We start from the raw sequence: 576,716 nt of genomic DNA, 5'->3' as shown, positions 1-576,716 counted from the left end.
TATTTTATGGCCCGGTAGACGAATGGTGTGCCTCACCCGTCTAGCTACTGTACGCCCGAACGCCTACCCCTTCTTAGAAAATCCTCTCTGCAAGAGTGGTGGCACCATCTGTGTTCAGCGGCGAGAAGCACGAATCCCTCCTTTTCCATGAGTCTGCTTCATTTCCTGAATAGATGGCGCTACCAAGCTGCGTTACTTAAAGCCCCTTGACTTTAGCGTTACTGGGTACTTCTAAGGGCCGTCTCCGATGCCCGGGAAGGCTCGATCATCAAACCACCCTGGCACCAACGGTAATATCTTATATTGGCGTCTAATTTAGCGCTGATTTTGTAAGTAGCTTAAATTTATATCACGGAGAGATAAGAGGCCACAAACGCGTCCCCTGTTATACCCCGTGCTACCGTTTCGTTGTTTACAAATTCTTTATTGAAAAAAGCACCCAGGAGGGCTACTACAAGAAAATTAACGCACTGTCGCTTCAGAAAGCCAAATTTCAAAGCTGATAGCATAAGACAAAAGTTAGCTGCACGCGCGCCATGACTATGAAGAGCAAGGTGCGCACACGGTAGCCACGGATTTCTTTTGGGCAAGGCGCAGGGGAGCAAGGAAGATTTTAAATAATGGTGTTTTAAGCAGTAAAAAAACCTTATGTTTTGAAAGCTCCTTTTGTAGAAATAAGGATGTTTTTCGTCGACTGTGACTGCGCGCATTTGCAGTTGATTGCCTAGAAGTTCACGGCTGCGGTTGAGCTAATAAAGTAGTGGTTCGAGGAAGCACCGAACATTAAAATAGTGTTAAAAGTGGTCATGAAAGTTGAAGCAGCATTACATGTTTACATGTTGCATTTAACGTCATTATAATTGCAAAATCAACAAATATCTTTATATATTGCATCATGGACATTACATTATTATTCAAAGTAAACGTAGTGCTTATATAATGTTCACAATCGCCTATGCATGTCCAACATTCTTGGTCAAAAATTTTGAATCTTGGGACATTGTAAGGTACTGTTACAGAAATATTAAAGGTAGTGATTCATTCATACGACGTTTAGCAACATATTCCTTTAGAAGTGTTTCCATCGCTCGCATACAGCAGTGAATACTGCCATAGAAAACCAATGGGTAACTTTTTTGACGTCAGCAAAAATGTTAATAGGAAAAGAATGCAAGCCTGCCGACGGGAGATCTGCGGCTATATTGATTGTTGTAGTGAAATTTTACAACGTATGAAAAGATTGCGTTCATAAACTGGTTCCCGTTAAAAAATGCTTTTGTCCAGAATTGTTGGGTACCTTATGCTAAATCTTCAGAAATAATGTTATTTTGTAGTGTAAAACTGAGTTCAGCGTTCAAACCAAAGATTGTTCTAATATAGTGTTCTAAATGATGTGATATTTCAATTGTAGTATAGACAACATTAAAAATATATTTCAAGCATTGTGTTCCAAAACTTTTCTCACTGTTCTTATATTAAGATGTTCTCTAACAGTACCTTATAACAATTTTTTTTAGATTGTACCTGCCATATATCACCTGCAATGCACCAAATATTTCACACCAAAATTTCCTTATTACCGATTCAGCACTATCATTCATTGGGCACCCTTCTATAAAGGGTATACAAGCTTTGCTGAATGGCATCCGATCTGCGGTGAATGTGTTGCATGTCTTGGAGTGTACTGGTTTCGTTGTATTGCAGAACTCAAAATTCAACTCCTTTGGGGGTCTTTTCAAAGCGTAAAGTTGTGTACATTTGCAATTTGCGGCCCTGCATGCTCTTGCAATTTCAAGGTTACATTATCATTATATATATATATATATATATATATATATATATATATATATATATATATATATATATATATATATATATATATATATATATATATATATATATATATATATATTTAGGAGAAGTGGGCACTTCTACAAAGACACTTTTATTTATCAACGTTTCGACCGCGGTGCGGTCTTCTTCAGGACTGAAGAAGACCGCACCGCGGTCGAAACGTTGATAAATAAAAGTGTCTGCAGAAGTGTCCACTTTTCTTAAATCTTTATTCTGCGGAGCCAACGCAACCTACGTTCGTAACATTATATATATATATATATATATATATATATATATATATATATATATATATATATATATATATATATATATATATATATATATATATATATATATATATATATATATATATATATATATATATATATATATATATATATATATATATTGACCAAATCAGCTGCCAGAAATCACTTTCGGATCCCACCGACGGCATGGTTGTTTTTTCTGCTGCTTTAGAAGTAATTTTCTTTAAAAAGAACTAATTGATTGGCACGAGATATTAAAAAAAGAAACATTTCCCTATGCACCTTGATTTCGGTGACTGTTGGCTTCCTAAATAAGTTTGTCAAACGAGCCCCTCACTTCATTTGCGTTGTCTGCTAATAGCTTAACGGGGGTCTCGGTTCTGGCAGTCTTGATGCCATAGGTAGCATAAGAGGGCTCTCGCACAGTTTCCGCCCTCGCCGTTAGATGACGTTCTACGTCACACTTGCGTTATTACAGGACGTGCTACGTCCACCGCTATGGACGAGGGTGGCGCTGGTGAACACTCTCAAGGTTCGCTTACACGCAAAACATAAATACCCACGAAAAGCAGCAGATTGGACAGCCGTCACCGTAGCTCAGTTGGTAAGAGCACCGGACGCGATATTCGGAAGTCGTGGGTTCGGATCCCACCGGCGGCATGGTTGTTTTTTCTGCTGCTTTAGAAGTAATTTTCTTTAAAAAGAACTAATTGATTGGCACGAGATATCAAAAAAAGAAACATTTCCCTATGCACCTTGATTTCGGTGACTGTTGGCTTCCTAAATAAGTTTGTCAAACGAGCCCCTGACTTCATTTGCCTTGTCTGCTAATAGCTTAACGGGGGTCTCGGTTCTGGCAGTCTTGATGCCATAGGTAGCATAAGAGGGCTCTCGCACAGTTTCCGCCCTCGCCGTTAGATGACGTTCTACGTCACACTTGCGGTATTACAGGACGTGCTACGTCCACCGCTATGGACGAGGGTGGCGCTGGTGAACACTCTCAAGGTTCGCTTACACGCAAAACATAAATACCCACGAAAAGCAGCAGATTGGACAGCCGTCGCCGTAGCTCAGTTGGTAAGAGCACCGGACGCGATATTCGGAAGTCGTGGGTTCGGATCCCACCGGCGGCATGGTTGTTTTTTCTGCTGCTTTAGAAGTAATTTTCTTTAAAAAGAACAAATTGATTGGCACGAGATATTCAAAAAAGAAACATTTCCCTATGCACCTTGATTTCGGTGACTGTTGGCTTCCTAAATAAGTTTGTCAAACGAGCCCCTGACTTCATTTGCCTTGTCTGCTAATAGCTTAACGGGGGTCTCGGTTCTGGCAGTCTTGATGCCATAGGTAGCATAAGAGGGCTCTCGCACAGTTTCCGCCCTCGCCGTTAGATGACGTTCTACGTCACACTTGCGGTATTACAGGACGTGCTACGTCCACCGCTATGGACGAGGGTGGCGCTGGTGAACACTCTCAAGGTTCGCTTACACGCAAAACATAAATACCCACGAAAAGCAGCAGATTGGACAGCCGTCGCCGTAGCTCAGTTGGTAAGAGCACTGGACGCGATATTCGGAAGTCGTGGGTTCGGATCCCACCGGCGGCATGGTTGTTTTTTCTGCTGCTTTAGAAGTAATTTTCTTTAAAAAGAACTAATTGATTGGCACGAGATATTAAAAAAAGAAACATTTCCCTATGCACCTTGATTTCGGTGACTGTTGGCTTCCTAAATAAGTTTGTCAAACGAGCCCCTCACTTCATTTGCCTTGTCTGCTAATAGCTTAACGGGGGTCTCGGTTCTGGCAGTCTTGATGCCATAGGTAGCATAAGAGGGCTCTCGCACAGTTTCCGCCCTCGCCGTTAGATGACGTTCTACGTCACACTTGCGGTATTACAGGACGTGCTACGTCCACCGCTATGGACGAGGGTGGCGCTGGTGAACACTCTCAAGGTTCGCTTACACGCAAAACATAAATACCCACGAAAAGCAGCAGATTGGACAGCCGTCGCCGTAGCTCAGTTGGTAAGAGCACCGGACGCGATATTCGGAGGTCGTGGGCTCGGATCCCACCGGCGGCATGGTTGTTTTTTCTGCTGCTTTAGAAGTAATTTTCTTTAAAAAGAACTAATTTATTGGCACGAGATATTAAAAAAAGAAACATTTCCCTATGCACCTTGATTTTGGTGACTGTTGGCTTCCTAAATAAGTATATATATATATATATATATATATATATATATATATATATATATATATATATATATATATATATATATATATATATATATATATATCGTCATCTTCTTCGTCACAATATATATATATATATATATATATATATATATATATATATATATATATATATATATATATATATATATATATATATATTGTGACGAAGAAGATGACGAACTGTGCAGTGGCGCGGGCAGGAGCTCTCGCGCTAGGCCAGCGCCCATAAAATCACCTCATTGCCATCGACCATCGCGTGTCTTTCTTCGGCTGGCCGCCACGTAACATTTGGTGGAGGTGCGGGGTGCCATCGACATCCTGGTCCGGGGAGTTTCGGCTTCCTGCGTATGCCGTGGTCGTCGGCAGTGAGTTCTTGGCCTGTGTCCCTCGGCCGTACCCCAGCCTTTAAGAACCAAACCGACCTCGCCGTTGTTCCCCTCGCTTAGACCACTCAACACGACAAACTGAACCCGACGCAAGGACCTGACCTATCGACCCCACTGACCCGAGACGCCGCTTACATTTGAAGACACCGTTCCCATGCCCAGGCCGTTCGGAGCGTCCTGGGGTCTCGACCGTCTGCTACTAGCGACCTGCGGCCCGGAAGCTTCGTGGACCAGGCATCATTCAGCCATTTCATTCATCGTGGCGGCCAGCACCTCACCCATTTCTCGTTCCTGTCCAACCATCCTCTTAAGCCCATCGCCACTTCGCGCGTCTCTTTGTCACCGATCGGGACGATCGCTCGGTGGTCCCGGGTAGTGTGACGAAGATGAACTGTGCAGTGGCACGGGCAGGAGCGCTCTCTCACTCTCTCTCTCTCTCTCTCTCTCTCTCTCTATATATATATATATATATATATATATATATATATATATATTGTCACCGGCGAAAATACAGAGAACAAAGCTGTTCACTCGGGCGAGGTTTGCCAACACCGCCGCGCTCGTTCTGGACAAAGAAGACGTTCGGCCACGCGCTCGGGAACACAGTTCGACCTCCAGGTGGCGCCGGCAGAAAGTCAGCAGCGTGGCATTGCCCCTCCCATCTAAGAGGCATCGACTCGATGCCGCACGCGAGGGGAAGAAAAAAAAATAAGGCGAAAGGTAATGTCGGGGTTGGGTCCGGGGCTAACGGGAATAAAACGGCTTCATTCGCGCCACGTGGACGACCTCGGACGTCGGGTGTCGAGAGGAGCGGACAGTTCCTTGAGGGAGCACCTCGTAGGTCACCGCGCTGAGGCGGCGTAACACCTGGTACGGACCAAAGTAACGGCGAAGAAGCTTCTCGGAGCGCCCTCGCAAACGGATTGGGCTCCACACCCAGACTTGGTCACCGGGTGTGTAAATCACCTCCCTGCGGCGGAGGTTGTAACGCTCGGCGTCGCGTTGTTGTTGGCACCGGATTCGCTGTCGAGCAACTTGGCGAGCAACTTCGGCGTCACGGACAAATTGGTCGGCATCCACGACAGAAGAGGGAGTAGGATTCGGAAGAAGCATGGCGTCCAGCATGGTCAAGGCTTCGCGACCGTGCACCAAATGGAAAGGAGTGAAGCGCGTCGTTTCGTGAAGCGCAGTGTTGTACGCGAACGTTATGTAAGGAAGTATCCGGTCCCAGTTCGCGTGGTCATCGTCGACATACATAGAAAGCATATCGGCAATTGTCTTGTTAAGCCGCTCAGTCAGTCCGTTGGTCTGCGGATGGTAAGCTGTTGTCTTTCGATGGCTGGTGCCACTGAGTCGAAGTACCTCGTTCGTAAGTGCCGACGTAAACGGGGTTCCCCTGTCAGTTAATACGACCGTTGGAGCTCCGTGACGAAGCACAATGTTATGAATGAAAAAACTTGCGACTTCGGCGGCGGTACCACGGGGAAGAGCCTTGGTCTCACAGTAGCGGCTGAGATAGTCAGTGGCAACAGCAATGTACCGGTTACCCATGGAAGACGCCGGAAACGGACCGAGTAAGTCCATGCCGACCTGTTGAAATGGGAGGCGCGGGGGATCGATAGGCTGCAGGAGCCCGGCTGGTTTAGTCGGTGGCGTCTTCCGGCGCTGACATTCTCGGCAGGTTCGGACGTAACGGCGGACAACCGCAGCAAGCTTGGGCCAGTAGTACTTGGTGCGTATGCGCGCCAACGTGCGGGAAAACCCGAGATGGCCCGAAGAAAGGTCGTCGTGGCACGCGCGCAGAACTTCGTCACGAAGCGCAGCTGGCACTGCAAGCAGATAGACAGTGTCCGTTGGGCCGTAGTTCTTTTTGTAGAGTACCCCATCGCGCAAGCAAAACGATGACAGTCCGCGCTTGAAGAGCCGAGGTGGAGATGGGGCGATTCCTTCAAGGTATTCTATGAGGGGCAGCAGGTCAGGATCGGCCCTTTGTTGTTGGGCAAGGGTGGACGTGGTGAGAGCACCAAGAAAAGCGGAATCGTCGTCGGACTCGTCAGTGGGGCACAGGATTGGGGCGCGGGATAGACAGTCAGCATCGCTGTGTTTCTGGCCAGACTTGTGCACGATGGTCACATCAAATTCTTGTAACCGAAGACTCCATCGAGCAAGCCGCCCCGAGGGATCCTTCAGGTTCGCCAACCAACAGAGTGAATGGTGGTCGCTCACGACCCGAAACGGGCGGCCATACAAGTACGGACGAAATTTCGTAACGACCCACAGCACAGCTAGACATTCCTTTTCCGTTGTGGAATAATTGACTTCTGAACGGGACAAAGTGCGACTGGCGTAAGCAATCACGCGTTCTAGACCATCCTGCCGCTGAACAAGGACCGCGCCGAGGCCAACGTTACTAGCATCAGTGTGCAGTTCAGTGTCGGCCTCTTCGTCGAAGTGGCCAAGCACAGGCGTACACTGCAGACGGGACTTGAGTTCTGTGAAGGCGCTGTCCTGGTCTTGGCCCCAGATGAAGGGTTCAGAATCCTTCGTCAGGCGGGTCAAAGGCTCTGCTAGCCGGGAGAAATTGGGAACAAACCGGCGATAGTACGCGCAGAGGCCCAAGAAACGACGCAGGCTCCGTTTGTCTGTTGGCTTAGGGAAGGCAGCTACGGCGGCCGTCTTTTCGGGATCTGGACTAACACCTCGTGCGCTGACAATGTGACCAAGAAACTTCAGCTCTTGAAATGCAAAGTGACATTTCTCTGGCTTGAGAGAGAGACCAGCGGAACGTATGGCCTCGAAAACAGCACGCAAGCGTTTCAGGTGCTCATCAAACGTGTCAGAGAAGATCACGACATCGTCAAGATATACGAGGCATGTCTGCCACTTCAGACCGGACAGCACGGTGTCCATCATTCGTTGGAACGTGGCAGGGGCCGAGCACAAGCCAAAAGGGAGTACCTTAAACTCGTATAAACCGTCAGGCGTAATAAAGGCGGTCTTCTCTCGGTCGCGTTCGTCGACCTCTATTTGCCAATACCCACTGCGGAGGTCAAGGGATGAAAAGAAGGTGGCATGGCGCAGGCGGTCTAGGGAATCATCAATGCGGGGCAGAGGGTACACATCTTTTTTCGTGACGGTATTCAGGCGCCTGTAATCGACGCAGAACCTGAGGGTGCCATCTTTCTTCGTGACGAGAACAACAGGCGATGCCCAGGGGCTCGTGGAAGGTTGGATGACGTCGTTCTGGAGCATCTGTGTAACTTGGCGGCGGATGGCATCGCGTTCTTTGGAAGACACGCGATAAGGGCGCTGGCAAATTGGTCTTTGGTCGTCAGCAACGACAATTCGATGCTTGGTAAGCGGCGTCTGTCGGACCTTGGAAGTTTCCGCAAAACAGTCGCGGAAGGAATAGATTAGGCTTTGCACGCAGTTTTCTGACTGGCCGAGAGGTGCGGGTTCACGTCAGTCGGAATGGCTGTAGCCGTCGCGTCGGCGAGGTCTGACGTGGTGGATAAAGAGCACTGCCTCGTACACTCTCCAAGCTCGTCAAAATAAGCGACGACTTCTGACTTCGTCAAATGTTGCGGTTCACGAGTAAAGTTCGTGACTAAGATTTCGGTACGACCATTGGCAAGGTCTACTAGGCCTCGGGCGACACAAACTTGCCGAGCGAGTAGCAGTGACATGTTCGCTTCAGCAATGCCAAGAGCGCCGGTGCTGTCAGTACACTCGACTGTGACGAACTTGCTGGCTCGCGGAGGGATTGTTATGTGGTCGTCACATATGCGCAACATTACTTTACAGGGCTCGGTGGTTGTGTTAACGGCTCGCTGGGCGGAAAAAGATACCATGAGTTCCTGAAGGTTTATGATCGCACCATACTCGTGAAGGAAATCCATGCCCAGTATGAGGTCCTTTGAACAGTCAGCTAACACGGCAAAGGAGCCGGTGAAAATAAGACCACGGATTTGGGTGCGGCAAGTGCAGACGCCGATTGGTGTCACGACATGGCCACCGGCAGTGCGGATCACGGGTCCACACCAAGGCGTCAGAACCTTACGGAGTGTCATGGCTAGCTCCCTGCTCATCACAGAAAAATCAGCGCCGGTATCGACGAGTGCGGTCAGTTCATAACTGTCGACGGTTACTAAAATTTCAGCGGAAACTAATCGTTCGCAGTACTTCGGTGAGGTCGTCGGATCGGGTCGTTGACGCTCGGGCCGTCGCGTCCAATCGTCGGGTGGAGGCTGTTGACTTCGTGCAGCGGCGGCGGCCCTACCCCCGGAGGACGCCGTCTTCAGTTTTCCCGCCGAGGGGACGTGCCTCCGAACTGACCGGAGGTTGAGGGCCGACTGGGCGTAGCAAAGCGCCTCGGGGATGGCGATCGCGACTGTCGCCGCTGTGAGGTCGGGGGCGGCACTTGAGAGTTCAGGTACTCCTCTATGTCCCACGGTCTTTCACCATAGCGCGGGCGAGGCGCGTCCGGTGGGAATCCTCTCAGACCCATCCGCCGGTACGGGCAATTCCGCAGAACATGGCCGGGCTCCCCGCACAAGGTAGCAGAGCGGACGATCGTTGGACGTTCGCCACACGTACGCTTTGCGGAATGGAGGGCACGGGTCCTGCTGCTGCTCGATGGGACGCACGTAACGATGGGGTGGTGGTTGTTCGGCAACGGGGCGAACCGCTTGCGGCGCCGAGGCAGGTCGGCGCAGGGCATCGCTGTAGGACATTACGTGCGGCTCCGAAAGGGGTGCTGGGGGTGGCTGCACCGCTCGCCGGATTTCGTCACGGAGAACATCACCTGTCGAAGGTACGCTTTCTGACGGAGCACTCAAGTGGAGGTGTCGCAGTTCTTCGCGGACAATGCTCCGCACAAGTGCTCGCAGCGCCTCATCCCCGGAGCCTGGCAAGGACGTGCAGTACTGAGCGGCCGCTACATTTGCCTGACGGCCGTATTGGGCACTCCGTTCCTGCAAGGAACGTTCTATGGTCGTCGCTTCCTTGGCAAAGGCGGCGACAGTTCTCGGAGGGTTGCGCATGAGGCCAGCGAACAGCTGCTCCTTTACCCCACGCATAAGGTGCCTCACCTTTGTAGCTTCGGGCATGGCTGGGTCGGCCCGATTGAAGAGGCGGGTCATGTCCTCAATAAAGATGGCCACGCTCTCGTTGGACTGCTGTGACCCGGAGCGAAGGGCAAGTTCGGCATTCTCCTTTCGCTCGCTCGAACTGAACGTGGCGAGCACCTCGCGGCGAAAAGCTGCCCAGTTAGAGAAGGACGCCTTGTGGTTCTCGAACCACGTTTTCGCCGAGTCTTGCAGTGCGAAGTACACGTTCAGCAGCTTTCGCTCGTCGTCCCATTGGTTGAACGCGGCCACACGATCAAAACCGGCCAACCACTCTTCTACATCCTCGAACCGGTCGCCGTGGAAGGATGGCGGCGACCGAGGTGCAAGAAAGACGAACGGCGAGGCACTGCCGAAGGACTGACCTGTCTGGCTGCCAGTGGCGGAAGTCATGGCCCGAGCAGGAATCGTGGGTGGCTCAAATTCGGGTTGCAGGCCTCGAAGGCGACGGCTCGCTTTGTGGACAGGGGTGGCGTCTGCTCGTCGGGGAGAAGCGTCAGGGCTATCGTCCCGGTCAGCGTACATGGGATGATACCCAGCACGGCTCCACCAAAAATGTCACCGGCGAAAATACAGAGAACAAAGCTGTTCACTCGGGCGAGGTTTGCCAACACCGCCGCGCTCGTTCTGGACAAAGAAGACGTTCGGCCACGCGCTCGGGAACACAGTTCGACCTCCAGGTGGCGCCGGCAGAAAGTCAGCAGCGTGGCAATATATATATATATATATATATATATATATATACAAACACGCAGACACTTCCGTGTTGATCTGTCAATATTTAACAAAAAACAACTGCTGTTCGCCAACTACTGAGCTGATTAATAGAGAGCTAATATCGCTCACAAGGTAGCATATTATTGTCTCCGTTATTTTAAAGGTAATGAAACATCGGTACTTGACTGACTTTTTTCGCAATTACTGAAATACTCGTGTCGGCCAAGGCAACAGTTGCCGGATAGGCTGGCTGTGCAGCCCAAAGGAGGGGATCCGCCCCCTGCCGGTTGCAGAAACAACCGAATGCTTCTGGGCAAGTTGTGCAGTTCCATAAAGATGCCGTTTCGTATGCTAGTTAAAATTAAAAGTCAAAAGGAAAATACGTCGCTCTTCTAAATAAAAGACCTCTATAATGCACCAATAAACTTCAAAACAAACACAAAACCCGCCCAATCACAGTCGGGATTACGGTTGCTCCTTCATCCGGCAGGTAGAGCAACCTGTCAGATCAGCTGCTTGGCTCGTGTGTGCGAAAACTGTACTCACACAGCACAACTGCTTCTCCTTAATTCGAGAAAATGCAGGAAAGTACTATTCCTTAGTACATCTTGAAGAACTTTAGATACAATACGCTTTTCTGTGGGCGATGTTTGCGTTCGATTTAGGCAGTACTCTTCGCAAAGGAACCTTTTTAAAATCCGGACAGACAAATATGAAAGTCTCCCTACGTGTGAACTTTAAATGTTCTGTTAAAGCTAGCGCAACGTTATTTTGTTGTTTGTAATGTTTTTGAAATGTTAGAAAGAGAGGACAATATGTTAACACTTGTCTAAGTCAAGAAAGTAATATGGGTGTAACGTTTCGATGCTAAAATAAGTGTGCAAAATAATTCTAATTAAAGAATGGGTCAACTTCTTCAAGCACCACTCTTTCTACGCGGTTATTATTTACTCCTAATTGCTCTGCATTCCTCCTCACACCAAGCATGTAAATGTGATGTTACACGTTTGCCCAAAAAATTACGAAAAAATTGGTGGTGGTTTAGCTCTGGTTAAACCTGGAGTGACGCGATAGCTACAGCTGGCTGAGTGGAACTTGGTCACGTCACCAACCACGTGACGAACCATGTGATCAGCCACGGCGCCGCGCCGCCGGCAGCTGCTCCGCACAACGTGACAAACCACGTGACAGCGTGGCGGCGCAGCCACAAGGTGGCGGCGCCGCCACACTGAAGGCTCTAAATACTACCGTGATGTAGCAATCGCTACAAAAATTACTACGATGCATTGACAATGCTTTTGGCCTTGAGAGAAGTGTAGTTTGTTGAGGTGTAATTTCTTCACTGCCACTCTTTTATCATCGGTATTGTGACCAAACTCTAAGAACTATGTTTCAATGTGCACAGATATCAGCACCTTCCCCACCAAGACATCTGCCACACGTTTTCTTTGGGGATGATTGATCTTACAAGTGACTATTCCTGAATAAAATGTAAATTCACAACAAAGCTTGCCGTTCTGTGTTGGATTTATAGCTGAACACCAGGGAGTGGCGACTTCTAGGATGCCTTCAAATAATCTCGGCCGCCACCATGGGCAGCGACAGCTGGCGGTACTGTTCAGACCAGCAATATATTTGGGTGTTCTGATACTCGCCATAGATGGCGCTGCCTTTCCATGCAAGGACAGCCTTCTAAAGGCGCGGCACGTGTGCAGCAGGTTATGCGGTTCCTCACGCCTCTCGCCGTGCTCTCGCCACTGCCTTTGCACACTTCCAGATACGTCTGATAAACTTGCATGTAACTGTCGCGAGTGGGATGGCGAAGATTACAAACAGGTACCTTTACAAACCTACACAGTTGAGTTGAGTTGAGTGGTTGTAAACTACCGGTGGGATTAGCCTTGCAGTTGCTGCCGGCAATTGCTCCACCGTAGCGACACTTAAATAGAAATCACAGAAACACTGTCCGCAAAAACCCAAATAGACACTCCTGAGGTCACCATGTGGAGGCCAAATCCGTGTCCTGCAGGTAAAGTAGAAGCAGGCGAGAAGCATCCCTTCTACTCGACTGGCTCCCGCGCGGGAAAACAATGTCCTGAAGAGAACTGTGAGGAACCCCTGCCTTCTTGAGGGATCCGAATAACACAGCGCGTTCCGCGTTGTACAAAGTACAGCACAAGAGGGAATGTTCTATGTCACCACACGCACCACACGTTGAACACAATGGTGACAACGCTAGGCCAGTCTTATACATCCACGCCGGCGTACGAGCAGAATCCGTGCGAACGCGGTGCAGCAAAGTGGCTTGGTACCTTTTGAGACCCTTGGCCACACATGGCTGATGAGGAGAGCTCCACAAAGAACTGAAGTGGCACAACACGACATCTCTGAACATTTGCTTGGCTTCATGAGGGACTCCATGTACTGGAATCCCGGAGAGAGCTGTATGGGCGAGGTTGTCTGCTATCTCGTTGCCTAAGACACCTATGTGCGAAGGCACCCATTGAAAACGTATAGAGAAGCCTTTGCTATGTAGATTCTGCACCAAACGTAGGGATCTAAGACTCAAGGCATCAGTGGGGAACCCGTACTCTAACCTTTGAAGGGCAGATTTTGAATCCGTAATTATGACAGTAGGTTGAGGCGTACAACACCGTAGCTTCTTTAGAGCTGCCTCAATGGCAACGCTTTCGGCCATTGTGGAGGACACGACTTTAGTAAAACGAACAGACCAATCATACTTCAAAGACGGAATATGAAAAGCAGCTGCACTAGAACCTCTGACCTTGTCCACAGAGCCGTCTGTAAAAATTTGAAGATGACTGGCATATTCGGTCTCAAGATGTTCCAGTACGAGCGAACGCATTGCCGCTAAAGGAGAATTCCGCTTAGCGCGAACGTGGGGAATTGTCAAGGAACAATCGAGGCTCGGAAAGGACCAAGGTGGCTTCAACGTCTTAGGTCGATCTCGAAGGTCGAGACCCAGAGAACGAAGAGTATTTAAAGCCAAGTACGCCCGGGACTCAGATCTCTTTCGAAGGCGCTGTAGAAGCGCTCTCCCGGCAACAGTCTCTCTGAGGCGGCCAATTTGCAGCAAAAGTCTTTGTGAAGCGGCTAGCCGAAGAGGTTTCGATTGAGACTCATACAGTACTGCATTGTTTGGAGCAGCCTGGGGAACGCCGAGAGCCCTCCTTAGTCCCATTCTGTGCAAAACCTCAAGGCGTTCTAGCTGCGATACCGAGGGGGAAATTAAAGGGAGCTGGTACATTATGCGACTTGTCACCAGGGCATCGTGAAGCCTGATCATTGAAGCAGGATGGTTTCCCCATTGCTCACTAGCAACTCTACGAAGCACATTGAGACGCGAAGATAGTGAAGCCACAATCGAGTCCACAGCTCGTCGCCACTGTAGACGTGAGTCAATAGTGACGCCCAAAAAACGTATGTGGTTAACCTGACGAAGGCAAGACTGATCACGGTCTATGCTCAGCCGCGCATACCGTCGTCCCCTACCTGGAAACAGGACGAAGCCAGATTTTTCCACCGAGAGAGTCAACCCAACACCTTGAAGGTAACTTTTAACTGAAAGCACGGCCTGTCGCGCTAATAGAGCTAAGCGTTTGTGTTGATATCCGGTTAACCAAAGACAAATGTCGTCTGCATATATCGACATATGGACATGGCTACAATGTTTTTGCACTTTTGCGGGAAGACCAGCCATGACAACATTCACTACATAAGATGTATCCAGGACAATACAATGACAAATGCACGTGGTGCGGGGCAACCCCTACGCTATATCATATTACATGGGAATGTAGACACAACTATGCATTCCATAAACCAGAAAAGCCCAGTGCGGAACAGTGGGAGGGCCTGCTCACCAGCAGCGAGCTGGCGGCCCAGAGAGGACTCGTGCGGCACGCAAGCGAGGTGGCAAAGCTCAGCGGGGCCCTGGAATGAGGGCACCGACCATTGGAACTCGGAAGATGAAGACGTCCGGAATCCGCTAAACCCAAAGAAACGAAAATAAAGTTTTATTCATTCATTCATTCCCGCGGAAGCTCCAAAGCCAGCCACTACAGGAAGCTCTACCATAAATACAGGGACAGTAAGCCTTCTCCCCAGAAGACCGTATTAAATCCAGGAAATATCCTTATAATGCACCTATGAAAATATTTAATGCGCAGAGGATATCGATGAATGCCCAGAATTGGTTCATTGGATCTTCCAGCGATGTCCATATTGCCTCACAGTGGATGTCTACATGGACATTCATTATGATGTATATAATGTGCTTCCAAATCAATCTCTGGACATTGCATGGCTCAAATTTCTGAAGCACTCCTCTTCACGGGCTGCCACTCACATCTGCACCTCCTGGAAAATATGAAAGATAAAGTGAATGAGTGAGGTATTTGGGAAGTGATAGGGGACAGCAAAATAAAAACTCAGCACGCAAAAAAGAATGTTTTCTGAAAGCTGGCATTATGGGTTACGGCTATATAACAGTGAAAAATAAATGATGGTCTACAGCCTTTGTGTGACAAGAGAATATGCCTATTAACATACCCACAGTTAAGGAAAAGCAAAAAAATCTATGTGTGTCACTGTAACAGAGACAGTTAGGCAACTTGCATTCATTTCTTTTCAATTAAGATTGAAAGTCTCCTTTTCAGATGTCTGGTATGTATGCACACCTCATTATGTAAAATAGTGGTTAAATTTCTGTACCTTGTTTTGCAAGCCTTTCCTGTTGATGTTTAAGCCGGCATGAAATGTGTTGGAGCCATTTTTTTATAACATTTTGGACATCATTCATTGTGGCAGCTCACCGCACGTTTGACCTTGCAGCCACCGAAACAAATACAACAGCAGTAGCAGTGGTGGTTTATTATGACAAAAATCCGAACGAGATGATGTTGCCAGCCACGAAATTACTTTCTAACGTCTCACGCACCCGAACTATGACCGGTGGAAATAAAGGAACAGGTAGAGCATAGCAATAATAAGTACAGAGGGGAGCGATGGCGAGAAAGGACAGGGGAGAGCTTCAAAGGCTTGTTAGAAAAAATCTTAGAAAGGTGAACAGGCTTGCCCGCATGCGTGCGAGTGTCCAAAACAACAAGCTTACGTAGTGAACAACTGAATAAAGAAGAGCCAGCCTAACCTTTCCCAAAATAACACTGACAAAAATGGCAAATCAGCAACTGATTTTGCGATGAAGGATGCAAAGAGGTGTTTTATGTACCTTTTAAGAATCGATTGCCTCCCTGCAATGCTATATAAATTAAGCCTGTTGCAGATTTAAAAGACGCCATGTAATCACTGAGTATGCGAATGACATCTCTGTACTTGCTTTTAATTTCTCACGACAGCAAGTTTTTGGCGAAAGATTTTGCCAAAATATATCATTCAGAGTGCTGTAGAAAGAAACAATGGAGCTCTGTTTATGTCTTCCAAGACTCTAGAAGGTTAAAAGGCTAATTCAGGGCAGCATTACACTCTGATATCTTTGAAAAATTCTAGAGAATTACTTACAAATTATCAGTGGTGTCACGTTGATAATAGGAAATTTATCTTTTGCCTTATTTCCTATCTATCTGTAGTTCTTGGCCACACAGTCTTTCATCAGATAGTTCAGAATATTTCTTGTAGAAACGGCAACATTTTCTCCGCTGACAGATTTCTGTTCCCTTAGCTGAAAAAAAAAATGCATCCAATGAAATGTCTTGCTGGAAGAACTTGAGGTTTACAAGCCAACTGGCAATGAGCTTCTAAAATCCTGTATGCCATATTGTAACTATATGCACTCATAATTCTTTCTGAAATACGCACAAAAAGTTGTCAATATTTTATTGCCTTCAACATAAAATTTCAAATTTTAACTATGAAAGTGAAAAACAAGATCAAGATAGATGAGAAATGCTAAAGGGTAATGTCAGGAGTCCTACAACATTCTATATGATATATGACCAGCTCTACTGGATGGCTCAAAGACAAGAACACGTGCGAAAAAGAAAACCCGCCACTGTTACTGAGTGGTTAGGGCGCTTGACAACTGAGCCGGAGCTCCCCGGGTAGAACCTGGCCGCGTTTCGATGGAGGCTTAAACGCAAAAGGCGCCCATGTGCTGTGCGATATCAGTGCACGCTAAAGATCCCCAGGAGGTCAAAATTATTCTGCAACCCTCCACTAGGGTACCTTTCTCCTTTCACTCCCACCTTCCTCCTTTTCCTTACTTTGTGGTTCGGGTTTCCCCAGGTGGTCGAAATTATTCTGGAGCCCTCCACTACGGCACCTATTCTTCCTTTCTTCTTTCACTCCCTCCTTTATCCCTTCCCTTACGCCGCGGTTCAGGTGTCCAACGATATGTGACAGATACTGCGCCATTTCCTTTCCCCAAAAACCAATTATTATTATTATTATTATTATTATTATTATTATTATTATTATTATTCCACCGAGATTCGAGACAATTTCTGGGCCATTTCCTAAAAAAACAGCAAAAAAACGGAGACTAGTGCTAATTCTACTAGTGATTTTATCACAGCTGACGATTTTCAGAAGACATAACAAGCCACTGTTTACTTAAAGTGAGCGTAGAAAGCCCGGTGGTTACTGAAACTGCTTCATGTCACTTCTTTATAGACAAAAATGAAAAGGTAAGATGAAAACAGGGCGCAGATTTAAGGTCAACCTCTAGAGGTTGTTTGTCTAATTTATACCATGCCTTTTTCGAGCTTTCTTTGTAAAAAAAAGTTGTTCATGCGACATATTTTCTATAGAAAAGTTTCATGCCTCTCAATTATCCAATTCAACAAGTTCCAACTAGCATCTCTGAAATCAAACGTAGCCCCTCATCAAACACCACATCAACGATGCTTAGCACTTACCAATTGATCCTTAGCATCTGGGATAGTGTTCCCAAAAACCCTCCATTTCTAGAGGTCATCAAACGGTCGGCGCAGCAGTGTCAGTGCTGCCTCCTCTCCTTTTTTTGGCCCTGGCATGTTTTCCGGTGTGTCCCTGCTTTGCTCCACAATGAGGCGGATGACCTGCAGCTGCCTCATAAGTTGCCTTTGGAACTCTGATGGCAAAACACAACAAGAACATATGACTAAGAGCGAATGCAGTCGCCATCACTGGCAAAGCATATCAAAACAAATGTTTACACCATTAAAACTGACGCATTCCATAAGAAAAAAAAAGGGCAGAAATATCAGATGAACGGCTTGGTATTTAACCTTATATGCACTTACAATGCCATGCTATGTGACAATGTTTGCACTCAACTTCAAAAATTACCAAAAAAAGTGTGGTTAAGTATTCACAGTGACAATACCTCGCTCGGGAATAGTTGGAGCTAGTGTGCACTGTCTTTTATTTGGTGCCTTATATGCTGTTAGAAAAAATCAAGACCAAATTACCTCGAGTGACATGAATTTGCAGCACTACATGCAAAACTTGTGCATGTTACTGGAGCTTTCAAAGCTTACCCCTTTAATCCTATGACAACAGCGGTTATATATTGAAAAGGTGATTCCTCGTTGTGAAATCAAAAGATCTGCCATGTCCTCCTTATGATCCTGTGTTGCTCTGCGTGCTAGAAATAACCAAGACATTATTAGCTCTCAACCTCTAATAGCAATTTTACCCTTTCTACCTGTTGTTTCTGGAGCTGTATAGATTGGTTTGGCCAAGGCAGTGCGATCTGAAAATGAAAAGTTTGAAAATTGTAAGTTATGGTCATGCTTCATAACAAGTAACTGCGCTAGTGTGTGGAAATGAGTGCATTTCTTATCCTGGAAACGGAAGAGTAGAAGACCATGCATGAAAGCTGAATGGCAAGAAGATATGAATTGTGCATTTAAATGACAGTGGAACCACTACCAATTCCGAATAATCACCCTAATTATTCAACCCTTTAAAGTGCAGTTAATTTAAACCTTACCACTGACCTGAAAGAGTAGCAGAAGGAAAGCCACTTGGAGGCGCTGGGTAGAACTGATGGCCCTTTCTTGGAAATTTTCGCTGCCCGTCGTCTTCAGAGTCCGATATAGCGATGGGGTCTAATCCGTCGTCTTGGCCCCTCATCTTCAGTATAAGACAGGTCCGATGTGATCTGGCTTCTAGTCAGCTTCAATCTGGCCAAATCATATGAGGCTGGATAACATGAAAAATGAAATTATTTAGCCATTCTGAAGAACAGCGGTCCCTTTATAAAGACTGTCATTAAATACAAAAAGGAGGTTTTTATAAGGCAGGTTAGGCAGAAACAGTGGCAAGCCTAAACGCATCATACTTGCTGAACATAACTGAACAGTATTATTTGCTGCTGAAGAAAGAAAACGCTGCATATGTGTGTTGTCATGTTTATAGCACTTAGTGTGCTGTAGTGTTAAGGTGAGCTAAAGAGGGTTCTGAGCTCGTCTTTTTACCGCGGGAACACAGCCTACACGCTCGAAGCATTCGTAGAAACTTCGAATGATTTGTTATCCTGTGTAACCGATTTCCCTATTAAATCGGATTAAACGTCCTGGCTCCTGCCTTTGTTTTTGTTTTTCAACTGACCATCGGGAGTAAGAGGAGTTAACCAACGCGTGGAATGCCCTTCAGCCAGTCAAGTGACGGTTTCGATTTCGCTTTTATTTTGTTTTTTAAGTTTCCGTGAATAAAAAGTTTCAGTCGCAGACAACGTGGCAGCAAATTAGGCGCATGGAAATAGCAATACGAGCGGACTCTGCATTTGCAGCTCACTCCATCGATGGCCGCCACGTGACTCTTCCTACTCTCGGTGGTTAGTTAAAAAAAAAAGGCACAAGCTCGGACGTTTAACCCGATTTGATAAGGAAGTCGGCTGCACAGGACGATAATTCCAAGTTTCTAAGAATGCACGGAGCATGTAGATCGAGTTCTCGCGGTAAAAAGAGAAGCTCAGAATCCTCTTAGCGCACCTTAACACTACAGCACGCTAAGTGCTATAAATGTGACAACAACACACAGGCAACATGAGGTGTTTTGTTTTGTTAGCAGCAAATGATGAAATGTAATGTGTTCTAGGCACAAAAGCAAGGGCACACAAAAGTGAATCTTAACAAAGTCTTAAAGAAGTAATAAAAGCTTCCAACTCACAGAATATTCCCCTTACGATGACTTGGTGCCGTTTCCAATCCTCGTGTGGCTCTGCTTGCTCCTTTATTAACTTCCTTAGCCTTTCCGGCTTTGCCTTTGGCCAGTAGCACGTCTTCTGTGACCCACAACAAAGGCACAACTTCCACTTTTTGTTGAAGGGTCAACTCCACGATTACAAAAGGCATCTAAAATACATACATACAGCTAGCATTAGAGTTCAGTGTACTATTGTGATTAGAGTAGTAAACAGTGTAGACGATTGGCAATATCAAATATTTTTAACGGTATGGGAGCCTGACAGCTTTCCTAACATGCTTCAGGAGCCAACCTTCTGGTAGTGATGAAAGTTCTGACACGATATAAACACCCAAAGGAGATGACGCAACCAGGTGCATATAGAAGTCTGCTTTGAGTCTGTATTTTAGTCCAATTATACATGGCTCGTCAGATGATTTCAGGCGGGCAATATTCAGAATGTGGATGATGTCATCTCCAACAGCACAGCAGCCTTCGGCCTCGCCGACAGCAAGAGTGAATGTAGGTGTTTTTACAATCTGGTGCTCTGGCGGACAGCACTGTGGAAGCATAGGGCCAAAACTATGCCTTTTTCCAAACTCATAGGCAGGAAGTGCTTTATCATGAGAGTAGCTACCAAGTTCGTTTTTTTGCATTCTATTCCACAACTGCAGTAATGAGTCTTCGTGCTTGCGTAACATTTTCTTGATGTGCCTCATATTGTTCTCAAAGCTAAATGCACTAAATGCATCCAAAGGCTCGTGGTGCAGAGCATCATCTGCAAGATGCAGAAGACAGTGGGCATTATGCGAAATCTGCTCCTCACCATAGACTCTTAATATTCCCTTAACCCCTGAATGAAGAAGTTCATTGGCGTAAGCATTTCTCAAACTGTAGAAGCTCTTATGTACAAGTAATGGTATGGAACAATGAAATGCAATGAAGTGGCAGTACACATCTTCGCTTGCTACTGACTTCAGAGCAACTGGGCCATTCTACAACAGGAATGTTCGGAACTCCACAGCTTTCCATCTTTCAAGCTCGTCAAGGGTCCGAGGCTTTCTACTGAATTCTCTTGGCATGTAACGAGTGAAGGACACACAGAGTTCGGACAGACCGCTACGGCCAGCAGGACCCAGTGCTACTTTTGATCGGCCTCCCATCCACTGCTGCATTAATTTCTTCATTATCCCAAGACAAACTAGGTGCATGTAATCCAGGGGTACATCTCTAATGAAGTCCAGAGGCAGTTCAGTTAAGATGGATACACCATGGTGGTAGTCTATGTCTGTCTGCATGCGAAATGAGTTGTCTGTGCGTGTGGCAGCTGTTGCATCTGAAAAAAAAATTCTTCCTTGTAGGTAACTTCCTTCCATAGTACATTTTGGGCAAGAATTGTAGCTGCTATGTCCTTTTGTCATGAAAACAAAAGACCTGACTGGGGCGTCACATCCAAAGTCTTTGAGTAAAACACTCCCGACGTTTTCTTCTGTGACTAAACCTTTTTGCACGATATGACTCAGTTCGGTTATGAACCTGCGAAAAAGTCATTTGCAGATTGTGGCTTGGTTTTTCCTTCAAACACGCCAACAATAAAAGCGGGGAGGTCACTGTTTGCTATCTTGCACTGTATTGGCCATAGCTGAACCTTGGAACTTTTAAACAGGGGAAGTCCGTCTATATTAATATAGAGAGCGAACACAGAAGGCGTCTCCGCTGAGAACTGTAGGGTTTTCAGCAGTCCATTAACAAGTCCGAAGTGGCAGTACTTACCCGGCGTAAGGGGAGTTATATTCGCAGAAAGTGCCATTGACCTGGCAGTTTTTAGGAGGCTTCTGCAGTCGCGCAGCAAATCTGCAAAGCAGCTATGCTTTGACAGCATAGCTGCTTTGCAGATCCAGAAGTTGCTGCCTTTTGTGTGATATTCTCTTCTAATATCCGCTGCCACAAACTGCGCTTTATGTCGATATCACCAGTGTCACTCGCACATTCGCTACTGGGCGTAGCTATGCGCGTGGGAAGTGGCTCGCCAACGCTAAGTCCTTCCCGTCTTCTAACAAGCTTAAATATTTTGATGGCGGTGGTGTTCTCTGCGCAGCGGGAATATTCTCTGGATCGTACATTTGAGAGGTGGGCTCCGGGCTGTCATCGTGGACCAGCTCTCGAACTACCGATTTTGGTTTATGCACTTTTGCACACTCGCCGAGGCTTCCAAGCGCCGAAAACTTAGCACGATTATTTCTTGCAGCTACGCGTGCTGCCCATGTCTTTGCTGTCGCTTTGGGCATAGCTAAATAACCTAGTTCCGTACAATATGTAGACGGCGCTTCAACGTACCTTTGTAGACACTCCAGCACCTTAAATCCACAACCAAGGCAGCGTGCACAGGACGATGAACAAGTCGAACTGCTACAACTTCTCGCTGCTGTCAACTTCGCCAGCCGCGGTATGGCTGTGTGCCGCGTGCGACGATCCAAGTACGATGACGACTGCTAGTAACACGGAACAAGGCGATGTGAGCTATGCCAGGCGCATTCCAATCGCCGCCACGTGCAGACTAGATGAGAGTTGAAAGAGGTGCGCACCGTAACAATCACATCCGCCGAAACAGCGACGCTGACTGTAACAACCAGCAACATACCTCTCCCGCTGCCCTCTCCCTCTCCTCTAGGCAGGAAAGAGAAGAGGCCGGGCGCTGTGAAAGGTACGGAAGTCGTCCACACAAAAATAAATAAAAATGGTGATTACTCCGCGCTTATTTTGTGGCTGATTGAGTGGTCTAAGACACGAGGAAGTGACAGCATGGCATCAGCAATAACAGCGCATTAATCAAGCTCATGACAAATGCATCATGTACAAGCCTGCAGGCAAAACAATTAATACTTATCGCACACCACAAGGAACGCATTACCTTTTCATCGCGGATGAGGCGGCACAAACAAGCTGGCTAGTGTCTAGTGTCTCCAACTTCTCCCTTCCCCCCTCCCCACCTCCAGCGTGGGGACAAAAGCCTATCTCTGCCTTTCCTTCCTGGTACTTTCTAGCTTTGGCTGCAGATCAACATTAGCAGCGGCTACATGAATGCGGATGTAGTCGACTCCTGTCCACTTTTTGAGGGAAAGTGCAAAAAACAATCTGGTAAGAAAGTTGAGAACGAGTACATCATGTCTTTCCTTCTAAAAAAACCTGCTCTTTCTCCTGAAAAGCTCCCACTCAAGACGCATTCCGTAAACGTTGTTCGTGGAAGGACACGTGCAGCGAGTTTAGTCATCATTTTTACCAGGCACGCATTCTCGGCAGAAATGGCGGACGAGGAAGCTTGACACACGCACATGTACTGAAAAAAGATCGAACGCCGCTACGTGAAATATTAAATGTTCCGTGCTCGTATCAACAAGGCATACAGAATTCACATGTTTTTTTTTTCCGCAAAAGGGAAACAAGGAATCGAAATGTGCGATTCTTTATTTATTTTTGCTAATTTAAATTTCACATCCGATTATGCGTTTGCAAAACCATATATATTTAGTATTCGGCAATGGATTCTTCATTCCATTAGCAACCAGCGGAAGGTTGCTAATGAAAAAAAAAAGTGTAATAGGCGGCGCGATAACATTCACGTGTGGCTGGTGCGCTGTCTGATATTTTGGCGCCCACTGTGTGACGCCCTGAAATCAATTCGCTGCCAGAACCAACCGCTCGAAACATCATCAGAATGCCGGATAATCAGGTGTTCCACCATTCTGAATCAAAACATTTAAACTTTAAAGCGAATTTTCTCATACCTAAGCCATCCAAAATAAAAGAAATCCGCTGAACTATGCTTGTTCACTGAATATCACATTCTAACATTGAAGTTGTGTACACTGTGCGATGTCTTGACGATCACTCAAAACTAAGGTAATGAGGACGCCCACTGGAAGATGATCTTTTAAGAATGGTCGCATGGATATCTTCTGAGTGCAAAAAAAATGAATTTTGATATTGAGACTTTTTGTGAAGATCCTATGGATATTGTTGGTTGTGTGGGTTCTTGCCAGCCGCGCCATGTCAGTTCATTTCATATAGAGAGACTGTCTGTCCCGCGTCTCCAGTCCACGCAAAAATAGGCACAAAACGAGTAAATCAAATGTCCACGCTCAGTGCATGGTCACAGTGTGCACTCAAGCGCTTGTCTTGTATTCTTCGTCTGTGCCCCGTTAACCGTCGCCTAACTTCCCAGTGGTACCTCGTTGAAGCTTTACTACGTATAACTAGCTATTTATTTATTTTTTTATTTATTTATACAACACTACAGCACTTGAGTTGTCCAAGCAGAAGGAATATGCAAAGATTATGACAGCATAATGTCAACGGCAGCTGCAAAACAACCGGCACCCTGATCAGGCACTTGGGTGGAGGGACCGTGAAGGTCATATAAACTCTTCTACGTCAGACGTCAGCAAAATGCAGTTTCAGAATTGATAATTCTGAAGGATGACGGAAGTTTTAAACAAACACCACCACTATTCCATTTCATACATGAATCTATTCTGACTACTGGGAGAGAATCACTGGATATCACAACTGTGGCGAGTTGGCGCTTCACCGCCTCGCAACAAGGAGGAGACGTTCATTATCATAATCATCATCATCACATCATCACACGCGCATGGTAGAGTACAGGATTCTTAATCAAGTGGTTTCATGAGTCAGCTAGTTTGGTTGTTCAGTGCAGAACCGAGGAGAGCTTTTCAATAACTGCGTTGCAGTAACTGGGCACACTGGAGCTCGCTTTCGCGTCTTGTACCAAACGCTGTGTGAAGGCTTTAAAACCTTGCGGTCTAATCCAGGCCACGCAGGAATGCGTGCCTGCTGCCTTTTTGCCTTTTGTTGACATGTATATACACCTACAGACTCGTGCAGAAGTATCTTCTTGCATACTGCCGCGAATGTTTGCAGTGTTTGTTCATTCTTCAAAGCTGCCGGCACGCCGCTTTATCGCTTTGTTTGCGATGCAAGACGCGACCAGATTTATCTCGACTGATCGCATCCAGGCAGAGCTGATTGTACGTTGTTCCAGAATGTTATAGTAACTTTGCACGCTTTATCTCGAAAGTTCGATATCACCTTTAAATTAAGAACGGCGCAGGGCATTCTGTACGACGACCGCCGAGCACGTTTCTTGCTACGCCGCCGCCGAGTGATTCAGTTCATTGCGGGCTCAAGTCAACTGAAATAAAGAATTTTGTTCAGACACCATTTTGGCAGCCTTTCTGCTCTTCGGACTGCAGTCACCACTTCGTGACATTACGTTTTAGTTTGCTTTGTGCTTGTTTACAGTGGAAGTGTTTCCTGCATGCGAAGTCATACGTTGAAAACATGGCGGCTTATGGGGTGGAGCCAGAGCCAAGTATGAAGTGGGTAGACTCTTCGAGAGCAACTAAAGTTAAACCCTTTGAGTCATTATACAAAAGATTCGACGCCGGAACACCTGTTTTCTTTTGTTTAATGGCCTCGCCTCCCAGTGAACGGGGTCTGCGTGCCGTGGTCTCGCCCGACGAGTGACACACCCACAGCTGGTGCCAAAATACCGGTTTATACCGGACCAAAACAACGCTTGAAAAGAAAGAAAACAGGCGCTACACCTGAGCACGGCAGAACAAATAAACAGAGCCGAGAAAGCAGTTCAAAATAACTGCACAGAAAATACAGTAAGACCAAGCGGCAGCGATGAGGGCTTGAAACGCTACATGAAACCTTGATGCTCGCGTAGCAGCCACTCACGCCAAAGGGCTGCTCCATCCTTGCAGGTGCCACTTCCATCTGCGCCCTTCATCCCGGTACGGTGCCGCCCCGCCGTCCGTGTACGCAGTACATCCTGCTGGCTCGTGCTGACCGCCGAATCCGTGATCACGCTCTAGCAACGCTCCCGCCGGAATCCCCCCGCGCGCCTCTGCTGACCTTATCAAGGATTCACCGCAGCTATCGCCACATCTGGCGAGCAAATGTTCGGTCATGCGCAGTTGCACTGCCTGCACGCGCATCTAGATGACTGGAAGAGAGTGCGCGCATTTCAAATGGCTAAAAAAGGTGCCGCAGAGCCCTACAGGTTACAGAAACAGAAAGGAGCGCAAATACACGCGCGCAGAAATAGGACAAAGGGGAAAGATGACGACCAGACACACGAGTGCTCGCCCTGTCGCCGTCTATATTTCAACGCTCAGCCAGCACTCGATAATGCAACTATTTTTCTGGCGTTAAAGGCAATTCTCTCCACACATGCATCAGCTTCTTTTACCGCAAGTTAGCGAACTCGCGATGGAACTACTGTTCATTTCTTCAGCAAGCCATTACGCGTGTTAAAGAGGAGGATAAAGAAAAACTTCATTTTCGTTGGGTTGGAAAGGGATTGCAAGAATGGGGTTTCTTCAGCCATATTAAGTGGTTATGGGGCCCTGGCTTCTGGCGGCTTCTGAGGTGCGCTTGATGCCCTGAACTTGGTCGTCCGGCCCCGACCTGGGCAACGTAGCCTCCCACTGCTGAACATTAAAGAGACGCAGGCCCTTAGGAAGGGGATCCTGAGGACCCGTCCATAGAATATGTGTACCATGCCATATCGGCCGTAGTGTTTACATACAAGGGAATAAAGGGCTGGGTACATGTGACCATAAGCGGCGGTCTGGAGAAAGTATTAGTCAAAGCTACCTCCAGGAAGCATCTCGAAGGATAGGTAGGACTTAAGTCTTGGAGAAAGAACGCTCTGCTCACGCGGTCATGTTGAGGTTTCTCTTGGTAGGTAACGATCCGAACTCTGACAGACCCTAAGGAATAAGGGCCTGCCGCCCATTCGACCAATCCTTGGGCATGGTGGTCGGTCACTTCGTTCCTCTGGAGGGAGAAATGCGCTGACGCTCACGCGGTTTTGTACGGCCGGGATGAGTAGCTGACTGCGGTACGAAATTCTCGCTGGGGTAGGGAAACCCTGCCACGAGCGATGTTCAGAAAGGCTGAGTTGGACTCGCTAACATTTTGATAGCACGGATGGAGACTGCGGCCAAAACTATGGCAGCTCTATCGGCCTCCTCGTATGCCCCTGCAGTCACAGACCTTCAGAGCAACGGGGTACCGTGGTAATTGACTGCCGCTAGCCTTGGAAGGTTGTTTCCTGTACAGCGTTTTGGCCCTGCCCTCCCGTCTCTCGGCGTAGTGGACGCGGTTCATGTTCTTAGAGATAGGTGGCCCACAATTTTTTTAGGGTGAGGCATTTGCCGGGCTTCAGAATGAAAGTCACCGTCACGTGTTTCTACGCGAAGGGTATTTGATCCTCTTTCAAGCATTCGTTCGTGAATTCTGTGAAGGCTCTGACTGAGGTGTCGTCTAGATTACGTGCGGCTTAGTTGGCGACGCCATCCGGTTCCGCGAATTGTTAACGTTGCACGAGCACAAAACGTAATCGAGCATCTGCGATCAATGCTGACAAGAGGCGAGTCTCTGCCCGCAACGGAAGCCACAAGATGTCGTGATCTACACAGGTCCGCCATGGCTGGCAGCTAGAGACGTAACCGCCAGTCTGTAATAGGTCGTCAACAAAATGACAAATAACCTTATTGTTAAAAAAAGCGTTGTACTTTACAAAGAAGTGTACATGACTGAAAGTTTTTTTAAAAGCACTAGCTAGATTCATATTTTTGGTTATGGGCCACAAATTTATGCTCAAATATTTTATTTTGTTATATTGTTTGTAAACTAAGTTCATACTGCCGCTTGAGTTGCGTTGCCACCAGCTGATGTCGCTGGCACTCGTGTTTACACCGTTAGCCTTTCACCTTTCAGACCCAGTTTAATTGGTCTGGACTTATGCGGCCGGATTTTGCCGTCACTGTGAGTCTGCCCGTGTGGCGTGACTGGATGGATGCTACTGCGTCCATGGGCAGACTTGGCAGTGCACTGTTCCGCAGAGTGCTCAAGCTTATCTTATATACAATCTTTTGAATACATTAAGCGCGAACCCCAGAGAAGAAAGAGGGGCAGGGTCGTTCGAGGGCGGCTGATGATTTACGAATCAGGGCATTTCTTCCAGGCTGTTCTTCTTTTCAGAATACTGTCCCGTTGACGTCGCAGCGCTTGGGTGATGTGATTAGCGTCGGCTACGTGATGTGCTACGCCGCCACCTATGCTGACGGAGCTCGAACCTGTAATTAACAATTAACCGCTGCGCTGTAAAAATCACTTGCCTAGCCAATCGCAGCTGAGGAGCAGAGCAGTTTACGTCTGAACTATTTTACAGAGTGGAGCGGAGCAATCAGAAATGATGAGAAAGCTGATAGAGAATAGTGTAGGTAGAGCAGAGCCAAAAGAGGCCGCAGTTCATCGGAGGAGTTAAATTGATGAAATTGATATTCTTCAACCAGACAAAAAGCATTCAGCTTGAAATTGAAGCGACTACCGCTTAGCCAAGGCCACAGGAATGGGCGGATCCAAACACATGTGCTCGGCTCCGTGATATCGTAACATATCAAAATGCCACTGTTCGCAGACACTGCCACAGGTTATTCTGGGGGTAATGAAGTCTGATATGATCAGCTAGGCTTCACAGATTGTGCAGATACTTGCGATAGGTGCGGGCCCCTGTCACTTTCAGGATGGCCACATTTCTCGGCGTGACTAAGCCAAGGATACGCAGAAACGAGAGCCATATAAAAGGCGCTGAAAGGAAGTTTAATGCGTCACAAAATAAATGAACTGCGGTCATCGTAAGAATGACATACGCAAGGATGTACGGTGCGTGGCACGGCGTCATTGAGGAATCGATGTCCTCAGTTAAGTTCATCTGGAAGCTCAGTCGCTGATACATGCCACATGTGGCACTTTGATTACAGCTTCTTTCTTCGGCTTCTTAACAAGGAGAGAATTCATTAAAACTGTTGTTATGACTGTTCCCTCCCGCCTGGATTCCCAACTTACGTGGATTTCTCCGATCTTCTTGTGTGAGAGCACTACTTAACATGGTCCCAACCAACAATCTTATGTGAAGCCACGGGGTAGCTCGGGTAAGCTTGGGTTAGTTCGGAGGAGCGCCGCGCAAGCTGCAGACAATGGTAGGGTGACCTTGGCCAAACCTAGCATAGCAACAGCCCATGCAGAAATAAAATATATATTGCCACGAATGGGTTTAGAACCCGCGGTGGCACGAACAGATCATGGTTTGGTTCATGGTTTATAGGGGTTTAATGTAAAGCGATTCAGGCTACGAGGGACGCCGTAGTGAAGGGCTCCGAAAATTTCGACCACCTAGGGTTCTTCAACGTGCACTTACACCGCACAGTACACGGGACACTAGAATTTCGCCGCCGCCGAAATTCGACCGCAGCGGCCGGGATCGAACCCGCGTCTTTCAGGTCAGCAGCCGAACACCGTAACCACTGAGCCACCGCGGCGGCTACGCGAGCGGATCAGCTTCGCTGGCCACAGCACTAGATCACCATGCTATCGCAGCAGCCGATCACGCCTCGTGTTAAACTACAACAGGCTTTCGCGCTGTGCGTTGGGCATCGTTTTCATCAACTTCCATCTGTGACGCGAACAGATCAGACCAGCTTAACCTCTATCAGAACTTAACCTGAGTCTAATATCGTCGCCAGACATGCCGACGACCCAGCAAAACAAAACCGTGAGCCAACCAGGCTAAACACATGCTTTCGCACGTCCACATTAAAAACCTGCCACATTTTACAAACATACAGACGCACGAAAAAAGCAAGTTCAGCTTAAGAAACAGCATACTTTCTGGCATATGTAAGGTGATCATTTTTCCAAGAGCAGTCTAAAAGAGAACAACGAGATATGCGGGAGGAGAAACATTAACGAGGTGTTTCAGCGTACTTCACTGACAAGTTCATCACGCTTGATAAGATATTGCAAAAGAAGTTATTTACCACGTAGCAGTTACTTCAAGAGATACGAGTGTGCTCTCTAAAAGAGCCGCGTGAGCTGATAAGTCCGCCATATCAACCATATCTCCCTATTTTGCCATACCCATGGCGAAGTTGTCAAGAAAGTCAGTGAAGCTGGCTGTAGATTTATATCTTCGTTATGATACAAAACTTTCCGCCAGCCTAGCAGCGTGGCAGCGAGTTGGAGGAAGTCATTAGCACCAGCTTTCCTCAGGCTGCTGGGGATCCGACATGATAGATGAAGGGTTTAACGCCTTAAAAAAGCACTTTTCCTTAGTGAATTGCATTTTTTGTTGAGCTCTGTCGGCCTCTAGCTTCACGCAGATGTAACGCAGCATGAAACATTTATTTTCTTTGAGCAAACTGTCTAAAGTGAGATGTTAAGCCAGAAACTTTACAAAGGCAATACTCAAACGCGCAAAGCTTAACATATCTATGATAAAAATAAAAAAAATTGAATGATGATTTCCACGCGCCTTTAAGATACCGTATCTTCTGGGCGATTAACTTTGGGTGTTGTATTAAGTTATTACTTCAGTATAACTAGAGATTCATGGTTTTGTAATATGTATTACTTTTCTGTGAAAGTATTCCTGTTAACGGTCCGCAAGCTTATCATTTAAAACAAAATCGCTGAGTAGCAAGTAGAAGTTTTCTAGCTGAACACTTTCATATGCTTTTTCCTTTTGTGATTCATCTAAGAACGTTAATGAAACTTGTAAGATAGAGAACAGATACAACCACGAGGTGAATAAGTTGAATAAGGCAGACACGTTGGTAATAGAGGAGAAGTATCAAGCTTCAGCCATTTAGGAATACAAAACTTTTAGACTTTACGATTCGCTTCACCTTTGCTCTTACGCCTGTCGCTAAATTTAGGCAACTCAAACTTATACATTAATCATTCGTCGTAATCCTTTTGACGAATTCTTTTTCAGTAATTGGAGAAAGCAAAATAACAAAAAAATGTACAAGAAACACGCTGGCAATTCGGTGAATGGTGGTCGTCATTTTTAGATCATGAGTTTTAGTGCCAAACATGTCTCTTCAAAACCGGATTAAGTTGTATCTTGCCATCAGCAGTGAGACATTGAATGGAGAGTGAACGTTCCATTGCAGTGCATCGTATGCACTGATTGAATGAACCATAAATAAAACAACACCGACCTTACGACAGCCAGACTGTAGGTTGAGGTCGATAAAATGCCTCGCCCCCTACCACTGATGTATTGCGGTCGATTAAGAGAATCTATATAAAAAAAATCTCTTAGGCAATCCTCGGTGGATTGTTTCAACGCGTTCGCATTCTTTGTTTCTGTGAAAACTCCGCCTTAAGGGTATGACACGATAGCATTAATGAGTTAATGCCCGTACATGCCGAATTGGTCATTCTTAGATTCATAGATCACTGCGATGTCCTCATACCACTCCTGGCGCAGTGGCGCAGTGGTTAAGCGATGCTCTACCACCCTGCGTTGGTAGGTGCAACCAACGGCGCGGCTCGTGAGACCCAGGTTGCCCTTCCCTAGCAACCTCTCGGCACGAGTCATTAACTTAAGTGCAACCTGCCACGGTAGGCAAGTTGTGATGATCTCACCGCATCGCGCGTCACGCATTACGTGTGACGGCGGTCCCGCTTGCACAGACCCTTCTAATGCTAAATTATTATTATAAGAAAGGTTCATAGTAACCAAAAATAATATAAACACGACCTTGTAACATAAGGGATTAATTATAAGAATAACAGTGGGACGGAGCGCGTATGCGGGGTTCTCTCAGATCGTGAATGGCAGTTTATGAATATCCCTCAAGAGAAAAGTATACAACAGCTGTATCTTGCCGGCACTCCCCTATGGGGAAGAAACGCTGAGGTTAACGGAGAGGGTTCAGCTTAAGTTAAGGACAACGCAGCAAGCAAGGGAAAGAACAATTTTAGGTGTAACGTTAAAAGACCGGAACCGGGCGCAGAGGGTGAGGGAGCAAACGCTAGTTAATGGCATCCTAGTCGAAATCAAGAGGAAGCAATAGGCTTGGGCTGGGCATTTAATGCGAAGGCAAGATAATCGCTGGTGCTTAAGGGTGCTTAAGTACATTCCAAGGTTTATGGTTTATGGGGGTTTAACGTCCCAAATCGACTCGGGTTATGAGGGACACCGTAGTGAAGGTCTCCGGAAATTTCGACCACGCGGGGTTCTTTAACCTGCACTGACATTCGCACAGTACACGGTCCTCTATAATTTCGCCTCCATCGAAATTCCACCGCCGCGGCCGGAATCGAACGCGCGTCTTTCGGGCCAGCAGCCGAGCGCCGTAACCACTCAGCCACCGCGGTGGCTAAGTATATTCCAAGGGAAGGCAAATGCAGCAGAGGGTGGCAGAATGTTAGGTAGACTGATGAGATTAAGAAGTTTGCGGGCGTACGGTGGCCGCATTTGCAAAGGACAGGCTTAGTTGGAGAGACATGGGACAGGCCTTTGTCCTGCAGTAGGTGTGGTCAGGCTGATGATGATGATAACATAAAAGGACATGAGTCGGCAGCTTACATTTTCAAACTGCTCCGTTGAAAAGTTTGTAAAGCCTTGACTATTAATTTCGCATGCGGGTCCTTAGTATAGTAATCAATGTCTAGCCGGAATGTTTCTCACCTTAGTTAGAAATATGTACTTCTTCAGCATGTAGTTTGTGTAGGTTAAAGCGCAAGTTTTTTAATTACTTCCTATATCATATTCAAATACCACCGGTTGTAATTTAAAGAGATTTGTTAGGTTCGATGAGGTGTTCGTACATGAGCAGTGCATCGCCAATCGTGCAGCAATTCGTTATCTGTTCCGGAAAGATTTGACGGAGAAACAGATTAATGAGGAGACGCAATACACAACGGCGAACTCTGCACCGCCGTACTAGACTGCTAAATCGTAGGTGAATGAATTTAACCACGGAAGCAAGTTCCTCGGTGACGAGCCGCGCGGAGAGCGTCCCAGGAGTTGTTCTACAGACGAAAACATATCGAGAATTGCATGACTTTATCATGGCGGATCGCCGAGCGACGAGCAAGAAGGGTTCAGAAATGAACAATGCTCGCCATGCTTTGTAACAGATAAAATACTGTGCAGCCATAGTTTGTGAAAATTGGAGACTATGATCAAAATGATGTGTATTTTTATGTGTATTTTTTATGTGCGACTTCTTTGCTCCAGATAACTTGTTTACATACCAAAGCCTGACAAGTACCGGTCGGCCAACGCTACCTCTAAACTTAACGCTTGTAAAGCTAGCATTACACTCACGGGACTTCACAACACAGCCTGCCTCCGACAATTTCTGCTCTGGAAGCCCCTGTGTGTTTGCCACTTACGCGCTGCTGTGTGCCAGGCAACGACGTTTGAAACAGCGGGAGCGCGGAGGAGCCGACAGCACAATGTTGGCAAAACAAGGGAGAAGAATGCCAAGAGTAATGGCCGAGGAAGCAGCACGACGTTAAAAGTACCTGCACGTCGCCCGCATACCGAAATCGCTAAAGTAGCAAACTTCTCGCGAACTGTTTGCAGAGCAATGAAAACAAAATAAAAGTCCACTGAAAACAAAAATGCTCGCCTAGCTTGTTGATTCAAGTCGCGTCTACGTTCTTTATCTTGGAATAAAGCCTGAGCGGATCTTAAGGTCGTTTGTACAGTCAGCGCGGGCACACCCACGTGCTTGAGTAAAGTAGACAAAACAAGATTGCGGGTGTTACGCTTACCATAGGCTGTGTTTTCGGCTTGGTTAGTTTCTGCTGTTGTGTCGTAATCCACTCCATTCGTGTTACAATGGTACCATAGAAAGGATAAGACGTCTGCTCTGCCCGTTACTTTCTCTCGAGGTGAACTCAGCGGCGGAGACTCGGCATTCGTTTGTCGTAGGGCAGCAACAATAGAGAAATGCAAACGCATTCAAAACTAATGTGAAGCCCCGTGTAAAAATACAATATTACTAAACAACAAATATTGGTAAGCTACCTTTGTTTATTGTATTAACGTCATCTGAATTAAGTCGATACCACAGTATATTTTAGCAAAACTTTTAGTGGGCTAGATGGTGTGAACCTTTTTGTGATGAAAAAATAGCGCAGAAAGACACATTCGTGTAAAGCCCGTGTGTCCTTGTCTTTCTCGGCCTTTTCGAGAGTGTGTCCTTCTGCGTTATTATTTCATTCCAAAAGCCGTCGTGATGGCTCAGTGGTTATGGCGCTCGGCTGCTGACTCGAAAGACGCAGGTTTGATCCCGGCCGGGGCGGTCAAATTTTGATGAAGGCGAAATTCTAGAGGCTCGTGTACTGTGCGATGTCAGAGCACGTTAAAGATTCCCAGGTAGCCGAAATTTCCGGAGCCCTACAGCACGGCGTTGCTCATAACCTGAACCGCTTTGAGACGTTAAACCCCCAGAAATTAATGGATTTCATTCCAGGAAAGATACTGCAGTAAACTGTGAATGAATATAATGTATAACATAACATAATGCACTTATTAAGCTCGATTGAAGTTATGTGAAATGAACCGCTCGTGAAAGGAATAGCGTGGTAATGAGCATAGATAATGACTTAATGTCGTCTTCGGCGGAGTTCATTATTAATGATGGTCCATCTTGTCTCTTCCCAATGCGCACGAAAGTTTTGGCACTCTTCGATGTTTGCATATGTTATTGTATTCTCACGATAAATAAGTGATGACAACACATAGTTTATCTTCAGCGCCGGTCATACATGGTGCCCAAGCTAATTTATTTAATTAATAATACTGTGATCTATTGCCGCTGGAAAGGTGTAATACATGAGGAATGGGTCAAGCGTTCAAATGAAATGAGATTCGATGACAACCTTGAGCTCTAGTTAATAGGAGTGGGACACAGCGTCGACGGGCTAGATGTTCCACTGATGAGCAGTTTTCACGAAGACTGATTGGAAGGAGCGGTTGTCTGTAGTCTTGGAAGGAGTGGGTTGCGAATCCATCTTTATTGGTCCGGCTTCCTCGCATAGGATGCTGACTTTATGCTATTTCTCACACCAGTTAAGGCTATTACCGGACCCAAACGTATTATAAAACAAAACGTATCGTCAATTGCTGCCTCTGTGTGAAATTTTAGCGCTATAAGCCAGTAATCTGGCCGAGATAATCGCTATTCGATTTCTCTGAGTGAAGCGATATTCAGTACTTATAGATGTTTAAAGTTTTAGGTGTGATAGTAAAGCACATGTCCCATTAGTTTCGAACAAGCGGTTGTCATTGAAAGAGAGTAACTAGAACACAAAGCCGGAAGACCTTTATACGGAACTGAAACAACCTTGTTCAGTTTTCCATCGCCAATCCTGATGACTATAATCGTTAAGAAACAGGATAAGAAATCATAGAGCATTTTTTTGTGTTTTAGAAGTTAAAGGTTGATGTCGCCGACACCCGATAATGGTGTAAGCTTCGGTTATTCAGTGATTTTTCCGATACCGGTAGCAATCAAAGTTTTATGTGAGGCAAACGTTGGGGCGCAAGCATTGAAAATAAAAAACACAAAATCGTAAATCGGTGTCGATGGCCGTTATCCTGAGTAAACTTGTGCACACTTTACACCATTGTTTTTGAATATTTCATTTGAAATAAGTACTGGTTTTAAAACCACTGGAACTACTGAATAGTTTCACTTACCTGCAGAGGTGTTAAGGCCGAATAAAATCTCGAACAGCGTAGTTTATCAAATGATGTATTTATTTCTTACTTTTTGTCGCACTAGCAAGGACGTGAGAAAAAGCTGAATCGCCATTATACTATCGGTTGCACACGAGAGTACCTGCTTCAAAGCGCAATAATAACTAACGAAGTAACGAAAGCTGGAAAGCAGCAACTTTCAGGTTAAAATTTCTCGCCTATTTCCTGTTGTCTTATAGACAACAAGCGATTTACTACTACTTGCTTTAACCAGCTCAATTTAAAGAATGCTTATGCACAATGTGTAGGCCCTGTGTGATACAGGAGCCCGATCTTGTTGTTGTTGTTGTTGTTGACCTCACACAATGGCACATTTTTTTTTATTCGACCAAACGGGCAGAGCCTCTCAAAGATTGGCCTATAGGCTCATTGGAGTGCCCCCTCCCACGGTAATCTTTAGTATCGTGCGCCTCTGCGTTGCATCGGACCTGAATTTCATAATTAATTTTAATCCGCTGTGATCAGCTGAGAGGTTTGAGCCATACTGATGCGTTTCGGTCCTTGTGCGCGAACATCGCCAGTACAATTTCTTAATAAAGTTCATTTCATCGAATTCTGGGTCGCTCGTCATTCCTCTGGTAATGGCTTCAAGCACCGTTCGTGTTACCGCCTGGAATATAGAAACGAGGCCCACGGTACGTATAAGCCGAATTTATTATTTTTCTTTGTCAAAACCAAAATTTCAGTTGCAGCCATACGAAGAACGCACCAACCCTCCATCGTATGTCGCGTCAAAAAAGGGAGCTTGGAAAAACTTCATGCTGGTTTCTTCAATGAGACGCACTATCGTCGTGGTACATCCTTCTCTGCGAGACTAACAGTGGCCAAATGGTACGCCGCAATGAAGGCTTCATGAAGTATTTCGATCACTTTTTATTCTTTCTTGTACATCGAAATCTAGGCACAAAACGATTTAACCCTAACGGAACGCGGGCGCTAACATCAGGGACAAAACCCGCGACCACGTGGCCACTAGAACACCGCAGCCGCTCAGACATTTTGGCGGATCATGCTCCTTTAGCGTTTTAAACAAAAAAAATAAATAAAACCAACGCGCTATGACGGTAGCATGTCAGTGTTGCATCAGGTATATACGAAAGGAAAATTGTTTGTTTTCTGTGTTCAAGCCAGATTTATGACTTTTTCTTTGTAAGATTTTTATTTTTGTGAATTTTTGTTTCATACTTCCTGTATACTACACTGGGGAACGAAATTACATCGTTTTCTTTCAGAAATGCCTACGTTATTTTTCTGGCTGGCAGCAGCAACTCAGGCCAGCTGGGTCGCCTGGCCACGCAATCCATCACGCCCGTTCACGTTCGTTAGCTGGCCGGAAGGTTTGTCCAGCCGGGGCATTCTTTAAAGGCATCGGTCAATTGGACAGTCTTATCTCGAAGCTCCTGTTACGACATCTGGGGTTGATGGATGGTTATTGGTTCCCGTGCTGAATCAAGAAGGCGACGAAGGAACGGCTTTCGTTTATTTAACCATGCGTCTGGGCTGCGCTTGCTGGCTTGAATAGCGGAGAAAAGAGGGAAGTGTTATTCAGGGAAAGAAAGATATAGCTCGATAACGAAGTGATTTTGTTTCGAGCAGATGGCATAAAAAAAAATAATGATTTGTTGGAGAAAACCTATCCATGCACTTGTGTTCTGCCGAGCAGCTTGTATAGGTAACAACTTCGCTTCCGCACAGGGTGGACTGCAAAGACTCAACTTTTCTTCGAGCAATCAGCACATTTATCCGCTTTCTTTATTTCTTTGAATATTTTTATTCGGGACTACTGTGTATGTAGCACCTATTATTCTGCTACCATGAGGACAATAGCGTTAAGTTAAGCGCTTGAGCGACGACGGCTACCGTTATCGTCATCATCATCATCAACTTGCCTACGCCCACTGCAGGGCAAAGGCTTTTCCCACTAAGCCTGTCCTTTGCCAGCTGCGTCCACCGTATCCCCGCAAACTTCCTATTCACATCGGCCCACATAACTTTCCGCCGCCCCCTGCTACGCTTGCCGAAGGCTACACACACACACACATCAAATTTTTCTTCTCACTAATCGACCACATGGCCTCGACTATTTAAGTTTTAGTTCGTCGCTCTATCCCCTTCTTCGGGTATGCACTAGTCACCTAGAAACTACATCAGGAAGCGTCCCTATATTTATTTTCTTTGTCTTCCTTCCATACGACACTAGCAAAATATCTAAAAAGTGCTCTTTTTTTTGCAGGCAGTTCTAATGCAAAAATCTTCTTGAAACTTGAAAGAAGCTTTAGATTAAGTTATGAAAGCCGCAAGCCAATTCAGCGTGCCAATAATGTGTATGTTGCAGCCAAAATGAGTGACCATAATGGTATAATCACAAAAGAAAAAACATATTGCGTTCTTTGTCCACTATACAAGAGAATCCCTCAACTTGGAGTAGATTTCTAATAAGGGTGTAATTACTAAAAAAACATCTACCCAAGCGCAGCCATCCAGCTAGAATGGAAAGCTCTACAGCTTGCATCGAAGCATCGCAGTTCAAGAAAAATTCGTCACGATATGAGGTCCTCGTCCGGGGACCAGGAGGAATTTTTCTTCAACTACTATGTTTCTGTGGAACCTGTAGAGCGTTTCTTTGATGCGGTATGGCTGCGTTTGGGTGGTTCCAAATGACTAATTAGTTCCTTATAAAAGAACTGCATTATATGCACCAGTATTTCTTTCCTACTCTCAGGGCGGCAAACTCTCTCAGAGCTTGCAAAATGCTCATCGTATTGAATGCTGTGAAGAATTCAAAAACAGAAATCTTTGAAAATAGATCTCATATACTGGTTTATGGTTTACGGTGATTTAACGTCCCAAAGCGACTCAGGCCATGAGGGACGTCGTAGTGAAGTGCTCCGAAAATTTCGACCACCTTGGTTTCGTCAACGTGCACTGACATCGCACAGTACACAAGCCTCTAGAATTTCGCCTACATCGAAATGCGACCACCGCAGCCGAGATCGAACCCGCGTCTTCCGGGTCAGCAGCCGAGCACTGCAACCACTGAGCCACCGCGGCGGCAGAGATGTCATATACTACCATATAATATATTACCATATAATATCGTCCACTCTTCGATCCTGGTTGCCGTTCACCGAACCTAGCTGCTCGTTTCAGTGGCTGACCACAGCGTGAGAGCAAATTTGGCCGACTTTCTCCCGTGCATAACTTAAAACCGAATTCCGATCGCTTGCTACCGCAAATCCGTCCTTGACCGTTTAACGCCAGGATCATTCCTCGCTGACTATTTGTATTGATAATCCTTATCAGTATCATCAGCAGTGAGGCTGCTGATGCTTATGACAACGATGATAGTGATGGTTCTCTCTATCAACTCGTGGGTGCCCCGCCGTCATATGTCAAGCAAACATACTAATGCGTTCTTGAATTTGACCCCATAAAGATTAGCCAGAAGAAAGCACCCGAAACAGGCTTCGAGCCTGCATATATAGTTAAGCGATCACAGCGCCCCGGTCGTGAGCAAGAACAAGAAAGCAGCGCGCACGGCAAACCCGAACACACTAGGCTCTGCGGGGCTGCCAACGAAACCCAATGGCACAGAGTGCTACGCGATCGCTACTTTCTTCTCTTACATCGCCCCACTTTCACCGCGACCCCCCCCCCCCTCTATTCCCGTTCTGTTCTCCTAAAGAAAAGTCCCCCGCTGGCGAAAGAGCTTTCCCGAGTTCTCGAACGCCGGAGAAAAGTATCCATCCACGCCAGAGCTAGTCAAAGAGAGCGCCTGCAGGAAGAGCGAAGGCAGAGGCCGTGGCTGCAACGTTGAAAGCTTCTTGTCGTGACTGCTGGAAAGAATGAGACGCGAACTATAAAATGACAACGGCAGTGCAACAAAAGGCTTCGCGCAGAGGGGGCAAGGGCGGAACGCTGCAAACGCCCGCCGCTTGGCAGTCGTCATTTCTTTAAGTACAGCGAGCACCGGCCCTTTCCGGCGTTCACCGGAAGCATAAGCCGTTCGACCAGCGCAGCGGCGGGTTACTTCAGGGACAGCGGAGCTGCGCAACGTCTTATTTTGGAGTATTTTAGGCTGCAGAGCTGCGTCATTATTTTCGCTCGGTTTAAGCGGGCGGTATGACGCGCGCAATGTCTTGGTCCACGTGTATTATCTGCGACACCGAACGATTTTACGGAGCGAGCAAGAAAGAGTAAAGCGTTACCTCTTTCCGCTCAGCACAGTCGGTTGTTGCGCAAGGTAATGTCGCTTGCACAACGGGCAGGTGTCGGAATCGAAGAGTTAATTTTTTATTTATGTTTTCAACTGAAATTAGAATCATCTTGAGTGTCGTAAGCCGTCAATTTGGTATATCATGATCCGAGCACTCCTGGTTCTGTCGCTTACCGTAATTTTTTTTCACAAGTTTACAAAGGAAAAAAAATTATGTTGGTGAAAAGTTTTAGGGAAATCCCCCAAAGTGGCGAATATTTGTAATAGGGGAGTAATTACTCATTAGCATCCACCCAAGCGAAGCAATGCGGCTGCAAAAGAAAGCTCAGAAGCTTTCTTAGCTTTCTTTGTAGCCGTATGGCTGCGCTTGGGCGGATATCAATGAGTAATTACCCTTTTATTACAAAACATTTCTGTCTCCCCTGTTCTCCCCTTTGAAACTTTTTAAATGAAGCACTTTAGCGCACAACTTAGCGAATATACATGTGCTTTGAAGTAATCGGTCTTCAAATATTGAATGACAAGCAGTACCAAATGTCGCAGAGACATGATTTACATTGAAGTCGCTTAGAGCTTCGCCACCAAAGCAATGCCCCGTTACAGTACGTCCCAACATCCACGAGTTTTCTCAAGTCGTGTTAAAGACTATTTCAGTGTTTCAACAATCTACCTTTGTTCGTTTTCTTTTGAACTAAAATGAAACTAACATTTTGTGATTGCCGGGCATTTCAAACAAAACAATCTAGTTTACCTCGAATAAAGCCAGGTTATTTCTGATTCGCTTAATACAAACTTTCGGTTTATTCGCACTTTTATCCCGTCCAGCTCACGTGTACTGAGGAGAGCTTGATTCCAGACCCACATGAATAGAACATATTTTCCGCCCCTTGTGAGTCTTCATTAACGGGATTCGACTGTTAAAAATTTCACACATGCTACTAAAAAAAAACGGTGGACCGTAATAAACATGGAGCGACGTCACGTTTCTTCTATATAATAAGAACAACGCCTCATAAAGGAGCTGCCGGGCATCGCGAACAAAATAACAAAAAAGTGTACCTTGGTCTCTGAACGCTGATAGCGGTCTCACCAGACGACATTATTTTCTCCAAGTTGACAATCTGCTTTGAAGATTTATTTTTTTCACCCATTCTGAAGGTGAGTGCACGCCGCCGGCAAAATTGCAATCGATACGTGTCAAGCCGAGCGTCAAGCTGTTTTATTTTTTTTTCACCCGTCAAGGGTGGTAGGCAGAGGTCGTCGCCGCCACCCTCGGCCTGTCTTCCCGCATTACCAATTTTACCCGGCCTGCCTCCTTTTCCCGGTCGGCTCTCCAGACGCTGCCTCCGAGGCGAGTAAACTGAGCACCCGAGAACTCTTATCTTTACTCGTGACCATCTCCCCCCTCTCTCCCAGGGCTTCCTGTCGCAGTGATGGAGGCTCGTGTGAGATGTTGCGTCGTGCCTGACATCGTACCCTCCAGCGCCCCCCTCTAGGGCACTGGAGAGTCAAAGGAGAACGCCGCTTAACTTGCGAGGAGCTCATCAACAACTACCTCACATGGCTTGTCCACCACCCGTCTTCTTCGGGCATTGATCTTCTATACTTCGAGACGGAGCTTGACTATGATACATAGCAAGTACACCAAGCAGCACCTATCTGACTTGACCTTAGGAGTTGCCAGCAAGACGTTCGCCTGGAAACTTCCCTCAACTTTCTGGGCAGATAGAGACTATCCGAACGACTGATATCCATGCCATGTTATGAAGCCGTAGAGTTAATGTCCGTCACGAATCTCACTGGTACGTTTATTCATCTGTGGCCGTATGTATCACTGCAGGTAGGAAAGGTACAAAAGTAGTAACTTTCTGTCGATCATTGCAAAATTCGCTTTCTCTTTTTACATTTTACAGCGAATAACTTTTATAGGGAGCTCACCCTGGATGATCTGCTGTTATTTCTACCCATGCCGTTGTGTCACGAGCATGAGAAACCTTCCCGCTGAATTGTTCATGTTGAGCAGTCACTCAGCTGCTGATGTTTTTTTTTATTGCCCAGTACAATTCTTGATATTATTTGCGAACATTTTTTTCTAGTTATTTCGTTTTCCACACCTATAACTTTTAAAATTAAAGAACTGTAACAGAAGTTGGTAGTATGCGAAAATATGCAACTTGTCAATTTCATGCAAGAAACTGCCTCTTGTCGCCTGACGCCCTGCAGGCGAGCGCTTATGAACTACAATATTTCTATTTTTATGTACAAAGCTACTGGAGGCGTGTGCGCATTCTGCTGAAGAAGCTTTTTAAAATGCTGGATAAAAATGTCCAGGATTTTTTAAACAATTACCACAGATGTCTTAATATAATCTATTTTGCTTTCAACTTCACGTCTAACTGTTGCACAAATTTATTCTACAAACTACTCTTCTTGATTTTGGAAGCCTATGCACAAACGCAGCATAAAGCTCATAGTGGGTAGTATGGGGTAGTTTATGCAAGGTCTTGGCTCCGGGATTACGTATGCAGGTCGAGGCAAATTGCAGGTTATCTTTTATGTGGGCGCAGGCTACATTACCCTCCTGACGTTACGTCAGGCATATTGTAGAACGCCGCATGACAGACCAAGATGTATGCTGCAAAGTGTGTAACGTAAAAGTGCAGGTTGCATAGGCCTCGCGCAAACACCAGAGAACGCGATACACCTAAATGCTTATACTGAAACGTGGCAGTTCGCTTTACATGGTCTGATTCCACCGATGCAACTGAAAGTAATTTCTGGCTCCGAGTTGCGTGCAGGTCGAAGGGTTATGGACGCCCAACGTGGAGCCATATTGGCAAACGCAAGTGCCAAAGCATGTCATAAGAACACGGCGTTGGGGAGCGCACAGTTGCTGGCCTCCGAAACACAATAGCGTCCTCTACACCTGGCGTTGCTTTCACCAAGTGGTACTCATTCCTCATTGGCACGGCCGACAGCCCTGCCTGTGGCACTAAGTATGCGGCCCTTTGAGAGTGTCGTGCGTTTAGTGCTGAAAGAGAAACGTAGTCCTACTCTATACAGGGTGTTTCAGGGAAGACTAAGTAATTTTCAAAAATAGGCTTTTTGAGGTAAAATTATTGCTTTTTCAGCACAGCATTAGCAGTGTTGGCGGACACCAGAACACTGGTAAATCGTTTTAAGAAGGAAGCTGGTTAACTAATTTCAATAATTAACTTTTTAACTATTAGAGTTTGGCGCCTGGTAGGGATTAGAGATTTGCAGCCGCTCGTTAGTAATAGCCAGATAAGTTTTTCTAATGCAGAAAACACGATTACCTTTGGCGCTGTGGCACGACAAAATTTATTTTTGTTTTTTCCTAGTTACGGGCACTGGAAAGGTTGCTTTGCCTGTATGCTTTTTGAACGCCTATGTATTTTGGCACGATGTAGCCAAATTTTGTTCACCCACAGTGCCGAATATCATCTCGTTTTCGAAATTCTAAATACTAATATGACTCTTACTAACGACCGGCTAAAAATCCTTAATTGCAACCTGTTGCCTAGCTGTGATAGTTAAAAAGTTAATTATCAGAAATTCGTTAACCAGCTTACTACTTAAGACAATTCACCGGCTTTCCGGTGTACGCCAACAATGGCACTACTACGCCGCGAAGGCCATCTTTTTATACCAAAAAGCCTACTTTTGAAAATTACTTAGTCTTCCCTAAAACACCAAGTACGTCCACTCGATCTTCGCCTGATGACGTAGAACAAAATCCTCGAATAGTAGCCACATCGACTGTGTGCTGTGAACGCCTGCCACGACCGGTTCTGGTTACAGAGGGTGGTTACAGAGGTTGCGACGTTGCAACACTCGCGTACATAACGGATGGCGTTAATAGTCACCTGATTCCGATCTTTACTCTTTCCCACTCACATGCTCTCTTAAAATTCCCGCAGTGCACGGTAGCCAACCGCAACACTTTCTGGTTTGCGTTTCGTTTTCTTTCTCCTTTCATGGAAAGTGACTCGCAGCACTGAATATCGTGGCCACATATAATCCCGTGGCTCACAAAGTGTTTGGGAGATGGCACCATATGCGCTGACAGGGTGACCAAATTCATCACCATCAGTAGCACCATAGCCATCATCGTCGTTGGAAGATAACTTGCCCTTATGGGATAAAGAAAAAAAAAACGATTCGCTCTGCCATTTTCCGCACAAGTTTCCTTCTGTAAAGCGTGCACCACCACAACAAGGAGTGCGTTAGAAAAAGACAACTTTAGGTTGAGGAACCGAAACTCTTTAAAGAGCACGCAACTACCCTGAAAGTTTTGCTGTTGTTATAAACGGGATGCACACCAGCCACAGTAGATTAAGACGCAGATTCCGTCCACCGGGATGACCATGGTGGCGGCTACAGCAGCGGCAAGTTCGACGGCGTCAGGTGGCCGACGACCGCAAAAAAAAAAAAAGGGGGGGGGGGGGGATGACGCGCTTTTAAAGAGCCTGTAGAATTCTTCTCACGTTTGGCTCGCGGGAATGACCTTCTTTTTTGACTGGTTCCCGAGGAAGGACGCTTGGGGCAACAACCAACGATGGACAGACGACGGGTGAATAAAAGGACGGCACTTCAAGTAATTAACCGTGACCGACAGGAGCGAGCCGGACCGGATAGAGCTCGCCGCAGTTGAGGCCTGCGGCGCCGCAGGGAACACAGGTTTTTTCGATGGATACGTGCCGTTTACAATACTGTTGTACCTCTGTAAGAAATAGCAGCGGACTTGCGATTCCTCTTCGCCCGTTCCCACGGGTGGCTCTGCCACGAGTGACTCCGCTTGCTATGTGCTTCGCAACTTTTCCCATCTTGGAGAAATGTGCCACGTGTTGGTTTGGCCGCCAACTGATGAGTGGTCAGAACCTTAGATGGTTTAAGAAGCGTGCTGAGAGAGAAAGGACGCTCTGGGACCTGGCGATAAGACCCATTCAGTCACTTGATGCATGAACGCTTAATATTTTACTCTTGGCTCTTTATTAAATATGTAAATAAGTTTCACCAAAGTCTCATTAAACCCGCTTGTTATCGTTTTCACAAAGTGGAAGCTTCCATCCTTTCTCGTCCCTTCTCCAGTCTAACCACGCCACACTGCATCGTAACAACTGGTTGCCAGCGATGGGATAGAAGCGAGTCCCGAGAACTGGTGCCAGCGATGGGATGATGCTACCCGAGTCGTAACACTGTCAGTATTATTAAATACTTCGTTACAGCGAGTGGCTTCATTGGCTATCATCCGTACACCCATGGTCGTACCCCAACAGTGCCTACACTTTGGTAGTAAGGTAATATTAGCATTTCTAGCAATATGCCGAAATTTAAACTTTTGTTGTTAAATGGTTCGGTGAATGCAACCCTTCATTAGCGAACAATTTAGTCCTTCATTGCTTCTTGACTTTCGTTGCCTTCTTTCACACTATGTCGCACACATCTTACACTCTTGAACATGAGATCAAATTTGCTGTTGTCATCATTATAATTAACTTCTGACAAACAAAGCGAATTACTTTATCGCAGCGCGCACAGCACGTTGTAAATCAACGTGTGGCCGCATTTTTTCCTCCGGTGTTCATTACCGCATAGTGCGATAAAAAACGAAAAAAAAACGCAGCACTTCTCCATTACGCTACGATAAAATATGTCAGCAAGTCACGCACCTTAGGAATAGCAGAACTCGAAGCGTGCACAAAGGAATAGAAAACTTTAGTGCATACCTTGAGGGCGAAAAAAAAAAGCTTCGAAGGCAAAACTAAATAAGGAATATACTACGGGGTTCCTGCGCGTCGTCAAGAAGTTTCCCTATTACAGGCTCTGTTGTAAATCATATCCGGGAGCCAATTACACGCGCCATGCGCAGTGACCTCGCGTTCCCCTGCAACTTGACACCCGGGCAGCACGGGTGCGAAGGCGGCAGCCAAGGCATGCTCGCTTCGTGACGTTTATGCGGCGTCCCTTTACTCGCGGGCCGGCGGGCAGGCACGCCTTTGAAGAAGTGGCGCTAGGCCCTCGGGGGACCCCGGGGATAACGCTTAGCGACCGACGGAGGAAGGTGGCCCCCCTGTTTTACGAGCTTGTTTATCACTTCGCAACCTCGCCGCAGTATCTCCCGGAAGCAGCCGGCGAGCGCCTCGACTAGCCGCTGGAACAAGACCAACTCGTGGTCGTGTCGGGCCAACCTCTTTTTCTGAGTGGCGGTTTGTCGCTTGTTTGCAAAGTTTTCTCTGTAGTATACTTCGAGCGAAACGCGGAGGGGTGGTGGTTTCAGGCCTGTTTGAAAGGTATAAGGTACGGTTTAACAACCGCCTTTTTCTTGCAGTTTACAGCCTGTCCGGTGGCAGCCTCTACATGATGAGGAGAAATTTTGAACATTGTCTCGAGAATCTCTTTCACAGTGTTTCACTACGAGGTGTTGCACGCTGCGCTGTGCTGTAAGTAAACAGAGAGAGAGGGGGGGGGTACCTCAGCACGTGACAAGTAGGGCTAAGACAACAAGTACGAACAGGGTACTATTTTATTTATAGCTGGGGATAAATCGCAAAAATATTGCGTAGACCAGGATGGTGTGCGATGGGTCACAAAATTTTGTGTCACGTTTCTAGTAGCAGCATATTAAAATTATGCTACAACCACATAAAATCTTTCTCTTAAGCCCTCACAACAATGCCATTAACATTTGTTTTCGCTAAGAGGTGTAATCAGGTGGGTAATTAAGTTCATCGCAGCATGGCATGTACTATTCCCATCATTTTCGTCAGTCGCACTGATGTAGAAGCAGGGGTGTATTGTTCTATCCACAAAGGCTGCAAATGGTGATGAAGCAGTGACGACTGAAATGCTGTGAAGATCTCACTGCTTTGTGAGGCAGCGGAAATAAGTTTCAGCGTTTGTGGTTCCGAGTTATCACACTTGACATTGCGCTCATGTTCGTGTACTCGTTTGGTAGTGCATACGACGAGATGCGCCAGTACAAAAAAAAATTGGCAGGGCTTTAACGTAGCTAAACCAAGCAGGCGTGCGAAAACATGTGTTTTTTCATCAACTGGAGAGGACACTTCACTGCAGCTCCGCCTTAAGTGTCGAACGCGATAGCTTTAGTGGGTTAATCCCCATATATGTAGAATTGCTCATTCTTTAATTAGCATTCTCAAATCTCGGCGAGTCCACGTACCACTACCAGCGCAAGGGCGCCGCGGTTAAGCGATGCGCCGCTACACTGACAGGTGGTTCCCCCTACCACAGCCACCGATAGGGATTGCGCGACCCATGTTGCCCTTCCCGACCAACCTCTCGCGATCAAAACACGACACGATTTGAAGATTTTTGCTTGGGGTTGGTACGTCTAGAATAGTGCTTCCGCACTAATAATTATATCCTTTCCTTCGGCCGGAGGGTTGCAACCTCGGAGAAGAGCTATCCATAGGCCAAATACGCTGAAAACAAACACTCAAACAACTACGTCATTCCCGTCGCCTTCCTTCCTTTTCAGAACCTCCCTCGCCACGAATCTACAACAAGCGCAACTAACTCCCTCCCTTGTAGAGGGAATATAGTCCCTATAGTCCAGGCCACCTCCGCTGTCAGGTATGTGGAGCCTATCCTGGCAATACGAAAACGTATCACTCCTGTCCACGAGACACTCAATCACCGAACTTCCTCCCACGCAAACCCGTTTTCCCCAAGTCCTGTTTCCCGACAGAGAGCTTAGCTGCTGCATTGACTGCACAGCGGCCAACGCTATGTTCACTTTTTGAGGCCCATATCACCTGTGTGTTCGATAACCATCATACAGCTCCCAACATCGGCCTTAGGTCAAAAACATAAGCCAGGGAACAGAGCCTTGTGACGTTTATTAAATTATTCTCAACCTCTGTCTCCCCTGTCATCGGTTCTAAAAAAATGCGTATCAGGGCATACGTTTGTTATGGCCGTTTACAATGGCTTCTGACGAGGTGGACTGCGCTTCACGGCAGACTACAACAACCAATTACGTGTCGCATACTATTAACGGATAAATTTCGCGCGACAGAGCAGAGTATGCCAAGGCACGTCTTTCTTGTCTAATGCATTAAAACCAAGCAGGCTGTAATGCACCTGTCAAAAAAATGTAGCATTGCGTACCTCGATTTTTACACACAAAATCAATTATAAAATATTGTGCGACAGGTATCCCATATGTCTTTAGAACCCTGCTTGATATCAATCACCTAAATATTGTCGTGATCCCTGCAAAAGCTGGTTAAACTTTGACGGTTGTTCTTATTGACGGCTTCGTTTTTTCTTCCACCAGAAGGAAACAGCACATATAGAGCACCACTCAATAAGTCATGATAGATGCACCACGTAGAGGCCAACCATATATTTAACTGCCAACCAAATCGTGTCTGCCTGATCAACTTCAATGAGGAAGCATCAGTGGCTTTGATAAGCTACCTTCCTGGAGTCCATTAAAAACATTTCCGCTTCCCTGCACGCTCAAGACAATGTGACGAACGATCGTACCGCTGAAGCTAAGTGCGCATCTAAAGCAACGCTGGAGGTCAGCGAACACTTTGCCCAACCAGTGTGCTCCTCTTCAGAATCGCCAGCTTCGCGAGCTGTAAGCAGGCGCAAAAGGCCGCTCTGTCGGCTTTCGAGGTAGGGTTAGCGCTTTATCTTAAAGCGAGCAGGGAGGGTTTTCCCGGCCAGACACAGCAAAGCGAGCATTCGCGCTGCACCCCGGCAGACGGGCGATAGGGACGGCCCGGCAGGCCTTCTCCCCAAAATCCATCAACGGGGAAGAGGTTGTCTTACTCGCGGCATTGATGGATGGCTTCTGGTGTGACTGGCAGCGAGGAAAAAAGCTTCCGGGCACGGGATCCATCAACGCACCGTCCGTATTATTGCTGCGTCAGGAGTCACCGCTGGATTAAACGAGTTTCGGTGTTCTCGCCCGTTCCTCTCCAGCTCCCTTCCGGTTAACGTGCTCAAGGAGAGTCCGCGACCCTGTTAGGGTCTGTCCTCTTTATAAACGCAGAGACACAATTTCTCTGAAGACTAGACATGACCTTGTTTTAGCGTTATTTTTTCCTCGTTTCTTTCCCTTCATACCCTCTTTGTTCTTCCAAGGTTTATTTAAATCAGCGCCGAAATTCGTTCTTAATATTTCTAGTCTTTGAAGACTTAACTCTAGTACAGTCTACGTCCGCTCAGTACGCGAGACTTCTAGAAAAATAAAGCACTAACTCAATAAACCTCGTTTCTCTCTACACAACTGTTTGACCTGCACTACAGAAAGCAGTAACAATTTTATTTCAAGCTTTACTTCAATGATGCGTCTCACCCACTAAACTGCTACCTGTTTTATCTTTTCGATTTTGCTTATTTCAGCCAGCTTTTAACATGACAGCACCTGCAAACCGAGCAATTCCGAAATTGTGGTTAACTGTTGCCATATTAAAAAATAACTGCTTTTTTTTCTGGAGCGCAATAGAGAGGATTTCTTCGAACGCTGGTCCACTGGCTATGGATCATGCCCAGAGTTCGGATAATACATGTCATACAGGGCAAGGAGATTGCGTACGGAGTTTTGTTGTGCTCAGCTTTGTAGGCTCATTTTTGTAGCCTATATTTGAAATGAGTACCATATATATCGAAAAATGTACGTTAAATCTAAAGATGGTTTCCACTGACCATTATAGGCAAAATAATAGCGACTTTTTTTTTCAAACATGATGGCTTTATATGTTGTTTTGGTTAATGCTGAAAGACACTAACGTAGGGTGACACTACTTGACGTGCTGAGGAACGGTTACTTTTGCTGACAACGTGCTACGATGGAAAACACTTTTAGTTCTCTGTAAATATTCTTCAGTCAGAACCACATATTCTAAACTGCCTAAACGGTGCCACTTGTGCTTTTCTGTAAAATGATTGAGGGAAGTAACGTGCGATCACGACAAGCAAGCAGTCTTCTCGTCAGAAATGAAAGACCTAGATTCAGAAGTGGGGAACTGAACTGAAAGATAACACATTATTAGCTCAACTTTTTCCGACTTCTATAAAATTTTTTGCTAACGTTCAGCACTCAGTTTACTTCTGACGCCTAACTGCGACCCTCCAATGGTCTGTTAACCTCATGATCCTGAAATTTATTCACCACTCTAGTGCACGGTTTATAGAGCTTTTGATATACATGCTGCAATTTCTTCGAGCATACAGCCTAAGTGATTTATACGGAAGAATTAAAATGTGCTATTGTTTTATCCGCTCGATAACAAGTGAATGAAAAATTTCACTGGAGGCAACAAAAGAAAAAATTCAAGTAGACATCACCACCAATGGCATGTGCAGCTCATCAATTTTGTATTGACCTTGACGCCTATGTATATCCCTCATGCCTTGCTTCTTCAACCAGACTCTTAATTTTAAATAACTATCATTTTATTGTCACTTCTCTATACTGCTTTTCGCTTGTGCCCCGGTTATTGTCGATGAGTGAAGACATTTCCCTTTCATTAAATTAACAAGACTGCTAACTTCCTAAGATTTTCTCCATTAATTCTCTCGAAAATACCTCCTGGTTTCATTTACAAGCCATGTTCTTTGCAGTTCAAACTATTTAAGTGCCAGGCTTTTTGGGTTAATGATTTTTATGAGAACAACAGCCACTTTCATCCTTGGAACCTGTCGAGGCCAATTCAGTACGCACCTTCCTGAGTCACTTGTTTATTCAGCTCAAGGCTCTTCGTAAATTCAAATGTGTGGCGGCATAGTAAAAACTACCTCCTGGCACTTATGTTCGAAATATTTGCTCTTGCAAGATTGTGATTATTTGAACACATTCATGTGCTAGCCTGAAGATGCTCGTTTCATCACACTAAATCATTTCAACCTGCTTTTCCATTTGTTCTCTAAATTATATATTCTTGCTTCTCGCCGCCCCCCCCCCTCCCACCCAGGTCTTTCAAAACGTACCCAATAGATAATTTTTCTTTCGCCTGTAGTTCGCCTTATCCTGATTTCGCAGTTTGCCTGCTATGAACACAGGCACTAAATTTCTCGCCGACCCTCACAGCCCACTCTAGTCTTCCCTTGAGGTTAATTGGTACGTATGTAAGGTTTAACGTCCCAAAGTAATGCACAGGCAATGATAGACGGTGTTGCGTAGTGGTCTGCCTGAAGTTCTTTAAGAAAAACCCGCACAGCACATAGGAGTTTTCGCATTTCTCTACATCAAAATGCAGCCGCCTTGGCCAGCATTCAGTCCCGCGAACTTGGAATCACTAGCCAAATGTCATATTCAGTGAGCCACATGGAACGCTCCGGTGAAGGAGCGACGAAGAAGCGCCCCTTTAGGGTAAAAAAAAAAAGCTGCCCCAAGCAGTACCTATAGCTTGTCTCAGAGCTGCTTTACGAGCGGTGCTCCCTGCATTGGAAAATTTTTTTATTCGCGACAATTCGCTTTCAAGAGTGGTCTGCTCTCGTGGGCGCTAGTATGACGCAAACCCCCACTAAATGCGGCTCGCAGATGGGGCGGATAGGACAAAGCATAGACTACCTGCTCCTAGATAGTTTCAAATACCATAGCAAAGGTCGGGAAGAATCCTGGCAACGTTTCGTTTTTTTTTAGCGGTAAAAAAATTGCCAAAAAGTTATTTAAAATAATGCGAATTCCAGGGCTAACCAGTCACTTGATCCCTGTCCTCATTTTGATATTACTTAAGAATAAGGAAGTTAAAAGTTCAGCAGCCATTGAAATTATTTGAATTTAGGAGACTACGTCGCAGGTAGAACACGCAAACCCTATCGTCTTGCCGTTGAATTGACTGAGCTTAAACTACCGGCTGACACTATCGAGATTCGGCTGCCTCTTGATGTGCTGGCGCCGTTGCCTCATTCACTCATCATCGTGAGCTAGCACGTCAGGAATCTCGCCGTTAATTTCACTGCGTTTTACGATCGCCCCACTCCTGCTCTTAACGTGGTCGTCGCCTGTGTTTCCCGCAGGACACTGCTTCGAGCGTCTCATTCTCTGGGCCACGGTAGCGAGTACTACAGGATGACGTCACGCTAACTAGCCAAGCGCCAAGGACGCCGCGTTCCTGACGTCGGAGCCATATCAACGCCGAATTCCGCGAAAGTGGCTCACCTTTCCTTTTACGTAAAGGCTCCTGGTGTTCTGCGCCACACTCCGAGGTGAAGAGGTGACCGCTGCACCTGGGTGCACACATTTTCGGTATCACCAGGGATCACCCGGGATCACCCGGAGCTACGTGCCGACAGAAGGCCCAATCTCCGGCCCGTATGTCCCTCGAGCCCGTCAACTATTATCGGCTAAGCAGCCGGATGAAGTTCATGATGTTGTTCTTGTTGTTGTTCTTATTGTGGTCTCAAAAGCGATAGCACATTCCCATGGTGGGGGACTGGCCAGGGTTTGGTGCAGATCCAAACAGGAGAACAATCATCCAGGTTTATTTCAAGCAGCTCACAAATACAAATAGAGGATTATGTGAAAACAAATAACGAATTTTGAGAGATCTTGAGGAAATCGGAATGAAAATCGAGGAAACAAAGCGGTGAGGGTTGAAATAAATAATTTTTGAAGCAATAATCAGAAATATATTTATTTGAGAGCCTTCGTCAAACTGCTCTTTTCTTCGTCCTCTTTATCTGCGTAAATAGATTTCAGATATCGATAGTCGATGATGCCGAACGTCGGCGGTACTCAACGCATTTACGCCAGCGAGAGAACCCAGGTGTTTGTGTTACGACGCCAACGATCTCATCTGCCCAGGTGCATTCATACATGGAGCGACCGCTGTAGAAATTAAATTCCTGCTTTAACAACGTACTAATGTTTATTGAAGTGTTTTAATAAAATTTTTAGTCAAAAGGTAATTATTAATTAATAATGACGAGCCTATATCGAGGGCCGTGCAGTAGGCTAAATCACCCTAAAGAGCCAAAACCGTAACCTCTCTCAGCTTCTCGCTGATGAAAATCGCATCAGAGCTCCTGAATCCTTAACCAGTACTCGCTCTTCCATTCCACGGCTCAGTCACAGCTGCGCACAAATACAAGAACAGAGAAGAGGCGGGCACGACAAGCAGTCACCGCTCACATCGTTTTCGGGCGCGGACAACGTGTTTCTGTATGAAAGTTGATGATGAATACTACCGCGCCCAGGCGGCCATTCATGCATACCATGATTGCCAAACAGCCAACAGAGTTTGGTAAACTGGCAACTTGTACCCGTGTACTTGCAAGGGGCGTCGGTCAGTTGGCATAGTGACATTAACTTCGAACCGCAGAGAAATCACGCATATAAAACTTGGCCCAAGAAACTTTTCTATATGTGATATTTATTTATTGACCAAGCCGAAAACGTTGTACAAACTTTGTCCTGTCTTAGGCAACCTGATCGAGGATAAGCACAAAATTCAGACACAAAACTGGAACGCCGCGTGAGACCTATGCAGACAGTAATTCCCATAGTTTGCCCATAGAAGTGCCTGTATTTTTGTTCATCTACTGCTTGTTCCTTTTCCTCATCTTCCTAACCCATATCAATAATATGGATAGCCTACCCTTCAGTCTACGCTGTCATGTATACAGCCAGCGCTCTTAAAGGAACATGTGGTTTTTATTGCTATACTCGTAAGATAGGGACTTGATTTCTATGCAGGTGAGCTACGTAATGTGAACTCAAAAGTTGCTGAAAACCTGGCGTCCAAGGCATACAAAACATTTCTACATTAAAATACAGTCAGTGCATTTGCATACAGTTGCAGCTCTGGCTCTCCTAAAACGCTTCAAGGTTTAGGCTCCAAATCACCTTTCCTTGCCACATAAAAAGCACTTATTCGATCGGCCTAAGTGAATGCAATCTTGCCGGTAGAATATGGGGCGCAGCCTTGCTAGGCATGAGGTACGCGGGCCTCCCAGCGGCGTAAAGCGAGGCTCTTGACCTTCGGGAGCGAACCTAAAACGAAAGCCTGTAGAGTGGATACGCGGACCGAGAGCCCGCGATCAGCGGTCGAGTGACGATCGATGCTGAGATCGATTGACCGTTTTCACCAATCAAGGCCAACAACGGAGGTTCTCGGGGGCCCCATTACCGGACTGGGCTCCTCTGCGCCTACATCACCCCCCCCCCCCCCACCTTCTGGCCGAATCGATTAAACGGCGGCACAGTCGATAAGACGGCGCCCCGGCAGACGCGCGAGAGTGCACACGCGGGCACCATGCGTGAACTGCTAACGGCCATCGGTGACGCGCCGAAACTTTTAGCCATCAACAGGCCGGGGTCAGTGCGGCGGAGGCGCGGGCTCATCCAGTGAATCAAATGTCGAAGCGGCTCTGGCCGCATTCACAGCCGAGGGTTGCATTCTGGGAAACAGCAGATACTCATACGAGGAGTGCAACGTTGTATACCAGGAGACAACTGCCGATTAAGGAGGGCACACAGGTCTGGCTTCAGGCTGTCCGTTTGCTCTTTCACCTCTGTGCCAAATAATAGGGACTGATGTTTTGGCATTTTGCCGCAGTGGTGCTCCGTTGCCTGCTGCGGATCAGAAAGATGGCAGACGGAATAACTGCGTACAAGTGATTAGGTGTGGGTGGAACCTCAGGGCGCTAGGCCTGCGTGCAGACACGAGGACTTGTCTTTGTCTGCTCGGATTTGTCTGCTCGTTCTTATTTTTTCTAGTTGTGGCAATCTCGCTCTCTGTCATCCCCTCAGCTTTTATCCCACTATTGCGGCACATCCCCTGCATGCTCCATATGCGGTGACCCCCACGCCACACTCTCCCATATCCTCTTCGGCTGCCCTGCTGACCCTCCCTCGCGGGGACAGCACGCCATCTCGAGCTGGGAGGACTGGGAGGTCCTGCTTATGTCTGCAGACCCGACATCGCAGCTTGCTGCGGTGACTCGGGCTGCCGACGTCATGTCCCGGCATGACCTACTTGATGCAGTGCGGGACCGCGCAGTGGCCCAGGGACCCAGCTGGGTCTAAACCTCACTTGCTGAATAAAGTTTTTCTGTCTGTCTGTCTGTCTGTCTTGCACCTATCAGCTGCGAACGTGGCCAAAACTACTTCGACACTTGATTCACTGGACCAGCCTGCGCAGCGTTCGACAGCGAAAGACGCGTTTATTGCTGAGAGAACTGAACTTAATAATAGACCATTCTGCTTCCCGCCACTGAATTCAAACTCGCGACATTAGGACAGAAAAGGACTCAGTGACGACTGTTTGAAGTAGAATAGCGCTGTAGCCTGGTCTCAGAGACTCGCGATAAAAATGGCTTTGACGTCATCGCACATCATCGCACTTTGACGTCATCGCGCTTAGTGTTTTCAAGCTCATAAAACATCCATGTTCATTGAAGGTAGTCTCGTTTTCGTTAGAACGTGGTAATATCTAAATGCAGGAAAACTCCAATTTGTCATCATTTTTTCTTTAACCTGTGAACTCAAAATAAAAAAATGAGAAAGAATATTTGCCTCAATTTACAAATGCGCGAAAGCAGAATTGCATGAACGTTGGTTTGTCTTGTTGCTTTACTGTTGGCTTTCCAATTTTGGCTTATCATGCTGTATTTGATGCGGCAAATGGTAGGGCTTTCGTATTTCAACGTAGTTCAACCCAGTGGACGAGCGAAAGCATACGTTTGGGCTGATTGGCTCATGGTATTGCTTTGCTAGGTTGCCGGCATGTTTGGCGACGATGTTCGACGCAGGTTAATATCTGATCGAGCTTCTTTATTCAGCTTCTTTTACTGTGAAATCACTACTTTACTAGCAAAGCTGGAAAACCCTAGGTATGTGCGAAGCGTCAATCTTTGACGGAGGGCTCCGTCAACGCGCGGAACCATCATGGCCTCACTCTTCTCGCGCGGCTGCCGATAGCGGCCGATGATAAGATATTCTATGCGGTTGCCTTTGAGGCAGTGTTGCCTCAAGTGCTTTAGCCCGTCCTACTCGGTTTAACGACGTTAAAACCGCACCTTTTTTTTTTTGCTGAGACACCACAGTTACTACTCAAAACATTCGCATTACACACTCGTAACCGTCTTGGAATTTTTTTTTTCTTGATTACTCAGAGTTTTTTTTTTTTTCAAGGAACGAGCTGAATGGCTCAGCGTTCTAGGGCCTAATCAGTGCGAAAAAATTGTTTGAGCATCATGAGGTAGGACGTCGCACTGTCAGCAGTGGGGCCAGTTTATTGTTTGTTATATCCACGAACATAAACCCCACTGCTTCTTTATTACTTTTTTTCGGCCTGAAACAGATTGACAAATTCTTTTCGTCGTTTTTGCGTGCAGTGCACGTCACGCCTGTCACCGCACTCTGAAACCAGCTAGGTAAATCCATAGATTCTTCACACGGTACCTAAAAAGCCCCAAAGAAAAACAGCAAAGGTTTTCAGGCTTTTGGTCCCACGGTGACTGCCACCATACGTCAAATAAGAATGACCATTGTCTTCTTAGGTCGAAAGTCTCTGCTTTTTTAAGCGGGCTCTTTCTTGCGGTAACAAAGTGTGGGGCCTGCGCACTTGAGCACCAACCTTCTCGCTATTTTTCTCTTTTTTTGCCCCGTCTTCGGACTGGTTCTTTTTCATGAGGAGTTCTCTCAGCGTTTGCCTTCACGAGCGAATGGCGAGGGAGCGTTGGCGAATGTGGAAGGCGAGAAATTTTATCTTTGGTTTTCCTTCCGGGCTGCCTCCATTGTCGACACTGGCATCTACGCATCGGCTGCCTTCGTTCCGCACCATTTAAAACCTCTTTCAGTGCAGCTGTCTGGCTGAGAACACTTTTTTCCGTATCTCTTTTCTTTCTATCATCTTTGAGCATTTCTTCGTTCCCCTCTCAACACCGATTGGCCGGGCACTTTCCAAGATGGAAGCTTTTATCAAGCCCTTGAGCCGTTGTGTTTTGTAAAGTTACAGAATCTATTATATGAGGGTGGGTGATATAGAAGCTTAACAGCGGTTCTTCGCAATGTTTTCTCCTTAATCTTTGATGTAATTATTAAACGTATGCTAAATATCTCCACTCCGTCTCCAGTTCCTCGGGTATAAACAATTTAGTCCGCGTAGACTATTCTTATTTAAACCAGAGAGTACATACGCCTGCTTAAGGCTGTAGAGTTGTGGCTTTCGCATTTTGGAACAACGAACACGTAGAAGTTGCCATTGGTAAGAAATGTGAAGTTTATACCATTTTCCTTCAATCGCCAGCTTCCGCCCATGATTTGCATCGGTAATGCTAATGCATCGGTAATGCGAGGAGTAATTCACTGTTTCTTGAAAGAAATAAGCACGCAACATTCTGATTGATTGAATAACTTCCGGGAAGCACCTCCGCGCCACATTTTTTTAAGGGCAGCGACCGGGTAGGGTTGTACCAACAGACCAAAAGCTGGAGGCAAATTTATTATCAAGTGAAGAGCTAAAAACAGTGCCACACGCTGGTCCCAACAGGAGCTTTTAGCAAACCCTAATAAAATAAAAATGCAAGAATACTCATACTAAGAAAATATACCGACCAATACCCACCAGAAGTCAGTGCAGGAACCGTAAAGCGTTAAATAAAACAAGCTAGGAAATATTCAGTAGAGGGCAAGGAAAGCCTTAGTTTTGTATTCTACCTGGTTTACTGCCTCTTCGTTTGTTCTTCACCTGTTTTTCAACGAATAGATACGTTTAAATAATTGGAAAGCTCCGCATTCGAAACTATTCCACCCCCTGCTATCTTTCCATTCGTGCATACTGCCCTAACTCGTGCAGCCACCACGCTCTGCACCATTTTTTTTTTCGGGTTTCTATTTTTACTTCTCACGGGACACGCGCCATCTTCCTACGAATCCCCATTTCGGAATCCCCTCCGGAGGGCTCCGCCGGTTCATCGAGAACTCCCAGTTCATACAAGCAGCCGGCAGTCTCCCATTTCTTTTCCTTTTTCTTAATCTCCTTTATCGAGCTGCTCCAAATGAATCTTCATAGGCCGCACGCATCGCGCATCAACCGGCCAAGGAGCGACCCACGCGCACGGCACGGCAGAAGCACCGCCGCTGCGAACGAACTGCTGCTGCGGCACGGCAGGGGAACGTTAGCCACGCTTGAGAAATTTCATAGACTCGGTGAAAGACGATCGCCGGCCGCTGCTAGTACGCTCGCCGGAGACGAAGTGATCGAGAAGAGCGGTCTCTGCCCGAATGATGAAGGGAGAGACGAAGAGAGAGAGAGAGAAAGAGCGTGCGACAGTAGGATATAGAAACGCGGTAAAGATACAAAATACTGTGAGGCCGGAACGAGAGGAAAAGAAAAAAGAAAGAAAACAGTAGGAGATGGGGGACGCTTGAGCACGAAGAAGCAAGCCGCTGGTTATTGATTTCTGGCAATCACGTGATCCTGTCACCAGCAGAGCGGAGAAGTTCCGGACTCGTTTCCCCCGTGTCTGGAGATGTGGGGGAGAGGGGGCGACTTTGCAACTGCGGAAGGCCCCGCTCCGGCTAGACGACGCAAGAACGCTGCACGCTATAGGCTTGACGTCTGGATACGAAGAAGTCAAATGCGAGAGGAAAAAAGAGATGCCAATGTGGTGGCGTGAGGAAGCTTTCAGCAGAGTAAGATTCCGCGCAGACTCTCTTGTGCAAAGTTACAGCGTGTGGTACAGTCACGGAAAGAAGTTTACGTTGTGCGAATTCGTGGCGAACAAAAAAAAATTGATAGATTATTTTCGTAGTTAGCCCAAATGAAAATTAGGTGCGCTAGCACTTCGGTTTTCACTTCGGTTCCAGTGTTCAGATCGAAGGTTCACGGATGATGGTTTTTCGGATAACGATAACGGTCCATATTGGTCACCCTCTCGTTTACATTCATACGTCTTTGGGAGTCCTAACACCACTCCTGGCGCAGTGGTGCTGCAGTCAAGCGATGTGCCACTGCCCTGCGATGGCAGGTGCTGCCAACGGTGGCGCTTGGATTTATTGAGTTCGGTTGCGGCCCAGCTTGCTCTTCCCGAGCAAGCTCTGGCGATAAATTGGGCTCACACCTGGCAATGTGGGCGGGTTGCTATGTACGTGCGTGCGTGCGTGCGTGCGTGCGTGCGTGCGTGCGTGCTTGCTTTCGTGCGTGCTTGCTTGCGTGCGTGCGTGTGTGCGTGTGCGCGAGTGCATTTGCGTACGTGTGCGTGTGTGCGCGTGCGTGCGTGTGTGAGCGTGCTCCGTGCGTGCGTGCGTGAAACACACTTGCGCAGGTTGCCCACCATCCGATGGGCAGGTGAACAGCCTGCCAAAAAGCATTCTTTGTACAAACAGACAGACAAGCACAAGACGGTCAAATGAAAGGATGGCCACCATAAGTGCTAGCTTACAAAAATTGTACCTGTTACCTATCTCGCCAGACCGCTGTTATTCGTACCGGCAGATAGATTCGTACCAAATAATATGTTGATAGTCCGTATTCTTAGAATGCTCCATTTGATATAGCATTCTTGTAGCACATTGGTTTTCAGAGATACTGACCTCCACGTTTCCAGCTCAACTTACGTAATTACGCTTGCATGACTTCGAACGGTCGGACGCCTACCGATTCGACAGTTTCGTGTTGTGTTAAGTTGGCGAAAAGAGCAAAGCAACAGAAGAAACAGAGAACTGTTCTCTTTTCACTTTCGGCTAGCGGAATCCAATAAACACCCAACGCAAGAGATACATCACAAAAGGGAAGAGCTTCGCGCCGATCATCAGTGTCTTGCATGCGTAATTACGCAAATTGAACCAGAAATTTGAGGCTAATATCATGGAGCACAGGCGAGCTGCCAGAATGCTGGCAAACGAAATGGTGAGAAATGCGACTGCCTCTAACGTGCACGATAGCTGTAATTACTGAAAATATTACCGCAAAGTTTTGTTCATCTGTTTATGCTCAATGCCACCGCCATGCGGCTTTGTCACTTAGCTACGCAATATGCAGCCATATTTATCTCGAATCATCGCAGCCAGGTGGAACCGATTCTGTTTTTTTCGAGGCTGTTGTGGTTGCATTGTGCCTCGTATCCCGAAATTTCGTTGTCAGCTTTATATTGAGTACGGCCGAAGGTGGCGGGCATTCTGTTCGACGCCCGCCGAGCACGTTTGTTGCTATCGCCGCCGCCGAGTCATTCGGTTCCTTGTGGGCGCAAGTCAGTCCAATAAAGATTCTTTCGGAAGCCTTTTCGCTGTCCTTCTGACTTCCGGACTGCCGTCACCACTACGGGACAATATTGAGAACCTTACTGAATTTTGGCGATTTACGACTGCAGTTATGTCCATTTTATGTCCACCTGGTTGCATGCGCAAACGGCTTTCTCGTACTTCTGATCATTTGCTTTTGAAAAATTCTGAAAGCCTATCTTTTAACACCCTGTATATGCCGAGCTGAACTTCAAAGAAGGTCTGTTTTCTGACTAACAGATGACGTTTACCCACAAGCCCCTATAATACCACTATGCTTGCACCCTTTAGTACATTAAAGAAATGCTTAAAAAGCGCCCGTTTTTTCAACAGATAAAAACTTGGACTTTTGCTTTTCTTTTACAATTTTAAAACCCGCATTGAAGCTCAATAATAATACAATTCAGCATAAAGCGCAAAAAAACTCGAAATTGAAAGATACGCGCTAAAATAAATATATCAGCTATCAGAGCGATATCATTAATTGAAAGCCCGTTGGCGCCAGATTGCGCCGTCGGTCATTAAGTTCACTTGTTGGGTGGTAGGAAAGCGAATTAATCTGTCCAGAGGGGTGAAAAAGATAAAAGATAAATAGGAGCCGTAGTGGAGACATCAGGAACAATTTCGCACACCTGAGAACTTTAACAGTGCTTCGCATACTTCACGCTGCCTAAGGAAGCTTCTCTATGGAGGACTTTATGCTTAGCGATTGTTCGTGCCGCTGAGCACTGAGCACTCGCATTGACACGCACTATTGTGCAACCAAAGATATGTGCGCCAATCTTTAACATCTCCCGGCTTATCGACGGGCTCTTGAGCGTCACGAAAACTCGCGAAACTGAGGATGCGCAGAGCATTGACTCCGAACCCAGCAGCCTTGTGCTCCGATACCACGACAATCAGTGCACGTGTCCGAACACGAAACCCACTTTGGCGCAATATATTCTCGCTTGTTCAACCGCCGGACAAAAAAGCCCTAAACAATCCTAAATCCGGCAACTTCGCGAGATTGGCGGGCCTTGCTCTTGGCACAATCGCGCGGTTCCACTCCGACTACAGCAGCTTCGGACATTGTGAAACATTTGTATTCTGTCCCGCCTTTCTTTTCAATATATAAGAGCTACAAATCCTGTCGAATCGCCCAGGAAAAAAAAAGCAAAGATACGTCCTGTGCCCCGTCTAACGGTCTCACACAAAGCTTCGCCGAACAGCAGCCAACCACCCAGCAGTCAGAAAGAGAACAGCGGGCAGCCGCTCGCTGAACATAGAAACAGAGGCTGCTGTGCCTGCTCCCATGCTGAAGCGCAGAAATCGTGCGCTTATGCTGGAAACGCACACCGCCATCGTTCACTGACGCAGGAAATTTGTTCCGCCTGGGACACCCGCGCGTACAGACACACACGTATACAGGCACAGAGGGCCAGCGCTCTCTGTCGTTGCACGCAATGTTTGCTTCACGGACCCCCAGCCTCCGCTGCCGCCGTCGCTTCCAGGCCATTTGGCGATTGCTAGGAACGCTAGCAGCGTCGCCCCGTGGCAAGGAACCGCTTCATCGGAGTCGTTTCTCGCGAAAACGATGGAGGTGAGTGTGTTTTTGCCCGAGGCCGGCTGCGTGCGCGCGCCTGAAGCAAAGCGACAATAAGATGGCCTTAACGTCGCCCCCGCGCAGTTTCTATAAGACGGGATAAGACGCCTCTCCTCCTTTCTCACTCTCCTCTTCAGAACTTCAGCACTTCGCATTCGTTCCTGTACCTTCACGAAAGCGCTGACGCTTCCTGGAACAAACGCTCTTTTCCCATCATCGCAAAGGCGAGAAATGCATCTTGTGCTCCGTTTTTAGCGTGCGGGGAAAACCGCTCTGTTTCGTCGAGCGCGAATGGTTCTTCGAAATTGATAATCCTCGAGTGGAACGAATGAAAACGAAAGCCGCGCTCAGATGAAGGAAGAAGACAATGAGACATGAATGGTACAGATCTAGGGATATTATGAGAAATAAACACAGCGCCGCAGCTTGGAGAACGGCGCAGTATAATATCCCCGCGTCGGAAGGAAAGGTAAAAGTAAGAGAGAGTTTAAGAACACAAACAAATCCTACGGCACCAAAACAAAGCAATGATGTCATAATCAACAAGAAAGCCTGATATAGCATCTCTGCATTATTTTTATTGCCTGACAAGACATGGTACAGAACATGGTACAACAAGAAAAATGTAAAGGACGCGCGAACGGGCTTGCGTTGACACGTCTACACTAAAACGCTTTCAGTGCTGCCAAATCATCAGACAGGCTCAGTCACTCAGACGGTTCAGGTATGTTACGCTCTCAATGAAATTTTCACGCGTTGAGCGAACATTTGCATCGGCATGCGTGACTACTATTGTTGTCTTCCATAGTCTACGGGGGCTCAGGACTAGAATGGTATCACACGTAACACCAACCTCGTTTTAAAATGGAAGGTAGTAAATGCCATAAGCAGAGACTGGTAGATTGTTTTTCAATGTTTGTTGCACGACGCTCCAGTTGAAGATCGCGCCCTAGATCCGATAAAAGCGTGCTTTGTGGTTTCAGGCTTTTCGCAAAAAAAACAAAAATGCATTTGGCTGACTAGAGGACGAAGGTGCCTTTCTCATCTATTCATGTTTTTACAGAAACAGTATTGTTGTGGAGCTTGAGGCAAAAGGATCTTACGAAATGTTTAACCGGCATTTTTTTTTCAACCGTCGTAGAGCATCTTGTCCTGAACCTCAACTGTACAGAGCAGGAAGAGGAGCCGGAATCGAACCATCTGCTGTGTCACTGTGAAATATCTTCTGCACATTGCTTAAAAAACTTCTGAAGAAGAACAGACACTCAGCCCAGGAAAGAGATTACCGATTCCCGCAAATACCATCTCAAGGCACAATTTTGTATATTTCGAATTCATGTAACCCAGCCAGCCAAGATCTCTTGTGGGATTGCAGTATTCATAAATAAATATTAATAGATAAGGGTGCAACATTGCTACAGGAAACAACGAAATCAGGCGCAGAATTTCTCAGGCGGTCTTGTTTCATGCGCACAAAAATAACCCCTCTGCTAGCGCAAAAACTTGAAACGAGAGGCAATTTGGCGAAAAAAATAAGAAGTTGCCCCGCCGCGGTGGCTCAGTGGTTAGGGCGCTCGACTACTGATCCGGAGTTCCCGGGTTCGAACCCGACCGCGGCGGCTGCGTTTTTATGGAAGAAAAACGCTAAGGCGCCCGTGTGCTGTGCGATGTCAGTGCACGTTAAAGATCCTCCACTACGGCACCTATTCTTCCTTTCTTTCACTCCCTCCTTTATCCCTTCCCTTACGGCGCGGTTCAGGTGTCCAAAGATATATGAGACAGATACTGCGCCATTTCCTTTCCCCAAAAAACCAATTATTATTATTAAAAAAGAAGCTAGCCAGACCGAAATACCCACTTCAGAAAGATCCGAAAAGTTTCGTGCAACTGCACCTTTCTTAACTTGAACCGCAAATCAAGACAGCGAATGAATACCCGGTACATTATCTACACGTTAACGTTTTTGCGTCGGAAAAGATTGTTGAATTAATATATGGTATGTGGCTTCTCAGATGCATTGTCCCGAAGCACACAAGGACCATGAGGGACGCCGTAGTGAAGGTTTCAAGTTAATTTCAGGCCATCCGGGGTTTTTAAACGGGAGCTGAATGATACAGCATAGAACAAGTGGTCTTTTTTATTTCGCCTGCTTTGCAATGCGGCCGTCACATGCGGGATTTGATACCACGATCTTGAAATAAACAGTCAACCGCCAAACTTCCTGAACCACCTCGAGTACCCTACAATTCTGGACAAAAGTATTTTTGAACGGGAAACACTTTATGAACGCAATTTTTTTATATAATGTAAGATTTCATTATAACAGTCGATGTACCCGCAGATCTTTCGTCGGTAGGCTTGCATTTTATTTGCTATCAGCGTTTTTTTTTTTCTGTGGTCAAAAGCGTTCCCCATTGGTTTTCTATGGCAGTATTAATTGCTCGATGCGATCTATGGAAGCAATTTAACAGAATGAGTTTGCTACACATCAGAGGAATGAACTATTACCTTCAATATTTCCAATAGAGTACCTCACAATTTATTCAATATTCAAAACTTTTTTTCCATGTATGTTGGACATGCTCGGTGACTTCAAATGAGGCATACGCCTGAAATGCTCAAGTACTCGTAGCACGTAGTCATTTCGTTCAAGAAAGCTCAGATCAAAAGGCAGCCCTGTTTCTGTTCTGCGAAAACCTAATGAATAGTTTTTGGCCATGCGATAATTCTCTAGTGCATGTATACTCACATATACTGTCTGTCACTTGTCATTCCCGAGTTAAAGATAACTTTGAACGCCTTACGAATGCATCGATATCTGAATATTAAACCACAGATGTGGGGATAAATAAGTAGCGAACGCAAACATGCATAAAATACTTTGACAAGAAACGAGAATACTACGGTGGGTAACAAAAATAGAAACGAGATTCGCCTTTCCTTTTTTTTGCAGAAATCAACTTGCTCAGCATCGGAATATACTCAAAACTCTCCATGCCTATCCATAGTTGTGCAGTATGCAGTCAACGTGATGACAAGTCTTTGGTGCAAATTTTATACCGGATGAAAATCGGCCCTAGGAAGTACACACCAGTTTGCCAGCTTTACTCTTCTTTGTGTTTCAGACCCCCGCGCTTCGCCCCCCCCCCTCCCCTCTTCGAAAATGACAAACATTTTTTTGGGGCTCACTTAGTTATCCTGCACAGCGCACACTCTCCACACATGCACTCGCCAACTAAACAAAAAGAGGACAGCGAACTATTTGCAATACGAGCCGCAAAATCAAGAAAAACGAAGAGAAGCTGTAGTCACCATTCTCGGAAGGCGTGAAAGCTGGAAAGCAAGAAATAATGAAACACGTAGCGTGTAATAGCCAAGCATCCCCCACACACGCGAGCAAAACGAGCAAGATAAGAAGGAGGGAGGATAATGCGAAGAAGCATTAGATGCAGGAAAAGCTTGCACCGCAACGACGCATGGAAACGAATGGCGCGGTACCCGAAGCTCCGAATGAGCTTTTCCGGCGCGAAGAAAAGACTCGGGTCGGCGACGGAGCACACAAGGAAGGGAGGAGTGCGGGTTCCGCTGCTCCGTAATTATATTTCGGAGCCGCTCAAATCCACCGCGGACTAACCCCGTTCTCCGGGAAACGCCCCAGGAAACAAGGGCGCACCCCCCCCCCTCCCCGGCGCCCCCTAGGGGTCTAGCCGCGTCGAGGAGGAATAATAAGGAATCTACGGCGTTCCCCTTTGCGTCGCTGCAAGCTGCTCGCGGCGGGCGGTGCCATAATGACGTCCACGGATTGAATCGGTCCCGCGAAGGAAGAAGGGAGAGACGTCCCCACCGTGCCCGAAACCGACGCGGCCATTCCCACAGAGGCATGCGCCCAGTCGCGTGGTTGAGTCTGGTCTCCCTAAAGGGGAAGACCGCGTTGAGCTCGCGGTTATTTACGAAGCGCGCACGCACACTGCCTCTCGTAGTTCGTGCAACTTGACTTCCCTCCTCTGCGTTTCCTCCTCCCGCCATCGTCACCGATCTCTCTGCGCTTCTGCTCCGCTTCCCTTTCCTCCCTCTTTATTCCCCTTTCAGCGGCACTGGCTCGATTCCCCAATTTCCAAGGCCATCACGGTGACGTGTGGCCCAGCCATTAAAAGAAGGGCGACGGCCCGATTACTCCTCCCAAGACGAACGCGCCATTTCGAATGTCAGGATAGTTCCCCGAGAGGCCATGCGATGCGCCTCACGAACACACGCTGAGACTCGGACGTGGGACGGGTGATATAGCACGGAAGACATTTGCGGCACGCCTCTATCCTAGGAGCGCGTGGTCAGCTGGAGCCTAAGCTGATTCTACCTGATGTGCATCTCGTTATTCACACTACTGTCGAGTTTAAGAAGGCGAAGACCGAATTTATTAAACACTTACGTCGGCGGATGACCGCAAACAGGAAAATACAAGAAACGTTATTTTTGGCACGCGCCAGGTCTCATCTCGGTGCTATTCACTTCTGTCGTCTCCTGGAGTCCTAATCTATCCCATAAAGTTTGTGCGAAATAAGAGATCAATCTAATTTTAAGGCTGAAGCGTCATGTGGACTATTAGCAACCAAACCCGGCGTCGTTGTCGGCGTACAAGATAAGTAAGTGGTCCGGAATACCACCAATTACGTCATCAGCGAACAAAATAATTTGTTCTGAAGGTGCGGGGAATTGAGTCAAGGTCCTTGAGATTGAGAGGACAGGAGGCAAACCATAGGCCACAAAACCGCGTTGGTTCTTAGCAAATTGAGGTAAATCTAGTGTATGCGTTGCCTTACGACTGTATGCTAAAGAGTGGGTGTTCCGTCAGAACGGAAAGGTAAAATATAAATTAAAAAACTGACGCCTTCGCCTTCAAACCATGCAATTGGTCTGAAGTGCCCTCCGTAATTTTTTCTATTTACCTCGACATGAAAGGAGAGTATGGTTCCTGACTCCGGTGCCGGCTAATCTTTTACTCTATAGGGGAAGAAGTTTTTAGAATTGGCCACGCAATGCTCAATAAAGCACAACTATAACAAGTGTACAATACACAACATAGAGAAAAAAAAAATCACACACCAGACATGCTGTCGGCAATGGGAAAAGGCAAATAAATACTAAGCAATGAGGAACCACGGTCAGAGCAAATGCTAATTAATCAATAGACACAATAAGTGGTAAATACGAAATAGGCATTTAAATAAAATAAAAATAAGTACAGACACAAGCACGTAGAGAAAGCAGAGTAGTTGTATTGGCCGGGGTTTGGCAGTACCTTTACGGGACACTGAGGAGAATTGTGTCCTAGTTCATTCTAACCAAAAATCAATTTTTTTTTGTGTGTGTGTGACTCTTTCTAGGCATGCTGATGCTTGTTCGGCTGGAAATACGAAGTTATTGCTTAGAAAAATACATTTAAAAAACTTCTCGCCACTCTGTTCACACTCGCGATGTCTAAACAGAACAGGCCTCAGTGACCACCATTTTTTAACGAAAAGTGATGAAACGTAGCCTCTGGTATCCGCGTTAAAAAACCTGAGTCGACGTTCGCGCTTTACTTGCCAGATCGGCCGGTGATGAAGACCCCTGTAATTAATTTCTTGTGTCTTTTCTAGCTTGTAAGAACTTTGTTTTAGGTGCAAGTGGTCTCTTTGTGATTAGAGCGCGGTAATATTTCGAAGCAGGCCTATTTAATATAGTCCCCAGTGTCCCATTTAACCATTGCATAGTCTTTTTACTAAGGTGGCGCCACTTTAATAGTGCTGGAGCGCCACCTCGTGCAGCCAGAGCAGGTGGGCTTCCTGCGCAGTCCTTGCGTAATCGAGAACGAGGAGCCGTATCAGCATTCATAGAGAACATTAAAGGACTTCTTAAAGCGCAGGGCTTGTTTTTGTGACCCTGCTATCTAGGGAAGAGCGGTTAAGTGTGATATGGGAAAAAAACGTGACAATTCATTGCTTGGTGCCAGTTAATTTTTATATTTCCGCTCAAATTAGTTGAATATTTACGTGAAATAACTCCGCCACATCTGCACTGCCACTCGACGTTGCCTGACGAGGGCGGTCTGTCCGAAGCAGAGGAAAAAATTTAGTGAGCCTGTGCGAAGAGCAAGCAATGAAAAACAGGAGCGAATTTCTGCAGGCCACATTTTTTTTTAACGTGTCCAGCACAATATAAAAAATAGTTCGGCGTTAACACAACCCTCTTTGTTACAGTTAGTTATTCAGCCGTACTTTATAGTATAATGGGGTTTAAGGTCCCAAAGCGACTCAGGCTATGAGAGACGCCGTAGTGAAGGGCTTCGGATATTTCTGACCACCTGGAGATCTTTAACATGCACCGAGATCGCACAGTACACGAGCCTTTAGCATTTCGCCTCCATCGAAATGCGACCGCAGCTGCCGGGATCGAACCCGCGTCTTTCGAGTCAGCAGCCGAGCACCGTAACTACTAAGCCACCGCGGCGGCTTGTCTGAACTAAAGAAATGTTGAAGAGGGATTGCTTGTATCTTTCTTATGGGAGAAAAATGAAGATGACAGTTAAGCTCCACCTTCAACAGTATGACGTGATAGCGTTAATGGTTTCTTTCTGCAGTTCCTCTTCACCCACAGTCAGTTATTTGTTAACATTCACACACCTGTCACAAATATCACCACATAGTTTCCATATTCTTGATTTGAACTGCTGTTTACACACATGTCGCTCTAATTAATATCTCACTAATTAGCACGTCTCTAGATCACTACACTAAATACTATTTGAGAAAGCTTCAAATTAAGCCAGCACTACACACACATCACACCCTTGCACCCCCGCGAAGTCAACATGCCTAAATAGCATAGTCGGTAGCGGGCCTGTATAGCATCGCGAAGTATCTATGGTTTGATTCCTGATTAAGATTTAGAGATATGTTTATGTAAAATTAATCACTTTTTAAAGTTAACCCGGTAGAGACATGCGCCGGCCTTTCATTCACATTCAGTAGGAAGGCAGAATGCTCGGTTGAGCATCAAACAGCACAGTTATTGAAATGCTAATAGCGCGTTTATTTTAGGAGGGGGTCCCATTTTTACACGTGTGCGAATATTCGACATTTCTAATCGAATGCGAGTCGAATACTTTTGCTCTTCGGTTCATTTTCGATTCGGAAATTGACAGTCGGAAATTTCGGAAGATTCGACACGGGTCAAATACCTTGCCGACTTACATAGATCTGACCGTGGCGGAATCATAATAACTGTTCAACTTATCTGATGATTCAGCTTTTAATGTCAGGCAAACAGTACAAACACATCCTTTTCGCTTTCTTCTCGGTTCTTTATCGCTTCGACTTTTCACATTCAGACCCTGATAGTCTTAGACTCCGTGCAAAATTCTGCAAATGTGCTTTCCAAATCACAACGGCTGAGAACAATATGGCTGACCACTAACTTCGAACAATTGCAATGTCAAAGCGTATTTCTTTTTTCATGTCCGCACCCGTAAATCCGTAGTACTGTCCCCTCCTAAGCTCTTCTGTAAGCTCCGTCACCATATCGCGCGATAAGGAGCTGCTTCCGATAGCCCAAAAAGTTTTTAGGTTCTCACGTGCTGTGAATTGGAAAGATTCCTTTGACCTAAAGACCCCAAAGGCTTCACCGTAAAGGCTTCTGAGTTAAAGGCATCTTACCTAAAGGCCTTTACTATGAAGGCACTGAAGACCTTCACCTTAAGGGCCTTCATTTAAGGCTTTAATCATTGGCATTGTGTTTATTGACCCTCATCATTATTTAGTAACGTCCTTTATTATTCAAAAATTACCACTACACTAACAGTCACTATACCACATTTGGCATGTTCCTCGAGCGAGGACGTATTACGGAAATCAGAGCCTTCCTTTCGTTTTACCATACACATTAAAACACCACAGCCTACACAACCCAAACTTCTTTGCCGCCCCCATTAAGGACTAAGTTATATTTCATCAATGCCGCACTGAATGCAACTTTATGTTCTTTGCCTAGGTGAGCTTTGTCATGATTTGGTTTTTAGTTTTATGAGGGTTTAACGTCCCAAAGCGTCTCAGGCTATGAAGGACGCTGTAGTGAAGGGCTCCGGAAATTTCGACCACCTAGGGTTCTTTAACGTGCACTGACATCGCACAGTACACGGGCCTCTAGAATTTCGCCTCCATCGAAATTCGACCGCCGCGGCCAGTGTCGAACCCGCGTCTTTCGGGCCAGCAGCCGAGCGCCATAACCACTCAGCCGCCGCGGCGGCCTGCTTTGTCATGAGTACCGACTATTTTCTGGCTCACCCACGTTTCCACCGTTAATTTCTGTTTTCCTTGTAGTTTGTTTCATTCATGAGCGCAAGTACTTCCCTTGTCTTTGCAGTTTTCCATACTACATAATTTCATTCTCTATACGCATCTTTGCCTTGAATGTGCACATGTTCTGCTGCTCTGCCTACACCGGGCCTCGAGCATCTCTCAAGCTACCCTTGTAGCTTGTCGCCCGAGGCCCATTTCCTGTATGTCTGAAAATAAACTTTTTGAATCCAATTATCTTTGTCCCCAGCTATCACTATCACTTACTAATACTTTCTCGTGTAATTTTTCTGCTTCATTGACTATGATCATTCAATGGTCTACTGCTGACGTCATGCGAGACCACGGTCAAGTCATTCGGGTTTTCGGGCCATTCTTGCCGGACAGCTACGCCCGGTTTCGCTGACAATGAGACGTATAACGTTTTCTCATTAAAAATCCTGGCCGCGTAGTCTATGCTTCTTATATTTGTGACGCCAGCCAGCAGCGATGGCGGCTATCGGCCGTGCATAGCATTGACCAGCCTTCCGAAACCAGCTACCTGCGCGCTGCCTTCAGACGCCGCTTGGCGCGTCGCTAGTACTACATTTACGTTTCTTTTTAGAAGCAGGCTCCCCGCTCAAGCGTCAGTGTTTTCCCCTCGCTTACGTCCACGTTTTTCTTCTAGCACACCGAAACCGCGCTCGCCACGGGTTTCATCATAATTCGAAATTTCCTGTAGTGTTTTTCTCTTTTTTGGTTTTTGGAGGGGGAGATTTAATATCTCGACCTTCGGATAACTTGGGCACTCCATTCCCACCCCTTCAATTCTGAATTAAGTAGGTATTACTGCCCACCACGTTACTTTTAATTGCATGTCATGTGTCACGGATGGATTTCATTTTCTTTTCTCAACTTGCGTACAGATATAAGAGAGAAAGCGGCGTAACAGTGGAAGGCTGCGGAATAATTTCGACTGCCTTGCGTTCTGTAACGCGAACTGACGTTGCACAGAACCTGGGGGCATCTTGCCCTTCTCCTGGAAACGCGACCGCCTCGGCGAACATTTTTCCCGTGCCTCCTGCCTCAGCAGCCGAAGGACTCGAGAGAAAAAGGGAGAAGGGAGGGAAAAAGAAGGGAGAGAACAACTGTCACAGAAACCACAACGGTTGTTGTTTATGAAGCACGTGAGCGTTCGTCACAAAAATTCGTGACGTAACTCACTACCAGCAGAACGGCGTGACGGGAGTTGCTCGTGGTGCCATTTTCTACTCGCGTGTGGTCCGATGTAAGCCACAGACTATCGCACACGCTGCAAGGCACTCTGAAACCACCGCGTTTTTGTCGAGTGCGCCGTTGTAGGGCGACCTCACGCATCTGCTGAGGTCGCAGTTGCTTCACATCGTCTTGCTTCGCTGCGTATCAGCGGCGCGCGGCGGCTGCATGTCGACGCCTTCTTTCAATGAGCTGCGCTTCTGAGGATGGTGGTCGCTTGTGAGGCTCCACCTCGTCTCTTCTCCTCCTCCTCCTAGTCTGACACGACCAGTGCTTCAAGTGCGGTACGGCACGCCGAACCGACGGGCCCCCCACTCGAACGAGCGCCGGTGCGCCGGCGGCTCGACTGGACACATGTGCTCATGTCCGGAGCTCCGACCGGTCCAGCTGCACCGAGCGCGCGGCGGCACATCGACTGGTCACGCGTTCAACGAGTAAGCGCCATTTCGACGCCTGACACATCGCGAAATCTGGGTGGGGTAGCTAAGTAATGATTCGCATTGAAAAAAAAAAGGGGGAGGGGGGGGGGGGGGGGAGGAGATACTCCGCAGTGAAGGGCTTCTAATAATCTCGGCCACGTGGGATATTTTAACGTGCACTGACATCCCAAACTGGATAGGCGTCTTTTGTATTTTGCCGTCAATGAAACGGGGCCGTCGCGGCCATGAATCCAACCACCGTCTTTATGGTCAGCATGTGAGTGCCGCAGGAGATGGATGGCAGAATTTTATCCCGTGTCCTTGTCTACAGCAGATGACTGTTTAGAGATGGTGCCTTGGCGGTAGAGCGCGTGGAGTGCACACAGATGCATAACGGTGGCACAAAATCAACCCCGATTAATTGCACACTTTTGGATTAGATATTCAGAAACAACCTACCCAGTGTTGAATTTCCAAAATTTTCGGTAGAGCTTAAGTTATCATATGCCTATTAATTGCAGTAATACATTTTGCACAGTCCCAGAGTAAGTCTAAACAGAGTATGAGTGGAGCAAAGCGTATATAGTCTTGGCTCTCGCCGCTATATTCTTTTTTTTTTTTGCAGGACACAGCGGGGAACCGAGAATTTTTGTATAATCATTAGTTGCATTTTACAGCAAGAGAAAGGCGTCTCCGTATGCTTCAAAAGAAGAAATCAATATTCATTTATTTCACATAACTATCTATAATGCACGAGGAAATCATAACTGTTCCTGCAGGCGTTCCATCTTCACCACGCACGTGCCATAACGCGAAAAGTAAAGCAACGAACCATGCCTTAGATACAAGTTTTGGCTTTCCGGGTAGCATATCCATCACAGAGAAACAGGCACACTGTCAAACATGACTACAGTAATAAAATAACCCTCCTAGACCCCCATTCTTTAGCCTTGGAAACTCTAACGCTTTTTCAACCGCCTCCGCTGCTTCTATTTTCTAATGCACTCCCTTCGCTTCAAATTGGCTGTCAGCGCGCTACCTTTTAAACAGAAACACAGAAAAGAACAAACTACGCATTTGAGCCGTGGAAAAGACGACATGCCTGAAACCAATCAGAAACGTGAATTGAATCGAATACGCCTTCGTCCCCCCCCCCCCCTTTGGTCTTTCTATCTCTCTCTCTCTCTTCAAGCACTCGAGAACGAGTTTGTTCGCAGCTGGCGTTGTCACTCGCGTTACCAAAAAACCGCAGGGGCTCCCCGCTATGTTCCGAAACTGCACCGGAAAAAAAAACTGTTCGGGCGCACAGACATCCCGTGATCACTGCGGGTGCCTGAGCCAAAGCTGGCCGGTGAGAGATAGATAGATTGAGAGAAACGAACAATGTAAACAGAGTCTTGTTTGACCAAGACAGAATACAAATGGCTGCTACACCGAGGAGGCCATCATCAGTCGAAGCAGCGTGCGGAACACGAGAAGTCGCCGTGCGTCGGTTGCACGCACGGCCGCGCGTGCGGTCCGTGTTGTTCACTCGGCTGCCGTGCTGCTTCGCGAGCGTGGAGAGAGGAGGAAAAAGAAAGGCTGGGAAGGGGTCGGAGTGAGGGGGGAGGAATTCTGCGAATTGATTGTCCGTCATTGATCCGGACGGAGCGTCACATCGCGGTCGATGTGCGTGCTGCAGAAACCGCGGGCGCGCGCTCGGACAAAGGACGACGATCCTATCCGGTTTTCTGACGAGGAGGAGGCGGAAAAGGAGTCGGAGTCGGCGTGCGGGTGTGTGCGAAAGAAGCAAGAAGATGGAGAGAAAAAAGGAATGTAACCGGAAGGAAGGACGTGTTCGGATAGCGATCCCCGATGACCGCGTGAGGCGGTTCACTGTCTGTGCTCGCGGATGACCCGCAGTATACCCCCAGGCTGCGGCTACGGCGGTGGTTGTAGCGGTGAGCCTTTGCAAACTGCCGTGAGCCTCTTCAGGACGAGCGAAGTTAAAGAGAGGCCAAGGAAACTGTACCCAAAGGAAAGGCTTGAGAAGAGGGTTAAGTTGCGAATTGAGTTCGACTTCATTTCTGGTTTGGCTACTGTTGACAAGCGCCTGCACACGTGTCGCAGGATTGATACGGTTAACACCACATTTATGACACCCCCTACACGTTGTTGTTAGGGCAAGTGCGGTAGATTGAGTCCTTCTACTAAGGTATAAAACTCGCGATAATTTTTGTTTTTCTTTCATTTTGTTACTTATGATTCACCAAAAGAGGCTTGCCGAACAATTTTCTTTTTTTGAATCGGCGATCGATAAGTAATTTTATTTTCCTCAATTCAACAGTAAATTTGCGATGAAATACACAGCCCGTCCGAATCGTGTTCAGCTTGATCGAAGTGTAAGAAATGTAAGAAGTGTCTGCTAATGATCAGCAAAATCAATTTCGCGTAAAGAGAGAAATGCAGCGAAATATATCATACTATTGATTACTCTTATTGCGGTTAAATCACATGCGCAGTGTAATGACCCACGCAATGTGTACATACATGCCATTCATACGTCGCGCTGTAACAAGGCTGATAGAGAAGTGAATACCCACCGTAACGTAAGGATTAATAACAAGAAACCGCATTCACCGGGGAAGCTATGAACACTAGTATTGCATTGTTTTTTAGTACTTCACGTACGCTCTTATTCACACTTAACCGCCTTCCTTTGCAGTCAGTGTCAGCCTTACTACTGTCGTGTGCACAAGTTTGAAGTAAATAAACAAAGATGAAAAAATCAATATAGAAAAGCTTGTCGGCTTGTAGGAAAAGCTTGTCGTTGTGCTTTACTGGAACTTTTATAGATAAGCATAGCATTACTAGCCCAGAATTATTTGATTTGCTTTGTGTACCGAAACCGATGTCAGCGCGGTCGCTGCAATTCACAGCATAAAAAAAAGAGTACAGTGTCACTCTACGAAGTCTAGGAACTCTCTAAATTCTCAGTGCTACGGTTGTTCAGGGCTGCAGTCCCGGCGATAAATACATGTTCTTCGGTAAACTTAAGAAAGTGTAGCTTTATAGCCAGCGTGAACCGTTATGCCGGACCTAATATCAGAAAACTGGAGGAGGCTCACGACAGAGCGGTAGAGATTAACGCTGGTTTATGCGGTTATGTCCAGGGCACGGCTTGGTCATATCCCGGAGGTCGCACAGATACACTTTGTCCTGCTTGAGCAGGATAAAGCGACCGCCACGGTCTCATGGGCTGCCGTCTAGTGGCCGGAGTTCTACCCTGAGCCTGAAGGGATTAGAAATATTTTTATTCTATTAGAATTCGCATTTCACTTTTTAACACAATCTCTAGTGTTTGGCGAAGATAGCAAACAGAGCAGAAGTGTGATGAAATTTTGCGGTTTCCAAACTCCCTACCTCATTCCTGTTAGGTTTTGGAATTATAGCTTGGGAAGAGCAGAAGTAGTCTCATGACATTAACGTATTTAAGCGACCTTACAGTTGTCGCCAAGTCAAACGATGACACCGTATATGTGCGCGTTTTTCAAAGCCTTAAACGGTTCTGTAAATTACCCTTGTTTACAGAATGGTATCACACGTTGGCGGTTTCATCAACCTGCTTCGACGTCAGCTAGTGCAGTCAAAAAGAACGATACGAATTAGCTTCACATCGGCTAGCGACACACTTTCCAAAAAACCTGGAAGAGGATCGTGAAATTGTTTTTTGAATGATTAGTACCATATAGAACTGTTAAAATATAAACACAGCAGAAGCAAAACGAGCAGTGTACAGGGAACTAAAGCTGGACAAGATGGGCAAGAAGAAGTAAATATTACACCTCGCCGGTTCATCAGATTCAAACATTTCTGTACTAAGAGTATGCAAAACACAACATATTGCATTCCCGTAACGCTAATTTTTCAACTTAGAGCAGGAGTATTCGCAGTCGTCGTTACTTGTCCTCAGTCAACGCTACGTTTCGAGACGTTCTTACGGTCAAGATTCAAACAAGAGCGCTGAACAAAATCAGAACGATGAAACACAACTGACTAATAAACGGTTGCAACATTCTAGCTCCTCTCTATTGCGTAAAAAAAACGAGGCAATTCTCTAATGGAGTCCCAACCCCGGCTCACTCAGCCAATAATTCAAATTCACGCTACAGCGTTTTATTCCTGCAGCGCATGTTTCTCGAATAACACTATATCTCGCCTGGCGCCTGCTTAGGCTCGCAGTCAAGTTCGGTTTGGTTTTCGCGGAAAGCAATGAAGTATGCGACAAGGCTAACCTGCCCAACGCGTGGACTACACTAACGACAGTACACTCGCAGAGCAGACATAGCGACGATGTGTGGGAGAGAAGACAGGAAGGGAGAAGGGAAAGAGGGAGGTGGGAGGGGGGGGGGGGGGGGCGCTCTTTTCACTCGAGCAAACTCCAATTTTCGGAGAATTTATACGCGTCTCGCGCACTCCACGGTGGCGCTGCCGGTGGGGTGGGCAGAACGGAAACCGCGCCTCTTCCGGCGCTGGCGTTGCCGTCATGACAAATACCCGCGAGCGCCCCCGGCACCGCGCCTCCTCGTCGTCGCCCCGGTGCGAGCATATAGGTGCCCGGTTTTTGAGTGGACTCCGCGAATTCCGGGCGCCGAATACCAACGAGAAGGCGGTATGCCCGTTTCCAACCATCGCCGAAACGCGTCATAACGGATCCTCTCTTTTATTTGTTGTTCCTCCTTGCGAGTTTTTCTTTCCTCTCCCTCTCTCTTTCTTCCCCTCTCACTCTATCTCTCCTGGGGAGTCATGTCTTGAATTTGAGAAAGATATCACATCAGCGTTCCCTGTCAATATGAAATTTTATGCCGATCGAGTAAAATTTGTGTTGGGGAACTTGGAGGAGCTGTGCTCGGTTTCTTGCCCATGCGCGCTGGGAGTATACTACCACTTATATAATGCGAACAGTTTCGTGAGACTTTTTTTTTAATCTTCTTGAATGCGAAACGTAACGCGAGAGCATCACAACATCCTAACCGCGTATATATTATTGCCTTAAAATTTAATCACCCTGGCGCTACACAAATACGTTTCAAAGCTAAACGCTACTTGAACAGTTTTTCATTCAACCCACCTTCAGGAGCCAGTTATCTCCGATGTACATACTCATTTATTAAGGACTGTACTAATTTATTACTCTTATCCTGGTAATACCTCGTGCTGCCTTTGTCAAGCTTTTAAACTTTTAAAATTCTGTTTGTGTCCTTCATAAATTTAACAGTAAATTTTATCTTTCATTCCTGCTATATATATATATATATATATATATATATATATATATATATATATATATATATATATATATATATATATATATATATATATATTGATACGGGAATATATATATATATATATATATATATATATATATATATATATATATATATATATATATATATATATATATATATATATATATATATATATATATATATATATATATATATATATATATATATATATATATATATATATATATATATATATATATATATATATATATATATATATATATATATATTGATACGGGAATAAAAGAAGAGGCGGAGAGCGAGCGCGAGCGGCGAGCGCGCGAGCGGCGAGCGCGCGGCTCTAGCACGAGGGAGATAGAACGAGAAAGCTTGGCCGCCGCCGGTCGTGCTTCGCCCGCTCTCCTCCGTACTGCTGCTATATTTCTCTGGGTGGTCCCGTGGCCACCCCGTGGCATCCCACACCGTAACAATATATATATATATATATATATATATATATATATATATATATATATATATATATATATATATATATATATATATATATATATATATATATATATATATATATATATATATATATATATATATATATATAAAATCACCAAAAATTGAAGAAACATAACAGCATTTATTTCACGACGTTTCGGCTGGAGGACCAGCCTTCGACACTCGAAAAAAGCTGGTCCTCCAGCCGAAACGTCGTGAATTAAATCCTGTTTTGTTTCTTCAATTTTTGGTGATTTTATATTATATTGACCAAATCAGCTGCCAGAAATCACTTTTGGTATATATGTGTATATATATAGCAGAAATGAAAGATAAAATTTACTGTTAAATTTATGAAGGACACAAACAGAATTTTAAAAGTTTAAAAGCTTGACAAAGGCAGCACGAGGTATTACCAGGATAAGAGTAATAAATTAGTACAGTCCTTAATAAATGAGTCTGTACATCGGAGATAACTGGCTCCTGAAGGTGGGTTGAATGAAAAACTGTTCAAATAGCGTTTAGCTTTGAAACGTATTTGTGTAGCGCCAGGGTGATTAAATTTTAAGGCAATAATATATACGCGGTTAGGATGCTGTGATGCTCTCGCGTTACGTTTCGCATTAAAGAAGATTAAAAAAAAAGCCTCACGAAACTTCCTTCTTGATGTGTTTTGCAATCTGGTTTCCTTTGAAACGATATGTTCTCCTGATAAAGCAAGGATCTCCGCCGCCTCGCGGAATACACTGGAGCGTTCTAGCTCAGCGTAAGAACTTCTTGCTGCACAGAATGTGTTTGACTCACGGTTCTTCGACGTTTCGTTATTCATGAACAGACACGTTGTCAGCGTAAATTTAACGCTCGCAATCATCTTCTTTCAAGAGAATAGCTAATCACGCTTTTTGTACGATAGATCAGGACCATTCGGCTCATAAGCATCGGGCGATACAGAACCCCACTCTTACGCAAAATGAATGAATCGCACTAAGGCGCGCTTGTTAGTGAATCTATATATTTTTTGCGCAACCAAATGCGCAGGACGTCTCGTTCTTTCTTTCCTGAGCAGCCTGAAGCACTTAAAGCACAATCGAGGCACAAGCGCTCGTGAACGTCCCAATGCGAGTGAAGCACGTAGTGCTGTTTACAGAATCTAAATAAGCAGTCGCGACTCGCATTCATTGATGAAGAGCATGTTAAGAACTGCTCAAATACTAGCGCTCTGGCTGTGCATAGGTGCACGCGTGATGCCTCTGGTCATGCCTTTTGGGCATATCGAGTAAATATATGCAGTTCATAGTTGAAAAACAAGAAATAAGAGAGCAAAAGACACGATTTTTGCTGTTTTTGGTGGCAGATTTCAAAAACATCAGGAGAAATTCGATTATTGCTCTCCGAACTAGGAATCACTGCCACCACATTTTGCTTTCTACTCGAACAAAAAAGAATCAATTTCGAATCAAGCTGTATCTTACGCATACTATGCGCAAATACCACGACAAGTGGATCTGCCATTTTGTCTGCCTCCCGTGGACGATGAAAGTTCATCGCTCTAAAGACGCCCACCTAGAGCGTTGTGCTCTTACGTAACTCAATCCACGCCAGAACGTATAGCAGCAGGACGTCTCCGCCCACAGGCGCCCCATTGCGAAACGCTGCATCAGGAACCTTTCCGACTAGTCATGCGCTCGCGATAGAATAAACAGAAGCGGGCATGCTCAAGTGCAAAGCTTCGGCAAGTTATGGGTGGATGGATGGATGAATGAATAAGGCTGAACCCTTTAAATTGGGCGGTGGCTCAAGCCACATAGCCATGACTATGCATAGGCAAATAGCGCACCGCCTAGCGGGCGTTTCTTGAACTAAGCAATTTTCAGATCGCTGAAGGAAAAGCTTTTTTTTTCAGCACGTTTCTGCTTAGATTTCCTATTCGTTATTGTTAGTGTCAGAATCAATTACTTTTTGACGAGGGCACTAGTTAATGATTAGAGATTTTTAAGTCCCACAACAAAACTGTGCGCTCTGAGCAGCCCTGTAGAAGAGCACTGAGGATCAAGAAACGCAAAATACCGGACGAGGGACAGAGTAAGGGACACAAAAACAGGTTCACGAGCGCTTTGTTTTTGTGTCCCTTACTCTGTCCCTCGTCCGGTATTTTTCGCTTCCTAGTTTACAACATGCATCACCAACTATCCCGGCAGCTTGCTCTCCTCAACTGAGGATCAATTTTGAGCACGTGAAGTTTTTCCACGCATACCTCCTCTATCGTGACTACCTTGGAGGGGGCTCATTTACATTTGTTCCTGGTAGTACAAGCTTTTCAAAAACTCACAGCCTCGCGTCATGCTTGCAGCGCCACTACTACCAAATGCACCCGATTAGTCAGGCCATGTCAACTGACTTCGCGCTATCACTGGTTGCCCATGCGCGAACAGGTTGCGCATCAAGGCAGCGTTGTATTCTGTCTCGCCATAACTGCAGCCTTGCTCGAGTGAGATATATAACGCTCTATTCATATCCGGGGTCCACAGAAACATTTACCATGAAGCACGGCTTTTTGAGTGGCCGGCACTGATGGCTGGCTGTTCGCGATAGCCACTACCGAACACGCAAAGCACAGGGCAATTGTGAACTCGTTTTACCGTCAACGGCTTTTTAGCCGGATCAGTCACTAAAGCGCACCTTCCTTCGGGCACTAACTGGCGTAATGGAAGCAAATTATCTAGTTTCCGCAGAGATCTTCTTAGGCTGAATTCAAATGGCCGTAGTAGGCGGTGATCATTCCTTGCGTGGTATAGAAAGCAAGTCTACAAGGTCTTCACAGTAGCTCATAGCGCAAGTGACAATTATCATTAAGTTTCTTTTCTCAAAATGCGTTTATCTTTTCTCTGTGTCCCTACCACTCCTAGCGTTAAAGGCAGCAAGAGAAAAAAAAAATAGTAGGAAGAAAATTGCGATCAGATTTTACTTTCTGGGGCTCGCAAATCTTCCTGACTTCCAAAATATGGTACTAAGAGCGTAGGAGAGGGACACGTTAAAATCAACGCGCGTCCAGAAGAATGCGAAAATTCTCTTTCATATACTTAAAAATGGCAATGAAATTCTTTCTTTAAGCAGCAACCCGCGAGATGCCGAAACACTGCTAGAACTTGACAGACACCATCAAATTACAGAGATGGTCGAACGGAAACTGGAATTAAGTTTGTAAGCTTTTCTATTAGCGTCTTTACACAGTGCCAAGAAGCACAGCTCTCACTTACAAAATGAATTCGTAATTCTTCTCCCACTTGCAAATAAATCATATAACTACAGGTCTGGCCTGTTTAAAGACAGTAAAAAAGGGTAAAAGTACGCCGAATTTAATTTTTCAAATTCAGTTTCAATCAAAAAAGGCCAGTCTCCTTGACATGGTGGGAATTCCACTCAGTCAAAGGAAAGAAATAATTGCTTGCGGAGACCAGTGGCCTGGGTAGGCGCTGTACCGTTTCATTAGGTAGCACATTTAAAGTTATCGATCGGCCATCTTACACGCGTCTGCAGATTGCAGACTCCACCAAGTAGTCAACCCGCCGCTGTGGCTCAGTGGTTAGGGCGCTCAGCTACTGATCCGGAGTAACCGGGTTCGAACCCTACCCCGGCGGCCGCGTTTAGATGGAGGCGAAACGCTAAGGCGCCCGTGTGCTGTGCGATGTCAGTGCACGTTCAAGATCCCCAGGTGGTCGAAATTATTCCTGAGCTTTCCACTACGGCACCTCTTTCTTCCTTTCTTCTCTCAGTCTCTCCTTTATCCGTTCCCTTACGGCGCTGTACAGGTGTCGCTCAGATGTGAGACAGATAGAGCGCCATTTCTTTTTCGAAAAAACAATTGAGTATAAGGACGCTTGAGAACTTGCGTAAGAGTCGCGAAAAGGTTGTATGTTAGTGCAACCGCGACGATTAAGCAGCACTTCCATTGCTGTCATCAACACGCTGAGCATACCGTTCCCCGCACTAATGCTCAGCAGCCCAGTGATATACATGGCAACGCTCTCTTTAGAAATCAACTACCTATTTGTATTTGTTCAATGGTTCTGTCACATATCTTCCATTATTTTTTATTTTCTACAACATTTGCTCTGCAGTTAGGCACTGCTGCAAGCGTTTTGACAGTAATTAACGATTATTAGTGCGTTAGTTACCGAAAAATCGAATGCTCAGGCTAACAAAAAAGCCTAGATAAACTCCGGGAGACTTCTGAGTGCACAGGAATACCACATGCTATCCCTGAAAATACAAAAACGATATTCCATCTGTAGGAAAATCTATATTCCGAACAAAAACTGAAAATTTCGCTCTGAAATAAACCTCGAAAAGAAGTTCGCCGAATTTTCAAAAAATAAGAACCTAAAAGTCCAACCCTCAATATAAATTTACGTGTTTTGCTTTTTTTGTGATAGATATTGTGACCTTAGATTGTATCCTGACTGACAAGTCCCAATGTGTGACCATTATTTTTGTTCACAATTCTTTTGCGCGAATGATTCGTTTCGATCATACCGCGTTTGGTCTTAAAAAAAATTCCACATTGAGTGTATATACTTCTGAACCGATTATACCGACGATATGCTTGTGTAGCCGTCTTCACATGTCACAGTTTCGGTTTACTGCCGATGTTCAGCAGAGCAGCGACTTGTGCTAGTTAGCACGTATTCATCAGCAATCATCGAAAAGAACTCCGACACGTATAAGGTTTAGCTGTCTAGAACGTCTGCTGTACTTGCACATATGCCATATGCCCATTAATGTATGTATGCCCATAGAGATCATCTTTTTTTTTATCTTACTCCCAAATTTCCTTGGCCAAGGTTCAGTTTTCCTTCTGCAAGCGTCCTGTAGCTTCTTTATTCATTGCCTTTTTGCCATTGCCAGCATTGTGTTCATTATTACAGTAGAGTCCAGTCCACTTATAACGGCCGCTCATATAAAAAACGCCCGCTTATTTCGAACGAGTGTGGTGCAAACGTCGAGATATGCATTAGGAAAGTGGCAAATCGTCTCATATACGGCGAACAACTGTGGCCGCAGCACTTGGTCACAGGGAACGAGAAGGCGCCGTAAACTCACCCCCAAAGTTGAAAAACACGCGCTTCCAGTTAACCTCAGAGGGTAAAGACCGCCTGTCAGGCCCAGCGACCCCCCCCCCCCCCCCCCCCCTATCTCCGTGTAACCGAATGATGGAATTCTTTACGTGGTTGTACGCGCTCTCTTCCCTTAAAACTATTTTTAGAGGCTTTTCAATAGTTTTACCTTTCATTGCATTTTTTTGTACTCATATCGTCTCTGCTGTTGGCCATTGTTGTGCTCCTTGTTTCTCTACGTTGTCTTGTTTACACCCACCCCTGCAATAGCCCAATAGGGCTGCAGTATGTACAAATAAACAAATAAATAAAAAAGAAAGCAAAAGGCACTACTGAAACTGTATGGGTGACCGGCGGCCGAACGCGCGCTGATGATCTAGACTCATACATTGCCTGCGTATACGCCGGCTTGGCGAAGCGTCCGCAGTGGAGGCAGACACGAGGTGGGCGCGTGACAGTGGTAGCAACGGAAGCGAAGCTACAGTACGTGGGCGCGCATCACCTAATGGCAGCGATATGAAGAGTTTGAATGCCATGCATGCGAGTATGCGACGACTGTCCAGTCACCTTCATCTTTTGAGCTGATGTCACGTGTGGGCAGAGCCAGAAAGCAGATATTTCAGCTGATACATTTTTTGTGCATGTGCGCTGCGCTGCTTTCGTCGCTGCATGCACCAAGGAATGGCAGATGACGCTGTAGAAGGCATACACGATCAGATTAATGTAGATTTGTGGCAACGAGTCGATGATGCATAGATAGCTGGATGTGAACTCGGATCAATACGTTTATACAGCACTTCCCTACCGCCAGGAATCTGATTACTGTCGCTGAACTGCCGCCAGCTGCCATGCGCGCTTCAACCACGATTATTTTTATCCCTTCCCCAAAGCAGATTTTTGGCAGCAAGGATAACGGCGAGGAGAACATGACTGCCCTGGAGAGCCTACGAAGCTCAGCGGTAAGGTCTGCTTTGAACGAATAGACGTGCATGAATCAATTTTAAGAAATAAGCGACACTTTCGGAGCATTTGATATCTTCAGCTGTGATACAGGCAGTCCACTTTGCACGAACACCGGATACAACGAACGCAATCCGCTTGACCGGAGCTGACTGTATTTGCGAAAAGCCAAAAAAAGTACGCGAACCGTTCCACTTAAACAAATCTCTCTTAGTAGTAGACATGGGCCAACAAAACGATATAGTAATCGTCAGCTTTTGATATTGGTACTTATTATCTCGAAATAAATAAGCCTGAAAGTTGATCAGAAGCTTGGCGCACTTTCTGCAATATCCTTTTTAAAAGCAAAGCTCCATAAAGCTATGTATTCGTGATAAAACTTCGTTAATAAAGCTTAAAAGCTTGGTCAGGTCAGATAGGGGGAGAGCAAAATTTATTTTTGACAAAAGGTACCGATAGGTAAACCTTTCTTTGATGAACAGGTATCGCCTACTAAAAGGAAAACTTGCCGTTGGGCCAGTTGGTCTTCCACGACTTCGTTGGGCAAGCCCAAAGAACGCAACAGACTACAAAAAAAAATTAGAACACTTAAGATCTGCCTTAAGGGTATGACGCGGCATAGCAATGGGTTAATTAACGTATATGAATGTCATTCTCTACTGTACATTCATATATCTCTGGTGGTACTCATACCCCTTCTTGCGCAGTTATGATGTGCCACTGCCCTGCGAAGGCAGGTGCTCCTAGCGCTAGACCTTGTGCGACCCAGGTTACTCTTCCCGAGTGACCAATCTTTAATTGCCGCCTCCCGCGGTGGGCAGTTTGCTCACTCTCCGGTGGGCAGGTTGTGATGGCGCATCAAGGCCACATCACCTAGGTGGCCCACCTGCCTACTAGGTTGCTTTCTGGAGACCACATACCAGAGCCATACTCGTGACAACATGCCAGGGCCATGCCAGAGCCGTGGCGTTTCGCACACAACGCTGACACTGGATTTTCTTGAGAACGAGACCTCTAACGCTCTCCCGTTAAAAGGGTGTATCCCTTGTGTTATTTTCAACGGTTCATCAGAATCTACTGACGTGTTCTACAGAAGCAAAAGCCCTTCACAGGCTATGGCTTTAGTTCTTGATTTATTTCTCTATTCTCTAGTATCAAAACGATGATGAAACTCATACTTCCACAAATTGGCGCAGTTCACAGAAAAATAAAATGACGGGGAAACGAAAGTAAGACAGGCGACAATGATGACTGAGATAACCTACGTTGTTCCGAGCCTTAGAAAGCATAAAAACGACATCACCATGGGCGCCCGACTCCTTGAGCACTTCTGCAAGGATCATTAGACAGTTAGTACAGTTGCTGTGTATTATGGCTGCAACTTACAGGAGTATAAAGGAAACTGATGTGTTTTCTAGGTGTCAATCCCACTCCTTCATTCGCCGTCAAGAATGTCGTTATTTACTACACTTCATATTTTATCACGCACTGAGCTGCCATTTACGGCACTAAACATCCATCTCTAGGTTGAATTTAATGGCCTTGCTCTCAAAGATGGCTCCGATTACTCCCTGCGACGCCTCCCTGTAGTAAATGTGTTTCATTGCAGCGCACACGGATGTCTCGCTTCCGCCCACCTTCGATGTACACACGTACGCGGACATTGGAAGGGGTCCAGAGTAACGGGTCCACTCATGTCCAGCCTGAGAAAAAAAAAACGAGGTTATCTGGAGCAGCTCTTGCACTGAGACACAGCAGCGAGCATCCAGTTGTCCTCGTCAATTCCGCATTTCCTCCAAAAAAGTTTCCTAGGACCTCGAGGCACAACAAACTACGGCGCGCGACCGACTGGGTCGAAGCGACTTGACGCGAAACGAAGGAACCAGGGCAGCACATAATGCGAAAGAAAAAGAAAATAGAAGCGGATAACGAAACCAAATCCACATGGCACAGCAAAGCTCGCCATTCCGGCACCCGGTGCGATCGAAGCACCGCGAGCTGTCCCTCAGCTAAAAAGCTTTCTCAAGTTCCACCGCCGGCTCTCTTTGACTTTTTCAAGACCAGAAGGAGGAGGAGGCCTTTCACCCATCGAAGAACAGTGGTACGCGAATCCGAAAGCGATTCGAAGACGACTGCCTAAAAGCTTCTTTCCGTGTCCCTTGGAGGACCCGTGGAGAAAGGAGCGGGAAAAGGAGGAAGGTTAGCTTGAGGACGAGTCGTGGGTCACGACAGCGAAGAAGAGAGATCGCATAAGAAAACAGATGTAATCGCAAAGTGCGTAAGACAAAGGCGCGGAACCCTACGGCACGGAGCTGAGAAAGCATTTTCCAATCAAAGGATCTCTTAAAGACACTCCTAGCGAAGATCGCTGTCGCAGGTGGCAAGAAAAAGACCACCTCTTTGCGTTACAGTTCTGTTTTATTTGAGCCTTGTCTTGTCTTTTTCTTTTGTTTGAGTTAGTTCCTTCAGTCCGTTTTAAAGTGAAAAAAAAAATACTGTGATTGGCTTTGTAGTTCGCTTTAGTTGCGGCTGAAATGAGCACAGCTAGCAGAAATCCTTCGATGAGAAGTTAACTTTTCAATGTAGACTTTGCGAATGATATAGGATGTGTGTTTGCTAGTGAAGTATGGTGTAATCTTATCCGACCGCCTTGCCTAAGTTTGCCTTTTCGGCCCTGGTGTCCTCATATGAGGAGGAACAAACAGCACTTTCTAAACCTTATACTCATGAGTCACAAAAAAGAAAAAAAAAGAAATTGGCTCAAAAGAGCCATAATATTGATATCGGATCCACTTATCACGCTTCTGGGGTTTTGAGGGGTTTGAAAATGACGACGAAGACGGCGCATGACAGAAATCAAGGACGCCGTAGGGTGTACATGTTCTAGGGGGTTTTTTTTAATGCGATATCATTATACGCCCCATTAGCACAAAAGCCGCCATCTGCCGCCTGTCGCCTTCCATGGCATGAAATTCGGAGGATATCAGAACATCTTTTGATGCCACACCAACCTTCATTTCGGTGCCGCGTCATCGTGGTCAACGCGTCTGCGCATGAGCACCATGCATTGCTTGGACATCTGGATCCAGATTTTCGCTTGCCAGCGTACGACCATCGGCAGTGCCTGCTTCATAATTATATGTAAACATGCGCAGAGTACTGTGCACCGGGACTCCCGGGGACAACATAGTGCAGTCAAGCAATAAATGGACCTCGCCCTGGCTTCGCAGTCACTGGGCACGGCAGCATCGGAAGCATGCGGAACGTTAACCTGTTCATCTGCCGTGTGCAGGTTTACATACAATGCTTTTAGATCCTCACACGTAAGCAGTCTGAAGTGTCTCCGCCGAATTTTATTGCTTAACTACTTGCACAGTAAATAAGATCATTTTGCAGTATTTTTCAACTTCACTAGAGTCAACACCCCAACTGCAGCATTTTTCCCTGACAATAATAAATGTAGCGCCCCGTCCTTAATGCGTCCTTTATGAATACGTCAGGGCTTTGCGGTTACCCTGTGGAGTAAACGAAACTAGCAATGTCCTGTTCATAAATCTACCTAGCTTTTTTTTTTGTTTCAAACAGGGAAGTTGCACCTAGGACCCTTTTTTCCGACGAGAAAGCATCCTAGTGGAGGTTTTCGGCCAAATGTCCAGAACTAGCAGATGCTGACATAAAAAAAGAAGCAGGAATAAATGCAAACAAATACGCGGGTTTATAGGGTTTAACGTCCCAATGCGACTTAGGCTATAAAAAACGCCGTAGTGAAGGCCTTCGTATAATTTCGACCACCTGAAGTTCTTTAATGTGAACTTACATCGCGCAGTACTCGGGCCTTAAGCATTTAACCTTCCCGGTAATGTGTCTGCCACGGCCGAGGTCGAACCCGCGTCTTTCGGGTGAACAGCCGAGTACCCTGCCCACTGGGCCAGCGTGCAGGCTGCAGAAGAAGATTAAGTAGCCAAACCGAGGAAAATTCGCAAACTTTCCTTGATCGCATTCAGCGCGAATATAGTGGACCCATTGGCTACATAGAAGCAGCGGAAGGCGACTGTGTTCCCCACAGTACCCACGGGAAAGACAACGTTTATCCGGGGAATCAGAGTACGAGGAGAATCGATATGACCAAATCGGCTGCTGGCTATTAGAGATTACAGAGCAGAAACGTTACAAGCTAGATGGTTTTAGCGAGACGTGTAGAGGCAATTGGAATAATATTACACATAGAGATATGTGCTTGAGGTCTGAAAAACTGAAAAAGAGTTCTTCAAAGATTTTCATGGGCGCTTAAAGCTTCCCTAATGCGCAGGTATGCTCCGGTTAATCAAGTTATCGGTTATGTCCCGTGGAAATACTTGTGGGGAGAGAAGCATGAATGTAAGATCATGTGCCGAGTACATACATACCTGTGTGCTACAACCACAAGGCCCAGGCATCCTCATAAGGGATTCGGTTTCATTATTGAGCCGCTGCGCCTGCGCCCGACATCTTCATACTTTCTTGGTTAGATGAAAAAAATATAAATAACTTGGTAAAAACAATCCAGGATTGTACAAAAAAAAATTCATGGCTGGAAGGGTTACGGCTCTATATGACCAATCTTTCAAAGACGACAACAGCAAAGCTTTGTTTGAGAAGTCGAAACTAAACATGGGTTACAAGTAGCGAGAAGTTCTTTTCGAGGAATAAAAACACACACATGTATAGTATGCGGGCAGTTTTCGTTTCACTAATTCTCGTATCTAATTCACACAAATAGCAAGCGATGTTAAAAAGCCACGGAGGTCAAGCTATTAGGCTATTAGCTGCTTCTTGGAACCGTGTATGTAGACAATCAGCCAAAATTTATTTTTATCTAAAAATGCTGTACGCTTAAATTCACAGAAAAAGCACAAACCAAAAAAAGTGCAAGAAAAAAATGCAAATTCTGACACGCTTAGACATCTGTGACAACTGTGATTCTTAAAAGCAATTCCAGCGTGAGTGCAGAATAGTGCATCATCTGCTTAAAACTGCAAGGTCTAAAAAAAAAAGAGAAATTAATAGAGAGAGAGGGGGGGGGAGAAGAGAGCAACATTGGCACTCGTATTCAATAAGTGAGGTTCTTGTGGTCGTGGGGACTTTCCTACAACCAGCGCATGAACTAACCCATCTTCGTTGCCAGAGACTCATCCCCATTGTCTCAGGGTGCCTCATCGGTGCTTTTAGCACTACTTTAACTCGAGCTTCTGTGTTCCTAAACTCCTCCGAGCGCACCACCAACAAAGGATGAGTAAGGAACTTAGGTTATCAAAGTGACGTAGTGTGACAACAAGAGAGCGGCAGTAGGCCGCTTGCGCTTGCGTCAGTATTGCTTTAAAGTATCTTTCTCACTGTGATTATGTATATGCCGCTCTTTTTTTTTTCTGCGTTGCACCTATGTTTGCGCAGAGGCACTTGCCTACAACGCAAGCAAGCGAGAGGCATTCGAGAGACCGGGGGCCAGCTTTGGTCGTTAAGGGACGCCTTCGCGTAAAAACTGAACCGTCCAGCGACGATGCCGAAACCTTATTACGATGCTTCAGCGAAAAGGGCGCCGAAATTTGCGCAACCGGTTTTCTTTATAAGACAAATTATTTCTTGCTCCGGCCGAATTAATAACGTTAAGAGTCAGCCATCGAGGCCTCCCAGTAAGCGATGGGCGCCTGTCGTCGCCGGCTGGGCCTTGCTCAACGTCACCGTGATGTAGTGCAGCTCTGGCAATGTGACACTCGCGTATCCATCGAGGTCAACGCCGCCGGAAGGCCGACGGTTCTTCGCCTTGGACGGGAGCCAAGCGAGGCCCAAGAAGGAGCATATTCTTGCGGCGGGTGATTAAGGCACCAAGAGCCTTGTCGAAAAAGCAGGGGGCAGTTATTTAGCGAGCTGAGCTTTATATTTTTTTGGTTCCAAAAAGTGTTACCTCGGGGTGACGAGAAACATTTTAGCAAAGCGTTTCTTTTACTTTTGGTCCCCACTTACGTGAAACGTGACATATTAGAGTCTGGAAGTGGCATCAGGCACTAGTTTTGCCTAAAATGGATGCAGATATAAAAACGTTGGTGACTTTTACGACATTACGAAACTCGGACCCTTGTGGCTTTCGCATAATATAGCTATTTAAAGGTCATAGAACTGAGGCTGTATTCTAAAGTTGGTTCGGAATTTCCGACACTTGGCTACTTTGAAGGGGCCAGACAATGCGTTCACCGTGGTGAAAAAGAAAATAACATAAATAAGCGTTATGAATTTCGATCTTATTGCCTAAACATGCAGCCAACATTCTGACTGCATAACTTCCCTGCCTAAGCTTTGTGATCACAGTCGCGAAGGCCAGGGTGCCGCGTCAGACTTATTTCGACTGCGACAAAATTCTAATACATTCAAACTCTGCAGTCTATCTCGAAGCTGCGCTTTTAGAAAAATAGGAGATATTTATTTTCTTGGTTCTTCAGCAGTGGTAGCATGGGTTAACAGGTTCATAAAGACTAAATTCACTTACATAGCAGTGGGAGCAACGCGTAAGGAGCGCTTCAGCAAATAATAGGACGTATTTTATTATTATTTGCTTAAAGTAGGCTGTTATAATCTCTTGCAGTATGTGTGTAATAAAAAATGAACAATGGGGCAACCCAGCCTGAGGAAATCAAGTGATATTCACCGGCCATACGATTAACAAAATGCTGACACAAGTTTCATAATCAACTCACGCGAAAGCATTCGCTTACTGATCGATACGTGTGTGTGTGTTAGTCAATCATCACGGCCTTGACGAAGATAGGCTATCCAGAATAAAGAACAAAGCAAACACGGTGAGAAAAATTTCGGAAGCGGCTATATACATGCCTATTCTGCAGTACTAGACGCTCCCTTTGCTGCTAGGGGCTGCTGCACATTCTAGGGGCTACCTTTTACACCTCCTGCAGCCTTAATATAGCTGCCAAACTGCTAAACCAATATTTAAAATTTCCTACATCCTGTTCTAGTTTTCTTACTCTTCCCACTTTTCTATTTTAGGCAATGCGTCTGGCAATAATCTTCATGAGAATCCAGGCAAGAAGTGAACTTCAACTTGTGTTTATTTCTGAAGAAATGCATAAATACACAACAACACGTTCTTATCCCAACTAACAGCGTTAGTGCTTATATGACACGTTCCGAGGACACAATTTTTTTTCTTTCCCTGGCATCAGAAAGCGTCTTCGGGCATATTGTACACCAAGTTTCCACTCATCGGTAAAGTGCAGCGCCAAGGATCACGAAGGTGCTCACAGTCTGCTTTAAGCACATGATGTTACTCCTACTAAAGCAGCTCCAACTTCAAGTGGCTCCATCTGCTGCCGCTTTTGTGCGATGCTGGCAGAAATATGTACTGTAATGACAGAAACAGCTTCAGTCTTTCATACAAAATCAAAATCTTCAGACTTGGTTCACCTTAATTTCGAATGAGATCGACAACGCGCTACAGCCATACTCCGGCACCTTGTCAACGCCAGAGAAGCGCAGTGCAAGGCTTCCATGAGCAAATCGCCGCATAAGCGAAAATCCTCATTCCAAGCACGTGACCAAAAAACTGCATGACGTTCCGCGCTCCTCGCAAGTCTGTCATGAACTACGACGAGGCAGTAAGCAATACCTCCAAGTCGCTCTCCACCAGCCGACGCATACTGCGAAGATCAAAGGAGTGCATGCGAACAGATACCCGCATCAGAGTAGCGTCGTAAGAGAGAAGAGCAGATCTTTTGCCTTGTTGCGTCATTTCGTATCCCGTTGCTGAAGCAAGCACTGTGTTGCTGCCTAACTGTCGACTGTGGTTGACCTTTAGGCTGGTCTTCAGTGGGGCGACGGGATACTTGGAATAAATTCCGGAATATCCCCATCGTTGGAGAACTTGATACCGGTGCAAAGTGGCAGTGAGACCATTTATGCTGTCTAGGAGCGAAAGCACAGGAACAAGGAACGCAATCTGTCCGAAGAACATCTAATTCGAGGCACTGAACTCTGCAGCCGTGGTGTCTGCCAATGTTTGGAGTCTAAAATTTAAAATAAGTAAGTGACTGGAGACACATAGCTTGAGCGATACAATAAAACACCGATGGGGTGTTTTTGGGCAGCCTGTAGAGACATCATCAGAGTGAGTTTCGCTACCTCCATCCGTGTTGAAGCGCTGGCTGGCCGGTGGGTCGAAGCTCGTTCGGGGTTATAAAAATGTTAAGGAGCTGTACATCGTCACTGCCTGTGAACTGCAAAACTTAATGTAGAGCTTCTCACGATGTTTCTTCCGCAGACGTGCACCTGCAAGCTTACTAAGCCGCGTTCTATGATGTGACCTTGCTGCTAGATTTTCCTAATTCGCACCCTTACTCAGCCACTTCGCTCGGTCATCGCCTAGCCTCTAACGGGAGCGCAGATTTCTGGAACACTCTGAGCGCAATCGTCCTCTGGTCTTCACGCAAAGCACCCCACGCTTACTAATTTGAGCGATGATTATGATCAGTGTACAACCACCCTCACTAAAGCAACCAACAAGTATTTCGTCAATTCCAGCTTGCATGGGTAGCAGCTCAAATTTTATTGTGGCTTGAGATTGCAAAATGCCACTACACCACGGTAAGTAGAGGTATGCGCTGTCTGTATTACTGATAAATTTATTGATTCAGAACTCCATATAAAGCAGCCTGCACGTGGGCTTACTATAGCAGGGCGCGATGTAAATTCTCCGTTCAAAGGAGGCTGATTATTTTGGAAGACTTAAGGCGCACTACATATTAAGACGTACTTTAGAGGGACACCTGGATAATAAATCGGTGAAGATCCATTTATTATCCAGTTGACAGCTGAGCGTATTAGCGTACCCATGCATGTACAACCCTATACCTCTTTGCTGTTCGAGGCGGATAAGGCATCCGTTAAGTTCACTGGGTATGTCAGCCTTATTACATACCCGGCAGGCTACTGCAAATGCTGATAAAAATGAAATTATGCATATTCACATAAAAATCGCGCTCACACATTTGCACGCAGGATTTCCTGAAAAAGCGTGTAAGTCCTGCGTCCTCTGAAAATTAAAAAAAAGGCCGTCGTCGTAGGCGGCACTCAGGCTGCGTTACTTTGTTGTTTAAGTAGATTAACCAGGCTGCAGCAGGAGTCCTGGTATAGCCTTAGCTTTAAATTCAATGCTGTACGTGACGTGTTCTACGAAACTAACCAAAGAAGCTGCTATCAGTTCTAGAGCTAAGGTCTTTGAAACTGCATTATAGGAATATTCCAAGTCTTTGTAAGACGTTCCTGTGTACTTGCCTTGCTATATGGTTTATGGTTTATGAGGGTTTAACGTCCCAAAGCGACTGAGGCTATGAGAGACGCCGTAGTAACGCCTTGCTATATGCTATTGTTTAAGTGTTCTATGTACGTTGCTCCTGTGATTATTATGCTTTCAGTGCTCATCAGTAGGACCTGCTCTTGAATGCAATCGATTGTACTTTTGCTGCTTCGGCTACGCGCTTTTTTTTTTGTTTCGCATCACTAGTTTTTGACTGAGAGCGATTTTTTGTGGTCATTTTTATTTTCAAATATTTCTCTGTATGCTTACATCATTTCAAGCAACACTTTATGCCATATCTCGCGCTTTCGGTTACGTTCCAGAATTGCTAATGTTCACTCACTTCGCTTCTTTTGTTTGATTGTGTTGTATTTCAAGTCGTCTTTTAAGTTGTGTATTTGCAGAATTGCAACCCCTTTCTCGGCCTGCGCCGGAAGTGTGAACAAATAGGTAAAATAAATATGCAACTACTAAAGTTCCGCTGTAAATGGTCAAGGTTTTCTGAACTGGTCATGCTGACGGGTATTCCCGGGTGAGTTGGAGACCTTTTCCATCCGATTTGGTATGAAAAATACATAGTGGATGTTACAGTCAGGAACATCCTACGAAAGCATGGGTGATCACCTTCCCTCTCTCTCTCTCTCTCTCTCTCTCTCTCTCTCTCTCTCTCTCTCTCTCTCTCTATATATATATATATATATATATATATATATATATATATATATATATATATATATATATATATATATATATATATATATATATATATATATATATATATATATATATATAAGAAAGGAAACCGGATTTGTGCAGTTAGACAGTGCCCACACCTCGTGTTTTATTATATATATATATATATATATATATATATATATATATATATATATATATATATATATATATATATATATATATATATATATATATATATATATATATATATATATATACCGGATTTGTGCAGTTAGACAGTGCCCACACCTCGTGTTTTATTTTATATATATATATATATATATATATATATATATATATATATATATATATATATATATATATATATATATATATATATATATATATATATATATATAATAAAACACGAGGTGTGGGCACTGTCTAACTGCACAAATCCGGTTTCCTTTCTTGTTTCCCCCAGAGGCTTTCTGCGTTCTCTTTCGCAAACTGTTCACTAATTTCCGCACATACTTTCCACTTCATCTTCCGCGTGAGGCTAGTTTCCTCCGAAGAGAGCATCCTGAAGAATGTCGTCGAGGCGGCCAGCAACACTCCTAAAGCGAGGACCGTGGCCGACGACCCGCCATTTTCACAGCCAGTAAGAAAGCTATCGCAGCGAGCTCCATACACGTCCCATCTGGCAGCACGTGACTTGATCGTCGTTCTCCTCGCCCTTACCGTTTACTACTCGTTTCCACCTCCCGGTGTTCCATTCTTAAAACCAACAGCAACGACGCTAACACGCGCGCAATGACCATATAACCTCTTTTTTTCCCTTCGATGCAAAACAATTGCCAGCTCGTTTTTATTTGAAAGCACTATTGGCCTCCTAACCTGGAAAATTCCAATGTGTGGTTAGGCCTTGAAGTTAGCCACGTGATGCGGGAAATGGCGAGAAATAAAAACAAGTCTGTGAATTTAGGTGAATGTGATCACCCTGGAGAAATAAATGTTGCCGCGCCAAGGTTTCGAACCCGCGGCGGCACAAACAGATAAGCGTTGCTGGGCACTGCACGAGAGACTGTGCTATCGCCGCAGTCGACCACGACTCGTGGTAAACTGCAAGACACTCTCGTGCTGTGCATTGTACGTCGTCCTCTTCGTCAACTCCCATCTGTGCGAAAGTCACGAAAAGAAAGGAAGCGCGCTTTCAATCGCGTTTAAAGGTTAATTGAGTGGCACTTCGCCCACATATCGCGGGTTCGGGCCAGAGCAAGCTGAGGGCATAGCCAGCGCTCGCCGCGCGCCTGTGCTCTCGCTCCGAAGGAAGGAAGGTGCGGTTATTTTAGAGCACGAGTGTTTATTACACAGGAAGCTGCATTACACAACACTGTACTGATCACCAGACCTCAGTCCAACCCATAGCCCAGCTCCCGAAAGCGGGCCCACGGAGCCTCACGCGCAAAGCAAGGACTATATACGCGCGTGACGGAACAGCCAATGGCGATAGCATGACGCACGCCCAACCAATGGGTTAGTTAATACCTCGAACCTACCAGGTTAGCCCTATACCCAGGAATATGGATCCAAATCTACACACAGCCAGAAGACAGGCAAGGGCTGAATACGTAGAGGCGAAGATAGCCACACAAGATCAGGTAGTCTACACTGACGCCACTCTGTACCCGTGGACTCGTAGCCAAAGCATCAAGAAAACGGTATCGGTTGTCACAACAAAGGAGGGTGGCCTCATCAGCGGCGCATCCATGAGAGATGGGACGATAACTCAGGCAGAGCAGATCGCCGTAGCTCTAGCGGCAGCCGAGGGTTATCGCAACAACAAATCTCTCACAATCATAACAGATTCCCAAGAAGCGTGCAGACGCTACATGGTAGGAAGAATCAACAAGAAAGCACTAAGTATTCTCTTGAAAACGCAGCGAACCAACGAAAAGATCCAACATAGGGTCTACTGGGTACCGGGACACGCCGGAGTTGAAGGCAATCTGAAGGCGGACAAGCTAGCTCGCGAGCTTACTATCCAAGCTGGTGCGTCAAACGCCTCGGACGGCCCGGAGATAACGGTAGAGCACACGTACGCAGCTGTTCTCAACCTCATCAAAGGCAGAAGACGCAAAAATCCCCAGCCACATCCTCTGCTAGCACAATATGAAGCGACATGTTGGAGAAGACTCCAAACAGGAGCCTTCCACAACCTTCACATTCTACATAGACGTATCCGAAGCAGTATAGGGATACATGTCCGTGGTGCGGGGCAACCCCCACGCTGTATCATATCATATGGGATTGCATACACAATGTAGCTTTCCGAGGTAACAAAGAGCCACATGCGGAGCAGTGTGAGGACCGGCTAACCAGCAGCAAGCTCAAGTTCCAAAGAGACCTAGTGAGCCACGCATGCCGGATGGCCAGGGACAGTGGTGCCTTGGACTAGGGGTGCCAACCACGCTCAACCTGGATGACATCGGCAATCTTCGGGCAAGCAGCAAGACTCCTTTATTAGACCAATAAAGTTCATTCACTCACTCACTCGCGCGCGACACAACACGAGGGAGGATGGGGAATGCGCGGAGCGCATCTTGTCAACGAAGGTCGCAGGTCGATGGTCCATCGCACGTCGTCACCGGCAATGGCCGCCGATGACGGAGAACCAGCCAGATCAGGCCCTCCAAAATCTGGAGCGCGTGAGCGCCGCACAGGCGGGCGACGGGACTCCGGAGGCTCGGGCCTGGACTCAAGCGTACACAATAGGTGCGCAAGGTTACACCGCCCGCGCTCTTGGTCCCCCGGCAAAGGCCGAGGCAACCGGGAGGCGAAATGTACGCACCTTTCTGCTGCCCGAGTCGGTGGCGATCTCCCCGTTCATTTCCCGCTCGGGCCTCTCGCCTAAACAACGCACCCCAACCGTCACTCGGAGTGACCCAATGGGGACGCGAGGTCGAAGCGGGAAGAACGGAAGGGAGGGTGATATACAGCGGTTCTTCAACAGAGCTTCCCTCTGAAAGGAGTACAACCATCGCGGCTGCCTGCATTCCGCTCGCGGACACCCCGCGAGGTCTCTCTAACAAGCAAAACGGCAGCAGCGAGCACGCACTCCGATCGCTCAAGAAGCCCAATCCCCACAGGATACGTGGAATTGGTATCCACCTGTAAAAAGCAGATTTCGCAAATATTTCGTAGTTAACAATGCTAAACCGCCAGCACTTCTTCCTTACCGGTTTCTGGCCATCCTGAATAGATTTCTGCGTCTTTATTTTCCAACCAACTTTAACCGATCCTATAAACTCTGTTGTTCAATTAACTGACCTGCCCGCCAATTTTTCACGGATTTCTGCCCACCTATATAAACAAGCTAGAACACAGAAATTTGTTATGAAGCGCGTCTCTTAGCGTTATTTTACTGCACACTCAGCTTACCCATTAAATCACAAAGGTTCGCCATGATCGAACGTTGAGCGGTAAGGTAAACATGGTCGCGAATAACTGGGTCTCGTCGAATTTCACCGTCACTCACTTTCAGACAAATCTGAAATCTCAAGTATTATGCAAGTCAACGCTGCAATGGCTGCCTTGCATATGATGTCGTTCACCTGAAAAATATTTATCTAGTCTCAAGGCGATATTTACGCTATAAAAACATGCTTCTGAAAGTGACATCTAAAAGTGAAAGACAAATCACGATCAAGGGCCGTCTTCGCGTCGCTTATGCCACGTGAGGAGGCCGTCATTCCAGAACTCGCCTTAGAAACAAAACGGCGCAAAAATAAACACTGATAGCATCTCATCCGGCCCCCAATATCTGAACCCTGCTTGTCTCAATTTCATGTTCTAATCATTTTTTTCTACGCGAAAGCGGTTTTTAACGTTCATTTTTGCCCAATGTGCAAGCGTCTCTTCCAAAGACGCACCCGCGGAAGGAAGGTTTGCTTCGGTAAACAGTTAAAAGCGAGCCGCCTTCGTTCTACGCTGTTAGCACATTCTTCTCCCAGAAAAAAAAATCAAAAAGAAAACTAACAAAAAATATAGAAAACAGCAAGAAAAATGAAACTCGTGCGGAAAAAATCGCGGCGCATAAACCAGCGACAGCAGCAGCTACGATGACGACACCAGCACACGTTCGAGCATCCACTTTTGACGCCACCCTGAAAGGACGACACACCTAGGAACGCACAAAAGAAGCGTACTTTAGGCGCGTGCTGTTTGAGGAAGGACAAATGCACGGGCGTGCTTCAGCCATGCGGCCCAAGCCTTCTCTGGCTAGGGGCGTGACAAATGACTGCTGGAAATCCGCTACAGGGCCAGAAACACGTGCTCCTAATGTCGCAACCCTCCCCCCCCCCCCCCCCCCCTGCCTTCTTCCAAAAAATAAAGTGCTGTCGAGACAGAGGCCAGAAGAAATGGCGAGAGTCTGAAAAGAAAAAAAACGCCTAAATTCGCAGTGAGAAAAAGAAACCCAGCTGCTCCTGCTAGAAGAGGCGGGACGAAGGGAAAAGTGCCGAGATATATCCTAGACAATGAGAAGCCAAGAGGAGTCGTTCAAAGCTCAGAACAGAAGTGGCTGCATTCGCACGCGGCGATGAAAACTGGCTACCCCTCAACTGCGCGCCTCTTCAAGCGGAATTCATGAGAGCTTCGCCAACACAAACACGCACCTCCCTCGCTGAACGTGCGCCGTGGCGGACAACACCGCTTTTCTTTCTTTCTTTTTTTCTTTCGGAGTGCTCCTGCAACCGCTTTCTGAAGCTGCTTCATGCACCCACATCTCTCCGTGTTATGTTCAGATTTATCCGAGTTTCCTTTTCTCTCCTTTCTTCTTCATATACTTTCATTATTTTCATCCCTTTATTTCTTCACTTAGTACTTTTTGAGGCACTGCGCAGTCTAGTATATAGCAGCTCGTGCTTGGCGTGCGTTAGCATTATGCTTGTGTTCTGAACAACTTTTGAGTCGCACATTTCGCGTTATTTGTTTGCGACTGCAAGCACGAAGTTTCAAACGGTCACGAAGCCACGCGATAGCGACTCGCAAACCAGTCGCGCGTGAATCCGAACTGAGGTGGAGCGCGATAGAGGCACGAAAGTAACCCGCACGAAGCTGAACAAATCAACAAGAGCGGCATAAACAGCCAATGCGACCCCCCCCCCCCCCTCGTCTCTCCTCTTTCCTCTTGGCTTCTTCTTCTACCCTTCTACCCATTCCAGGCTAGCGAAAGTTGCCCGCGCTGTGCTTCGGGGCTCGAATTGATATGCGTGCAATCTCTATGCATATACGGAGTGCGCCGTTTTCCCAGGATTTCGCGTTTATTTATTTATTTATTTATTTATTTATTTATTTATTTATTTATTTATTTATTTATTTTTCGGCCTCCGCTCTCGGCCACTGGCTTTGCTTATGTCCGCTGAGCACAGCACCGCAAACAAACCAAAGTATCTGAGTGGCATGACAAGGCAGAAACGGCGGCCACGTTCTGCATGACAATGAAGAGAATAGTCTTCCGACATCCTTTCCTCCGCGTTTTTTTTTTTTTTTGACGCGTTTGTCTACGGAATTTTTTTTCCTTGCCTTCTTCACTTTTTCTATGCAGCTGCCACCAGCACTTGGGGGGCCTCGGTATGAGCTCCTAGGACGTGTGGTGCGGCTATACGCTTTAGCCCGTCCCCATTTTACTGCGCACGGTTGGGCAGAGGAAATGCAATCTTCGTGGTAAGCGGTTAAGGCCCGCCGAGCCCAAAGTCGTTTACGGGAGCCACGACGAGCTGGGCTTGCGGAAGTGGGCTGTGCTCTGCAGTTCGCTCTCTTCTATGGCTCCTCTGCCAGCAGATTCGCCCTCTTTTGTTCTCCGCTCTTTCGACATTTTTCGCTGTCACCCCTTCGCTCTGGAACCATTTATTTGGAGGCGCGTACAACGCGCATCTTAGGTTGGTAAAAAAGTAACAAAAACAAAAAGTGAAGTGTCCGATTACAGGATTCGAGCACTCACCATTTTCTAAGAGCAGTGGTCAGGCTCTCTACTACGTCCAGCGAGACTACAACACGATTATAGGAAGCTATTTTAGGGAAGGTAACCCTACGAAACTGCCGTCAGAAGTTAAAGCTTCTTTGAAGTACAGTTTAATCGTACAGGTAAAGAAATGTTGAGATCTGAGGTACGACGCGTTTAGTGCGTGTATGACTATATGTAGCAGATGCAATTTTCGCAATCCGAAACTTTAGTCAAACGCGACCAATACTCAATAAATATGTCTACATATATTTTCCTCGGTATTCAAAGAAAAGAAGTCAAACCTTGATCAAGTGGATACACATCCATCATGAATATACCGAAAGGAAATATTGTTGCTTCAAACAGCCGGCTGTGTCCGGAGTAACGAAATTACGTTTGCCAGCTAATACAAAAAAAAACTGGCGTCATAAATCTCTTGCAGCACGCCCCTCTAGTGCTGGCTGTTGAAATCACTTCTTCGACGCACATTTATGCCTTCCAGGCACATAGCCTTACGGGGTACAATATATACGATGACCGTCTCGGGTTGGAAACAACCTTACGGGGCACTGTTACTCGGAATGGGAGAAACACCGTACGTCCATCCGAACAAGACGCATTAGCCGCCACTTTCTCCCCTTGTGTGAGTAAAGCTATTCATACCGTTGTCTGTACGAAGACGCCCGAAAAGAGCCGACACGTTTCGCAACACGCTCATTATTCCTGGGTGCATTATTGCCATCGACAACGCCCGTTAGAGCATCCCATAGACCCCGTTACGACAGCGGGGCGTGGGGTATTGCGCATAACGTGATTCGAGACGCTGGACGCTTGTGCCGGCTGGCGCACGTTCTTACGCGAAACTCTCGGGCAGCCAAGAGCGAGCACAGAGAAGAATGAGAAGGCAGAACGGATGCAAAGCTCCTCCGGCGGAGACGCATTAGTCGAAAGGGCGGGTGAAAGGAGAATGCCAGGCGAGGACGGCGCCTTGAGCACGGCTCGGTTCCCTTCGTTAGCGTAGTTTCGTGCAGCGGCGCTTAAACGGCGTCGCCTAAACGCTAGCAAGCACTCCGCGAACGTTGGCAATGTCAGCAGAGGAAAGTAGTATATAGTGTAGATTACAGTGAGTGAGTGAGTGAGTGAGTGAGTGAGTGAGTGAGTGAGTGAGTGAGTGAGTGAGTGAGTGAGTGAGTGAGTGAGTGAGGAAATGTGAGTGTGAGTGAGTAGGTGAATGTGAGTAAGTGAGTGTGAGTGAGTGGGTGAATGTGAGTGAGTGAGTGAGTGAATGAGTGAGTGTGTGCATGAGTGAGGAAATGTGAGTGTGAGTGAGTGGGTGAATGTGAGTGAGTGAGTTAGTGAGTGAGTGAGTGCCTGAGTGAGTGAGTGAGTGAGTGAGTGAGTGAGTGAGTGAGTGAGTGAGTGAGTGAGTGAGTGAGTGAGTGCCTGAGTGAGTGAGTGAGTGAGTGAGTGAGTGAGTGAGTGAGTGAGTGAGTGAGTGAGTGAGTGAGTGCCTAAGTGACTGAGTGACTGAGTGAGTGAGTGAGGACAAGACAGATTAGCACAGCTATAGCTAAGGTAAATGGAAAGAATGGGTAACTTAGCCACGCCTCCAAGAGCATAATTGCATCAGGGAGCAAAGATTTTCCTTCTAATAAAGTAATTGGTGTCACACCGAAGAAGCTATAAAAAAATGCCGCCAAACAATAGTTTCAAGCGCCCATCGTCGATCACGGTTTTAGGGGGCTTTCAATGATTTTTTTGCAGGTTACGTTCATCGCAACTTCCACAAATTGGTAATAATTACATTAGTCACCGAAGGATTAAGCGGAAAGTGAAGCCTAATCGTTGGAATTACATATGTTTTGTAATTCAACAAAAATTAACAACAAGATTTACAGTCGCGCCGATGCTCCGTGAGTGTTAGCCACGTGAAATTTTTTGAACAAGAACATCTACAGCAACTCTCATCCAAAGCACCTTGCTGCGCCTCTTCACGCAAGGCTTTTCAACGAAAATTAAGTGGACAGTCACTGACCGACAGCCTTCGTAGTAATGCCCAGAGCACGACACTCGCACCCCTGGCTGCGTCTGGAGAATGCGACTTTTTGCTCGGGTCAACCAGCAGTAAAAAGCAGACGGGCTGAAGGCTACAGAAACTACGTGTGTGCGTCAAAAGCAGAGCGGCGTCGTGTGCAGTGCACTGCAGGAGGGTCGGAGACAGTGCATCGAACTCGAGCAAGAGAGGCGGACTGAGCAGGGCCGCACTCGGAGTCGGCAGGGCGACCCGTTAGCTGACAAGGACGGTCCGCTGCCCACAATGAAATTCGCCACGCGTCGGCTGCTGCGCTACGCGACGAAGGGCGCCGGACTCCGGCTGCTGGCAGCTGTTCGATCTCGACGACAGGCCGACGCGAAGCGAAGGAGGGCCGGGAGCGGCGCTGGTTGCGTCTTTCAACTTCGATATTGCTTCCTCACTCGTGACTCGGCTTTCAGAGTCGGACAGCGAGACACTGGCGCTGATGCCTTGGCCTTCTTTCGAGCTTCTTTTTTTCAACACTCGCCTCTCGCAGCTGCCGTCGCCTTTTGTTTCCTCCTCTGTTGTGTGTAAAACAAGACGCCGGTGTTCACTTCCCTATTTTTTGTTGAAATCTCAGCTTTCTTCCTAGAATCTTCTTTGAATCTCGACTGAGTGAGTGGGGTGATGTTTCAGCGCTAAGCTTCTGTGAAGACTTTTAGCGTGTTTAAGCAAAGGCTAAAACTGCAGCGTACTTTTAACAAAGCTTGTAAAGCCAGGGTGGCCTGAAAGCAATGGAAGCAGTTACGGCCCTGTGCACGAGCGAGATCATATTTCGTGCCTTGAAAGAAAACCGACATTTTTCATCGAAGCTTTCTTTCATACATGAACACAAACCATTTTCATTATCAAAGAGGGGAAAAATATGCACGCACGTTAAATGTACTGTGTACGTTTTCCTTGATCGTGACAAAGTCAGTTTTAGTGCGCATATTTTATACAACTGCTTCTGTCTGAGCGTGTTCGTTCTTATGTGTGCATGTGTGATTTTGTGTCTAAGAATAAGCTGAGTCCGCTGCCCGCACCATAACCGCCGACCAGTTACTCCAATTATGCCTGAAATATCTGGCAACACATGTGAAAAGGCATAGGAATGTAGAGAAAAGGCAAAAATGCAGGAACAGAATGTCAGAATGTTGTGTCAGCATGGAGAACTCATCGAAACATCGAAATGAAACTAGCAAGCCTTTCGTTGGCAGAGGTGTGGGTGCTTCCAGCCGTGGGCGCTTTGGTGCGTGGCACAGATAAATGGCACATGCCTGCAAACTGAAGGCACCCAAGCGCAGCTTCTAAAAAATATTCCTCGCCGTCGCTTCCTCTACACAGTTTGCGCGTTTTTGTCGAGAGTTCTCTGCATTACACTCTTTCTCCTTGCAGGCATGGCTCAGAGCCGCACCTCCAGAGAGATATCTCAGTAATTGGTTTTCCAAAGGAAACAAAATAATGTTCCTCAAGGGCACATAGACTGCGCGTCAGTGATTAATGAAACCAATTATTTCTCACGACCGCTACATGCTTACGTCGAACTTCCGCTGCCAAGTGCAGGCACTAAGGAGTCGCCTACAAGTCGCCTTCGTAGCCTGCAAGTAATGATGAATTGCACAATACACCTAAATTGTAAGAGTTATTTGCATTCAGAAATTTATGTTATATCAATAGTTCCAGCTTGCCTTTAAGGGAATTATAAACGGCGTCCATCAGGTTGAACAGCTTACAAAACGTGTCTCACACAGCTGTGCTGCTCTGATGCGCAGTGAATTTCATTTCCACTTTGAGGTTTTTTTCATGACTGTTTGACGTAATACTTTTGGGAGCTTTGTTTTGTTTCGTGTTCAAGTTCTCGGCGTTTCGACTTGCGTTTATTGTAAGCCACAGAAGTGAATACTTCGAATACTTCGGCTTATATTATCTGCCAGTCGACACCAGGAGCGGCTCTTTAGCTCAGTGCTTGGTACGGTATACGTTGCATGTCCGCAGTTGAAAAGCCATTTAGGCAGACACCTGTCATTAAAGTAATAATGTGGTGTGGTAGACTGAACCAGTACAGTAGGGCGAAACTCTACGCAACTCAAGGCCAAACGTCAACGCTGCCGCGCTCCATTCTCAATTACGTGCGTGTATAGTACAAGTAATCGTGGCTTTCGCCCCATATGACGCCTCAATTAAAACCACCCACTGTGCGCCGCCACCACTCAGAAATGTGCTCACCACTGGCATGGTTCTGCCTAAAAACAAGGTTGCAAATGGCGACGGCTTCTTTTATCCAGCATTCCCGGGAGATTCTCAATGCTCCGAGGCCGCGTGCGCACCGGATTTATGGCGCCAAGATTAGCGCATAAATATGTAGATATTTACAAAAAAGATAGAATCGAGTAGGAAATATAAAAAAAACTGAAAAAGCGCCAACCAGCACCACGAAGCACGAGCGTAGCTCTTCCACTTAATTAACGAACCGGTCTGAAAAGAGGGCTGCTCAAGGGTTCACAGCCAGGGGGTGAACTCCTGCTGCCCTTCCTCTTCATCCTCCTCCTCACCACCAAGCGTGCTATCAGCCAGAGAGGAGCGACACGCTGCCACCGAAACCCGTCACAGGGAAAAAAAGAGGAAATCCCCAGCAGCAGCAGCAGCAGCAGCGGCGGCGGCGGTGCTGCGGCGAACAGTAAGCACAGTCGAGGGTGCGCACCGAAGCGAGCGAGAACCTTCTTCCCATTCGAGGGCCGGAGAGCGCGTGAGGCTCATGAGGCGCCAGGCGTCGCGCGAGCCTCCTCCGCTGGGATACCCCGTGCACGACCGACAACCCGAAATTGCACTAAAAGTTGGCGCGGCGGCGGAGGCGGCGGAGGCTCCGCAACACAACAAGCGCCCGCCCGCCCCGAGGCGACACCAGCTCCGAATTAATCACGTCCGGGGATTCCGAACACGGTGCTCTCTCCTCTCCTCTTTCTTGTCCCCTCCTTTGTTCTGCGCTTCGCTCTTCTTTTTCGCGTGCTGACGTCCTCTTCATCGTCGTCGCCTCGTTCATTTATTTATTTTTTGCTTTAATTTGTCTCCTTTCTCGTCGCGATCTTGTCACCCCTTTCGATTCTTTTCCTGTTGCCGCCGCACAGAGTGGTGCCCAATTTTTAACGATCCCCAGGCGAGAACCGCGAACGAATGCGCGTGGCCGACTGACGGTGCCTGTAGCGGGAGGAGCGCTGAAGCAGCCCGAAGCCGAGACGGGAATCACTGCGTAGAAGAGAGAAACATCTCTGTCGCACTCTTCGCGGCTGTTATGTTGATGTTGTTGCCGCTGTTCATTCTTCACAGGCAGCCTAAAACCACTGCCGCAGCCACACTTGTACGTTGGGGAGATTGGGACGCGAGAGTATCGCGTCCCGCATTCCTTTTTCCCAAAGGAACGGGAAGCGTTTCCAGCTCCCCCTTTTATTTCACTTTTTGTGGAATGTTACTGTGGGCTCCTCAGAGGAAGCGAGGTCGTCATTTATTCTCGTATAGGGCATTTTAGAAGAGCGTCGACTGTTACTCAACTACTCTTCACGGCACGAAAGAATTGCCTTGAATTTTTTTTTCCTGTTCCTACATTTCCTCTGCCTATTCTTTTCAAGTTTATTGTACGCTTCAATTTTTTTGCGTGTTGTCTGCTTAGAGGAGGAGGAGGAAGAAGAGGAGGAGGAAAGGCGGGAACGTTAACCGGTAGCTGAGACCACTTTGGTACCCCGCACCAGGGATAAACGAAGAGGGGTTTGCAAGTTTTGCCAGCATATTGAGGAGTTGGTAAAATTTGAGGAAGTGCGGGAGGACCGACGTGAGCTGCATTTGAATACTTCAAAATTGTGTACAGCTAGAGCTAACCGGTACGCCGGAAGTGTATTCCGGCTCAAAACAGGGTTTAGAGGACCAAACTTTAGCGAACATATTCCGCAGCCGTATACCCCACCCTCTCTTCTGTGTGGTTTTCGCCTGTCTCCTGAGCCTTTACAAGCCAACAGTTCTAGAAGCTCTTCTAGAACTACTCTAGAAGCTCTACGAAACAATCATTCGCGTAGCAGTTGCGGTTTACTTTCATCCTCTGTCATGGCCAGTCATGTTGCAGGTCTGTTGTCTCATAGTAGGGTTGCGCTCAATCATCAGTGCGCTGCCTCACTGATGAAGTATGCGTGATCGCTGTCACGGCAAAGCGCTTATTCCGTTTATTCTCATTTTCAGCGTCTGATCGTCGCGAATTTTTGTGCCCGCATATTCAGTTCTCAGCGCTTGCTTAACATAAAATACCGGACATAAGCTACACAGTAAACAAAACTACGAGGCCTTTTGTTGCTCGTTTAGAAGCCGATAGAAAATGTGATTATTGCGCGATATTTCTAGCACATCACCAATACACTTGCCTGACATTTCAACATACATTTATGGAACTGGCAACACCTTTAAGTCATCGTCACCCAAAGAGACTATAGGGTTTGAGAGTGCGCTCCTAGATCGCAAATTTTTGGCCGGAATCTGCGTTTTTATGGAGGCAAAACGCTAAGGCGCCCGTGTGCTGTGTGATGTCAGTGCACGTTAAAGATACCCAGGTGGTCGAAATTATTCCGGAGCCCTCCACTACGGCACCTCTTTCTTCCTGTCTTCTTTCACTCCCTCCTGTATCGCTTTCCTTACGGCGCGGTTCAGGTGTCCGCCGATATATGAGACAGATACTGCGCCATTTCCTTTCCCCCAAAACCAATTACTACTTGGCCGGAATCCGACAGGACGTATCGCGATATAGGTAAAATTTTGAAATGTGCAAGCATTCTCTTTCCATTATCTTCTCTACCGAATTGGAAGACATACTAGCTAATGACGTTGCGATTCGTATTATTTCGAGGCCCTTTCCCGGTGCGTTTTCTCGTTAGGCTCTTAATTGTAATCGTTCTGAGAAGTACAACACCCAAGTTTACATTTCCTGTCCCGGCCCTCGGTATAATGATCCGAGAGTTTCTTCACTGAAAGCGAATACCCAAAATACGAAGGGACGACAAGGAGTCCCCACCGAAAAGCCATCCATTCTCCGCAGATAGCATCAGGGAAAAACGGGGACAGCCTCGGACCGCGCTACTCCCCAGGCGCCAATTAAAGCGAAATTGTCGGGTCAACCTCGACCCGTGGCCCACCAGATTACGTTCCGGAAACAAAAATATACATATACAAAAATACAGGAAAATGGGCGACGAGGAGGAGAGGGCAGCGGGATATATATACATATATATATATATACATGCTCGCGATTTAAATCTAAGCGAGCGCGTCTATACAATGTTCTGCTTCTCTTATTTGCAAATCGCTGCTAACGGCATCAGGCCACGCGGAGCCCAGAAATGGTTTAATGCTTTGATTTGCGCTCGTTTGCGTTAAACTTTCGGAGGCGAACTGACGGGTGCGTAGGACCCCCACTGTTGCGCGGGCGGTATCCTGCGACGTTTTTTTTTAATTGTCCTTTTAATATCGCCTGTTTTCCTGGAACGAACGATGTATATTAAAATAAGCTCTGAGGAGATGTTCGGTCATCATAATGCGATTAATTTCCCAATGCGCGATGGCACTACATTCTTTGCTTTTTTAGTTGTATTTGGGGAATTACTGCTTTTAAATAAATTCTTGACGGCAACTTTCTTGCCGAAGGAGGATCGCGCTCATAGTTGTTCCGGGCAGAAAAAGAAGTTTATGCTCAGTAATAAAAGTCGATTGCTTCAAGGCAAGCTGTGGCGTAATGTTGCAAGATTTTAGATTTGACAAGGCGGCTATTTCTCTGGCGTTGGAATGAACGTCGATCACTTCCGCCTTTTTGCGCCCATTTTATTTTCTTATAGCCTTGTAACAAACAGTTTCTGTTACTTGAAAGAACAGTCTTATTCATGGTCTTAGTAATTGCAGCAGTGTAATGCCAGCCGATATGCAAGGTGCTACCACATAATTGAATAAAGTTGACGGTACAAGGGGTGAAAATTTGCCAGGCCACATAATCTGCTTTAGGCGGTGTAGGAGATGTTTACGGGCGCCCCCGAACCACAGAACCTGACCAAGGGGCAGGAGAGAAATAGTTCTTACCTCTGAGAGCTTAGGTAGCTCTATAGGCGTCTTAAGTGCTTGGACATATGGCAAGAAAGCAGAGCGTGCAACCTGAAAACTTTTCGCGCCAATTGTACCTGTTCTGTCGTTCTTTTATATATCACATGCCCTCATCGAATTTCGCTAGCATTTGAAGCCACAACGATAAATTAATGTTCTTGCAGGATTGGGTGGTAAATACGCCGGAAGCGTTGAAAACCTGAGGCTCTTAATTGAGCTAGCTGGTTACTGGATCCAGATATAGTAAATACGCAAAAAGTGATGAACTGTAAAAAATACGACACGACACACGCTAGCCAGTGTCTCGTCACACCTCTTCTGTCCTTACTTTTTGGCACTGGTTACTACGTCTGGATTAAGGAGATGTCATTCACTGATTACTTCTGCTCCAATCCATACGTGGTCCACACCATAGGTAAATAGGTTCGAACCCGACCGCGGCGGCTGCATTTTTATGGAGGTAAAACGCTTAGGCGCCCGTGTGCTGTGCAATGTCAGTGCACGTCCAAGGATATACGAGACAGATACTGCGCCATTTCCTTTCCCCCAAAACCAATTATTATTATTATTATTATTATTATTATTATTATTATTATTATTATTATTATTATTATTATTATTATTATTATTATTATTATCATTATTATTATTATTATTATTATTATTCTCTGAGGCTTCATTGATCGACTAATACACCTCTTCAGGTTAACCACGAAACAGAATCTCAGCAAACAACTTCGTGAATTCAACATCACGAGGATAAACTATCAAGATCTTGGCAGTTCTTGAACTACTGAATGCAGGGCAGTGCCTGGATTGTAGTCTGTTGTAACCGATGGAATAAATATCAGTCCAATATTCCCATTCAGCTCAGCTGAAGCTGATAAAAAAAAAGAGGCTTACACCAAATAATAAGTACTGTAGCCTTTTTAGGAGGATACAGTGTCTGAGGTATAATGGCGAGTGTCACCAGCTGGGACACGGATGTTTTTTTTCTTCTCTTATTTGAAGCATGGTTTCCAACATCAGAGTATTACAAAACAAAAACGCATTCTTTTTCTATTATGCGATGTGTTCTACTTTGTAAGCTGAAGCACTACCTTTCACACAAGAGCTAAACATGCATGAAATTGGACTGGTAAAATTATAACATGCAATGCACAAACGCAAATAAAAGTAACATGACAAGCTTCAAGATCACCCGCCACGGTGGCTCAGTGGTTAGGGCGCTCGGCTACTGATCCGGAGTTCCCGGGCTCGAACCCGACCACGGCGGCTGCGTTTTTATGGAGGAAAAACGCTAAGGCGCCCGTGTGCTCTGCGATGACACTGCACGTTAAAGATCCCCTGGTGGTCGAAATTATTCCGGAGCCCTCCACTACGGCACCTCTTTCTTCCTTTCTTCTTTCACTCCCTTCTTTATCCCTTCCCTTACGGCGCGGTTCAGGCGTCCAACGATATACGAGAAAGATACTGCGCCATTTCCTTTCCCCAAAAGCCAATAACTGTTATTAGTGTCAAAGATATGACTCTAAAAAACTGCATAGGTTTTCACCATTTTCACAAAAACGATTAATTGAAAATCTGTTTCCTTTTCTTTATTCCTGTGTTAGCCACAGTGCCTTTGGTGCATTAGCGGTACTGATCCCGGGCTTTGCGGTGCAAGCCCTCCCACTCTTATAAGGCTCATTCGTGCGACAGTGGGGATCGCAACAGCGGCCTGTTGCGATGGCGTGGGCTGTGAAGGGTTTCTGGATGCGCACTGCATTTTCTTATTGTTCGAGACGCCTTCTCTTTCGTTCTTCCACTTCTTGAAAAAGGCAGCGATTCTATTCTGTTATTTTGAGGGTATCCAAGTTCGAATCATTTTCTGTCCGCCGTCTTCCGCCTAAAAGGAGAAAGTAGATTGCGAAGTCGTGTAGTGGCACAGCTTTCGTCTTGAGATTGCGGGTTCATGGCTAGCGACGCCGTAATACTGTGCGTTCCACGTTTCGCAAATAGCACATGTAGGTGGTGTCACAGTGAGTTCCAACTAATCCAATGAGGCAGGGTGACGAAATTTGGTGATAGTGCAAAAACGAAACCAAGACGTTTTGTGAACGTAGCACCCAATGGGGTAAGTCAAGGAAGCCCCCTTATTCTCACATGCAACAGCGTGTAGCAGCGGGATCGACAAGCTTGTTTCGAATGCGATCGAAGTTTTGAGACGCGTAAGAGCTAAAGTGTGCGCCTAAAAGATCGAAACTAGACATCACAAAGGAAGAAAGGAAGTAAGGAAGTAAGGAAGGAAAGAAGGAAGGAAGGAAGGAAGGAAGGAAGGAAGGAAGGAAGGAAGGAAGGAAGGAAGGAAGGAAGGAAGGAAGGAAGGAAGGAAGGAAGGAAGGAAGGAACGAATGAAGTAAGGAAACAGGAACGAAGAAAGTGATGAAGGAAAGAAGTAAGGAAGGAAGTAAAGAAGAGAGGAAGCAATTAAGGAAGGAAGGTCAGAAGGAAGCCAGGACGGAAGGAAGTTAGGAAGGTCAGAAGGAAGCCCGGACGGAAGTAAGTAAGGAAGATCAGAAGGAAGCCAGGACGGACGGTAGTAAGGAAGGTCAGAAGGAAGCTAGGACGGAAGGAAGTAAGGAAGGTCAGATGGAAGCCAGGACGGAAGGAAGTAAGGAAGTTCAGAAGGAAGCCAGGATGGAAGGAAGTAAGGAAGTTCAGAAGTAAGCCAGGATGGAAGGAAGTAAGGAAGGTCAGAAGGAAGCCAGGACGGAAGGAAGTAAGGAAGGTCAGAAGGAAGCCTGGACGGAAGGATGTAAGGAAGGTCTGAAGGAAGCCAGGACAGAAGGAAGGCCAGAAGGAAGCTAGGGCGGAAGGAAGCAAGAAAATTCAGAAGGAAGCCAAGACGGAAGGAAGTAAGGAAGGTCACAAGGAAGCCAGGACAGAAGGAAGTAAGGAAGGTCAGAAGGAAGTCAGGACGAAAGGAAGTAAGGAATGTCAGAAGGAAGCCAGGACGGAAGGAAGCAAGGAAGGTCAACAGGAAAGACGGAATGATGAAAGGAAGCAAGAAAGGAAGGAAAGACGGAAAGAAGCAAGGAATTAATGAATGAAGGAAGGATGAAAAGAAGCAAAGAAGCATGGAATTAATGAATGAAGGAAGGACGGAAAGAAGCAAGGAAGCAAGGAATTAATGAAGGAAGGAAGGACGGAAGAAAGAAAGAAAGAAAGGAAGGAAGGAAGGAAGGAAGGAAGGAAGGAAGGAAGGAAGGAAGGAAGGAAGGAAGGAAGGAAGGAAGGAAGGAAGGAAGGAAGGAAGGAAGGAAGGAAGGAAGGAAGGAAGGAAGGAAGGAAGGAAGGAAGGAACAGCGCTCCTCTTGGAGGGCTCATAGTTACTCTATGCGAAATGCTGCGCATCTTTGTGCACGCTAGGACAATAATTCATGATCTCGCCGGGGGCGATAGGACAAGGAGTACTAGATTTAAGGGCAAGCTCATAGGCGCGCCGTTTACTGGTAGCTTCATGTATAATGCTGGCATTCAATTTTCTTGGATAGGAGACGCCTACACGATACCATGAGTAAGTTTCTACGGCCTAAGAGCGATGGCCATGCGTGACAACACAAACGCCGCTGAGCGGGACAATGTATTACAGTTTCTTCCCGCCTCACGCAGCTGCTCCTGCCATCTCTTTTCTCACGTCAGGTACTGCAAGAAACGGGATGCAGTGCGCGATCAGTCTTCCGGTGTCGACAACAGCCTCCTCCGCAAAATGTTTTCTTGGAAGGACCGATAATAAAACCTTGGAGTTTCTATATGCACATAATAAGCCTGTAAGTTTCGCATCACGAAACACTCGGCGGCTGACTACAGAGTACAATTTTACATAATGACTGCAAACAGAGAGCGCTGCTTGAGAGCGTACTAACCAAATGTACGAAATAAACAAAAAGCAGGCGTCGTAACTTACTAGGTTCTTTCATTCATTCTTTTATTCTTTATACTTTTTCTCACTCTACAGTGAAAAAAAAAGTGCCAAGGAAAAAGCCGTTCAAGCGCGGCTTGAGTTGTCCTTGGCACCACTTATCAGGCAGTGGCAGCAGCGAGAAAAGCACAAAAAGCAATGTCCTAGGACTCAGCGAGCTCAGTCAGTACAAAGCAAAATATATACAGCAATAAATATGGAACCACAGCAAGTGGTACAAACATTCAACTTATAAAAACAAACTACATGACACTGCATCAATTGGGCGCATATCACATGGTACACAAAATAATAGAGTAAGATTCAACGGATGGAACATGGCGATGAGATCAGAAAGTTGCGGTCTAGAAATGTCGGTACCTTGATTTATATAGTCATTTAACATACGTGGTAACATATCATGCAGCATTTGTCGACCATAATTAGTCCGGCAGGTAGATATTTTGCAAAATGGGGCAGACCTGGTGGTGTATACTGAATCGGCTAACCATAGTCTGGCAATGTCGGTAAAGGTATTGCTTCGGCGCTTTTGACTAATATAATACTCTCGTGATAACCTAAACCTATATAGCTCACCATCTTTGAGTATACTGATCTGTTTAAAAAGCTGAGAAGTAGACTGCAGGTATGGTACGTTAGCAATAATGCGCAGAAATTTCTTTTGTTTTATTAGTAACTTGTTTAGATTACCGTCTGTGGTTGTGCCCCATACCAGAAATGAATAATTTAGGTAGGGTGCATAAAGAGACCTCTATAAGATTAACTTCACGCTCTCAGATAAGACACCTGTTTCGATTTACTATCCCTATCGTACTGCTCAGTCTGTTCAACACAAAATTTACATGGTCATCCCACTCCAAGTGTTCGGAAAAATATACTCCAAGAACTTTAATGCACTGCGTAATTTCAATCTTCGAAGATTTAAATATTAGATCAGTAATCATAGCAGCCTGTTTAGCTCTAGGTTGAAAAATTATTGCTTTTGTCTTTGTAGCATTAACCTTTAGGTGGTTATTTCTCGTCCAGATATCTAACGCTCGCAATACATCGTTTGCTTTTACAATTGCGTCATTGACATTTGGAGAGGAAGTAAATATACTGGTGCCATCAGCATAAAGAATAAATTATGTTTCTGACGCTATATTAACCAGATAATTTATATACAGAATGAAAAGGAAAGGTCCCAAATGCTACCCTGTGGGACGCCGGATATGATTTGCTTCTTTCTCAATACCAAAGTGTTAACAGAAACAAACTTACACCTGTGTGAAATTGTGAAAGATAGCTTTTGAACAAAGTAAGTGGAAGCCCACGGATGCCATAGTGCTCTAATTTTTCGAAGAGAAGGTTATGATGGCTATAATCAAACGCCTGAGTGAAGTCAATAAATACGCCTACAACGAATTGTTTTATCTCGAAATTGTGCAAAATCTACTCCTTTTGATCCAGTAGTGCCAATTCTGTAGATTGGTTCTTTTGAAAACCGTACTGTGATGTTGTTATAATGAGATGTTTATTACAAAACGAATACAAACGGTTATGAAATATTTTAGGCCTTTAGATAACACGGGAAGAATTGATATCGGCCTATAGTTGCTGACTTCAAGCCTCGAACCCTTTTTTATCGACAGGGATTACACGTGCTTTTTGCATTTCTGACGGAAATATACCCAAACATATGGAAAGATTGTAGATATAGGCAAGCACGGGGCTAATTATATCAATAACATATTTAATCCGCCTCATCTGTACACCGTTTGCATTACAAGCGTGAGAGTTCTTGAGGCTTAAAAATATAGACTGCACTTCGTTTGTATCTTTGGGTTCTAAGAAGAATGAACTCGTATTTACCTGACCCAATACATTATAAGCAACCCGCGATACAACATTAAAATCTCTACGAACAAAACAACCATTAAATGTATCAACCATAGCCTGCCCAGAAATTATTTGTCCCTGGTGGATAATTTCATTAACTGCTGCCTTTCCTGAATTCCGTCCCATTAGTGAATTTAATTCATTCCAAAGTACACCTGTGCCTGAACAAGATGAAAAAATTCGCAGGTAGTACATATCCCTCGCCTTCTTCAGCTCCTTACTTTACGCGTTGCGAAAGCTCTTAATGGCGCGAAGGTCAGCTTCATTTTTGGTCCGTATAAACTTCTTAAAAAGGAAATCTTTTCTATGAACTTTTTACGGTGCGCTCGAGTAATCCATGGCTTACGAGCACCTTTAACACTCGAACTATGCTTCTGAACAAAGTGTTTTTTTTTATAAATAGGAACGATTTGTTGCGAGAAGGTCTCATAAGCAATTTCTGGGTCCGTTTCGGTTAGGACAGTATTCTAACATATCTGGCAGATTTATACTCGAAAAGTATCCAGGGCGACTTGAGTCACATGTTGATATGTTATAGGTGTATCAGCGTTCGTAAGGTTAAGACACTGTTTGAACACTACATCATACGGGCATGTGGTCACCCACAGGATAAGTATGAAAACAGCTCTTTACCGAAGAAGTGCCGTAGTTGCTTAAAAACAAATCCCCTATGGTTGCCGAGGAGAGTGTCACTCGGGTCGGTGACTCAATGCAGTTTCTGCACTCATTGCAGGCAAGAAGGTTTTCAAAATCAAGTTTTGCTACGCTGTTATTACTGAAGTCAATATTAAAGTCGCCACCAATGATAAAATTAAATTAATTTTCATTTATAAAAGTTACAAAATTATCCATGAAGCTAAAAAACTGATATGCTTCCATCGGGAGGGCCGTAGCAGGCAGCTAAGATTAAATTTTGTAATTTTGCGCAAACCATCTCGTAATCATTTTTGACAAAGGTAAATTCATCCTATAAATTCGCTTGCTAGGAGTCCTTCACCAGTAGCGACACGCCACCTCCTCTACGAGTCGACCTACGTACGCTAAACGTTTTCATTGTGGGCATGCGAAAAAGATAGGAGCTGCTTCGTTGCCATGTTTCAGTACACATTACTAAATTGAAAGAGTTTCTTATGAAAAGATTTAAGCAATCCTGTTACTGTAATCTGCCCTAGATGAGCCATGTTGGGGCTACTCTGGCATAGAGTGGAACAGTTTATCCACTGAAACCTGACAAATCACTCAGGCTCCTGATTGCAGCTGCTGCTTTCCACTATTTCTGCGGACTAGCACTTTACCATTAGTGTGCCATACAAAATCATAGCCCTGCCTCTTTTGCCCAAGTTTTCGCAGCCGTAAGGATGGTCCCAGAGTGCTTAGTCACGTTTTCAGAGATGCACATGTCCTGTTCAAGTTCTTGCGTTTTTCTTTTTTTGGAGGCAGGAATCTCGCATGCCCTGCTGCACAAAGCGAACGATCACCCCTGGCACCTTTCCTTTCTTTGCGGGCAGGCGATGAAGGGCTGTGACATCGCACTCCTCAAGCTCTCTAGTCCCTAGCTTTGCAGCAATTTGATTCATCTTTTCGAGCAAATCTTCTTCAGCTGTTTCAGGAACACCACTTATTTCAATGTTAAGGCGTCTGCTGCGCCATTCGAGATCATCAACTTCAAGTTTCAGTTGGTTAATTTCTTTCGCTGTGATTTCGCTTTCAAGTTTGTCAACCCTTCCTTTGATGTGTTTAATTTCCGTGTCTTCTGTTTCAAGACGTTTCCGGAACTCCTCAAACTGACTGTTGATCATGTTAACAGACTCCTCTATACTGTCAATTTTCTCATTCAGTGGAAGAAGGGAGGTAAGCTGTCTGTTCATTTCTACAACAATGACCTTAAGGTCAGCATCCTCCTTGTGGTTCGCAGCAGAGCCGCTACCTTTCTCGCCACTAGCTCTGCGTGTTTCACATTTCTACTTCTTTTTAGGTTCACGCATCGCCGAAAATATCCCTTCACTCATTCCTGAACACGCAAAGCCATGGAAGCTGAATTCGCATTCACTGCAAACAATGACGTTTCCGTCATCACGCAAGTTCGAGCGACATACATAACAACGCGTCATTAGAGGTGCTCTCAGCTGTGACTCGTTATACAGAGAAATAACGCAAGCAAAACTGCACTGTACAGAAAACCGAAAACACTCCGCCGCGGTGGCTCAGTGGTTAGGGCGCTCGACTACTGATCCGGAGTTCCCGGGTTCGAACCCGACCGCGGCGGCTGCGTTTTTATGGAGGAAAAACGCTAAGGCGCCCGTGTGCTGTCGATGTCAGTGCACGTTAAAGATCCCCAGGTGGTCGAAAGTATTCCGGAGCCCTCCACTACGGACCTATTTGTTCCTCTCTTCTTTCACTCCCTCCTTTATCCCTTCCCTTACGGCGCGGTTCAGGTGTCCACCGATATATGAGACAGATACTGCGCCATTTCCTTCCCACCAAAAACCAATTATTATTATTACTGGCAGCAGCACGACAGGAAACAGGAGTTCAGGGAGGAAAAGAGGATCACAAAATTAAAAACTTGCCTACCTGCGAAAATGCAAAAAGTCACGCGGAAGTCAGGCCACATCCTTTCGCTGCCACAACCAGTGCCAGAGTGAATGGTCCTCCGAGCACACCACCAATCGAAATTTCCGGCACGAATTCTTCCGCCGACAAGGGGGCGTTGAATCCTCGGCGAAGGGCGATACAAACAGTTGCAGCCGTGCGCATAAAATCTTCATGACACCGGTGGCCGAGCGATATGCTGATAGGAAGGCGCCGCAACACGATGTGCAGGATGTGGTGCGCCCGTCAGCTTACCGCAAAAGACTGCAAAAACGCGAAAGGTCACGCAGAAGTCAGGCCACGTCCTTTCGCTGCCACTACCGCTGCCAGAGGTTACTAAACAAACGTAGGAAATAACAAAAAAAGAGGCGTCTTAATTTACTAGGCAAGTTTGCGCTCGCCCACGCTCCGATTTAAAGGGAACGCCTGGAAGATCGATCATTCAGTGTGATATTCTGGCCGTCTCCTATTTAGTCGTTTATCCCCGTTCCATACTTCTGTAGTCACCGCATGCGCCCCTTCACTGAGCAGCATCAATGTTTCATCAGCAGTGGTAAGACGTATTTATTACGAGCAAATATTCGTCTTTGCCACCAGTCATGGAGCGTCCGACAAGCGGCTCTCGTTTTGATTCGAAGAGCATGATGAACGGTTTTTTCCTTTATTCAGAGACTAGTCTTCGCAAAACTATATTTGTGGTCTTCTGAACAGATAAAGAACATTGCCATCTTTACCAGCGCATGTTTCTTCATTAAATCTGGCGCCCTCGGGGAAGTGCGCGGAAATTCGTCTGGTAGAAACAAAACTGGTTAAAAACAAATGCACGCCAGCGCCGTAGGCGCGATCGAGTTCAGCGCCTACTGCAATGTGAAGTAACAGGCGTGGCCTTGCACCTACCGCTTGCACTTGTCTCCAACACGAACCGCGCGTGCGCAGTACGAGCTAGTCAGCGCTTTATTTTTAACCAGCGGGGCGCGCGGGAAGGCAGCGGTCAAGAGGTCCGCATGCACAGGGCGGTTGTGTCAAATGAACGTGGGTTAGCTCTGCTAATCCAGGATATGCAAAGCGAAAGCTGTCGGCGTTCATTGTGTTCGTTGGCGTTGACAACGTTCTAGACGCCGATGACTTTGAGGAAAGCAAGGGTGCATGCGCTATGCTCTTAGCGGCTGCCCCGTGGCGGAAGATATAAGCCGCGGAGCGGCCACTCGCCTTGGGAGAAGGCGCAACAGAAGAAGACGACGCGGCTGGTGGCCTCGTGTATAGCAAGCGGCATCTTCAGAGCCTACGGGAAGCTGCCGCTACCGACCCCGAAGCAATTGCCTGGCGTGAGGCTGCCCGTCTACGTAAGAATGAAGAGCGGAGACCTAAGAGCGTGTCGAAGACGTCCGAGGTGTACGTGAAGAACGTCTCGCCAAGCGCCTTCACCTACCAGCAGCTGCGCCTTCCATTGCGCCTTCTACCAAGGCGAGCGGCCGCTCCGCGGCTTATATCCTCCGCCGCGGCAAAACCGTTAAGAGGATAGCGCAAGCGCAGGGAAGCGCATACCTAAGTGATGACGTCACGCGCGGAGCTGCGCGGAGACCGGCGATAAAGCCCCTTGATACTGAAAATTTACAGTGGCTTAGCTCGGCTATGCCAGGATATACGTAGCGAAAGCTAAGGCATAGCTTGGCTAGCCTTGGATAATCTTGATTGCATGTCCAGGTTAGTCTGGTTGTCTAGCTATGTTGCATTAAAGACGACACATAACGTGCCCGTCTCGCGGCGGCATATACACGGCGTTTAGCCAGTCGTTCGGCGCGCTGTTCCTCTGCTTCCTGGGCGATTCGTTTCCTCTTCATCTCCTTCTGTTTAGCAGACCTGTCGCCGTCCATACTGCCGCCTCAACTGTGGTTGCGGCGCACGCGAGCGCTCCTTTTCAATCCTCCGACATGCTATCAGGCATGCGACACACCTAAAGAAGAAGCGAGCGCAACGACGAGGAAAGCGGTGTGACGTCATGCTAGATATCGCGGCGAGCGCGCGACGTCCACCTAGCTGCGGCGGTTGCTAGGCAACAGCTCGCGGTATCTCTCTGTGCCTCCTCGGAGCACCGCCAAAGCGAAATCGCAAGTTCGCGGCCAGTAAAGCTTTCCCTTTAAAAGACTAATTCGCGGTTTCACGCTTGAAGTTCTAAACTTAACAACACTGGCTGCAAATGCAATCTTCATCAAATTTCTAGCTCTTAGGCTGAAGAAACTTCTCTACACGGAAAATCCAGGGAGAAAAGTACAATCTGCCCATCTTAGTCGCTGTCATAAGGAAATGGTCAGGCTCAGGCTTGTGTTACCTCGGAGACCTCAAAAAAGCAGTAGACGCTATACGCACTTTTCGGGTCATTCTTAAGGTGTATGGTGAGTATGAAAGAAGTTTGACTGCACATTGAAAGAACAACTTCAATTCTGAAGCATAGGGAAGTGATGGCACGGCCCCTGTAGCCCCGTGAGCCCTTCACCACATTCATACACGTATTTTTATGGTTATGCAAAAACAACCACTAGTTTTCGCCGCCCAGTGGGATACTAAACACTATAGCCGTGGCATGAAGACAAAACATTTCCCCGGATTCTAGCCTCAGCATGCGTGTTGATTAAACCCATTTCCAGCTGAAAAGAAGGAGCCGGGTGGAGACCTCGGTAGCTCACAGCGCCCAGGAGAAATTACACGTATTCCGCGGAGCGGAGCAATTAAATTTCTGTGTCGTTACTCGAGAGAACGGCACTACTGAAACCTTAATTAGACTATGCTTCTTCTGCTCCCGGGAAAACAAAACAAACATGCGCACGCAAAAGAAACGCAGCACCTACGCATTTACGCTGTGAAAGTATCATCCGTGATAAAAAAAATCAATAATACGCGGCGAAATTTACTTGCAAAGCATGCCAAGAAAATAATATAGTGAGCTTCTAGGCACGGGTGTGGCTTGCGTGCAGTGTTAATATCTCCAGCCGTTAATTCAACCGCATTCTCTTCCCCTCAAAGACAGGGTGAACACCAAGAAAAAAGATAATAAACGCTCACGCAAACAAGTGACTAAGATAAAAATGCTGCCCGAGATCACGACGTCCTTTCATAACTTGCGTATGCACACCGACGGACACTTTTCTGGTGAAGCAAAATAAACACTGAGGCCAGCAAAAAAAAAATGCCCAGCGCTTATATAGCCCATCTCTTTAGCCAAGGAGGTGCGAAGATATAAGGGAACACGTTCGAAAAGGCAGCGGAGGCACGAGGAAGATCGCTGAGATTTTTAATTAAAATCCGGCTCTCGGCAAAACCGGCTGTCTTTTTCAGAGTCTCTCTAAGCAAGGGTTTTTCTTCCCCAAAACCTTGCTCTTTTGAAATCTTCCCGGGTCGCGTATAGGGAAAGCGTAGAAAAAAAAGGGGGGGACTCGGTTGAAAGGGAAGGCTGATGGCGGAATGTAACCAGGAGGAAAGACGGGCGAAATGAAGCTTGGGTCGACGTGTGCAAACTTTGGCTAAGCCGCAGAAAATGATCGAGGCAGGAAACGAAGACAGCCAACCTGTGGGGATGGCCGCGCGAAGTCATTCCGTTTCTCTTTTTTTCCCCCGAGCCATTAGAGGGAGGTGTCTGCATATCGCACCTGCGCGTTTGCACCGCCGTCTGTTTCGAATAGGCAATTTCACTTTCGCGCCTCCTTTAAGCTTCCTTCCCCCGCCAAAGTGTTGTATTTTGGTTTCTCGGCCTAGGTAGCATGGTGTGTGTGCGCGTGTGCGTGTGCGTGTGCGTGTGCGTGCGTGTGTGTGCGCGTGTGCGTGTGCGTGTGCGTGTGCGTGCGTGTGTGTGTGTGTGTGTGTGTGTGTGTGTGTGTGTGTGTGTGTGTGTGTGTGTGTGTGTGTGTGTGTGTGTGTGTGTGTGTGTGTGTGTGTGTGTGTGTGTGTGTGTGTGTGTGTGTGTGTGTGTGTGTGTGTGTGTGTGTGTGTGTGTGTGTGTGTGTGTGTGTGTGTGTGTGTGTGTGTGTGTGTGTGTGTGTGTGTGTGTGTGTGTGTGTGTGTGTGTGTGTGTGTGTGTGTGTGTGTGTTAGAGATATACAGCTTGGAACTTACGCTGATTTTAAAAAAACCAAAACATAATGGAAAGTGATAACAACGGTTCACCTTACCCTTTAGGATCATGGACTTTAATATTTTAGAAGCATGTCTTGCTGGACGAGTTGGTTTATGGTTTTATAGGGACAACAAATTGTGCTACCACAAAATACAGACACAGGAGACGAGGCTGATAATACTTGCGCAAACTTGCTACCGATTTTATTGCCTTGAACCACGACTTGAGGCTATTAAGATTATAGCAAGGAGCAAGAGCCGAGTAGCATGTGAGCAGTTGGAAGCGTTACACATGCAGAGAACTGGTGATAACTACGCGTGTGATACATCACATTCTTGTATAAATTGGGGGAAAAACTCTGTAGCGTTTCGCATGACATACGCACTGGCTTCACTTGTGTATCTCTTTACGGGGAGTGCTTTTTATCATGGGCCATATAAGCTTTTACTTTCAAGGCAATAAAATCAGCTGCAAGTTTGCGGCTGTTTCGTCAACCTCGTCTCCGGTGTCTGTCTTCTGTGGCAGAACAATCTGTTGTCATTACAGAACTTGAGGGCTCCTAATGTTTCCCGCTGCATGGATGTGAAGGAACCATGCGGCCTGAAGACTTTTGTCGTAGGCTGTACTGAGACCCCAACATTAAAGCAGAACGACGTACGGTGCAAACATTCAGCACTGCGCTCCCACGAAAATGTTAGCCAAATCTTTTCAACGGTAAATAATTTAGGAACGCATTTTTTTTTCATATGGCGTAAATTCATAACAATTCAATATATAGGCCTACCACGTGTCGCAAAATCTTTCTAGAAAGAGAACAGAAAATATGCGCCTGTGTTTCGGTGCCATGAAAACCCAACCTGTTACAGAACACCACACTTTGTGCATAACTTGTGTTTGCTGAACGCTGCCTGCAAATACTTGTAACGCATAGGGGTGGGGGGGGCAAGAATAACGTGGAACACAGTTCTCTGTTAGTTTTTCTTGGGCCTTACGTAAAGTAACTGTCACAGTTCATTGAGTTTATACGCGAGCACACAAGTGGCATTTGCTACCATTTGTATTACGCGGCTCTCAAAGTTCTCAACGTACGACGTGAAAGAAGAGTGATCGCGAACACATTTTCGCATTATCCTGTCCGCTTTTGTAGATAACTTCGCTAATAGCGTCCGATGCTCTCGGAAAACGGCGCTGATGGCATGACCTCCCGCACGCTCCTGCGTTACCGTTAAAGATGGTGAAACACGTTCAAGTCCTAAGGCGTCTGCGCAGTAAACGGCATCCACTGTCTTAAGTTTTAGTCCGACAGTTTTGACACTGGCAGTATAGTTGACAACAACAAAAACCATAATCCGCCAGCTGTCAGGATGAGCTACTGATCCGAGTGTAAGCGTCGCAAAATTGGCGCGTGGTAGGTCGGCGACACGAGCTCACTCCATCGTTTGAGGCCCTTGTTGTCCCAGCGGAGATCATCCTTTAAGCCTGATTCATTTCTGACCTCCGCTTAGGGCTGCGAAAGCAAACTGTCCCCTGGCCGGCTTGAGGGGAGAAGACGAGCATGATAGAAGCCGTCGTTGTCTTGCGGCTTGACGACAAAAGACTGCACTGGTATTATAGCTTTTTCTTTGCATTCATCTAAAGCAGTGCTTGCTTATTTTTTTTCGTTGTAGTGAATGATCTCTTTTCTTTCTGGTCGCTCTGTAAGTAGGAAGGACATATATGCTTTTGTGCTGTGTCTTATTACGGACGAACAAGGGTAGGGAGATGAGAGGCTCTCGTCAACGGATTTTTCTCGTCTAAATTCTTTAAACTAAGCTCCAATCTGGAATGATTAATAATTGATTTCCTGCGCTAGTAAGGTCGAAATAAAAGGTAATACCACTTGCTGACGGACTAGCTCTCGAAAAAAAAAGAGTGGCTCTTTCATTTTCGCTCTTTGGGAATACTGAAGTCCATGATTCCTGGAAGTCAGTTGCGATTGTGAGGCGACTGTGGAATAGTGTAAGGTACTCATAAAAACGTTGAAAGTACTAGTCATTCTTCCCAAGCGTAGGAAAATCGTCCTTTTGAAGTCTCTTCATTGCTCGTATCGAGGAGATAAGACTGCCATAGAAAACCAATAGGGAACGTTTCTGAAAATAGGTTTGGTTTGGTTTATGGGGGTTTAACGTCCCAAAGCGACTCAGGCTATGAGGGACGGCGTAGTGCAGGGCTCCGGAAATTTCGTCCACCTTGGGTTCTTTAACGTGCTCTGACATCGCACAGCACACAGGGCTCTAGAATTTCGCCTTCATCGAAATTCAACCGCCGCAGCCAGGGTCGAACCCGCGTCCTTCGGGGCAGCAGGCGATCGCCATAACCACTGAGCCACCGCGGCGGCTCTTTTCTGAAAATAGCAAAGTCGTAATAGCAACAAAAGCCAAACCTGCCCAGAGGAGACCTGCCTATATATTGAATTATGAATTTACGACATATGAAAAAAATTGCGTTCCTAAATTATTTCCCGTTGAAAACATTTGGCTAACATCTTCGTGGGAGCGCAGTGCTGAATGTTTGCACCGCACGTCGTTCTGCTTTAATGTTGGGGTCTCAGTACAGCCTACGACAAAAGTCTTCAGGCCGCATGGTTCCTTCACATCCATGCAGCGGGAAACATTAGGAGCCCTCATGTTCTATAATGACAACAGATAGTTCTGCCACAGAAGATAGACACCGGAGACGAGGTTGACGAAACAGCCGCAAACTTGCAGCTGATTTTATTGCCTTGAAAGTAAAAGCTTATATGGCCCATGATAAAAAGAACTCCCCGTAAAGAGATACACAAGTCAAGCTAGTGCGCATGCCATTCGAAACGCTAGAGAATTTTTTCCCCCAATTTATACAAGAATGTGATGTATCACTGACGCAGTTATCACCAGTTCTCTGCATGTGTAACGCTTGCAACTGCTCACGTGCTACTGGGCTCTTGCTCCTTGCTATAATCTTAATAGCTTCAAGTCGTGGCTCAAGGCAATAAAATCAGTAGCAAGTTTGCGCAAGTATTATCAGCCTCGTCTCCTGTGTCTGTCTTTTGTGATAGCACAATTTGTTGTCACTACAAAACCATGAACCAACTCGTCCAGCAAAACATACTTCAAAAATATTAAAGTCCATGTTCCTAAAGGGTAAGGTGAACCCTTGTTCTCATTTTTCATTATGTTGTGATTTTTAAAATCAGCGTAAGTTCCAAGCTATATATCTCTAGAGCGGACCATGTGGCCTGGAGACTTTTGTCCAAAGCTGTACTTTTGGATCTTTGGATCTTTGTGCTCTTGTCGCGCAGTAGCTCGTTTGTGGCCAGTATTCCGAGTGCACTCGTCCTATATTCCACCCGCCATATGTTTGCGTGAACTCTGGCCTGCCGCTTGCATGCAGCGTCCTCAGATCGACTCTCCTTCTAGGCTTCTTCCACGGCTGCCTATAGCTGACATTTGTTTATCCAAATGAAGCTCCGAGTATCATTGCATGCTGGTTGCTTGGTAATCAGCTTTGGTGATATTTTTGCTTACTACACTTGTGCTTGATGCGCAGCTCGTTAGAAGACTCACGAGTCCCGCTTACCTGCTGCGTCCCGAGCATGGACACCTGCTTTGAGCAATGCAAGGTGTCATTAAGCCTCCTCTGAGGGCGAGCATAATGCAGCCACGTCACACATCACGCAAAGACAGGTTATCATGCAGTCGTACGTGCGGTCTTTCGCGGAATTAGGCCGTGATCACACTTGCAGATGACTGGCTCCAATCTGTGATCAGCCTCCGCCACCCCCCCCCCCCCTTCCCCATTACCCTCTTGTGTCCTCTACTCCCCACGCGCCTACTCTGTCCCACTCCTCTCATACCTTCACTCTGTGGATGAGAGACCCCGGACGTCAGAATCTCTAGGGACACGAGGCATAAACAGCTGCCGCAGTAAAAAAACATATACTTGCAAGAGAATCAAGTGAGGGGCTTCTCTCGTCCATACAAGACTTGTGCGCAGATTCTAGACGCAAGAGGTATAGAAGAAAGGACGTCTCATTTAGTCTCCCTTTTAAGTATTTGCCCTTAGTGGCGCTGCTACGCGTTGGTATTGATCGCCAACTAGCTAGGACCCAAACCATCCTCCAACACTGCATTCCTTAGTTTTTTTTTATTCGAAGCCTCGCTCAGTGCTATGACTGTTGCGCAACCATCTAACACAAAACAGCCGCTTTGCGAATAAAAATAAAAAGAGAGAAATTTGCCGGAGATCCCAGAGGAAAGGAATATCACAGAGCGTGGAATATAGAAGCCATATTGAATAATAACAATGACTTCTTCAAATTTGAAGCTTTCAATCTATCATCAAACACGTGGCTTCCTTTCTTACAATATTTTTTTTTCCTTTCAATGCCTTGCAAAAGACCGCCGAGCATGGCATGTTGGAACTGAAGGCGGCTTAAAAAAGCAGGCCTCTCATCTTTATTCATAGCTTCTGCGCCCTGCACTGCCTCGGCCTGAATATTTAATATTTGACATCATTTTAATTAAGCGGCGAATAAGCAGCCCGCTGAAGAAACCCTCCCACATCAAAGACGTTCGAGGCCTGCTAGACGTCTCCGCCAGATGCGCCATTCAGGGACCCCCATGATTGCGGCCATGAGCGGCTCTGTGCCCGCCTTTGCGGTCCCGGCACTTTGTTCGGTTTTTTATTGTATTGGCATCATTCGAGCCTGCTCAGGGCTTATTTGAATATAATAAAATATCGCCACGGAGCACGACCACAATTTAGAAAAAATCCATAAGCCGGCGAAGCATCGATAGAAGGCTTATTACGCATGCTTCGCTGCTTGTAGACGCATGAATACCATCCCATCACAAAGAGGAAAATGCGAGCGCGGGGCGGTCTATACCTCCTCCCAAGACTTCCTTTGATTTGCCGCTTTTATATATGCGTTTTTAAAGCTCACTATGAAGAGCTCAAGTTCTCGCATATTTCTTGTAAGGCATCTTAGTAGTGTCATTTCTGTCTGACCGTAATTATGAACAGCCTCTATTCTGTGGGGCTGAAGTTAAGATACAAGTCATAGCTTTGTATGACAATTCCCCTCAATAATCTCCGGAGGATAAATGACACATGTTCGCTGATTTTAAAGTTCACAGGCAAGGCACTGCGCTTGCTTCGGAACAATAGCGGAAAAACGATGGGCTCGAATTTATTACATGATTTTGTCATAAATCGCAATCGGAAAATTATGTATAAATAAACGGGGACACGACGTACATTTTATTTTTATTATCACTTCTATTGTTTTCTTGTGGGAACCTCTTGCTCTCTTCTCAATAGAAATCTCCATGTTATAGTTCGCACTTTGTTATTCGCTTGCTGAGTCTAATTAATCCTCAAAGGGTACAAAGCGGTCACGTTCCTGCAGGTAAACAAGGAAACGGCAGGTATTTTAACGTCCCTCTTCTGTGGGACAAAGTTGCTGGCTTTCGCTCGCTTCTGAACTATCATAGCGACTAGGATTAAATGTAATTGCCAGATAGTCACGCCCCCGACAACACAAAAAAGCCTGATTCAGTCTCTCAAAGGGCTTCCTCTTTTCAAGGCTGGGACGTACCAGTACTTAGCCTTAGTTACTACAAGAAAAAAATACGTCCTCCACGTATTTAGCTACCGCTTTTTAGGCGCAATTTTGCCACAAATGTCACATCTATGTTGTATTGGAAAGGAAGGATTTCTGGATTGAAACAAAACCTATTTAGTCGTCAAGTTACACCGTCACTATTACATGGCGCATTACATGGAAGTGTCTGAACGAGAGGTTGCGACAACATAAAAACAACAGCTCGCAAGTTACCGCAGCTGGCATACTATAATCTCATCGCTCCAGACATAAGACAAAAAATCAGGTCACACGGGAGCTATGGGAGGCCTATTCAATGGCTCCGATTAGAGATGAGAGTGGTTATGTGAAGACCCCTTCGGTAGTGTTGACCAGAAAAGAAAAGGTGTTTCTATCTGCAAATAAATGGAGGGTAAAGTGACGTCTCTCAGATTCTTGCTAAGCTGTTTTTTTTCTAGATCTTCATTGCCTTCTGATTTTGGGTCTAGATAAGTATCTTACAAAAACACGCATGTTGAAAATAGATATTAGTTGAAATTTTTCGCTTCTTGTTCTGTGTCTTCCGTTCGGTAATACTGTAAACGCACCTCTATGCTATGAGGTGAAATCCATGTAACGTATCTGCTTTTTCCTTTAGCCAGCATTAGCATTATGATGCCACACTAAGTCTATTGTGTTCTGCATTTACGGTGAAAACTGCTCACGTGACAGACTCGCTTAAGAAAAATATTAATTTTCGTTCTTCCTTCATATTGACTTTACACTTCTTTTTGGCTAGGTTAAGCTTATTTCGCAGAAAAAACACGTATTTATTACTCAGGTAATTACAACTGAATATTTCCCGCCTCTCAAAGCTTCTGACGCCTGCACCGAAAGAACTCAGCGATCCGCGACCCAAGTGAATGGCAGTGCAACCTTCCCTCCGGGATTCATTGTTGAAATTAGAGGTCAGCGGACTGCAGTTTACTTTCCAAATCGACCGGTGGTGGCGAGAGCTGTACTCTGTTTTTTCGCATTTGATGGCATTAAACAGCTTCGTTTTCTGGAATATTACCGTCTTTTTCATTAAATTGCGATAGTCTGTCGATACATGGCAATTTAGGTTTGTGCTCAGTCTTCCTCAGTCCTCAGTGTCGTCAGTTAGCAGCTGCTAAGATTTTACCGCATGTTGTGCATGGCTTAGTTTCTTTTTCATCTTTGTGTTTTTTTATGACAAGCAGATATTGTCTCTGCAGTCGGTATGCCATTTTTTTCAATAGGCTCACGGAGGCCGTCTTTGCAGAAGGGAACCTGCAGCTCTTCGTTGCTTCACATTTGAGTCAATGGAGCTTTCGCATACCCAGCAGTTCAGGACAAGGCCATTTTAGAGAACAGCTCCTAAGCGCCCGTTCGTGGGTTGAGTCGCGTCGCCGCTGTCGGTGTAACCAAGCCAAATCACACATAAATAAGTAAAAATCAACTTTGCCGCGACTGAGATTCGAACCCGACGCGCCGCGAACAAATCAGCTTAGCTGGCCACTGAACGAGAGCACTATGCTATCATTGCTTTTTTTTTATTTATCGCCTGACTTCAGCGATTACGACAATATACAAAAACAAAAGCTTACAGGTCACAAAACGCAAACAGTAAATATGGTATCGCTGCAGCCGATCACGCCTGTGATAAACTGCAACACACTCTCGCGCTGTGCATTGCACGTCGTCGTGTTCTTCAACTAATATTGCTATCGGAATAATATACACATTCTCGAGTACTGTGCATTGCACATCATCGTCTCCATCGACTAGTACTACTATCGAAGTAATATCGCGCCAGACTTGACAACGACCCAGCAAAATAAAGCAGTGACCCTACAGAGCCTGAAACACCTACAAAGCTGCGTTCCAATTTCACTTCAGGGAGAATCGTAGTCTTCCTTAGACTTTTTTTTTCAGCCGAAAGTTTTAATGAACGCGTTTTTATTTTTTGAATAATGAAAGATTCCTCCATAGCAATCAATAAATCGGTAGTTTTGTGCTACTTTTTGTAGAAAACGTTCTTTATATATTTTATATGGCAGCCTTAACTACTCGACGAGAGTGTAGGTCAAAGTCTGTTCTCCAGAGCTTGCTAGGTATCCGAAGAGTAGACCATTCCGATCAATATCTTCATAACAGTATCTTAATATCTTCAACGGTTGCTTTCCAATTAAAAGTGATGTAAAAGAAAGCTGGACTTTCACACATTTTATGCGCTAAAGACCCGTCGAGACCTTCACGCTTTGTAACGCCATCTTTACTTCATGCGTGCTCTTTTGATGCTAAGCTCCAGTTATTATTTTTTGACGTGCAAACTTGGTCACTCTACTTATAACTCGCCTACGTGGTTTGGTGAGTAAATTTATGTTCAATTCGCATAGACGCGCACATCATCAAGTTCAAAGTTGCCTATAGTAAAAATAAAGAAAAGGTGCCTTTTGAATGTCCTTTTCTAGCGCACCGCCAGCGCACTTCATTTCTACCTTTTACAAAACTATAAAGAAATAATGTTTGACCTCTATGCGGCGGCCAATCGTCCGCATATTTTAAAAATGCAAAAATTTTTCCTTTTTCCTTCAGTGAAATTTTTATGGCCGCAGGCAGTCGGCGCAGAAGTAAACATGTATGTATTTCATATTTTCATCTTCATCATATTTGCCTCGAATCTGAGACAAAATAATCTGCTCGAAGCGTAGGCGTCCCGCTCGCCGTATTGTCACGTTTTTACGTCTTTTGTCTTCTTTTTTCTATATTTTTCGCGTACAGCGCAATCAGACATAGCGCTTCACGGAGCTTAAAGTTTAAAGCCCGAGATTATTCCCTGCGATGAATAAAAAACTACCAATAGAAAGCAGAGCATTGCCTCGGCGAAGAACCGCACTCGCATCTCTTGACGCTGCTTGGGCGGATATTGAAATATCTCCTGCCTCGGGAATCTTTCCTTGGTGGCGAATCTGGCCGAACGAGCGCATTCAATCGCCTCAGACACCAAAAGGGCGTCGCAGACACTTCCGGCATTTGCATCTCCGACGTATGAGCATGCGGGGACCGGCGGACGGTAGCGTATACTTCTCCATACAAAAGGCGGCTTCGAGCGGTCCAAAGGACGAATTGTCCGCCGGGTACGTTTGCTTAAACCACTTTGCTCTGGAGCCATCCATGCGCTCCAGCGAAAACCTCTTCGCTTGACTCAGTATCGCGGAAAAAAGCATCAGTCCACATTGAGGCGATCCTCAGTAGCCATATCCCCTAAATTTTGAATGAATTTTTATCTAATACATCTTCGTCGGTGTAACTTCCAAATATACATGCGAGCTCGCCGCTGAAACTGCTTTCAGAGACCACGAGAAATGTGAGTTGCGGAGCTCACGAATACGAACACTGGACCTCATAGTTAGCTGAAGAGATGAAACAGTAACCGTTACTATACAAGACAAAAGCAGTACAATTTCCCCATGGATGCTGATGTGGTATGGTATGGTACGGTATAGTATGGTATGTGGTATGGTATGGTATGGTATGGTATGGTATGGTATGGTATGGTATGGTATGGTATGGTATGGTATGTGACGTTCAAGATCCAGAAGCTCTCGCATGGGCTATGAAAGACGCCGTAGTGGAGGGGTTCGGAATCATTTTCACCTCCTGGGGCTATTTAAAGTTCACTGACACATCGCGCACCATACTGCCGCTTTCGCATTCAGACACAATAAAAATGTACACCGCCGCGGCCGGGATTCGTTCACGCGTCTCTCAGCCACGAAGCTGCCGTGGTGGGTCACAACAGAAGCGGGCTTTCGTGTCGCCCACTTATCCGCACGTGCGCGCACACCGATCGAAATGTTTAGTGCTCCACTATGTCCTTCCATTTGGTAGGAGAATCCCGAACAATTATTTCCTCTTTTTTTATGTCGTTAGAGCTGCTTGCGATTGCGCTCTAACAAATTATTGGCTTAGCATAGCACAAGAGCTACAGGACGTAAAAATCTGCGCTACTTTTTCCAGTTGTCGCGTTGAGGAAATAACTCCACGAGAATGAGCTTCGATATCGCGCTGCCGAAATACGCGGAAATTTCCCGGCTTTTCTGATTTTTCTCTCTAGCATCTAGCTCCCATTGGTCGCAAATGCTACGCTACAGCAGGCGAGGAATGCATTACAAAGAGATGCAAATGACGATTCTTTTTTGTTTGCTATTACATCCCTCACCTGCATTAACGGAAAGTTTTCCCGCTCTCAAATCGTGCTTATTTTCACTTCGACGAAGCAAAATAAGTGCGCGCCTTCACAAAGCAGCTGCACGAGAAGCCATAAAACTGATGTGGCAAGAAAATAGGGTTGGCCCGTTAAAACAGTTTACGCTTTCCCAGCCGGCCCCGTTCGGGTCTGGGGACGAAAAAGAAATGCCAGGGGCTCACCAGGCTACGCTATATACTGTCGGGCCCCTGATGAGCCCCAAGCCAGGTCGTTTTGCATGAATATCACCCTCTTCGCGTATCTCTAGCGCCGATAGCCTCCGCTCCAATATCCATCGCCTCAGTTATACGGGAAAGACGGAGCCGAGCTCGGAACGATACGCTTTAAGAGCCCCTCTACTCTCTTGCTCTATTTTTTTCCTCTACCCTTCGTACCCTCCTCTCTTCCTTGCGTACCATGCGCGCGCCCGGTTTCGCCGTCGCTTCATCTCTCAAATCTCTCCCTGACTACTGGATCGGAAGCGTGCAATGCAAGAGAAAAATGGCCGCGGGCTTATAGGCGGCCGCGTTTTGATCGAAATGAACTTTGTTGACTGTTTTGGGGAATGAAGAAAAGACGGAACAGGAAAGGTTCGTGCACACGCGTCTGCTTTCTCCGTCGAGCTACAGACTCCCGCTGCACGCACGGCTGTCGAAGGGATTTGAATACGTCCATTTTTTATTCCAGAAGTTTCTCTTCATGATAGCAAGGGAAATCTTTAGGCGTTCTAAAAAGAAAACTGTAAGCAAGTAAAGTCAGTACGAGTGCCCTTTTTTCCTCTCCTTTTTCTTCTTCATCTTTTATTTTCTCTCTTTCCCTCGAACTTATATCGGCTCGTACCGAGACGCTAGGGAGCATCAGACCAAGGCGCCCAAGAGAGGAGGAACGAATGGACCCATCAGGATTGCGCGTTTATCTGTTTATGGCGTCACCATAAACCTTGCGCCGATCTTACTCGCGTACCGTCTTGATTCTTTTGCTGGGAGTAGACCCTCTTGGTACGAATAATAGGCAGGAACGTTTCCCCCTCGTGATCCTCCCTTGATCCACGAAGAAGTAAAAGGAGAAAAATTCCACGGCCATTACAGCATCGTATGTGAATGGCTCCCTCTCATTTGCCGGGGCCTCGTCTTCATTCCAAGCGTTGAAGGGGAGGGGGCGTTTGTTCCATGGAGATTCTAACGAAGTTGCGTGGAGCTGCTGCTTTTTCGTGTCGCCGCTTAAGTCAGCGCAAAGTGCGAGCACATGCTGCCAGTTCGAACCGTGTTGAAGAGGGAAGGAAATAGAACCCGCTTTCTGCCCACCGTTCATCGCAAGTTCTCAACGCTGTCTTCAAGGCCTTGCACAAAGTGAAAGCTGTAAGCTATCAGTGGGCGAAGGGCACAGATTTAAAAACATACCAAACGAAACGCGACTAACTGAAGGGACGGAAAATTCAAGACTGAAAACGGCGCGAAAAACGGGACAAGATAGACAGAAGCAACACACAGCACCGATTCGGTGCTGTATTCGGTGCTCTCTGTGTTGCTTCTCTCTATCTTGTCCCGTTTTTCGCGCCGTTTTCAGACTTGAATCATGAATCAACTGGCCCTACAATCCTCTTTTTTGGAGATGGAAAATGTCATGTAGGTTTCAATTATGTCATTGCATGTGTGTGTATGTCTCTATCTCTCTCTCTCTGTGTGTGTGTGTGTGTGTGTGTGTGTGTGTGTGTGTGTGTGTGTGTGTGTGTGTGTGTGTGTGTGTGTGTGTGTGTGTGTGTGTGTGTGTGTGTGTGTGTGTGTGTGTGTGTGTGTGTGTGTGTGTGTGTGTGTGTGTGTGTGTGTGTGTGTGTGTGTGTGTGTGTGTGTGTGTGTGTGTGTGTGTGTGTGTGTGTGTGTGTGTGTGTGTGTGTGTGTGTGTGTGTGTGTGTGTGTGTGTGTGTGTGTGTGTGTGTGTGTGTGTGTGTGTGTGTGTGTGTGTGTGTGTGTGTGTGTGTGTGTGTGTGTGTGTGTGTGTGTGTGTGTGTGTGTGTGTGTGTGTGTGTGTGTGTGTGTGTGTGTGTGTGTGTGTGTGTGTGTGTGTGTGTGTGTGTGTGTGTGTGTGTGTGTGTGTGTGTGTGTGTGTGTGTGTGTGTGTGTGTGTGTGTGTGTGTGTGTGTGTGTGTGTGTGTGTGTGTGTGTGTGTGTGTGTGTGTGTGTGTGTGTGTGTGTGTGTGTGTGTGTGTGTGTGTGTGTGTGTGTGTGTGTGTGTGTGTGTGTGTGTGTGTGTGTGTGTGTGTGTGTGTGTGTGTGTGTGTGTGTGTGTGTGTGTGTGTGTGTGTGTGTGTGTGTGTGTGTGTGTGTGTGTGTGTGTGTGTGTGTGTGTGTGTGTGTGTGTGTGTGTGTGTGTGTGTGTGTGTGTGTGTGTGTGTGTGTGTGTGTGTGTGTGTGTGTGTGTGTGTGTGTGTGTGTGTGTGTGTGTGTGTGTGTGTGTGTGTGTGTGTGTGTGTGTGTGTGTGTGTGTGTGTGTGTGTGTGTGTGTGTGTGTGTGTGTGTGTGTGTGTGTGTGTGTGTGTGTGTGTGTGTGTGTGTGTGTGTGTGTGTGTGTGTGTGTGTGTGTGTGTGTGTGTGTGTGTGTGTGTGTGTGTGTGTGTGTGTGTGTGTGTGTGTGTGTGTGTGTGTGTGTGTGTGTGTGTGTGTGTGTGTGTGTGTGTGTGTGTGTGTGTGTGTGTGTGTGTGTGTGTGTGTGTGTGTGTGTGTGTGTGTGTGTGTGTGTGTGTGTGTGTGTGTGTGTGTGTGTGTGTGTGTGTGTGTGTGTGTGTGTGTGTGTGTGTGTGTGTGTGTGTGTGTGTGTGTGTGTGTGTGTGTGTGTGTGTGTGTGTGTGTGTGTGTGTGTGTGTGTGTGTGTGTGTGTGTGTCCATACTTTTTGTAGATGTCTTGTAACATAATATGTGGCTTCGACGTCATTCCACCATCTAAACTTTTATATTTATTTTCGTTCTCTATTGAATAATTTATTAACTCATTCATTTTATTATTATTTAAGTTATTTATCTCGGGATCTCTCTTGTCAAAGCTCGTTTCAAAAGAGAGTTGTTGCAGAGGAATAAAAGGGTGTAAAAAGCGAACTGTTATCATTTATCCCGTAGAAAGATCTTTTTAGGCGGTCTTGAAGGCAGCACTTTCAGCCGTCCTCGATAAGGAAGCGGGGGCAGGGAGTTCCATCCACCAGTCTTTCTTTTGGAATTCAAGAAGTAAACAAAAAACTGATTCTGCTGATTGGTTCAGTTAGCAGGAGTTCAAGTTTGCCGTGAAAATTCTCATATAGGGGCAGGGGTCTGGAAGTAAGTAAACTGCTTGACGCAATTTCTTCGATGCAGACTGAGGGTCAGTATCGCGGTCAGCACGTATAAAAGTTCCGGTGCAGCGCTACAGAGTCCCCCTCCTCTCTGCGTTTTTCACCTTCATATTTATTCGTCACGTGACCGTCTGGGTGAACATCAGAGTAGACGTCGAAAAGCTGAGTTCTAAAGTTAACGTCTTCCTCCGAAGGAATAGCCGCTATATTTGGCTTGCTCAGGCGCTAACAGCCTTAAATAATGCAGAAATTCATTCAAAAACACTTCAGAAACGAGACCTTGACCTTTCTATTTAGCATACCACTCAGGCAAGTGGCAATGCGTTTCGAAGAATAAAAGCTTAAAAATTAAAAATGGCACAGGCTTCAAGCAATACTATCTCTTCACAATTCTGGTTCCTAACACGTGTATCTCCACCGGTGCCTGTCTTAAAACGCCCCTACCAGAAAGCCATTACGCTCGAAACGCGCTAGAAACCACGCTTCAGCTAGCATACATGTTATTTCATGTTTGTTTTTATCACGCTTTTTTTCTCATTCCATCGCTTCTGGGCTGCTGAAAATTGTAGCGTTCCACCCCCCTGACACGCTAGAGCATTACATGTTCTTTTTTTTCTCCACTTTCTGTTTTTCTGCTCTCAAGGATGTTTATTACTTTCTTCTTTTTTCATCGCTCTCTTTCCAAGCCCCTGCGTCGGGCGCGGAATATTGAGAGATGGAAAACACCTTCTATAGTTTTTCTTTACTTTACCTCAGGTTGCTTCTATTTCTTTTGTTTCTTTTTAGTGGACGTCTTCGAATTATCCCCGATGTTTAACAGCTTTTGAGGACTTTTTTTCGTCTAAGCCTCGCGTGGCAGCAAACGGCACAGTTTCCTGCTGCAAATTACAGCCGATGACTTTTTGATGGAGCGGCGGACGCCTCCGAGCAAAACGCTGCGTGCCGAACGCTCTACCACCGAGCGTGCCCCTTGTAACAGCGAGCGGAAGCCAGCGCCCTCCCCCCACCCACCCTTCCCCTCGGAATTCTCCCCACCAGGCTGTGTCCCGGCGTTGGTAAGAAAAGAGGGTTGGGGTGGGCGAGGGGGGGGGGGGGGGGGGGGAATTCTAGCACGCTTGCTACTCAACGTCGGCGATGCGACGATGGTCGCGCCTCCGTTATTGATTTTGAGTGACGGCCCGTGTCGGCCACGCCCTTCATAAACTTTTATGCCCCAAAATTACGCCTGCCCGTCATGAACGATGTACATCTATATCAAAAAGAAAAACTTAAAAGCGATCCCCATAAAACCACCTTGCTTCGACGGCTGAAAGCAATTTCCTGGTGAGAAAAAAAAAACGGGAAGAGGCATTGAGGTTATGTTGCGGAGGTCGTGATTTGGAACCTTCATCATGAAGTCATTTTTTTTTTCACAAATTCTTTGAATGATTCGTTATCAACTGAGGAAGGAGGTGAGAAAGAAAGGTGGAAAACATCTTGTAAAACATTTTTCATGCGGGAATAAAATAGCTTCATCAACGCCATTCATACCGAAAAATATGTTAGTCCACTTGCTTGTAGATAACTGTGACGTTTAACAATAGAGAGCTTCTTCTTCTTGACAGTCTTGTGCAATAATTTGTATGACGTCATTTAACAACTCTGCACTTTGGAAGTAACGAGAGGTATTGCAGAGGATGCTCTACTTATAACAAGGAAGATCTAGACGAAGTTCTCTGTTATGTTCTGCTCAACACCTCTTGCTGTAGGCACTTTCAAAATACATTAAGCAAATTGCCCCCTCCTTTTTTTTATTTGCAGAGTGATTTATGTCTTTCACAGAAGAAAAAAAGAAGTACTGAAAAAAACAGAGCAAAAGAAAAGAAGGAAGGCTAACTTCCCTCAGGAGGTTGAAAGTAACCTCATTTCTCTTCGAAAAGGCATACGATGTAGACAGAGCGGGCCTTAATTCAGCATGCCAGGGCACAACATCCTTTTTCTAGGAGCATGCTTTGCCTGTTTTCATACACAGATGTTCTGGACAAAAGATTTTTGAGCGGGAAACCGTTTATGAACACAGATTTTTCATATAATGTAAGATTTCACTTTAACAATGAATATATCCGCAGATCACCCGATGGCAGTCTTGTATTATTTTTCTATACATGTTTTTACTATCGTTAAAAACGTTCTCCATTGGCTTTCTATGGGAGCCTTAACTGTTCGATGCGATCGCTGGAAGCACTTTAAGAGAAAGATTTTTCTACATATCAGAAAAAGGGATCATTACCTTCAACATTTCCATAACAGTGTCTTGCAAGTTTCAATTTTTTCAAAATTTTTGCCCGAGAAAGCTGGACATGTATCCTTGAAATCGACTGAGCTGCGAGCGTTGAATCTTTCCCTCGGCATCCACCAATGCTTTCATGATGATGACAGTGGCTGCGCGTGTTTGGTGGCTCGGCATCAAGTGAAAAAGCATGGGCATGCGCTGCACACAGTTCTTCCGCCTTACATTTGCAGCACCGTTCTTGCCTGCCAGAAAATGGCAATAAACTGTTTGAGAACAGTTTAGCTGTTTTCTAAAGTTGGTCAAACCCAGGAAATATGGAAATACCCTTCTAGTTAGCATGTCTGCGATCACGTGCAAAGTGGCGCTGAAAGCTCAAAATTCGAGCAGAAATTTTGAATCTTCAGAGCATCCCATTGCTCTTCTAAGTAGTCGGTCTGAGGCCCGCAGGAAGCATTTATAGGTCATATATTGCAGAGACCAGGAAATGTCGGCCATGATCATATTTATGTTCGCGCAGAATCTCTCCGGACTGTCTAGTTTTCTCATAAGATATCCCTATTGAGTTATGCGATGTCCGTAACTGGCCACCAACAGATGGCGCTAGTAGGTGCTGTCCAGAAGAACTAGGCATGGCGCTCTGCGCAGAGCCCGACACTGCCGGGTTCCATAATACTACAAACGACTTCATGAACATCTAGACTGCACACTGCCACGTTCACGTTCTTTCTCTCAATGACCCATCCTTCGACTGAGCAAAAGACAACGGTAATAAAGAACGACGTTGTTCTGGCAATTCATGTTGTTCTTCAGATTACTTAGAAGCGATCCAAAGTGCCCGACTGAATTTATTTCTCGTTAGTAGTAAATCTCACTGCTATCACGCTTCTGGACTAAATTTATTTAAATCCTGTTGTTCATTTTTTAGTATGCACTAATTTACAAGCATTATCTATCCGCGTTTACATTGGTACAGATAAAGTTTTATGTGTGTTTTTTTGCCTTCAAGGAACCTCCAGGCTTAGTTAATACAAAAAAAAAGAAAGTTCTAAACACCGGGGCGCAGAGTTATAATTGATGCTGATGGATTTTTATGGCGCAAGGGCATCTATGGCCAAAGAGCGCTATGGCACAAGGTATTTTCGAGTACTCAAGGTGGGGTCAAAAACCCATTCTCCAAGTATTTCACCCTAAATAAGCCGAGCAGCAGGCAAGAGAAAGCTTGTACCCATTGTATCACCGGTGGGTGCCCGGCGACACTGGGGATCGGATCCCGCACCTCCCGCATGCGAGGCGAATGCTCAACCACTCGGCCACCGCTGCGGTGCAGAGTTAATAATTACTGACAAGCTATGCTAGAAGCCCGTGTACTGTGCGCTGCCAGTGAACGTTAAAGACACCGCAGGTGGTCGAAATTATCCGAAAGCCTCCATTACAGTTCTAGAACAGTTGGCTGTTCTAGAATTCTGTTTTTTTTTTTTTTTTTGCTGTTCTAGAATTCTGTTTGCTGGCCCATTAAATCCTATACATATTTTAATAGGGTTATGAACGTCCCTTGTAATTTATGGCACAGTGTTCTGCAATCACGATTTATCGACCCTGGGGTACTCTACACACTACAACGTTGGCAGCTGAAGGAATTAGACAGTAGGAGGAAGGTAACAAGGTCTCAAGCCATAAGTCGACTCTTCATGTGTATTCTCCATTTTTCTGCTCTTGAAACTTCAGACACGGTCAAGTTCACCGTACTACTTCGTGCTTCGCTCCTTAAGCCGCCACATGCCGTGTCGTTGAGAGAAACAAGGCACATTTATTGCACATCAGCGAGTAAACGTCTCAATGTAACTAGTTTTATATGCGGAAAAGGTAAAGCATGCGTTTTCTGTGTCATCTTCCCAGGATGTACAAACATCAGCACCGTGATGTAGTCTTATTGCTACATGGTATAGCCAGTGCCTAATTCAACGCAGCTCAGATACGTACCGCTGCTCCTTCCTCTAGTAAAAAAAAATGAATTCGCACAGCATAAGAAATCTTATCTTATAGACCAATGATTACATCAAATTGTAAATGTCGCTGCTCCGCGATTTATAGGCGTGCATGCGCGTGCGTTCAAGTAACACTGCGCTGTGCTCGTAAGCGAATGCTGTTTTGTGCTCGGTAACACCCAAACCACAAATATTCTAGAAGAACTCCAGAAGCAACAAAAAATAAATAACTAAATGAAATGTAGTTCCTAAACTCAAATGTGATGCCGCCTGCGCAATGATGCCATAGGGCTTGTTTTTGCGCCCAGAAACAACCATTACTCACGGAATCAAATCTCCGAAAAAAAAAAAAGGCGATGTGCATCCTTCCCTAGCTCCTAAAGTTTCCCTTGGCTTCGGATAACGGCCTCTGTATGCCCATGCTCAGTGAACATCTTGCCGGAGGAAAACAAATAGCCTTTGCTTCAGAGCGATTTCACCATTACTTGCGGGCGTTCCCGTCCGCACGCCATGTGCGGAACGTAGCCTCTGCTCCCCCTTGGTTGATGGCTCCAGACACATGCACCAACACTGGTTCGGCGCTATGGGCCTTTTACTTGCGCAACTCTAATAAAGCACACAGAGGAAGAAGAGGTCAGGATCTATTGTTTCGCAAGAATTGTTTGCCGGGAGCCCGTTATGGGTTATTGATGCTTCCCGTACGCCGGCTATGGAAGTCAAGACGTGTAAGACTGCACCGCAATCTTTCGGCCCGACTACGCGCCAGCCACTGATTCCTATGGCGTTGCATTGGGCGTTGACTTTAACGTTAGAGTGTTATGTAATATGTTTAAGATAAAAAGGCGCCGAAACGCCAGCAGACTTTGTTTTATCGCAGAAACATAGTTGCGTGGCGACGCCGTGATTAACGTTGCTTTTGTCTCGATTTTCGTTTTGGTCTTGAGTTTTCCTGAACTTACCGAAACACATCATCAAAGGCACCAATGCCATTTTAAATATTATTTATGCTTTTATATGGGATTCACCATGAAGACCAGCAAGAGCCGAAAATAGCGGGCATTAGCTACAGTTCAAACTTACAGTAAAGCAAAACTACAATTATTATGGCGCATTTGATTAAGCCAGCAACACAAGTTCAGCGACCCCTTTTCCAGAGAAGATGTGAAATACTGAAGACCGCAGTCAGGTCTCTCATTAAAATCGCGTGATTCAAGTACACCTTATCAAATTAGCACCAAACCCATTTAAGAATTTCCTTAAACTGTCTATAGGCTCTCTATAAAGTTTTGTCTATAAAGTCTATACGTTTTCATAGATAAATTCTCTATACTAGTCTACAGACAATAGAAATCCAACAGATTGTATATAGACAATCTATGGATTCATGGCCATGCACTCTTAGTAAACTTTTGTCTTTAGACAGTCTATAGACTACGAATAGAGAAAAAGAAATGTTTATACGAAGGCAATAAAATCCATAAGAAGTCTATAGAAAGTCTATAGACCATTTGTATAAGGCACGATCGGCTGCTCTTCAGCCATAATGTGCATGCATCCCCGTGGCCTAGCCCATGTTAGGAATTAACTCGGCCTAAACCATAAGTATATGGTTGTCCATCTGATCGCCGGGAATATTAGTCTAAACATCGCAGTATCGAAAATATTAACGCAAAAATAGGAGCTGCGTTTCTCAGTGCGCTTGACACGCAGTGATGAGCTCTCAACTGAGCAGTAGCCGTGTTCAGCCAAAGTGAGCAAGGAAGTCACACTAGAACTCATTGCACTAGAGCCCAGGAGAGTCCTTTTTATTTTGATTATATGTGCTTTGTCAATTTTGTCGTCAAAATAAAACTGATTCCCGCAATATTCAGTAGTATGTGTGAATGTATTTGCATCATGCTGCAAGAAAATGACCGCACTGGCCAAGAGAGGCAATGTTGCCTAAAACCTTAGACAAGTGTATTAAAATACTATTAGCGTTTTATCACAGCACTCCACCAGTTGTCTGTGCTTTTAAAATTCTTGAAGAATAAGTGATCGCTGCGTTAGATTCGCAGGTTTTTGCATACGAGTTCTTCCTTTCAGCGTCATTATTGACGAAGGCATGACTATACGGTGAAGATTGCAGTCCTTATATTGGGGACGAAGTGTTTTACGCGCAGACGGCTTCATTGACAACATGATTTAATTTTTTTGTTATTTCTATCAGCACCAATCTAAAATTAATTTTGACCGCTTTTCTTTGAATATGGCGGTAAAAAATGTACATATTTGACTAAATGTCTGTCCCAAGCAATAAAACTCGTCTAGGTAGCAACCAATGACGATCTGCTTTTGTAGCACATTCTCGACAAAAACCACTTTCGGCAAACCGCCGTTTACTCGACTAATATCTACTACACGCTCTTCGCTTCCGGATTTGCTCCTTTTATTTTTTATTTTTTCAGATCACAGAATGTGGTTTCTCGAGGCGGAGATATTTTAGCTGAAAGCAGAAAGAAACAACAGATAAGTATACCGAGTATAGTGAGCGACGTCCAGCAATGTCCACTACAGGTCGCGCGTGTAATTTCGTCGGCCCCCATCTTCGGTGAACTTCATTGCGCTCTTCTTTAGCGAACTGCCTCTTTCATTCCTCCCCCAAGGCTCCCTTTTTCCTCTTTTCTTTCTTCCCCTCTTGTTCATCTCTCAAGTTCTCATCTTTCTTCGTTTCCCGTTAAACAACGAGCGGCCCTCCGAGGCAGCGGGCAATTGGCAGGGCCAAGTCAAGCGGCGGTTGGTCGGTCAAGCCAGCCAAAGGAACGAAGAGGTAGCGGAGGGAGAAGGAGAAGAAGCAGGGGGAGCGGGTAGCAGCAGGAAAGGCCGGTCATTCTCCACCCTCGCCTTTCGCCCTCCTCTTCCTCTAACCGAGAAGACGTGACTTCGAGGCGCGATCGAAGAAAGGGGACAAGGAGTTCTCCCTACCAACGGCAGCACACAAAAACGAACATATATTCTGCCGCCCTTTTGCAAAGGCGAGAAGCGTGGGTGCAAGAACGGCGAGGTTGGGAGGGACTCTGACGCATCCTTGTCTCGAGCTTCACAGCCGGCCGACACTGCAGCAGCAGCCGCCGCCTTAGCGGGGAAGGCGCCCTTAGCTCTCCAGCTCGCAAGCGGAATACTTTGCTCGAGGAAGGAAGGCGCCCCTAGCACCCGGAGTCGGCGTGCGTGCCCGAACCGTATAGCCAAGCCTTCTCCGCGACTTCAAGTTCAATTAGGTCGCACAAGCGTGAAAGCGACCCTGGCCCCGTGGCACGAGAAAAGAGGTCCCGATAATTGGTTTCGTCCGAGGTTTAACGCCTGACCAAACCGCCCGCGTCGCCGCCTTGGCTGCAGGGAGGATAGTTTCCGCGCCGCCTCCATAGTATACCGCCGCTGTCCTCTGCGCAATTCATTCTACGGCTGCGCTTTTTATTTTGCTGGAAAACTAGCTGCTTGATTGAGGTTTCTTTTTAGTAGAAAACTTTCGCAGGAGTCACCTCGTGAAACACAGACATAGTATCGCGGGCTCGCACACCGGTAAGCTCCATTAAGTGCAAACCCTCAGAGGTACTGGTAAAGAATTGGCTCTGTCATCAAATAAACCGCGGAAGACGGCAAAAGTAATGTTTCTCTCTAATGAATTTCATTAACAACCTGTGTTTGTGCTTCGTCTCGTGTATGGATGCACACAAAAAGATGTGTTTGCTGAGCTGCTCAGTCAACACGTGAAAATGAATACGTACACAACGTGCGTATTCGTTGCAATGTGTATCTCGTATGCATATCACTGGGTGTTGGCGGACTCAAGCCTGAGGAGAACAGCGACATTGAATATTGTTGTTTGTATTGTTCTTGTTGTCACCTCAGCGATTTTTCGTGGTTGGCAGGAAGTTGATTCCGATATCTACATACTTAAGGAAAGCAGCTGTACTTAAAAAGCTATTTAAGGAAAGGCTTTGAAAATGCTGACTTTTGCGGATACACGAGGTTTTCTGGCCTGCGTGGGCAACGATATGGGCCATTCCGCATCCAATAATTTAGCTAATTAGACCCAAAAGTCTCTATTTTCCTTTCTTTCCCTGCAGGAGCTGGGAAAATACAGCAATCTGGAGAATTCTTAAAATTTTCGGCTGGTAAAATTCTTTTCAAACTCGTCAAGATTTCCTTGTCGCCAAATTTTAGACCTAAATTTTTTTGAAAGAGGTACAATTCCCAGAATGTAACAACAGTGTCTGTGGGCTTTTTTTCTTTCTTCGCGTTCACTCAGTCCTAGAAGAACCATGAAGCCGCCTTTTGCAAACGCTACTGCACTAGTGACGACGTTTATAAACAATTGTATTGTAAACAAACATGTGATGCGAAGCCCGCATCGTAGTTGGGCTGGAAGCGTTAATTTTGAAGCAACAGCCGGGAGTGCAGTCAAGTCAACACCCTATATAACAGCGTTTACATTGCTGCATCAGCTCATTGCTCTCCTTGAGTCCACTTTAATACTCGTGATTACCAGCAGCAGCTACCTTGTTCATAGATTCTCATAACATCGCCAATCTATTTGCTTTTACCTATTCTCTCAGGCTTGTGTTCTGTTCAAGTCGTGGGGGCACTAGCGAGCATTTTGCGTGGCACGCTATTTTCACATGTCTCGTAGCAAAGCCCTAAATGTCTGCGACAGTCACTGCAATAGTTCGTTCGCTGTAGCATCACATATTGTGATTTAAGGTGTATGGGCTGATATTTTAATTGTCAATGATAAAGTAGCTTATCGCGCATCTCTGTGGAGTTGCTGTTTCTTTCGAGTCATTCTTGCTACCGCCTAAGTGTATGGTTTAATTTCGAGGAAGCAACTTTAGTTTGTCTTTGTTTAGCCTGTAGGCTAAACGAAGACAACTTGAGTGTAAAGTATAGTTACTACCCTTAGAAAATATATGTAAACAATAGTTTTCACAGCAGTTTTCTTATTTCACAGTGAGCCTACCATGATTTTCCTTCTTCGAGAATTAACAAGTAGCTACATCCCTAAAATAGATTGCGAAAGCGTTAGTCGTCATTTCAAAGCGGGTGTATTTTAAAACACTGTGATATACATTCGCGTAGGAGTCACCCCTCTTTACCTGGGGTAGGGGTTAAAAGGGTTACGGGGCGGGAGCGCGACGCATAGAAACACATGAAAGCAAAACATTCCAGAATATTTTTTTTTTCAAATTTTGTACCTGTGGAGGTAGCCATTCGTTAACGGTTGAGAAGTAATTTCATGAAAACTGCGACAAGGTATGCTGCGTAATATCGAAGGTATTCCTTTAAAATTCCAGTATGAATGTGTATTGTGAAGGCGGACACACCCCCAAAGGCGATCTTATCCGCTGGATGTTTCCCCGAATCGCGCAAGCTTCTCGTGAAGTTTAGCATGCTGCCTCGTGCGCTACGTTTCCTCGCAAATACTGCCGTTCAAATCAGGCACCCTAGGATATGTAGGATTACTTTGAATACAGTCCTTAAACAGCACTATAAACCTGCTGCGCACCGTATAGGAGACAACCAACACCATGTTTACTCACGTAGGCAGCGTTCGCAGACACCAGAGCCGGTGGCGCGGCCGGTGTGTCGTCTGCGCAGACCGTCTGCTACACTGCGGGGTTCTCTTTCGTTCGCTTGCCTTGGCGTTTGGTAACTGCTTTTTCATGTAGTGGTGCCTTGGATGTCTAAGTTAAGCTGCAGTATTCGCAAGCAAATGGTGCGCACAAGGCGACATGTCCGCGACCACACGGGAAGCTTGCGCGACTCGGGGACACACCCAAAAATAAGAGCGCATTTTGGGGTATGTCCGGATTCACAACACACATTCATCGTGGGCATTTTTAAACCCATAGCTTCGAAATGACAGAGCATACTTTGTCACACTCCTATTCAAATAACTTGCCGACTGGTAAGGAATGGCCACCTCCATGGGTACTCTGCGGGATTAAATAATATTTTGTAAAGTTTTGCTGACATATGTTTCTACCGACCCTCCCCGTAGCCCTTGTTCCCCCCCCCCCCCTCCCGCCGGGGATGGGGAGGACGCTTAAGCACACGTATCGCTGTGTTTTAAAAAATACACGCCTCTGACATGACGATTCATATATTCACAATCTCTTCTAGGAGGCACTTTGGTATTCTTCACGAAGGGACGACATCGTAGGTTCTCTGTTAAACCAGAAAACTACATTGAGAAAACTATTACACGGGTTCTTATGGGTGCTAACCCTACTTTACACCACCAGTTGACTCAGTCGGTGATAGCAGCGCCATTGCATCTTGCTTACGTGACAGAATGGTGTTCCTTTAATCGATGCGTCTCCTGGAAGGTGTTTTTCTAAGCCAACCTGAGTATTAGAATGAAAAAATGGCAGGAGCTTCTTTTATTACATGTGAGCATAAATCAACGTTGCAGTCTGGGCGCGTTGGTATGATATGACATGATAATTTAAGCGCATAACCAGACGAGTACGCTGAAAAAAGACTGCTGCCAACTGACGCGCGAAATCATCTAGGCAGAAATGATTGGCCGTTTAAGGAATATCTATGTGTTCAAGCCGTCTATCCCGCTGTCTTCGAAGGATACTTCCGTTGTCACCAATTATTTTGCTGGCTCACCTGTGAGATGTCAGGCCCAGACTTCCCCTATATATTCCGCTCTGCGATCCATGATACATTATTGCAAGTTAACGCTCGTGTGTCAAATGCCTTTATTCAACGTCCTCGTAAGGCTGTGCGCTGAAACTTTCACAGCAAACGTCACACAGGATCAAAATACGTCGTGACATGTGCTCGGACTTTCGCGCTTTATTCGCTGACCATTAAGCCTTGCTCCTGCGCAAAACTGTTCTTGCACTCCACTTCAGAAGAGGACATTTTTTGCTGCTTGTAACTGAATTCGAATTCCAGATAAATTTTTCTATTGAAAAGTAACCTATTATCTAGGGTGGTTAAACAGAAACTCATATAAGGAAGAAGGTATTTACTAAATTTGTGTTCGTACGTATACCGAAGAACTAACGGGCTTACGTTCGAGTGGAACCGATAGTGATGGAAACACGCGTTACAGTCGCGCCTACATTGACAGCTTACGTAGAGGAGTCTCGCGCACTGATAAGATATCCAAGCAGAGGTTTGTTTCTGGGTCACTCCTCCTCGGAGTGGAACCTCCCCAGCGGTTTTACCGTACTGAGGAGATTTGTTTTCGGGGGATACGAATTGGGGCGGCTCTAACTACAGCACTCACTTGCAACTGGGCCCGACTTTCCCAGATTAATTTACTAATTCTGGCTCACTTTCGTGTCCTTTTGCCGTGATGTATAGGAGTAGACATCCAGCCCGTGCTATGGAAGCGCGCTGCACTGAAACGACCAATATACGCTGCCTGACAGTATATATAATTGGTTTTTTGGGGAAAGGAAATGGCGCAGTATCTGTCTCATATATCGTTGGACACCTTAACCGCGCCGTAAGGGAAGGGTAAAGGAGGGAGTGAAAGAAGAAAGGAAGAGAGATGTGCCGTAGTGGAGGCTCCGGAATAATTTCGACCACCTGGGGATCTTTAAACGTGCACTGACATCAAACAGCACACGGGTGAGGACCTCTTGTTTGTTAGCACAGCACCCTAACCTGCCTGGAGGCCGAAGCTCATGACCGTTCCCTTCCAGGACTTGATTGACTCTGCTAACCTCAATCTGTTTAATTCATTGCTGTTATGCCCCGATGTAATAACCACCACAATCATAAATAAATCTACTGCATCGCCCGCCGACGTACTTGCGTATCAAGACTGTGTTTCAGTTAGTGTTATTCTTTCCGCGCGTATATCGTTGCTACAAGAGTTCTGGTATGTATATTTTCAACAAAAGGCTGAACACACATGCACGTGCTTACGAAAGCCCCCATTTGGCAACGTACGCTTAAGCCTTTTCACGGCCTTGGCACAGCCCCTGTTCCTTTCGCGAGAGCTGTGCACTGAGAAAGCTGTTATGGCTGGACGCATTTCTATCTGGCACATACCTACTTTGCAAAAACTGCGCACAGCCATTTTATTCAAAGAAACACAAAGCGCACTGGTCACCGAGAGTGGTTAACGGCCCGAAACGATGCACACGCGGAAACGCGAATCCCTCTCTACGTTTAGTATTCCGGGAAATACCAGAACATTCAGTCTTGTGTGGCGTAAAACTACAAGCGACACACTGGTAGTATACATTTGTCCAACGCTGCATTGCCACGGCAGAACTGGCTGTAACACCAGCGTCTCGCCCTCTAACTGCCAAGTGGTTTCATGGTTTCCATACAGGCGGAAGCAGCCTGCGCTGGGACAAGTAACACACGGTGCCGCTCGGCTCACGGGCCACACGAGCAAATGACGAGGAAAAGAGCGCGGTAAACATTGTATACCTTGTTTCCTCTGCTTTTTTCCTCGCACTTCTTTTTCTGTCCCTCTTTCCATCGCAGCCTGATCGAACGCAGCGCTCATGCCGGGCAAAGCCTGTAAGCAGAACTCCGTAACGGGCGGCGGCGAAAGAAGGGCGAAAAGCGGGCGACGACACAATACGGCACATTTAACTGATTGCCAACTGTTCTCGCCATTTCCGCTTGGCGGCCGAAGCTCACGAGGCCGAAACGGTGCGACGACACTCGTACGTCGGCACCCAGCGGAAAACGGAGAGCGAGTGAGGCACGGAGAGAGAACGAAGACAAAAATGAATCAAGGGAAGAGAGAGAGAAGAGCGGAAAGGTAAGGAGACACAGGAGGAGGAGGTCGGAGGCAACGCCGCCGGTGCCAAATGGAGCGACGGAAACAGCGAAACACAGGCGTTCTCTTCCCACGCGCGTGCCAGCGCTGCTGCTACCGCTACTGCGAGCTGGAGGGGCAACAGAGCGCGGCAGGACGTTATCTAGGTGTCGATACTCGCACGCTTTGCGGCGTTCCCCTAATAACCGATCGGCCGCCACCACCGCGCTTGGCCCACGGTCATCGCTCGGAGCTGTCCTCAGTTCGTGAGGAGGAGGAGGACACGGACTAGCCCCTCTATGCGCGACCGCCTTCTCCCGCCCTTCCTTCCTGTATTTCCCTCCCACGTTATTTCTTTCCCCGCTTTCTGGCGAACGCCATGGATGACCGATGGTCGGGAAAACACCGCGTCCGCTGCCGTGGAATCTGAGGGTCGAACCCCTTGGCAAAGAAGGTGGTGGTGTCGTGTGATTCCTGTTGGCCGGTTGGAGGTGTAGTATTACGCAAGCGGCGGCCATAAAGCGCAGACAGTGATCGGCGGTTGCCCGAAGAATGCGCCGCTTTTGGTGTGAATGGTGCGGGAAGATATAATGTAGCGCTGTTATGACACGCCCGCTGATACCTTTCGTTCTTACACAAGCTCATACATTTCTGATGGCTGTAACTCGCAACGAACACAGTGTATACGGTTGCGTTAAACACCCCACCTTTACATAAGCGCTGTAACCACATGCAGTCACGTGCTTTTGAAGATTACTAAACCATTCTGTGAACAAAGAAAGAAAATTAACGCTTGAGATGTACGGGAATGGTAAGGAAGTGAAGAAACTAAGAAAAAGCAAATTCCCGACATGCCTAATATAAAGTGTTATAGCCGAGATATCTGCCAAAAACTTTAGTCGACACCATTTGTACAAATTTCCTTCGAAAAATAATTCGTTGTACTGTAGCGCGCCAGAAGTGTCATAGCCTTCAAGCTGTCTCTCATAAGTTCATATATTACTGACTGCTGATCCATGAAGCAGTGCCTCCTACGCTTTGTTTCTCTGGTGCTGTGTCGAGGCCTTCCTTCAGCCCTGGAATACTCCTAGCTCCTTGTCTTGCAAGCAAACAAAAAATAGTGCGTAGTGCACCTTAACTTACAGGGCACTGGTCTTCATATAATGAATAGAAACTATGCGAAATTCGACGATATAAAATGCAAGCTCCACTGCAGCAGCTGATTAACATTCTTGAAGTAAGTGTGCAAGCTATTCTATTCTAACATGTATTTGCTATGCAGGCCCAAAAGCAACTTATCTGCAAACTCACACTTTCCCATTTATCCTAATCACATCCATTACTCCGTTAGCTCCAGTCAGAGAGATCAACACTGCCAGTTTCAATGACAAGACGTGTTGCCGTTTTTGTATATATTCTTTTTAAGGTCACCGAGCTCACTTGGCGAATGTTTCTGTGCGCTGTTGAGCACAAATGATGTCATGCGGCCACTATCTGGCTGCATTTAGATGGAGGCGAAATACGAAAATGGCCAAGTAGAGAGATTGTGGTAATACTTAGAAGCCACATGTCTCCAGAATTCAGTGTGCGGCCCTCCTGTAATGCGTGGCTCTTACTGAAGTTCGTTATTATGGCATGTATATTTTGTATCCTTCGTCATTCACAGGCGTATGCTGAAGTGTGTGATACTGCCAACCGCAAGTTTTAATTCAGGACTCTCATCCCTGCCATTCGCCCACAGGACCTTATTACGTGTGCGCGGGAAGAAACTGTTAAAAGTGCTCTTCTGTGAGAAAAGAAACTGGCATGCTTCTCTGTGGGCATTAGCAGTGCTATGTGCCTCTAGTTTCAGGGAGGAGAGGGACAGATACAAGAACACAAGAAGAAAAATCTTTTCTGACCAGTTTTCTTTATTCCGAAGTTTATAACTGTATAACTCCTTCCTCTTGAAGCCATGCTTCCTAGAGGGTGTCCCAGCAATCCCCCTCTCCATGGATTCTCATCGTAATGCCCCCCCCTCCCCCCCCCCCCCACGCTCAATACAAAAATTGCCCCCTGACCCATCTTGAAAATAATTCGTAAGTACACGCCTATGCTCATGCATGAGTATTATTTCTTGTAAAGCAAAGTTCTCCGTCCACCGAAATGCACCTCCGCAAATCAATATCTTCCCAGCGCAAATCTGAACTAAAGGCAGTTTCTCAACTTCAGAAGAGCGATTTTAACCTAACTCGCCGCGCCACTTTGCCCTACTGGGGTCTCGAACTTACATCAGCTCCGGATTTAGCCCGCTCTTTTTTCCTCTACCAAGAGAAGCCCTCTCTTTCATTTTTTGTCCGAATTACTCCCGACGAAAGCGTTTCGTTCACTGCAAATTGGTGTGTTTTTATTCTCCTCCAGCATCCTATGCGAGTGAAGCAAATAGAAAAGGAACGGCCGGAGCTAACGTCGCCATCTGAAAGGAACAAGCCGTCCCAGTGGACTAGAGGCGAGGAAAGCTCTCGAGCGCTGCAGTAGCCGACCGGCCTGCGAAATTGGCCTCCGGGAAACAAAGCAACCGCCGAAAGGATGAACGTGTCCGGAATACTGCGCCGCGTGGCGCCGGAGCTTCGCTCCTTCTTCTCTTTTTCTCTGCCGGGCAACATAATGTGCAACGTCCCGCCTTGATCAATGAGCTTGAGGAACTTTCTCGTTGTGCCCGTCTCCTTAAGCTGATACGTCTGAGGCAGCAAATAGAAGAACGGAATTGTATATAGTGCAAACGCCCCGTTCTTTTAGGCGTCTGGTGTGTCAACAAATAACGTTTTTCTTGTCGCACCAAGGACGCCGCCGCGATACAAGCAATGACAAAAGTTACTCGAGGTCGTTTTATAGCAGGATGCAACTCGATGGGCGAAGATCTTGAAGTAAGTACATGGAAGTTAAAGGGAAAACGTTTGAAGCTAAAAATTATCCATTGCGATGCTAGGAATGAATCAAAGCGACAAAGATAACGTTCCTAAATGAAGGGTTCCGAAGGTCTTAAGTCCTTGCATTATACCACTTCGATTGCTTTGTGGTGTGCATACCTCGCACTCCTGGCGCTTTCTGAAAATTGGGTGGTAGCAAAGCTTTTAAAACTAGCTTTAGAAATTTCACTTATATTTTACTTGTGTCTATTGTTAGATGCGGGCCCTTCTTTCGACTAGGGTCATCTCAGCCAGATCGATGCTCAGGAGTCCCGTCTCGAAAGACTGATGCTTTGTAGCGACGGGGAGGAATCGGTTTCGACAAGGTGGGTTTACAAGGAGTTTGTTTTCCATATGTACGAAAGTACGTGAGATACGAGTAGAAATCAGAAGGTTCTGTCACACGTGTCGTCCGGCGGAATAGATAGTGTCAGTCATCTCCAGATGCTTGGCTGGAGAACCTCTGCACTTCATCAGTATCAAATCAAGTGGTCACTCTTGATGAACTGGGGATTCGGCCACCAGAGAAGGCGTCACCGCTGCCCTCTCGCAGCGGTTCCGGTGGCGACAGCCCACACTTCCGATGGCGATGTCGACCTTGCAGCCTCCCAGCAATACAAATGGCGCCGGACACGCAGTACCGTGAAGAGCCGGCCCTGGATGCATCGGGCGCATAACTGGCTCCCTGGATATTCGGACGCCTAATTCGTGCTTTGATACATGTGGCGGTGATGAGAGAGAGATGTGCCCTGAATACATTAGCGCTGACAGCGTTGTGGCTGACATGCGGCACTGCAGCAATAGCTAGGCCGCAGCGTTCAATTGGTGATCAATCTCTCGCGATCAACCTTTAACTGCATGCCACCTCCCAGGGTGTCAGGGAGGGCGCGCTGCCTATCCAGTGTGCGAAACGCAATCAAAGCAGGCTTTTGCAGTTGGACACCAACGCAACGTACATGAAAGCGAGATTGAAGTCTCCACTGACCCACGCAGCCGGTTGTGCGCCTTTCCTTGCGTGAAAATGAACGGCCTTTGCTAAGTTGTCAACGCCATGAACTCTATGAACGCCGTCGGCTCACTTGTTTTTTTTTTTTTGTGAGGAAAGGGAATGGCACAGTAACCGTCTCACATATCTCGGCGGACACCCTAACCGCGCCGTAAAGGAAGGGATAAAGAAGGGAGGGAGGGAGAGAAGAGAAAACTGAAAATTTAAACTTGGATTTTGAGGAAAGGCGCGGCGCTGTGCAGCGGCGGAACACCTGTAGCTCGGAGCTACTAGTGGCGCATGCGCAGTAGTGACTAGAGAGCGAGAGAGAGAAAGAGAGAGAGTGAGAGAGAGAAATATCCGCGGCGAGCCGCTCGTTGTGACGTCATGTGCCTCCTCGGTGCACCGCCACGGCGAAATCGCAAGTTCAAACCAGTAAAGCTTTCACTTTAAAAAACTGATTTCTTTGGGACAATACCTTCTATATTTTCCGCCTTGAAAATATAAATAGCACCTACACTCCTTGTAATGTGGATGATCTGCCTTAGCTAGTCAACATGGAGCATTTGCAATTGCTGAATTCGCTTTTCAGAGGGTGACGATTATGCTCCTGTTTTATAAAGGTTACAACGATTACTTTATGATGGAAAAATTGTGTTGCATGAATGGACATGGGCATCTTGTCGTCCAGCGTGTTTGAGGGCAGCGTCCCGACAGCGTTTGTCCTCTGTTCGACCCCTCATGTTCGTGGCTCTGGCCTTGCACATGCGTGCAGCGTTCCGAGCAGGACGATTCGCCTCAGCAGCATTCATGGCCCTCCCACAACACGAATGAAGTGCACGTCACCACTGGTACCTACAGTACAACCGCTGCGACTGCTACTTGAACGGCTGTAGAATGCCTCGCCACGCAGTCATTTCACATTTTTTTAAGGCGCTACAAGGCGTTTACGCTTTCTAGTTCCGACCACGAGGCCCACCTGATGATGACATAGTCAGTGAGAGGAATGAACTGTGTGCATAGGGTGGTCACGTGATCGCGGAAGGTGGGGAATGATAGCTACTACTACGTGGAAGCCGCGATGCTCGCCTTTAAAAGGCAGTGCTGTAAAATGAAAGCCGTCGAGTGAAATGTAACTGGAGAACTGCCGCAAACCTAAATGTTAGGGCAGGTGGCCTATTTGAGGAAGGGCCGTATTTATCGTCGCCTAGCAAGCACTGCGGTGTTGGCTAGTCGACTTCCGCCCAGAAGACCATTGGGAAGGTTTACACGTCATTCTTGCACAGTCTGCAACTCTGCATAATGGTTCGAATGTTGCGTGCATAACGCTGGAACACGATAACTAAGGATGCACCCTTGGAGGCTTGAGGTTTTTTGTGAGACCTACGCGTCAGCAGTTCATTTGTACGACGGGCTGAGAATCTCCGAAAACAAATATTGTCGCGTCGGTCGATCAAATTTCTTTAATAGCCCCGAGCATCGTGATCCACTGTGAGGTTTAAACGAGTTTTGTTCAGCAAGACAACGCCGACATTCTCTTCATGGCGGCGCGGCGTGGCAACTCCATAACTCCATAACTCCATAACGGCGCGACTATAACCCTCCTTTTTTCCAGACACTGTTCGCCTGATTCCTTTTTCATAATTATAAACAAGAAGAAAGTCCTTGCAGTCCTAAAAGCTCATTTTTAACCAAATTTTACGCGTCAGAGTTGCACTTTGGAACTAGAGGTGTCATGTAGCCGAGGGCTCAGCACCTGAACTTATTTAGTTTGCGCAGAAATATGAGAAAGCGAGCACTTTAGTATTTCGCCTCTATAAATATTGCGATCGCCGCCAACCAGGCTGAAAGCCGCGACTCTGTACTGCCATGACTAGTCAGCCTCCACGGTGTGTGCTGGTAGTGCTGGTGGCAGTATAGTGGTTTAATAAAATGAAGATAAAAGACAACAAAAAGATTACTGCGGGGTGCAAAAACTGGTGCATGTTTACCTGGTGTCTGATCTGCAGCCTGTTGAAGGCGTAGGGTAGGATGATGGGCTAGCAGAAAGAGAGAGAATTTGGGGGTTTCCAAGCTGCAGAGCGTGATGGTTCAAGGCCTTAGCGACATGGTCATTTTCGTCCAGTCTTCTGTAATTTATCAACTCAAATCTGGCTAGGAAATATGTATTAGAATGCGCCGTCGCAATGTACATCATTAGGGAGATTTCTGCATTTGCTGAGTAAAACGCAACTTTTGCTGAGTTTTTACTGGCTCAGCTATACTGAAATAATGTTGCAGTATTACAATTACTCTACTACAGTATAAACACTATTATAAATATATTCGTTTACGTCGGAGCAACTGAGGTGAGATTCGCTTTCCAAAAAGTAATCAGCAGCCGAGTAAGCCTACAACTAAGTACATCTTGCCACCCATAAACTCAGCGAGTTCAGAGGTTGCTCTCTGTGTGTAGGAAGCATTTGTTTCACCGCGTAACTGCAAAATATCAAACGTAATGGAAAAAAAAGGTCACTGCACCGGAACGGCAACCCTGCGTTGAAAGCGACAATAAATTTCCCGCCCAGTTGTGGGAGATTTATGTGCGTGTTCCCGAAAGAAAGGAAAAAAAAGATATACACATCCACTAGCCTTCCAGGAGGCATGCATTTTCCGGGTTTGCTCCATATACCTCGACATAAGAGCCACAAAACGCTTCAGTTTCTCCCTCAAGGGTCGAGAAAAAGAGGCCGCTGGAGAGACCCTCCGTGACAAAAGGCTGCTCTCAAAATCGTCATGTTCAAAACGCACGAGCGCGCAGATTTCGGAATCATGACCACAACGTGCGAATGGAAAGATGGAAAGAGAAAAAAGGCAGTTATCTTCCAGCCTGGAAAGTCTGCTATAAAACGGCCACGGCCCCTGCACGCCAACACGTTGGCGGCATAGCAATGAAGGCTAGGATGGCGAACGGCAAGGAAGGCTCCCAAGCAGCGCCACCCACCAGCTGTTGGTCTTCCCGCCCGATGTCCTCCGCAAATCTGGTCAAGCCCCTCGGCTCCGTCTCAGCACCCCGTCTCCACCCCGCGTATTCATCTCGCGTACCCCGTGTTTTCTCTCGCGTCCACCAGGGGCCACTCTTCGCCGTCGTTCACTGCTGCTTTCCCCCTTATCTTTGTTCCTCTGTCGCCCTCACTTACCCAAGCAAATAAACAATCCCGACCGAAACAAAACAACAAAATAGCGTAAAGACAAACTATAGGTGGCTGCAAAAGATTTGTGCGGTACAGCTGTGCGGGAATGTGAACGCAACTCCTAGGATGGTTTGTCACTTAGTGTAAATATGGTAAATAAGCAAGGCGGCGTGTAGTAGCCTTATAAAGTGCTCAAAGACGTCCGTGTCTTGTTGTTCATGCGAAAAGGAACTCTCGCTAAAAGCAGGTTAGTTAAGCCATTTTAAACTTTTCGCGGGCTTGTTTCCTGTCTAAAGATGCGTTTTTGTCTGCCTTGGCATTTCCCCATAGTTGGCCATTCACCGATTACCAGTGGATTGTTTCTGTGTAATTGAGGCGCGTCTGACATGGTCTGGGTCTCCTTGAAAGTGACAAAAGCATGGCGCCACCTATTTGAGGCCTAAAAACCATGACCTTAAGCGCAACTACACCTTGCCCTCTCGATCCCTAAAAAAACGTAATAAGATTTACTTCTGCAGAAGCATAAAAAATAACTTCGGCATTAGCCTTGACAGCATTTCATTCGATATGCATTTGACGACATCTCATTCGATAGCGGACGAGTGGGGGAGCTTTTATTTACGGTATATAATGGCGCCGTTTAAGCTGGATAAAATCTTCAACATAGTTATCATTACAATATGAAAAGAACCCCAAAAAGATTACTTTTCATTGCCTTTGATAAAAGTTGCTGACGTTGTTCTTTTTCGTGCTGAGAGACAGTGTCCTTTATCCTCTTCCAAAAATAAAAAAATGAAAAGAAACGAAGGTCACTAACTGTACTGAATTAAGTAAACCTGCAATGGCAAGGCAGCACACTGCTTGATACTACTATTAATAAAGAAAAAGCTAATACTACCCGTGACCCACGCACATCATCTGGATAAAATGGCATTACAGGGATATCCTTTTAGGAGCACAATACGCTTCTTTAATTCCATTTCTTGCTTTATGAAAGAAGTCACTCCGCAGAGGGCATTAAAATGTTACGAAGCATCCTGCAGCATGACGTTGTGAAATTGAGATCCTAATGTAAATAACCATGGAGTTCAGTCTCAGAACGGAAGCGAGACGCAGAACAAACTTTTAATTCTTCTGTCGAGATCGGTCAAGAGAGCCACTGCAAGTCTTTAAGAAAACGTATCAAAAGCATGGGGAAATCCCTGTCGTTAAATATTTTGGCCATATGGCCACAGGCGTGACAGCCAACTGCATTTCTTGCGAGTGGATGGAGCAAAATAAATAGCAAGAAAAGAACGAAAGAAGACCACGGTGGTTTCATGCGGAATTCGGAAACGGGATTACACTCTAAGCTTTCAGAAATCCATTTTTCAATGGGATCAGTGAATCCGGGGGTATGTTTGATGCGTCCTCTTGATGGAGGAATCCCCTAAATGCTGTCTGCCAGACGGGGCCGGTTCGAGATCTGATTTGGACAGTGGAGATTTCTTCGCTTGCCTTTCTTATATCTCCCTGCGCCCTGAAGAAAAAAGACACGTCGACAGTTTTTAAAAGCTACGGGCTCTTTCTCTGTAGAGACAGCTACTAAGACTGTTTGAACGAAAAGTGGCGAGTTCAACATTTAAAGTTAGCTCAGCGGCTGCAGATTCCTTTTTTACTGCAGCGCAGGGCTGCCAGCAGGGTATGAATTCGCACTATTAATTCTTGATTCCCTGCAGAGCACTAGCTCGCAGATTCGCGATTAATAGATTACTATAAATTACATTGACAGGGCACCACGAACGAGAAAGGTACACTGTGAGCCCCTGTCTTCAGAACACTGTCTAAATTGTCTTGTCAAATTTCTAACAACCCTTGTAGTACTTTACTATGGCATAGCCCAAGATGCCAGCTAAGGAATTTTCCCTACGATGTTGTGTCGTTGTCACACTGGGTGAGGCGGCGGTGTCTGGGGCAGATACTGTGGGCACTTAAACTGTTAGGCTGGTGCGGGACTGATTGCATTCGAATCTTCAAGATATCAAGCACAGAACTGACCGTCAAAATAGTTTGGGACTGATTGCATTCGATTCTGCGTGAGAACTAGCATAGAGTTTACAATATCAACTTGCACCAGCCATTTGGCGGAAGTCGCACCGCCAACCAACATATGCAAGGATGTCTATGAGAGCGGGCCACAAAATGCATGTCAATAGCATGTGTGTCTGTGGAGAGCGCCTATGTTATCATTTTGTCACACGAAATCAGCGATTAATTTTTCCTTTTGAGGGTAAATTTTATTTATTTGACGACATGTTGCTGATTCATATGGCCATATATTCATCACTCAAGCTGAGGCATCCATAATTATTTACGTCTAGTTCCTTTCGACCACAATTGCTCCCCATGTCAAAACACTGACCAACGGAGATCTCTTGATAGGTCACATTCTGTTAGTGCTGCTGGATGTAATCCAGGCAGCGTTTCTCAGCCGTTTGAAAAAATAGGCCGATAATTGTCTGCATAACGACTTCTTCCGCAGGTCGATGAGGTGGCTCGTCTGACGGAGGGTGCTCTCATTGATCAAAAGAATGGCGTATCTTGCATAGCCATCGGACGAGCAACGCGAAGCTCTACACACAGTATACGATACACCACAGCCACTACACAACATGAATTAAGCCTACCATGGTTAATCTCGCTGCAAAAACTCGATTTTTGACGCCTTACGGTGAACTCACACAGCCGCATCCACTTGCAGTCAATAATTTTGTAACCATATAATGGACACCGCGCTGCTAATAAGACGATGCAAATTAAGCCAACGCTGTACCTACAGCTATCTTACATTAATGCTTCGAAACTTGGGCGTGCTTATTTTCCTTATCACCAGTCGATAAAAATTATGTCAAGCTGTAAGCGGAGAAAATGCTAATTTAACACGAGCAAAGGCAGTGAGGAAAGTGGACGCCTTTCTCTCGGCGAAAAAAAAATCGAAAATTAGAAACTTTACCTAAAACCTTGATTTGCGACCTGCACTGACAGATTTAACAAGCTGCAAGAGCATCACGCCACCTGTGGACGCTGTTTGAGACCAATGTACGGCTCCCCGTACGAATCTAAATCCTTGAAAAGAGATTATGTATTTGAGAAAGAAAAAGAAAGGCTAATATAATATCAGGGTTCAGTGCTCGGCGCATGTTCACGATAAACTTGGTACCAGTCCCTGCACATAGAGCACTTTTCTTTTAATGAATAGCTCTTCCTGTGATCATCATTGGTATAATCGTCCCATCATTAGAGCTATCCACATCGTTCTGTATGCAAATTTGATAACCAAGAATTACCAGACCACGTCGAACGAGCTGACAAAACCGCTGGCTTTGGGGACCCTGGTGCAGCATATTCCCGACGCTTAATGCTGTGCCGAAATGAAGATTATGTCTATATACCAGACATTGATTGATTGATTGATTGATTGATTGATTGATTGATTGATTGATTGATTGATTGATTGATTGATTGATTGATTGATTGATTGATTGAATGATTGATTGATTGATTGATTGCTTGATTGATTGATTGATTGTGTGCTGTTCAATATATACTCTTTGTGTGCACTTCGCCCGGGACATTACTGCAGGTGCGTGGTCCCACAGTTGTCACGGCGGCCTATGCTTGTGGTGAAGCTGACTTTGATGGGTATACTTTTTATTAAGCTTCGTTGCCAACGCTGTTTGACAGGAAAACGAAGGAGACGCCTTCAACCTGACTGACGTTAGGTTGAAGTCTTACAGCACTCTGAGGCATATATGTTGCTCAATAAACTATGAATTTCAACTTACGGCCTTCGCATAAAACTCTTGGTTCGTGGAAAACTATAACTGACATCAGTACGAGCAGAAGCGAGCTCCCGAGAGTATACTTATCAGTCTATTGGGCATGCACAAAATCATTTAGCTCTCCGCCATTCAGCCTTGCGCCATCGGGAAAAAAATATTTTCTGAGTGGGTGGCACAAGTTCAGGCATTTGGCTTTTTGTGCAGTTAGTAGTTGGCTTGGGTTCATGCTCCGACAGTCTCTCTGGCACTAACGTCCCCTACCAACTAATACCTGGGTGCACACCTTTTCGCCACCTGCAAGAGTAGGCTGATTGGCGTTTGAAAGTGCTTGCGAAAGGGGACCGAAATAAACTCTGCAGATTACTCACTCGAGGACAAATCAACGCTGCCGTAAACCATGACGTAAGATGTTGTACGACTGTTGGAAATCAGTGACTCGTTAGACAGGCAGATCGAAAAACAGCGAAATGTTAGAAGTGGCAACAGCTACGTCCCTTGTATACAATTCTCATCATCAACACTGCGCCGGGAACTAAAACAACCTAACTGTTTCCCGTCCTCTTTTCTTTTTCTTTTTTTTCGCAGATGGAGTGCTCCACTGCAGTGCACAAGAAAACCTCTAATATTTGCTTCACGCTACGCGCGAACAGCGCGAATATGTTTTCATCAACCACTCTCGCAAATGTTGCCCATTCGCAAGTTCCACGGCCTATAGTTGCCGCGCACAAAAATCCAATATGGCTGCCCGGAAGCTGATAAACCACCACAGACTTAAGCGAGTGCTCGTGTGCGTATGCTGTTAACTGTGCATTTGATAATCGAGTACGCGAGTACGTTTAATGACGCAGTTGCCATTTGGGCACCGTTGTCTTTAGTCGACGTTTTGAGGCATGTTGAAGTTGTGGTTAGTGGTTATTTATTAATAAAAATAAAAATAACAATGAAAGGAAAATATGTGGCCAGCCGCGGCATCTGCCATCGAAACCTGAAGCACCTGAGCTGCGGCTAGCGGGAATAAAATGACAGGTAGAGGACAGGGAGAGGGAAAGAAAGAGGGGAGCGATAGTGAGAAAGGATAGAAGTAGGGCGGCAATATACTCCATGTACAAATACAGGATGAGGAAATACATGTCGGGTCCTGCACCACGCATGGTTGCCAGGAGTACTCGATGCGCGGGGATGCAAATTGCCTGGCAAAAGTTGGAGAGATTCTTAACCTGATCTGCTGTGGTATTAAAACGTGCATGTCTGAATGCGTGAGTGTGCAAGGGCTTTGTCTACAGACATTTCACGTGCAACAAATGCCGCACGTAGTTGAGTTTGTGTACAATTTCATCACGTTACGTGGAATATCTTCACTTTTAGCCGTCGAGTATGAGGAGTTAGGCCACGTGTCAGAAAAAAAAAGCATTGCTTTCATGCCTTGCATTCGGGCTTTGCTGAAATGTTGGATGAGCGTGACCCCAGCGTACGGCGCGGGCAGCAAAGGCTGCATGACGCAAAATAAGTATATTCACAGACGCTTCCAGCGGAAATTTTGTTTGTAATAAAGCAAGCTTCGTTTTTATTCTTGAAATGGTGCTCTAGGGATGCACCGTTTCATGGTGTAAACAGATCCGACTGCATAGTGTGTACATTTAAATCTGCGACAACACGTAAGGCTCTTTAAAAAGCAGATGCTCTTTTGCCTGCCTCATGCCAGTGCACGGCAGCAAACGCGACCTAACCTGCTACAGTACACAGTCCCAGATAGCAACACATTGCTCACTGTTCAGTGATAAGCCAAGAAAAATTGCACACCAAAAGTGGTTTCATTTATCCACGTTATCATGCTCTAATACTGTACGTCGCTTCGAGCTTGCTCTAATACTGTATTTCTTCCACACAAAAACCTGTCTCGATAACGGAAAAGCATCGCGTACTGTGCGCTGAAATGCTTGCAACCTCAGAAAGACGTCGAGTAAGATTTCTTTTGCTGGTTCTGCTCCACAAAATATCGTCTTCCACTAAATGCGCACTCCAGACTATTATCTCCCGTGTCAACTTTCCCGATTCGCAGCCCCACTGTCAGTTTTTTCTTCAAACGAGGGTCCTTCGAGAATGAATGCAGGCTTATTTTGTTGTGAACGGCCTTGTCGGTGCAATTTGATAAACTGCACACGCGGTTTCTTCGCTATTTTCAGTTGATTGCAAGAAGAGGAGCAGAAATACCACGACGACCAACCAACATGGCAAAAAGGCACGCATGAAAACACGCTGCGCTGCCAGCGACCACTGTCGTGGCGTTTCCTCTTTTCGCCGTCGTGCGCCGCCAGCATCTGTGGAACTCGCGAATATACAATTTCTTTTATGTCTAGCAGTAAACACGACAGCGCCTAGATGAAATGATTACGTGTTAATATAATTTTATTCGTATCACGTGCGTAATAACTAACCTTTACTTGCATTTCAGTTACACAGCAGTTAAGATAGCAAAACTAAATAAAAACACTAGCTACGCTCCGCCAGTACCCAATAGAAAAACTTTTAGTTCTGTGGTCTCAACAGGGAAACAAATAGGGATAATTAAAATAAATGTTTCGTGCTTTCAGCGTTTTAACGAAAATAAATAGAGCGCCTGCTTGCTAGTTGTTGCGAAAGCGTCAGTAGAAGAGCAATTCAAGCTCATCTCTGTGCATCCTCTAACTTCGGAATTAAGCATCCCACGCGGTAACCAGGCCGCACTTGCGTTAATTCGCTCGCGAGCGTGATTTATTCTGTCAAGCTTGAGGCTTTGTTGTCCCAAACGGAGCAGCAGAAAAACGGAACCATCCATCAAGTTTCCAAATTGAGAAGAAAGTTGCGCGCAAACACTGGCAACGATTTCTGGGGCGCCTGCCCAAGAACGGCTCACCAACGAGAACGTCGCAAGCCTTGTCATGCCATGATCGATGAACGCAAAAGCTTGAACATAATATAAAAACGGTGCGGCCCTAAAGATAACGAATGAACAACGACGTGGGATAAACAACACCTTATTATGCACAATGGCGCTTTACCTCGAATGCCCGTTAAGCTTTTCTTGCTGGCCTTGCTTTCGAAGTTTTTTCGCTGTCATTTTTCACATCGACAAGCGTTTTGACGCCACCATGTTTTGGTAAAATAAGAAATACTTCTGCTTCAATACCTCTGTGTACGCTAACTACTTAGCTGAATTGCCCGAATGTTTGTGAGGCCTTCCATCGTTTCAATCTCATGCCGTGCCCACATTCCAGAATCAGTGCATGATGTTATTTTAAACCGTGGTCGGTCGTAAAAGTGCTTTTAGGTAATTTCTTAAATGGGCTATAATACCGCACCCCAGGTGCGGCAGTCTTTGACGGTCTGTGTGAATGATAGCGTAAAGCTAATCGTGATCGTATGAATTAACAGGAGGATCTCTTGCCTCTGTGACTCCTCTCGGTACATCGCCATATTTAAACCTTAGTCATCTCGCATTTGTAAACCATCTGTTAATGCAGTGTGTACGTCAGCACACAAATATTTGCAGGCCTCTTCCGGCTTCCTTCGGTGTGCGCGCAAAGAGAGGGAAAGAGAGGCTGTTGAGTGTGCTTTTAAGGTGTGTTTCTTAACGCCCGCCCTCCTCCAGTTCAGACTCCCTGTACTTAGAAAGAAGAAAATAAACATGCGAGCTCTACAAACCGTTACCCGCCGCGGTGGCTCAGTGGTTAGGATGCTTCACTACTGAGCCGGAGTTCCCGGGTTCGATTCCGGCCACGGCGGCCGCGTTTCAGTGCAGTGGAGGCGAAACGCAAAAAGGCTCCCGTGTGCTGTGCGATATCAGTGCACGTTAAAGATCCCCAAGTGGTCAAAATTATTCCAGAGCCATGCACTATGGCACCTCTTCCTTTCTTCTTTCACTATCTCCTTTATCCCTTGTCTTACGGCGCGGTTCGGGTGTCCCCCGCGATATGTGAGAAGTTACTGCGTCATTTCCTTTTCCTTTCTTAAAAAAAATAAAACATTTTTTACAAACCGTTCAAGCTCATACTTTCCGAGCGGGCCTATAGGATTGCCGATATGTGCCTTTACGGCCGCAACCCTAATAATCGCCGAGAAGAATCCGGTCACCACGTATACATTATGGTTCGCGCCGTGAGAGCACATATTTGGGACCTTAAAAAAGTGATTCCATCTTGCCAGCCTGTCTACTACCAGGGCGCATATCGTTCGCAAAAATCATTGATGCCCATCACGCCATTGTGTCATACCTGTTTAAAGCCCCCCCCCCACCCCCCACGCCCCCACCCCTAGCTCGTGCTCTCCATTATGGAGCCTGCATCAACCTCGTGGGTTTCTTTCCATAGCAGGCATCAGGAAGGAGGTCAATTTATCGCCGACAGAATTAGAACACGGCACTCTTAAATATTATTGTGGGAGCCACGGACACAAGTTACACAAACGGCTCAGTGAACCCCATCAGTTCTTCGGGCTCCTTATCTCTCGCCGTAATGACCACAGTAATCAGATTTAAGACATCTCACCAGACTTCACCAACGGGCGCAGAGCATAATGCTCATCGTGTCGCCATTCAGTATATCAATCAAGAAAGCGCCCAGAAGTGGTCTAAGAAGCCCTCCAAGGCTTACCAGCTGCTATTTGTACTGAATTTCATGAGCAACTGGTGGCGCGAAACTCTGCCATAAATAACGCGATCGATATTGTCTACCACTGGCTACCAGGACACAGCGGCATCGCAGGCAATCAGCGTACTGACGAGATCGCGTGAGCCACCCACCATGACTGGTGTTGTGTGTCGATTCCTATTTCGAGAGTGGACGTTGCGGGTAAGCTTCGAACCCTTGTGTGGGAGATCGAGTAGGCTGGCATGTTATCCACATGGTTGTCACGCTGCGCTGAGGGAGGGCCATCACGTGGTGTGCGTGTTGACGACAGCGATGGAACTGCCGCTCAATTATCGTGGTAGCCAAACATACTTTTTCGTGACGTCCATTCGCGGTTTCATGTGAATGTCATGCATGCATTTGATTAACCTAATTAATCAACTAACTGCTCTAAGCAGGTGATGATAGTGAAGAAATAGTGCTCAGCTAGAAGACGGCGAAGAGATTATGCGTCCCGGTCTGCAAAGGCGTTTAGCTAGCGCAGCAATAGGTCAAATCGCACAACTGCGCTGCTTATCCTGCAGTACCATCGGCGCACCATACCCATGGCTCCCCTACTTAATTAATTAACAACTTTAAGTGAGTGGAACTCGCATTCAGCAGCCAGGTAGCTATGCCTTGCAAGCCAAAAATACAGATTTTTCGGTTAAAACCCGAATCTCGGAAAGTGAATGCGGCTTAATTTATCTTTTTTTTTTCGGTTCAAACCGAAACTTACAACGCCTGATCATAGATTGTGCGAAACTCCTTGAAGTGTTTAGACATTCTTTGACTATCTCAGTGTCCTTGCTTTGTTCGTGCAGTGTCCGGACCGCTTTGTGTGGCTCTAAGTATTCGACAGTGTTTTTGCAGAGCGCTGCAGTACGAAACATTACTCTTGCCAATGTGTCTAAGGCAAGTCTCTCTTGTCTGTGTGTTAGTTCACGACCAAACTGTCTGAGATTAACTTCGTGCGACGCAGTGCCATTAGTTTCATGGCTTCCAGCTTTACGTCAACTTTCAGTGCCAATAGTAATACGCGGGACCTGCCGAAAGAGGCATATATTGGGCACCCCAGTCTTCACAGTTTCGTATGCGGCGTCCCGAATTCAATTTGTTGACCGTTTTTGACATTAGCTGTAATGTGTTTGCAAATAGTTGTATTTAAATCCTTCTTCTCTTCAGAGTCTTTGTGAGTCCAACATCTTGGATGAAGCAGCATGCCAATTATGTTACCGAAAACCCAAGGCATCCACGACTTTACTCCACGGTAACGCTGGCATAGAAATGAAAAGAGTGTTTACAATATTCTTATAAAGTGCGAAAGCACGGCGTATCCATATATGTACAGTATTCAATCTCTACTTAACATTCATAGATCCCTGGGAGTCATCATACTGCTCCTGGCGCAGTGGTGCAACGGTTAAGCGGTGCGCCACTGCCTTGAGATCGCAAGTGCTACCAGCGGTGGAATTTGTCGATCCAGGTTGCTCTTTTCGAGCAGAATCGCTCCAAGAATCATTAATTTAACCGCCAAATTCCAGGTTACATGAGGCCGCCATCTTTTATAAATACCACTGAGTGTTACCACACGTGTACACGCACACAAACACAAACGGTTTCTTGGTCATTCGGGAAAGTAAGGTTTACGCCTTAAAAGTGGGAAGCGGGAAATGCTTCCCTCAACTTTAGGAGTGAGGATAGAGAGGTAAAGTGGGAGACGGAGAAAGGTTGGAAGACGACGGGTGGATCTACAAGCTTGGGCATCCTCCTCGGCTGCGGGAGGTGGTTGATTCGATACCCACCGTAGGACAAGGATGGGTACAACCTACAACCGTCCCCTAGAACGGAGCCCGGCTTTCTAAGGGGGTGGTTCGTGTTACCGTGTTCACACGAGGGTTAAAGTTCATACTCCTGTGTTTAGAGACTGACCTCAAGCCCGAGTGGATTTTCACGAGGACTCCTCTGGGCCTACGAATGAGTCAGGCAACCGGCGTCAATTCCCGGCGTAGCCAAAGTGGTGGCGGCGACAGCAGAAAAGGTTCCACCCCAGTGACCCAGAAAAAAAGGGTACATTTCCCCCTTCCCGACAAACAATTTCGCTGCACAGCACCAACAAGAAACAAGGGCTCAGCTCTTTTCTGAGAAGTGCGACCGCAAGTGGTGCAAACCGTTTTCTTCCCACGGGCCACTGCGACTAAAGGACAACGACTTTCCTAGAACCTTGGTCAACCAGCAGAACTTGGTCAGTAACCAGACCGGATCTATCAGGGGCTGCCTTCTCTGTGGCCGAACAATGCCACTCTGCCTTCAGCGAAATCGTCACTGCGCCCGGGAAGCCAACTTCTGAGTTGGCCGGCTACAGAGTGCACGAGTGTCCCGTGGATTGGACAGCGTTTAATGAACATCCATTCCCCAGCTAGGAAACTGGAGATAACGGACTCTATTTCAGCAGCTGGACCGCATGTGTGCAGTGCGTGCTCCCTTCTCGTCTTTTCTCACGTGATCTCAAGTGAAGAACTTCACTGCTGTAAACATGCAAAATAAACTGTACAGTCCTCTTCAGCAACCTCCGGGTCTCCTCACTCCGTCTCCAGTCGCCTCGTTCCTGCTCCGAACCCGTCCACGAAACATGGGCGTGTCTGAACAGACGTAAAGGTTAAACGTCACTGCTCTAAGCGATATTTCGAAAGAAGTTCACTTCGAAAGAGTATCCCTGAAGTCCTAGGCAAATCCGTATTCGCCTGTGGTTCTGTTTGTGCGAAGAAAGCAAAACATATATGTTAAAAAATCATTTGCTGTCACAGCACAACTAACGCTCAAACATTCGCATTGCATACTTGGGAGCACCCTGCGATCTTTTTTTTCACACTACTCGCTTTTTCCCGATCAATTGCACGCGCTCTAACAGCATTGCTTCCACGTCCATTTTCCGTTGCCATGTGCCCGTACCGCCGTGGACCTGGTTTTCCAAGCGACCTCGTCTTTCCCATCTTGCGCCGCTTCCCGGACTTCATTTACTCTCCAAGAGACGCTGAAGAGAGACGACCGCGACCGATAATTCGCATGCGGCCTCGTGTTTGCCCTAAAAGAGAAATAGAAGACTAGAAGGGGGCGCCCAGCGTCTCAATCGGCGGTGGCATGGTGCTAGAAGGGCCGCTAGAGGCGAGGCCATCGTTGCGGTACACAGCCGAAGCCACGGCCGGCTGTCCAGCACTGTTTGCCTTGACGTCGACGGCGGTCAGATATCGGGTCTCCAGGCCCGGGTCTCCCTCGGGACTACGCCGCGTCCAAAGCCCGGGGCACCCCCCTTTTCGAGGAAGACCTCGGGGAAATCACGACTGCCGCCGCGCCTGTCAGCTCGCCGCCGTGTTCTCCTTATTGGCTGTATTTCAAGCTGGGACCCGCATCTGCGCTGCTTTCCTTCCAGGCAAACCCTTCCTTGCAACCCAGACTGCTCCCCTCCTCCTTCTTCGGGTCGCCGCTTCGAACTACTTTCTGTTTACACGGCTGCTCGAGCGCTAGTCGAACGACGTGCATTCGGCGGGTACGTGAGTCGGCTAGTCCCGGAGAAAGAGAGCGAGGAATCGGTGGTGGTCTCCTGAACGCTCTGGCAGTGTTTATGGCTAGGATTCGCCTAGCCGGTTCCTAAAGTTCTTCAGACTGCGCTGCGCTGCCTTGCAGCGAAAGGCCGCTCCTGAGTGCCGGTAGTGTAAACAAAGTTGTTTTTCTACGCGTTCGCAGAACAATGGGCGAGATTAAAAGTTCTTCAGGAATGACGAAGCAACTACGGCAGGAGGTGATATCAGTGTCGGAAGTCTATTGTGAGCCGTAATTTTAAAGTCTAACAGTGCCCTAATTGCCAACTCTACGGCTAATGTGATGCATTTTGGAAAGAAAGTGCATGAATCTCTAGAGCTACGGGGATGTTATTCACTCATGGCGCTGCATATTCCCTCTCATCCCCTACATGTAACAAAGCTTCGCTGGGAACAAAAGGCGCGACGATAACAATACAGCACTATGTAAAATATTAAGGGCTAGTAGACGGGTGCCTGTTTTGGAGATCAATGCCTATTCATTCTGGACAAAGTTTACTGTGTCCGCTTCGAGGCACTATTGAGGCTCTGGAAAAACTTTACTTGTTACTACTGGTGAAGGTGGACTCTGTTTCATGGTGGATTAATTATTTTTCCGCCATCACTGTGCGCTTAGTGTCTTGCTAGCTTCGTAACCTGAGTAACTTGTGTCCTCTCTCGATACTTACTTTCCACTTTATTGCGAAAACAAAAAGTTTTCTATGCTACAGGGAAACGACTATGAAACTTTCCACCGTTTGTACGCGTGCACAATTTTTGCGCTGTAAGCAAGTTGTTTCGCAAATTTATGTGTTTCATAATTATATAAGGCGGCGCCAGCACACGTTGCTACTTCAGCATTAACACCACAACGTTTCGAAGCAAATTTACAAACACAGATGCCTCAAAGCGCCCCTGATAGTTTAAACCAGGAGTGGCCGCAGGAACAGAGTACGAGAACTTGCTTGAAGGAGAAATTAAATTAAATTTTTTATCCTGTAATGACAACTGACAAGTATGGGTTGTGAGTGATCTTGACATTGCAGGTTAATAGTTTTTTGAGAGTCTATTCAATGGATAGCGAATATTCAGGTTTTATACTCTTCATTGATGCAAGTGAACCGTAGGTGCGCTCTCTCCTTTTTCCTTCGTCGAGCGCTCGTTGAAGTCTCACTTTTTTCTGTGCCTTCCGTTCTGTGCCCTATTCCGATCCTTAGTGAGAAGGGAAATCCACGCATAGAATCCTTACATGGCGAGACAATATATGGCCACAGCGCTGAGATAGCAACAGTGAAGTGAATGCTGGGCTTTTAGATGTTTCAACTCATCTATGAGTTGATTTACCGGTTTGCTTATTGAAAGTCAGGTTACAGCATGAGTATTTAAGTAAATATTTATGTAATCTATCGCGTTATTTATAATTTTATTCATAATTCATATTACACATCTTTTTATTATTACGTGACGCAAAAATTGCTGACAAAGAAAGTATTACAGCAACTTCCTAATAAAACTTTAATGCTGGAAACAAAGAACATAGCAAGGTGTTGAAGAATGCACTCAGACTAATGCACAGTTGGAAAGCATGTGGCTTAAAGACGCCTGCTTACAATGGTACAAAAAATTCATATTACTAACCGCACTGTTAAACTAAGTTTGGCGCAGCAACTCTGTCCCGTGTCAAAAAGGCTTTCCCACATGACACCAAAAAAAAGAGATCGATACTCTTGTGCTGTGTCTGTATATCTTTGCATCTACGCAGCCCCTAATGCCCAAAATATCAAATACCACTGTATATATTTTCCATAACTGTCAGTATTCTTGGACGCCACCGTGGTGGCTCAGTGGATACTGAGACTGGGGAGCGCTAGATTCTAGACCAGGGGACAACGCCACATAGGAACTCCACGAGACACGACCGCTCGTGTCTCGTGGTGTTCCTATGCGTTGTTGTTCTCTTGTCTGGAATCTAGCGCTCCCCAGTCTCACTATGCACGACCAACTAGCCCCCTACAATTTACAAAGCTTTACTGGCTCAGTGGTTATGGCGCTTGGCTGCTGACCCGAAAGACGCGGGTTCGATACCGGCCGCGGCGGTCGAATTTCGGTGGAGGTGAAATTCTAGAGGCCCGTGTACTGTGCGATGTCAGCGCACGTTAAAGAGCCGCAGTGGGTCAAAATTTCTGGAGCCGTTCACTACGGCGTCCCTAATAGCCTGAGTCGCCTTGGGGCGTTAAGCTGCCATAGACCAGAAACCAGTATTCGTGGTTACTGGCATTTCTTATAAAAGGGAAACAAGGCTGGGGGCAAAAAATATGCTTATGTAAATACAATACATCAGTTGTGAAGAATTTTGCTAACAGGCATGAGCACAGACCTTTGCCGAGCTCAATGTTCAAATTATTTCAACAAAATTAACCACTGCGCGTGTCCACAAAGTGATCCGTTTATATTAAACGACTTTGCTGATCCCACTCCTGCTGTAAATAGCATCCGAGCAACCTCATCCCATTCCGTGTCTCTGCCTCTGCTTCCGCGGCTACTGCTGTGCAGGCCATGCGAAAAAAAAGCATCATAAAAAATTCAAGAAGTTGACGCAACTCACTGTCGTGAAAGATTTGAGCCGGCTGCGTAAACATTCCCCTAGCCGCTGGTCGTGGCATTTCGGCGCGCTCGCGTCCTCAGGCGCAACCCGAACCGCTGCGCTAGAACTGCGTTCCACCAAAACAAGCACACCAGCATGTGTATGTAAGCAGATGAGCCGCGACAGCGGCTTGGCAAGCCGCCGCCACCGACGACCACCACCAGAACAACGTCGTGTGTGACGGGGTAGCTTGGCAGCCGCCGACGAAACAAGCTGAAACCGATATGGAGGGGCCCGTGCTTCGGTCCGACCGAGGTAACCGAATTTCCTTGCATTAGTACCACCACGTCTGCGGGCTCCTCACTCGTATACTCGGGTTTCTCTGGCGCGGTACATTGCAGCGCAGGCGGAAAAAGTGGATCCTTCCTGTCCAGCTTGTATTTCCAATACGAGCGTCCTGACCGAGGGAGCATTTACGGTGATAAGTGTTTACTAGCCTACACAATCCAGAGATTAGAAAGTCACTGTTCTAATATGCCATGACGATAAAGTTGATCTAGACTCAATACCGATCTTATTGCACGCTAACGGTTTTAGTGCACCAAAATTTAATTTAATATAAAGTGTGCCAGAAAAAACGCCAATGATCGTATCTGCCGCTGTAAAGACGAAATTATCTTCAGCGTTACGTTTATACTAAACAAGCGCACCACTGCACCTCAGAAAATCTGAATGTCTTGATAATTCATTGGTGTTTCAAAATCAAACGGGCGCTTAAGGGGAATCTGAAGAGGTTTTAGAATGCGACGTGCTTCAAGGGTTCGAAAGTGCAAAACTTGCAGGTAAACTGCGCAAAGTCTTTAAGGTTGCAACGGCTTTCAGACTTCCCTGCAACACCCAGCAGTGGGCACGGGGCGCACGATGACGTCGTCTGCAAGAGCAGTCCGTTCCCAACGCAAAAATGCTTGCTTTGAACAAAGAAAACCAAAGCCACCGATGGCAAAGTGCGCGTAATGTTGTTCGCAGGAATCCAGCGACGCACAGCAGTGTGTGGTCGAAGGCAGCGACAATATGAAATCTCACCGACTATGGCGTCGTTACTGAGCTTCAGCGCACTTCTTTGACGTTGTGAAGTGAAGCCGAAACTCCGGCTCCGAAATTCTGGGCCACTATATTAAATGCTGGCAGAAAAATGAAAAAAAAAAACTTGTCACGCCTTATCTATACGCTTCATATACCTATTCAAATCGTTCACTCTCGTGGAATTTTGAAAAGCCGTTCAGCAGAATTTATAAAAAACGAGCGCTTTTTAGGGAAGATTGTGAACAATATCGATCAGCTGTTTTTTCGGCGCTTTAAAACTCCTCATGTGAGCAAAATTTTGAAGCAGATAAAGACAAAGAACAAGAGAACAGGACTGGACAAGCGCTTGTCCAGTCCTGTACTCCTGTGCATTGTGTTTTCCTGCGCATCCAACATTCGATATGCTATACCAATTTTCTGCACATAACCTCTACTCTTTTTCATTAGCCAAACGAGACAAGCTAAACGTACCAAACAATGAGGTCCTACTTCAAACAGTTTCAAATCAAAATTTAGGACAAAGTAGGTTCACAACGTGGTTAACTGAAATTTGGAAAGTTCCACTTTTGCGTACAACTTTTAGGCGACAAATACTTGAATACTGTCTACCTTCCTTGCTAAATAATGTTCATAAACACAATATAAACATGGATAGCGTTAGCATCCACACTGCGAGGAATTCTTTGTGAAACAAAAGTAATGAGAATGCTCGCTAAGTATTTTATAATGATGTTTTCTTATGAATTCAAATATGTAAATTTTGTTGTAGAGGTATGATTCAACTAATCTTTATATTGTACCAGAAGAATCTATTTATTTTCAACATGTGAATGTCCTATGTATGCTGTTACGTTTATGAACCTGAAATCTGCTGTATGCTTTGTGAAGAGGGGCTCGAACCTCGTCAAGTGACATCCTTTCCCTTTTGTTCGAGCCCCTTCCGCTTCGACGGAAATAAACTTCAAGCTTCAAACCAACCAAGAATATCTAGTGGGCACAATCAATATGAGTGCACACTGCGTAGATAAATTAGCGTCCAAAACAACGGGTTCTTCTCCTTGAACCCGCGCACGACCGGTTTCTTTCGCAGGCCTGTTCTTTTAAGACGAAGATTTGAACGATCTTTAATACATTTAATGCTGCTGAGGTCCGTTATTATGTAATGCACGTAACGGACTGAGTCATGTTGGCGCCGTGTAAACAGGGTATATAGATATATAATGATGGTGGCCACAGCTACAAGAAAAGCAAGAAGCCACAGTTTTTTAAGGTATGATTTTTTCTCAAGCAGAACAAAGCTTGCATGGCTGTTCACACGACGCAATTAAGAACACAACGTGACAAATGCTGAGAGACAATGACACAGGCTTAAATTACAACACAATTTGGAGCGACAGAGTTACAAAATAGAGGTATGGTAAAAGCAGATTGAGATGTACGCAGTCATGGACAAAAGTTTGTCGGATGCGGATTGATGGAAAAAATATTATTTCTGTGTGGCCTCACTGGTCAGTGAGCTGGAATTTTGTCAGAGGACAGAGCATGGTTGTCGCATTGTGTTTCAAGGCAAACTTTTTTTTTCCGTGACTGACGTCTGTTGACATTCTTTGTTCAGCGTCAAGCACATACCGAACACATTTTCGTAGTAAAAAGCCAGAATTTAATGGAAAACTTCCCGCCACATATGCGGCACAAGTACACGGAGTGTATCCGGAGTGACATTGTCTTTTGTTATTGTCTAGCTGTTAGCAACTGTAGAAATTAATAAAGGTCACAGAGTTTCTATGGATATGCATATGCCGAACTCGAATATATCGAACTTTAATTGCATCGTGAAATAGTTCCATATATTCACAATCTGATATAAAAAATGAAATGGCAGTAATAAGCTTATGCGTAACCTGGAAGCAAAAATAAATTGCTTCCACGCTAGTGACGTGCTTTTTGCACCTACGTGCCACCCGCTGGCGTGCTAGTAGCACACCATTCGCTAGGCGTGGCTATATCTATCCTGCTTTACAACGATGTCGCAGCGGGCGGTTTTTTGGAACGCGCCGCTGTCTACCATTAGATACCTATCTATTTCTGTTACCAGCACAACCTAAATAGAATAATCACCCATTATAATTAAGGTGCAGTTGGTTCCGGAAAAGCTTTCGGCAGCGAAACGAGCGAAGCCTACCAGATGAAGGCCGCCGTTGGGCTTTATAGCTAGGTTGTCTTTACCGCATTAGTACAGAAGTCGCCCTCAAGCACTGCCCACGTTCAACACGTCACCTGGTTTCTCAGCGCTAGAGCTGCTCGCAAGTTACCAAAGCCACACAGCCGACCGGTTTCTGTGCGGGCAAAGCTATTGATGAAAGCCGTCAAGAGAAGCGATACTTGCAAGGGAGTGTAGTTCGATATATCGAATGTCCGGCAAAATTGAAATTCGATGTACAGCCCGAATTTCCAATATATTTTTAAAAATGATTTTTCAAGAGGCTAGTCTCTGGGTTTCATGCAGCCAGAAAATAGAAATATCTGAGTTCGATATTTTTGGACTCGAGTGCAGTATCTTATCCTATGACTGTTCACATTATCCTAACAAAGCAATCTCCCAAGTCTTGAGCAAAGGTGCACAACAGCCTTGTCGCCAAGTCCCGCCGTTACGCCCGTGGCGCTTAATACCTTAAAACTAACGTCGTAGAGTAAACAAAACAGTTGACAAGAAAGCTTTGCAGGTCAGCACTTTTCCCGATAACTCTGCTTCATCCAACGTCTCTTCCGATGTAATAAGGTAATCCTCAGTGATAAAAAGACATAACTACATCGTTCTGAAAGTTCTGTGTAGTTCCTTCTGTTCGTAGGCTCTTCTTTCCACAGCGCAGTGCAGCTGTGGAAGCTTGAATACTGAAAAAATCATCTTAAAAAGCTTCAAGGTGAAAACTTTCACCTGAAGCATTTGCCTGAACTGTAGCGGAGCAGAGCACAATATTTTTGTTTTGCAATTTCTACTGAAGATCAGAATATGGTAATAATCAAAGTCATCACTGAAGCTCCACTGAATAGTTATCAGTACGAGTAGTGCAACAGTGTATGCATGTCTTCGTAGAAAAGATGTCGTAACTCAGGGTACACATCCAGGATATGAGAATAATTCTCTATTTACAACAATATAACCAGATAAGTGGCTTCGACATAGCCAACCTACAGTCAGGCCCATTTCTTGGTCCTCGAGTTGAACGAACGAGTCCTCTATAGCGGCGCGAGCATCAGTACCAAATTACTGATTTAAGAAATACGTCACCAAGTTTTATATCTCAGACATGATGCGAGCTAGTTAGGGCAATTTGAGATTGTTCCTATACGAACGCCCGTTGGCAATCATTGCACTTGACTTGATGCGAAAGCGTGTGAAAGGCAAACATGTCTCTAAACGTTTTCTTTTGGCGTCCACCGTTCAGAATTTTCAGACTTCAGAGGTAGCTGCAGTAATCACTTGATCTTTGGCCAATCGGCGAAACTTTTCTTCTTCGCACTCACAAGTTTGTGCTTATCTATGCGCTAACTACATTCTGTTTATCATTCACGTTACTTAGAGATATCTGGTCCGGAAGTATATGCAACGGAAATCCTTCAGAAGCAGCTCATCTACCAGATTGTATGGCGACGCTGGACTTTCTCGTAACGCTAGACAAAACAAAACGAAGATGCTGCCCGATATTCAATGAATGCACAGGTTGTGGATACGGCCGCTTGAGCCGTCTCGAGGGCGCTAAGTGCATGGCACCCTCGAGACATCAGGCAGGCTTACTTATTCGATGGACCTGGTCGCACGCAAGCTTCGAGTCTGCCGGCTCATGAATCACATATTTATTGCATATGATCCACGAGACTTACGTTGCGTAGGCTGCCTATCTGTCTGTCGCGAGCATCCGGGATTTTGTGTTAGGCTCGACACTCTAAGGGCAGGCTTTAAGGCGCCTCGGGCCAACGCTGAGAGTGCAGTGGCAGGTAGGCCCGCATAATGGTGAGCGCTGGCAAAGTGGCCAGCGCAACAGAGTGGTCGGCGCAGTCACGAGAAACACGCAGTGAACAGCTGCATGCCCTAACGCGCTGCATCGCTCAGACGTACACTAGGGTTTGTTTGTTTTTTGTCAGTAAATTGATCCTGCGGAGCTTTTTTCCCCCTTTTTTAAGAGAACCCTCTCTTCACTGAACCTTTTTTTTTTCTCAGTCTTCAATCTCAAAACCCGTACAATAGAAGCCATGCCTCACTTTTTACCCTGTGTTGTCAGAGAGCATAAATTGGGCATTCAATATCCTTTCTCTTGTGGTTTGCTTTCGCCCTCCTCTATTCTTCAGATGCGCGCTAAGATAAATGTTGCGCTAAATATTTTGTTTTCGGAGGGCACTAGTGGAGGTAAGAATTAAAGATAAACAAAAGTTATGAATGTCAAATAGCTACAATACACAAACAAAAACCCACTTTGTCGCGTCGCTTCACGTGCAGTACCTTAATCTGTTAGCGATGTTCTTTTGAGTGGTTCTTCAGTACTTCTTTGCATTCCAGAGCTAGTTGGTGATACGCATGAGCATTTGTATGTGTCATTTCCTGTCTACCCTGTTCATTTATGCGCGGCAGTGTTGTAGCAAGATGATTAAACTTAGCAGTCAGTTCCGACAGCGATAGTCATTTTAGGGCACATCTTTTGAAATGAATAACGGTTCAATCGATCCAACGAATTTTTCTATGAAATGCCGCTCATCATTACATCAAGCATATTGCTTCAAAGCCGCCAGACTGTCAAAAAAAGAAGGTGTGGCAAAAAACTAATGCCAGGAAAAGATAAACGCTTTCATATAAAAAAAAATTAAGTCCATGATGTTGGGAAATGTTTAAACCATTTTACTTTTCGCGTAAAAATGTAAAATGGATTGAAGATCTTTAAAACCTAAAAGGGTATTCACATTACCCCTTCCAAAGAAAACAAAAACCGAGCAAGCTTTATACTTTCTTTCTTTTCTTTTTGGTATTGGCGTGTTTGCTTCATTGCTTGCTTGTTTGTTTGTTTGTTTGTTTGTTTGTTTGTTTGTTTGTTTGTTTCAGAGTATTTCCTTTAAACCTAAAAGCGAGGAACTGCAATACATGAGTCGCTCCGTGTCCGCCCAGACGCAAACATCACCGGTCCATTTCATTCCGCACATGAGAGTCACTCAGCGACTAGTGTTTCACAGCGTAAAGAGAAATCTTTGTCTCAGTGCGAAAGCGCGGCTTCTCGAAGGCGGCCGAAACCGCGGTTAGGCGGTCGAATTTCGCGCTACGCGACTCCGAGCAGCTCTCGAATGAACGTACCATAGGAACGTGAAACAAAAACAAAGCGACAAATCCACGGCTCACATCCAGACTGGCACGTGGGTCGCAGGCGAGCGCTGCATGGGACGCTTTGCTCCGGATGACTGGGGCTCGGGTTTCCGGCGAGTTGTGTGAGATGGTCCCAGCCCCACTCGTCGTAAAGCGCCCTAGCTCCGAGCCATGTCCGTAAAACAGCTTTCCCCGCATCTTCAGCAGCGCAGGACAAAAGTGAAAGGAACGCCTTGTTAGAAAGCAAAGCGTTCCTTTCGTTTTCATCTGGCATTGGGCGTTCACTTTTAACTGAACGGTGCAGCGTAGGATAAGCAATGAGTCGTACGAAGGCAGTGCGAAATTCTGAGAAAGCTTAGACGATGTATTTCTGGGGTAGCTGACTTTGGGCAAAATACGTTAGGGTATCACGGCGCTTGCGCAGTGTCGTCTAGTTTTGTTCTGGAGTGCCCGTACGCAGTGAAGGAAAGCTCCAACCGCATGCGTTGACTTCTCGGCGGTGTGGCTCGTGTTTTCTCGGCTTGGCTTGTCTTGGCGCTGCATCGTTTTATTTGGGACAGAATAAAAAATGAGGTCCTATGTTGCGTCCAGGGTACGCCTGGAGTCCGTCATCGTGGTTTCTTTGCATTGTTTTATTTGAGGACCCTCAAAAAGATGTCGTAAGCCATGCTTTTAGCGTAAACGAAGGCGTTCTATATTCACATGTTTTTTTTTGTTGGCCGATTTTGTGATACGCAGGTCACAAGTTCACTGCGGAGTAGTTCAAGCAAGTGCAACGCAACACACGGTGAGACAGGCTTGAACGCAAAGGAAGACTCGTGGTAGGGCAGCTGAGCATCTACCATGAATTGAAGTATAAATAATCACGGGGAGAGAATGCCATCCCCGACTGCTCTCTATTACGAACTCTTTTACGGCTTCTTCTTTCTTTGCTTCCTCTACGTTATTCATTTATACCCGATGTTACGAAAAAAAGAGCTATAGCTAGAGAAAATCTGGGAATAAATAAAAGTTATGTCAACCAAACAAAACAGAGGCCTACACCTAGATGTAAGGTTCCGGCTCTCGTCGAAAGCTCCTTTCATGAGAAGTATGCGCACCGTTCTTAGCTGCTCTTATTCCGAGCAGTAAAGAGCTAATACGCTTTTGGATTACGAAACCCGCTAAATGGCTGAGGGCAGCGCTCCTGACATCTCCAATCTTTCTCTTCTCTCCGCTCTGCCCAAGCCTAAGGCATAAAGAAAGGAAAAAAAAGATCGGGAGCTCGTCTTTGTCTCCCCAGCGAATTGACGACTGTCGAAGACAGGCAGAGCGATGACGTCACCGGGAGGACCCGGAGCTTCCGCCCAGCCTCCCTCGATCCCGCCGGCCCATTTTCGATTGCCTCCTCCGACGGGGGGTCCGTGTTGACGCGGCGCCCGGAGATGCATTAACTTTCCCTCTCCACGGTGGTGGGTGTGCACTTTTATGCTTTGATCTTTTTCTCCCTGCCTTCCCGAGTCTTTTGCCGGCAAGGGCTGCTCTTGTGAAGGGTCCAAGCCGCCGCCGAATGAGTCACCGCTGCGCGCCCCCCCGGGCTTGAAACGCCGCTGGCAGAACATGTTATAGAAGAGCCGTCCGGACAGCCTCCAGTCCGCCTTGCTAATTCGGCACAGCGTTATCGAAGCTCTTCTTACTATCACTCCCATTTCACACAGTGCACAAACCCCATCGCTGCTTCGCTGGCGCGGTGTTTCTTCATAGTCGTTTGTGTATTGCTTCCGCTCAAGCTGCCTTGGACGACTACATGATCTAATTCCGACTGAATGTGTTCGTAACGAGCTTTCTCAGGGTATTGAACTCTGTTCACTGAACAGAACTAGTGGTAGTAGTGGACGCCGCGCATTTCGCTCGAGCAAAGACGCCGTGTGGGTTCGTCAGAGAGGTTCGGGCCGCGCCCCGTGACGTCGTAGAAGCTTCCTGTCGGCGCAGGGAATACTTCTTTGATGAGAGCCCGAAACGAAAAGAGGATGCTAACTGCCTCACAGCAAACGCATTAGTGCAGCAAATTAGAGTGGCGGTATGGGCTTCTACGAAAGCTGAGGCCTTCACACCAAGAAAAAATAGAAGAAAGCTATATTACCTTCCGATCACGCACTGCGCGTATTCACAAAGAAGTCAAAACTTGGTAGACTGGACGACGCTATATCCCTTTTAACGGAGCTATGAACTCACTATTCATACTGTTTGTTTCCAATGTGCAGAAAATTTTGAGAAGGATGAATGATTGACCGGACACCAACCACTAAGCGTCGGAAAATCCTTTCGCCTCATGATTGGAAAGCGGTTAAATTGGCTGCATGTAGTAGCGCAACCTCTTGCCATTGTTGAAGCGCGTTGCTTTAAGTTATCTTTCGAAGTCTCTGAATGGGGCACTCATAAATGGCAAACATTCTTCGCTGATGTAATCTGGCTAGAACGAAAACAACAGACAAGAGGTGTTTGCCGTGCACTGCAAAGGCTGTTTACATGAAAGCATTTGCAGCATCTACAGATTTCGTCGTGAAAGCTTGTCTTAAAGTAGCAGAAAAAAAAGAAATTATTATAAACAAATGCAGCGCGTGCCGTGCCCCAAGCAAAAATGCATGCCCTTACTTACGCATAAAACTGACTGCTTTTCTCTCCAAGTAGTTTAGAAAATTGATGCTTTTTTATTGCTGTTTTTTTCACGGCTGTTTTTTATTATTTCTTGCTGAACGTTGGAAATGATGAAATCTTGAATGCAAGAATTTGGCAAATAGTAGCCGTTGCGCATGTTTGTATGTTTTTTTTTCGCGCTCCACAAGCATTTCAAGCAAGAGCGACTCATGAGAAAGGTTGGCCTCATGAGAAAGGTTGAGAAAGGTAACCACTTAAGGTTACGTCTTTAAAAAAAAAGGCTTTAAGAATCCATTTGAAGGCTTTATTCAAACAGAATGCAGCTCTTAACGAAAGAAATGGAAACGAGTACGTACAGGGGCTGATGTTTAATTATAACACAAACAAAAAATGTAAACAGAGCACGCTATTGTCTTCTAAGATTTTCCATGCATTGCGTAGCACAAATTGCCAGCTATTATGTGCGCATGCTGGTAGAGTACTCCGGGAATGATTGCACTTGAAACAGAGCCGCGTGCTCCGTTTATTTATGTCCACACTTGTACATTACTGCAGAACGAGCTCGTATCTCGTGCGTGACTTTACGACACTTTTGATGTCAGCTCAGCATAAAGACCGTATTTACTTCCAGACTGATCCAACCGCAGCGGTGGCATAGTCGGCATACGGGAGGTGCGGGGTTCGGTCCCCAGCGCCGCCGAGTGCCCACCGCTGACGCAATGTGCACAAGCTATGCACTGGCCTAGCGCTCGGTTTATGTAGGGGGAAATGCTTGGGAAGTAAGTCTTTGACTCCACCTTGAGAAGGCAAGCGTAGCAGGGGGAGGCAGAAAGCTGATGAGAGTAAGAAGTTTGCGGAGATACGGTGGCCGCAGCTGGCAAAGGACAGGGTTAATTGGGGAGACATGGAAGAGGCCTTTGCCCTGCAGTGGGCGTGGTCAGGATGATGATAATGATTAGTGAACAAAAGCACCTTGTTCCATGGCGCTCTTGTGCCATATATGCTCTTGCGCCATAAAAACATATAATAATCAAATTGGCCGGAAAGTTGTATAGGCCGACATGGTAAATTCAGGAAATCGAAGGGAAGAAATCAGTCTGGGGTTCTAATGTAGTGTTAGAAGCGAAAGGACAGGTCTGAAGAGCCAACACGCAATTAAGGTGAGCAGCACAGCGTAATGAATGCGTATTGCTGATACAGCGGCATCTTCAGAAGAGCGTCCCTGGATACAGTGCTGCAACTGCGCCTAGCGCAAACACGGGCATAGGGAAGCAGTATATATTATAAACAAGGAAGTAATTACTCATTAGCATCCATACAAGCTCACTTATAAGCCAATGGAGGAAAAGCGTAATCGAAAAACAGCTCGAATTGGGGAAGGTGTTTGTCAAGTGCGTTTGGGTAAATCCCCAGCGTGGCGTGAATTTCAAACAAGGATGTAATCACTAATTAGCAGTCCTGGTTAGCTTAGTTGGCAAAGCGACTGGCTCAGACAGGCGGCGTTTCCGGTTTCGGTCCCCACGCAAGCACAATTTTTTCTTCCTGGACGTGTTCCCTGCGTAACCGTAGGCCTTAGGGCTGCGCTTTGGTGGATGCAAACGAGTAATTAGTCACTTAAATATATTCTAGCTCGAGGTGACTCCCCTTAATGCGTTTCGTATACAGGGTGTTTCACCTAGGACTTTACAAATTTTTAAAAATAGGCTTTTTGAGTTACAAGAGCGCTTTTTTTTTTCGGCATGGCATTGTCACCTGTGCAGTACATCGGAATGCAGGTAAGAACTGCTAACTAGCAAGGTAACAAATATGGAACAATTAACTTTTTCACCACTACTGTTAGGCTCCTTAAATACTGAGAGGCGTGTAGCCCACCATAAGCAATATCCATATCTGCTTTTAGAATTACGAAAACGCGGTCATCCTCGGCGCTGTGACCCAAGAAATTTTGGCTATTTCGACGAGTTACGAGCACTCTTGCTTTGTCTGCAAGCTCCTCGAAAGCTCATGTATTTTGGCGCGATATAGCCAAAATTTGTTGGCTAGAACGCCGAGGGTAACCGCAATTTCGTAATTCTAAAAGCTGATATGGATTTTGCTTATATTGGGCTACACGCCTCTCAGTATTTAAGGAGCCTAACAGTACTGGTTAAAAGGTCAACTATTTAATATTAGTTAACCAGCCTGCTAGTTAGCAGGTCTTAGCTGTATTGTGATGTACTACACCGCTCACAATTTTAGTCTTACAAAGGTGGTCTTCCAACTCAAAAAGCCTATTCTCAAAAATTGTGTAAATTCTTAGGTAAAACAACACCCTGTAGAGGATAGAGGTACGTTCATTAAGTTATCTTAATATTTCGCATACGACCTAAACGTTCGGTCTTGCCGCCTTACCTTCGAATCTTCGACGGGGGAAAGCGTCACTGGGAACCATGCCCGAGTGGTCGCGTTACTGAATCCCGTCGCAGTAGCTGTAGAAATCCGCAAGCCAATTCAAGCCTAGGCAAGAGAAAGAAGCAGAAGAAGAGACAAAATAAGACGACCGAAGTCAAGGTAAAAGACGAAGATTAAGAGAAAGAAAAAAACAAAGACGAGGCAGAAAAGAAAAGAAAGAGAGGAAGAATGGAAGAATAAAGAAGAAGGAGGAGAAAATGAAGAGAGATGGCGATTTTCACCGGGTGTTATATCTAAGCCGTACCATAGCTTATACAGCCTTTTTTTTTTTTTTGCAGCGCCCTTTAAAAAAAGGGAGGTCTTACTTTTACAAAACTCGAAAGTGGCCGTGAACTAAAGCTATTCGAGCTGAAAGAGTGGGAACCAGGAAGGCAAAATGAACCCGAGCGAAAAGTGATACAAAAGTCCACAAACACAACAGGTCGACATGGACAACCGGGCCACAAAAAGGCCAATAGCAATAAGCAGAGTAGTGGAAACAGCGCGAGAAGCTTACTGGCGCACTGCTGAGTTTTTAGATACATTACATTTCGCAGTTAAGCAGGACTACAGTTCAATGTAGTAATATTGTTTATTGATGAAGCAGCGTAACACCGGAGAAAACTCAGTTGTGGCCCATGTCGCCGTTCTCCAGAAACACTTTCAGGGTGATCAAAATTAACAGGGACACTTAATTCCAAAAAGCGTTGGCAATGCTACTACATTTCCAGCTCTTGATGCCTTTACCGGAAGTGGCATATCACTTCTGGCCTGGAGGCGTCGTGCCCGGTCAGGGGACATAACTTTCCTCCAGCCACTGGGAATGCTCGGTCTGGTGACGTCACTTTGCTCCATCCAATGGGTGAGGTGCGTTTCCAGGGTAAGCGCAGAGGATCATGGGAAAGTATTCTGCTAACGCTACTTCCGGTTCCAACTTTTTCCTCAGCTCGTTTGCTTCATGGCAGTCGGTGTGTAAATACCACTTGTTATACTAATCTATTCGCACTACAACATCGCTGATTGTACTGCATCATCGCAAGACTAAAGCGACGTCGACTCCGCCCTGCTTCGTTATGTGTTTTCGTACGAAATGCAACTAAAATAACGTAGTAATGGCACGAGACCTTTTATGCGTACGATATGCGTTGTGTTGAGACGCGCTGTGCACACAGTGGCATTAATGGATAATTTGCTAACCCTTTGGTAGCCTTTACACGCTGAGAGGAAAATACATATATCGTCTGCTAAACTTTGCACGTTTCCGCCGTTCGCATTCAGCGCGGCCAAAAAACAAATATATAATGAGCAACGCGTTAAGCTCGTTCAAACGCGCGTGAAACCGACTGCCGTGCATATGTAGATCAGCCAGCCTACTCTGGCATATTATAACCAGGACAAAACACGCTTACATTTCCTTAATGTCAATTTTTGCGCTTGGGGCTCGTTCATACGCAGCACGCGCTGATCTTACGATGATGCTGTACAGTGAGCGATGTCGCAGCACAAATAAATGAGTGAGGAAATGATGCACGCGTGCACAGCGATTGCCATTCAAAAAGCAGCGTGTGGGGGAAAATTGTAACCGGAAGTAGCTGGCAGACGATATTCCCTTGATCATTTGCGTTATGTTCGGAAACGCACTTCACCTATAGAAATGTTCTCGTCCGATCTGGTGACGTCACTTCTTCCAGGCAATGGGCAAATTTTATGGCCGACGTGGCATAATGCCACCGTGGTGCTTCTGCTGCTATTGCATTAGTATAGGAGTCTTTGAGCGGCCGCTGCCGCCCGTCGAATGGAGGTATCAAGTTTGTAAACGAAGTATGAGCTAGGCTGAGCATCCTTATGGCCTACGCATGTCGTCGGTATGCACGCAAACATATACGCATTTACTCTTTTATTTGAAAGGTCACCTTAGCAGTACACTGTCCACATACGTCAGCTTACCTGCGCATGCGTGTGGCGTTCTACCGAATTAAATAACACTGACCAGTGCAACTTTTCATCATGTGCGGAACAACCCATCCTTTCGAACTCACCTGTTATCGACTACCGCTTGGCACGTATACAGGCGTGCGCTAATAGACGGTGCTTCAAGAAAGAAAAAAAAAGCTCTCAACTCGTCTACCTCAAACACGGACCTCGATACTAAGCATCAAAAATCACTGTACCGCTTTAGAACTGGGCGCTTCAGTGCAAACACTGCTCCCAATTACATTATGCAACACAAAAGAGTATGTAAAGCCACTCCAGTTGTGTAGCAGACATAAGCTCTAGCTTACTGAAGACCAAGCGTATCAATCGAAAAATAAATCATCCGTGCACTCAACATTAGAACACGGGTCTTAACTTCATATCAAACCATAATCTCTTTCGCTTGTCACCTGGGCCAGTTCGTAGTGACGCTGGAATATTTTAACCAGCGACGTCGCAGATGACCGCGTTAAAGCTACAGGGCGAGCTAATAAACTAGTAACCGAGAGAATGAGACAGTGAATTCTGGTGAAACTAGGGCACGACGACCGCATTTATTCGCTGTACATTAAACGCCCGCTTCCTAAAGGCGTGTTCTTTATTAATTCAACCGAATGTTAAACTCGCTGAGCGATACCCTCTCTTTAAAGGCAGCAGTCCAAGTGCAACCGCGTGCTCCTAACGAATTCAAAGTTGCTTCATTTATTAAAACCTGCTTTTTTTTTTCATTCAGACCTTGCCGATTTAAAAGCACAGCTCTTCCTAACGCGCACTGCTGCTTGTTAGAACAATCCGATGAATAATGCTACTAATCTGAAGTACACGAGACTTGGATAACACAGTTTAAAAGGGCTAATAATACAATGCGTAAAATAACTCCTGCCTCATCCCGCGTTTTATGTTTCTGGCCTTGCTCGGCAACCGGGAAAGCAGGCTTTCGTGCTTGCATATTTCACTCAGTGGTCTTTCTTTTGCAATGATAACTGTATGTAAAACATCATATGAGGGGATTAACGTCGACGTCCACTCGACGTATTATGCTGTTACCGTAAACTTCCGTAAACCGTCAACCGTTTACCGTAAACCAAGATCAGCAACTCCCCTTTGCCGCCATATTATAGCTTCTGTAGTGGCTATGCTGATCTCCCCTTTTATCCCAAACTACCGCATTTTCTACGTATCTGCATTTCCGCCATGACGATTGTATTGAACAGATGGTAACCACTGCAAATCATTCATTTAATTCTCACTGTTTTCAGCAACGTTCAGTTCTTCCTTCGCTTTTAATCAAGTTATGTGCGTTCAATAAACCCGGCAATAGCACGTAGTGATTCATTTTCTCAGATACACCTATCCATCCACTTCATGCCTCTTTCAACGCAGCCTGGTTGAAGCGGGGATGCAACAACAAAAAGAAAAGAATAAACGATCGATATACGATTCAAGCGAGGCATTCTTCCCAGACCCAGAACTAAAACAAAAGGAACACAGTACTTCCCTCAATATACGCGGCGCCTATACCCCTTTATTTACAATGACACAGAAACCAGATTGGTCGCATTTTCTTCGCTTCCTCCCGAAATAATCCCTTCCTCCTGTTATCCGCCGCGCGGCTCAATAAAATTTTCACAATGCCGTCACGAGACAGACAGAGGCAAGAAAAGGTCATCACGCCGCGAAGTCAGCCGAGCTTCATTTTCAACTTTTTATTGCGCGTCAATTTTTTTTCCCTTTTCTTTCCAGTTCCGCTCGCGATGAGACGCAGTGCGTTTAATGCCTCACTTCGGACGTCGTCATCAGGCGAACGGCGCGAAACTCAGAAGAAACGAAACACGCGCTCGCTCGCGCGCCAACTTAAAGGCCATTCTTTCCTTGTCTTTCTTTGACTCTTTCTTTGTCTTCTTCCCTTCGCTCGCTCTTCGCCGAAAGGCGCGAGCGCTCAGTACACGAGCGCGCGCCGAGCTTAAACATGGATGGAACGCGAAGAATAACCAATCTGCGCCCAGTCGAGGGGGTCACAATGGCAGCCGTCAAATTGAATGACCCGCGCCGCCAAAGGGGCCGAAAACAACGGGGAGCCCGAGCCAGCAAGCGGCAGGCATCCGTTCTCAAATTGTGAAAAGGAGACGGCCCGCCAGTAGCCCCCTGGCTGGTGGCCCGGCCTCTGGCTTTGCTACAGCTTTGCCGTCGGCTTTGCTGGCTTTGCTGGTGGCGGCGGCCCAAAGGAAACACCCGAGACTTTAGTCCGTCTGTCTTGCTTGCTTTCTTCTTTTTTAAAGAGGTCTCAAAAGGCATCCGCAAAAAGGGGGATGGAATGAAGAGGCGCGTTCCAGATATTGATTTCTCTCTTGTTCCTCCCCACAGGGTTTATACGGGGCTCCTTCTCTCGCTCTCATTGGCGGCGGTGGCAAGAGCGTGGCGCGGTCGGTGATTTATAGCGCTTTCCGTAATCTCCCATCATTTCTGGCTTTGACGTCTTTGTCCTTCTCGCCGGACCGGCAGGCACCAGAGATTGTCTCCTTGCGCGCGACGGCCACGCCGCCGCCATGCGGCGCTCCGAGCGTCCGCCGCTTCGAAGGCAACGCGCACCACTGGACTACACTGCGCCCTCTCTTGTTTCTCTCTCTCCTCTATTTGTTTAACACTGCTCTCTTCGCTTTTTTTGTGTGTGTGCCGAAAATAGAGCCTTTTGTTTTCATTCGCCGAGCTTTGTAAATAGCACGATGGATGAGAGGGCGTGTTCGAACTGACATTGTTTTCTTTTCTTATTATTCACATTTATGAGATAGAAAGGCTAGACGGGGCTTTTGTTCGACTAGAATCCGCTGTGCATTATTCGTGGCTACGAAAAGTTCTCCCCTACACAATGCGCTGCTCACTTTTTTGTCACTTTATGAAATCCTAGCTGCTTCCACGAACAAGGAGGATGCAAGGTCACGTTGAGCTTCAGCTGTCACTTTTCTAAACTGAGTTTCGCAATTATAGTAGCAGCGAGACAAGAAGTTCAGGCAGAGACCCCAAAAGAGGCACGAATAGAGGAAAGCCTAGTGTTATCTTTTTACGTCTCTTAAAGATGTGCGACCAAGTCTACAACTCGCCAATGTTTCGTCAAAACTGGAAGACGCTCGCACATTCTGAAAATTCCTCCCCACGCAAGCAACCTTTAAACCTTAAACCTATAACAGCTCCACGCTGTGCCACCCCGGTGGCGTTGTTGCGCAAAAATCCCGATTGGTCGATAGAGTAGACTACTTTATACTGTGAGTGAATGTGCGTATGGATTGTGGAACTACAATGGCATATGTTCTACTGTGACTGAATGTGTGCATAGATGATGACTTCTGGAGTGGACTGTGATGTGGACTGTGATGTGGACTGTGTGGATTGATTGTGTGCATAGGTGGTGACTGTGGGAGAGAATGTGTGCTATTATAAGAGACTGTGCGCATAGCGGGGTATATGCGACAGGCTTTAGGACATTGTTAATATTGAAGGGACGCTACGGTGGAGCAGTTGCCATCAGAATAAGCAAGGCTAACCCCACCTGTAGCATTCAACACCTCAACTCAACTCAACTCAACTTAAGACGTCACAGCCACATAAACTCGCGCAGGAAGTTGAAGCAACCCACAACGCTCACGTGAAACGAGACACGTCATTCGTAGAATGAAGGTGATTCAAACATAAACGTTTACTGTTAAATAAAGGTCGCCGTATGCCTCGTACGGTGTAACTTTATAAAGCATTTTATTCCACCTAAAGAACAACTGTAAGAAGGTTTGGCGCGATTTGAACCCGCGATCTTCCATACACAAGCTACCCCTCTAGGCCACGCGAGGCAAGCTTTTACGGGTTAGGAAGAAGCGAAAGTTCATAAGTACGTCATGTGGTCTTTCATGTAATCTTACGATTGTATGCTAATGAGTATGTGTAATGAGAGGGTTAATAAGAGGACCACATGTCGTTACCACGTGGTACCCTCAAAGCAGAGCTTGAGTGCCCCCCCCCCCCACCGCCAAATTATTTTCAGATCTCGCGTTTAAGATCTCCCTAGAAAGTTATAAACTAGCCGTTACATAAACTTTTGCTAAATGAGCCGTTACAATGGGTGTCAAGCATTCAGCTTATGCCAATAGTCTACAATATCTCTCTCTAGTTAGGAAAACTAGCTTGTTCAACAACCCTCCCCCTCTCCCCATTTTATTCCGGAACCCTCACTAGAGGCGTCAACGACGCCTCTTGGCAAAAAACCTCTTGGGGTGTTTCTTACGTCGACAGCTGAAAAGCTGGATTGTGGCAGAGGGACGTTCTTCGTTCCTCAGCACTCATAAAAGTGATTTAGGACAGCTAGCGTTGCGTGCTATCACTTTCAGTAAGGAAGTGACCCCTCATGAGCAACCACTCAAGCGCAGCCATGCGGCTACAAATGAAAACTATACAGCTTCCACAGAAACCTTGCAGTTGAAGAAAAATTCGTCCTGGTCTTCTACTGCCCCGATGAGGTGGTGGTCTTGCGTCCGAGCCCAGGACCAGCAAAAATATGTCTAATTACAAGTTTTTTTGTGGAAGCTGTACATCTTTGTAGCCGCATGGCTGCGCTTGGATGGATGCTCAAGACCACTTACTCACTTATTACAAATCTACTCCACCTTTGGGCGTTCCCCTAAACGTTGAACCAAGTTATTACTTTTTGCCCGTTGTTACGAGTCCAAAAGCGGCTACTTCCTGGATAACTTTTCTGTCCTCCGGTACTACCTCGTGGCCTCCACGTCGCCTACTCATCAGATCAACGCCTCCTGCTGGCTATAAAGCGCTGAAAGCTTTGTGACGCATCTTCGCAAAGCCATTGCCAGGGATGGACGAACGTTTGCAAGCATACGCGGAAATCGTCGAGAACTATAGGTTAGGATGGCATCTGGTGCCAGCACGAGATCCAGGCTTAAACAATAAAGAGGGCCTCCCGAGGCGACGATTACAGGCCGAAAATTTTGCGCACCCCGTGTGGTTTTTTTCGCACCAAGGTAGACGACAGTAAAGACGATAAATGTAAAACCTGCGGAGCGAGCGAGACCCTCGATTCCACAATTTGGGAATCCCCCGAATCCCCGGGCGCTGTGGACATTATTGAAAGTAGAGGCTCTTGGGAGGCCCTGCTGCGGAGCGAGGTCCCCACCGACCGGCAACGAGCTGTCCGCCTGGCGGTTGATGCCGCGAAGAACCAATGTATCTTCGGTAGTCTTTAGTCGCGGAGGTCTTAACCCCGTCCCCTAGGCCTGCGCGCCAGGGGCGAGGAGTAGGGGGCCTCCTACATCGGTGGAAATAAAGTTTTAATCATCATCATAATCATCATCATTCTCATCATCCACGCGCCTCATAACCATTTTTCTTTGCCCGGAGTTGCAAATTCTGGTTATCGGCAAACATGCCACTCGGATTTCATGCAATCCGTATATAAAACAGCGACGCTCTTTCGAGATTATCAGGTCAGAAACTTAAGCGGCAATATCCAAAAAATTTCGGCAGCAACTACTGCGCATGTGCGCCCTGTGTGTAACCTTTACGGTCCGCTGTACTCAACGCAGGAAACCCCGATAGCCGAATACGAACATAATACTACGACGGCTTCGATTCGAAGTCACATTCTAAACATAGGTAAGAACGATTACACATACGCAGTCAGTGGGGACGTCTGTGCAAGGCGATTTGCGGTTCGTTTTGAAAGCAATCGCCCCTCCATTCAACCTTGTGGTCTCACACGTGCGCTCTTTATTGCACTTGTCCTGATAGCCCTTAAAACATGCCACAGGGTGGTCTCCTCCGACGTGTGTAATCGATCACGCCCGTTGTTTTCTTATCTTGGACGTCCGCAATCTTCGCGTGTGCACCTTGGCAAGCCTCTGACGAGCGGCAGTCGGAAACGACGCCGCGCCAAGCACAAAGAATTGCATCTCCTTTGCTCGCCGCGGAGATGAAAAGAAAGAGATCGGCGAGACCTGTTAATACGTGCTCTCATTAATGCGGCATGAATGGTGCTCCGTGCGGCGCATAATAGAAGGTATTTTTATTCACCGGCAGGCACCGGAGTATGGGGGCTTTGCAAGCAAACATCCTTCCTCCCCCGTCGGTCGATGCCGCAGTGGCGCGCGGCGGTGCAAGTATTGAACCGTTTTCATAACGAGCACTTCATAAACGGGAAGCCATCAAAGTACCGAAGCAGCGCGCGCGCGCACTTCGAGCAGCTCTGGGGGGTCGTTAACTGAAAATCGCGGCTGCGGCACGCTTCCAAACATCCCCGTGATGAATGGCCCGACCGCTTTCTGGGGCGGATTCGACGCAGCAGCACTCGTGACTGCGACGCACAAAAATATCTCGGTCTTACTGCGGTGGGTTAGCACGATGTTCAGAGATGATTTTCAAGTAGAATTTTTATATCCACCGCGGGATTGTGCTATGTCGCATCCACTTCCTACTGAAGAGCTAAGCGCGCCGCAAAAATATGGCGGTCAAAAATTAATCACCTTCGTTTGCTGTTTAATAACAAGTGCATACCCTGGCCACCGAAACAACGGGTCGTGCTGTGGCAGCAAAAGTTGACCTTATAACCGAAATTCACGAAGCCGTTAGCACGTGACGCCGGTCTGTGATTGCTGCAGACGCCGCTGTTATCGTATGCCAGCGCGCGCCAGCCGGATATGGCTGCATACATTTCCTGATCTAACTATATATCTTGACAGTAATCTTGATTGCGCGATCATGGCACGATACCTTGACCCGACATATGTGAGAAAGCCGCAAGGCTGCGAAAATTTCAGAACAGATATATGCTGTGTGGGGACCAAGTGTTATTTTCGTCACTGTTTGATGACTAGATATACGACTTAAACCTATTACACTTCCCGGCCTCATAATATCACTGCAGTCGAAGCTCAAGTCAACCCCAAGCCCAAAAAAGTTCCAAGCAGATAAGTAAAGGCAGGAAAATGATAGCAGGAATTCATGCATCTCAGGAACGAGTAATGTCGAAGGGTACATACCTCACAAGAAATACTACAGAACTACAAGCGGAGAAAATAGTGACCTGCAAGTTTTTCTTTAATTTTTGTTTTCCATTTGGTTGTTTGTTTCGCTACAGCTCGGACGCCTAACATCAGCGAATAAATATCGATTCAAGAAAAATTACGCAAGGCATCACGGAGAAGTAGGTTTTAACATTTTTTTGCGTTTAAATAGCTTTTTCTTTAATGATTCTTTTTTGTCTCAATAAGGCACAAATGTGTACAATCCTCAGCCCGCTACCCCTGTCGGTAATTCTGACCCTGTCCTTCACTGCACAGTGTAAAAGCTCAATGCAAAGATCTAGGGATGTTCGTTACCAGAGAACTTATAATGTCATATCTCTGGCTTACGTTACGACAGTGAGTTGTCACGCAGAGAAAAAAAGAGCATATTGATATAAGAGAAGAAAAGGAACCACCGTATAAAGTGCCGGGCCGGCGTTTCAATCTTTATATTTGGGTTTTAAATGCCGGTCGTGTTCCTATGAGTGAAGTTAAATCTCGCTTTTTCTCTTCTTTTATCTGTTTACATGGTCACCACTCGCCTGATCAGTCGTCTCAGCTAACACGGCGGCTGGTGATGTACTCCGCTGCGTAACTATACATCTTCTCTTGAAATGCCGCGCAAATCGACGGCAATAATTCGCGGCAAAGAGACGGGTTTCCGCTCTAAAAGAAGCTAAAAGAGCAACACCGCGGCCGCTCGGTTGCACGGCAATCCATAACGCTACATCGCTTTTCAAAAGTCACTCACACACACACACGCACGCAAGCACATTACAATCCCATACTGGCAGAGCTTACAAGTCCATGCAGGACTAGGCAACCAGAAGCGCAGCGGCGCGGCGCTACGGAGAGTCAAAGAGTTAGGGCCGCGACTCAAAAGCCGGGTCATGTGTCTCAACCCCCCGCACCCCACACAGGCTACGAACGCTTAAGTTGACAAACGAGCGAGACGTCTTGTTGATCCGCTTTAAGAAAGAGGGGAAAAAAAAAGTGAACACCAGCAAGCGGCCGTAGCTTCGCACAAACTGCGGCGCGTTCTTGGTTGGAAATCGGAGAGCTTCCCCTCGAGTCCTGAGTCTGTTTTTATTTTTCAGCTGTGTAAAGCGAAACCGTGAAGAATCTACTACGTGTTTGTAAACAAGCTTAAGACGGTGTGTGCATGGCAGCTCAGAATATATCGGACGGCATAGAAGTGAATCATATAATGGAAAGAGGCCCAGGGATACGCCGTACTAGTTGTCCCAAACATGTATATTAATATGAGTAACTGCGAAGTTCATTTTAATTTTCACTTTGAGGTCACATTGTTTTCCTCTAATGCCAAAAAGTGAGACATAAGGGATAAAGGCTGAACTGCCTGATGCCAGCATCATTGAACGAGCGAGCCTCCTTATCGAGTATCTCAGCACAATAATGCTCTTTCTCAATATCCTCATTCTTCATTGACAATTGCAGTGGCGCCCCCTGTCTGGGCAGTGAATGCCCTTACCATTAGAAGAAAGCAGTGATACTTAATTTCTTGATAAGGGAGGTTCGCAGTTATTTTGTATTGTGGCGATTTCACCATGATTCTACTGCTTTACTTATGCTCTCTTTTCACCTTACGTCGATTACAAGATATCAAGACGTTACCAGTTGCCTCAACTTTGACCCTTCCTCTAAAACAGCACGCGCTCTTTCCGTAGAAGAAGCTAAAGAGTAATGGCAGTCTTCTGTGAGCTTTGTTGACAGAAAAGACGACATCGATTGTGTAATGAACGCACCGGGAAAGCAAACCACGCCACAGTGATAATTCTACCGCAGCGGCTTCGGCGGCTACTGACGATCAGCCAACCGAATCGAAGCCTCCGTGAAAGGACAGGCCAGTTATGAATGCCGCCGCCATGGAAGAAGCTCACAGCGGAGTGGCCAGTGAGGAACCGGCGCAGCCGAAGCCTCCACAGGCTGACCAGCCGTCGGTATCCATCCTGTCCAAGAAAAAGAAGTCGGGACGTCGGCGCCACAGTGGCAAGTATTCAGTCATCGAAATAGAACCCGGTGCAGGGCCAGCGCCCGATCCTGGCTCCATGGCCAGCACAGCCGCCCCTAATGCAGCAAACGTTTCGGCGTCAGTACCAATTACTGTCGAGGCTGGTGGCGTTTCCACGAACGTGCCAAAGCACACAGCTCGACAAACCATCACTGGTGAAGATAAACCAGCACAGTCGCAACTATCTCTTGTTCAGCCGCCTCTCGAACAACCTGCCGCGACCCAAGAGACATCACAGCAACCATCTCTGCAGCAGCCACTGCAGTCGGAATCAACCCTGCAACAACCAATCTTCCCACAACCGAGCTTGCCACAAGACGCTGTGCCACAACCGACACTGCCGCAACCGCTTGCGCTGGAAACAGGGGGGACACTTCCACAGACCACCGGTGCCGCTCAGCAAATGCCTGACGGACAAGCGCTTCTGCTATTGCCGCCGGCATCGTCAGCACCAGCTGTAACGCCAGGTCCATTTCCGTTTGCACAAGAACCGGTTCTATCGGCTCCCGTTCATATGGCAATGTACCAACAGCAGCCTATGCTGAACACAGCGTTCCGGCAAGCGCAACCAGCACCTGGATTTGACTATGCCTTTGTCGCGCCAGGCTCTGCAGCTACGATTGATCCAGCTGCTGCGCTGTCTGTAGTGACAGGCGTGCAGCCCGTTCCCTACATGAGCTCTTTATATGGTAGCCCTGCCGGACTGCAATTGATGAACACTATGGGCCCTCATATTGCGACAGTGCCCCCGATGTCACAGGACTACACGTCTATTCCCACTGACAGACACAATGGCCCTTCCGGTGCCAGTAGGGCTGAGCCAAGCACAAAGCACAATGCGTCAAAGGCTTCAGTGGGAAAGCGAGGCCTAGCTTATCTAAAATCTATCTTCCGGTCAGAGGGCGAGACTGACTCGGCAAGGAAAGCAGCGCCAGTATCTGGCAGAGACCTTGTAAAGAGTCCCCCGAGCGAATATGGCGAGGAGGCAGTGGATGAACTAGACGAAGACTCGATCGCGTCACCCGTGTCGCAAAGATCCCGCTCCAGAAGCCGAGCGAAATCTAAAAGCCGCGCTTCAAAATCTCGAAAATCTGTAATGGTAGCTCAAGACAAAGACTTAGCAGACGCCGCAGCTTCAGTGGGTGCCCTTCGTCTGGACAAAGATATTGTCAACAAAATAGTCGCTGCACTTGCCGCGCGTAAGCAACTAGCACCCCAGGTGGCGGCTCCGCCACCTGTTCAAGAACGGAAGGACGGAGCCGTGGCTCCTGCGTGTGTTCACAAAGCCGCTCCTTGCAAAGTCGGGCACCCTGTAAAAAAAGGCGCAGAAGAGTTAGCAGACTCTGAGGACTTCTTCGAAGAAATGGTGCAAGAAATTGTTGAGCCTGAACAAGGCGCGGAAGACGGCCCGCGTAAGCGCATTGTTCGCAAGACAACTAAATCACGCCAGCACAATGTAATTGAGGAACCCTGGGAAGACAAAAGACGTGACAACGACTTGGTGACAGCACTCGATCGCATGCAAGCTATCAAATCTAGACTGTCTAAGGTAAAGAAAGGTGACCGAGATCGAATGCCCTACTGTGAAGATGACAGTCTCGAAACTACAGAAATAGATTCCTTTGAAAACGCTGGACGGACGCCATCCAAGTTCGACTGGCCGTGTTCTTCCGACGAGGACAATTTAGCGATGCCAGCTAACGTAAAGAAAGGCGTCCAACCTGTAAAAGGTGATCAACGTTATGGCGAACTACCTTTTCGTCGGCCGCTACCACCGCCTTGGCATCATGTTCCCCTGCCTACAGGAAATTACCCGTATAACATCGGCATGATGAGGACACCACACCTGCCACCAATGCCTATGCATTTCGGCAGGTGCGCTATAACACCTTCTTTGTCTCCTCATACAGCATGCAATTACGGTGTTTGCCGTTGTCTTTGTGAGCCTGCATTGTACTTGCATCCAAGCGTTCCAGAGCAAGGTCGCGGCTGCACACAGTGGCCACCATGCCAACAAAGTCTTGTCGGGGACGCCTGCAATGGGCCGAACGAATCTCGAAAAAACAGTGAGTGTGGTAATCTGATGTCGCATGTCGGTCCATGCTACGAGACTTCCCCCGGATGCCCTGTAACAAATGGTCATGCAAACCAAGTGTACAGCCGTATGGGTTGTTCTGGCCAGAGTTATGTCCCTGATGTATGCCCATGTTGCAATCATACCACGGCCCACCATTGTTGTCATTGCGAAGAAACATTTCCGTCTGTAGCGGGTCCAGTACACGCCTGCTCCTGTCTTAGAAACGACGCTTGTGGGGCCAATGCAGGTGTTGCCACGGTATCAAATCTAGCGGGTAAGTGCGACGCTGCTGCTTCTGGGGTCCCCCAAAGAGTGCACCACGAGACGACCGCCAAGCGCGAAGGCCGGCCGAGGCGCGTAGTTTATCGGCCCTGTCCACCTCCACCTGGTCTTCCGGTGATCGAGCATCCGACTCAAGCCAGGCTTAACGGCTGTCCTGCGTCAGGCTGTGCCGCAAGATCTGATGAAGCATCCGCATTGCGCAGCAAATGCCAAGGCGGTGGCGCGAACCATGTCAGTAAGAGAGGCCTCACTTTGGAAGAGGTACTCCGCCGCGAAGACGACATCCGTTGGGAGGCACGTCTTCAATATCGAAGAGAGCTGCTAGACGAAGAGAGGCTTCGACAGGAGGAACGGCTAGCATTCACCGAATACCTCAAGCAGCAGGAGGAGCTTCTGGAGAATGAACGCCAGTACCTGGAGAAGCCGGAGGCACGGAAGTTGATGGCGGACCTTCAGAGAGAGCTAGCGAGGCAGAAGAATTTCGACAAGAGGCAAGAGAAAACCCTGGTAGAGACTTCCGGCAGGGGACGAGCTGCGGACGTGACTCAACTGTCCCGGCAGCCACGTGTTGGGGCTGAGGTAGGTTCACCTGTGCAGTGTGGGCATTTCATGGAGAAAACTCAACAATGAAACGCATTTCAACATTTTTATTCGTTTATGAAAAAAAGATTTCAATGTTAATTTGTGTTTGCGATACAATACCTTCATTTAAAAAAACTTTTGCCTAATGCGTATAGTATGTGAATATAGCTCTTGCAATTTTATTTTCGTTTTCTTTCATCTGGCTTCTTATAATGGTTCGAGCGGTCTTCCTTTGGGAAGATATATAGCGCAACCTATATGGCATATTTTTGCACGCAACGCATACCTGCCGATCTGACTAGAACGACAGAACCATTCGTCGAATCTGCGGCTGAAAAGCCGTTTCAGCCTGTCCGTCTATCTCACCATCGTCACAGAAAATTTTAATACGTGGTTAGCGCTGCATAGCGAGACATATACCACCAGCACTAAACGACAAGGTCAAACGCCGAGAGATGAACACCACGAATCCCGCGTCTTTAGTCCTTGATTATTAGCTCTGGTAATATGCCTAACTACACACACCGCAACTATTACTGCAGAGAATGAGCCGGGCTGATTGCATTAGGGAATTTGCACCGCAGCTGGCGTAGCACGTGGTTAGAGATAAACGCAGGAGACCTTCGTTCTGCACTAGGCGTAAGTGGGCTGATGATGCTGATCGTAATGGTACTCATGATTCTGATAATGATTGTCTCACCGCGTTCCCAATAACCAACTTGCGCACCGGTCTAAATTGCGCAAATGCGCAGCATCTGCGCAAGTACTTAACGCATAGCCAGATCTTGCCTCTCTAGTAACTCTGCATGTGACCACAGGTGCCGACGGACGGACCCGACGTTCGCGGACCCTCGTCGTTGGTGCGCGGTGTGTTTGACAAGCCGGAGGCGACGGGAGCCCGACGCAAGTCTGTCCCCGGTCCGCAGACTCTAAACGGACAACGCAGATCTTCCTTGGGGCCCTCCGCTGGCTCCGCAGCTACGCGGACGCCGGAGACCAATGGTGGCAAGAGAGCGCCTTCTGCTGCGGCCGCTGCTGCTCGAAAGCCTTCCATTTCCAAGCCATAGAAACCTCATACGCATATAGGACATCCACTTAAGAAACGTGCACTGTGTTTGACCACGCACAAATGTGGACCTAACTGTTATGCTATATGCATGACGCATAAAATCGTAGGGTTTACTGTAAAGACTCTACTTCTCGGACATTTAGTATTCTATGTTTTCACTAGAAAACAGTGCTTCAACATCTGTGGAAAGGCTACATTAAGTTAAGCACGCGATGCTGTCTACGTGTGGCGTGTTCAGTTTAGCGAAACTAATTTTCCCCGCTTCGGAACCCGCTTTGACTAAACCGTTTTTTGTTTCATGTCACGCACTTGACATGTCTTGTACTCGAGGTACGCTTGCTTCTTTTATTTATTTTTGGGATCGCGTGAATTTAGTCTTTACAACAATAAAGCTTTAAAGGGAAAAAAAAGTAAACAGCCCAGAAAGCCATTTACAATGAATGACAGACCATGAAAGAAAAGTTGTTACTTTTTTCTTTTTTTGCGCCTTTCGGTCGATGACATGCTAACATAAATAATGAGGGACAAAAGACAGGGCACGCGGCAGATAGCCATCGCTTTTTTCTGCTCGGATATGAACGGAAGTACACATTTTAAGAACAGAAGGCTTGGCATGTGATTACTTTAGCAAGAGATCAACATGATCGAGGTCATACATATTGCATTTAAATATGACATGAAGAATGCAATCAGCAGCATCTGGAGTGCGCGGACTGATCTTCGTGGCGTAAAACTAAAGGCTGTATTTGTCTCTAACTGCTGATTTATGAGTACTGCATGTATCCTATCTTTGAAGCCGTGGCGCTGCGCTTATATGAACTGTGTATTTTCTAAACTGACGAAGGCAGGCATGCCAGGAGAGTAATGTTATCTTGCAACTTTTTCCTATAAAAATTCAGGGGGGCACTTTGTTGACCTAAAGTGCGGTGAGGCGAAAGCCTTTATCGCGGTGTTGCTGCTCATGTCCCTGATGTGTGGTTAAGATGTCAAGTACACAATTGTTGGTGAATCTTAAATGCTGGAGACATTGGAGGGCGTTTTGGAGGCATCCGTCTGATTCAACGCCTTTCTACAAACACACTCCAGCGACCTAGACAAGGAGAACTACTTATGCGTTGGCAGGGAGTAGCGTAGTCGTTAACACGCTCAGGTGCGGAACGGAACGATGGTAGTTCGAATCCCATCGTGCACAAAGACCTTTTTCTTATCGAGTTGAAGAGTGTCACGGACGGACGGATGGACGGACAATGCGAGTATGAGCCATTAAAAGGCTTTCGCCTTAAATGTACACTGAAAGTACGAAAGCGCGTAAAATGAGCCTGACCCTTCAGGGCACCACCTATGACTAGTGTCAGTGATCGAGCCTCTAGGCTTACCGAAGGAAACGCATACGCAGTAGTTTATTGAAATTATCTGTTGTCATAGCTGTTTTATTATCTTTTTTTGTTTTCTCGCGGCACTAACGTTTTACAAAAAAAAGCCACACAGCACGCCCGAAAAAAAGCACCACGCGCAGTCAAAAACAAGAACCAATATGTATTCCACATTTATTGCAAGCAGAAGCAATGTGAACCGCACATAGTCATACCATACGCAAAACGCAGTGTTTGGAACAAAGGTTAATAAACGGGACATCGGTGACTAAAAATGGTCTACCACATTCTCTTCGCCATCATTGCCGTCTGTCTGGGAATTTTGTACCTCATTGGATATTCACCCAGTGCCACGCCAGAAACTAACTTTTCCGCGAGTGTATACGCTGGCATTGGAGGTTTCATGGACTTGCATTGGTAGTCCATGGGCTGTTGAATATTGTGTATTTCAGTATCCCCAGTGGCGATTCGTGTGATATGTTCATGGCACTCAGCCTGTGTGCATCTGCGGTGCAGTGGGCCCTGCGTCCGTATTCTTATCAGCAGGCATGTTGGAAAGCAATGCGCCTGTAGTTTGTTTTATTTTTGTGTGTGCCTGCGCTAACGCTTTAGTGCGTGCATTGGATGTGCCTGTGTAGAATATTGGCATGTACTGCGTTCTGCATAGTTTCCGTAGTTTGTACCCAAAGCACGAATGCCCGTGATACTAACTCAGCAATAAGGGCTGAGAGTTTCATTTTTACTTCGTGTTCTCTGCTCATATGTTGTCCCGTCGGCAAATACTGAACTTCATCGTTCGTTCTTCTCGACTCTTTCGGTTTGATTAAAATGAAAAAAAGGAAAGCGCTAATTCGATGAAAAAAAGGAAAGCGCTAATTCGCCCGTAGCTCTTCTGGTAGCTCGTCGCTTTTGTAAGCACTTGTCCGATCCCCTGCATGGTTTCCGTCTTTTTATTGTGTGCTCACAGCGATGTACGCTTTCAATGACAGCTTAAGTGAGGCCCGACGACCTGTTCTGTTGCAGTTATTTTATCGGTTCTCTTTTATCCCACTGTCATTAGTGGAGACAGCCTGTGACGTCAGGGCTTATCAGTAGAAAGGTAAGCGCCTCTTCGGTTCTTGTATATATCGAAGGCGCCGCAAATTAAAACAAACGAGGAGGAGAGAATAAAACAAAAATAATGGTTGCAAAAGAACCGTCAAAACAACACTATCTCAAAATAACAGAGCACACAAAAATAAGCGAAATTTTTATTTAAGCTCGCTGGCATGTGACGCCGCTGAGCGCTGCTTTCACGTTGTAAGGAATGCGACCTGCGGTTCATTGACTCAGGCAGTACGGGTCAAACAAAAAAGGTCACAGCTAAGAATAAAATTAATGACAATAAGCCCTTTTACACGGCAGAGCAGTGCCAATGCACCAGTTTATATAACTCGTAAAAATGGTGCACGTTTAAAATCGTTATATATTACAAGCATATGAGGCCACGTGTCCACGTGAATGTTTCACGTGGGTCTCTTGCTTTTTGTGTGTCAGGTTTTTTAGTCACATGACGCTGAGAGCGTAATCCACACTGAGCTCTTTATTCTATCTTACTGGTCACGTGTAAAGAAAAACGAAAACAAAGAATGGTTCGCAACCTTATATTATCCCCGGCATTCACGGCATAGAACATATCAGATACCAGAACCACGGCACACTTCTGTCGAAGCAACATGGCTGTAACTTATATAAATTGTTTATTGTGACTAAACATCAGTGGCAAGGTTTCATTTTTAGATCTCATACGCCTAATGTTTCTTCAAGGATGAATATAGGAAACCAATAATGAAGACGAAAAAGTATGGCGGGACGGAAACTATAGAGAGGAGGTAAGTGAAGGATACTGCGAAAGTATTCCGGCGTCTTCACAGACGCGACTTCACACATCGGAAGATTGCTTGGTAACTCTCCTTCAAAAAAATTTCATAATTCTCAACTCTTCGGGTATATTTCGAATTCCTTCGCAAAACATTCGCTGTCCTCCTCAGAAACTATCAACTGCTATTCAAACTCTTTCCGCTTTGTTTCAATTATTCTTTCCTACGGTATTTCTGGACACGCACGTAAGCTTTCTATACGCTTCCTTCTTTCATTGGGGGGGGGGGGGGGGGGGGGGGGAGCACGCATTTATACACGTGTCGATTGGTAGCGTATGTTATTACTCAGTATTCCTTCTTTTCTTTCGTCGTTCAAACTGATTTTTTTTTTCTCATAGCTGCGGCTCCAGCTTTATGGTACTTCGAGTTCTTGGCCACATGAAATCCAGTATACTTTCGGTAGACAATATAGCAGATGTTATCTTGCGTTGCTTTAGGTGCAATAAATTGCGTTATAGCTAAACCAACTAATGACTGAGTGTGTTCTGCTTAATTACATTCGCGCTACGCGTGGTATGGGAAATGCCACTCCTCTAAAGTGCACCATTTAGTTTTGAGTTATCTGGAACTAAATTCAAACAAAACATTTCTCACAATATCAGCGCACTCACCGCCGTAATACTGCATGGGTGATCTTTACCTCTGAACTCAGTCGCGAAGAACTCGGTACCGGAACAGGCAAAATCATTGCGGCCATCCCTACCGCAAGGACAAACCACAGCGCCTCTTTTTCCGCTCCTCGTTTTTACTTTGAATCTTCATCGCCATAAAAACCTGTGCATAGGGGCCATTTTCCTGGCGCAGTCTAACGGGGGAGCCGACGCTTAAATTCCCATCAGTCGACCCTCTCTTCCCGTTCCCCTGCGCAGCTTCCTTCCTTCTTCCCTAAACTGCCCTCCCGTGGCGGCCTCAATTCCCAATACTCTCCTTTTCGCGCTGGGCGCATGCGCACAACTCTTCTATACCGCTACGTGCCGGCAGTATTCTCAACTCCGTGTTTTTTTCTTTATTTTCTGTTCCCTCTTGACTTTAACGTCCTCACGTATCAGCGGCAGGTTGAACTGAAGTGGAGAGCAGAGGAGGGCGGTATTAGGTGCAGGGGCTGGACTCTCGACAACGGCTTCGTCGTGCTGGTGTATTTATGAAGGCCTGTGCTGTTACACCTTTATGACAATAACAGGAGGGTCATCAGGACGAGCTGTTTTCGTTGAGACCAAAAAACGGGGAATTTCATTATCCATTTAAATGACATGCAAAAAAGTGTGTACTGATAGCCTTTCGGAATCGATCGACAGGTGTGCGCGCACTTCCTCTACGTGCGCGGACAGGTGGAAATGATATATTGGGCAGGCTGTGTCCCCAGTGACCCGCATGACCGTTACAAGGCACGCGTGTTCCTGTGCCGGGGCTGGTCAAAGACTGAAAGTACCAAGATGCTTGCCCTATTTACGCATCAGTGCCTTTGGAGCAGCTCACGTTACTGAAGCAATACGAACATTCATTTGTGTTTAATGCTCGTAACAAGCAACGGGTATCATGAAGAAAGGGTACTTGGTTTAAAACTGAACGCCGCCAGCCCTATCCCAGAATAAGAAAAAAATTATAAGGCGGCGAAACGGCGTAAGAATGGAGTAAGACGTCCTTCTAAGGCAGTGCCTTTTAAGGCCATGGTATTGTGGGCAAGCCCTGGAGTACATTTCCATCTCTGAAATTACGCACTACTAACGGTTGGCAAAATAAATAAATTCCCTCTTCAAAAAATGCGAAGTTCCAGAAATTACGGACGTTTTAACCGAGGTTTCATCACCCTGTATTTGCTGACCTTAAAGGTTCACTAAAGAGGAATCTGAACTCGTCTTTTTACCACGAGAATTCTGTCTACACGTTCCGGGCATTCTTAGAAACTTCGAATTATCGTTCTATGCAGCCGATTGCCCTAATTAAATCAGAATAAACGTCGCGGCTCCCGCACCTTTTTTTGAACTCAACGCGGTAGGTAGGAGGAGTCAACCAACGCGTACGTCAGCCAGTCCCGTGGCGGCTTGCCGCTCTGCCGTCGGCGGAGTGATACGTAAATCGAAGATTCCACGTGTATTTTTATCTCCGTGTCCCTAATTTGTGGCTATATTGTCTGTGACTGAAAATGTTTATTCACAGAAGCCTAAAAACAAAATTAAAGCGAAAGCGAAGCCGCCCCTGAACTAGCTGAAAGGCACTCCACGCGTTGGTTGACTCCGCCTACATACCGCGTTGAGTTCAAAAAAAGGCGGGAGCCGGGACGATTAATCCGATTTAATTAGGGAAATCGGCCGCACAGGACAATAATTCGTAGTTTTTAAGAATGCACGGAACGTCTAGATAGAGTTCCCGCGGTAAAAAGACGAGTTCAGATTCCTATTTAGTGCACCTTTAAAACCTCCGGTGTCACGTTTAAAAGTATCCTCCGATTGCTAACTGCGTCCAGTTACTATGCTTAGCGGAGGGAATATGCGTCCATTGCCGAGAGATAAAATCTACCCTGAGACTTGGGCTTCATACGCTGTTCTTATAGGCTAATTCGTGTGTGGAGTATAATGTCGAGCTGTCATAAGGCCTTATAAATAATTCTAGGGGCAGTGAAATAGGTTATGTTGTTGACAACAGTCAGCAGTTGAGGGTAATTTGTTAATGTTGTATTTTACTCACTTCAGGAGTGCACTGTTTTCCCAAGGCGCATGTTTCAAAAACGACGTGTGCAGGTAGTCTAGAGGATGAGGGCACTTTCCTGCAAGGAATTCGGAAGGCGCTCTAGCCGAGATGTAGATGGAGGTTATGGAAATGTCTAGAGTGCTGGCTCTCAGGGATTAAGGGCCGAATAAAAGAGACCGAGAATGTGCGTCTGTGAAAATTCAGCCGCATATCTGCAAAGCTTGCATACGCGTAGAGAGTGTTTCAGTCCTTCGAGCCCCACCACCATAACCTGACCATGCCCTCACGCCAAGTATTCAGGAGGACAATTTTACCTCCATTCAGCGAAAAACTCACAGACGATCGCAAAATATCGAGCTCGACATGTGCAGGAAAAATCTGCCGAGTAATACAAGTCCCAAAGAACTTCTTGCAACTCTGCATTCGCCGCTATGCAAACACTTTGCTCCGTCTTATCCCGTGCACTTGGAATTTCACCAAGCAGAATCCAAGAGCCCACGTTCCGGTAGTTATCTTGAAAACTGCGAATTAGACAACATACCTCCGGAAACAACAAGCCTGTTCCTCTGCACGGCCTCGACCCGAAAGCCCCAAACGGGACAGCCTGTTACACACAACTCCAGGAAGAAGGGAAAGACGAGCCCGAAAGCAGCGCCGAAAGCGTCGGTCGCGGGACGGCGGGAAGTGAGCAAGAGGAGGAGGAGGAGGTACCCGCGCAGTTAGTGTGCGCGTTCCCCAGCGCGCCTCGGTGTTCCCTAGGCGCCTTCCCTAGCGCGCGGGGCGGCCCCGCGTCTCGGCGCAGTTAGGCCCCTCCCTCCACCCCCGCCCTAGGGAGACGCACGCGGCCCGCCACTCCCGCCGCTCTCCCTCCGGGCTCCGCTGGCACCGGCGCGCGAGTCGATGAGGACGCGTGCTGCATGTCGCTACCAGAGCGGCTGCCCGAAGCGAAGAATCATCCCAGCCCCCGGCGCGACCGAAGCCCTCGCCGCTCGCGCTCCACTCCCCCCGGCGGCGGCCGCTCCGCTGCTGATCGCGTCGTTGTCGGGACAGCGGCGCCGGCAGCGGTGGTGGTGGCATCGCTCGCTCTCCAGCGGCTGCGCGTCTCTTCCGCGCCACCCTCTCCTACGGCCGGGTGCTACGGGACGAGCGCCGTCTCCTCCGGTTTTCTTCGAACAACCATGTGCGTGCGTGTGCTGTGCCGCGCGGTGCTTGACAGCCGGTAATGGATAACGTGCCCTGAAGCGGGCCGGAGGCAAGCCGAAAGCATGAAGGCGACGCTAACGGGACACGCTCGGCCCAGTGCTGCGGCGACGACAACCACTTGCGCGCCTGGATCCCTGGTATGGCTGCTTCTGGTGTGCCAGGCGGCTCTCCTCTTTTGTCTGGGTGAGTGAGAAACGCTTGAAGATTAGCCAGAGATTTTCTGGTTCGTGCTCCCTTCTTTCCCCGGTGTCTCGTTCGCTGTGCATCTGGAGAACGTTGTACACGCGCGGCGTTAAATGTGATACCGCCAGGCGTGTCTAGACGGTTTACTGCGCCTGGCATGATCGCTTTGCCAAGCATGCGCGCGTCTTCGATAAACCTGCGTGGAGGCATAGTTGAGGGACGCATACACCACTAGCAGACAACTCTGCAACGTAGTCTTTGGCTCATACGTGGAAGGGACTTCGTTCTCTTTCAGTCAGAGGCGTGCACGCTGAGGAAAAGAGAGGCCACGCCCCCTATCCTCTTCCAATTTGCTGGGTGGATGGAAGAGTGGGGAAAATTATTTTCATATCCTCGGCTGCTTCTCAGCAGATATCTACCTAAAAGCGCTGCCGTATAGACTTTAGCCCTCCCTTGTGAGGAGTGCTTCGCACACCTATGCTCAACCGTATAATGCCAGTACCAGTATAGTGAGAGCCAGCGCAATAGCTTTTCTAATAAGGGAAAAAAGCTCCAATTCATATGCGTCCACCATTAGCGCCCAGACAGTTTTATAGATGAGTCAAATGTTTCAAACGTGCTTCCGAGAATAGCGCCGATACATATACGACTACAAAACAACAGTCTTGCGCACAATAAGTTAACATGAGTAAATATAATAGGCTTTCAAGAGAAAAATAAAGAATACTGCTATTAATCTCACATTTCAAGTCCCGGTCGCTTTATTTGCTTTATGTCCATAATATGCTGTTGCCTCAAAAAGGCTGGGCTGGGAGCAAGTAGACACTGGAGTCCCTGCCAGTATTTCCTGCCTCCGGATATCAGCGCACTACTTAATATTTGCTTTCGCCCACTATATACGGCCTGTTACTAGTAACACTCAAAGATTTTGTCACGTTTTAGTATAAGTCTCCGTTCTTAGGCCATTAATTTGCGCAATGTGTCAGAAAGGAAAACTTTATTGTTACGCTAGAAAGGGATCTCAGTGACTGCTTCTATGAAGCGGTCTTCCTGTCTTGTACATCTAGCCCTGCCACCGCCGGAAGCGGCAAGCGTAATCATGCAAATAATTTACCAGATTCATCCTCGTACGCTGAGCACGCAGTGTGAAACCGAAGTGCAAGAAAAGTGAAAAAGACGAAGGAAAAAAATTAAAAGAAACTCAAGAAATATATAAAGTAAATCACCAAGCACAAGTTTTTTTTTTTTAGGGGGGGGGGGGGGTATTGGGTCGTGCTTATTGTAGTTTAGGTAGTAAATGTGGCCGCAGTGGAGTTATGCTTCAGTTTCTTTCTAGTTTTCTCCTGATACTGCGCTTCACAAGTGCCAGGTTCAGCTTGGCGCGATTGACGCCTCAAAAGTCCCATTTCTAACGAACTTTATCAACAAAAGCAGCGCTCAAGCCATCTAGCCTCACTCATTCGTTATGATTTTGTCCGCTAATAAACTAATATCTAATAACTAATAAATCTGATATCTAATAAAGACTAAACCACCGCACCAAGTTTCTGACGTGTGGTTGCTCACATTTGGGCCGTATTTCTAACTTGCGCTATGCACCAACAACGGCTTGAAAATAAAGAACTCAACCAAAGCTGAACTCATCTAGAGGACATCAAGCTGTGGTTCTATCATGCAACTTTCTTTTTTTTTTCTCTCTTTCAGTCTTCGCTATCATTGGTTGCTAAATCTTTCAGCACTGACAGACGCCAAGCCATGTGTGTAGTCGCCTCGGGCATTCTATAAATTTGTGTTTGTCCAATTGCAAAGGTGCCGGAGAATGTATCTGGAAAGTGATAGGTGAGATATACGTCCCCTGCAAAGAGATTTTTTCGCTGTGACGTAACCGTCTTGTACGATTACGATGCGAGTCATGTTCGCAATATCCTTCGATTATACTTTCGATATCATTCGCGAAACTTGCACTCAGAATTCGATGCAGGACGTTTTTTTCAATTTAACGTAGTTCCTCTGACATACGCCTTTTATTCATGTCATGTCGGACTCGAACATATCTGGCGTCATTTAAGGGCAATAAAAGACATTTCCGCCCACTTCAGAAATAATAAGGAGGCATATACCGATACCATTGACTTACTGTTGTCTTCGTATATCTACCAACAGTCTTGTTTTCCTTGTTTTCAGTTCGCGGAAGTGTCTGGAAAAGAATACAAAGTATAGCTCCTGTGTGTACCACCGAGAAAAGAAAAGATAAAAACCTACTGTCTTCCCTTCTTTTGCAGTTCGAGAGCTCTCATTCAGAGCTGTTTATCTTGGAGATATCGAAGCTGCTACGAGGGCTGACACGTACTTGAGCCCGCTAGAGAGATTTTTCTTTACTTGATAGAGTGCATTAATGTGCTCCCACCTAACAAACGTGTCGCAGCTTTTGAACTCGGCGATAACCTTATTTACAGTCTGCCGGCAACCTTCTTCCAGGCGCCCAACTTTCCGCTTCGCTTGTTTCGTTGTCAGCGTGTATGTGGAGAAAGAGAAGAAAATAACAAAGCTTTCTTGCACAGTCCGCTGCCACAGGACGGCGAACGGGCGGCCGGGCTTTCCAGAAGCCATGCGCGTGGCTTCCTGAGCGTTCCAGCCAAAATCACGCTACACGCCTCGACATGGACGAAGTGCTCTCAGGGGTGTCTTTTAGGAAAGTGCCTTCTCCGGCCCTCTTTCGCGCCAGAATCGCTTCACCCCCCCCCCCCCCCCCTTCCCCCGCTTACCGTTCCTTTCACATCCCTCCACCCAGCACTCCGACGATCTGCGTCTATCTTCAACTGCGCTTCATGCTCCTCCAGTCTACGTTCGCATAGCGCCGACGTTAAAACTTGCACTGAAATTTTTATTCCTTTCCGTTTCCCTCTCTCTCTCTGTTCCGGTGCGCTAAATCACCCCTGTGACAAGGACCCCAGCCCCTTGTGCCGGCCCAGTTCGCTGGGGTTTGCTTTGTTTTTGTTGTGTTTTAACGAGAGCAAAAAGGGAGATAGTGCACAGCGCCTCTGTAAATTTTTGCTGTCTCCAGTGCTAAACCTTGAGGGGCCCCCGCGCTGGTTACATGTGTCGAAACTGACGTCGGTCAGCGCTCCGCCAGTCTTTGACGAAGTTAAGGCGAAGGAAGGCCATTTAATAAGAGAAGGAGAGCTGGTCACCCGCTGTCGTTGAAAACGTTTCTGCGACTCAGCCAAAAAGCGCGAAGACGGAGCCTCGTGAGATTAAGGGCTTCAGCTTGCTTGCGTCATACTGCGAAGATTTTTTTTATTGCATTCTTTTTGCGATGTCAGGCAGTTAAGAGCTCACATCAGCAAAACTATGGTGTCCCAGACTTGTGTACATTGTTTTACGTAATGGAATCTTTCCTTATTACAGATTCACCGAAAATAATCCGATAATAAATCCGCATGCTACCCGCATCCCACAAAAAAAAATAGTTAATAAACGTGCTGGTCACTGCGGGCGCGTTATGACACTTGCCTCTGCTTAACGCCGACAGCAAAAATCGGCAGAAAACTCCTTTCAATGCCACAGGAGTTTTTGCATACATGTTGCAGCGGAAATGAAAGCGAGGTTCTATTCAAGTATTCTTTCATTCTAATTAGCAAAAAAAAATATCCACTGTCGCGAGGCTTTACAAAACAAAAATATTGCTCAAACATGGGACTCAAAGCAGACCCACAAAAATAAAAAAAAAGGAAATAAAAGACGGTAAAGTACCCAAGACATGGCGAGACATGCACGCACCCAATCGTCGGGCTCGGAAGATAGGCCTCGTCATACAGGAAGTGTGTGAAGAGCCGTCTCCAGCAAGATATAATCAAAGGACGACGCGAGGCGCTGGCGCGTCTACATCTCTGGCCCGTGTGCCGTTACAGCGGCGCCGCAGCTAATCATGGGAGTTCATCACACCGACTGCCGGCTTTGGGTTACGGGCTGCTCTGCCTCCGCGGACGGACGTTGTTCTTCGTGGAAGCAGTTCTGCGGCCATTACAAGAGTCGCACTGTCTTCAGACAACGGCTTCAGTGCGCGAGCGGAATCTATCAGGCAGAGCATGCAGCCAGTATACACGTGCTCCCTGACATCGTATACCATACGTAGTCGCAATTAGTCCTTTCATGCATAATTTGAGACGGTGCAGTGGGAGTCATTGTAAGGAGAACAGTGTAAATTTTGCTAGGTCAACGCCTAGCCTGGCGTAGTTGGCATACCAGAAGGCCTTTACTACTACTACTGATACGAAATGATTATTGCTCGGGTCACATAGTCGATGCTGTAGCATGCCGCAGAATGAGGAAAGAAAAGCATAAGATGGCGGTGTTGCAATCGAAATATTGAGGGTCAAAAAAAAATACTGCGCACGAGTTTTTAAAGAAAGTTTGCGTTTTAAGTATGGAAAGAGTATCCTACGTGGAAAAAGAACAGAAAGCAACTGTTTCATTCTCAGTTTGATGAAACAGATTACAAGTGAAATAAATATTATCACGCCCGTATTGTTCTAAACACTGTACCGCAACGGCTTCAGAGACTAAGGGAGACGGCTGGACGGCGCTTGAAAAGTTCTGTGCGAGACCGACCTGCAAACTCTCAAGAACTCCTTGCCCAGTGTAGCCAAACAAGAAAGCAGAGAGGCACGCTTAAGCGACCCCGCAATGTCTGTCACTTAATTTTCAGTCTCCCGTCTCTCTCGACTGCAAGTAGCGTGCCATTAGTCAGCCAATGAGCTTCCCGCGTCGCGTGGAATGCAAAGACGAATAGGTGAAGACCCCGCACTTGAACCCGCAAACTTAAAGGGCAAAAGAAAAGGTGGCCGACAAAACCGCCCAGCAAAGCCCGGCCTTTACATACTTTCTTCCGAGAAAGTTTGCCGAAGGAATTAGACGCTAATGCGGCGTGGACACACAAGTGAAAACGCACTAACTGCGCCTTCTTACACAGAGGCGCGCAGGTTCGGCCAAACTCTAGAAGTCGCGAAAGAAAAGAAAAAAGCGAAAGAGGAAGACGAGATGAAAGAGAAAAAAACGGATTGAAGGACAGAGAGAGAAAGGATATAAAGCAGAGGCCGCACTGGAGAAAGTCGGGGAGGGAGCGAATTCTCCGCTCAAGGCAAGTGTGTAGCAATGCCAGCGACAGGTAAGTTTGCGCCTCGTGACGTTGGTGGAAAGACCGCGGCTTGTCTTGCAGTCCGTGTGACGTACCTTGTTCGACGTTCACTAGCCCGCTCTTTCCTTCACAACTCCGGGCTGTTTCGTGTTTTCCCATTTCTTCGTTTTTTTTATCTTATTTTATTTCTGTCCGTTGTCGCTCCCACGCGGCAGTCCACCCTTTCTTGTACTTCTTTGCTTCTCCGCGTGGCTCCGTCCCCTGGCTTTGGCCCCAGCGAGGCTGCAGCTTTCCCGTGTTGCCTCGCCTCCCGCGACAAGAGGCAAGACACTTCGCCACCGCGTAGTTGCCTCGGCTAAGCGTTTGCCTCTGTTTTCTTCTAGCGGGACACGAAAGGCCTGGAAACAAATAAGTGGCTCCCTTCTCCTTCTATAGTCGCCGCCCGCTGCCGACTTCTCAAGCGCTCATTCGCTGTACAGGTGCACTTTCTTCAGAGCAACTCCCTCCGGCTTGCGCGTATACTGTTTTTTTTTTCCCCGCACTAGACGGTATAGTGGCCGTTCCATTAGTGAGCTTTTTGGTCCATGATGAGCTGCCTTCGCGATGGCGGCGTAGCGGCCCTGTAATTGCACATGCTGCAGCGACGAAAGCCCGGCCCTACAAGGCCGCGCTGTCAACCCCCGCCTTTTCCTTGCGCAGTAGCAGACGCTGTTGAAAAGCCATAAGGGAAAAAGACGTGTACGCGTAGATGGCGGCGTACGTGGGTATTAATTTAATGCACTTATTTGACAGGTCTAACAAGAGATCTAGTTAAACAGCAGCCGCTAACCAGGAGGTTGTTCTTATTCTTTGTAAAGAGCACAAAAAAGGCTAGACATTTACACGAGGCAGAGACACTGTTAATTACGCTGCAGTGTGTAAGGCTGACGGGTGAAAGTTAAAAGTCTGGCTCCGTTTCGATGATTTCTTGGATCGTAGTAAGCCGTTGTTTTCTATAGGGCAGTTCTGTTTCAGTCTCTGTGGAACGCTATGCTAATTTTGTGCGTTCTCTGCGCCATCGCTCGATAAAAATACACCCCCGCGACTCATTTGTTATTTCCACTGTCTATCACAACACTTGGTGGACGCGCAACGTGTGCCGAATATAAATTACGCTCCATGCGATGCTAATGATGTATCGGCTAAATCTACTGCCGTCCGCAGTGTCGTCTGAACGCCACTCCGTGTTAATTTACCGTTCCGCGTCCTTTTCAAGCCTATATTAAGGGTGCTTCCCACTCCGTCCGTTGCGGCAGAGGACTGATTTTCACCGCCGACTACTACGAATATTTACCCTTTCTTTCCGATTCATGCATAATGCATCCTGCCCTATCTCTTACAATAACGGCATGCAAGCATTAGGCTTCGCTTTCCGTTATCGCTTTCTATACAAGCATCGGCACCACTTAACAAAACAGGCCGACGCTTCAATCATGATATGTCGCTCGCTATGCGGGCGTTGCAAAAAGATATACGAAAGCCGCATTGCTAAACAAAAACCGGCATAAAGAGGCGAGAATCAGAGAGGTCCATGAATAGAGTCCGTTTATTCAAAGCTCGCACCTACGGACACGAAGCTTTTTGTGTAGACTATACGAATGTCAGTTCCTGTGACAAAGCCGCTCTCTCATGGACTTCCCGCTAGAAATTGGCGTTAGCCGGTTTATAAGCTGTAAACAAAATATCAGAGGATCCAGCGCAGGTAGGAGCACTCTGTGGCCTCTTAGACGCAGGAGCAAAGATGGCTGATGACGTTTGTATAACGGTGTCATCTAAGATCAGTGCTGTCGTTTATGTGTTGAAATGCACGCGTAAACGTTGGTTGCTAATAATCTATTAGTTGCGAATGTATTGTTCATTTTAGGGAACTAAACTCACATGCTTCATGCACATTCCTCAAGAGCGCCAAGGACTGTGCGACTGTGTTGTTGCAATTTTCCGCAATTGTTTCCAGTTTTAGACTTTACATGCTTTGATTTATTGCATTGTCATCAGCATCATCGCCAGCCGTGCTAATCCCCTGCTGGTCTATCTCGCATTTGAGTATAAGAACTACAAAAAGAAAAAAAAACGATAAAAAACACATTGGTTGTGATAAAACCAAACCACCAGAAAAAGAGTGGCGTTTCGTAGTTGCTTCCCACGTAAGTTCATCGATGGAGTCATAATGCGGCACGAAGGCAAATGTAGAAACTCAGACGGCCTCCCACTCAGGCACAGCTCCAGTCCGGACATAAAACTCTTTTCAGGGATATTTAATGCTCTGAAGGGAAATCTTTCTGAAGCACAAAATCGTTGAGCAGTATGATAATTTTGTGTCACAGTGGTGGCAACCACAAGCTTGTGGTCATTGAGCATGCAGGGAAGCCCCTATCAGATATGTATATCTACGTGCGCAGAATCCACCCAGGCGCGTTTCCCGGTTTCTGCTACAGGGGCAAATTGTATGTCATCTTCATCTATGCTCCTCCTCTTCCATCACAACTGAAAGAGAAGATGAAATGATGATTGCGATTTTTGGTAATACGGAATTCGAGCGCAGCTGAGGTGTCTGCGTTGTAAAATTCGCGGCTGAACCCATTCGTCATATTTATCGTTTGAAGGCGATCCTGCTGTCGCCTCGGCCCTGCTCTGGCACGCTGTTGCTTCATATTTAGCGTCCGTTGGGTCTTTTCGCCTGTTGCGTCATTTCATCAATACGACGAACATGAATAGGGAATTTGTAGTTCGATCAATCAGAAACGGCTAGTCTTCACGTGATCTGAGAGCAGGGAGCTCGCTCGGAGAGGGAGGCTGCATGTGGGCTTCATGCTCGTCCACGGAGCTAGGCACGTGATGTGTTACACCACAAAACGTTCCCCTTAGCAATGATTCATTAACAGCTGCGCTGTGAAAAGTCCTAGTTTCGCCCGCCGTTTCCTGTGTCTAGCTACTCAAAAACTTCTACTTTTTCAATCCACAAAAAAATGAATGTGCGCACTTTTTAAGTAAAACAGCATCAAAGTCAGATGTCATAAAACGTGTGCACACCGTCGCGATGCATGTTACGCGGCGGAAAAAGGCAAAGAAAGTCGGAAAACGCAGCGATTGCGCTCAGAGCTCAGTGCGCGTAAACACTTGGAAAATGCAAGCGCCTGAACCATATTAAATCATGGTTAAATTTTTTACCCAATAATTCAGTCGTTATTACGAAAACTTCGCGACGCGTTTCTGTTCACGATTTAAAAGGAGAGAACCGCTAAATTCGTTATAACATTGTATATGTTAACCTGCTATCTTCTCCTCAAGCGAAACAATGTCGAACAATGGAACATTAACAGAATCGCGTTCGGCCTTGCACCACCTTTCAGATATCGTCGTAATTACGCAGCAACCAGTCAACTGACAGTTGAGACTGTCTTCGAAGGAATATTTTTAGTGCTTCGGAAGCACTGTTAGTGTATATGGGTCATATTAGCAAGGGGTGGGATAGAAAGACGGTTGCCTCGGGACAGTATAGTGTCGAGTGTGGTGTACACCCTTTGTCAAAAATTTAGAGCCCAGAGAATTTGCTTCCGAGCCGCACCCTTTAGCTCGCAATGCATTCTCAGCGTTGGGCCTGCCCACGAATACTTCAGAAGCCCCACTACACGGCTGAGAAGGAAACTTCCCGGGCTGTAAACTTTTGGAAAAGGATGTACATCAGATAAATGACCACCTGCTTCAGTTAGTAAGCTCATTAAGTCAAATGTACTTGTTAACCGCTACCTCTTTGTTGTTAGTAATCCACTAGCAAACCGCTAGTATGACGTATTTCAAAAATTCAGTGACACCTAATTACTTTACGTGCTGATATTGCGATAGCATCACAATCTGTTGATGCCTTTCCGGAAGTTACCTCATTTCCGGTCTAGTGACATTACCTTGGTCCAGCCAATGGGTGAATTTTATCACCGACGACACATTATTTTTCTCGATGGGGCTTTTAATGTTGTTGCATTTAAATTTGACTCTCCCAAATTCCACTGGAATGTACGCAATAGCGCCGAACGGGCCACTTCTCTGGATAAGCAAAAACGTTCCTTTAAGTGCTCTCTCAACACGTCTGTACATGTAGAGCGTTTTGATGATCTACATTTGCGAAATGATAATTAACTTCATTGAGTTCTTGCTTGATTCGTGTAGTACGCAGTAAGGACAACTGGCCCGGTTTCTGAGCAAGAGTACGTGAAGGTCAGGTTTCAGAAATTAGCGACACTACAGTACTTATACTTCGCGTACACAGTCCCATCCTACTAAACCTTACGTGCGTATACGTAATATACAGGCAAATATTTTATCGACAAAAAGCCTCCGCCGCCTGCGACATCCTTACCTAATAACTTCGAAGTTGATTCCCACCTGTATCAGTAACCTTAAGGGTAGCTTTGAGAGCACCCGTGCCACGACACAATATCTCTTTCTGAATCAAGTTCATTAAGGCGGTAGTGGGCGGTTTCTTATTCGTATGATAATGCAAGAAAGATTGCACAAATATTTCATAATTTCAGCTACGCACAGCTCCGAAACCGCTACAGCTGTTCTTAGAAAGGCTGCAAAACATGCCCCGGTTCTATTGGTAGAACAGGGACATTTTTCAACGCCAGGCCAACTGAACCCAGGGCGCGTTACGCGTGCTCAGTGAACAGCATGGAACAACAGCCTTGCCGGAGTGGTGAGGCCTCGGCCGCGGTACTAACCGGTTGAGTTGTGTGGAGCGTACCCAAGACTGAGTACGCTACCTTTCTCGCTATCTGCCCAGGAATTTGTAGCGTAAGCACAAAGGAAATCTCATTCCTCGCAAGTCCACATCCTTTGCCAGGTACACCATAGTGAGCCTCATATTTTTTTACGTTAAACAGCGAGCATACCAGGCCCTACATTTCGACTAAGGTTGCAAGTTGTGTTTGGCTAAATACGGGGCAAGCAAACCAGGGCAGTATGCGGGTTCGTGCGACGTCATGGCAAGAATCATTAAATGCGTGCTACCCGAATGTGAGGACTATGTGTTAAGGCAAGATGTGTTGACAGTTATTCTTGCTACGTATTGCCCTGAACTCGCATTGAGCCCTTGCGGTCATCTGCTGCGTGCCTTGCAACAGCCTAGGGAAGATGGTTACGTTCTAATATGCTAAACCACAGTTTAACTGCATTTCCAATATCTTAAAGCACAACCCGGGAGCGGAAACCCACGTGTCCCAGCCGTCGAACAACACATGAGCACAAAAATCCACGAAAAAAAGGAAGTATGGTCTTTTTTTTTTTCGTCCGTATCATTAGGCCTATGCCTACAAGCGCTGCCAGTTCGAGCACTCTTTCGTGCATTTGCACAGGTAAGAGGAGTGCAATTGGAGCAGCGAGATTAGTAGCCATACTGTAACTACTGTCGGAGCACGCCTTCATCGAAAATCAATCCCTTCCCCTAACCGTCACTTACCTGCCGCCATTCGCTAGACTGGCGCAACTCGCCCCTAAACGGCCTGAGCGTAGCGAGGAAAGCCAGTGAAGCGGGACGAGCTTTGAATGGCAGTCATTTAAAGTGCGAGCTTGGACCCTAAAGCAATGCGCTCACGTTCACAGCGTCGCCGCTTACGAGGCTTACACGCGAACATCAAGAATCGTTACAGTCAGGAGCGGATGCAGAGCTTTCAGCGGGCCCGAGGAGCGACAGGAAAGAGCTTGATTAGAAGAGGAACGCGGAGGGCGTTGTCAACGTAAATTTGTCTGCGTGTCCTTCATGAGTGGAAGGGCATTAAGGGAAAGCCGGCGAAGCAGAAGGTTAGAATAACTGCACTCGAGCCCCTCTGGATTTACACCGGCCTCACTGGTTCAAAAACTTCCCATGCGCGCTCTAGGACTCAATTATTCCCCGTGGTCAGCGCGAAAACAGCATGCCAGCACACACCGCGGACGGAACAATAAAGGAAGCCCACATATGGCCCGTGCGGGACCCCCGCATTCAGACGCACATACGCGCATTTCAAATGCGTCGCACAAAGACCCCCAGGGCTTCGGAGCAGCTGGGTTTCGGGAGCGGAATTCGCCTACCTTGCCCCCTCCTGGTCTCCTTCTCTGTGCGGCTACTGTGGCGGACAGCTTGGCCGCCCCAGGGGACTGCGAGCCGCACCACCGTTCTCAAGGTGCGCGTGCGAGAAAGGAGGGCGTAGAGAGGAATGAGAGGGAGGGCGCGAGACGGTGGTGGTACGCGGGTGCAGTGCGCAGTCTGGAGGAGCGTCGCTGCCGTCGTGAACCATTGTTATCTTTTGTGATCTCCCCGAACGGGAAACTGCCGGCAGAGAAAACATGTGCGCCGGGGCCTCCCCCCTCCCGCTGTCCGCCCATCGGCGCTCCTCTAGTGTGGGTGGGGGCTTGGAGGGAGGAATGGGAGGTCAGCGGTGTGCAAGCAGCTGCCACTAGCCATGGGCACTGCTTGGACAGGGCAGCGAACGGTCGCAGCGGTCTCTCGTTCGTGCTTCGGTTCGGCAAGTTGACCACGCCGACGTAATGGAGAAAGGGCACAGCAGGACCTACCATTGATTGCTGCTGAAATAAGCCGACAGAAACTGAAAAACAGCGCAGAAGGTAAAGAAAGAAATAGCAATTCATCGTTCATTAACCCCTGTAATAATGCGAATTTCAGCTAGAGCTGCAAAGTGGAGGAACTGCTGATGCCAGTTGGAGTGTCTTGCAAATATGGGCATGGGTGAGGGGTGTCTGTTTCGTTTATGCTGCAACACTCGCATTAGCGCAGCGGGCGAACTCTAGTGGATTTGTTTCGCTTAGAGTGTTTCGACTGGCCGCATGCAATAAGCAGCCACGCGTTGTGAGAATGGGATGCGAGGTAGGGGCGTATGGAAGGCGTGCGGTACGTGTACGACCGTGTATCACGCGCGGTCGCTCATTCATCTATATAGGGCAGGCATGACAGGATCAGCAGTGGCGGATGTGAAGTTGGAGTAAACGGGCGTAGCTTTAACAGCGTTGGAGTAGCACGGTGCTGTAAGAAGGGGCTCTAGAGGACTAGGGGCGTGAGTGTGCGGCGTGAGCGGGCGATGTCGACGACATAAATTCGCGAATGTCGTCCATTGATAACGTCGCTACAAAACCAAAACGGCACTTTGATGACCAGTTCACAGCTCTAAATGAGCATTCTTATGCATCGAAACACTGCTCCACGGCGAGAATCAGCCGCTTAGCGCCGCACTACGTACATAGCCACTTCTGCGTCATTAATACACCGCTCTTCGCGCACAGCTGTAACTTGGCAGCGTCAAACACATTTCATAGTGACTCAACATTTCCTCTTGCACTGTACGTGTTTCTGTTCTGTAGATGTGTTGAAAATCGCATCTGCGTCGTAAGGCAGCTCGCATTCTAAAGCTTTGCGCCGAGTTGCGCCGATCGGAGAGTTTGCTGAGTTTTCGAGTGGTACACGAACGAGAAATTTCTCCTACATTTCTGGCACGATCGAAGCTTCCACATGATTCGTGCTTATCGAAGTTGCTCATTTTCTCATCATTCACATAGTCAGCCAGAAATTCTGAGTACCTCATATATGTGCGGTTACGCACTCAATCGCAGATGTGCAAGCGGCGTTGAAATAAAACGTGACATGCTTCTGACATCAAAATTTACAGGCGCAAAGCCTTGCGGAGCGTCCTTTGTTTTGATGCGAAAGCATTACTAGTTCCATTACAAGGAAAGCCGGCGGCGTGCGTGAGTTAGTGTGTGTACTCACAGATTATACCGGAAATCTCAGCGATGCCAATAAAAATGGAGGAAAAATAAGGTGATGTCATCAAGAGGCCATATGACGCCCACAGCAAGCCCAGCACTGCCGCTTCGACAATCCTAAGCATGTCGTTCGTCTATATATACTCGCCACTGGCCGACCTCCATATGGCGCCAGTTTTCCCGACATTCGTGCCAAAATTGGGTACAGCGTTTAGGGTGGTGTCATACGATTTCTCACTGCATATACCTTACATGTGCTATAGTCAAGTTGGAGACTCGCTTGCGACAGGGATTCGAACCGAGGACATATACACCTTCGATTGTATGCCTTTACAGATTCTTTACCTCTACTGCGCCATTTCCTTTCCTCAAAAACTATTTTTATGTAAAAATTGTGATGCAACTGTTCGTCGTACAGTGTTTTGGTTGCTGCCATACGTGTGTGTGTGTGTGTGGGGGGGGGGGGGGGGGTGCGTGTGTGTCGGTGTCACTGGACCCACGGACAGTGATGTTTTCGCATTCACACATGTAAGCAGTCTTGTCTCTTTACAGGGTATTATGTTTTATTTTTCAATTCAAACCTTTTAATTACTCGACGAATATATGCAAAAACAAATATTTTAAAGGCGGGGGGTATGTAGGAGAAGCTTAAAACAAGAAATAGATAAACTTTTCGTTACGAAAGCCGCAAAGTTTCTCGATATAGCGATCATTAATTTCCCACATATCATAGACACACTCGCGGTTCCATCGTACAGCCGGCTCCCTGAGGAAGCGTTCGCGACACATTTCATTCCAGAGTCGCGCAATACGACGCCAAATTTTCACTTCCAACTGACCGACGTCAATGCCTTTACATTATTGCACACCGCGTTTCAGTCTACTTCTTACGCGACTGGTATACAACAGGCGCAGCCAGCAAAGAAGAGTGATTTAGCGCACGAAATGAAGTCATCGTAAACAACCGCGGGCTATCTTTCAAGTCTCCTTTTCTACTCTACACGGGTAGTTGACCGCGCCGAGAATGCGATGCACACACAGACGAGCGCAAACACGCAAAAAGAAAACACGGAGGCTATCTCAAACACCGCATAGCAAAGCAGGAAGACGCCAAAAGCCAACGGACAGCGGGGTCGGCCACAATCGTGCGTATATACATATAAAAAATGTATAAAAAGAGCGTTAAAGAAAGGCGGGGTTAGGGTGGGGCTGGAAGCTTCCGAGGTCTGGCCGCTCCGTCCGGCAGCCGATGGCCTAGCGCGAGCCGCGGTGACCGCGGCCGCGGCGTCCAGGCGCCTATCTCCCCCGCGCGCGCTTCTGGCATCGCATTCCGAGCTTCCGAAGCGCATAAAGGCGCCGCGCCACGGCCAGCATGCAGCGCAATGCCCTGTCTCCCTTTCTCTCGCTCTCTCTCCCATTTGGCCACGCGCTTGAACCCTTTTCTCTCTTCCCTCAGTCTTTCCTTAGACTTCTTCCTCCTCACCCCTTTTTGCTGCTGCTGTAGGGATGCAGGGGCGCCCTAGCAAACGCCCCTTGGTCCCGCAATGTGCTCCTCGCTCTCCCCTCCCGCCTCTCTTCCTCCGTGTCTTTCTTGCTTGGTTGCTGCGTGGCACACGCGGTAACCGAGACAAAACGAAACGAAGTAAAATAGAAGGGCTGCGACAAAGCACTGTAGAAAGAAAACAAACACAGGGCTGTGGGGGGTCGGTGATTCTCTGGTTGCGTGCTGAGATAAAAACTACGACAGAGGGCGCGCGCGCACGCGACCAAGTGTGTATACGTACGGCAACGCCATCGCCGTGGCCGTGCCGGGGTTGGAGAGGAGGAAGCACATAAAAGAGAGGAGGGGAGGATGGGCTATGGCTCCGAAACATAAAGAAACCGAGATAACTACACAGAGAGAGAATGATGCGCGCAAAGACAAGAATAAAAGTAGCGCGGCAGCGCCATGAACCTAATGGCTCGGAGTCGGTAGATAGTATATAGATGTTTACGGGGAGAGAGGAGAGCAGTCCGATATACGATGCCGCGACCGAAAACAGATAATAGCGGAAAAGAAAGAGCGAAACAAAGAAAAGAATTCCCGGAGATGGCGCGAAGATTAGCGACGCGCGTCTCGCCACAGCGCCAACAAGGAGAATGGGTGAGGCGGTGTTATATACGAAAGGGCGTGCATATGTACACATACATCCTCCGGATTGTGTGTGCGTGTGTACACTACCGGGCATCGCCGACCCTGAACACCAAGGAGTCTGCGAGAATGACAATACATAGCGAGTAGAAGCCTTAATGAAAAAAAAGGTGGGGAGGGGGGAGAGGCAAGGGGGACAGTGTGAGTAGCGAGGGATAGAGTAAAGGAACAGGCGCGAGCGAACGAGAAGGCAAGCAGCCAAGCCATCTTGCACCCCTCGTGAAAAGACCAACGCGTGTGGCCCGGCCGCGTCGTACGAAGCTACTCGTGTTGAAGCTAAGAAAGACTCAACGTTAAGCACGATAGCGGTCGGGGCGGCGGCAGCGGCAAATGCGACGCCGACTACGCTGGCTCGCGCGAAGGCTATGGGCAAGGCGGGAGTCCCAGCAGAATACCCGTCCAAATGACGCATGCTCCCTGCTTCTCTTTAGGATTGCGCGGCGCGGTCCGGTGTATACGAGGAATTGTGTTCGCCCCAGCTCTTGAGCTCGGTATATATGGTTCCCGAGCCCGGCACGGGGAGCGCGCACATTTCCCCATCTCGTGGTCTTTTGTCACTTGCTTTTTTCCTGCGGTCGTGGGCACGATGGTACAATGCGTAGTATGCGTAGTTCTAGTACGAAGTAGAGACCTGCTAGTTTTGAACGTTTTATTGGTTATTTTTTCTGTTGTATAAATAAATAAGCATGAACACTAAAAGCCATTAGCTCACCGAAACTATAGTGCCCGGCAAAAGCATCACGCATGAACTAGATCGCCACCAACGAGTGAAGGAGAGGAATTCCCTTGGCGGACGCCGTCCTTTCTTTTTCCGTTGTGTACGGTGGAAAAAAAAAAGGACAAAAGCGGAGTGGACAAAGGACCGCTCGCTCACTGTGGGTATGTGCCACTCGGACAGAGGCCAACAACGACTGGGCCGCTACCATGGCGGGCGAGAGCATTGTACGTAGTAGCAGTGTGCAACTGCGGCGGGAAGCAGAATGAGCACAATGAAAAGACAGAATGTAGACGACGTGTCTGCGAGATCGGGCCCATTCACTCGGGTTTCTCGGCGCGCCCTTCCGTCTTTCGCGAATGATTAGCCCGGCAGCTCTACCGAGGAGCAACACCTCGCGTCATCGCCGCCAAATGGGAAGCGGTAAGAAAGGCTCTTCGCTGGGATTCACTGATCCGAGGCCGCCGATCGCGAGTGGCGTATCGCGGTCTCTGCAGATACCCCTGATGTTCATTTGCTACTTTGTTAAAAACTGTTGTTAGTGTGCTCATGTCTACCACTTCCTACCGCTTACCGTCTTCCCATGTCATGCCCTCTTCTAGAGGACACATGACGGTGCCTGAATAATACATACGTACATACATACATACATACATACATACATACATACATACATACATACATACATACATACATAAATACATAAATACATACATACATACATACATACATACATACATACATACATACATACATACATACATACATACATACATACATACATACATACATACATACAGTCGCCGCGGTGGCTGAGTGGTTATGGCGCTCGGCTGCTGGCCTGAAAGACGCGGGTTCGATCCCGAACGCGGCGGTCGAATTTTGATGGAGGCGAAATTCTAGAGGTCCGTGCACTGTGCGATGTCAGTGCACGTCAAAGAACCCCAGGTGGTGGAAATTTCCGAAGTCCTTCACTACGGCGTTCCTGATAGCCTGAGTCGCTTTGGGACGTTAAACCCCCATAAACGATACATACATACATACATACATACATACATACATACATACATACATACATACATACATACATACATACATACATACATACATACATACATACATACATACATACATACATACATACATACATACATACATACATACATACATACATACATACATACATACATACATACATACATACATACATACATACATACATACATACATATTCTGCAAATATTTGTCCTTACGTAGCAAGGCAGTAAGAAATAACTTAACTGCTAGACGACAATCAACGAATGAATAGGCAGTAAGTATATGAAGCTCGAATCGAAAATCTCTTAAATTTCCCCGTCGCTCAATTCAAGCTCTTACCGTCAAGCCCAAAAATAACTCTGTGATCACTATTTACAATTGAATGGTGGTACAGCCAAACCTTAGAAATCCGCGAAAGAAAATTTGTCTTGACGTCACTGTAGTTTGCTTGAGAAAACGGCCGGTGAGGGCGATACCTGTATTGTATTTCATGAATTTCCTTCGTTTTGAGTGATAGCAGCTTCGTGGTCATCAGAACGTGACATATCTGTCAATACAGCCCAACTTCAGTCTTTCCCTCCGGTATCTCTTAAGCGGAGTACTTTATGGTGGATATTGACCGTACTGAAATGGGATCTTCGAGCTCAGCGAAAATTTCCCAGGGTCCGCGTTGCCGAACATTCAAATCACGAGCCCCTGTTTAAATCGTCCCAACATCCGATCATGCCCCGGTGTAACCGGAAGAACCGATTGTCGCAAGAAGCTTTTTAAAAGGTGCCGACGTGGGTACTCCTCCGCTTAGCTCACTAGACTCTTTTGAATGCCACACCACAGGGACCAGATATGCGAGAATTCATGCTTTTGTTGTTGTTACTGTCGTACATTTCAGTGATTCTGTGCCTGCTTTCTCTGGGGAAGAGGTACCGGCCAGATGAAACAAATAACACAGCTCTACGGCCTCAGTAATCAATTATGTTTATTCATTCTGGCGGATAGACAGCGCACAAACAACGGCGACGAATGAGCGTGAAGCGGACAACGCTGCTCTGTTTAATCTAGGAATTTAATATAACAGAAACCAAGTAGCTTATTGGCAGCGCATGTCACAAGGAGCAATTATAGCACCACTAACAGAAGACACAATGGCTAATATGCGAAGCAGTTAAGGAATGTTGACTCCTTCTCGTGCAGGGACAAACATGGCTTCCTGAAGTACACATCTTCGAATTCCTCAATGGATGTGCTTCCTCAAGTTGCCTGGACAGCTGACACTGATGGCGGACCAGCACAGTAATGTTCTTTAAATCAGGAGAGCACTCCTCTAACCGAGTGCACTTCTTTTCATGCCTCGCACACACACGGTCTGAGCTCCGTTTTGGTGCCTTTATTTGTGTTTTGGCCGCTACCGCTTTTCGTTCAACCAACGCAAAATTCTCACAATGAGTAAGCAACTCTACGCTAAATCTTAATCATACATTTTTCAGGCCTGTGCAACATCTGCATATGTGACAACAACCCAGTCGGATCGGTCGCTCGTTACCTGCAAGACGGGCGTCTCTCGTTTTTTTTTTTACGCGTCTAATAGAAGCTTCGCGCTCGGACAAAAGTAGGGAGGGTGCAAATTCGCTTCTATTAAACGGGACTTCTGCGAAAGGAGTCTGCGCTCAAGAGAGTTTATGCAATGTTTAGTTTAGTCCCGCACAGGCAGCGGACGGCCATTGCTCTATTCGCCAATTTCAACTGTGCCAAAATGTAATTCACTAAAGGTTTCATGGACCTCGGATCATACATACACCGAGCAGATGTGGCCGGGCTGAAATAGTATCAGGAGGTGAAGAAAATGAAGGGCATTATGCTGCCGTTACTCAGATAAGAAGGTAGGCTCTAAAACATGCTCGGAGAACTCTCTGAGGATATCGGCAACACATCGAGAAAACTAGCAACATTTTGCCAGAACAAGATAGCCGCGCACATATCTTGAGATACGGACTTCAAAGCCGTCTGTATTCTTGGCAATACTGCGGTCCACTTGCGCAAGGTAACTGTCTTTTAACAGAGGTGCCACAGCTTACAGCTTAATTTTGCTTGTAGACACGTTTGCTCCACTCTGTGAGCGTGGAACCGAAGTAAACAAAAAAAGAGCTCTAGAAAAGACTACAGAAACCCCGGCCTGGTGCCTTAAAGCAACCTCATCATTTTCTTTTTCTGTACGATTCTTTAAAAATCTTAGTTATTCACTATGCGGAAGAGATTAGCAAAAATCCGTGATATATAAGCACCGAACCCTTTCCACCCCTTCAGAGAGCGGACGTTCAAAAAGCCCACGAGGTTGCTTCAAGGAACCGGATTGGGGCTTCTGACTGTAGGGCCTGTCGAGACTTTTGTGGAGCTATTTTTATTAAGGTCGCGGGGCGATGTCTGAACACATTATTAACGAAGCACTGACGGGCTCTTCACAAAGAGACAGTATGAAGCCTAATGAGATTGGCTTCCACCCGCAAGACTGCTTCCCACGAAGATTCACACCCTTAGCAGTGCACTGTGCCTCGTATGACAAGTGTTCGCCTCATTTAAATAACCATACTGTGCTGGTCCGCCAGTGATATCAGCGGTCCCGGGAACTTGCGGAGCATATCAGATTGAGAAATTCAAAAATGTATTCTTTAGAAAGCCCTCTTTGTCACTACACATGAAGAAGCGCTTTTCTTTGCCAGCGTAGCGGTTTAGATCTTGCTGCTAGATATTGGCTCTATGTTCCTTATGTTATGTGCGGCCAACTGTATATATTTACTTTTTTTTCGTTAGAATCTTTGTTGTGAGTGCACTGCTGTGTCGTACGATTTGCGTTATTTTCGTCCCCGTTGCTGACACGCTGTTTTTGCTACAAAATAAACTGCTACGAACTTGACCAGATTGCCGTTCTCGTGCGAAGATGTTCTGCCGCTGAGAGACCATACATAACTTAAGACTTTAGTTTCCGTCCATTCATTGTCCATAACTAGAGCTGCGCCCTTCCATCTGTGTTGTGAAAGCGCAGCGAGCCCTACTCGCTCGAAAGGTTGGCTGTTATAGAGGCAAATAATGGTGTCATTCCTTTTTATTTAAACCAGGGGACCTGATTATAAACTATATTAACACCTGACAGGCGAGCGCATCTAATATAGCGAGTTTATCAAGGTCACAATGACCAGAACCATGGCGCCCACTGCTTACACTACTAAAAGAAGCTTTCGTTTTATAAAATACATGATGCGAACTAAATACCGACCCCCCCCCCTCCGCCCCCAAACACTAACACACTAAAGAAAAAACAACGCTATCTAGCATTTTGCACTATAGCCGAGAAAGGGTGCTTCATTCCTCTCTGTAAATTAATAAAATCGGGATATTTCCTGAGGCACGTAATCTCTCTTTCACACGTGATGCATTCCGCGCAGCAAATCGTGAGTTTTGTACAAAAACATCCCAACACTCCTCTAAATTTTTTAAAACAGCCCAGACACAAAAAATGAAAACGAGAAAACACTGACGAGCTCTGCGCGGCAACTACCCAGGGCCACACTTGCGATCCTGTCTCGAAGAACCCCTCCTCATCCCTAACTGCGCCTTCCTTCTGCGTTCTGGCTCGCGGCGGTCGCCGACAGGGCCGCATCGAAGGCAGCGGTGAAAGTTCGTCCCTGTCACGTCGCTCGTTTGCAGACAAACGAGCCCCACAAGAAACGGACGACGCCGACGCCGACGTCATTTGTCCTCGTGTACGAGTTATAAGTCCCGCGTCCGTGGCTCCGCTGCGGCTCATCTGGTGGAAATAAAAGCCGCCCCAGATGGATATCTGCGGACGGGCACAATGTGCCTGATATGCGTGCTGTCAATTTGTCTTCTTTCAGAGTCTCATGTATGACAAGTCGCCATATATACTAGTAAATATATAAAAGAGATCGCCAACAGCAGCCGCCTTGAGGGCATAATAATAGCTATGTCGGCAGCATAATATTTCGTACTTGAGGTTTCAGGTTTGTATTCAAGTATCATTTCAAACCATCCAGGAAAACGAGCAACAAGGAATAACGTAGACAAAGCTTCCAAATCAAACTCCTATACGAGTACACTTTCTAAAATAGTGTGCAATAACGCTCTGACATATTTGCAAATGAATAAGTTTTAAAAGCTACAACTTTTAGTTAGAATGAGATATAAAGCCTCTATGTTGTCATAACCTAAGACAATAAGAGAAGCAATTTTTAGGAATGTTACAGTTTACGCACTAACAAATGACAGATCGTAATCAAGATTTCAACAAAGAAGTTAACCAATAAGAGGCGGCGACCAAACGTATATACTGAGAGGCTTGTTAAAATAATTTAGGAGGAACTCAATAAGCGCAGCAGACTCTGTGCCCTTATCAATGGCGACCAATACTCCGCAGAAGCGAAGGGCCCTCGACTAAGTTTGTATACGAACAGAAGCCGAAACAAGAGTGTCGCTTGTACGGGCATGAATTGAGGAATGTAGGATCAAGCTCAACAGTGTGTGCTTAGTGAATCGCTTCAACAGCAGTAGTCCGCAGTGATCAGGAGACAAACTGTTATCAAAGTAAGGGAATAAGTATGAAACACGGGAATGCAATGTTCTGGGCAAAATAAGCGAATGGAAGGCAAATTTTAATAATAGCGTTTGCAACGCGTAATTCTCGAAGCTTGTTGCCGAATTACAGAAATCTCTTTCCGGGGGCTCTTCAATTTTGCTAGCCGAGAGCTGGGGAAATCCAATATGTGCAATCACAGGAAGCAGGAAGTGAAAGAGGATTGAATAAAAAAGGATTATTTCGGTGGTTCATAAAGAGGCAATGATAATAAAAGGAAAAAAATATGTCGCTTGAATCTTTCTCGGCTGGTTGCGGGAAGCCATTGGACGTCATCCACAGTGTTCACGATAACGAAAGCACGCACTCCGATTAGGTTGACTAAGTTACTGGCACAAAACGGTCGAAGAGCAGAGTGTTGCCATGGCGCAGAGAAGTTATCCCGCTCGCCACTTTGTCCAGAGTAACTGCGTTCATTTTCTATTAACGCAGTATCTCAGTAACATAAAAAGGTACCACACTCTAGCATAACGCAACGGTGGCATGCCCGTCTTTCTTTTTTATGCTTACTTTTAGTCACAGGGCCACTGAACAGGCGGAGTTCACAGATGCACGGCTGCAGGAAAACTAGATAAATGTAGCAGGGTTCAATATAAGCTTGCACTCCGTGAAGAGAAAAATTAATTATGCCACTAAAGAACATAAATTTTCCAAAGATCGCAGTCGGCAGGGAGATATAGGCTGCCCCATGTGTGGAGCACAACACACACAAACAAAAAAGTGGGAGGAGGAGCTGAATGTCATTAGGAAAGAGATAAAAAAATGCAGAAAGAGCGCGCACATACACGTAGAAGTGAGAGAGATCCTCCTCCTGTTTGGAACTGCATTTGAAGGCGACATGACGAAGCTCTACAGGTTAACTAAGAAAGTAACTACTCATTAACGTCCACATAAGCTAAGCCACACTGCTGCAGAGGAAGGCTACACTACTTTCTGAGAACAAGGAAAAATATTTATATTTAGTTAGCTTTTGGAGTTTATCGTCTTTATTTTCTGAAAATTCGGCGGCCTTTTGGAGTGTTTAAGAACGCAGTTGTCAAGGTCCTTTCTTTCTTTTTTAGGTGAATGCAATTTTCTGCTGTTGAATTGCCTTTTTTGTTCGGTAAGATAACGTAGCGTGTATGTGCAATCAGAAATCTTTTGAAGCATATTTTAGCCACTTTGTAGCATGGGCTTTATATTTACCGGTAATTAACGCACATAATGTCGTACATAAAGCTGTGCTTGCCGATGAAATGATATCATCGCCTAAAAAACATCGGAAGTTATAAGATGGAACTGTCGGAGCGCTGAGCAGCGGCTGGAGTTTGCTGCGCTCGGACGCTGACTTGCGGTCGATGGTGGCCGCCTTCAACGTATCGAAGGGTCGAGCTGAGTCCGGCGAGCTGATGACGTCCACTAAGTCCTCAGCGACGTCAGGAGGCAGGGACGACACGAGGTGGAGAGGCGTCGCAGCTGGAAATGCACCTCAAGCTGCAGAAGCCAGGCACGAGGGCTATTGGGCCGAAATGGCGGCAGGATGACTGGCTGGAACGCGGCCACCAAAGCACCGAGAGGCTGAACGTTCCGGGACGGGTCGCCGCCAATAGGAAGGGCGGAAGAGCCAGTGGAATCCATGTAGAAAGATGGACTGCGTGTTCGAAGCCGGGTCGCCAAATCTTCCGGAGCTAAGGCGAGGAAGAACCAGCTACGACAGCGTTGAGGTTCGAATTGTTTTGTCAATTGTGGTTGTTCTTGTTGTCTTCGTGACATGGCACATACCCACGGCGGGGGATTGGCCAGGGTTCAGTGGGGAGACCCCATAGAATAGAGTAAACTGGTGTCAAGCTAATGATTGTGACTTGGGTGAAATTTCAGAGTAATTAAAAAGAAAAGGAGAAACAAAATACCGGGAGATAATACCTGAGAAATAAATATATGAAAATACCCAAACGCTCTTTCAAATACGGAAATTTTGGAAACAATTAGCGAGGGAATCTGCCGGTTGCTGTTATGAAATTGTGGAGGTATTCGCAAACTTCATGCAATGCAAAACCCCTGGCGCTCGCGCCAAAAGACAGGAGGAGGGGAACCGACAAAGTGAGACCCAGCTTTGTAATGAGAATTTCTAAGTGAGTTCTCCTCTGATGCGCAAACCTCCGGCAAGAGAGTAGGAAATGCTCCCGCGTCTCGACCTCACCACAACCCGCACAAAGAATTGTGGGACTGAACCCGCATCTGCATAAGTAAAGATTTAAACAGGGAATCCTGCACCGCATGAGTGTCATCGCTACCTCAGACTGCCGGGTTTTACACGCACGAGCCTTCCATGGGTACATGAGATGTTGGTAGTCTAGAGAGTAAGGGATCGTTGCACGTGGCGGTTATAAATTGAAAACGCTGAAATCGAGCCATACCGAAAAGAACAAGGTTAGGGACGCTACAGGCAAGAGGTGCATTTAGAGCTGATTTTGCCAAAAAGTCTGTTGCTTTATTTTGTAAACTACCGCAGTGTCCTGTTATCCAAACGAAGCGCACCTCTTTCACCCATCCAGGAATAAAAAAAAACTTTAGTGAGCGTCTCAAAAAAGCGTTTCGTGTGGACTGCAGCGCCAACAAAATAGAGAGACACTGTGAGAGGAATATCACCTGAGGAACAGTTGTGGGAATTTTCAAAGCGGCCAGCCCAAGAGCCGTAAACCCTGCTAGAAATATGATTGTGCTATCCGGGACTCTAACCGAAAAGCTCCACGAGAGAGAGACTAAAAAAATACCAACCGCTGCCTTCCGGACGACCCCAGACGCATCGGTACCAATCACAGTATATTGCGGGAAATGGTCAAGGTGATCAAAGAGGAGTCCAGTTAATGTCCTTGCAGGCAGATGCTTCGCATTAGGTGGGAAAATATAATCAAAAGCAATATCCACAGGGGACGCTGCCCAACCAACTCAGCATACAAAATTCAGATCCACACCAATGTTGGATAAAAAGTTCTGAGTAAAAACTACGTGAGGGAAGCGGAACCTTGGCTAATCAAAAGTGAGAAAGAGGGCTGGGTGCGAGACGAAAATAGGTGTAGCCACACCAGGAGACGACTAAATAGCCCGCAAAAAAGTCCTGACAGTGACAGGTGAAAACGGGAGTTAAGGTCGCGAACACGAGCCTACAGGTACAGAACTGCGGTGGAAACTGATTGAGGGAGACCTAGGCAGAGGCGCAGTACGCGCCTTTCTAACATCAGCAACGCACGAAGTTTATATTTAGGGGAGCCAGGAAAAAGTATGCAGCCAAATTCCAAAATGGGTCTGACATAGGCTTTGTAGAGAAGTACAAGCGTGTCCCGGCGCATGCCAAATTTCCTGTTACTTATTCGTAGTAGTCTACCTATTGCACGCTCACCTTTCTCAACGGTAGTCTTGATGTGAGGCCGCCAATCCATACTGGCAAAAAATGACGCCTAGATACCTCAACAATTCCCCCTGAGGTATGCTGTCCGAGCGATAATGTAGCGATATATATAAATGAATGTTGGTTTTAAAAACTAGCACGCTGCTTGTGTGCACATTTAATAGCAAATTTAATGTATCCAGCCAAACCTCGAGCGCATTGAGGTAATCCTGGAGAGAACGATATAGGGCATGAATGTCTTCTGCAGAAGCAAAGAAGGCTATGTCATCTGCATGAAAATATACTGCAACATCAGGCTGTACAGGAATGTCGTCAGCACATTGAATAGAAGTGAAAGTACAGAACCTTGTGGCACGCCTCTGGACTGGGCATAGGTGTCTGAGGTGAACGAACCGTCAGAGCAAAAGAACTGCCGTCGTGTTAAAAATTCGCGGATCCATGCATAAATGTAGTACGGCGGGTGTAATAATGCCAATTTAGCGAGAATGATCGAATATTCAACACTGTCATACGCTTTAGCAATGTCAAGCGTCACTAATGCTGACACTTCATTCTTGCGCATAACAAGGTGGACTCTGCTCTCTAAATCACCATGGGCAGAACAAATAGAGCATCAGCGGCGAAAGCCAATCTGGACAGAGCTCAATGCGTTGACTTCTGAAACATGCGCTGATAGGCGGCTGTGCACAATTCTTTCTATGAGCTTTACGAAATTGGATGTTAAAGCTATCGGCCGAAAGTTAACAATATGGAAGCCTTTCTTTGTATCTTTTAAGAGCAATATTATTTTCGCCACCTTCCAGGATTGCGGCAACCATGCAGTTTCCAATGATGTATTGACCAGATCGAGGAGGTCCTGAGTGAAGTCTTGCGCTAAGATTTTCAACATACCGACCGTAACACCATCCAAACCCGGAGCTGAGGACTGCATTAAAGAAACTGCAGTTGTTAACTCTGATTTGTCAACCACAACATAGTCTGAGTAGGGGTAGGGGGCGAACAGAGGGCTCTACGCTGCTCCTGAAACCGTGAAGCAAGCCCTTGAGCAGTTCGCTCTAACTCATCTTTCGCCTCATGTGCTGCTTGCGGCCTATAGGGCGCTGGGCACACTACCAGACTCTCCCAAGACGCCATTGTGGCCGCAGGGCAGTGCGCGCACTCGTGAGCGAACCTTGGTGAGCCTCTGCGCATTCCTTGAACACACGGGCTTGACGTCCCGTCTGTTCTCCGTCAGGCAGTTACACGCAGTGACCCAACGCTCCGCGAGTTCTACCTTGAACGATTAATAACTGGACGCCCCACTCCAGTTGTAGCCAACACAGTGCTGTGCGCGTTTTAATTCCTACAACATGAACTAATCACGCGCACAACCTGGACACATTTCTTATTGTGTAAATAGTTTGTATATATTACTTCTCCCCCTATCCTCTCTTCCTGTCCCCTCACCTCTTCGTTTGATCTTTCGTTTCATTTCTCCATTCTGCCTGCTATCCTTTATTTCCGCTGCCCCAGCTCAGGTGCTTCAGTATCGATGGCAGATGCCGGGACTAGCAAAAATCTTTTCCTTCCTTTTTGCTATTATTTTAATAAAAAACCACTACCACCACCACCACTGAGCTGGTTAACTGCATGGCTGAGGAGTTCACACTCCGTTCCTTAAAATGATGCAAAGCCTTCCTATTTTTTGGGTTTGACAAATATGCGTTCAAATTTTCACTGTGGTCATCCTTTGCCTTTGCTATGGTTCGTTTAAACGAGGCCGAGAAAAAGTTGTAGTTGATCTAATTTGCCGGGCTCCGATTATGCGAACGGGTCCTCCACGCTGCTTTCCTACGACGTTAAGCTGTCTCACACGTGTCATTCTACCATGGGGATGGCGATTTATTGCAAATAGCAGGACGCACAGTGAACTGGGAGCTCTCCATAGCCTTCAATACTGAAGAAAACACTCGCTGAGACCTGTCGGTCCTACATGAACAATTACTGCCAATTACTTTCACCAATATGATGAAAGTAATTGGCAGGTGGTCACTAGATGTGCCGCAGTCAATTGTGGACCATGCCCCTATACCTACTCCTCTTGCTGCCAAGGACAAATCGAGAATTGAGCGCGAGTGTCTGCGGATGAAGGTTATGGCGCGAGAATTACAGCACCGCGCATCATTTGCTGACATCCATGCCCATAACATATGCCCATGTGAATCAGTGTAGGAACCCCAGGCGACGTGATGTGAGTTGAAGTCTCCTGCAATGATAACCCTGCTAGAGTTTGCAAGTAAGCAGTCTAGGTGGTCTGTTCTGCATACTACATTTGGAAAATAGACGTTTGCGACTGTGACAGTAGCGCAGTGCGGCAAAGTGAGATCTATACCTAGAAGATCGGAACCAGAATCCATTACTTTTTTTAGTTATTAATGCCCGGTGATACAATTTTGGCGAAATCAGGGTCACCAACCCGCCGCCTCTACCATTTACGCGGTCCGCACGGAAAACACGAAACCTGTTTAAAGAAAATTACTTAACAGGGGAGAGCCAAGTTGCTAGTAAGAGCACAATATCTGGGTTATGAGAAGATAGAAGAATTTTTAAATCAGGAAGGGAAGATGCAATAGAGCGGCAATTCCATTGGAGAACCTTTACACCCGCCATGATGCCTATTCGAAAATAGAGGCTGAAGCACCCTCTTGAACCATATCTGACTTGGAAGACACTCTAGAAGGTCCTTTTTTTGTCTTGAGCTGGGGAACGGATGACTTAGAAGGAGAGTTTGAAGCACGACGCTTCTGCGTAGGACAAGCCATTTCTACGTCATTAGTGCAAACAGTGTTGCGAGAAAGACTTACGGGGACGCTGTCGAGAGGCGGCACGTGAGACCGCACCTTGGGTGATGACGTGCCAACAAAACTTTGAGCACAGGCTTGCTGTGATGTCGACGCTGGTGGAACTACAGGCTGGGGTTGAGATATAGCCTCATCTGCAACAATATCAGACAACGCCTGCGTGAAGCTGCTGAGCATGCCCTCGACTACAACTAAGAGTGCTTTTTCGACGGTTGACGCTATTGAGGCAGACAATGTGCCCTCGAGGTCAGGAGTAGAGGATCGCACAAGGCTGGCATATGAATGTCTTTTTGCAGTTAAGGGGAGCATAAGCATCTGCCCGTGAGCAGCGATTGTGCTCAATTAACTCCAATAAACTTTGCTCCTGTGACCAACTTTCACAAGTGGCATCATCGGCGCTGTGACTGTTACTGCATAGACAACAGCTTGGCTGTTCAGCGTTGCAGCTGTCGGAAGAGTGACCCTCACCACACATATCCGGCATCTGGTCGCCGACTTACAGGCTCTAACACTATGTCCAAATCTCCAACAGGTGGTACATTCCAAGGGTCGATGATGCAGCGGGTCCACGCAGTAGACAATTGGCCAAATTTTCAACTCCGAGGGGCACGTGCGACCAGCAAAAGTTATGACTGACTCCGTTGCAACACGCACTCCAGCCATCTCACGACAGCAGCGGTATACAGAAATAATTCCCGCCCCAGCTTCCTGGAACTCCTCTTAAATTTCTTGAAGATGACGGGTCCACTCCACGTTTAATGCCCTTAGTGCACGCAACCTACTCAGGAATGAAGGCTTTGAGAGGCAGAGAAGCCAAGGTACTACACCGGAGCAGATCCGACACACACCCAATGTTTGCCGACTTACAAACAATGCCACGCCTCCCAGGGTAGCACTTCAGAGATGTCGAGATAGTTACTGGTTAGACTTTTTAGTTGATGCTATACTGTTTTCGGATTATTCATTTTGAGAATTCCATCTCCAATCGGTACAAGCGCCACGGGAATTGAATTGACACCGTTTTTTAGAAATGAGTTCGAAGGCAAGCTTTCGGCCGGCAGGTTGGCGAACCAGGCTAGCGAGCCTCCTCCCGGGGAGGTGAAAGACGTGCCTACACACAGTGCGCCAACAACCTTACATCACCTGAGTCAGCAGAGCTACCCTGAACCCTGGCCAAAACCCCACGAACGTGGAACGGCCTCACCAAAAGAAACGCCCGGCACCACCAGGAAACGAAGCAGGCAGGTGGTGACGAAGCAGCAGTGGCAGACCGCTGTGCGGCTGCGGCTGTTGTTGTTGTTGTTTGCCTATCAAAAGATGGCACACACCCACACTGGGGGATCGGCCAAGAATCGGGTGGCTGTTCACCTGAACGCAGTTAACAAAAGGGAAAAGCACGTGGGAGCGCAACACCGGTGAATTCTTCCTCATGAACAGAAAAGGGATGAGAGTTTTGAATTCAAAATTATAAGAATAATAATAAAGAGAGGGCTCCCTAGCCCAACTTCCTCCCTGTCCGGCGCCGCGTGCCATGGTCAACGAGCCGAGCGCGGCGCGAGGGCGCTACAGAACCGCCAGGCAAACACGCAATCCTTTCTTTTTTAACTGATATTATGATGGTATCGTTGGGCTGTTGGTGGTGAAAAACTTTATAATTTTTTTTTTTTAAACTTGCTCTGCGCTGACTGAGAGGGCGAGACATCACGTAGTCGGCATGCCGACTGCGGCGTTAAAACTGCCGTTGAAACGTAGCGTTCGACAGAAAACGGCACTTTTTTGTAACGCTTATTGTTCACGCTTATACATGCTTTTGAGGAACCTACTTAACCAAGTAATTGCCCTTGCCGGGTGGTGACAATGAAAAGCACAAGGCTTGCAGACGACATATATGGTGAGGAGCGGAGCCTGCTAGTCTGCAAAAGAGTGTAAGGTAGCGGGCCAAAGCCTGAAAACGCTAAGCAGCGTGATTTCATACAATGGTAACAGCGTCTCAAGACGCCCCCGGCTTGCATGCGTTGTCATTTCATCAACTGAGTGTAACTCCTACTCAATAGCCGGTAGGCTGTGGAGCGCATGTCAGGAATACTGACCTTGTTGTGCTAAAGCCGATAATCGAAAATGAAGTTAGGCGTATACCTTTATCCCATTTAAGCCGCCGTGGTGGCTGAGTGGTTATGGCGCTCGGCTGCCGACCCGAAAGACGCGGGCTCGATCCCGGCCGCGGCGGTCAAATTTCGATGGAGGCGAAATTCTAGAGGCCCGTGTGATGTGCGATTTCAGTGCACGTAAAAGAACCCCAGGTGGTCGAAATTTCTGGAGCCTTTCACTACGGCGTCCCTCATAGCCTGAGTCGCCTTGGGACGTTAAAGCCCCATAAACCATAAACCTTTATCCCATTTCTCGGCTCCAACACAGAAATCCAACCCGTAAATGTAGTGGGTCTTATAAAAATCCCTATAATTAGTCGCGCTGTACCTGCAATGCTTTCTTTCTCATCTGTAAACTCATCTGTAAAAGTTGTTGCTAGAATTACCCTCACAAGTCCCAAGCTGGGCGAGATTCTGCCTGGCTACTGGTCACCTTCTCAGTATATCCGCAGTTCAAAAATAATTTGTCATAAACTTTTGTTCAAGTGCGTAGATTCTGAGAAAGCTGAGTGTAACTCTCCTTTGCAGCCGTATCGCTGCGCTGATGTGTAACTCTAATTAGTAATTACATGTTGATTTGTGCTTATTCTAAATTAGGAATTGACATTAATGCATTGTCAAAGCAGTACATGTGCTCTTTCTTGTTATAATTGCAACAAATATTAAATCACATGCAGGACAAATAATGAAAAGAAGAGCTTTCAGGACACATGCGCACATTGAAACGGAAAAGAAGGGAGACTTCCTTTCCTAGTTTTCTTGGCTGTTAGCTTCTGTATCCAACGTGCAAAACTAATTATTTTAAAGGATTATATAGAAACAAGTATATTTGCTTCTTCATTTGCGTAATTAACCAAGCTTTTACTATTCATAAGTGTAATCCAGGTGGCCGTGTTTGCACAAAATGCAGCGCGTGTGACAATGGTGACTGCTCTGGAGGAACCAAAATCACCTGTTGGTTAGTTTCATAGCAGATTTTGGCTCATTTTCTTTTGTTGAATATCCGGTGAGCACTGCACACAACGCTGAACAGGACGCAAAGCAACAACAAAATAATTAACCCGGAATACATGAAACAACAGAGCTGTAGCGAGGCTGAAAGGCTTCAGCTTAGCAAAAGATGAAGCCATAGTTTCGAACAAGAAAAAGAATGCGCTCGGTGCGGCTTAGTCCATGCACGAATCCGCTAAGCCATCAGAAATGGAACTGCCAGACTTCCGTTCTCTTCGCGAAGGGCTTCGTGTCTCAGGAAAGTGTTATGCGAAAAAAAAAAACGAACGCAAAGTACGCAGACATAATATGCAGGATTTGAAACCTGAACACTGCTGCTGGGCTCATAAGAAAAAAAAAACATGCTGAAAAACAAAAGGCAACCCCCCCCCCCTCTTCCTTTTCTCCTCCCGATAAGAAACAGAAAAAAAGGAAGAAGGGAAAAGATCAAGTTGTACACGGAAATACGCGGGATGCAGGGACCTCGCCGACAAAATACAACGACACAACACCGCGTCCACTGAATTTTTTGCGCTTTTAGTGAGTGTCATTGGTTCAGACTTACTATCAAATCATTTTCACGGGCCTGCAAATTCATCGGAGTAAAGTTCTGGTTTACAATGATTATGAGTAAAAAAGGAACAGATTAGAACGAAATTGTACCCGTATCGCTTTACACAATCTGGGTCACACTGTATAAAATAGGTCAAACGTATATTCTGCATGACCTTTTTTCAATCAAATGCTGTCTATTTTAGAAACTTTTTCACTATTGTTAACGTTGTGGCGGCGAACGTCTGATCTTAAATTTGAATACTTGAAAGTCTCGGCAGGCTGCAGACTATCTCACTACATGCCTACTATAAATTATGAGTTGAAGGGTGTCAACTGCGTTATCCCAAATCAGTACAGGGAGAATCACAGACAGGCATGTGCGCGGCTGCAGCTTTCTTTCGCGAGACCTTCCAAATGTAGCTTTTATAAAGGCAAGATTTTGCCTGCTGCTGCATAGGAAATAATTATTTGGGTAAATTAAACGCTAATCTACGGCCGTGCTTAATGATAACTCATTTCCTTAATGGGGTAAAAAACACAAAGTTTTTTGGGTGTCCGTTTTTTTTTGCCTTAAAATAGGCCGTACGAGCATATTGATTATGAACATAAGCTCAAAACACCAGTGCGCAGCGTGAATCAATAATTACAAACGATTTTATATCGTCAGTTTCGATCTCGGTTGGTGCCAACGATGAAGTACACTTTGACGTCACGGTCGACCGGCCAAAACCTGGACTACCACATTCCTGACGACGTCGGCGTCACCGACAAGCACTAGTTGTTCCTGTGAGCAACCACTGGGTTTGGTGACGTCACAATAATTGGGGCAAGTGCATCTTGACGTCACTCGATGCAAGTGGAAATGCCGAGCAGTTCCTCGCGCAATATTCAAAATCCTATTGAATTACGTTCCACTCAGCACCTGCGACTGAAACTTGATAGAAGACATCTCGTTACTCCCATAGATCAAATTAAAATGTTTGTTTGCTTTCGATACATTGTGTTTGAATCACATTGAATATATTTTACCTTTGATTTCAACTTCTGTTAGGTGATATTGGCGTTCATAAAAAAGTAAAATTAGAAAATTTAAAACTGTTTTTTTTTCGGGGGGGGGGGGAAGAAATGGCGCAGTATCTATCTCACATCTCGGCGGACACCTGAACCGCGCCGTAAGAAAAGGGAGGAAGGTGGGAGTGAAAGAAGGAGAGAAAAAGGTGACGTAGTGCAAGTCTCCGGAATAATTTCGACCAAAAAGTTGGTATTTTGCGTAGGTTTCGCCTTCTAATTTGCGTTCGGAATAGGCGGCAGCCAAGACAGTGGTCTAATAACGGACAACTACACCGCTTCTGAGCTACGAGGGCCACTATGAAGTTTTGGAGCCAGACTAAGGCTATAGGAGTTTATTCTTAATGAATAAAGCTTTAAAAGGATTTAAGCAGTTTTTTTCTAATTGTGCTGATCTCAATTGAATTCCCCTTTATGGACCTGATACTGATGAAGCCCCTGATCAGATTTTAGCTAGACCGTCTCACCACTACAGCAGCACTGTTCTTACTGACGTCTACTCGGAACCCAGTCGCTGTCCGCAATGGTGCAGGCAGGAGGGTATTTTGCAGCATGGGCTCAGTACGATTTAAAGAGTTTTTTTTATACGAACCTAAGAAACATTGCATGCTTGCACTGAGCATTAGGGGACCTTGCTCCTTCTAGCGGGAAATTTTTCCGGTGATTTTGAAAGTTTCAAAAGAGAACCTTAAAAAACCGTAGAGAAGATGCCCAGGGACCGCAATAAGTCATGAAAACATCACCTCTGCAGTTTTCGAAAAAATAATTAAATGATACGCAACTATGCTGTACAGCTACACTATAGATGGATCACTAGCACTATTCCGAATATTCGGCGCAAATATATACGTGTGTAAGTTTCACCCGGTGGTTGACTTTTATACGCTTTGATGATTGAGCAGACCCGCCGCGCGCTTTTTCTCGCTGGCTTATTACTGCTCTAGGGGTGCCGGTATGATATGATGAAGAGGTAGTGACGATCGACAGATCGAATTCTCAGAGTGCTTCTGAAATCGGTAGAGACGTTAAAACCTAAACGTACCGGTCTGATTCTAGCAATAAGCGTATTTTGAGAATGTGAGCGTCTTCACAGAACAATCAACATGCTAAATGAGAAGGGGTCCTGATGTGCCGGCTGGAATTTTAAAAAAAAATGTGGCGACTGTTTTTGACGAAGGAAGCTCAGTCGCAACAAACCTTTTTTTCAAGAACAAACCACCGTTTACCTTCAATAGAATACATCAATGCGCCCACCCAAAGTTTTGCGCATGTCTCAAGAATGGCGGCCAAGGACTCGCCCATGGGAAATTAACATGAATGCCAGTAATGCATTCGCGCCCGCAATGCAGCCAGCATTACCGGTCGATTTCGGGTGCCCAGAAAGGTTGGTCTTAACCCTCTTTACACTTCTAGCCTGGAACTGAGTGATTAATTCCTGTTTCCCACCACCGAATGTCCAGCGCGCGAAAATTGGTTTCAAAGCCATGAAGAAGTGGTTCGAGCCTGCGAGAGTGAGCTCGCCGCACACAGAAGCGAATGAGTCGAAAAAGAGTGCTTTTAAAAATTTGTTTACGAGTTGAAAAAGTTCCCGGAAACTTATGGCCGCTAATTTGAGGGAGTATATTGAGGAAAAAAAATTGCTGCTCTTCATCTTTGTGCGCCTAAAAATTTGCGATGTAAGAACAAGCAAAGAGATGCTAAGAATTATTGCTCGCATCCAGTCAGCGAGTTCAGACGGCACTGAGAACGAGGACCTCATGCCCTTTAAGAAATCCGGACGCTGTTTTTTTCTTCATGTATGATGTGTTAAGCTAACTCATTACTTTCAGACCAATATTTGTGTCAAAGACAGCGGCACTCATTAGTACGACGCTACATGCACCCGTAATTTTGGACTCCCCTTCTATTTAACATGACTGGTTTAACATCACAGTAATTAAAAAAAACTGTCCCAAAGAAAATACTTGAGCGTGTTTTTCGGATTGTGGAAATCTTTTCTGACACTTGCGGTTTTCGACGGCATTGAAATTGATAAAAACTGTTTCTTGCACCCTGGGTTTGTTTCACCAATCAATAAAAGATTTAGATCGTGAAAAAAATAACTTTGAACGACTTGGGGGGCAAACAAAAGACGTCTAACAAGAAATGAAAAGCCATGGCCGCATAAAATCAATTCAAGCAGACACGATAAATTGGCGACAGTCGTTGGCCTCGCGGAAGTCCCCTGCGCCTGCGGTGTTGATCTTGATTGGCGGAAATGGACGCATTGATCCGACCATTGATTTCGATCTGGGCTTAGAAATGGTTGCTGAGCTCGACTGTGTTCTCTGCGTGCGCTGAGTCCTTGTTTTCAGACACCCAAAAAAACTTATATCGATCCCGAGGCGCCGACCCCGACGCGAAAACATCTTGGGCTAAATGTGTTGCGCTTGCGCGTTTGCACGGGGCCAATATCAGCAGTATTTTTTTTTTCACTGCTCAATTCACTCGTGTCTGTTGTCAATGGCTCCTCTCAGCCCCTCAGAGCGTAAGGGGATGCTTCTGCTGCCTAGTGTTGTTGCAGTGTTCGGTCCTGTTTATTGAATAGAACGCTGCGATGCTTTGCACTCAGCGTAAGCTGCATGCTGGGTTGAAGGAAGCGTATAATGAATTGGTTCGTCCTGGCGTCTCTTCAGCGTTCGGTCTTGTGGAAGTACAAACAAGACAAGCCGTGCTGCATTTACTATACGTCTGTGTTCTCAGCACGTTTAAAGCATCGTTTTATTTCGACGGCCACTGAACTTACCGCCATTGCAATAGTTCTGTTTACTTGCAGTGTAAATACTGGTGAGAAGCCGCACTCGTCATGCGAAGGCACAAGCTATTTCCAACAACTGCAGAGCGTTGGAATTCGCTGTATTCTGGCGCGTTTCTGAAGCACACTGGTTATCGCATTAGCTGAATATGACTTCCTACTTCTCTCTTCAAACACCAGGAATCTGTAAGTTAATTACTATGGCTTGAAAGGGTGCACAATACCTTGCTCTGCGCCCTCAGCAGTATGCCAAAACATTCCTGCGAAGCGTACAGAGTTGAACAACCTGACGTTTTACGTATACCAAGCATTCGGCGTTCACCGTGTTGACAGCCTTAATTAGGTCCAGGCAATATTAGCCCCCCCCCCCCCCACCCCCCCCCCCACCCCCCCCAGACCCTTCTTATGCGTTCCCCTTCTCAAGAGGGACGCTTGGAGCAAATCTGGCGCCATCTGGGGCGCTGCAGATATGGAGAAGGTTGAACGAGGCGGCGAGACCCGAATAAATTGAGTCTCAGTCAGTGGATCGCTAGAGACAGGCCAGCGCAGTTTCCGCGCGTGCCGAGAGGAATGAGCCTTTCTCCGGAGTTTACAGCGAAAAAGGTGTGCAGTTAAGCCCGAACGATGTGCCTTCCCTTCCGCCTCAGTCGTTCAAACGGGCGCCCAGTGTATAGGCTCCGTGAGATGACGGCTTCAAGCATGCATTGCCTGTGCCTACGCTTCGGCTTTAGAAATGGGACATTATTACAAAGGATTTCTTGCGCTCAAGTACAGCAGGTCGTTAGGCGTGTTGTAGACTATTATTGTGACTACATTTCACCTATAAGCCTTTTATATCCAGTGGCACAGGCACAAGGCCTTTATCTTTACTTCATTTCCTGTCCCACCGCAGTATTTGCTGCGTGCATATATGTAACGTTGGGCCGGACATCTACACGTGTAGGTTTGAAATAAAACAAGGGAATAATTTTGTTACCAAACGCGCACTCCGCACCTGGGAAAATTAGCCCCAAGCCGGAAACACCTGTATCAGTTCGAGAGACCAATAAGCTACCGAAAGTAGCGGTGTTCGAACCCAATACGTAGGGCAGACGACGCTAATGCTGCTGTCTGACCTGGCCACCGCAGCAAATCACACTCCACACGGAGCTTGCCCATAAGCCGTTGGAGTATTCCTAAAATCATTCTTGCGTAATTTGCAAAAAGCGCTCCCCTTTTCAAGCCAATTTGAGGGGAGAAAGAGGCAACGAGTGAAAAAAAAAAAAAACGTCACGCCTGGCTGCGCCAAGATAAAACGTTTAGCCGTGCCTCTGCCTATACGGACAGGAAGGAAACCGCGGCTGCAGCAGTCGCAGGCACAGCATGTAACTATACGGACACGGTGCTTGGCAAGAGCTACGCTTTATACGGATACGATGATGAGAAGAACAACAACGACACAAAAAAAGCGGGCGAGCCAGCCCTTTGCCTCGCTGCTGCTGTATACACTCTCGCAGCGAACACCACGCCAGCGGCGGCGCGCCTAGAAAGGAGCGTGGTTTCTGGAGCGCGGCGGTTGACGTCGTCGCGATAGGAGTCCGGCGCGCGCGCTCTGCGGGCCGTCTAATTAATATTTTGCGCACGGAGGCGTTCTCGTTAGCTGCTGCGCGGGCGAGATTACAATTACGCGGTCAGCGCCGAGCCTCTTCAGGTCGTGTCTCCTTCTTGCGCTCTCGGCTTCTCCAGTGACGCGTTGCGGTGGAAATTGGAAGCCCTTCGCAAAGCTGGCGGCAGCAGAGACAGAAGGCGGCAGAAGGTTTGGCGAAGAGCGGATAGTACCGCTTTTTATACCGCCCTTGCTTCAGTTAGGAGAAAGTTTTCTCTTCTGCATACGCGTGCGTGGCAGCCTTAGAAGAGCCGGAAGTGCGCAGTGTGCCAATCGACGTGGCTTCGGCCTAACCGATGCGCTCTGACGCCGAGTTGTCGATGAAGCGATTGCAGCCAGAGTAGCTGAGTCGTAGTTGAAGGGAAGACCTCAATTAGGCGATGAATATTGATGGTCAGGCGCACTTGTGCTTGTCATCTTAGGGCTGACGAGTATGAAACTCAATGTAATGGCGTTGCGTTTCATTATCTTGCTTTTCGAACGGCTTTTACCCAACATTAAAGGCAAGAAACAAAAGGCAAGAATGAAAGTTGGCCAGCTCTTGCTAAGTGCGAATGGAAAGGCCTTGTGGGCATGCGTGTAAAATTGAGCCATAACTTCGGAGCTAACTTAATGAATGCTCAATTCGTCAATTTTTTTAACACCTAAAACTAAACTAGACATGCAACAAAGGTTATGCTGCGTTCCGAAATCTAACTTTACCAGCGGGCTTTGCCACAAGCGTAATCTTTCCAGAATCCTAAACGAAGCCGGCAGCGAAGTTCCCACTGTTGTCGTACAAACACTGACAACAAAGAACAATGCAATGATCCTTCTGAGTCGCTTTTTTCGAGCCTTTCAGTGATGCAAAAACTACGTGCGTTCAAAAATCAACATCTAAACGCATCTTGAAATACCAGTTTGCCTTACGAATGCACTAAAAAAAAACCACGTCTAGTAGATGTTAATTTGGATTCTACAGCCCGTATATGAATAACATTGCAGGACTATCTGCCGTCTTGTAAGGTCAATTCAGTTTTCAATAGACCTCAAATGTCAAATGGCTTGCTAAAGTTGAAAGCTGTACGACGAACTGTTGCATCACAATTTTGATAAAGGCCGCCGCGGTGGCTGAGTGGTTATGGCGCTCGGCTGCCGGCCCGAAAGACGCGGGTTCGATCCCGGCCGCGGCGGTCGAATTTCGATGGAGGCGAAATTCTAGAGGCCCGTGTGCTGCGCGACGTCAGTGCACGTTAAAGAACCCCAGGTGGTCGAAATCTCCGGAGCCCTTCACTACGGCGTCTCTCATAGCCTGAGTTGCTTTCGGACGTTAAACCCCTATAAAACCAAAACCAAACAATTTTGATACGAAAGTCAGCAAGGCATACAGTTGAAGGTGCATATGCCGTCGGTTCGAATCCCTGTCACAAGCTAGCCTCTAACTTGACTAACATTTGTAAGCTATATGAAACGAGAAATCTTATGACACCACCCGGAAAGCTGTACGGCAAACGGGTATCACAATCTTGGTACGAATGTCAGGAAAACTGGCGACCAGTGGCGAGTGTGTGTGTGTGTGTGTGTGTGTGTGTGTGTGTGTGTGTGTGTGTGTGTGTGTGTGTGTGTGTGTGTGTGTGTGTGTGTGTGTGTGTGTGTGTGTGTGTGTGTGTGTGTGTGTGTGTGTGTGTGTGTGTGTGTGTGTGTGTATATATATATATATATATATATATATATATATATATATATATATATATATATATATATATATATATATATATATATATATATATATATATATATATATGATTGTCTGAATTAAGTGCCGGTGCACGGCTTGCTGTGTGCTACATACAGCCGCTTGATGACGTCAACGTATTTTTCTTGCCATCGCTGGGATTTTCTGTACCATTTGCGAGTACAGCCACACATGCAAACACACAGCGCCGGCTTTTCTTGTAATGGGACTAGTAATGCTTCCCCATTAAAACAGGAGTGAAAGAGCGGGCAAGAGGATTAAAAGTACGTCACTGCTGCATTGCAGTCTACGCAGAGCCACCGCGGTGGCTGAGCGGTTATGGCGCTCGGCTGCTGACCGGGAAGACGCAGGTTCGATCCCGGCCGCGCCGTTTCAATTTCGATGGAGACGAAATTCTAGAGGCCCGTGTACAGTGCGATGTCAGCGCACGTTAAAGAACCCCAGGTGGTCGAAATTTCCGCAGCCCTTCACTACGGCGTCTCTCATAGCCTTAGTCGCTTTGGGACGTTAAACCCCATAAAATAACTCTAACCTGAATGAGCATGGTAGGGGCTAATTGCGTCTTTTAAAGCATCTCTTTACGCGTATAATGCAATCAAGCTACTCAGTTCGCCATTCACGACCACTGAACCCTCGCCTAATTCAATGGCTCTCTACTCAACAGCTAGGAAAACTGGGTCAAACTTTTACCACCGGCTGACGTACGTGCATTCAGTAATAAGGGAACGGTCATAGTAAAATGTCTCTAGACTACTTATCACAACTTTGTCCGCGGTATCCTTAATTGGAATGGCAGAGAGAACCAGATGGATTGGCGCATCCTTTCATGCAAGTTCCCAGCGTCTCTTGAATTCCACGTGAATGTTCCCTAATGCCGAGCACTAGCTTGTCCTTGTAATCGGGGGATTAGCAAGCAAAGAACATAGCAAGCTACTTACGCATCATACCGCTCTTAATGAGCAAAGAGTGTGTTAGAGCTCAAACCTAATCACGAGAAATTCCGTTCACCGAGCAGTGCAGTCCGTTCTTCCTTTCAGAGGCCACTTCCCCTGCTTTTGGAAAAACAAGGCGAAAGCAGCGTAGCACTTTCAACGGCGCTCAACTCTTCCCGTTTACCCGTTCCATTCCCTTCGCCTCCTCCTCGCCTGCGCTCGTACATTCCCTTTCCACTGTCGCGTCCCTCCTCCCCGATTGCGTTGCCAACAACGTCGTTTTTTCTATGTCACTCTTTGCTCGGCCCGGCGTGGTCTATCCGCGCAAAGCTTTGATTCGGAGTCCCTTTCCGCGTCATTAGGGAGCCTTCTTTTGGCCGCAGGAACGTCCATAGGGCTCCCTTATTGCGCTTGCCGGGAAGCTTTCCCTTCGCGGTAAGGCTGAGCTAGGAAGTCATTTGCCGAGTGCCACGAGATTTCCTTCCCTTCTCCTTAACTCCCCCGCCCCCGCTTTTTTTTCTTTGTTATGAGCTGCTGACGTGAGCCTGAAGTAGCGGAGGCACGAGGAGCCCTAGCGTGCCACCGTTAAGTCAGTGTTAGCATTAGAGGCAGCAGAAGAGTGATCAGTAACAGCTTTAGCAGTAGACGAATGACTGATAGTTTAAAGCACGGTAGCAGAGCAGTAGCGATAGTCTCAGCCGCGGCAGCGCTAGTAGAATAGTATGACGGAGGAGACAGAATATGCACTGCCAATAATAGGGGTAAGTAGGACCTGCAGTGGCAGTGGCTGTAGTATCGACAGTAGCAGCACCAGCCAATTATGGTGTAGAAGTAGCTAAGTTGTGACTTCCAGTGCATCCAGAAACGGCGAAGGCAGATGTCGAAGCAGTAGTGTATGCGAGCAGATCAGAAGCAAGAAAAAAGCCGGTCACATCACGATGCGCACACCTGTAAAAGCACCGACAGCGAGTTGTCGCAGAAAATGCCTATACTACAATATTAGCAAAAATATTATTACTTTAGCAATAAAAATAGAAAATTAAGCAGCTTTCTTGTTGTCCAAACTCCCAAAGCTTATAGCGTTTCGAATGAGCAACACAAGAAGCCCATAAGAGGCGCGTTCTTCTAAAGTAGGTAAGCGTCTAGTTTGTTTAAGCTGACAAAGCCAGGTTGAGGTTTCCCTGATTTAGCGGAGTCGCGGGCCAATTCTGCCATCATTCTTCTCTTGCGAAGCCTCTCCGGTATCCCCGAAATGTGAAACACAATAGCGGCGTCAGAACCTCTCGGGTGAAGGCACGATGAGCGGTCTGTCTAGCGGTCACTTCTCGGTCTGCGAGTTCTTAGTACGCTGCTGAGTAGTATGCAACTGTTGAGGTCTGTCATTTCGTAACACAGCTTGAAATTCTTAGCTTCGACGTCGAGCGCAACAATGAAGGCGCGCCAGCACAAAAAGATGGCGTCTCCGCGTTTGTTCGCTGAAGACGCTGCGATAAAACGTGGTCGTAAAGCCTGTGAAACTAAAAAAAAATATACGAAAAAAATAACCGCCGGAAAGCCTAGCGGAGGGAGTATATACAACATCAAATTGAAAGGGCGTTTGTTATAGATGCGCGTTATTTTTCCCTTCTCTTTCTGCCTGCCGGTAGACAGAAAGGGCGGGACAGACTCCCACCAAAGTGATACCTAACGCCGCAAACTTCAACAAAGGAGTCCCGAGGCAAAACCCAAGAGTCCTTTCTACGACGGAGTCTCTTTTCAAACCCGGGCCACCCATAGAAAACCGAAACGACAGTGGCTCCGAGGCTGTTTTGGCGAACATCCTTTCCAAGCCTGATAACCCCGGGGAAAGGAGAAAAATATCGCCGTAGAGAAAAAAATTAAACACCACGAAAAAGGTAACGAGCATGGATGGGATGCGCCAAAAAGCTCGAAATTTTGTGAAAAAGAATCGGCTACCATGAAGGCCGAAATAAACACAAATTTTAGCCCCAGGTCAAAGGAAGCGAGTACAAAGCACATATACTTTTTAGTAAAAGAAAGAATCAGCGGAAACCAGACGCACATTCGGGTGTGAAATCTTTAATTAAATCCCTGCTCGCTGCCATCGACTCAATGCGTCTGCGCAGGTCAGGCAACCGTGCAAGAGACGTGGGGGCCTGTTTCGGAATCACGCCAGCGAAGACGGCACACTGAAGCGTTTAAGACACGTTGACAAGATAGCGCAGCCGGCCTGACAGACGGCAGGTGAATGAAAAGTTAGGGGTCGGTCGAGTTATAGAGTGACATGTCTCACAGCTTTAATTAAAGCAGTATCACGGCCACCGACGACATCTGGTGCGCGTTTTATTTCTATTTATTTTCATTTCTCGCGACAAAAAGTGTTGCACAGAAAGACCTGTCTCGGCATAGCTGAGGCTGGGGATAATTTATTTTAGATGTCCATTAGATACCGCGTGCCCTTTTTATGTTTACATAAAGGCCGCCTGCTAAAAAGTATGCTTAAACATTCTCTGTCTAAAGCACCCTAATTTACCCAAATCCTGGAGTGTTGCTTGGTAGTTTATGATTCGATGACTACTGCTCTTGGTTTTTTTTGCAATTTCGAAATTTTTCACGCGTATTTGTATTGCATTTTCATACTTGCATACTTTTATAGCTGCAAGTTTATATTGTATTGCACAATTTATTACGAAATGTTCAACGTACGACGTGATGAACGACGAATAATGCTTTTCGCAAAAATAGGTCGTGACTGGTTTCAGGCAATAACCAAGAAAGCTTCGATTTCGAGCATACAATTTCTGAAGTACAATAACTTAGCAACTAAAAATCAAACTGTATTTCCGATGCTACATTCACCCTATAAAGTGTAATACAACGGGCAAAATGTAAAGGCATCGGTTTTTTAACGGCGATAAAAGTAACCCTGAGAGGCGGAACACTTTAACGTCCCGGTGTGCCAGTTCTACTAAAACGCCATGCAGGAATCAATAAGAAACTATAGCATTACGGCCCCTCACGTAGTATATCACACAGCTGGATCGCAACCAACTGCTAAGACCCCCAACAGTGGCTTCGATTGGAAGCATACAGCTCCGTGCTGGCGCCGAACCAGGGCAATCGAGCGCACTATAGTTCAGGGCACAACAGCCGTTGAAAAATCACAGACACAGCTAGTTCATCACCGTCGTCATCATCATCATCATCATCATCATCATCATCATCATCATCATCAGCCTGACTACGTCCACTGCAGGGCAAAGGCCTCTCCCATGTCTCTCAATTAACCTTGTTTTTTTGTCAGCAGCGGCCGCCGTATCCCCGAAAGCTTCTTAATCTCATCCGCCTACCTAATTTCCTGCTGCCCCCTGCTACGCTCGCCTTCTCTTGGAATCTACTCCGTTACCCTTAAATACCAGCGGTTATCTTGTCTTCGCATTACATGCCCTGCCCAAGCCCATTTCTTTCTCTTGATTTCGACTGGACTCTCGTGGAATGTAATTGCCAAGTATTACACCAGGGTGGCCAAATCCTGTTCTTATGATAGCATAAGAAACTGTTGGTGCCTTTACCAGAAGTGACGTCACTTCTGGTATAGTGACGTCACTTTTTTTCTGCCAATTGGAGAATTTTACGGCCGACGTCACATTTCTTTTACCGATGAACATTTTCGCATTCAAAACAAGGCGCGCGCAGAAGTTTCCAAGTCCGTCATTCGTTCGCTGGGCGCTCGCAATATGTCGCCAGCGCACACGCTCGTAAATCTTGGTGAGAAAAACAAGTCGTTGAAAACCTGCAGCCGTCAGGTAGACCAGTGAACTTGTCCGCGCTCTCATCACGACGGCATCAGGCGCCCACTACTGTGCAGGGAATAGAAGTCCTGTGCAGCTTGGCTCCCTGGAAGCCTATAGCGGTAACAGACGCCCGGCCTACGCTCTCATTTAGTCCAGACATGCGCAAGCAGACCACCAAGAATGGCGGTTCCTTGTGCTCTGAATGCCATGGCTGCGATCGCTACAGATGTCGAAACGAAGCTTTATTTCTGCTTTAAATTCGTTTTGCGCAGTGGTACTCGTGCTCATTATACAAGGCTCCGAAAGATGATTAAAAGGGGATTGGGGACAGGATAGAAATGGGATGGGCTGCATGTGATGGAAGTGGATGGGGTCGTAAGTATTAGTATGGGATGAGATGGGATTGTACTGCATGGGTGGGGATGGGATGAGATGGGATGGGATGGAATGGACTGGGATGATATGAGATTGATTGGGATGGAACGAATGGAATGCGTCGGATTCGATGGGATGGGATGGAATAGACAGTAGGTAAACAGGCAACATGGCAGGTTGGTTTCACTCCATAATTGAAAGCAGCGTTACCGAATGCTCTGCCAGTCTGTGATCTTCTTTTTAATTTTCGCTGGCACCATTACATTGCGCTCTATTTGACAATTATATGGATAGGCCAGCTGGTTAACATGGAATCTTACCCAAACGGCTGCACTTCACATTTGACATCGGTCTTTATTATGTGCTGAAACGATGTACGTCATAAATAGACACAATGCCCTTTCTGTATTATCTCCTGTGCCAGCTGTTGCTGACTTTATTAACTCGAAATGCGACGAAAGCCACTGCGTTTTTAAGTACTTCTTATTTTAAGTGTGTGCGCGTGTGTGCGTGTCGATAGAGCATCACAGAAAGCGCACAACACGTGTTTTTCCAACTAGTTCTCAACCATAAGCTAGCAATGAACAAAAAGAATCGGAGGTCGAAGTAGATTACATCCAACTTGTCCACAAACTATAAACAAAATTTTATGCCCAAGAATGAATTAGTAGTATCCCGCCATCAAATGACATTAAATCAACATTAAGGCACATTTTATTCTTGATTGAAAGCCGTAAATTTAAGTAAATTTTGCCCGCACACAATAACCGCCTCAAGCAACCTAATATTCCTTCAGGGCCATAAAATAATGTGCCAACGTCGTCGTAATCACGTTTTCTTTCTCCTGCTTTCGCTCCAGCAGCATTGCCGCAAGTAAAACTCGATATAAGGAAGACTAAAACTAAAAAAAACATCCAACCTCTTTAGCTTTCCTTACCTTTTTCCTCCGTTTTCTTTTTATTCGGCGCACATTACGCCCTGGGGCCTCGCCTGGGCGCTACTACGCTAACAGCGCGCCACAGGCAAGCGGCAGCGCATATAATACGTCACTGCGGCGGTGCTTTGTCATTTACAAGCCAAGATTTACGTCTCGCCTCGTATTCTCGCGTGCGCCGCTTCGGTCCTCATACCCGTTTTTCCGGCGCCAAATCCAACGCAATTTTGCCTACTGGTTGCCCATTTTTACGAGCTTTCTATATCTCTGCGCACCAGACAGGAAGGCGGGTTGCCTCGTCCGTCGTCCCCCACCCTTTTACGACTGCGCGGGAAGCGGAATTCGCCGCTCCCGCGCCAGCGTCTGCACCAACCAGAGGGGCCGGAGCGAGATGTAGCGCGTGTTATTTCCACGCCGAACATGACACCCCCAACTCCCCTCGCTACCTCCTGCGATGCTCACAGTTAGCCATATTGTACATCTTTCGAGGCCCTTCATTCTCCCCCTTTTTTCGGCGTTACATTTTCCCATATGCGGGTATGACGAACCCGCATACGCATATTTCTGCACCGCGTCGTCCAACTCATATTTTAAAAGAAGTCAAATGTCTTTAGCCTCCGGTACCAGTTGCTCGCGTATGTAGCGCTTTTCACTCGCGAAACTCAATGCACCCTCGCGCGAGGAAAACCGTCTATGCGAAAGTGGCGGTTGTCTGGCGCTCCGCATGATGGGAACGCTCCGGGTAATAAGGAGGGGAGATTATAATTTACATTTATATGGCGATTTTCTACAAGTCGCTCTCTGATTGCTCTTGTTGCTGCGCATACGTCCTGCTGAGCTCAATCACGGCGCGTACCTTATAGTCTTGGCGAAGGCGCAGCGGACTGTGCATGTCGCTTCGCCTCGCATCCCAGCCACAGTCGCTTCCTACGCCCTCAAGCGGCAATTCCACGGAAAGCAGTCTTTTCACTTTCTTAGGGTTAATCATCACTTCGGCCAACTTCACTTGCGCAAAGACAATTTCTTGTTGTATTGTTAAGGAGAGATCGCCAAAGTGCTTCGGTTGTGAAATGAGATTGCCTCTATTTGCTCGAGGCAATTCGGCAGGTAGAGGAAATGCGTACAGGCTGGATTTGGCGCCTGCCACTAATCAGATTGATTCTCACGCTATTACTATAAAGCAGAATTTTGAGGATTAAAATGAACAGCCAAACTTCTTAGAGACGTGCCACGCGAGAGGTACGTTGCTGTAAGAAAAACGTACTTTAGTATTCGCACGGAGTGGGACAGATAAGTCACTCGGTGAAGAACATCCTGCCTGGTAAGTTGGTGGACGGAATCGATCCTTGTTGCTATTGCTGTCGTCGATAAACTTTGTACAGCTGGTAGGCGTGCCGACGATAGTCGTAACGTTTGAAAGTGATTCCTTGTCACGAAAAGATACTCACTTCCCAAGCTGCTTTAAAGGTTAACCTGCTTTAAAATTAATTGTGTCGCGCACCTATGCGAACCTGTGCTGACAGGAGTTGCCACCATTCTTTCTTATCTTGTGAACGTTATTGTCCTTATTTTAATGGATGCCACTAACACCGATATTAACAGTTACCTTTCCACAAGCTAGATTTTGTGAACCGTAACTTCGATTTTAAAATTTTATATTTCGATACCTCTTGTTCATCTTTTCCACATTTCGCGCACGTACCACTTTAAGGCGCGGCACTTTTCTTTCTGTGCATTTTTAGTCTTCGATTCCTTTTGAATCCTCTAAAATGAATTCGTACCCCCCCCCCCCCCTCCCCGCTCCTTCTGTGCCCGCTCTGGCACAACATGCACCCCGTTTCAACCGAAAGTGCAGCTCTAAGCTCTACAACTCCTCTCATCGTAGCAATAAATCCATCCACGCATCCGCGGCTCATCTACAACGCGGGCCGTTCCATCGTACCGGCGCAGACATTATCCGCCCGGCGCAGCACGGCACTTCAAAACTACGGGCCGACCGGACGCGCTTCCTAACTTCCTGGCGCCATGAGGAGGGACGCGCGCGCTTATGGGAAAGAGGGGCAGAAGTGATAAAGGGGAAGGGGCTGCTCTAATGCGAACCTTAATCTAGGGCCACGCCGAGTTGCCACAGCAATTGGCCGCGTGAAAGCTGCAAGGGGAAACCTCCTCTCGGTGCTGACAGTCTTGGAAACATAACGCTAATGCTTCGCAGCGCTACACTTCGCCGCCAACGCCGTTGACGAGAGACACGCTTCCTCCCTTCTTTCCCGACTCCCCCTTTTCCACCCTTTTCTTCCCCATTAATTCGAGGTCTCGTCTTCCCACATCGGAGCCGCGTAAAAGAAGAGACAGAAAGAAGGACTAGAGCAGTGTAGTAAAAAAAAAAAAAAGAATGATCTCTCTCGAAAACTCTGCAACGTAATGCGTGGATCGAGAAGAAGGCAGAAGCATAAAGTTCTGGAGGAGGCAATGTAGAAGAGGATAAAAAAAAAATAAAGCGCTTGAAATATTCCACCGGAGATATAGAGAAAAGCGCGTGGGCTCTCGCCGATGTTGTACCGCTAAATCCGTGATTACGGTCTGCTCGGTTTTTATGGCGACACTCGGCGGCGTCATGTTTCAGAGACTCTCTTCAGCGAACGCGAGCGGGCTCGCACTATGTTACGCCGTTATTTTGCGCCCTCGTGTCTGGGTGGAGCCATCTTTTTTTTCCTTTCTTCGTATTCTTCCTCCTGGAGAAGGACCTGGCGTTTGACCTTGTGAGCTTTCCTCAGCAATATCGATTCGGAGCGTTAGCCAGTGTAATATGGCGTTGAGAGACAAACAAAACTAAAAGTGAATATAGAAAACATAGCTTCTCTGAGAATATCCTGTTTCACATTGCCCAGTTCGAGCTGCAGCTAAGCATTGCATGTCGTGCTCTTTTTTTTTCTTGTTTACCACTTCGTCCATATACCTTCTGCGGGCTATATGATATGTCATAGGCGACTGTGCTAACTTTGGGGCTTTTGTACAGCCCCACACGAAAGTCATGTGGTTTTAGCCTGGCGCGGTAGAATACACTCAAAGTTTTGCTCTTGGCGCCTTCATTTTCAAGCAGGAAATAGGAAACAGGATAGCGTCCGCAGCTGTGTTGAGACTAAAATGGGAAAGTCTAAATGATGCGGGGTCCATTGGCACATCTCTGCGACTCGACGGAAGAGAGAGAGAATTAACTTTATTGCGGAACTGGTGTCTTGAGAGTTGCTTGACGATCAGATGAGTGGGGTTCTCATTCCAGAACTCCAGTTGCCCGTGCTGCTTCACGACCAAAAAGAAAATTATGGCTGCATAATGAGGATAAAAACGCACACCTTAATAGCTTGTGTCCTCAAAAATGCAGATTCCCTATTCGTCTCGTAGAATTTAATCTAAGGCAAAAGACAAAGCCGATGCAGCAAAACAAAAAAAAAACGACAAGGTGAAAAGCGGGCGGGGAGGGGGAGTGCTGTGACGACGGCACAACAGCCGCTTCTTTCTTTGTCTCCTTCCTCCCTCGATCCTCTTCTTGTTTCTGTTGTGTTTGTGTATGCGTGCTGCAAATAACTCGTAATGAGTTTTACTACCCCAAAACACAACGTTTACTGAACGTAAACGATAACATTGTACACCATATTTCATAGCAGCTATGTTCCATAACAAGAAGTTCCATAGCAGCCTTTAAACAGAAAGTTCCTCAAGCGATAGCGTACGTAGACCTTAGACCCAATTGCTTCAAGCGGCGTCCTTCCGGCAATTTATATCGAGGTGAGAAAAAAAATTATCAAAGGATCATCATCACGACCCCCCCCCCCTTTTTTCCCTTTCATTCTTTTCTTTCTCAATGCATCCGGATTAATGAAAGAGAGGAAAAAGAAAGGCTCAAGTTCGTTTGGTTGCCGGAGCTCCCCCCCATTCGCACTCAATTCAAGCGTGCCCAGTGGGGACTAATGAACGGCGGCGTCCAGAAAGTTTCAAGCCGCCGCCGCCACCACCGCCACCCCAGCCAAGCGCTTTCTCCCAAGTCATTGCCGCTAACACCTCCTCTCCCTTATCCCACGTCGCCTTCGTCGTGGAAGGCTGAGACGGAGGAGGAGGGAGGCGAGAAGAAGCGAGACGTCGGATAAACTGGGCGAGCGGCTCTAATGGCCAGCGATGAGTGACCCGGTCTCTCGCCGCCGCGGGACCCGGCTTCGAACACCGCGCGCGGTTTTCAGCGTGCCGTTTTCAAGGCCCTACCCTCGCAGTCACGGGACACGAACAACCGTGCGCGAGTTCGCCGAGCCGCCGTCCTCTGCCTTCTCCGTCCGGCACGATCCAATGGGCTCAGTGCCAGCTCGGCATTCTTCGCATACTTGCCGCGCGCAGTACCCTGCATTGGCGCATTTTTCTGCTAATGGCTGGCGGCGCGGACTGGCGAAAAGACAGAGCGAGCAGCGACGCTTTGTTTCCTTTTGTTAGTGGAGAGGCAGCGGGGCTGCGTGCCGTAAGGAGACCCGTCGATTCTGTTGTTAGTCTTCTCCCTTAGAGAAATGGGGGCGGGGGAATCGGTCCGAGGTGTCGGTGGAGAGAGCGGCCGTCAGGCACTACCGTAGGATTCCCGGAGATAACCCGGTAACTACAAGTTTTCAATTCGGATTTCAAGCGCGCGCTTTCTCTTTCGAGTTCAAAGAAACAAATTTCGGCGAGCCTGCAAGAGCAGTTTTTAATCAGAATACCTAGCGTGCACACAGTCCTTGGCAATAGGTTTGTTTTTTTCCTCGCATACTACGGTAGAAGGCATTGCGGGTTAGCATTATCAAGCTCTTGATTTGACCTCTATACAAAGGTTTTATCTCTTGCGTCTCTGTTTTCTCTTGACAACGTTGCGTAACACAACCTTTAGCGGGAGTCAGCGATAAAAAGCGCAGTGTTAGGAAAAATTTGGCTTCCCTTTAAAGCAACGTCTTTGTCATTACTGACTAGCTGGCTTACGCCAGCGTGTGGACGGTCAGGTGTTCTGCATAGCAAGAAGATTAAGTGGTTCAGTTAGAACCAACACTTCTTGCGAGCGATGTTTTTTATCACACACTTCATAACGACCTCCCTTTGGTGTTTTGGGAATAAGTCGGCCGGCCACAACACGGAAGATGTCACTGCAATCAAAAGACGGCTACTAAATAAACGGCTACTGAACAAGTTGTCTATTACGTGCGCTTTCTTGACTGAGCTCAAGGATTTCTTATTTTCTCGTTTCGTTTATTTTCCCAGTTTGTTTCTCTAATCTCCTGTTTTCGCTTTACGTTAATTTGTGCAACACTTATTACAATTACTTCCAGCATATCTAACCTCACATTTTAGGATTTCCCTGGCTAAGCGTTATACCTAGTCTATATGTATAATAATTTGTTATTGGAGATTTTGGCAAGTGCAGGAGGCGTACCTCCTTTTAGCGTTGCCTTAAAGAAATGGCGTCTTTCAGTATCATGCGCAGTGCACAAAGCTGTGAAAAGAAATGTCAGTCTTGACTCCACCCCGGTGGACTTGGAGATTTCCTGAACTCGGCGTTGATGGCACACATATGCGCCCTTTGTTTTAGTCCATCCTAAATTTAAAGGAAAGCTCGCCAACGAGGTAAAATTTTAATAATGGAATACCTTGTCTGGAACGAAGCGCGATTGTGGTACCACGTAAAGAAGTAAAGGTTAAACAGAGTGACTAAATCTTGGCAGACTCTGGCGGATGTTTATCAAGAAAAGTGTATATCATATAGGCCGACAGCGTGTTTTTAAACAGTCGGGGCGGGGCGCCCAGGGACGCCGGAGTCGGTTGGGGGTAAAAGCTGGAGTTATGGCCCATAGAAATACTTGCACCTACGATGTCGTCCCTTCGTGAAGAAAAGCCGACCACGTCATACATCTGAACGTGGAAGTACGAAACGTATTATAACACAAATATTACTCAAATATCAGCACAAATATTACAGGAAGGGCCACTTACGGCCAAAATACAAGAGGACTTCTCCAAACAGCTGAAGAACAACAGGAGCAGGAGATCGCTCAGGTTCCTGCATGAAAGTAGCCTGCACTACTTTTTTTTTAGCATACCGCAAGACCAAATTATGTCCAGGGAAAGTTCGAATGAAAAAAAAATGGCTGTGGTTTAGCTCTGGTTAAACCTGGAGTGAGGCGATAGCTACAGCTGGCTGAGTGGAACTCCCTCAGTCGAATTGCTAAGTCAGTCTTTCGCCGCTGCGTTTCGCTAGGCATTCCTTCTTCATCTTCGTCCCTGGACGTGGATTCACTTTCTCCCGCTCTCCACTCCTCTCCCACTCGGTTTCACCGGCGCGCCGCGCCGCCGGCAGCTGCCAGGGGACCGCCACGTTGAAGGCTCGAAATGCTAGCGTAATGTAGACGCGCGGCGCGCACACCAGCTGCGTGCTCTGACGTCACTCTGCGCATGCGCACAACTGACGAGGCGGGCGGCGTCTGCTCCGCCGTCGGCGCAGCGGCGAGGCACGCGGCACGCACACCAGCTGCGGGCTATGACGTCACTTCGCGCATGCGCACAGCTGGCGGAGCGGTGGTGCCACGGCTCAGCGCGCAGCTACGCTGACCTCGCGAAGTGGCTGGCGTAGTGTAGCTATCGCTACAAAAAAAAAATAGCAGACGCTGCCTTCTGAGCTAACAAGGTGTTTCAGGCAATCTTCTCTCCTATTCAGAGCGTAGCTCTTAGGTGCCTGTTCCTGAATTCTGCGATCACCGGTGCCAGGCAGACGCAAAGCGAAACGCCGCCCTCCACGCCACGCCAAGGGCTGCGCTGAACATTCGCATTACCGACTATTGTAATCGTCAGTAATTTTTTTTACTATTTTTCTGTCTGCAGCTCTTTCGGCGCCGTTTCACACGCTTCCCTACCTTCGATATGCGCTGCACGAACAAATCCGATTACACGTGTCTCCTGGCAAGATGTTATATAATATACGACCTTTTTTCTTTTTTGCGTCTTTTGAATGTTACCGATAGTAGTAATCCACAACAAACCTGGAAATAGGTCATTATTGCACGTATCCTGGAAGATTTAACTATGTAAATTTTCGATAGCTGGGCACCGGTCTACAATTGTATGCCTACGCCGGGTCAAGCATAGCCACACGCAATACTTATGAGTTTAAGAAACGCCAACGTGCTTCGAAATGGAAAGAAACAAGTTTAGACGCCAGAGATACTCAGGCTTTTTTTTATTTAACTCTATACTAAAAAAACGACAAAAACAGTCGATGAGGGTAGAGATAGGGAAAGGGAAGAAAAGCTATTTTGAGTCGCAACGATTTCGCTAAGTTAGCGTCTAACCGCACTGGCACACACGTCGCCCAAGAAGAAGTAAAATATAGTGCTTCGCCTCTCTTGGCAGTATCCTGTACAGAACAGATTGAATTAAAGCTCGAAAAAAAGGGATGGAAAGGGGAGAAATGGTAGAGCCAAGCCCTGGTTACAAACGATTGCCAGTCGATGGCGCCTCGTTATGGCTCCTCCGCTTTCTGTTTTCACTCGCTAAAAGCAACCATTTATTTTCATCAGTCTGGTCCTCTCAGATGAAGTGTAAGAAATTTTCTTTTGTTCTTCCAAGCGGCGCTCCTTTTCCTTAGACATTTATTATCCCCAACAATTCACGTGGTACCTAACTTTGCGAGCCCATTTCTATATTGCGGCCAGTCCTTTGATAAGCCTCAAGCCAGGTGTATTTCTTGCAGCTAAAGGCAAGTTGGCTGCAGTTCTCGCGGTTTATGTATGTATGTATGTGTATGTATGTATGTATGTATGTATGTATGTATGTATGTATGTATGTGTGTGTATGTATGTATGTATGTATGTATGTATGTATGTATGTATGTATGTATGTATGTATGTATGTATGTATGTATGTATGTATGTATGTATGTATGTATGTATGTATGTATGTATGTATGTATGTATGTATGTGCGTGTGTGTGCGTACGCGCCTATCGGATTGCTTTTCTGTCTCTCTACTTTTATCTATTTACTTTTATTGCCCACCATAGCGGATGCCTGTGTGGCTAATTTTCGAATGCACCCATATGAGATACACTTAACGAAGACCACCTCCTCAGTAGGTCTTTCCCTGCCTCACGGGCCGAGCACTGGAAGCTGGCACCAACCTCCATTAGCAAAACACTTGCATCTTTGATCAGCGATCACGGCCTTGTTAGTAGTCACATGCATCACCTCATGTGAGCTCGTTAGGGTGGTCGGCTCGGCGCATCCGCCAAGGTGCGCTGGGACGCCAAGCGGTATGTTGTTTCAGTACGACAGGGGTGGGGATTAATCGTGCTTACTTCAGGTCGGAATGAATGAGTTATTGTACGAATGAATAAACTATCATCGTGATGGTGAGTAGTAAAGAAAGAACAAGCTTCTCAGACTTGCGAGGTCTAGGCAGCTCGAGTTCAGTGCTTGGGCAACTCCACGGATGAACTACTAGTCAGTTGGCAACGCCGAAAGAGCGGCGCTTTCGCAATAACGTTCTGCGAAGCCATGCTGCCATATGTAAAATGCTGTTTCAGGACAGGACGAGGCAGTTCTTCCGAATGGAAACTCAATTTAGCTTGCTGTGAAAATATAAATAAAGCAACAACCAATTAAAGCGTTTCAAAGCTTCCAGTTCGCAAATAAAATTAGCGCAGTGCTTGGTGGGAACTCGGGTAAAGCTATTTCACAAACGCAAAAAGTCGAAATGTAATTTTTTGTGACGCTTAAAGTTTACACAATATATATATATATATATATATATATATATATATATATATATATATATATATATATATATATATATATATATATATATATATATATATATATATATATATATATATATATATATATATATATATATATATATATATATGTGTTGCTTCACCTGTGACTTTGCACAGTTTTAAAAAATAGTTTTTTTGAGTTGGAAGAGCGTTTTTTGCAGCATAACATTGTCAGAGGAGTGGTACGTCAGAATACAGCTAAGACATGCTATTGCACTAGCAAGCTGCTTAGCTGGTATTGAATATTTAAGTTTTCAGGCACTGCTGTTAGGCTCCTTAGTTATTGAGAGGCGTGTAGCCCACCGTAAATATTATCTATATCAGTTTTTAGGATTTCGAAAACGCGCTTACCGTCGGCGCTGTACCCCTACATTCTGTCTACATCGAACCAAAATGCACGCGCTTTCAGGAAGCTTGCAGGCAGAGCACTAAACAGCCAACATTTGTTGGGCCACAGCGAGGGTAATCGCATTTTTGAAATTCTAAAAACTGATATGGATATTACTTACGGTTTGCTACACGCCGGTCAATAATTAAGGAGCCTAACGGTAATAGTTAAAAAGTTAACTATTCAGTATTAGTTAACCAGCCTGCTAGTGCTATAGCACCCCTTAGCTGCATTTTGACGTACTACACAGGTGACAATCCTATGCCGAAAAAGCGCTTTTCTAACTCAAAAATCCTGTTTTTAAAAATCGCGTAAAATCTTAGGCGAAACGCCATGTATTTGCCACTGCTTTAAGTAGCCTTCTCCAACACCAAAAGTGTCGCAACCCTCTTGTTGAACCTAACCTAATCACCATAGAACCTGACGGGATAGGAGCGTCACGAGGCAGATTATTGCTTACAGCACGGGCGTTTTCCCGCACGTGTGACGCTCGTTTCACTTCCCAATTAGAACTGGCAGCCAGCGCCGCACCCGAGCCGCTTGTGTCAACACGGGGCGGAGCGTTCGCTGGCCGCCCGGTGAGGTTCGCGTTTTCAATAACTCTCTCGCGCAGCCCAATCTCGGTGGTGGCATGTGTCGCGTTTCTCAGCGAGCTCTCGTTGCGGCGAAGGCTCGGTGCAACGCCGAGTACGCGTGTGCACACGCAACGCGCTCTCGCGCACTGCTCTCCGATGTTCCTTAATATCCAGGCCGGCTGACCTAAGGCTTCCCTTGCGAACCCAGAAAGCGTTCCCGCGTATATCTCGTTTACTCAGCCGACTTTGTGAGTCACGCAGTCACTTCCTTGCCTCCTCGGCACCCCCTCACGCATGCCGGCGCCGTCGGCAACGAGACCAAGCTAGCTGCCTCGGTTCCAGTCTCTCCCCGTGTCTGCTGCCGCCTCCTCACTCTCTTCCTCTGGACTCCGCGTTCAGCACTGGAGTCTCGCCCTTACTCTCGCCTGAGCCCGGGTTGCTTCGCAAGCGGTCCTAAGCTAATTTCCAGGAGGCACCCGACAACCACCCCTCCGACGTCGCGCTCTCGTCTGCAAAGAAAAAAAAGAACAAAAAGTAAAGGTCGCCAAACGGAACCCCTCGTCCCTTCCTCTTCTTCTTCTCCGAGCCGTGGCGACCCCTCCCGGGACAAAGTGATTGTCTGGCTGCTTTACAACTTTTCCCACCCTCCACCACTCGATTCGCCCGACCCCGCAGTGGCGGCTGGCATCCCCAGCTATGCTTGCTCCCTCGATCACCGCCATCACTGCTGCGGGCTCTCTCACACGCACGTTCGATAGCGTAGCGTTCCCCCGCATTACCTCGGTGGACCGTGCAGTATAGGAGGGTGGGGTTGTGATGCGGTGCTTTTCCCGGGCCTCAGGTAGCAGTTCTACAGCTTCACTCTTCACGATCGATACATTCCTGTGTGCCAGCTTTGAAGCAGGCGAAGGCAGCCAAAAGCTGAGTGCATTCACACTTGCAGAACCTGAGATGCTAGCGACCAAATCGCAGTGTCAAATAATCGAGCTAGGTATCAGAAACGTGATAAATACGGCCAAAAAATCAGCCCCAAGACCGACAGACACCAGCAGACGCCAGCAGGAAGGTGAAGGTAGTCTTCGGAGTAAAATGCCCTACACGCGCAGTTTACACCATGCGGTCATTCGCTGCTCAGTTATTTAATAACAACTAAATAATACTAGTCTGATAATCGAAGTCAGTGCGTTGTGAGGTTCATGTTGGGTGAATACTACATTTGATGATCGTTCCAAAACATGCAAGCTCTAAAACGAACAGATGTAAGCTTGCACTACTTCAGCGACCGTTCAACAGCGAAAGGATAGGCAGATAGGCAATCTTCGCCAAAGTTCAGTAGTTTGGTGCGTGAACAGGTTGGTTACAAATGCGAGCACCCCGTTAGGTTCACTTGCGCATCGCGAGTATTTGAACGATGTTTGCCGTAAAATTTTTTTAATCGAATAGCTGCTAACTTTTGAAAAAGAGTAAAGTGTTATTCACGAAACCTACTGAAAACCGCCGGCGAATCTATAGCAAATATTCCAGCTTCTTTGTGTTAAACCTATACAGAGATGAATTTAAGGGCACCTTAATAAATTTAGAGGTTCAATTGCTATCCGGGCCTTCCCGCAGTTAAAAAAAAATTGTGACGCCACGCCGTACAAGTGAATGCTGCCGTGTTTAAATGGAAATCATTCGACACAGAAAGACATAGGTTCCGCCACACGAACTTCATATATTAGCTTTAATCTGCAGGTTTCAGCTACCAACCTTAGATTTTCGTCTCCGGCCTAAGATCAATGATTTGGGAATAAATATCTTATGAAATGAAGTAACACAGGCGAGAACTGACGTTCTGGAAATTTTTGGCGCCCCGCCGCGGTGGCTCAGTGGTTAGGGCGCTCGACTACTGATCCGGAGTTCCCGGGTTCGAACCCGACCGCGGCGGCTGCGTTTTTATGGAGGAAAAACGCTAAGGCGCCCGTGTACTGTGCGATGTCAGTGCACGTTAAAGATCCCCAGGTGGTCGAAATTATTCCGGAGCCCTCCACTACGGCACCTCCTTCTTCCTCTCTTCTTTCACTCCCTTCCTTATCCCTTCCCTTACGGCGCGGTTCAGGTGTCCAACGATATATGAGACAGATACTGCGCCATTTCCTTTCCCCAAAAACCAATTATTATTATTATTTTTGGCGTTAGATTATGAGAAACCCTTCAGGTCTTCTCTCCTTTTTCCATTTGCAGCCTTCGAAGACCTTCAAAACACAGAGTTCAGCCACTGTACTCGCTGCAGTCTTTGCCTGCTTGTTATTCAGCCTTCCTTCCAACAGCCTCTCGATATAATGGGACGCAGAGCTCACGTTTGTCTCCCCGAAGGGCTTATCTTCTCCGCCATATTTATCAAGGTACTGCTTTCTTAAGGAGGTCGGTATACTATGCGCGACGCTTTCTTGCTTCGGGAAGTAGTGACCACTGCCACTGCCAGCTGATCGTCTATTAGGGCTCTTGCAGCATTCGTGGAACATTAGCTTTCCGGGGGAGGGGGGGGGGGGGGGGGCGCAAGATGAAGTTCTCTCCTTTGATGAAATATGAAGCGCTACAAATAATAATCCAGCAGGATTGCACAGACTAGTGGGACCCTAGTTGCCTTAAGAAACTTTTAACAAAGATGGTAATGTCTGAGTCATTTCGAAGGCGATCAGCTTCGCGTCGACCAGATAAGATCAATACATCGGTCTTAACCGGTTGTTCTCTCAAAATTGTCGGGATGAAAGAGAGGAAAAAGATGAAACAGGTTGTGCTCATAAACTTTATTCGGCTTTCTCGCAAATATGAACTGCGGTAGGGCACTTTATCCGTGTAGCCTAAGTCACTGAAAGGTGACCACAATCATATTGGTTCTGAACCCCGACCGCGGCGGTCGAATTTCGATGGAGGTGAAATTCTAGACGTCAGTGTACTGTGCGATGTCAGTGCACGTTAAAGAACTGAAATTTCCGAAGCCTTCCTTCCACTAAGGCGTTCCACCTAGCCTTAGTCGCTTTGGGAAGTTAAACCCAATAAACCAAACCATAAACCAAACCATACTGATTCTGACTCTACACCACCAAATCGACGGAGCAACCCTCATCTGATATTTGCACCTGACGGAGAATGAGCTGAGCTATGAAAAATAAGGTATTGCGCCTAACAAGGCTGCTTGCAAGGCGAAAGATGCGGTCGATCCCAACTCCCAGATCCCCAGCGAGCCCCTCCCCGTTTTCTAAGCCGAAAGGCAGTATAGCCCCACGCTGCGATCTCAAATCCGGAAGCGGTGCTGCTGCCGCTGTCCTCAATGTTAACACAAAAAAAATCTTTAAAAAAATCTTTCATTTTTCTTTTGGAACAAAAGGCACCATGACAATAGGTGGAGTGCACAAAAGCTCAGAAACAAAGCATTTTCTTGGTAAAAAGAGCGAAAGTGACAAGCGAGGATAAAAGAGAAGAAGCGAGTCTCGAAGAGAAAACAATGTGGGCGAAAAGAAAGGAACAATGTATGTGGACGCAACGATGAGCGAACGTTATTGATTGAGGACCAGAAGTAGCTTTAGAAGAGCGGAAACAGAAGATCGCCCAGAACGGTTCGCACTCCTGGCTGTACGCGCGCTACGCCCGTTCCTTCGATAAACACGTTCCGCGCAGCACAACGCTCCTCACCTTCACTTCGATGAGCACAACAAGACGTGTACAGAAAGTCGTGCGCAACGAAGTAAAATGCATGCAGCTTCTCAAAGAAGAGAAAAAGGGAGAAAAGTAAAAAAAGGGGGGCGATACTTCGGCAGTCGCTCCCTGCCTGCATCTCTAAGACGAGACGGTGTCATTGTTAGCGAACAGTTGAGAGTCAGAAAATAACATACGTAATTTTGCTACTACTGCGCTGAAAGCGTACGTTTTGACGGGACTAGAAAAATAAGGAAGCACGGACACAGACACGAGACTGTGTCCGTACATTGTTATTCTTCTCGAGTTACAACGTACGCTTTCTGCGCAGTAACAAAATAATGACGCGCAAACTAGCCCCCAAATCTGCGTTGTTCAATATACATAACTGCGTTGGAACGCATAGGAATCGTCGAAATATAAATACCGTACCAAAACCATTTTCCCCAGCGTTCGTTTGTGACGCTGCTCGGAGTACATTTAAGGAAGAAATACTAAATTTATAAGTTGCGTCGAATACCGTAAATAAGTATAAGAGCACCATGATTGATAAGCTTATACTCAGTCTTCAATAACAAAATGGTTTCGTCGTTGGGTAAGCTAATTTCGTTTTTTAGGTCGCGCACAAGTTGAGAGCCCCCATTTCTGAAAGCCAGCCATTTTTTTCTATATCTATCGCTCTTTATCTTAAAAAAAAGAAAAAAAGTCTAGAACTAAAACAAAAAGCTATTCAACCGGGAATTGTTCCTCTCTATTGATAACTGGGAAGCAGTCAAAGGCAATTTCAAATTTACGAAACGTTTTGGCCTCGCGCCCATTCTTCTCAGGGAACGCAATTAGTCTTGATTCCGGCGTTTTTCCCCAGAGCGTAATAACCTCCATGCTCATGATGCGTCGATGCAAGCGCACGGGGGGCAGAGTGATTTGTTTCATTCCCGCAAAGCAGACAAAAGGAAAATTCTAGGAAAGACACATTTTGTACAAGCTGAATTTTCAGAGCTGCCCGAACCCCCAAAGGTGGTCGGCAAAAACAGAGAAACATAACGATAGGACATTGAGCTCAGCGCGAAAGCGCTGAGCCCCAACAATCACTTTTGTATTTTGGTTTGCTGACTCGTTTCTTACGGGTGCAGAAGCGCGAGCGAAGCATCTTTTGAACTTGACATCGCGTCATCTCGATAGTGAGAGCCCGGCGTTCGCTTAAAAAACAAGAAGTAATATATCAGCAGCATGTAAGAGTTCTGTTTTAAGGAGGCCTTCCTTGAGGTAGATGCAATATGAGAGGGAACACGGGAGCGCATGGCCTCCGAGATTCGTGTAAACTGCCGCCGAGAGCCGACGAGAATGGGCGGCACCAAGTGCATGCGCGGAAAAAGCAGCCGCCTATACTTACTGGGCCCGTTCATTTGCCTCACATTTTCACCGGCTCTCGGCAGAAGTGCTTCACGAAGCTCGGAGGCTATGCGCTCCCGTATTTCGTCTAATATTGCTTCTGCCTGTACATCACTCAATTTCAGAAATTTATCTTTGATCCCCGCAACGCGCACCCGTCACCGCTATCTTCTTCTGGTGACAGGTACTAATTGATTCAAATCTTTGGTGGGCAATATTTTGCGCGGTGCTTTCCGAACAAGCAATGTCAAGCAACGAAAAATACAAATGTGTTATGCGATTGACCTTCTTATGCTAAATGTTTCAGAAATACTTTAGACAAAGTATAAAGGTGAGGCGCAGGCCCTGCGATAAGTGGCAGTACATTTAAGCTGACAGCTGACAATATAAGTCAGTTCACTAACCAGTACGCATTAAATTTATACCAGCGCTGGCGTTTAATTCCATTTAGTCGCCTCTCAAAAGGCCTGCAGGCATAAAAGCATGTATTATTTTAAAATTTATATTTTTTCCCACACCAGAATCTCCAGTTTCTCATTTAGCAATTTGATTAGGAGATTGTCATGTCCTGAGCTAAAACGCAGGGCAGATTTTGAGCAATATATCTCAAGAGCAGGCAAAAAAAAAATATGAAAAAAGTCCGCAGGGAGCAGTAGCGGGTTGTTGGCGAGGGCCGTCATGAATTCTGTTTCGCAATTAAATAAGATGTAGAGAAAGTATGCCCGACTGGATCAGCCTTGCAAGGGTGTGCACTCAAACATGAAGGCGAATCCCCGCGCTGCTCCTCAATGAGACGCCTCAATGAGAAAGAAAGAAAGAAAGAAAGAAAGAAAGAAGGAAAGAAAGAAAGAAAGAAAGAAAGAAAGAAGCTGAGCAAATATATAACCATGAAAATTTATTACACTCAGGTAATTTTTGCATCGCACCTAAGAATCGTTGACCAGAATGCTAAACAAAATATAGTCTACGAGGTAGTTTAATCAACACGCTAGATTTTGAACAAGCATGATGTACAATTTTTCAGTCAGGGTTTCGCTGAAAGTTCCGAGGCTGCATTATCAGGGATCACCTCTGCGCGACTTTTCGGGAGAGCCATTAGTAATGTAATTAAATTACTCTTCAAAAGCAAATATGACATGTGTGCATGTAGCATACTGTTCAAAGAAAACTAGTTCTCGATTTTGTGCCACAAATGGCTGGTTTGGGAAGGGATCAATCGGACAACGGACAACTAGGACAGCGATCGTTAGGACAAATTGAGTCTTCGTGTTTACGATCGGGAAGCTGAAAACAAGACGCTGAGACTGCCGCTGCAATATCGCAGTCACTGCTTTCCCAGTCGGATGCAAGTGACTGGGAAAGACTCATTCGAGTACCTGCTACCACTCTCGCTGCAAGAGCATTTGAGATTAGCCACGACCTCTTGAGCAACCGCCTTTAACAAATGAAAACTGCCAGAATCCGATTGTCTAGAAGCCTTCTTCAAAACGTCACCTTGTGGACTGGTGTGCCTGGAGAGGGTAGTACTCAACGCACTTCAGAAATTCTAAAGAAAGGACTTCCGGGCGTTCCTTCTTCAGCTGAATGGAGGAGGTGACAGTGATAGTCGTGTCACAATCACCCTCATAAGTGAGTTAATATGGCCAAAGATGGAACATTCTATATAAACAGCGACTCCAGCGACTCCTACATACCGAAAAAAAAAGCTATTGCCAGAAAGTAAAGGCCGAAAACAGCGCAGAAAACTGAGAAAAGAAGATGGAGATAAAGGGACGAGAAAACACAAAAGACAGCTTTAGGACAGCTTCTCGCGACGCGCTCCACCACTAGAGGGCGCCTCGCAAGCACACTTGTCGACCATCTCGAAGGCTCTCCAGCTCGCTATAAAATAGCAGCCGCACCGTGTCGTACAGCACCATTCCGATCGACAGCTGGCATCCTGCACGGACACGCTGTGCAAGGGCCGCGCTATACAGCGCTGTTGGTTCCGGAAGCAATACACCCTCTGGCGCGCAACACGCGAACTAGGCGCGGGGCTCGAGGAAGTGAAGGGTGTGGCGCTGTGTATAGCGCGCGTCACCCTGCCAAGGCAGCAGCGCTTTAGCACCGGTTGCCGGCCCGTCCTCTTGTCGGGCAAACAAACAAAAAATAACAGCGAGTAAGCCAAATCCCACGTATAGCCCGCGCTAATTGGCGGAGGACACGAAATTTTGGGCGCGGTTTGGCTCCTCTGTAATCACGGCTCGGGCTCCGCAGGACTTCGATCAGCTGCCAGCGTGGCCCGCGCGTTTTTACCCAGCCTGCTTTTCTTTCTATTGTTGTTGTTGATGTTGCTTTTGTTGTTGTCGCTATTATTTACTAGTTTTCTACGTCTCCTTGTTCTGCTTCTTCGGTGTTTTTTTCAGTTTTACAGAAAGCTTGAAACGCGTGATTTCTGCAATAATTTGCCGGGCCAGCTATTATTAATTTGCTCTCAGCAACAGTTCCGCTGCGACCAAGAAACGAAGAGCCACATGGCCTCTTCGAACTTGTTTTCTTGCAGGGACATGAACGACGGACATTGCTGAGTGAAAAAAGAATCGTGATCTCGGAAGAGCAAAAAAAAAAAGCAAAATATGTTCTGTTTCATCATTTACGTAGCGATCTTAAAACGGCTACGCCCCTCTCAAACCCACGGACTTCACACACGTAGCGGTGGAGTCTTAAGGTCATGCGTGCATTTGGACGATGAAGATGCTTTAAGACGCAAACGACTACTTGTGGCAACAACCCGTTCCTTCGTGGTTCTTATGTGTGCGAGTCAGGCGAAACTGCCATTAAAGAGGCGGCGGCTGAAATTGCCGTGCAGAGCATAGCGTACAAGCAGCATTCAAAATGAAGCGTTGTTTGCGTTTTCGTCTAAAATTTTATTGAACAAATGCACAAACCACTAAGAGATTGTCCTGAATCATGTGGCATAATAAGCGACAGAAATTTAATTTCAGATATTAATTAATAAACACTACTGCATGCCAAGTTCAGGTTAGTATCCGTATTACGACCTGAGAGGTAGGTATATCCAAGCTTGAGTTCTTCGCCAGTGTACCTTCAACGCCGGGGTACAGCGTAGGCGACAGTATTCGGCTGTAAAATTGGCGAACTATTTCAATGTAGAAGTGTACAAATACAACCTGTTAACACATTAGCACTGAATAGTTAATAAACGATGTCAGTCTCCATATCATAATGAGTGAACCATTTCAAGTTTTTCCCGTATTTACAAGACAGGACATATGAAAAGAAGTTACATATTCACATGCAATTAAAGAAGACGATGTTGCACTTATATGAGTGAACTCTTTTTTAAGTGATGTTTATTGCCTCAAGGCATAAAGGTTATGAAATGAGAGATGAGTAAGATGCTTAAATAAATTAAAAAAGGTGGTCTGATCTAATGAAATCAATCAGTGAACGATCATATGGACCCTGTGTCCAGGCAATATAGGAATCCGGATAGTTCGAAAGAAGGAAGCTTTCTATCCTGCAGCAGGCTAAGTGTTCAATAGGCCTGAATTATAGATGGCTGATGTAGAAAAATCATAACAAAGAACCTGCATCAAGCAATTTTCTATCACATGAAATGCTTTAAATATAAAGCAGGACGAATGGAAGAATTAAATTAGTTTTGTGCCATTTATTCTATAAACTGAGCCCAGGTGCGAGCTTACATAGAGAATTCCTCGAAACTAGATACCCTGCAAGCGATGTAATGGAATATAACAATGGTGCCTGTAATGTGCCGCCCCCACCCCCTCGCCTCCACCAATCCATTTTTTGGCCTTCCTTTCAGTTTCTGTCGTGGTGCGAACTTTTCATCTTTTGTCCCACATGCAGTTCAGTTCACACTGCATTTTGTCCCGAGTACCATAAAGAAGGCTCTTGTGCTAAGCAGGCTTCCACCGATTATGCGCAAAGCTAGCATTCCGACATGTATACAAACTCTTTGTTTAAAGCACGGTGCGAAACGCAAAGATAAAGAAAAACCAGAGAACCATAGAAAGTACAGCACTGCACATTCCTTTCTTTCCGTCGCGTCATTCGAGCTTTGTTTTCCTTAGTGAACACCGTCAACCTTACAGTAAGAAAAGAAGGAAAATCGGCTGTATTTGATAATATTGGCACTCCGAGAAACCCTACGTTGAGGGCCTTTGTGCCCTAGTTTCTAGTATATTTAGTAGCAGCATTACCTAATATAGGGCATCCTCACCATCTGCGATTCTGTGCCTCTCTGTTCATTTCCATCAAAATAAAAATAAAATCATCATTATCAGCCGGATCAGTTTCCTTTCAGAAGAAAGGCTTCTCCAAACCTTTGTCAATTAGTAAACCATTAGGAAAACGCATGGCAAAAGTGCGAATTGTCATTCTGATACCACCGCAGGTGCATAGTATGTCATATGCGATCTGCTCTTTGGCAAATGCACTTCGGAAAGCATATCAATACATGCAGCGTGTACAAAAACAGGTCTCGCGGGCAACCTCTGATTGCCCATAAGAGCCTCTCTGTGGCTTAGCTCGTGCGTCGGGGTAACCACGACTTGCTCTCCCTCCCCCCCTTGTCTCCTCACAGCCGGCTCGTACCAGGCGGAGCGACGAGGCCCGGTGTTCGTGCACGAACCCCCGCGTCGCGTGGACTTCTCCAACTCGACGGGGGCCACGGTGGCGTGCGCGGCGACCGGCTCGCCCGAGCCTCGCGTCACCTGGACGACGGCCGACGGCAGCTCTCTGGAGGACGTGCGCGGCCTACGCTACGCGCGCCCCAACGGCTCCCTGGTGCTGCCGCCATTCCGCGCCGAGGATTACCGCCAGGACGTGCACGCCACCGTGTACCGCTGCGCCGCCTCCAACCCCGTCGGCGCAGTGGTCAGCAGGGACGTCCACGTCAGGGCAGGTGAGCGGCCCTCCTTAGAGTCCTGCACGCGTCATTCATTCTTCGGCCTTGGTGGCTGAGTTCTGCTGGGGCCATGCACAGAACTTGCTTGTGTAAGATCCTTTAGTTTTGCACGCAATGCTTCGTGCCTGTAATATCGTACCGAATCGTTGGCTGTGGTCAGCGATCCCTGCATGGACATTATTAGCCAGCTACGAAGCTCCCTTCTGTCCCGTTACCAGCTGTTTCAATGCGAAGGCTCGCGAATAGGTTTGTTAATGCTGGCCATAGTTACGAATCTGCTCGGACACAATAGCGTTGGGTATTTAGTCGGCGTCTACTACGTCCAATAAAAGCTTCAGGTACCGGCCAGATATGACCGTCTTTGGATGGAATGAGATTTGTAGATTCAGCGCTTAGCTGGCTGGTGCCAGGTTTCAAGTTCCACATCTGCGTACCCTTCGTAGAGGTATCGAATATTTACTGGGTCAATAAGTTTTCAAGTTTCATGGATTAATTGCACGTATAACGACGTAATACCTCCTGCAGCAGTCGAAACACTGCTGCTCAGATGAACGCTACAATTGATTCGAAGCATCGTCATGTTCCTCGCAGAAAATAAATTTTGGGATCTGTGGATCAGATTTACACGTGCCGCAAAAGTAAAGCGCAGGACACGAGAAGAAAATAACTTGCATCTATGCGCGCTCCGACAGCGTATGCTTAATTGCGAAGATCACTCATCCGGGATGTCATAGCACATCCGGATGACCACTGCTATATGCTGCTGATGTACCCCTTATCAGTGGCCCGAGTGAAGCAGTGCCATTTTCACAAAGACGCGAGGTTTGTTTTACTTTCCTTTAAAAGCACCATATTTTCGAAACCAAGGCGCCATTGTAGGGCTCCTTAGAACTCCCCGCACTCTTACCGGCCACTGGTGATTCAATTAGTGGCGTCACTGCAAAAGTCAGGACGGGCAAGTTTCTGGTGATGTACATACTGTAATAGAAGTCGCCAGTCTGGCTCGACTGGACCATATTAACTGGCTCTCGCTTGACGCGCTTTCTGAGAGAACAAATTCGAAGCAGCATGACGAAAGAAACATGTCACTGCGTCACAGAAGCACGCTACGAAAGCGCCGTTGATGTCACCATAAGTATTTTTTTAATTTTTGCTTCAGTGTTTTAGAATAAAATAACGTTGAGCCGGACAGCAGTCTACTAGCATTTTACAGTTTAGTCTGCTACCTACTCATGCAATAATAATTTCGCTTCAGACTCCCTATCAGGGAGACAGCAACCAGAAGTACACTTAAGCTTGCGCGATTCTTGGTGCATGTTTAATTTTTTATTTTTATCGGCCTCACAACTTCTCGACACTGACGCCGGCACTAAACATAGCTTCAACAAGCCGCTGGCCAAACTGTCAAAGCATGTGAATCGTGTGAACAATTTATGAGTAGCTCGTGCTTGGAACTTTGGCAGTCATGATAACCCCAGGCTAACCACACACCGTCCTAACATGGGAACAGCTTTGAGCATTCGACCCAAGATTTGTAGGCTCCAGCGGCAGTTTTCACATCAATGAACTAACACCACGAGACAGAGTAATGATCCTGGCGGATGCTTTTTTAGCCCACTTAGATCAGCAAAAGTTAAGTGCGTCTCCACCTGTGGCTGCGGTTAAAAAGCAGAGAGTCCTCAGAAGGTACTGAGACGCTCTCTCTAAGCAGTAAGTCTCTCCAGCGTGCGCTAGCTACCGCGCTATATGTGCGCTCATGACTACACGTGTCTTACGGTATTAAAAATGGATGTAGAGTACACGGGAAAAGTGCCTCAGCATACTGCATCAGCTCCGCCACACACAACTCGCCCAGACAGCAGTCTATTTTATAGGCGTAGTCGGAGGCACTTAGACAGTCTCGGTGCTTCTTAGCAGCGTTTCTGCACATCGCGTCCTGCTTGCAACGCAAAGCCGGCATCAGGCAAAGCGAACGGGGCTGCCCACCTCACAGCCTCGAGATGGCGGCTGCATTTTTCAACGTTTTTTTTTTTATTCCTATTGATTATTTCGCCTACCCACTACCGTCTGTGACGGTATAGCTTGCAGCTAACGTCACTGACTGGTTTCGACGTCACGACACTGCTGGCCAAAAGCAGATAAGCAAAAAAAAGTACGGCAAAAAAATTTAAAAATAAATACGGACACCTGTCTCTATGTGAGATGGTAAAAAGCCGACATAAATCTAGCGACAGCAGCAATCTTGAGCTTTAACTGTTCCACGCTGGTTGTATAGTCGCCTGTTAAAATTCACAGTTTGTATTGAAGCCTATAGTGGTCATCTCACTCCGATAATGTTGGGTGAACATACAGGGCAAGGCACGGCGACAAAATGACAGAAACAGTGAAAGGACCCGTGTTTGCCATTTATTGTATCGGTCCTTTTGTCGTTGTGCCTTGAGCAGCATATTCAACATTCAGAACCAACTAGCCCGTCAACATCGATCCAGTAATGTGCGATGGCTCTGGACGTAGTTTGACGCCGAATGAAGTAAATCTTTCTTTCTCTTCTAGGGATGCAAAGCATGCTGATTTGGTGTTTCAGACATTTGGCACTACTTGTGCATAGTGAATTCTCAAAACCTAGTTTCCTTTCTCCTCGTCTTTGTCCTGGAAATTCGACTAAGTGGATGCGAAAACGTCATTACCATTTGACATAACACACCCGCCACTCATTTAGCATGTCTCGATTTAACACGTTCCCGAACACGTGCCATTCCTTTAGAAATATAAAACAATGCGCACAGAATGCTGTCTCCCACACGTTCAGCGTGAGCTTTCACTTCATCTTGGCCAATGCACAAAAGTTAACCGGATGTACAGCTGCCATCCCCGTTGCCAATGTGTGATGTGCCAGCTACAAAGCCAAGCAACTGCATTCAGAGCGGCACTGGTATTGTTCTCTGTTGCGTGCATCTTTCAGCGCCTGACGTCTCTTACAGTATATGGTCCGCCTCTGGACCGCTGCGGCTCCGCCCTTCTCAAGCACGCAATCTGTCGACGACTGTACAACTTGGCTGGCTCCAAACGCGCAGAAAGCGTTCGAATACAAGCGGAGGTGTAAAGCGACAAGCTGGAAACACGCCACCAGCTTCCGTTACTTCTGACTCTTGCACTCGAAGAAACAAGCGCACAAAATTGAGATTTTAAAATCACAGCAGTTGAATGAAAAACTTGCGACAAGGAGTTGCTATGGCACTACATTAACTGATTAGGAAAAAAAATCGAAAGTGGAAGCTATATTTGTATTTCTGTGCAAATGTTCTAGAAAACAGAAAATTCTTGATCAATATAGGGAGAGACAGCCAGTGAAGTAGAAATCGCAACGAATGGCGCTGAAAAACAATGGGGACGCTTAAGACACCTTAAAAGCGGAATTCAGTAGTTTAGATTTCGCGTTTGTCGCAGCTTTTGTTACAACATTTTGTGTGTGTTTGCGTCAGTTTCTTTTCCAATTGTCGGTTCATCAACCGACATATTCAGGCTGCAGTAGCAGGTATCCGCTATGATTTGACGGTGCCGACATTTGGTTATACCGCATTTTTTTATATTTTTTTTCGATCTTCTATCTTGGTCGATGACAAGAAGCTAGGTTATTCACAACACGGTCGGCAGGTTGTGCTAACGTCACAAAGACACGTGATCTCTATCGTCTTATCAGAGCAGTTTGTGATGACGTCACGGGGTCAAGTGACCACTGTCAACCAATCAGCTAATTTCGTGACAGGGGATATCGGCGAGGCTTTGGTGTGACATCTCTATTCTTATCGCATTGAACGCTCCAGCTTTGGCTTTCCTGGCTCCCAGAGCAACCCCTTTCAATTAGGATTTTTCATGCCTCCACCACCGTCTGAAAACTTAGTACATAATAATAACGATTGAACAAAATCTTAGTACGTTCATAGAGCGTATAAAGACACCCTGCGAAAAAGGAATTACTTTAGAGTGTTACCCGGGAGCTGATTAGTAAGGCTAGATATCTGCAAAAAAGAGGATCATACATTGAATGCCCGCACAATTATAAGATTTGTACGGCAATGTAAGGGCTGGCCTGAATCAGGAAACCCATACGCGGATGCATGTCGCGTGTCAGTGTGGAATTTTTTTCAACGCTGCTTATCTTAGCATGCTAGTTTTCGAGGCCTCGGGTGACAACGGGGATGCGCTCGTTCAGTTGCTTCGTGCGACCATAGACAGAAAATCTTTGAAACGTGAGGAAAAGCCCCAACGGCAAGAGATACGTACTGCCCGACTTTTCCTCGCCCTTCTCAAGAGTGGACAGCTATTCTTAAAATTGCGCTTATTAAAGTGTTAATTCTAATTATGAAATTCCATAATGACACAAGTATTGAGTATTTTACTAGACAAGGTTAATGTCACTTCAGCTTCAAAATCTTAGGATTCTTCCATGATGTTGTTAGTAGACATGGCATGATATATTAGAGGGCAAAATTTCAGTGCATATTTTTTGCTAATGACTACAACAAAGAACTCTACTTCACTCCGCAAAATTGTCCGATTAAAGAGAACCTCTTGGTATAGGCTAGGCCTTTAAAATTACTTTGCGCATAATAACGTTTATAAAGAAGCATCTCCTGTTCTGTGTGCGACGTAGTTTTCTTACTCCACGAGTTCAAGTGCTTCTTTCTACGAGTTCAATCACCCGTGACACTTCAGTGGTGCCACTCTTCTACCTACCTAGCTACATTAGTTCAATCGAGTATGGAATTAGATATTTTAATATAAGTTCGCTCTAAATGTGCATAGTGCATGAGCCGGGACAAAGCGCAAGTTTGGTGCCTGCCCATCTAGGATGTTATTGTTTAAAGTAAAAAACATACAAAAACCGAACTGCAGCTGCAAAATACGAGCGCGAGGGGAAGCTGTGACCGGACGAATTCACCGTCGCTCTGAAGTGCTTGACAGAGACGGCGCACTAAACCTTATTTCTGACGCACATGCTGATTGGTTAATTTACATTCAGTACTGAATACGCTCGTGCATAATAGCCCTAGCATAAGAGGCGTTCGTTACTCCTAAACGGCCTAAGCGTGCCAAACTGGGCGCGATAAGAAAGTAAAATAAATCTCCGAATTTCCTCTCCACCCAGCTCGAAAGCAATACCGCAGGGACATTGTTTAAAGTGGCAAGTTCTGTACAGTCGCTTTACTCTGCATACTGCTGCCCCGTTCCCAGTCTTCTTCTCTCTTTTTTCTACCCAGCATTCGTTCTACCGCGAACAAAGGCCGCATTTGGAAGCGTAACGAGGTTAGGCGAAGAAATATGATCAAGCGCGACATCAAAGAGGCGGCCTTCGCATTCCGAAATCCGCATTTCCGTTTTGCATATACACAAACGGATTTGCAAGGGACGCCAAAGCCGGACGTGCTTTCCCTGCCTCCCAGTGAAAAATGAAGAGCGAGAGAGAAAGAAGAAAAAAAACGCAGAGTAGACCAGCCAGACCCACAGGCAACGTGCTTGGAATGCTCGTGCGGCCTTGGAATACTTGCATCGCCAATCCCGTCCTCCCTCGATTTCTACTGCGTTTTTTTTTCTTTTTATTCGTTTTTGTCCAGCATTGTTCTTCGCTGCGTCTACAGAGCTATCATTATAACGGATGACTCGCCTAATGCAGAGATAGTCCTCGCTGTGCGATGTCGCCCCTTCCGCATGCGCCCAAGTTCTCGTTTTGTTTTGTTTTTTTGGGGGGTAGGGAATCTCTCTAGCATTTTTTTTTTGTTTCTCGGACATTGTGGACCGCTCAAGCTTGCAGACACAAGGATTGCCCACCGACCTTCGGTCGGCCGAAAGATATGGAAAGCGATGCATGCCCAGTGCTTTATTTAAGCGCAGCTGGTTTTTCCAACCGCTGCATCGGACCGTTTGGTAGCCTGCAACGCGCAAAAAAAATAACAGAAAAAAAACAAATGCCTGCAAAATGGCCCCTGAGAAGCAGTGCCTGTTTTTCGATTCAGTTCGCTCTAAATGTGAGTTCAAAATAAAAAATACGTATATGTTTTCTGTCTTTCTACTTGGAATGCAAATTGCCGCACTTGTACAAAATAACGTTTGTATGTAAATGGCATGAAGTTCGTGCGACCACGCGGTAGCTGCGTGGTTCACTGAAGCACAAGTACAGGCGTGGCTCGTAGATATGGCAAGTTATATATATATATATATATATATATATATATATATATATATATATATATATATATATATATATATATATATATATATATATATATATATATATATATATATATATATATATATATATATATATATATATATATATATATATATATATATATATATAAGACCAGAACGCTTTGTAAAAGCGATTTATTACCTTCTTAACTTGAATCATTGGAATCACTTGACTCTAAACTAGTCTGTAAAACCTAACGAACCACTTGAACGCACCCTTAAAAAAAATCTTCACTGGAGCCGCTGCGAAGGCTCAGTGGTTATGGTGCTCGGCTGCTGAGCCGAAAGACGCGGGTTCGATCTCGGCCGCGGCGGTCACATTTCGATGGAGGCGTAATGCTAGAGGCCCATGTACTGTGTAGTGTCAATGCACGATAAAGAACCCCAGGTGGTCTAAATTATCCGGAGCCCACCACTACGGCGTCCCTCATAGCCTGAGCACTTTAGGGACACTAAACTTCATAAACAAAAGCATATCTTCACTAAGTCTTAAAAAAACACTCATTTCCCGTTGCATACTTATTTTTCGAACGCTGCATGAATCTACACATCGTGAAGAGTTTCTCGATGATAGACATAACTTTTCCCCATTTAGTGTAAGGACGCCTCTTTCAGCCTGATACAGTGTTGTAAATGTTGTTCTGAATGTTGCGTTCGTATACCAGTAACATTCAGTTTACGACCTACTCGCTCTCTCTACGAGTGCTTTCACTGAGCTTGATTACCTTGGCCGCTTAGAAATAAAATTCCAGCTTTCCAGAGTTCTCGCTTCCAGTGCCTGCAATGACTACTCCCAGAATACTTCTCGGTGCTCCGGCAAACGAGAGTACGGCGCGCTAATCCTGAGTCTATCGTTGATGCAGACGTCGGAAAAACTGCAAGCATATCAGAAGCTCTTGCATGCTTGCTACTTTCCCAGCGCGGAGCCTACTAGAGCAGCTCTCTTCCAAAATGGCTGGTGACGCGCTTAATGCCAGCCACGCAGCGTTGCTTTTACTTTCTTTTTCTCTACATTTCCTCCTCTCCGAAACAAACGAGCGCATATTTAACGGAAGAGCTACCGGCATAGCTCGGGAGCAACAGTGGAGCAATTACTTCCGCTCTGCGTATCCGGCACGGCTAATTACTTCCTTTAAACGGCCCCGCTCTTGTTGGTAGTTGCATGCTGGAGCGCATCGCTGTTGTGTACAGACTCCGCTAACAGGCAAAGTTTATCTGTTATTTGTTCGTTTCTTTTAATCGTGAAGTGAAACTCGTTCTCCAGGTGCCGAGAAGTCCACGAGAATTTTAGCGCAAAATGCGTCGTGTAAATTTTCAGTCCCTGGGAGTTAACGGAGATGGAATTTGTTTTGTGAATTCTTGCTTTTCGGCAAAAAGCGCGGCACATTATTGCATTTGTTAGCAGCTACTCTAATGGTGAGAAGGAAAGCGCGCGCTAGAAACTGAAGCAAGGACAAGAGCCGCTGTGTGCTCCAAGCGTACCTCCCGGCTACAGGCTATGATATCTTGTCTTGCACTAAGTTATGGACGGTAAGTGCCTAAAGCGGTCGCCGTGCGTCTGTTTTCTAATGCTGTGTTGCGTTGTTTTCAAACCTATTTAACCTGGTGGTGGTGGTGGTAAAAAACTTTTTAATGCTCAAAAAGAGAGTCTGGGAGTCAGAAGACCCCGCTGCATGGTCAGTACCCTTAGTCCGGGACACCGCACGACAAGGCCCCGTCTCGCGCCCGCTTTACCAGTAAGAGCCTTTTGGGACTCCAGTGTGGAGCACTTGAGGAGGGCAGTCTCCCATGCATCTTGGGTAGGGGAAGGGGGAAGGTGAGGATTATGAGTACATGCCCGAACCATGTGAAAGAAATCGCAGATCTCTGGACAGTGTGGGCAACGCCCATCTACGTTGGGATCAAATGTTTCAGCACGCCGGTACAGTGAAGCGTTCCTGTCTGCAGGCGCTGCAGAGTTCGTTCCTCCGCCTTACTCAACCCCTTGGCAGGGGCCGGGTAGAGGCGGCGGCTGTCGCAATAATGAATTAAAATTCCGCGGAACCGCCAAAATGGTTGATGAGCTTCTGAGTCAGGAGAACTATGATGAGGAGCCCGATGTGTAAGCGCTCAGGCGGCCGCGTCAGCGGTCTCATTGCCTCCTAGGCCCTGATGGCCAGGAGCTGAGGTTATCTTTGTGTGAGTTGGATGGGCAGCAGCCCGTCTTATAATTTAGGAGGCCAAAGGTGATATTTTCCCTGCCAGACAGCGTTCACAGGCCCGTCGGGAGTCTGTGATTACTGTTCTCGATTTTGGATCCGCTGCAGCGATAGGCTTATGCGACTTCCTCCGATCGCGTTGAATTTGGGTTCCGAAAGGATAGCCCATCGGTATTCATCTCCCGGTGGACTACAGCAGCCGTGTAGAATTCCGTGGGCGACGACCCTGTGATGTCCACGTAGCAGACGCCCTTTTTAGATCCATATTGCCTCTCAAGCGCGCGTCTGCCTTCGTTGAAGTCGTGCCCATGTTAAGCGGGAGGGGAGTGATCCAGAGCATATGGCGCCACAGCACCGGGATGTTATCCGTCCCCTCTGCTATGCATATGTGCTGGATGTGTAAGCGGTCTAGCAGGCGGCTCCCAGGAGTAGTCTGTGAGAGCCGCGTATATTGGTTCACGAGGTGGGCTTCCCGCAATTTCTTATAGGAGTTTGGCACTTTGGCACCCCCAGCACCTTCATTTTGGCGTTAGAGGTAGCCACCGGGAGGTCCAGTACTCGTTTTGTCGTCTTCCTAGTGGTGGCGTCTATGCGACAAATTGAAGGCGTTGGGGGTGCTTAACTCCTACCATGAATTGCGAGAAGCCCACCTCGCGAACCAATATACGCGGCTCTCAGCGACGGCTCCTAGGCGCCGCCTGCTAGACCGCTTACACATCCAACACATTGCATACCAGAGGGGACGGATAACATCCCGGTGCTATGGCGCCATATGCTCTGGGTTGCTCCGGTCCCGCGTGACGTGACACGACTTCATACGAAGGCAGACGACAAGCGCGGGCTCACGCTCTTGAGAGGCAATATGGATCTCAGCAGAACTTCCTCTCGTTCCTTGCAGCAAGATGTTTTCACCTGCGCAAGCCTTTTGTTGAGATGAAGCCCACTTTACAGGTATTTTTGACAAAAAAAAAGCACTTCGCTGTTGTTAGCTGTTCGTGGGGGGCGTGGGTTCCGAAAAGCCGTGAGCTTATGACGTCAGCATCTCGGTGCTCTGGGCCCATGGCGCCCACTTCGTATCTCGTGAGCCCACCGCCCCTCCGTCGCTCACTACCATGGAATAAAAGAGGGCCGCCCGAAGCAGCTGCTGCTCGGAGGAACTTCACGAATGTCGCCGCCAGTGCGAGCGACGACTACTGGAAAGTCGGTAAAATGAAGCGAAAGCGGCAACAGCGAGAAGGTCCTGAAGAAGGTCCGCAATGCCGAGGAGATGGGACAACGGCGTCAGGATCCCAATGTGGGTGCTCGTGAAGCGGACTCAAAAGAGCCACGATGGTCCACGAGAGAGCGGACGCAAGAGAGAGAAACGAGCCACAATGGTCCCACTCCACCGTTCGTACTTCAGTTTAGTGCCAATCATTTCGACCCTGCTTATGCTATCAGCGACGTACTCTAGTAGGTGCTGTGAATTTCAGTTATCGCTGCACGGTCTTAACCACCTCATTCAACAGTAATTAATCGTTCAACAAGCTTTGAAAAATTCCCGAATTTTTTATGGTCGCCTGAAAACTTCCCTCTGTTGAAGCGCCGTCAGAAGCAAAGAGTGAATGATATTAGGCGTGGAACGTGATTTTTTTCAGTCTCTGTGGATGAGTCTAAAATTAGTTGCCCCTTAGTCTAACGAAAGTCAACTTTCGGTAAATATATAGGTGTTTTTATAATAGTCGAAAAGCACCAGATCGATTGCTAAGACAACGAAAAATTTTAAAGCAAAAAATAAATAAGGCATTTGAGTAGAAACTGATCAGCAGCGCCACCTTGCGAGAAAAACGACGCAAAAACTTTGGTAATACAGCATGCAAGCAACTCCTTAGTAGAGGATGCAATAAATGAATTGTAAGCACTTTTTTGGATTTGTACATTTACTCTCTTCAAACTGATCACAAAGAATGTGAACATTGTTTTGGTTTGGTGACGACCTGGTTTATTAAATCAGGGGTCTGAGAAAACAATACTAGCATGAAAGCCCGCTCACTGACCAGGTTGCAGAAGCAAAGCAAGTCCCTCAAATATGCGGGCGAGATCCAAGGCAGAAAAACAAGAATGTAATATATTTATTTAAAACGTATAATGAAAAATTATAAAACAGTCTACATAGCCCAAAGGTACGACGGGCGATTTAGCGTGGTTAGATAAAATGCGAATTAGTTGCGCTATCACTCCGGTTTCCACTTCGGCTTCGGTCCAAGGCTCTGTTTGCAAGGTCAAGCAGGCTTCAGACAAAGATCGGCGAAATCATTGTTTAAGGAAGGGAGGGAGGGAGTGGGGGGGGGGGGGGGGGGTCTAGCGCTCTAAAAAACTGTGGGGCTGCTTAACGCATCTTAAGAGGGCATCGCGATAGCTGTGTGTTCCGGAGCATGGACGGAAGTTGATGAAGACGACGACATCCAAAGCACAGCACGAGATGCTAGCAGCTACACACGCGGTATGCTGAGCTGCCGCGATCGCGTAATGCATTCCCAGACTACGCCCACTATGCCCACTACGCCACCGCCGTGGCCGAATATCCCGAATGTTTAACTAACTTGAGGATCCGGCACTTGACTAGCTCCAGTGCATTGAAACCTTAAATAGTACAGAATTTTAGCTTTTCTATGTCAGCTACGAGGTGTCTGGCGGTTCTTATGTACATATTGTATGATTTTGTTCGCAATAAATTAAAAAAAAAGCGGTCAGACGAAGTGATCTAATGCAGTGGCCAGTGAAGCTGATCTGTTGACGCCGCCACGGGTTCAAAGCCCCCTGGCGGCCAAAACCAGTTGTTTTTTCTGCTTGAGGTCAAGCAGGCTTGAAACAAAAATTGGTTAAATCAGTGAGTGGGGGCCGTAGTGCTTGTGCACTAAAAATTAAAAAAAAAACGCCCCCACTTATTCGCGGTGCAACATGGGACGCTGTGCATTCTCGTTTAAAGACCTCTTCTTTGTTCACGTTCAAATGCTTACGGGTGCTCTGAGCACCACAGCAAAAGGCCAAAAATAAATTCAGCAACAAAATAAGACGGAACATCATCTCTATCCTATGTCTCCCCCGTCGAAACGTTCGGATCGTCACGGACACTTCACACGCCTTCCGGTAGCGCCGGGGATAGGAGCAGACTTTCGAAAGCTGGAGTGGGCGATTAATATCGAATACCTTTGCCCGCGGTACAAAAGAAAAAGTAAGAATACCAAATTAAAAGAAAAACTGGCGGACAGTCCTGAGCTCTCTGGGCGCCGTGAAGACTGTGAGGCTTCTGTATAATCGTCTGAATGAGCGGCAGTCGCTGCTTATCACTGCAGGGCGGTCATTTGTCATCGCCCTGCGGCTCCTGGGAAGCCGCACTTGGGCACGGGCGTTACCATACTCACGTCAGGGCTCTCGCTTTGTCTAAGTGCTCGCTGCTTTGTCTTTAGTCGTTTTTTTCTTCGTTCGTGTGAATACGAAAGAGGTGGCGGCAAAAGCGACGAAAAAGAAAAGACCCATATCAGGAGGAACTGTCGTCTAAGCTCTCTTTGCTATTCCTCTGAAGTTTTTGGCCAGTGCTTTTGCTGCCTTTGAACCAAAAAACAGTCAAATTTCTTTTTATTTTTATGGTTTCCCGCGCCGTCAGCACCGTTTCAACAAAGAGAACATGTGCCGTTGCAAAATAAAAATGATTTCGCACCGTTTGGTCGTGTAATCTCTATTGCAAGCACATGTTGCATGGTCTGAAGGACTGTTGGTGGCATCATTAGCCTAAAAACAAAATCTTGCCTGGACCTAATCATGGCCTGCAGATGTATATATACAAAAATAAAATAAACAAAAATAAAAATTATAGTTTTTGTCTGGTATTTCTTTCAAGCATAAAGTGGCAATTTTTGAAGCAGCGCTATGATTCACTTTTTCTTCGTGATGTCCGCAAGTAAAAGCTGGTCTAAAAATTGGCAGTGGCTTAGCTCGGCTATACCAGGATATAGTACGTAGGAGAGGTACGTTTCCTTGGTTGAGCTAGTTGTGATAACTGTAAGTTTAACAATGAGAGATATTCGGCTCCATCTCAGCGGCTTTGCGCCGTCTATTAAGCTCGGCAGTCTGGCATCTCCGTTTGGCAAGCCGTTCCTCTCTCTGTTCGGGCGTCTCCGCTGCTCTCTTCGCCTTCTTACGCTCATTCTCTCTTTGTAGAGCAGCCAAGTGCCAGGCGACAACCTCAGGATCGAAAGAGTTAATCTTCTCTTGTCTATATCGCCGTTCAGCAGCGGCTGGACTCACCTTCTCTGCATCCGTGTCAAAGGTTGTCATACAGCCGCCCATTACATCTCCTCCTTTTATACGCAATGCTGCGCATGCGACGCGCGGTTCGGGTGATAGAGCGATGTGCGGCGAGGCGCGCTTCGTTCCGACTGCGAAGCGCACGCCGCACCTGCTGCTCCTCTCCAGTTGCCATGGTAACGGCGCATGCATACAACTGTCCTCTCCCAGCCACCGCGAAATGCTCGACTGGTAGCCCAGTGTAGCTCTCGTTGCAAAAGAAAAAAAAACACCGCATTAATATTTGCCACGGCAGCTTGGAAACCACTTCAGAGAGCGTAGTTGAAGTTCAGATATGCATTTGCCTAATATTTATGCTATGTTTCTTCTCAGGTTCTCAAATTCCTTCAAATAATAATAACTTAAGTAGGTGATAAGTCCTTTCCGGCAAACATGCTTTCCATGTTGTTATGCTAAGATAGGCTAAATATGTCAAGCGATGAAAACAACAAAGGTAAAATAAAAATCACTGCTTTCACTTTTGTTACACGCTCTAAAAGAAGACAACTTACTAAACTATGTCCGAAGTGTTATCATCTTTTTTGGAGCCCGCTTAATTAGCCCGAGGAGAGAAAAACTGTCCCTGCAGTCCTCATAATCATTTGAACGAAACAGTTTACCGATATATCCCCGAGCGCATACGTCACGTCTTCCAGTTCAAACGTGAAGTAAGCACATCGTTTCATACCCAACAACTCTGGACAAAGGCATTTTTAACAGGAAAGAGTTTCTTAACGCAATTTTTCCATATATTGTAATATTTCACTATAATAATTAATATATCCGCAGATCTTCTGTTGACAGGCTTGCATTTTCTAGCTATTAACATTTTACTATCGTCAAAAGCGTTCCCCATTGGTTTTCTAAGGCAGCGTTAACTGCTCGATGGGATCGATGAAAAAGTTTTAAAAGAAAGATTTTGCGACACATCGGAAGAATGGAGCACTGCCTTGAATATTTCCACAATACCTTCAGTTTTGCAATATTCAAAGTTTTTGTCCAAGAATCTTCGAAATGTTGTTTTCATGCAGTGAGGTCCTTTCGGTGCACTTCGATACGAATCTTCTCATGCAGCTGTTTAGTGCGAGTAATGATGCCCATTTAGTAATCAAAGTGGCCCATCTTCGGCGTTCCTTCAGAAAAACTAGTTCAAGCTAATCCCTCGCATCACTAAATGAACTGAGAAGTTACGTAAAAGCAAAGCGCTTTCTCGGGCTGGCTGGCAATTCGCCGCCTGAAACACCCGCTACGGTGGTTGAGCAGGTTTGGCGTTCGAGTGCTAATCGTAAGGTCGCGGGTTCGATCCAGGGCGTGGCGGGCCTATTTCGATGGAGGCGAAATACAAAACCTGAGGGACTCCTAATTTCATCAAGTGTTCGCAGTGGGATAGCATTCGAGGCTGTTGTTCCCTTTGCCGGAAGTGGCGGGTGGGCCTTGTGAGACCCAGGTTGTTCTTCCCGAGCAATGATTTTCCCCTACACCACCTGCCACTTGCCACGGTTGGCAGGTGGAGGCGTCACACAGACAAGCCTGGTCTGGTGACGTCACTGCCGGTCCCGTGACGTCACTTCCCTCTAGCTAGTCAGCATTCTCTGGTCTGGTGACGTCACTAGCGGTCTGGTAGCATCACCTTCCTCCAACCAATGAGATTTCTCCGCTCTGATGGCGTCACTGATGACGTAGCTGCCCATGAGCCAATCAGGATTTTCCTGGACGATGCTGGATGGTGCCGCCTTTTTGCTCCGGTACCGTGACGTTACGCCCGTGTCATGTGCGATATCAGCGTACGTCGAAGAGCCCTAGGTGGTGTAAATTTACACGGAGCCCGCCATTACGGCGTCCCTCATAGCCCATACATCACTTCGAGACGCTAAAGTCCACAATTTACAATTTTATTTGAGGAAACTTTACGAAATTCATGCAGAACCCTCCATTACGGTGTCCCTCATAGCCCATACGCCGCTTCGGGAAGCTATACTCCAGAATTTACAATTTTATTCGCGGCAACTTTAATAGCTTAAAATAGACAAGTGCACAGTCTCCTATCCTTCGCTGTTTCTTGGTCTATTTTGCGCTCATCTAGGTGCCTCAAATACAACACGGCAATTTTTTGTAATTTTTATAAGTGCGACACAAGAAGTTTACATGCCTTCTTCATCAAGGATTGACTGGTGGCTATTCGTCTAGCCGAGCTAGTCGCCTGTGGTGCTAGCAATCTTGTTGCGCTGGAGGCATCCTAAAAGCAAAGGGGGCACTCCTCTCTGCTGCTTTTGGCTTTTGGTGGAGAACTGCTTACCTCTGTCTGATAGCCATATGGGACGGCAATGTCTACTCAGTCGATAGCACTGTCCGTTAACAGAGAAAAATGGCGCATTCGTGGCTGCTTGCATAATTTTGGGGTGGTCATGCAGTACTTTTTTTGTCTGTAACAATGGCTGCGCTTGCCATTAATGATGTGGGGCAGTGTGTCTTGGCGTTTATTCAATACACCAATCAGGGCTGTAAGAAGAGGGCTGCTAATGTTGTTATACGCGCACTGAAGAGTCAAAACCGAAATTTCTTTCTTAAATGAATTACTTAGCACAAACTGTTTGCAACGAACATGCGACGATAAATGAGTGAACACAAATGAGGTGACATGTGTGATTCCGCGAAGTTTACAACAGAAAGTCACTCGACGTAGGATTAGCGTAAGGTTTCCTGCTAGGTTCTTTATGAATTCATAACCGTCTTGCTACAGCTGTTTTCCTAATCTGAACTGAATTCTCGACAAGGCCGGATAAGAGCCGAGGCAGGTCGTTTGTGCGTGGTGTATAACGCCTAAGGCAGTACTACAACCACTCTAAGTGCCTGCTCACAAAGTTATCGTGTTTGTACAGTTAAAAACGCGCACACCAAAAAGCGGCGTTGCTTCCGTACGCAAGGGCTTAATCATATTTGCAGAGAGCGCACTTGAGAAAAAAAGATTAAACATAAAAATGCGGTAACGAATGCCACGGTTCGGCTCTTCAAAAGATCTCAGTCTATTTTCTCTCTGAACAGCACCAAGGCGACACAGAAAATTGTTCCTTCCAAAAGTGGGCACTTAAGAGGCACATAAAATCTTCCTTTTATACGGTCGCTGTCCATTGGATGCCCAATGGCTTGTGAACGCAAGTGCCTCCCTCAACCCTTTTGCTGATAAACCGTCTGGACCTTCGCGGGATTTTTCTGGCGCCTAATGTCGTGGAAGAGAAAAGGTGACAGGGTGTCACTTGGTGTAAGAACTACTGACAAAGTGGGAAAAAATTTGCCGGCCGCATGCCATTGCAAAAGGTTCAAGGCTGAGCTACACATTTTTTACTTTGCGCAACATGAAGTAAAATGCGCTGTCTTTTTATGTCTGAACTCAAAGGAAGGAGTAAACTCGAGAAGACTGGAAAAAAAAGGTGGGTGGCGGAGGGCAGAGAGTTAAGGCTATGTACAGAGTGTTGAGATAGGAGAAGGAGTAGAAGGGGAGGGTGCAGTGAGTGTTAGTTATGCTAGTTGGTTTTGAAGGAAGTTCCATCAATGTGCAGATCACAACTGCAGCAAGATATCGGCGTTTGTCGCAATAGAAACGGGCTATTTTCTTTTTCTTTTCTTGTTAATCCGTTAGCATTAGAACCTCCTATGTCAGAAAAATCTGTCCGCTCGTCCGTCCTTCCAAAGCCTCGGTTGGCAGATGGCAGAGTGGAGAGAGGAAAGTCCCCTTCTTCACTTTTATGGGAAAGGCGAGAAAGTAGGGAGAGAATGGGAGAGTGAACACGAAGAGAGGACGGAGGGGACGGGGATAGTGGGTGGGAAAGAGTGGAGCCCCACCGTCGCTGTCTCTACGCCTGATGGTCGGCCTCGTCGAGATGGAGGGGGCGGAGGGAAAGAACAGGTTGCCCACATCCCTCCCTCCCTAAATGGTGGCACCTATGGTTGCCGACAACTGCTGTGCCAGAGACTACCACGGTAACTCTCCTCCTCCTCCTCCTCCTCCCACAGCAACAACCCTCACGGTGGTTCTCATGGCAACCACCCTCCAGTTACTATAACCACTACGACTGAAACAAAGCGAAACCCAGGGAACGGGCGCTTAACCGCTGTCCGTGTAAAATATGCATGAAGGACGTTACACTGAACGTTTGAGACGCTCTATAGCAGCGCATACAGTGTAAGTCGCGGCGTATCAATATTCATTGTAAATACAACCGAATGTGCTACATCCAACTGGGAGAGGACCACTATGGGGCTGGAACTTGGAGGCTAACAAAAAAGGTTCAAATTAATTTGAGGACAACGCAGCAAGCTAGGGAAAGGAAATGATAGGTGTAACGTTAAGGAACAGGAAGAGACCAGAGTGTGTGAGAGAATAAACCCTGTTTACTGACATCCTAGTCGAAATAAAAAAGAAGAAATGGGCTCTATAAGGGAATTTAATGGGAAGAAAAGATGGCTGATGGTCATTAAGGGTAACGGACTGGATACCAAGAGAAGGCAAGCGTAGAAGGGGTGACATAAATTTAGTTCGGCGGATGATATAAAGAATGCCGCGGGCATAAGGTGGCCACAGCTGGCAAAGGACACGGTTAATTGGAGAGACATGGGAGAGGCCTTTGTCCTGCAGTGGACGCAGTCACGCTGATGATGATGATAATTACGACAACATAACAGCCGTACACCTCGCATATAGCAGATCGCCGTAGTAGCTGTGCTAGGGTCATGGAAGGGCTCGCACGAACCATCGCCGCGCTAAGTACGAAAATAGTGATGCGCGCTGGACAACCAATAGCTCGACAAACGCGCGTCTCACCGAATCTCACAGCTTTACTTTTTCTGCCGACGTGACTGCAGTGCCACGCAGCCACGCCCACACAAAAGTCTCGTGGCTCCATCAGAAGTAGCCGCTTCCGCCCAGCAGTCGCATGACGCCACGCTGCTGTTTGCGCGTCCCAGGACAAGGCGCTGTCCCGTCGCGGGAGTCGAGGCGAGCGAACCAGCGTCATTTCCTCTCATCCAGAGCCTCCCTAACCTCAACATCGGAAGCGGCCCCGCTCACCATTAGGAGCCTTCCCAACGACCGGATCTGCCACCGGAACTGGAAGCGCCGTTGAAGAAGTGCCCCTTTTCTTTTCCTCTTCGCACCTCTTTTTCTTCCCCATCCGTGTTCTGGGCGCCCTCTCTTTCTATGGCACTGCCAATCGGTGGCACGCTTCTCTCTATTATGTCTGCAGGCCTGCCCTGAACACAGGGTGGATCAGAGCGCAAATGGCAATAACATCGAGACATGCTTTTATGGCTGTGAGCAAGCAAGGGTGCAGTTATGGTGGCGGCAGATTGGAAAAACATCCGGAAGGGCTGCACGTGTAGGTCGATCACCTCGAGAAAGCTTGCAATTCTAATAGGAAATGAGAAGGCCCACAAAAAAGCGGAGAATTCGGCGAAGTAACGTTCAGAGCTTCTTTAATAGCTTTCTTTTTGTTTCCTACCTTGAAATTATGCAGCTGATTACCCTAGAGTCTGGAAAACAACTTTTTGCCACATGGGTCGTTATATCGGCACGTGTCGGAAGTTAATGAAGCTCAGACTAAATTTTACTAAATTGCGTCACCGCTGAGGGTGGGACTAGAAAAGATCCATAGGTATTAGATATATCATGCACTTGGACAAATAATTAATATAATAAATATCACATTCTCAATGGCCAACAATTAGCTGGCTTCTCGGAACTCTCAACTTGCGCGGTTAAATGAAATAATGAAATCTGGCGTCGACACGGCAAGCAGCAGGTCTGCTCCTTGCGTGAGCGAGCAACTTTCCCTTTCAACGAGCTGGAACTGGAAGCTCTTTCGGTCGTGCTCCTAATTTCTTTTTAACGACGCCTCCTCGCCTCGACTTCGGCGTTTCTTAGATCTCCTCCTTTTTCGCCACGGCCTGCCTCACGTGGACTCAACGATCGATAAAAGTATAATAAAAGAAGAAACGAAAAAAAAAGGCACTTTCTTCCTTTGGCGAGCAGCGAAACAAGAGAAGAATATTGTCCCGGAAGTTCAGCGCCACTTTCCGAGACAAGTAGTAGTAGGCCCCGCTCTAATTAAGGCCGCCTCCAAGGTGTCCGCCGTGTTTCTAATTACGGAGCATATCGTCAGCTGGGCAGGGACGGGAGAAGAGTGCGCAGGGATTGCCCTCAGCTCAGAGACACGTTGATGCCGCACTAAGTCTGTGCTGTCTTGGTTTTCTAAGCAGTCTAGGCGTTCAGTTCACAACATTTGTATAACACGTTTCTCTAAGAAGATTCTGCTAGTCAGACTTGTCACGTGAGGGATTTGAAGAGATTACGAATAGTCCATCGCGGCTCACTGGTAGGTACTCTGCTGGGCCAGTCTCGCCAGGTGCGAGGATAACTCGGCTGTCTATAGAAGTCACAGTTCAGAATTGGTAAACCGCGCTCCTTTGCGATTTTCCATAAAGACTAGAACTTTGAATGAGCACTCAAATTTAGGTAGCCTATTCAGCAAGTAGGCTAGTGAGATGGATTTTAATTTGTTGTTGATTTTAAAATTCAGTGACTGCATAATGCACCTTCGACCATAGCTATGTACGCAGAAACGCCTTGGATGTTGAAGTTCCGCATAACAGGACGCTTTGACGTCATCCGTCATGAAGGAACATGGCGCTAGCGAAACACAATTCTTTATTTCCGCTATGAGGGTGCCGGATTTGCCGGGTATTCAAATGTTCGTGCAAGATTACGTGCGAACGTCTGCGCACTCTCAAGGTTACGTTGCATGCGACATGAATACTCTCGAAAAAAGTTTCGACAGCCACTGTCGTAGCTCAGTTGCTATAGGACCACACGTGACATGTGGAGGTCGTGGGTTTCAATTCCACAGGTTACTGGTGGTTGTTGTTTTTGCTACTGCCTAATCATTTATCTCTCATGTAAGTAATGGCTTGTAGAAATAGGGGGGGACTAGTCTCCCCTCTCCCCACTCCCCCGTACTCCCACTCCGGGGATGCAGCGTTCCCGCTCGCCAACCACGGAGGGGTTCGTGCTCGAGGGAAACAAAGGGAGGGGACGACAAAGCGTTATAACTCATATGCTATTTATTACACTTGGAACCAATACACAGAGCGGGCCAGCTAGCTACAAAACATCAACGAGGCATTCGTCGGAAATAGAAGGCTACGTAAGAAGGGCTTCCGACTTACCGGCTGGGGCAGGGGCACGACTTCGGAAGTATCGGCGGCAAACATATGTATGCGCCGACATTGGCGGCCGGGTTTTCCCGTGCGCGCCGCATTCTTGGCACAAAGCCATCCCCGAGCATTTGCTGGGGAAGGTGACGAGAGCGCGCGTTTGCTGCGCTCGCTTCGCTGCCTGGAACCAGAAGTCCGGAGGCAAGGCACGACGGATCTCCGTGCGCCTGCCGCAGAAGGTGACGAGAGCGTGCGACTGCAACCGCTCACGACGCTGGCCGGATCCAGAAGAGACTCTCTCCGGTTCCGCAGAAGTCCGCGTAACATACGAGGTGGCTCTCCCGTCGCGGTTTCCCCTTCCCCCATGAGGGAGACTTCCCTTCTCGCCCAGCCGGTGCTGTCCTGACGCACGGTGGTGAATATGGGCCGCGTCGAAATGGAGGAGGGAAACAGGTTTCCACAGGCTGCACTGCTAATTGCCCACTGATCAACACCGCAAATAAAAAATAACAGCAACACTCTCATATGCTTTTTCTCAGTTTCAGTGACCGTTGGCTTTCTTATTATGCATACAGTATATATATCCAGACAGGGCAGCCACTTCAAACTGCTTAAAGAAGCTCAGCCATGAGCCAACCTGTGCACGAATGTTCGGGGTTCCCGGAATTGAAATACAAGCAGCAAAAAATGAGAAAGAACGTTTACGTAGAAACCAATCTTTTTCAGGCAATCTTTTTCAGCGGCTTCATGCAGCTGCATTGTGCTTCGCTTCACCGCTGCAACAAGTATAGCTCGAATGACGTAGCCGCCAAAAGATACGTCGCTCAGGAAGAAACCGTATTATTCTGATTTTTGTTAAGTAAATGTCAGAGGCACCGGCCTGGCTTCTAAATACGGTTCGAAGAGGCTACAGTACCCGAGTTTCAAAGTCCAAAAATGAATTTTCGAAAATCATCTACAGCCCACGCACCGACGTTCATTTCTGGTGGTTCAGGATTAGCTTACACTGTCTCCGAGCAAACGATGGCTGCGCTGAATATCGATTGCATTACACGTTGCGCAACGAAATTAGGTATTCCGAGAAGGTTGTTTCTCGCGCTAACTCGTTCATCACCCCACTAAAAAAGACAGTTCGGAGATGGTAGGCGAAGTAAAAAAAAATAACTGAAGAATTTTTTTAGTTACGCAAGCGTTAATGTGAACCATGCGTTTCCATTACAAACCTGACGTCTTTTGTGTATCTAGGTGTGTGGGCGGTGTATAAGCCGCACACACCGGCTGAGCTGAAATTAATCGTCATAAATGCACAAAGAAGGGCCCAAACCACTTCTATAGGTGGTTCATGTTTCAGAAGGAATGGTTCCTTTCTTGACCACTTCTTTTCTGGGCGTCAGTGTACATTAGAGAAACGTCGTTAAAACTTGGCAGTGAGACGTGTCGACCGAGCACACCAGCGAACACAAGCACGCCCCCCCCCCTCCCCCTTCCCCTCACACGCACGTACTGTCGATGCGATCAGAGCGGAGCCGGCTCAGGCCTTAAGCCAGTGGTATAAATCATTTACGAGCCGTTTCGCCGCGCCTCCGAGACCCATTTCGGAGCGAAATGTCCCACGGCGAGAGAGCGCGCCCGAGTTATGCGATCGTCAAATATTCAGCGGCGAGCGACGTGGCGTAAGGCAACAGTTGGAGTTCTTAGAAGCACCACCGCTTCCTTAACAAGTTGAGGCGAGAGGGAGGGAGGGATGAAGCAACGTCTCTTAAAGTGTCTCTAAAATTTAAAAGGGCGCTCGTAAAAGGAGCTTAAATGCCTGCCCTATTTATCCCCCAATCCGTTTAGCAGTTCTGCCACGGAGCATTTAGTTCCTTCTAAACCTCTTTTCTTTAATTTCTCGTAATGAGGTAGAAATGGCATTGCGTTAAACAGTCGGAGCGATCTCGCAGATCGTTCCGGCGCACTCGGGAGACTTTGCCTAATTCGAGAAACGACGCCCGGGGGGTCTCAGTGCCGGATAAAAAAAAATGGCGGCGATAAATTCTTCAGCATGTCTCACACTCTGAGTAAACGTGGCGACTCTGTGCTTCTACTGCTAGTGGCTAGGATGTAGTTTGGAATTATTTAATGTAATAGTCTTCTTCATACGCTTTATAAAATTATTTTCGCAAGCACTGCACGTCAGCGTGATCTGGGACCCGTCATGTTGCGCTGCGTCTCTGTGCAACCTTCGTCAATACAGCCTCGATTATGTTACTTCCTCAACTTAGCCTAACTAACGTGCACAGATTGCAAACACCTCTCGACGGTAAGTCAGTAAGGCAAGACGAGTTCTGGTGGGGGCTTCTTTTGCACACCTCGGCAATCTTATGGGACGCACATTGATAATGTGCATGGTATATAGTTATAGTTATGTAATTCTAGTTATATAGTTATAGTTGAAACAGTGCAGTTTCTCTCAACTTCTCTACATCACGTTTGTGCACGTGCGGCCTGTAGCGAAAACTTCAAGCCTGAGGACGAGTAGAAGACTGTTTAGATACCCAGTGCCAGTATCTTGCTGGAAAAAGGATTTCAAACGACACGTTTTTTCCAACACGTAGCAACTTAACTGCAACAGCTGCACATTGTTATTCTCGTTGACAGAAAGGCTGGTTTCATGGGCGCTAATCAAATCAAATTTATTTCTGCCTTGAAAAGGTACAGACAGCGGAGGCGCAGAAAAAGCTGTAAGGTACAACTTGACAAAGCCGCAGCCCCCTTCCGATTGGCAGCGGCTTGACAGCAAGGCTTATAAAACAAAGGCAATTGGTTAACGTATTAACAGGTATACAAAAAGGAAACTACAAAATAAAGTGAAACAGCATTATACATTATTGAATCGACATTCACACTCGACAAACACAGATCGATAGCAAAGGAAAAGAATAACACACGGGTTTATAGTAGCATAATATCATCAATAACTGCACCGATACAGCTTGTAAACAGATCCAAACTCGTCACAGCTATTGACGACTTTGCTGCTGTTCAAAGCTGCCAATAAAATTATGGCAATTGCGGCTTTCGTGCGAATAAGCAGGTTCCGAGGCAATCACTTTTCCAATAAGCAGAAAGGAGCACCTGTAGCGTCGTACTAATGAAAAGCCTGAAAGGATAGAAGGCGTCATATAAAAGAATATGAAAGGAAATAGGAATTAAACATTATTATTCAGACGTGTAAGCTTCCTTCTTCTTTGATTAAAGGTGACGCTGCCGCTAGCAAGGATATTCGCGCTGACGAAAGACAACGCCCGAGGGAGGTCAATATGCAATAACGAACTGCACACATGTAACTTGTGCAGTTTCTGAAAATAGTGCGGGAATAAATACAATAACATATATAAATTATGAAAAAATAATGCAGAGATCAGAGCTTATAATAAGCGGGGTGGCGATGACATATTATCGCACAAAGGTGTTCCTATCGAGTGTAGAAAACTGTGTGCCGTCCATGAAAATCTAAGGCCAAGCGAAACCAGCACGAGGGAGAAGCGCAAGGAGATGACTGGTTTTGTCATTTCTGCATTTCTTGATTAGTAATTTTTTGTTCCTCTTTAGTGCTATTTCCTCTGCATTTCTTAATTTTTCATGATCAGTAACCGACTAACGTACATCAATACTTTAATTTTTTTTTTTGCGGTTGATACATACATAGCCGAGAAACCGGGGCCTGCGCGTTGCCTCGAAATTTCTTGCCACCGAAAACGAGCTGAAGATTGCGCCAGCGAATCGGGGTAGAATTCTCGAGTCTGTCAGCATTTTTCGCTGTGCATGATTGGTTGGCGTGATTGGTTGGGAAAGGGGTGCCGCGGCTGGCTCAGAATATGGTCAGTTGGAAATAAATCGCACTAGCCTTTATCTTTCAGCGGGCGTAACTGGGCTACCAGCGATAATAATTATTAGTGACAATTTTTGTTACCCTGCTCCATGATATAACATGACTGCCAAAGTAAGGGGTGATGGCCTGTGATACGCGCAACATGCTTGGGTTTTCTTTCTGTTATTCACTTGCGCGAGCTGTGCCTTTCGCTTTGATACCGCTAAACGGTGACACGGAACATACCTGCTCGAATCCTATTAAGTGGAAAAGCTATTTGAGGAAGTAAAGCGTTTTCGGTGCAATACAGCCGATGATATGCTCGTACGAAGATCGTGGTGCCATGATCGTGTTGATAAGGCGGTGTTTGGAAGACAACCCAAAGCTTTGTATACTCAAGCCTTCAAGACCATTAAGCTATTTTAAGCAACGGTGAAGAATGCTTGTTCCGACAAAATCATCATCCACCTCTGAGTTATTGTTTTTGAGAAAGCCGTTAAACGCTGTGCGATATTAATATTCTTCTTCCGAAACGCCCCACATATGAAAGCATAACAGCGCCCATTAAGAACAAGTTTGCTTAAAGACGCAGAACATTTTACTTAATATTTGCTCGGGCAGCGAAATCAGCCTAATCGCCTTTCGCTAATTACAGGAGCTTTTAAATCTTCCGCATAGAGAGAGCGAACGAGCAAAGGAGCTTAAAAAAGCGCCGCTAATGAAACTAAAGACTCCATGCGGTCCAGAATTTTAAAGCAAACTAAAACGGCGCGGTCGGACCATTTTAAATTCTACTTTGCTTGATTCTTTTCTCATGCGAAATATTACGTAGCAAAATGTTTAAGCAATTAGAAACTTTTGCAGACTTTGCGTGTAGCAAAAATAAAATATACACATTTTACCTGCGGTCGTTATTCGGGATTTAGCGGCGGCAACAATGGATATAGCAGCTCTTTAATCGACGTCGGGGATTACGCTTCAGCATACTTAAGTGCGGTTCAAGAGGTTCCTTAATTAAAGGCTACATTCAGCTTTCAATTTGATTATTGCTGCTCTTAGTAAATTAAAGAGCGTGAAAAATAAAAAATTCTGTAGTGCAAACAGTAGAAAATCTGAGTTTACAAAACGACTAGCATAACAAAGTAGAGTTTTCTAGGGTTAAATGCTGTCCAGACACGGAGGAAGAAGCCACTAGAAAATGGAGCCTCGCGTGAAAGCCTGGAAGCGCCCTCTCTCTGTCAGCGCATTAACCTTAATAACCTCGCCCTGCTGAACGCGGACACGAGCGTGAGTTGTCTAATTAAATGTTTTCATTATTATTTTCTTGAAAGAAGTTGCAAGATTTTGTCGCCTCGCCTGCCAAAGCCGGCCCACATGTGCCGATGACGTAGTCCGGAAAAGCTCTTCGGCGGCGAAACTCGGTCGAACACGTGACCTGATCGCGGGAGGAAGTAGGTTGATGAGAGAGAAATAGCAAATAGAACGTCTTCAGTCAAAGCTCACTCACACCGACTGGCAGCCGTTGCAAAGATTCTTCTTTTTCTTTCCTGTGATATTCTTCGTTTTGATGACGTAAACCAGAATGAAGGAAATGAAAAAATACATCCGTTTATTTGCACATTACATTTTCGGTCACTGCGTTTTCAGTGTTTGTCTTTTACTACATCATTTTCTGTCCAGTTTTGCTTTCGCCGCATAACCGCCCTGTGCAGCCTTTTTTCAGAAAATACACAGCCGACGATGGTTGCTTCTAAGGCGTGTAATGCCACTACTGTAGAACAGCGCAAGTCTTTAACTTCGGTGTCGTGAGGACTGGATTTCCCCTTTCTTTCAAGAGATTTGGAGCACTGGCAATCGAAAACGAGCCACACTGCGTGGCACAGAAACAAACCTTGTAGGCTGCACTTTTTTTTTTACGAAAGCTGTACGTAAGATTAACAAGTTAGCGGCCAAATTGCGAATTTACGGTGGTGGTCACTATCGCACACCTCACATACCAAAAATGACTGCGCATGAAAGCGAAGCCATCAAAGTTCGTGCCATTTCTAAGACTGTGTAGCTTCCGTTTGGACGACAGGAATATCGGCAGTCGAAAACAGCAATCTCATACTGGCTAAGCACATGCTTCAAGTGCCTTTAAATGCGATCACTTTTGGGATCATAGCAGCTTTAAGGAGTGAAAAAACAAGAGGGGCGTATTCGTTGCCGGTCTGGGCTCGAATACAGTTTACGACTGTAGTGCCTCCTGAAGTCTTTCCGGGAGCCGGTACGATGCTTCCGGTATCAAAGTATTCGGCTAGCTTATCCCACGAGACAAATTCTCCGCAGTACGTAAGCGCGGCCAGTCTTGGTCGTGTGAGACCCTCCCTTTTTTCGGCAGTCCATGGCCGAAGCCCACCCAACGCAGCTAAAGAGTCTGCAGCCCAGACTTGATCCGTCCAACAGAGGTTAAGCGGCTGGTTGCATCCTGTGTAAACTGCGACAAAGTGGATTTCCGCAATCGTCTATCCTTCTTTCTCTGGCTTCTGAGCTCAACTGCTCTATGCGTTTCATGCTCGGACTGGGCAAAATGACTCGGTCGGAGCATATAACTGTGATACGAAAGTAAGAGTTTGTTGTACAAATTCCAAAGGCCTTCTTTAAGTTGTAGCCTTCGAGTACTGTTACGGCTGGCGTCTGGCACCAGGTGCAGAAGGAATTTCACCCGACCGTCTCTCACCATGCTTCGTCGAAATGAGGCGTGACTTCTCCTGACAGGGTTGGCGTCTGGCACCACGTGCAGAAAGGAATTTCACCCGACCTTCTCTCACCATGCCTCGTCGCAATGAGGCGTGACTTCTTTCCGCCAATCAGATTCTGTGCCGGTCACGTGACGTCGTCGGAAGCAAGATCCCTCCGACGATTGTAGAGAGCCTATGTAAGGGGCTCCTAAATGTACTTTTGGGATATTCATTCTTTTCTCTTCATCTTTCACCAAACCTTGGAATAAACTGTGCAAGTTTCGCACTAGAAATCGTCTCGTCCTTGCTCGGTCGCCATGGTCTACCGGATGCCTGCAGCCCGCCAACGACGCCACGCTACCCAATAGTAACGTCGGTCGAGCTTCGGTTGGCATGCGTCGCAACAGTACAAAGAACGGCTGAATGTGATTTTCGCAGTTTTCGCTTTGTTTAGCTTTTATACGGCGACACTGTAATTAACAATTTAGCGCCCAAGATAACTTAGCTTGGGTAAAATTGAATTGTTTAGGTTGGTCTTAAGCCAGCCGCAGCCGAGAGTGTACCTGACTTGGTGCGGCTTTTAAAAAACTGCTGTTTTATAAACACAAAACAGCTTCTTCTTTTCATTGTAAGCTGAATACTTAACGGGGCGATTTTTGTTTCTTTTAAAAGGAATCATGGATATATGAGTGATCTTCTAATGACGATATCCATAAAATGGGTAACTACTGAGATTAACTTAGCACAGTTAAAATCCCAATTTCTTACATACTGCACAGTGTGATGGTGCAGGTTACTTGCAAATGCACGCATTGCATTCAGCTACGCGAAAGTACGTATGGTGCTTCGCTGATAATATTACGCAAATATCCGCGTTGTTCACACCACTAAAAGGTTCCTAACACGAAGACGTAGACAAACTTACGTTCTCATGTGCAAGCGCCTGAAACGTGGCTCTCAAATCGAAAGCATTGAAAACCATGATCCAGAAAAGTCGCTGAAAGTTTTTGGGCTCGGACTTGGAGCGTTTAAATAACACAGTTAAATTACAAAACGAAATACATCCAGGACTTCGTGGTTAATCTAAGTGAATGCAGTCTAATATTTAAAAGAGAAACTTAATTACTATTTTCTAGGGCTCTTGCTGCCTTTGCAGAAATTGCCATACGAGTGATGTCGGAAGCATGTTCGTGGCTGCTGCCCCAAAATCCCTCTAGTGTTGCGCTCTCACAAAGCTTAAACCCTCGCATAAGTGTATGATGATCACGTGGAAAGATGAAGACGAGTGCATTTGAAAATCTATTCCGACAGAATCCTTCTATGACGGCTGGTGGAAACGTTTAACGAGTATGTCGGGCGATTTCAGCTCTTCAGGCATGCACACGCAATCCAAAGGAAGTTAACCCCTCCTGGCGTCCGAAGTTAATGGAAATCTGCCAGGGCAGTAACTAACGGAGCACGCATCGTGGGCTGCACGTTCTCAAGGACTTCGTTTGAAAATTAGAATTGCAGATGCCGTTCTAACACACTGAAATAGAATCAAATAGAGTCCTCAATCAGTACAGGAGAGTTTTCTGCGATTGCTTTTCCAGTCTTAAATTTCAGTTGGCGACTTGATGAAATTCTGTAGTTTTCAATCAACATGCTTGCTTTTCAAATGCAAGCTTCCACATCGTACGTGTCGTGTACAACAATGATCATGCCTCAAGCTTTCAACGAAATACGCTAGCCTCCCCCCCGCACTCACGAATCAATCTGAATAATGTATTCGCACAAAAAAGCAACATTCCCCGCTGAAACTATTCCTGCCCCCAACTTGTTCGGAGCATGGCTCCGAGCCATTACAAGCTAAAAGGCGGCGTAAGAGGATTACTTTGCCACAGCGCCGAGAAATGATTTCGTCCAGTCATGCGCAACAGCAGCAGCAGCAGCGCAGCATCACAAGCGACAGGAGAGACACGTCGAAGGAGAGGACGAGAAACGGGATCAAATCACCGCAAGAACATGCACGCTGCGAAGAGATAACAAAAACAATAAAAGTAAAAGGTCGACGAACGAGAGAACGAACCAACCAAAGGCGCATCGTCTCCCGGCCGACGAGAGTCGCGAACGTCTTGCCATGAAGGATGACGCTCTTTTGATCGTTGCCGAGAGGATAGCAAAGGAAAAGACGGAAGAGGGGGAAAGAAAAGATACGAGAAACAGAACATCGAGAGCTGGTGTCCAGCTGAGCTCAGCTTCCCGTCGGCGAGGGGGAGACGCGCCCAGAAGCCGAGCGCCGTATGAGGCCAGCGGATGTTCCGCCGCGTGATTGCGTCTTCTCGTGAAGAATGGCGATCAGGATGCCCCCACTTCTCTACCGTGACCGTTGTTCGCGTGCGTACAGCCAGGCTGGGAGCACAGCGCGTTCGCGTACACGCACGCACAAACACGCACGCACAAACACGGGGAGCACACGTGTACACGCGTACGTGAAGTGCACTTCTTCCTCCGCCGTGGATACATGCCGCCCTAATTGCGTTTCTAATAAATGCTCCTCGAGTTATTGCCGAATCATTCTTGGCTCATTACCTGACGTTTTGACGTGTGCCTGGGTGCTGTGCGCGAGCTCTGTGCTCCGTCATAACTCATGCGGTAGTCGGATAGAGTACCGCGTGGTTTGCGCGGGGCAATTGTTTCTGTACTATGTATGCGGCCCCATCGGGCGGAGCGGTGCCTCGCCCAATGGCTCTGCGTCGATAACGCGAGCGAGGGTTCGCGCTGTGTGGCGTGTGCAATGATGGGAAACGATCAATGCCTAATAAGGGTTGTTATGAAATTGAATGCGTCTAGCAATGTCCCTGTAAAACAAACAACGCTACGAAACCTACCGCTGTGTGGTGAGCGATATTTAACGTCTAGAAGCATGAGGGTAATCCGGCACGCCGTAGTGGCGGGCTGCGGATCAATTTTGACCACTTGCGGTACTTTAAACTGGCGCTGGCATCGCGCAGCACACGGGAATATTTTCGTTTTGCCTTCAACGAAGTGCGGCCAGCGCTGTCGGGTTTCGATCCCGCAACCTTGCGCTCAGCAGCTGAACGTCAAAGACACTGCACCTGCACGGCTGATAAAAATTTGCTAACCAAGAGAGGCTCCTGGTGAATCTAGCGATAACCTGAGTAGAGCAACTGGAATAACGAATGTAACGAGGGTCATCTATCTGCACATCTATATGCGCTATTTATCGGTTTCAAGTTTCGTTAGCAGATTTTGGCGTATAAGTAACAACAGCGCGAGAGGATGGTCCTACGCTTTCATGAGTTGGGTATTATTTTTTGGGGGGGATTCTTATTGGCACGACTTGCAATGAAACCTCCACGAAAAGAATATTGCTCGCGCTTTGAGCACTGCGTCGAAACTTGTGTAAATAGTCCGAGCGCTGCACATACGTGTGAAGAGATAAAGCACATAAGAACATGTAGATTTTGAGTTGAAAAGTCGCATCACGACAAACACCTTGGCAGTGGCGGTGGGTTGCTAATGCTTCAAATGAAGGGCGCCAACACTCATTAATAAATACCTCTCCTTGAAAGTAAGTTAAACAGCCGCAAAACAACCTCGTGCTTTCGTACTTTGCCCGAGCATACTGAAGTGGCTGGGCAGCAGCCATGATAAACCTGGGATAAAATCGCCACTGTATAGGCCGTCCTACTGATAACACAGAAATGATTCAAAGGCTTCACCACGCAGAGCTCCAGAATTAAGTTCTCTCTCTTCTCTATCTGAAACTGGTTTGCACAAACCCGCAACGAGTCATAAGCATATATTGCTACCGTGCACGGAAAAGCAGCCACTGGTTATGTATTCCACGCTGAAGCTCGCGCTAAAGAGTTCTACGCGAACGGAAGTTAACTTCGCAATCCGTTGGCTCGTGACATCAATTAGTGCAATGTGGCTTCCAGGCCAAGTTAGTTTATTTGCGCTCGCTGAACAATGGCGCCACGACCGAGTCGTCGTGTTTCCCAAATAATCTCCGTTACATTGAAATAGCTTTGATACTCAGGAGCACAGCCACTATCATTCAGCGCACCTGTTCCTCAGGGTAAAGGTTCGACTAGTTTTGCCCATAGCGACAGTCATAACTGAAACAAACACTACTGGATTTCACGTGCTCGTAATGTCTCTGCGGCATGTTGCTTGCGGGCAGGATTAGGTTCTGCGGTAGCTTAGCAGTAATGTATGGTACAGCTCTAATTTAACTTATCTATGATCCACTTCCGGGGCAAGATGTACGGCGGCAAGGAAAAGCAACGAAAAAGTGTTTCGCCGCTAGCACCGTTATCAACAGCGGTGCCCGCAAGCGCTACTTTCTTACACGTTGCAGTTATTATGCGAGACAGGAGCACATTAGTACAACTAAGCTTAGATTATTATGATCATAGAAACGACCTTATTCTCCATGAGATAAAATGAAGAATATTCAAAAGGAAAGCTCGGACTATAGACTGACGAGCTGTCGCGTCTGTTAGGAAAAAATGCATAGCCTCTCACGTTTTAAAAGCATCCATCATTTATCTATATAATTATTTATTTTTATTTAGTAATTGAGTTTTTACTCATTTAATTACAATACGTCCAGGGTCGAATAACATAAAAGAGGGTGTAGTGTGCAAAAACAAAATAAATGCAAGAGCGTACAGGAGCAAAGAATAATGAAATAGATACAATAGCTGCTTAGTTGGCGTTATTAAGGTGTTTTTGAAGACGTGGTGATTTCGGACGGCCGCTATCGGTGCGTGTCAGAAATGATTGAAAAACCTCCCAAGCTCTGCAGCATGGAATACCAGCATTTTGAGTGTGATCGATAGGCGCCGAAATATGATGTTGAGGATAGACACCTTCACTCCGTGAATGTGGGCGTGGAATATTTTATGAAAAATAGAAAGCCACAAGATTTTACGGCGAGAAGAGAAGGTTGGCAGATTAAGAGTGGGGACTTCACCGCGGGTGTCCTGTCTGCTGTGTTCTAATCAGACCGGAGGAAAAGAACTGAATCACTTTACACTATTTTTAATTGCGGGATGATGTAGTCTTGATCAAGATCGCCGCCGTAATTGAGTTTGGAGCGAACTGGTGATTTTTATAACGGTTATTTAAGACACGAAGGTCCCTTAGTAAATTTATAGCCGAATGTATCCCAACATGCGGTCAGTGCTTTTAACTGTGTAGTTAACGGATCAATTTTGGTTAGCGGTAATATGTACAACAAGGCATTAAAAGGCTGAGACAGACTCAAGGGGAATTCTTTTTAGGCAGTAGACGGTAGGATGGTAAGAAGGTCTGAATACACGAAATAATTTTCATTTTTTATCTTCAAGTTCCATTTGCAGTAGACGGTAGGATGGTAAGAAGTTCTGAATACACGAAATAATTTTCATTTTTTATCTTCAAGTTCCATTTGCAGTAGACGGTAGGATGATAAGAAGGTCTGAATACACGAAATAATTTTCATTTTTTATCTTCAAGTTCCATTTGCAGTAGACGGTAGGATGGTAAGAAGGTCTAGAGACACGAAGGAATTGAAATTTTTTATCTTCAAGTTCCATTTGCAGTAGACGGTAGGATGATAAGAAGGTCTGAATACACGAAATAATTTTCATTTTTTATCTTCAAGTTCCATTTGCAGTAGACGGTAGGATGGTAAGAAGGTCTAGAGACACGAAGGAATTGAAATTTTTTATCTTCAAGTTCCATTTGCAGTAGACGGTAGGATGGTAAGAAGGTCTGGAGACACGAAGGAATTTAAATTTTATAACTTCAAGTTCCATTAGCCATTCTTCGCACCATTATTCAATATAGTTAAATGTGGCTGAATAATAGTTATTTATTCATTATTTTACGTTTCCCGACAAACAACGCAGTTATCCGCGAACAAAAGCACATCAGAATAAACGCAATAATGTATTTGATTAATATAGACAAGAAAAAGAAGAGGACCCAATACCGAACATTGAGACACGCCAGAAGGCACGGGGTAAGGTCTGGGATACAATTGTGAGCCGACACATACTGTGAACGCTGGTCGAGGAAATATTCTAATCGCTAAAGAAGTTTAGGGTAGATGTAAATTATGCTCATTTTGTGTAATAGCAGTCTGTGGCACACTTTATCGAAAGTTTCTAAAAATCTAAGAAAATGCAGTGCGCTAATGAACAATGGCAAATTTTGGCTTTTAGTTTGTGTCTAAAACTAACTAGTTCCGTTTCATATGAATATGAATTGCGAAAGCCATGTTGTGATCGTGAAAAACTGAGTTCAGTTCAAGAAAGTTTGCAACACTTAAGAGTAAACTGTGCTAAATGTGCTCTAGTATACTGTATGGCGTGCTTGTAAAAAAAATAGGCCCGTTGTGAAGACAAAGATGAATTTACAGAGCGGAATCACTTTACCGACCTTGAAATCTGTAGTAAGTGAACCCGTATGAAGTAACAGCTGAAAATTTACGTTATAATGATGCGTGAATAAAGACTAGTACTACGTAAAATACTTTTCATTAGGTAAATCAGAGCCAGGTTCGGTGGAAGGTTTTAGTTATGTAAGTTTGCTCTTCCTCACTAGACTGAATTAGTGTAGAGAACATTACATCACAGCCACAAAGAGTTTCAACTAGAAATAAAACATTTGTAGTTTTCCCACAGACAAACTACAAATGTACAAATTGTTGCCCACGGGCAACGAGTTTGTATGCCTTCAAGCGCGCTTCGTTTGAGCGCAACTTAGCAGATCTGTAAAAGCATCTACAGACACAATATACCTATTAAAAATGTCATAGAATGGCTGCAGGAAAAATATGAAGGCTGCATTCAAAGTGAAACAAAAAAAAGCGATGTTTCACAACGAGGAGCAAATAAAACTGAACCTACATTCTATACACGAAAACGCCTATAATGGGAGTAAAAAAGGAAGTAGGCTGTCCTATAGCTCGCACCATTTTATAAAAGGGTGCGCACTAGACGACAGCTTACTCGCTTTTTACTCCTTTCTGTTTAGAGTGCTGGATATTCCGCAAAATTATTCCTCCCAGCGCTGTGTTGTGCACGCTCATGCATAGCATTATCGCACAGATTGTATAAATTTTCAGCGCTCCTTATCAAACGCAACAAGTTGCGTTTTTTATATCACAAAACGCGTTGATATAAAGCTCGTTTAGATCATCCGTGCCGTATCCACGAATACACCTGACTAATGATTAACAGCGAGGGAGGCCTGACGCATAGCCATCTTGCGAAATTTATCAGTTGTGGTGAAATTACCCCCGTACTTACGACGGAAAACCAATTAATTGGGAGCCAATCGGTGCGCCGACTTGATGGAAATGCGTAACATTCGATTTTCATTTCCTTTTGCAACGTAAGACATTACCAGAAATCCGTAACAAGTGCTTCTTAATCTTTTGGTGGCGACAACCTTGCGCATGGCTTCGAACGTTAAAAACATGTCAGTCGGTTAGGGGTAATTAGGCCAAATGCGGATACGTGCGCTAGCATGACGTCAGTTGTCGGTTGGAGCTGCAACCTACTAGGTGGTACCGAGATACCTAAGAAGTACCACCCCAACTACTACTTCCGTTTAAATACTGTTCAAGCACCATTCGAATCACGTTCTCCTCCGAACCGCTGCTGCTCATTCCGCATAGCTCGCTGCGCTTAGGGGCGGTGCCGCCTAATTAGCGCCCCAGGTTCTCGCCTGGTTACTACCGTCTTCATCTTGGCAAGTAAGCCATCCGGTGGGCAGGTAAGCAGCTGCGCAGTGGCACAAGGCAGGTGCCATGGCAGGTGTTGCACCGGAGAAGGGAATGAGGGGATTAAAAAGGGAAGAGAGAAGGAACGGGAAGGTATCTTTTTCACTCAGTGCTAGTTTATTAAGTCTTAACGAATTGAGCATGCTGCTGAGCAAATGAATATTATTCACAACATCCTGAGCGGCTCAAGGTCTCTAACAAGTTGATGATAATGAATTTTTATGGCGCAAGGTCATCTGGGGCCGAAGAGCGCCATGGTACAAAGTATTTTCTTTTTCTCAAGGTAGGGTCAAAGACCCCATTTCGCAAGAATTTCACCCTAAATAAGCCGAGTACCAGACCAGGGGAAAGTTTGCACCCATTGTATCACCGGTGGGTACCCGGCGGCACTGGGGATCGAACCCCGCATCTCCCGCATGCGAGATGGGTGCTCTAACGACTAGGATGCTCAAACGACTGTCTGCTCTCTAACAAGTCATAATTCGCTGTTCATTCAGTTACCGTGACAGGTCAGCGCGTGCGAGCATTATGAAGCTACGCAAAAGAAAAAGGAAGGTAAATATCGAACGAACACACTTTTTAGTTCCGAAAGGGAAAAATGATAGCGAAGTACAATACAGCAAAAACATTGAATATCACGGCGACGCTGAAAGCAAAAGTTAATAACAGTAACAGGAGAAAGGAAGCGAACACAAAAAGGCTGAGCGTAGCCATCAATCCGCTCCACTTCAGCCGCATTGTTGGGGACGTGGGCTAAGAGCAGAGGCTACACAGTTTCGAGGCCCAAGCGTGCCGCCTCACCGCGCTACGCACACACGCACGCACAAGCCGGCATTTTCCACTTGGCCAAGCCCGTCGCAGCAGAGTGAGCGGCCCCTAAAATTTAATCAAAGGACGCCAGCCAGGGACGACGCAGCCAGCGTCGGTCGGTCGGTGTAGCCAGTATAGCGCGCGGACGGTTTCGCGTTTCCACTCTCTCTCTCTCTCCCCTTTTCTCCAGCCTCATCCTCCTCCACACGGTTTTGATCCACGACTGCCGTCGCGCTCTGCCTCAAATCTCGAGGCAACGTCGCGAGTTCGCGGAAGAGTATAGTGAAGGATTTCGTTGGGATGAGGAGGATGAAGAGGAGGATGGAATAGGAGATGGAAGTGGGGACAGGGTCCTCGGAGCGAGTCAGAATTCGCGACGCGCGGCGTCAGAGACGAAGAGAAGGCCTCTTCTGGCGGCCTCTCAAGAACGCCCCATTGTCCCCGTAAAGCCGAGTGCGCTGCCATTGTTCTGACGCCGCGAGGCTTAGTTACGCCTCGGCTACTCCTTTTGTCTGCATCCGTTGCAGCGGCCACCGGCTAAAAGGAGAGAGGTGGAATGGAGGGAGAGGGGGCAGTGGCGGATGCTATGAGTGCTTCCGGGGAACACTCCTAGAAACATGCATGCGCGTAGCCCTATCGTCATCGCGAATGCTGTTCTTAGTTCGTTATTCGCTTCGCGCCATGGGAGAGAGAAAAGAGAGAGGGTTAAAGAGCAAAACGTATACTGGTCATCGTCCGTCGCGCGCGAAACACAAAGGCGCCAATATCTCCTCATCGCAGACACTTCCTAGCCTTTTACGAGAGCCGCACGCGCGCGTCCTATGCACCGAGTATATGCTCGCCCGAGTCTTCGTGTGTGCGTCGAAGACTTTGGCGGCCGCATCCATAATCAATGTCTGCTTACATAAGTACGCTCCGCCCTTTCTCCGAAAAGGCTTCTGGCGGTCTTCCAGAAGTTTGTGTCGTCGAATAGAGCCGTCGCCGTCGTCCCTTATAAAAGATGGACTACATTGTTGTGTCACGTGCCTTGTCTTGATACGTACGTAGAAAAAAAAGCGACTGTCCTTTATCGGCTCTGAGCGCTGAATAGCAACTCGATAGCGCCGGCGCGAAAGAGATCGCCTCGTGCTCTCCGTATGGAAGAGCCGAGGCGGAAGGCCTCTCCGTGCAGCCGCTGTTCGAGCGAGAAACTTGCTTTCAGACACTCGTTACAAAACGAGCGTCTGAAACAGATGCGTTGGTTCCAGTGAAGATTATGGGTACAGCGCATCTAGCGTATCGAAATCTGCCTGTCGAAATTTCTATGGTTTTGAGCTTGACCATGCAACATAGGGATCTAGACGCTTTTAAAACTGTCTTCATAGTCCACTGTGAAGAAACAAGCATGGACAGAAAACCTGGTAACAAGTAATAAAGAAAGGAATGCATACACTAAAAAATTCGAGGGAACATTTAAAGGGGCTCTAATAAAGTTGCGGTATGGCTGGGATGTTAAAGCACGCCGCTTCACGAATATTGTCCAGGAAGAATTTTTTTAATGCGCTTTGTAGAAACAGAGTTATCTCTAGCACAATTTGAATTTCAGCGTCGTCGCGCTTTTCCCTCTCCTCTCGACACTTTTTGCACTCAGGAAGGTCGGCGCTTCTCCGTCGACTCCACCTCAGGGGGAGAGCTTCCTGACCCGCCGGAGCTACGCGGCTTATTGGCCGCGGCCTTGGTAGCTGCCCGACGTCTGAAAGAATCTAACCAGTAGCCGCCTCTCAACATATATACGTAGATGCGAGCGACGGGGGAGGGTGCGAGCATGAGAAAGTCGCCGGGAAAGGCTCGCCAACTTACGCGCGTGATTGTGGGTTCTCTGCTGCTTGTAGAAATGTATTATTTGGCTCAGGTGTTCATGACAACAGAATGCAGTGATTGAGGAAGTTGATGTCCTCTCCTCGGAAGGTGTTTCAGAGCCCCTTTAAGCTCCGCCATAAGTGTATGATGCGACAGCGTAATGGTATAATTCTTATATGTGCAGACGGTCATACTCTACATTCATAGATCCCTGGGAGTCCCCATACCCCTCCTGGCAGAGTGGTGCAACGGTTAAGTAATGCGCCACTGCCCAGTGATGGTAGGTGCTCCCAGCGGAGGGCTTTGTGCAGCCCATATTGCTCTTCCTACCAATCATTAATTTTGCTACTACGGTAGGCAGTTTGATCATTATCTGGTGGGCAGGTTGTGACGACGCCGCAAGGTCACGTGACCTACGTGTCCACCTGCCTCCTAGGCTGTTTTCAGGGCACCAATTGCCAGAGTCGTGCTCGTGATTTGTCGCTAACAACGCCGACACCGGATTTCATGGACAGCAGGGCCTTTAACAATGTCACGTTAAAAGAAACTGCACTCTGAAAAAGTCAGCTTATGAAACGAAAGTGGCGTCACGTGGCGGCGCTCTTTAGCTGGCATCTTCTGCTCACACTTCTGTTTGGGTGAGTTACTTGTGTGTTTACAGCAGGACTCAGCGAGAGTTCGCAACGATGAAAAAGAAGACAACTTAGAGAACAGCATCACCTGGTGCAGCAACTTCACTCTTTGCGGCGTCACTTCCAGATCCATGACCGTGATCCATGAGCAGCTGCCAGATGCATGACCGTGCTTTTCGCTCACAGTGACGACACCGAATTTTCTGGGGGTCGATGCGTTTAACGCTGTCGTGTTAATACTACACTAAAACTGCCTCTTCATGGGGCAATGTCGTGCAGCACCTGCTCACCGTCTTGGGGCCGAAACATTAACTCCCTCCCCCAGAACAACACGGACCCGGACATAAGTCGTTTAAATAGATCTCTCTCTCTCTCTCTCTCTCTCTCTCTCTCTCTCTCTCTCTCTTTCGTCGCGTTCTGGGCCAAGTTTATTCCGGCAGACAAACTATTTTTCTCTCTGTATAGAAAGTGTGTAGTGTAGAAAGCATAAGCGCGCAAAGCATTGAACCGTCAGCGATAAGGAAGCAAGCATCAAGCAGTGAGCCAACTTTTTCGTTGTCAGCCAAAACACAACACTCTGCTTGGCCAGCCATAAAGGGGAGAAAAAGAGCAGGCGCCAAAATGCTACTGTCTCGACCATTTCCCTCTCTCTTTTTATTTTTCCTGCCCCCAGTGAGAGCAGGAAAAGAAACGTTGTCCGGGTTCGCCACAACCAGCGGTGGCGTATCGGCCAGCGCCCCGTTACTCCTCCCTCCTCTTTTCCCTGCCTCCACCCCTGCTGTGAGCCCGGAGCTTAGCAAAGTAAACGGAGCAGTACATACACGGACACACACACGCAGAGACACACCGAACCGGCGCCCATTTGATCTGCGAGGAGACGAGACAGCAAAGCACCAGCACTGGCCCCAAGAACGAAAGCGATGGTGGCCCGAGGTGGCCGAGAACAAAAGCGAAAACAAAAGGGTGAAGAAGGCGCAGCAGGGAAGCAGCGGCCACAGCGAGGGATCGCTTCTCTCCTGCCGTCGTCCGTTGATCCATTAGCGCCAAAGGGAATCAATCAGCGGCCCACGAATCCTTGGCGCAGATACAAGGTATGGGCGCACACTACGTGTAGCCGAACGTAGTCCAGCGACCCCCCGGACCAAGGGAGCAGCAGAGGCGGCCATCGGATAACCGGATAGTCTCCCGTGGTGACGTGCCCGGCTGGCTGACCGGTGCGGCCCGGCTTCAAGATGTAAGAACCATTGATCGGCCGCACGTTGAAACCCTGCGGAGCGACTTGGGGGCGTCCACCGGCGACCCGCGTAGGTCTCGGTTCGTCGATATGCAGGCACTTTGCGCTGACGTCGCAAAGAGTGAAGTTGGTGCGCCAGGCGATGCTGTTCTGAAAGTTTTCTCCTTGTTGTCCGTCGAACGAAATATCCGTCACTGAGAACTCTCGCTGAGTCCTCCAGTAAGCATTGCTCACCCAAACAGAACTCTGGGCAACTATTAGCCTGAGCAGCCTGAGAACGCCGCCATGTGGTCTCGCGACATTTCATCCTGTCTGACACTTAATAAGGATTAATAGATTTGCACGTACCACCGCCAAGGAGAATATTACAGCCACTGGAACACTACTTCGTGCTGCTTGTTTCACAGAACGCTGAAGTCTCGAAAAAGTCTAATTCCCCAAAAACCAACCAGTTTGTCTGTACATAGCTTCTGATTACTGTTGTCATCAATGATTTCCGCGGTACTTGCTGTCTCAAATGCATTTGACCTGCCTACCTTAATGTTGCGTTTCTTCTTTTTTTTCCCTCATTCTGCACGACTCTTGAGTGATCCTAACGCGGGCAACGTGGAGAAACCCTTCTAGTTTGTGCGACTGTCACCACGCGCCGAATGGCACGCAATATAAAAATGCACAGCAGGATTTTTTTTTATTTTGTTACACACCACTGGTTTCCTGTGGCCGTCAAAACTCTTTGGTGCGAGCGCAAGAAGCATTTTCCAGTCAGATTCTGCAGCGCATAGCAAGAGTAAGCCATCAACAGCTATAATTATCAACACCTTCGCGCACCACTTCACGGAGGCTTTAGTTCTCTTTCAAAAGCAAATTAGAATATTTCCCGCCAGTTACGCAGCGCCCACTATTTGCAGCCGAAAGATGGCGCCAGTTGTTGATGTCCAGAAAAGCTGAAAGTGCTGGGGCCTTCTACCTTAGTTGTATTACTGCAGTTGTTTGTATTGTATATAGTTTCGTCCATTGATTTTTAAACTTTACGGCACAACTCCTCTGTTTGTCACCAAGGGCCCTTTTTCAAGCTCTGAACACCGCTTCCCTAACAAAATGTGAGTGTTTACGCTCCGAAGCACGGGAGCAACAGTATTTCTTCCTGGACTGCAATTATTGCACCTAAATATTCACGTACAGTAACTAAAGAGCCACGACGTGGAAACATATGCATGTGCTGTTCCGCTTTTGATCTAATGTGCAGGCATGCAAACGTTACGCAATTCCCCACAAAATTTCTATATGTCCACAACATCTCGATGCATGAGTGTATTCATATTTCACAGCCCGAACTGTCGTGGGCTCGACAGCGAGAGCTAGCAATTCGTTCTTTACAAATTTTTTTTTCTTTAAAGGCCATGCAAAGTAGCATCCACTATTGCAAACAAAAAAAAAGAAGAAGCTGATTATTACGCTTCTTTCCGCCTTACTATTCTTCGGCACTTCACATGGAGAGAACTAAATTCCTTCTGACCGGGAAATTAAATCAGTAGCCTCGTTTCAGCAGCAGGAAATCATAGCCGCAGAACCACGCGGCCAGTTTAAAGCCTTACACAAACGCGCTGAGCTTCGCCTGCAAATGGGCAGCAAAACCATTGTAGAACAAGACTAAGGAAGCGCTAATTTAGCCAGCAGCTCTCCTAACAGCACCCCTTCTCCCGCCACACAGAGCGAATGGGTGTTATGGCTGCGTGATTACTCTCCAGCGTGCAGAGAGCTAAGTGAGTTTATTCGTTTCATCTATTCATACATTACACAACAGCGCCTGAAGGTATAGAGCAGGGGATTTACAGTGCAGAAAAATATATCCTAATTTATAAAGCTAATAAAGTAACCTTGCGCTTAAATCAACTGATTCCGCAATCCCAAATTTTAATACTGTGATCAGCGCGTCTGAAAACATAGCGACGCTATTAGAGAAAAGTTCCTCGATTAATACTGTTTTTACTGCTTAGTGTAGTAACAGCGAAGTTCCTCAGCGCTAGCTCGCACACCTTGCAGAACTCATCAGAAAGTTCGCAACTTTTACTTCTCGGAGATATTAAGCAACTACTCAGTGTGCCCACGAGCCGATCGAAAGACCTGACGATCCATCAGAGCAGTAAACGTATACGAGAGGGGACAGCACGTGTGTAAGCCCGGACCAGGCGCGGAAAGAGCGTAGGGCAGGGCCACTTTTGCACCCTTCCACGCGAAAGCCGCTTCCCCCGCGGACATTTTTCCAATGATGGATGGATGCCGGGGTCACTTTGCAAACGACGTTGATGAATGCCAATTGCCCCGGCGAGTCTGTTGTCCGCGCGCAGTTTCCCGCGATTGCACATTTGGCGCAAATGAGCCGGGTGCTGTAGCCCGCTGCCCAGCAAGGAAGGCGGTGACGACGGCCATCCAAAAATTAAGGATTCTTGTCACCTATAAAGCCCCTCCCCTCCCCCCTTCCCTGTACTTTTCGACGAACCGCTTATTCAGGTCAGGCCCCTGCGCTTATCAGGAGTAGGCAGTTTGGGAATGAAGCTACTATATTATGGGAACATAGATAAAAGGTGATGCCTGGTACCCTGCATTTTCTTCGGGGGGATGCGCCCGCAATGCCGTTCTAAGACAGATGGGTCTGCTTCTGCGTTCCTTATTCCTTAGGTAACCCCCGCCCCCCTCTTAATGTGTCTCACACTCAGAAGCACTACTATTGAAACTTTCGTCGCAGGTTTTCCAAGCAAGTTCCTGTGAGATTTTAATCGTTGTTTTTTCCGTTTCTTTCATGTGTGCGTGAGTGACTCGAGAGAGCTGGTTAGTCTTTGACCGGCACTTTGACTATACTCTTGTAAGCTGCACAGACCGGCTATAGCACGGTCGCCGCTCAGCCTCGTACCACCCTCACACTCTATTGGTTATTTTATGAGTAAATATAACTCCTAATGAGATGGCAGCAACTTGTTTGTGCTGCATGGATTTGCTTTGCTTTCTATGCGTGCTGGAGCATTTGCGTGTGTGCGCATGTGAGGGAGGGACGGAGGGCTCAGATTTTTCAAAAGAAAAATAGTCATGAGCAAACAAAATTAGTCCAGGCAAGACATGTAGAGAAGGGGCTTCCAGCTAGTAATGTCGAACTGTAAACTGGATCTACGAGAATAATGCGATCATTCGTGGTTCAGATTATATGACGTAAGCGCAGCCATACCCCCGCCATCAGCGGCATCTGCAGCTGGTGCGGAGGATAATAAAAATAAAATGTAAAAATATAAGACCATTGTCTGTTTAGTTGATTCTAGAAAGTATAATCGCGAAAAGACTGCTATCCCGCAGCGGCGGTGCCAGACGCAGCATTTCGCATTGACAATGGCGCTCAGACCGAGATCCACAGTTCTTAATCGATCCGGAAGAGGCGACCGAACGTTGACGCAGTTTCATTTTTAGAGAAACAAACGCAATAAAACCGCGGGCGCCTCTCACAGGCGTTACAAGAGCCATAGACGCCGTCTTTTCTTACGCAGCAGTGGCAAGAACTTTGCTCTCTCGACGAGAACAAATTCTGGTGTCGCCGTCTAAAGACTGCACATTTTTCCTCCTTGATTCTTCGCTCTATTTTTTTTCCTTTCTATAGGTCACTTTTCCACTTCTTTCACTTCCTTTGCAGGCCGCCCTAGCGTTCTTCTGCAATGCTTTCCAGAAAAATTGTTTTTTTTTTCTTCTTATTTGCCAATTCTTCTTCCCCGCCGCAGCCAGTTTCTCGCGCGCCTCCTTCTGTAGGTGCGACAAACAAACGGGAGGTATTGAAATACTGATACAGTTCGGGATTATACGGCGGTTTCGTCGGCGCGTATTCTTATTTTCCCTCCGGCGTGAACTGAAACGAATGGCGCATTGCTTCGAGTAAAACTAATAGAAAAAAAAACGGAGACGAAAAAAAAAAGGGGGGGGGGGGGGCGGAGGATACGGGAGGTGGCGAACTGTGCAGAATCTTGGCAAGCTGCGCACACAAAGGCACGGAGTCAGCTGGCGCGTTGAAAGTGCAACTGCGAAGAGGCTCTCTCCACGAGACGTATAAGAGCCAACCCGGCAAAAGCCAGGGGAGCATGAGGTGGATGCCCAGAAGCGGGCTTTTCCGCAGTACAAGACTAGGGAAAAAGCAAACTTTCGGGAGTCTCGGATTGTAAAGTTCTATATAGAGAGACGTGTAAATAAAGAAGTCTCGTCTTAATACGTGTTTGTATAAGGTCTTCCTCTTTTCCATTCTCAGAGAAAAAGAAAAATAACCGGCAAATTTTTTTACTTCGCACACATTTTCGGGCCGCTGGAGGAGTTAGCAAATGGCAAGATGCGATTATGATTCCCGGGTTCGGAATTTAATATTAGCGCGAAGCGAGCACCCTTCGCGCTTTTGACTGCGACGCAATTTTTTTGCGCTCAGAGCAGCCATCTCTCGACTGTCGTCTCCTTTGTTTTATATGTGATTTGCTGACAGACGAACGCTATGCTATGCCTCTCAAATATTTGCCTTCCTTAATTTTTACTACGAACTGGAATTGAAAAACATCGTAGAAGGCGACGTTGTAAGTGCACTCCTTAAGATGTAATTCATTATTATTTCTTAATTCCGCAGATGAAGGTAGTCGCGCAATGTAGCAGTGAAGTGCCAAATTTAGGAGCGTTTTTAAACGCCTGCACAAACGTCTGTTCGCTTCTCATATCTAAGAAGCACATTAGGCAAAAGCTTCCTGGTACACTCTCGCAGAATTCAGACACGTGCCCCTATTATGATTACAGTAAGAAGTCAGCAACAGCACACATTCCCGCATTAATAAGCACCTCATCCGAAAACCATAAATCTTGTTTGCGGATGGCGGGTTCCCTGCTGTAAGCCACCATGCGAAGACTTCGAGCAGTTGCCGGTAACTGGTTGGCGAATCTCGTTCGGCCCCCTTGGAGCACCGCCTCCGTAGCTGCCAAAACCTCACGGTGTCCTTGTGACAGAAGTAAACCGCAGAGAGTAGGCCTTGTCCATGCAGTGCAGCACCATTGTGTCACTGTCACGGCTGCATATGTGTGCCAGCGTGATTAAGAATAGCACGTTTGTTTACCTGGGCGCAGGAGAAAATAGATGAATAGAAAAGGAGGGCAATTTAATTTAAAGCGTTGATGCCTCTACAGCGATAGCCTTGTTTTCTGTTTTTAAGCCTCCGACTAAAGAGAAATTCATTAAGCACGAACAGGTTAATTTTACGCGATATAAATGCGCATGTGCACGACCCTAGCTGCGAATGTGTGGCTAGCTAAATGAAACCACCATGATGGTACCACTTCAACAGGCACGGGCAGTATCGAAAGTACATGTATCTTCGATACCATCTTTCGACATGTTTTATGTGCCGGTATTAGGAACCGCTTGCCATAAATTCAAGTATCGGAGTATCGGTATCGAAAATGCTTTTTTAGTGTATCGTGTATTTTAACGATATTCGATACTAAAAAAAAATGCAATGGGCCGCAGATTTTGAGGCTCGCTCAGGGGGTTTCGCACTAATGAAAGAGAAGAATTAGGAAGAAATGATGCCAATGTCGTTGACCCGGTCAGTCGTCTTTGAACCTACGTTCGTTGTTTTCCAGATAGACGACATATATGTTGCGCTTCTGCACACATTGTGACAGTACAGGCGAGGAGGTAGGCTCACCATTATGGTGGAAACAACACACCATCCACATCTATTTCAAGTTGGGCTGGCTTCCATCAGAAACGGGAGACATCCGTCGTCGTGCTCAGGAGCTTACGAAACATTTGTTGTTTACTTTGTCAGCACGATAAAGGTCACGAACTCTTCCACACGCTGCGCAATGGGTTCATCAGAGCCGGACGCGTCAATAGCATCAGCTGACTGTCGCAGTCCTTTCATTTGCGGCAGCAACGCTACAACAAGCCGTAGTTCTCAATCAAGAGACGCTAGTGAAACTTCAGTTTCTTTTGTAAGTATACCTCGAGGATCCTCGAGTCTACGCGGTGGTGCTTTACTCTTATTCGTTGCTGAAAGGCACCTTCATCAAATACAACATGGCTGAGTATTCGTGCGCCCCTGCAGAGTGGCTTTTTTTTATTTACTTCGCTTAAGGTACCGCCGCATCGTGGGGCTCTTTCAGACCGGCGCAAATTGAGGAAATCCTGGTACTTACAACCAGTGAATAAAAAAAAAAGATCAATAGGAGATATTAGCAAGATATATTGTGCCTAATAAGAACTTTAAGCCCTTTTATTCTTTGTTTTCCTTCTAGCCTATAACGAAGAATTGTCAACTTCAAACGACTTCTTGGGTAGTTTGTGCGCTCAGAGGCCAGTTCACAAGAACAACTTTACTTTTTTTTAAATATTTAGCTGGGCTGCTCATGGAAGCGATCGTTTCAACGTCACCGTTGCTTCACTCCAGTGCTGAAGTTTTCACGAAACCTGCTGCGTCCACAGTTGAGCTTAAAGAAATCCGTGCTACTGGATTCTGTTAAGCCCTTTCAAATACTGTGCGCTCTATCAGATGCGCTAAAATTTCCAGAAACCACAAAGAAATTACTTAACCAATCAAATCATGTTACCAGCTTTATTATTATTGGTGATTTCAGTGTTGTATCGAAGTATCAGCGATACAGTATCGTGTGCCCGTATCAGAAATGAATTTTTTTCGGCATCGAAAATGCAATCTTAGCAGGTATCGGTATCGAAGACACTTTTTTATTGTGTCCGGCCTTGCACTGCTGTTAACAGGAAACGCCGACGGCGTGCTTAAGGCTGCAGCAGCTGCTTCCATTGTAGCTTAGTGATGTTATAGCTGCACCACGTGACCGGGAGGGTACTGCCGCCATGCGCGCACAGACATGGAAGCTTTTCTCGAAAATTGCAGTGAGCTCTGAAGCCGGCATGTCAGGCCTCTGTACTTGAACATACACGACTGCACCTTACCTTAAACAAAAGCCACTAGACGTTGCATCGAGTGCGTATGCAAGGCAAACTAACTAGCAGTTTGGAAATATCATTGCCGGATTCCAGAAATCAGACTCCAAGGTTCGCAGACCATTAACCGTTGCGGTGGCTCAGTAGTTATGGTGCTCGGCTGCTGACCCGAAAAACACGTGTTCAATCCGGCCGCGGCGGTCACATTTCGATGGAGGCGAAATGCTAGAGACCGATGTGCTGTGCAATCTCAGAGCATGTCAAAGAATCCCAGGCGGTCTAAATTATCCGGTGTCCTCCACTACAGCGTCCCTCAAAGCCTGAGCCGCTTTGGGACGCTAAATCCGATAAACAAATAAACCGTAGAGGATTGTCGTTGTCTTTAGTGCGCATTGAGATCTTTTCTCTCTATCCCTTTCTCACTTTCCGCCGCATAAATCAAGCACATTCCGTGCAGTCGTTTGTTTTGCGCTCTTTCAGTGAGACTAGTGACGTCCCCCGTGATGCTATTATAGCAATAATTGGTAGTTGCAAGTAGCGTTTACGTACAACCTCTCTGTGCCTCAATTTTATCTCCATTTATCAGCTCAGCTTCTCAGGTGTTGGCTAAGTTAACAAGTCGAGTCCGCTTAATTCCTTGGAGATTGGATAGCTCCGGCAGGGAAGAATGTCATGAAGAAATGCTCTGTATCACGCAGTTTTATCGCCGTCACATCGCAGTGCGAGCGCACTGCGCAGCACTCCTCCAACGCTGTGCGGTAAATTGTGTCACCAAGCTCCCCACACACCGCTTACACAGACGTTAACTGCATCAAGTAACGCGTATTGATCAATACACTGCACGCAGGAAAGAAAAAAAAAGCTACGCGCTGAAGCGATGCGTATCTTTGTTAGCTCAACTAGATGTCTCTCACTTGTCCAATAAATAACCTGCGTGGTAAATAAGCCGCACCCGCAGACGCAGACCCGCGCATCAGGCAAGCATCGAACGCTGTCCCGTCGGGAAGAAGCAAAAGCAGCGAAGCGCTCCACTCCGGCAACGCAAGTTGCATTCGTTCCGTAGCGCAGCGGACTATACTGCCACGATATAGACGGAAATAAAGAAGCTCTCGGTAACCGGCGTTAATTAGTCTGGCCCCTTAATTAGCTAGGCAATTACTGCGCATCGGGGCACAAGCCGCTTCCAGATTTTCTTTCTCGCCGAAACCTCGCACGAGTGCATCCTCTACTTCCGCATCCGTTAGGGAGAGTGAGCCAGCAGCCAGACTTGCAACCCTACGCAAGATGCACAAACTTTCAGCCGCCCGTGCAGAACCTGCTGTCAGTAGGGGGGTGGGGGGGGGGGGGTGAATTACTCAGATGGTTGATTGCACACGGCGCCTGCTGCCTTCACCGCACGTAGGCCACGCACGCTGAAGCGCCCGCGCGAAAAGTTGCGTGAAGCTATCAGGCTCCGCTAATTGTCGCTTCTGTCGGAGTGAAACTGCGTGTATCTCAACAAGTTATTTGCCTTCCTCGAACGTTTCGCTGAAGCGTAGCTCGCGTTTCGAAATGCCACATCGTCAATGCTTATTCTCCATTTTTTTTGTGTGTGTGCGATTTTGATACATTTTTTTGCTTCGTGCGCGCGGAATCACCATTTAATCAATCAGAATATGTTCGTAACTGCCAGCCTGGCAAGAAAAATGTCATTGAATGAACATTGATGCAGCCCCTGAGTTAGCGTGATCGAATACAATTACCCAAGTCCTGCAATGGGGAATGCTTACCAAATCGTTATGACTTCTTATTCTGCTTGCAGAAAGGTACCGCCAAAAGAAAGAACTTATGGCTCCCGAACAAGAAGACATAAAGAGCAACGCACATAATGCACTGATCTGCTGCGTAGAAATCTGGCACTATTATTTCTCGGGCCTAAAAATACTTACACAGAAATATGCCGCAGACACACGCACAGATTGACAAAACGAAATAACCTTAGGGTTTTGTTCGTACCCTAAGGTGATGTCCGTACCACCAACATAATATCGCTGCCGCAGTAGTGTTTGTTTACAGCGCACCGGCAGTGTACATTAGCGACCACAGAGTGTCTCGTGACTCTACTGCATTACTGTCGATCCATGCTCCAAATGTACACCAGTGATGAATCGTAACCGAACTGAAAGCCATCCGCTGCATTCATACATGCCATTCCCATAGCTCTGAGTTTTCACTCAGTGAATTGCCCGGTCCATTTGTCTGGAGCTTGTAAATGACCGCAACGTTCGCACAATACTCACTCTTACCGAAAGAGAAAGCGAGTTCCAGCCTTTATTTAATCGCACGCATGCTAGTCCGCCTTTGCAAATTCCGTAATGTGCTGAGCTATAAATGCGCAAGTTATTTCCGTCCCACTCCAACAGGCAACCGCCATATGAAGGCGTGAAGGTCTGTAACTGAAGAAAAAAAATCTACAAAAAACTTATGGCACCGGCACCAGCTATTTTGCGTGAAAAAACGTCCTCTGAAAATCCGAGAAAGCTGAACGCACTTTTCATCGGTGTTTGCTTTTTTTCTCTCATATTTTTATAGCGCCTGCTTCCCGAAGCGGGTTTCGCCACAATAATAGTGGCAATCTTCGCAGTCTCGACTTAAAGCCGTTTCTGTTTATGCTTTGCGGGTGTCAAATGCACGCAGCTTTGTACCAAGTAAACAGGAAAAAAGAGCCAAGAAGATGCATCAAACTCAAAACCTCAGAAAAAAAAAAGAATATTCGTGAAACCGATGCCATGCACCCGGCAAGCACATAAGGGCGCACAGCTGAACCGCATACATATAGCAGGAATGGCTTTTTCTCGGTTTCTCTGACGGGCATAGGCCAACTTCCTGAGCCGGGTCGCGCGCAGGAAACGCGCTGTCACGCCGCACACTGCTGGGGTTCCGAAGACTCGCGGGCGGGCAACGCGGGAGCCAATCTCGAATACATCAGGCACCCCACGGACCCCGCCAAGCGTAACGCGCCACGGTGACTCCCGTGGAAGAAACGCACGACCCGTGTCAGAAAGGCAAAAGAAAACAGGCAAAAGAAGTCGATCGAACGGAACCTGGTCCGTCTCATTCTTATTCCGGACAATTAAAACAAAGACAAAAGAAAGCAGGCATGCCGCTGCAATCAAAACGTCGACACGCATAAGAAAAACATAAAACACGAACTGTAAATAAAATTCGGCAGCCATAAGCGGCTTTGTCGTTCTGGTTTAGGTGTCGCAAGTGGGATTTCGCGAACAAGGATCGTTCCTATGTTTCATAGATACTGCCGCTTATAGCCATGTCAACGGTCGGTCAAATTTCGATAAGAGCCCAACGGGTCGCACGTCGAAAAGCTGAAGGATAGATAGACGGAAGGACGGACGGACGGACGGATGGATGGGTGGACGTACAATTATCTCTTCGTATTTTTCTTTCTTTCCGGCTTTGACGCGGAAAAAGAGCATTGCTTGCAAGACCGGAACGTCGCGGACAATTTTATTATGAGTTCATGGTAAGAAAGGGAAAAATCCCCAAGGAAACGGAAGGAGTAAAAAAGTGTGGGCTGAAGTGAAAGCAGAGAGTGAGAGTAGGGCGAGGGGGCGGGGGGGGGGGGGGGGCAGCAGATTTTACTGCCATTTTCTGTTTCGTTTTTTAATACACGTCAGGGTCGATAACGCTAGCGGTGAAGGTTCTTTCCTCTGAGAAGGTGCCTCAAGACAACGCGAGGCATCTCGCAAAGAACGGAGAAAAGGAGAAACTTGAAGAATGTGGCAAGTACATGCCCCTCTCGGCCGCCTCTTCCACCCGCCCACCACCACCGTCTCTCCCTCCCTCACCTCCTACACCTCAAGAAAGCGGGTATGTGCTCTTCAGGGCTGAAATATAGCTGCGAGGTAAGAGGCGCAATGTGAGCACAAATCGAATCGCTTCAGCGGAGTCGCCTGTTACTCCTCTGCCCGGTGAAAGAAGAAGACACAAGTAGAGAGGCGTTATTGGACCTGACAATCGTCCGAAGGATCACAGAAACAAAACTCGAATGGAGGATGTACGGTGGAAGAAGGTGAAGAAAGGTTACCGATCAATCATCACGCGAAGAAATAACACTGCCGTACCCGTACCCGTTATTTCGCTTGAAGCCTTAAAGGTGGGATTCTGAGTCAACTTGTTTTTTCATGTGAAAGAAAAAAAGGGCACGTTGTTCCGTCTTTGAATTAACACTCTACAAACTAGGCAGGCAAGCATGTAAATACCTCGCCCAAAAGAACAAAGCGCTGGAAATTGGCAAGCAGCAGTTATTGCGACCGGTTGAGGTGTCTCCTTTCAGAAAAAAAAAAAACGATGTACAGAGAAATTGCGGCCACGGGGGGAAAGCTCTGACTCGTTCGAAAACAGTGAAATTATGTGAAAGGGAGCGAAGTAGATTAGACGGACGTGATGATGGGCTAACCGGTGTCTTTGTTGGAACGGCGTCGCCAGCGCAACAAAAACGGTAACAGAGAGAACACACGCAAGCGCTTAGTTGTCTGCATCCTGCTTGTTACCGTTTATGTAGTTGTGTGATGCCTGTTCCAAAGCAATGTCGAGCGTACTGTTTCTCGCGAACGAAAAGTACACAATTGAGTATACAGTCGACAGAACTTCTCTGCAATGGGCTGTCAACTAGTTCGTCGTTCGTCACGCGCTAATACGTGTTCGATTCTTAGCACACCAACTACAACGAAAAAAAAAACACACCTAATGTAAATTTTTATCCTGAGGAAATGAGACATTGATGCTACAAAAAAAAATTATTTCCTAAAGGAGGTATCCCTCGCTGTGGTAGCATAAGAGTCCTGACAAGCACTTTCGGTTTCACAGATAAAATTCGAAGAAAACCAAGTATTTTGACTCCAACGATTGAAACCGCTTGGGGCAGGCTTTAACGCAAAGCTCTAACACTGTCGACGCCTTTGATTTGGATATAGGAAACTGTGTCCTACTCCTCTCTAAATCAGTCAAAAATGTACAATCTTTCTTAGCGTTGACACCATTCGAACCCTGCCAAGTGGTTTTTTGTGAGCTCATTGAACGTAACTGCTTGTGAAATTAGGATGGCTGAGGTGCGAATAGGACGGTCCCCTTTTATTTCAATGTGCGCTATAGTGCCGACCACTCTTTATTTCTGTCGAAATACTGTCTATCTCTGCGGGTTTTTGCAGGAGTGGACAAGAAAATAAGGTATACAAAAGAAGAGTTGCATGGACTACATTTTGAAGCTTAAACAATAGGATGATACAGATGCAACACATGTGGCACAGACAAAGAAGGTATCAAGTCATAAAACAAGAATGACGCTTGCATCTCATGAATACATTGGGAGAAAGCACTGCAGTAAAAAAATATATAATTCCAACTCTTCTTAATCGGCGCAATGAGCCCTGAGGACCTACTGATACGGTTTTTTTTTTTTTGCTGCAAGTCTGCTCCTTCTTTCTCCCCTTTTCTTTTCTTATTGTTATTCTTCGCTTTGCATTCTTCAGTGTTCCTGAGCGTTTCGTGTTAATTCTGCCGACTTCACTTATGTATTATTGCAAGAGCATGTTCACTAATTTTTTATTGAATATTGTGTTTACCTATGCACTGCAGTCTTTTTTATTGTTCTGTTGCTGCCGGTTTTTATGTACGGAGGAGTGCCCCTCTGTCAAGCCAGTCACAGGCTTTTTGGGTGCACAGTTAACATCCCTAATCTTGAAATAAAAGTATTTGTATTTGTATCCCTGAAATTCACACAACAATGTTAACGAAGCGGTGTAAAGGCGGCACTGAAAAAGATAACAAATCTCTTTGCTATACCCCTAATTTACCTCCAAAAAGACACACATCGAACAATAGCAAATTTGAGCACAGCGTGATACCGCGCTTGCGAACAGATAACGGGAAACAAAGGTTACTGTACGTTCTCTGTATATATGCTTTCTCTGTGTCATATGATTCTATGTAATCAGATACTTTATAATTATGTATCCTTGCTGCATGTTGGTATGTCTACAGGGCCGCGATGTTTTTTGTCTGCTCTTTTCTACGCCATGGATGTTCAAGTAAACTGAACTGAATTGAATTGAATTTAGATGACCGATTCGAATTCAGTCTTGCTTGCGCAGGGCACTACAGCTTGTTTGAAAGGATACAGTGGAAGAAATAAAGGCCAGCATGAACGCGCATCAGAAATGCTGGCTGCATCCCAACATCTCCATCATGGCTGTCTTCTCTTCCTTCTTGTCGAAGACATATCGCGAGTTTGTTACAACTGCGCTTAAGTTCTACGCTTTCCTTCTACTGCATTTTTTTTGCTACTTCGGTGAGATAAAAACCCGACCACTAGTACCACCACAATCTTAGGCATGTGATCAGAGCCCCCGAAGCTACAACAGGCCCCTCCTTTCTTCCTGCCTTCTTATTCCTTCCACGCTTGAGCTCCGAAAACCTCACCGAGCAAGTTTTCTGCGCATAGCCAACGCAGCATAAAGAAAAAGTTGAGACACTGCCGAGCGATGCGTGGCATCGAAGACGAAGAGAGAAGTGGGGGGGGGGGGGGGGGGGACTAAGAATCAAATGACGAAGAAAAGATGCCAGAGACCAGTCGACTGATAGCGTGAGGAAGAGGAGGGAATGTAGAGCAGAAGGGGTAGGGAATTCCGATGAAAAAGAACAAAATGCGGGTTATAGGGAAAGAGAGGAAGCACGCACGCACGTAGGTCTCACGGCGCCTAGCTCCGCCCGGCCTCCAGTGTGCAGCCCTGTCCTTCCCTTCTTCCTCTTTCCCCAATCGGGAACAGCCTAGGGAGCGCAGCCGGTCGCGGTGCTGTCTCCTTTCGGGACGCTTGGTCGGACGGAGCGAGCTGCCGTTGGGTGTGCGTGCGCACTGCGAAGCGCTCGCTCGCTTGCGTAGCGCGGCTGGGTGGGGAGTATTGGGGGAAAAGAGGAGAGGAGGGCAGGAATCGGTAACCGCGCGGTTCCCGATAGCCACGCTTGAGCAGCGGCCGCCTCTAGCCGTGGCTCCCGGACGGCGTCGCCCCTGAGGAAGGACACACGCCAACGGTGGCGGCAGCGCGCGCCGAACAAAGCGGAAAAGCAGGGGGCAAGCAGCAAGGCCAATCCTCGGCTTTGCTTGGGACACCGCTTGACAGAAACTGATACCGGGACCCCGGCAACTTTCTCATGCGAGCGACTGGGACGACGCGTGGTGGGGAGGACCTCGGCTTCCTCCCTCGGCGATGCCACTAGTGGGCCGCTGATGCTACTACGCCTGGCCTGCGCCTTATTTGCTTGTCTTTTTTTTTATTACCCGAAACGCTAGCGCCGTGCTTATACCCCGTTGTTTCTGCCGAGATACTCGCCGAAGTTTTCATTGTTTTGCCTTTTTTTCTATTGCCGTATCTTACGACAGCGCGGCTGCGAGGCCTGTCTCGGGGACAGGAAGGAACCCCGTAGCGCAGAGAAGACTCGCGCTTCCGAAGGCAGCGTCCTCTAGTGGCATCCCGGCGTATTTGTTCGGAGAAGCCTCGCACGAAAAAAAAGGGCAGCCCCCCTCTTTGCTAAGCGACAGCCAGCAAAGTGATCGCAGTCTTATGTTTTTATTTGTCTCTCGATGCAGCCCTGCGTTCTAGTAACTTTGGTGCCCTGACTGGGTTAAAGAGTGTTTCGATGATCACGAAAGATGACAAAAGGCCGTAGACGTCGAAAGAAAAGTGATTCGAGCGAAAGATATGCGCTGCCAAGTCTTCACAGAACTTATAGCAGCGTTTCGCTTTTGTTAAGTAGGACATTTCACTGAAAATAAATAAAATCGAAAGTGCTTGTCACCTCCCGTGGCGACAGTACTCTCTAGAAACAACACTGTTCGGCTGTTATCTCTGTGGGTAACGAACAATGCTTTTCTCAGCGGTTAGTAAGGTTACAAGTGTAGATTTCTTTCTACAATTGAATATAGCTGAAATATCTTGGGGACCGAGTTAGTGTTAATACTTCAAAGACTACGAGGATGCTAATTAAAGGGGTACAGACACAAAATTTCGAGCGCAAAGAAACTATATTATTTGTTTTATGGGTGTAAGAAGATACTTTCTAGAAAATTTGAATGTCAAGTGTTGAGTGGAACATAATTTAATATTATTTCGAATGCTGTCCGAGGAGCCGCTCTGCATTTCTACCCACGGTGACCCACCCACATCGAAAGGTACACTTATTGTGACGTCACCGAACCCCCTTGTTATTCTCAGGAACAACTAGTGCTTGCCGGTGAAGTGGACATCATCAGTATTGTTGTAGTGCAGGTTGGCCGCACGACCATGACGTCAAGGAGCACTTGAGCACTGGCGCCGACCGAGACAGAAACAGCTGGCACAAAGCCGCAGCGCACCAGCATTAACGCAGCGCAGCAGTTTTTTTAGCTCATTTTTAAGAATACCAATCCCGTAGGACTCTTTCACGGCCAGAAAAAGCATTTAAGTCCTTGAGCTCCTCGTTTTGAAACGTGCATCTCTGAACCGTTCTGGCTGCAAGAACAGTAAATCAAACTCTTCCTCGTCGCTTGCCTAGAAACATTACAATGAGCTCTTCTCGTTGCCTCCGTTATATTTATATAATACCTCACACACGCATAAATAAAGTTGGGGGAAAGAATAATGCTCCAACTGTTTAGGGCATAGTTTATAGCCGACGTAAATAGAACCGTTCCCGCCGTTTTAAATCCTAACGCCGGCTGGGACCCTGAGCTGCCATAAATACCGACCTCCGTAGAAGGCCAGATACGGCACACAGCCAACACACGCGTGCACACACACATTAGAATGCCAGAGGTTAGGAATCGCGTCCAGTCGCGCTCGAAAGATTGCATTCCGTTCGATACACTAGCAGCAGCAGCAATGCCGAGAGCCTCGGGGTGGTCTGTTCTTTTTCTCAGAGGCTTGCAAAATGCGTCGGCGCTACGCTATACCGACTCGCCAGCTGCCGTCGAACTGCCGCCGCCGCCGTTTCAGAATGTTCAGCCCGCGGGCGTACGCCTACCAGAGGCCGCCCCCCGCAGTCCAGTCTCCGCAACCCCATCTGCTTTTGTGTATATACGAGTCCAGTATATTATGCTCCCGTAACTCACGGACCGCTGGTCTGTTATGAAGTGCAGCCGGAGGCAATCGAACTGAAACGCGGCGTGAAATATTCGTTTCGAGGAGGGAGATATAAAAAAAAACACAAGGAAAAGGTCGCAGCCATGCGAGCCGGGCTTTGATTTTTGCAGACCCGCCGCTGGTTTACAGCGATAAACAAAGCAAAGAGACCCGCCGCACGCACAACCAAGCATTCGAACGCCACCCGTCTTGTTCATATGTACACAAATACACGCACACATACGCATCTCACTACAACGCGGCTAGGTTTTAAACCCGCACGCGTCCAAACTCGAAGTTTAGTTTTCCTATCTTTCTCATATAGCTTCGTTGGAAGCCCACCAGATGTCGTTGTTTGTTTTGTTGCGGGCAAATGCTGGAAGGCGGGACGAGTGGGGAGAGGGAAGTGTGGAGGTCGGAGGCGAACGGAGGAGGGGGAATCGCGGCGGAGTGCGGCGCAAAGATGTGGCGAGTGCGGAATTTGTATGCGCATATGTGAACAGGAGGGGGCTAGCGCTCGGCGCCCAAGAACGCTGGCGTGGCGGCTTAAAGTTGCCAAGACTATTGCTGCTCTGCATACGCTTTCTTCGCGAATCGAGCAGGCGTTTGTCTACCGTTACAGCGCGCGCTCCACTTTTGCCACTGCCCTCCGTTTAGATTTTTCTTTTCACCCATTGACACTTTCTACACTCTTTTGCTCGTTACCGTCACCTCTTCATTCTTTCTTCTTCTGTTTCTTTCTTCTTTCCTTTCTGTTCTGTTTCCCCTCGGGGCAGCGTACTAAGGCGCAATAAACAGAGACCACTGCAATGACAAGCATCGGCGGGTAAACGTTTCTTCCAAACACCCGTCTTTCCCTTCACTCCTAAACCCCTCAACATAGCGACCCTTCTTTTTTTTCTTGTAACATTCCAGCGGCGTGTTGCACTTTTTTATAGTCGGAGTTCTCTGTTTCGACCGTTGTTTGCTGTTCTTTCTCGTCTCTTCTTGGATGCTTTCCGCGCGGGTAAGCTCGTGCTGTTCTGTAAACAAATGAGAACGCCAATCGATCCTGAAGGGCCTCGAGCGATCACACACACAAGCACCACCACCGTGCCATCCCAGGATTCTTGCCGTTTCTTTTTTGTTTAGTTTGGGCGAGCAAGCGATAGAGAGAGAGGAGGAGGAGGGGGAGAGAACGGAGTAGCACTGATGCACGCGCGCGCGAATTTGCGCATGCATGCGCACGTTACACCCTGCTTATGCTGGGACCCTTGGGAAGAGATATACGAAGGAGGAGTGCGCTGTGCTTCGAGGAAAAAAAGAACACATATGCGCTCACCCGAATCTCGTTTCCCTCGGCGCACGCCACGCTATGGTTTATAGGTTCCTCGGATGCGCCTCGTTATTCGATCCTTGCCGCGCGGCGTGAGGCTTGTGTTCCTACGGGAAGAAAAAGACATTTCGGAATTGTACTGAAGTGGCTGCCCTTTTCCCGACTTTCGCGGGGAGAATGCAACTGAGATTTATCTTGTTTTGCATCGCTTCTGTCTGTGTTACCGCTGGCCTCGCTGTAATGACACAACCCCGTTCTTTGCTCAAAAGTTCCGGGTCCCGGGCTTAATTGTGGAGTGGCAGCAAAACGTCCCGGCTTCGGGTCTGCTAGTATATACTAACACCACAAGAAGGCGCTACGATCACTAAGTCGGTGACAGGATCCACTCGCTCGCCGCTACACATCACTCTCGCCTGGAAAAAAAACTTCAACCAGCTCTATGTGGAAGCAGGCTGCCGTTGCTTTCGCTAATTGCTTGCTCTGATAAGTAGCTACTTAGCTCTGCTGAGAATTTTTCGCTTTGACTGTACTGTCAGTGAATAAAGGGGTGGCTTTGTTCTCGTCGTTTCCTGCTTTTTGGTCCACAATCTAAATGCCATTTTTACGGAACTAATCCTTCTTTTTCTCTTGCGACAGCCGGCTGTGCGAGCCAGGTGAAAAACTACCGTGCGTTAATGTATTGCGACATGGCGGGAATACAGGAGGCAGAAATTCAGCAAGTGTTCGTTGAACGTGTACGCGCAAGTAGCTCAAGCAGGGCCCACTGCTGCCTCTTTTATTTCCTACAACACACTCAACTCCGACACAAGTGCGCATTTAAACCGTGGCAACAAAAGCAATGCCACTACAACATTTACGACCGAGTTTAGAAGACATGTTGCCAGAAGGATTATTCGTATGGGAAAGGCGCCATGAACGTGACACACACCCGAGTCACTTTCACTGATCAAAAACAGGGCGAAAACTTGAACTCGGCCTGTACAGAGATGTAAGTGCAGAGATTTCTTCAACCCACTGTTTGGAACAATTAAGAACGCCTCAACAGGCATTTATGATTCCGAAAGAAGTTTCTTGGCGGTGACGCTGTTACTTAATTTACACAATATTCACGCAGTATAAGGTTTCGGTTTGGAATCCTTGTGTATAACAAATACAGCACAATTTAACTGAATTTAACCTGTATGCTACTTACATATAAGAGGAGCAGCGTCACCACTTAACTTATCAGGATACTTGCTTTATTATGCCACACCGGTAATTTTTTATTTATATCATCACGTCGAGCACTCAAAAAGAACCTCGTTGCTGACGCCTTGCTGGTGTGAATCGCTAAATGAGGTTGCGTTGTTCGTTCTTAGTGATGATGATGATGATCATCATCATCATCATCATCACCAGCCTGACTACGCCCACTCCAGAGCAAAGGCCTCTCCCATGTCTCTCCAATGAACCTTGTCCTTTGCAAGCTGCGGCCACCCTATCGCCGCAAAATTCTTAATCTCATCCGCCCACTTAACTTTCTGTCGCCTCCTGCTACGCTTGCCTTATCTTGGAATCTACTCCGTTAGCCTTAAGGACCAGCACCACCTTGTCTTCGCAGTACAAGCCCTGCCCAAGCCCATTTCTTTCTCCTGATTTCAACAAGAATGTCATTAACCAGCGTTTGTTCTCTCACCCGCTCTGCCCGCTTCTGGTTACACCTATTATTTTTCTTTCCATAGCTCGCTGCGTTATCACTCGCTATAACTCTACAATGCAGCGAGTGATGAACAAGTAGAGAATTGATCGCAATGTAAACGCATCGGACACGCTGATCATGACGCCTCGGACAAAGATTCCTGTTGCGCATCAATAATGTGTAGCAGACTATCGTTCCATTCATGCGTCTCTTAATCTCACTGAAAGCAGGCATTGTTGAGAACAATACGGCTCTTCTTATGTGTTATGGGGCCTCGCAGTTATGAAAACTTAGCCCGTGTGTAGCCTTTCTGGTCGTCATTGATGCAAGCTGGCGAACATTACCGCTTTCGTGATGGATGTTTTTTGTGGCTTTTTATTCGTTACTTTTAATTCTTTCCAACTCCTTGTGACAATAAACATCAAGCCTAACGTGTTCTCTTTTTTCCTTCTTCTTTCTTTCGCAGTGGTGCGGCAGAAATACGCAGCCGAAGTCTACGACGAGTTTGTCATCTCCGGCAACACGGCAGTGATGAGGTGTCAGGTGCCGGGATATGTCACCGACTACGTCACCGTTACGTCCTGGATTGAGGAGCCAACGGGCAACGTTATTAAACCGGGAATCAACTCTGGTAAGCCACAGATGACACCCCGGAAAGCGGCGCGCCTGAGATTTCGGTTTCGGGGGACTGAAAATTCGAAGCAGTTAATTGGCAGTGTGTGCTTACGTTTCCAATTAAAAGTTTTTTGCATTAACATATTCTATCAAGTTGACTGACTGTTCTAATTAAAGTAAAAATTAAAGGTTTCGCAGGTCACTGCAACGGTCTGCAGCGTAATTACCTTAAAGTCAGTATTATTGCCAACATTGTTTAAAGTCAGCAATAAAATCCCAATATGGAGCGGTTTCAGGCAAGAGATACGATCCCACCAATGCTGTTCACCACCTGTAGGTATTCAGTTGCGAACAGTTTTGGATAAGAGTTAATGCAGAATACCTTCGTAATCTTCGATTCCCTTATGATGTTGCCTTGCTGTGTCACTCAGAAGCCAAATTTGCAAAGTATACAAAGCAGAATGGTAGGTCTGAAACTTAATATGCAGAAAATTAAAGTAATCTTCAACAGTCTCGGAAGGCTCTTTATGCATACGCTTCCAATTAAAAATATTTGCAGTGATCTAGCAAAAAATGCAAAAATTATGCAAGTCATTGAAACAACCCAAAGCAGCTCAAACAGGCTAGCCACAAAAGCCGATTACAAAACTTTACACTTTGTAGGAGGCGACAATACACAATAGGAAGCGAAGAGAATCAGCTAATCATCGCAACTTGTTTGTAGCAACTTGACCAACACATGATGTGGGTATCAACAAGCCCGCTTGCATTATGTCTTAGGCACTGGAACAGAAAGGGTAAACAAATGCCAGATGTGACAACTATTTCCGCTGAGCAACAACAAAATACACTGCCCTATCTGGTCACTTTATACCAACTAGTCGAGCATTACCTGTAGCTGTAATATTCGTGCTAGAAGAACTCGCTTCTGTGTGACTCCCCCACGTGCGCCAGAAATACAACAAACAACAACAAATACAGCAAGTCTAAATTACACATGACGTTCCTCTGCGAGCCAGAGCCATGTCTATAACTAAACAAATCTCCACTTTGTGGCATTTTGACAAACTTTCTTTATTTCACTACAGCTTCGATTTTAGTATATCGCCAAATTTCAGTCAGCGATAAGCAGTGCGTTTTTTATGCACAATAAAACTTGCACAGAGGATTCAAGAAAGCTGCTTACTTCAGAACTATGTAAGCACTTCAATTTATTTATTTATTTACTATACCCTCAGTATCATTAAAGGGGCTGTGAAAGGGGGTCTCAACAAAGATGCGGTGAGCCTATGATGCTAAAGGACGCCGCTTCACAAATATCCTCCAGCAAGATTTTTAGATGCGCTTCGTAGAAGCTGCATTATCTGTAGTCAAAATTTGAATTTCCGTGTCTTCGCGCCTATCCCTCTCCTGTCGTCACTTTTCGCACGCTGAAATGTCGACGCTCCTCCGCCGGCCCCTCGCATTCGCCCCCTCCGCCGGCTGCCGACACGGCGAACCAATGGTAGCAATCCGCTGCTGACGTAACGAGCGCGGATTCGGGCTAAAGCGCAGCACCGCAGGTCGCCACTAGGCGCGGAAGTGCGAGTTTTAAAAATTGTATGTAAATTATCGGCTCGCTTTTGAGGTCTTGTACGCGGCAATAACACTCGTTGGCCTGTACTCTACATAATGCGATCATTTTATAGGCAACCTCAAAGACCCTTGTCAGGGACCCTTTAAGGCATTACAGAGGGGAGTGGTTACAGGCAAAACATCGAAACAATACTTTTTTTCAAACTGGAGTTAATCAGGTAGAACACAATAAAAAAATGGCTCCTAGATGCACAGTGTTAGCGATGGCGTTCATAAAAAGTAGCTAGAACAATGTGAAAACTGACTCTTAGTTTTACAATATTAGCTACGACGTTAGCTAAATAATTGATGGTCTGCGATGGAGGCCGGAGGCAAAAGGACGATTTCAATCGCTGGGTGTGCGCAGTCGAAGACAGACACCCGATAGATATTTGTCCCCAATTTCAACCACCTCGTTGCTCCGATTCTCTTCCTTCTAGAGCCCAGCAACACAACTGCGAAGAAACTAAAATTAAAAAAGGCAGAAAGAATAAAGAAGGCACCTAAATCCAGCCCGGTGGCGCCAACAAGGGACAGAAAGCGTCAGACGCGCGCACCCAAAGGTATACTCCCCTTCCGCCCCACAACAGAGGCCAGGTTCCTCACTCGGCATCGGCCTGTTTTGAAGCCGGCGGCACGCGGTGGTTCCTGGGCGTCGGCACTTAGCTGCAGAACCCAATTGGAGGCCTCTAGCTGCATAATTCAAGCCGGAAGCGCCGAGCCGCGTGCGCCTTAATACCTCCCCTCCACGGCGGCCCCGGCAGAGTCTGAGAGGCCTCGTGGATGATGCGCACCGCCACCGCCCACCCACAGGGGCGACGGCAGCGCAGATGAAGAATTCACTGCCGAGCCACCACCAGATTCCAACGCACCGACATCGGCCCCCGGCGACCGACGGAGAGGCGAGACGACGCGCTCTCAGCGCACGGCCTCCGCAGGCCATTAGGGGCTGTTCATCAGTATAATAAAACGGGAAAGCGGCCGCGACGCTCCCCGACAGAAGCGGCGGCGCGGGCTGCCGCTGCATCGGAACCCGTCGCTTCTTCCTTCGCAAAGAGCTATAGGGAAGCGACACTGCCTGCTCATAGGTGAAGGACGGGAAAGGGGAATAAGATAAAAGAGATGAGGGGAACAGAGGGACGCAAGGCGCAAGTGAGGAGACAAAAGTGGGAGAGCACAGTGCCCGTGGTAGGTGCGCTGAAAACCGGAGGGGGGGGGGGGGTGCTCCTGGCTGGCGGGCGTTGCGGTGGTGGTGATTTTGAGGAGAGCGCCCTGGTGGAACTCTCTTCTGGAAAAGAGCGATCACTTGCAGATGTCTTGTGTCCCTGTGACGTCACTAAATGGGGAGAAGACGGGCCCGCCTTGATGACTTACTTCCGATTACTAGTGCGCGAGACGGGACGAGAGTGAAATCGCGTGGTGAGGGAACGCGACGGGATACGGCGACGAGAAGAAGTAAGACACAACAGCGCAGGCGGACAACAATGGGAAACGACGCACTCCACAGCGAGGAACTGCCTACGATGCCGCACACAATGGACGAGGAAAACTGGAGAAGCGCCGCCACGGAGGACTATTGAATGCCGCGACCGGAACATGCTCCAGTAGAGCGCCTTCCATAGCTGAGCATTCCAGTCTTAGCGGGTCATTTTTTTTTTCTGAAGCTGTAGCAGTCATTTTCCTTGCGTCTCGGCAGTATGCACACATTTCCTTCTTTGAGTGTACGCTCAGACATAGCACTCGGCGACACATCGCCTCGTTACGGAGCTGATGACGAGTGCACAAGGGTTATGGATAAGCATGCGTCTTGTATAGGAGCGCCGAATAAACTTATTCTGCGTTGGACCGTCATCTATGCCCATGGATGCTCAAGACGACCTTTTCAAGAAGCGAAATGTTTTGCAAGTACGCAAACAAGCCTTGAGAACGCGCCGTAGGATTATCGTACCTAAAGCCTGTACACGTATACTTGTAAAAAGGTTCTATATTTAAGCTGTCTGTATCTGATTGTTGTAAGCGCACACGCTTGACTTAAAGGTAAGGTTCAAGCACAGGGGCATTTTTCTTTGTTGGAATAAAAAAAAAAAGCTTCTTAAACGCACACAATACAATCATAACTAAAACCGGAGCATTTAGAAAAGAAAGTATTGTAATTAGTTTGTTTGCCTCCCAATATTGAGACTATCACTTAATCATAGGGGAATAAAGGGGAATCCTCAACGGAATGGCAATCCACAAAATTCATTTTAATAGCACAAATCGTGATTAGTAAATTCAAAATTTATTCCACTTGTGACATGTCTGTACGGCGACAAGTTTGTGCGCACATCAAAGAACTTTCATCAATGTATCTAAATACCGAAACACTCACACTTGACAGAAATCCCAGGCTCAATGAAGGTTGCATGAGGCAAAGTCTTCATCGGAATGATGATTCAAAGGATTTGCTAAAAATCGCAATTCATGACAAATATATTTAAAACCTACTTCACTTGTGATGTGTCTTCTCATTAGCAGGCGATCACATCAAAGTGCTTTAAACAACGTCTCAGGAGCTTCTCACATGCGCACAGTGGCGAGTTTATCTCATAAGTTATTTAGCGCCTTTGTTACTCATTCGCTCTATACAGCCAACGGCTCTGCGACTCAGCTCAGCAAGAGCCCAAGACCTCCCAGACTTGAGTGGGTACAGCGCGAGGGCCGGAAATAGCCATCCAGGCTGAAGAGTTGAAATCGGTGGGCGGCTCACACCAACGGCGGGACCACTGGGTTTCTCAAGACGCACGGCTCCATTCCCGGGCAGCAATTTGTGCGCGAGGAAAAGACGTGATGGCAGGCGGCCGGGACTGAGTTGGTAGCCGCGGTTTCTCGCGGGAAATGGGTCACTTATCCCAAAGACAATGGACCCCCGCCAAACAATGCGGACGTGATGCCTTCGCGAGTAGTTGGCGATTGTACTCACTTGTACGAAACGAAGTAACCCCCCCTCCCCCTCCTCCCGTTCGCAACACCCAGATAGGGTGGGCTTATTGTCGGGGCTGGCCTGAACTTTCCGCATTGTATGAGCTATGCGGCCGAGTACATGGTAGTCCAACCGGACCTCATTGTTCCCGTGGGTAACTGCGCGTGAATTTTCGATGCTGTCGTAAACACGGCGTCTTCACTGTTAAAGCTGGATGAACAGAAATAGAAAAAATATACAAGGAATTAATGTACCAATAACTGCATACTTCCAAAGTCGCCAAGCAGAAATTAGTATCGATTCCTCTTTAGGCACAGTCGTCATTTATGTTGCAATGATGGCGGAATAGGCGACCTTTTTATGGTGGTCGGCGGTGTAGAAAGTTGCGCAAAATATCCGCTTTCCTCATTGAGAAAAGAGTACATAATGTATTAGCCACACACACACACACACACAAAACGGACTTTTCTTTATTGTCTATGACGGAGTGTAGACATTATCGTCCACCATACAGCGTGAGTTTTATTAACTTCTTTGGTTACAGATATCGGAGCTCAAGAAACGTTGCGAAAGAAAAGTTATTGGCACACTAATACCGAACGGCTTTTTCCGCACCCAAAAAGTTCCTACAAATGACCCGTATTTATAATCATCCCGGTCCTGCGGCTTTAACGAGCATCGAATATTTCAATGGTTCGCTTGGATTTCAAAAATACTACAAAGGAGCCCACATTCACAACGCTGAAATCAACCCATCGTTTTTGGCCTTATAGGGTGCATGGACTAAATAGAGTGATGTCGCGTTTCTTTCTGGAAGAAATGTGCCAGTTGCAATATCAACCCCACTGCACCGAACGCCCTCGCACTATCTGCCGCGCAGTGCAGCTGCCGCTAACCATAGTTTGCGCCACGCCTGCCCTCCTCGCCGTAACCACAACGCGATGCCTCAACTGTTGCAAGAGGAGCACACAGAAAAGGTTTCCCCCATTATTGGCGTCGTTTATCTCGCGATGCAGGCCGGGCGACGCAGTTGCACAACGAGCTAAATAATCCTAAGGCGAACCAGCGGACGGGTCGCCGCTTCTCCCATTCCTGGAATACAGAGCTCTCTCTTCCCTTTCTCTCTCTCTCTCTCTCTATCCGCCTATTTCAGAGCAAACATCGAAACGCGCAATCAAGCCCAGAGCAGAGCGATGAGCGGCGAGCCCATTCCTTCTCATATATCGTGGCTGTGGTGGCGGCGGAGAAATGACGTACACCAGGTCGTTCCTTCTTTCGCATACGCGTCGTGCTCGAGACGCAAGAATGTCGTTCCAACAAACCGCACGCCCAAAGAATGGCCCACCATCTCATTCTCTCTCTCTCTCTCTCTACGCCCGCGCCACGCAGAGACGGCGCTATCATTTTCCTCATTCCCCGCTATGCGAAGCCAGCCCCCTTTCTCTCGTCAGCCCACCTCCCCACTGGGCTTCAGCCGGAGCGAAGGCAGGCGTCACGCTGCGCGCTTTGCCCGAGGAAAAGCGTGCAGCGTTCTTGGAGGCTAAAAGTGGCGCCATCTATAATCAGGAACCCAATCCACAAAACAGTTCACACGTAAGAACACTTCCCGATTGGCCGGCCAACCCGTGAAGCCCGGTCTGGATTGCACACGTCCCTAAAGTAAGTTTCTGTTCATACGTGCCCAGGGATAGCACGGGAAGAGGTGGCTTATTTTTCCTTCGTCGAAGTCCACACTGATTCCTTAAAATAAAAGTCGGACGTATACCAGGCATCCTCCTTTGGACGAAATAAAGGAGGAATTCTCGCTACCAAACGCTCCGCTCCACCTAGCCAACAGTTGTGTGAATTCGATCACTGGTTACAGAAGGCGCTACCTTATGCTTAAAACAACGCTGCACAGCTTTAGTGGGGCTGAGTGCAGCTAGTTGACGCAAGAGGGCACCGTCGCCTTTGCCCGACCCTCGATGCTGCTGTAGGAAGAACCGGGGAAACGTCCCGAGACAGACATTGGCTCGCGGCGCGAGTAGCCAGATGTGGTCTGTTCCTCGTCACGGGCTTTTCATGATGTCGTCTCTGCGTCGTCGTCGTCTAATACGAAAAGCCGCTCCATTTCCTCCTTTCTCTTTCCTCTTCCCTTTCACAACAGCGACGCACCATCAGCCATAGACACTAGATAAAAAAAAATGAAATGAAGAACAGCAGCGGCATTGCCCTTTGAAAGCCCACGCGTGGCGCGCGTTCTTGTTGGCGGCTTGGAGTGCCTGACGCTCTCGTCGTCACCGCCGCATCACCACCGACCCTCTTCGGGAAGGCCCCAGCTCTAAAAGCGACGTTCTCAGTGGTAATAAGATAGGCGAACGCTAGATACGGGCTTCCTTTTCTTTATTTTTCTTTTATTTTCTTTTTCGCGAAGAGGAGATGCGATGGGGCGTCTCAAGAGGGGTTCACGCGAGAATGCGAAAAAAAAAAGTTCGAAAAGAAACACTACCGGACAAGACTTTTCCGAGTGCAGTGTGATCGAGCCAGTGACTCGGTTTTCTTTTTCGTGGCGACGCTTGACATCATCGCCATACGTGGTTCGCAGGCAGGCTCTCGGCCGGTAGTACTTCATGGGCGAAGCGCGGGGGGCTGTCAAAAACATGCTTCTGAGCGGCGATAACGATAGCCGAGAGGAAACTCGACAGCGAGGACACTGATAGAGAGCGGGGGCGACATAGGTTTAACACCAGGAAGGATGCACTCTCAACAGGAATTACCCAAGAAAGGGAGTTAAAAGGGAGTAATCCATCCTATAGCGCACTCCCTTAAATGCTGCCCATGCCCTGGGATAGATTTCCATCATTAAAATTACGGAATATTTAAGGTCGGCCGAATGACTGGGGGAATCCCCGGAGGTGGAGTAAATTTGTAATAAGGGAGCAAATTACTCATTGGCATCCAGCCAGGAAAGCTATACAAGGAAAGCTATACAGCTTCCACGGAAACTTCGCAGTTAAAGAAAAATTCCAGGACGAATATTTCTTTAACTGCGAAGGTTCTGTGGGAGCTGTTTAGCTTTCCTTTGTAGCCGTATGGCTACGCTTCGGTGGATGCCAATGAGTAATTTGCTCCCTTATAAATATTTAAGGTTGGCAACGGAAACAAATTCCCTTTTCAAAAAACTGGAAGTTCTTGTAGTTACGAGGATATTAACCGAGGTTTCAATCACCTCTATTTGCTAACCTGAATACGTCCGATGCCGCGTTTAAAAGTCTCCTTCCATTGCTAGCTGCTTCAAGTTACTGTGCTTTGAGGTGGAAATATGCCTCCGTTGCCAGCAGTGAGCATTCCGTAAATTTAGTGATTGAAATCTACACCGGAATTTATCCAGCGTACCCTGCCCCTAGAAGAGAGTGCGCTATAGGACTGCTTACTACATTTTAATCTCTTATAGGGTATTTTATGTTTACAGTGTGAAAAGGCCGCACAGAGGATCGTGTCTCTGGCTGTTTACTCTTTAATAGGGAAGTGAAAGCGGGAAGGTGAGAAAGAGGTGCAGAGTCATAATGAAGAGACGATGCTACAATGCAGCGAGCTACATAAGGCACTGAAGCGGGGTTTGGTTAAATATGACGACCCTGTTTCTCTAAACATCGCCTTCTTGCGACCGCTGCAGCCAGTGCTGTTAGTGCGTATCCAAACTTTTTCACTTAGGGAACCAACAGACTCTGATGCCATAGAAAGCATATGAAAAAATGGTCCTTTCGTTTTGCTACCTACCTTACGAAAGCGGTCTCATTATCTTTTGTATAGTAGATAAATATATGGAAAATATATTAAAAACAGATAGCAGGCCACCCTGCTCGTCCTTCGTTGTGTAGCGCCAACGAAGCAGCGCTGATAGCTTTCCTCTTCTACACTCAAGGCTACAGGCGCGTATGCGCGCTTAACCTAACCTAACCAGGTAGTACCTAGCAGTGTCAATCAGCGGCGGTCGGTGCACAGCTCTTTGGGTAGCAACTGCCACGTGACCCTTGGTACAAGCTAGAAGATGGCAACTGTATGCTACCCTTTCACATTAACGATGGTGTCAAAACTTTATTCTTGAAGTACCCGCCTCGTAAATTTGATTTTTAATTTTTTAAATTGATTTTTGGGTAAAGGAAATGGCGCAATATCTGTCTCACATATCGGCGGACACCTGAACCACGCCGTAAGCGATCGTATAAGGAAGGAAGGAAGGAAGGAAGGAAGGAAGGAAGGAAGGAAGGAAGGAAGGAAGGAAGGAAGGAAGGAAGGAAGGAAGGAAGGAAGGAAGGAAGGAAGGAAGGAAGGAAGGAAGGAAGGAAGGAAGGAAGAGGTACCGTAGTGGAGGGCTCCGGAATATTTTCGACCACTTGGGGACCTTTAACGTGCACTGTCATCGCACAGCACACAGGTGCCTTAGCGTTTCGCCTCCATCGAAACGCGGCCGCCGCGGTCGGTTTCGAACCCGGCTACTCCGGAACATTAACCGAGCGCCCTAATCACTCAGACCGCCACATCAATGCAGGCTTTCATTTCCGCTTTATTTATCACGCGGCAACGAAAAGTAAATTGATTAAAACGTTAAATTTATTCTCTAATAGGCGTAACCATCATGAATACGATGATGTTGAAAAGTCGAAGTGCTAAAATTTATTCCACGTCTTCGTGCATGGCGTCTTCTTTTAAATGGACAGCACGCTGTCAGCAAGGCGCTCACGCAGCATTAAACGGGCGCACTTACTATAAACGTTCATATATTTTTAAAAGTCGATACAAAACCTCGTCTCCAATCAGCCTTATGGCGCGTCCTTTCAAACGAACAATGCACAGAAACGTAATATGCAAATACTTCCAATAAACTTCCACGCATCTCGTCCCGGAAAGATCATTGCCGCAAAGTGTAACCCATCTTCGCACGGAAGCTATCAAACCTCACACTGAATGTTATCTGTGAAAAACTGGAACTCGATGCCGATTGATTGATTGATTACAAACGTCTTTATTTCTTCAATGTTCTCCGAACATGTGGGTGGACCGCCTAGTCCGGTAGTCCACTGGCTGCTGCTGCTGCGCTGGCCCTCCCCACCAGCCAGTGCTGACGGTCAGGATCATCGCTGAGCAGAATAGCCTCCCACTGCTCCTCCGAGGGGTTGGGAATGGGGTCAACTAAGGGATTATATTGGCATGCCCACACCATATGGTAGAGGTTAGCTACCGCTCCACAATGTGGACACTGTGGAGAGTATAGTGTAGGGTACCACTGGTGTAATTTAGCTGGTGTTGGGTAGGTGTTGGTTTGTAGTCTCCTAAGGGTGTTCTCTTCTAACTTGTTGAGGGATTTGTGTGGTGTTGGGTACTCCTTTCTGGCTGTTCTGTATGGCGCAAGATTGTCAGCATACACTGCTAAGCCTATTAGGTCGCGGCACCCTTCATGGTCATCAGGGGGAGACGTCCGGTATAGAAGAGCTCGGGCATGCCTGTGGGCGGCTTCGTTTCCTCCTGGTAGTTCCAGGTGACCGGGGAACCAGATTACTGAGACCTGGTTGGGTGGATGCTTAGTCAGCAATGACAACCCTGACTTGTGAATTAATCCGTTATTGAAGTTTCGACAGGCGTTCTGGGAATCAGTGAGCACAACGGCGTTGGGGTTAGATGCTACAGCTAATGCAATAGCTGCCTCCTCTGCGTGAGTGGGGTTAGATGTTTTCACCGAGGCGCAGTTCACCATCGACCCTGAAGGCGTTGAGACCACAATAGTCATGACTCAATTATTTGGTCCTGCTGCGTCCACGTAAAGGGTGTTAATTTGTTTGTCCCATTTCTTCTGCAGGGATTCACCTCTTGCTTTCCTCCTCTCGGTGTTATATGCGGGATGCATATTCCGCGGAATGGGGTGCACGTTTATGCGTCTTCTCACATCGCGTGGGACCTCTTCCCTTTGGTCAATTGTATAGGGCAGATTAACATGGATTTTATCGAGCAGTTCTCTGCCGGGTTTTGTGAGTGCGAGCCGATTCAGTTGTGAGAACCATTGTGCTTCCCACATCTCTTTGAGGGTATTATGTACTCCTAGAGCCATGAGCTTTGCTGTTGGCGTGGAGTTTGGTAGCCCCAGTGCCGTCTTGTAGGCTTTCCTGATGAGTACCTCCAACTTTTCAATTTCCGACCTGGAGAGGTTAAGGAATGCCGTCCCGTACATTATCCGAGAGATCACGAAAGCTTGCACTAAGCGGATGGTGTCCCTTTCCTTCATGCCATGGTGTTTATTTCGGATACGATGTATCATGCGGAGGATTTGCTCGGTGGATGTTGTAAGCTTCTTCATAGTGGTGGTGTTCTGTCGCCCCTGCGGGATATACTGCCCTAGTATCTTGATCTCCGTGGGTTTCTGTACTGGGTGGTTCTCTATATACACCGAGATGTTCTGCGCTAGGGGTGTCCTCGGGTTCTTCAGGATTAGCAACTCGGACTTTTCCGGCGCACACTGGAGACCTCTCTCCCTGGCGTACCGGTCCACCGTGTCGGCTGCTGCTTGAAGACGCTCCTCGATCTCGGCGTCACTCCCCGAGTTGCACCAGACAGTGATATCATCCGCATATAATGTGTGTTTGACGCCGGGGATTTCGGAAAGAAGGCCTGGTAGATCTTTCATAGCCAAATTGAACAAGAGGGGTGACAGTACCGCCCCTTGCGGAGTTCCCCTCGGGCCTAGAGTGATGGGATCTGATTTTATTCCACCGAAGTTTATAGTGGCTTGCCTGACTGATAAGAAGTTTTTGATATAGTTGTAGGTTCTTGCGCCACAGTTGGTATCGGCGAGGCTTTGCAGGATGTTTTTATGTAGAACGTTATCGAACGCTCCTTTCAAATCAAGTGCCAGGATGGCCCTTGTCTGTGACTTGGGAGGTGTCTCAAGGAGGTCTTTGTACAGGTACAAGAGGGCGTCCTGTGTCGATAGGTGAGGGCGAAAGCCGAATTGAGTATTAGGTAGGAGGTTGTTTTCTTCTAAGTAATCTACTCAGTCTCGTGTTGATGACCCTCTCTATGAGCTTCCCCAAACACGAGGTCAGCGATATCGGTCGTAGATTATCCAGTTTAAGGGGTTTGTTCGCCTTCGGAATGAACCGAACCTCGGCTGTCTTCCAGGATATTGGTAACGTTCCTGTAGCCCAATGCTGCTCGTTGAAGCATTCCACCAGCGCGGTAATGGTGTCATCGCTGAGGTTAAATAAGAGCTTCGCTGTTATTTGATCTGGACCTGGAGCTGCATTTTTTCTCATGGCCGCGATTTCTGCTTTGATTTCTTCTTTCGTGAGTGGGAGGTCCAGCTTGGGATTTGGCAGTCCAGGATACTCCGGCTGTTCCACGACTTGGTCCGTGCACAGATACCTGGTCTTGAGCTTTTCGATCAACTCTGTGTCCGTACCCGGGGTGGTGTGTACGATCTTCGTGAGCCTGTCTTTAGTGGCCGACTTGCTGCTGCTGGGGTCGATTAGGACACGTAGGAGCTTCCAAGTCTTTGACACACCTAGCTTCCCCTGAATACCATCGCAGAGCGAATGCCAGTTCTGTCTGGTTAAGGATATGGCATAGGATTCTGCCTTTTTGTTTATCTCCTCTATTTTTTTCTTGAGTTTGCGGTTAAGCCGTTGTCTGCGCCATCTCTTTGTCAATGAGTGCCTCGCTTCCCATAAATGTAGAAGGTGCGGATCGACCGCTGGGCAATCTTCTGTCGTGCAGACCTCTTTTGTAAAGGCTTTCAAAGAATGCACCTCATCTTTAACCCATTCCTCTAGGTCGGTAATAGTATTTGCAGTAGATGCCTGGGCCTTTCTCCACCTGTCCCAGTTCGTAACTCTTGCGATACCTATTTTGCGCTTGCACGCGTTTGTGCTTATCTCCAGAGAGAGTATGAAGTGATCGCTTCCCAGGTGCTGTTCGGTATTCTTCCAAATGGCGTTTTGTATGTTCTTGGTGAACGTCAGGTCAGGACATGTATCTCTACTGACACTGTTTCCCAGCCTCGTAGGGTAAGTGGGATCGGTGAGGATCGATAACCCCTCTTGCGCCACTACTTCTTCTAGTTTTCTGCCTTTCGGTGTCGCCGCCGGGTAGCCCCATGAAGGGTGTGGTGCGTTGAAGTCGCCTCCAATCACGCAGGGGGCATGGCCCGCTAAGGTCAGAAATTTCTTTATGAGGGAACCCAATTTTGCGTTCCTGTCTTTTGGAGGGCTGTATACATTCAATACGTGCGTGCTTGCCGCTCCTCTCTGGAGAGGAAGAATAGTTATATAGCAGTGCGCAACATCCGGCTCGAAAGTGTCGTGCAATATGGCAGTGTATAATTTGTGCACTAACGTGGCAGTTAACTGGTCGTGCTGATAAGTCACATAGTCTTGGAGCTTCATAGGCATTAGGTGGGGTTCTTGAATTAGGATAGCTGCCGGTGGGTCAGATTCCTGAGATAGAAGGAGATTAAGAGCAGCCTGCTTTCTCCTGTATCCCCGGCAGTTCCACTGCCAGATCTTTACTCTAGGTTTGGCTGGCATGTTGAATCCGTATCGGATGGTTCGTCCACGTGCATTGTACGAGCGAATTTCGACTTATGCCTTTTATACGCAGGTTCCTTCCGAAGTCCAGAAATTGCCGTCTCCGTGTATCGTCGGTTGTTTGCAATCTGATTTCGAATGTCTTGGAATTGAGCGTTCACATAAATGGGAAAAGCTTGAAACTCCTCCTTGAAGGACCTCAGTTCTTGGATGATTTGTTGGTAGACCTCGCCTAAGGCAGGCTGGGAGCTAGGTACTGCCTGCTGTTTTTGGTTTTCAGGAGTCGGCTGAGCTACCGGCGTTATTGCGTTAGTAGTTGCTCGCTTAAGCTCTTGGTTTTGGATTGTTAAAGCGGTCACTTGTTTTTTCAGACTTTCTATCTCGTTTTTGAGTGCTGCTAACTCCGTGTTATTCTGAGGGGAGGAGGAGGGAAGGGGAGGCCATTCTGCAAAGCTCACCTTCGAATCTGAAAGCTGGCCCGAGGACGTCTTCTTCAGCGCCCCGATGGGCTTGTTGAGGTTCTCCTGCCCTTGTTCTTTACCCGCCTCCACTTGACTGGCGTTCTGGTTGGAGCCTGTTGCCCGGCATCTTGAGCTCGAACGGCCGCGAGAGGCGGAACGAGAGTGGGAGACTGATGACGACACTCCTCGCCGTCGCGATGTAGGCTGCCTCTTCTGCCTCGTCCTGCTCCTGCCTTAACACAGTTATCCAAATTGATTTATCGAATTTTGAAACGGAAATTTTGAAACACCTTGGTTGCCTAAACTCACCGTAATATTGCTTTCACAGTTATTTCTGTTTTACGAATGTAATACTGTGTGCTCAGCCTCCGTATCCATTTGCGAACACCGTGCTTCGTACTCCTCTTTTGTATGTATAGTTCTTCATTGAATTTGTTAATCAATGTGTGTAAATACTGTGCTGCTTTTTATACCCCCCTCAGTGTAGAGCCCACTTGTGCTTTTAGGGTATTTATATGAACAGATTTATCATAAATGCCGAAGCGAAATTCCGGGTCCCCGTCGGCCCCTATTTTTCTTTTTTTTTCTTTCAACAGCAAACAGGAAAGCTAAAGTGCGCATGCGCCGATAATGTACGTGACTAGTATATAGCGTGTCAGCGCAGGGCGCGAACATAAACGCACTTGAAGAAAAGGGTTCCTCGAGAAGCGGTGATTGTCGCCGAAGCCAGGCACAAAGCAGGGTTCGCTTCTTCGGATGCACATAGTTGCTGCATCATGCGCAAGAGGTCGGACGCAACGTGCGACAGGAATCGCTCTTGTGTTAGCGCAGAGAGACCACGCTCGTGCAAAAACAACGCGCTGAACGAGGCGCCAGACGTTAAAAGAAGCACGTGACTGGAGAGCAACGCTGCGTGCCACCATGAATACGAAATTCGATCATTGAATTTTTGATGCCATACTTCGGGGCTGCCCGGGATGCCGGGGAGAGTACGATGCGAAGAACGAAGGTATTAAAACGAAGTGAAAGAGGTGAAAAAGGGGTTGTTGCCTTACGCGTGAGTTAAAAAGCCGAATACTATGAAGGCACAGACAGAACAAATCCCTTTGTGCGAAGAACAAAACGGGTGCTTTATATTTGATGTCGTTGTCGCCAACGGGAGCGCGGCGTTGCGCAGCCACACAGGGGTTCCACAGAGCGAAGCGCACCGAGCGGTTCCACGCGTGCAAAAGTAAATTATTCAGAAACGAGGAAATGTTATTTTTCTGAATTGCGTGTTATATTTAGCTACTTTTTCTTTTGCATCGTAATCTCGTACGATGCAGTAATGTATATGCACTCGATTCGTAGCAGATTATTTAAAAGACACATGACAACCCTCGTAACGACGCGAAATTATTAACGAGAACATTTCTTGCTATGGCGAGTCGTTCTACGGGCAGCCTAAATTAATATAAATGCTTTAACCAACTTGGCCATGAGTATCGGATATAGAAAAGCGTTTCAGCCGAAATCGGACAGTTAAACGCGTGCTGCGAAAATTACGTATAAATGGCTCCCAAAGACAGCGTGGCATTTGAAATGATTACATTACTGTTGGTACCTTGCCGGCGATAACTCTGGAAAGCTGCTCTCTGTTTCAAGGTCATCCGAGCCCCGCCGTCTGGTAGCAGACAATCTTCACCGCGATAAACTGGTGACTTTTCTTTTCAGCGCTTGTGCGGAGGTAGAGACGAACCTAAGTTAATATGCGATTTCGAGCATCGTTTTAAACATGCATACGTAACTATGTGATTAGGTCGCTGACGGATAATTGGCGAGGCACGAACAATATGCACGGCGTATCCACATTACGAGCAGTGACAACGTTCTAATAAACCGAAAAAAAAAAGAACTCCATTTGGCCACGCTTGCCACAACCCTTTAGTAAAACCTTGTCGTAAAGATCGTGCTCATGTACGGGCACATATAATCGGCCCATCCACCCATCCATTTTTGCTCTGCAGTTGTGAACATCAGTGAGTGTTATCACATTAGTCCCAAACTCCCCTGTGTGTAATAAAGTTTCCACCACCACCACCTATCACATTAACAATGCGAAAACCCCCGAAAAGAGTGAACTCCAGTCGAAGGCCATGCCTAAAGGTATAAAACCACTAGATCAATACTTGCGTTCGTCGGGGGCTGATGCCCGGGCAAGAAAGACCGCCGTACACAAAGCAGCATTGCCTTTGGTAAGAGCGTAAGAAACTAGCTTAAGCCCGTGCACTGAACAATCACGACAGCCATAGCACTGACTTAGCCCCTTTGCCAAAAATACCAGAAAATGTCGTTTGTTACCCAACAGTATATTGGAGCCCTTACGGCGTCCCTGCGCACCAAAAGAACAAGGCTTTTCCTTATCATCATAATCATCACCTGCAGCAGCAAGCAGCCCGACTACGCCCACTCGGCCTTGTGCCAGCTGCGGCCGCCTTATCCCCGCTAACTGCACAATCTCAACCTCCCATCTAACTTTCTGCCGCACCCTGCCTATGCTTGCCTTCTCTCTGGAATCCATTCCGTTACCCTTAAAAACCATGGGTTATCTTGCCCTTGCATTACATGCCCTGCTCATGCCCAGTTCTTGATTTGTACTAAGATGTAATTAGCTCGCGTTTGTTCCCTGACCCACTCTCCTGTCTTCCTGTCTCTTAACCTTACAGGTATCATTTTCCTTTCCACAGCTTGCTGCACTGTCCTCAATTTAATTTGAACCGTTTTCGTTAACTTCGAAGTTTCTGCCCCATAGGTGAGTGCCGGTAAGGTACAGCGGTTATATACCTTTCTATTGGGGCATATTGGTAAAGTGCCGTTCATGATCTTAAAGTACCTGTCAAATGTTCTTTATTCTTACTCCTCTAGTTATTTCGTTCTCACTGTCCGGATCTGCGTTCACTGCCTGCCCTAGGTAGATGTAATCCTTTATCACTTCCAGCGCATTGCTACCTATCGCGAACTGCTGTTTCCTTCCTGACGGTTGAGCATTCCTTTAGTTTTCTGCATATTAATTTTTAGACCCACCATTCTGCTCTGCCTGTCTAACTCATTGATCATGCTTTGCAGTTCATCTCCTGACTGACTCAGCATGGCAATGTCATCAGCGAATAGCAGATTATTTAGGTATTCCCCATTAACTCTTACCTTCAACAGTTCCCAATTCAGGCCTCGGAATACCTCCTGTAAACAGACCGTGAACAGCATTGGCGAAATCGTGTCCCCCTGCCTGACGCCCTTCCTTATTGGAATTTTATCGCTGACATTATGGAGGACTATGGTAGTTGTGCCGTTGCTATAGATATCATCCAGTATTTGCCTGACTGCTGAGGTTTGAACTGAGTCAAATTCTTTCCCGTAATCTATGAAAGTTATAGAGGTTGGTTATATTCTGCGCATTTCTGTATCCCCTGATTGATGGTGTGAATATGGTCTATAGTCGAGTACCCTTTAAGTAAGGCTGCCTGGCCTTTTGGTTGATTAAAATCTAAGGTGGTATTGATTCTACTAGTGATTACATTTGTACATACTTTATAGGAAACGGCCCGTAATTTTTCCACTCATTGACGTCCCCTTTGTTCTGGATCAAGTCAGTGTTAGTGCTCTTCCAAAATTCCGGTACGTTACACAAATTTAGAGTCTAGCGGGTGCCGTAAGTGCTCGATTACATGACTAAGAAATGCATCCTCTTACCTGGCGTTTTCGACAATTACGGCAACTATCAAAAAGCCAAATGACGCTCTAACAACCTCCTTAACCCGACCATTTGAGTTTCAAAAGGCCTAAACCTTGTCCGCCCATGCTATAAACTTCTTGCAAGCTGATTATGACTGGCCAAGGTAGCCCTAATACTGGCAATAGCGAAGTGCACTCTTCAAAAGTCTTCGGAGGCAGAATTAGTGACCACTGTTCTCGGCCTAGCTCTGTTAAGTATGACCTAGAAAAACACTTCCTTAATTTGTCAAACCTGCAAGGTCAGCCGGATTGGAGAAATCAAGTCCTCTCCCATTATCTTCTCCCCCACTGTGCCATTATAGCTAGCCGTGGTGTTTGTTCCGTACATGCAGTGAGAAGGAGAGAGCACCTATACAACTAGCGACAGGTCACAAGGAAAGTTTTTTTTTCGTTTTTCTTCGAGAGGCGGCGCTTTATAGACGAACATTCGTTAGTCATTCCAGCAACGCGCGCAATGACGTAAGTCACCGCTCCATATAAGTGGCGCCACATCACGACGAATAAGCGAACTCATGTGTCTAAGCGGACCCTGCAGTTGCGAAAAGAGCGATGTGGCTGGCCCTGAAATAGAGGACGCGTTGACTGAGATCGTTTCACATAGCACGCGTGTGTTGTCAGGAGCAGCACAGAATATCGCTGAATTCGGTGAGCGTAAACAACACCCATTGCGAGCAAACCAGCCACGTTTTGCGGACATACACCATATAGTTCACCTAGCATAGTGAAAGCTCGATACTGTCGACACCGCGAACAGGCAAGGCATTAAAATAATTGAGTCACACGGTGGCAACATTAGATCTGCCCATTCAAATCCTATTGTCTCCGTAACGAGGTGACGACAGCAGGCAGACTACCAAGCTGACTGGAAACCAAGCGAACGAAGGCTTCAAAAGAAAAACTGTAGGTTAGATGAACCTATTCATTCCAGAAGAGAAAGATGACCCTCGTACCTTCCAGTCATCCGGGTCAGAATGGCAGCAACGGGCGGCCGCGTTCTATTCAAACAGGACAAAGTAGTTCCTGTATCATTCAGGTCCACCTTAGCGAACAGCTTTGATCATTCGGTGCACTTTATTACAATCTTTCGCAGTTTAATCTAATGGTGCCCAGGGAGCAAACAGAAGATAAATATCACCTCCAAGAAAACCTTTATACTGCCTGGAGGGAGATCACAGTAAAAAAAAAAAGATAAGAATAGAGTAGGAGTTCGCGCCTAAGAAGATTACTACCACTTTTTATTTCCAAGGAATGCAAACTACGTACTCCTGGCATAGAAACCTAGCTGACCCTTGATAAACAGCATGCACACAAAATGAAATGCTAAGCTACATACAAAGTTTCCCAGAGCCTGCGCTACATTCTCTCGCACGTGGTTGGCCACACGTTTGAACCCGTAAGCCACGGCACTAGTAGCAACGGTGAAACAGTGAGGCTAAGTACTGTACGAACATAACAAAAGCGAAGAGGGATAGAGGGCGCTATGCGCGCAACTCATTCGCTACTTGCGTTCAAAGCGACAGCGGGCCACCAAACCAGAAAGATTAAAGAGTGGGAAGGAGAATAGGAACGGCGAAGTAATTAACCGAACTGTCACGTCACGCTCAAGCGGTTCAAAAAGCAGCGGCCCCTAGCGGTTCTGTCCGCCGTTCGCACGCGCAGCAGCGACCTTCCAACGGATCATCTTTCTCGGATATTACACGGTCGGCGACACAGGCGCCGCCACTCGGCACACCCTGGCACCAGCGGCAACGGAGGAGAGCGAGACAAAGCATATATCTCCACCCCGTCCATGCAAAGAGGAGGCGCAGGCCAGCGGGCAGCGGCGCCTCGGCGAATATTCTTTCGGGCCGATACACAGAATCTTTACGGACCGTCGGCTCCGCTTTAATTTGGACTCGTCGTTATCTTCCTGGCCATTGTTGTTTTGAGTTGGGAAGCCTCCTTTTGCTTCTTCTTTCCTTTTCTCTCTTTCTTTCTTTCAGTCCTTTTTCTTTCTTCTTTTTCCGCAGTCGGCCTCCCCTGTTCCGCTCTTCCCGACTCCCGGAGCCCCGTTCGTTGTCGCCGTCGTCGTCGTCGCTTCCCCGGCGCCCCTTTCGTGCATCGTGGCAAACACTGGGGGCCGCCGGCCGTGCCTTATGACTCGCTTTGTTTTCCTCGTTTCTCGCCTCCCTTCTTTCTCTCCCTTTCTTTTATCCTGCTCGCATCGCGTGTCTCTGAAGTTTCTCCTTAGCGTCATCCTCTCCCCTGCGACCTCCCGGCTGGTGCCAGTGTGTCCTCCCTCGAATCTTTTTTTTTGCCTTCTTTTACGCGGAGTGCGACCCTGCGGAAGAAATCGCGCAATCAGAGGAAAACAAAATGCCAGAAAGAAAAAAGAGACAAAGCATGGCGTGGGGGGGCTGGAAATTAATTTAAGCGCCTGCGCCTTCGTTCAAGCGTGAATACAGCTTGGTGCCGGCTTTTTTTTCTTTCTTTCCGTTTTTTTTTTATCACCCGCATGGTTCACTCGTCCATCTCGCGAATTTATTTGTGCCTTTTTATCTTTTGTTGTTTCTTGCCTATTCGCTGCTCTCTTCCGCCTCTCTAACCCTTCCGCCCTGCGCATCCTCCTGGTTTACTCTCTATGTATGCTTGCCTTCAACTCTGTTCCGTACCCGTGCGCAGCTGGGTTCGAGCCCTCCGGGTGTGATGAGCACACGTTGTGTTTGTGCTCATAGGGCAGGGCCGCCAGTTTCGCCTGCAGCTTGCTTGCCCAAAGCATGAGAGGCAAGAGCAGCGTGAGGTTTTTAGATTCGAATTCGTCTTCATTTCAAGTTAACGCTCCGATGAGTGCGCCCGGAACGGTCTGAGTCTGCAGGAGGTAGTCAGCGCGCGGTACAGTGTGAAGAAGTACGCGTAATTTTCGTGGTTTTTTGTACCGGTAGTCTGAGTGTTCTTCCCAAATTTTATGACAAACTGACGCACTTCTGTCTTAAATTTTCTGCGTTAGTTGCTGTCGTGAACCCAAAAGAAGCGGCGCGGTTAACTTACGAGAGAGTAAACTTCTGTGGTGAGGTCTGTCTTTAAGGGGCTGCTACCGTTTGTTGTCCTAAAGCTTTGAGGTACTATTGTTTATTATTTTTCTTTTTTTTTTACGGATCTGGAATGTTTGGATGGCAGGTCAGTTAAATAATGCAGTCCCAGTTTTTCTTTTGTTTTCTTTTTTCTGGGCATTTTGACCAATTTTTTTCTTCTCCACTAAGTGCGTATTAGCGACTGAAACCAAAATTTTCCCAGCGGAAACGCGAGCGCTGCAAGATGCTATAACACTGGAGCTTAGAGATCACTGCCGAAGGAAAATTCACGCGCATCAGTACCTCGGCGTTCAAGATTGTGGTTTAACTTCGCCGGCAGAAGAATGTAGACGATGACGCCAGAAGCCGAAGCCATGATCATGGCAGTAGAGGCTAGCTCGTCTGGTGCTAACGATCCCAAGTTTTGTGTTTCTGACATAAAAACAGAGCAGAGTAAGCGTAACGGCTGATACCCCGCACAAAGTACAACGTAAAATTTTGTTTTAAAAAAAAACAAATGGGCAACATGCACTCACACTGCTTAGCTGGCCAGTCTGAAAGGTGCTGCGGCCGACAGTAGTGGATTCTATGCAGCCTTAATGCATCACGGTGCGTTCGCACGTGCTCCAACGCTAATTACTTTGCCGAATAAAATTTCACCGGAAACAGAGAAAGGCGCTGTAGGTATACTGTGCTTACATCTTTAGTTTCCTTGAAAAGTGTTTAGAGCCGTTCTTTAAATAGCTAGCAGCTGTAACAGACAGCGTATGTTTCAGGACAGCTCTGAAGTACTCACCTTTATTGATACCGAGTCTTGAAAGGAGACTAAGACGTTCCGCGATACCTGCCAAATACGCTTCACAAGATGAACTGCATGCACTGCTAAATACAAGACTGAGCATCTTGAGAAAAGTTGTTAATATTTATTTATTTTTTTACAAGAGGACTCCATCCAAGGTCGATATACGAGCGATCTCCAGATATAGGCCAGACATAATAGCCAAATAGGTCAGTCACAAACGGCCTTTACTCGGAAGAAGTTTTCTGAACTTTGGGTGAGATTGGAAGACCTCCGTAAGGACCACTTGCAGCTGATGGATGTCGTCCTAGGTAGCTAGCACGATTGGCCTGTATTCTCGTGCCAGCCAGCCACGGAGCGCTGTTAGGTATTAGAAACTTTGTGAATGCGCCCTTTAGACCTTTTAAATTACCGCAGATCCCGCACATCCCGCTATGTTAGTCTGATCATCGCTTTCTCAACTTTTTTCAATGCCAACTGCATCACACACTTCTTAATGGGAGCCTGTCGGACGCCTCAATGTAGTTCGTTGCCGCGATGTGGCGCTAATAAGATGGAGTGACAAAAGTAGTGACAGAATATAGAGTGAGGTTAAATGGAGGAAATTCTCCCGTTCCACAGTTCAATCGGCTGCATGGTGATCGGCTGATTTCACCGATCTCTGAAGCTGCATGCGGCCACTAACGGCTGCTGCAGTTCGTCCGCGAGAGTACTCTCCCCCACAGTCGTGGAGCAGGCGCGAAGCCCACCAAATGGGGGGAGAGAATATAAAAGGAGAACCGAAAAAGGCCTTGATCGGTCGGGTAAGCCGCATCTGGCTGGCATTGAAAGAAATAGAGAGAACAGTGCTTTCATTATTAGTAGGAGCATGCGCACTCTTCCAAGGCGAGTGACCGGCCCTAGTATTGCAATGCTGACAGTTAGGTCTAAAGAAGAGTGAGGACAAAGCGCAACATATGGGACGGAAATTGGTATTTTCTTTTACTTAGTGTCGCCTAACTACTAAACGTGCATCAAATTCAGTAAGAAATTCAAAGAGATTACCCTCCATATGTGCAGTGCAAGGCTTAGAGATTGCTCCTTGCTATGCAGAGAACAAAAGATTGCCAGGTGGGGCTTAGTAAACAAGAAAGCGGTCTTAAATTAGAGGATTTCTGGAAGCCATTTTTCTCGGTACTGTGCATCACGAGCAAGCGTGCGTCCTGGACTAATCTAAGCAATTATTTATTAGAATCAGTTTGTGGTAAAGTCTTTACTTATGAAATGCTTTGAGGGTTTGGTCCTTGCGTTCTTACGGGAAATTTATTGCAGCGACATCCTACACGAGAGGAAAACGCGACATCGAGGTGTTTTATCTGGCCTGAAGTAACGATAATTGTTTTTATTGCTTGGTATAAAGATATGCTTTTGTTGCATCGCTCTCTAAGGTCGTCTGAATATGCAGAAAGAAAACAATTTTTTTTTCTGTTGGTGCAAAGAAGGCATGACAAAATTGGCAGTGGCTTAACTTGGCTAACCCTCGAATTCATCGAAAAACAAGGAGGATTCCTAAGCGCCTGAGGCTCGTCCATGGCAGCTTCGCTACACGCTCGCGACAGCCGTTCTATATATAACCACACGACCAGGTTGCTTTGACGTGGTATCACATGGTCTTACGACATCCCCATCGGATGTTGTCATGTGGCTTCACATCAGCCGATCGAATGTTCTCAAGGTCAAAGGTCAACCCAAATGTCACCCAATGCCGCAATTCAAAGGTCAATTAAAGGTCATGGGTAAAGGTCAGGGCTCAAAGCTTCAACACCATAACTGTACCACATATGGCCATACACGGCTAACGTGGTTGGGCTGAAGCTCGTTCAAGGTAATTCTCCGACCTACCCGACGACTGCTTTGCCTATCGTAGTGAAGCTTTTGGCTTCAAAAAGCTCTGCAGAGCGTCAACCGTGCAGCTTCGATGTCATCAAGCGGTTTCGGTGTCCCTAAAGGCGCACACAACAGAAAAGTAAAGGAAATGAGGCAGCGGGAATGGCAGGAACTGCAAAACGTATATTTGGAGCCGTAACGGTGCATTCATGCCGATCTCAGATATCCTCACATAGCGCCCTATTTCAGAACTGTCATCAGTGTGCAAATATGGTTGCACTGGCAGAGAGCAAACGAACGGGCCTGACGAAAAGTATCTATAGGTTTGCCTCAGGGGCTACTGTCCCAAAACATCAGAATAGAGAAACGCTTGCGCACAGCATTCACAGAACATAGTTGAATCAATATGGTTGTTTGTGGAACAACAGGTTGGAATCCATGAACTGCTGAAAATCGAATTTTAATTCCCAAATATTTTAAACGAGTTTCAGCCTGGCTTATGGGTAGCGCCATAACAAAAACCAAAATTTAAGGTGTTTACGGCGTTTTCAAAACGATCTCACGTTATACAACTTGTTTCGTTTTCTCTTTGGAAAATTACCATCACTCACGTTGCACCTCTACGCGTAGTGTAATTAGGATGTCACTTTTTTCCACATCGAATGCTACGAAGGTTTCAAGTTCTTCGGAATCCGCATTTGTTTCACAGCGGCAGCTTTGAAGGAAAATCAGTTTCATATCTGATTTTTGACACATTAATAAAAAATAGAAATTTTAAGCTTACTTACAAAATTCAGCATATTTCAATTTTTTAATGCTACTGACTTCATGCAAGTCGCTGTGAAATTTTTCCTCTCTCGCAGTATATCTCCGCTCATCACATGTTTTGTTTAATAAAATAGTAATTTAACATGACCAGATGCACGAGCGCAGCCTCAAGGGCACGTTATGTTTCACACATTTTGAAAACATTTAGAAATGTTTTCAAACATTTCGCAAATAAAAACTATCTGCAGGCCCCAAAGTGGCAGCAGTACGATAGCGCGGTATTTGAGAATTGAGAACGCCAGTGTTTTCCACAAACTAACCACGGCCGCGTTGGTTAAGCTCACTCAAAACACGCGCTGCTTTTCTCTACTTGCTGCTTTTCTCTAACGATTTAGCTGTTCTAAGCTGCACACGCGGTTTTCCGGTTCGTGATGAGCATGTACCCGCCCTTTCTTCGATACGCGATTTGGGCGCGAAGTTTACGCCGAAGCCATCTCTGTGAACCCGCTTTCTTGCTCGCGAAGCTTGATATGGGAGAAAGCATCGTCGTCATTTCCACAAGTAGCTGCATGAGGAGAGAGGAGATGCTTTGTTTCGCATACGCGCGGCAATTGAGTCGCTGGAAAGGAAAAAAAAAATGCGACAAAAATAGCGGGGTGTGGATTGCCCGCCAACTTTGTTCTGCTTTAGCGCTGAGGGCGATGTCGAAGAGAATGGGCTTCGTTTGCATCTGCGCTCGCGATGTGCGGATGACGCTGGCAACGACGACGACAGTCTGAATGGCGCGCTACCCGTCTATGCGACATTCCCGACCCTTTCTTGAAAATGACCTCTGTCTACTTCACAGAGCACTTCAGTTTTCGTGAATTGAGAAAATGAGGCGTCTGGCAAAGAACGGGCAATGTATTCGGACGACTGCTGGAAACCTTAGCCATTGTTCGACTGAATTGTACGTACGTTGTCTTTTTTTCTTCTTTTAAACAAATTCATAACACTTTACCGCGAGTTTTTCATGCATAGCAGCATGATTGGTTTGGTTTTAAGAGTTCTAACGTAAAAAAGCAACTTAGGCTATGAGGGACGCCGTAGTGGAGGGCTTCGGAAATTTCCACCTTCTGGGGTTCTTTAACGTACACTGACATCGTACAGTACACGGGCCTCTAGAATTTCGATCGAACCTTTGTCTTTCGGGTCAAGAGCCGAGCGCCATAACCACTGAGCCACCGCGGCGGCCATAGCAGCATGATTAGGAAGTTATACTTCTTAACTGCCAATTCCAGCTAATTGTTTCGATTGCTTACATATCCGCACGATTCATTGCTTTTTTCATTAGAGAACACCACAGCCTGCCTTTGGAAACATGCCTTCCTAGAGTAGTGATAGGCCGCGTAGCCGAAATCTGAAATCAGTCTTTATTGCGGCCCCGTAAGCTTTTTTTTCTACTCTTCCTGTTTCTCTTATTTCGTTCCTTCTGTCTGGATGGCCTGGATATGTCCGAACACGAAATCCCCTGGTGGTAGTAGCGGCCGTTGCGTGACTGGGACAGCAGTCCTCCCAATGGTGATTGACATCGCGTGACCCAAACGCGTGGCAGTGATTTGACCCGGGCCATTCCCTCCCTCTTTTTATTTCCTTTTCTCACTTCGATGTGTTTCTTCTTTTCGCGCCAAGCACGAATGTCACTCTGGCTGCAGCTCAATCGTGCAACTGTGTCAGCGACTGGAGGTGTTTTCACCGGCTCGAAATGGCATGATGTCATCGTGTTCGGCCAGTTCCCAAAGCTGGTAGCCCGTTGAGCAGGACTCCTGCTTCGGCGGCGAGTTGACTCCTACGAACTGCTAGCGCATGGACACCGGCCAATCGCGGAGACTTCGATCACGTGATTTGGAACCCTCATCAATATATTGTTCGCGGACCGGGATCTAGCTGTAGCCTCAAGAATGCCGCTGTACCGTAATGGAAGAATGTACATCACTTTGGAAGGCGTGTCTTTGTCTCAGTATTTACACTTTACTGAGAATTCGTACTAAAGGAATGACGTGGTCTGTGTAGTTTAGCCTCGCTTGAAATTGCCATGCACTGGAGCTGAATAACTAACGCGAAAATGTTGTGTACGCCTAGCAAGTCATCCAAGAAGCTTTGTCGCAACTTCAACTGTTTCGCAGCGTAAGCTGACGCTTAGCACAGGCCATAGTTAACTAAGCCTTGGAATGACTTGATAACAGTAGCGGGTTTAGGAGGGGGTGAGGTGGGAGCTCGGCCGCTCTCTCTCAGCGAGAATTTTTTTAAACATGAAAAACTGTATTTTTGGATAAAGAACTAGCGACGTCATTTTAGACCGCGCAAGGAGTCTTCGTCGTTCTGAAGTCCTAATATGTTGACGTACGGACCCTTACGTGCCAACCGCGCCATGGTTGACTTGTTGCACTCGTTTCACGCAAATTCAACTGCGGACAGGCTGCATTCATTTCCCTACGGATTTTTCGCGAGTAACTGGAGAAATGTGGTGACGGAATTGGTGAATTCTTGCCATCCTTGCTCTCTGACCCTCTTGGCACCGTTTTAACGTATGTCCATTATTTTTTTTTTCATGGGGGGGGGGGGGGGGGGGGACATTTCACTATACTTTCCTGCGTCGAATTCAACTCTGGGCAGTGTCTCTGAGGGCACTAAGATGTGAAGACCCTGTAGTTGCGTTTAGGAATTTGTTGCTTTGACACTTTATACATGTTTTGCTCTTTTCTTGGTAATGAACTTAGATCGTTCTTTTATTCTGTCTACATATAGAAGAAGTTTTCATGGCAAGCGTCGAAATTAGAAGTCAGAACTCAGTAGTCTGATCCTTTATGTTTATATACTCCTGGGTTAAGAGTGTTTGTACACGATGTTCATCACTCGCGCCCGTGGTTCACGCCTTGGGGCGGCGCCGAGCGTCCCCCGTTAATGTTCCTCCTTGCCCTCAGAATGGGCCTTGACTCATAGCACGACCGCACTCTCCTTAGTTAACTTAGTTAACTCACACAATGCGCACCTTGGCTCCAGCCGCGGGTTCTCCGGTGAGCTGCTTCTCTACACCGAATTCCTGGAAACGTTCCAGCTGCCCTTATCATCACAGCACTCGCTGCTGCCGCTGCCACTGCCGCGGCGAAGCACTTGCACAAAGTATCAGTCAGTGCTGCAGTCTTTGCTGGCGTCGTCCCATGTCTATTTGCCATCACAGAGCCCTCCAGCGCTGTCCGCGTTGACTCCCGCCGCCAACACCACTCAAGCGCTGAACCGTGTTTTCGGCTTCTGTGCCCACCGAATTATTTCAAAGCAGCATGTCACCGCTGATGAGCAGCCCACGTAACAAAGCCAGTGGGGCTTTATGCAGGAGAGTTGCGTCCGCGCTTACGCTCTGCAAGCGGAGCGGCGAGGCGAAGCGCGGCAGCTCCGCTAATCCCTCGTCTAGAATACCGTGGTTAGTTTCACCGCTCTGTGACGCGCGCGTATCCACATGAGAACGGACAATTAGCCGCGCGCACCGCTGCCCGTGCGATGATCCTTGGTGTCCGTACTCGCCACTGGCACACCCCTCACGGGACGCATCTCGGAGCCCCTGCTTTGCAAGCGGGCTTCCTTGTCGCCATCCACAGGACGGAGGAGGATAAGCGTCTTCCGCTGTTTCCAGACGCTGCTTTCAGGTGGAAACAGGGGAAGGAGCTTATTACGAAGACGGCCTGACATCCCATTTTCACAGCGGCGCTAGCCGCGTGCAGATGATGCCGCATTGTAGCCAGGCTTGCATGAAGAAGCCGCTCGCTCCATCTTGGCGAGGATGCCTTTCGCCTTCCGCAGGTGTCGAGCGTAGCTTGTGAGTGTCAGAGTTCTCCGACCTTGAAGGAAACTCTAGTGGTCTGTGTGCGTTATTAAGTAGCAGATGCCGACATGGCGTATGAGGGAGGCCAGAAATCGGCATCTAACATTGGGAGTTAGGGCTATTGGAGACACCGCTGTTTTCACGGGCGTCCGAATGGACCTTTTGCCTAATCGTGAAGCAGGCCCCACTGGGAGACTATGCGCCCGCGTGGTTTCCACTATTGCACAATGTGCAACTGGCAAGCAATAACTTGCGCCTGTTAAGGATATTGCTTGCGTATGGCGGAGGGTCAATGGCTCCGTGTTTTGGAAAACTGTAGCGTAGGCAAACGGATTTAAAAATTGGAAGAAACATCTTCAATCCATTAGCAACTTGTTAAGTCGGCTTCCCTACGCTGTTTTGCCCTAATAAAGGCGCCTCTAGTCATAAGTAAGGCAAGGATAAAACGTTGAACACGCATGCTAGAGCTTGACTGATGCATTCGCGTTATTTTCACAGCAACTACTGTGACACGCTGACCTTCGTGAAACGTACAAATTGCCCCTATGTATATCTTTTTTTTAATATGCTGTTCCGTCATTAGACGGGCACGCAGTAAAGGTGAAACTATTTTAGCTTTTATTAAGCGGTTTATTTCGGTTGGGAGGACAATTTTCGCACCGTGGAGTATATATCATGCAGTTCCAATTGATAACGGGCCTGTTTGGGCCATTTGCGCAACTCGTTTTGGAGATTTTCTCTAAGAGTTCGATGAAGTTCTCGTAAAAAAAATGCTGCAATTTAACCACAGAAAGCAATTTAGGCTTCAGAAAACACTGCAAGGGATCGTACACAACTAGGAAACCTCTGCGCCAGCACACGGCACTATATCATAAGATACGATACGATACGATCCCCACGATACAATAGGATACAATACGATCGATACTATACTATATGATACGATACAATACGGTATGATACGAGACGATAGGGTGAGATATGATACCATACGATAACATACAATATTCACGAATTTTGCTGACGTCTTTGATACCGCGTCTGACCAACTTTGACCACTGAAACTGAATAAGGTTCATGTTTTATGGGATTTAACGTTCCAAAGCGACTCAGGCTATGAAGGATGCCTTAGTGGAGGACTACAGATAATTTCGACTACTAGGGCTCTTTAACATGCTCTGACATCGCACAATACAAGGGTCTGTAGCATTTCTCCTGCATCGAAATGAGACCGCCGAGGCCGGGATCGAACCCGCGTCTTGAAACTTATCAAGCTTAATTAAACACTTATAAAGTGTATTGAGTGTTCTTTTGGATGGTCGCACTGAATATGGGCCATCTAAATATTTCGATTCCACTTTTTAGGTAACATCGGGTATTCCTCTAATAAATGTATTATGTATTCTCGTCTATAAAACCTATATTAATGATCTTCAATTGGTAACGTCGCCAATATAGGCGAAGTTACGCATCCTTGCGTCCGCATCTTCATAGAGAAATTTCCTACCACCCTGACGCTTCTATTTTTCAGTCTCACTTTATGGCTCGGTATTTATGATGCTCGGCTGCTGACCCGAATGGCACGGATTTTAACCAGGCTGAGCATTCGCATTTCGATGGAGGCTAAACGCTAGAGGCCCGTTACTGTGTGACCTCCGAGCACGTTAAATAACCCCAGGTGGTCCAAATTGTCATGAGCCCTCCACTACGGCACCCCTCATAGCCCAAGTCGCTTTGAGACGTTAAACCCGATAAACTAAGCCATGCTTACAATAGTACAGCGCAAAGACAAACAAGAACAAGTAAGGAAACACCACAAAGCGCTAAACTACTTCTGCATATGAATTCCCAACGTCACTTCTCAACAAGCCTAATACGCATCTGCATGTTCTTAACTGCGCTCTTTTACCATTCAGTCTTCCTGTATACTAGTATCTCGGGGCATATATTAACAGCAATTCGTTATGAAAAACTCATACTAAACGCATTGCTATCAGCGCTATTCACATGCCTGGTTTTCTTCTCAATTTTTGTCTTGCTCGGGTTACTTAAAAGTTACTCTGCAAACAATCGTTCAGTCAAAGAAAAATTGTATCTGTCTTAATTATGGAACCGCAACAGTAAGCCACTCATTATTGCTTTTGAATCTCGCTCAAGGGAAAAATACTCTAGACCTTCCTGGTCTTTCTATGCGACGTTACCTTTCTAAGCTTTCCACCTTCCACCAAACATATTTCGCGAATGAACAACTGGAATCAATTCACTTCGCTCCTCCAAATTACCTGTCACTTCGCACTGATCATCGTTCTAAAGTAGGAGTTACAAATGGAAAAGTTACTCAGTATATTTATTATTAGTTTCCAAAGAGCATCTCACACTGGAGCCACCTGCCCGCCGCCTGCATCGTCTCCATCCCTTAACCTGAAGTCTTCAAGTGTGCGCTTTTTCATCACTTTGATTAAAACTCTCCTTTTATCATATTATTAGCGTACACTAACAACTTCTGCCCCCAACAGCTAAACGGCCCTGACAGGAAAAAATAAAAGCCATACGAGACGACGCGACACGTCATTTACTCAAATCCGTTAGCCAGCCGTGGACCGTACTTACGCACGACCTGCTTTCTGACATCGGCTACCTCTTCAACGTTGCGAAAGTCACGGCGACGCGTAGCTCGAGCTTCCACCCAGTTGAGCAGCTCTGGCGAGACAGAGGGGAGAAGTTTCTTTTTCTGTGCTGCACGAACACATTTCGCAACAAATACTTTCCCTGATTTATTTCTCCGTTTCTTCGCTGTTGGCCGGCGTCACTTCTGATAAAAGAGCCAGGGACAACCATTACTTGCGGGTTATCAACCCAGCAAACGCACACAGGCGTCACGGCTAACTGTTTTCGAAGTAAAGGTAAAATGCGCGACAGCAAAAATTCGTCACGAAATTCGGTATCCATCCATGTATGAGTGATTGCTCAACGTGAAGCTGTGTGGTAAGCGTAGCTGGTATTGGAGTAAGCTACTCGTTCTTCCTACGTTAACACCCTGACTTCATTTTCTTTCTGATATGCAGTGCTTGCGGCGTTAGCTCTCTCTCTCTCTCTCTCTCTCTCTCTCTCTCTCTCTCTCTCTCTCTCTCTCTCTCTGTGTGTGTGTGTGTGTGTGTGTGTGTGTGTGTGTGTGTGTGTGTGTGTGTGTGTGTGTGTGTGTGTGTGTGTGTGTGTGTGTGTGTGTGTGTGTGTGTGTGTGTGTGTGTGTGTGTGTGTGTGTGTGTGTGTGTGTGTGTGTGTGTGTGTGTGTGTGTGTGTGTGTGTGTGTGTGTGTGTGTGTGTGTGTGTGTGTGTGTGTGTGTGTGTGTGTGTGTGTGTGTGTGTGTGTGTGTGTGTGTGTGTGTGTGTGTGTGTGTGTGTGTGTGTGTGTGTGTGTGTGTGTGTGTGTGTGTGTGTGTGTGTGTGTGTGTGTGTGTGTGTGTGTGTGTGTGTGTGTGCGTGCGTGCGTGCGTGCGTGCGTGCGTGCGTGCGTGCGTGCGTGTGTGTGTGCGTGCGTGCGTGCGCGCTTCGAAATCTCGCCTGAGTAAAACACGCCGGTCTCTAATTCCCACATCTGAATGCCCGGGAAAAGAATACCCAGAAAGCAAAAAAAAAAACACAGCAGTATAATCTTCCAGCTCAAACACAAAATAATAACCAAAAGAATAACCAGCGAACCATTTGCATCCGACACTGAGTCCTGATTGCGCCATATCGACTGGCACGTTCTTGAACTCATTGCCGCATGGTATGTGGATCCCGCTTCCGCTAAAACTATGCAGCCGGAAGACGATTAAACGTAGCGCGTGCCTCCAGGCGATCGAAACGAAATTAATCCGAATAGTTTATGGCGAAACCTCTTCGCTGCGCGGGGTGTTCATGACTACTTCTGTGCGAGTGCATGATTTGTTGTTCACTTTTTATGACATTGTGAGGTCGACCGAGAAGCCCAGTAAAGGAGGGAAAAAAAAAGCAGCTCCATCGCAGGGTCATTTGCAGGAAAGAAAAGGCATTTCGTGGGCTTTTTTGCTTTCCTTATTCAGTGTCAGTGTATCGAGAAAGTTGATAGTGATGCGTTTTGGTTTTTAAGATTTTTGCCGAGCAGTGATCTCACAGAGAAATACAGCGACACTTTCCATACACCAGGCGTCTTGGAATGGCGCTGAATTTTTGCCCCATTAAAGGTAGGCGACGTTACTGCGGCGCTAAACAAATAAACGAATACCTTGATTACGGGGTCTGTGCTGCGCTCGCGGTATGGCGATATGATTAGCGAGAAATTAGATTTTTCATCAAACTTTTTCTTAAAGCGCCATCTAGCTTCCACATAACAGCATTAATGATCGCTTATCGGGCGCTTTAAAGGAAAGGCAAGGTCTCCAGTTTAACCTATTAACCGGCAGAAAAAAAGCAATACATGTTGTTTACAAACTACAGATATGGTTTTACACCCGTAACCAGTAAAGTACTAGCGGAAAGCTCATTCTCGTCTCGTTTCAAAACCACGCAATTTGAGCTGCGAATACACATTTTTAAGAATAGCTAGCATTTTTCGAACAGCACATTCGTGAGCTCAGCGTAGTATTGTCGGTAGCTTCAGCTCTAAACCGCCTAATTCATGCTAATTCCTAATAATTCTTGTTTACGTTGTTACAGGATCAGTCTAATGTACTCAGCTGTGTCAGGTTTAATGATGAATAGCACTGCGCCGAGAGAGAGAGAGAGAGAACTCGCAAAGTTCTCGCATCTGTTGGAGTCTGAAGAGCTGCGTCAGTGCCTGCGTTAAATAAGTTGTTTACTGCGCTGGGTAGATCCGTTGCTATAGGCTATGACTGACATCTGAATGTGCAAGGATCGACTCTCTGCAACCCTGTGACTGGCTTTGGTACTTGCTGCTGGTCGTTTGGTCAGATGGCGCTGGCTTTGAGGAAACATATAGTGTTTGGATGCACGGCGCATTTGTCATTTCGATCTCAATTTAGTGGCTGGAAGCTCTCACCCATTTTTGTTCACTGGGGCGCAATCGCAATCCTAACAATCATCAACAAAATCACGCGCCGCGTTTCCTTAGTGTTATTGGCTGAAACCTAGGGCATGTCGCCGCTGCATCCAAATACGAAGGGCGGCAGAATTCTAAAATGAAATCGATTCCACCCCGCCGCGGTGGCTCAGTGGTTAGGGCGCTCGACTACTGATCCGGAGCTCCCGGGGTTCGAAGCCGACCGCGGCGGCTAGCGTTTTTATGGAGGAAAAACGCTAAGGCGCCCGTGTGCTGTGCGATGTCAGTGCACGTTAAAGATCCCCAGGTGGTCGAAATTATTCCGGAGCCCTCCACTACGGCACCTCTTCTTCCTTTCTTCTTTCACTCCCTCCTTTATCCCTTCCCTTACGGCGCCGTTCAGGTGTCCAACGATATATGAGACAGATACTGCGCCATTTCCTTTCCCCCAAAACCAATTATTATTATGAAATCGATTCCGGAAAGAATCGTTATATTATATCCAGCCGAATTACGTCAACTGCAAAACGAAGGCCTCCATTATTGATCCTCATTTAGGTCTAGCTAGCGACCTAATGCCGTGGTCGCCCTATCCGCCCGCAGGGATTTTCCACTACGTTAGGTATACGCGGCACTAATCCTGGCTCCATTACAACCTGATACTAGACAACCAAGCGCAGATGCTCACTCCCGCTGAGCCTGTCACCGCGCTCGGCCATGTCATGCGGTCTAATGACGTCACACACCCGACCGACCCATAAGCGCTCTGCGGTGTCATCTGCCAACGCGAATCTGTCACGTTGTCTCGGACGTCACACACCCTGTTGGCCAATCAGCACTCGCCCATGTCACGCGATTCTGTGACGTCGTTAGTGTCTCGACTAATCAGCGAATTTTATGAACAACCACGCCACTGTTTTTTGGGGATGAGGCTTCTAAAGCTATGTTAATGCTGATTAATCAACCCGTTTTTTTTTTCTAATGCCGAAAAAATGTCAGTGTACCCATAAAGAGCCACTGAATCGACTTTTACTGAGAACGAAAAGCGGAAGGAGTTGTTCTCGATGTCTCTTTAACCTTTCCTTGCTAGTTCATTATCTGCAGCGCCCGGCTGCGTTTCTCCATATTTAAACTGCGTTAGCGTGTATAATGAAGTCCAACGTTGTAGGGGAATGCTCCAATTGGCGCAGCTGGGGCTGTTGCTAATGTGTGATTACTCGCTTATAACACTGAAACTAAGTAGTCGGTACTGAGTATTGTTATCGCCAGGTAAGAAGGTATTCAACTATATACAGACTTCATCATTTTGTGCATATATTATCGCGCGAGCTCACTACTACTTCCTTGTACAGGTACTACTATATACTACCTTGCCATTAATCATCTGTGTGACCGAAACTTGGATGCTAAAAAGAAGGATAAAATGTATGCTAAAAAAGAGCAGAGAGAGATAAAAATAAAAAAAAATATATTGGTGCAATATTAAGAATGAGAAATAAAAATACGGAGCCAACGCAAGTTCGGGATATTTTGGCGCAAATTAGACGAAATGGACAGAGGCAGGGCTTCTGCGGCAGAGAACTGACAACCGATGGTTTATTAGGTTGTTAGAGTGATTTAGAGTGATTGCCAAAATTTAAAAAAGGTAGTCAAGCGTAATCTGGAGTAAAATTAAAAGGCGAGGTTAGGAAATGTGCTAAGATAGCATGAATAAAGGAAAAGTTCTACAGCACTAACAAAGACGAGCACACAGACGACAGGACAGCGCTGTCCCGTCCTGTCGTCTGTGTGCTCGTCATTTTAGCGCTGTGAAACTTTTCCTCTATTCAGCATGTATCATCTATCCCAGCAATTGGTTTTATTTATAATAGCATGACCGCAGCTCACACAATCAAAGTAAATCGAGGTCGCTGGAATATATATTTGTCTTGCAGTACATGCTCAGCATGGCTGATGACAACGTCGACGAGAATTATGGTAACAATGAAGTTCATTTTTTCTTTTCTTATGCAGCCTAAAAGCTCCTATCCAACACATTTGTTTTCAACTATTACAAAAACGGGGTTAACCAATCGTTCTGCTTTGTGCGGTACTTAACCATCAGATGCTAAAATCATTCAGACCACATCTTCCGGAAGTTACGTTCCACCAAAAAACAGAACCTCAGCTACTTTTTTCTTGCTCGCAAATTGTGATCTGTGACTAACTTACGTAGAGTGAGACTTTCGTTGCTATATCCGCAGCCTAATATATTTTCAACATAGGTGCTCTTCGTCAAAGTGCAATGCAATATTGTCGGCTAATTTGCTTTTCTTTTCTTGCTCTCTCATATAGGTTCTACAAAGTACCAAATGTTCCCTGAAGGCGAGCTCTACATCAGGGATGTGGACAAGAGCTTTTCCTACCGAAGCTACCGCTGCCAAACAAGGGACAAGCTAACGGGAGAGTCAACAAGGAATTCTCTCCCCGGTCGACTCATCGTCACAGGTGAGCACATCTACTGCGGCCAACTAATCCGATAACACCAAGAAGTGCGCCAACTGTTTTGATTACTGCCAGCCCTCGAGGCCAAAATGAAAACTGAAAGTTGAATGAGCTTTTGTCGCAAGCGACAGAATGGAAACACTCACTGTTTTACGAAGGCCGCGGTATAAACAATGTATGTGTCACTCGAGACGGAGGGCGTGAACGCTTTGTTTTCTTTGCAGAGCAGCCAAGCTGTGTGAACACGAAGCCGTGCTCTGTCATGAATAATATAGTTTACTTCGCGCCCTGCCATTCTGGTTTCTGAAGCGGTGACACTGTGTACTAACTGGAGCAAGGAATTCATTAATCTTACTACTCGACGGATACTAAGCGCTTAGGACGGCGCCTAACATTAAAGTGCATAACAGTTCTGGTTGCAAACAATGTACGTTATTTTCATCCTTGCTTATCTGCGCCTTAGTTCGCACTTTGGAACGCCGGAGAAAGTTCGCGCGTGCGCACAGCCGTCAGCACTAATTAATGAACGCTTAATGAAAGAAGAAATCGTTCGCGCGAACGACATCGCAGTAAATAAACCCAATACCCCAGAAAATACACTAACGTGTACTAAAGGTCAGTTTTATTGCCTCGAGTCCCTCCACAGGGAAAACTTTTGAGCGGAACGGAGATAGCAACGTGAAACGATAAGTCACTTTAATCACCGGTTCATCCGTCATGCCAAGTTTATATTCAACGAAGACTGCTTTCCCGAAATCAATCGGTATCCTTCAAAAAAAAAAAGGAAAATAAACTAAAGCAACGTTAACTAAGGTAAAACAAAAAAAAAAGAAAGCCCGTGGTGCGTGTTCTAAATTAGCGTTCCATTGTTCGTTCTCCGAGAATAAGCTTCAAACGCGGCGTGGGATTGCCACGCGCCCGGAGCCATCCGTATTACGAGGGAGGGTTTCGAGAAAAGCTCATTTCCTCGCACGACACCAGGCGTCGTCGCAGTCACCGTATCTGAAGACAAACACGGCCCTCCTTTTCCCCCTTGGGCGCATGGCAGAACAGAGAGATAAAAAAAAATAAGCGAGAGAAAAAGGAAAAACGCGCACGACCATCGGCGGAAGCAAGGGTGGCAACAACAGTAACGACATTTGCGCTAAGACTCTCCCCGCCCGCGAACGCCCGGCAACACGGGTGGGAAGAAGCACAAGGCTCGTGTGTCAAAACCAAGGGCAGGCAGGCGGGCGGGCAACGTGCTCGCCCCCTTGAAAGAGCAAAGACCGCCAGTGCTTTCGGATTACAGCTAATAACCTGTAGCGTATGAACTTTGTTTATTCTTTTCTATTTCTTTCTTACTGTTCCTATTAACGCGAGGCGGAAACCGCTGCTTGGACCTTTTGGGGCTTTTCTAGCGTATTGCCCGTTGTTATCGCGCCGCTCTCGTAGTCTTCTGGAAATTTCACGCCATGCAAGGCAGGAGGCGCTCGTTCTTTCCTTCCCCTTTCCATGTTCTGAACAGCAGTGCGCCGAAAGAGCGCAGGCGCTACATATGCGCCCTCTACACCGTGTTTATCCAGCACGCAAGTAGCGTGTTGTTAAACGGCGCTTTATTATTTCGGCGAGGAGCGAAAAGCAAATTAAAAAAAAAGGGAGGGGGGGGGGGGGAAAGTGGCCGATGTAAAGGACACGGGTGTTAAAGGAAGAGTGAACCGTAGCGTGCCTCGATTCGCGCGATCCCCCCCCCCCCCCCCCCTCCCCCTGCTGGTGGCGTGCAAACCGGCGCTCGCCGGTCCCTCTTGTGGCATCTGCAAGAACTATAACGCTGGGCGTCCCATTCGTTCCGGGTCTCGCTATCTGCCGGGGCTTTTCCCTTGAACGCCTCTCGGGCAGGAGCTTTAACCCTTTCATTATTGTCTTCTTTTTTTTTTTGACGTTTCTGTCGTCTCCTCGCTGGGCTTTTTGGCGACGTGCGCTTCAGAGATGCCCGCAGTGGCTCCCCCTGGCGCTCGGAAAAGAAAAGCCGGAGGAGGAAGAAGAAAGGGGGGGGGGGGGGGTTGAAGCAAACGTGACGGCGCGAACTGGCCATTTACATCGCGACTAATGAGTTTCTAAAGTCCTCTTCTCGTAAAGCTCTTCCGAGTTGGCTGCTTACAATGTTGATTGCCCAAAGCTTGTTTTTCGAGGATTACAGAGAACAGCGTCTCGCGTGGGAGCCAGTGAAAAAAATAAAATAAAAGTAAATTGAGATAAACGGCACTGCCTTTAAGCGGTGCTGTCGTGGCGTCCAACTTACACGCGTCATTTGTTTTAATTTATACGGTGTCCCGCTTCTCCCCATTCTTTCTTGCTATGTTTTAGTTTAAGTCGATGACAGAACAAGGAAGAAGAACATGCATTCAACCTAAGATTATCTCGGATGCATACAACACGCACCAATCAAGGATTAACCCGAGGAATCTAAAGCAGAGCGGAGTAGCGCGGCAAACTGCCACAGGCAATGCGTTCCCCTTTAAAAAGCTGAATCTTAAATAATCGCCTCAGCATCGGATGAGCAAAGTGCGAACTTTAGCAGTTCACTAAGCAAACGTTCACTTCCTTGCTACGCGCAAGGATTTTATTTTTTTTTTACTGGACTTGGAATAGTGCTCGTAGCGTGTGGACCATCTCTTTGTTGTTGTTCCTATTCTTAGCGAAGAGCTCACGGCTTAGACTTCGCAGCATAAGTTGGTCTTTCGTTCGCTATCAAAACGTAACGCGCCGACATCTTGACTTGGCGCTTCTATGAACAACGTTCACTGAAGAGATGAAGCTAGAATTTTATTCTGGCATAGCAATTACGCGGCTACCATTAGTACACCTAAATCAAAAAATAAAAGTCATTTGCTTACTAAATGCCTTCCTATAGTTTATTCCCTTCGCTACACAAAACAAAAAATTCAGCCGGCTCCATAGCATAAGAGCGACTGAGAATGAACGTTGAGTTGACTCTTTGTGGCAATGCAAATTCAGGCACCCGAAATGCCTCGCGAGCGCTTTTAGAGCTTCCCGAAACCCTCCTTCCACTCGCTGTTCTTAGCAACGATAAGCGCTTTATCCGGAAAGACGCACTGTCGTCGTTAAACACCTTGGGTGCTAAGTAGACCTAGCTCCAGGCGCTCCACAATGCCTCGAGGCGAAACAAAACTAACAGCGGATGAAGCGGAGGGCAAGTGAGCAAACGCAATAGCCACGAAATGCGCTCGCGTCCACCTCGTTATACAAAACTCGGAAATGCGGGCATGCAGATGAGCCCGTCGTCATTACGGCGATAATCATTCCTCTATTAACGATTCTCCCGTTCCGCGGTATTCAAGCGCCGTTGTTGTCTCCTGCTGGATGTTCTCTTATCTTCGCTTCCGGCTATGGCTACGGCTTTTTCTTTGTCTCGCGCGTTTGTTTCTTTAGCCCGGAGGCTGTGGGTTGAGGAGGGCTGCCGCGACCACAGCCGCTAGCGCCGAACTCGATGTATTCAGGGCCGCGCGCAGATTATTCAAATTAAAGCACTGGGCCGCCTCGTTTTCGCGTCGCGGTCGCCTCGCCTTCGGACGCGTCCGCATCGTCACTGTGGTAGGGCTCATCTCATAAGGGCGGACGGAACTCTCGTCTGCCAGGGACCAGGGGCCGTAGCCAAGATCCTGCAAAGACATAGTTGTGTTAAAAAATGCCCCGGCCATTTTTTAGTTGTCAGCCGCCAAGAAAGCGGCCTCGGAAGTGTTATGGCTCCCGTACGAGTGCGTAATGAGCTGCAGGAACTTACTATGCTCGGCCTTCCGTGCGTAGCATGGGGCCGGAAACGCCCGGGAGTGAAGACTGCTAAGGAAGTGCAGGGGTCGTGTTCGAGACAGGTGTTCCTATTACCGCTTGTGTACTACACGTGTTCCTTGTCTGCTTTGTGAAAGTAGGAGTCTTTTACGGCAGGGAAGACGTTGGGAGAGGTGCGCGTCAAAAGGTGCTGATCCCTGTTTGATGGTTTTGGACTGGATATGAGTTAATAAGTACAGCTCCGTGGTTGTAGTCAACCGTGAACAACTGGGTGAGCTAGCTCTGAGTTGCAGCAACGAAGCTGAAAACTGCGAGCGCTGTTGTAAGTTTCCTGCAGAGGTGGTAAGTTAAAAAACTGATAATGATGAGGGTAACGGCAGGAAAGTTGAGGACAAAATCTCGAACCACGCCGACGAGTAAAATAGGCAGTGGAGAAAGTTGGAGCCGCTTCAACTCACGTAAGAATAGCATAGGCGGGCCAACTAGAACTTGAGCCGACGGCGAAATAATTACAGTCTTTCAAAACCAACGAAATAATGGGTCATTATATCTAGGTTCTTTTGTAATTAGCCCTGTTTTGTCGTTAATTTAAAGCTAGCCGACTTTACTTTTAGTGTCATACGACTACCGGAACATCAGAGCAGGAAGGGCGTATTGTTTAGCAGGCGCTCAGTAATACAAGTGTACTGTCAATTCATTTCCAAGGCTATGAGAAGATCTTAGCATCCTTGGTTGGCACCCATTCGTTTCATGCATGAAAAATTAATTATCCGTCTTTTCTTGATGTACTTTGTATTTTATTATTCCTTTTGTGCTTTTCCTTTTTGTTACAGAGCTAATTTTCTTTGTATCCAGGGCTTCACAGAGAGCGAGAACTTGAGGTTTTATGAGCTTATGTTAGAGGGGACTTAAGCGCAGAATGAATGCACTGACGCAACACAAACTGCGAGGAATGGTGGTGCAAAGGCTTATGTCGCTCATTTATTGTAAGTTTTCGCCTTCATCTCAGGTTTTATAATCTCCTTGCAAAAACTGCAGTTGCATGCAAAATGAGCGTTACGGAAAAGAAAATGCCTTAGTCTTTTTTTTTAATTCATTTTTTTATAACTCTCTAAGCCTAAAAAGTATTTTATAAATAGAAGGACCGAAAATAATTAATTAGAAATGAAAACACAGAACACAAACGCACATAATAACAACGCAATAAATACAACATGGTAAAATGGTCGGGAAGATGGTTAATTAAGTGCAACACGAAAAAAAAACGAACGAAAATGACGTAGTTAAAGAATAATTTAAAGAGTTACTTGCAGTGGTTTTTAAGAGAACAGGGTCTTTTATTGTTGTTAATGATGCAGGAAATTTGTTTTATTAAGTTGATGCCTTGGGGATACGCGTATGACTCGGCGACGGTCATCGTATTGCCATGCGATATGTGAACTTTATTTTGGTGCTCGTAGTGCACAAAGAAAAATTGGGCTGGGTGAAAATGAGGCAATCGAAGTGATGCGCTATGAATGTAGACCTAGAGAAAAATACACACGCTGGATATCTAACGGCGGGTAGCGGGTGGTTGCATGTTCTCAAGGGCTTTGACTTGCAGGACACTGACAGTGCGGTTGTAGTTAGCTAGCATGAAACAGATGCACTGATTGATTCTGTACTGTTTCCGCTGCTTGAGTTAATGTTGTGTAATGAGGATCCAGTATTGATGAGGAATAATCTAATTGTGATAGAACGAAAGCTGTGCACAGTTGCATTTTTAATGATGATGTTGCAAGGCAAAAATGGCATTCCACATATGCGAGACTCCTATTAGTTTTGAATGCTATGAATTCTGTGTGTCATTTCCAAGATAGTATGTTAAGTATCGAACACCAAAATAGTTATATGATGTCCCAAATTATAAAGGAAGGTTGTTTAGTATGTATGTAGGACACACAGTGTTAGAGCGAAAAATGCACACTCATTTACAATTTTTTTTTAATGTTAAGCTCCTTGTACCAAGCACGGCACCAATTGGCCACATTAGACACCTTTAGCATATCGTGTTACCGTTACCATGACCGGAGTGCCGGAATCCCGCCCAGCGGCATTAAGTCTGCGCTGATTGGTCCAGATGCGGAAGGCTTGTACGCAGCTGCCGGGTACCGGGCGCCATCTGGCGGCATTTAGGCTATCTGCGCATGCGCCGTGACGGCGCGAGGGCTCCCGGCACTCCGCTCACGGTAACGGTAACACGGTGCACGGTATGCTAAAGTGTTTATTGTTAATTTTGGCCTGAAGGAGAGAAGTTTTTGCGTGGTTAAGATCGCTGGCTATTTTCCGGTATGTTACGCAGTCGTAAGCAAACAAGCAAATCTGGGAGGGAATCACATTCGCTAAGTAGCTTATGTATATTAGAAACAAGAGATAGCCGAGAACTGACCTTAGTGGTACTTTGGATGCTTGGGTGGATCGGTGTTGTTAGCAATGAGAAATCATACACGGTTAGAAAAGAACGCGTGAATCTAGTCAAACACAGTTGTGTCGCTTTTGTATGTGCAGATAAGAACGGTGAACTTCGTCAAATGCATTAGAGAATACAATAAATACTCAGTCACATAGAAAACATGTGTCCAGAAAGATGTGCAAGTTATGGACAACTGAAATCGTTGTGTGTCATTTCGAAAGGTTGGCGAAATTACGTTCAAATGTTGAAACAAAAATTCACATCTTCCAGGAAGTTAATGAGATGAGTCAATAAGATACTCAGCCACTGTTTTTTGAAAGTATCGACATAAGTGATATGAGTCTGTAAATGAATGGATCAAGCGTTTCACCAGATTTATAGATGGGAACTACCTTTTCTTCTGTTGTTGCGAAGTGACTTAGGATTGTGAGATTGCGTAAAAATTCGCAGAAGAGCGAGGGAGTTGTAATCACCGGGATATGTTAAACACTTTTTATTCATTTCATCTATTTCGCAGAAGCAACTCAGTTTTATTTTAGCGATAATATATTTGATGCGAGAAGGATCGAAAACAATTGGGTTCATTTGAAAAGATCGGACTGTGGGTGTTCAATATGGTGATAGCTTGATGATGACCATAAAAAAGATTGAATAAAAGCGTTATCGAATAGTGAAGTCAATTATTGCCCGAACACTTGATCACCTGATTCTGATGTTAGTGGCATCATACGTGTTTTTTCTCCTTTTATTGTGTTCGAGAAATGTGTGGGGTTAGTTTCTAACATGCTCGGAAGGGCAGTGTTAACAAATGAGAATTTAACAGTCCTAAGAGCCAATGTGGTGAAAAGAGGACACAACACTGTATGCTGACCAATAGGTGGGGTTTTTTTTTTTTTAATAGTCTGTTGAGGTACCTGTTTTACCATGGGGCAGTAGGGTTATGAAAAATGCGCTTAGCAGGCTAGCAGGAGTGTATTTTTTTGGTCAAGTAAAAAATCTTGAGTTAAAATAAGCTGTAGTTTTGATCCACCACCTGTCCAATGAAGGTTTGGATGTAAGCGTCAATATAAATGGTGCCAGTTCTTTGTTGATGGTCATGAAGCTGTTTTCACTGTAATTCTTTGACAAGGGTGGAATGTTGGGCGAGTCGGTTTCTTTAAGGCTTTAAAGTGGTCCCGTGAAGGAGACTTCAGGAACGTCAGATTACAATTTAAACGTAGTGGCAGCACCCAGCCCAGACAAATGAGTTACTATCGGCATAATCTCCGGTGGCAACGTCAAAATAAGATCTAAGAGGGATGACGAGCGATCTGTGATGCGTGTGGCTTGTCTAGTCATGTATTTTTTTTATCCTCCCATTAAATACAACGCGAAAGCTTTTCGGGTAAATTATAGGGGAACAAACTGTTGTTCTAAAGACTTGGCAGGCAGTGAGAGACGAAGCCTTTGGCGAGGTGTCGAGAGGTCTCTATTGGCTGTTGCCTGCAGCCTGGAACGCGCTCGCAAGTACAAGCCAGGGTCTCGATCAAAAGAGGGGAACTCCAGAAGGTGCAGTGGCGCATTTCAGCCGACGCTTTCGTGCCCCTAACATTATACGGCGAGGCGCAGTTCATATGATTCGCTGCGGTCTACACTATTGCAGGAATTGTACTCGGTGACCGCACAGTAACTGGGCTGGTCATTAGTTGTCTTTGTAATTAAAATCACGTGGCTGACGTGACTTGTATACTGCAGTACACCAAGGTGTGTTCGTTTACTTTTTAGCGGGAGGAGGACGGTAGCAGCGGTCAAATAACCGTTTGATTCCCGCAACCCGCGAGGCGTTAGTTCATCTTTTGTCATTACGCTTTGCTCACCTATGGCGACTTATTTTTTTTTTTCCAAGTCCGTTCAAACAATTTTAAACCTGTGAAGTAAGGCGCCCTTATCCCTCCCTTATCGTACCATTAGACAGTGTTAGTTGACCGGAGCAACGGTCCCGCTCCGCTCAGGCAGCCCAGCGGAAACACAACTGCGCATGCGCAGACCGCTTGGCCCTGAGCGGGCTATCGGAGCGCACCTCCCGTTCCGCTCGCTGACGACCCTAGCGAAGCGAGCCTAGCGAGACAGTACCCGGCAGCGGATCAAGATGGCTGCCCCCAGCGAGGCAAGCACGCACAGTTCGTCGTCGACTTTTTCCGCCAGCGGTGTTAATTCGTAGCAGCAGAGGCTTCGCGGCTTTGGCATCGTGTTTGTAGATGTAGCAAAGGTAGAAGATGTGCGTACATACATACAGTGGCTTGTGAAATCAACATCAACGTCGGGAAAAACTAGTACAACCTCAGCTAGAGCTGCAGTTGGCTTGCTTCGGATATCGTGAATACCCGATCTGCCGAAGTACACCAATATATGTTAAAAACATTTCTGCTGCCTAAATTCTTTTCAACTGCATATAAAATGGTACAATAAAGAGTATGTTTTACAGTATAAAAAGAAATAGTGACCCCATATAGTTTATCAGATGTAGTGCTTCCAGTTTGCACAGAGGGCGCTACGAGAGCCCTCCGCTAAGGGGAACTCGTTTCACGCGCAACTAAGAACTATTTCGGTGTCAGCGCTCCGCTACCGCTCACCGTGCTACCGTGAGCGGAGCGGGACCGTCGCTCCGGTCAACTAAAACTGTCTATTAACTTCAACCTGCGGCCTCCCATTCTAACCCCCAAAGCTAGCTCTTTCTTCAAGAAAGAGTGTAAGAGATAAAATGTCTCAACTGAGCTTTACTGTATTCCTATGGCGGTCTTTACACGCCTGTATTATTACAGAAAATTTTAAACTGCAAGGCGGGACAATATTCGCGCTGCTTGCATTCAGCAGTCATTCTGGTAGTTCTAAGATCTTCACGCTGCCCAGCGCTCGAAATTATTACATTTTTTCACTTATGTTGTCTGCCCTCTCTCACTTAAGTCCCTGTTCATCACATTCGATTGTTTGGTATGAAAGAAAATAAGCTTTATGTGGACCCGACAAACGGCGTTATTAAGCGCTGCAGATCGGTAAATGTCAGTGAAAGTTATTTCCCGAGTACAAAGACCGGCCAACGAATCACAGCGATCGGAGGAAAAAGGCAGACAGCCTGCGATTCATGGACGTTGAAGAAAAACCTCCCGGCAAAGGAGATATTGCAGTCTCTTAATATTTTAGGTTCGAGAAATTCCTCACGCGAACCACGTTGAGACCAAAGGCGGCTACTGCTGCGGCTTCCTTTGCTCTCCGTGCAGCTCGTCAAGAAAAGACGAAAGAAGACGAAAACAAGGAACAGCGCCTCGGCATCAAAAATAGAAGCCAGCTAGGATGCCACGTGACTGACTTCCCTTTGTGCGGATAACAATTCCTTTCAATCTGCTGCCATGGGGCCCCTTTGGCCCCTGGCGAAGCCCGCTTTAGATTATCTCTTTCGTCGGCGACCCAGCGTGGGCGCTTCAGTCACTACTGGCGATAGAACGAACGCCCACCTCACGATAGCGCCAAGGAAGGAGAGAAAGAGGGCGTTGAGAAGGAAGGAAAGCGAAAATGAGGGAGAAGGAAAGAAACAATCTCAGAAGAAGGACTGAAAGAAAGAAAGCTGTGCGCGTCTCAGATTTTGCCGCTGTAATAAATCGGCCGAGACGACGACAAAGGCCTGTTCGAAGTCGATAATTTTGGCTGAAAGCCGTGCCGCACCCATCGCTTCCCCTTTTCCCTATTTTACACTTTTTCCTCCCTATTCGCGGCCGGAGAGGAGGATAACGGTGCGTGGCGGCGTCTGCGCTCTCCGGTGTTCACATCCTTCTCTCTGCCTGCCTTTCCCTCCTCCTTTCTTTCCCCCTTTCCCTCCTCCTTTCCTTCCCGTGTCTCATTTCCGCCGCCCCGCTTTCCCCTTTTGTTACAATCTAAGCTCGTTTTTGCCTATCGGAAGCGCGATGGCTTTTCTTCCCGTGCGTCCCATAGGTGGTGGCTCGCTGTTAAACAGCCGACGAAACTGAGCGGGAAAGGGAACGGCTGTTCCTCCCCTCCACCCGCCCACTTTCTTTCCCTTGGAGTCGATAAACAGGCGAAACAGTCCATGGGGCTCCCTACCTCCCCCAGCCGTCTTCTTTTTACGCCGACGCCTTTCTTTTCCCCATCTCCCGCCCATCGCATCCCGGAGGCCGTTATCCCATACCTTTTCATTCCCGGGCCGTTCCGGCAATTATTCCTTTCTCCCAGCGGCTGCGCGTTTCGTTTTATTATCTCTGACGGCGTTATAACACACAAACGTTTACATGAGATCGCGGGAAGTTGGGAATTATCTGCCGCCTTGCAGCCTTCTCTCTAGTTGCCTTTCTTTCGCCTTTCTCTTTGTCGAACTATAAATTCTTTTTGTATCCGGGGACGGAAGCGACTGAGAAAAAAGAAGACGCAAATGACCTTCGGCATTCGCTACCGAATTTCTATATGCTAGCTATTAAATGGGTTTTGTGCCGCGCTTCGCTGAAGGTCAGTGACCGCCTTTCTTCCGCTCCCTCTTCATCATCGTGCCAGATATTGAGTTTTAATGGAGGGCATACCGCCACAAAACAAGCATGATTTACTGCGCCATGTTGGGCGCGGTAAGCAGGGTCGGGTGCTCCGTGAACCTAGAAATGCGCAGCTCTTTCCACTGAGCCAGCCAGTAGTGCCTGTGGCGAAATGCTGGAAGCGGGTTAGTGACTGAAAAGACGTGTTCTTTTTATGCGATTGGCATTTAATGCGGCTGTTATATAGACCCCATAAACGTCGGATTTAAATCCATGTCCAAGTCCATCGATGTAGACCCCGTTTGTTGTTATAGAATGATGATGATGATAATGAGTTTTTATGGCACAAGGGCAGCTATAGAATGCCTGCAGCGAGATAGCGTGAAAAACATGGGCGCACAATAACATTCAAACTTAATTATCAACAGCCAGAGTACGTGAGCACGACCTTCTGTAAACACTAATCGCCTTTTGAATAGTTTCAAATTTAACACAGCTTACAAACAACGTATGTGACGCGTGTGCTCAAATTTTGGCGCGCCTTACAACGCATTCTGTTCGAAAATTGTCCGTCAACAGGAGTGACTCATAGCCTATACGTTGTTGCGTTTAAGAGTAAAGCTCCATTAACTTTCCTGGACAGTTTGGAGTATATTAATACAAACTTTTATTTTCCATCGTTGATATGTATTGCGCAGCTGTCGGCACTGCTACCACGCTCGTCCAAACCCGTTCTGAATCATTAAGTTGCATATTGTCAGCTGGCCAAAGGCCACCAGGGCGACGCCCGGCTGGCAGTCAGTTAATTTCATAATTTGTTTTGTAGGTTAACCTAAATTGCAGAACAGAAATTTGCGGTAACTTGGAAGTGGCGAAAAAGAGAAAAATAGCAGGTGCAAGTAGTAATCCAAAATTTATCATCCACAGTTCATTTTCTTTTCTTTTCTGGCGTATAATGCGGAATGGTAAGGAGATAATGGTTTATAGTACGAGAAATTTAACGTCCGAAAGTCGCACGTGGCCTATGAGCAACGTCACAGTGCAGGGTTCCGGATTGATTTCCAGTGCCTGGGATGGATACCCCTTTTTTGCCCATATCATGAAGGAAGAAAAAACATCATGAACTCCACATTAAAAGAAAATGAAAAGTGGTTTTTGGTGAAAAGAAATGCCGCAGTATCTGTCACACATATCGGCGCGCACCTGAACCGCACCGTAAGGGAAGGGATAAGGAAGGGACTGAAAGAAGAAAGGAAGAAAGAGGTGCCGTTAGAGCAGGACTCCGGAATAATTTCGACCACCTGGGGATCTTTAACATGCAGTGACATCGCAAAGCACACGGGCGCCTTAGCGTGTCGCCTCCATCGAAACCCTGCCACCGCGGTCGGGCTTGAACCCGGGAACTACGGATCAGTAGCTGAACGCTCTATCCACTGAGCCATCGCGACGGGTAAACTCCACATTATGTTAGCTAATGTAACCACATTCAAAATATAATGTCGATTTTTTAGTAGCACCGCTGAAATTTCAGAACAGTCGATATGTCACCAATTAGCAACAATTAACATTTGTTGCGAGTTATGTGCAGTAAACCACGGACCTCGAGCCAACTGGAAAATCCAGAGACAGTAATCAGTTTTTTGTCCAGCAAAAATGCTTTCCATTTTCACCGCAACAACAACAAGAAAATGCAAGAAGAGGAATTTTTGGACGCTGTCTGGAAATCGCTATTACTCGCATTCTTTTTTTCTTAGGCAGATCGCTCACACCGAAGCCAAACGTTTTAACTGGAAAGTGATGGCTATACTGAGAACATATTCGCATCAAGTTTTGTATCCAAGCTCCGCGTAGCAACGGCTAGACGGCTTGCTCACTGCATAGCGCGAATTCGCGCCACTGTGAATTGACAGATTTAAGTGCACTCATGTCGCACATCGCACAGGAGTTCTTGCGTTTTGCCTGTGCAGAAATGCGGCCGCCGCAGGCCGGGATTCGATCCCGCTACCTCGCGCACAGCATACGAAGGCGGCACCGCAACGCCACGCCTATGGGTGTGGAGCTGGAAGCTTGTACGGGGAGAGGTGGGAACAGTGAGCCCCATATGATATTAGGCTTTGAATGAAATAAGTCGTTGGGTTTTAGCGTAGTTAAACTGAGCAGACGTGCGAAAGCATATGCTTTCATAATTCGCCTCTTTTTTTCTGGCATCTGCATGTGCACGCAACCGCGTTTCTCGCTCTTAATCTTCACACTCTCTCTCCACTTGGCTGCAGCTGGCGCAACGCCCTCCTCCCATTGGCTACAGCTGGCGCGACACTTCTTCGAACTTACCCGAGTTACTCTGAGCTTCACTGCATATTCTTCCTTGGGAATGTGTTAAATAGTGGTTTCGCACTAAAAACCAACGCATGGCATCCTGAGGCCAAGAAAGAAAGCGCGCGTGCGGGGCAGTTTGTTTTTCCTAAAATCTTCTTTTGCTGACCGCCTCGGCCCACACAACCATCAGAACAAAACAGATCATTTGTTCCACGGATACATCACGGGTAACTTTTTGTGCGCCATTCTTAGGAGTTTGTGTGTCTGGTGGCGCGTGTCGCATCGCCGCCGCCGCCGCCGACCCAGCAAGCAAGGCGAATCCATTCATCTTCCTTATGAAAGAAAGCCGGCTGCATTTCCGGCGCCGTGCCGCCTTCCCCCCGCGCCCGCCACTCCGGAGAGGCGGCGGCCGGGGGTGGCGGGAAAAGGCAATTAGGGGATAGCGTTTCGTGGCGAGAAAATTGCGCTTTGGCGCTCATCTCTGGCCGCCGCCCGTTATGGAGGCATGAATCGCGCGAAAACCATCGCGCGCGAACGCGCGCTGGCACGTCGTGTGAGCGAGCGAAATGAAAGTTCAAGGCTGCGCGCTCATATATTGACCACTCCCTTATCGCCTTGTGCCCAGCTACGTTCACGCGCTTTATTCCTTTGCATATCGCTTTCACGCGTCCCGTTTTGCCACATTGTCACAGACTGTATAAAATTTAACGCCGCAGTGCCGATGTCGTCCATGGAGATTGTGATGTTTTTTTCTTTTTTTTCTTATGATTGGGAGTCATCGAGCACGGTTGGTGAGCACCTAGGTGCTACAAAAGACGTTTGCGTACAATCGTGAGTAAAAAATATTAGCACAATGTCGTCACCAGATCGGCAAAAGTCGCTCCTCGCGGATGCCGCGGGGCGGTGCTTTGCGAACACACCTGGCAGATTTGTTGTCGGCGTGTTCTTAATCGCAGCGCCGAGCGTCGCTATATGCCGCTCTTGTGGCGCGTCACTAGTGCCAATCATTTTTACTCGCGACTTTACCTCTGTGAAGTCTGCTTACTTCCTCCGAAGATTTCAACACGCGTGACACATTTCTGACGCTATTATTTTCTGGGAATTAAGAAAAGAGTAAAATTACGGCATTTTTTTCGCGTGGGCTCTGAGTTGCGTCGAATCTCAAGCATCTGCGTTAATTGCAACCACCTAGGGTTTTTTTAGCGCTTATTCATATCCCAGTACACCCGGGCACTCTTGCATCAGAACAGATTTCGCGGTTGGAAACAAAGAGAACAGACTTCATTGAGAGGTCGATGCGTGTTTCGATCTTTTATTCTCGCACAAGAGGACGTACCGGACCTCCACAATAAATATCTGAGTACATGTCAGCGTTTTTCTTTTTTTGGCTATAGGAAAAAGCCGGGCCAATATTTTTTTTTTTACTTGCGAATATTGGTGTCCATGTAACGGCCACTTCTGACCAGTTTCTCGTTTTTTTTTTTGTCAGTGCAGTTTTATCTACACAAATCTCAAAGAACACTCGCATTTGTGCTGACCTGCTGACTTGAGACACGTCTTCGTAGAGCATACGTGGGCTCAAGTCCAGAATTCTTGGAGATAAATCGTAATTTGAGGCAACTATGGATAATTGTAAGGTACCTTTATTGAAATACATAAGATAATATTTCATTCTTCTGATGCATAGCAAAGCCTTTCTTTTAACGTTCGTCCATTGCTCGCATCGACTATTTAAGGCTGCCTTAAAAAGTCAAAGGTGAACGTTTTGTACAATAACAAAAAGGTTAAAAGCGAACAAATGTAATACTGCCGAGGGGAGATCTGCGCATATATTGATTGTTATGGTGAAATTTTACGATATATGAAAAAATTTCGTTCGTAAACAAATTCCCGTTGAAAGATCCGCTTGTCCAGAATTTCGGGGTATGGCCCAGTCCTAAAAACGCCGCGCAATCCGTCACTTAATAAAAAAAATGAATTCCAGAGGGTGAGCATTTGATCACGGTGGCTTGCGAGTCTGCGTGCACGCGTACAGTTAGTGAAAAAAAAAATTCTGAGTACCGGGATCCCTCCCCACAAGCCACCAGCTTGCAAAGCATCATGCCTACAGCCGCTTACGGCTGCCAGCACGACTAGGAAGGTTTGCATTAGCAGTCGGCTAAACTGCGCTCTCTCTGTGCAAGTACTCGAACGTCTACAACCCGAGAAGCTGCGCACGTTGTTGTTAAATGAGTTGAAAATTTACATTTATTTTCAAAGGGAGTAATTGTATCATTCTCAATGCCCTTTTTGCCGAAAAGCTAACAGCGTATTGAGAGCAGCAGGATTAGTCTTTCAGATCAAAGCGAAGGTGTTTCTTGTGCTGTAATTATGAGCCGGGGCAGTTATGAAGTTTTCGAAGCCTATGGCACGTAACGAGGATATGCGAGCGCGCATGTGGGCGACGCAAAGCGTCAGCCTTGCGAAGTATATCAGAATCAGAACGTTTATTCACGCAGAAATTGATACACAAAATGCTGTGTAGTCATCTGGATCCCTAGCCGCTATGGCTAGTGATGGATCCATTACAAACATTGTCAGAGTTAAACCATCACTATATGGAGCATTGCTATGAGCAACAACACGTGTTTAGCTTGGTGCATCAGATTGCTTGTTAAGGTAGTGGCGTTTTAGTTTAGAAACAAAGTTGGACGTGTATTTCATGTAACACGGCACGGTATTCCATATTTTAGCCCCGATAAAAGAAATTGAGCGCCGCCCGTATATGTTGTGAGCTATGGGTAAATTAAAATTATTGTGCTGTGCCTGCCTAGTGTCACGTTTGGGAGAGATGAATATGGAAGAAGGATGTGGAGAGTTCGTGCTAATTATCTGGCGGACTAAAATGGCCGTTTTGTACTCACGTACATTGGTGAAGGGCATTATGTTTAATTCATCAAAAAGAGGTTTGGATGGTATTGCTCTCGGTGCATATGATATTATTCTGACAGCCCTTATACATATCGCTTATGTGATGCCAAAAAATCTCTGCGCACTTACTGACTGGTAACCTCGAAACACGTTGAGATGGTAATCGAGGCATTTGTTAAAACTGCGCATTCGCTGCTTTCTCCACGTACCACCGAAAGAGCATTACTTGTGATAGTACTTACACGAGTCCTTACGTAACCAAGAGAATGGAAATGGTGGAAAAAGCGCCTGGTAGACATCGTGACTGCAGCTGTGGCAGCCAGACGAGACCGACAGCTCAAAGTTCAAGTAAGCAACACAGCGGGTAGAAAGGCAGTCAAAACAGAAAAAAATGCATTGCACAAACCGGGTAGGACCACCACGATGTAAACAAGTGACACGTGACAACTACACACGTGGAAACCTGCAGTACCTTGCCTACAGCATTGTACATAGTACAAGGCACACCATATTTTTCAGTGAAAGTTTCATCATTAAGACAAAGCTTTTCAAAGTGAAGAATACGATTTTCTTTCGCAAACTTGGTGTGGTTGCTAGTCAGAGAAAACAGACGATATGCACGAATCAGTGAGCTGGACAGCTACATTCAAGTACTTCTAGTAGTGAACGTCCCACCAGCAGCGATTTGCCGGAATGGAACACGCAATCACACAACGAAGACTGCATTGATCGCCGGGCACTGTGGATAGCAACAGAAGCAAGGACAAGGCACCCGGACGTGTGCGATGCCGAAATGGTCCATCTGGCTTGCATGACGTCATGCCTTCATGAAGGCCTCCGTACAAATCTAGGCGGCGTTGCGCTAGCCATCGACGCACTTTACGACCGCTAGGGAGCAGTCATATCGCTGTTCTTGCTCTTTGCTCTCTGTCGCAAAAAAAAAAAAAAAACGCCGAACACGCCGAGGGCTCCTTACACCAACGTCGCTGCCTGCACCATCGCTCGACGCGCATACCTCTTCCTCCTCCGATCCTCTCTCTCGACCAAAGGGCTTTGTGAAACTGCAACAAGCATGAAAGAACACGTGTAATATGCGGGGGCTGAGGGCAAGCGCGAAAAGCAAGGTTTCTGCCAACAGGCGGTCTATTGGAGAGGTGGCTCAACCTCGCAGTCGACATCGCTCAGGCGAGCATCCGCTAAAACTGCCGTGACAAACGATTCGAGAGCAGCATGCTGGTGCAGACGCAGATGGAGAGTTTTCTGCGGCAGAGAAGGCAACTGTAAAGAACCCTTTCCCATTCTGGGCACACCTTTCATTGCTCACAAGAGCGCGCACTTGAATGAGGCAAGACCCTTTAGTTACCTTACATGAGTGCCACTACAGCCATAGAATGAAGGAAACCGAATAATTGAAAAGCAGGGAGATTTAACGAGGCATAATGCCCTTGAAAGTAGAGGATGAGCAGGGCAAAATTTTAGAGCACTCCGCACACTATTAGCCTTTGCTATTGACATTTCTTACACGACCATCTCTCTCGACGTCAACCTCGCCTCCACTCGCGCAAATTCCTGTCGATTTCGCTTATTAGCGGGAAAAGGGCATTAGCAGTAGGACCCCGCTTCCACCTAAACTCCCCTCCGCAACCAGCAAATAACGCACTTCTGGAAAAAAAAAAGAAGAAAAAGTGTGCGCACAAGGGCACGCTGAAACAAAGACCACCAGATATGGCCAGCGACTGCATCCGTTTCGCGCTATAGTCTTGCAGCTTCGTTTCGCGCTCCCTTTTCTACCGGCTACACCTCCGGTTTGAAAACGCTGCCTTGGTTTCTTCCGCCTGTATTTTGTTTTTCGTTTGTTTGATTTTGAAGGTACTTCCTTGCCTTACTTGCGAATCTCAAAGAAGAACAAGGGTCCATCTATAGCGTTGCGAGAACTGCGCTTCTTTTCTGTCTTCACTCTCTCTTTTTCTCTATTTTGCTTGCAGCGCGAGATCTTTGTTTTCACTCGTTCGTGTGTGCGTAACCGCGTGCGCCTGTTGTGCATGTGTATGTCTGCGCGCGCGAACCTGGCTTCTCGAGTTGCCCCCCCCCCCCCCCCCCCCTTCCCTTCCCGCACTGCGCGCAGGAAAGAACGCTTGGCTCCTTGCAAGAATCACCGCCCCACACGGTCTTGAATTCTCCCTCCCTGAAAGTCTGGAAGAAACGAAAGCAAGAAAGAATAACGGGCCACTTGTCCTTCGCAGACATTTTTTTTTGCGACCTCGTTTTATTTTTATTTTTTCTTCTTTTCCGCTTCTTCCATTTCTTTTTTTAACGCTCAACTTTCCCGAGTATTTCTTCTTATGCAAATTTCTCTCGACATGCACGCGCACACGTCGTACACTGGTGCTCGTGCTGGCGTTGCAAAACGATGGCAGTTACAACGCCGTCTGGTGTTTCTCGCATGAGTAGAGCGTGTGTGCTTTGCACGCTTTACGTTTCTTAAGAACACGCGGGGGTTTTATATTCGGCAGTTAGCTTTCGGGCTTCCTTTTAAGAAAAATTAAAACAAGAAGTGAAGCGAGGATTGGGAAGGGCGTCTTGGCGCCGGAAAAAAGAAATAATAACACTAAGGGAATAGAATGGCCCATTGTCTCGCTGAAGCCGTTTACAAAGGACTCAATGCGGCGGCTGAGATCTGCAAAAAAGGAAACGGTTGGCGCAGGAAGGCGCGTGCTTTGCAGATGACGGGTCTCGTCGCAGGCTGTAACCGTTGTCGCCCTGTTTACGTAACATTTACCTCGTGTCATTTCGTATCTGGAGAATGGCCTCCTAGTGCGCACAGCCGACGACGTTTTCCTAAGAAATGGAAGCCGTCTTTAGCTTAAAGCTTTTTCTTTCCTTAGCGACAATATTTCCTTTCTTTTCTTCAATTTCTTGTTCCCTTGTGCAGTATCCGCCCCCTCAAAGCTCTCGAGGAAATTTCCGGGCCGATTAAGCTTCAAACTTCAAGAATCACTGAAGCGTACCGAGGCTAATCGCGGAATGAAAGAAAAAAAAACATCGGAAACATTCGCGCAGCGCGCATTTCCTGAAGCAAGTGTTCGCCTACAGGTCTAGACATTCAGTTTGAGAATGGCGTGCTTATTTTTGCGCACTTTATTACATTATTCTTAATCAAATAAACGCCCGACATTCAGTGTAGTGCTTTTTTTTCTTTATTAAAGCTACCTCTCGCTTGAATTCAGCTCCCTCAATGTTTTTTCTGTGTGTGACCCGCTCCTCATTATTCAGCTTCACGAGCGACGAAGACGGGAGTACACGAGAGCAGCAGCTCTTGAGTTTTGACGAAGCTTATCATGTCGAGAGGGAATGCCCATAATTTGGAAAGCTTGTAACGGTACGGCGGAAACTCGCGCTCAAGAAACGCTGATCCGAAGGCAGCAGGTCGTACATTGCGATGTTCCCTCGTCCCACCTCTCTCCCTCCCTCCCTTCCTCCCCGTCATCTTCCCGCTCTCTCTCTCCCTTTTCCTTCATCGCGATGTTTATCTTCCTGCCACGCCTCTTCAGCGGCTCCGATTCTGTTTTCCTGTTGAAAACAACTCTCAGCTATTGGGGTTAAGAACCAGAAGTTTTACTTACGGCAATTTTTTGTTACCATTCCTTTCTTATTTTTTTTTCCTTGCTTATTCTCCTTTTCTGAGGCAACCACCCAGGTTGAAGCGGTTCCCTCGTTATCGGAGGATAAGTCGTCTGGTTTTCGTGAAGCGACGCGGTTCTTTTTTATTTATTTGTCTTTCAAACGATGTTCCTTTTCAAGCATTTTCCTATGCATTTTTTGCTTTCTTTGGGCTGATGAGACAACTAAGCCGATGCACCAGAAGCCGCGTGCTTGAAGCGCGAGAACTTAGCTTCTGCCCACGCTTTTATAAGCGACCTTGTCTTAAGAAGGATAATTTTTGGCTGACTGACACCGAGGGCGCTCTAAAAGACTTAATCCGCGACTAACGGGACTCAAATATTAGGGCCGGCTGCACTCAGAGATTAGAGGCTTTCGTCAGGTGCATAGTTTCTGTCATCGCAATCCAGCTTTTTCGCGACGCTAAGTGGCAGCGAATGCAATAAACGTTAGAGTGAGTGCGACACCCGGTTACGCTAAGAGCCAGCCGGTACAAGCATGGAGCTGCTCTGGAGGCGAGCACTGTGATGCATGCCGTAGATACATGTGGCCCAGAAGAAATTTCAAAACGCGATGCACTTAGAGGCTGGAGAGATAGTAGTGATGAGGTTACCTCGAAAGAAATTCGGCAAGACGGTCACATTTTTGTGTTGTTGAAGGCATTACCTCAGAATAATGTGATGAAAGCAATAATGCCGCAATATATGATGTACAGTAATGTAATACGATCTCCTTTGCCGATTTAGTAAAGCTTTACCGAAGCGATATTGATATTAAATTACCTATCACTTTTGCAAGAGGTTCATCCTAAAAAGTATCATAGTCGCATTTTTTATCTACGAAAGGCGCAGAAAGTTTCAGAAATATATATTTTTTACACTATCAAGAACAGAACGAAAAGAATTAGCAAGAAAGTGAAGAAAACATGTTCAAATGGACGACGTTTTGCCGCGTGGAGGGACTTGAAAGCAGTTCTTATAATATTTTTAAGCTAATAGTAATACCGCCTTCACCTGTCCTACCTTGCTTTCATTTGAATGACATTCGATGTTTATGCGGTTAGTTTGTTGTGACACTCGAAAATTTATTAACATCCGTTGAAAATTACATTCGCTGTGTGACGGACGTAAGCACTCATTCAAACTCATTTTGTGACCAAAAGCTTTGGCTCGACGGCAGAGCCGGAATACACGGTACCTAACAAAGTCGAATTTCACCGAAAATTACAAGAAAGTCGATGCCATATCTCAATCCAATTAAATTAACGCTTATATACCGAAAATAAGTACCTCAAAAACCTTACACCCATTTGACTCGTCCTCACGCTCGTCCACGACACCACGTTGCAGTAGCCTCCACTGTCACCTCGGCGTGCCGCCACTGTTGAGTACGAGTGCACGTGCTAATTCACTCACCAAAAGGCCGCCGCAGTGGCTCAGTGGTTATGGCGTTCGGCTGCTGGCCCGAAAGACGCGGGTTCGATCCCGGCCGCGGCGATCGAATTTCGATGGAGGCGAAATTCTAGAGGCCCGTGCACTGTGCGATGTCAGTGCGCGTTAAAGAACCCCAGGTGGTCGAAATTTCCGGAGCCCTTCACTACGGCGTCCCTCACAGCCTGAGTCGCTTTGGGACTTTAAACCCCATAAACCAAACCATCATTCACCAAAAAACACGGCTGCCTGGGTAAAACAACCCCTTTTTTTTCTACAATTAGTTACAGTGCATTATGTGCTTCGCCTGGTCATCACCGGCTACATCTAACATTTTCCAAATCGGCAGCCACATGGAACAAGCATGCCCGCCATGCCGGCGTGCTCGTTGTCATGTCGGACTCGTTCCGGCTATACCCGCCTTTGTCTGGCTCCCTGACGTCTTTCCTTAAAAATAAAAATATTACCATCGTAAACACTTAGTATAAATTTTAAATTGTGCTTTCTAACCCACAACGACCACGGCGTAAGATGATAAACGGAAGTACATTGGTAATTTCCTCACAATCTGATGTTGTTGGTCCTAAGGGCCTGTATTCGAGAAAGCAGTTCTCTGAGCTGATTTCCATTCAAGCAACCGTGGCCTGCTTTCGCCATAAATTCGTTCAGCGGTTGAAAAATATTAATTTGATTAGGGTACGTTTGATAAAAAAAAACAGTGAAACAGTGCATGAGGCCGTAACGCAGCTATTGCACTTTTGTAACCAAAGAAACCAAGCGCTAAACGCCCTTTAAATCCGGCACCGGGATGTAACTAAAACGCAGGAACAAAAATGCATTTGTAGTGACCGTTTACCATCGTACGTTTCCGCGCTTGCAAAGTCAACTCGGCTGAGTTTCAGTATTAACAGCCCGTCCCTTTGAGCTTCATTCCGAAGGTTGACAGCGCTAGTTCTGAATAAGAACAGGACAAGAAAAGATGCAGGTGCAAATTTCCGAGGTCGTCTGGTGAGGTGCACTGTTTTTCACGGGGCCAAGGGCATTCCACACGACAAATGTTGCAGCGGAAACCGACAGGTTGTTTGTATAAGGGCCTGTATATTCCACCGCGCATACGAGCCTGAAGTCGTCATGCCAGTTGACCTCCTTCCAATCTCACTGAGTGGCCCCATCATGCAGGCACGTCCCAAGTGCATGCTTCTTTTATTTGCATATCAAAAGAAGATGGAATGCAGCGGACGAACTGCTATCAGTTCCAGCAGCTGACGTCAGCGGAGGTTTTATGTTTCTCCCAGCTTAGAAGAAACCGCGAACGTAAAAATAACAGGGATGATCAACAGAAGGAGAAGACAGTTTTACGTTCGTAAGAACAGTAGAAAGAAAAAGATAAAGACAGAGTGTGCAAATGAGCGACCGCGAAGAACGATGAAAGAGAAGATCAGACTGTAGTGCCGCGCACAGATCAGGGGTCGGCTGGTCGGCCCCTTCCGTGTACGTCATATATATGGCGATGAGGGAGGAAAAAGGAACAGCCATAGTGACTCCTCAGAAAGAGGAAGTCGTGAGCCTCTCTACGTCGAAAGAGCAACGGCAACAGTCTCCCTAAACCGGAGGCGGGCTGTTTATTTCCCCCTCCTTCGTTTCTTTCCCTATTCTCGCTACTTCTGGGGCAAAAAAGAAAAAAGAAAAAGTTTTTATCTGTGGCTGCATTCATGCATAAACTTACAGACATGCGTAGAGATGGCGGCACCTTACGAAACACTCACCCATTCCCCCTTTTCCCCTTACCTCCCGCTCGTCCACAGCGCGCACTCTTGCGAGCACTCTGTATTCCTTGGAGCGAATCGCTTCCAAAACCGACTTGCTTGACCGCCGACGCTCGCGTCTACGGCTGTCCCATCGATTTTATAATGTAATTTTGAGGATGCCTGGCTACCTCGCCGGCAGAAAAATAAAAACTAGCAAAAGAAAGACGATATATGTCGAGTAATAAAAAGAGATATGGAGACGATATCGTGCAGGGGCTTAAGAGTGAGGTGATAGAAAAAAATAAAATGCACGATTGAAACGCGCAACATAATCTTCGACTGCCATTCCTGGACGGAAAGTATGCATGCAGCGAAAAACACGAAATAACGCTCAGCAGAGAGAGAGACAGAAAATAAAGGAGAGGGAGGAGCATGGGTGGAAAGAAAAACAGGAAAGCTGGCAAGAGGCCATAGAAAACAAATAGCGTCGATCGCGGCGGCCAGGCAAACAATACGACTGCCCCACGGCCGTCCGCGCTTGCTCTAGTGCGAATGCGAATGCGCGGTCTGGTAACGGAGCCGCGGCAGCCCTAGCGGAGGAAGGGATTCGTACCCGGAGGCGCATCTTGCCACCGAGGCAAACAATGCAGCGGCAGACGAGCGGCAAGACCCCTATACTCGGACGAGAACGAGAAGGAGGACAGCAATATCCCCCGGGTCCCGATTCAGCTGTGCATTCCTCCTCCACCCCGGCTCCCGCCTTTCCTTTTCCCATTCTTAATTTGGAAAACATCTCGCTTTGATCGAGTTTGCTCTCAGGATCGACCCGCGTGGCCGAGATGAATCCGGTGGGTGGAAAGATGGAGGGAAAAGAAAAGGCAGCTCCAGTGACGAGGCGTATTGAGCAGCAACCCCCCCCCCCCCCCCCCCCTCCTCGAGAACTACATGCGCGTATTCCCTCTCCCGCCACTCTCCGCCTCATTCTTCGCCGTTCTCTTTCTTGTATTTCTTCGACCACCACCGCGAGCACGTTTCCCATTTCAGTTGTCGCCGCAAACGACGGAGGAGTGTGTGCTGGGAGGGAGCGCGTCGCCGACGTTTGGCTGACTGGTGCGCGGACACGATGTTGACGCGAGCGAAACGAAACGCGAGCGCGCCTTGTTTATTTGTGTACGTGAGACTCGCTCTAGCTTCCTGCCCGGATCTGCTTCCTTTTATGTCTTGCTTTTGGCTCTGCTCCGCAGAAACAGGGCCCCGGTGTAGCACCACGTCGCCCTCCCTCCAGGATTCTGGACCTCCGCCTAAATCCGCGTCGGTCAGTTTGATCCTTGGGATTTCGTTGCGACATATCGGGCAACGCGTTGGCAGCAGCGCCTTCCTGTCCAGAGCGGTTGTTTCAAGGCGAGACAGCTGTGGTGCTGTTCGTAGATGTGGTGGTTCTGTATGGGAATACCGATGCGTCTGGCTGCTCCCAGCATTGCAACGCGTATGGCGCTCGCTAAAGCGCTTAGTCATTTGTATCTCGACGTCCGCAGATGCGGTCAGGTAGTGTGGGCAGATACTGCTCATAGAAAAAAATAGGTGAAACTGAAATGACATCAAATATCGTGGCCCTGCCACCTCTGGTGTGGAAGCAATTTCTCTGCATCTTATTTCACAGCTTCACTTTTCTTGAATGACCAGTAATCTTGTAATATTTCATGGCAACATGCCTGGCCGCTGCCATACAAAAGGTTGTAAGAAGATGAAGAAGGGCGGATAATTTTGGTTTGTAAGGAGTCGCTGCAGGCCGGCTGAGCGTGCTGCAATTTTCATTGGCGACTAAACAGTGCGCTTGACTCCGTGAAGAAGTGAAAAAAAGCTGAGTGGACGCTCTTGTTTTCGAAAGTCAGCTAATTTTCTTGACATCTTCTTATCCTTGTGTCATCAAGACGTATACACATCGTGCCATCGGCTGTGTTGCACCAACGGAATAATTTTTTCTTGAATTTATTTGCGTGGGTTTGTGCGTCTCTCTACACCGGACACTAGAAAAGGAAATGTGCACTACAGTCCGCGTCCAAACGCGCCTCTGCAGCACACATGCATATTTATCTCTATCTCTCTATTTCGCATGTTCTGCCAACATTAGTTGGTGCTTATAAGCAAAACCGTCGCACAAACAAAAAAGAAGACACGAAATGGCGGTCTAGTGGTCTTTATGATAATATTATAATATTTCGATCTTTCGATTCATCACCCTTCGTTTAACATGGGCAGGAACAACCATGCAGTCTTCGTACTCCATCCAGTACAGCTGAGAAAACGAATAAAATGTACACAAATACTTTACATAACGAGATATCGGACAATATAGGAGCGAAATAACACCAACAGAAAATGTCAATATAAAAGAGGTTTTGTACAGAATGAAAGCCCTCAAAGCGTGATTTAAAGGTGCACGTCACACGAAGAACACCCAAGAACGACTGAAAAGCTAAATTCCTACATACAGCAAAAATGCAACCAACAAACAACATACAAAAAATCAGACGCAGAAACATGAAGTAGGAATACCAAATGCGAACACATAGATGTGTCCTAATAAATAAGAAAAATAAAAAATAAAGTTAAACAGGACAGAATGCACAAATGAATTAAAATCAGTATGCTAGAAAGCCGAAGTTACATGCAATAAAAAAAAGGACTGCTCAAAACGAGACGCTGTGAATTTCAAATATGAACGACGACAGCGACTTTTGGAAAATATCCAGGTGAATACAATGAGAATTGAAAAAGTTTTGCGTTCAGTGCAGACCGGGAGGGTGAGCATAGAAGTGCAGAAACTTGAAACAGTCTATACTCCTTCATTCTTATTCACGGGACGCGGAAATGAATCCCCGCTAGGAGCTGATGGCGCAGAATGGAGCAATGAAGGGGTTTGTAAAGAAATAATTGTCTTCTCCAACACGACGGCAGTTAACATAAGGGAAATGCAGTGAGTTATTTAGTATTCAGCAACAGGTGAAAAAAAATGGCAGTGGCTTAGCTCGGCTATGCCAGGATATACGTAGCGAAAGCTAAGGCGTAGCTTGGTCAGCCTTGGTTAATCTTGATTGCAAGTCCAGGTTAGTCTGGTTGTCTGTGTAGTTGTTGTCACGCGGTTTGTCACATAACCAGTCACGTGGTTGGTCACGTAGTGCTGTGCGACCACGGTGCATACCTCGGCAAAAACATGAGTGCTCACTCAGGCTCACTCACAAAAGCTTGGCTAACCTACGAACTCACTCAAATTCACACTCACAGAGGCCTGGGCTCACTCGAACTCATGAACTGAAACTCATTTGTGATCGCAACTCACTTGGGCTCACTCAGTCTCACCACTCATCCGGGGTCAACCACTAATAGCGACTCACTTCTCATTCAGCCTCACGACACATCTAGGCTCACTCACTCGTTTCAACTGACGAGTCATTTGTACTCACTAACTCATTCCGACTCACGACTCACCTGGGCTCGCAATTCATCAGGGCTCATTATTTCTACTCACGACTCATCTGGCCTCACTCATTTCGACTCATGACTCATGTGGACTCACTCATTTTGACTCACGGTTCATCTGGGCTCAGTCATTTGGTCTCACAACTCATCTTGATTCACGATTCATCTGCGCTTACTCACTCATTTCAACTCATTACTTAGCCAGCGTCTCCTTGACTCTCGACTTATATAAGCTCACTCATCGAACAGCTAAATCTGTTTTACGCCCAACGGCCCATGTTACGCGCCTGAAAGAACATTTACATGTGGCAACTATGGCACCTGTACTTGTACTTTTTTATTGTTTTGTGCCCTAGAATTCATCGACGGTTTTGGGAAACATTTAGAACATTGATAAACACTGCTTTTCGTGTTTAAATATTTTTGCCTTTATTGTCTTTTTTGTTTCTGTGCTGTGTAACCCTTTCTCCAGAATTAATCCCATTGCCAAGCCTTTCAATCTGGCTGTTTCTGTGTTTGAGCCGTATATTACGCCCCCCTCAAGAGCAGCAAGAGCCTCCCGTAAGGACTGTAGAACTCCTATGCTACTGGTAATTCCTATTATACAGCTGCTATGCTACTGCTATGCTACTATGCTACTTATTTTCCTATTGTACAGCTGTTCTCCTCTGCGGCCCTTCTGCATTATCCTTTAATAGATCCCATCTGGAGTGTATTGTTTAGCCTCATTGTAAGGGTTGTATCCTCATCCGTTTTCATACTTATCCGCACTTCATGGATGTGAGCAAAAATTGTGCCTTCTAGGGTGTGATCAACCTACCAAACACCTTGAGTCCAAACTTCACCGATTCACCACGGGTACACAAGCGCTTGTGCAAACGCTTGTGCACACATCTGCAGGTACGAGAGAGGCGAGATCGCCTCCGAAAACAGGCCCCCTAGTTCACAAAAATTATGCCGTCACCTAAGCAATTCTTATTATGATGCGTAAACGCGAGAGCACTGTTTGTCTCTGAGTTTTTTCGGGGACTTGGGAGATGAACGTTGTTTCGCTGCGTTGGTCGCGTACTTAATCGGCAATGAACTGCTGCCTCCGGCGTGTGATTTAACTGAAAGCCAAATCACCGCGGCGGCGAGTACTTTCCTTTTTGTGTAATCTCTAGCCATGTTTACATGAATACATGAATACGACAGGGGCGCATCGTATTTCCTAGTGCATCTCGCGGAGGCGACACGCCGCTGTTTGGATGTACAGGGTTGGTCAAAAGTTCCCAGGCCAGAGGGCCTGCTTTTCAGCGGTATAGCCTGCCACTTATGAAAGCGATAGAGCTATCAAGGTTCTCAGAGCTAAGAATGATATTTATTCTCTCTTTTTTAGAGATTTCGGGCTCCGGGAGTGTTGTAACTGCTCGACTAGAGTGTTCGAAAGCAGACCCTGCGGCCTGGGAACATTTGACCAACCCTGTACATCAAGTCATGCGAGACAGTGGTATCTTACTCATGCGGCGGAGGGAGTCAGCCGCTCCCATCTTGAGCCAACACCCTCTGGAAAACTTTGCTTGAACTTGGTCTGCTTTGTTATCTGAGTGAGGGGGTATTGTACCCCAGGTAGGAGGATGGGCGCCTCCAGACCTGTTTCCATTCATCGCGGAAGTCGTCCTGCCCTTCACGGAAGGAGAAAGTCGCAATAATGGTGATTACGTCACTCGCGTGTGGCGTCTCTGCCACGCGTGCCTGCCACGGCTTTCTGGCTACGGCCAGGTTTTGGCACAAGCCAAGTAGGGTACTAGCTTCAAAAGATATGTTTATTGCATTCTTCCTCTAGCGAAACAGTCAGTCACCCTGTTCCGGGGACGCGTAGCAAGCAAGGCGCCACGGCGCGCTCGGGGTGACATGGACAGCGACGCCGCCAGCACGCCGCTGCGGTAGAAGGGATGCATGCGACTATGCTGTGATCTCTCTCTCGCAAGGTGCGGTACCTGCGTTGAAATCACTGGACCCCGTAAAGTGATATTCACCGGAACGCTTTCTGGGCTTCTCTCCTGTGTCATTTCACCAACTTCCCTTTCATACAGCTAAATAGGCACCTCCCCTCTTTCTTTTCGAACAAGACCTTGAACATTTCGGCTGTGAACGAGGGTTTTCATTTGGAGGGCGCTCAACATTCTGCAACTTGTCCATGTGGCAACACAAAAACGACGTTCGCGACTTCGCAAGTGAGCACAATCGAATAGCCGAACATTCCGAGGACTCAGACCATAGAATCAACTTTCACGAAAGCACCATCCTCGGGACCGTAGAAAATTAGCAAAAAATGCTCTTACTCTAATCTTGGCACATTCAGACGGTCCCTAACCAGAAGAAAAAAAGCTGCCATCGACCGTCCCGCACCCTCACATCATCGCTTTCCTTCTTTCGGTCACTTTGCGCCCTACAATGGAAACTTAGACATGCCAGTCACTGAGGAACATGAGAAGTGAGCGAATAAATGGTTTGCAAGAAATATTTTCCCGTGCTTGTCTTCATGCGTCTTTCTTCATTTGGTTGAGGGTTTGGTCGATTTCGTTCCGAGCTTCAAATGTCAGGCTAATTTTCGCGTTTCCGTTACAACGGTATGGCATGGAATATTTAAACAAAAAAGAAATCCGCGTTTAGTTTCGACATTCGCATGTATGAATTCTTTTTTGCCAGATAAGGTCTAGCCTTTCGACCCTGCGTCCAGACGGAGTATGTTTGGGGCGTTGCATGCATAAAAAAGAAAGAATTAAAGGTCAAAATATGGTGCTATGGGTAACAAGACTGGGTAAAGTTTAGACCTAATGACGTACTTAAAGTTAAAATTAAAAAAAAATGTTAACACTGCGATGCGATGAGCTCTTAACTGCAGCTAGCCTGTAGGCAGGCCTGCCTGAGAGGCCTATAGTGGCCTGTAGCTGCCCCTCAAGGGATGCAAAGATCTGAGGCCGCTGCATGCGTTTTGCAACTAATTAAGAAAAAGCAAAAGAACTGCAGCAAGCCCGTTATAGCCAGACACAGGTAATATCAGCCGAGACCAAGCACGGGGGCCAATAAACTTTTCTTGTGTTTTAATAATCTAGAGTGCTACAGCCACATAAATTACATATCAGGAAGCAATGAAATTGCTTTGCATCATCATCTTGATTAGAAGCCTAATAAGTATTACGAGTGCACATGAAACTCGACCGGACTGATCACGACTGATAAGGATCTGAATGTGAGTCCGGACTCACCAAGACTCAGATCGTGATCTTAATGTGAGCCTCGATTCATGACTCACATTGCGATCTGAACATGAGTCCAGACTCACGACTCAGATCATGATCTGAATGTGAGCCCGGACTCATGACTCAAATCACGATCTGAATATGAGTTCGGACTCACCACTCAGATCATGGTGTGAATGTGAGACCGGACTCACTCACGACTCAGATCATGATCTGAAATGAGCGTGAGCCCAAGTGAGTCCACTCATGAGTGAGTTCGCCTACCTATGCCACGGTGGGAATGCGAGCACGGCGAAACTAGGAGTTCGTGGCCAATGTAGCTTTCGCTACAATAATAGTAATCAATCAATAATAACAATAATGTACAGAATGTAAGTGACTATAACAGAGATCTCTGAGAAGACCTTTGTTCATCGGGGGGCCGCATAGAAATCCCAAAGAAGCTATTCGTAAGAAGAAACAACTCGCCCTGCCATAGTACTGCACCTAATAACGCACAGAGATTATTAACTCCGTACATCTTGCTCAAATCACAACGCCTTTATCCGAAAAAGTCATTTTCCTTCCTCCGCTAATCATTGCGGGCACCAATCAACTCTGGCGCTCAAATGAAACCACTGCCCAAGAACCAGCGCTCGACAGCGGAGAGCACGTCCCTTTTGTTTACCACTCCGCTGCCTTCCGGGTTTCTAATTAGGCGCTGCATGTCGTTTCACGCCCCGCCACCGGAAGCCCATAAAACTTTATGAAACAATGTGTGAGGTGCGCCCCTCTTGCCCTGTCTTCTCCTCATCCTCACGCTTCTACCCCGCGGCGGCAGGTTATGAATCACAATGACTCGCTCATTCTCCCATTTGCAAGCTCAGACATTTTGTTCAGCTAGCACGCGTTTTTATCTTTGCGCTGGTCGATCATACTGCTGGCGCTTTTGCTAACGCCATGGGCTCGCGCCGTAAGGAGCGAAATACTCGAGAGGTATAACACCAGGCGACGCACACAAATAAAATGCGGTCAGAAAAAACGGCAAGGGAGCCGATCTCGAGAGCTCAAGGGTGCGCAGATTTAAACGCATTAGAATAAATAATTAGATTTCGCTTGATACACCGCGTCGACCTTCGCCTTTAGACGCCTTTTTCTTTGGGCTTTCTTTTTTATTTTTTTGCCGCCTCATTACGTTTCTTCGAACGAAGCCTGACGTTTTCTACGAGGCTGAAGGCGTGAGCTGGTTTGGTTGAAAAATTGCTTGAGGCAAGAAAAGTCTTGAAGCTTCGGTTCGCAAAACTAACGAAATTAATGTTACATGAGGGCATATCTTATTTGATTTTTCTTGGTTTTCTTTTTCTGAGGCGCTGCATTTGTCAGGTGACCTCGGTTTCTGTTCGCTTTCGATGTTTTGTGCATGCCGCGTCTAAAACTTCCTTATTACCATTGAGCTTAAAATAAAAATATTTAAGTGAATATCAAGCGCCATTCAAGAAAGAAAGCGGAAACAGTTTGGTGAGGTGAAATGAGCGAATCCGTAAAGTAATAGCTAATCTAAGGCACATCTAAATAAAGACATTCTAAAACTCTTCTACTCGTGCTGTCAATACGAATGAAACGTGAAACATGTAACTATCGTCAGTTCTTCTGCCATAATTTTCCTTCAGGAAAAAAAAATGATCGGAACGCGTGAGTGTCACTGTGTGGCCACAAATCACAAATCAGGGCTGCTTACAGCAACATGGTTTGATCATAGAAGGCTGGAACGAAAAATGATAGGTGTAACGTTAAGAGACCGGAAGCGGGCAGAGTGGGTGAGGGAACAAACACGGGTTAATGACATCCTAGTCGAAATCAAGCGAAAGAAATGGGCTTGGGCAGGGCATGTAATGCGAAGGCAAGATAACCGCTGGTCCTTAAGGGTAACGGAGTGGATTCCAAGAGAAAGTAAGCGTAACAGGGGGTGGCAGAAGGTTAGGTGGGCGGATGAGATAAAGAAGTTTGCAGGCAAAAGGTGGATGCAGCTGGCAAAAGATAGGTTTAATTGGAGAGACATGGGAGAGGCATTTGCCCTGCAGTGGGTGTAGTAAGGATGATGATGATGATGATGATGATGATGATGACAGCAACATGGCGGCTGCCTTTAACTGTTCTTTCTTTTTCGCGCTTGCTCTTCACGTCTTGACATCTCCGTTTTACCGTCCCGTTTTCTGCGCTGCTTGTAAAGGCGCGCTCACACTAGCGGGAAGCTTCCCGCACCGGCACAGCGTCAACGTCGACGCTGCCTCGCAGCTCCTCAGAATGACGCTCACACTGCGCGCGTTTTCTCGCTGGAGTTGTCTTGGAATGTGGAGAGAGGAGGCGGTGAGGGAGGACCCGAACGAACAGAAAGAGAAGGGGATAGTCACGTGACACCAGAGAAGACTGGAAAGCGCACCCTTTTCTCGCGTCGTCGTCTTGATCGTCTGCTAGCTCCCCTCCCGTCGCCCTGGCAAAGCAGTCGCCGAGTGCCCGGCCGGCCGGCCGGCCGGACGCGCGCAGCCTCCGCCTCCGCCGACGGGGTCACTGAACTGGGACGACGTCACGGTTCACGGTCGGCGCCCATTGGCTGTTCTCGTCAGCGGCACGGGAAAAATAGGTACCGAACCCATCGCTCTGCGGGACGGCACAGCAGGCTGTCCGCGGGAGAAAAACCGGCTTGCGCGGGAAGCGGCACGCGGAAAACGTCCTGCGTTGCGCGTTTTCCCGCTAATGTGAGCGCGCCTTAAGCCCACGTCAAGACGGGGAATACAGCGGAAATACACGCATTAATGCAATCCGCTCCCTCCCAGTTCATTTTCGCCTCCTTTTTAACAAGCTAACGAGCGTGTAACAAGACGCAACAATGACAAACGAGCTCATTTTTAAACAGATACTTTTTAAGAAAGTTCGCTGGATTCGCTTAGTTCCTTTCGTGCCGCCGGAAACTGGGTTCGCTAAAGAGCAGCGACACAAGAGGGTGGAGCAAGAGAGAGGGAGAGAGAAATAACATTTATTTGCAGCCGTCAAAAGGTTGATGGGTATCCGAGGCGCCGCTCGATCCCAGCCATGTCCTCCCCCTCAGCCGTCGACCGGGATCTCTTGGATAGGGCGAGACAGATGACTTCACGTTGTTTAGTTTCGTCCTCGTTGCGAAGCAGTGCCTCCCAGGACTCATCCGTTCTATCAAGTCGTCCAAAGCTCTGACGTGTCCATATCATATGGATCATGTGCGCTATGCCCTCGCAACGTTCGCATCTGGGGCTTAATATCTCCGGGTGCCACTTGCTATAAAGCTGAGGCTTAGGGAGTACTCCGATTTGTAGCTTGCGCCACGCAACCTCTTCGTTTTTGGTTAGCTGCTTACTTGCTTTCGGATGTACCGCTCTGCCTAATTTATAATGGTTTAGGATTTCCTGATACGTGTTAAGATCGTCATCGAACTGCAGGAGCTCCTCATCGCGCGAGGGAGACGGAGTTGTGCACAAGACGCCACAGGGATCCCGGAAAGTAGCTAATCCTCGGGCCAGTGCATGCGCTTTCTCGTTTCCCCTCAACCCTTGGTGCGCGGGTGTCCAAGTGAGCGCTACCTGTTCTGCCGGTGGTGGACTGCCGGCCAACACTCGTGCTGCTGTAGCTGAAATGCAGCCCGAGTCAAAGTTTCTAATAGCTGATTTAGAGTCACTCACTATAATTTTGACCTGTTGTTGAGTCAGAGCCAGCGCAATGCCCCCCCCCCCCCCCCCAACTCTTCAGCCTCCGTTACTGCCAAGTGTGTTCCACCGGACCACAAGTCACTTTATTTCAAGCTCCTCTGCCACAATGGGTCAGCTCCCGCCTTGTATGGTCTCCCGAAGATCCATAAGCCATCCGATTTGTTCCACCGGACCACAAGTCACTTTATTTCAAGCTCCTCTGCCACAATGGGTCAGCTCCCGCCTTGTACGGTCTCCCGAAGATCCATAAGCCATCCGATTTGTTCCACCGGACCACAAGTCACTTTATTTCAAGCTCCTCTGCCACAATGGGTCAGCTCCCGCCTTGTATGGTCTCCCGAAGATCCATAAGCCAAACGTCCCGATGCGACCAATAGTTGACTTTACACGGTCGCCCTTATACCACTTGTCGGGCTACTTACACAAGGTTTTTGCGCCACTCGTTGGAAGGGGCTCGACTTTCATACGTGACTCTTTCGATTTTATTGAAAAAGTACGTGAGGTCACGGTGGAAGACGACGAGGTCATGGTGTCCTTTGATGTGAAATCGCTGTTCAGCAGCGCACCCGTGGATCTGGCTGTGGAGGTGTGCCGCTCAGCGCTGCAGAATGACGACGGATTGTGTGAAAGAACCCCTATCGAAGCATCGGATCTTCTGAAGCTGTTGCAGTTCTGCCTTGAGAACACTTATTTTGTTTTCCGGGGTACAGTCTATAGACAAGTTCATGGCACTGCTATGGGCGCATCTATATCGGTGACAACCGCAAACCTTACCATGGAAGCAATAGAAGCTCGCGCACTGGCTACCTTCGTACCGCGCCCAAAGGTTTTCGTGCGTTACGTCGACGATTGTTTTTGTATTATCAAAAAGAATGCGTTAGGTCCTTTCACCGATCACATCAATAGCTTGGAAGATTCTATTCAATTCACTGTAGAGGAGGAGGCTGCACGCCGTCTTCCTTTTCTGGACGTTTTGGTGGAACGCCGTGGAAACCGCCTTTCTTTCAAAGTTTATAGAAAAGAAACCCACACAGGCCGGTATCTTCATTTTAATTCTGTCCACCCGGTTTTCCACAAACGCTCCGTCGTGGCTTCCCTCGTCCGACGTGCCAAAAACATCTGCCCAAGGCCAGAAGATCGGGCTGCTGACCTACGCCAAGTGCGCCGAGAATTGAGTGAATGCGGCTACCCCAAGCACTTCGTGGATTCTGTTCTTAAACGGTCTTCACGCCCATCAGAAACAGTTGGTCCTCCTTGCCGAGCCCGAGCCGCTATCCCATATGTGCCGGGCGTGAGCGAGTCTTAGGCTCGCGTTCTGCGCACTTAGGGCCGTTGTACGATCGTTTCGGAGCGCCTTCCGCCTCGTCCGTTTCGGGAGCGGAGCTGGCGGATCCGCCTCGTTCGGCGAACGGATGGAAAGTTGGTGAACTTCAACTTTCTGGCGGACGAGCGCATCCGGCCGGGGACCGGATTGCAGCTATTGGCTGCTTTTCCCGTGACGTCAGTGACGTCCGAGCCCCTCCTCCCTCCGCCTCGGTTCTGCTCTGCCCCGGCCTGCCGGGGCAAGATGGCCATCCGTCGACTGAACTGGGGAGCGCGGCCTGGGCAGTGGCAGCGATGTCGCGAAGCATATTATATTGTACACATCTTGATATTACCAGTGTTCAGAGCGACTGCAAACTTCGCCGCGTTCAGCAGTGGCGAGCGATAGTTCCACTAGTTGAATTCTGTAATCATCTACGTTGACGGAGTTGACAGAGCGCCTCTTCAAACCGATGCAAACCTGTGCAGTGGCGGTGTCACGAAGTGTTTATTTCGAGCTGTTTTTGGTTTTTGCATGCGTTTGTAATTCCTGCTGCGGCTCTGCAAACCGACGCAAGACCTGTGCAATGGCGGTGTCACGAAGTGTTTATTTAGAGCTGTTTGTGGTTGTGGCAAGCGTTTTGAATTTCTGCTGCGAGTTATTTTCCTGTGCGTGCGCAAGTTTCACAGCATAGCGACAAGTGTCCGCGTAGTGAAAGTGATTATGGTCGGTGCGAGTGCTTTCCCGTCAAATCAGCGATATGTTCATCTGCGAAAAACTCGCGACGCCCGCCGTTTTCCGAATGTTGAAATGAACTTGGAGCTGTGCAGCTGGTCGCTTCCGTTGCGATGGCTGCAGTGATCGTGACCGAGGCGAGCCCACGACGTTGTTTCTGCTACATAGCAAACTGCTGCGTGTGCGACTTGACACGATCTTGGCTGCACGGCCGTCGCAGTGTTTTCTGCTGCGACAACAGCAGCGTCGCCAGTCTTGTGCGTCTTGGTGCACGATACAGTGGTACGTTTTATGATCATGGGTGCGCAGGTTGAGACAGTGTGCCAGCGGCATTATGTAGCCTGTGTGAAAAAAATCGGTGCGCAGTGCAAATGTCAGTTCGGGGGCACCGTCATTTTGTATGTGTGTGTGTGTGCCACACGTCAAACAAAGGTACCAAAGTGAATTAAGCTGTCTCTATGCTTTTGTTGGAGGCCTGTTTGCCAACATGATTTTGTCAGTGCCGAGCAGTTGTTGAGCAGCAGCGCTTAATGCTATCAGCTGCATTAGTTTATTTGATGAGGCATTATCGAAGCCTTCAAGAGATGTAATCCATGCACATTTGCATGTTCATATGCTGCCTTCATTTGTTTGTGACTGCCTATGAACACGATTATTTGCCTGCAGGGTGATGATAACCCTGGTTGGTCTGCAAGAACTTGTGTCGGCAGTGTAGTATGTTCCGGGATTTTCTTAGCCCTCCTCGCATTTTCCACGAGCAGAAATTTATTTGCTCATCAGTAAATTCATAATTGAACATTCCTCACTTATATAAGTTGCCTGCAACACTTATCCGATCCCATCTGTTTCATGGTCATGACAGCACTATTCCTGCACATGCTATCAAACAACAGTTACAAGGCTTTTTTAATGCCTTGAAATGTGCTATGCACTGTTGCCTGCCGGTTGGCTTTGCAATACCAGTCTGCACTCATTCCTGCGAGCCCTGCAGTATTGACGCAACTCTGGATCAGTTGAGGCTGACACCAGATATAAATTGAACCCATTTCTTTTTTGCTTGGATCGGCTGAAATGGTTGTGGTCATTAGCATTCACAGATTCTCCACTTTGCACTGGAACAAAGTTCTGTTTCTGCCTAACGTGCATGCCTGAAACCAGAGCATTGCATTTTTCGTCTCGTAGTGCGCAAAATCTCTACTCAAGGGTCGCTGACGAGAGCCGCCGACAAAAGCAGGAACTTCAACACGCACACCATGGCGATGCCGAAGCGCAGCCTACTAGGCCTAGGTGCAGGTCGCCGAGGAACGGAAAAAAGTACCACGTGACCACGAAAAGAGGTTATTATTTGGGGGGGGGGGGGCGCTCGTACGGGAAGTAGGTAGGGAAGGGGGGGGGGAGCGCAGTGTGCAGGGATATCGGGGTTTGGAGAGGGGGCGGGAAAGGAGGCAAGGGAGAAGGTAGTCGGGCGCATACCAATCTGCCCCTTGGGATGCGGGAGCCCGTTTCGGCGCGTGGAGCGATGCTGGCGGTGCGCTCGCGCCGGCTAGGTTGCCACCAGCCGGAGAAGGCTATTGGACAGACGGATATGCCCGGCGCGCCAATCGGCATGCTGGGACCATCCGCCTCGCTCGCAAGCGCCAAAGTGATCGTACAACACCTTTCCGCCTCACGTCCGCCTGGCGGCCGAAAACTGGCGGACCGCTCCCGAAGCGGACGAGGCGGAAGGCGCTCCGAAACGATCGTACAACGGCCCTTACGGTGTGCACGTCGCTCACGTTCCTGCGTGCAAGCTGATGCATGAGCTGGTGGCCGCCAAAGACAAGATAAAGAAAGAGAAATTTCCTGGCGTCATCTATAAGATTCCCTGCGCAGACTGCGACTACTGCTATATCGGCGAGAGCGGGAATTTCGAAAGGCGATTGAGGGACCACAAGAACGACGTCGGGAACAAAAAGATTGCATCTAATGCACTTGCGGAACACGTGGAAGCCGCGACGCACAATATAGCTTGGGAAGAAGCATCAGTCATCGCAAGAGAAAAGAATTGGCTGTCACGTCGATATCTGGAATCCCTGATAATCCAAACTACAGACAAAACCCTTAACCACAACGCAGGCAATCTCGCGCCTACGTACGCAAGATGCTTGGGGCGATTACTGCGACGTACTTAAGCATTGTGCTTTGGGCTTTCCGCCCAGTGATCAACGCTTCCGTATGGAAGCCGAAACGTCTTTGTTTTAAACAACTACCTTTTGGTCGGCGTTCCTTTTTCTTCAGTCATGAATCTCTCTAGCTAAACACCGTCTTTCACTTATATCAAAAGTGTGTTGAAGTTCTGAAAACCTGCGGAGTGCACAGCATACATTTTCATCTCTTCGTCTCACTAGCAAAGTGAAGTTTTCTGACGAGCTCCACGGCACTTCATAACCTCCACTTAATGACACTAATGAAACACCTAAAATAGCATCACCTGTTCTTATACAGTTGGTGCATCTTTAAATCCGCCCTTGTTTAGTTAACTCGTTTTGCGAGCACCTCACCACAACACGTCCGTTTCTGCAAAAGCGACCTTTTTTTTATTTCCTTCTGAACTGCACTTCCTGGCTTACAGTCCCCTCCTCATCCGAGCACTATACTCTGATTCATGCTTCTCAAGAGATACGCCTGAAACGAGCACGATATACGCAGCGAGGAGAAGCAGCCGGCCACTTTGCCAGAAACTATTCGCTCCGACCACGCATCACCGTTTCCTCCTCTCCCAACCAGCACTCACCGCCACAGCTAAGCAGAGGGACACACCGCGTGGCCTCCCGAAGTGGTGGCGCCGGCAGGCAGGCAAAATTACTCGCGGATGATGCGAGACAACCAAAGGAGTCACGCCGGCCGGTCGTCGATCACAGCCAGCAAGAAGCACAGCAACAACAGGAGCAGTGAGGGTGACGACGACGCGAAAGGAGAGAGAGAAAGAAAGGAAGGCGGGAGAGAGAGTGCCACCTATAATCTAATCAAAAGGCGTGCATTGCCGGTCCGTTGGTCCTCCTGGTACAGCGGCTGATGTCAGGGCACACGCGAGGGCTAAGGGTATGGAAGAAGAGAAAGGTAGAGAGAGAGAGAGAGAGGGAAGAGATAGGAGGCAGCACTTCAACTTCTTTCCGGTAGATGGCGCCTATGTCCAATTCAGAGCCGCCGCAGCACAGCAGAGCGGAGCAGAGCCCCTGCCTGTGTTCTGGACTTCGGGGGGACAGCAGTAATGGAATTACGCCGTATAGTAGAGCGATAGAGCGAGCGAGCGAGCGGCCCGACGCTGGCTTCGGAGAGCGAAGGCCCGCTGGCATAGGCTGGTGAGCGCGCTCGCTCAGTGGTGAGAAGAAGCCTTCGAAAGCGGCTGCATGCAAATGCAACGCACTTTACGCTTGATTGATCGCCGGCCGCGCGACCGCGTTTATACGGCCATAGGCGGCACAAGCGCGCTGACTCTCCTCGCCTCCTGCGCAGTTCCACTTGTACCCCCCCCCCCCCTCACCCCGGTGTACCCGCCCTCTTTCCCGCAGTGCTGTTCCCTCACTCCCGTCGTCCCTCCACTACGGTTCATCCCGCACACGCAGGGAAACTGCATTTTACGCCACGGTGGCGCCGCCGCGCAAAAAGCCACGCGCCTGAAACAAGCACCAGGATGGGTGCTATACTCCGGTGGCAGGAAGTAACACAATTTTCGTTTTCGCTGACGCCGGGTGTCTTATCGCTTATTGTTATTGCCGGCAAGGGCGCTCGTCCACGGCATTGTCTCCGCTCCTTGCGAGAGTTAGGGAAGAAAAAGAGAGAAAGATGAAACGAGCGCCGGTGAAAAAGAAAGCGGGGATTTGGAGAGAACAGGGAGTTAATGCTTTGGAATGTTTAAGCCATTAGCAGAAGCAAATTAACGCTTGAGAGCGCCCGCGATGCCGCTTGGCTCTCTGGCGTTGTTTTTTTCTTTAATTCGCTGTTCCTTTCACACATTTTTTTCTCTCCATCTCTCATTTTATTTGCGTGTTTCAACAGCACATTATTCCGTTTTGAGAAATTATTTGTCTCCTTAATTCGTTTTTACACGCAAAAGTTGCTAAAAGGAGCCTAATCGCGATGGCCATCAATAGCCAGTAAACGCGCGGGTGTGCTGCACCCTCTGCACACGCCTCGCGCTACCTTCGTCTTCTTCAGCTACAGGTATACGCGCTACGTTCGTGGTATTTCTAATATGGCGCGCGCTCACCCCTGATCATGTGACGTGCACCTCAACCACCTGAGTAGCTGATGATAGAGCGCCGCAGCCACCTACTCTCGTTAAGCGCAAACGGGTACACTTCCGACAAATACTACGTGTATCCGCCTGATGCGCCCCACTTTCTGCACTTGAACAACGTGAGAACGCTTGGTTGCCTCCAAACTGCGGTTTAAGCAGTTGGGTAGACAGGTTCGTGGTCGCGCTCAGTATGCCATCCGCCGACCGGTGGTGAATGCGACACGTCCGCATGAAGCGACGGACGTCAAGGGTGATTGCAGCGGCCATCAAGCGAGCAAATTGTTTGGGGAAACCACGTTACAGTAATGCGCCGTCAGTTCATTACTGGCGCGGAGAATGACGTCATCGGGGGCTGTTTTTAAAAGTAAGCACCGGTAAGAGCGCCGCGCTCACCTATGCGGCGCCATGACACCAGAGAGAGAGGGGGGAGAGGGAATGGGAAAGCAGCCGTCGTAGTGGTTTCGGTGGACACTGTTGCTGCGTTGCTGGTATCTTCTTTCGATTTTTGCACATCTCTTTCAATTCCCATCTGTCTGCACACGGCAGTGATTGTGGCAGTGCGCAGCAAGAAAATTGTCTAAGCTGCCGTCCCATAAATTCCCAACGGCGTTTCTACCATTTCTTCCTTGCTGGTGCCTACTAACAGAGCAGTGAACATGGAACATGGTTACTTGGACAACGTAGTGACGTCCCTGTCGCGAACAGCATTTTCCTGTAATAATCCGTGTTAGGCTATTACCAGAGGCGTTTCTGAATATATTAATAGGTGTTCTTTATTCTTCCCAATGCAGACAAGTTACTGATTGGTAGACTTTATCTCGTTCCTTATGCTTAAAGAGCCTGCCATGTAAGTGAAAAAAGTGAAGAGTTCCCAGTGGCGGGGAAAAAAGTCGCAGACGATCAGTGCGACTCATTCGGTAGAGGCAGTATGCGTTAGCATTAGTGTTCACGCCTGAGAGTAGCGAGTGGTGTGATCTAGTCCATCGATCACCGTGTGACACGCCGTATCCCCTTCCTACTCGCCCGATCCACTCCGGCGATCAAAGTTTGCCACGTTGTAGCCCTTGCCACTCTCCCCACCCCTCACCTCTGCTTGACGACCGTGGTTCCTCTTTCGCCGCCCGTCGCCTCCCACCGACTCGCCCTCTATTCCCCTCTCCATTTTGCCTCCTCCTTCCGAGGCGTCACACGCCGGACGTTTTTTTTTTTTTCCCCGCTAATTGGGGTTCTGATGCTAACGCATAAAATGAATGACGAATGGTTTAACGTGGTTAAGACAAATGCGAATTACGTGCGCAAGCAGTTCTGTCTTCACTTAGGTTTCAGCTTCGGTCCAAAGCTCGGTTTTCAAGGTCAGCAGGCTTCAAACAAAGACCGGCGAAATCGGTGAGTGGGGATGTTAGTGCTGGCACAGTGAAACTTGAGGGGTCACCTAAGCTCCGCCTGAAGGGCATGACGGGATAGCGTTAATAGGTTAATGCCCGCAAGTGCGGAATTGCTCATTATCTACTTTATATTCAGAGATCACTGGGAGTACTGATACCACTCCTGGAGCAGTGGTGCAGCGGTTAAGGATGCACCACTACCCTGCGATGGCAGGCGCTGCCACCGATGTGTCTTGTGAGACCAAGGTTGCTCTTCCCGAGCAACCTCTCGCGACCAATCATTAAATGAACTGCAACGATGGGCAGTTTGCTCACAGTACGGTGGGCATGTTGGGATAACGTCACAAGGTCATGTGACCAAGGTGGCCCACCTGCCAGCTATGGGCCAGACAGATAGTGGTGAAATCACTCAGTGCAGGTTTAAAGGCTGAGGCACTAAAACGACGCTTCGCTCAAGAGGAGTTCGAACTTACTTTTGTGGAGCTAAACATTTCTGCAGCACTCGAACTACTAATGCATGACAGTTAAACCTAAGTCCTGTCAGTGCTCAGGCAGATGATACTATGTGGACTCCCCATTCTTTCTGTAGATGACAACTGGTAAGCGTCCGTCTAACACCAACAACACGCACTCCGTTTCAAACCCGTATATCATAACGAGGAAAAGCTGTCACCGCTGCGCTGCGTCCCGGCGTTGGTCCCAGTTGCATCCCACTGTAAGGGCGCATGTTTTCGCTACCGTGCACACCACCCCCGTGGTGCTCCCGCGTGCAGCGAAAACGTGCGGGCCGCAATTCTAAACGCAGTTCTCGCGTGTCGGGAAGAGGGGTTGTTGTTGGGCAGAGACGGCAGGCGGGAAAAACGTTAGCGATCCCGAAGCCAATTCGTCCTCGGGAAGGAAGGGGGGGAGCAGAAGAGGGCTGGCGGGAGTTAGCTCAGGGGACGGCGACAGCGAAAGAGCCGACCAGCAGTAACGGTCAGGCCTAATCTGCTAATTATCGCCTACGTCCCCACGAGACGAGGCAGGAGGCGTCCCGTAGAGTGACGGCACCACCGGCGGCGATGATTAGCGGCGCTGGCGACGGCGTCTCTCTCGAACGGGCCGTCGAGAGGGGCCCTCTTTCCCTTTTCACCTCACGAGCGGGAAAGAGCGAGCGAGCGCGTTGGAGCCGGGCAATTTCGAGCGCTACGCCGTTCACGTCGGACCTGGGAGATTTGTACGTGAGCGCCGCCGCTGGTCTCTCGTCCGCCCTATGCACCGTGCTAGTTCGCGCGCCCGGATGTGTGTGTGTGCTCGTTGCATACTGCCGCCGGGGGCTCGGGTACGAGTAAGGGAAAAAAATGAAAAAGGGAGGAAGTGAAGGGTGCGAGGGGGAGGGAAAGGGCGAGCGCTAACGATCCTTCATGGCCAACGCGTTGGCGCCCCTCGTTTCGAGGCCCTGCGCTCTGGAAATGTGCCGTCTTTATTCTTCTTCCGCTCGCCACCTTTACTCTATTCTTTACCTTATGCGTATATTTACGCGTTTCGTCGTTTTCCTGTCCTCCTCTCTCTCTTACCATGAACCTTTGCGAGTGCCGTGATCCGACTGTACTCTCTCTCTCTCTCCACGGTGACAGCGCGGCGAAGCTCGCGCGAACAGACAATTTCGCGGTAAGTGGAGTGTCATGTGCAGGCACAGCGGTGTGGCGGTGGGTGTCGCCGCCTCTATATGGGTGTCATATGCAGATTGTCGCCGCGCAAAGAGTGTAGGTGCTGGACGCCGTCGTTGAAGAACTGCACCGATAATTTGTCACTCGCGCCCAACTGCGTTCTTCTTACCCCCGTCATTTCCTTTCCGCCCGCGGGAGCCGTCGCCTTTTTTGTATATGCGAAATTCGACGGCACTCGCTTGTTGCATGCTCACAAAATCCTCACACATTTACGCTGTCAGTGAAGTGTGCAGTGCAGCATATATATATATATATATATATATATATATATATATATATATATATATATATATATATATATATATATATATATATATATATATATATATATATATATATATTAGCAGACAGGTTAAAGGAAAATGAGGGGCTCGTTTGACAAGCATATGAAGGAAGCCAACAGTCACCGATACCAAGGTGCATAGCGGAACGTTTCTATCTTTTTTTAATATGTAGTGCTGATCAGTGGGAAAGCGATACTTCGATTAAACGTCGATTAAAGAAAATTACAATGAAACATCAGAAAAAACAACCATGCCGCCGGTGGGATCCGAACCCACGACCTCCGAATATCGCGTCCGGTGCTCTTACCAACTGAGCTACGGCGACGGCTGTCCAATCTGCTGCTCTTTTGGGTATTTATGTTTATTGCGTGCAAGCGAACCTTGCGAGTGTTCACCAGCGCCACCCTCGTCCATAGCGGCGGACGTAGCACGTCCTGTATTACAGCGAGCGTGACGTAGAACGTCATCTAACGGCGAGGGAGGAAACTGTGTGAGAACCCTCTTATGCTACCTATGGCATCAAGACAGCCAGAACCGAGACCCTTGTTAAGCCATTAGCAGACAAGGTAAAGGAAAATGAGGGGCTCGTTTGACAAACATATGAAGGAAGCCAACAGTCACCGAAACCAAGGTGCATAGCGCAACGTTTCTATTTTTTTTTAATATGTTGTGCTGATCAGTGATCCTCGGATTCTAGTGACTTATAGATCACTACAGCGAAGAAAACATGCTACTAAATTTAGGTGTCTCTATAAAGCACAGGGCTGGCTTTTGGAAAGGCTACACGGTAATCGGCAATATACACAAGGTGGCCGTAGCTGGCACAGGACAGGGTTTATTGAAGAGCTAAGGGAGAGGACCTTGTCCTGTAGTGGGCGTAGTTAGGCTGCTGCTGCTGCTGATTCTGATGCTGATGATGATGTCTTTAATTCAACAGACTGGTCGCCGCCTTGTGGCGAATGCGTCCGGCTGGAAGTGTTGAGGTTTGCAACCAGATAAAATGACTAAAATTAATCAGGCTAACAACGGCAGAAGAACAAGAAGAGCATGCTTGGCAACCGTGGTGCAAACTTTGCATTGTAGTCGCGAAACTATACCCTTCATGTTGTAAACTGCATATAAGAGGATAAAATTATGGGCAGAATTTTTTCTGAAAAGCTTCGGTTGGTTACAAGTCCATGGGAACAGGCCAGATTCTATTTTGTTTCCAGCTTTTGCGCTCAAAGTCTCGCGCAGCGGTGCATGCTCCAGCGGACGAGAATCTTCTGGTGGCCTAATCATTTCAAAAGATATCGCTCCTTACAGCAGGAAGAAACAGTTTGGTGCCGTGTTCCGAACTGAAGATCTGGAAGCCGGTTTCTCATGCCTTTTTTTTTTGTGCCGTCATTGTAATCACATACAAAGCGAGATAGGTTTTAGTCTGTTCATGAGAACACGATAAGAATGGATGAACCGTACGCAATTTCCTCGCAATATGTGCAGTGGTCAAGAGGCTTGCGGACCTTCTGTGCACCGGCAAGGAGTCACTCAGCCCTCAGAGCGCACAACCAGCGCAGAATACGCAGAGCGGCTATGCCTAACTGAACCTCATTACCTGCACCAACGACATTCTCATTCACACCAGCTAGCGAGGTACGCTGAGGAAGTCTTATGCACGTACGTAGGGCGAAGCCCTTCTCATTTTTGAGAAAGCGTGGCACCGATGGTGCGTTGATCAGTGCTTGAAATACTGGAAAACAGACATCGTAAGGACCGATAGATGGACGGATAGATAGACGGATAGATAGATTGATGGACAGATAGATTGACGCAGAAAAATACGCTACAGTTTTTGATTCTAAACTGGGACACGAACGCGTCTAACAAACCGCATCCTCTTGCCGTTTTCACTATTTCAAAACGAAGTGAACGCGGGTGCCATTTGTGTTGGACAGGATTTCTTTCTCCGATTTCGTGGCTTCTAATCTCTGGAAACGCTTCCTACCTCCTAGTAGACAACGCTAGAGAACTGATCACTGGAACTTCTGCTTCTGTCTTGATCTCATTCAGGATTGGATGGCATTATAACCAACGTGAGAACGTACTTACAAATGCGTACATGGGCCAGAGTCATCATGAAGACTACATTCGCTGCCACAGGAACTTTGCTTTCAGTACGGGGTGCACAAAGAAATAAAAAGGATATCATTTTTTTTTTCTCAGGAACAGAACGACACAGGATGACCGAGACCAGGAACGAGCAAGACACCAAAATGACTTTCGTCGTCGACGCGAGAACTTAACACAGTGTGCGTCTTAAACACGCTTCCCCATCTGTACCATAAGTTTTCGCTAACTAGTACTACAAAACGCCATAAACTTATAAAGAGCTGACTTTGCCATGCCCACATGTGATTACTAATTCTGCGGCAAACATGGCGCCCGCACAGACCGCAGCACCGTGTTTCAATGTCTAGTGGAGAGATTGGGACCACCACAGAGTCAACCCACATTTGCCTAAAGAACAGAAAACAAGAAAATTACATTCAACACGAGCTATTCGGAATTATACAAACCAGAATTCGTACACTGTGGAGAGGAGGCAGACCTGTACCGATGGTATGGGCCTGCCAAGAAAACCCCGCCATACCAAGAATAAACAACGCGACGGCTAAGCACTGAAAGGATGGCCTGTACGGCTCTGACCTGCGTCACCGACAGGAGCTGGAGCGAGCCCGAGCTGCAGCAGCGTCCAATGGACTCCCGGAGCAGTGGGCCCGGTCACCTAAGATTGTTTAGTAAAAATGTTTTCTCTTTCTCTATCCACATTTGGGACTTTCACAGAATAGTTTGTCTGGGAACCACTCTTTCTTGGCGTAAACACTGCAGCCAGCCCGGTCAGGTAAAGCCTTTCAAAAAAAAAAATACGAACGCTAGTAGTATTTATGACAGTTAATGCACACGATTCTGTTAGTTAAAATTTTTCTGTCTTTCAGTCACATATTAAAAATTGCAAGCGATTGGACGAAGATCGCTAAACTATAACTTCTGAACTAAGAATTCCACGTCCACGCTTCAAGCTATAAATACCTGTTAAACGCCCATCCCTTCCCTTGGCCTGATTTTCGAAGTTTCTGCTACTAAAAATGCTTGGAAAAGTAAGTTTTTCACCCCTACTTGAGTTAGCCCCGGCGCTGTTTGCCTTTACATCACCAAGGATTGAATAATCGTCACTATCAAACGTTCGTTACGAAGATCAGAAGTACATAATCTGCAAGTCAGTGGTGGTGCGCGGAAGGTCGTGTTGATGTCGCTGTATTTAGGTCTTTCTGACGGCATACATTCTACCAAAATCGCATCTAGGCGTACAAAGGAAAAAGAAGCGCCGCTTTATCACTCGCTCAGTGGTCACACAGCTTCTCTCAAACATGGCTTATTCGCAGAGCACTGGCTGCCACAAAAAAAAAGGAAAGAAAAGAAGCGCACTCTCTTCGAAGGAGCATGGTCTCTTGCGGATTCCGCCGGCGTGCCAGCGCAAAATAGGCGTCGTTTAGCGCGCCAGCTTTGGCCACGCTGACCACCTGTTGCGCGCCGTTCCTCCAATTCGCATCGGTGCTCATTGCTTGCAAGGTTTGCTTCTTCTTACTAAACCATGTTCATTGGGAAACAGAAGCCTGCTGGGACTATTTGTGCGGGCAACGATTAACGATCGCTTCGTAATTCGGCTGATGGGCTACGCGCGTGTACCGTAGCTTGTCTTACTTAGACTCTGCGAAGATACTCTGCGGAGAGGCCTTCTGACTTCCTCGCCTGCCGAGCTCATTCCATTGTCACCGTCATTTTCCTTTGCTTTTCTTGACTCTCCGTCTACCTTAACTGGCTGCGGGGTATACCTGCAAAAAACTTTGACGCGCATGGTTTACGCCATTTTATTTTACAGCGGTAACTGCATAGTGTACACTGCACGATGCAGTCGCCCTTGCAACAGCATCTCGATTGATTGATTGATTGATTGATTGATTGATTGATTGATTGATTGATTGATTGATTGATTGATTGATTGATTGATTGATTGATTGATTCTCCCAGCGCTGAAATGTGGTCTAGATGCCTCTAGCCCATGGCCATAGGGACCTTAAGCAAAATGATCAGGAGGTGGAGGTTCTGGGAGCCTATTTTGTATTACTTTACCGTGGCCACTATTTTTTAACCCCGGGCACCACAGCTATAGCAACTGCCAGCTATGAAACCGGAAGCGTTTGATAACTTTGCGATACGCCTCGTCGGCTGTCATACCACCACCGATAGCGCGCGATAGCACGAGATCAAAAAAATGATACGACAGTTAGGCGTCGGCCACTAAGTTCTGTTCTAGGCTCGCCGTTTTCCCCTCAAACTATACGCTTTACCTCACGGCTTTATATCATTTCCGATCCGCAGCTCTTCCATGCGGAATAGAAAAAATATACGCGAACATAAACACCTCCGATGCGAGCCTGTTACGACCGCACAGCACCTTTACTGTATACACTTTGGGGCAGTTTAATCCGAAACCTCCAGCCTCACTTACCTCGTTATGCCCCTTTCCTCGATTTCTATGTTTCGTGTTCGAGGTGAAGTTCCTTAATGATCTCCGAGCGTGGCGGTTTTCGCCGTGTGCGCTGCTGTCTCTATACACCCACCGAGACGACGACGGTCTGAGCGCAGATAGAACGAGGAGGCGGTGAAACTGCAGGCGCACGACCCGCCTTAGATTAAGGGCTTGATGGCCTGCACGTGATGCCTTAAAGGGTTTGTCTCCGGGGCTCCCCGCACGACGTCTCGAATGACCCGGGGCTCTTTACGGCGCTCTAAAAAGTGAGCCGCTGGCGAAGGAATCGGACCGTCACTGCATCCGGAGGGAGGGCGGCGAGCCCCATCTTCCGTCCACCGCCGCAAGTATGGCCTTCGGGGAGGCGACGCCGGAGATCATAAAAGACAGCCGGGTTTCAGAATCTCTCCTTTCCTTCCTGCCTCTCCTTGCTTGCTCCATCGTTTCGCTCACTGACGTCCCTCTGTGCAGGGAGCGACAGCTGAGCGCAGACCACGGCGAAAAAAAGAAAGAAAACAGAGACGTTGAAGAGAAAGCGGGTCTGAATTGTACAAAACGACGCCGCGATGTGCGACAATTTCGTTACGGCGCTAAGCTGCGGTTAAAACACTCGCAAAGGTGGGGTTAACGGCCGCCGGAATTTGCGAGATGCAGCTCGCCCGTTAGAGTTGTAACTACGGTTGTGGTTTGAGCACGGTGACGATTTTGGACGAGAAATCAGAAAGAAGCAGGAAGATTTAACGGCGGTATTGTTGCGAATGTGTTCGGACAGTCTTTGCGACGGCAGTCCGGCAACTTTCTTAGGAAGAGAGCCTCACTTGCTAATGCATCCTAGTGGTGTATGCAGAGCCCAACACAAAAAAATGTAGCGTTCCATTATGTCTTACTGTTTTGAACGGCAACAAAACAGAATGCGTAACTCTTTACGAGTGTAGAAATGTTTTTCTAAAAGGAATAAACAGCGCGATGAAACACGAACACACGAAGAAACGACATATACGAGCGTTGTTTCTTCGTTTGTCCGTGCTTCATCGCGCTGTTCCTTCCTTTTAAATGCATTACCAACTAGCCCGCAACCTTGCTCTTCTGTAGAAATGTGCGTAAGTAAGCTTGCCCCGTCTCAAGTGTGATTAGTTTCTCATAACACTATATTTGCGTGTCTACGTTGTGAGAAAAACAATAAACACAGCTCTATCTACGATTTAGTGCAGGAAAAGGGTACATTATTGCAAGGTGATATTATTTCGGTTATTCAAACATAACTATTGATTCTGAGACGTGTGGCTTTGAAACGCGTTACGTTATGTGCAAAACGAACACAAGGTATAATATTTTCCCGCTCTTTAAACAGCATTGACTCTGCCTGTGAATCATTCGACAAGCTGTAAGAGTTCCTCGGTACACAAAATCTTGTATTTTCGTCTAGACCGCACAATCCACCACTTTTTGTCTCATTGAAAAGAAAAATTTTATCACGAGGCAGTTCAGAAACGAATGCATTCGTGCATCATCCATATTTTGTGGTACCGCTTGCATTTGCAGTCAACGGAATGCGGCTGCGCTTACGACCAAAGATTAAAAACTAGACGTGCCTACCTTCCATCCTCCGCCCTTTACGATACAAGTTGCATGCTTAGGCTTCAAGGTATCATTGTTTATGAATTTTGATTCATTCTGTATAACTTTCATAGCATCGAATTATTTTCGCTTTATGTTTACTCGGTCATATAGCAGCCAAGCACAGCCTTTCACCATAACCGCTCGTTCACATCTGCTGCTGTGCTGTTCCAGGCCTCATATCTTGCAACCGTGTTTTCCCGTAGTCAAGTGCAATTGGCAAATCAAAAAGCACCCAAACCCGTGGAGAAAAACGCGCATCAGGTGTACATGCCTCGCACTGACCACGTCCGACGCAACGACGCGCTCACGCTTTCCACGTCAAACGCATTAAATTTGGTTCCCAGCGTAGCCCGCTTTCAGTGGTGCAAGAGAAAAAGCGCGAAGCGACGCGTGAGAATTTCAACTTGAGGCCTCTCCTCCAGGAAGAGGAGGGACGTCGCGGCGCGCGTTTAATTAGACGGGCAAACTTTTTAACAGCCTGTTCCGCGTCGCTGCCAAGGCCGGACGGGCCCCTCGAGCCGTGGCCGTTGGCACACCTTTTCGTTGCAAACGACGACGAAGAGAGGGAAAGAGCGAATAGAAAGGGGCTGGAATAGCTGCAGAAAGAAGAAGGGGCGGATTGTGGGAGGCATGTTCTTGACGCCAGAGGTCGCGAGCTGCAGACGCGACGCGACATTATTCACAGGCAGCGCCTCTAAGCGTTACGCGCTTACACAAGAGGCGCCACCCTCCGCATCACCTCAACCTCCTCCCCTCCGCCCACCCTCCGCAGCGTCCTACCTCCCCGGCAGCAGCCGACGGTCCTCTCACCGACTTTCGCCACGCCAAAAACCCCACCCTGCGAGGCAGCGCCGTCGTCGTTCCTCTCTCTCTCTCTCTCTCTATCCGCGCATACGCGTGCGTGAGTGTTTCTCTGGCTTCCACTAAAGACCGGCGCCATTAGGTGGACGCCGCGGGTGCGACACACGCTCCTCGGGCTCAAACCATCAGCGCGCTCCATACATCACGGAAGCCAAGCCCCCGCATTAGCGAGACCTCGCGCACATATTCTTTTTCTTTCTTCATCCTCCTTCTGTCTATCTTTCGTGGCATCGCTAGCTTTCGTTCTCTACCCCCCTCTCTCTATTTTTTTTTATCGCTACTGTTATTGTTATTCCATACTCTGCTCCGTGGCCGCACCATTGTCGCGGAAATGAGTGGAGGTGACGCTTGGGTTGCGCGCGTTCGAGAAGTGTGGGGTAGGTGCAGGGAGAGATCAAAGAGGAAGAGGAGGTGAAAATGAAGGAGGAGGGATCTCGAGGCGCGCGGATTGGGGCGGCGAAACAACACAAAATAGCACCTGCGACTTACGACCGAGCTAGTTATCACCGCTGAAACAGTACGGCAGGCGCCCTCCGAAAACAAAGTGTTTAAGACGGCTCGCTTGGCGCGACCTCTTCTTAACGCTTCCTAGCGTAACGCGGCCGCAGCGAGCAGCGTTCGGAAAGGAGGAGGCAGCATCGCGATCCTAATTGATAAAACTCGACGGCTTCGCAGCCCTGGTGAGAGGAGGGTCAAAAGGGGGAGGGGGACGGCTGCTTCTTAAAGGCAGTGAGTGGTTTCTCCGAAGAATGAGGTCGCTCGGGTTTCCGCAGGTTTGCGGCCGCGGCTTGCGGCAACGTTGTGTCTTTCGCTCTTCTGTTGTTTCTTCGTCGCTCGTAGCAGTGCGTGTGCGATATCGAATTACCCAAACCTTATTAGCTGCCACCGCATTTCCCGCTTCACCCCCCTTCCCCCCTTAGTTTGGGTTGCCGAGTCATCAACCGCACGCTTCGCTATGCTGCCGGCCGATGATCGCGTGCGGCTGGTAAGAGAAAGCGTTGCACCCCCCCCCCCCCCCTTCTTATGCCGCAAATTAATGACGATGGCGGTGCGGTTCAAAAGGAAAACGATCCCGCGGCTTTTCCAGAGCGGTGGTGCAAATAGACTTATCAGAGGGTGTAACTTAATCAGCGGGACTTTTCCCGGCGCCTGGGCGCAGATGTACTTGCTTGAAATGCGCGGGTTTCTTAAAAGTCTCCCTGTGCACTGAAGAAATAAACAGTATTTTCAGGCAGTCTTGCGAACGGCCGCGGTGACCGCCCAAAACGAAAAATAAATAAAAGGGAACGCTAGAAGCCAGCAGGAGGTCCGACCTTGATGCCATATTATGTTGTGGGAAGAAGTAGCCACTGTCATCATGCTAATAAAAATAAAAGTTATGTGAGACCGCTAGTGTGGCGCTAATGTATTCGATGCCGTTTTTCAGACTAGGACTTTGAAGGCGTCTGAGTGAATATGAATTACTATTTTGTTTCCTAATTTATTACGTTATTTTTATTCTTGTCAATTGCCTGAACATTTCGTATTCCTTCCCTGGACGTCACTGAAGCAGCCAGGCACAGTCCCCGTAAGCTATTTATTCGCATCACCTTGTCTAGTTACCTTCACCTAGTGCACTATTTGTTTGTGTATGTGCAGCTTTTTAGACAGCGCTAATAGTGACATCTCCCTCACACAACTACCATATTCCTTAATTTTCGTAGCGTAAGCCATCGCTCTGTTTTCGTGAAGGCTCATCCGGTGCGGAATGCGTCATCGCGAAGCCTCGCAGGATTCGTCCTGAAACCTTCGTCGGCGACAGCGGCAACGTCATCGCATTCCCTGCGCATCTCGCGCCTTCCTCGTCGGCCCCGAATCTCTTCGCGCGGGCGCCCTCGACGCGGCGGAGGCTTATGAACGCTCTGCTGTCAACTATCTGTCGGCTCGCCTGCCCCACCTCGCCTTCTCCGGGCCTACCGGCAAACGCGCACACCGTCGAGACACGTCGTCTCGTGTCCGCTGCGTAGTCGCTCCAAAACTTGTCGCGTAGCGCATGCCAGCGACTGAGACTCGCACGCGCTCTAATCCAGAAACGCGACTGGCCCCGTCGCCCTATTAAATTCCACGCCGGCCCAGACGACGGGCCGCGTACCCCGATCTGTCCCCGCGAAAAAAAAAATTAACTCGGGCCGACGACCTTTCAAATGCGCGCAGCAATTAAATTGAAACTGGCCACAGTGCCGTGCACGACGTACCGGAGCTCTAAACGCAGCTCGGCACCGGCAAAACCCTCTCTCGCACTCCCGCGCGTCGGCTACACCCGGGTGACGGCGGGTACTGCAGGAAAGAATCACGCATGTGGAGGATGCTAGCGAGGCGGTGTTTGGAGGCGGACGGGGGCAAATCTGAGCGCGGGGTATAGCAGAGTGCTGTACTAATACACGGACGCCTCGCTTTCATCCAGAAACGGCTGAGAGTGGGCAAGAGAGACGTTTGTCCGGGGCATTCCGGGCAATGCCTATCCGATCCCCCCCCCCCCCCCCCCCCCAATCTTTCCTCCACCCGCTCCTTTGCCTCACGCGTTGCCGGTGTATTCGGAACGGCAGTTTCGCCCATCTGTGCCTCTCGTCAAATTAGATTCGAAGCCGAGGCTGCGAGCAGAGCTCCGCTGCCGCCGAGGTGCCGAGTTGAGGCAGCGCGCGCCGCGATTGAACCGTGAACGCCAGAGCGAGAGTGGCGCTGCCGGGAGCGGGGCCGCGAGAGAAATGGCTGTAATTAAAACAGGATACGCGGCACGGCGCAGGAGGAGCACTGCACGCAGTCAGCCGGCGGCTCACTCCGATCTGCCTGGCGTGTAGGCCCCGAGTGGGAACAGAAGGGAAAAAAAAGGAAAAGAACTGGGAGCGCGAAGTGATTTGAAGGAGAGGGGGAAGAAAGATAGAAAAGGGAAAGGAAGGAGCAGCAGCAGGCTGCGATGTAGGAGAGGCTAAAAATCGAGCCCGACAAGCTTCGCTAACTCCCAAAGCGAACAGCTCGCCGGAGAGTCCGCTCAAGCACTGTGGGAGTTTGAAAACGGAGCCTCCGAATAAGAAGGGTACGATCTCTGGGCGACAGTTAGTTGGAAAGCAGGGTGGGCGGATCAGTTGAGGGGGTGCGTAGCTACGCGGAGAACCTTCGGTATAGTGTCAGATGGTCGTGCGCCTCCAACATGTTTCTGACACTTGGAGGACTCCAGGGCTTCACGGACGAAGTTAATTGAATCCGAACAAATGACAAACAAGTTTCGGGCAAGTCGATGTGCGCTCCATTTGCGGCTGACGTCTAAAAATAGACATGGCAAATTACCAACGTAGAATGTGTGAGCCTTTTCTAGGTGGCGTAAAGCGTGATGATACCCAAAAAAGCAATGCAGAGTGTTTCTTGCATAACGTCTGATAATTACATTATGTACTAATGACAGTTTGGCAGAGATTATTAATATGCATTTTGAACAGTAAGAGGAACCTTTAAGGCATTTGTAACCAGCAAATCTCAGCGCTTATGCGTTCGTCCAGCATGGCTGATGAAATTTCAATGAGTGAATATTTTATGCAAAATCTCTCTGGATTGTTCATGGCAGCCACCCGCTCAGGAAAACAGCCAAGTAGTGTACCCACCATACAGGCAACCATAATTGGAGATTCATAGCGTCGTAGCGGCGTGGTAAATCATTATGAGTAAGAAACAATAAAACATTTCTTCATATCCAGATAAAGCACTTAACCACAGTATGTTCAACACAGAACCAGCCTTTTCGCCAATCACTTGTGAATCCAAAGTGGCCGGAACGCAGGAAAACACCCGCACAGGGCCAAAATAAGCAACAGGGTGCAGCAATTAAGCCTAAATAGCGTAATTACACACACACACACACACACACACACACACACACACACACACACACACACACACACACACACACACACACACACACACACACACACACACACACACACACACACACACACACACACACACACACACACACACACACACACACACACACACACACACACACACACACACACACACACACACACACACACACACACACACACACACACACACACACACACACACACACACACACACACACACACACACACACACACACACACACACACACACACACACACACACACACACACACACACACACACACACACACACACACACACACACACACACACACACACACACACACACACACACACACACACACACACACACACACACACACACACACACACACACACACACACACACACACACACACACACACACACACACACACACAGTTCTCCAACTTCGATGCGACGAGCTGCACGCTTGTAGCACTTGGGATTACTCACGGCTCCTTTCATCACGACTTGCTTTACTGTCCTCCTGGCTCAAGTGGTCTATTGAAAAACGGAAATGAGCCACCATGCGAGACAAATGCAATCGGATACACCTATCCGAAGAAAAACAAATGAAACAGAATCTGAATTACAGCAGACGTGCAATCGGCTCTACGTCAAGAAAAATCGGATTCCCCTGAATTCGGTGTTCCCTTTTCTTCCTTTTAGCCAGAAAACCTGTCCAAAACTAAAAGGACAGGAGATAAAGATTAAGGAAACGCACAGAATGTGATTTCGAGGAGTGCACTGGCAGCGTCTTCCTCATTTGCATTCAGGGCTTCACAGTTTTCCTTCGTCCCCCGTGGCAGAGCATCGGTGTCGCTTAAGTAGGCGCTCGGAGCCACTAAAGACGCCCACTCCCTCTTCTCCCGTTTTTTTTTTCGCCTCCTCCCTCATTCTCCCCACTTCTTCTCCCGTCTTCTGATGGCTCGACTCTACTCTCAAAGAGAGGTCGTTCTCGGGACGATCGGGTCGCTGGGCCAAAACTTCGTCAGCCAAGTCGCTGCTGCGGAGCGCGGATAACGACTCTCGTAAACCCTCCTTCCAAACTGAGCACCGCCGGAGCAGGGCGACATTTGAGCCTCGTCCGGACAGTGCGACCTTACTGATACATAATTGAAGCGACCCGCTACTTTGGTCAACGGGTGGTGTTTACCTAATGAGAAAGCGGAAAAGCCGTATATGCCCAGTTGAGCGCGCATAATCCACGACGCTTTGTAGGCCGAGACGGAGGCAGTGTGGAGGGTAGGTGTACTTAAGGGGGTCATCTCCTTTGAAAACCTAGCCTATATGGGGTTCAGTTTCAGTGCGTCGAGTTCGAACGTAAACGAAACAAATGCGAACACCTTGCATCAAAATTACGGCTGTAAGTGGTTGTGCGCTGACATGCAGGGCTGTCCGTGACTTGCCTGCCAGCCGCGAATGTGGTACTTATTACGGTTCCTCCTGTTCCTTTCCTGCGTCCGGAACGTATGCTTGGCCCGCTTTGTTCCACAACGAAACAGACGACGCGCATGAGCGATTGAAGCTAAGGGTAGTGGTTGGCTGCCGGAGCATTGGTTGTGAAAATCCTGTTCAAATGAATAAGTTTCGGTGGTGCGCCTATGAAACCACAATCGCGGTAACAAAAAAAAAAGCAATTTTTCACCCTCTTGCGGAATAAAGGATGCGACAATGATAACTGTTGTTTTTAGTTTTCCTTGTTTGTTATTGTGAACATTTGTCAAAAGATCAACTGTTTCAAAGCCGATTAGTACTTTTGCGGCGACGGTAACATTCTTACATGCAGACGCTCAATCAAAAGATCTGGCGAGTAGACCAAGTAACCTCGGCACAGTTATGCGCAAACAATATTTTCGACTTAAGACTATATACACGTCAGGCGTCTGTGCCACGGCCCACCTTGATTTTTAGGTTTTAGTTACTCTTTGAAGTGTCGGATCACTTGATTCCTCTTCGGTGATCTCGAGAAGTCTGTTCGGAGTTGGGCAGGCCAAACTTGAAATGTGAAGTCCCAGATCGTGATCATCTGTTTCTATTTTTGATGACTCGTCGAAAGCTCGCGAGAAGACATCTGCAACTGCTAGTTGTTTTCCTGAAACGCAGTTTAGAGTCACGGCATACCGCTTCAGGCGTAGTGGAGTCGGAGTGACATTTTGTTGAAATTCTAATTGTGCAGGCCATTCAGCGGTTTGTAATCCGACTGGATAGTGATTTCGCGCGCGAAGGTGTTGTAGTGATATCTTTCGCAAGCAAACACGACGGCTAGCAGTTCTTTCTCGATTTCTGCATACTGCTCCTGGGTGGCTGTCAGGGCTGTTGAAGCCCTGACACGAGTCACGGGTTACCTTCTTACAGTAAGACTGATTTTATTTCATAAAAGCTGGTTTCTGTTAAAATTGTTACTGGCTTTGATGAATTTGAATAGCGGAGCACGGGTGCCGTGATCAACTTCGACTAGATGAGCTTGATGGTTTTGGTATGTTGTTGCGTCCAATGCCAGCGGACATGCGCCTTGAGAAGTTCGCAGAGAGTGTTTGTGGTCTCTGAAGTTTGGAATGAGTTTCGTAAGTAGGTTACCATTCCAAGAAATCTCCGTAATTCTTGCTTGTTTGATGCAGTGGCATAGATTCGATGTGTCACTTTTGCTGTAACTAGAGCATTTGGGGCAAGAGTTAGTGTCCAAAGTATGTTATGGAAGTCAAGTTTAACTAAAAATCTTCTTTTTGAGATTCAGGCTGTTGTCTGGAGCGGCAGTTAGCACTTGCATTAGGCCTCTTCTTCAAGGTTTTTGCAACCCACGAGGATGTCGTCAAAACAGGCCGTTCAAATACTCCATGATTTTCTGGAGAGTTCAGGAGCTGTTGCAAGGCCTAAAGGAACCCGAAAAAAAATAACGGTAGCGTCCTCAGCGCGTCGGAAGGACACGAACGCGCGCTTGGCTTGTTTAGGGGCAGCTGGTACTTCTAGCGTTCAAAACTGAAAAGGTATTTGCACCGCTGAGCGTTGCTAACTCTTCAGGGCCTGAAACCTGCTAGTGCTCTCCCTTGACGGCTGCGTTCAGGATGCGAGGGTCTTAACAAAACTGTACAGTGTGTAATATTTCGTGGATAATCACTGTTTTGTGAACCCACTAAAACGGTTCTGTCACATTAGTTATAATGCCGTTTTCTTCCCTGCGTTGCCGTTCGGCTTTCACCGTGTGCTGTATTGTGCTGGATAATCGGCGTGCCTCTGACACCGTAGGACTTGCTCCTTCTTTCATTTATATGCAGCGCACCACAGGCCATTTTCCAATGCCTTAATATTCACAGAAAAGTCATCGAGCACATTCTGCATGGTCTCTCTTGCTGTGCATGCGACTGCAGTCGTTCGTTCCGGCTGTACTCTGTTCACGAAGTTCAATGCCGTGCAAGCGTCGGCGTCCAAGGTTAGCTCCGACTGCTGACAGACGATGAAGAACCTCAAGGTTCACGACATTTTGCCAGAAGCAGTGGATGTTGTCCAGCGGTATGCCGCCTGTGTTCTCACCTGCGCGGTCAGCAAATCAGAACTACTCGTGGTCTACGCACAACGGTCGTAAGACAACGACAACCGCCCACCTACCAACACCGAGCTCCAGCTTGAGCCCACGCCTATACTACTGGCCGGCAAAGTCACTGTTGGGCCTTCACCTCCAGGCCAATGGGCGGATGATCCAAACGACCCAGTTATTCCGGAAGCAAATAACGCCAGTCTCCGGCCTCATACAGTGCGTGTTCAAAAGGCTTGCCGGCACCAAGAAAGGGGCATCATGAAAATCGTCCGGGCACCCCTAATTAGCCGCGTGACCTACCACGAACCACAACGCCCTCTGCAACCCACCGAACTCGACCGTCCCAACGAGCTCTCACGATCTGCGGTCAAGCCGGCCCTGTTCCTTCTCCCGCCTACGGTCACCCATCCACTACTCCACTGGGCCTACACGGCATAGAGAAGGAGTTCATCGTGGCCCACAGGGCGGGTCAGTTCATCCGCCTTCTCGACAGTATAACGGGCCACGCACTCCTCCACAGTTTAGGGCATCCTGAACCCGACCGCCCTATGTCGCGTGCCCTAGCGCCAGAGCTCCGAGCCTAAACCAGGATATCAGGTGACCTTCGCTCCACTGCAGTTTACTGATGTAGAGGCGTACTGTGGTGACATTTTCCGCGATATTGGGCAACGTTTCCTTCTGCGGGTCTGGGTTGAAGCGACACTGTTACAGCGATACTTGTATGCTGTAACAATTTATGTGCGACTTTCTTCGACCGTGCGATGATGATGAAAGCGTACCCGTTGATATCCGCGACCACGTGAGCATCTCCTGCAAAAGCCTGCAACTACCTTCGTCGGTTTCTTCGGAAAGGGAAAGCTCACTCGTGATCACGGACCTCGATCCTCATTCTTCGGGCGACTCTTGCCGCCATCGGGTGGGACGCGTGGCACCGAACATCTCTTGGACGCTGCATGTAGCCGGGTGAAGAGAACCCACAAACATGCGGCGGGTTGAACACACGGAGCACGTGCCTACGGCGTGCTGCAGCAGCAGCCCAGCAGCAGCCGACGTCTTCACTTCGGCGTATGCGCCTGCTGCGATGTGCGTCTGCTCTTACGGTGTTTCCTTTTCTTTCAACTCATGTCTGCACGCACGTGGCAGGGCTAGTGGTCCAGTTGCAGCCAGCAAACAGCCCTGGAAACTTTCCTTTTATTTCTTCATTTGGCCAAAGCAGTAATCGACGACAGGCACGTCGAGCATGTGCGCTGTCACGGGGGAGCAGACGGAAGGTGGTTCGATCTGCGCGAAGCAAGCGCAGATGCCGACGAAGCAGTAGATAAACAAAAAAATGGCGGTGGTTTAGCTCTGTTTAAACCTGGAGTGACGCGATAGCTACAGCTGGCCGAGTGGAATTTGCACAGCCGAATTGGAAAGTTGGTCTTTCGCCGCTCTGTATCGCTGGGCGTTCCTCCATCTTCGTCCCACTTGACACGGCGCATGCGCACAGCTGTTGCAGCACTTTTCGCCGGAGCGCCACGCCGCGGGCAGCACAGCTGCTCCCCACCACGTGACGAGTCCCGTGACTAGCCGCCGACAGCTGCTCCGCAGCACGTGACCAGCCACGTGACCATGGCGGCGGCGCCACGCTGAAGGCTCGAATGCTACCGTAATGTAGCTATCGCTACAAAACTAGAGGGAACAGTTAAGGTCCGCCTTAAGGGTATGACGCCAGATTCTAAGGACTTAAGTTACACTAAGGCGCAGGTCAGGCTCAGTTTAACGGCTCACGCCGTGAATATCGCCAGACGTTAAGCCGTACTCGATATGTGCGAAGTGAAGAACAAGAATTCATTTCTGCCACAAAAAAAGATGCGTTGCAGGTTGCATTTCCGTGGTTTCGGTATGGTATGTATATACGAAGTCCGTCCCCTGTCCCATCGGCTCCGACAGCTGGCCACTCTGAGAGGGAGAGTGGCAACGATCTTGCGCTGTCAGGACCGAGTCGTGCCGTGTGCTGCGGCACGTGTCGTACGCGTATCGCGCGTATACGGTGCCCTCGCGACTACTGCGGGTCGCCCAGTGTCGCCTCTTCAACGAGAACAGAACGGCAACTGCAGGCTGATTCATGTCTATCAAATTCAAGTATAAACATGAACTTAAATATTGAACACAATCATGGTAGTAGTAGAAGAAGAAGAAGAAGCAGTAGTTTTACTCTTGATTGTGCTCGCACAGCCTGCACTAAATCACCAGACCAACTTGGGCTACAACGCTACCGGTGGCTAACCCAACCTGCCATCTCCCATACAGTGACCTTAACTGCTTCGCCATTGTCTGGTGTTCTGAGAGTGGCTAACTGGGACATTTATTTTTTAGGCGATTGCTGTACGAAGAGTGAAGGCAAACGTAGAACAGCGCGGCAGAGTCGGATGGGCGGTGGATGAGGGCAAAAAATTTTCAGGGACAGGGTTGGCGCTTCTGGAACACGACGCAGTGATTGAATATCAATGAGAGGGGCCTCCGTCCTAAACCATGCGCTGTTCGGTTGATGATGATCATGAGCGATATGAAGGCTATGGCTGCAGATGAACTGCGTCGTATTACATCGAAACCGCGAAAACTCTCGCGTTCACTGTGCTGACAGCAGAAAATGGCCTCCAGCGAGGCATGCACTACACGGGACCCTTGTCTTTAAAACCGCGCTTTGTATTATGTATGACCACGTGTGTCATGCACTGCATACACAGCCGCGTTGGCAAGATGATAAACTAACCACGATATACAGGTGCCGCCTTGAAAGCATGGGAAGATGAAGAAAAAAGCAGTAGATGACGACGAAGAAGTAGGTATCCTTGATAGAATGCAGAGGCTTCTGTGGGCATTTGCTGTAAATGCATCCCTTCAGCACATGTGTCCCACCGTTACTCGTCTGTATCTGCATGTTTTACAGCGATAGGTGCTAAGGGCACTTCTCTCGATTCTGCGGCGTCGGCGTAATACCGTACTATTGGCTGGTCAGCGTGCAGTAACGTGACACATAACGTCACCGAAACAAGCCGCGGATTTCTCAGCATGTAGTGACGTCATGCGCGATATGACTGCATGGCAACGCTCCATGGCGAAGCATAACGCTGGATGGTGTGAACACAGTGACATCACGAGTAGCATGATACTGACGTCACGTGCACTCTGCCAGAGAAGATAAATATTTACGAACAAACAATATTTTATTCATCAGTGTAAGCAGCTACCGCTGAATTTCTCGTGACAGATGGGCAACCGTCATGTATTTTTTTTTAAACCTTGTTCCAAGTTCCCCAAGAGATACCGATAATAAGTTTGTACAATGTTCCCAGCACAGCGACTTGCCCTATAAGATATAAGGCACGGCAGTATCTGTCCGTTAATGAAAGGTTGCCAGGTGAGCTACGTACGCTACTGGTCCAGTTTCCAAGCTCGGCAGGCCTAGAGCCAACTGGACTAGCATGGTCTTCATGACACGAGAGCAGTGAACAGGCTGCGTTTTTGGGCATCTGGCCGCGACATTCATTAGTACGAACTGGATAAAATAGTTTACCAGCTGGAGATTAAATTTGGGCCTTTCAAGAACCGAATCAAAGCGGGCGCTGCGATCAAGTGGTCTAATGGGGAGTGACCACGATTTGGAGAGGCAGATAGTACCGTGTGGCGCGTTAGCATGGAAGCGATATCCACCCTGGCCCTTTTCCGAGAGCATAAAAAGAGCATCAGCCAGGTGCACCTTTACGGTAACTGCGTTGGCAGTGTTCTGCTCTTTGCGGCCTGGCCTGGTATCCTTCAGAGCGACCTCATATCGGAGCTAGTTCGACTGCAAAGTTACAAGTACAGTGCGCTGGCTGTGCGGGTACGTGACTGAGACAGCCGAACGCATTGTATCCTCAGGTTCGTAATCCTGAGAACATCACTTCCAGCGAGCACTATACGTTTCCATATGCGCTAGGGTGCCTCGATACAAGCGTCCTCTATACAAGCTTCTTTTTACTACGGAGGTGACACCCCGTGTTAGACCGGGATATGCCATTTCGCGTCGCACTCCTCCCTGGAAAGGGAAGCTAGCATTGAGGCACAGGCGTTTGGTTTTTGCTCGTCCGGTGACTATTGTTCTCGAATACTAATTTTTCTGGACACTGCAGTGCCCAAGGTGAAGGGCTGGACTTCTTCCATAGACTGCCGCGCTTCGTGATATCCTCGTCTATTTGTTATTACGTGCGCCGATGTCGGTAATAGCTTTTTTTCTAGCCCGGATACCACGTGCATGTCCAAGCTTTCATTACCAGGTATTCAGGACAGCGACCAGCCAGTGACGCTAAGCCTGGCAGCCTATAGCTCTTCACAGAGAGACGACTCGGTCACCCTTGTTTTTACGTCACTGATGATTCGTGAAACCAAATTCATGAATAAATTATTCCCAGAAGATTAACATTCTGGGAATCGAATTTTATTCGTGAAATTAAGAAGCTCGTGAAGTAAGGTTTAAGTTGCACCCGTCCCACAGAGAGTGTTCAAGGTTCCCTAAAACTAATTAAAGGGTCCAAAACACCTATGTTCTCACTTCGGACGCAGAGCGTTGCGATAGCGTGAGTTTCACTGCTGGTCACCCGCGCATACATGCCGCATTATTTCACTTAGGATTTCCTCAGTGCTTAGGTTTCACAACACAGTTAATTCAAGCTTTTCTAACAATTAAACAAAACCGTATGCTCCAATATCATTTAAATGCATTCCGACCATGAGTATAAGTTCCTACGCATGTCTTGTTTTATTTGCATACAAGGTACCCTAGAATTTCTACGCGCTTTCGCAACATCGCTGTTCGAAGCCTGCAGACATGCATGAACAAGCACTGCCTAATAAACAACAAATCAAAGAGATCTGAGATGCGCTATTGTGTTGCGCAAATTTGCGTTTGAGGCATCGTTTAGGTTTAAGCTTGCCGAAAGCTGGTAAACGATAAGCGTCAGCACTGGGACACAAATATCATTTTAATCTCTCACCTATGATGAGACAGCTTTCTGGCTAGCTCGTGACACCGCACTAGCTAGGTTTCCTATCTAGTTAGCCTCCTTGTGACATGCAAATACATCGTCGTTTCCAGCTGATGTACCTGCGACTTAAAGTAAAAAAAAAAAACAGGACTGGGGCTTCATTGAAATAGAGCTGACACTACAAGCAAGCGAGGTAAAAAAAATTTATCCAGTGGAATAATAAACATTCGAATGCACACTGTCAAAAAATGATTTTTTTTCTCCACCCCCCCTTCCCCCCAATATAAAAAAGCGTGTGTGTTCCACCACTTTGTGGCCGTCTCCTGAGACAACAGCATTCTATGGGCGTACACGGGCAATATCTCACAGCATCAATCTACCGTGCGGGCGTACACAGCCGGTTGTTTTCTGTGCCTAATGCAGTGCTGCCCGACAGCGATCGTCCATCAGTAGGCGATCTATCTTCACTAAAGAGGACGCAACTATAACGAGCATTTCCTCGTTTCTTTCCGTTTTTTTACCCACATACATCCGAACTCAAAACACGGCTCTCTCTGAGAAACAAGCAGAACGCCACAAAGCCTAGCAACTCGAGGATTTGTGGACAGCGTTACAAGACATACAGGAAGCGAGACCGAAATGTAGAATGTCGTCTCAGGGGCCGCGGTTAAAGCGGATAGAAATAAAAGAAGAAAGAGCGATCGTTAAGACGCTCGGGAGATGGACTCCCGTGTTTGTTTATCTTTTTCACTGACTTTTTTTTTACTTTGAACTTCCCCACAACAAACTACTCGGGTCGTCTAGGAAGGGGGGCTACATCCGGTGCTTGAAGAGCGCAGGACAGAAGTGCCATACATGTTCTGCACTGAAAATTTCAAGCGAAGAACTCAGGACGGTTGCTTCCTTAATGCTCTTTGAATGCTGTAAAAATAGTTATATTATGCCCAATGATAGGATTATTCTTCTGTGGTAAAAAGTGTTATGGTTATGCTAGGCCAGATGCAAATCCTTCAAAATAACTTTCACAGTGTGTGTCATTGAAGTGTTCGTGGTTTGTGTGTGCATGCGAACGTAAGCTGCTTTATAGTGAACTGTGTTCGCTCTGAATTTCTGAAGATTTCTGGGTTGCGCATTTTGTGTTGATTGATATGACTCTTCTTCGCATTACGCTAAAAAGTTACCGATCCTGTCGCATAGCTTCAGCTTGTGTGGAAGACTCCCGATTTATTCCGCTATCCAGGGAACACGTTATCGCACTTGGGAGGCCCAAGTTAAGGATGAGGCGGGTCTCTAAATGCGACAGTCATACTCGTTTAACTAACTAAACGAAGGTTACATTTAAATTAGGGGTCTCGCCGAAAATCTGCAAAGTGTCCTGTCAGCAATTATCAGATTCACTTTTGTTATGTTTCTGCAGTATCGAGTAAAAAATGTCAAACTACAGCCTGCTGATTAAGTCAAAAATTGCCCGCCTGAGCACACTGTTATGCAACACTGAGGACTATGAAACTGCTACGAACAAACCGACACACCAACATTTCCGGGATACATGAAGCTTTACTGCAACGTTTGTCGTAAGCATTTGTAGGGTACATAGGTGAGCAAGCAGCTTTTTCCTCATGTTTTTGTACATGTCTTCAGCATAAGTGTGCATTATTGCTCTTAAAACCTGTATCCCAGATTTTGTGGTAACGCTTTATAGTAATTCCTATGTTTTGATTAAAGCGTCGTAGCTGCGTTCACAGAATAGGCAGCGTCGAACAAGCTATGACACCGTGTTGGGTTACAGTCCCATAACTCCATTATGTTGTCCAGGTACAAGCTCACAAGACTGAAGTTTGGTAACAGCCTTCTGACATGAACATAGCACCGATATGTACGAGAATCTTTCTGGCGTTCACTTAAACTTGCGGATGCGCAGAACCAACTTATTTTGGACCCTAAGACAAAATAAAAATCTATGTGTTCTGACACAGTCCATACGATTGTGATAGTTTAGGTCATAAATCTATCTAAACACTTTGAAAAAATACCCAGAAAGGGGTCTCCTATCGCTTCATCAAAAGGACGCAGACTTAAAAAATTCCCGGTTCTGTGCATGATGCGAGATGTTTGATATTCGTTGTGCTTGGCCTGAAAGAAAACGCTTCACATTTTTTTCATACCCGATTTCAACTTTCTTGCAGCTAGATACGTTTTTATCTCTGTTGTGGTAAAAGGTTCAGTAATAAAGTCCCAACCCTCACATATGTGTGGGTTCATTCTCCGAATTTCGGTTTTAATTTTCTGATGCTTTGTGTAATACCGACGACACTGAAAAGCAATAACTGCCCAAAGAAATTAAAGGTTCATGGTAGTTTGCTTATGGATCGAGAAGTGATAAGATGTCTTTTGGAATAGCTAAGATAGTTAAATGTTAGAACACAAAAAATCAAAGTTCTAGTGCATTTTCTTTTTCGAAAAAGGAAAAATATTTAAAGCCATGGGCGCCGTAACTACCTCAATGAGTGGTGGGCAGCTGAACTGGCCTGTAGTTTAAAAAATGAGTAGACATAAAAAACATAAATTGGCGGTATGCCAGCACATAAAGAAATGATAAAGAAGATTAGGTGAGCAGAAACACAGAGATTGTAGCAGTTGGAAAATAAATTATGACTCTTAGCCAAGTGAGCACCATAGTGAGCGCCACGCAGTGCGGTGGAAAAGGATGAAGCGCTGCAGAGTCGAGTTGAGTTGAGGTGTTGAATGCTACTGGTGGGACTAGCCTTGCTTATTCTGCCGTCAATTGCTCCACCGTAGCGTCCCTTCTATGTTAATAATGTCCTAAAACCTGTCGCATCTACCCCGCTATGCACACAGTCTCTTATAATAGCACACATTCCTCTCCCGCAGTCACCATCTATGCAATCGCTCCACACAGTCCACATCATAGTCCACATCACAGTCCACTCCAGAAGTCACCATCTATGCACATATTCAGTCACAGTAGAACATAGTCCATTGTAGTGCCACAATCAATACACACATTCACTCGCAGTATAACGTAGTCCACTTTAGAAGACACCATCTACGCACACATTCAATCACAGGAGGCCATAGTCCGTTCCTGCTGTCACCATTTAGAAACAAGATCAGTGTCCTGTAGAAATGTTAAAAGAAAACGTGCAGCCTCCCTTATGAATGTCTGGTTTCCAATCGGGTCGACAATGTCCTGAACTGTACTGTAACGGGTTCCTGTCTTCTTAAAGGAAGCGAACATAACATACCTTTCCGCGTTGTACTCTGGGCAGTACATAATATAATGCTCCATATCCCTGCACACACCACATAAAGAACATAGCGGAGACGATGCTATGCCCGTCGTATGCATCCAGGCAGGAGTGCGAGCAGAGGCCGTGCGAATTCGATGTAGTAGAGTCGCCTGGGATCTTCTCAGTCCCTTGGTCACGCATGGCTTGTGGGACACACTCCACAGGGTACTGAAATGACCGAGCACCGTTTTCCTGTAGAGACTTTTTCCATCTTGAGGTACTTTTTTGGATGAATTCCTTGACAGAGCTTTATGGGTGAGATTTTCTGCCACCTCACTGTCGTTGACTCCTATGTGAGAGGGCACCCATTGGAAATGTAGAGTAAAGCCTGTGCTGTGCAGATTCTGCACCAAGCGCAGAGAGCTTAGAGACAAGGCGTCAGTAGGGAATCCGCGCTCTAACTTCTGAAGGGCAGATTTTGAATAAGTTTTGATGACAACAGGTTGAGCCGGACAAGACCCTAACTTCCGTAAAGCCGGCTCAATAGCAACACTTTCGGCCGTTGTGGAGAATACGACAGCAGTAAAGCGTACAGACCACTTACAGTCCAAAGAAGGAATGTAAAAAGCCGCTGCGCTAGCTTGTTTGACCTTGTCCATCCGTGAAAATTTGAAAATCATCCTTGAAAATTTGAAGATGGCGGGCATGCTCTGCTTCCAAATGTTTAAGTACGAGCGAACGCGTTCCTGCCAAAGGAGAGCTGCGGTTTGCGCTCACATTGGGAATTGTGACCTTACAGTCGAGGGTCGGAAAATACAAAGGGGGCTTCAACCGTTTCCTTTGCCTTCGGACATTAAGGCCTTAAGAACTGAGAGTATTAAGTACCAAGTAGGCCTTCGACTCATATCTCTTGCAGAGCCGCTGGAGAAGGGATCGCCCAGTTACCGTCTCTCCTAGGCGGCCAAGATGCATTAGTAGTCACTGAGAAGCGACAAGGTTTCGATAGAGACTCATGAAGTACTGCCTCATTCGCAGCCGCCTGAGGAACTCTAACTGCTCTTCTTAGGTTCTTTCTGTGGACAACTTCGAGACGTTCAAGCTGTGATTCCGAGGGGAAATTAAAGGTAATTGATACGTTATGCGACTGACCACCAGCGCTTCATAAAGTTCGACCATTAAAGAACTATGGTTTCCCCGTTGCTCACGTGCGATTCTACGGATGACATTGAGACGCGAAGGTATAGATGAAACAATCTCGTCGACAGCTTTTCGCCACTGTAGACGGGTGTCAATAATGACGCCCAGGAAACGCGTGTGGTTGAATTGACGGATGCAAGAGTGACCGAGGTCTATCTTCAATCGCGCTTGACGTCTACCTACACCTGGAAACAGAATAAAGCCGGATTTTTCCACTGACAGAGACAACCCCACACCTTGAAAGTAAGCTTGCGCCGAAAGTAGAGCCTGTCGAGCTATCAGGGCTAATCGCTTGTGTTGGTAGCCAGTAATCCAAATACGGATGTCGTCAGCATAAAGTGACATACGCACTTGCATGCAACTCTTTTTCAACGAATCGGAAAGGCCAGCCATTATGACGTTAAAGAGCGTGGGGGAAAGAGCACTTCCTTGAGGCACACCTTGTGATAGAACCCTTTCGGTGCTTAACGTACTCCCTAACCGTACACGAACCGCGCGATCACTTATAAACTTGTAAATGAATCTTAACATATGGCCCTGTATGCCCACGTCTTGCAAACTGTTTAGAATTGAGCTCTGAAGCACGCTGTCGTAAGCTTTCGCAACATCAAGAAAAATGACTAAGGTAGAAAGGCCGTAAGCTATCTGGTGTTCAATATGACTGACCAAGTCTAAGACGTTATCTTGGGCACTAAGACCTCGGCGAAATCCTGTCATACATGTTGGCGGTGCCTTGGTATCCTCAAGCCATCACCATAAGTGTTCATTTACCAGCTTCTTCATCAACTAAACTACACAGGAGGTCAATGACACAGGGCGATACGAGGCAAGGTCCGTCATGTCTTTCCCAGGCTTCAGTGCTGGAACTACATGTGCTATCTTCCATGACAGAGGAACATCGCTAGCCTCCCAAACTCGATTGATGAATTTGAGGAGCTCCTTCCTGAGTTCCAAGGGCAGATTATTCAGCATTTGATTGGTAATTCCGTCGGGACCTGGTGCACACCGGCGCCGCAGGCCACTGAGCGCAGTCTGGAGCTCACGAAGCGTGAACGGGACGTTCATGATATACCTGGAGGAAGCAGGTGGTGAATATATATCCATTCCAGAATTAGCACATAAGTGTGCGTCTGCAAATTCCTCTGCCAAGCACGCAATAGGTTTCTCCTTGCGTATTGCAAGAGCTTCAAAAGGCTTCGAAGGGTGAGATTCTAAAGCAAGGCTGCCAATAACACACTATATTCTCGTCATCGGTGAGAACACAGTCAAACTAGCGCAAAATGAGGCCCATTGCGACCTGCAGAGCTTGTTCGTGTGCCGTCGAATGGCAGAATTCAGCCTATTGAAGGTCGTCTGCAATTCCCTGTCGTCCTTCTTCCGCATGAGTTGGCGCTCCACCCTTCTTCTCGCTGCGCAAAGGTTCCTGAGTTTTAAATATGGAGCCGGAAAATGATCACGTAACTTGACCGCCGTAGCTGCTGCCAGCTTACTAGAAATCATTTTGTCAATAACATCACCAGAAACGCATTCTAGGTGCTCTCTGTACTTGTCCCAGTTGACCACATTGCTGATGAGGACCACGCATACGAAAGTCGGCAGCAAACATAAGAATCGGATAGTGATCACTCCCCATGCGGTCAGGCGCTGTTGACCACCTCACGCGGACGTCAGGTGAATGCAGTGTCAGGTCTATAGCTGTCGCTGGGGCTGGAGGCCGGAAGAAAGTGGGGCTTCCGTCATTGGCAACACACAGGTCCAAACTGTCAATAACGTCTACGAGTTTGCGTCCACGGGAATCCGTGTTCCTGTCACCCCAGGTGGCATGATGGGCGTTTAAATCACCGCAGATGATTCGAGGAGCTGGGCAGCGGTCGCCGAGCTGCTGTAGAAACAAATCCAATGCTACCTTCTTCCGCAGGGACACGTACACGGATGCAATAGAAAGGGTTCGAAAGCCGAGCTGTATCCTCACAGCCACTACCTCATTGCCATCCGTGCAAAGATCGGCAACGCTTAGAGAAACATGTGGATTTTCCTTTCTTATGTAAAGCGCGGCACTTCCTGCAGGAAATGACTTTATGCTGCAGTTTTTATGAGCGACATATCCAGTCAAATACGTCCCGCTTGGCAGGCCAGCTTCTGACAGGGCCAATACTGGAACACAAGTCTCTTTCAGGAATAGTTTTAGTTCAGCTAACCGACTTAAAATCCCAAAGTAGTTCCATTGCAATATAAACGGCACTTTTCGGTGAATATTAGATCGACGAGGTTTAACCCCATCCATATTAGATCGTAAGTAAGTTCGCTGCGAAGGTGGTAATTAGGGACTCAAAAGAAAGCACCAGCTGTAGGAAGTTCTTCAGGTTACCAGGCGCCATCGCTGGAACATGCGAACGCAGAGCCCCAAACAAAACATGAAGAAGGTCAGACACACCTTGATTTTTGAGCTCCTTATTTTGCGCAACCTACTCACTCACAACATCGCACAAAAGATGCCGACGGGGACACACTCTTGGCCGCAGTAGCTGGTTTTTTTTTTTGTCACTTGTTCATATGAGAGTCCCCCTTGCCGTCGAGTCTGGCTGTGATCCGGTCGCTTAGGAACATGGACACTTTTTGCTGGAGGTCGAACAACCGACTCGCACGCAATGGACCTTGGCGTCTTGCTGGACTCAGGTTTCCTAGGGACATTGCTCGGTAACGCAACAACATCAGACTCCAACACTGGGAACTCGCCTAATCCTGGGACAGGCGTCTCAGTCGGTTGGGTTTTGGAACCAGCAATAAAGGATATTCGACGGTGCAGAGAGCTCACATGGAAGGGGCAGCCTCCGAAACTCGCTGGATGAACACCACCGCAATTGGCGCAAGCAAAATCGGCCTGGCATGTTTTAAAGTTGTGGTCGTACAGCGTCGATCATTTGTGCAAACTTTGGCCACGTGCCCAAACCGTTGGCACCTAAAACACCGTGGAGTAGCTTCAGTGAAATCGGCAACTGCGTGTTTTGTGAATCCCAGATCAATTTTTTCGGAGTGCTCTCAGTTGGTATCCTGCACTTTACAAGCTTGTTGCGTTGTTGCGTTCGCAGGACTTTCCAGCAGCCGTGCTCTGGTCTGAGGGGAACTGAAACTTGCTGCCCTGTTACTAGTAGATAACGAGCAAGTGCTTAATACATTGTGTTGCGCCTATTTCGCCCCGCTTGCTAAGTTTTTTTTAATTGATTTGGTAATGTACTTAACACAAGACTCCCCCTCCCGAATTCATGAAAAAATAGGAGTGAAATATCAAATAGGAGTGAAATATCACTCCGTCCTTGATATATCATCTCATTCCTTCCCAGGCAGATAGATAGGCATGTAGGTAGTTATAAGTTATTTGCGTTGTAAACCATGCTTTTCTTCTAAACAAGCGCGTTATAAGAAAAAGCAGAGGTAAAAGACATGTTTAGCCATGTATAGCGTGTTTTTCTGGTAAGCAAGCGCGTTTCGAGAAAAAGCAAACACAAAAGACGTGTGTTAGCTTTGTATAGCGTGCTTTTTTGTTAGACAAGCGCCTCATGAAAAGGCTCAAATACAACAGACGTGAGTTCGCTTTGTAGACCGTGCTTTTCTAGCAAACATGGGCGTTATGAGAAAAAGTGAATGCAAAATACGTGTGTTAGCTTAGTAAACGTGACCAAAGTGGTGGCCTTGTCGTTTGAGCATCCACCTCGCATGCGAGCGGTGCGGGGTGCGATCCGGAGTGCCGCCGGGTACCCACCGATGATGAAAAGGGTACAAGCTTCCCCTACCTGGGGCTCGGCTTATTTGGCGTGAAATGCTTGGGAAGTGGGTCTTTGACCCCATCTTGTGTAATGAAAACTACCTTGTGCCATGGCGCTCTTTGACCAAACCTGCCTTTGCGCCATAAAAATTCATCATCACCAGTTTTGCAAAGCGTGCTTTTCTGTTAAACACGCGCGCAATGATAAAAAAGCAAATACAAAAGACGCGCGTTAGGTTTGTAAAGCGTGCTTTTTTGTTAAACAAGCGCGTTGTGAGAAAAAGCAAACACAAAAAAAGACGTGTGTTAGCTTGTGAAGCGTGTTTTTAACGCGACAGCGTTACAAAGCTTGTGTAGCAGAAAAGCCGGTGTCGGCGTCGGCAGCGCTGGCCATGAGCGGAAAATCCTCCTCCTCGCACTCCTCCTCCTCCTCGCAATGTACGCCACTGCTCCAAGAAATAGCGCGCGACGGCAGCGCCTCCCGCTCGTCTCGTTCGGGCGCAGTGGGGCCGTGCGGGCACGCGGTGAGCGGCGAACAACGCAGCGCACATTCAAAGCGCGTTCACCACGAAGCTTGAGGCTTGCTGCCCGTTCGTTCGGCGCGGAAGCTATGCTAGCGTTCGTGGCATCGGGTTTGTCGAGAACAATGCTGCAACACGCTGTCGCGTTCCACTCTTACAGACGGAGCTTAAGCATGCTCCAATTTTTTTCTTAAACACACCCGTTTTCAGAAAAAAACAAGTACGAGAGAGGTGTGTTAGGTCAACAGTCAGAAAAGAAAGTTGGGCAAATTGGTATGCATTCATGATTCACAACAGCGCAGCCAACACTCACAGAAGGGAGACTTAGCAATACAAGGGCTGACTTGATTTGAGCTTTATTACAGGAAGGGAATATACGGCACGAATATTCTCAGCTGAAGTCAACACTTGTCTAAGTTTGCCTTCTGTTCGTGTTTGCTGCGCTGTTGTAAATTATGTAAGGTCAGGTCAATGTGCGTGGAAGAAAGGTGGCCAAAAAAAGCGTTTTTTGATGCCAGTGTAAGAGGAGGACAAAGAGTAAGGGAGTGAAACACAAGCAAAAATAGCAGCAGAAAAACTGTCAGCAGCAGCCGCTTAAAGACGGCGTGAGCAAATTCCAAACCAGCTTGTAGTAAAGGTCAAGCAAGCTTCGGCAATCCATGTCGAAAGAATTCGAGGTCAAACAAGATTTGTGATAAAAGGACTGTTTTTTTTTTTAACTGGCTATAAAGGCTGCCCAGCATTAGAAGTGTTGCTAGCTATGGCTGGGTTTATCTTCAAATGATGCTTACGCCAAAAATAAAGTATTCGATACAGCGAGGGAAAATACAGGCATACAGTCAGAGCGAAACAGAAATATTGCATTTGCATAAAGCGGAAGTGAGAACAGCCGTGTGAAAAAGCTGTAACGAAACTCCGCTTCCACATCCGAAGGACAGACACGGAGACACTCTAGACCTTTATACTCTTCTACCAATTGTAATACTAAGACATGAATCTCGAAATTGTCCTGAGAATGTGAGCACGACAACCGAGGTTTTTCCTTACCTTTTTTCGAGAGACGGATGTAATACAAACACAAATCACCCGCTCGACTTACCGTTGTCGTAGCGGTAATATAATGTCTGGTAGCACTAAAGGCAAGAAAAAAGTACTTCTGCTGATTAAACCCTCGCAGAAACGTTCAAATTGAGATAAGCTTAGCAAATTCGCTGATTAGAGAAGGGTGAATTATGCAGCAGTACTTCGGCTACCAGCAGAAATACTGCATAGTGCTCCAAGATTATGGTTGCGATTTGGTCCCTATTGTATCTTCAGAGGTTTCCACCGCTTTGCTATAAAATGAAAGCGGCATCTAAATATAGTTTTAAATGTCATTCACGATGTCACCCAGACGGGCTCTTCTTCAAGTTCTACGATGGAATAAATGAGCAGAAAGAATAAAAAGCAAATAAAGAATTACAGCTTATCGACATAGCTGCCTCAGAACTCTCTGAAATACATCAGCAATGCTAAAGCGACTTTCGAGGATGCCTACAATAATAAAAGAAACAAATTAGTTTAATCTTACTCACTGCAGAAATTTTAAGCTGGGGATCGGAACGAGGAGACGTGATTTGAAACTCTCTTCAGAAGTAAAAAAAAAATACTCTTTGTTCACCTGAAACTGAAAATATACTACTCTGGCCGTTCTCGGAAAAATAAAAACCAATTTTAAAGATTATTTTCGGGAGACATCTTAATTTCGCTTCAACGGCGTGCAGCTTGCATATAGATTATCGTCCTTAGCGCAGAGAAAAGGACGAACTATAGCGATGCCTGGGTCAAAGACTTCGTGTAATCTCCTTAAACAACGCAGAGGTCTTATTACGTGAAGTCTTAGTTATAATCGTCTTCGCAAAGCGCGCTGAGGCGGAATGAAATGTGACACTGCACTTGTCTGACAAAAGAGGGAAAAGAGCACATTCTGAACACGCATTATCATTCTTGCACAACCTATGAAGTACGGCAACTAATACCACGTGCGCTTGTGCGCTCAACTGTTAGAGCTCTCACATTGTTGCGTACTAGAGCATGGGCCATTATTTTTCGTTGTTTATTTCCTCCCTTCTTTCCTTCTTTTGTTTTTCCTTCTCTCTTTCCTTCTTTTCGTTGTTTTGTTCTTTCTTTTTTTCCTTCAGCTTTTGTTCAGTACTGCAACAGTTTTAGTAAATTAAGCCACTTTGTTTAACAGCTACGCCACCAAAAAATTCAGCTCGAAAAAGCAGACGCGCGATGCATATAAGCCAAATTTTCGCTTAGAGAAAATCGCAAAGTTTCTCAATACTTGCATTAAGTGCAAGAGTGCAAAAGACGGCGAGTCATTAATTACTAGACCCATGCTTGGGTAAGTATAGGTTGCAGGGCTCTTAACCGGTGTTCTCCGAAATATGGGCCCTTCGGAGTGGAACAGCCAACTACCTTTAAAACATTGCTGATCTTTTGAAATCTCTGACACGTGCCTAACGAAAGACATGGTTGTGTACACGTGTTCGCTTTCAGCTCTTACAGTAAAGCTACCCGAAGCAGTGGTTCGTTGCTTTTTTGCGGGTAATGTTCTGGGCGCACACGCAGACACGTGGGCTCTGCGGGAACCCGTAACTGAACTAGTCTAGCTCCAATTAATTCATTTGTTGTCTTAATCCATTTGTTGCCGAATTATTATTACCGTCACCGTCTGCGGAATCAGCCACAGGTCACCTAAAGGTGTTATCCGTTGAATCGTAGCATCGTTAATTGCAGGCTAGCGTCCAAGTAATAATCAGGAGCTCTGACCAGGAGCTCTGACCGCAGGGAGCACAAAAAATGCCGTAAACGTCCTGTGAAGAATCGGTCTAACACCTTAGGCTTGCTTTATTCCGTAGAAAAAAATGTGTTCCCAGGCTTTCATTACTACTTTCGCGAAGATAGCGAGAACAGCACGTTTATCTCTTGAAGTAAGACTCGTCCATCGTCATACAAAGTGAACACCCAAAAAGGTCAGGACATCAGTGGCTCCCTGAGTTGAAGCTTTTCTACAGGCGAATTTTATTCGAAGGGAACTTTTAGACAGTGCTATAGGCAGCCGAAAAGAAGAAAGGGTTAGCACGTGCAATTCACAACCTACACATGGCTTTCTGACGCATGACGAAGGCATCTAAACAGGATGTAAACAAGAGAAAAAAAGAAACGTATGCATTAATCAAACAACAGCCCTGACCGTAAAACATACGCTCGCTGCTGCAGCGTCAAGTTCAAACAAGAATTCTGACTCTATTTAAGAACAGATAAGATCCTGAAATTTATCTATGCAAGGTGGCTACTTACGTAACACAATAACGCAGTGCTGATTAAGAAGACAGCACGGGTACGAGGCGACAGCAGAAGGTAAAAAAAGCATTCAAGAGCACGGACAAGAAGACAAATTCATCTTCTGCAGTCTGATGAGTAGCTCCCAAGAGGTATGAGCTAAACAGAGGTTTACAATAAAAAAAATCATCTTGTTCTTTTGCTCCCGTGCCGGAGATTTTTTTGTTGCTGTGTCATAAATTGCACTAACTGGCCTAAGCGAGCGCAGTACTAGAGAATACACGCAGATGATGCAAAGGATAGGCTGCGAACATAGTCGACAAGACATAAAGACATCACCTTGAAGTGACTTGTGAGCCTCATTTATGTTGCAACGCTTGTATACTTTATTTGATAAGTGCGGTCTTGCCATTTACCGACCGGCAGGCGAAAGATTGTTGCTCGTAATGGTCGCTAATCCTGCAGCCGCGTATTGTAACGGCTCATTTCCCCGTTCCATTATTTCGCCCCTTTGCCAGCGGTCAGCTCCGGCTTTGACACCACTGCTGGTGAGGGGATAGGGGCACTGTTCATCAGCTATCTATCCTGACGTTGAAATATTACGAATTGAAAAAGGATGGCCCCGGTTAAGAACTTGGAACCATTAAGAATTGGAGGAAGCCCCTACATTGTTTAAAAAGTGTAGCTATTTGGACCGGTTAGTACATAGTTTCACGAACAAGAGATTGCGCGAAAAAATAGGGTGATGTGTTTTCTTTCATGTCATGCAGCATCCTTTGTTACATGCTCGCTCTGGCAGCTCGGTATTCATTCGGTTGTTACTGCGCGCGCGTGTTTCGGCCCCGTTCCACTATCCTTTTTTTTTCGCGCGGTTTCTTGTTCGTGACGCTTGATAACCTTTTCGACCACTAGCGGTAAACTCAGCAATAGTGGCATAGTCGATATACTGGTAAGTAGTGGCAGGACTATTTTTTTTTCTTTTCTTTGCAGGAGCAACGCTTTTCTTTACGGACCGTTTACGGCAGCGGTAATGGTGTTCAAAAGTACACTTAGGAAAAATGCACCTAATTTTCGTTCGTAGCGAAAATCGTTTTTACGGCCTTTCTCGCTATGTTAATAGTTTTTTCGGCGACAAAAAAAAGCATTAATCGCTGAGAAGACTGCATTTATACACGCAACCTTATTTTCCCTCCACTTTGTCCATGCATCGGCGTTAAGCCTCAAAAGGAATCTGTGATCACTGTTTGGAACTTAACGGAAATGTTTCCTAGCCTCAGAGATCCATCCGAAAAAAAAAAACTGTCTTGATGTACCCTCAGCTTGCTTGCAAAAGCAGCCGATGATGGTGGCGCTATATATATATATATATATATATATATATATATATATATATATATATATATATATATATATATATATATATATATATATATATATATATGTTACGAACGTAGGTTGCGTTGGCTCCGCAGAGTAAAGATTTAAGAGAAGTGGGCACTTCTACAAAGACACTTTTATTTTTCAACGTTTCGACCGCGGTGCGGTCTTCTTCAGGACAGTCCTGAATATATATATATATATATATATATATATATATATATATATATATATATATATATATATATATATACAGTCACACTTCAATTTGAATATACATATTTAATTTGCGATATTACCTCTCTCTTCGCAGAGACGCACACTGGCGTGCCTCCACGGATAATCCATTCCCGGCAGAAGATCACGGCTTCGGTCGGGGACGCCGTGTCGCTGCCGTGCGCGGCGCACGGCTCGCCGCCTCCCCAGTACCGCTGGTACCGCGAGGACGGCGGCCTGGTGTTCCTCGACCAGCGAACCTCGCTCGTCGACGGCGTCCTGTTCGTGCGCAAGGCGGCCGTCGGCGACGCCGGCAAATACACCTGTGTGGCCAACAACAGCGCCGGGGAGGACCGCGTCACCACCGAGCTCGTCGTCACAGGTATGCACACATGTAGCTTGGACGCCCATCACTTACACGCTGCTCGTGTTGGAGCTGCGCACGCTTCAGGTAGAAGCCTAAGACTGAATTAGCGTACTTTACCGCTGAAATGAAACAGGGAGGTTAGGTTTGTATGCAGTATACCTGCAGCAAGCCTTGCAGCCTCCTGCTGTAGCTTTACTTTAGTACTACCTGTAACACGCAGCTTTTTCTATTCTTACAGCGACAGCTGTATGGGTAATGTTCGGCGAAAATCATGTCAGCGGTGGCGGCGCCGTCCACGGTTTCCGCCTCTTCCTCTCGCTCCTCTCCTTCGCTCCGCCTGTCACGCCGGATGCCCTGCTTATATGGATACATGGACAGATGTGATTGGCTGTGTGTAGCGCATGGTCTCACGCGGGACACACGCTTACTCTACACCTCTGTACCGCTACTTCTCCGCCCACACCCCGTGACTGGTCACTGTGCCCGGCTTCTTAAACAGTCTCAGAAGGCTCACTGCAAACACTAAATCTTACCCTTCACGCTAATGCGAGTATAACAACATAAAATCAGCATACATCCTCCAACCGTGCCCACAGTTACTAAACACTTCGACTGGCATCAACACTTATCTTATATCTATCGCTGCAGCTCTCATTACCACAAGGGTAAAAGTGCGGGGAATTTTGTTTAATACTCTGGAAATCATTATTTAGGCTGCAGAAAGCAGAAACTCGTGAGCACAGGTTTCGGCTCTAGTGTTTCAGCGTGTACGATGAAAATGCGTGCCTGAGCTTACAAAATGCGATTGTATTGCTTCTAACTCAATCGGAAAACGACGTTCATATTCTTCTTTTCGCATTATGGGATTTAAATCAATACGCAATAGACTACCTTCGGTATTGATGCTGCAGGAGCCAATGCACTCGAAAAAAAGAACCCAATAATTTACCGCTGAAGTTTAAAAAATACTCTATTCAGTGTTCTGTAAAGAGTCTGGAAGTTATTACGTCAGATGTGTTTGTCTCGAGGGGATGTATCCAGATCCGTGCCAACAAGTTCTCTTCTTCGCACAGTATCGAATAAGGAATGCAATATGCTCACGTTCCCACTGCTCGTTCCGTTGTCGATGTTATTAATTCCTCGATTATCTCCACCTGCCGGCTTTCTGTCGTCGGGACCTGCCCAGTTCCTGCTAAACCGCCTTTCTTTCCGCGCGCAATTGAATGTAATAGAATTATTTGCTTGGCCACACGCGTTCCTTCTTTCTCACCTTGTTTTTGATCGCTACTGAACAGTGTTAGCAATTTCGCTTCTACTATTTCGCATTTTGTATAATATGTTGTGCACCTCAGCACTGTTAGATTTTATGCTTGAATGGCAAAGGGGCAGTATGTGCGAATAGATGAATACTCAAAATACGCATTTTTCGCCCCCTCTCGGACCTTCTTAGCACCTTCCCGAGTGCTTCATGCTTGACCCGGACGCTTTCTTAGTGCTCTCACAAAGATGGCTGACCCTAGAGCCGTGCTTTATTGCGCTCGTGCAAGCGAACTGCTTGCTCATCGCGTGAACTCGGGCGGACCACTGTGCAGAGCCACTCGGTGCGCACATCCAGCCGGCGCGGCAGCAGGTGCGCGTGGGCCAGCCGATCACCATCCGGTGCTCGGTGTCGGGGCACCCCGTGGCCGGCATAACGTGGCGCTTCAACCAGCGAACTCTGGCCCTGAGCGACAGGGTGGCGCTGCTCTCGGCAGACGCCCTGGACATCCGCTCGGTGCACAAGGAGGACAGGGGCATGTACCAGTGCTTCGTGCATAACGACGTGGACTCCGTGCAGGCCAGCTTCGAACTGGCACTCGCAGGTGAGCGACACTTTCACGCACGCTAAAAGCACCTGGGGTGCGATTATTAGCTGAGTATTCCTGCGCACAGCGTATTGGTGGTGTGTGAAAAGGAATCCTGGGTTTTGCTAAAAGAATAGTTAAATGTTTGCTCATTGTTTGTGGTCCTTCCTGCTGGAGTCTACGTCTTAATCACCCGCTGGGGTTACAGCAGATTCTGGACTTCTTTGATCTTAAGACTTAAGGCCTTGCTGTCTTGCCGCTCAACAGATCTCGCCTCATTGTGTAAATTGTGTGCATATCCCCTGTCTCGGCTTGTTATGGCAATTAAGGTGTCTCCGTAGGTTCCCGTAGTTACGACCCGCGATGCGGCAATACACGGCGTCGAAGGGCCGAGTTCTATTTTTAGGAAATGCAAAGTTTACGTGCCTTTAAGGCCATGGCCAGCGAAACCCGGGGAGGGGCGAAGACTCCGGCCGAAACAGAGGTCGCCTTTCTCGCTCCGTCGCAGAGGACCTGCCCCAGTTCCAGGAGACGTTCGGCGGTGAGACGGTGCAGGCGGGCACGCGGCTTTCGCTCAAGTGTTCGGCGTCCGGAAACCCGCTGCCGCAGATCACGTGGTCTCTGGATGACGCGCCCGTGCCGGAGACGCACCGCGTGCGCTTCGGCGACTACGTCACGCAGTTCGGCGTCGTGGTCAGCTACCTCAACTTCTCGCTCGTCCAGGTCGAGGACGGCGGCGAGTACCGCTGCACCGCCAACAACGGCGTCGGCACGCTCCACCACGCGGCCAGGATCAACGTGCCAGGTGCGTTGTCCGCTATAATCCCGTACAACTCAAGAACGAAGCGGCTATTTACCGCCAAAGGACCCCCCTTCCAGCCAATGCCGTCGGCCGATTCTCATGAACCTGCTAGCGTGGCAGTGCGGGGAGGGGACCATGTCCTTTCATCTTCCACTCCCTGCATTGTCACCCTAACAGGGTCATGAAAATGGGCCGACGCCATTGGCTGGAAGGGGGTCCTTTGACGGGGAAAACCCGCTTCGTTCTTGAGTTGTATCGGTCCCCAGCCGGTACACACCGGTTTCGAAAGCTTGCAGTCCGAGAAAGCTTTTCCCCGTGGAACAAGAGCTGTTTCACAGAACGGCGCTTCTGGGGTATTTCGGTGCATGTTCGGAGCTATCTTGCGGCTCCCTGGCAAGAAATTTGACAAGAAATATCCTGGCAAGAAATGCGCGGGTCTTTCTTTGACGACTCTGCATGATAGTGAAATCACATTGTTTGGTTAATGTACGAGTACACCATTAAAAGTTTTGTTGCTCTTTCTGTTGTTTCGTCTGTGCCGGTTGAAAGAAGCTCATTGCGACATCCTTACTTTCGTCACTTGTGCCCTTTCTTCTTTCCAAGATTCGTCTGAGTGCTCTTTCCCCCACGGTGTTCTACGTAGTGCCTTCCTAATGTGTATCCACTTTCGAGTCATGATGCTAGAAGGTGAACAGCTCCACTGGTGGTAATGAGCATATGTTTCCTGATAGGTATGCAATTACTTTTTGCTACTTGTAACCGGGACATCCAAGACAGATATTTAAGGCATGTATAGATTTCTCGTGTAATTGGAAACACGGGAAGATCGCAGCGTCAGGTAATATTTGAGTTGCAGCAGCGAACGTCCGCAGCAGGTGAAGAACCTGTCACACAGTTTTACTGCGAACATGATTTTGTGCCAGCAGAATGTACTCGGCGCAGCATCGATTAAAACCCAGTTCATAATAAGAGCGCATGTATCACATATACATCCATTCACTTAGAGCTCTGAATATTGCATTTTTATTATTCTGACCTCAACTGGGCACGAAACTTTCAATCCCGCTGAAACTGCATGCCGATAAGCGACCATAGTGTGCGAAAAAAAAAGATACTTGATTTCTTTATTGCGTAATTCCACGCACCTTTTGCGTAATTTCGCCTCAGACAAATACAAAACCCGATAAATTACGGAATATATGGCATAGGTTTATCAAATACCGCGTGGATGTCATTTTGTGGTTTTTCTGTTGGGGAGAGTTTTGCGTAAACAAACAAAACTCTAGTGTGTTCACAATCTAATTTGATCCTAAATGTCTACGCAGGCCGACCTGTGGTTAGGTCGATGCGGAACCTGACGGTTGTCGCCGGCGAAACTCTGAGCATAGTATGTCCCGTGGCCGGATACCCTCTCGAGTCCATCAACTGGGAGCGAGGTATGGCATTTCTGACCAGAACTGCTGCCTACACTTTGTGCTTCCCGAGCACTGCGTTCATTGTGTCGCACCAATCGCCATCTTAATCAAAACAAGGCATACAATTTTTAAAACATTTCGCACTCGGCTCACCTTAGTGGATGGTGCCAAAGAAATAGTGCAGGAGAACTGATTTTTCGATCACCTGACAGCTTCTATTCACTTGAACACCTAGGTTAGAAAAACAAAACCAATCCAGTAAAATAGGTTAGGAGAACTTCAAAAACAATAAACATATTTATACGGGCTGTAGCAGGGAAAAAGAAACGATACGGTTGTTCTCAGGTGTCACAGAGCATGGTAGCAAGGCAGAAACTAACAAAAAGTAAAGGCGAATACAATGGCGTGGTTATTTAGCCCAGCGATCGCACTTCGACAAAGGAACTCATTCTCGTAGGGAGAGCAGCAATCACGTGTGGGCCGTTTTATAATAGCACCGATGCGCAAAGCAAGGCAGCGTGGAAGTGTAGTCGCTTACTTCGTTTGTGGCTGCAATAGCAAGCAGAGCAGAGGAGTTCAAATGGGCAGTTCAAGGGGTTGCATACGCAGGCGTGAAGCCGTAATTACAAAAGCGAAGGCCAAAACGCTGATCTGCGTAAAACGATCAATTTTTTTATTGTACGTCAACCGTAGTAGTAAAGCGAGAAAACAAGCAGAAAAACTTAAACCTTCTCTTTTTTTATCTCGCGGTACGGGCAAACGGTCAGACTAGTCTGATTCGGACAGTGTTCAAACAAAGATGAAAACACGCTGCCGACTGGATAGAAAAACTAGGTCACTCCTGACGCCTGTGCTTGGAATACGAAGGCGCTTCTTGCATCCGTTTGCTGTGTGCATCGCAGACTCGGGGAAACTAAAACTTTGCCACTCATCTTTTAAAGTGAAATGTTTGTCCAACGTTCATACAACCATTTCTAATTATATTTGGCAGTCATAACAGTGCGGCTACTGCAGCAAAGTACAAACGTGATCAGAAATGTCTAAAATGCATATAAGATGTTACGACTCCGAAACAATGAATCAGTGATGTTATAAATGCAAATTCTGCATGAAATCGGTCGATCGCTTTGTTCAATTTTTTTTTTCATTGCGTGAAAATTGTATGCATTAAATGCCGGAAGTTGTAAATTAGTTCTCAAATTGGAACTTAATGGTTACATCGGCATTCTCATTCAACGCAATCAAGTTAAGAGAGAACACCACCGCTTGCAGTAAAAAGTGGTCGTCATAAATTTTATGTTACACACAATAATTAGAATAATGGCCTAGTTTTCCTGTTGAACCTGAATTTTCCTAGACACCGGAAAATAGGGTGCTTAGATAGCGTTGTCTTATATCTTAATTTACACAAAAAATTCACAAGTTTCGGACCGAGAACTCAGCGTTACCTTTATTTCATGAACAGTAGTGATTGTACTAGCGAGCCAATTCTATCTCAAGTGCTGGTTTAAGTTATGCTCTCTCTTTTTCACTTTTCCTGGAAAACGGCTGCCTTAAGACGGCTACACGTTTAGTGGAAGGTAAACGTAAAAGACCAAGTTTGCAGCGCACCACAACAGCAGCAACTTTACGATTAGTGACATAATGTTGTGGAACTTCTCAAAATACCCATTATAACAGCTGGCCCCAAAGAACGAGTTAGCGACACCGAAAGAACGTTAACCAGAGCCTTTAAAATTCCTTTGTTTTTTGCTAATAAAGTTTCGGGCCAAAGTCATTACACTAGATTCTTCTTGATTACATTTTTCTTTCATAAATTACGCAAACTGATTCCTTTATTTGACTGCAGTGCCATGTAATGAAACAGTCGAGTGCGAAAGCTTCATGGTCACTCTGTCGCTGCCGCCACCTGTTCATCTGTCCACCATCTTTTTAACACCAACATTAAAGCCATCTCTCATCCTGATAACTTGTATTCAGCCTTGGTGACTACTTTACACTCCTCATGTAATATCCCGAAAGTGGTATTTAAGGAAAATAAACGAAACGGATGCCCATCCCAGCGGGTGTCCGGCTGCCCTACAACCACCGGCAGAAGGTGCATGACAACGGTTCCCTCGAGGTCTACCACATGGAGAGGGCTACGGACGAAGGGCCTTACACGTGCGTCGCCAAGGACAAAGAAGGGCACAGCGCTCAGAGCACCGTCTACATCAGCGTCAAAGGTGGGAATCACCGCTATGCACACGTGACACGGTGTCGGTTCTTTTCACAGATGCGGATGAGCACAGCTCTTTGTGCATCGGCGGATAGTGCAGGATTCCACGCGAACATACACAAGCCAGACACGCCGAGACACCGTCTGGCGCTGTCAGGGTTTCGGTATCTTCGTCTGGTTTAGCGCTGGCACTTTCATATCATGTATTAAACCAGCCAGTTCGTGAACCAGCCACCTTGCATCCCTTTGGGTTTGGCTCATTGTGTTTAGGTGGGTCTTCAATTGTGGACTGTACGTGCATCTATAAAAAAAAATGCTGATGGTTTAGCTCCGGTTAAACCTAGTGTGTACAGCTGACCCGAAGAAGACGTGACTTCGCTCGCGGCCTGTCGCTGTCGTTTCTCCGCTTCTTGACGGCGTCGTTTTGGCAGCCGTTCCTCTCGCTGTTCTGGCGTCTCGGCCACGCGCTTGGCATTCCTGGCTTCTTAGGCTCGTTGTCGACTCGCCTTATACCACGCCACAACTTCGGGATCCGTCCACGTGGTTTCCCGCAGTCGCAGTTGATGTCGGTCGCAGTATACACGCGGACTTTCCGCTTCTCCACCCATCGTTCATCTGAAGAACGAGCGCTTCGCACCCTCTGTTTGTAAAGTGGCCAAGTAATGCCGCGCATATATTGGCCAACCGCGCATGCGCACTGGGCCTGTAGCTACTGCGCATGCGCAACGCGTGCAGCGAGGCTGCGGAGTCGGCAGCGGCGCAACTCTGACGTCACGCACGGCGCACCTGTTGCCCTGCGCATGCGCATTAACGGCTCTTACTCGGCCCGGTGACGTCGGCTTTGCATGGAGTAGTGAAGCTATCGCTTCAAAAATAATTGCAATTACTTCCACGTGCATGCTGCTTCGCTGCACCGCTTCCGCAGTGCCGCGTCGCGAGATGCTCGCGGCCTATACAGGGCGGTGGGAATCATCCCGGACAGTCTCGAGGCGCTCCTGTGACCGCAGGGCAGTGTGCGCACCCGCGACAGAACAATGGTGAGCCTCTGCGCGTTCATCGAGCTGGCGGGCTTGACTTCCCGCTTGCTCTCCGCCAGGTAGTGCACGCGTGACATGAACGCTCTGTGGGTGCTACCTCGGACGGTACACGGCCAGGCGCCCCACCCCGGCCGCTCGTGCAGTGTGCCGCGCGCGCGCGATTAGTTCGAGATGGGATGCTACGTGCGCGCGGCTTTGTATAAACAGTTTATTTCTTTACTATAAATATTTCTTTCCTATAAATATAAAGAACAGAGCCTGAACATTAGCGTGCGAGCGGCGCGAACTTGATTGCTTTATGCATTTTGTAAATAGTGTACAAAGCTCTCCCTGTCCTTTCTTGCTATCGCTCCCCTGTATACTTCTCCTCGCCACCCTCTCTCTTTCCCTTTCACCTCCGCCGGCTGTAGCTAGGGTGCTTAAAATATTAGTTAACAATTGCCGCGGCCGGCAACATTCTTTTCCTTCCGTTTCTTCATATTTTTTTAAAAATAAACCACTACCACCTTCCTCGTGATTACGGTCGCATGGCAGCAATATAAACCTACGGTGACTTCCCAGAGTGGTATCGCTACGCATTTTTGAATTAAGAATAATTTTAGAAAGTGCTATAATTTTTTTTCCTTTGCAAGTGTAAGCTCCACTCGTGCGTACTCTAATCACAGCAGTTTCCTCGATACAGTCCTCCGAGTTCCGTGAGTAACTGTCATGTTAACAAATACATGCTGCATCATTTTGCCCCTCAGTTCACTGCCTCGATCACTCAAAACCTAGGGTAATAACTGACATCCTTATACCTTTGTATGCCAGTTCCTACGGTTGGAATCAGTAGCGGTGTTGCATTTGTAAGATCCCCTCTTTTTAATGCAGTTACTTAATATTTATGGGTAAGCTTAGAAAAAGTTAAAACGTCACGCGTCATTATAGAAGAATCTGAGCTGAATAAACGTGTACTGGTGACTTGTTTACCCGGATGCGTAAAGCATACATTATTCTCCCGTAAAAGCAGGGTGATATGTAGGGACCTGACCCCTTTCTGGGCGTTCTTTTACTTATGTGCTACACGCCGTCACTCCAAGAGAAACAGATGAACCTCCGCGGTGTCGTCGAAACACGTGTGAATAGTAAGCTTCAGTGCTGCGTTCGTTGCTTCACTTGCACAGGCGCAGCGAACCAAGCTCCTATACATGCCTAGAATACACCCACCGGCGGCAACGCTGATGCATGCACTACGTGAGCGGAAAGTGCTGCGCTAGCAGAGGACGTCGACATAACGCCGGAGCACAGTCCACAAACAATGCACGAGTGAACAAGACAGGCGTTCACGCACGGTGCCAGTCGTTTCGGTCTCGTGGTTTTCGCCAGCAGCGTTTGTTGTAGCGCCTCGTCGCGACATAACAAATACTCATTTGGTTTCTGCTCGACATCAGAGGGTGAGTATTCGGAGTGGGTGTTGGACCAGCGCGTGGCGGTTGAGATGAGTGAAAGTTCTGGTTTGTGAGCGTAAGAAGTGTAGGTTTGTTTAGAGTGCAGTCGCTCAGGGTAAGTTGCACATGAATATAGCAGCTAACGCTTGTTCTCCTCTCAGTGTTCGCTTACGCGCATGCCAGTGTGGTTGACATTACCAGTTGCGATTGCTGCAACATAGCTGCGTATTTCGCACTTCTTAACATGGCATGGTTTAACGAAAGGAAAAATAAAAAGAATCACGAAGGATAAGATCTTATTTTTTTTTACGTGCCAAGGCTTCACAATGCTTCTAACGTACAGGGTCGGTTAAAAGTTTCCAGGTCAGAGAGTTTGCTTTTGAGCAGTATAGTTGGACAGTTACGATACCCTCGAAGCTCAATATATCTGTAAACAAGAAATACCCTTCTAAACTCTGAGAACCTTGATAGCTTTATCGGCATCTTAAGTGCTAGGATATACCGATGACATGCAGACCCTGTGGCCCTGTGGGTAGGGCGATTAATTTTCGACCACCTGGGGTTCGTTCACTGCATTTTTGCATTTCCCCTGCTTCAAAATGCGGTCGCCGCGCGACCCACAAACGAACCCACTGTTAAGAGCTCCAGAACAGTAGACCAGGCCCTTTAATCACCACGAGGGCTAAAACTTTTTTTATTTTTCGAAAGGTGCAGCAGCAAGACCGGTAGAAGTGGTGGTAACATAGAGAAGCTCTTCTCACTTTACTAACGAATTTCGTCGTTGATCTTCGTGCAAGCTTCGGAGCTTTCCAAATAAATGCGAGCACTAATATTCAATTCATAGCACGGTTTAGTTTAGTTTAGTTTATGCGGCTTAACGTCACAAAGTGACTCAGGATATGACGCTATTAGCGCTGACATCGCACAGCACGCGGGCCTCCAGAGTTTCGCCTCCATCGAAATTCGACGGCCGCGGCCGCGATCGAACCCACGCCTTTCGGGTCACCAGCCGAGCGCGGCTGCCAATTCATAGCACGAGCAATCTAATTGAAACATATGTGACTGCCATTCGCCCAGTTTTCGGTTCGCACGCTTTAGTTTCGCCCAGTTTGGTTTCGCTCAATTTGTATTTGATGATTTTGGATTTGCACACTCCGGCTTCAGACCAGTCCATCCGCCAGGCTGGTAATCGATCGCAAGACGCAGCGCCTTGCTTTTAGAGCCACTAATCATTTGTAACAGCGAAACCCGACTTCGTGCGCTGCAGTGAAGCCAGCCATCGAGCCATTCAGCTACCCGTCGTCTCTGCGCGAGGGCCAGCGGGCGTCGGTGATGTGCGCCGTTATAAGCGGCGACCTACCCATCAACATCAGCTGGACCAAGGACGGCGAGTTCATCAGCGAATCCAATCCGGACACGGCAGGCATCCTGGTCAACACTGTGTCCGGATTCACGTCGACGTTGCTCTTCAAGTCGCTTCGGCTCGAGTACCGCGGCAACTACACCTGCGTCGCCCAGAATGAAGCCGGCAGCGCTAGCCATTCGGCAGTCATGGTCATCCACGGTGAGACACCCCTCGTATACGTAGTACTGGGAGATTTCGTACCTCGCTTAACTCGAACACCCGGTTTATTCGAAAGGTCGCTTTCACGTATACTTAGGAGGGCCTGGTCAGGTTCCCTTTGTTTCAAACCACGCGCGATTAGAGAAAATTCCCAGTTCCGTTCAAGTTCAAATTATCAGATTTAAACGTATCCGTGTGTTATTGTTGGTATTGTTGTTGTTATAGAAGACAGTTTATTCAGCAGTCCATGCAGAGATGTAGCGCGCCCATTTAGTCTCCGTTGAGTACTAAGCCTAATCGACAGCAGCTGAAGAAGAGTACCGTGCACGATATATCAGCTCGACGTACACTCCAAACAGAAAGGAGTGAAATGAGAGTAAGCTGTCCTCTAGCGCACTCCCTTTTATAAAACTCTTATAAAGCTATTTTATAAAACTTTTATAAACTCCCTGTTATATGATAGCTTACGCCCTTTTTACTCCCATCTAGGCGCATCCGCGTTTACAGTGTATCAGTTTTCACGCTGTAAACTATACAAAAGGACTCTTCGTCGCAGCAATTTACACAGCTACTGCTGTGCACATTCTGATGCGTGAGAAACGAAAGGCTCATCTCAGGAAAAACAAAAAAAAGCATTATTTGGTTAACAAAACGTCGTAACCAGGGCTGAAAATACTGCCAGCGGTACTAAAGACACACGTAAGAAACGCCGGTGCGGTTTTGACGCGCAGTGTACGTGTTGGGTATTTCGTGAAAAAAAAAGAAGCAAAAGAAGAGCGCCGGTTCCTATATAGCTCTCCTTTACTGTCTTAGCAACTCTGTAGGCGCACTACAGGCTAAAATAGAAGCCATCGATCGCTGGTGGCGCAATAGCGGCGGAACAAGGAGAGTCAAACAGGAGCCTTTATTGCCTCTTGGTCTTTTCATGCCTTCTAAGCGCCCTTTCACGACCAGGCGCGACACCTGTTGGCTGCATCTTTAAAATAGCGTGCGCGAGAAGCTCAGCGTTATGAAACGCCATATGGCGCTGTTCAGATTTCGCGCAAGTTTGACAAAAGTAATCAGGCAAAAAATTATTGTAATATATTCATAACGAAAGCCAACTGTCACGAAAAGCGAGGAGCATAGGGGTGTCTTTTTTGTTTTTAATTTTTAGTGTTCGTCAATGGAAGAATAATTTTAATGGCAATTATTTTTAAATATAATTGAATATAAAGCAGACGAAATAAACAACCACGTTCCGCCGGTTGGATCCGAACCCACAACCTCCGAATTTCTCGCCCGGTGCTCTGCCAACTAAGCTACGGCGACGGCTGTCCAACCTTCTGTTTTATGTTTGGTGTAACCGAACCTTGAGACTGTTCACCAGTGCCACCCTCGTCCGTAGCGGCGGACGTCATACGTCCTGTATTACCACAAATGACGTAGGGACGTGGTCGAAAGGTGATGGCAGAAGCTGTGTTAGAACCCGCTTATGCTACTACCTGTGACATCAAGGCTGCCAGATTCGAGGCCCTCGTTAAACCATTAGCAGACAAGGGAATGGAAAAGGGGTGCTCGTTATGACATACATGGCGGAAGCCAACAGTCACCGAAACCAAGGAGCATAGGGGACGTTTTTTTTTTTTTGCTTAAGTAAACCTTTAGATGGCGTGAAGGACATTTGAAAAGCGCTAATTTATTTTAAGCTTCCAAGCACAGAATGCACTGAGCATTTGTCGCCATGTCACTCGTTTTCTCAGTTGCAGGCAGAACGGCTGGTACAATCGGAACCTATCTCTTTAGGGGAAAAAATGCCTTTTTTTGTAGGTTTGTTATCAGCAACATCTGCCATTTAATATTTAGCCTACGGCACTAAAATGGCTTATCTATGTGAAATAGAAGTTCGGTGTTTACAAGAGCCTGCTTTTTCTTGTTGTCGTTACTCAGTTCCACCACAATGGGTCATCGAGCCAGCAGAAACGTCTGTCATCAAAGGCAAAAGCGTGGTCATCGACTGTGAAGCCGACGGTTTTCCCAAGCCAAGAATTCGATGGACAAAGGCGGAAGGTAGTGCCCTTCAAAAATAAAGAATAGTAACCAGTGCTGTTGCTGAACTGAAACAGAAACTGACTTCAATGTGAAGAGCGTGATTTATTGCGATAAGACCCTCTAAGAGCCCTGAGGCGAAACATTCAGTTAGTACTCAGTCGCTAAAGAAAGTGCAAAATGAAATATTCCACGGATTGTTCGCTTCGTACTATATTTGCAAATATACCGGGTGTTTCAGCGAACAGTTTCAAAAATTTTCGAAAATAAGCTTATTGGTGTAAAAATTTGGGTTTTGCGGCTAAGTATTATTAGTGTTGGCGCAATCCAGAAAACAGGTGAATCGTCGTAAGTAGTAAGCTGGTTAACTAATTTTTAATAATTAATTTTTTAACTAGTAAAGTTAGGCGTCTAGTTGCAAACAGAGAGTTGTAGCCGGTTGGTAGTAATAGCCATATCAGTTTCTAAAATTTCGAAAACGCGATTACATTTGGCAAAAAGATTTGCTTCTTCGACTAGTTACGTGCACCGATAGGGTTGCTTTGTCTGCATGTTTTGGAAAGCGCATGTATTTTTGCACGATGCAGCTAAATTTTGTCGAGCCGCCAGGCATCTCTAGGAGCACTTAGCAGATTCGACCCCATCAACTTTCTCAAGGAAAGCAAACGAGATTTGCGCACTGTCATGATAAACTCGCCACGTGTTTTGAGAAATTTGAGAGTAGAGTCCGCATAAAGTGTTAGACGCTTTACCAAACGTGAAAGGTAGCTGTTACCTACTAACCTAAATTAGAACAGCTCAAAACACTCTGCTAAGAAAAATATTTCGATTAATAAAATGATGATTTTGAACTTTGAACTGAAATAAACACTTTATATAAAAATACGTATTTTTAAATCTTTAAGTTTCGTCATATATCCGTTAAGGCACGCTCATATGTCCGTCTGTTGCACAACAATCAGCATTGGAAAACTTCAAAGTAAATCTTATAATCGCACAGCTTTCTTGCTTTTGTGCTGATCTCAAACAGAAAAAGATGTATATCTAGGCTTACCGCCTCAGCACATGAATCAGCGAAAGCTGTTGTAGCTTTGTTTTACGCATATAGCCCTGCATTCTGCAATGGAACCACCCTCAGGTTACCCATTCCTCCACCCTAACCGTATCCTTCTCCTTCCACGGTGGCCACCTAATGATGCCTTCCCGTGGCATCCACCTTCCGGTTGCGCAATCGTCCATTTTCTCCATAACCTGCGAAGTCAGACCACCCGTCAGCTGCCACCCCTGTCCCTCCTCTCCCAAAAACGTGAAGAGGGGATCTGTATTTCTTCACTTTGTCACCTGGCCAACGTGGCAGCCCAATGGGCACTGGAAATTCCTTGGAGGTCCTGCGGACGTAATGAACGCCAGAAGGACGTCCGTGGAAGTTTTAATGTTTATTAGATGGGGCTGCCACCAGATCGCTGAACTGAATTGAATGTACATTCAATTCAATTCAGTGATCTGGTGGTGGCCCCTCCACAGCAGCCAGGGGGACACTGACTTTCGGTCGCACCATCCGTCGTACTCACGCCGACTGCAGTGCAGACTCTCGCGTGGCTGGCAACTTGCCGCCACCGCAAGCACGGGCCATTCACAGGCCCCACTGGCTTCGTCGGTTGTGCATGACAGCTTTCTGGGCTTTCAAAGCCGCATTACTCTTGAGCATAATCTTCTTTCGCTAACAACTTCAATTCCGAACTGAAGTGAAGAAAGCGCGCGAGCTGCGCCTCACCTCTTCACCAATTCTCGTTCGGAGAGCTATAGACGTCGGCAAGCGAGTTGCAAACTCGATTCGCGCGTGTGGATTACCATTAGCTCGGTGGCCGTTGCCAATCGACTGGAGCAACTCATCATCGCCTTCGCGGCTCGCAGAGTGAACACGATTTCTCGTTGTTAGTATTTATTAACAAAATAACAATGAAAGGAAAATATGTGGCCAGCCGCGGCATCTGCCATTGAAACCTGAAGCACCTGAGCTGCGGCTAGCGGGAATAAAAGGACAGGGAGTGGGAAAGAAAGGGGGAGCGATAGTAAGAAAGGAAAGATTTAACACGCCATTGGTGAGTTTGAATCAATCGCTGTCACACGACGGCGCGACAGTATTTCAAGAATTCTGTAGTAAAACACAGTTACCCTCGACAGCAATCTGTCGCACATCACATCACTCGACAGGAATCTATCGCGCGACACAACCCACGACAGGCTGTTGTGTCGCGCGACAGATCTCACGATAGACACTTTTGTCGCGTGAAAATAGGCATGCTAGAAGTCTGTCGCGCGACTGAACTCAAGACACACAACTCTGTCGAGGCAGGCAGCTCCTGTCGTGCGACACGACTCTCTCTGTCGCACGACAGTACCTGCGACAGAGGGCTGTCGCACGACAAATCTTGCGACAGGCAGCTTCTTTGCGCGACAAAATACAGGAAAGATGTCTGCCCTGCGATAGAACCCACCGCAACCAACTTTGTCGCCCGAAAGAACCCACGACACGAGACCCTGTCGCACGACACAATGCACGACAAGACAGCTTGTCTTGCGACACAAAATCGCGTCGCGCGACAGATGCGCGACAGAAAACTCTGTCGTGCTTTTTGATCGGGGCAATTAAATGAAAGTAACAAATTAAATTCCAATAAGCTAAACTACATTAATTGACTATGTAATTAAGGTCGTCCGGCTCACGCTGTAGATTCCAAGGTAGTATGCAGGACTATACGGTAACCAAAGCTATAACAGCTTTCGCTGTAAAAGAATCCTTCTTTCCATGACCAATTTATTTCCCTAATCTTTTTCACGATACCAGGCACAAATATCTGAATGCCAAATACACATGTCAGAGTAAATAGCATAATGCGCAATTGTTTAAAGTCCTAGGCACATCTAATAACGCACGGAGTACATAGTATGACAACCAACAAAAAAACCCGCTACCACAAAGAAAACAAAACTTACAAACGCTAGCAGGCGTCGCCATGCAGTTACGTTCTCTCCGGCTATGTATTAAACTCAAAGCATCCAGGTATCTCCTATTCATAGAACCACATCCGCTGGTTGATAATAAAAACTCGTGTACGTTGTGCGACGCCAGTGCATTTTAAAGCACACAGGATATACCAAATAAATTCTGAGCTCTTGACTACAGCCTCTATCATAGCCTATGTGCAGCGTCGGGATTTTAGACTCCACATACTACTACGACTATAGTTGCGTGCGAAACTTACATAATCATCATAGAGAGGAGAGAGAAAACGTTTAACGCATAGAATGGCTAGGTGGGCCCTCACTCCAGGAGTCCATTGGCTTTTTTAGCCGCTCTTGCCTAGTCCAGCAGCAAAATCTGGTCTTCCGAATTCGAGCTGGACGAATCATCATAGCGGAGTAACGTTCATCTTCTTCTATCATCATCATTAGTTTGGCTGTTCCAGTACATAATAAATTTTCAAAAATTATATTAAGCGCACTTAGGACAACAGAGAAGGGAGACCAAACAACACAAGCGCTTACTCGCAACTGCGCGTTTATTCGAGAAACACACAAAAGGAAGAACAATCACAAACAAAAGCCATCGCGCAGGCGTCATAGGAAAAGTGCTCATACAGGTGCGTCAAGATAACAAAACTCTCTTTCATGCAAAACCACCATAGGGTCGGCAACACACGTGTGCTGATTCTTACGAATGTGATAGGCCTCTGAAATCTCTCTGGTTAGCTGATTAGGGTGTCGGAACAAGATTTTAGTTTGGTCAAGCAAAGGCTTGCAGCACTGTTCGAAATGCAGCGGCTGCAAGCCTTTGCTTGACCAAACTAAAATCTTGTTCCGACACCCTAATCAGCTAACCAGAGAGATTTCAGAGGCCTATCACATCCGTAAGAATCAGCACACGTGTGTTGCCGACCCTATGGTGGTTTTGCATGAAAGAGAGTTTTATCTTGACGCACCTGTATGAGCACTTTTCCTGTGACGCCTGCGCGATGGCTTTTGTTTTGTTTGTGATTGTTCTTCCTTTTGTGTGTTTCTCGAATAAACGCGCAGTTGCGAGTAAGCGCTTGTGTTGTTTGGTCTCCCTTGTCTGTTGTTCTAAGTGCGCTTTATATAATTTTTGAAAATGAAAAACCAACTAGCTCAGATGTCAATTCTGCTACATAATAAATACTTCTTCCGCTGATCTCTAATCGCCCCAGCCTTGCGCCAACTGCTGTCGCCCTAACCCCACAAACTTCCTAATCCCATCTCCCCACCTGCTCTCGTCCTCTGCAACGATCGCCTGATGGCATGGTTGGAGTCCCGGTTATCTTTGCTTCGCTTTACCTCTCGCTCCCATTCCCCTTTCCTCCTCGTGCAGCCAGCACAACGACAGAAAACTCTAATCTAGATTGTACGTAAAGCGTTTCAAAGTGCAGCATTTCCGCGGCCCTCATGCACGTCGGCATTGCTTCCGCGCGAACCGCAGGTGACGCAGCGCGCGACTTCAAGCCCGTCATGAGCAGCGCCCACGTCCAGGTGTTCGAGAACGGCTCGCTGGCCATCAACGACGCCAAGGAGGAAGACGCAGGCTTCTTCCTCTGCCAGGCGTCCAACGGCATCGGCCAGGGACTCAGCAAGGTCGTCAAGGTCACCGTGCACAGTACGTGCCTCCTCCACGGTTGGGTACTCCCTTTCGTGACGCATGGTTGCAAAATATTATTGCTGTAAATGCTTGCTATCGCTGCTTCACTGTGTCACAATGCGCGATGGACCTCAACTGAAGCTCCCAGCTGTGACAGCTCCACCACGCACCAGCAAATCAGAGGTTAGACCTCAAAATACTTTGCAAGTTCTTTGCTCCGCTGTCTGGCTTCATTGAGTGCTTACTAGCTTGCTCTGGTTAGGTAATACCGTGCCTTTGAGTCTTTTCTGTGCTTGTGGCCGAACAGTTCGCACCTGAAAGATTAAATTATCAGAAACAGTCAAAAGTGAGTAGACAGGTACACAACCACATGGTACAGTTGATGTCATCGTGTTTTCTGTGTCAATATTTTTTTTCGCGCAACAGTTGCTGCTCATTTCAAGACGAAATTTGCTGCCGAGATGGTGCGCAAAGGACAGACCACCAGATTAAAGTGTGACGCCATAGGCGACAAGCCGATGGGAGTGTCGTGGATGAAGGACAAGCAACCAGTCAGTCCCAAGCAAGACCCAAGGTAAGAATTATGAACGGGAAACGTGCTGTAGAAAGAGCAACAAAATGTTAATTAGAGAAGAAGTAATAAAATTTGAATTAGTGTTAACGCTATACTAAAAATGATTCTCTACGCTTAAAACAGAGTACGATAAGAAGGACGCGAGGAGGATCACCTCGATCACAACTCGCAGGCAGAGCGTCGCAAGCCAAGCCGCAAAGTCGTATGTTATCACAAAACCAAACCTCTCTTTTTTTTCATCGCGGTTGTTACGGAAGCAGCTGAATCAATGCTTTCATCTGTTAGTGCTCAGCATTATTCCCAGCTAATATCCTACAAAATATACACTTTCACCATTAAACAGAGCGGTAGAATGAAATCACGATACTCCGGGAAGGATCTCAAAGAGGCAGCTGGTCTGCGGGAACTTTCTTCTGCGTACGTTTCTCTTCAACACAGACTATAGTATAGGCAGCTTTGTGACTTCCGCCGACATTACTTTTGGCAATCATTTTAACGTCCCTGCGGCACGCCGGCCTTAGAACAAACTTCCACACTTTGCCTCGCAGGTATGAGCTCGTCGAAACGGTACAGGCCACCGGTATCACATCCGAGATCATCATTCGCCAGACGGACCGCCGCGATTCCGCTCTCTTCACGTGCGTGGCCACAAACAACTTCGGCCAGGACGACACAAACATCCAGCTGATCATCCAAGGTAATTAAGCCAGACGCGTTCTCTTGTCTCGAGCCAAAAGTCGTCGTCCTGACACCAACAGGGATGTGTCTCTGCGTAGATTAAGGGCTGAATTCGTATCAGAGTCGATCAATACAATTCTCGCCCCCTTTCTCTCTATCCTTCTTCTGTTGCGAAGTGGAGACTGTTACTACTTCTTTCATGAGGAGAAATGCGAACTGTAACTACACATACAGTATGGATCGCGCAAACTGTCATAATGGCAATAACATGGATGCTTGAGCGAGTTGGTTTATTACTATAATATTGCATCACAGAAAAACAACGACAGATATAAATGTGCGGGTGTTTCAGATATAATTCAAGTTGTCAGTGCAGCATCGTCCTTGTCTATGCCTTCCTTCTATGTCTTTGTTTACTCGTGGCACCAGTATTATAAAAATGTCAAAAAGAACTGCGCTGAAACAATTCACTACTTTACATGAAGTACGCGAACCTAATTTGTGGTTTTATCTTCGATGTTTGGCCTTCCCCAACCAGAACCTATGAGTACCTGTTGTCAGAACTCTTTAGCTCCGAGTGCTGTCAGGGGCAAAAAGATGTGTGTAATCAAGTTGCTTCGTTCAGGCTTACGTTGCATGAGAAGCGGAGAGCACAGCAGACAGCCCCAGCGGAAATTCTAAAAACAGCGCGACACTCTTTGGTTATGCGGACGAATGCGCCAAAGCGAGCGAAAAAAAAAGGAAATAATATTTATTAATAGGAGCAGACGTAATTCATCGCGCGATAGCATAAGCGTGCACCAGCATGATTTCGGAAACTTTTATCGACAACTTTTCTTTTCCAGTTTAATAACCGAGTTTATCGCTAAAGAAAGAGTCCGAAGCTCGAAGCTTGATTATATTCGTCTGTCTTCCTTTTTCACAACCAAACTCGCCGTGCTCCAATACATTTATGTCGCACTAAATAAAAAAAGCATAAAAATAAAAACGAAGCCATAACTTGTCATGTATTTCTATGTAAACGTGTACAGCATTTTTGGAGAAAAATTTTGAATGTTAGAAATTGTAAGGCACTTTTATGGAAATACTGATGGTCATGGTCCATTCTTCTGATGTGCAGCAAAACATTTATTTTAAAGTTTTCCATCGCTCGCATGGAGCTATTAAGACTGCCACAGAAAACCAATGGGGAACGCTTCTGACGACCGCAGAAACGTTAATATCAAAACAATTCAGAGGTATTGCCGGGAGATTTGTAGATATATTGAATATTGTAGTGAAATCTTATTTTATATTAAAAAAATTGCGTTCATAAGTTCTTTCCCGTTCAAGAATGTTTTTGCCCAGAATTGCTGGATATGCTTGCTCTACATTTGTCATTTATAGGCAAAAAACATTAACTGGGCTTCAACTGAGAGCTTTTTTCTCTTCACTGACAGCCAATCAATTTATTCAGTTTCGCCTTCCCAGTTCTCCGTGGTATATGCTTCTCTTAACGCATTCAAGAAGGCTGTTGTGTTTAAGCAACTCGCTCTAATCTCAGACTTGAGCTAGAAAGGGCAGTTATCGCGGTAAACTTGCAGTGGAGCTTAATGTTATCGCTTTCGCAACTTGACAAAACTCAGCAGCCAGCTAGGAAAAAAAAAAGTGCGAATAGAAGAGCGAAACAAACAAACAAGTAAGGAAAGCAGCGTCTGTTGATGTCGAGCGACGAAATTTATCATTCCGAGCATTTATTTCCGTTTGACAGACTAAGTCATCAATCACGCTTGCTGCTCATCAGCCTCCGCGGGCGCCAACTTTCTGAGCGCAAAGTATGCTTCAGACTCAACGACGCTGCGTCGAAGAACAAAAATAGAAAAGAAAGAAATTCGACGAGCGTGAGCGCCGCATGCGTTCTGTCTGTACAGACGGCTGACAAAAGCACCGCGAAAAGAACACAGAAAAGAAAACAATCGGAAAAAAACACCTCGAAGTGAGACTGAGCTAAGTTGTTTTCTGCGTTCAGACTATCTCACAAAACATTCGGCCCAGAAAGGAGTGGTGTAGTTTGAATAGTTTTATGCTCTATTCTGTTTTTTTTTTCATTCCTTTTCATTCGTTCATTCTTTTTCTTTGAGGGAGCGTATTTTGAACTTAATTGTTTGGCGCTCCGGCGTTCTGTTTCGGTATTTTATATCTTGTTAGAAAGCCAATACAAATATGAATTCAATTGAGTGCTCCTGATGATCATGTAGTCAGTGGGTGAAATACCACGCAGCTAGTTTTTTTTTTTTGTCATTAATCGTAAAGAAATAAGGGCATGTAACGAGTGCGACCTTGAGCCCAATCGAGCATCACTGTTGCGGAGAACTTTACGCGCTTGTAAAAACGAGACTGAACTTAACGGAAGTTGCCTGAAAAGGGCCAGTGGATATTCCCATTTGAGGTCGTCATGAAGAAATTTTGGCAGCCATTTGTGAAGCATTAACTGCATGGTCAATCCTATGACTGCATTGTCCAGTCTTCGGTATACATTCGCTTCAGTATGCCGGGTCGCCACGTTGTTGGTGTATTTCCGCTGTAAGCTTTTTTAACTTTTTTTAACATCTCATTAAAGATGGCAACATAGATGATGCTATCTCTCTTCGGAGCTGTGTAAGATGGCGTGCGTACGCTACGCGCGCGTTCACGTGCACGACCATTTGTCCCTTTAATCACTGCGCCGCAGAGTCGGCTGGTCTGGATGCGGTCTCAATGGGCAGCGTATGATGCATGAAGTTCGCGCTCTCTGCCCAATGCGAAATTCAGGCACCGCAAGTTAAAATTCCAGAACACAGGTGCCTGGCCTTCGTAAGCAGCGCGATTAGCGTTATACGGGAGATGCGACGGTGATCCACATTACGAGTAATGCAGCTTGGAGCCGGCGGCGACGTGCACGTTGTCATAGTGAAGGCATTTGGAGTGACTGGAATTTCGGTGCAGTACATCTCCCCAATGCTCCGCAGCTTTGAAGAATGCCTCATTACCAGTCCCTCTCATACTGTAGCTGAGGGCGGTCCGGCTCTCGTAATAGGTGTCCCAGGCCTAACGTGCCCAACGACCAAAACACATGCTTCACGTTCTTAATGTATGACGAGCTTTTTGTCGCGTGTTGCACGGTGACGCAAACACAGTGGCCATGAAGAGCGAAACTCTAAAAGGCTACGTGTTCGAGAAGAATGATACCAACATTGAGCCCGTGGATTCGATAAATCTATACCGTCCATGATCAATTGCTTTCCGCTGTGCGTGGATGAAAATCATCAATGAAATCATCAAAAATGAAATGAAATCACCAAAAAAATTACTTTTGCGGCATAGTGTTAGCACCGTCTTGACGGACATGAGAAAATTTCTGAACCAATTTAGTACTTGAAACGATTCACCACTTTCCTGGCGCCCGCCAACACTGGTAATACTATGCCGAAATGAAAATTGGTTTTTGAGGAAATAAAATGACGCAGTAACTGTTCCACATATCTGGGTGGACACCGGAACCGCACCGTAAGGGAAGAGGGTAAAGGAGGCAGTGAAAGAAGAAAGGAAGAAAGAGGTGCCGTAGTGGAGGCCTCCGGAATAATTTCGACCACCTGGGGATTATCCGCCGCCGTGGCTCATTGGTTAGGGCGCTCGGCTACTGGTCCGGAGTACTTGGGTTCGAGCCCGACCGCGGCGGCCGCGTTTCGACGGAGGCGAACGCCAAGACACCCGTGTGGTGTGCGATATCACTGCACGATAAGGATTCCCATGTGGTCGAAATTATTCGGGAACTCTCCACTACGGCACCTCTTTCTTCATTTCTTCTCTCAGCCCCTCCGTTAACCCTTCCTTAGGGCGCGGTTAAGGTGTCGGCAGATATGCGAGACAGATACTGCGCCATTTAATTTCCCCAAAAACCGATTTTCATTTTCCAACTGGGGATTTTTAACGCGCTCTGACATCGCACAACACACGGGCGCCTTTTGCGTTTCGCCTCCATCGAAACGCGGCCGCCGCGGTCTGGTTCGAACCCGGGTACTCCGGCTCAGGAGACGAGCGCCTTAACAACTGAACCACCGCGGCGGGTGCAATATTATGCCGCAAAAGCCATGTTTTTATCTCGAAAACATGTTTTTTTTAATTGCTTAATGACTCCCTTTGAACAGCTCGTATATACCTACTGTCACACAGTATAGACAAGCGTCAGGCCGTGACGTCAAAGAAATGCGGCGGCGCTGGCGTAAGCAGTGACTTTCGTTGCGTAGGCAAAAAGCGGGACCTTCCGCATTGGGTGCGCCACGCTTACATGTTTTTGGGTACAATTCACGGCGTACCGACAAATTGTGGTGCGGTTGATTGAGCCGCAATGCAGAAGAGAGGAAGCGGCATAAGTCCCTCAAGTTTACTGCAGTCAGATAGGCGCGAAAGCGACGGGCAGGGGCCGAGGAGCAAGACAAGTTCGGTGACGGATCGGCTTCGCGGCTATTATTACTGCCGAGCTCGTTTCACCCCTTGGGCTATTAAATTGCATTTCTGCATTCAAATCTAATAAGTTGGTTCGTGTCTCTGACTTCGCATCGTTGCTATTCGGCCACGTGATGAACAGCGCAAAAATCAAGTAACGCCTGCAACTCGTTCTCATTCTGTCATGCTCCCAGCGTACGTTTAGGCGCGATATTCCGTGTGCGTTGGATCGTAATTAAGTTGAACGCAGGGGCCATTTTCAGATGCTTATCACCAGGACAACGTCCCCAGCATCGCTTCGCGCGCGCCAGAAAAACAAAAAACAAAAAGCTGCCGCCAGTCGCCTTCATCGTTCACACCGTGCCGCTCTTGAAGAAGCACTGGACTCGGGTAGTAGCACGCATGACGTTTTTTTTTTCTCTGTTTTCATTTTCGCAAATTTCAACAAGCGTGTCGTTTCACCACCAGTCCAACGACGCTAGGATCTCGACAAAGTCTCGCAGTGTTATTTTCCAAATTATTTGAATTTTCACATGGTAGGTCGATCAGAACCTGGCGAATACAGCAACTTCCACGCCAAAAGCCACTCCAATCAAGCAGAATGCGCACACATGAATAAATTCTAAAATAAGAAGCAAAGGTTTATAGCTTAGCAGAGCGAGCGTAAATTTCGTTTGGAGCTCGAGGAAAACGTCTATGTATGCTCTCGTGGAGCTCTCGGATCGCATTTGCCTTATTCAAAGCAGCTATAGTGCTCATTAATTTCAAGGTCTCCGGAGTGAGTCGGCTCGGTGAAAATAGGAAGCACATTACAAGGTTCGTCGTGTGAGAAAGCTGATTCGAGTCGTGCATCACGTCGTCCTATATCTTGCACTAGCAATCAAATATGCTTTATCGGCCCATAAGTTGAGAACTGTAGACGATTAGCTCCTCCCCATACCTCGCGCTTCCACCCGCCGTAACGCTGCGATGTTAATTGTGGCCAACAAGGAGCGGAGAAGCACCCGATGCAGCGCTGCGCCTACTGATTCCGTCTGGCTAACAGGCTGAAAAAGTGCAGAACTACTCTCCGAGCATCAAGAAAAATGTTTTCTAACAACAAGCGACGCGCACGCTTTGAAATATTCGCATACACCAGTTGGTTTCGAAGGCATCATCGCTTGGCGCAGTGTAGGCGTGCTGCGTTTTGCCTACACCCCGCGTCGCTGCCAACCGCAGCGCCACCTTTCTTTACAAACATGACGCTTGTCTATAAAACATCTGTACGAGCTGCGCGGTTAGCGTCACTCATATTTGGCCTAAACTAAATTGCTCGCCAGAGAACCTCGGTTCCTTTTTATATTTAATACTTACATTTTTATATTTAAGACGTATATTTACGATTTTTTAATTTTGCCCTCTGTACTGCATTTGCATAATTGGGTACTGTAAAGCGGCACCATGTTAGATGACACTGCACGGCACATCTGCTCGCAATAGTCTTATAGTACTATGTTACCTACCTAGTTACTTTCGCGCAAAAAATTCGCACAGTGCCTACAGCACTGCAGTGCTCCTAAATTGGGCAAATTTCAATTGACGTAATTTTTTACCTTCAGAGATCATTTTTAAAAACGTCTATACTGACCCGTTACATACCCAACAATCCCGTTAAAAACCATTTTTGAGCAGGAAAGAGTTTATGAACGCAACTTTTTCGTATATTGTAAGATTTCACCATAACAATCAATATGTCTCCAGATCGCCCGTCGGCTATTAACGTTTTCCCTATGGTCAAAAGCTTTCCCCATTGGTTTTCTATGGAAGACTTAAGTGCTCGATGCGAGCGATGGAAAAACTTTAAAGAAAGATTTTGCTACACATCAGAATGAAGCATAACCTTCAATATTTCCATAACTGTACCTTACAATATTCCAATATTCAAAAATTTTGTCCAAGATTGCTGGACATGATTAGTCATTTAACATACCGGGTGTTTGATCTGAAATGTTCTGCAATGTTTAAAAATAGGCTTTTTAGTTAAAAGATAGGTTATTAGCATTGACAACGGCGTAGAGCATCAGAATACAGCTATGACGTGCTAATAGGATAGTTAACTAATACTTAGTTTGACTCATTTATTGAGAGGCGTGGAGCCCACTGTAAGTAATATCCATATCAGTTTTTAGAATTTCGAAAACGCAGTTACCCTCGGCGCTGTGGCCCAACAAATTTTGGCTGCATCACGCCAAAACACATGAGCTTTCGGGAAGCTTGCAGGCAAAGCAACCTCTCCAGTGCACATAACTCGTCGAAATAGCCAAAATTTCGTGGCCCAAAGCGCCGAGGATAACTCCGTTTTCAGAATTCTAAAACTTATATGACTATTACTTATGATTGGCTACACTCCTCTCAATTAATAAGAAGACTAGTGGTAATAATTAAAGAGTTAACTATTTAATATTAGCTAACCAGCCTATTAGTTAGCACGTCTTAGCTGTATTCTGAAGCACCACCGGCTGGCAATGGTATGCCAAAAAGACAGCTCTTTTCTAATTCAAAAACACTATTTTTAAAAATTGCTGAACATCCTAAGTGAAGCACCCGGTATATTTAGGGCATATGTCCTTGCTTGCAGGAGAATTTGGACTGAGTGCAAGATTGTGAACTATCAGTGTGTGCCCTGTGTACCCTGCAAGTAATGGCCAACGGACATGTGGGAAAGTGATCATATCCCTTTGCTCTCTCCCCTTTCTATCTCTCCCTCCGTTCTCCTTCCCACGTGTAGGGTAGCATACCGGGCGCTGCCTATAGTTAACCTCCCTGCCTTTCTGTCTTTCTCTCTCTCTCTCTCTCTCCTGCCTATAAAAATACTGCTGCGCGCACTACTAAGCCGGACTGCGAACAAGAACAGCTTTTCACACCGCAGATTGAGCTTGGCATCGTCAGTCCAGTGTTGCTTAATGATGCCCGTGCGTATCGACCGGCGCGTTCCAGAGCCTCCGGACGCCCCGCAGGACCTCAAGGTGGTGGAAACGAGCAGCCGAAGCGTGAAGCTGGAGTGGACGGCGCCTTACAGCGGCAACAGCGCCATCACACACTACACGGTCCAATACAAGGACGACGGATGTAAGGCCCGCTAATCCCGGTTCATTATGTGGCCTTTTTCTCTGCTCTTCTTGTTCCGAGAGGTACTTACGCGTAAGCCGCTTTGCGCAGCCGGCAAGCTAGCACTGCAGCGCCCGAATGCAGGTGGCGCGAGCAGTGCGAGGTGCAGGGCAATAAAAACAGCCTATGCGGTGCTGAATAGGCGCAGGGGCATCGTCGAGAGCTTTATTGCGAACGAGTCGTGCGGGCGCAGTCGAAGGATGCTTGGAAATCGGGGTTGCTATTCAGTCGTAATGTTACAAAATCCGCTACTTTCCTTACACTATAAACACTCTAATACGCCTATATGGAGTGAAAAAGGAGTAAATTGTTCTCTGGACACTCTCTTTTATAAAAGGGAGTCGCTAGAGTACAGCTTATTCATTCTGTACTCCTTTCTGTTTAGAGCATGCAAGGAGAATTTTTTTTAAGTAATAATCTGTTTACGACCAAGCTACTGGGGCTTCGTGCATACCGTAAACACTTAGCTAAGCACAGTGGTCGTGTATATGGGCCGTTCTCTCCAATTTGGAAGCCGACAATTTGGAAAGAAAAAAAGAAATCTGCAAGCAGCAACTACCTTTAACTTTCGTATAAATTCTTTTCCCCCGCGGCATGCTGGCCAGGAGACGACAGCTGCTTGCTGCTATCGTTATTATCATTTTCCAGCATGCCTGCTGATAAGGTGCGTGCCATTTAAAGCAGAACTCGAACGCCTTTACTCGAAGTCGATTGCAACGGGAAACCACGAGGCTACAGCGACAGCACGATTAAGAAGAGCAACAATTCAGCTGGTCTGCTCGTGTGTTTTGAACTCGAGGCGCAGTTACCCCAGGCATTGTTATTGAAAGATTTTAATTTATAGGAATTTATAATGTAATGAATGGAACCGAGAATGACTTAATTTACGAGGGTGGTGAGGAGCCGGGCCCAAATACAGCGAAAGTGTTAGCGATGAAGAACCTTAACGGCATCTGCAGCTAGGCACCAGATATAGCGTCAGACTTCATGATACAGTAAAGTAGTTGCTCCGGAATATAGCTGCAAAACTCAACTGAAAAATTCCCCTTTCATTTAAGGCTGCACCCCACCAATATCGCTAAAGGAAACGTATCGCTCTTAGCCGAGTATATACTGTATTTTGCATAGCTCGCGCTGCCTTCCCTATTTCTTGGTTTTTTCTGTGCCTAGAATACTTCTTTGTGAACAAAGTCACCGCCAAAACTTGATAACAGTTGCGCAGATGACTTGCGTCCACAAAGGCTGCAAGTTTATCTTTAAAAATCTTTGCCGTGGTCATGCTTGTGAGAACTCTCAACAAAATTACTGAATAAAACTGAGCGTTGATTCAAAAAAGCATTGGATATCAGAACAAGGCGTAACAAGCACATCTGATTTTATGGCTGATTAGAATAGTTATGCACAGATTTCACTACCATCGAAGAAATCTAATGAAAGGCATAAATTTAAGATAGCCCCTCCGCATATACATCGGCGTCGACTGGGAGGGAAGTTAGAACAATTACATAAAATTTTTCAGGAATTTACCCCAGCTCATCGTTCACTGCATTCCACCCGTCCCCCGCTAGTTTAGCACCGATTATTCAGAAAAAGCTAGCAGCATATACGGACGCGCCGAACATTATACGTGCTCTTATCCACACTATTCCGCCACGATGTGCGCAGCGAAGTGGCACGCCAAGATGATCAACCTCAGCACCTCGGCCACTGAGACGACGGGCATCGTACGCGGCCTCAAACCAGCCATGACGTACCACTTCAGGGTGTTCGCCGAAAACAGGCTGGGGCGCAGCGATGCCAGCCACTCCGTCAAGGCGACCACTGCGGAAGAAGGTACGAAGGACATTATAAACCAAGTTGGGGCAAGCTGGCATGACTCTTATTGATAGTCAGCGCTTTTGTCGTGTCCTCGCTTCGTCCGTGAAATCGCGCTGGGCTTAATAATTACGGTAGTAGCTAACAGGGGTTTTTCACTATGTTCTGGAATGTTCAATAGCTATCGATTACACATACAAAGATAGCTGAAAGATTCGCAGTTTAAATATTCACTGTTATTTTCGCATTACGTTGCTGAGTAGAGAGAGTTTTGCTTCATTACTCGGTGACTGACCACAATCGCTTGCTTTCTTACGCGCCTAATGCACTGCGTGCCGGTACAGCCGTGTTTCCTTAAATAATGAGATACGGTCTCTTGGCGTGAGTTTCATCCGCTGTTACATGGATCCTAATGCATGCCTCAAGTTTCCTAACCGCATCGTTCAATGCCGACCAACCAGCTGCTGACTTTTTCCGCCGTGTTCACTCTTCGTTCTTTCCCACGGATTCCCAGCGCCCGGAGGCCCTCCCACCAAGGTCAGGGCGCAGCCTATGAGTTCGCAGTCACTGAAGATAACATGGAAGGTAAGGATGGGGCGCCATTCATTCATGTCGTTAAATTCCTTTCACGGTAGCCATTTCAAAGCTGCATAATCATCGCGAAAGAGGCTTCTTTTGTTTGGAAAGAAGCAACAATTGCCTTTATTTAGCTTGCTTTTATTTAGGCCTGCTATGAGCAATAGCGCTATTTATCAAAAAGGGAACTTTGCCCTTCCTCGCCCCCCCCCCTCTTTTTTGCATATCATTTATAAAAAAAATAATTCGGGGCCTGATTTTAAAACGTCGTTCACAAGTGACAGTGTATTTGTGAATATTCTCTCTAACCTATTAGAAGAAACTGGAAGAGAGCTTCTTTTACAGCGATAGCTGTTAGGCACCCATCCCTGGCTTGCGCGTCGTCGCCGTCGCCGTAACCGGTGGGTGCGTTAATGACATCCACCATTAACGCACCTACCTTATGTCACGGTCAACCTGGGTCGCATAAGCCAACGGGAGGCTCTGTTTGGAACAGCCGCCTGCCAGTGCAGGGGTGCCTCACGTGACCACCACACCAGTGCGATATGAGGCCACTGTATCTTTTCTTTCTTAAAATATCCCCAAAACTAGACGACTAAATAGCTATCGCTGAATCTCGCGTTACACAATCGTACCCGTCCTGTGAGTTTTTTTCGGCCATGTTACAGAATTCTTGTTTAAAGATTGTTCTCCCCAAACAGCCTGTAATAAAAGACCAGCGTCGACTAGTTCAGACATCATATTCGTATTCACATACCCCCGTACAGCACCACTCAAAGTCTTCCGGCCACAGTGTTTGCTTTTGACCTGCACAGTCGAGTGCTCGCGGCACCCTTGAAGCTCGTAGTCAACAGGAGTATGAACAACGGCCTTCGTTCCTCTCAGGAGATTTGTAAAATCTAGTGTGCCGTGAATGCCGTGTCATGCGGCTTAAAGACAAACCCTCTGACCTGAAGACTTTTGATCGATGCTGTACATTAGCCACCGCGCTCGATCCAGTGGTAATCGAGTGCGCGTGGTCAGAAACCGCCAAATAATTCCCGCCGCAACACGCGGCGAGGTGTACAGAAATGTCTGTAGAATAGTCCAAACCCCTACGCCACGGTTTAAAGAAGACTGTCTTGCACGATGGTTTCATTGCATGACAACTTTAGTTAGCACGAAAATAGTTCTATTTAGGGCTCCACTTTTTGCAAGATCCGACCGTACGCGCCTTGTCCATGCCCAACAATTCTAGACAAAACCATTTTTGAACGGTAACCACTTTATGAACGCAATTCTTTCATACATCGCAATATTTAGCTATAACAAACAATATATTTGCAGGCTCGAATTTTTTCGCTATTAATGTTTTCTCTGCTGTCAAAAGCATTCCGCGTTGGTTTTCTATGGCAGTCTTAACTGCTCGATTCGAGTGTTTGAAATACTCTAAAAGAAAGATCTTGCTGCACATCGGAATACTGGACCATTAGCTTAAATATTTTCATAACAATGCTTTACAATATTTCAATATTCAAAATTTTTGTCCAAGAATGTTGGACATGCACTGCGCTTTTGAGGCTTCACCGCTGGCAGGTCGCACATTCGGATTATTCCGTAGTGCAGTTAATAACAATAAACGCAATTACCGATTAAAGTAAAATTTGCGCCCTTGTGTGCTACGTGCATTTCTGGTAACTTAGTGCACGCGAACCGCAGAATGTGCGAAGTCCTACCTCTAGAGCTTTTCGCAGCTGCACTGAACATTGAAGTAATGGCGCTGTCCTGCGACGCACAGCGCCTTCCTCAGAAATTATACGATCGACCGAGTTTCTTCATGAGCTGTGCAGAGCGCCCCGTACTGCACTCCATCCCTCCAAATGTGTCCAAGGTGAGATGGACTGCCACTCTCGCACATCCGGAGTTTAGGAGGGCGAGCCTTACGCGGCCCAACACCGGGGGTGGTCGCCGGAGAATTTTCGGCAAACATTGCACAAGCTTTAGTCGGAGGTGATTGTCGAAGGTGCCTAAGGGCGTGTAGATTTCAATCAACGGGGTATTCACTGATTAGCACCGACATGAGCGTAATCACACGGCTTCAAAGACAGGATATTCAGTTTTCTCAAAAGCTTCGCAGTTGAAGAAAACTATGTCCTAGTCTCGGGCTCTAACCCGGGACCACCACCTCTCCAGCCCAGTCGATCTACCAACTAAGCTAACCAGGACGGCTAGTTAGCAGCATGCAGGTGAAGCCAAATTCAGTCAGCAACTCGAAGGTGAAACAATGTTAGCTGGATGCATAGGGTGTTGCGTCTCGCCTACGACGCGCGGTATAGCCGGCGCGGATGCAACGGACGCCGCGGCTTCGTTCAAAGTGGCGGTCATTTTGGGCCCGTTCATCGCTGCCGCAACGCCTCCCGCCAAGCGCGTCCAGGCAAGTTTCAGTGCCACGTGTCGTCGTGCGTGCGTGTGTGTGTGTGTGTGCATGTTGGTGCCCACGTTTGTCAAAGCGCGGCAGCCGGGGAGAGGAGCTCCCCAACTGGGAGGCGAGGAGGTCTGACCGGCGCCGGCCCGGCGGGCGCGCCCGTCACGTCTGGACATGTTCAAGCGTCGCCGTATCGGACGCCTCTTCCCAAGCCGTTCCTTCTTGCCCTCGACTCCGTGGGTATAAAGGGAGCTGCCCCGGACGCCAACGAGAGACGTCAGAGGTCCCTCCTGCTCCGGCTCCGCATCGGATGCTCCTGGACCGGGGCTAGGCTCCACCGCAAGGGTTTGGCCCTCACGGCGGACTGCTCCCGCTGTGGCCATTCGGAGGAGACCATCGACCACCTCCTCCTCGATTGCCCTGCCTTGGCCACCCACCAGGCAAAGCTGGCTGCCTGCTACAGGGACCTGAGCCTTCCATCAAACTCGGCCAGTGCCCTCCTCTTCCCCACCGGCCCCAACGCTTCCAAGGCGTTCCGGTCTCTCCTCGCCTTCCTGGAGGAGACGGGTCTGGACGGCTATTGCTAGCCCAAGGCAGCTGACTGACTGTTGACGGCGTCTCTCGCATCCGTATACTCCCCCCTTTTTTCCCTTTTTCCTTCTTCCTCTGAAACCCTACCTATCCTTCTCTCTATCTGCACGCCGGCAGTGGTGGTGGTGCTTTAACACCAGTCACAGGCCCGTGCATTTTTCCTTTCCTCTTCCCCTTTCATCCACTTACTACTACTACTACTACGCCAACGAGAGACTTCGATTCCTTCCTTCGAGTAACGTGGTCGCCCTGACCGGCTGCTCTTTTGCGATGCCAGAATAAACAAGTTGTTCTGTTGCCAGTCGACTCATCCTTTGCCGGGACCTTAGGATGTTTCCAGCTTTGCCCCAGGCCGCCAGGCCAACGCTACCCTTGGGGCTTGCAACCCATTTGCAACAACTGGTTGCCAGCGGTGAGATCCCGACAACGGAGGCCAGCAGCGAAGATATGCGGTCAACTGTATGCTGAGCAGCACAACGACCATCCGGGAGCAGTGCAACGAGCCCTGTGTGATGACTGGTTGCCTGCAGCGGAACGACTGCGCTGAATTCTTGGCTGCGAGGTTTGGTGAGTGCGGGACTTTCTTCTTCTGAGTTTTGCCAGGCTTTTGTTAGTGTCAGAAACAGAGCTGGTAATTGTGGTTGTCGTTGCTGCCGGGTTAGTTTGCGGCAAGACAATAGTAGGCAGTAGAGAAAGCAGCATTCGGAGCAGCCATGGATTTGAAGTCGTTGCGCAAACCGAAATTGCTGGAGCTTGCAAGAGAGTTGGGTCTGAATGTCTCAGACAAACTCAGAAAACCAGAACTGCTAAGGGCTATTCTTGAGTTGGAGGCTGAGGATGACGAGCTGTCGGAATGCCTTGAGACCATTGAGGAGAGGGAGCAAAAAGAGAAAGACGAGCGCGAACGTAAAGAACAAAAAGAGAAAGACGAGCGCGACCGTCAACACGCTTTGGAAATGAAGCGTCTCGAGGTAGAGATGGAACGCGCTCGTAATGGAAGTCAGGCACACGGTGCAGGAGAACGGGTATCGTTCAAAATGACTGACCTGATGCGGCCGTTTAAGCTTGGAGAGGACATTGGTTTGTTCCTGGTTAACTTTAAGCGAACGTGCGAGAAGCAGGGGTTCTCTCGGGAAACGTGGCCACAGCGCTTGCTCACTTTGTTACCCGCCGAGGCGGCCGACGTAGTCGCTCGCTTGAAGAGAGAGGAGGCAGAGGATTTCGACCAAGTGAAATCAAGTCTGCTAAAAAAGTACAGGCTGTCAGCGGAGGCGTTCCGTCGGAAGTTTCGGGAAAATGAAAAAGGCAGAAATGAGTCATATACAGAGTTTGCCTACAGGCTTATGTCAAACATGCAGGAGTGGCTCAAAGAAGAGAAAGCGTTTGGTGACCACGAGAAAATTCTGCAGTGTTTCGGGCTGGAACAGTTTTATAGTCGGTTACCTGAGAACGTGCGGTACTGGGTCTTGGATAGGCCAGACGTTAGTACAGTGGCTAAAGCCGCCGAGCTAGCCGAGGAGTTTGTGACGCGTCGGGCTCGCGGAGCTAAGGACGGTCAAAAGGGTGAATTTGGCTCCAAGTCTGAGAGGCCGAAGTTCACACCCATGAGAGCAAGGGGGGACACGCGTAGTGCGGATGCGAGTGAAAGCAGTCCGACCGAACGTAAGGAGACGGCGGCAGCCGAAGCCGAACGCAGAAAGCGGTTCGAGGCGAGGCAAGCGCGCGTGTGTTATACGTGCCAGAAGCCGGGTCACTTTTCGGCGCAGTGTCCAGAAACAAAAACAAAAGTCGTGTTTTTGTCATTATGCAGCACTGACGAGAACATGAAGCTTCTCGAGCCTTGCATGCGAGACTTCCTCGTGAACGGGAAAGAGTGCCGAGTGCTTCGTGATTCCGCAGCTACAATGGATGTAGTTCACCCCTCTTACGTAGAACCCGATATGTTCACGGGCGAGTGCGCATGGATCAAGCAAGCCGTGGAAGCTCACAGCGTGTGTCTGCCCGTAGCAAAAGTGCTTATTGAAGGACCTTTCGGAGCAATTGAGACGGAGGCCGCAGTGTCATCTATGCTGCCCCCCCAGTACCCGTACCTATTTTCGAACAGGTCCGATCACCTCCTGCGCGAGAAGGGGCTTTTGTTTGGTGAGGCTAGCGTTCAGGCCTTAACCAGATCGAGAGTTCGGGAGCTCGCTGCAAAGGCGGTAGTTGCGGGGCCGACGTTGTCGAACAATGAGAAAGGGTCGGAGGCGCAGCAAGCTGATACTCAGAACACGTCCGAACTGAATAAAATTGAGCCTGTAGCGCTGAAGGCACCAGGTACTGGAGAGGAAATGCCCGACACGGGAAAATTAGAAGAGCTATCTGCAGATTTGCTCATCGCGCCTACGTCCGATGGGCTTAATAGGTTGCTAAAAGTCAGCCGGTCGGCTTTGATAGCAGAGCAAAAAAAGGATGGCAGCCTAGAAAACATGCGCTGCAATGTCAAAGAAGGTATCGCCAAGAAAAATGCTCGTTTTGTGGAAAGAGGTGGGGCCCTGTACCGGAAGTATCTAGACCGCAGAGGAGTCGAGTTCGATCAGCTGATCGTGCCTCAGTGCTACCGTCAGGATCTGTTGCGCTTGTCGCATGGCGGTTCGTGGTCCGGACACCTAGGAGTTAAGAAGACTAAGGACCGTCTCTTGCAAGAGTACTATTGGCCAGGGTGTTTTCGTGACGTAGAACACTATGTGAGGACATGTGACACCTGTCAGCGGGTTGGCAAACCAGGGGACAAATCGAGGGCGCCGTTGAAGTTGGTACCTATCATTACGGAGCCTTTTAGACGGCTCGTTATTGATACAGTGGGACCTCTGCCGGTAACAGCCACGGGGTACAGACACATTTTGACTGTGATCTGCCCAGCGACAAAGTTCCCTGAAGCAGTGCCTCTTAAAGAACTCAGCTCAGTTGAGATAGTCAATGCACTACTGTCCATATTTGCGCGAGTTGGTTTTCCTGCGGAAATCCAGTCAGATCAGGGCACAGTGTTTACCAGCGCTTTGACGACAGCCTTTCTCGAAAGGTGTGGGGTAAAGCTGTTACACAGCTCAGTGTACCACCCACAGTCGAATTCCGTTGAGAAGCTCCACTCCGTCATGAAGCGCGTGTTGAGAGCATTGTGTTTTGAGCAACAAAGTGATTGGGAGCTGTGTCTGCCTGGGGTGATGTTTGCATTAAGGACCGCGCCGCATGCGGCTACGGGGTTTTCGCCAGCTGAGCTGGTGTACGGTCGCTCGCTGCGGTCTCCGCTTCGCATGCTTCGAGACTCGTGGGAAGGCAGGGGCGACGACCCAGTCGTGGTCGAGTACGTGCTTAGTCTCCTCGAACGCTTAAGAAGGGCACAGGAGTTGTCAGGTGAAGCAATGGCAAAGGCCCAGCAGAGGGCCAAGGTTTATTATGATCGGACAGCCAGGGCCCGTCGTTTTGAGGTGGGCGATGAGGTAATGGTATTGCGCACATCGCTAAAAAACAAACTCGACGTGCAGTGGGAGGGCCCAGCACGGATTGTTCAAAAACTGTCGGATGTTAACTACGTGGTGAGTCTGCCAGGAAAGCGGAAAGCACAGCAAGTTTACCACTGTAATCTGCTCAAACCCTATAGACAACGGGAAGCAGTGGTGTGTATGATGGTAAACGTTCCCGAAGAGCTTCCGGTCGAGCTTCCGGGACTAGGCTCAGTGACGAACAGGGAAGACACTGATCAGGTCATTAGTGACTTAATCATTAAAGCACCGCTGTCGCCTGAGCAGAAAACCGAACTACACCAACTCTTACAAGAGTTTCAAGGTCAGTTCTCTGAGAGGCCTGGTAGGACTTCTGTCCTTACTCATGATATAGAACTTACCTCCCCAGAGCCAGTACGATCCAAGGCGTACCGGGTGTCACCCCGCCAGCGCGATATTATGGAGGCTGAGGTAAAGAAAATGCTACAGCTCGGTGTTATTGAGGCGGGTGAGAGTGATTATACCTCCCCTTTGATTTTAGTTGAGGTACCGGGCAAGGAACCTCGTCCTTGCGTCGACTACCGCAGGCTTAATTCCATCACTAAGGATCAAATTTATCCGATCCCTAACATCGAGGAGCGCCTTGAGAAAGTTAGTAGCGCTCAGTTTATTTCCACCCTAGATCTTGTCAGGGGTTATTGGCAGGTTCCACTTACAGAAGAGGCTAGTAGGTATGCGGCGTTCATTTCACCAATGGGAACATTCCGTCCTAAAGTTTTGAGTTTTGGTTTGAAGAACGCGCCATACTGCTTTTCAAGCCTCATGGACAAAGTGTTGCGGGGACAGGAAGAATTCGCTTTACCGTATTTAGACGACGTAGCGATATTCTCCGCATCCTGGTCTGAGCATATGGCACACTTGCGGGCAGTGCTAACCCGCCTGCGCGAAGCGGGCTTGACAGTCAAGGCTCCCAAGTGCCAATTAGCACAGGCCGAGGTTGTCTACCTCGGTCACGTGATTGGACAGGGTCGTCGCCGCCCCTCTGAAATAAAGGTGGCCGTTGTGCGAGACTTCCCGCAACCGCACACGAAGACCGATATTCGGTCGTTCTTAGGTGTCGCCGGCTACTATCAGAGGTACATCCCCATGTACTCCGATATCGCGGCTCCCCTGACGGATGCTCTAAGAAAAACAGAGCCCCAAACAGTCGTCTGGGGCGAGACAAAGGAAAGAGCTTTTAGCGCCCTAAAGAGCGCCCTAACAAGCCAGCCTGTGCTACGATCGCCAGACTACACAAAAGGGTTCGTTGTTCAGTGCGATGCTAGTGAGCGAGGCATGGGCGTTGTACTGTGCCAAAGGGACAATGGAGAAGTGGAACACCCCGTCCTGTATGCTAGTCGTAAGCTGACCTGTCGTGAGCAGGCGTACAGCGCCACTGAGAAAGAGTGTGCGTGTCTCGTGTGGGCCGTTCAGAAATTGTCATGCTACCTAGCCGGCTCGAGGTTTATCATTGAGACAGATCACTGCCCTCTCCAATGGCTGCAGACCATATCTCCCAAAAATGGCCGCCTCCTGCGCCGGAGCCTCGCTTTGCAACAATATTCCTTTGAGATGCGTTACAAAAAGGGGAGTCTCAACGGTAACGCCGATGGCTTAAGTCGAAGCCCCTAACGTAGGAATCCGCCTCAAAGTTGTTGGTTACTGATGTTTTCTTCCTGAGGCAGGATTTTTAACATATTGCTTTTGTTTAGTGTTTCAAAGTGATTATGTGCTTTCTAGTGCAATTTTCCAATTTGTGGACGCGTTCTGAGTGCTGCTTGACTACTGTAAGGAACTAGGCAGTAGTATAAAAGGGGAAAGAGCCTGGCAGAGCTTAGTGAGGGTTGTCTCGTGCTTGCTGACTGAGCGGTTGCGTTTCGGCGTAGTTCTAACGCTTGCTGGGAACGAGCACAAAAATGGCAACTCTCCCGAAGTGACTTTGCAGTGTCCTATGTGATCCTGAACCCGAGAACGAGGCCTTCTCTGTGCGCTGCGCTCAAGCAACGTCGAGGGACGACCGGTTTCGATTACGAGCATCATCGAGCGACATCCCTCTGGACAGCGGATGCAGTCCCCTGACCATCGGGATGTCCTTCTCCCGGCGGGGCGGTCTGTTACGTCTCGCCTACGACGCGCGGTATAGCCGGCGCGGATGCAACGGATGCCGCGGCTTCGTTCAAAGTGGCGGTCATTTTGGGCCCGTTCATCGCTGCCGCAACGCCTCCCGCCAAGCGCGTCCAGGCAGGTTTCAGTGCCACGTGTCGTCGTGCGTGCGTGTGTGTGTGTGTGTGCATGTTGGTGCCCACGCTTGTCAAAGCGCGGCAGCCGGGGAGAGGAGCTCCCCAACTGGGAGGCGAGGAGGTCTGACCGGCGCCGGCCCGGCGGGCGCGCCCGTCACGTCTGGACATGTTCAAGCGTCGCCGTATCGGACGCCTCTTCCCAAGCCGTTCCTTCTTGCCCTCGACTCCGTGGGTATAAAGGGAGCTGCCCCGGACGCCAACGAGAGACTTCGATTCCTTCCTTCAAGTAACGTGGTCGCCCTGACCGGCTGCTCTTTTGCGATGCCAGAATAAACAAGTTGTTCTGTTGCCAGTCGACTCATCCTTTGCCGGGACCTTCGGATGTTTCCAGCTTTGCCCCAGGCCGCCAGGCCAACGCTACCCTTGGGGCTTGCAACCCATTTGCAACAAGGGCAAACGACTAAGGTTGACGTATTAATTAACTCACCATCTAATCAATTAATAATTTGAACCAGAGACAAAATGAATGCAAACATCATTTGTACGAGGTATCTCGAATCCTAGTTCAAAGGCTAGCTGGGATGCACGTGCAAATTGGTCAGGAAATATACCTGCGCAAGCACAAGCAGACAGCAATTTTTCCACAGTAGCGGCAAAAGCTACTTTTCATGATAATATGGCGTCAGTCAGGCAGAGAAATCAGTACTTTCTTTTATTACAAGTAGAACGCAAATTTTAGTCAAGAGAGGCAATTACTGAAAAGCTTTCATCTGCAAGCGTACGTTCGTTTAACTCGGATGGGTGCTAATCAGTAACTATACGTTTTTTACTTTATAAGTACTGCAGTTTTTGGCGCTACTATCTCGCGCGGCGCAGCCCCCGAGCAAGGAGCTCCACTTCGGCGCCATCAAGGGCTACTACGTGGGCTACCGGGTGGCGGCCTCCTCGGACCCGTACATCTACAAGACTCTCGAGCTGGGCGCTGATGGCCGCGAGGAGTGCGTGCTGACGTCACTGTCTCGCTTCACGCAGTACAGCGTCATCGTGCAGGCCTACAACAACAAGGGCGCGGGGCCGCCGTCCGACGAGGTGGTCGTCCAGACACTGGACAGCGGTGAGGGAGCCTATTCTCTCCCATTCAAAGCGGTGCCTGTCGGTATTACGCTCTGGAGCATCGCATGGGCTCCTGTCCACAATGTGAAGCTTCGCGTATCGGCCGCTATGAGCGCGCTGCTGCTGCAAGGAAGGGTACGTGGGGCCGCCACACGGCGCTCTAGTGCAGCGCCACCACGTGCTAGTGACGTCACATCTGGCTGTATATAGCGCGATTGCCGCAGGGCTTGCGTCATTCGCTTACAACACGAAAAGAGGCGGTGCTACTCAGTACGACAAGGCTGCTCCGTGTGGCCCGTGCGATCGGGAGCACGAAGGTTTATGGCCCGCACGGATACAGAACGACGTGCTGCAGAACTGACGCCGCCACGATGCACTGCGCAGATCAGCCATCGCCCATGCGGACAGGCTAAAAGCTACCGCTGATTTCGAGAATTACGCCACAAGCGTAGCTTCCACGGGCTATCCCTGAGTGCGCTTTCGTACTCTTAGATCTCGCCGGTCGCGCCCTTACCTTCCCATTCGCGTCCTTGTCCTCTAGTTATATCACAGCTGCCGGTGCACTCTTCAGACAGAGATTGAAAACTGTCCCGTCCTAGAACGACTATTCACTAAAGCTTGTTTTCTGCAGGCAAAAGTTCGACCCCGCATCCTTATGCTTCAATGGTTATAGTTCAGCATATCTGTCACTGACGATGCGTGCCTAATTCCCATCTCAAAGATTGTCTTTGACGATTGGGTAGTTTTAGTACAGCGGCAGTGGCATGCGGCAAATTGTCACTTCCGATCCGCTCACCCTGAAGATCAGGTGCATGGGAGCGCGCACTTGCCGCTGCGCACTAACAATGCACCTGCCTGAAACTGACTACGTCCAAGCTAGTACGTCTCCGCTGTGCTAAAGCTCTCTATTGTTTTTCTTTATCTCTTCTCCCGCTACTCTGACCCCACTCCGCTCCAGCATTCTGCTCTATCTTCCAACAGATCCGCCGGCTCCGCCGTACCTCCAAGCCGACGGGAATTCGTTCACCTCAGTGTCACTGAAGTGGGACCGCGCACCTGGAGACCCGAACCCCGTTACAGGTATTCAGCACAGTCCAGTGCGACACGAAAACTCGAAATCTATTCAGATACTGTGCACCCAAGCCATTACTGGCAGGCTGTGACGCAACGCGCTGATTTATTTTTTTTATTTGTTCATTCAGATACCCTAAAGGCACGATCGGGTATTGCATAGGGGCGCGAGGGGATAACAGTGAAAAATAAATATAAAGCAATTCAAAATTGGGATAGTAAAAGTTCGTAGCTGTAGACACTATGTTCAAAAAAAAAAAAACGGTCGACACCAGAAAACATAAAGGTTGCAACAAACATTCAAGTTCGTCCGAGGGCAGCGTTTGCACAAGAAATACAGATGAATTGGAGGGTGAAGATTGCAGCTCCAGGTAACGTGTCAGACCGGCTGCAAATTTATCGTGATAATCGATAGTGGGCGGTGACTTGACGCTCAACTAAAAAAAAATATGGAAAGGATAGAGCCTGTGATTCTCTACAGCTGCGTTTATTATTATTTCAATGGTGCTTAACATGCCAACGCGACTACGGCTATGAAGAACGCCGCAGTTGAGGGCTCCAGATAATTTCCCACCAGGCGTTTTTAACGTGCAGTGACTTCGCACAGTACAAGGGCCTCTAGCATTTCGCCTCCATCGAAATGTGACCGCCGCGACCGGGATTGAACCCGCGTCTTTCGGGCCAGCAGCCGAGCGCGTAACCAATGAGCCACCGCGGTGGAAGAGCTGCATTTAATTGTGTTAAATCTCGAGCTTACTGCTTTTACACCGGAGATTAAAGGAAGCGTACAAAAAAATCGACTAAAAAAAGCGCGAGGAATCGGACCACCTCCACTAAAACTGGAGGTTTTAAAAGTTGAAAAAAAAAGCATTAACTATAAGTATCGCCACCATCACCACTAGCCATTTTCAAAGCAAGCAAACTGCATGGCACTAGGCATTTTTTTTTTTACCAGGCTACCCCATCATCCACTGTCACTCGGCGATCGCGCAATGTCTTTCGGTCTTGACTTCACTGCGTATTTGGTGCGGTGGGAACAGCAACGGAATCGACTGCCTTTTTTTTTTTTTTTGCTGAGAGCAAAACTTGGATGGAGTTTCTGGGTGTCTTAAATCACGTTCGCGCCGACAAGTGTGAAAGATGAACACAAAAAGGCTGACTCGGCAAATTCAGAAATCAGTAGACGAGGACAGACCACGCCGTCAATTGTTCTCAGTAGCGCAAGGTGGTGCGGCTTGTCGTGCAGGTTACTACGTCCGCCAGAAGGAGGCGGGCAGCGGAGGCGAGTGGCACGAGACGCACGTTCCGGGAGACCAGAACTCGCTGACTGTGGACAAGCTCAAGTGCGGCTCCACCTACCAGTTCGCCGTCCGCGGGTACAACGCGGCTGGCACGGGTGACACCAGCGACATCGTCACTGTCAAGACCAGCGGTGCCGGTGAGACCCTTCTACGACGCACTTCTCACCCCCTGCAAGCCCTCACTTGGGCAAAGCGAATCATGCAAGCAAGTCGAGATAATGTCCCTTAACGCGTTCACTGCTTCGTGGGTCACTGGTGGGTCACATCGTACATTCGTGCTGCACGGCCACGAATACTCAATCACGCGATGAATACGCGGGACAGCTCGCATTTTTCAAAAATCCTGCGAAAAGCACACATACCATGTCGCTGTCGCCATCTGTGGGCCGTTCCCAGAAGATGGCTTCCGCGGTGGCTCACCGGTGGGTCACGCTGCATCCAAGAAAAATTTCATGTGGTCCACCGGTCGGTCGCGGCGCACGGGATTACGCCTCAGGAAAGATCTGCCGCAGCGAAGGTGTTAACTTAGATACACAGAGAAGGATTTAGATTTACGCAAGCGTGCATTCCAGTCGTGAAAGGCGGAATCGTTCGTATCGTCAGCGGGTGACACGTCCTTTTCACAGCGCGAAAAATTACACTGTAGGCTTGAGACAGGTTGGCATGTTTTATAAGGGACACTAATCGGATTGGAGCATTCGAAGCGCCCTGCGGTATGGTACAGTCGCGAGTGGAAAACGTTTGCACTAGTGACGTGCCACGGGAGCGGCAGATAGCAACGCTGGGCGCTGCGGTTACGAACACGCCGATAACAAATGTCCCAGGTGTGTCTAATCTTTTTTACTTTCGACTGTACGTTGATTTTCAGCTAGTGTCTTGTGAGAATACACTTCCTCATCACCATTTATGCTTTCACTTGAAGAATATGGCCATGGAAATGCGCCCCCCCCCCCCCCTCATTGCGCGAAAAAGAACAGCCATCTATTGTTTCGCTTACTTTTTTTCTTAAACAATGACCACCGTATCCATTTGAATACACTTCAGACATAAATGCACGCCAACGCCATGTAGAGTGGAAGTCACATTGAAAATGAAAACAAAATTTTAATATAGGTCCATCCCTCTATAAACGATAGCAACAGAAAGCTTCAAGACTTTGGTGGCGCATCGCACGTAATCCTAGCGCACCCTGCTTTGCTGACACTTCCCCAAATACAAACAGGTGACGCCAGTCACATAATAACGGTCTTGCAGTGACGCGTGTTGAAATCTGGGGCGGTTGGGTGAATTTTAATTTTAGGTGTTGCGTCACCACCGCAGGTGTAACTTGTTTCGTCGCGAATATAAGTCAACCTTGGAAAGATAAGGACGCCGACCAGCTTATTAATGAAGTTCAAAGGAGACGTTTTTAGCTCCGAGCGCGGAGGCCTTGTCCAAAATCATTGTGAACACCTTGTGCTCTGAGTCCCCTTGCTCAGATCCGAAAAGTCACCTTTGAACTTCATTCAGCTGGTCGGCGTCAGCTTCCTTCCAAAGCCTCCCCAGCTAAATTTCGGAAAAAACCTCATTCAATATATTGTGGGCCCGGATCCGAATAAAAGCGGCACGTTGGCAAGCGGAATGGCTGGTGGTGTCCCCGCAGCGCCCGTTGCCCCGGACCGGCAGTCGCTGGTGCAGTCCAACGTGAGCTCGGCCGTGGTGCTGCTGGGCGCGTGGCACAGCGGCGGCTGCCCCATCCACCAGTTCACGGTCAAGTATCGGCGCCGCCAGGACGCCGACTGGACCACGGTGCAGGCGACGCGGCCGAGGGACGCGCGCCTCGAGATCCCGGGCCTCACTCCGGCCACCTGGTACACGCTCCAGATGACGGCGCACAACAGCGCGGGAGTCACCGAGGCCGAGTACGCGTTCGCCACGCTCCCCAAGCACGGAGGTAAACACTCTTTAGTGTGAAAGCATTTCTTGGCTCATGAGTGGCATCACCGGAATCTGTGGACAGGCGCTATGGACGGAAGTTGTGGACAGTCCCGCACGAACTGAATAAAAGTGCAGTCATAGCGCCATCATGCCTCACCCGCTGAAATCCCCCCTGGAAATGTACGGCGCTGGTCCAGCAGATGGCGCACCTTGTTTCTTTTTTCCTTGTTTCCTTTTTATTTTATTTGCTTACTCCGGTTGGGACATAAATCTTGCGCACGCCCGGACAAAGGGCTATGCCACATTACAATCATCATTGTCATCATCAGACGAGATTGCGGAAGCATATGAGGGAGGAAGGACGCGCAGTAAGAGGAATGGTTTCGCATTACTGCACCTAAGCAGACTTAAGTGCACCCCTGAATTTTTTTATTACCTCGCCTCTTGCTTCGCGTGTATTCCACGAAGCCGACTTACTTGCACAGTCGAATCTCAAAATTAACACCCTCGATAACAGTTGCAGAACAATGCGGCATTTAGGTCTTTATCTTGCAATAGCCTTTGCGACTATGTGACGATGATGACTGCGGCGGAGATGATTATAATCGGACTAAGCAGCATGAGGCAATTGTTATGAAATTCGATTGGGGGGGGGGGGTTACCTTAATGTATCTCTCCTCTGCAAACGTACAATCGATATCCATAATGCGCCGAGCGTGGGCTGTTCGCGAAAACCTCTAACATTTAGTTTGCAATTTCACTCGTTTTATGCCATCACATAAAGCATCAGAGAGTGAGCTAAGGGCACTGTTGCTAAGGCTGCGTCACAGGACTCAAGCCTCATTCTGCCTAATGTACTTGACCCTATAGTAACGCGGCCTCAGCATTGTACGCGACGCAGGCCTTTTTAAAATTTCTCTGGGGCACAGGACTCGCTGTCAGCAGTGTTAGAAACTGGGCTAGTTAGTGTTGCTGGAAAGAAACATGAATGCGCTTAGTATAGCGACAACTGCGTTAACGAGGACGAATGTAAAGGCTGAACAACGGAACATACCACAACTATAGACTGAGAGATAATATAAAACATCGGAAACTACGTGGGAAAGGGGTGCAGTAAGTGCCTCTTTAAACGATTCTACAGCGAACCCTGCGGGCTGGACACTTTTGACAAAGGCTATGCAGACGAGTCCAATTAAACGCTCTTTAAAAGTACTTGACTGGAGAAAGAACCACGCTATGCGATAAAACATCTTCGCTTCGCCTAAACATGCTCCTTACTTGCGAAAAACTACGAGACCCGCTTTGTCTTGAACCCTTCTCGTATATGCTTTCGGACACCTTTGGCATTCCCTACATCCTCTCATACGCAGAGAAGGACCGCACCTTCCCTGCGCAAGCGTAGCCAATAATCAGAAATCAAACTCGTATACCAGCAGGAGCAGAGCTGGAGTCGCCACGTATATTGATACGGTGAACACTATGCGGGTGTATATATTTAGCATAGTGGCGATGTTCTAGGAGGATGTACACCAGATCACCGGACGCCTCTTGCGCACTCGCAGTGCAGGGGCGGGAACGGGTTGGGCCCATGAGAAGCAGGCGTCCGGTAATCTGGTGTACAGACTAGCGCGATTTGAAGGTTTTCACGTTTCTTCCCGGGGATCAACAACGTGACGGTCGCTTAGACCGCAACAAACATGACAGCGCAGAATAGAGGAATCCTTCGGCTACCTAAGCTGGTGTATTCGTTGCAGCCTTCTTCCGAAAATAAACCGTCTTAGAACAATTTAATCGAAGTAGTTAAGCCTAAAGCGATCATCTTCAAATCGCGTTTGACGGTATATGTCTACGCTAGCACGTCTCCGCTATGCTAAATCTCTCTGGTTTCATAAAGGAACGGCTACTAGGAGCACAGTGGCCCAGGTTCCATTCTTAATGCTTGTGGCGTGTGCGTTTCAAGCACCGCGCCAACACCAAACTCGCCTCGTGCCATTGACCGCAGCCGCAGACCAGGTGACGCCGCGTACCGAAGTGCACCGCGAGACGTCGTCGGTGGTGTCGGACGCGACCGTGGTGGTGCCGGTGGTTGTGTCCCTGGTTATTGTGGTCGTTCTCCTGGTCGTCGTGTGCATGGTCGTCCGCAGAAAGCATTCCTCCGGCAGTTCCCAGAGTGGTACGTACGCCAACGGTAAGCCTAAACGCTTCCGCAGGGCCGCTGCTTGGGCTACACGCATGCTTTTTGTGTATGTGTGTGATTTCGGTCTGACGTCTACACCCTCTGCTTTTCTGGGATAATTGGGTTGAAATAATGAGCCATATGATATAACTGTACCAGGCACGGCTGGCACTAAAGCATTTATCAGTAGAAAAGATAAGAACATGGCCAGGACATATCAGTCACCAACATCCCTGCCTTTCCTTTCCTTCTCCTTCCCTCTATCCGCTATTTATATCCCGAGCCGGTGCCGTAAAAACAAGGAGCACGTTCACGATGCTTCGGCAGGATAAGGCGCTTTTATTGCTTGAAAGTTGCAGTTATTTTTCGAGCATTTTTTCCCACCATGCGGATTCATACTGATGACGTCAAGTTTATTGTAATGGCATCGTTTATTTTTCACGTTTGGTTACTGTGTTCGTTTTCCCTACGCGATAAACGTGCAGAGGTAGCGATACAAAAGTTACTCTATATTCGGGCGCGTTATTCCACGTTTAGGGTTCTATTAAAAAAAATCTCAATGTCACTCCTGCGTACTTGTGGAAACGGCCGGCGGCGGCAGCACCTGTCCGCCATTTCTCGCTCTTGTATACATGGCTTATAATAATTATGCTTCCCTATGAAATCAGCCACTTCGTCACTAGAAAGTGGCAACCAATCGATGTAGGTCAACTCCCATTTGTCCTCCACTCTCCCTTTAGAGGGAAGGTGCAATGTTGTTTTGTTGTTTTTTTAGAATTCGAGGTTATTCAAGAATTCCAATCTATGAAGTTTCAGGTAAAGCATACAGAGGAGTTTTGCGCTATCATTTAAAATGGTGACGTAATCACCGATTAAAACCGCGACGATGTTCAGGCTTCTCCTTACTGCGTTAGAGGAGTGCGGGGAAACTCGTGGTGACGTCATTGTTGCCGAAACTTCAGATGTCCGCTTCCTTCGTCTACATACTGCCGTGCGTCTTCCGATGCCGCCAAACAATGCTTCGTGAGCTTCACCTTCGACGGCAGTCGTTTTTTCTTTTCTTGAAACAACCGCTTCTTCGATGGAAACTTAGCGCCGCCGTACGTGACGTCATCATTTCGGCCTCTGCCTGACGCTGTGCACTGCAGAGCAGCCTAAACGCCCACGCCACTTTAGTCGGCAATTACGCCACCATCTCAAATGCGAGCCGCCGTGGTGGCTCAGTGGTTATGGCGCTCGGCTGCTGACCCGAAAGGCGCGGCTTCGATCCCGGCCGCGGCGGTCGAATTTCGATGCAGGCGAAATTCTATAGGCCCGTGTTCTGTGCGAATGTCAGTGCACGTTAAAGAACCCCGCGTGGTCGAAATTTCCGGAGCCCTTCACTACGGCGTCCCTCATAGCCTGAGTCGCTTTGGGACGTTAAACACCTATAAACCATAAACCATTTCAAATGCTACCGCAAAAAGTTTTCGCGTGCTTTACCTGCAAGTTTCACACTTTCGGCTCGTTTGAACTCATCAAAAACTAAAACCTCTTCACTTTCCCTTTAAGAAAGCAGTCACTGGTCGCTCATGCGCACAGTACCGCACACCCTGAGTTGCTTAGCATATCCCCCGATCTCGTTGCCCCTCGCAGGCAGCTCGCTTTACGGCACCCGAAAGAATGGCATGCAAGAGGCCATGCAGATGAGCGACCTGGAAGGCAAGGTGGGCAAGGAGTGCTCCAGCAGTGCCTTCTTCCCGGCGCCTTATGCCACCACGCAGCTCGGAACCAGGGGCCCTGAGAAGAGGACCGACCACATGGCACGAGAACACCCTCCTTCCTTCTCCTTTCGTTTCCTGCTCTTGAAGGACATTGAAATAGAACACGGCTAGCGTTTTGTCATAGAAGACACGAGACACAGTGCTTTGGTTAGAACACAGTAAGCTTTTTTTTTCAGAGTTTCTGATAGGTTTTAGTATTGATCAATGGACATCTACAACTGCGCATCACATATGCGAAGGTTCACTGCTATTTCTTATGAGCGTGTTTCATTCTTTCGTGGTGCTGTCTATGACGAGGTGCGAAACTTCAATAATTCTGCTCCGACTAGCTAATTTCCTACGCAGGCTCCGCAGTAAAACACATTTTCTATCTCCTTAGTATCTTCAAGCCGTTTTCTTTGTTTTCCTTGACACCGCGCAGGATCAAAGCCAAGCGATGACACAGTGATAGCAGTGTTCACTTGCACCTCACACGGACGTTGTCAAAATGCTGAAGAAATAAATTTTAGTTTAAATTTCAGCCATAATACGCTGAAATGCTCGCAATAAGGCAACATTTGTAATTTGTCGCCTGCCTTTTGTTTGGTATTCCCCGCAGGATGAGCCCCTCTATGCCACCGTGAAGCGAACGCCACGGCCACCCCGGTCTGATGGTCACATATACCAATGTCCAGGTGAGGTGGCCATCCGTAATCTCATTTCAGTCTCGCTTAATTCGAACTTCCGGTCTATTCAAACTGACGCTTTTTTTCTGTCAATTCAAAGTGCATTAAAAAGGCTCTCCTTAATTCGAACTCTCCCTAACTCGGAACAAATTTTCCGTTCTCTTGTTGGAGTGCAAATCATAACGAATCCAAATTATAAGGAGTCGAGTTTATAAATAAAAGAAAGCTTTAATCGTGGGACATTAGGGGGTGTCTGCTATTACGAACTCCCTTTTTCTTGTCTCTCTTTTCGCAGCGTTAGCAAGGAACGGAAGGCCAGCAGCTCGGGTCACCTGAAACAGGTCTAGTCTTTCATAACGTGTGTGAAACAAATTCTCCGGCGCGGACTGCGACTGTGCCATGTCCTAGTGAGACCTGAGGCACGGATGACGTCGGTCGTGTGTGCGCGTGTGCTTTTCTCTGTGCGCGCGCGTGTGGAATGCACGTGAGACCACCGCAACAGGGGAGTAACGAAGAGAAAATAAAACGTGATAAGCAAGACCGACTCAACGAAGCGGCAGCGGGTTGGAGCAGCCGATAGCATACTAGGGACCTACGCTTCTATCACCTACAGGCGGCGCAGGCTGGCTACGAGCCTTTCAAAGTATGCTGGTGCGTTTTGTACATACGGACACTGCACTGTACACGCCTCGACGCAGACCGCCATCAACGAGAACGACGGAAGCGCCTTCAATCGCGCCACCCTGTACAAAACCAAGACTGATGTGAATAGTTTGTGTGCGTGTGTGGTGTGCGTGACGGTGTGACAGCACCGGACTGGACGAAAGAGTGTGACGTGGTAGACAGACGGCGGCAATATGGTGTCGCTTAATTGTCTTCGTTTTCCATGTTCTCTTTTTCTTTCATTACTTTTTTCAGGGGAGCTCGCGAGCTTGACGCATTTTACCTCCGAGCACATACGACACTGTGAAAACTCTATGGGCTACGCCACTTGTCGTGGAGTGTCTTGCAGAAGTGCGCTATTGAAACCACGTTTTAGATTTACGAGATTTCTATAGCCCTGGCAGTTATTACGGATGAACAAAAAAAAGCAACTCTGAAGAGTCACGAAGCTGAATCAGATTATGATGGAAGTGAGTGGCAAATTATAGGAGCAGTGAAGCAAGACCAAGGTAAATGAATCAAGGCTAAAGACTCGAACCGAGAGACGTCAATGCCCGAAGTGTTCTCATCCTCGCAGATAGTGTGAATGTAAGGCTGAAAGGAGTCACAAATTAGCGTGATACCGAAAAAAATTTCACCCTGCGCCAGTGCATCAGTCACCAAGTGCTTTGCACAATATTTGAATCCGATCGATGTCTGCCTATCGCCAGCCTGAAAATCAGGCTTAATATATATAGTGTACGTTGGTCGACTCATAGACATCACCAGCCTGGATGAAAGAATTGTGATGAAGTTCTGTACCGTTGCGTACATTTCGGAATGCATTTTTACTAGATATCATAAGTTATCGATTTATGCCATCATACATAGCAGAAAAGACGTCAGATTTCGCCTGAGCACATTTTGTAAAGGATTTTTTTAAGTTCCGAACTTACCTTTTGAAAAGGCTGAAATAATTCGTCACTATGGATTCAATGTAACGTCGATATAGCTGTCCATTTTAGAGCATTCGCCTTGTTAAATACATCGCAGAAAACTTTTTCAACCGTTTCAAGAAATGACAACTGGCTGCCTGTGAAAAAACAGCATACAGTGTAAAAAAAAAATAAAGGCAGCCTGGGACCACCAGATCACTTGATTAATGCTGAAATTTCTTCCCATGTGCTACAAAAAGCCACTCAATGGGTAGCGTCGTAACATAGCTTTAAAGAGTGCAGACAAAATAGTGCCAACGTCAAAATGCTGTCGTATAAAGGATGGCACCTCAGGCTGTCCTAAGAACTGTACCTGATTACCGAATATGTGCACTGGTCATCACAGACAGAGAGGCTTACTCCCAAAATGGCATTATATTAAAAATACAATGCCTTTTCCTCACGCATTCTCGATTTTCAGTGGAATTGTACCGTACATTCTATCTGGCAACGCAAGATCTTCAATGAGACTAGTTCAAGCGGCACTGTTGAGCAGTGGGTCCGGTGATGTAAGATCGCGAAGACCTGATCGACTAGTTCCGTTCATCAAATTCATAGCAGCTGTGAAGAAGCATGTGGGTCAAATATGCGTAAATGCTTAACCGACTCGCTGACAACTGCAGGGTATACATTGTGCTAATGTCTGTGAACAGCTTTAGACATATTCTTTCAAGCTATTACTGTAGACGTCAAATACTACTCAACTACCGGCTGCAAGCAACATGACGCCAGTTGTGTTCAACATTGCTACGTGACTGTTGTGGATGAATAAAGAAACATTATATGAACTATAGCACATTCTGTACGGCAAGATTGACTCGCGATCTGGGTGGTTTCTTTACTAAACTTCTACAGCGGGAGCTGCCCGTTCGCCGGGGACAAATGCGTGGCCCATCAGCACACAGGCTCGTGCCGCGTCTGTCTGGGGCGTTGTGCGCAACACGGTTAGCGGTGCGACCGATAGATGACGCGGCTACATTCACACAGTAGTTAGGGAAAAAGGACGAAGAGGTGCCGAGATATTAAACATAAGGCATTATGGGGGTACAACAAGTATGAAGTACTGAGAGGTATTTGGAAAGAAATAATGGTGCCAGGCCTTACTTTCGGGAATGCGGTTTTGTGCCTAAGGGCTGAAGTTCAGTAGAGACTAAAAATAAATCAGAGATCTGTTATCTGTTGGAACACGCCGTGGTGGCTCATTGGTAGGCGCTCGGCTACTGAGCCGGAGTGCCCGGGTTCCAAACCCGACCGCGGCGGCCGCGTTTCGATGGAGGTGAAACGCAAAAGGAGTCCGTGGGCTGTGCGATGTCAGTGTATGTTAAAGATCCCCATGTGGTCGAAATTATTCCGGAGCCCTCCACTACGGACCCGCCGCGGTGGCTCAGTGGTTAGGGCGCTCGACTACTGATCCGGAGCTCCCGGGTTCGAACCCGACCGCGGCGGCTGCATTTTTATGGAGGAAAAACGCTAAGGCGCCCGTGTGCTGTGCAATGTCAGTGCACGTTAAAGATCCCCAGGTGGTCGAAATTATTCCGGAGCCCTCCACTACGGCACCTCTTCTTCCTTTCTTCTTTCACTCCCTCCTTTATCCCTTCCCTTACGGCGCGGTTCAGGTGTCCAACGATATATGAGACAGATACTGCGCCATTTCCTTTCCCCCCAAACCAATTATTATTATTATTACTCCACTACGGCACCTCTTTCTCTCTTCCTTCTTTCACGCCCACCGTCCTTCCTTCTTTTACGGTTCGGGTGTGCACCGAGATGTGAGACAATTACTGCGCCATTTCCTTTCCTCGCAAACCGATTTTTTTTCTGTTGGAGGACTAGCACTAGGTGCCCACTACAAAGTCACAAACGAGGCAGTACAGAGGGATATAGGCTGGCCATCGTTCGAAAACACGGGAAGCTCAGAATAAAATATATGAAGAACGCCTGAGGAAACTGGACGATAACGAGGGGGGGGGGGGGGGGGGGGCAGCTAAGGTATTTAAATACTTGTACAGAAAAAGCGTTAACTCACACTGGCATGAAACGCTAGGAAACTAACCAGTAAGTATGCAGGACACAATGGCAAAGACAAAAAGGGCTTTGTAAGCGACAGGTAAAAAACGCAGAAGGTCAAAACTGGATCAATTCAACGGAAAAGAAACATACAGTACAACAATATAATAACCGGGAAGGGCTGATCAAGAAGGAACCGTTCTGTGATAACTCAAGAGTCAGTGCCCTGCTCTTTGAAGCTGGATCAGGGTGTTAGAACGCGCAGCTACAAAAAAGAATTTAACCAACAAGCTGACACATGCGCAATGTGTGGTAAACCTAAAAACAGTTGACAACTTTTTATACTCTAATGTGATGGTATCCATCCGGATGTCGATGCAGGCACAATCACTCTCCCCAGGGCTCAGAGATAACAATGGCCACGTCAATGAATCTGCGGTAGAAGTTAGCAAAAAGCGATTGGAAGATTGGCGGCTCAAAAGCAGAAAGGTGACTTAGGGTTAGAAGTGAACCAGTAAAAATTATATTTAAAGAAAATGGCGATTTTATAGACCGATTTATTACTCCCTGAACACCGTTCAAGGAATAAAAAGGCGAGCATGGTGGCAACTGCCACTACCCCGTTTCAAAGGGGGCTCTTCTATCTTCTATCCAGCCATCCAAGTGGCCGCCCAATACAAAGGGTTATGCCTCAACATTATCATCATACTCAGATAACACCTAGTGGTGACGTAAGTAATCAGGGTAGCGCAAAACGCATGGGTAGGTAGAGCTTCGAAAGCCTCGAGGTAAATGATACAACGGATGATGAATAAATGGTTACAAACTTCCCACTGCTCCCACTGAGTTCAGCTATCTACGCAGCAGAACGCAGACATTGCGAACTGTTTCTTCCTGAGTACAAAAAAAGCCTCTGCGCTAGGTCGTTGAAAAACAATCTACGGCACGCGAGCGGGCATTTTAGTCCACAGAACCGGACTGAAAAAAGGGAGTGAGCAAGCGCACACGTGCGGCCGGAATGATATAGTGTGGGCATCGGCGTTTGAACTTTTCTCACGTACTGCATAGACACAGTATAATGGTCCTTTCGGTGTATACGCAAGCGCACCGGTGGCACTTGCCGGCATATATTAGGAGTACCTCATGATTTTCGCTAAGTAACGCGTGAGAGGAACCCGACCGCCAAAGCGGGTCCGTGTTATTATAGCCGCGACTGTACACACTATATACGCGCATTCAACCACTAGTATAGGTATCGGGTAGGCCCAATCCGCTTCTGAAGGAGAACGTCATATTGAAACTCATCATGTAACTCCATGTCGTGCTCATGTGGGTAAATGAATACTCAAGATAATGGAAAAATTGTAGCCTGTCCCGTCGTCGAGAATAGGTGCAAGCATGAAATGCATTACAGGAAAACCATAGCGTATTGTGCACCGGCTCCCTCTCGTAGTCGTTGGATTCCAGAGTGGCCCGCGTTGCTCCGCTGGTTAGGTGTAGTGATGTTGACCCGGAAGTCGTGCGGTAGAGTTCGTTGGAACGTACACAACGATGGATCAAAGGCGGCACTGTCCAACGCCGCTAAGCACTTTATAGACGCGCGTTGTTTAGCCCCATGTTGGGGCGCACGCAAACAAGTCTCGACAGCGCAAACGTGCTCTCACCCGCGTGCTCGCAAATGACCCGGGGGTGTGACCGCGGTGGCTCTGGGTGCCCCGCATTTAACGCGGTCCGGTCTGAATTCGTCCGGGGAGAATTTGCAATAAACGTACCGATTAATAAAGGTTCCTATTTGTAACTGCCTCCAGGCTACTTATTGCCTTTCGTTGAGCGAGTGGGGGATTTAAGTCTACTGTTGCTATAGTGGGAAGTACCCTTACAAATATTTCTTTAGACAGTCCATAGACTGTCCATAGACATCTGTCTATAAACTCTCTATAGACAAACCCTAGAGAGCAGTCTATAGGCAATAGAAACCCTATAGACAGTCTATAGACAATCTATAGATTTATAGCCATACACTTTGATTAGACTTTTGTCTATAAAAAGTCTATAGACTATGAATGGACAAAAATAAATGTCTATAGGAAGGCAACAGAGGCTATAAGAAGTCTATAGACTGTCTATAGACCATTTTTGTAAGGGTAGTTTCATGGTACGAGGCCCCTCTCTATCTAGCGGATCGGAGATCCGAATCGCCCGCCGCCCGGCCGACGAATTCTCGAGCATATTGGATGGCTTTTTCGTTTCCCTCACTGCCGAAGTGAGCTGGAACTCATATCAGTTTAAATGGTCTTAAATTTTGACGCGGCAGTTTGGATAGAATTTTTAATGCTGCATTGCATACGGAGCCTTTCACAAAGCTCTGTATTGTCGTTTTAGAGTCGCTTATTATATAATAATTTTGGAAATCGTTACAGCAATGGCCATAGCTACGGCAGATTCTTCTGATACTGATGGGTGGACCGCATTTATAAATGAGGCGCCATTGACCGGTTTTCTCGTGTGATCGACTAGCGGTATAGAAAAGCATTTTGGTTGGAGTATTCTGCAGTATCAAGGCTTACTGCAATGGGTTGAGAGAAGAAGTCTTTTTTTTTTTTCATTTTTCATTTTCATTTTTATTCGTAATCTTGCCATACAAATTATCAAAACACTGACTGAACCCATAGCCAGAGGCTAGTGTGGGGTTCAGAAACAAAATACATGACAATGACACAGCACTTGTGTAAAATTAAAAGCACAAAATCAACGGCGAAAGACCAAAATACCGCATAAAATGAGAAGAAAACAAAATAATGTGCATTTTACAGTAGAATGAGTAAAGATATATCAAGAACAACACTGTACAAGAAATGCAATCTGAAAACGACTACCACAGAGGACAAATAAGGCTCATAAAATATGTTCTTAATGTTTTATTAGTTTCATGAGACTTTTATTTCTGGGGGCAGAGCATTCCAAACCTTGGCTCCTGAAAACTGCACCAATCTTTCGCTGTAGACGTTATTATTAGGTGGCAAATTAAAGTTACTATGTGTGAGGTTTCTTGTGAGGAGAGCGAAACAGGGAGGCATTAAAAGGTTTATTATATTTTGCTATGTTGTTTACACACACCGCTATCTTTAAAGTCCGCAAGAGGTCAAAAGGAAGGATATTTATTAACTGGAAAAGTGGTCTACTTGGCTCGTTATACTTGCTTTGTGTTATAATTCGGATAATCCGTTTTTGTAATCGCAGGATAGGATCAAGGTAAGTGTTGTATGTCAAACTCCATGATTCTACACAGTATGTTAAATGACTGTTAATAAGGGCAAAATAAAGGGTACGCAGTGTCTGTGTATTCAAACAATCGCGGGCCTGTAATAAGGCATAACAGCCAGAAGCCAACTTCGAACAGACGGCGCTAATCTGATTTTTCCAGTGAAGGCGTTCATCTAGAATGACACCAAGATAGTTAAATGAGTGTGTTCGTTCAAGTGAGTGGTCGTTAATGAAAATGTTAATTTGGTTGCTGTCAATGACTTTTGCTCGTGAGCTAAATATTATGTATTTGGTTTTGCTTGAATTAATCGTTAGCTTGTTGGTAATAAACCAGCTTGAAATTTTTTTCAGTTCAGCGTTTGTTTTTGCTTCTAAATCCTGATGGTTGTCAGCTGTAACTATGATCGCAGTGTCATCTGTATACATTAAAATATCAGAGCAAGTTAGGGCCTTCTGCAAATCATTCAAGTATATCGGATCGCTTCACCTCTAGCCTCCTCCTGTCCGCATCATGCACCGGATACATGTGCTAGGTACAGTACAGGTTTGACTTGTAGCTGTTTGTGTATGTGATTTGAAATGTTTCGATAGAGCTTATGTGTATTCTGATAGCCTATGTTGGCGTTTTGGCGAAAAGCTTCACTACGCTAGGTAAGTAAAGTCATCGCGTAGGCCGGAGAATGACCTTGAACGACCTTCAGCCCAACCACGTTTGCTGTGTATGACCCTATGTGGTGCAGTTATGGTGTCGAACACTTGATCCCTGACCTTTGACCTCTGAAGTTGAGTTTACCTCTGACTTTTTAAATTGGGTGACCTTTGGGTTGAGTTTCGATTTTAAGAACATCCGATGGGGATGTCGTAAGACCATGTGATAGCACGTCATAGCCACGTGGTCGTGTGGGTATATATAGAACGGCTGTCGCGAGCGTGTAGCGGAGCTGCCATGGACGAGCCTCAGACGCTTAGCAAGCGTGCTTGCTTTGCGCTGAATTACAGGGTTAGCCAAGTTAAGCCACTGCCATTTTTTTCTAACACTAATATACTTGTCATTGTTGAGGAAAGCCTTTTTTGCTGGGGGTTAAATGAGCTTCTAAGCTCTTGAATTCTGTTGTGGATTCCGATAGTAGTATAGGTTTATTGTGGTTTATCGTCTCGAAGCGACTCAGGCTATGAGGGTCGCCGTAGTGGAGGGCTCCGGAAATTTCGACCACCTGGGGTACTTTAACGTGCACTGACATCGCACAGAACACGGGCCTCGAGAATTTCGCCTCCATAGAAATTCGACCGCCACGACAGGGGTCGAGCCCGCGTCTTCCGGGCCAGCAACCGAGCGCCATAACCACTCAGCCACCGCGGCTGCTCCCGATAGTAGAACTAAAGTCCCTTTAGTTGTTAAAGCAACAGTTGTTAACACTGGGCCACGGTCTGCGGCGTCTTGCGTTACCCCGCTGGTCAATCACAACAGTGAAAGAGGTCAGCTTTTTAATGCTCGACAATATTAAACAAGCCAGGTGTCAAAATTCTAGACCTTATAATTTTTATTGTGATTAGCTTCTTGGTTACGTAATAAGGAATTTTTTTTAACTATGGGCAACTTTTTTGTCGTGGAGAAATGCTGTGCAGCGGTCCTGAATGTGGGCGGAGCTTCACTGCACTTTGGCTTTTCTGTGCTAGTGTAGTGGGGAAGGTTTGATGCCACTTTATAGGCTTCACGGATTATCGTGTTTATGTCTTCAATAAACGGCGCCGCTTCGCGAGTATCCTCCAGCAAGCATTTTTTTTCATGCGTTTCAGAGAAGTGTTATCTCCAGACAGAATTTGAACTTCAGCGTCTTCGCGCTTTTCTTTTTTCTCACGTTTGCACGCTCAGAGGTCAGCGTTCCTCCCCTGGCCCCACCCACCCGGCCTCACTGCCGGCCTTCCGAAGCGCGTTTTAATTCACACGGCAGGGCTGAATGTGACCAATAGCCATTTCTAAACCTAGATACGTACACGCGTGACATGGAGGAGCGCGCAAGTTTTGAAAGTTGCCAGGAAGGGCTCACCAACTTTCGAGCGGTATTGTGGTTTCTCTACTGCATGTAAAAGCGTATTATTTGGCTCAGATGCTCATGACAACACAACGCAGCAGTTGAGCGTGTTTATATACTACATCCAAAAGGTGGTGGAGGGCCCTTGTGAAGGGCAACTCTGGCGTTTTTTATGGCACCACGCATTTTACTGCAACTTTCACGGTACGTTCTCCCCAGCCTTTAGATTTTAACGCGATAGCGTTAACGCTCCCGTTGTGCAGAAAATGCGGCGTCGATAGCTCTGTGAGCGAAAAATCGCGATAAAGCAATCTAGGTTACGTGTCCGTTTGGCGCCATCACAACCTACCCACGGAATTGTGAGCAAATTACGTACCGTGGCAGGTGGAAGTTAAATTCATGACTGGCCGCGAGAAGTTTCTCGGTCACGTTGTGAGCGCCGACGGTGTCCAACCGGATCCCGACAAAACTGCCGCCGTAGCCCAGTTTCCGGTACCTGCTACAAAGAACACGCTCAAACGCTTCCTTGGCCTGTGCGCCTAATACCGTCGCTTTATCGCCGACTTCTCGCAGATTGCCGAACCCCTGACCCGTTTAACGCGTGACGATACCCCATTCGCCTGGACTACCGAGCAACAGGAGGCTTTCAAAGCTAGCGCTACGCCGACGCCTGCACACAAGCCCAGCTGTTTTTGCCCACTTTGATGAGGACGCTGCCTCCGAGATCCACACCGACGCCAGCAGCATCGGCCTGCAGCTGGGTGCTGTCCTAGTCCGACACCAAGATATGGTGTGGAACGAGTGATTGCGCATGCGAGTCGCGTTCTGTATCGCGCCCAAATCAACTACTCTACCTCAGAAAAGGAGTGCCTCGCGGTTGCGTGGGCCACGATGAAATTCGACCTTACCTCTACGGCCGCTCTTTCAAAGTCGTGACAGACCACCATTCCCCTCCCCTAAAGCCCGCGGGTTTGCTCCAACCAGTCGCACCGCCTCGCACACCATTTGATAGTCGTCATGCATGCATATGTAACTCCTGGGACCATTCCCTGTACCATCGGCCAGCAATAAGCGGATAATTTTCCCGACAGACTATCTGACACGCTATGCTGAAACCAAGACGGTGCGGCGTGGAACATCGTCTGAAATCGCGCAGTTCATGCACCACATTGTTTTACGACACGGCGCCCCGTCCTACGTATACTCACCGATCGAGCAACGCTTTCACAGCGCAGCTCTTGCACGAGGTATTCAAGTTGAGTCACGCGAGCCAACGCAAGACTACTGCCTACCACCCGCAGTGAAATGGGCACACCGAGCGACTCAACAAAACCGCAGCGGATATGCTCGCAGTGTACGTAGACGTACAGCATAAGACTTGGGACGAGATCCTCCCATACGTTACATTCGCGTACAAACGGCCGTATACAAGAAATAACTCACTTCACGCCGTTTCGCCTCGTTTATGGGTGTGATGTGCACACAATGATGGATTCCATGTTACCGTGCACTGCCGACAACCGGGCGCTCACGCCGAGGAATCTGCACAAAGAGCGGAGGAAGCCCGACAACTCGCCCGCATGCATATCACGAGGCAATAGGAGACAGATGCACGCCGCTACAACCAGCGACACCGACACGTCGAGTACCAACCCGACGGCCAAGTGTGGGTGTGAACCCCTGTCCATCACCCAGGTTTGTCGGAGAAACTCCCATGCCGCTACTTTGGCCCCTACAGTGTGTTGCGTCGCATCACGGATGTGACTTATGAAGTTCTGCCCGACTGTTCTGTGCTGCTGAGCGCGCCCCGTCGACCCCAGCCTGAAGTATAGTGCACGTACTCCGTATGAAGCCCTATTTCACGCACTCACAGCGGTTGTTCTTGTTTTCTTTTGTCGCACGGGGCCGTTTGCAACCTGTCATTTTGCCCCTTCGTTTGTTGTTCCGTTACCCCCTCTAGTTAGCTCGTAGCGTCGTAATAGTTTCACTTTTTTTTTTTTCGGGAAGGGGGAATAATGCCACCAGATAGCCCAAGGTATAGCACCAAAAAGACAAGGAGGCTAAGGTTTTGCACACGCGCCCAGAGACCTTTTCTGGTAACGCTGCCGGTGAACGGTGCCTCGATCCTTGGTTCCGTGACAATATTTTACTTCACTTTAGCGTTCTAAATTCACGACCATTGTAGCGAAATAGAAGATGCGAAGAGGATGCAAAACGGCAGGACAGTGGCAATATATAGTATCGTATTTTCCTGTGTGCCTCTGCTACAGTTCGCTTGTAATAATTGAGAAAGCCACTGCCATCGAAAAACGCTTTGACGTTCACTGCAGCAGAGGTGTATCCTTGCTTCATCGGCGACGGGTCTAATGATCCCATCGTTATCTTCTGCATGGGCTCAGATCTTCCACCGATCTCTGCATATATATCCTTCGCAGTCTATGAGAAAGTAGCGGACGGGAAGGAATAAATGAAACCACACTCGAAGAAGTCCAACCTGTAAAGGCTCAAGCTGACAAAGGCAGCTCTCGCGAGTGGATCTGGTTTTTAGAATCGCAAATCAGGAAAATAAATGCAGTTTTTTTTTTATCTGACAAAGAATTTGCGAGCAGGTTACCTAGGTGTTATTGGGCGCCTTTAGTTCTCACAGCTTTATGCAAAAGTAAGATCTAGGGATAAACTTTTCATTACAGCAAAATTTGACTTTTCTCGGTTTCTGGATTTGGCTCATTTTGAGAAAAAAAACTCCTGTTCTGTGGTTTGCACTTCTTCCCCGCCCCACAAGCGCGCCTTGCACGTGCGGGATCACAGCTTCGGCAATACATGAGGGCGCACAGTGCTGCATGCGCGTCGAATAACTGCACGGCCACAGCTGTTTCCAAAAAGAATTGTTTTGCTATCGCCTGCTTGTTGGCGCGATTTTTTAATGCGAAAGAATCACTTGGCTATGTCGGCGAGGTCGTGTCATCAAAACGTGTCGGCAGCCGTTGTGGTGTTCTCAGAAGAGGTAGGATCAAGCGAATGGTTGTAATCGAAAGAGGATGATGTGAGGATGATGCGCAAAGAAGAATCATGTCGATAGGATGCTCAGACAAAATGTCGCAAAACCGTCGAAATAGCGCGGACGTCGATATAGTGAGCGGACGGGAAAACAACCGTGGACGGCAAAATAGTAGAAAAATAGGCAAAAGAGTTGAAGTTTTAAATGAATTGAAATGTGTTTCATGAGTGAAAATTAAGTGAAAAACTTTGTGGTATAGAGCAATTACTTATTAGAGGAAAATTGCGTTAGACGGTGTAATAGTGGTAATATAGTAGGCGGACGGGAAAGCAGCACTGGCGCCAAATTTGAAAACGAATATGTAAATGAAGTGAATGATGATGCCGCCAACGAAGCTGCCATGGTAACGCGTGACGTCATGTCGCCTCGTCGACATGGGGGTCACCGGGACTCCATGATTTGGGCCAGCATGAACTTTGGGACACAGTTCCGTGTTCCACGTGTCTCTCTTCGTTTGTGTCCCAAAGTTCATGCTGGCCCAAATCATGAACTCTTACCAACTGGCCCAGAAAAATGCCATTTTGCAGTCACCGTGACGTCAGAGGGGACGGCGGCGCCTCGGTGGGGTGAGCGGTGACGCGATAGAAAGAACCTACTACAACGTTCGTGCGCGTCACCTCTGCTTCGGGGCTTCCGTCTTGAGTCAGTCGTGGCCTCGTCTACGTGGAGTGCGCGGGCTTCTTTCGCATTACGTTGAATGGTGCGGTATCTCGTTTTGCGATTGCGTGCGTTTGCATTCTCCCAGTACCGGTTGCCGCAGTGATCTCCAACGTTTTTTTGTAGTGACGTCTTGTCCTACATCACTCGATATGAATTCGTTTTCCACTTGAATTTCCAGGTGAAAAAATATGGGTACCAGTTCAAAAATCCAGCTGGAAATGCGAGCTTTTCACCTGGGTGGTCTCCGTCTGCCATACCAGAGCCTACACTGCGCGTTTTCGCGCTCAATGTCCTCTTCGACCGGGTGCTTGAAGAAACCTTATTTGCGACGAAGCAGTTGAACACGGGAGAACCATTAAGTCTTGGTGGCTCTGAACTGCACAAAACTGAACACTCGGCAAGCCTATCAGGTATTGGAAATGAGGCAAAGATGTCCCTCGAAGGCTATTTTGCTGCGAGCCTTCCAGAACTTCAATGACAATCCAACGCCCCCTTGAATTTCCGCCATGGCAACACAACCGCGGAAACCAACTGTGGTCAACTTTACGCTGTCCTCATTCTAACCACACTCATGTCACCACGGACACAAAGATAATCTTGCCAAATTTCAGGCTGCAAATGTGCACTGCTTTCCAAAGCTCACACACAGTTGGGGTCAAAATGTCTGACTCCCTCTGCCGTGCCGCGCTGCATGCGAGCACCGCCTGACGATGCACTCCTAGTGTCAATACCAGTGCAGTTGTATTAAGTGTTTAAAGCACTGGTGTCAAGATCAGTGAAGTGCACCGGTCTCAACATCAGCACTTTAAACACGAACATTACTATATGGGAGTAAAAAGGGAACAAGCTGGCCTCTAGCGCACTCTCTTTCAAAAAAGGGGGTGCACTAGAGGACAGGTTACTGTTTTTATTTCGTTCTGTTTAGAGTGAGGAGTACACGCCCCCCCCCAAAGCTATACATGTCTAATTTGTCTGCATAAGTGTGATGGTAAAAACAACGCAGTGCTACACGGACAAATGAAGGAAGGACAACACAGCGCTGACTTAACGCTGACACGGTAACTCGTTGTGAGTCAGTGTTGTTTTACATCAGTTTTTCATTTGTCTGGCTGTGTGCCCGTGTGCAGTTTCAGCACCACGTCTGACCAATTCGCCCAACGGTTCAAAATGCTGCACAGCCAGTTCACAGTTCATACAAAGCTCAAAGACAGATGAAAATACACCCTACACATTAAATGCCAAAAGCTTTTATTGTGAGAAGTGAGAACAGTCAGATGAGAGATGCTTTTTCATTGAGAGAGGAAAGTCATTTTTGCAGACCTATGAAAGTGGGTGAGCCAGCTTTTTTTTATCCAGGACATACTAGTACACCAATGCAAAAATTGTAGCTTGTGACCACAAGTTTCTCTGCCAAATCTGCCTGAATTCGAGATTTGTGCAATGTGTGTACATCACAGAGCATAGTGCACAGTTAAAGAGGGTAGGGGATAAGGAAACTCATTTCAATACAATGTTACATAACAACCAACTAGATAAGTGCTATACTAAGTACGGCACTAATTCTTTAATTCTACTAATATACAACCTACACAGCTTTCAAACTATATTACATCACGAAAAATAAGCTTACAAAAAGTAAAAAAAAAGAACAGCAGGGCACTCTGCATCTTATGCATAGTGCCAAGGCAAGTACTATACAGGGTATTTATGTGTAAATATGCACAAGACTAAAGTGGCAGTCACATAGTTGTTCCACACAAGCTTAATTTGCACAGGCACTCCAAATAACTTTCTTTAGTTCCAACTTCAGTTTCAAAAAAAGCACATGTGCAACTAAAGAAGTACGTACAATGTAGTGCAAAAGCTCCCAGGCTAATGTTCCCATGGTTGGAGAGGCGACTATAAATTTGTTCACACAAGTCTCTGAGTAATAGTAGAATGTCTAGTTGACATAATCTTGAACAGCACAAGTACTGCATGGCAGCAACAGCTGCATGCTCACTATGACTGCACACATCTTGCCCTGGAAGCATTCACATCAGATTGTATGAGCCCTGTGTCCGCTACTACAATATAAACCGGGAAGAAAAAGATCTAAGCATCTTGGGATCCTAAATCAAGCACGCAAACATGTTGGTATGTCACATACCAACAAATAACCAGTGAATGCAAATAAATTGCGTGCATACTTGCCTAACTGGTAAAGAGGGATGACAATTCAACAAGCTTTGCCGTGTAAATAGATAAATAAGCAAGAGTGCACTACCATAGGAAACAGTTCAATGCGATTACAACCATTCGAGGGCTAAACACAAGCAATCTGCTCCGTGTACTCGTGGCATATACATACATATACGTCTATAAGGAGCTAGCATGTAAAAGAAAAATACGCAGCAAAACATATTTTTGAAGCAATAGCTTCATTCTCGTTACAGCGCAGTTCGAAGTTGAAAAAAAAAATTCTAGAAAAAGCAACATGAGATTCAGCAATAAGGCTGTGCAATATTAAAAGAAGTTTTTAAAAGTAGTATCAAAATAGTAGTACTTGTAAAATAAGAACAATCATAAAAAAGTGCCCAACAAAATCTAGTTTAACGGCCATTCCAAAAATCAAAGCCAAAGAACATGCACCTAACATAGAGTTATTAAACAGCACTAGAAAACACAACACTGGAAGTAAATAAGTATTCTAAAAATTATAGACTAATAAATCACCAGTGACAAAATTTACGCCTTCACAATAAGTGTGCAGTAGTATGGAAACTAGAACAAATCAAACCAGACATGCCCGCTCCAAATTTGAAGTGAAAGCTATAAAGGCCTGCTTGATACGACGATACACAACAGAAAAACCTTGTCTCAGGAAAAAGCCCCACGAAGGGTGCTTTAACAATGCTAGTGACGGAGTAGTGGCTGCCAATGCAACCTTCTTCTCTTTTTTTTTTTTTTTGCAGAGTATTCTTTCAACTTCAGCACTACCCAAAGCTATAAGACTTCATTGCGCCTACAAGAAGTATTCTTTTGTAATTCGGCTCGAAAACAATAAAATAGGAGCTTTCTCATGCAGACAGTAAAGTACCTGATGAGCAGTGCCTGCTTAAAGTAGTGCTTCAACGTTAGTACTAAACAAATCTCGGTTTGAGTAGCTAATAACCACCGCTCCAAGAAATACATACTCTGGGAATTAAGCTCAAAAGAGACAAGAGGCAACAATTTTTGCACAGTGAATAACATCCTCTAAATATTTAGCATCAGATACTCTTTACCTAAGCACATCTACGTGCAGTGTCAGGGTTTTCACTACCATGTCCTAAGAGATTGGTATTTTATGTTCCAGTTTGACTAATTTCTCCACAAAAATGGGGTTAATTATGCACCCTGAAAAAAAATTAGTATAAATGCAGGTTTTGTGCCAACAACAAAAATGCAAGAAAGTAGGGCAGCAAGAAGAGACCAGCTGCAGGAACTTCGACATGCCATCTCCTAGGCAGTTTCGTGATGTCCTTCGCATGCATTTCCTTTGTACAGACAAAACTGAAAAATAAGAAAAAGAGAAAGTTATTATTTGAGAGAACAAAAGAGCAATCAGTCCAAGGTACTCTCGTGGCTCTCAAAGGGGAACATGGAAGATAAAAAAAATGCCACAGTTACTGACATATTTAACTTTGATTACTTTCTTTCATTGCCGAAAGTTTGTCTATAGAGTAGAACCCCGCTACAGTAAACTCCGTTATAGTAAAAACTCAGATATAGTGAAGTGAAGCTGTGGTCCCATTTCGCCTTCCATAGATGACTGTACATTTTAAAGCGAAAGCTTTACTACTCCCCTCCGCAGCTTCTTCGCCATGTGTGCGAGTTTGATCTTGTACCGATGAGAAACCACGCGACAGCTATGACGTAACTCAGCAACCACCGCCACTGCCAAAACCAAGCGACTGCCTCCGTTTCTATAGGCCGTTGGCATTCAATGTGTTCATTGGCACTGACAACTTTCTACACTCCTATGACTTTGAGGAAAGGAAGGGCACACAACTGGCTCCATGGGTCAGTGGACACCTGAATCGCCCTTTGAGGTACGTGGCAGTGGTGAGAGAGAGATGCGGGCTGCATGCATTAGTGGTGATGATGTTGTGGCAGACACGCGGCATTGCAACAATAGGCTGCAGCAATCATTGGGTAACCAACCTCTCACGATCAACCATTAATTTAACCGCCACCTGTCAGGGTGGCAGGGTGGGAGTGCTACCTATCCAGTGTGCCGAACACGCTGAATGTTACAGATGCCAAGCCACATCTACTTGCCCGATACACCACACCTTTCACTCACTAACCATATACAGTAGTAGTTAAACCGCAGCCAGTTTTTTTTGGTTATAGTAAAGATTTTTGTTTTGCGAAAAAAAAAAACGGCCATAGTAAAGAGTGTCTGGCCGTGGCGATGTACTTCCCGCGGAATGACAAAGTTAGGATTGCGAGGCAAACAGATCTGAATGCGATAAAACAGCGCTCTTTGAGGTGGCTTCACCACCAAGCTAGAGATCAGCGAGGAGAAGCCAACTTAGCGAAGCCCTTGAGGCCGTGAGGCAAAGCGCGCGGCGCGCACGGAAAAAGTAACGCCGACTACGAACGTAGAGGGAAGGCGGCGCGGGTCGCTGGGAAAGGAACGCCAGTAGAAATGCAGTGAGGACTAGAAATGAGAAGGGCGTGCGTTCGTAGAACGGCTGCGCGAAGCACGGGGAAGCAGCGGCAAGAAGCAGAGGTGTGGTGGCAATAATAATAATAATAATAATAATAATAATAATAATAATAATAATAATAATAATTGGTTTTTGGGGAAAGGAAATGGCGCAGTATCTGTCTCATATCTTTGGGCACCTGAACCGCGCCGTAAGGGAAGGGATAAAGGAGGGAGTGAAAGAAGAAAGGAAGAATAGGTGCCGTAGTGGAGGGCTCCGGAATAATTTCGACCACCTGTGGATCTTTAATGTGCACTGACATCACACAGCACACGGACGCCTTCGCGTTTTTCCTCCATAAAAACGCAGCCGCCGCGGTCGGGTTCGAATCCGGGAACTCCGGATCAGTAGTCGAGCGCCCTAACCACTGAGCCACCTTGGCGGGGCTGGTGGCACTGCCTAGGTTGGTTTTGCCACACCACACTTGACTGTCGCGCACGTTTCTTAACTACTGCTTTTAAATAACGCTGAGGCCACAGAAGATGGTACAGTGATCATGCAAAGCTTTGATTTTCACATGGAATCAAACTCGCTTTATTTTGGTAGCGGTACTTCCACAAGACATAAACAAAGTAAAAAACATGATATGTGATAACTGAAAATAAATAATTATCACATAAAAGGATGATAAGAGCAGGATGTAGGGTATTTCTGAGTGTTGCTTTATAAACCAACACTTTGTGCTTAGTAAGTAGGCAGAGAGTATAATCAGAGCAATGCCATCACCAAAAACCTATATAGTAAAGAGTTCTGCTGGTCCAAGCTACTTTACTATAGACGGGTTCTACTGTACTTGCAAAAGAACATGGTAAACTCTGCTCACAGAGAATGCCATTACTTGCACAGAGGACAAAGTGACAGAACATGGAGATTGATGTATCCAGCTTTCATGTCTTCTGTATTTATACTGTCATTTCATGTGCTGTTGAGCAAACAAAAAAGGGGCATGCAATCAAGTTTTCCAGTTTTGCATGGGCTGCTTCAGTATTTTTGCAGTTTGTTATCCGTATAAAAGGCTAGCATGTCAAAACAGGAAGAGAGGTTTCTTTCATATTGCTGCTGGAGGGCCTAAAAATCAAACTTCTCTTCTTGAACAATTCTGTGAAAACACCTATACAAAAATCTCGATTCAAAAAAGATTCTGATAGAAAAGTCCCAATATACTTGCTTAATTAAACAATATCTCAATTACTTTGTGATGGACCTGATTTTTGTAACTTGAGATGAATGAGGTCTATCTCTGAAGTAACTTTTGTTCTAGTGCTGGCACCATTATTACCAGTGGCGTACAGCATTTTTCAGCCGCTTTCGTTCCTGTATTGCCAAAATATCCAAAAATTCTGGCCGTGGCAGTAATAACTAACTTCAAACTCTGAAAATTCGCACTTTAAGTTAATTTAAACAAATTTCTAAAGTTTGGTTGGCCAGCTACATTTCAAATACATTTTAAGGTCGCTCAGTTTGTAGACTGGTCATACCAGGATTTCGGCTCAAGTCAAACTTTGTCTTATTCCAACGCACCCGGCACGCAAAAGAGCGACAGCCAAGGTTGAATATGTCAGGTTAGCGGCACGGCGTCAGCTGAAAGTTCAACAGTCACACCTCAACACGGCAATAAATAATTCAAAAATCTCTCCTCATGCATTTGATTGTTGCCCGCATCAGCTCTGGCATCCGTAAAACGACTAGAGTGTGCGCAACGGCAGGCGTGCCAACAATCGGAGGGCCCATGTCGCCGTGTAGTTTTGTTTTCAGAGGTTAGCTGCCAGCCTGATAGTGGCTATCGGCCGCGCATCAGTCAGCACCGCTGCAAACACTAATTAAGCATTGCCACAGTGTGTTTTTTTTTTTAAGGTGCCTCTCTATTTTGGCCCCTAACCTAAGTGCCACCCTCACTTCCATTCACGTGTTTTGCCTTGGTGCCAACAATACACACTTATCATGAGCTGTTCGCAGTTTCTGCAGTGAAGCCTCCTCATACGGAAACCGCCACTACTGGGTGGCTGCACCGCTACGCAATGCACCGTGAAAGAGGCAGCAGAGATTATTAAAATGTTGAAGCAGCTCTGATTCGACATTACCAGCAATGTGCACGCAAAAAGCATTGACGGGACAGCGATAAGCCGCCATTGCCGTGCAGTTTTCGCTCAGAAGTAGACTACTATTGCCCATTTTTTCACCACTTAAATTACCTACCATTCAAGACCATTTTTGTGTGTTAAATATTTAAGCTTATTTGATAATCCGACTTTTGGATAATTCGGATGCTTTTTATTGCCCACTGACGTCCCAATTAAAATGGTTTACTCTTTAGAGAAACCAGTGCATTGCTGATTTTATTTTTCAACCACGCAACCAGTTGGAGGATGCTAGGTGAATAAACAAATCAGTGCCTTTCACCCAAATATTATGCTGTACTAATGCTTACAGCTAAGTTTACAGAGAAAAAAGGTTTCAAATTACTATCTTCCTGCACAGAGATATGCATGAAGCAAATCACATTTTGTTTTTTTTTATGGGTTTATGGAATTTTAACGTCTCAAAGCGACTCAGGCTATGAGGGACGCCGTAGTGAAGGGCTCCGGAAATTCGACCACCTCGGATTCTTTAATGTGCACTGACATCGCACAGTAGACGAGCCTCTAGAATTTCAGCTTCATCGAAATTCAACTGCCGCAGCCGGGATCGAACCCGCGTCTTTCGGGTCAGCAGCCGAGCGCCGTAACCACTGAGCCACCTTGGCAGCTTACATCACATTTTGTCTTGAATCACATTAGGCTGCACTTCTGATCATTCAAACGAAAATCTCCGGTCCCCTGAAGTCTGAAAGTTTGAATTAGAGTGCGCTAGAAGCCACATGTGTTGAACACCACAAAAAAGTGTGCCTGAAAAGCTTTTTGCTTTTTCTGTTTCGCTGTTTCCCAACTACAGGCCTCCAGCTACCCTTACGCAGAAATACCGAAATGTTATTACCACTCTTATAAGATGTTTCTGCGTGCAAGCACACACATGCATACAACTTCAACCTGATTCTGTCGAGCCTGTGGTTTTTACATTGCACCAACATTTGAGCTGCAATCTTACTAAAGTAACATCAAACAATGCTCAGAAAAACCAGCACCTACGGTTGGCATTCAGTCTCCACCTGGACAGTGGCCAACCTTGCATTCACTCTGAACGACCATTCTTCCAATGCCTGTAATCATGAAAAAAGAAACAAAAGTCCATTGTCGTGAGCTCCGGCCATCAAAGGTGAGTTCCAAAATGCTTCCTGGGCCAATATACATGGAAAAAGAAAATGCCATATACAGTATAATCTCATTATAACAGACCTCGATAGTGCCCAGTGTTTTGGTCTGTTGTAAGAGAGTCTGTAGAAGCCAAATACTGTTACAGCAGACTTTGGTCTATAACCACACATGAGTCTGTTATAAACAGAATACATGACATGGAATGCCTGCCGACAACATATGCTTTATTGATCACTTAGCACTTTTTAAAGAGGTTCGTCAACTTTGGCTGAACCGAATAAGTAACAGCTTTTGACACTATTTGTGCCTCCATTAGCACAAGGCGATTGACTTTTTCAGGTGCAGCGTTTTGCTCGAAGCATGATTTCAGGCCTTGGATATGCTGGAGTGCTTCAAAGGTGGTAACCCTTCGAGGGACAGTAACACCGTCATCCTCTTCGTCATACTGCTCTTGGTCAATGGCAGGCACTTTCTTGACTTGGGCAACAATCTCGTTGTCCGTCATCTGTTCCGTGCTGACCAATTCAGCATCCACGGCCGCATAGTCCGCAAAATCTTGTGTGCCGAATGCATCCTGCACAGCTGCCTATAGTGCTGGATCTGGCTGGTCTGGATCCTCTGCCAGAGGTGCTGGTGGCTCATTGTTATCCAAAATAAATCCAGCTTTATGGAAACAATTCTTTATAATATTTGCATCGAATTGCTCCCACAATGCAATTAAAATTACCTGCACAGCAAATTTCAAGTCTATCATAGACTCCCTCTTCTGTTGCATGTCATAGAGCAGGCGCTCTGCAAGGCGAGTGCGGTATCTTGCCTTCAGAGGGTGAACAGCACCCTGGTCTATTGGCTGTGCTTTTGAAGTTGTGCCAGGAGGAAAATATGACACTTAGGTGGCCTGCAGCTCTGATACTTGCGTATGGCTCGAGCAGTTGTCAAGAAACAGTAGCACATTCCTCTTCTCTTTCCTCATCTTGCTGTCAAAGTTCAACAGCCATTTGTTGAAGATGTCCTTTGTCATCCAGGCACTTTTGTTTGACTCCCAGTCTACAGGAATGTGCACTTTGCGCAAGCACAGGGGCCTTTTAGACTTCCCTATGACAAGGAGCTTTACTTTCTCGCGCCCATCCATATTGCAGCAGAGAAGAATGCTCACACGTTCTTTAGACTGCTTCCCCCCGTGACATGCATCTGCAGAGAAACCGAGGGTCTTTCCCGGCCTCAGTTTGTAAAAAAGTCCGCTTTCGTCAGCGTTGAAAATATCTCGCGGAGCGTAGCCTGCAAGCAGACCCGGCAGTGAATGGTCATTCCAGCCCACCACCACACTGTCGTCGACGATGCCCGACTCTCCAGAAATGCACTTAAAGGTGATTCCGTGCCGAGATTTGACCCGGTTTAGCCACCCTTCATTGCAGTTGAAGTCCTTGTGGTCTAAAATGACAGCAAGTTGTTCCGCCCATTTCTGCAGCAGAAAACCATCCATGGGTATGTTTCGAGAACAGGCGTCATGAAGCCATACCAGCAGTGACTCTTCGACGTTCGAATACGAAGCCTCGCGGAATCGGAACCTCTTCAGTTGCAGGTCGCCGGTCACCTGCTTTGTCAGAATCGTATCCTTGTTTTTCACGATCGTGTGGACGGTCTGTTTCGACAGACCAAAAGCCTTTGTGACGTCAGACTGCTTCTTCCCCTTTTCAACTTCCTCAATAATTTGGAGCTTTTCTTTCAGGACTATCTGCTTCCGTTTCGTTGACTGCAAAGCCTTAGAAGGCCCTGCACTCACTGAATCATCCGCATCCATCCCATCCAAGCACGTTAGTTACCACACACGCGGGCAGGTCAGGTTAAACAGTGAAAAAATCGCTGCGTGCATGCAGCAGGTCAGGCTAAAAAGTGAAAAAAGCCACTGCGTGTATACAATGGATGCATGCATGGAGGAAAAAAAGTGGGGAGGGAGCATCCGGCGAGAGCCTTGAAGCCTAGACATAAAAAGTAAAAAAAACGCATAAGAAAGAAAAGTCGGTACCCGATACGCGGTTTTATCGCCTTCAATCTCCTTCCAGCAGTTGGTCTTCTGAGGCCGTATCATATGTGCGCATGCCGCGATGTCAACCCGCCACTGACCAGCAGATAAAAATGCGATAAAATATCGAACAGCGTGGCGCCTAGTACGCGCTCCGCTGCTCAAATTTCCTTTCATCGCTCTTGTATGCCTACGTCGTCATCCATCATTGCATCATGGACGATCCTAGCATCTTTTCGTTACCACCCGGTCCTGAATGCGGCAAACGAAAATTCGAGCAGCGGAGCGCGTAATGCCGCGCAGCTTGATTTTCTTTTCATCGCCTCTGTACGTCGAAAAAATGCTCTGAAAAAAGTGTAGTGTACTGCTCCAGAGGTCCATAAAAGCAAGTTGAGTGAGCACTGGATCACGAAAAACGTACCGAAGTGCACGCAGCAGACAATCTTTTCTTGACGAGTCTGGCTGAAAGAGCAGCAGGGGTTGCAGATTTATGTTTAAAGTCGTTCTCTGCTTTTTTTTTTTTTTGGCGAGCCATGGCTAAGAGCTGATCATCGACAGATTTACGTTCGGAGTTTGTTGGTATGCAGCAGTTGTAGACGGCGATAGCAAAATGGCACCCGCCATCATTACTGTTGCCGTCAGTCGCCGCAATCCGAGGAACGTTTGAAAATAGGCCGCATTTACTGCCAAAAAGTCCGCTGTAACGAAGTGCGAATCCAAATTATCTCCAAAATCTGGTCCACTCTATCCGAATGTTCGTTGTAGCCGAATCCGCAGTAAGCGAAGTTCAGTCAATGAAAGAGAGAGGAAAATCGACCAAATATTGCAAATCGGTACATTATATCCGAATATCCGTTGTAACCGGATCTGTTGTAACGAGATTATACTGTACCACACTTTGCTGCTTTCCTCGATAAGTAAGAGCTTTCCTCTTCCCTGAGAATTACTTTAGCTGTTCATACTAAGCTGCATAGGATTCCTGCCAAGCAACATACGTAGAGCTATTCACGTTCGGGTTTGATTTATTTTTTGGAATTAGGGAAGACTTTTTTGTACCTCAGGTTTAGTTACAAAACAGGTTATTCACCAAAAAGTTCCATAATTCGAGTTTTTTTTTTTTCAAGTAAATTTTTGCAGCAAAAGAATTTTCAACTTACTAAATGTCAGGACCACAATTCACAGCCAACACGCATAAAATAGCATGCAGGTTAAGCAGGAATATTTGCAGGACAGGCAACTGACCTGTCGTGCCTTGCCCGTGCTGACCCAGGGAAAAAATCCCGTCGGCCTGGAAATGAAATGCAAACAATGGGTGCCACAAACACACTGGCCACTCTGTACTTTGAAAGATCTGAAAAGTGTTTACACATAATAGACACTTGCAAAACAAACACTTTACTTATTCTATGCACAAAAAATATGCTCGTATGACAACCTTTGTTGTTTATATCTTTTTTTTCAGCGAATATGACCCAGAATTTTTTTTTCAGTGGGCTTCTTGAGATAATGAGATGGCTTCTGCAGTGTTATAATACCAGTGTCGGCAGACATCAGAAAGCAGGTGAATCACGTTAACTAGTTAGCTGGTTAACTAACTGGCTATCTAGTAAGCCCATTTTTTAATATTCTGGTTCATATTTTCTGAAACAAGCATATGCATGAATAGTATATTTGTCACCTTCCTATCAACATGCCATCAAGAAAAACTATTTAACACACCAACGTTCTACATCATGCCTCTTCACACCAGAACGATTTCGGAGAGAATCAGAAAATCAAGCCCAACATTACAAGTGCCATGCCTAACAGTGCCCAGAAGAAAAACAGGGTGTGATGGCACTAGCAAGGCGAACCCTCAATACAAAAGCGTAGCAAAAAGTGACAAGCACTGGTGTGCTAACAATGAACGTTTTGCAACAAATGGACAAATGCAGTACATCTGTATGCCAATATGATTACTCATAAATGCCGTTCATCCTGGCATTCACACAGCTTAGAGCAAAGGCTGCTCCTTTTTAATGCAAATTTGCACTGTTAATATGAAGTAAACCTTATGCCATGGCGATCTTTGCCAGAGCAGGCCTTGCACACAAAAACTTCATCAATATGAAATACAGTACAAATTTTCACAAGCACGTGATATATACTCAGTGCTCTTTTTGTGTTTCAGTAATTTCTACTCGTGTGTCAATAAATTTCAAAAGTTGCACACAACAATATGCCTTCAAATGGCAGTACATACCGTATAAACGCGTGTAAGGGCCGCACCCGTGTAAGGGCCACACCCCGTATTCCCAAAGGAAATATTTGAAAAAAAAAAAATCCGTGTAAGGGCCGCACCCAAACTTTCCAGGAAACACGCAAGAATAGCCTTCGAAATACATGCGCACAGGAGCTTCGAGGTGCCACCCATGGATGGCGCCCGAGGCCGCGGGTCATCATCATCATCTTTTCTTCTGCCGCGAGCTTCTGCTACTGTACTTCCGCTATCCGTATCGACATCGGTATCGTTAGGTCTAACTTTGTTCTGTTCTGGCTGTCAAAGCATGCGTTTTTTGGTGGTTGTGTTAGCGTGGTCGCTCGGCATAGTTGTTGCTCTCGTGCGCTGTCGTTCTTCACTTTTTCATGAACTGCCTCCGAGCATTGTCACTGTTGCACGATGGGCAAGCACCTCAACAGCTACATGGCGGGCTTTAAACTGAAAGTAGTGGAGTTCGCTCTCGAACACAGCAAGCGTGCCGCGGGCAGAAAATTTGACGTGGACAAGAAGTGTGTCAGACGGTGGTGCGGACAAAGGGATGCGTTGAAGAATACCAGCTCCAAAAAGCGCGCTTTCCGAGGCAAGTCATGCAAATTTCCTGAGCTGGAAGAAGAGCTGCTATGCTATTCAATGGAAGTGCGGAACAACGGCTACGCGTTGACAACGGACATGCTGCGCGTGAGGGCACAAGCCTTGGCGCGTGCTAAAAGCATACTGCACGAGGACTTCAAGGCTAGTGCCGGCTGGGTACGAAGATTTCTGAAGAGGAAGGGCCTATCGTTTCGGCGAAGAACCACGCTGTGCCAGCGGCTGCCCCTCGACTACACCGACAAGGTGCTCAGCTTTCAGAAGTATGTCATCGGTCTGCGTCGTGAGCACAACTATATATTTTCGCAGATAGCGAACGCCGACCAGACCCCTGTGTGGTTCGACTGTCCCGAGAGCTGCACAGTTGAACTGAAAGGAAAGAAGAGCGTTTTCGTGCGGACAACCGGCGCGGAGCGCCAACGGTGTACCGTTATGCTGTGCGTCACCGCGGACGGGCGGAAGCTGCCCCCCTATGTCATCCTGAAAAGAAAAACGATTCCTAAAGGCGTTTTCCCCAAGGGAATTGTAGTTCGTGCCCAAGAAAAGGGCTGGATGGACGATGAGCTTGTGCTCGACTGGGTAAAAAGCGTTTGGGAGAAGCGCCCAGGCGCCATGCTGGCCTGACAATCGCTCCTCCTCTTGGACAGCTTCCGCGGTCACTTGACAGGTAGGGTTAAGGAACGCCTGCGCGGTATCCGCACAGACATGGCCGTGATACCGGGCGGCCTCACCGGCATGCTGCAACCCCTGGATGTAAGCGTCAATCGGCCTTTTAAGGTTGAATTTCGAAGGCAGTATTCGGAATGGATGGTCAATGGCAATCACGACGAGACGCCGACAAGGCGGCTTAAGAGGGCACCGCTCGCGACTGTGCTTGGATGGATTTTGTCCGCGTGGAATTCCGTGTCGACCGACATTGTAACCCGGAGTTTCAAAGTGACTGGAATTTCAAACAGTTTAGACGGGACCGAAGACAACTTTCTGTGGGCTGAATATTTACCTGAACACAGCACCAGCTCGGAGTCTGAAGACTCCGTGAGTGATGCCTGAACGGTAAATAAATGCCGCACATTCCAGATTGGTTTGCTTTCACTTGAAAAAAAAATTTTTTTTTTTTTGAAAATTGCGTGTATGGGCCCCACCCCGAAATTTGCCCCCCTAATCTGGGAAAAAAAGTGCGGCCCTTACAAGCGTTTGTACGGTATGTACAGACCTAACCACACTTGTCTGGTGCTGTGCAGAGGAAATTAAGGCAATTAAAGCAGGTACTGGCTTTCACAGGTAGTACTTGGGTTGAGAGCAGCAGAACAGACATGAAAACCACGAAGGTACAAGCACCTTGCCCCTTGCAAAGCTGCTGCTATAAGATTTCACTCACTTGATGCGCAGCACACCGACAACGATTTTTTACAGCGCAAGGGCATCTGTGGCCAAAGAGCAGCATGGCACAAGTTTTTTTTCATCTACTCAAGGTGGGGTCAAAGATCCATTTCCAGGGCATTTCATCCAAAAGAAGCCGAGCACCAAGGCCAGGGGAAAGCTTGTGCCCACTATATCACCGGTGGGTAACCGGCGCCACTAGGGCTTGAACCCCGCAGCTTCCACATGTGAGACGGATGCTCAAACGATTAGGAGACCATTGCAGTCCGCAGCCCACCACTCGAGAGCTTAAGACAAGTTTCATTAGGTCTGAGCATGCTATACAGTATCATCTCGATGATAAAATCACGGTCAATAGAAATTCGTAAAATTGCTGCCTGAAGCATACAATGCACGGAAATTCCGGTGTTTCAAAGGCACTCCCGTGCAACTGTGCATAACAGAATTGCGAGAGGCATAACCACATTCTCAAGCACTAAGCACTGCCCTTGCCAGTCTTGTATGCAATGTGAGCACTGAGCCTTGGTGCATGGCTCGCTGTGTATAGGGGTCAATGCCTTCGTAGTGTGGCACTGTGGGTGTAAGTGAACAGTGAAATGCCCTCTCTGAGCGTCTCCACATAATTGGCCGGGCAGGCCGACTAGCTCCACTGCTGACAACTTGTGTGTCTGCATGTGAAAAAAAAATTTGCGTGCGCATTCATGCTTTCTTTTGTGCATATGGACGCTGTCGTATCAACTGAATCAGTCCAGCGATCTAGACTCTTTGATGAGGTTTTTTTAAGAAAACAGTCCTGGTTATTTTCACATTGCAAACATGAAGAAAGGACAGGTGCTGGTGGCTCATGTGGACTGCATCGAGCAGGTCATGCGAGACCATTCAGTGCTCTTGAAGGCGAATTGCATATCATATTAGTGACAGCCCTTTTTACAATGTGCAATTTGAGGCTCAAATTTAATTTTCAGTGTGCAACTATGTAGTGCGCTTAGTTCGTTGTTTTAAGCATTTGCAGAGTCTGTCTGGTTGTAGCACGTGAATTAACAGATAAAATATGCGGGTTTGCTTGAATCATCAATGCCGCATACAGTATGTGGCTGGCATGTTTACTTTGATATTGGTCATTATGCACGAGCATACCCAAAACAATTTATACAAGTTACCATAATAATTCCGTTAATGGCATAGAAATAGCAGAAGTAAAGGACTAAAGGTTTTTTGTGTACATGATCCACAATACGTTTTGGCGAATTCTCAGCATGCCAGGACACGAAAGTAAACCATGCATTTTATTGACTTAGTTAAACTGAAGTTTAAATGTAGAATTTTTGTTCCAAATGCTATTCTAACAAATTTTCATTTTTTTTTACATGAGAGAACACCTTGCTTCTGAAGTGCCTTCAGCAACACAGCACTGAGAGCAATAATGTCATGCAAACAGTGGCAAGGGCACAGCTTACGTAACCAAAATGTTTGTTTTATTGTTCATAGGGGTTTAATGTCCCAAAGCGACTCAGGCTATGAAGGACACCGTAGTGGAGGGCTCCGGAATAATTTCGACCACCTGGGGTTCTTTTACGTGCACTGACATCGCACAGCACACGGGCCTCTAGAATTTCGCCTCCATCGAAATCCGACTGCCGTGGCCGGGATCGAACCCGTGCCTTTCAGGTCAGCAGCAGAGAGCCATAACCACTGAGCCACCGCGGCGGCCTTACGTAATCAAATAGTAGTGACAAGAGGCCCACTCATAATGAGCATATACACACCTTCAGGCCTGTACTTCAAATGACACTCTCGAGATCCCTTGCATCTTTTTAACCTTTCGAGAGAGTTGTGCAATTCTTGAACCTCCTGTGTCGTCAAGTCGTGGACTGCATTTCTCAACTGGAAGGAAGCAGATGGCAGCGAACTAATCAGGACAGAGAAAAAGAGAGCAAAGCTTGAAAAGACAAGAGCTAGCAAGACATTTCTGTACCAACTGTCCCCCTGCACATGTAAGGCTGTAAGTGGAATGGGACACTGAAGACAAACTGAAGTAAGCCTGTATCGACATACCAGGTGTTTGAGCGAAGGTGAACCAAAATTTTTAAAAGTAGGCTTTTTCAGGTATGAAGGCGGCTTCTACAGCGCAATAATACAGTCAAACCCACTTATAACAATATCAATTATAACAATATATCGCAGACAACAATGGTTAGTCGCGGCACCGTCAGCTTTACCATGCGTGCTATGGTAAAATAAACCGCTTATAGCAATGCTGTCATAGCAAATTATCAGTTATAACAATTAAATCTGGTCACTGAGTGTTAACCATAAAAGAAACAAAAACATGGAAACGTTACAATTGCACCTGCAAAACCATGCTTACAACACAAAAGCACATGCGTGTGGAGCCAACAGATGGACCGAGCCAGCACAGCAACGGCGCGAAAGCGAAAGACCCCATGACCACACACTCAGAGACACTGCCACCGGGCGCGCCGAGGATGCTTGATGCTTGCTTCTCGTGATGACGCAGGCAAGAGAAATCACAGATGCGCTCCCCTGTGCAAAAGGCCCATGCAGAGATAAAAGTAGGAAGCATGGTAAGCAGCTGAGGCAGCCTTGGTGAAGCAGTCCGTTATTAATGTTTCTAAAGGGTGTGCCGCTCGCAGAAAGAAAACACGCCGGAGTGTTTTTTTTTTTTGTTATTGCATTCTGTGCTATGGCTGGCACTGACAGCGCATGCATTGTCACATCTTCCTGTTTTTCGCTAACTTGGCCACGATCCCCGCTTCAGATTTCACGTGTCCCAAGGGCAGGTCTCACCGCATCAGGCGAGCTGCTGCACTGCTGCGTTGGCCACGCACCATGCACACTCCCAATCAGTCAGTGCAGTAGTGCATGTGCGTTGCCAGCGTGGTTTTTCTCTTGTCAGCTGTCACAGTACCCTTGGTTCTGCAAGCTCCTTGAATTTCCCGTAAGAACTGCTTCCGGAAGGCGGGCTTGGTACCAGTGACACGGAGGCACGCTAAGCTCCCATCGGTGCAGTGATGACGGTGCTCTTGTCATCGGTGAATGGTGAAAAATCGAAGGATTCTTGCATGCTGACAATGCAGTCATGACAAATGCAGACCTCACCGATGAAGCGACCATGGCAGCTGTCACCAGCACGGACAGCAACGAACAGAAACATTCGCAAGTTGTGGTATAATAGTAAAAGCTCGTAATTCGATGTACATTAATTCAGAAATCCAGATAATTCGAACTGCCAGCACAGTCCTGGTCAGTGCCCATTTAAGTCTATGGCGTCGTACGCACGGTAATTTGGACATTATGGGTATTTCCAACCGGTTAATTCGAATGGGCTCCTGAAGGGAGGTTGTGTTCAGTTATGACTGACGCGGCAAGCGATCAACAAAATAATTTTATGCTGCAGAGACATCCGTGCACCCGAGACTTGCGTACAACGCCAGGCATGACGACAAACGTGCGGCCCCGTCTCGAAATCAGTCAGGCCACGTAGTTTCAGTTTCACTTTTCAGAGCTTCGCGCAAGCCCATATCAGTCAGATAGTCGAGCCGTGCTGCGCACCATTTCGGGCACTGATTGGCGTGATAGCATTCGCCCGCGTGGTACTTTCTCCGGGTCTTTCAGTGTGCCGAAACTGTGCGCGCGTCACGTGCCGTTTGCTGTTTGTGCAGTGAAGCCTCCTGACATGTGACACTGCCGCTTGTGAGAGGTGTGATACAGTAGCAAAGGAGCTCCAGCGTTTCCGTGTCGCACCGTGAAAATAGTCGAGGAAGCCTTTCCACTTTTGAGCAGTTCTGCTTCGATGCGCCCAACAGTATGCATGCAATAAAGCCCTTATGAGAACGTGAATAAAAAAAAATGCTGCACCATTGTTCAATCTTTCACTACACAAATACATCTACCGTGATGCAATCTGTTCTTGGTTTTCACGATCATCCGATAATTTGAGCATTTTTCCAGTCCCCTGAAGTTCGAATTAACAAGGTATTACAGTCATTAGAACAATCAAGCCCCTCCAGCCCTTTCCTGTCAATAAATATCTAAAATTTGTAATCTTTTCTTTCTTGGCACAACCCAGTTAAACATCATCATCATCATCAGCCTCACTACACCCACTGCAGGGCAAAGGCCTCTCCCATGTCTCTCCAATTAATCCTGTCCTTTGCCAGCTGTGCCCACCATATATGCCTGCAAACTTCCTGATCTCGTCTGGCCGCCTAACCTTCTGCCGCCCCCTGCAATGCTTGCCTTTTCTTGGAATCTACTCCGTTACACTTAAGGACCAGCGGTTATCTCGCCTTCGCATTACATGCCCTACCCAAGCCCATTTCTTCCACTTGATTTCGACTAGGATGTCATTAACTTGCGTTTGTTCCCTCACACACTCTGCCCGCTTCCGGTCTCTTAATCTATCATTTTTCTTTCCATGGCACTTCAATAGTTTGAATGTACCTGCGTTGGTGGACATCAGAAAACACATAAATAACATTAATTAGTTAGCCAATTAACTAATTCTGATAGTTAACTTTTTAACTATAACAATTAGGATCCTGGTTGCAATTAGAGACTTGCAGCCGGTCGTTAGTAATAGCCATATCATTATTAGAATTTCGAAAACGCGATTACCCTCAGCGCAGTGGCACAACAAAATTTGGCATTTTTGACTAGTTACATGCACTGGAAAGGTTGCTTTGCCTGCATGCTTTTTAAAAGCATATGTATTTTGGCACGATGCAGCCAAATTTTGTGAGCCAGAGTGCCGAGGATAATCATGTTTTCGAAAATCTAAAAACAGATATGCTATTATTAATGACTGGCTACAAATCTCTTAATTGTAACCAGTAGCCTAGTTGCTTAGCCTAACTGTTACAGTTAAAAAGTTATTAATCAGAAATTAGTTAAATGGTTGCTAACCTGTTAAATTTATTCACCTGTTTTTTTATGTCAGTCCAAGCACGCATTATTGTGCCGCAAAAGACACCTTCATAACTCAAAAAGCCTATTTATAAAAATTCTGGTTCACCTTTGCTGAAACACCTGGTATATTACTGCACCTCAATGAACAAAACACTCATTTAGCTGAAAACGAAGCTTTTATAAGCTAGAGAAGGGCAGAAAATGAAGACAGATGTCAGCATCAACAGTAGAGTTCGCACGTAAACTGTGGTGCTTTGACACAGTTTTTGGGTGCAGATCCCAGAGGCCAGGCTACACGGTCATTCACTTAATATAGCGATCACGGAGCCCATTTCGGTCTAGACGTCTCCAGTATTGAACTGAGCGGCGGGAAAATTTTATATGCAGTTTTCACAGCAACAAATGTGTGTTTTGCGGCCAGACAAACATCGCATAACAAGAAAGAGCCACTGAACTGATTTCCACCAAGAACAAAAATTCCATGCAGTTGATTTAAGCAAAGACTCTAGAAATGACCAACGGGGGTTAAAAGTCCCTAGAAAAATGCAACCTGAACTTTGAACACTAATATTAAGTCAAATACAATGCAATACATTTAAGAAGGCAATTTAATAGGAACTGAGAATGAGAAATTGCATACAACCTCTTCCCCATAGATACCTTGTTAGTATTATATGCCAACATATGGTACAGTGAAAAAGAAGTGGTGCCTTTCTTTCCTGAGCTTAAAAAAGATTTGCATTTCAAGATCTGAATAGTATTACACCATCAAAACAGATAGCTACACCATATTAATTGGTCTATCTTCATTCCCAAGTTGGGGGGGGGGGGGGGGGGGGGGTCTTGAGAAAAAAATTTTATGAATGAAGTCACATTTAGAAAATATTCAGGGAACATAATTTTGCACCCCGATTCCAAATACGCCATTTAATTTAATGTAAAGTAAACCCTTGTGCACTTACATATTATGTTATCTAACTTCGTGCTGAGAAGTTTCAACAAATTTTGTTGCAGGGAACTTGCTAAGATGTATGTCAATTGCTTTCTCTTGACATCAGGCTATGCAATAAGGGTAAAACTATCATCCTGCCGTTCATAGAAGTTGAGGGATATTGAGGATGTCACTTAAGGAACAGGAATACAAATTTTTCTTTCCGTTCGAAAAGCGGAAATTTCAAAACCATGTTACTGAACTTCTATGACGGGCAGGATGATAATTTTATGCTTGTTGCATAGCTTGATGTCAAGAGAAACCAATGGCATGTATTCTAGCAAGTTCCCTGCAGCAAAATTTCTTGAAAGCACTCGGCAAAGAGTTACATAACAAAATACATAAGTGCTCAAGAACTTGCTTTGCATATGATTAAAAGACAAAATTTAAAATCAGCACGCAAAAATACATGCTCCTTTAAAGATTTCATAAATGAGACTTCCTTAATTATTTTTGAAAGGCCCTCTTCCCCCTTTAAAGTGACACTGAGAAATTGAAGCTGGCCTGTATTTACAGATTACTGTATTCCAACTACTCTCAAAGGCAATGAAGCTTCCATTAGCTAGAAAATACCAAAATGCAGGTGTCACCACCACCATCTATTTTCACAATCAACCCATGATGACACCAATACTTTTCTTTTGCTCTGGATCACTGAGGCTAGACCACTCTGGCATTCACTTTCAAACAATGATCACAGAGTCCTTTCTATTACTGATGTCACAGGTTTGAATCAAGCGGTAGGAAAAGAAGTGTTCAGTTTTTAAATCTAATTTTTCTTGGCAATAAATGAATTTTTTGCAGCCAAACAAACATCAACATAGCCACGAAGAGCTAAACAATTGATTGTAACTATGAGCAAAAATTGGATGAAGGCATTCCCGATGTCCCTTTGAAGAGAAACAATGCTTAAGCAGAGGATGATTAAATATGCAGAACTAGGTAGCAGTGCTGCTTTTTTTAACCTGCGCTCCCCTTCAGCAAGCCACACAGATCGTGCATCCGCTGTCAACCTCACCACCATAGCAATGAGGCACACATGAATAACAGAGGCTCTACCACCAACCTGATAAGGATCAACTGTCATGTCATAGAAAGTAATGAAGCCAGTCACAAATTCACAGTAGAGAAAGTTGTGGGTCTCGTTGATTGTCCGCAGGCACCAAAATGTGTTGTTGTTGGCATTCTGGCAGAAGCAGAATGGGCCATCTGAAATAAAAATAGGCGCAATACGGCAACATTCTTTAGCACTTACGAAAACAGTACTTTGTAAAGAAACTCCAAACATCTACAATACGCTAGATAAGGCCGCAGGACTTTTCCATGCCCACATTATACAGCACAACCTCGTTCATTCAAAGGCCATCAGACTTCAAAAGATATTTAAATTAGTACTGTAAACAACTTATTTTTCATGAGATACATTTGTCACAAATTTGGCTAAATTAAGAATATTTTGCAAACACTAAATTTCTTGTAGCAGGTATTGCAGGCCTTTTAGTTTTACCTTCTCCCCAGAGTATATGACTAATGCCAAGTGATAACATACTCTCGCAGGAACCCACCTTACCAGGAACTCAGCAGTAAATAAAAAGAAAACGAGCCGATGGCACTGTCATTTAAGGGGAGATGCAAGTCTTAAAATGGTAAAAAAAAAAATGCGAAAACTGGCATATTCCAGTTAAATATACTCTAAGGTACTTAATTTCAAGGTCTGATTCAACCTCCAGCTACTGAATCATTGTTACATTTGTCGCCTCTGAGCACCGAAATGAAGATTTTATAGAAAATGCAGCCGACGGAACTTCGTGCCTGTTGCTTCCTGCAACCACGTCCCCGATGGCCACCACCCTGGTCTTGTTTGAAAGCTGGCGCTCTTCCCTACATCCCCGGTATTACTCATTATGTATTGTGAAATCTTCCTGCCATGTCCTTGGTGTCCTTTCAATGCACGTTTTATCCTCGGAAACAGGAAGTCTCAAAGAGATGTGTCTGGAATGTATGGTGGCTCAGGAAGCGTGGCTGTGCTAGTCAAAAACCATCTGACAGCAAGCAGAGTATGCGACGGGGCGCTGTCGTGGTGAAGAACCATGATGTCGCGATCTCTTGATGCACGAGTAGGGCTTCCGCTTGGAAACTTCTATTTACTCTTATCCAGGAGGGAACAAATTCTTTACAGATGATTGATTCCCTTGCAGTCACACAGCAAGATAAACATGGATTTCACTTTGGATTTCAAAATCTGCGCCTTCCTGGTGTGCCACTCTGAGCTCTGATTGAGTTTGATAGAAGACACAGCGGCCACTCTCGTGCACCCCTACGTGTTTAAGACTTTTTTCTCTGAGTCATACTGAAACAATCACACTGGATCTGAAGTATTAACTTGCATTATAAAGTTTCGATCACTGCTGACTTGTAACAATTTGGCAGAATTACAGTCACTGGGGTGTCCATTTGCACAGGGTCCAAAACTTACGACATGAGTTTTATGCGCACCTTGCACATTTCCAAATGTTGCATAACAATTTCATGAACTTGCATTTTCAGAATTCCTAGCTCTTCTGTAATAATACAGGCATAATAAAATGCCGAGCAATCTTCACTAAAGCACGCGCACGTAATCAATTTTAACGGGAATGCGCGCCTGGACAGTTGCTCATCACTCATGCCTCCTTGGCTGTCTATAAAGGTTTGGTTTATGGTTTATGGGGGTATAACGTCCCAAGGGGCTCAGGCCATGAGAGACGCCATAGTGAAGTAAAGGCTTTGTGCCAGTTGAACACTCGCAATTATCATATTTCATCATTGCCATATACTCTCTTGATCATGTCGAATACCCCGCTAGAGGAGTTTGCCAGCTTAACTCAAAACTTTGCTACATGGTGCTTTTTAATGTTTGCTCCATTGTTTCCTTAAATGGCGATATCATTTCCTTCAACAAGCACAGCTGTATGTACAACATTAATTACTGGTAAATCTAGTGCTGGTGCCAACAAGATGGTAAAGATATACTGTAAGTGACTTGTGACCACCCAGGAATGCTACAATATGTTACCGAAAAAAAAAAAGCTGACTGTTTCGTAGAAAATATTAACTATCGAAAAAAACCTAAACAGTGTTAAATGAAGATAAAAAAATTCGGCCGAATTTTTAAAAATAATCGAAGAGTTAAACTCGTAGTTATGAACTAGAAAGGAAGAACTGTTTCGCACGAAGCAAATAAATTGAAAGGCTAGGACCTCTCAGGATAGCTTATAATATTAAGCAGTAGTCTTCCATAGCCCAGTCTAAAAGGCATCACGAGAGAATTCCTCAAATGCTCACTAAGCAACTATACACATGTCAACAAAACAAAGTTTCTGAAAATGCGGAATGATTACTAGCAAATTTGATAAAATAAAGTTTAACAGGCAAAAGTATCAGTCCCAATAAAATGCCAAAGCAAAATAATCTGAAAAAAAAAAAGCAAGCAATTCACGCCTGAAATGCCTGCACTGCGCATGCACGTGGCATCAGCCAAGTACTAGTATGTACCTCTGAATGCCAAGATACAGACCATGTTTTCTTTGAATACCCCACTTTCAACATTCGAGAAAAATGAGCGATGGGCTATTTTTAAAACCCACAAAGACAATGACGTTATTTTTCTTTGTAACATGGCTTGCCTTGTCTAGCAGTAAACCTAGTCCAATATATTGCAGAAAGGATGCAGAAAAATACAGGTGACTCTCGACAACTCAGACTCGAAGCGGACCAAAGTTTGTTGGAATTATGCAGAGTAGAGTTATGCAGAGTGCATGGAGCATGTGCAACTTTTAAACAACAGTTGAAAAAAATCTGGCAGTCCAAATTAAGCAAGTCTGAATGAACAACAATCTGCTGTACCGCAGCTCTGATTCACTATCCCAATCATTAAAGGAACCCCGGGGGGGGGGAGGGGGGGGGGGGGGGGGGGGGCAAATTTAAGTTGGCCCGTGTCGTGCTTGAATAATACATTTTACGACAAAGAAGCTATACTTCCACTGAAAACAGAGCTTTTATAAGCTACAAAAAAGTCAAGAACAAATATAGGTGTCGCCACAGTCAAGAAAGTTTTTTCAGGGCACTGATCTCTGAGGTTATGTTACAATTCCCAATGGTGTTCACGGATTTCTTTTTGCTCCTGACATCACGAGTTTGAATCGAGCTACGAAAAAATTTTATATTCAACTTTCTCAACAAAAAATGCCTCTTGCTGCCATGCAAGCATCAACATAGCCAGAATGAGCCCTGAAATCTATTTTTTCCAAGAACAAAAATTAGAGTCACTGTAGATAACAAAGTGTGCCTTACATGATGAAAGCAGCATGCTTCAAACATCAGCATTTAACTACAGCAGGACCTCAGTGATACAAATCTTGGGTTGCAAAAAATTCGTATCACTCGAAATTTCATATTATCCAAAAAGAACGAAAATTGTATGCAGAAGCATGGGAAATGCATTCACAGAGATCTGTTTAAGCTGACGGGATTTATTTACGGCCGCACGCTCATGCTCACCGTTCCCTGTGCATACAGCGCGGTTAGCGATTGCAGTGTCAGTGGTGTACAGGCAACGCTTACGGCTCGTGGGTGTGGTTGTGGCTCACGTGCTCATATCACCTGTAGTGGCACGGGAGAGTGTTCAGAACATCCGATATTCTGCACACTGTACACAGTGCACTCCAGCCAGGGAATTTAACGAACTTGTATCATCCAAAAATTTGTATCACCCGTGTCTGCATCATCGAGATTCTACAGTAGTAGCAGTAGTGCATTCATATCAACTGTGTTTGTATCACTGAGATTCTACTGCAGTATCAACACTGCATTGCAGATTTGTCTGCTCCATGAACTGATGTAGTAAGCTTGGCAAAACTTTCCAAGAGTTTGGGAGACACAAAAACAAAGAATCATGGGACAATTTTGGGAGAATCATGGAGGATCACAGTCAAAACTGTGATAAGGACAGTTTTAAAGCAGTGTAGTTAGGGCTACAGAATTTAAAGAGGAATTTTTTTCATATCCTCAGTCATCAGTGAAGCCAACTTCTGATAATTAAAAATAAAAATGGACCGAATATTTGCTAAAATTATGTGAAGTTTGAATAAGGGGAACCTGCTTGGTACAATTATGTTGATAGGGCCAGAGCATGTGTCTGAAATAAACCACAAGTTCGAATCGAATTAGGCGAGCCTGAGTTAGCAAGAGGCAAGAGTCCCCTGTACACCAAAAGAAATGTAAACTGGGGGAAGGCAACTGTAGTAAATAAGGAATAACCTATCAAAATATTCAACTTTCGCATTCACTGATACTCCTCTAGCCACAAGACTCCTTACACAGCTTTAACATGCTACAGCAAAATACCTAACCATAATTCTCCTAGTCTTTGTACTTTGCGCAAGAGGTATCAATGAACCTTCCCTTTCTCCCAACAGCATTAAGCTTCTCCTTGCACATGTGTTCCATAGCATCCTGGACAGCAATAAAGCTATTTATTTCTGTAAGTGCTACACACTCTTCTATTTGATCTTTTTACAAACCAGCAGTACATAATGTAAAGCTTTTCTTTCATTATACCATTAATGACAGCACAATAATAAAGAAATAAAACAGCACCCTTGGACAGAACAGATCAGTGTGACAGCAACATAAGAAATGCTTACTTCTACATAGTTATTCCAGAACTGAACATGAGTAACTACTACCTTATAACCTAACATTATTTCGAACTTCCAAGTCTGTGAACCAGTGCTTTGGTCCCATCAACACTGTACATTAAAATGACGGCAGTTAATTCGAACTCAACATAACTGGAAAAATTTTTTGGTTCCCTTCAAGTCTGAACTATTGCAAGGTGACTGCTGTCAACTATTTGGAGCGCACTGGTGCAAAAAGTGTCCTCCATTATGGCGGCCAAAAGACAATCAGCACAACTTACATGTCCAGAGAGGTGCAGTCTTCCAGTGGTTGTTGTCATGGGTGAAGCAGTTCATCTTCTCAAGGTTACACGTGGTGTTCTCAAACTTGGACTTGCGGCGGAACTTACGCTCCTTGCGCCTCAGTTTTTCCTCCTTGGTCCTTGCATGCTCACCGCCGATATCTTCGTGGCTAAAAGAAAAGGCAGTCTGTGATAACTGCAGTGCACCAGATTTGCAAGCTTGCCTAGCTAAAAGCACAGCGACAATCTGCAATTCCGTTAAAGCAAAAGGTCTGTGCTATGCAGCAGCTACAACTATTCAACGCAACACTGCTGAATAGATAGAAAACACCATGAAAAAGGGCTTTTCATATTATTGCTACTGATATTATACCTAGGATATTATCAAATGCAGCAACACATACGGTACGCATTTTGGTTGTTACACGACAGTGGTATCCAGAACACAAATCAATTTAACACGTGGCGACCATTCCTATAAAACATAACATGAACAATTTGTCACCATCGTCATCAGCCTGACTATGCCTACCGCAGGACAAAGGCCTTGTGGATGGGTGATCCCCATTTAATGAAGGAGGTCCGGTAGCCGCGGCTGGTGAGCCGGTGGAGCGGGCTGTCAACACTGCTGGCTAGGCCGGTTGCTGAACGTGTTCTGTTCTGTACGAGCGAGGTCACGCTCCAAGCTTCATCTTCGTCATCAGCGCCACTAGGGATACCAGCGCCGCTACAGCCTGTCCCATGTCTCCAATTAACACTGTCCGATGCCAGCTGCGGCCACCCTATCCCAGCAAACTTCTTTATCTCATCTGCCTACCTAACCTTCTGCCGCCCCCTGCTACCCTTGCCTTTGCATTACATGCCCTGCCTCCACAGGTGAGTCCCAGTAAGATACAGCTGTTATATACTTTTCTCTTTGAGGGATACTGGAAAACTGCCATTCACGATCTGAGAGAAAATGCCAAGTGCGCTCCATGCACACCATTCATATTCTTTATTACTCTCTCTTGTAATCCAGATCTGGGGTCACTACCTGCCTAAAGCACCGCAAAAACCTGAATATGTATAATATGGACCCTCATATAATACGAGGTGTAAATTGGGAATAGCACAAACGGAAAAAAGGTTGTCATCCACATATAATGCGAATAAGGAAAGGCAGTCAGCTTGAAGACGTTTCGCAAGTCACGAAAGCTAAGCGCCCTCCAATGATTTGTGTAAGCCGGCGCGCTAGATGCAAAACGTGTAGTGCGAATGGCAGCTACAGAGGTGCTGCGCTGGCGCATACTCGCATCCGTGAGCATACACAAACCGGTCCCGGCATATGCGCTGCCATGCATGCATCGGAAGTGTTCGTAGTCTCGAGCTTTAAATGCAGCAAAATGTGCACAAAGAAACAAGCTTCAATACGAGCCCAAGATGGCGCCAATCAGCTGGATGCTTTGCCCGCGGCACGCGCGGGGAGTTCGAACAAATTTTACTCGTTTCAGGGCATTTCGTGGCTGCCGTGATGTTTTGAAAGTTGATTTTACCGTACTTCCCAATCCAATTCAGCGTTAATATTTTAAAGACAGGTGCTTGAAGGTGCAAACATTTCGAAAATGCGCTTTTCTGAAAACCGTTTTTTTTTGGCCATTTCTAGCCATTCTAAGCCCCGCATCCCCCTTTAATGATCGTCGCTGTCAGGTGTGCCGTCTTCCGAGAGGCCCCTGTCGATATCTGTCCATAGAAACATGTCTTGGGTACCGTCACGCACGTTTGATATCCCGCATTTCTCGAAATTACAATCGGTGAGCTCCTCAGGAATGATGGCCTAGGCATCCACGATCCAACTGCACAGTGTGGCCGGAGAGGCTCGTGTCTGGTGGCAGTAACTGCAGGCTCTCTCTGTCTCACCCAGAATAAATGTAGCAGTGCTTGACGTGGTGCCGATGCTTTCAGCAGCTACGATTACTTTCCTTTTAAAAGCAGCCAACCCCATGCTTTCCCATGCCCAACACCATGCGGGGTGCGATTGTTCTGGACATCGCAAGGTCAGGTCGGCGTAATGTAATGGCCTTGAAATCGAAACTACCGACCTACGCCACCACTAGATAGTGCCTCTCCTCTCACTGGAAGCGTTTTGGCGGTGGCGTTCCATAATAACGAAACCAGGACCATGGATTTTGGCCGAAAACTTTTCGGATCTGCATATAATACCAAGTGGAAATTTGACATGCTGAAATCTGGAGAAAACCTCATATTATACACGGGTTTTTCCAGCAGATGCATTCCCTTACCATTTCCAGCACCTTACTACCAATCACAAACTGCTGTTCCTTTACAAGGCTGTTGAACATTACTTTAGTTTTCTGCATATAGGTAAATTTTTAGATCCACTATTCTGTTTTGCCTGTCTAAGGCATTGATCATGCTTTGCAATTCATCCTCTAAGTGACTTAGCAAGGCAATGTCATCAGTGAATCGCAGATTACTAAGGTATTCTCCCCTAACTCTTATCCCCAACTGTTCCCAATCCATGCCTCTGCATATAACTGGAGGACACAAATGACCACAGAACTGTATCACTAAGCACTCTGGTAGCATCAGCTGCACTTGATAAACCTTGTTGCACATCGAAAGCTGGAGGTCGCTGAAGTACATTTTGTACCCGTCCAACTGATGGCCAGGGCATGACTGGGCTGCCCCAAAATGCCGTGACAAGGAAAACTGGCTTTAAATTCATGCTCATCCTGCTCCAAATGTGTTCATTCTTCCTGACACGTGGCATTTCAAGTGTTTTCAGCCAGTGGCGAGGCAGCTGGCTGTAAGCATGACATAACTGTTCCGAAGGAACACTGCAATCCTCCCTCTAAAGAGAGAACGCTTGCTCAATGAAAAACTAATTCCTGAGCAACAGCACAGAAGAGGGGCCCTCTTTGTTTTCCCTGGAGGCACAGTGCTGCATATCCCTCTGAACACACAAGGCGGCCCATGCCAAGACACAGCAAGCATGCCACAGCAAACTTGGCACACACTAGGCAAGAAGATTGATGAGAGGTTTGTGGGGCTATGGCAACGCTGCAGCGATTACTAAAGTGACCAGACTAACACACCCGAGTTTCGGCATGCGTGCACTCATGAAGCAAAACCACAGGTGCATACTGATGCTCAAAAACCTGTAAAATAAATGTATACCTATCTTGCCTCACACCTGTTTTTCACTTGAGACAAGTACACATGGGGTGTTTATTCAACACCTCTATAGAGCTGGTAGTTTTAAAGTGGCACAAAAACTTCCAACCAAAATGCAAAATGCGAGCCCTTTCCACAATTTCATGTGAAACAATTAGCCCCCAGTAAAAGACCCCTTCACTATCTTTTCCCAAGTGCTTCATAGCTACAAAAATTATACAGGCCCATTATGAATATGCTGAATGCAGTCAGATTCTGCATGTTTAGCCTGCAGTGTTGACAACCTTTGTCAGCATAATGCATGCCACAGTACAACACCTGCATTCAGCTTTTCACGCAACAGTGAACATCTTACCACTAAGGCAGACTACTAGGCATGTGCGAATATTCAACAATTTCGAATATTCAATCGAATAGTAAAGTATTTAATATCTGATTCGAACCGAGTGTTTGGTATTCAAATTCAACCAAACATTTCAATTCAAACAATTCTGGACCTGCCTCGCACTCTGGGATCGTAACGCAACATGTGCGCAACCAAAGCCCTGACTCCGCGCCACGTGCCTGCCCTCCTAAGCATATGCCGGAGCCAGTCTACGCATGCTCGCAGCAACAGACGCAAGTAGGCGGAAGTGTGGCACCCAGATCTGTACCTGCCTGGTGTCTGCAGCCGGTGGCGCTACGCGCGGTGCACGCACGCTGTTACCAGTACGGCGGCGTGCATCAATAGAGAGATTTTGCGTAGCGTGATCCGCTTTCGCACGCCACTAGTGCGCACCCTAGTGATTTGTCCAGACGGAGCAGGCGTACAAACAGCTGGCTGGCACCTGGCACTTTGTGGCATCCTCAAGGCGATCTGTGCATGCGCAGTAGCTCCTCGCAGAATTGGATTGGCGTAGCCCTGGATTGCGCTATGCTATATTTCTCTAAACAGAGGGCGTGTGGTTCTCTTGATTGCCACAGAACAAACCTGAGTGGACTGCAGATGCAGCAACCACGCTCCTCCAAATGAAATTCACAAATCAAGCGCGACGGCAAAAGCACAAGAGGAAGCTGGCATGAGGCACACTGTGACTGATGCCCCCTTCCAACGCCTGATGCAGGGTGGCGATGGGAGCGCACGCCTAGCAGGTGTTCAATGAGTTGTTGCTTAAAAGCAACAGTTGCGCAATGACGCAATCACAATTAAGACCAGCACTCGGGGGTCTTAAAGATTATTATTATGAAGCAATTCTGCTCCCAACACTCCCAACAACTAACACGAATGAAAAGCATTTGACAGAACAGCGAACAATTGCCGCGTTCACAAAGTTTTCATCTGGAAAAGGAGATGACCATTGCCCAGGTTTCAACCGAATAAATTTTACTTTCATGCCAATGGTTTTTGCAGTCTGGGGGAGTGGGGGACATTCGAAACTTCCATGTTTGGATAATTCGGGCTTTTTACCGACTCCAAGTATGAATCAATGAGGTTTTACTGTGATCCATGCAATTCTCTCTTGGGGCAAAGCTGACAGAGTTGACCACTGTCAGTGATGATGCGTGTGAAGAGCTTTTCAAACAAATTTTGCAGCGGGAAGGCCGCTAAGGAAACTGTCACCCTTTGCATGTCCACAGTGTGGTGCGAAAGTAACACTGTTGCCTCTATCACTGGCGAAATGTCATCCAATCGAAGCAATGCCAACGAGGAAGCTGAAGACATCCAGGCCCTACTGTGAGGAACTTCATGCGTGTTAGACATGCTTTGCCTTCTAACTTGAACACGGGGCCTTATAGAGCAGTTGAAACTCAAGTTGCAACAGTAACTGCGAGATATAATGAATTTCGTTGGTCCCATGAGAAGTAAAGCTTCCATGTGCGCCTTCCTTCATAGATCTTCATGTATCAGCGTTTACCAGACCAGTGAACATATTTAAGTTGTTTTCAGTTAGGGCATCATGCTTCTTTGAGCATATTTCTTCCGTGGTCACGCAAGGTACGCCTTGACAAGGTTTTACTGTATTCTAATAAAATGACAATACATCATACATAAAATTTCTAATAAAATCAGCACAGCAGTTGAGGAAATGACTGTTCAGCCTAGCATGTTACACATTGAACCCCCTAACAGACATTTTTTTTTCCACAAAATTTGAGTAAAAATTATCTTTCAGTACCCGTATTTACATCTGGCAGCTGAACAAAAAACTATGTCACACGGGCTCTACTCATCGGAGGACAAAACAAGCGATGAGCTAGACTTGTCATGAGCCAAAAATTACACTCAGCCTGTGACAAGTCTGGCTTATATCACTGTCTGTTAAGGGGCACTGAAGACAATTCTGTGCAATTTTTTTTCTTCAGAAAAATTGACAGTTTGGCTCCGTGTGGCTATGTTGATGTTTGCTTGAATGGGAAAATGCGCACTTATTGTTGAGAAAATTAGATTACAAGTGGAACATTTTTTTCCTCCTAGCCTAGCCTCAGAGATAGACGTAAAAAATAAGACTTAACGGCATCGCAATTTGCTTGCGAGAATGGCCAGTGGCGGCGATACTAGTATATTTAATTCTCTGGCCTTTTCTAGTTTACAGTGAAAGTAGCCTTTTTGTATACTTAGAACGTGGCAATCTATCAACACCGGACAACTTCAATTTGTCCACAGTGTCCTGAAATTCACACGAGGTGAAAAAAGTTACAAGGTATTGGCACATTCATCTCAAAGACAGTGAATTCTCTTTCCACGTGCCTGTACAATAAACAAGGCATTTGCAACACAAAAAACTGTCTCAACATTTAAAGAGTGCTGAATTTTCACAATTATGGTGAGGCTTAGCAATAAAACATAAAGAGCCTTGACAAGTGTGGTATAGAATTGGAAACCCTAAGCAGATGCCAAAGACATGTTCCAGTCGCCACCTGAAAATGAAGCATCATCCACAACACCACCAAAGACAGTTCAAAGTAATGCCCCAGATTCTTTTCACTACAATAAACCACCTCCACAAGAAAAGTGAAATGCATTCTCCGCACACGAGAAAGTGAATGTCACGGAAAAAGCTGAATCAGGTAAGATGAGAGCATGGGTGTCAATTTGCTACTGCCGCATTGTCAATGACTGGAATATCAATAAAATAACAGCTCATCACGGCTCAAAATGCACAGTGCATGTGGTCTATGTTACAAGTGATGGGACCCACTTCTGTCTTAACGGTTTTGTATCCGGTAATAAAATTCTGAAAACCAAAACAAAATAACTTGCTACGATGAGCTCTAACCAATGCAGAACTCGTGTAAATCAGAAAAAGCTTCTGGCTCAGCATTATACGCAACACACACAAGCACTCCAAGAGCTAAAATCACACACCTGTCTCTGGAGAACACACCCCGTTGGCCGTTTGCACAATGGCATTGCCCCGGCACCGCTTCCTCTCCAGTTTCATCCTCACCACCATTCTCAACATCATCTTCCTCTTCCACGCCCTTTGCCCTGCCTCCCCGGGCTGTTGCCCGTGGAAGGGCCTCTGTTGCCGGCAGTGGTAGCAGCTGTTGCTTGTGGTGGCGATGCTTTGTCTTGTGCTTTTTCAACGTCCTCCGCAGTCCTTTGAGCTGCTCCAGCTTCTGGCGCAGCCGACGGATGAGAGCGTCTATGTGCTCCTTCTTCTGACGCCAGAGTCGCCTTGCGTTGTGGCTCGGTCGCACTGGCCGCCCGTCCTGTCTGCCGCTGCCTGTGGCACACCAATGGTCGTCAGGACCGCATCGGCTGTCGCCGTCCCTGGGCTGATCGCCCAGGGCACTGGCCCAGGGCTGATCACCACTGCTGTTCGTGTGCTCCAAAAGCTTCATCTGAACAATGAAGAGCGCAAGGAGCAAATAAGGTGAGCATGCAGCAACGAATCTGTTAAAAGGATAATACACTCAGTGTATATAATCGTGAACTAGCCAGGCAAGAAACGAGTCAGCAAATTTGTGCTCCGTAAGCACGTAGTCTAAGACTGTTGATGCTATGGTCCAATTATGTTTTGCCTTTTTCCCCCCCAAAATACAAGAATTTCTTGGCCACTTTTTTCTACTGTTGTTCACTATGCACCACACTTCAGCTGCCCTAACATTCATACTTGCATGACAACCTATTTTGCTAGCAAGATCGTATGAGCAGGGTCGCACAGAATATGTTCGTGAACATCCAACTGGTCAGGTTTTGCAGAGCAAAAGAGATGCAACACTTTAGACAACGGGAACTAGGATGAGAGTGGCAAGCAGAGCCCTACGCACCTCCTCTTCAAGCAGCTCATCCGCCGTTGCACTGAGGAAAGCAGACACCACTTTGTCGTCTGTCAAGTCAAAGCCTTCCGCTAGAGCATCTGCGCGTCGCTTTAACCTGGCAGCCATGAACACAGGCTTGAATCCTGCTACAAGAAAAAAAAAAAAATTAGATTCCAAAATACATCCTTCACACGTGTTAGAGGGTCAACGTATATGGCATATTGACCAATACACAATACAGTAAATCAGAACTTAAGACCTGCTGTCCAATGCTATCAGATACACAAATTGATTGGATGCACATTAGAGGCAGTCCCACTCACAGGTGCATATCCTTGGGGCCTCCTCCTGTGTATGATTAAACTGTACCACCATGTTGTAAAGAGGAAAATGAAAAATTTCAATGTAATGAACACAAGTAATCACAATTGGCTCCCAAGATGCCTACAGTCAGCCACTTCACTTTCAAGGCACAAATTATGCTAACATTGCTTCAAAGGCATGCTTCTAGTGCCACTTTTATTTTAATTACTTACAGCTTTTATTTGACAATGGCACTTCATGAAAAGAATGAATTAGTGCTCTAGCCTTGTTTTTATTCCTAGTAGCAGTAAAGATGCTGAAGATGAAATTATGACATAACTAAACATGCAGAGACACTAGACACACTTGGGAAGTTTTACAAGTTTTTTTCTACTGAGCAGGTTTGGCTACGAGTGCTGGAAGTGAGATGCTTAAGTTGATGTTGCACTGCACTATGCAACATATGCATAAAGGTGGTGGCACCTAGAGTGTTTTAAAGAAGAGAGAAAGAACAACTTCATTTTTTTCAAGGTCGGGTCTGACCTCCCAGACAAAGAAGATTGCCACTCCTCGCCAAACATCAAAATTTCGGATTATGATGATAGAACTACAGGAGATATGCTCTGATGAGCTGTAAATATTCTTATTAAGGCACACTTCCCCCCACAAGTTTCAGCTTCGGTTTCGCAGGCCATGACGCAGTAATAGAGCCCACTAAACCGTTAGAAGCCACGTGCACTCATGAAACACTGACATGTTGGCTGCTTTGCTGCGAGCTGCAAAATGCAAGGCCACAAACATTGTTGAAACTGTAGCCCTCACTTGGTCACCCCAAGTATAGAGAACTAGCACTTTCATTAGCTGAGCCGGAACACACAGCGAAAATCATAATGTGTAGAGACTAGTGCGCATAAAGATGCAATGCCGTGCACAACTGGCCGTGATGGTTTTGCTGATGGCTGAGGTCATGCACCGCGCTTGTGAACAGCGGCCGTTGGTGTGAGGCGGCCTTCAGTTTTTTCGTTCGCTTCACTGACTAAGGCATAATGGTAATCAGTTCTCTCTTTATTTCAGTATCAAGTTATCGTGTCGATAGAAACCAGGGAAAACACTAAATGTTTTATGCTAAGCGGTAGAGCTCCAGTGCACTTTTTCTCAAGTTTCACTGTAGAGCATGTTAGGACTACCGGCGCCGAGCAAGCAGCGCACAACTATCTGCTGTTGCCCGGCGTGCCGGTGGGTGCCACATCATTGCAAGAAGCCAGACACCGGCTAGGGTTAACTCTAGTATATCACTTTTGTACCGCTGGCGAGCATAGTGCTAACGTCTTATTTGTTTTTTGTTTTTTTTGGTGAACCTGGATAATGACTTAGTACAGGTACTGCTGCGTGTATGGCAGTGTGACGGTGGTTCTAGGTGAAGTCTGAACAGAATGACATTCCACCGGTGTGTTCATACTATGTCGCAAAAGGTCTTCTATGTGTCTGAGCAACCACATTTCTGGCACATCGTCTAAAGCATCAATTTTAAGGTGCATGCGACCCCTATATAACGTGCAGTGATGCGAGCGCGGTCTCAGTACAAATTCTCACAGGACGAAAGCAAGGAATTCGTGCAGAAAAAAATATTGGCGGGTGCGTTTGCTATATGAATACGACTTCAGAAAAAATAAACCAGCCAAAAGACGCACACAGGAAAACTGAGAAGATAGGAAAGAGGCTGGACTGAATACAATGCACCAACAAGCCCAACAACATGTTAATGAATATAACCATTGTTTGAAATTTCTGGAGTGTCATGAAAATCAGACCACAACGATCTCGAAACAATGAAAGACCAAAGATGAGAGATTTTTGGAGAATAAATTTCAAAACACCGAAAGAAAAAGGCTAACAGATTTTTGGAGAATAAACGTTCATGAAATATCCAGTCCAATCTCTCAACGTTACGGCTAGACATCAGGACAACTAAGCTTCCACTTGAGCGAATTTTTTCGCACGTCCCGTGAATTTCATTGCAGCAGCATTTGACAGCAGTCAGTTACAGTCAGTGTTGTAGGTGTTACCGAAAAAAAGTAACTAAATATGTTACTCGTTACGCCAAAAAAAAGGAACGCGTTACCGCCCTACGTTAGCTATAAAAAAAATGTAACGCGATACCGTTACTGAAAAAAAGTATTGCACATTACTTTACCATTACTCCATGGCCATAAATTTTAATCAGTGAGTCTCTGCTGCAAGAACTCGCGATAACAATTTTATAAAGCTCCTTTTTTCACATAAAACTTCTAGCCCAAGCAACGATTTTACCCGGAATCCTGATTTAACGAGAATACTTTGCACAAATGCGCAGGAGCTTAGCAATCTTATACAGTCGAGCCCACATATAACGGCCCCACTTAAGACAAACTTTCGCTTATAACGAACGAGACCTGCGCGACCGTCAAAATATACATTGTTTCAATGGCACAAAATCGCACGTATAACGAACGTCATTAAGCCCTGCTGATCTGTTACAGCGAATGGAGGGCGTAAACCCGGCACGGCGATGTGAGATAACCTGCCTCTGACCCCTTTGTGCGTCCTGCACGCGGTACATTTTCCCGAGCCTCATCGCAGGCGAACTGCCGCCCAGTTTCATGCCGCTCTCAAACGAGCTACCCTTTCCCATGGCCGGTCTGGAGGGAAGTGCACAAAGCGTGGGCCGCCGTCGCTACTCGAGCCCGGCCGTGCCTTTCCTCGCCGACGCGCCTTCCAAGATCGCCCTCCCGCCCCTCCCCGCAACTCCGCTTCCCTCTCTCTCTCTCTCTTGCAAATCCACACGTGGCCTCCGCGATCAACCGTAACGCCACCGGAGCCGATCGCGGAGGCCATGCTCCGTGAAGCAGGCCTTCGGTGGGAGCCAAGAGGTGGCTGCACTGACGCTCACGGACGCCCCTCATTGGTCTCTCTGCTGGTGCTGTGCATCTGTATCTTTAGCTTGATTGGTTTGATTGCTGTCTGTGTGCGTTGCACGTCTACCCTATCACGCGCTTTTGTTGCTCTTGTTGTGGTGCGGACATTTCGTTGGCTTCGTTAAAATCTCGGGCCCTGTAATTCGGGATGGCAGACGGGAACATTGTGCCGATTTCCATTGTACTCAGCTGTAGAGATGATGAAAGCAGCCTGGGTGGAGGTGACGGCCACTGGCGAGTGGAACTGCTTTCGTAAAGCCGGCTTCGTCAAGTGTCTGATGCAGAGCCCGGCGGCGATTTGTGGCAGCGCGTTGTCGACTCCGACATGGGGGGTCATGACATTGGTTGGAATGATTTTATTTCTGTCGATCCCGACGCCGACACCGCGCAACCATGCACAGACGAGGGCATCGTTTCTGAAGTGCGGGACGAGAGTGACGCGGAAGAATCTGATGAGGATGAAACTTCGGACCCAGCACTGATAAGCGCACCTGTAGCAATGGGCTACATGGACAGCCTCAGACAACTTGTCTATGCCAAGGGCCTCGGCGAAGAGCACACTTCTGCTTTAAATAAACAGGAAACCTCCCTCATCGGATCAGCGCTGCAAAAGCAGACGTCCATCACAAACTTTTTCGCAAAGAAAAAATTTTGTACTTTGATAAGCAACTGCCTTTCAAGCTGTGGTCCACTTACTACGAACTTCGGGATATAACGAACGGACGCCGCGTGACGCTCATGTTCATTATAAGCGGGCTCGACTGTAGTAGCCTAAAGTTACCAGTAGAGTTACATGTGATGGCTTCTAACTCTGTGGCACATGGTGAAGCCTTTTCCTGAATGTGGCATTAAACATCAAATGACCCTTCACCATCAATTCTAACTTCACAAAGAAAGCATCGCTGAACTCTCCACACACAAATTCACAGTAATTCTGAAAAGTGTGATGTTCAAAAATGCTCGGTATACTACCACTCTTTAGACTGTTGCGTGTGTGGGTGGTTTGGGATGGGGAGGTAGGTGAAGGCAAGTGTGTGAATACGTGTTCATTTACGTGTTTCGTGCTTTATGGGTATTCTGTCTTTTTTTTTCTAGTTGGGCGCGTTGTCAAGGGCAGGCATTTTCTGGCATGCAACAAAGGTCATCCAGAGCACCTGAACATTTTATTTATTTTCAACATCACTTTAGGTGCTCTGCGCTTTTTTTCTGAAAAAGGGGCGGATAGGAGGACAATTGGAATAAAAAGTAACTAGGAACGTGACACCTCACGTTACTGAAAAATGTTATCAAAAGTATGTTAGCCGTCACAGTTCCAAAATGGTAACGAGTAAGTTACCAAGTTACCAAAAAAAAAGAAAATACGCGTTACCGGTAACACCGTTACTTGTATTGTAACGTGTTACCACCAACGCTGGTTACAGTCAACAGGACAGCTTCCACGACGAAAGGATATTACGGTGCCACTACCACTACACCAAAGGGTGCGAACCAAGGCACAAATGCACTTAATCCGACGCAGAAAATTGGAGGAGACACTTAAGTTCCACATTAAGGGTATGACTTGATAGCATAATGGGTTAATTATCGGCCTCTGCGAATATTCGATAATTTCGAATATTCGGTCGAATAGTAAAGTATTCGATATTCGATTCGAACCAAATGTTTGGTATTCAAAATTTCGAATTATTCGTCCTGAGCGAATAACGTTTCTGTAACTCTTGCTTCGTACTCCAGGATCACAACGCGGCATGCATGTAAACAAAGCCCAGATTTTCTGACGATACTATTAAAAACTACTGCTCAATAACATTTTGTGCATGTTGCAGTTACATCACACTGAAATAAGCTTTTTATAACCTTATGTCATCTTTGCTCTGCGTTTTGACTGTAGGGGGCTGGGTGGGAGGGGGCTGGGAATGCGGAGGGGGGGAGGGGGGGGAATCACTGCAGTGTAACTTGGCTACCCCTAATGGAGAACCCTGCACACTCGCTAGCAGGTGTTCATGGCATCGTCGCTTAAAAGCAATAGCTGCGCAACGACGCAGTCGCAATTAAGACCAGCACTGAGAGATCTCATAATCGGTCTAATACCCTCCCAAATGTGCCGGCTCCACATGGAGGACAACACCCCAATTTTCAATGGCCCCTTTTGCAGAACGTCGACACACTTCAATGAGTGCAATAAAGTTCAGTGCATTCCCCCCCCCCCCCCCCCCTCCCTCCCTTTTTTTTCAGGTATACTAATGGCCTTGTGTGTTCGAAAAACACGATTTCAAATTATTTTGTGTGCTAGAAGTATTCAATATATTCCCTTCGAAATTATTCGAAGAAAATTACTATTCGATTCAAATTCGCTTCGAACCAAAAAACCACTATTTGCACATGTCTAGTTAATTATCATATATGCAGAAGGTCATTCTCTACTTGACATTCATAGATCCCTGAGAGTCCCCATACCCCTCCTGGCGCAGCCGTGCAGTGGTTTTAAGCGATGCGCCACTGCACTGCGGTGGCAGGTGCTCCCAGCAGTGGGCCCTGTGTGGCCTAGGTTGCACTTCTCTAGCGACCAATCATTCATTTAACTGCCATCTGCCCACTCAGTTTGTTCACTATTTGGTGGGCAGGTTGTGATGACGCCACAAGATCACGTGACCTAGATGGCCCACCTGCCTCCTAGGCTGCTCTCTGGGGACCACCTGCCAGAGCCACGCCCGTGATTTTTCACTCACAATGCCGGCGCCAACAACGCCCACGCCAGAATTTCTGGCAAAATTGACCTTTAACGCTGCTACTTTAAAATTCAAGCACCTTGAAAACAAAAAAATACCCTCACTGCTTTATTAAGAAAACATTCCTTTTCATTCATCCTTATTCCTTGGCAAGGACGCATTTGTCTGGCCATGCCGTTTTTAGATTTTGAAGACACATGATCAATTTAAATATACCACGGCATCTCTGAAACATCAGGCAAGTTTCTAACTGTACAAAAAAAAATTCTGATTCAGCCACTCTATGACACATTATAGCCTTAGATGTTCCACAAAACAATCCGTTAAGCAAGTTGGTTTTTGGCCTCCATAACTATAGCACATTTGACGGCACAGAAGAAGGCACAGAGAAGATGGAGACACACAACACAGAGCGCTCTGTGTGTTGTGTGTCTTCATCTTCTCTGTGCTTTCTTTTGTGCCGTGAAACGCGCTTTAGTTATGGAAGCCTTAGATGCTCATGCGGCAACAAACCCAACATGACTACCCAGACTAGATGGCTCACCCTGCTTCACGTGCTCTCGCAGGAACTTTCGCTGCTGCTTGCGCTCCTCGGGCGTCAGCTGGGAACTGGCCGGTTCCATGCGGTGGGCAGCCAGCATCATGGTCTGCATGACCGCCTCTGTTGACGGTGGCAGGTCCTGAACAGAGTGCGGCGAGTGCTGGCCATGGTGGTGGTGGTGATGGCGTCGGTGTTGCTGTTCCTTTGGCTGTTTCTTCAACTTTGCACCCCTGGAGCGCAGCAGAATAGCCTCCTCCTGGGTGTCATCCACTTCAGACAGGTGGCCCTCATTGTCCTCCTTGCAGACGCAGTTTTTGCGATGATGGTGCTGCCGTGGGTGTCTGCAGCGGCGCATGTGCCACCGTTTGCCGTCGTATGTGCACTCCCACTTCTGCATAAGGCACAAAGAAAATGTTCAAGCACAACTGCATTCACATTACCATCTTAGTGAACTGACAGAATATGCATATCAGTGTTTCCTGGAAGTCCCACATATGCTAGATGGCTATTGTTCTTATATTCTTATTACATTCAACTATTTGGACCAAGCATGGACACACCCTATGCACCGACCTGTGCAAGCATTTTGATGGGGTAATGGGAGGCTAAACCTCTACATTCATATTTAGAAAATATGTTCATAAACCTGTGCTACAGGGATGACATTTTCATGATATGGGAACACAGGCCTCAAACCCTAAAATAGATCGTCTCGCGCCTAAATCCATTCCGCTCTAGCATTAAATTTACTTTCCACTACACAAGAACGCATCAATTTTCTTGACACTACCCTTCGTTTAGAAAATCGCCAGCACAAAGCCATGCTGTACAAGAAGCCTACAGACCGACAGCAGTAGATTTCCTAGCCATCATCCAAGACGCTGTGAGCAAGGCATACTTGTAGGACAGGCAACGTGCCTTGGAGGAATGTGTACTGATGGCGATGACTACCTGAAAGATCTTCACTCATTAAAAAACACCCTAACTGATAGGAACCATCACCAGAACACCCTTATTGGGTCCCTGAAAAGGGTGTTTGAGGTTGGCTATAATATGCTTGATTATGCAGAGTAAAGGCCGCCGAGTGCGACGAAATGGAAGCGGTTGTCTCTCCCGGACAAGCTGGAAATCCTTCAGCGCCTGAACAATGGTCAAAGGCAAGTGGATGTTGCAAAGGACTATGGAATTGCACCGTCGACGTTGTCAACGATTGTGAAACAAAAATGAAGCTTGAAGGAGAAACTTCGATGAATCCCGCCAGGAAACGACTCTGCACGGGGTACTTCAAAGAAGTGGATGATGCCGTTGCGGTATGGCTTCACGACCTACGATCCCAAAACATTCCAGTGTCCGGTCCGATGATACAGGGCAAAGCAAAGGAATTTGCTCTTCTTCTGGACGTTCGCGGCTTCGAAGCAAGCAGTGGATGGCTTACACGATTTCGGGATAGGCATGGGATCGCGTGGAAAACAATTTGCGGCGAAAGCAAGGATGCCGACCAAGATGCAGCGAGAACCTGGAGAGATGAAAAACTTCGAGATGTCATTATCGGATATTCACCTGACGACGTTTACAACACGGAAGAGACTGGTATGTTTTATCAGAATCTTCCAAACAAGACAATGGCTTTCAAGGACGACAGTTGCAAAGGCGGGAAGCAGTCAAAGGTTAGAGTTACTGTGCTCTTGTGCTGCAACGCCAGTGGCACCCACAAGCTCAAGCTGCTAGTGATAGGGAAATATGCGAAACCACGATGTTTTAGAAGTCTCCCTTCACTGCCATGTACCTATAAAAGCAACCAGAAGGCATGGATGACCAGGAATATATTCAGCAAATGGCTCCTGACCCTGAACGAAGAAATGAGGAAGGCAAAGAGAAACATTCTTCTGATAGTGGACGATTGCTCAGCCCACCTTGTTGATGTCCATTTCAGCAATGTGCGTGTCGAATACCTTCCGCCTAACTGCACGGCTGTGCCTCAACCGCTCGACCTGGGCATCATTCAAAACTTGAAGGTGGAGTACCGACGGCGGCTGGTTCAGCGGATTTTGTTCAATCTGAGGGTTGGCAGCAATGCCCCCATCAATGTCAGGCAGGCGGCCGAGATGGTGACAGGCTCCTGGTGGTCAGTAACTCCGGCTACCATTAGAAACTGCTGGCAGAAATCTGGCCTTTCCCCCCTGAGCAATGAATGCGAGCCTGAGGAACAGTGCGACGAGATGATAGACTCCGCGATGTGGACAGAGATCTGTCATCAGCTGGAGGTCGATAGCAATAGTACTGCATTTGAAGACTATGCACAGTGTGACAGTGCACTGATTACCTGTGCTGGACAGACGGATCTGGAGATTGTTTCCAGTGTTCGTCCTGAAGAAGAAGAGTGCGACGAAGAAGAGGCAACTGCAGAGCCAGTTTCAAGCCCTATAACTCTTGCCGAGGTTGTAGGGTACATTGGAAAGTTGAGAGACTGTGTCTGAACAGCAAGCTGTGCCAGAAGAAGTGTACAAAAAGATTGACTCTTTGGACAGTTTTGTTACTTTGTTAGTTTTGTTACCTTTACTTTAAAAGTAAAAGTGCAGAAGAAGATTACAGATTTTTTTTCAAAGTGAGAAAGGCAGCATTATAACTGTTATGCTTCTTGTACTTGTTGATATGTGTATAAACTCCATTTCACACATTTTTAACACTATGGATGCCATGTCTTATGTTGGTCTAGTAAATATTCAGTTTAGTGAACTTTCATTTAAGTGAACTATTTCCTTCGGTCCCTTGAAGTTCACTCAAGTGAGAGTTCACTGTACATATCTGAATGCCTACACCATAACCACCTTCATTCACCGCATCGCCCGCAATCAACAGAAGCAAAAATGCTACCTGGTGCGGCTGACATGGCGAAGGGTGTCTGCCAGAACTACACTTGACATGCAGGTTGCGCTCTTTGGTTGAGTTGTAGGCTCCATCAAACAGGTGCTCCTTTGACACTTTGCTGAGAGAAATGAAGGAAAAAAAAAACAGGCATATGAGAAACAGCACAGAGAATATGAACTGCAGATGAGTAATTATTTTAGAAGTTTGCATGATGAAAGAAAGCAAATATCTGGCGCGATAACAGGCTCAGAAATGCTGGTACAGCTAGCCGAAACCCTCAGCAAAACTCTAGGTGAGCTTCTCCGCACAAGAATAACCCCTTCAGCAAAGACATCGCCGTGGTGGCTCAGTGGTTATGGCCCTCGGCTGCTGACCCGAAAGATGCGGGTTCGACCCCGGGCCGCGGTGGTCGAATTTCGATGGAGATGAAATTCTGGAGGCCCATGTATTGTGCGATGTCAGTGCATATAAAAGAACCCCCGATGGTCAAAATTTCTGGAGCCTTTCACTACAGCGTCCCTCATAGCCCGACTCACTTTGGCACATTAAACCCCATAAACCACAAACCAAAAACTTTCAGCAAGGCAGCCCAGCAGGTTTTGGAGGGCAAGAATAAGGTGCAGTGCTGGAGACATCAAAAATTCGAATAATGCCGCTTGACTTTCCTGTCTGCTTCTGCCATGTGTTGTTGTAATGGTAAGGGGATTAAGTGCAGCTCTTCATTACAAAGCCACTGCTTCGCAGGTTCAATACCTCCGCCCCGAACTGCAATCACGAAGGAAGGGTGAAACGCAGCTGTGCAAAGCTGATGCTTGCCAGTAAATGACATAAGGCATGATAAGAAGCCTTTGGCACTGCACCCAACTTCTGTCCCTAGGAAGAGCCATGCTACCAGGGTAAAGGGGTTTTTTTCTATGCAGGGAGGCTGACTTTCTGAGTTTTACAAAGGGACAACTTGCCAATCTATCCACTATACTCCACATTAAATGAGCTCAATCCAATGACAACACCTTTGTTCATGTCAGAAGCATTAGTAATAACGTGCTTTAAAGAAATATAGCACGAGTCCTCCATTTCATTTTTTGAAGGACCTTAAAAAATATAAACCTGATACGGAGGAAGCGAACTGCAAAATTTTTACTTTGCAATCCCACTCACCCCCTCTCAATAAGGAAGCTGTCTCGCCATGCTTTTCTTCGCATTATCTCAGTCCGTCTGTGGCCATTTCTGTATAAAAGCAACAGCAACACAAGAGCGGAGAATCATGTTAGCACAATCGTATTGAGAAAGGAAGGCCTCAAAACGTGTCGTGCAGTCAAGAGCAAATACTTACAGGCACTGTAAATAAACACAAGAAAATAGAGTGTGAACACAATAACTCTTCAAGTTTGCAAATAATAATCTTTTGTCAGCACAAAGGCTTAAATGCTACAAAAGGTTCATGAAAAACAATACTAGTGCAAGAACTACTCAATGAATTGATAGCTACAATACTGCAATACAACTGAAAGGATCAAACCGGGTAAATTATGCGACTGTGCGCATCAAACAGTAAAGATGTCCCCATGGAAATTCCATGCAAAAGTGTGCAGCATTACCTTGTGCGCACATATCAAACTCACTTTCGGGGAAACATTCCATCTATCAAGCAGAATGCAAAGCCTCTGCAAGTGGAATTTCTCTTATAAGCGCTCCTGGAAGGACTTTTGCACGCGGAGCCACAATGGCTGCAAAGCCTAGCACATCTGCCAGCGGCGTGATAAAAGCACTTGACATGGGGAGCACGTGGCGTGACTGGGTGCCTAAGGAAGCAAAGAAAGAAGAAACTGTGCCGACGGTTACTCTTCTGTGTGCTGGCATAGTTGACACGGCCTGTTCAGATGTCTGACTACAGTATTCTCCCTGCGCCGTCATGTTTCGTGATAACTGGAACCATACACAGAAAAAGAGTACGAAGTTTGGAATGACGAAGGCACACATCACCCATGACCACTGCTCCAAGGCGGCTCTCAACTGCACCCGCTTGCACGAAGCAAAATTAGACAGGCTAGTCCCCTGTCTAGTTTTTTCGCAGTCTAGACTATCTGCTAGTCAGTCTTGAGGAAAGGAAAGGCATAGTAAGTGTCTCACTTTCTTGGTGAGCACATAAACCATGCCATGAGGAAAAAAATTGGCTGTTGTTTAGCTCTGGTTAAACCTGGAGTGACAGCTGGCGGAGTGGAACTAGCTCAGTCGAATTGCAAAGTCAGTCTTTCACCGCTCGTGGATTCACTTTCTCCCAACTCTCTCCACTCCTCCCCCACTCGGTTTCGCCGGCGGTGCAGCGCCGCAGGCAGCTGCTCCACACCACGTGACCAACCACGGCACCGCCACGTTGAAGGCTCGAAATGGTAGCGTAATGTAGGCAGGCGGCGCACACACCAGCTGCGTGCTCTGACATCCCTCCACGCATGTGCACAACTGAAGAGGCACGCGGGGTCTGCTCCGCCGCTGACCTTGCGAAGCGGCTGGCGTAATATAGCTCTCGCTACGAAAATAGGAACGCTTGCTAAAGTTGCCTGCCAGCATTCACATATACTATTTTCATTCGTGTTTCTGCACTGTTGCCTCATAATCCCTGAATTGTTAACCCTCTTCGAGGTGGTCAGCCCTGGTAGCTCTTACACATTGCGTCCTTAGGCCAAGCTTCTGAGCGATGTTGGTTACTTCATGCGACTGACACGAGGTTTACCCACACATTGCAACTCCATGGCTGGCTACAAAACATCAACGCTCTCTGCATGTCACCCTCTGCAGAGCCATATACAGTAAAACCTCATTCAGACGTATTCTCTTAACAGGCAGATAAACTTGGGATATGGTCGCATGAAATCCTAGACTCAGTTCCTATTGTGTCTAAAGCCATCATATTATAACCCAATCTTGCAACAGCCTCAAAAGAGGCTAGCAGTATGTTCCAAATAAAAAATAAATAAAATAAACCTTATGCATTTGGTGCCTGTGTACGACATAATGGCTTATCACAAACGTCTCAGTAAGCTCGTACCAATCATCGCGCACTAAGCTGAAGAAGCTTCTCATAAAGGAGCCATGAGCACGCCACACACTGAAAGGAAACTTCACCGGTGTTCCTAACACACAGATCGCAGTGACGAGCAAGCTTGCAGCTGCTTGCACGGCTGGAGAGAAAGCACTCTCCCCTCCCATTACCAAGGGCACTGCTAGCACACCCTGCCACACTCGATGACCCGCCCCCACCACCTCATTTGCAGGCATCAGTGTCCCGCAGATGTGCCCATCGTCCCATTACTTATCGTTGTTATGCACCTTGGCTTCTCTGCTTTCTGTGGTACGGAAGCTCTCTGCTGATCCAAATTTAAGGCTGGTCGTAGCAAACATTCGTTTTCCTCCATGCACCTTACCCTCCGTTTCGTGTTGCAGGCTGACCGGTGCCACTGCACGTTGGTGATTCAGCCTCATCTCGTCATGCGGTGTCGCATCACTAGCGCCGTCTCTCCCACACCAAGTGCTGCCATAGTGACATCACTCCCCTGTGTGTCTCACACTGGCGGCAACACCCATGAAAAGTTTTTTGCAGGAGTTCTGCAGTGGGAAGGTGCAGTGGAAATGTTCACCTTTTGCATGCTTACGGACACTTGCACCGCAGTTAAGAATTCTCCAGCGTGGTCCAACAGTGCCATTGTTGCCTCCATCACTGGCAAAACATTGTACAGTGCAAGCGGAAGGAGCTGCCCACCCCTGTGGCTGCATTCTGTGAGGCCACCTCAGCCGCAGATATAAGTAACGGATTTCTGTGGTCATATGTAAAAGCTTCCACATGTGCCGGCATGTGCCTTCCTTCACGGAGTACCTCAGGTGTCACCCTTTACCATCATCAATGGATATATTCAGGCCGTTTTCAGTTAGGGTGTACTGCTGCTTTGCAAGTAGCTTTTCCGACGCCCTGCGAGGTATGCCTTAACGAGGTTTCACTGTATGTAACAAGCGTGTGGTGAAGAGGTGTGGCCAGGGAACTAGTGATGCACAACACGTCAGTGAAGGCCTCCTTTTCACCACATTTATACAATGAAAGCTGGTCCTGGCCAAGTGGCAGCTGGAATAAGGGTGTGTCTCTCCTGGCCGCACAAAAATGTTCACATAGATCTAATGCATCTGGGAACTAATCTCTTGCAAACATTTCCTTCTTTTTAGAAATGGCTCTTCAGACACTTCCGTGTGGAAACAGAGGAACACAGCCAACAATCTTAAGGACACTGGCCTTCCGTATTCTTATATAAGAGCGGATAAATGGGTTTTTTCTATGTAAGAGGGTTTAAAAATTCAAGGATTACGAGACAGCAGTGCAGAAACAAACAAGTAAAAACACAAACAACACTAGCTGTCAACTGGAGTTCCTAGTCGGTGTAATTGAGGTGTCACTAAGAAATTGAGACAGGTACTGCGCCTTTCCCTTCGTTAAAACCAATGGATAGCCTGGACTGTAAATGAGACTAGGCTGGAAAGAGACTAATTTCGCATCAGGTAAGCGGGCCCTGGTCTGCTTGCCAGCAAGCTTTGCTGCTGAAGGGTGCTATTGAAACTAACCAACACTTTTCAATGCAGGGATATTGTATTCAAAGTAAACCAGCACTATGACAACACATTTTATGATATGTGGTGGCTAGTTTCAAAGCAAAATCTGCCACAGCTTTGATACAAAGCAAGCTAGACTTAGCGACACCCAGCGAGAGACGTTTACCAATATACCAGTGGGTAACACGCTGCTGCAGTAAGCATGCTGCCAGCGTGTATGCATCCTATTCTTGAATCTAAGTTACAGATATGCTTATCTATCAGCATAATTTATACACTGAATTATTAATATATTGACCTATTTCGTTATCGACTGTGATATACATTTGACAGGTCTCTGATATATCCGGGATCAGCTGCAGAACGGTTTTTCCACCAAGTTTAAACCGTGCAGTGAAACCACATGTAAACAGCAAAAATTGCTAAAACTGTTGGCAGCTCATCAACATCACAATCATACAAGTATACAGAGCACAATAGCCATGCCCATTACTATCCAAATTGTGACACAATACTAAAATCAACCTTTTCATCTTCTTCACCTGTAGAAACAAAGCACTAATTAACAAAGGCACAAAGAAGTAACAAACCTCACGGCATTGAAGGCATCTTCCAAGATCGGAAAGATAGACTTGCCGTCCATATGCTCCGGAATATCAACGCCCGCAATATCTAGAAAGGTTGGCGCTAAATCAATATTCAGTACAATATCTTTTAACCTGAAAGTGCAAATGTTGAAAAAGGAACATTACCTCGAACAGCTTGCAAGCAGTCAAGCACAATATTGCATACAAAATACGAGTAAAGAACGGTTTCAACCGAGGGAATAAATGGCATGAAACGCCATGTGTAAACCTAGGGTTGGCACATGCTATTGTTAGCGAAGGGCCTTGTGCTTAGAAGCTAATAGAGTTAAAAGCTTTATGTTTGCCTTCATATGAAACCTCAGGATTCCATGGTCAATTACACTCCAAGAGTCATCACTCATTGTCCTAGGCACATTATTCACCTCTCATATACGACAACAACAAAAAAATTGAAAGAACAGGCAGTACACACATGGCACAGGCAAGAGGAAAACCGTCCCTACTGCAGGCAGCTACAACTGTATCTCCTGCTTAAGCCACCGGCTTGTTTCTGTTCACACCGTACAAAGAATTAGCAACTGGTACTAGTGACTTTCGACCATCACCAAATATGATAACATTGTTTTGGTTGATCAGACACCAACCGAAATTTTCTGTTGTGTGCTAGCAGGTTTACTAAAAAAAATACGACACCGTCTGTCTTTCAAGAAAGTATAACATTCACATTCCCTCCAGAAAATGGAGCAACAGGCATATTACATTACAGAAAAATCTCGGTGATTTGATCATAGCTGATATAAACTTTGGTATCATATAAATTTTGCAAAAACTCCCTGTCCAAAAACACAGTGTACATGATATGAAAAGTTTTGCCTGCTCTGAACACTCTCCTGTGCTTCTACAAATGATACAAATGCAGAAGCTGCAACTGCACCCACAAGCAGCACCACCCGCACATAGCTGACGTTGCAACTGCCACTCACACAACACACACTATGAGCACTGAGCGGTGCCACGTGACGATCGACAAAAATCCCATCAGCTGTAAGCAGACTTGTGCTGAGGCATAGCGGTGTGCTCCCATACATAGATTCTGTTGTTTTTTTTTTATAATTCCAAATTTCAAGTGATACAAATATTTTTCCCTATTCTGTAAAATTCGTATTAATTAGATTCTACTGCCCTCGCAATATATTGTACGCTATGTTAAGTTGCAAATTTTTATATTTCTGGCCTGGCCCTGTTGAAGACAATCATTTCTTTAGGACATAATGTGCGCTAAATGCGATCATCCACCATACAAAGGTCAGTATCAACAACGCTTCTGCATGAAACTGAAGCACAAAACAGAAAATGAGTTAGCAGCTTAAAAAGGCAAGCACTGCACCTCTCTCTACCAGTAATGCAGAAGTTAGCACCTATGATTTGCTACTAACACCATGCCACTCACCTTGTAGATGCAGGAACCCTGGGTCCCCTGACATAGAAAGGCACTCGGATGTCAAACTCGAAGGGCATTGATTTTCCTTTCACGAGGCCAAACTGACCGAGGTGGTAGCCATGATCAGATGTGTAGAAAATGTAAGTGTTGTTGAGTTCCCCCAGGTTCAACAGTTCATTGTACAGCTGCAATGCAGTACAAGCCAAGGATTAAAGAAGCAGTGAGTGAAAAAAAAAGCAACGGGCTGAGAGGCAGGAAAAAGCACTAGTACTCAATTTCAGCTGTTTTTCTTATGCATAAACATTTTTTATTATTCCTCAGTCGCAAGACGACGACATCAGGATAACCTGGAGTAAAAGATAACTACACAACAGCAAGCTCATGCTTAAACTGGCACAGATGGCGGGAGCCCCTTCAGCAGTCATTCTGATGGAACAATGTGGTATCCGCTGAGAAGACCCAGGTTTTCATCAAGTGACCTTAGCCAGCACCTCCATCAATACAGTGCAGGGAATTGTGCACAGCGGGATATATTCCGAGTGACAGCCAACTGCCCAAGGAACAGCTCAAGCATATGCTTGCTGCAGCATTGTTAATTTCTTCTGCACTAGGTTATTAAAACAGCTTGGCTGTTGACCACTTTTTTTTTGTTCACCTAGTTATACCCGTATTTTTCTCCTGCTTTATAGAGACATTGTGACACATGTACAGCTCTGCAGTTCCTCAGCAATATCAAGCAAGCACTGAACAAATGGCCACTGGGTAACCAGCATGCAGTTCGTGTCCATACGCACTATTTAGCCGCTTGGCTTCGTCATAAAGCATTCAGCAACTGTTTGATCCCTTTTTTCTTTTGGGGAGCTGTAGACTGAACAGCTGTAGGTTAAGCTGCTGATTAAGGATGCCATACATTTCATAGCGACACAGGTGGTTCAGTGAAAATATGAAGCCCCTGCCATGTACTTCACAGCAATCTGCTAGTTAATGCTGAAGCCAGCTCGACAAAGGCTTGGCCATGGATAGGCAGCGTGGAGAGGATTAGCACTTCCCACAACAAAACAGAAAATTAAAAAAGTCGTGCTCCACCAGTTGACAAAAAAAAAAATATATACGAGTCAACACACATATAGCCGTTTGAAAATTTCATGGTTCATGTAGGCACACCTGGCAGAACCTGGCATGCTATGCACAGAATAAATCTCTCTTGCACTTAAAAAAAGAAAACCTGCACCAAACGGGCAATACAAAACAGCCTTGAGCTTCCCTGAGGAATTTTACATCTATCGTATTACTCTAGGGTCAAAGCAGGATAGCATTTGGGCAACGAGGTACAGTAAAACCTCACTAACCTGGACTTCAAGGAAGTGGAACAAACGTCAGAATTATAAAAATGTCAAATTATCGAATGGCCCTTTTCAAAACTGCCAAAAGTTATTCGCGTGAAAGTGAAATTTATTTGGTGAAAACTTGGGCAATGGTACCGTGTATTGCTGCATATAAGTAGACTCCGGACAAAAGTCTACACATACACCCCCACCCTCTGCGTGATGGCATCGCGGCACGCGCAGCTTGAAGCAAAAAGTGCGTAATGATGCAATCAAGAGGTCAGCAGTAAGAGGCAAATGATGCTCAAAGGGAACAACTGCACTCCATCCAGTCTTCCATAATTGCATACAGCCATCTGGCTAGCGGCAAAGCAAGCTGTTTACAGTCAAGTAGTTTCGGATTCCAATTCAAAGTGCGCTCCAGGGGTTACTGGAAGTTTTTTACCATGCTGTCTACTGCTCGCCAGGGAAAATGACCGCCAGAGTGAACAGAGCAATTCTAGTTTTTGTACCGGGCCAGATTTGCACACAAATTAACGATTTCTTTTTGTATACATAGAGCTCCATGCATCCTGCTGGGAATCAAAACCGACATAAGGAACACACTAGCGTAGCTCAGCCGAAACTACCTCAGACCCAGAAAAGATGACTGTTTATGAAAAAAAAAAAAACAGATTTATAGGTGACCAATATACGGTAATCCCCTATCAAAATGAAAACTGCGTGTCAACAATAATTTCTCACAGCTCCACCAAATGCTCTAATTCGTGCACACTTTTTGTAGTGTTGCATGCAGAACTGTTCCATAATGGTAAGAGTCTCCGCGGCTTCTTTCATTGTGCAAAACTGTGGCACTGGAGGCTCCAGCACACAAAAAGCGAATAGCATGTGATGAGTGTGGAGTTTCAGTAGTTTCGGCATGCTGGAAGAACAAAAATACCATGTGGCCGGAAGCGCGCATTGATGCTAGAGGAGCAATATGCCTCTAAAAAAAAAAAAGAAGACTAGGCAAATTGTCATTCTAAATGGCGAGCAGCTATGCATGGCCGATAGGTGCTGCCACTCTGGGCTGGGAACAAGGTTCTGAACAAGACGGCCAGCCTGCCGATTGCCAATCAGCATGCCATTGCGCACGTCTATGCACAGCACTGCTTCGGATAACCCACTGGAATCAAACAATGCCAGCACTGGGAAGTTCAAATAAATTAGCTTCCGACGCCACAGAATGGTCATTGAGCGGGGATCCAGCGACAGGCTTAATGTAGTTTTACTGTATTGGAAAGGGCTTGTTTTTTAAGCAGCTTCAATGTCACTTGAACTAAACGCTATCAGACTTTTCTACCTCTGCCAGTGCAAAGGAGTGGCTGGGATAGCCATACCAAACACTCCCCTTCCCAACATTCCTAACTTCTCCCATTAAACCATTCCCACCTGGATTAGATTACCAAAGAACGCATAAATTCAAAATGCCCACATGTCCTTTATGGCTCAGGTTCACATTAGGCCAGCATGCAAAAGCAAAAATTTTCAGTTAGGGCCATATTACAGTACCAATAACCTTTACTCCAAAGAAAATCCCCGCTACAGATATTGGAGACAAACCTTTCAGTGCTGACAACTTGCAACAGAACTAATATTCATATTAAAGGGCATCTCCATGGAATTTCTGTTCTGGCAAAAATTCGATAGCTTGGCTTTTGGCGGCTCATTTTGCATCCATTCAGCTATAAATGAATTTACTGCTGAGAATTTTAGAATTCAAAGGTTGAAACGTCTTTTCTCCCCACCACTCTGCTCGAACCTGCAATGATGACCACCACTGCAATCGCCTGATAAAAGGCAGTGGGACCGACATAGGTAATTTCCCACAGATACGCCATGCTATACAGTCGATCCTAGATATATTAAACTCTAAGGGGATCGCGAAAAAGTTCGATATATCGATAATTCGTAATATAAAATATGCCTATTAGATGCTCATTTCAAAATTGTGTGCATCTCGGAAAATTTCCCCGAGGTCGTGACAAGTGGGAACTTACCGATTTGCTCATTCAAAGCCCACGAAAAAGCATAGCTCCACGACCTCTGCACTTTATTTCACGAAAAAAAAGTCCGTGAGCTTAGCTTGCCTCTTCTTCTGCACCATGAAGTTCATTAAGCTGTCCTCAAGCTTGTTGATGGTATCCAAACGAGAAAGTCCAGTGCCTTTCATTGCCCTACAACAGCGACAAATGACGCTGAATGCGGATGCAAGTTCAGCCGCAGTGCACGGCGGCTGGGTCTCTTCGCCTGAATCTTCGCCACTGCTCGTGTCCACTTCCTCGGTATCTATGATGTCAGCCACAATCTCAGCATCAGCACGATCCGCAACGGCTTGCACGTCATCATCAGCACTGATAAAATATTGTGCTGTTACGCCGTCTGGAAAGGCACCTGCGAACGCTGAGAGCTCACGGAACTCGCTGTCCAGGCATCCAGCACCGTCGTCTTTTGTGTCTAGACACCAGTCGTCTGAAGCCACCACAAACCCTGCTTTGCGGAAGCAGTTCACATACATGGCGACCAACGACTTTTTCTCGCCGGCCTCCACCCGTCATGTCCGCCTTTGTTGCCAAGTTTAAATTGTTGCGTTTTTTCGCGTTCATGGCTCCTGAACACGTGAATAAAGCGAAAAGAAAACACGTGGCACCGCACAAGTCACAAGCAAACTCTCATTGGCCTCGCGAATAAAGTGAAAAAAGAACAACCACCGCACTGAACCACACCAGTCACATGCCCAAGCAGCACCGACAGCAGCGACAGCCAAAATGGCCAAAACGTTGGTGACAGCTAGCTGACGTCGCTTGTTTTGGCTGCGCCAGCGGAGTCAGCCAACCAGCATGCAGAAATCAGGTGCCTGCGACCAGCATGGTTTCCCTCTTCCCAGCCCCTTGCATGCCCCTATGGCCATTCCCCTTTCCGTTTGCACCCCACAAAGTTTTCATCACATGACTCTTACTTGTGCAGCTCCGCACAAAAGTGTCCAAGGCCAGCGCCACGCTCAAGATGCGATTTTGGGAAGATCGTTGACTCCATTAGAAGCCCATTTGCAGGGGTGCACAGCGATGGGAGAAGCCCACTTCCGGGGTCGGGCGTATTGGGAGAAGCGCACTTGTGGGGGTGCGGCATGGCACGGAGTTCGATAATCAAATATGGGGTGCACAGAAGTTAGATAAACGCAAACAAATTTGCAATACTTTTGCATGAGATTCCCAAGGGGATTTTACAACTGTTCAATATAGGCAATAATTCGATATATCCGGATTCGATATATCCAGGATCGACTGTATACTACACAGTACAGGAAAACAAAACGGTAAATGTGATCAAAATCCCAAAGATGCTGAACACAGAACTGTACCTTTTCAACAGCATCGTCAACAGTTTGCAGTGTCTGCAAGCGCTTTGTGTGAAGCATGTCAGTAAATTTGATGTGAATAGGCTCCATCTGACCAGTATACCGCAGCAGCCACTGTTTGTCTAAGTTCGGTGCATAATTCCAGCTCGGTGTCCTGCAACAAGAAAAAATTTTTGGCCGATCATTGGACTGGTGCGGTGAAAATGCGATTGCATTCTTCTTTCACTCGCCAATCTACTCCAGTTTCGAATCTGTTCCATTTCCGAGTCCGTTGTCTTTCATTCCCCTATCTACTGCAATTGTGATTCTTTTCCAATTCTGACTACGCGACTACGCAAAATAAGTCACAATGTTGGGTCGCTGCGAGTCCTCGTACCACTACCAGCGCAGTGGCGGCGCTGCCACTGCGCTGGCAGGCAGCTATTTCAAATACAGCCATCTGTGGGGCTTGCGAGACTCAGGTTTCTCTTTAAAAGCCGTGAGAGAAGGAATAGCTCCCACAAGCCTCATTTTTGCATACATAGTTCTTCAGTAGGCTGCACATTTACTCTCAGGTATGCTGTTGTCAGAGTCATTTTCTTAAGTGATTTTTGTTTTTGCTGAGTCATTTTATATCCGGTGTCTCCCAAGGACTGACAAGTGGCAAATGGAGAGAGGCAAATTCCCCTAAACACCACCTAACAGCTGGAGGCTTCACAAAGACGCCGCGATCACTGCCTCCGGACAGCTTTCGTTTTCATGACCCTCCTAATGCTATTGCATTACAAACAGAGAAGGAGATTACAGTGTAAAGCATGCCTGAAGACGATGCACAGGTTTTCTGGCATGGCATGATAATAGAGTCCACCACTATTTCAGCTCATGTCCCAAAGAAAGTGCTCTCACACAAAGCTCTGGTGAGCACTGCTAAGTGTTGCCAAAAAATGATACATCACTGGCCATCGGGTCACATCTAGTTTTGCACAGCCTTGCAGTTCTTAAAGGGACTATGCAACGAATAAAAAGTCACTTGTAAATGTTTTCAATGCTTAGAAATGATGCTAAGAAGCATTCACACAAAGCGCGAGTCTTCGGAAATGAGCCGGCAATTTATTATGAACTTTTAAAAACCGTGTTTTTCAAATTTCGCGGGCCGATTGGTGTACTCGTAGTGACCGATTTTGGAACTAAAATCGTGGAACAAAGACGTCACTGTACCATGACGTCGCCAGGCCACCACACGCTCTCATTCGCTGGAGCCACGGCAGCCACGACGTCACGGGCACACTTCCGGTAGCCGTGAAAATCGTCTGCTCGTGCCGCCACGCGACCCTCTCGGGCAAGCGCGAGCCAGTGCATTGCATTCGCGCATATGGTTTCAATTTTCCTCTGCCGCCTCCTTCTGTCGGGAGTTCCGGAGCCACTCGCACGGCTCTTCTTGCGCACGCATAGGGCTCGATGCCCATCGCGGCCGTAAAAGCGAGCAGTCGCACCTCGAGGTCCGGGTTTATGACAAGCAAAGACACCAGACGCGCCGCAATCCAGGAAGGAGAAGAGACCGGAGAGATGCTGCCACGCCGACGACACTGCCGCTGGGGGGCTAGGAGGGACAACCGGAAGTTGCAAAATAAATGTCAGCGGATGACGTATTCATGGGCGGTGCCAAGTCCCAGACCTGTTTTCTTTATTTTTTTTTCTGGTGCTCCTCGTGTACGAGTTGAGGGGGGAGAGGAGGAGCGTAATTTTTAATCGTCGATATCTTCGCTGTTATTGATGATAGCTCAAAAATTCCTGCACTGGGGTGACGAATGTTCGAATGCCTATCTCTCGTCTGCTTTACATAATCTCAATTAATTTATTGCATAGTCCCTTTAATCTCACCCCGACATGGCCAGTCAATGACTATCAAGTAATATGAAGAAAGAAGCCATACACCACGAGTCAAACCATCAACTTCAATTACAAGCCCAGATTTCATTCAGCAGAGCTAGTGCTGACGACATATACCCCACAGTGCATATTCAAGAAAAGAGAAAATTCATTTCACTGAAGGGTGACAAAGTCCGTACCTGCCTTCGTCATTGCTTTCATTACTTTCGTCAGATGAACATGATTTCTGCAAAACCTTGCTATCGCCTTTCATTCATGCCCCATAGTCCCTTGATGCTGAAACTTGAAAACCAGTTCCGATTCTTGAAATTTGAAAATCTATTCCGATTCTAAAACTCATTTTACTAGACTCAACAGCACAGGTAATCCCCCCTCTTCCTCCTTACCTGTGTGTTGTGACGTTATGAAATAGATGCTGGTATTGTGGCGCTGAGTCCTCAGGACCATGCGGGGATGGATACGAGACGACCATCATGACTGGCCGGTTGGGAAAGAGCTGCTTGGATTGACGCAGGAAGGCCACGCTGTCATTAGTCACCAGGTCCGGGTAGTAGTCACGGGTATAGTCAAGACCGTGTTTGCGCTTGTGACCATTAACGTTGATTGTATAATTGTAGAAACGAGAGTTACGAACCAAGGCAGCCCACTCCCGCCAGCCTGTAGGAATGTGGTTGCCATTGTATTCGTTCAGGTACTTGCCAAAGTAGGCTGCATGAAAAAAAAAAAAAACACATACATATTCATATACACCAGCCCATTTGCCCGTTTCATCTCAAAGAGTGAAAGAAGCATGAAATCTCCTGCATGCTGGAATCTAAAAAAAAAAAAATCAGCTTTGTCATTTGCGATTCCAGTTATGATTGGCCCCTAGAGATTTGAAACACACTCTCATGAAACAGCTATATCAAGCCAGCTCACTATTGGTTTTTACTCTGCGGAACATTGCTTCTCCACAATTAGGAATGCCCTTCAGTACTACTTGGACAGCCCATATGATGAACAGGATTCCGAGTTTTGCTGCAAAATTTGCTGCAGTTTTTTAGAAGTCCCATACTGGAGCTTGTAAAATGCTATCAGGAAGCATTCCATGCTCAAAACAACTCAAGAGCCACATGTGCATAGAAATTATGCAAGCAATAGCTAAAAAAAAATCCTAGCAAAGGTTGGTTTGGTTTGGTTTATGGGGGTTTAACGTCCCAAAGCGACTCAGGCTATGAAAGACACCGTAGTGAAGGGCTCTGGAAACCTGGGGGTAGAGTACCTGAGGTTCTTTACTGACATCACACAGTACACGGACCTCTAGAATTTCGCCGCTTCCACCAAAATTCAACTGCCACGACCAGGATCGAACCCGCGTCCTTCGGGTCAGCAGCCAAGTACTATAACCAGTGAGTCACCGCAGCGGATTGAAGCTCTCTTGCTCCTTTGTCATGTGATTTGCGTTTTTGGCCTAGTAAACAGGAATGACAGTACTGCTGTACCCGATTTCCCATTGACAAAAGATGCTGAGATACCACTCTCATTGCCTGAACACCTACGCAGTATGCAAAACAAGCACACTGGTCATGTTTCATTCGTCACAACATGTCACTAGAAATGTGATGAATTAAGCCAATAGTCTTTCCTGCAGCAAGCCACAGTGATGGATGTCGCATCACATGGAAGTAAAAACAAAAGCAGTGCACACAGTTGAGGTAATTGGTATTGCAATTTCAATTAAAAAAATAAGAAAACATTTCTAACAGATGGCAGACAACTAAAGAAACAAATACCACAAGCACCACAATGTACAAGTTTCTGCACCTTCTATTAAATCCTCAGATGTGAGGTATCACACTGGTCATCCAAGGGACACAACCACCAGTTTGCATAGCATTAAAAAAAAATGTACACAGCAGCGCGTACCTGTCCGATAGCCCGCTGCACTCAGGTACGTAGCGAACGAGCGAGACTCAAACTCCTGCTGCCACTGGGGTGAAGAGCAGTTGTCACTGTTGGTGAGCACGTGATGGTTGTGAGCATAAAGACCAGTGAGCATGGAGCTCCGTGAAGGGCAGCACATTGGCGTGGACACGTAGGCCTGGGGAAAATGGGCACCCCCTTCGCCAAGGATTTCCTGCGTCTTCGGCATGAAGCCCATAGAGCCTGCAGGCCAAGAAAATTGGAAGGTGAAATTTCCCAACTGAAGCTTCCAGAGCAAAAAATTCACTCCAAGGAATAGAGGCCACAAAGAAGAAGCGCCAACACGAAAAAGCGCAAGACAGTGACACGGACAAGCGCTTTGCACCAACATGCACCAACTAACCCGGCAACAAGTTCCACTTGAATAAAGGTCAGCCAAGCAGAAGACTATGAACAAAGGACTTGTGGATTTTAAGTAAAACATTTATTATAAAAACAACTGCAGTTACGTTTATCATTAAACAAAACCACAAGGGCCCTATTTCAGTGAACAAAATGCCTTATGTATTCTGGGGCTTACCCATGAATCTATGTGTGCATAGACAGCAACAAAGAAAGAGTTTCTGACTTTTGAGTTTGTTTTTTTTACAAACCAGCCTATGCGTGTACCTGCAAACAGCCGAAATGTTTCCTGCTTTGTAAAAAAAAGATTTCAAGCGTGTACTCCTGTAAATGACATTCACTTGTCCTTTAATCAGTCCTTAGTGTCCCTATAATGCCAAGGCCATCTATGCCCAGAAGCAATATTATGCAAGTGAAGACACCGAGGAACCTTGTACGCACCAGATGTCTTGCATAATCGACCAAATGCATTTTTACATTTGTCTCGGCTAGAAAGTATGCCATGCACAGGAGTCCAAATCAGTTTCAACAATCTGGTTTTGTTTCTCATGCACAAACGTCTCAGCTGATTGTCATTATTTTATTTATTGCATTTCACCCCAATCAAAATGCAACTGCTACAACTGATCTTGTTCTCAGCAGCAGAATGGCATGAGCCACCAGAGCAGGTGCAATGCTGAACAATGAGATTCGACATAGTCTTAAGCATCAACGTGTGGATAAATATGCCTGCTACATAAGATGTACTCTAAAAGGTGGCATGTATTAGAGAAACTGAGGCATCTGGAATGATTGAATCATGCCTTCCGAGCAGAGTGACAGTGTGGCAGGAGCAGAATGAGCTTCCGTAGCCGTCAATGCAGAAAACAGCAGCATAAACTAGTATAAACAAAAGAAATGATGCGTAGAACACAAGCTCATTACTTAATACCTGCAAAATGAAACTAACAATTCCCTTGCACAAACTGCTGTATGCCAAAAAAAAAAAAAGTATGAAAACAGCATGCAAGCTTTTCTACACACCCAGTTCAATGTCTTGGTCATCAGTAAGGATAAGGATGATGTTCGGCTTCTTCTCCCTTGGTAACAAGTTCTGCTTAGGTGGCCGTTTGCGCAGGGCAGGCGTCGTGGGCACGGCGAATGTTGCATTGCGCCACAAAGCTGAGGGTCTATCATAGGCTGATGTAGCTGGCGAATGCTTTGCGTGTGGGCTGACTTGTTCGGAAGTTCTGCTTCGCTCCTGGCCCTTCGAAGGCTGCGAAGTGATTTTCTTTCCTGCTGACATTGTTGCTATCACGGCAATGAAGCAAATGATGATCACAGTGGCCTCCTGTTGGGTCCATGACTTGGTCATACTTGGATAACTGAAACGAATGTGTTTGAAGCTTTAATATATTGCACTAGGTCGACGCCACAAACACGCCCGTCTGAAGTCATAAAATAATCGATGAGCAGGTTATCTTGCAAAATCATTGGCTTTCAAGCCGCACGGACAGAAGCACGAAACACGAACTGAAGCCACGAGCGCAAGAGATATGTGTAACACTAGAGGGAACGAAACCAGATAGCTAAGGTATTTCAAGCTCGGCGCGCGCAACATTTCCAACGCTCGCCTTGTGGGCGGCTAGTAATTACAGACACTCCACTTTCGCGAATAGTTACTGCCACTTCGACAACTTTGAGCCAGGCGCTTGCTAGTAGCACGGGGCACGCCTACACATACCTAAAGCGCGAAAGAATGGGAATGGCCCGAGTAACCGTAGAAAACCGCGACAAAAAAAAAAACTGCATAGCAAGACGACTACGCAAAGAAAAATTGCCAGTAAATTAAGTAGCTGAGACTAGGAAAGGGCTCGACGGCATGGTCCGCGGCGTAGTTACCATAAAGCGCGGGAATAAGGAAACGTAAGTTGTTAAGGCGGTAACTTGGCGTCATTCGGCAAATAGTTTTTCAAGGCTGTACTAAACGGAAATGCATCTGCTTCTTACAACTCTAAAAGACAAGCCGCGCACGCCACTATGCATGCAAGTTGCCGACAACAACGTTTTTCATAGCGCACTTGTGTTTTGATTTTTGCTGGCAAACGAAGTCTGCGTTTACCTGTTCCTGCACAAGAAGATGCGGCTACGGAAAATAGTCATGGCGTTCTTGTCATGAAGCGTGGATACAACAATGCTTGAGATGAAGACACTTGATTTTAAAAAATGGTGTTGTCACTTTGTTGTTTACTCACCCGGACAAAACAAAGGGAGTGGACAAAATGATAAGAGTAAGTTGATGAAGGCTGCTAATGCTGCAGAGATTACCTACTGACAATCACTGCCGAACTGCTTAATTTGCTGCATTTTACCCTCGGTCAGGAGAGGGCGGACCTCAATTATATACCGCAGAGCGTGGCTATGCCGCTGAACCGCTAACGCTGCCTCATTCAATGAAGCAACGCAAGCATGGCACCGCATAGTAGCACCTTCCCAAATCCCCAGCCTCGAGAAATCCTATTGGCTGCTCTCAAGCCACCGCCATTGTCTGTGAGTTTCGCTTTCTATGAAGTACAGTGACTTGATGTATATATCGCAAAAGGTACAAACCACAGCATAAACTGCTTGATATAGAGTGCAATGTTTAAAATCAGTGGCAGGAAAACGATGATTCGCTAATTGTTCCCGTATTATATTGTTAGTAAAATTTCCTTTTTTTTATTACAAGCAAGCAACGGTGCATCTTGTTGCTGTAGCAAATCAAAGCGAATAAAAAGGTGCAGAAAATTGCCGTAACCGAAAACAAGTGTACCTCTAAACAACCCAGTAACTTCGTAAATAAAAACAGTCACCAGTTGTAATTGGTTTAGCTTCCATTTATTCTTTCTGACGACGGAATAATTCGGCTATATGCATTGCACAGGCGTTTATAACTACCAAGATAGGTTTATAACTACCAAGATACCTCTTGCAAAAGTTATTAGCATCTACGCCTCACGAGGATAGCATAAAACCACTGATCTCACTAGCCTCCTAGAGGAGATCAGTGCATAAAACACTTGCTACATTAACGGCGGATCGCTATGAACAATGCGTGTTGACGTTACTTTTTTTGTGCCGTGAAAGGACCGCAAGAATTATTCGTAGAGAGAGTGAACTGCACAAGCGCGACTCATGGTTAGTAACTTACACAGGCAGTCAACAATTTCTTTGAAATGTTTCACGGACAACAAAAAAATTGCGCGGCAACTACCGCCGAACAGTTGCGTCAACGCCTGAGATTTCCAAATTTCGTAACATCAAACATGCGTCACTATTCGTCAAACGCGTCACGCGCTACAAGAAATAGTCCACTTTGAATCTGGCCACGTTTGTTTTCTTCAGACAAGACGTTCAGAAGATATTACTGAGAACAAGCGCTTATTTAACATAGTTTGAACCTAAATGAGTCAGCTAGAGTTGCTAAAACTGTATAAATTATATTGACGTCATAGGTTCTTCCGGGGTGGGAACCGTCCTGACGCCTCCTCCTCTTGTATCCCTCCGCGTCTGCCTTCGGGTTGCACAATGGCGGTGCGTAAGTTGCCTTTCCATAGTTTGTAGCTGTTCCTGTGTGGGGTAGGCCGGCACGTTGGCTATTGCCGTCGGTTGATCTCGGCTCACCACGAAGACGACTGCACATTGGAATAACTTACAAGCCATCATATGCTGCCACCCTGCCGGGAAACAACACCGATCAAGGTGCGTATTTTCTGCCTTCCTCCTCAGCGCTGGCGAATCGTCGCAATTGCTTTTTCCCCGTTGGAATTAGTTTTTCCATAAGGTCACTGAAATTCGCTCAGCGCTTGTAGCCCATTATGTCACGATAAACTTTTTGGTGTCACAGTGTCTAGTGAGCTGAACCAACCATATTTTGAACGTCCGTCTCCGGGAAAACATTGCGTTATTGATCGAAACAGATAGCGCCCAACGTTGCTGCGTTCTATCGAGTCTTTCTCTCATCCTTGAAAACAAGCTCTCGTCCGACGCACAAGGCTTCGCTTCGCGCTTGTTGTTCGGACTCCGCTGGATGTTTGATACGTCCTCTGCTCCGCTGTGAACGGGTGCGCAATTTTTGTGCTGAGATGCAGGTCTGCTTTTGTGTAGTTGTGGACACGTGTGCCGCGATGTAAACCGAGTGAGATGCCACGCGTATCCTTTTCCTCAACGGTCGGGCCTTTTGTCTGTATGCTACGTCGGCGCAGGCCCGCCGTTTTCCTGTGTGTGCCGATATTTTCATCTCTCTTTTTCTCTACCTCGCAGCTTGGAAGGAGTCAACTCGCAGACGCCTAAAAACGACAACCGACGCGACCAACCCCACCTCACAAAACTAGTTCACGGAGTCATTGTTCGCCGACGTGGGCGCGCTGTTGCCGCATCGGGACGCAAGTTGCCCTTCGTTCTTCGTTGACACCATTGACGAGCAGCTGGCATTCTTCGCGCGGCGCAACGCATCTCGAAACCGCCGAATTTTCGCAACCGAAACGATGTTTGTTACGACGTACTGAAACAAGAAGCCAGTGGGCCGGCCACGCGCAAGCGGCGGTGCCTCGGATAAAAGCAGCGGCCGTCGGCGATCTTCAACGCTCGTTTGAGAAAGAAGCCCGTGTGCCAGCGTTGAAACAAGCGCTGTTTGTCCGGTGATCGGCATGAGTGTGGCACGTCTCTCGGTGGATATCCAAGTGGCCCAGGAGAAAAGGCCGCACAGCTTCGACAAAGCTCCCGATGGCGCTTGTCTCGGGAGCGCCGGGGGCCTCAGCCCAAATCTTCAGCCTGCCACGCCGCCCGTGTTCCCTTGCAACCGGGAGCCTTTTTCCGCCAGCCTGGTCGGCGGGCGGTACATTCTTTTGGACCAACTCGAAGGCAGTGCCATGTACAGAAGCATCAACGTGCAGACGCAGGAGGAATTTTCCTGCAAGGTGAGCTTCGCTTTGCGTCACGCACCTTTTTTCCTCTCCTGGCCCAACGCTTCTTTGCTTTATTTTTGCGCGTGCTTTCCGGCCGTGAGCGTTTTCCTGTTGATCGCCAGCCGTTTACGAAGTGGCTTTAACACGCGGTGGAAATTCCAGCGGACGCTTCATGGCAGCCTTATTTCTTTCTTTGTAGAAAGCGCGCATTACGGGACTTGTCGCGTCTTACGCACAAATAGGGTTGCGTTGCACCAGCCGGGGCCCGCATTTACCAGTAAATAGTGGCCGCTGTAGCTTCTGTCCCGGACAAAAGCGTCGCCGCGCCGCACGGCACCCCCATTGTCCAAAGGGGGCCGGGCGACCTCGCCAGCGAGCGGCGGGACTTCCGCCTTGTTTTGGTTTTCTTTGGTGGCGACCGAAAGAAAAAGAATTGACGAGTTGGCCGCTATGGCGGCGGCGCTAACCCCTTTGAGAGGCAACAGGTTGTCGACCCGGCGGCGGCGGCGCGCGCTCCGGCTATTTTCAGGGTGCCGCACCGCCGGTGTGCGCGGTACCTTGCGCGCCACAACGGTTAAAAAGACGCGCACGGGAGTCGTTTTGGGAAAGCTGCTCATCGCTCTGATTCATTTCGCGAGGACGCTGTTGTTGCTGTGGCGCAGGACCTCCCCCTCTCAGGCGCGTGGATAAATCGAGAGGACCCGGGGCCCTGGCCGGATTCCAGAGCCCGCAAAAGCGGCTAAATGCGAACCGCTGGTTGCGCCCCTAGCGTGACGTGGGCGCTGGTTTTCGGCCCCGGGCACGACTATATCGGGACAGGAAGAGCGCGCGCCGCTTTTTTCTGTCTGTCAGCGCGGGGCCCCCTCTTGCATCCCGCGATGCCCAATCGCGCTGCTGCGTGTTTACGCGTAGCATCCTGTCTTGCGGCAACGCTGCCTTTTGACTCAGACCTCTTTCGTCGCTCGAGTCACCCCTCGTGTGACTTCACGGTACGCCATTTCATGGCGATGGAATGCCTGCGCGCTGCTTCGCGAGAACAAAGAGAGCGTTCCTGTCGCGCAAGCAAATCGGCTCCGGCCGGAACTGAATGGAGGACCCGTTACGCCGGATCCGGCCGCCCAATCCCGGACACAGCTGCGGGGCCCCCGAGCAGCTGGAAACGCTCACGAACCGGAATTATTTCGGAAAATGCCGCCCGCCGAAAGCGTTGCAGACGGGCCGTAGAAGGGGCGCCTTCCTTGCGTGGCTTCTTGGCGATTAAAATCGCTTGTAATACATTGCTTATTCCAGTCCGAAAAGTGCGAAACCGTACGCGTGTCAGCGCGCTTCGCCCAACCTGTGGATTTCCTTATGTGTGATCGGGGATCATGTAAGCTGTTGTGATTAGATCAGGCGTGTGCAAATATGTGGATACATGCTACAAACGATGCATACAAACAAAAATCATCCGCTCGCTCGTTTTGTTTATAAACTGATGGCCATTTAATAACGCAGCTCTTGGTCTCTCCTCGCCGTGTTGGCGCATTTGGCTTGCTTCAGGACCCGCTGCGTGTGGCGGTTAGACATTCGCAATTAATCTGGCACCGCTACATCGGGAGAAAATGCCCGAAGCAAACGGGGTAGAATGCGCGAAAAAAAAAGGAAAAAGATGATCGAGGGAGAAGTTGTGTCGCATTTCCGTGCGTTGGCAGTGCGCGGACCGGTGCAGTTGAACCGAACACGTGTCCGCAGACGGAGCGGAAACGCGTTGGCCGGAGCTGCCCAAACGTGGCAGCTAGCTGGCTAGCTATGGCGCGCAGCTCCGTTGCAGGGAGTGATGCAATCGTTTCCACCTATCGCCGCTATCGTGGCTGCTAGCTACCCTTCGGCGGCAGTGCAGCCGCAGGATTCGGCCGCCGCCGAGTGTGCGCAATCTGCGGCAAACGTCCGCCGGGGGTCGCAGGGCGCTCGAGTATCGGAAGCAGCCGCTGTTTGTCGCAATCCGACGATAACCTTCGCTCGAGCATTGTCAGGCTTGTGGCGACGTTCTTGCGACCTTGGGTTGACATCGTGGCCCGTCCGGCGTGCTCACGGAGCCCTTCGATGCGACCGGCAACAATTTGCGCACAGTCTACTACGGCACGCACGCGTTTACTAAGCATCTCGGCAAAGCGTAATCGCTGGGCTGCTTTGTTAGCACTGTAATTGGCTTCCTTGCTGCCGTGAAATTGGACTCATGCTCACTGAACAGTGTACACAGTGTCCACTCACACCTGTGCTTTTAGAAACCGGGCAGTCATGCGTTTCGGATTTAACCATAGGGACAAGAAAGCATGTCATGATGGTTTTTATCGCTCCAAGCTTGCCATGTAATACATGTGCACTTGAGGGCTGTCTTGGTGTGCAATGCACCGCTGCATTGTTCACTGGACCGCTGTGTGTACATGCATGTTGAGGCACTCTGCATTTGTTCTCAACAGTTCAAGGAGAATGTTTTACTAGGTAATGCGACAGGGATGCGGTATGGACTGATGATTGAAGTTATATTTAAACAGTGTCCTTGTGTAGCCCTCATAGAGAATAAGAGAATGTAATCGACATGAAAGTGCTGCTTATAAGTGCTTACTATTGGATCTCCAATTGTTACTGTGGAGCTATGCAGCTTAATGCGACTTCATTTACCTAGTGTGAAAATCTATCTGAAAGAACGTACTGAAATGGCCCTTATTTGAGCCATGCATAAATGTGGAACACTATTTTTTGTGCTATGGATAAAATTCTTGCATAGGACAAACTATTGTTCACATCGTCATAATCGCACGATTTTAGACCTAACCCTCTTGTGCACTAACATTATAGCAAAACTACTACAGTAAAATGCCTAGAAGTGGCTTTCTACATGCTCCTAGAAGCAAATTAAACGAAGCCAAAGTGAAAAGTGTATTGAATTTAAAATAATAATTGCATTCAGATACAGGTGTAGTGGCGGGATCAAACTAGTGGCCTGCAGACCTTTGGGGGAGTGTTAAAATGGCATCAGCAGTAATGCAGCTTACCAGTACAGCCTATAGTTGAATAAAACTCTAGAGCAAAGTGGCAAATCCCCTCAAAGGAGCCCCTCCATCCAATGGCATTGGCAGATTCTCCCCCTTGACCAATTGCTCCCCTTGGACCTGCTAGCGTTAAATTGCAGGGGGTGGCATTTGAATGGAGGAATAACCACAGCTTATTAGGCATTAAGATTAACCATGGCGTTGTGAAAAATATGTTGACGACATTGGCTAGAGGGCCTCTTTTGAGGGGCATGTGCAGCTTCAACCTTGAGCTGTATCAGACTATAGTGTCCTTCCATAGTGCCAGATAGCATGGCTCTTCAAACGTTCCTTGCCTTGCACCTCATGGCTCGCTCACCTTTGTCCAGGTGATCCCCATTGACCGGTGGCAACAAGCTCTGGCAGCGCACCTGCGCCTCGATGGCCACGACCACGTCAACCAGGTAGAAGAGGTGCTTCTGGGCGAGTCACAGTGCTACATCTTCTTCAAGCGTTCGTACGGTGACCTCCACTCATATGTGCGCTCCAAGCGGCGGCTGCGGGAGTCTGAGGCGCTCAGTCTCTTCCGTCAAGTGGCCTCAGCAGTGCATGCCTGCCATAATGCTGGTGTGGTTCTGCGCGACCTCAAGCTCCGCAAGTTTGTCTTCGAGGACCCCGAACGGTGAGTGCCAAAAAAGTGTCAGCATGCTTGTACCTTGCACAGCGGTCAGCCACCTGTAGTGCAGGGCTAGTGCCATTTATAAAAATGCACACAAACCTCACTGTTTATAGCAGTAATAGTTCTTAATTTTGAGTGTGCAGTAGTAGTAGTCCGAGGGTCCAGTGGCCATGTGGCGCACATACTGTGAATTGACACATTCTTTTTTTCTTGTTGTTTGTGCAGAACACGGATCAAGCTGGAGACACTAGAGGATGCCGTGGTCTTGGAGGACTTCGATGACGACCTCCTGAGTGACAAGCATGGCTGCCCTGCCTACGTTAGCCCCGAGATCCTGAGCAGCTCAACCAGCGGCCGCTACAGTGGTCGGGCAGCTGACTGCTGGAGTCTTGGTGTCATGCTGTACACGCTGCTCGTGGGTCGCTACCCCTTCCATGACGGCGATCCCAGCATCTTGTTTGCCAAGATCCGCCGGGGCCACTTCACGGTGCCGGAGTCGTTGAGCCCCCGGGCACGCTGCCTCGTACGGTCACTCCTCCGCCGTGATCCGTCAGAGCGCCTCACTGCCCAAGAGCTGCTCTCCCACCCGTGGTTCACAAACCCTCAGAGCAGCCCGCATCGCGATGGGTGCCTTATGCGGCTTGACGTGGACCAAACCGTGCCAAACTGTGTTGCGCTGGACTGATGCTCGCACCACCTAGTCGCTGGCCGGGGATCTCACTGCCGTGCACCTGGGCTGGAGGGTCGCCAACAACTGCTGGGTGGCCGCAGCATCAATTGCCGCGAACCGCCATTCCTATACCACCACCGTGACCGATGATGCGCCGCCTTGCTGCAGCTGTTTTATATTTTTTTCTCCCCCAACCCTGTGAACTGTCCAACAAGAAGCTGCAGCTGTCAGCCTTAAAGGTGGTGGCGGCTCTTCCTAAGCACTTCCAAAGAGGCAACAAAGCTGCGTCAAGGGCAGATGCCCACCACCAGGTTTTGCTGCTGTGTGCGGACAGCAGCCTCCTGCTCGAGCTTTGAGTCGTTTACTGTACAGGCCACCTTCCCACTGTCCCATCATCTCTTGTGTCTCATATGGTGAGAGGGGGCGCCTTTCATTCACATAGTTATCCATTCCGACGCATGAGCTGCCTTTGTGCACATCGACTCGAAGCGAGAAGCGAAAAAAAGGGAGAAAGCCGACGGGAATCGCAGAATACGGCACCGTGCAATCGTGTGTGTGTCGAGAGAAGACCGAAAAGCACCAATGAACTCTCTCCTACACCTACTACGATCAATGCTGTTGATGAATGTGCAAAAATGACTGTTGTGTTTTCTTGTGGTCCCTCTTCTTCTGTGTCTTGTCTGTGACGACTAAATTTATTTAAGTAAACTCAGGGGACTGGCACTCCCCACAATTGAATACTTTTGCGGAACAGGCTAGTGCATTGAAGGAGAAAGGGTAGGGTTGTCTCAGTGGATGCAAAACATGTCAGTGGTTTGTTCTGGCTTGAGTGATGTGTGTAGTAGTTGGGATTCCATTGTATATATAAATAAACATGGTACCTCTCTGTCGCAAACAAACATGTGGTTGTCTCACTTCTTGCCCCATGTCTGTGCTAAAAACAGCCCACATGCACAGTTCTGCCAAAAGGCACTAGGCATCTTATGTATATAGGTAATTACATTAGCCTGGCCAATTATGAAAGCGTATGTGGGCCTAGTCTTGACCAACAAAAGCAAGAATGTACTGGGAAAAAGTTTCTTCACTGAAGCAGATATATCCGAGCAACTTCAGAGAATAACGCAGACATAAGCCCAGTTTAAGGAATAATCTAAAGCGTAGGCCAGACAATGTCTCGCCAAAGTAACTAAAAATTCATAGCTTTTCTTTAAAAAAGGCTAGCTTCTGCAATATTTGTGAAGCATGGACAAATTCCCTGTCACACTGTGCCATGAAACAAGCACCAATTTGCTGCTAAAATTTAACCCAGTGCTTAGGGTAGCTCCACACTGAATGAGGTGACAATTGTCTACAGTCCCACACAAAGGCACCCCTGTGCTGTGCAATGTGGCTGCATGTTAAAGATCACCAGTTGGTCGAAATTATTCCGGAGCCCTCCACTATGGCACCTCTTCCTTTCTTCTTTCAGTTCCTCCTTTATCCCTTCCCTTACAGCCCAGTTCAAGTGTCACCAAGATGTGATAAAAGATACTGCACCATTTCCTTTCCCCAAAGACCAATTTTCATTTTCTACAGTTAAGCGAAGAGATGATAATTGCTACAGAAGACCATAAATTAACATCTACTAATGGCTTATGGAAGTGCTCTCGAAAGGGGGTTTTTTCTTTTGTTAGACAAAAGGTAGACAGGTGCTTTCCATTCCTCTGATACTGGAGAAATGGCACCTTGTGTTTTCTGTATTCACATCAGCAAGCTTTCAGTGTGGTTGTTCTTTTATTAAACATGGAGTCTCGTTAAACGCTGAATAGCATCAAAAAAGCTTATCTTTATACGGGTATAAGGTACACTGTCGTCTTTTGAACAGCTCGATAATGCACAGGCAAACACATTTCTTTCTACACACCATGATGCTTTGTAATGCATCTTAGCATGGAAGAGCTATGAGCCAAGTAAGTCTCCTGCTGTGCATTTTATATCAGCATCTTATTGCAGTTCCTATAGACATGAATGTCCCAAATGTACCACCACCCTGAAGCATCACTTTGCCAACGCTCTGGATCAGCTCTCGGCCCCTCAGGCCGTACCTGTAAGCAACACATAAAAAGTACAACTTGAGAATGCAGCATTAAAAATATAGCAAGCTCTCGGCCCAAAACAACAACCTTAAAGTGATGGCCGCTATCCATGATGATTATGCCAGCATTTAGCACTTCCACGGCAAAGGCAACATTATGCAACATTACAGAGTACAATTTCATTGGTGCCTGAATCTCTCCAGTGAGTACAGCTCAACCTTCTATTTCTGAGTAGCTCCTGTAAATGCAGAAAAAGCTGTGAAGTCATGCACGGAGCTTTCCAGAAACTGCACAACTCAACCAAAACTATTCAAATATAAGACACATCAAAAAACCATGCATGGCAGATATCGACACAAATGTGTTTCAAATAAACACGCCACAAGTAGATAATGATAATGCAGAAGTAGACAGAGCTAGGCGACGATGCAAAGAGCGCAAAAAGGAGGGGTAAGAAATGACGTGAAAGGCGCTGATGACAAGCTAATGACAAGCAGTGCTTTAAATAGCCAGTTACCAGCACCATTTCTATTGTGCAGTAATTCGAAAGGACGCATGGAGATGTGGCGCATCTCCATGCAACATCATCTAATATGCATGGGCACTGGCAGGAGATCCACAGTATAATTGAGAGAAGTAAAAGTACTAAAAAATGATCTTGCCACACTATATAGTGATGAAGTAAAGATGACACCAAGATTAGCAGAGCAAAACCAGAAACTCTGGCACTCGTTTCAGCCAGGTTGCAACTACTGCAGGATAAAGAGTTCTCCCATAAACCTCCACATAGCCCTATCCTGGGCCAGCTGCAGCAACGCTATCCCAGAAGATTTCCATATCTTATCTGCCCAACTGACTGCTGCCTATGGCCATATTTCTCTTTCCCCAGAATTCTTTCTATTACTCCAACAGTGTGTTCATTACCTGTTTCCTGCATTATCCATCCCATCCAAATCCATTTCTTCCTCTTGATTTCTGCCCTCTAAACCACAATGCTCTCTGTCTCGAAATACTATACCTATCACATAGTCTTTCACACTTTGCCACACAGCTTTTAATGTAATTTTAGACTTTTTTCCTGCTTACAATTGCAAGTTTTATCACTGCAGAGAGTATCAGAAGGATACAAGCTGCTGCACATTTGGTACAGGAGTGCCACAGTAGATGTGTACTATCAGCAGAAAATGAAACACGAACAAGACAACTGAGCCACGAAATGCAAAATAAGAATGTCTTAGCCAGGGGAACCTCAATACTAGCTGAGGTTCTTTTAACTTCAAAGGCGTGAAGACTCGTCTACAGATGCATTAATCAACCACGATTGCATTTTCTCTCTAAGAACAAATATGTGGGTGTTTTTGTGTTGCCAACTCAGCTTTCTTGTTCGCGTTTCAATCGTTGCTGAGAGTACATAACGTGAAACCGTTGAGAAGCTGCGGTACCCATTGCATAGACGCAAAAGTTTGCTCAGGTGCACAGCACTTCTCTTTCAATCAGTGCCTCTCGGCACTTTGACTTGCCAAAAGAGTATCCTAGTGCCAAATGAACTTGATATGAAGTGAAGTGCGCTTTCGGAGTACACGGGCGCTGAAGGGCTTCTTACCTGAGAGCAGAAAAACCTCCGAAGAGTGCTCCTGATGCCATACCCACGCAGAAGCCAATCGTGAACCCCATTTTCACACGGTCCCAGCAGCTCGGACCGCGTTGGTAGGCGCCTTGCACCGGCACGGGCATTGCTTTCCTGAACACAGAAAGTTTGAGACGCAAGTTTTGACAACCGATCTACGATTTAGGTACAAGGTTGCAGCCGTGCGTGCATGCATTAGGCATGAATACCAGGCATTTGTAAAGGCGGCTTAATTTCAGGTGGTTGGCTTAACGTAACGAGACTCTCAAGCTGTGCGATAGCTCTTTAGGCTTGACCTTCGACGGACACTAGACCCGACACATATAATGGGCTGTTAGAACGCATCTTTCCCATAACTGCATATGCAATGTCGAACGGCATCTCGCAGACACTACCAATCTAGTTGGAGCAAGCAATGCGATTCGCGATCACTTGCAGTGGGAGTGCACGCATACAAACAATTCGAGGCACATTTCAGAAATTCCACACCTGCAATGCCAATCATTCCAAACAATACCTACTGAACTAGAGACCTGCACACTTGGCGGGGTCCTATGGGACTGCGTGCGCCAACTTTCGTTAACTTTATGGCCATCGAGGCCGCTCGGTTGACCTGTTTGTGTCATGATCATCATCATCGTCTGCTTTTCACAAATGATTTCTCTACTCTCACTGCCTCCCTGTGCATTTGTCCTGTCTTAATATTTGCAAACCTAGTAATGAACGATGCATATATGACATTTCTTTAAATCTTAGCGGCGAATATTCTGTTTGCGCGCATGCATGCGTGAGACTTTCTGGTATCTTTGCTAAGGCAATGGATGAATGATGAATACTCAAAACGTAGACAAATGACAAAACTTCTACATTTTTGAAGTAAAATAACCAACACCATCTTGCTCAACAGGCAAATTGTAGCGCCACGCCGCCCGTAGATGCCCTTCCCTAGGAGCAAAAAGCATGAACTAGAAGGTGCGCGCTGGAGCAGTGCCAAGTGTGCAGGTTTCTAGTTCAGTAGGTCTTGATTCCAAGTCTTCGCTTCTCCCTGTGAATAGAGCTGCAATGCACGTGAAAGAGTCACTGCAGCAGTTAGCTTGGCGCCTATCTGGTCCATCTATAAAAATCGGCACCCATTCCAACACAATTGCATGCAGCTAATAAAGACAACGCTGACGTTTTACTAGGGTGTAAGCACACGCTGGAGGAAGTGATGAAATTGCCTGTACAAGCTCACTTAAACGATAATAACACAACGAAGTCGTGCTACTGCAGCCATGTGACAAAACAAGCAGACACCACGCCCTCAAAGAAGAGTTTACTGCAAAGAATTAATGAGGCACGCTTCTGTGTCTGCATCGACGAATAAAGCTTACCTGGGACAGAACAATTCTTATTCCAACACACACAAAAACATTCAAGAAACGGTGAGCCTTTTTCAGCGAGCAAATCAGCAGTCGGCCATGGTGTGATGCCCTTAGCGATACCTTCCTTATATTCTAGGAAGCAAATATACATTAAAGCTGCATAGGAGTAAAATAATTAAGCTTGCTCAATATAACAGTAGGACTCATTGAGATCATTTTGTTAAGTATTACTGCTTTCCTGCAATAAAGCACGCAAAAACAACAGTTTTGTTTAAATAGGGTATTTAACACCAACACTTACGTGGCTCAGTGGTCTAGGGGTATGATTCTCGCTTCGGGTGCGAGAGGTCCCGGGTTCAAATCCCGGCTGAGCCCATTTTTGTTGGAAGTTTTTTTTTTTCCCTACTGCACTTTCATTGACATAGCACTATGTGATCCGCGTTTGCACCAACTGCAATGTGTTAATGCCTGAAGGCAAGTGTAGAAGGGGCGGCACAAAGGTGGGCGGGTCAGATTCAGAACTTTGCGGGCATACGGTGGCAGCAGCTGGCAAAGGGCAAGGTTAATTGGAGAGACCATTGCCTTTCAGTGGGCGTAGTAACTGATGATGATTTCATTTACCGTTTTTTCATGGTCGTATTGCTGGCTGCGTGAATCCTCTCGAAATTATAATTTATTGCTTCCCCTATGCATTTCGAGTCCTGTCATAATTTGTCAGGCTAATCTTACTGGCTCTAATAAATATGTATAATTACCGAACAAGCTGTTTTTTTTTATTCCATGTAACCCCCGTATATTCCTTCTATCTCTTTTCTTTCACCCCTCAACATTGCTTCAGGTTTCAGAACAGCAGAGTTACACGATCCGCCACGGTGGCTCAGTGGTTACAGTGTACGGCTGCTGAGTTCGAGGACGCAGCACCGGCCGCGGCGGCCTATTTTAAGCGAAATGGGAAAGGTTACAGAGTCCTGGCGCTAGCACTGGCCTCGAATAAAGTTTTTCCTCATCCTCCTCCTCCTCCTCTGTGACGTGCGGTGTAAGTGCTCGTAAATGGACCCAAGGTGGTCGATATTGATGCGGAATTCTCCACAACGGCGGTTCTTCCTCTTTTCCTTCGACCAATCCTCATGGCGCGGTTGAGGCGTCCAGCGAGAGTGAGCAAGATACTGCGCCTTTCTATCCCTAGCAAAAATTCTAATAGAAGTTTGTATTAGTCTAATACCTTTTTGTATTTGATGTATGAGTTTATGTATTAGTCTAATGCAATTTCGTATTTGAAGTATAAGTTTCCATATCAGTATCATATAATTTTGCACATGATGTACAAGTTTTCCAGTTAGTCTAATAAGCAGTTGTTTTAGGCTAATACATTTCTGTATTAGTTATTTTATTATCCAAATAGAAGGCTGCATTTGAAAATGGGGAATATACAGTCAGAAGGCTGCATGTATACCTTACCTTATTTTGTATTTACCTTACTTTGTTATAATATTTTGTTATAGGTTATAATTATGAGAGTCCCACATATGGGACATATAAGCAGAAGCAACAGTTTATTGTACACATGGATATGTGTTAGGCTTATGTTAGGTGTGTGACTGTAGTAGCTGTTTCTTGAGTGTAATGTATGATTTGTTAGATTTTCCAAAAAAATATTAAATTTCCTTATTGGAGACACTTGGTTTTTAACTGGGATGGGGGCTATAGTATACTAATAGAGCAGAAAACTAATAGAATTATTCTAATAGCCTATGAAATTTTGTGTTTGCGGTTAGTTTTATTAGACTAATAGCCTATTAGTTGTCGACAACCTAATAGGCTATTAGTTTTTCTATTAGAAGTTTTGCTAGGGCTCCTCTTTACCGGTATTCGGTGACACGTGTACGAAGCGTATCCTCAACTACGCCGCATTTCTGGACAAAGCCCAGGGGGTTGATGAACCATGCCGCTTAATGCATGTTCAGTGTTTCGCAAGTGCACCTGTTGCACGACCGCCGCCGCCGCCACTCCCTCAGAGCGGCTCGCGGCACCTGTCCGCGATGTGTGGCCAGAATCGGCCGGTATATCCTATTGCGGTGACGACCCGACGGATCCTCCTGAGAATTCCGACACATTGATCAGCCGATTGTGACCGGCGCGCAAGGGCCACGTCCAGCGGCAAGAACCGGCGCGAGCGGCGTTCTTGCGTCGTCTTCGGGTTCTTTCGTCACCGCGCGCCGCCGAGCCGTCGGCGGCGAGTAGTTGCTCAAGCTAGCTGCAACGGGCTTCTCTTTCGCTTGCTTTCGCTGTGTTTTTCAAGGGAACCGTTCGAGCTATTTCATCGCTCCGGCTGCCCATGGCGAAGCGGGGCGTTGGTTCGTTCGCGTTAGTGATGCAACAGACCGCTGCTGTGCGCAGCGGCTGCGTCGCCTTCGCCACGTAGTTCGCGTCGCGTTTGGTCCCAATAAAGGAGAGGAAAGCCGGTGCGAATCACGCTCTCTCCTCTATCTTTCTTTTTCTTTCTTCTTCTCTCTTTTTTTCTTCATCTCTTTCCATCTCTGTCTCTCTCTCTCTCCGAGAGTGTTGAAATCGCGACTTGCGTTGGATGCGCGTCGTCGCTCCTTGTTAGCCAGCCGGTCGCGCGATTGCTTTCCTGCAGGAAACATCGCAACAGCGGTCGCCTCTTCTCGTTATTTAATTGCTCGTCCGTTAGCTCTAAGCAAATCCACCGCGCAGTTTGCCCGAGTTCGCTTGCGCTGCCCATAGCGCCCTCTCTCCACAACACTAAGCCTCACAAAGGCTCAGTTGTGCCTTGAAATCTCCGGGCAGGGTCCACGTGTCCTTATAGTGTCACTGACCGCGGAGTCTGATATCACATGCGTTTCACAATCCAGATGACTGCTGCTCGCAGTCGCTCCGGGGTTTCGCGAAGAAAGGAAGATATAAAGGTTAGAAAGGAGTAGAGAAGCTCTAACGAACAAGTGTCTCGCGTCTCGAAAAGGCAGCCTTTTCTTTCGCAATTTCGCGCTCTCGGCGATGGCATTCAACCCAACCGCGCTTGTCGGCATCTGCAGCTGTAGTGTTTTATGCTTGACGTGCCTGTTGAGCAACCTTTTCCCCTTACGAGCAGATCACTTGTTTCGAAGCGTTTCAACACCAATGCGTGAGTTTAATTTTCCCCGTCAATTAATCGCACTTCGATGGGCTCCATGTATGTTGCACTGGCAATATCGCTCATTAGTGAACGACTTCGGAGCCGCTTTTTCAGACAGAAGCAAGAAATATTAGTACTACAGCAAAGGGCAAAAAAAAACGCAACAAGTGATAGCTAATGGGCGGAATACATCAGAAATAGGTTGGCCCACGTAAGCATAGCAGGCTCGCCGAAGCAATGCCTCAGAATATTTTCACATGGATGTCATTTGTTGCACCGCGCCTTTATTCTGCTTTTACTTCATTTTCTTCTTTTGTAAAGACAAGTCTGCGTCCGTCGCTTAAGAGGTGGCTATTGGTTAGATTCTTTAAGACATCACGCAGGTGCCATGACCGCGGTCAGTCAGCCGTGTCGATCCGGAGGGTCAGGAAGCTCCGCCCTCCGGGGAACTCCCGCGCGCGTGGCCAGCCGATGCTGGGGCCGAGTGCGTGGAGCCGGCGGAGCGCCGACCTTTCAGCGTGCAAAATGTGACGAGATGGGACAGAAAGTCGCAAGGACGCTGAAATTAAAATTTTGACTACAGATAACAGCTTCTGCACAATTACGGGATTAAAAAAAATCTTGTTGGAGTATATTCGTGAATCGGCATCCTTTACCATCTCAGGCATACCGAGCCTTTATTGAGAGCCCCTTTCAGAGCCCCTTTGATGCGCGTTAGACCACTGCCAATTTCACTGCACTTTAAGTTCGCACTACGAAATCACCAAACGTGATTTCATCGCACAGGCTTCCTTCATATGCATGTCATAACGAGCCGCTCATTTCCATACTCTTGACTGCTCAATGGGCATAATTAGTGTTTAGGATTATGAAGGAACCGTTTTTCTTGCTCTCTTTCCAGAGCGCTACAGTTGTTGACATTAAGCGTCACTTTTGTGCGTTTTCAAGTTCATCAGAAAAAATTTTCATTATGCATTTGGGCGAAGAGGTGGCCGCATATGTTATGATAGGCAGGCAGGCAGGCAGGCAGGCAATGGGTAGCATCCCCTTTGTATAGGGGTGGTGATAATTGTCACCTAGCCATATGGTTGTGCTGAGTTCCTTCAGAGCAAACGGCAATTTTCTTCCCCCATCTAAACCGCTCTCCTGTCCTTCACCACTCCTTTGACCGCCTCTTATACTTGCTTCTACTTTTTGAAATTTGAGCATGCCCTGGCTGTTGCTAAACCCTAGTGCATTTCGGATCACTGAGGTGGCCTCGTGCACTGATGGCTGAAGGCCCTTACCTTACTCTGGGTAAGGAAATGTTCACTCATTTCTCTGTCTGCATGCAGCAACAGCAAATGTTATCCGTGCTGCAGGGGGCGGATTTGTGGGAGGGGTGGGGAGGAGGGCTCCAAGCAAGAAATTTTTCACAGAAAAGCCGTGGTGAACTCCTCAATTCCAGTCTTCGGCGAAAAAATTTGAAAAAATACGTGGTTCGAAAGGAACCCCTCAATCGCACCTCGAAGACTGACCGATTAATCCGCTCCTGGCATGTCGTCAAATTTTCGCCGGTATAGTAAAATACAACTTAAAAAAAATTTGCTGTGGTTTAGCTCTGGTTAACCCCAGTTCAAATGCGAAAGCTTCGTTTCCTCAGCACGTCGTCTACGCAACGTCTCATTCCGACGCTCTCGAGAACTCAAACCGGTCTCTTCCGCAATTGAAGAGTCACTCCGGGACGTGGCACTTCTAAGCTCTGTGCATCTTCGTTACGGCGCTTCTCGAGTCGTGCGGCGCGTTCTTCTGGCGTCTCTTGAGCGCGTTGTCTCTTCCTCGCCTCGTTCTGTCGTTGTTGCGTCTCTTTCGCGCTCTCCATAACGACTACAATACACTGACTGACTGACTGACTGACTGACTGACTTATGTTGCTGAGAGGAATAAGGAAAAGGAAAGAGCATGGGCCTGCCTACTGGCTCAAGCCGAGCCACGCTCGCTGCCGCGTGCTGAAAGTAGGAAGTTTAAAGGATAGGAGAGCGAAGAGTGAAAGAAAAGACGCGCCGCGCTAATATGCCCCGAACCGATCCCAAAGGCAGTGCAATACCAGGCCGACCCGTGCCAGAGTGCTTCAAGCCAAGCACACTGCCATATTCCAAAAATACGTTTAATATCTTAGGTCCAAGGACCCGCTGCAGATATTAAATCAGGTATCAGGTATACACTGAGGCGAAGCGCATATATATATCCACCGCGAGGCGACATCTCCTCTCCCTCTACCCCAGCGGAGCACATCTGGTGGAGCGAGCGGCGTCGACGGCGGCGCCATCTGTTGGAGCGCAGCTGCGGCGTTGCTAGGCAACGGCGGCTCAAGGTCAGTCACGACATACGGCATACGGCGCGACGAGCCGAAATGGCTCGCTGGCTGGCGTAGTAAAGCTTCCGCTTTAAAAACCTGCAGTTGGTAACACGGGGCCACTGTTCGAGGCGTCCTGCACAAAGTATTACTCCGCTGGCTAATCATAACAGTGAACAAAAGAAGCTTTTTAGCTTTCAAATATATTAAACAAGCCACGTACAAAAATTCTATAGCTTACAATTTTTTTTCTTGTGATTGCCTTTCAACATCGGACTACTCTTTTGTCGTGGAGGAATTCTGTTCGGCGGTCCTTGAATGTGGGCGGAGCTTCACTGCAGACTTAAGTTGTATCCGATTATAGATTTCATAGCATTTTCGGGGCGATGCCTGCGCCACCTGTGATCGTTTTTGACGCGTAATTCGGGGGTTTTGGGTTCAGATCCCACCAGCGGCACGTGGTTGTTTTTCTTCTGCTTTCTAATCAATCATCTTTAATCTCCAAATTATCTTACAATCTCCATCAATCAATGCCACAAATTAAAACATAACGCTCCCCTATGCTCCTTCGCTTTCCGCTGATGTCTCCCTGCCTTCCTTCTTTCACACACACACACACACACACACACACACACACACACACACACACACACACACACACACACACACACACACACACACACATATATATATATATATATATATATATATATATATATATATATATATATATATATATATATATATAATATATATATATATATATATCGATGATCAACAATCAGCTTTTTGTTAATGGCGAGAAACCCAACGACCTGAAAAGCCCCGCGCGCATGCCGACTAAATTTCCAGGTGTGTACATGTGCTCCGAAGTTAAAACTGCTGACAGTTACCAGGCGCAGAACAAGCGATTGGTGCTTTGTCAGCTTGACTGATTGATTGTTCAACACTTTATTATTAGCAATGACAGTAGGGAAGATGGTGAATCAGACGGAGAAATCCTTTGAGCTCCAGCGGGCCCGGGGCTAAATATTCTTCCAAGTGCAGTGGAGCAAAAAAAAAAAAGCATCTATAGCAAAATGGCGTGCGGTAATTTCTGAAGTGCAAAAATTTTGGTTTGGAGTGATATAGCCATGCAACCATGGATTCTGGAGGCGACATTTTTTGTATCTATTCTCTTCTGTGCGATATTTTCTCTCCGTATATACTGACGTGTCACTGAAATGAAAAGAAACGCTTGCTGTTTCACGAGCTGCAGGAGGTTGATGCTGTAAATAATTCCAGATTGGAAGCGACGTCGAAACGGAGCGCTTTCAAAATAAGCGCATTTGGTACCTTGAGTGCTGGGTTGCGAGTTGCTAAGGGCTCCTCTGAATGCGGCCATTTCCTGTCCCTTTGTTCAGCCGTTACTGGAGCGCCAGTAAAGCACCGAGTCGAGGCACTGACACAGAATGTAACTGCGTCGAACAACCGAATGTTTTTGTAAAACTTCTGAAGGACTAGGGCTCGAAAAATGTAGCTCCTGCACTGTCGCGGCAATTCAGGGGCAAGCATTTCAGTCCACATCAGGAGCGTGACATGCGCAGAAAACGTATATAGACGGGCACCAAACTTCGCGGCATTTTCTTGGCACGCCGGGACATCGCAGCAGATGCAGCACAAAGAATTTTTTGAGGACTTTCGACAACAAACAATTGCAGTTAGCTATACACACTAAACCAATTCTCACCTATAAGGGTGTCAATCAGGTGTCCCCAGACGAACACCCATTTCCAATTGTTGGGTGCTAAAAAAGGGTGCAGAGATCAGCACCCTTAAGGAAGGGTGTAATTAATGGTACTTTAGAGAATGTAATGGTTGCACCCTCATTAAAGGGTACTATTTTTCCATAACACCTCTACGAATGCATTTTGGAAGGGTGCTCCAATTGATTCACCCATGAAGCAAAAGCCTTTGATTGATGCGCGCCCTCTAAACTTTCCTGCTGCACACCCTTCCTGAAGGGTGCTGATCTCTGCACCCTTTTTGGCACCCAAAAGCGTGTTCGTCTGGGGACAGCTGATGTGCACCCTTATGGGTGAGAACTTTAGTGTGCA

At 46.9% G+C, this 576,716-nt stretch overlaps 5 protein-coding genes and 1 non-coding gene across 10 annotated transcripts; 4 read left to right on the top strand and 2 right to left on the bottom strand.

The window, feature by feature from the left end:
• Window positions 1-190,240: 190,240 nt before the first annotated feature.
• LOC144130438 (uncharacterized) lies at window positions 190,241-194,731 on the top strand. Its single transcript, XM_077664357.1, has 2 exons — window positions 190,241-193,473; window positions 194,295-194,731. The coding sequence occupies exons 1-2, from the start codon at window positions 190,375-190,377 to the stop codon at window positions 194,541-194,543; spliced, it is 3,348 nt and encodes a 1,115-aa protein (XP_077520483.1). The 5' UTR covers window positions 190,241-190,374; the 3' UTR covers window positions 194,544-194,731.
• Window positions 194,732-201,362: 6,631 nt separating this feature from the next.
• LOC144128641 (cell adhesion molecule Dscam1-like) lies at window positions 201,363-486,141 on the top strand. Of its 2 annotated transcripts, none has more exons than XM_077662190.1 (25): window positions 201,363-201,911; window positions 266,098-266,418; window positions 324,853-325,017; window positions 360,061-360,213; window positions 436,424-436,708; window positions 438,286-438,555; window positions 439,046-439,342; window positions 440,665-440,775; window positions 442,818-442,979; window positions 446,704-447,000; window positions 448,930-449,049; window positions 453,524-453,697; window positions 454,106-454,253; window positions 454,802-454,950; window positions 462,372-462,503; window positions 464,208-464,375; window positions 464,872-464,942; window positions 474,566-474,803; window positions 475,784-475,882; window positions 477,120-477,311; window positions 478,817-479,107; window positions 481,094-481,264; window positions 482,903-483,069; window positions 483,629-483,704; window positions 483,991-486,141. In XM_077662190.1, the coding sequence occupies exons 1-25, from the start codon at window positions 201,791-201,793 to the stop codon at window positions 484,029-484,031; spliced, it is 4,419 nt and encodes a 1,472-aa protein (XP_077518316.1). In that variant the 5' UTR covers window positions 201,363-201,790; the 3' UTR covers window positions 484,032-486,141. The 2 variants fall into 2 exon arrangements, with proteins under 2 accessions (XP_077518316.1, XP_077518315.1); XM_077662189.1 differs by having other exon boundaries at window positions 201,404-201,911; window positions 481,094-481,279.
• An 11,444-nt stretch (window positions 486,142-497,585) lies between these two features.
• On the bottom strand, window positions 497,586-557,283 carry Sulf1 (Extracellular sulfatase Sulf1). Of its 3 annotated transcripts, none has more exons than XM_077662182.1 (18): window positions 557,036-557,283; window positions 555,825-556,165; window positions 554,403-554,642; window positions 552,884-553,205; window positions 550,632-550,782; window positions 545,916-546,091; window positions 544,469-544,597; window positions 540,444-540,512; window positions 539,292-539,403; window positions 536,421-536,808; window positions 529,900-530,036; window positions 528,992-529,470; window positions 522,472-522,641; window positions 517,579-517,721; window positions 512,359-512,476; window positions 507,607-507,652; window positions 504,212-504,286; window positions 497,586-499,888 (listed from the first exon to the last, which is right to left on the bottom strand). In XM_077662182.1, exons 2-17 carry the CDS (start codon window positions 556,153-556,155, stop codon window positions 504,259-504,261), a joined length of 3,039 nt encoding a protein of 1,012 aa, XP_077518308.1. In that variant the 5' UTR covers window positions 556,156-556,165; window positions 557,036-557,283; the 3' UTR covers window positions 497,586-499,888; window positions 504,212-504,258. The 3 variants fall into 3 exon arrangements, with proteins under 3 accessions (XP_077518308.1, XP_077518307.1, XP_077518309.1); XM_077662181.1 differs by having other exon boundaries at window positions 504,216-504,286; XM_077662183.1 differs by having other exon boundaries at window positions 504,216-504,286; window positions 529,900-530,033; window positions 557,036-557,267.
• A 554-nt stretch (window positions 557,284-557,837) lies between these two features.
• LOC144128639 (tribbles homolog 2-like) lies at window positions 557,838-564,985 on the top strand. Of its 2 annotated transcripts, none has more exons than XM_077662184.1 (4): window positions 557,838-558,521; window positions 559,083-559,738; window positions 563,127-563,419; window positions 563,642-564,985. In XM_077662184.1, exons 2-4 carry the CDS (start codon window positions 559,469-559,471, stop codon window positions 564,099-564,101), a joined length of 1,023 nt encoding a protein of 340 aa, XP_077518310.1. In that variant the 5' UTR covers window positions 557,838-558,521; window positions 559,083-559,468; the 3' UTR covers window positions 564,102-564,985. The 2 variants fall into 2 exon arrangements, with proteins under 2 accessions (XP_077518310.1, XP_077518311.1); XM_077662185.1 differs by lacking the exon at window positions 557,838-558,521 and adding an exon at window positions 558,745-558,883.
• Window positions 564,986-565,840: 855 nt separating this feature from the next.
• LOC144128640 (reactive oxygen species modulator 1) lies at window positions 565,841-569,288 on the bottom strand. The gene is made up of 3 exons (XM_077662188.1): window positions 569,162-569,288; window positions 567,765-567,902; window positions 565,841-566,170 (listed from the first exon to the last, which is right to left on the bottom strand). Exons 2-3 carry the CDS (start codon window positions 567,893-567,895, stop codon window positions 566,062-566,064), a joined length of 240 nt encoding a protein of 79 aa, XP_077518314.1. The 5' UTR covers window positions 567,896-567,902; window positions 569,162-569,288; the 3' UTR covers window positions 565,841-566,061.
• Window positions 569,289-569,455: 167 nt separating this feature from the next.
• TRNAP-CGG (transfer RNA proline (anticodon CGG)) lies at window positions 569,456-569,527 on the top strand. Its single transcript has one exon. It is a non-coding gene; the product is annotated as a tRNA-Pro (tRNA).
• The last annotated feature ends 7,189 nt before the right edge of the window (window positions 569,528-576,716 follow it).

The sequence above is a fragment of the Amblyomma americanum genome, chromosome 4 (assembly GCF_052857255.1).
Source record: "Amblyomma americanum isolate KBUSLIRL-KWMA chromosome 4, ASM5285725v1, whole genome shotgun sequence".
In the NCBI taxonomy this organism is placed as follows: Eukaryota; Metazoa; Arthropoda; class Arachnida; order Ixodida; family Ixodidae; genus Amblyomma; species Amblyomma americanum.
The sequence above is the reverse complement of the archived record's forward strand: the minus strand, read 5'-3'. Positions and strand labels throughout refer to the sequence as shown.

What these genes read in the sequence shown, in the direction of transcription:
- LOC144130438 (XM_077664357.1), top strand. Translation starts at nt 190,375, where the DNA reads ATGAATGCCGCCGCCATGGAAGAAGCTCACAGCGGAGTGGCCAGTGAG. An exon ending in AGCCACGTGTTGGGGCTGAG is followed by an intron (nt 193,474 to 194,294) that starts GTAGGTTCACCT and finishes ATGTGACCACAG; the next exon opens with GTGCCGACGGACGGACCCGA.
- LOC144128641 (XM_077662189.1), top strand. Translation starts at nt 201,791, where the DNA reads ATGAAGGCGACGCTAACGGGACACGCTCGGCCCAGTGCTGCGGCGACG. An exon ending in CTTCGAACTGGCACTCGCAG is followed by an intron (nt 438,556 to 439,045) that starts GTGAGCGACACT and finishes GCTCCGTCGCAG; the next exon opens with AGGACCTGCCCCAGTTCCAG. An exon ending in CGTCTACATCAGCGTCAAAG is followed by an intron (nt 442,980 to 446,703) that starts GTGGGAATCACC and finishes CGTGCGCTGCAG; the next exon opens with TGAAGCCAGCCATCGAGCCA.
- Sulf1 (XM_077662182.1), bottom strand. Translation starts at nt 556,155, where the DNA reads ATGACCAAGTCATGGACCCAACAGGAGGCCACTGTGATCATCATTTGC. An exon ending in TGACCAAGACATTGAACTGG is followed by an intron (nt 554,643 to 555,824) that starts GTGTGTAGAAAA and finishes CTTGGCCTGCAG; the next exon opens with GCTCTATGGGCTTCATGCCG. An exon ending in CGCCATGTCAGCCGCACCAG is followed by an intron (nt 536,809 to 539,291) that starts GTAGCATTTTTG and finishes TGCCTTATGCAG; the next exon opens with AAGTGGGAGTGCACATACGA.
- LOC144128639 (XM_077662184.1), top strand. Translation starts at nt 559,469, where the DNA reads ATGAGTGTGGCACGTCTCTCGGTGGATATCCAAGTGGCCCAGGAGAAA. An exon ending in AGGAGGAATTTTCCTGCAAG is followed by an intron (nt 559,739 to 563,126) that starts GTGAGCTTCGCT and finishes ACCTTTGTCCAG; the next exon opens with GTGATCCCCATTGACCGGTG. An exon ending in GTCTTCGAGGACCCCGAACG is followed by an intron (nt 563,420 to 563,641) that starts GTGAGTGCCAAA and finishes TTGTTTGTGCAG; the next exon opens with AACACGGATCAAGCTGGAGA.
- LOC144128640 (XM_077662188.1), bottom strand. Translation starts at nt 567,895, where the DNA reads ATGCCCGTGCCGGTGCAAGGCGCCTACCAACGCGGTCCGAGCTGCTGG. An exon ending in GGAGGTTTTTCTGCTCTCAG is followed by an intron (nt 566,171 to 567,764) that starts GTAAGAAGCCCT and finishes TGTTGCTTACAG; the next exon opens with GTACGGCCTGAGGGGCCGAG.